The 474,209-nt window shown below is 32.0% G+C and overlaps 33 protein-coding genes and 12 long non-coding RNA genes across 71 annotated transcripts; 19 read left to right on the top strand and 26 right to left on the bottom strand.

Annotated features, from left to right (window-relative positions):
- Positions 1 to 8,063: 8,063 nt before the first annotated feature.
- On the top strand, positions 8,064 to 66,673 carry Nrx-1 (Neurexin 1). The gene is made up of 11 exons (XM_015937186.3): positions 8,064 to 8,522; positions 8,882 to 10,307; positions 14,840 to 15,008; positions 15,662 to 15,874; positions 49,828 to 50,132; positions 50,585 to 50,611; positions 52,283 to 52,441; positions 53,282 to 54,146; positions 60,499 to 61,770; positions 64,794 to 65,398; positions 65,506 to 66,673. Exons 2-11 carry the CDS (start codon positions 9,540 to 9,542, stop codon positions 66,526 to 66,528), a joined length of 5,406 nt encoding a protein of 1,801 aa, XP_015792672.2. The 5' UTR covers positions 8,064 to 8,522; positions 8,882 to 9,539; the 3' UTR covers positions 66,529 to 66,673.
- On the top strand, positions 29,884 to 31,321 carry LOC112539599 (uncharacterized). Its single transcript, XR_003083499.2, has 2 exons — positions 29,884 to 30,112; positions 30,190 to 31,321. It is a non-coding gene; the product is annotated as an uncharacterized LOC112539599 (long non-coding RNA).
- On the bottom strand, positions 50,411 to 57,423 carry LOC107369385 (uncharacterized). 5 transcript variants are annotated; one of them, XR_016199728.1, is made up of 10 exons: positions 57,140 to 57,423; positions 56,838 to 56,930; positions 56,356 to 56,735; positions 55,603 to 56,301; positions 55,418 to 55,529; positions 53,084 to 54,499; positions 52,891 to 52,952; positions 52,635 to 52,772; positions 51,119 to 52,518; positions 50,411 to 50,973 (listed from the first exon to the last, which is right to left on the bottom strand). It is a non-coding gene; the product is annotated as an uncharacterized LOC107369385 (long non-coding RNA). The 5 variants fall into 5 exon arrangements; XR_016199727.1 differs by having other exon boundaries at positions 55,603 to 56,735; XR_003083496.2 differs by having other exon boundaries at positions 51,692 to 52,518; positions 55,603 to 56,735; positions 57,027 to 57,420.
- A 394-nt stretch (positions 66,674 to 67,067) lies between the features above and the next one.
- On the top strand, positions 67,068 to 70,061 carry LOC107369297 (DDB1- and CUL4-associated factor 17). Of its 2 annotated transcripts, none has more exons than XM_015937259.3 (4): positions 67,068 to 67,446; positions 67,548 to 67,841; positions 67,924 to 69,286; positions 69,351 to 70,061. In XM_015937259.3, the coding sequence occupies exons 1-3, from the start codon at positions 67,108 to 67,110 to the stop codon at positions 68,827 to 68,829; spliced, it is 1,539 nt and encodes a 512-aa protein (XP_015792745.1). In that variant the 5' UTR covers positions 67,068 to 67,107; the 3' UTR covers positions 68,830 to 69,286; positions 69,351 to 70,061. The 2 variants fall into 2 exon arrangements, with proteins under 2 accessions (XP_015792745.1, XP_089125122.1); XM_089268996.1 differs by having other exon boundaries at positions 69,334 to 70,061.
- A 144-nt stretch (positions 70,062 to 70,205) lies between these two features.
- Positions 70,206 to 75,221, bottom strand: LOC107369384 (uncharacterized). 5 transcript variants are annotated; one of them, XR_001570298.3, is made up of 4 exons: positions 74,744 to 75,221; positions 74,298 to 74,651; positions 71,639 to 72,795; positions 70,206 to 71,529 (listed from the first exon to the last, which is right to left on the bottom strand). It is a non-coding gene; the product is annotated as an uncharacterized LOC107369384 (long non-coding RNA). The 5 variants fall into 5 exon arrangements; XR_016199730.1 differs by having other exon boundaries at positions 71,798 to 72,795; positions 74,744 to 75,217; XR_016199731.1 differs by having other exon boundaries at positions 72,424 to 72,795; positions 74,298 to 75,208.
- Positions 75,222 to 75,278: 57 nt separating this feature from the next.
- On the top strand, positions 75,279 to 77,826 carry LOC149093315 (uncharacterized). The gene is made up of 2 exons (XR_016199725.1): positions 75,279 to 75,420; positions 75,701 to 77,826. It is a non-coding gene; the product is annotated as an uncharacterized LOC149093315 (long non-coding RNA).
- A 4,887-nt stretch (positions 77,827 to 82,713) lies between these two features.
- On the bottom strand, positions 82,714 to 86,084 carry LOC107369319 (uncharacterized). Its single transcript, XM_015937283.3, has 3 exons — positions 85,777 to 86,084; positions 85,146 to 85,484; positions 82,714 to 83,835 (listed from the first exon to the last, which is right to left on the bottom strand). Exons 1-3 carry the CDS (start codon positions 85,847 to 85,849, stop codon positions 83,156 to 83,158), a joined length of 1,092 nt encoding a protein of 363 aa, XP_015792769.1. The 5' UTR covers positions 85,850 to 86,084; the 3' UTR covers positions 82,714 to 83,155.
- LOC107369322 (uncharacterized) lies at positions 85,479 to 88,297 on the top strand. Its single transcript, XM_015937286.3, has 2 exons — positions 85,479 to 85,667; positions 86,856 to 88,297. The coding sequence occupies exons 1-2, from the start codon at positions 85,616 to 85,618 to the stop codon at positions 87,875 to 87,877; spliced, it is 1,074 nt and encodes a 357-aa protein (XP_015792772.2). The 5' UTR covers positions 85,479 to 85,615; the 3' UTR covers positions 87,878 to 88,297.
- Positions 88,298 to 88,678: 381 nt separating this feature from the next.
- RpS13 (ribosomal protein S13) lies at positions 88,679 to 89,537 on the top strand. The gene is made up of 3 exons (XM_015937330.3): positions 88,679 to 88,786; positions 88,975 to 89,023; positions 89,104 to 89,537. The coding sequence occupies exons 1-3, from the start codon at positions 88,764 to 88,766 to the stop codon at positions 89,485 to 89,487; spliced, it is 456 nt and encodes a 151-aa protein (XP_015792816.1). The 5' UTR covers positions 88,679 to 88,763; the 3' UTR covers positions 89,488 to 89,537.
- Positions 89,538 to 89,674: 137 nt separating this feature from the next.
- LOC107369359 (coenzyme Q-binding protein COQ10 homolog B, mitochondrial) lies at positions 89,675 to 90,510 on the bottom strand. Its single transcript, XM_015937326.3, has one exon. It carries the CDS (start codon positions 90,449 to 90,451, stop codon positions 89,918 to 89,920), a length of 534 nt encoding a protein of 177 aa, XP_015792812.1. The 5' UTR covers positions 90,452 to 90,510; the 3' UTR covers positions 89,675 to 89,917.
- Positions 90,511 to 90,761: 251 nt separating this feature from the next.
- ND-15 (NADH dehydrogenase (ubiquinone) 15 kDa subunit) lies at positions 90,762 to 91,529 on the bottom strand. Its single transcript, XM_015937337.3, has 2 exons — positions 91,407 to 91,529; positions 90,762 to 91,317 (listed from the first exon to the last, which is right to left on the bottom strand). Exon 2 carries the CDS (start codon positions 91,262 to 91,264, stop codon positions 90,917 to 90,919), a length of 348 nt encoding a protein of 115 aa, XP_015792823.1. The 5' UTR covers positions 91,265 to 91,317; positions 91,407 to 91,529; the 3' UTR covers positions 90,762 to 90,916.
- Positions 91,530 to 91,704: 175 nt separating this feature from the next.
- Positions 91,705 to 92,792, top strand: Bug22 (cilia- and flagella-associated protein 20). The gene is made up of 2 exons (XM_015937321.3): positions 91,705 to 91,813; positions 91,886 to 92,792. Exon 2 carries the CDS (start codon positions 91,930 to 91,932, stop codon positions 92,503 to 92,505), a length of 576 nt encoding a protein of 191 aa, XP_015792807.1. The 5' UTR covers positions 91,705 to 91,813; positions 91,886 to 91,929; the 3' UTR covers positions 92,506 to 92,792.
- LOC107369364 (uncharacterized) lies at positions 92,517 to 93,393 on the bottom strand. The gene is made up of 3 exons (XM_015937331.3): positions 92,956 to 93,393; positions 92,834 to 92,897; positions 92,517 to 92,740 (listed from the first exon to the last, which is right to left on the bottom strand). Exons 1-3 carry the CDS (start codon positions 93,252 to 93,254, stop codon positions 92,684 to 92,686), a joined length of 420 nt encoding a protein of 139 aa, XP_015792817.1. The 5' UTR covers positions 93,255 to 93,393; the 3' UTR covers positions 92,517 to 92,683.
- Positions 93,394 to 93,473: 80 nt separating this feature from the next.
- LOC112539598 (uncharacterized) lies at positions 93,474 to 94,324 on the top strand. The gene is made up of 2 exons (XR_003083498.2): positions 93,474 to 93,789; positions 93,877 to 94,324. It is a non-coding gene; the product is annotated as an uncharacterized LOC112539598 (long non-coding RNA).
- Positions 93,560 to 94,471, bottom strand: LOC149093314 (uncharacterized). The gene is made up of 2 exons (XR_016199723.1): positions 94,166 to 94,471; positions 93,560 to 94,096 (listed from the first exon to the last, which is right to left on the bottom strand). It is a non-coding gene; the product is annotated as an uncharacterized LOC149093314 (long non-coding RNA).
- Positions 94,472 to 95,209: 738 nt separating this feature from the next.
- Positions 95,210 to 98,350, top strand: LOC107369273 (gamma-tubulin complex component 2). Of its 2 annotated transcripts, XM_089268995.1 has the most exons (6): positions 95,210 to 95,270; positions 95,344 to 95,934; positions 96,022 to 96,372; positions 96,438 to 97,700; positions 97,790 to 98,028; positions 98,104 to 98,350. In XM_089268995.1, exons 2-6 carry the CDS (start codon positions 95,350 to 95,352, stop codon positions 98,162 to 98,164), a joined length of 2,499 nt encoding a protein of 832 aa, XP_089125121.1. In that variant the 5' UTR covers positions 95,210 to 95,270; positions 95,344 to 95,349; the 3' UTR covers positions 98,165 to 98,350. The 2 variants fall into 2 exon arrangements, with proteins under 2 accessions (XP_089125121.1, XP_015792715.2); XM_015937229.3 differs by having other exon boundaries at positions 95,210 to 95,934.
- Positions 98,351 to 102,974: 4,624 nt separating this feature from the next.
- Positions 102,975 to 104,070, bottom strand: LOC149093313 (uncharacterized). Its single transcript, XR_016199720.1, has 2 exons — positions 103,931 to 104,070; positions 102,975 to 103,807 (listed from the first exon to the last, which is right to left on the bottom strand). It is a non-coding gene; the product is annotated as an uncharacterized LOC149093313 (long non-coding RNA).
- Positions 104,071 to 104,158: 88 nt separating this feature from the next.
- LOC107369318 (uncharacterized) lies at positions 104,159 to 106,867 on the top strand. Its single transcript, XM_015937282.3, has 9 exons — positions 104,159 to 104,283; positions 104,467 to 104,546; positions 104,676 to 104,827; positions 105,123 to 105,381; positions 105,471 to 105,596; positions 105,829 to 105,899; positions 105,992 to 106,121; positions 106,207 to 106,236; positions 106,313 to 106,867. Exons 2-9 carry the CDS (start codon positions 104,468 to 104,470, stop codon positions 106,555 to 106,557), a joined length of 1,092 nt encoding a protein of 363 aa, XP_015792768.1. The 5' UTR covers positions 104,159 to 104,283; position 104,467; the 3' UTR covers positions 106,558 to 106,867.
- Positions 106,868 to 107,375: 508 nt separating this feature from the next.
- On the bottom strand, positions 107,376 to 113,021 carry LOC107369271 (MAP/microtubule affinity-regulating kinase 3). Of its 4 annotated transcripts, none has more exons than XM_015937224.3 (8): positions 112,636 to 113,021; positions 111,924 to 112,302; positions 111,276 to 111,496; positions 110,882 to 111,094; positions 110,043 to 110,638; positions 109,365 to 109,628; positions 108,643 to 108,876; positions 107,376 to 108,243 (listed from the first exon to the last, which is right to left on the bottom strand). In XM_015937224.3, exons 1-8 carry the CDS (start codon positions 112,891 to 112,893, stop codon positions 107,919 to 107,921), a joined length of 2,490 nt encoding a protein of 829 aa, XP_015792710.1. In that variant the 5' UTR covers positions 112,894 to 113,021; the 3' UTR covers positions 107,376 to 107,918. The 4 variants fall into 4 exon arrangements, with proteins under 4 accessions (XP_015792710.1, XP_015792713.1, XP_015792712.1 ...); XM_015937227.3 differs by having other exon boundaries at positions 107,376 to 108,224; XM_015937226.3 differs by lacking the exon at positions 109,365 to 109,628.
- A 2,962-nt stretch (positions 113,022 to 115,983) lies between these two features.
- Positions 115,984 to 119,129, top strand: LOC107369291 (carboxylesterase 1E). 2 transcript variants are annotated; one of them, XM_089268993.1, is made up of 3 exons: positions 115,984 to 116,466; positions 116,683 to 118,817; positions 118,897 to 119,129. In XM_089268993.1, the coding sequence occupies exons 2-3, from the start codon at positions 117,379 to 117,381 to the stop codon at positions 119,057 to 119,059; spliced, it is 1,602 nt and encodes a 533-aa protein (XP_089125119.1). In that variant the 5' UTR covers positions 115,984 to 116,466; positions 116,683 to 117,378; the 3' UTR covers positions 119,060 to 119,129. The 2 variants fall into 2 exon arrangements, with proteins under 2 accessions (XP_089125119.1, XP_089125120.1); XM_089268994.1 differs by having other exon boundaries at positions 116,053 to 116,459.
- A 1,886-nt stretch (positions 119,130 to 121,015) lies between these two features.
- LOC149093312 (uncharacterized) lies at positions 121,016 to 121,972 on the bottom strand. The gene is made up of 2 exons (XR_016199721.1): positions 121,647 to 121,972; positions 121,016 to 121,388 (listed from the first exon to the last, which is right to left on the bottom strand). It is a non-coding gene; the product is annotated as an uncharacterized LOC149093312 (long non-coding RNA).
- Positions 121,973 to 123,010: 1,038 nt separating this feature from the next.
- Positions 123,011 to 139,272, bottom strand: LOC107369236 (aquaporin-9). Of its 2 annotated transcripts, none has more exons than XM_089269519.1 (6): positions 138,916 to 139,272; positions 131,004 to 131,136; positions 127,895 to 128,139; positions 127,565 to 127,776; positions 126,764 to 126,936; positions 123,011 to 123,741 (listed from the first exon to the last, which is right to left on the bottom strand). In XM_089269519.1, exons 1-6 carry the CDS (start codon positions 139,066 to 139,068, stop codon positions 123,671 to 123,673), a joined length of 987 nt encoding a protein of 328 aa, XP_089125645.1. In that variant the 5' UTR covers positions 139,069 to 139,272; the 3' UTR covers positions 123,011 to 123,670. The 2 variants fall into 2 exon arrangements, with proteins under 2 accessions (XP_089125645.1, XP_089125644.1); XM_089269518.1 differs by lacking the exon at positions 123,011 to 123,741 and adding an exon at positions 125,556 to 125,904.
- Positions 139,273 to 140,895: 1,623 nt separating this feature from the next.
- Positions 140,896 to 146,803, top strand: IntS3 (integrator complex subunit 3). 2 transcript variants are annotated; one of them, XM_015937207.3, is made up of 15 exons: positions 140,896 to 141,109; positions 141,360 to 141,454; positions 141,782 to 141,865; positions 141,947 to 142,030; positions 142,094 to 142,207; positions 142,294 to 143,175; positions 143,265 to 143,356; positions 143,443 to 143,889; positions 143,965 to 144,587; positions 144,676 to 144,789; positions 144,872 to 145,085; positions 145,148 to 145,239; positions 145,338 to 145,410; positions 145,791 to 145,914; positions 146,399 to 146,803. In XM_015937207.3, the coding sequence occupies exons 2-15, from the start codon at positions 141,383 to 141,385 to the stop codon at positions 146,483 to 146,485; spliced, it is 3,102 nt and encodes a 1,033-aa protein (XP_015792693.1). In that variant the 5' UTR covers positions 140,896 to 141,109; positions 141,360 to 141,382; the 3' UTR covers positions 146,486 to 146,803. The 2 variants fall into 2 exon arrangements, with proteins under 2 accessions (XP_015792693.1, XP_015792692.1); XM_015937206.3 differs by lacking the exon at positions 140,896 to 141,109 and having other exon boundaries at positions 141,350 to 141,454.
- Positions 146,804 to 146,839: 36 nt separating this feature from the next.
- LOC107369353 (uncharacterized) lies at positions 146,840 to 147,783 on the top strand. Its single transcript, XM_015937320.3, has 2 exons — positions 146,840 to 147,369; positions 147,447 to 147,783. The coding sequence occupies exons 1-2, from the start codon at positions 146,970 to 146,972 to the stop codon at positions 147,635 to 147,637; spliced, it is 591 nt and encodes a 196-aa protein (XP_015792806.1). The 5' UTR covers positions 146,840 to 146,969; the 3' UTR covers positions 147,638 to 147,783.
- A 205-nt stretch (positions 147,784 to 147,988) lies between these two features.
- On the bottom strand, positions 147,989 to 152,798 carry LOC107369257 (glutamate [NMDA] receptor subunit 1). Its single transcript, XM_015937200.3, has 5 exons — positions 152,204 to 152,798; positions 151,992 to 152,123; positions 150,027 to 151,911; positions 149,516 to 149,946; positions 147,989 to 149,435 (listed from the first exon to the last, which is right to left on the bottom strand). Exons 1-5 carry the CDS (start codon positions 152,405 to 152,407, stop codon positions 148,275 to 148,277), a joined length of 3,813 nt encoding a protein of 1,270 aa, XP_015792686.2. The 5' UTR covers positions 152,408 to 152,798; the 3' UTR covers positions 147,989 to 148,274.
- Positions 152,799 to 153,945: 1,147 nt separating this feature from the next.
- On the bottom strand, positions 153,946 to 200,529 carry LOC107369255 (ras-specific guanine nucleotide-releasing factor 1-like). Of its 4 annotated transcripts, none has more exons than XM_015937191.3 (18): positions 200,113 to 200,529; positions 173,503 to 173,609; positions 172,552 to 172,699; positions 171,784 to 171,986; positions 171,448 to 171,677; positions 169,918 to 170,111; positions 169,747 to 169,857; positions 169,419 to 169,685; positions 168,922 to 169,006; positions 164,650 to 164,843; positions 163,154 to 163,236; positions 162,175 to 162,710; positions 161,910 to 161,975; positions 160,363 to 160,577; positions 158,767 to 159,909; positions 157,957 to 158,673; positions 157,661 to 157,858; positions 153,946 to 155,810 (listed from the first exon to the last, which is right to left on the bottom strand). In XM_015937191.3, exons 1-18 carry the CDS (start codon positions 200,377 to 200,379, stop codon positions 155,574 to 155,576), a joined length of 5,001 nt encoding a protein of 1,666 aa, XP_015792677.1. In that variant the 5' UTR covers positions 200,380 to 200,529; the 3' UTR covers positions 153,946 to 155,573. The 4 variants fall into 4 exon arrangements, with proteins under 4 accessions (XP_015792677.1, XP_015792680.1, XP_089125189.1 ...); XM_015937194.3 differs by having other exon boundaries at positions 157,963 to 158,673; positions 200,113 to 200,507; XM_089269063.1 differs by lacking the exon at positions 161,910 to 161,975 and having other exon boundaries at positions 157,963 to 158,673; positions 200,113 to 200,507.
- Positions 200,530 to 202,304: 1,775 nt separating this feature from the next.
- On the bottom strand, positions 202,305 to 203,419 carry RpL18 (ribosomal protein L18). Its single transcript, XM_015937322.3, has 4 exons — positions 203,338 to 203,419; positions 203,180 to 203,266; positions 202,948 to 203,055; positions 202,305 to 202,793 (listed from the first exon to the last, which is right to left on the bottom strand). The coding sequence occupies exons 1-4, from the start codon at positions 203,338 to 203,340 to the stop codon at positions 202,425 to 202,427; spliced, it is 567 nt and encodes a 188-aa protein (XP_015792808.1). The 5' UTR covers positions 203,341 to 203,419; the 3' UTR covers positions 202,305 to 202,424.
- A 939-nt stretch (positions 203,420 to 204,358) lies between these two features.
- On the top strand, positions 204,359 to 216,959 carry Rbcn-3A (rabconnectin-3 alpha). 2 transcript variants are annotated; one of them, XM_015937183.3, is made up of 9 exons: positions 204,359 to 204,657; positions 204,751 to 207,227; positions 207,303 to 214,120; positions 214,739 to 214,883; positions 215,016 to 215,096; positions 215,308 to 215,368; positions 215,440 to 215,648; positions 215,735 to 216,100; positions 216,193 to 216,959. In XM_015937183.3, exons 2-9 carry the CDS (start codon positions 204,849 to 204,851, stop codon positions 216,373 to 216,375), a joined length of 10,242 nt encoding a protein of 3,413 aa, XP_015792669.2. In that variant the 5' UTR covers positions 204,359 to 204,657; positions 204,751 to 204,848; the 3' UTR covers positions 216,376 to 216,959. The 2 variants fall into 2 exon arrangements, with proteins under 2 accessions (XP_015792669.2, XP_015792670.2); XM_015937184.3 differs by lacking the exon at positions 215,016 to 215,096.
- LOC107369367 (thioredoxin domain-containing protein 17) lies at positions 216,951 to 217,840 on the bottom strand. Its single transcript, XM_015937333.3, has 2 exons — positions 217,392 to 217,840; positions 216,951 to 217,114 (listed from the first exon to the last, which is right to left on the bottom strand). The coding sequence occupies exons 1-2, from the start codon at positions 217,707 to 217,709 to the stop codon at positions 217,046 to 217,048; spliced, it is 387 nt and encodes a 128-aa protein (XP_015792819.1). The 5' UTR covers positions 217,710 to 217,840; the 3' UTR covers positions 216,951 to 217,045.
- A 120-nt stretch (positions 217,841 to 217,960) lies between these two features.
- LOC107369286 (N-acetylgalactosamine-6-sulfatase-like) lies at positions 217,961 to 221,178 on the bottom strand. Its single transcript, XM_015937244.3, has one exon. The coding sequence runs from the start codon at positions 219,939 to 219,941 to the stop codon at positions 218,244 to 218,246; it is 1,698 nt and encodes a 565-aa protein (XP_015792730.2). The 5' UTR covers positions 219,942 to 221,178; the 3' UTR covers positions 217,961 to 218,243.
- A 711-nt stretch (positions 221,179 to 221,889) lies between these two features.
- LOC107369287 (excitatory amino acid transporter) lies at positions 221,890 to 269,473 on the bottom strand. 4 transcript variants are annotated; one of them, XR_001570277.3, is made up of 16 exons: positions 267,870 to 269,418; positions 266,948 to 267,703; positions 265,677 to 265,898; positions 234,886 to 235,018; positions 234,609 to 234,743; positions 233,935 to 234,108; positions 233,762 to 233,866; positions 233,475 to 233,630; positions 233,111 to 233,214; positions 232,949 to 233,047; positions 232,711 to 232,880; positions 232,560 to 232,609; positions 230,823 to 230,909; positions 230,199 to 230,246; positions 229,276 to 229,341; positions 222,737 to 225,373 (listed from the first exon to the last, which is right to left on the bottom strand). XR_001570277.3 is itself a non-coding variant. In XM_015937246.3 (14 exons), the coding sequence occupies exons 2-14, from the start codon at positions 267,077 to 267,079 to the stop codon at positions 225,279 to 225,281; spliced, it is 1,662 nt and encodes a 553-aa protein (XP_015792732.1). In that variant the 5' UTR covers positions 267,080 to 267,703; positions 267,870 to 269,419; the 3' UTR covers positions 221,890 to 225,278. The 4 variants fall into 4 exon arrangements, 1 of the variants encoding a protein (XP_015792732.1); XR_001570278.3 differs by lacking the exon at positions 230,199 to 230,246 and having other exon boundaries at positions 221,890 to 225,373; positions 267,870 to 269,473; XR_016199761.1 differs by lacking the exon at positions 230,199 to 230,246 and having other exon boundaries at positions 221,890 to 225,373; positions 267,998 to 269,279.
- Positions 269,474 to 269,541: 68 nt separating this feature from the next.
- On the bottom strand, positions 269,542 to 272,626 carry LOC107370216 (putative ATP-dependent RNA helicase DDX10). Its single transcript, XM_015938201.3, has 3 exons — positions 271,981 to 272,626; positions 270,580 to 271,910; positions 269,542 to 270,498 (listed from the first exon to the last, which is right to left on the bottom strand). Exons 1-3 carry the CDS (start codon positions 272,555 to 272,557, stop codon positions 270,058 to 270,060), a joined length of 2,349 nt encoding a protein of 782 aa, XP_015793687.2. The 5' UTR covers positions 272,558 to 272,626; the 3' UTR covers positions 269,542 to 270,057.
- Positions 272,627 to 272,731: 105 nt separating this feature from the next.
- Positions 272,732 to 279,360, top strand: obe (activating signal cointegrator 1 complex subunit obelus). The gene is made up of 3 exons (XM_015937163.3): positions 272,732 to 275,528; positions 275,597 to 275,773; positions 275,837 to 279,360. The coding sequence occupies exons 1-3, from the start codon at positions 272,853 to 272,855 to the stop codon at positions 279,113 to 279,115; spliced, it is 6,132 nt and encodes a 2,043-aa protein (XP_015792649.3). The 5' UTR covers positions 272,732 to 272,852; the 3' UTR covers positions 279,116 to 279,360.
- An 82-nt stretch (positions 279,361 to 279,442) lies between these two features.
- On the bottom strand, positions 279,443 to 280,444 carry Bin1 (histone deacetylase complex subunit SAP18). The gene is made up of 2 exons (XM_015932912.3): positions 280,288 to 280,444; positions 279,443 to 280,068 (listed from the first exon to the last, which is right to left on the bottom strand). Exons 1-2 carry the CDS (start codon positions 280,351 to 280,353, stop codon positions 279,679 to 279,681), a joined length of 456 nt encoding a protein of 151 aa, XP_015788398.1. The 5' UTR covers positions 280,354 to 280,444; the 3' UTR covers positions 279,443 to 279,678.
- Positions 280,445 to 280,507: 63 nt separating this feature from the next.
- LOC149093311 (uncharacterized) lies at positions 280,508 to 280,825 on the bottom strand. The gene is made up of 2 exons (XR_016199762.1): positions 280,685 to 280,825; positions 280,508 to 280,553 (listed from the first exon to the last, which is right to left on the bottom strand). It is a non-coding gene; the product is annotated as an uncharacterized LOC149093311 (long non-coding RNA).
- Positions 280,826 to 335,884: 55,059 nt separating this feature from the next.
- On the bottom strand, positions 335,885 to 336,531 carry LOC149093310 (uncharacterized). Its single transcript, XR_016200168.1, has 2 exons — positions 336,371 to 336,531; positions 335,885 to 336,299 (listed from the first exon to the last, which is right to left on the bottom strand). It is a non-coding gene; the product is annotated as an uncharacterized LOC149093310 (long non-coding RNA).
- A 6,430-nt stretch (positions 336,532 to 342,961) lies between these two features.
- LOC107370242 (plexin-B-like) lies at positions 342,962 to 408,645 on the top strand. Its single transcript, XM_015938231.3, has 17 exons — positions 342,962 to 345,121; positions 352,991 to 353,167; positions 386,410 to 386,538; positions 386,611 to 386,711; positions 386,798 to 386,951; positions 387,142 to 387,304; positions 387,768 to 387,864; positions 388,116 to 388,227; positions 388,291 to 388,422; positions 388,884 to 388,976; positions 389,745 to 389,829; positions 389,898 to 390,070; positions 400,038 to 400,183; positions 400,245 to 400,350; positions 405,470 to 405,606; positions 406,255 to 407,819; positions 407,891 to 408,645. Exons 1-16 carry the CDS (start codon positions 343,874 to 343,876, stop codon positions 407,606 to 407,608), a joined length of 4,407 nt encoding a protein of 1,468 aa, XP_015793717.2. The 5' UTR covers positions 342,962 to 343,873; the 3' UTR covers positions 407,609 to 407,819; positions 407,891 to 408,645.
- Positions 399,657 to 405,475, bottom strand: LOC107370245 (uncharacterized). 2 transcript variants are annotated; one of them, XR_001570575.3, is made up of 8 exons: positions 405,174 to 405,475; positions 404,998 to 405,045; positions 404,492 to 404,790; positions 403,966 to 404,386; positions 403,589 to 403,807; positions 401,157 to 403,532; positions 400,990 to 401,082; positions 399,657 to 400,665 (listed from the first exon to the last, which is right to left on the bottom strand). It is a non-coding gene; the product is annotated as an uncharacterized LOC107370245 (long non-coding RNA). The 2 variants fall into 2 exon arrangements; XR_001570579.3 differs by lacking the exon at positions 401,157 to 403,532.
- Positions 408,646 to 408,999: 354 nt separating the features above from the next.
- LOC107370244 (uncharacterized) lies at positions 409,000 to 409,903 on the bottom strand. Its single transcript, XM_015938232.3, has 2 exons — positions 409,828 to 409,903; positions 409,000 to 409,759 (listed from the first exon to the last, which is right to left on the bottom strand). Exons 1-2 carry the CDS (start codon positions 409,865 to 409,867, stop codon positions 409,095 to 409,097), a joined length of 705 nt encoding a protein of 234 aa, XP_015793718.2. The 5' UTR covers positions 409,868 to 409,903; the 3' UTR covers positions 409,000 to 409,094.
- A 4,305-nt stretch (positions 409,904 to 414,208) lies between these two features.
- LOC112539689 (uncharacterized) lies at positions 414,209 to 414,807 on the top strand. Its single transcript, XR_003083680.2, has 2 exons — positions 414,209 to 414,293; positions 414,359 to 414,807. It is a non-coding gene; the product is annotated as an uncharacterized LOC112539689 (long non-coding RNA).
- On the bottom strand, positions 414,794 to 417,310 carry LOC107370263 (UNC93-like protein MFSD11). Its single transcript, XM_015938253.3, has 8 exons — positions 417,101 to 417,310; positions 416,475 to 416,656; positions 416,302 to 416,381; positions 415,955 to 416,233; positions 415,792 to 415,857; positions 415,580 to 415,687; positions 415,336 to 415,513; positions 414,794 to 415,259 (listed from the first exon to the last, which is right to left on the bottom strand). Exons 1-8 carry the CDS (start codon positions 417,200 to 417,202, stop codon positions 414,956 to 414,958), a joined length of 1,299 nt encoding a protein of 432 aa, XP_015793739.2. The 5' UTR covers positions 417,203 to 417,310; the 3' UTR covers positions 414,794 to 414,955.
- Positions 417,311 to 418,391: 1,081 nt separating this feature from the next.
- On the top strand, positions 418,392 to 419,168 carry nudC (nuclear distribution C, dynein complex regulator). Its single transcript, XM_015938240.2, has 2 exons — positions 418,392 to 418,641; positions 418,724 to 419,168. The coding sequence occupies exons 1-2, from the start codon at positions 418,470 to 418,472 to the stop codon at positions 419,077 to 419,079; spliced, it is 528 nt and encodes a 175-aa protein (XP_015793726.1). The 5' UTR covers positions 418,392 to 418,469; the 3' UTR covers positions 419,080 to 419,168.
- Positions 419,169 to 419,310: 142 nt separating this feature from the next.
- Positions 419,311 to 420,471, bottom strand: LOC107370254 (plexin-B-like). Its single transcript, XM_015938241.3, has 2 exons — positions 420,293 to 420,471; positions 419,311 to 419,622 (listed from the first exon to the last, which is right to left on the bottom strand). The coding sequence occupies exons 1-2, from the start codon at positions 420,469 to 420,471 to the stop codon at positions 419,448 to 419,450; spliced, it is 354 nt and encodes a 117-aa protein (XP_015793727.2). The 3' UTR covers positions 419,311 to 419,447.
- A 138-nt stretch (positions 420,472 to 420,609) lies between these two features.
- Positions 420,610 to 424,984, top strand: LOC107370251 (putative delta-1-pyrroline-5-carboxylate synthase). The gene is made up of 9 exons (XM_015938239.3): positions 420,610 to 420,842; positions 420,968 to 421,597; positions 421,948 to 422,329; positions 422,395 to 422,538; positions 422,609 to 422,964; positions 423,124 to 423,319; positions 423,410 to 423,718; positions 423,795 to 423,890; positions 423,964 to 424,984. Exons 2-9 carry the CDS (start codon positions 420,983 to 420,985, stop codon positions 424,140 to 424,142), a joined length of 2,277 nt encoding a protein of 758 aa, XP_015793725.2. The 5' UTR covers positions 420,610 to 420,842; positions 420,968 to 420,982; the 3' UTR covers positions 424,143 to 424,984.
- Positions 424,985 to 425,592: 608 nt separating this feature from the next.
- Positions 425,593 to 468,117, bottom strand: LOC107370257 (uncharacterized). 3 transcript variants are annotated; one of them, XM_015938245.3, is made up of 6 exons: positions 466,905 to 468,117; positions 440,923 to 441,164; positions 440,249 to 440,436; positions 439,604 to 439,726; positions 426,316 to 426,417; positions 425,593 to 425,916 (listed from the first exon to the last, which is right to left on the bottom strand). In XM_015938245.3, exons 1-6 carry the CDS (start codon positions 467,809 to 467,811, stop codon positions 425,742 to 425,744), a joined length of 1,737 nt encoding a protein of 578 aa, XP_015793731.2. In that variant the 5' UTR covers positions 467,812 to 468,117; the 3' UTR covers positions 425,593 to 425,741. The 3 variants fall into 3 exon arrangements, with proteins under 3 accessions (XP_015793731.2, XP_089125806.1, XP_089125807.1); XM_089269680.1 differs by lacking the exons at positions 425,593 to 425,916; positions 426,316 to 426,417 and adding an exon at positions 436,206 to 436,365; XM_089269681.1 differs by lacking the exons at positions 425,593 to 425,916; positions 426,316 to 426,417 and adding an exon at positions 438,408 to 438,635.
- Positions 468,118 to 474,209: the final 6,092 nt, after the last annotated feature.

Genomic DNA, 474,209 nt, shown 5'->3' with positions numbered 1-474,209 from the left:
GGAAGAAAGGTCAACCTTTTGATGAAAATAGCCTGATGTGATTAGGAAGTGAACAAATTATCCTGTTTCATTGTTTATCTTTATTTCAATTTAGCTAATGAAAAACAAGTCGATGATTAAGAGGATTGAATAGGTGACATTGGAATCACTTGGAACTTTTATCAAGTAACTGAAAATGATGGCGATGATCAAATACAGAATCTCAAGATGATAAATTGAACAATTGGTAAGTAAGTCAATATACACTTTAATTCCTATTATTATGCCCTAAGGTGATTGGCGGTAAATCTTATCAATTGATTCAATATGAATTGAATCAATGGGATTGAGGGTTCAACAAAGAATCAAGAAGAAAGGCAAAAAAGAAGAAGAAGAAGATGAAAATGTTGAGCGAAAAATTGTTCAAGTAATGAAATTGAAAATGACAAGAAAGAAAAGGCAAAAAATGGCGAACAAATTTTTCATTCAATAATCCTTTTTTACTCGCCAAGTTCATGGAAATGTTCAAGTTTTATTATCACCTTTACAAATAAAATCAACCCAAGTCTTTCACCTCTCATTACCATCACAAGTCACCATTTGATAAAAGAGGTTTGAGTTCATTACATTGAACCTAGAAATGACAAGATCGACAATTTTCAAGTTCAATCTTCCGATCGAAAAAAGTTAAAAGATCGAACACAAGATCGACTAGAACGAGAAGATTTGGAGATCGAAAAGTTGACAAAAGTTCTCAAAACGGTTTTTCCAAAACTCGAAGTTCATCATTTGAGTTGCAACAAATTTTGATCAAATTTTTCTTATTAATGTTCGAGTTGAATTTCAGGAACTAACCTTTGATTTCAACTTTGACCTGGATCAACTTGCATTTGCTCAGGTCGAATCCATGTTAATCACTTTCATGGTTGTCGAGATTATTTAGGATTGACTTTAAATCTCAAAACCAATCAACTTAATCTGAAGACATTTTCATAACTATTTAACTTGCAACAATCAGTGTGACTTTAAATGTTTAAACTTTTTCCTCTTTTCACTTTTTTCCATGTAAACTGTTGTTGTTTCATTATGAACAATAAGATGTTCAAAGTTGAACATTATTATCATGATTATCATCATAATATTAAGTTAACATTTAAAAGCTTGAAATGCTCAAAGCAACAAGACTTAATTGTTTAGACTTTTTTTCACTCCTTTTTTGTTCCCTTTTTTTACAGCTTATCATTTTGTTTCTATTCAGTTAATTATTTTACTTTTAATATCAAGGGATTTTGGTGTTGCCTTGTTACATGAATGGTGAATAATGAGTAACAAAAGGCAAAGTGAAAATGTTTCATGTTGATTCAGATGAATCAAGAGCAAGTTGAAAAAAGTTCATTTGCAACAATAAATTGTGAAAGGTAACAAGAAGTTGGCTTAAAAAAAAGAGTGAAAAGTTAAGGGAAAAAAGGTAACAAAATCAACAAAGAAAAGGCTCAAGTAAATATCATCAAATTATCAACTATTTTACTCCTTGTTTTGAACAATTTACTGTTAACAATAAGATGATGATGATGTGCATGATGACAATGTTGATACAATGTCACTTTTGAAATGGGAATGGGTTAATCTATTCGCAAGTTGGGAGAAGGCAAAGGAAAAAGTAAATCAATTTGAAAAGGAAAATATTTTTCAAGCCTTTTCTATTTCAACCTTCTTTATATTATTTCAATTGAGTAAACATGCAAACTAAACAAATCAAATATCAATTATATATTTCAAACTCAGATCAAACATTTTCATGGGCAAATATGAATTGACCTGAAGACTTGCTTCTACAAAATAAAGTGCAACTGAACAATTTGGGTCAAAATTTATGCTTCATAATAGTTTGTCTGCACAACAATTGTATCAATTTAAACACTCTTTGCAGGTAAATTTAGTCTACAGCAGAAATACTGGGTGACAATTATATAACACTACTCTTTTTTTTTGAAATAACTTTACAACCAGTTGGCGCTACTTCAAAATTTTTTACAGGAAGTTATTAGGCCTCAAAGGAAATGGTTTACAACCATTTTTGTTTTGATACAAGTAACTTGAAAATTTTCAAATATGAAGCGATATTCTATTGATGAACGGGTTTTTTCGTTAAAAACTTTACTGAGCACTTTGGAGGGCATTGTATTGGTAAGGGATTTGAAATTGATGAAATTGTAGAGATGAAATGGCCACCCTACAGTCCTGATCTGAATGTTTTTGATTTTGGGTTTTGGGGCTATTTGAAGGACAGAGTGTATGCAAACCGACCAATGACCCTGCAAGAGTTAGCAGAAGCCATAAAAACAACATCAGATCGATTTCTGACGAGATGAGAGCAAATGCTGTTGCTGCTTTTGAGACGCGTTTACGCCGTGTCATTACCAGAGAGGGGCATAACAGTAAAAACTTGTGTGCTTAATTTCCTTTGAGTCATACTATATGTATACCAAGTTTGGTCAAGATTTAATAAAGGATTCAGATTTTATTTGAAAAAAAAGAGTAGTGTTATATAATTGTCACCCAGTATAATATAAATACACTTGCTTTTGCACTTTTTGTCTTTTTAAACGAATTTTGTTCTGAGCAAAAACTCGAGAGAAACTGAACTGATAACTGATACTGAACCAACTTTTTTTGTATCTCATTAGAATATAATGGCTTGCTCTAGCACAACTCGAACTGTTTCATTACGAATATTTCGAAACCCATTGAATCAACATTTCTATCCATTTTCCGCCAACCTATTTATCATTGATTGCAATCGATTTTCTGTTTTAGCTATTTTCGTTATTGCTTTAATTTCATACACAAGGCTCGAAGTGCTGATATTCTAGCCTCTTCCCAAGCCAGATACATTCCAGGAAACTTTTTTATGGGTATTCTGAGCAAATAGTCAATATATGAATTTATTTATTATTTATCTCTTCTTGCTCCTCAAATCTTTTCGATTGTCGCTTCTTGTTGGCTAATCAGGGCTCTATTTGAGTACTTTACCTCATCCAAGTCGCTATACTGGGCGTTTGTTTTATCCTTGACGCTCGTTTGTACTAATAACTTTTGAACCAGACATCAGATCCTTTTGATATTCAGTCAGTAGAATTTCTCAAACTCAGTCATTTTTCATTTCTTGAATAACCACAAATCCAGAGTCTCAAGGACATTCAAGGTCATTCAGTTATTTGACCTCTAATTGACTTTTGAATATCGATTTCTTAAAGGACAAACTTTTTCGGATCGGTTGATGTTTGTTACATGTTGAAAACTTATACCGTTGTGCAGATTAAAAAATAGTAGAAATAGTAAAAAATAATAATGAAACGTCAGTAGTCATATAAAGTTTGTCTCTGTGCCAACTTGGATTTTCAGGGACAGTTTTTATCCACACATTCAGCACATTGATCAAATTTAAATAATCCCATAACCTTTCATCTTGCATACCTATCACATCATGAACTTAAATTTTTAGCTCTGGCGACATTTTAAAATCAACTCGATCAATTCAACGGTCAACTTAAGTGTAAACAATAATCATTTTGAAAGGTTTGCAAGGCTACTCAAGAATCAAATAGCCGTCATTAAGGAGTGAAAAAAAATTTAATTTACTTTTGTTTGTTTCTTCCATTGTTGTTTACAAGTGATTGTATTATTATTTTTTATTATCATTATCATTACCATTATCGTATTATTATCGTTGGCCTTTTGAGGAAATTTGAAAAGCATGAAAATCAAATTTCAAGTCTCAAGGAGAATGGTTAAAGTTAACACAAACAACAAAAAAACAAGGTTTAACTGTGAGAGTTTAAAGCGGATAAGTGGAGTTAAATGATCTTTATAACTGTGTGTTGTAGCTTTGTTGATCAAAAATGATTGTTGAACATTTTTCAAATGGATGTGAATCACGGAAACATGAAATCACCACTAAAGAACAAACATTTGGCCCATTCTCTCAACAAAATTCAGTCTCATTCTCACCATTATCATGATCATTGAATGATTCAACAATAACATTGAAACAGTGAAAATGGCATCATAATGTTGAATAGAAAAGTGCAAAAAAAATGTTGAAAAAAAATCATCAGATGCAATAGACAAAAAGAGTTGATAGTTTCCACCTTGAACTAAACTCTGAGCAATTTGATTATCAGAACAATTAATGTTTAATAATGAGTTAACCAGTTGAAAAAGGAAATGATTTGAAAAATGAATTTGAATCGAGATTCAACAAAATTTCAACCTTTTCAGTTCATCTCACGTCAATCAAAGCAATAATCATAATTATTGTAAAATTGACTTTATTCCAACAATCATGTGAATCAATGTCAAAATGTAATTACATTTACATTTGATTTGCACAAAATTTTGCTTCGAATAAAAAAGTCATTTCCAAATTGACATTTTTTCCTGCCTTTCCAGCATCCAATATGATAATGATAAACTCCCAGGTATAATACCATTTTACCTTTTGTTGTTGTTGATGTTTTTTTGTTTTTTTTTATTCACTCATTTATATCATTTCAACACTTTAACCATCACTTTAATTTCACTTCATTTAACTCAATCATCATCATTAAGGTTCACAATTTATCTGGTAAAAGCGAAGAGGAACAAAAAAAAAGAGTTTCAACATGAAATATTGAAAAGTGAAAAGTGAAAAGACTCGAGAAATAAATATTCAAATGCTAACCATGTTAATGTACTCAAATGGTTTTCCTGGGCTCTTCATGTTTAAGTAAATAAACTGAAATGGAGCGGAAGTTAACTCTTTTCAAATGAATCAAGATGATGGAAATGCTGAGAATGGTAAACATTTTTTTCCTCCAAAATTTACAGCAACTCAAGATGCTGATCAACCAGACCATCAATAGTTTCAAGACTTAATTAAACCTTGATTAGTTTCATGCTGGCAATCGCACAAAATTCCGACCTCAAGTCATTCGACGTCAGATGATCATCAAAATTCTTCCAATGCTCAGCAACTCCAAATGAAATCAAACTTCGATATCAATTCAAATTGAAATCCATTTGGCAAAACTCAGACATTTCTTGTTCGAAGTTGAAAATCTCTAAGATTTAGTTTCCATCGAATTCGTGTTTTCATGGAAAAGTCTTCAAATTTTCAATGAATCAGTTTCTTTTGCTGCTCGAATTGCTATGAGCATTTCATGTTTTTAATTTATTCAATGAGTTTAATCACGAGACTGACGATTGTTGATCATTTATCTGGTTCACTGCTCAATCATCCAATCATTTGTTTAGCCATTTTGAGTTGCTTTTTCATTCATCTTTATCAACTGCAATACATATTCATTAATACAATGTTTAAGGTAAACATAAACTCAACAAATATTCACTCATTTATTCAAATCTCATCATTATCATCATCTTCCCATGATACCTTCAACATTTTTCCTTTCATTATCTTTCTCCTCATCTCTTCATCTTCATCTACTTTTCATCACAATATCACTTTATACCAGCTCACTCCCAGTAAACTATTGAAACAACTTGTTTCTATTTCTCAATCCCAGGATACTTTTGATGAATATTTTTTTCTTGAGTAAATTTTCCCAAGAATATCTAATGCATTTGACTTTCTTCAATATTTTTTTCCTTCTTTACCATCAGCATCATCTTCATCATGTTGAAAGACAAACAAAAAATCAAATCATGAAATAATCATAATCACATTTGTATCACTCGTCTGTTCATATTACCAGTACCATGATAATCTGCATAATTAATTGAAATTGAAGGGAAGAAGCGAAAAAAAAGACGAAAATCAAATTGTTCGAATCGAATGGTTGAAGAAATGTTTACAAACAATTAAATGATTACCATCATTAATCCACTTTCATAACCATTTTCAAATGCAATTACAGTTGATTATCAATCTGAACAATTAAAAGATTAAACTCGATTCTGTTCAATTACAGAATTGGTTAATCTGATTAAAAGCTAAAAGTGAAAAGTTAAACTTATTATCATTCATATCAACATTTAATGGATTATCAAAGTCGACTAATTAACAGAAGTAATTATAGTGATTATGGTTAATCAGAATCTGCAATTCTGTGAACATTTGTTCGAACTTCATTTTCTCGAAAATTTCATTTTAAATGTACATTTCAATGTAATATTATGTCATCATTTGTTTAACCTTTTTCTTGTGAAATTACAATTTCGAGTCAATCTCGAGTTTCATGTTACCTGAAGAAAATTAATCTTTTTTTCTTTTCTTCAAATGATGATATAAATGGTGGAAGAAGGCAGAAAATGATGAATACTGAATGGAATTCGTTTTTTTGTTGTTGCTCCATCAATATGAATACCATTGGAAGTGATGAAGAGAGGAATTGATCCTTTGCATCTTCTATTTATTAATTCACCTTGATCTGGTGAATAAAGATCAGATAGAGAAGAGAGGAAAGAAAAGAGGAGAAAAGAAGTAAAAAGAATAACATGGTTTTTGAATAGGAATGGAATACGATGATAAAGATGAGAATGGTGAGACTGAACGAACACAAGAAGAGAAGAGTAAAAGAATGGAAATGATTTGGAAGATCGGGAAAAGAGAAGAAGATCTTTTTTCTTGTCTCATTGTTTTCCTTCGTTTCTTTTCATCGGTAACTTTCATCATCATCAGTATGAGGATTCCTTACAATGATAATGATAATATCAAACATTGTGACTGAATAATAGCTGCTAGTATTGTGAGACAGGAAAAAGGAAACAAGAAATTGACCAAAAAAAAGAAGCAAAAATGAATCGTTATTCAAAACTCACTTCCACTGGACTAATAACCAAAATCAATAACTCAAAAGTCGATCCAAAATCAACAGTTGAATCAATCGAAATTGAGAAATTAATTTACCCAAAAATTCCTCAAATAATCAGCATTGAGAGTGAAGGTTATAAAGTATCTCAAAGTGATTTCATAAATGTTCAAATCTATCAGACCAAAACTCGATTGGACAGTTTCAAGTTTTTCACTTTTTTGCGTCTTTCATCGACTTTTTTATTTCAAAAATGAAAAGACATTTGTTTTCAAATTGATTGACAAATAAAGAAACAATAAATATTCAGACTTTAAGATGAACGACTTTACTCAATCTTAGACTCAACTTGAGGCCAAAGAGCTCTTCGTCATGTCCGAACAATTAATTGATTGTTGGATGAAAAGGTGAAACTGACGAAGAAAACACTTTGACTTGAAATACGATTTAGGAAAAGAAAGTGAAGATTGCTTACAGTATTTAATGAGAAATGAAAATTTTCTTATTTTTTCTTCTTTTTCTGTTTTCGTTTTGATTTGGTTTACGAACTGAATTCTTGTAAAGTTAAATTGTTGAATTTTGTCTTGTGAAGCTTTTACTGACAATTTAACTCATCTTGAAATGGATGATGATGAAAAATGGCAATCAGATGAAGTCAAAATCGATAAAAGATGATTGAATTGTAAAGACAAAGTTGACTGACGAGTCAAGTTTCAATTGAATTTCTTTTCCTTTTGCTTACACCTTTGGTTCATTGTGAATCATTTTTCATTTTGCAAATGATGTTAATCTGATCATATCTGAAAGTGATTTCAACATATGATAAAAATTTCACTGAGCAATCATTAAATCTTGATAAGAAGAGGGAAACATCGGAAAAATGTTGAAATAATGGTTTAAATATTTTGCTCTTCACTTGCAAGTGAACACATGAAAAGGTTGAAATTGAAATAAGTTAAAGAGGATAATCAGAAGATAATGAAAAAAAAGAGTTTCATGTTGAAGGAAAATCCTGCGCTGATTAAACACTGTCATGGACATTGTATTCAGGTAGAAATATCTTTTTCCTTTCTCCTTTTCTCATCCTTATCTTCCATATCATCCTCGATGAAAAATGTTTTTTTTGAATCTCAGTGAGCCTGAGCATGGTAAACCATGTTTCATCGATTCTCTTGCAAATCTCACTCCCAGTTTATTCACTCCCAAACCTTTTCATCATTTGGCTTCTTCTCATCTTTCCCTCAGTTCCAGTTAGTTTGAATGAATGGATGAATGAGATAACTTGATGAGACTAGGAAAATAAAGGAATATAATAAATGCTGAAGAAAAAAAACAAACGGAAATAATGTTAATAATATTTTGACTTTTCTTTCATTTTTATCATCAACAGATTAAGGACTAAACTTATTTCATCAAATCAATTAGTGTTAGAGTTGCCATTGAAACTGACCCAAGATGAAGACGAAAGTTATGATTTATAAAAAAAAGACATTGAATAGATGATGATGATGATCAAGATTTACTGATTAAGAAAGTAAAAGGGAAGATGAAGATGATGAGGAAGAAAAATGTGATACAAAAGAGAAACTGATTAAGATGATGAGAAACAAGTAATTGATTTGATATTAGTGTTTCCATTAAGCTATAACTTTCCTTTCATTTACCATCAACTTTACTGTTAACAACTGAAAACTAGTGATTACCAAGTCAACCAATGTTCAATCATTCAAGGTAAGACAATTGTATCAACTGTTGTGATGATCATGACAATGATGAAATGGATGGAAAGATGATGGAAAAAATAGAAAATTAAAAAAGATGGAGAAAAATTTTTCTCCAAAAACTAACTGTGTTCAACTTTATTCAACTTTACCTTTGCCATCTACAAGACAACAACAATCATTAACATCATCATTGTAATCATTGTCATCATCAACACAAAAAGCTCATTACCTTTTATCATCTCATCCGTTGCCTCTTAATTGTCTCATTTCATATCCGCTTTTTGTGCTCCATTGTCATCATCATTTTACTAAAAATAACGTTTCAACCTTTCACTTGAAAAACATCATTGTTTCGTCTTTTCAAAGATCCGTCAAGTGTCAAAAATATGGTCAAATCGATGGTTAAATGTTGATCCAGTTTCATGTGTTTACCTTGACTAACCAAATGTCATTGCCATTTGGGTCCATGTGAGGTACAAAAACAAGGCTCAATGTGATCTCTTTTTTTGTCCTGTTAGGTGCTTCATCTAGCATCAACTCAACACTTGATCAGCCAACTCACGATCATCGATCTGTTGTTTTATATTCAATTATTACTCCAACCCAAAAGCATCATCAGTCTTAATTACAACCTTAGTTAAGTGATTAAACAGGAGCAGTGGAAAAGATCAATGTACAAATTGGATTTGGTGACAATAAATTTAATTGAAATTTAGTGATGTTTTAAATTGTGACAATTTAATTGGACAAGCAGCAAAAAAAACAACAAAACCCAAAAGTGAATGGAATCCAAAGAGAAGGGAAATTATTACAAAATTTTCTGGCAAAAGGTTAACACTCTTCAAATTGTCATTAATTTTTCATTAATTTGATACTTAATTTGCTCCAATTGTGTGCGTTTGTGTGTTTGTGTGCCATCAAGTGTATCAAATTGTGCTCTGTGTGTCTCTCTATCTGTGCAAATTGTTGACTTATTTTTGGCTCATTTTTTTCCATTCTCAGCCAATTCTGTCAACAATCAACCATGAAATCAACTTATAAATGTTACAATGTTCCAAGTCACGTTATATTAATTTTCGTGATCACAATTTGTCTCTCCAGTAATGCTATTGAATCAACAATTGATCTCAATCCTTCCCAGTTTGGTTATGATAACAGTCAACAATCACCTTTTAATAACATTATCAATGATGATGGTGATGATATTAGTAGCAATAACAATGTGAATGATAACGAGTTGAACACTAACAATGATAGATATAATGCTAATTATGATATTAATAGCAATGCTAACAACATTAATTCACCTCAAGTAAACTCTGATTTATCTACTGGTTCCATATCATCTGATCTTTACGGTAATTCAAATAGATTAATAGTTAACGAGAATGACGATCAACTCAACCCATCGCCATCATTATCCTCTTCTTCGTCTTCTTTATCATCGCTATTATCATCTTCTTCTCTTGAACCTACAACTGCAACTTTGACCATCTTAAACCTCCAAGGAACTTGGAATTCATTTGCTCAATTTAAAGGATGGTTAATTTCACGGTCCCATGGAACTCTCAGTTTCACCTTTCGCACCCATGAACCCAATTCACTGCTTTTATATTCCCAATCATCAACTTACTGTTGTGATTTCATGGAGTTAAAGTTGGTTGAAGGTGTGCTAAGATTAAGATTCAATTTAACACAAGGAACTTCAATCATGTCCATTGGACGAAACCTTCATGATCATCAATGGCATGCAGTTGAGATAATAGTAAACAAAGAATCACTCGTTTTAAAGGTTAGTTTCGCGATTAAAGATCAATACTTTAGCTAAAAATTGAATACTTCTTGTGACACTTTACTGCTTTTTTACGGTAAATAAAAGTGAAAATAACTGACGAAAGTTAATAGCTTGTAATCAATGAGATTATGGATCGTAAAGAGACATTGTTCAGGGTTAATGAGATACATGAAAATATAAGGTTCATCTTTGGCTGAGGTTTGTTTATTAGGTACGGATTGAGTTGCGATTTATGATGAAATGAGAAATTAATTTTTTATTCAACTATCAATGATTAAACTGCATGGATTGTTCATCGAGAATATTAGCTGAAAATCGTTCTATTTTTTCTTCTCGTTCCTAAGAGAATAAACTTTCTCAATTACAACCGCTAAGTCTTAACTATCTTTGAACAACTTATGTACTAGCATGACCAGGCCATTAGACAGTAAAATCTTAACCTAACCAGTCCACTCTTGTCCCATCAAATGCTGGGTAAAAAAGACTTCAACTGTCAACTACATTTCACCCAATAACTCTCATCATCTCTATCAGTCTTTCAGCCTCAACAATCAACTTTCCAACCTAACTAAGTTACTCTGCCAGCATCAATTATGGCTAACAATTAGAGTCTTTGTTTCATTCCTTTTCATTTAAATTCTCATCATAATTTGAGTTTTTGTCTTGATTTTTTTTCCAAAATATTGAGTATTATATTGAAAAGAGTCTTGAATACGGGGTGTTAGAAAATCAACTAGACCTGTTTGAATGATAATAACTTCGAAATAGCTGGGCCATTTTTTTTTATTTTTAGTATCATTAGAAAGCGGAAAGTCCAACTTAAAAATATTTGTTCATTTTCAAAAGGAAAAATTCTAGGCCGAACTACCAATTCCATACGATGCAAAAAATTGTGAAAATTTCAGGTGAAATTTGAAGCAATTTTGTGTTAATTTTACTATGGGATGAAAATTCAATAATAGGGAAAATTTTTGCTAGATAATTAATTGAAATAAAAAGTTGCAGCATATTTTTTGACATGTATCTAAGATTCTTTTGACCTTAAAAAGTAAGAAAAATTCGAGTCCGAAATCAATGAAAAATTCGAAAATCCAAAACAGAAAAAAATTTAGTTTTCGTCCATTTTTGAGAGCTGAAGTTATGCGAAAGTTCTTTTTTCTATTTTAATATGTTTTCTAGTCGAAGACGATTCTAACAATATATCACGAGTCTGTTAACTCTGCTTGGTTCGAAAAATATTGAAGCGCAAATAGGTCTAGTTGATTTTCTAACACCCTGTATAAGAGTTTTTGTTGCAATTTATTAGCACCAATGTGCACCAGGGCACAGTTTAGTTTTTATTTTCATCTGTGAATCGAAATGTTTTTTTGGTTCCATTTTGCTTTACTTTGCATTTCACTTTGATTGAATGTCAACTTTCAATTTGTTGCTTCCTGGTGACACTTTGTTCACTCCAACTTGACAGTCTATAATAAAACTGATAAATATTGATGATGCTGATCAAGTTAATGCATCTGATAATTTGTAAATCATCAATATTTGTTACTGGAAAATTTTGTCAGACAATTTAAACTGTTGAAAATTCATTAGCAACTCATTGATGTTCATGATGGCATTAAGGATGAGACTCTGTTTATTCATGTTATCAGCAAAATAAATGTTCATCTCTTTCATTCACCTCTCATTGTCATGATAAATTGCTATAAATTATTAATACTTTTAACCGGAAACAATCGATTATCAATTGTTTGCACAAGATTCACGGAATAACTTTCAACGCTTTTAATCCTCTCATGAAATGTTCAAAAAATCAACAATCAAGAGTTGATCATTTCTCCATTCATCATGGTTATGCACATTAATCAGTTGAAATTTAGAAAAGTTGCAAGCCCAAGAAAAAGATGGAAATTAAAAGAATCCTGAAATCTGGAATGAAACGTCACTGATAATTTGTGTGATTAACATTCTGACATAATAATCATAATAATCGGGTGATAAAAGTGAGGATAAAAAGGAAAAGAAAAAAACAAAAGAAAAAAGATGAATAACTATTTATATCAAGTTACTGAATAAGAAATGTTGCTTAATATTACACTGAATAATGATATAAATCATCAATCATTCAAGAGTCATTCTCTTCTTTAGGTAAAATTACGATTATTACAAGATGATCAGCCAGTGATGAGGAATGAGGAAAAAGGTAATAGAATAAGGGAAAAAAATGAAAAATATTGCTGAATAAATAATTACCATTAGAAGAGCAAAAAAACTGATGATCATGAAAAGAAAAACAAAAGTGACGATGGAAATGGAATGAATGAAGTTTGAAATGATTATCGATACAGTTGATAGCTAATGCAATGAATGGTAAAAGTTGAACTGAACTGAAAAGATTCAGTTACATTTGTCATTCTACATGTGTTTTCATTTAATGATCTCATTGAGTCACGTAATCTGTTTTTGAAGAGTTTAGTTTTTAAAACTTCAAGATTAACACTTGTTCAATTGCTGTCCAAAAGCCGATTAACCTTTCAGATCGTGTTTCACATTTTGAGTGAAAAACAATTACGAGTTCCTTTCACTTGCAAGTTTAACCGAGCAACCCGACTGTTCAATGTTTACGACTATCAGTGACTATTTATCATTATTAGGCTAACAGTTTGATACGACTTGAAACATCTTTATAAACGTTCATTATTTCACTTCACTCCAAGAGTCTAGTTTAACCTAACAGACGATACCTACAGCATCAACATTGAACATCAGTTGGTGCAACCTTGCAGACAAAGCCAAAGGTTATTTTGCATTATTGTGACAAAAAATGGATAAGACTTGGACTAAGAATCAGCTATTGAACTTTCTTTCATCCAAAATAATCATATTATCCAATGTTATGAAAATTGAAAATCTTCTATTGAATGCAAGTGATAGTGAAACTGAACAAAGTGATAATGGATCACAAGATGGAAGCAAATCCGAGTCAATCTTTATGTGTGTTGGAAAACAGGGAATCTTGAATGAACTCTGAAGATCAACTTTCATCATTAAAAGAGCAACGATTTTTAAATGTTAGCAACGCAGGGTCAATCTGTCATTCAGCTTGTATCTCATATCGAATTGTTTCATTCGATCTTTTTGATAGATTTCGATGAATAAAATCGATTTAACCAGTTCGATTTATCGAGAGTGAAATTTTCATTGTAAGTGAAAGTGTTTTGAATATTATTATCAAACTCACCAAGGTTGACCATCCTAGATTTGAAAATAATTTCTTGCTTCAGGTTAATCTCGAGTGTGTCGAGTGAAAATTAGTAAAAGTTGAAATGCAATTTACAATTGATTGTCTTTGGAAAGATAATGGCAAAAATAATGAGATTTACCGAAAAAGAAGAAAAAGATTATCCAAATGAGCAGGGAATTAGATTTCAACTCCCAAAGTATTGTTAATATATTGAATCATTATCAAATCTTTCACCATTCCCCTTCCAATGAACATGATTCAAACTCATTATTATGAATAATATTCAATTATAATCTTCACTCCTCACTCTCTCTCTCTTCCGTTTTCATCCTCCTTCAAGGATCCAAAATGTTTTTTATCTTCACATCAAAATCTCTCCGTCATTTCAACAATTGACTGCTAATTTTTACCTTTGCTTCTAACTTAGGGTGTGGAGTCAACTTGGTGTTTCACCACGCAAATTCATCCAAACTAACCGTCAATTAGTTTAGCAGAAAATTTTTTCATCCTTCATCCTTGATCATCTTCTCCCCCTCCCTCATCACCATCACCATCATCCAATTCCAATTATAATATAATCTATTCCATGATTTACAGTCAATCATATTCATTCCTATTTTCACTTTTTCCATCCTCAAGAGATTCGCGACTTTTTACTTTCTCAATTGAATACTATCTGATTGCTGAATCTTTGATTTCATGATTACAATTTCTGTTCCTTCTCATTATTATCCATTATTGATATTTTCACCAACTCAATTTCATCATGAATTCATTCCTTTCAACTTAAAACATCAATCCATGTCATTGAAATGTGTCGAGAGAAACAAAAGTGAAGCAAAAAAGTTAATCAATTTTTTCAACTCTACTCGAGTAAAAGTGTCTTTAGAAAAGCTTCAACTCTTTGATTACATTTAATTGAGCGAGTGTTAAATACAAATGTATAAAATGCTTGAATAGCTCAGGGCACAATTAATTTAAATGAAATGAAGAAGAAAAAAATTGAAAAATATTTCAACTCAAGTCAAGTAATTTCATTTGCTTTTAGCAACTTTCCCATATTTTCACTTGCATAAGTGTCAAAATTATTCAATCAACTTTTTGTTGCAAAAAGCTTCCGTCTTTGATGAAAGAAGTTCAGAGTTTTGAGGAAAAAAAACTTATTTTCTCATTGACTTTTCCAATCAATGGTTGGTCAATCTGTTGATCAATCTGTTGATTAATTTGGTGATTAATTAGTCGAGTTAATCCTTTATTGTATCCTCGTTTTGTTCTGGTCTGATTACAGATTGACAATGAAATGTCAAGTCGAAGTCTTCGCTCATTTCATGGAGAAAATTCAATTGAAAAGCAAAATAAAATGGATTACCTTTTTATTGGAGGATTTCCTCACAGTTATTCATCTGAATTTGTCAATCTTCATCTTCCCTGGGTATTATATGAGCCAACCTACAGAGGTAAGCCTCCAAATCATCTTCTCTTTGGTCATCCCTTAAACCTTTCCAATCTCCTCCATTATCATCATCTTTATCATCAAAATGCATTTCTTTTTTTTACCTCTTCTTAACTCATCATGGTTCAACATGCTTCATCATGTTACCATCAGTTGCCCATCATCTGGAATTATTAGATGAAGCAAGAAACAAAAGCAGAAGAAGATGAAGAGAGAAAATTGTAAACTTTTTTTGATTACTTGAATATATTTTCATTCACATTGATCAGAATGTCAACAAGTTAGTTGGTAAAGAAGAAAGGAAAACATTTACAGATTGAAAGGAAGCCAAAGGAAGGTAAATCAAACAAATCCTTCGTAAAAGATTAGCACTTAATGGATTACCCATGAGATTAAAATTGAAGCTAAATTGAAATGTTGAACAAGATAAAAACGGAATCAAGATGAAGATAAAATCAGAGTCAAGAAGTCAAAATGAAATAATAAGACAAAAAAGAAACATTATTACAGGATTCAACTTGCAATTGGTTGAGACTCAAACTGAATCGATTTTGAAACATGAATGATGTCCATAGTTTTCTTGGGATTAACCAAATTAATCGATATTTTTTCTCCTTCTCTAATTGTTTGTGATTTTTTTTGTCCATTCAATTGTAGGTCAAATAAGAAACGTTGTATATGCTAGTGAAGATAGTTTATCTGGTCCAACTAATCAGGAGCCAATTAGATGGAATGGACTTCGTCGTGATTCAAGTGAACCATGTAGTGAGTCTGATCCATGTAACCATGGTGGAACCTGTATCAACACAGATTCCGGACCTGAGTGTGATTGTCGTGGCCTTGATTATATTGGCGATCACTGTGATAAACGTAAGTCGAAATCGTTCAAATATTTACTTTGTAATCTCTTATGAGACTCAGAAAAATCTTTCAATTGCCAAGATTTGATTTCATCCTAATGAACGTTTCATGAATCTGAGAGCAAAACCTTTACCGAGACTTTGATTAGTAAATTCAAAGCCGCCAATATGATCCATTTCCATGGATTTTTTTTGCAACCGCTCAAAGAAATCGAACGAAACAGAAAATTTGGTGTTACCTAAAATCGCCAGTTACTTGAAATACAAGGTTGAAAGGCAGAGTTTACTTTGATCTTATCAATCCTAAACCAATTCAATTCAATGACTAAATTGATTAAAATACATTTTCAACTTCAAACCTGCTTGAGTTATCGGTAAAACGTATATTTATCAAAACACTTATTCAACAAATATTTGATATTAACCCTGGGAGTGATTAATGTTAGTGAACTGATTTTTATCCTAATGAATCTTGATCTCTCTCGACCTGATACATTAACACAGATATTGATCATTGTTGACTATAATAATATATTGAGACAATTTAATTAATTTTAATGATCATTGATCAATGAATATCAACACACACACTTGCATATATATTTACAATAATTTATTATTTTGCTAACAATAACTACTACCAGTAATGGGTGCGATCACACCTAGTTTCTGTTCATTCCTTTTAATCAAATGTTGAGCCATTACGTTATTCATTGACTATTTTAATCAATCAATAGTTGATAACAATGAACGCTTTAATGATAACAAGTAATAACAGGTTAAACCGATTTGCTCTTTTTGTGTCTGTTTCAAAGTCAATTGTAAATGTTAACATGAAAGAAATGATTAATAATGCGAAAATAATTTTCTGTGAACTTGGCCACAGAATTCAATTATCACCATCAAAATAGTTGATGATTTGAAATCAAAAAGTGAAGACAAAATGAAGACGTAAAAATGCAACTCCAAGCAGTTTCCATGGAAACTTGTTATTCTGTAATGATGAATGAAATCTGATAACAATGTTGAATATCAACTTGCATGTTTCCATTACTTAACATTTGAATGGATAATCTAAAGACAAGGAAAGGGAAGGAAGAAAGCATTTCAAGCTCATCATTAATCGCAATAAATTGACATTCAGTACCAATCATGAGTGAATGAATAGCAAATGAAAAATAAATGAAAATCATAAAAATGCTAAGTTCAACTGTGAAAATTGTGAAAACCGTTTTACTTCAAAAATAAATACATTTGACAAGTTATCAAGTCTAACTGTTGATAAATAAAAAATTTATCTCATTTTAACCTTCATCAGTTATTGTAATAACATTATTGAACACTTTTCAGAGCAATTCAAGTGTCAAGTTGACAGTTGATGGTTGAAGGTAAATGTTGACAAAACAAAGGGTTTCATTTCAAAGTGTACAATCAATAACTTGAAATTTGTTAACATCGACCATGATCAGAATTTTAATCGAGAAAAAACATTTCTTACGAACGTTTCGATATTTTTGATGAACTTTTTTAGATTAAGCAAAGTTTATTAAAGTTTAATTTAGACAAAAATTACATAAAACTCACAATCACGATGCATGTCTAAAAAGCTGTTTGTATTATTAAAATTGACCAGTAAGATTATTCGACCTTGAAAATTATTATATGATCTTATTTTAACCTCTAACACCGTACGGAGCGATTTTGGAAAAATGACCTTGAATGACCTTGATATACGACAAATGAATATCCGCGGAATTGCATTTCGCATTTTGTTTAAATTTAAATTTTTTCTCAGCAATTTGTTCCACACAGAAAGATATATTACAATATTTTCATCCAAATTGAATTTATTAATTAGAATATCAAAAATTTCTTGCTCTATTAAGTGCAGAGAAACACGAAATAAAGCATATAAGCTTGAACTAAATTATATATAACTATATACAAATGATTTGTGATTTATACAAATGCGGATTAGCTGGAATAAAAAGAAATTTGCTATGAAATATTATAAATCATGAATGAAATAGTTACCAAATTTATCATGACCATAAGATCTCAACTCCCCAACTGAGTTTTGTGTTAGCTTACTGTTCTGTCCGTTATAAAATTCAATCTTTAATGCTTAGTATACACATGAAAAATTTTGTGGTCAAAAACTTTATACTTTCTGAGCTATTTGAGGTCAAAGTGCGCAACTTAGGCGGTCTTTCGCAGCGCGTCAGGCACTCTGATATTGATCAAGTACAGCCTTATATAGTATATAGACAACATTATGACCTTTCGAATTGACCTTTATTCAGGTCGGCATGATATACAGTTCCGATGAAAATCAACTTCGAAAAAATACGGATAAAACGTACGACCAACCGTTATTGTCTGACCAAATAGGGCAACAATTTCTGCAGAAATTTCATAAACACTGGCAGCTAGTTTTTTATTATTTTGGTTTGCAGACAGAACCAACTTTAAAGTCCAATCTGCTTTTGCTACATCAGGTTTACCTGCAACAGGTAGTAGCTTGAGAATCGTGTCGTCGTAAATCGGTATTAGAACCTTATTTGGTCGGCTTACTAGAAACAAATGGAAACTTCTTGTCGATGAGTAGGTAGCGCTGGTGATTAAACGAATCAATAAATTTTCCTTAATGAAAAAGTGAAAAATAAACTAGGTCAGACGATCGCTGAGAATCGGAGCGTCAGTAAGGAATTACATATATCGTATTGTTTGTTAGATTTAACAAAAAACGAACTAACTTCTAACTTCGAACAAGTCTAGAAATTGTATCTTAGTTTTACTCCTTAACCATCCAGTGTTGACCATGATTCATTGCATTCTCTTGCATCTCAAATCTTGTTCACAAGAGATATGAAATCACGAAATAACCTGTGAAACCTCATGCAAGCTTTAAAATTTGCTAAAGCTCCGTCGTTTATTTAAGCATACTGGATTATGAAGGCCAAAGGTCAAAATCCCGAAAAATGACCTTTGATGGTCGTTATTTAATTTTCAGGCTTGCAGAATGTTCTTAATCAGGCATGTTGCAAATATCAAGTTCGAGACCCTATTCGTTTAGGTGATATCATAGTTACAAAAAATTTGCTTTGCCTGACTTTTTGCCCCTTTTTGGGCGGAACTTCGATTACTATTAGTGATATAATGATGAATCTTCATGTTAATCATCAAAATGCTTTGAAAATTTTCAAACGACCTTCAAATGACCTCTCAAGGTCAAAGGTCGAAATCCCGAAAAATGACCTTTGATGACCTTGAAAAGTTGATCGTTTCACCGTCTCAATATTTTCTATCTTATTAGCAAATATCAAGTTTCTATGATGTTTCATTCGTTAGATATCTTGTTTACAGTAAAACAAAAAGTGGATTTTCGAAAAGGCATATCTGAGTTAAAATCTTCACTTCGTTTCACTACGCTCCGATAATTATTTGACAGCGCATCTGTTATGTTGACGAGTGGTGAAGTGTAATTATTATCTGCTATGGAGTGTAGGCTCAAGAAGTCGCCTCTTTCTAAGCCAATGGTTACAGGCACTCTTTCTCGTAGGAACAGGAATGATTCAACTCGTTCATTTTCAAGTGTAAAACGCGATAATTCAGCAGCAATTTTTTCCGGGTTCTGTTGGTAAATCTATATTTCCATCTAACATTTGGACATATACACATTCTGCCTGTCAGTCGTTGAAACCTGAAGATTGGATGCCATTGATGGAGATAATAACTGAAAAACTAACAAAATAAATAGCAGACATTTTGTTGAAACAATGATGAAACCCATTGGAGCGATGTTCAGAGAAGAAAAACGAGACATGAAAGTGGATCCGAGATTCGGATTTAAAGTCACTGACGGTAAGGTTAAACGGTAAGGGTAAACGGTAAGGGTAAACGAGAACCCGTCCTCGGTAATTTGTCAACATAACCATGTTTTGCTGTTTTGGTTAACCATTCATCAATCATAAGTATCAAAGATATTGGTTGGCTCGCTTTTATAAATTTCAGATCAGATTTCTTGCCAATATTTTCAATAAGAAGTTGAGATCAATCTTGTTGGTACATTGATAAAATACGATTGAACTGAAATAAACAAAGGTTGTATTTCTGTATTAACAAATTGTGGTAAATCTACCATCAAGTTCATCAAACATTGTTAATGTGGCTAAGTGGAGTTTAAGCACATTATGGGTCATTCAATTAGTTGACCTCTAAATAACATTTGAAGACCGTTTTCTGTGAGTGTGCACAACTCACGTTTGTAAGTAATGAAATTTCTATGCACCGTTCAGTTTATCAATGCTTTTTTGGAAAGATTAGTTTGTCAATCTGAAATTGAACTGTCTGGAAATGATTTTGAAATTGCATTTTGTGGTCAATAACCTATTTACCTATGATGATCCATGGAACTCTGGGTTTATGGTTTTTAAATTTTGAAAATTCTACATGAATTTGATGAAAAAATCTGTTCACAGAACTGTACAAAAGGCGATCAAAGTTTCAACTTTGACCTCGATTTTCTCAAAAACTGTCGATTGTAGGAATTTTTTAATTGTACTTATGTCAGTTTTTATGCATCTACAAAACTTCGCAGTCCCAACTCTTAACTCAAAAGGAAAATTTATTGTACTTACTCTTTTCATGATGAAAAAGTTACCAAAATTTTCATTCAATTGTTTTTCAGTTTGCAAGCTCAATGTGATAAAAGAAAAGAGAAAAGGTTGAATTTTTGAAAACTTGTAAGATTGAGAAAAAGGTTTAAATTGGAAACATTTCAATGCGTAATATAATAAATATCAGGGAAGAAACAAAATATTATTATTACATTACAGACTGGGAATGATAAGTCAATCTTGTCATTCTCAATGTTCATCTTTTCTTCGAGTTGACACTTGAATAGATCATCATTTCTCATCATTCCATTTTGTTTACCCTGAAAGTGTAAAATCTTTTTTTTCTTCTTCTCCTTTACCTTTTACCATTCCATGTACAACATGAATCAAAGCATTTCAAGATTCATCATCTTCCATCTTCAACTCACCTTTAAATTTCCTTGAAAAGTCTAATGAAAATGATAATTTCATGAGACTTTAAAAAAACTTTCCTCACTTTTGACCACAAAAATTTTTTATTAAAATTCACTTTTTTCCACTTCTTTTCACTTCAATTCAACTAATTAACTTTTGCCAAATTTCACTTCTTTACATGGAAAGAAGAAATTATGAATTTTCTCTTTTGAATTTAAATTCTTTGAATAACTTTGGTTCATTTTCGCTCGATTCTCACCTTTTCATTCTGAATCTTGATCATGTTTCCATTATCATGTTTGGAATGCTAAAGTTTTCCAAAGTTTTGTCTAACTTTTCAATGTTCATGCAATACTTTTTTTTCCGCTGAAACTTGATTGAAGTCGCTACAGAAAATTATCCATCATAATCAACGTTAATTTAGTGCATAATTATATCAATGTTGGAATGAAATTGTTCAGCTTCTCTTTTCAGATGTTAATTAACACAGTTTTATCCAAATCTCTTGACACTCGCTTTGAAAACTTTTACTAATCATGTTTATTACAACTTTCAACTGACCTTATGTTAATCATGTTGACAAAGAGGAATTAGTTGAATGAGCAAAAAACAGAGTTTCATCAATTGTTACTTATTATAATTGTTGCAAATAATATTCAACTCCCTGAAGTAATTTTTTTCATCATGAAATATCTGATTCTAAATTTACTTTTCTCTGCTTTTTGTTTTCTGCTGTTTTTTTTGTTTCATCTTAATTCAACTTAACATTCAGTTTTTTGTTCCTTCTGTTTCCAGTCGTAAATACAAAAGGACAAAATAATAAGATATACACCAACATGATCTGAATTGAATTGAGAATAAAATACAAATTGAAAGAGTAAAAGTAAAAATGTATGAAAAGATATAAAACTAAATTTCAAAAAAGGATAAACATGAAAACTAATGAGATGAAAATAAATGATAAACTTAACTCTCAGGTTGTTGGATGGATATTTAAAGATGCAAATATTGATAGAAATTTCATTTTTTATATTTCACGCTAAGAGTTTATGAGTTGTATTTGTTAACAAAAAGTCATAAACAGGAAAAGTTTCAAATGCAAGTGTTCCAATGAGCTTTTGTAATTTGTGGAAATACTCGTGAAATCTTTTAGATTTGACCCGTGACCATGACCTGTGTCAACCTATTTAGAGATCAGAGATGAATCTCAAGCATGAATATAATGATGATTAAGTTGATTTTCATAGTTTGCTTTGTCAAGCCCGAACTCGATACTTCTATTGGTGGCCTATTATGATTCCTGATATCAAAGCTTATGTAGACTTGTTATGTTGGCGGATAATAATATCGACTTCGTTTGAAAAGACGAAAATTTTCTATTCAAGCTCGTCCTATTGAGAAGTCCTGTGCATTATGTAAAGTTGGATATGCAACTCGAGATTTTGTTGAAATAAAGTTTGAAATACAAAGAGTTTACTTCAAAAGTTGTTCTGTGAGCTTTCAAACTCAAATGTACCATTCTTGACACCTTGACACTGATTTTTGTGTTGAGTTTGTAAACATTTTCCTTTTAGCCATGGCATTTTCCTTCAGATTTCACTCTGCATATATCGAATCTTTCAATCTTTTCACATCCGAATGCGAGTATTTTATCCAAAAGCGATGCGAAATGCAGAGCTAATGACTTTATAAAATAAATAGTTTTTCATCTCCTCGTACATTTCGAAACCTCAATCAACTCTTACGTTGCTTATGATTATAACTTAAGCTGATTGTATCTTAATGCAAATTGCCAATTGCATAGTTGACATGGTCAGGTCATTAAGCGAGTAACAATTTCTGTATTGATGCATAATAACTAAAGTCATCTAGATACTATTACTTATTACAGCTTAATTAACTATTCAAAGTTTGAATTTTACTCTTGCCTGTTTCAGTCGCACAAAGTTAATTGTTGCAAATTTAAACGCATAATGTTTCATCAAATTTGTTTTGGTAAATGAAAGTTTGTCAATTAAGATATTTGTAATTATTTGATGAAAATTGAAAAATAATGTCTGCTATTAATCATCTTTCAACGGGTACAATGTATTTATTTACCTGAAAAGTGTGAAGACATAATAATTTTTGCCATCAAAATAATCAAACCTGACTTGGAAACATTGTGAAAAGTGAAAGTTCAGTGGAGAGTGAAGAGCAACTTTGAATTACAAATGAGTGTTCACCCAATAAAAGCTCATAACTGGACAATTATATCAACATTAAAAAATGATTGCTAATTGTGAGAATATTCTAGATCATTATGTAATCATTGCCCAATTCACTCGGAAACAATCAACCTATTGTTTCCCCCATTTGTATTGTCTTGCATTATACTGATTGGCTAGTGGCAATTTGTGTATCCGTAGATACGTTACAACATTGTCACCTACTTGTATATAAGACATTACTGAGTTATACTATGTGTGTCACTTGTATGTAGTAAGACCGAGAGTCTATATCATCATTATTGTATATACTTCTTATATTAATAAATCTCTTAACTTGTAAACTCGAGTCACTTCGTTCCCTTAAGTCACTCCGTTCTCGTGTTTAACTTAGTCTACTCTGGTGCCTTGCACAACACTGAGCAACCTCTATTCCACCCTCACATGGTAGCAGAGCGTGGTTAGCTCTAACGTTGAGTGTTTTTGTTAAACTGTGTTTCTATTTTGAAATTTGGAGTTACTCCTGATATTTGTGTTCACCATGACGCCTACATATAATATCGAGAAACTCGGAGATGAGAACTATGACACTTGGAGTGTGTTAATGAAGAGTTTACTGGTCGCAATGAGACTTTGGTCTACAGTGGCTCCTGAACCAGAAAAGAAGGCTGACGATTGGGGAGTTAAAGATGAGCAAGCTTTAGCTCAAATCATGTTACATGTGAAACCAAAGAACTTCCGGACAATCGAGTCTTGTACAACTGCTTTTGCAGCTTGGGAGGCCCTCAAGAAAGCTCATAAGCATACTGGTCCAGCTAGCTTGGTGCGAAATTTTAAGAGTTTGGTGAATTTAAGGATTCAACCTGGACAAAAGATGCAGGAACATCTTGATAACTTCAACGAGTTGGCTGATAAATTGTCAACTATGAAAGTTGATCTTCCTGATCTGTGTTTGTCAGTGCTTTTACTTAACAGCCTTGGAGAGACATACGATAACTTTGTCTGTGCAATGACAAGTCGGGACGAGTTACCCGGAGTGAGTGTCCTCAAGGTGAAGCTGTTAGAAGAAGAAAGCCGGAAGAAGTCAGACGAAAAAGATTCGAGTCACGTCATGAAGTTACGTGATAATAAGAGTCACTTCAAGAAAAAGACTAAAATAAAGTGTTGGAAGTGTGGCGAATCTGGTCATAAGTCGAATCAATGTAGTGAAAAATCAAAGAAAGTTGATAAGTTGGATAAATCAGACTATGCTTGTCAGCTTAGATCTGTGAGTAGTAATTGCAAGATGAGCGAGTCATCATGGATTCTAGACAGTGGAGCAACTTCCCATGTCTGTTGCAATCGGAGTTACTTCAAAAGTCTAAGACCTTCAGTCGGTAGAACAGTAACTGTTGCAGATGAAAGGAAGATGAATGTCTCTGGAATTGGTGACATTAACTTGCATGTTGATGGTAATAATGTGTTATTACGGAACGTACTACTAGTTCCTGAACTTAAAGTCAACTATTTCTCAGTGTTTCGAGTCACTGTTGCAAATGGCAAAGTCATCTTTGATAAAAGATTTGCTCGTGTTCTTGATGATAAGGAACGTTGCATGATAAAGTTCCCTGCTGCTGATGAAGATTTATTTGTGAAAGAAATAAAGAGCAATATATTAGCTCGGATTTCATCGAAAGAGCAGTCGAGTGACTTGATGTTACTACATCGTCGACTTGGTCACTTGAATTTTGGTGACATTGAGAAAATGATAAAGAATAAAGCGGTAACTGGAATCAAAGTGTGTGAATTCAAGAAAACTGCCTGTGAGACCTGTATGAAGTGTAAAGCATCTCAGTTGCCTTACTCAACATCGAGAAGTCACTCATCGAAGTCACTCGAGTTGATTCATTCAGATCTTTGTGGACCCATTGCTACACCTTCTTATGGTGGTGCCAGATATTTTGTAACTTTTGTTGATGACTACTCAAAGTACGTGTGGGTTTATCCCCTGAAATTTAAAGATGAAGTTGTGGACTTATTCAAAGTCTGGTTGAGTGAAGTTGAACGCCAGTCGGGTCATAAGCTGAAGACTTTGAGGACTGATGGTGGTCGTGAATACTTCAAATTGAAGCCATTCTTTAAGTCAAGAGGTATAAGACATGAAAACAGTTGTGCTTATACACCACAACAAAATGGAGTAGCTGAAAGAATCAACAGGACATTAGTTGAAATGGCACGGAGTTGTATAAATGATAGTCAACTCGATCAAAGATTATGGGCTGAAGCAGTTGTTACATCCGCTTATGTGAGAAACAGAGTCATCAATAAGTCGAATGACAGAGTTACTCCGTATCAATTGTGGACTCAAAAGAAACCCGATTTGAGTCACTTGAGAATTTTCGGTACGAAAGGAATTGTGTTAAATAAACGTGCCGGTAATAATAAGTTTGCTGAAAGAGGTAAAGAGATGATATTGGTGGGATATGGTGATACATCAAAGGGATATCGGATGTTAGACTCAAGGACACAGAAGGTCGAGTTGAGTCGAGATGTCAAGTTCATCGAGAACATCAGTGATGTATCTTATCCAGAAGAAAATGAAATTCCAATACACATCGGTGCTGATTGTGAATCAGAACCAGAGGACGTCACCCAGATATCGAGTGGTGATGAAAGTCCTGAGCAAAGTCACTTGCAAACTTCTAATACCATGGAACCAGAAGTACCATCAGAGACTCGCAGAAGGCGAGGTCGTCCGAGAAAGACTGATCCTCCTGTTGTTAGACCTCCACCAAGGATGGGTCAACATGAATATGATTTGAGAGAGAGGAACAGAGCTAACGATAATCTTGGAGTTTTGGTTGATGAGGAAGTCACTCCACCGAAAGACTTCAAAGATGCAATATCGTCGAGTCACTCGGAAAAATGGATGGAAGCTTTGGAGGCTGAGATGGCATCTCTCAAGAGAAACAAGACTTGGGACTTGGTCAAACTTCCTCCTGGTCGGCGCACCATTGGTTCACGTTGGGTATTTGCAGTCAAAAGGCACAATGACAATTCAATTGATAAGTTCAAGGCGAGACTCGTGGCAAAAGGTTTCAGTCAACGGTTTGGTGTTGATTACAACCAAACGTATTCACCCACAGTAAGGCCAGAGTCACTCCGAATCCTCTTTGCTCTGTGTGCTGATAAAGGATACCAGATCCATCAAGTGGATGTATCAACAGCATATTTGAATGGTGAGCTTGATGAGGAAATATACATGGAACAACCAGATGGTTTTGTGGATGAAAGATTCCCTGATTATGTATGTCGCTTGAACAAGTCACTCTATGGACTGAAACAAAGTGGAAGGCAATGGAATCTGAAATTGCATTCTATCCTAACAGAAATAGGTCTTTCAAGATGCGAAACTGAAAGATGTTTGTATACCGCAATAGTAGATGGTCATAAAGTTATGTTAGCTGTGTACGTCGATGACTTGTTGATAGCATCCGAGGACGTTGACACGATCAACTTAATCAAGAAGAAGTTGAGTGAAAGGTTTGACATAACAGATAAAGGACCTGCAAAATACATATTGGGTATTGAAATAGAAAGACCAAGTATCTATGAAGTTAAGCTATCGCAAGCTTATGCTATTGAAAAATTGTTGGAGAGTCAGCAGTTAAGTGACTCCAAACCGGTTGCGACTCCAATGGAAGCTAACATTGATATTGAGACTTGTGATGGTACGTGTGAGAAAGTAGATGGACAACGATATCGAAGTTTGATCGGTTCATTACTTCACCTTTCTCTGAATACACGCCCTGATATCACGTTTGCAGTGAATCGACTAGCAAAATTTAATCAAAGTCCGCATATTGAGCATTGGAAAGCTGCGCAACGTGTCCTGAAGTACTTGAAAGGTACAATGAATAAGAGCTTGTGTTTCTCGAGGAGACGAGGAAACAAACTGGAAGCTTTTGTTGATGCAGATTGGGCATCGGACAGGAGTGACAGGAGAAGTCACTCGGGATATTGTTTTAAACTGTCGAATGCTACAGTAGCTTGGGGTTCAAGGAAGCAGTCACTAGTCGCTCAGAGTTCATCCGAAAGTGAATACATCGCTTTGTCTGAAGCAGTTAATGAAGTGACTTACTTGAAGCAGTTACTTGAGGAAATTGGATTTTCGGAGTACATCCAAAGTCCCTTGGTTATGTTCAATGATAACACTTCCGCGATCAAGTTAACTGAGAACCCGATGTTCCACAAGAGAACTAAGCATATAGCGATTCGTGTACACAATATTCGAAATCAAGTTGAGGATGGTCAGCTGCAGGTAAAGCATTTGTCAACGGAAGACATGGTTGCTGACATTTTAACCAAAGCCCTCGCTCGTGTTAAGCATCAAAAGTTTGTTGCTGAATTGGGTCTGGATTAAGAGGGGGTGTGAGAATATTCTAGATCATTATGTAATCATTGCCCAATTCACTCGGAAACAATCAACCTATTGTTTCCCCCATTTGTATTGTCTTGCATTATACTGATTGGCTAGTGGCAATTTGTGTATCCGTAGATACGTTACAACATTGTCACCTACTTGTATATAAGACATTACTGAGTTATACTATGTGTGTCACTTGTATGTAGTAAGACCGAGAGTCTATATCATCATTATTGTATATACTTCTTATATTAATAAATCTCTTAACTTGTAAACTCGAGTCACTTCGTTCCCTTAAGTCACTCCGTTCTCGTGTTTAACTTAGTCTACTCTGGTGCCTTGCACAACACTGAGCAACCTCTATTCCACCCTCACACTAATAAACAGCCATAACCAGCCATTAAAATGAATTAAATTTTCACTTTCATTGATGAAACTCGACAATACATCACAATTAAACGTCGACTTATTGATTTTTACCTTTTGTGCCTCATTTGATTTTTCTCACAAATAGTGATGCTCACCATCACAATCATGACGATGATTATTATTATAATCACAATTATCTATCCATTATTGTAACCATTAAGTTGGTTGCCGTTAATTTAGGTTAACCCAAGTGTATTAACCTTGTAATTACCTTAATGAAGAGTTTAGTTAATGAAGATTTGTAGTGTCATAATGTGTGTTTGGTTGTTTTAAATTGCATGATTTAATATAATAAATTACAAAACAATTTAAAGTTATAATAATTGTAATATTAAGACAAATGGGATAAACGTTAAGATTGGTTAAATAACAAAGAACTGGAAAGAAGGGAAGAAAAGGTAAAAATGAATAAAGTCATCAATGTTAAAGGAAAAGATGATTTTTCATCTTTTTCATCTTCATCATCTTTTTATCATGATACAAAAGGAGAATCATTTTTTATCATCATTTACCATCACAATATAGACTCTACTTTCTTTTTTTCATGGGTCCATTCAATATTAGATTGTGTATGTGATCATAATAATAATGTGAATCTTTCCACTCATCATCACCTTGTCAAATGTAACCATATCAATACAAAACTGTCAACCCAGAGACACATTTAAACAGCAACTCATTTATATATAATTCAGTGCATTTCATCAAATGATTTATGTTGTTATGTGTTTAACAACATAATTTACCTTCTCATTCTTTCCTCCTTCACCATCATCTTCATCTTCATCATTTTCATTGTCATCATAATCATCATCATCATATTTCTCACACTCTCTGAGTTTGTCAAGGCTGAAAGTCAAAAGTGTTTCAACCTAACAAAGTCACTCTTTTACCATTGAAATACGCTCTTGATATGGGAACTATGAGATCGGATGATTCCATTTTCATTCTCATCTTTGCTAATTTTTTGGGTTAAAAGTCATCCTCATCATCCTCATCATCCTCCTCATCTTCATTATAATCTCAATTCTTTCATTATCTTTTTTCACTATCGATGCATTGCACAAAATTAGAGTGAATGATCGAAGCTGAAAGTAGTCAATTTTCAACCCAACAAAGTCACTCTCGTCCCATTAAAATTAGCTCTTGTTATGGGACTTTTCAAAGTCCAATGACTGCATTTTTTCACTCTTCGTCAAATTTTTTGCTTAAAATCATCATCATTTTCGTTGTCTACATCATCTTTTCCGACACTCTCATCACCTTCATCATCGATCTATCTATCATACTTGGGTGACTTTGCTCAGGCTGAAAGTCAAAAACTTTCCAACCTAGTAAAGTCACTCTTTTCCCATCAAGATTAGCTATTGACATTGGACTTTTTAGCGTCAAATAATTGCTTTTCATTCTCATTTTCTGTAGAGTTTGTTTCATTTGAGTTTGAAATTGATTTCATCGGCATCTTCATCATCTTTTTTCAAAGTTACTTCTTCTTTGCCTACCATTAATTCAGAATTTCTGGGTTGATTCTGATTTGATTATTGCTTCTCCTATCTTGATCATATAAACTGAATCATATTATTAGCTTTGATAGATTTAGCTTATTGTTTTCTTGCTGATGTTACTCTTGTTAACATTGTGGGTTATTAACTCTAAACACAATTTATGTTCAACACTAGATTACTGATCATAATTAACAATTTATCACTGAGCTTCTCCTTTTTGGTTAAAGTTAATTATCAATAGTATTTGATTGTTTGTTTCTTGACTTGTTTACTCAATGGATTGTTTTTTACATTTGCTTTGCTTTACTTCCCTGCATTAATACAAATGAAATATTCATATTATTTCTAATGATTTATTGATTATATGTACTTTGCTTTTTAACCTTCTTTCCAATCAAATTGATTGCCTAATGTGTTTGTTATCCATTCAATCAATTTCAGTTAACGTAAAAGCTTGCTGGTTACTAATTAATGTTAGTTAATATTAATATCGTAATCATCATGTTTGCCTTCAAAAAACGCGCTTCTCGACGGTTGCCAAGTGAAGCTGAGCTTTCCCTCTTTTTTAATAACATTAACAATTGGCTTCTAAAATTAATTGCTTCTTTAATTATTTTTGCCAACCATTTTTGTTAACAATTTTTGCTGTTAAAACGCTTAATTACTATCGTAAGTAACAAATCTTGCATGTAAATCTTTTGTTAATTTCAAATACATTCTTTTGTGGTCAAATTTCGTCAATTTAGTTCAAAGTAGCCTCTTCGTATTTGAAAATTCCTGTAACGGATTTTATTTTTGTTGGAGATCGTCAAATGGTCGAATCGAGATCCAAAGAGACGATGTTTTTGAATTATTTTGGGCCTGGACCTGCTAATTTATATGCTGATCGTCTCCACTTGAATGATATCGATACCAATTGAATGTAATTTGACCATCGAGTTAAAGTCTACCCCTTTTGTTACCATGTCAGGATGGATGGTAAAACGATTTGATACCATTATTATTGTTCCAGTATTTAAGATGATTTAAATGGCTGTTTAAGATGTCGTCTCAATGTCATTGGAATTATTACATCCATGTATTATGCTCAACGGAAATCAATATACGATTACATGATGAGATAATGAACCATTTTGGCCCCACTGCAAATGTTATAAAGGTCAATGGCAATGATGATTTCATTTCCTGGATCAGGAAATTTGTATTAATATTTTAGGATAATTTCGTTTCCACCATTGAATAGCAGTTATCCCAAAAGTCGAAGTAACACAATCTAAAACCAAACCATTCCAATATTGACGACAAATAGCTATTGATAAATTACTCGAGTTGCAATCAATAATTTCATGGAAGGAGAAAGGATCTTCAATAATAGCAACTAAAGACAACATTTTAACAATATTTAAACTCATCTCTCAATGCTTTGTGTAAATGTAATATTTTTGTCATCTCATCACCATCTTATTCAATTTACATTAACAAAAGGTTGCTCATTTCATTGTTCATCTCTAAACGAAAATGAAAATGAAATTAGATAAAAAAAGGGTGAAAATTAATTTCTTTCCAAGATATAAGATTGAAATGAGCATCAAATGAAAATCTCAACAATTGAAATTGAAAGTTACAAAATGAAAAGGTAACGAGAAGGCAACAAAAAATTGCAAAATGTCAAAATTTAAAGTTAACCCTGTAAATTGTGATAATTAACAATAATGATGAATATGTACAACCCAGATAGTTACATTAATGGTAGCTGTTAAGATGGTGATTTGTAGCTAAAAGCTTGAAGCTAATTACCTTCAACTATCATGTAGATAAGATGATCACTTAACATCAAACGTTTATTAGCAAAAATTAACAATCAAAGTTAATTTTCAATTTAGTCTCATCAAATCTAAATATTAACCCAAAATCGTAAAGGCGCAACATTAAAGATTACTAATTGCTGTAAGGCGAAACAACATTAATGACTTTTCCCAGTTTAACAACACTCAATGAGGGCTATTAATTGCGTGAAACTATTTTTCCAGTTTCCATAGGAAATGAAAAATCTTAGCATGTTAATTAATCTGAAACGTAATGAAGATTCAACTTGACAATCTTAATGATTGTCAACATTCATTTCCGTTCAGGTTACAATAATCAGAGCAACTAATCAAATTTCAACTCTGTGAATCCCTTGATAGGCAAAGAAACTAAAGGTTTCAATTTAACTTGAACATTCATCTTAATTTCACCTTGCAAGCCTTTTAATCATTTCAAATCAACACTTAACAAATGAAACAATTGAAAATTGTTTTAAAGTGAATACTCTTGAGACTCATTACCTTTAATACTTATTAGGGTTACAATTTAAATTACCTTAATTGACTAGCAGATTATTGAGGCCAAATTGTTGCAATTAAAAGATTTAACTTGAAAATTTTGTGACTCCTTCAAGAGTCATTTTTAACTAGCATTTACCTTCAAATTCATTGAGGTACATGATAGTTTAAGAGGATAATGATGATGATGAAGAGATGATAAAGATGATGAAAATACTCGACTCTTCAGTTTAAAGGTAAAAAAATATTGGCTCAATTATATTGAGTTTACTTCTTTACCTTTTTATATTTACTTTTGATATAAAATGTATAACATTGATTGCCTCGAGCTTTGAACCAGATTTTTAGATTTCTCAGATTATTATTGACTTGGAAAACAATATTTTCATTTGTTATCAACTAATAATCATCTGTTGGTTGAATCACAATTGAAACAAAATATTGAGATTTGTTATCCAAGTAAATGTTGATAAACATGTTGAAACATTGAAAGCAAAAAATGGTTTACTTTAAATTGTTTCATTGAATCATTAGATGTTTTGATGAAAAGCTAAATTTTGGATTCAATCAATCAATGTTTCTTTGAAATGCAAATCTTAACTGCTGCTGTTAATCATTAATGTTAATCCACTGGATATTGACTTTTCAGGTTGAAATGTTGATCAGTATAGTAACTCTGAAATTTATCCATTCATTCCAATCACTGATTGAGATTTAATGCCTCACTTCTCAAGGGACAAATCAACAGATGAAACCAAATAAGATGAAAGCATCTAAGGTTACAGTTTTTTAATACAAAGTAACAATTGGTCCAGCCGTTAATTGACTTCAAAATACCCTTGGTTACAATTAAGCAAAAGTCATGGAAATTTATGCGCAGTCCAAGCATTGGAAAGCTAATTGGGTTGAGTAAAAGGAAGTAAGTTCCAGTGACATTGTCAGTGTTAAGCACTGCAAATGATAAATTGATTTTCATTCCATGGATCAATTCAACTCCAAGCTGATAGCTTTTGCTATAAAAGTTGAGGATACTAACCACTTTACTACCAGAGATACCTTTGATAAATACAATTTCAATGCTAGAATAAATTATCGCAACCAATGATTGTGAATGAATCTTGGTATTGATGATCGCTGGTCAAGCTTATTCGCTTTTCTTTAAACCTTTTTGATGAGCATTCTTACATGACAAGTCATCTGCTTTTGATAGCTTGGCAACAATCAAAGGTGTTGCTGGAATCCTCGTCATTCAAAATCCTTTATCAATTCTATTGATTGAGTTTCTAATATTGGCAATAAATGAATATTTTCAGATCACTCCGAGGAGTGTGCGAAGAGGCTGATGCAAAATCTAGATGCAAATCACTTGAACCAAATTGGTGCCTCTTATCAAAGGCTTTGAGGTTATCGCTTTTCCTTGACACTACTATTGAACCCTCAACATTTCAAACTGATATTCATGAATATGTTGCCAACAAGTTCACAGTTATTTTCCTGGTTGTTCAAGGCGTAAAACAAAACCCAAATTAACATGCAACTTGTGATCTTGGTGATACATTATAACAAATAATAGACAACAAAAAAACCAAAAAAATGAAATAGGGCCAAGAATAATTTCCGCCGGATGTTGAGAACTTTATTGATTATGTTTTTTGTCTTTATTTTCCTTCTTTCTACCTGTGTGTGATCACCATGATAACTTGATGTATTATGGTGATTGCCATGAATAGAGTAGACTAGTAAAAACAAAAGGTAAAGCTTGAAACTGATCGAGAAAAATTGGGAGAAAAAAAGAAGAATGAAAATTGATTGATTCTATTGATTAAAGTCACATCAAGTTCCGCCAAGCTCTCAATAAATGCCAATAATCTGATATTGTCAAAAAGGTTGAAGTTAAAGAGAATCTTTTTCTTCTCTCATTTTGATAACTTTTATATTATTGATAGATTGGTAAACAATAACCTTAGGCTAAGAGTGAAACGCAGAGAAAAAAACAATTGAGCAAATACAGGGAGAAACAAAATGACACAAATCAATGTGTTTATCTGTTGAAACTTGATGAACACATGAAATCTGTTGAAATTGTTTTTTTGTTCAATGAAATATTTGCTGAAACATTTTGAAAATAAATCATGAAGATGTGCCTGCAAATGTTGAGCAATCAATTTAGTGAGATTGATTTTGAATTTTTGCTCAAATGCTTAGGAAACCAAAAAAAAAGGTTGAATAGCAAATGAATTTACTGAGGGAAACAATGAAACTCAAGATTAATTGAGTAAAACTTTTGAAAGCAAAATTTTGTACCAAAAAGCTGCTCATTAGTATACATGTTTAAATAATAATTGTAATGCAAAAATTCAAGTCAAACTTGTGATAAGATTTTAAATATTTCATCGTCTTTACAATGAATATTCATGTAAAAATACATCATCAGCTAAATGGAAACTTTCACAAAGGAAACTTTTTCATCCAAACCATAATTTCAATTTTCATTCATTCATTTATCATCTTGATCGTTTTATCAATTTATCCAAAGTCAACTTCAAGTTAAACCGATTAAGCCGTGAATGGTTCAAACTTGAACCCAACTTCAATAATCTTCATTTTCATCATAATTTTACCTTCGTTCTTAATGTCATTGTTAGACAGTGAAACATGCTTATTTCCAACCTAGACCAGCCCCTGTTTCCCATCAAGATCACTTCTTAGTAAGGGTCTGTGTGTGACAACTACAACAGTTTAAGAGTCACTATAAAATTGCTGCACTGGCCACTTGATTGATCCACTAAGGGCTACTCGTGCCAGTCATCTGGTTATTACTTCAGTAATCTTCATTTTCATCATTTCTCTTCTTCATTCATATTGTCATTGTTGGACTGTAAGACATGCTTACATCAACATTATTCAACCTAAACGAGTCACTCTTTCCGATCAAATTCAACACTTGGTTGAAGGATTTTTTCGTTTACCATTTTTTTGTTTCCACAAACGGAGTTATCATTTAAACTTGCTTTACTAAATCGTTGGAACCAGTTTGAATCTTTAATTACCATGAAATTGAAATGCTTTAAAAACACAATTGAACACTTTGAGGCACAAAAGTGTAAATTTCAAGTTTCACTTCTTTTCCATTGTTGATATTCATTGTAATCACATTGTTGGTATCCAAATGCTATTTACAGAGGGAAACGTGAGAAGTGAATAAAGCAATAATATCAACTGGGAGTTGATAATTCCCGGATGAATCGGAAACAATTGAAATGATATTGAAGATTAACTTTTTAGAGTTTCATATTTTAATGAAAAACAATGTTCATTTTTGTTTCTCCAATTCAATTGTCCCCTCTTAACCCATCAATGTTGCCAATGGAATGATTCAATTTGATTTAAACATGAAAACTGATTAGCTTTCAATTGAGTTTATTATAAACTTGTCAATCACCAATACCAATGAGGATAAGGTTGATGATGAGATGAACACGAATTGTGATGATATCAACAGTTATAAGTTGTTGGTAACAAGCTAAATTAATAAACTGGTGTAAACAATTCAATTGATTAAGATGAAATCAAATTAATTTCTGTAACCTCTTGTTAACAGGGAGAAGAAAATGTTAATCATTTTTTATTAACTTTACACTCTACATAACCTAAGGGTCCATGTTACTTGACTGGCCAATATTTTCATCATTTTCAAGCTCACAAACCTTGACCAGTCCTTATCTTCCCCTGATCACCGCCATCATCATCAGCATCTTAAACTTCCTTCAAGTCATCATCCTATTAGAAAGGCAACTGCAAAATTAAGTTGCACTTCTCAAAGGGAATTGACCGATTCCTTTGCAAAAACAAGATTTAATTTACTCAGCCTTTTGTCTTGTGCATCTTTCCCATCCTCTTATCATCACCTCATCATCATCTTTCCTTTGCCTTCTTAATTTCGCCTCTTGTTATGAATATACTCTTTAGGCATTCAACATTTCACTTTGATCAAAGCTTGTTTTGCCACGTTAAAACAGTTAGATGTTGGCTTAAATGAAATTACTCAAAGCTTTAGCTCATTTGTTTTGGCTCAGCCTTTTTTGCCTCTGGATGGACAACTGGGAATATTATCCAATATTATCCTTCAGGCCTTAACAATAAATGTACATCTTTGCTCAACTGTTCATTGCCAATCAACAAATTGTTGACCATTGTTTCAACACAACTCCAACCTTAATTACAGCTCATCGACCCCAAGTCCAACTGCAGACAAACACATTTCAATCTTTTACTTTACTCTTTTATACATCGATAGCAAGTCGTGTTAAGATACATTTCACATTAAATTTCATGCAGAAGCACCTCTACACTTGGGTCAAAACTTATGTCTAGACTTGGGTATTAATACATTACGATTGTCAATCTGAAGCTCCAAGAAATGACTAAAGAAAAGTAATTAGCAAATCTCAGGTGGAATCGGATTATTTGACTCTGAGTTTTTCAAACTTTGCATCAATTTCGCCAGCAGAAATGCCTTTTTCGGTTTTGAGCATTTTTGCATATCAAATGATTCCATCTTCAATAATAAGATTTTTCTTAGAGATTTTTTTTCTAATTTAAACATTTTCGTTTGAAAACGTTGAAAAGTCGAAAAACAATTTTGTTCATTTCAAAGTTGATTCCAATTTTGCTCAGTTTTCCATATCATTTGTATGCCTATTGAAATGCTAATGTCCTTTTAATGTAATTTTTTGCTGTTTGACCATTTGCTGTATCATTCCTAGGGTTACAAAAGTGCTATTAGTGATTTAACATTTTTTTTATTTCATTGAAACAGCAAAATAAAAGTCACTCCATTTGAAACCATTTAAATATCAATCTGAATTGAGTTGAAATGGAATACTGAAAAGGCTGGAAAATCGGTAAAAATTTTGTTATATTTCATGATGGACTTTTCAAACTGTTCATAATGAATGGCGTAACTTGACAAACAGATTTCAATTGACATGCAAACATCAAAACTACAAACAAAATGATTTCCTCATTTTCACTCCCAGAGAATAATATTAATGTTGAATTTCGTGTTTCACAAAAAGAGAGCAAAAAGTTACATGAAAGAAAATAAAAATGTAAATTCAATCACAGAATAATAATGAAACTGTATAACAAATGAATATCAATATGAATTTGGAACCAATTCAGTGTCATTTTTCATTGGCAGCTTTTTTCTGTCAAACTTTTAAACTTTCATCAATCTATTGTTTTTATATGTGAAACACTGGAAAGTAATAAACGTTTAATTGTCCAAGTAGCAACAATAAAGTTTGCCTTTTCGAGTTGAACTCAATTTCGAGATTGGAATTGAGCATAATAAAAAGAAAGGTCAAAATCTTATTGTCAAATGAAAGGTTATTAAGCTAATGGAAACAAATTGTCAATAATATTGAACCATTTGCCAGAAAAGGTGAAAATCAAATGATTATAAGAATTGAACAGTAAACATTGTTCAGAAAAAAAGTTCTTGATTCTTGTAGCACACAAAAAGTTATCACTGAATAAAAGCAAATAATTTGGTCGTAAAGAAAAGAGGCTGAGAAAAAAATGAGAATCAAAGAGATGAAATAGTTTAATGATGATGACAATAATAGTAAAGTTGATGATAATCAATTTTCAAGAATCACTTTCAACAAATAATCAAAATCAAAATAATGGATTGTAATACATAAAAGCAACAACACAAAATGACAACAACAAAAATGAATAAAAGAGTCAAATACAAAAGTTAACTCGACAATCAATTTCGATATTTTCATTTCAAACATCATTTTCATCTCATCATAATCATAATCAACCATCATATTTCTGATGAAAAATAAAATTCTGACACGACAATGCTTTTGCGATGAAATGGGTTCTAGATAAGGTCATTTTTGTGATGTATAATCTTATTTCAACTTTACTTTAATCTTTATCATCAACATATACCTCACAGTCAAGGCTGAAAGTCAAAAGTTTTTCAACCTAACAAAGTCACTCTTTTCCCATTGAAATACGCTCTTGATATGGGAACTTTCAGATCGAATGATTCTATTTTCGTTCTCATCTTTGCTAATTTTTTGGGTTAAAAGTCATCCTCATCATCCTCATTTTCATTTTTAAATTCAATTTCAATGCTCGCATTATCTTCTTCGTTATCGATGTATTTCTCAAAGTTAGAGTGAATGGCTGAGGCTGATATTTGTCAATCTTTCAACCTAACAAAGGCACTCTTGTCCCATTGAAATTAGCTCTTGCTATCGGACTCTTCAAAGTCCAATGACTGTTCATTTTTTAATTTTTCATTTCCATCGTCATTTTTCATCGTTTGCTGAATACTAATAGTATCATCATCATTGTCGTTATCATCATCGTCATCATTGGTATATTTAACATACCTTGGGAAGTTTGCTTGAAGAAGGCTGAAAGCCAAAAACTGTCCAACCTAGTAAAGTCACTCTTTTCCCATCAAAATTAAAATTTTGATGGGATGGAAAATTAACTATCGGGTCGTTCATCCGCGCCTTGGCAAGAATTCTGTTTGGAGAACAAAGAATTGTCGAAACATTGTTCCGAGAAGATGGAGAATTCCTCAAAGGCATCAAAGCTGATCAAGATCGTGACAAGCTTTTCACAGTTGATGAGGAGTTGAAATTGAGTGAGACTTTAAAAATAATCGATTCCGATTTTTCACAAACAGAGATGTTTATCGTATCATGGTAAGAGAGAAGATTAATTCTTACGGAAGAGATCTCAAGAAAAATTTAGATATCGACAAGAAGTCGCCAAGCAATATCAAAAAAGCAAAAACAATTTTACAGGCAACAAAAAATATTACTTCTTATTTCAAAAGAATCGCTCGACCAGGAAATGTTCAAGAAAAGCAAGATGGGTCTCCAGTAACTGGACCATCAGGAACCCAGAACACGGAAACCTCCAAAAAAAATTTATTTTCCTATGAATCATCACCACAGTCATCACAAAATGTTTAAAAAGGCCTAAGAAATTGTCGAAGTCTCACCAACTTCATATTACCCTTTTTCAACTACCTACACTTTATTATCAGTATAAGCTCTTGCTCTTACCTTGGCAAGCTCAACAAACATTTTTTCATCTATCTCTGCAGTGAGAAATCATCAGATTATTTTGTTACCAAATTAATTTTGACAATCTTTTGTTCCATCCAATAATCAGCCAAAACCTTGTCCATTTTTCAATAAATTTTGAGCTCATTCTCATTGACAAGATGTCGTCAAAATTCTAAAATAATTTTGATCGAGAAAGTCTAATCATTGCAATTTATTCAAGATTGATGTAGAAATCAGCAAGATTCGCTCAATTTGGCGAGATCTTGCTTCTTTCATCACTAAATCTAAACACGGGTAGTTCTTGAGTTGTGACGTTTTACGCGTCAAATATTTTCATTTCCAACCTAAACAAGTTACTATTACCGGTTCAACTTAACATCTTATAAGAAGTCGCTACATTAATTTATTGTCATTGACATTCAATCAACAATGTACAACAATCCAAGTATCCTTCATCCACAAGTGGCCCAAATTTGGACAAAAAATCTATTTACTCTTCTTTTTGCTCATTTTTTTCTTTTCATCACAATACTTGTTTACTCGACAACATTCACCTGAATAATAATGATGATAACGGCAGTGGAAAAATTACGGAAGTTGAAACTCTTTTTTTTCCTGAGCTTTTGTTGTTGATGTTCCTTTAAACTCTTTTTTGCCTGTTATTGTGTTTGTCATCATCGTTTTTGGTGGACAACCAAGTCAATCCAAAAAGGATTACAAGCAAATCAATTGATTGTTTGCCTCATCTCTACCATCTTCATCTTAATACACTTTCAATCTTGAACATACAACTTGCTCTTTTTTTACTTATCATTTGTTTTCATGGATCAGTAATGCTCAATATTTGGTTTAGCTCATGATGAGCTTTACTCTACGACTTCTTTTTTTACTCTTCATCTTCATCTTCTCTTGTCTTCCAAACATCTTTCCTGTCCTTTTCTCAATCGGAAATGAATGTTCATTTATTACATGTTATCTTCTTACTTTACCTTTTTTTTGTTTATCTTCTGATTCCTCTTACCAATGGACTTTTCTTTATTCATTAATCATTCTTATTTTCACCCAAACAAATCCCGAAATTGAGTTTTCAAAGGCCCATCAGTAACAGTGATAACATTACAATTAGTAACCAATATGAACCTTTATTAATCCAAGACTGGGAGTGATTCCATTCCCAAACTGATTGCCATATTTACATAACTTTTTGTTTTCTCAGTTTTCTTGCCATTCCATTATCATTTCAAGATATTTTTCATTTATCACAGGAAATGAAACGATTCTTGATGTGAAAAATCCCTTTCCAAACCTTTGTCTGTTTCAATAAGAATTGAGATTATTTTTTCTGTGTTTGCCTTCCCTTGCAAAAGCTTATCATTATATCATTTATTTTAGTTGAGTTTACCAAATAGTTAATCGATTTCCGGTTCAATTTTTTCCTCTCGTGTTCAGATTTCATGTTCAATTGTGTGAGACTTTGAAAGTTGAAAGAGTCAAGAGACAGGTTTAAATGTGAATGAAAAAAAGTGCAAAATTTCGAGTCAACTTTTTTCTCTCTCTTCATGAAAGCAAAACCTGAACAACCAGAAAGGAAATAAAAACTCATTAATGTCGATTATAACATTGACTTGCAATTTTGTCACGTAACAATCTTATCTGTTTCATGTTATTATTATTATTATCTTAGTGGGTCCAGTGATTTGTGAAAATGACTGATCTATCCTTCACCTAATCTTGTCACATTATCGTAATTATTGTAAGAAGATGATAAAAGAAACAAAAAGAGAAGAAAAGAAAAGGAAAAATAAGGAAACTCATCTAAATCGTTATTCACTGTTAATAACAAGATAAGAACCATAGCTTTCACCTTCATCTTCATCAGATCTGTTGGCCAGTCTGGTGAGGCCGAAAGTCGTCAATCCATCAACCGAACAGAGTCACTCTTTTAGCATCAAAAATAGCCTTTGATGCAGCCTCTGTGCCAATGTCATTTTCATCATCATTATTGTAATCATCATCATCTTCCTACATGACCAGCTTTATATCCAAATGCTGATAACTGATGAAAAGCTGGTCAGTCACTAATGGTCAATAACACTGTCCAGATACAATGAACCACACAAAATATTATTGATAAGTTACAGAGTTACAAACAACAACAATGATTAGCCCAATAATGTTGACACTAATAATGATGGTAAACAAATTAATATGGAAAGGCAAAATTGTTCAATTTTTACTCATGTGTCCATGTATTTATCAATTCAATCAGCATTTCAATAAAATTTTTATGATGCAAATGTGAAAATGTTTCCTTCCCTGTTAATGATAACTTTTATTAATTTACTTTCTTGTTGCTTTTTTATTTTGTCAACTTTTTTGTCCACTTCTCTGTCAGTTTATTAGCATTATTTTAATTGTTATTAGCATTATTATTGTTAACATTTTCACTAAGATACATGATTGTCAAATAGATTCAGAATAACCAGTGGAAACAATTAAAATGCTGTTCACGCCATTAAACCATGTAACTGAAGCCTCCAGAGGATCATTTATAAATGTATACAAATGGCCATCAATTCTGTCTCTTTCTCTGTCTATCTCATGTCTCTTTCAATCTACAAAAAATAATGATAAACTTGAAACAAAAAAACTCAATTGTTTCAACTTGATATGAATGTTTTCACCTTTTACTGTCAGACTCAAGTTGAGACTGAAAGTCTGAGCAAAAAGCTGAAAATTTAAAAATAAAAATGAGAAAAAAATCAATCTCAGGGATTGAAGCTACTGGGAATTTCATGAAATTGCAGGGAATTGCAAGGACTTGCTGGGACTTGCTGGGAGTTTTGCGTAACATCTTGAAATATTTCGATATAAAGTCATTTCCATTTCATGATGAACTTGATACAACTTGATTACGCCACCAGTTTCCACTGAACTCATTGAACAAGTTGTTTAACCAGTTTGACGTGAAACGTTGAAACTGATTGTGACTGATGTGTTTAATGATGTTTGAACATCATGGACATTATATTTAACAATTAACCAACAAGAGTCTATCCAATTCATGAATATTAATATTCAACAGTAAAATTCCCTCCCAATGACTGGGAGTTCATTTTAACTCCAAGAATTTACATTATGATATTGTGATAATTTCCGATACTTTTGTTATTCACTCTCGCGTCAATTTTTACCTTTCAATTAAATTGTTATCAAGCTAATTTACCTTTCAACCAATTGTACAACCAATTTCGCGATAACATCAATAATAACAGAAAAAACTAGTTACTTCATAACTTGTCAGATTAATTTCATAATGTACAATTACTGAACCTATTTGATCAGGACGACTAAACAAGTCAATCTAAATTCAATTGTGCATCAATATGTTGAATATGTATGGCAATGGATACAATCATATTAAATTACAGAGACAGTGAGAGAGAGAGAGCTTGGAGTTGAAAATGAAATAACAGTGTAAAAAGGCTGATAAAGATGATGAACAAAATTCATCATCATTATCATCATAATTATCTTTTTTTTTGCTTCTCCTAACTTTAATAGTCATTAATGATAATGATAAATGTTGCCTTATTGAGTTAGTATTGACTCAACCCATCAAAATGTATAATATTAAGTTAACCACAAAAAGTACTAAGCAAAAGACTAAACGAATCAAGTTTCGTTAACCTTTTTGGGTTCACTTTTCTGGTTATCAGTTCTTTCAATATTTTGTCAACCATAAAAATAAAGCTTACACTGGATTCTGACATAATATCATGTGAACCAAATGCATACGAAAAACCATAATTAAAGTTTCAACTGTTTTTTACTTCACAATTAGTTGATTAGGTTAGTTGTGAAAATGGCAAAGTTTTTTTTCCTTCTTCTTCCAATTTCCAATTTCAGTTTTTTTCATCCATTTGATGGTCATTCAGAGTCTGATAATTAGTGTTGATCAAAATGAGAGGCCAAAATTTATCGATAAATTTTGACCAGTTTACCTTTTCCAAGTTTTGCCACAAATTGACTCTGGCAGGTTGAAAGATGAAACATGAATCATGATTTGATTTAGATGATTGAATTATACATTATTCATGTAGATATAAGATTCCTATGATTATTATTAGTTTCATCATTTTACTTTTGTGTTATTATTTCAAACTCTGAAATGCAATCAGTCCATTAAATTGGATTTTCAAGAGAAAAGTAACTTTTTTTCTCTTTTCCTTTGACCTCATCAAAGGTAAGCTTGCCAACTTAATGGTTCAGTTATCATTCAAGATGTATGAGTTATGTCAACTGTTGAACTCGGCAATGAACTGCAAATGCAATTATAAACTTAACAAGTACAATTTTTCACCTTTCAATTGTTCAATTTATCGCATCCATAGTCTAAGTAAAGTGCAATTGAAATTGAATTTCATGTCACTGATTTTCTCTCAAATAGATTTTCGATTTTCATGTTCCATTGAATGCAACATTATTGGTAAAAATGAAGCGTCATGAGTTGAAAAATTGGAGTAAAATTTAGGCAAATGAAGCTTCAGATCAAAGTTAAGTTGATGTTTGGCTTTATGTTGGTTAGATTGAGTTTGAAGACCAAGTTTAGGTTAAAGAGATCACTTTGATTGGAGTCAATTGTTGCAAACATTTTACTTGATTTTTCCGTACCTTTAACCTCACTGATGGTCGCTTATTGTTTCCAACGATAATAATGTTCGAGACCAAATTAGATGAAAAGATAGTCCATGAATCGATGGTTCATCTTTGTAATAATGGTTAAGATGAAGATGAATAGTTGAGTAAAAAGTTGAATCAGGAAGCTGGTTTAAAGCTAAAGCATTGTTCATTTATAACAATGGTTAGCACATTTTCACATGAAAAAATATGGACAATAGATGATGATACCTTTTGAATACTATTTTTAGCCTTGGACATTACAATCGAGGCAATCGTATTCAAACAACGTTTAATGAAAGCTTGAAAGATTTATTGTGAAACAAAAAAATAATAATGCTTTAATTGATTTACAGTTGAGATAGTGAGGTTACAATAATGAAAATGGTGAGTTGAAAGTTTCAACAAATTCAAACAAAAAGTTGAAAATTGAATTGAAAATGATTTCTCAGTTTGTTGAACAAGATGCATTGTGTTTACCTGTCTATCATTATACCAGGAATTGGGTAAAAACATGAGATTAATTTTATAATTGTTAAAGCTTAACAATTTTATTGACATTAGTTTGTTTTATTATTCTGTTGGCTTAAACCTTTAATCAGAATTGATTTTCCTTCCAAAGCTTTTCAAAATCTCATCACATATGAATAGACGAATTGAAGGTAAAATTTGGAGTAAATCAATTCAGTTTATCGATTTCAATTTTCTATTGAAATCAGCGAACAAACCATTTTGATCATTCCATTGACAGTGATATGCGAATGTATAAGTTAAACCAAAGTGCAATAAGAAACGAATATCTTTTTTCATAATTATATTGATATAATTGATACTTGTTCATCGCTATTGTCCAATTTCACATTCCAACTTTTTTACAAGCTTATGAGTAAAACGATGCATAACCATGATGATTCTCATCACACCAGAAACCATAGTAACTCATCTATTAGAACCCAATTCTGAGGGAAATAGTCTTCACTTTTAGTCTGCAAGTTGAGCGTATAGTCAGGTTATTTTCCACTTCTTGCAGCTCGAAGATAAAAGTGTTTCTTGCTTTTAGAATGACCCGATGGAAGACCTTTTTACTGTCTTTATTTTGGTCAAAGTTTAGTTGAAATTATTTTGAATCACTTCACATTAGATTGATTTGCAATGCGTTAGATCATAATCCAACCTTAGTTGGAGTTGAAAATGAACATTTGTAGATTATGCGAAGTTTAGTTTAAGTCTTCGAGTTTTTACATAGTTATTGTTTCCACTAGAAATTTCAGGTCTTTAACAACGCAACTCATTTTCAAGTTGGTTCAGTTAAGCTAATCAAGTACATTTGGTTAGTGTCATATTAATAATTTCATTCTAATAAACTAATGAGAAAGCAACTAATCAAACAGTAACTTAAGTTGATTTGGTTTATTAATGTTTCTCTCGACAACTTAAACGAATAGAAGTTTAATTGATCAGCTTATTTGGTGACCAAGTTATTGATGTAAAGTTTGGTTTGTAAGTATCAAGTTTGGTCAAAGTATCCTTTTATTGGCACGTTTTATTGAATCTTTAGCTCATCAGTTCATGCATTTCTTTGAATGCAATGATATAGATGAAAGGTGCGAATTGTTCTTGATTATTCAGTAAAATTTGTCTAGACGAATGATTAGATGCAAACTCTATTTAATTTAAGATTCATTCAACTCTCACAACTATTGATGTCAACGTTTTGCAGTTTAAATGTCTAAATTGAACAAGAATTAATTTGTTTCATTGTATCAATTTGGATGCTCGACAATGCAAAACTGGTTAAATTAGCAACAATTAGGAGGAAAAATTGTGACAAAGCAAATTGTTGTTTGTTCATCATTTGCTTAATAAGCTAAATAAATAATTTAATAATTTGTCATTCATTAATATTTCTCATCGTTGAGATGAAATGTTAAAAAAACGAAAGTTTAAGAGATGAAACAAATATTATGATAATGTTGTATAAATAACAATGCAATAACAATTGAATAACAATAGCAATAATCATAATGATAAATGCTATTTAAACAGATTTATTTCATTTCTATGTACATTTTATTGCTCTTGTTGTTTTAAATAACATCAAAGTAAATTTATACACATCAATATTTATATTTTTCATCATCACAGATGCTTCAATGTGAAATGTATAGATATTTTTGGGTTAATGAAAGAGTTGCTTTTCTTTGTTGTTTTTATTTATGTTTTGTTTGATGGATTATGTTACTCACAGAACCGGATCTGGTTTCATTCCAAATCCATTATATTCATTCATTCGGTGAAGAAAAGAGCTTCCAAATTTTGAAACTTTTAGGTAAATACAATATCTGAAAATAGTAAACTCATCAGCATTTCCAAAAGTGGGTTTCATTCCGAGTAAAAGATGAAACATTTTCAACATAAAAATGAATGTTACATTACAACAAAAGACCCACATAAGGTTTTACTTTTGATGCGACAAGAGTCACTGTTAGGTTGAGATTTTTGTGACTTATGGCTTGAAGTTAGACGATCGCGTGAAGTAAAACTTGACCATAACTTGAGAGTAAATTTGGTCGGAAAAGAGTCGCTTTGTCAGGTTGTGTTTTGAAGACTTATGGCTTGAGGTTAGACGATGAGAAAACATGAAAATGAAAATCGTGTGAAGTGAAAATTGGCCCTGACTTGAGAGTAAATTTGATGGGAAAAGAGTCACTTTGTTAGGTTGTTTGAAGGCTAACCTTTGGCTTGACTAAATTTATGCCTAATGTATTTACTGGTGGCGATGAAAACTGCATTATTGTGATTTATTCATGACTTACCAGTTGATATTGATTGCTTTTTTTCCACCGATTCAGATATTTATCTTTCATCGTTACACACTGTATCTTGATTAAACTCAATTATCATGACAATATTATTACACATCATGTTTACTCTAATCATCATCATCTATTCATCTCTCTGCCTCGGTCCTCATTCTTATCCAAGTAATTTGATTTGGCTTCTATTCTTGACTTTTGGTTGACTTTCAAATGACATTTTTAACACTCAATTGATTCACATAACAATCTCATTACCATCATCATCAATTTTATTACTATCATTATCATTATTATGTAGCTTATTGTTTGTTTGGTCAACCCTGAATCTTGCAAATTTCAATCCTATTTCAATCTTCCCTCAACTCTCCACCTTGAAAATGTATATTTCAACAAAATAATCAAAATAATTTGAAATAATTTCAATCTAAATTCTTGACTATTCAACTCACTGACAATTATCACTCATCATTATCATCTAACCATCCAAGCTTATTTGTTATATCATTAAAATAATATCAACTATTTGCTATAACAACTGAGTAACTCAATCTCAATTAACTTTACAAAAAAAGTCATTATTTAATTGCAGATTCTTTCGATTCTTGAATTCAAAGATTGCTATTTAATTGCAATTGATTTGATTACAAGTCAATTCGTTCAATTTAAGTGAAAACATTTTGATTATCATTTTGTATCCCTGGTTAAATAGCAGATGAAAATTGGAGTAAAAAAGTCAAAAGTTCATTAAATTGAATAGTTGAATAGAGTTGTATTCAGCCTTTCAATTTATCCAGACATGGAGTTAAACTCGATGTAGCTTTCAAGCTTTGAAACCTTATTTTAACATTATTGATTTAAATAAAACAAAATAGTTATCATTTATGGATATATATTCAGGGTAAATTGATGATTTAAAGAAGCTTATGAAACAGCTTAAGCTTTAACACTTATATTTTTGTATCAATATTTTGAATAGTAAAGGGTTTACAGTGAAATCTTACAAGCCAAAAAGTGTCTTCTCCTTTTGCTAACCAAATTAGTAAATTTAATTCATCCTTTCAATAACTTCATTATTTAAACTTTATCCATTTAAAAGCCAATTAATCAACTGCTCAACAGATACATTTTCATCGAGAATAATTACTCAGTTACGAAGTTAACTAATTAATGAGAATATCCATCGAGAATCCATGAGAATACACTCTTTTAAATTTCAAAACAGATTCTTTTAGATCATTAGCCTGTACGACTCAATATCCAGCTCGTATTATAAGATTATTTGCTTTACTATTGTTTTCTCGTGTTTTGGTTTAATTTTTAACCGAATGTAGTCTCAGCATTTCGTTTAATTGCAGTTTAATTAGCTTAAGTTGTTCTAAAAAGCACAGCAAACACAATTGTCACATTTTGCACAACTTGATGTAAACCCTGAAAGACTAATGGGCATAAACGGTCAAAAATAAATTTCTCGCAAGTTTAGACTCCGTAAGTTGATAGATGTGTAAAAACTAAACCTATTTATGCGAGTTGAAAGTTTCTCTCATCAATAGTTCTCGAGAAGATCGAGTTCGAAGTCTGAACTTTGAAGGCTTTTTGTGCGGTTGTGGAAGCAACTCAACTCATAGAACTCAGTTTATCAGTGTTACTTTTGCTAACCTATCAGAAAATGCACTTATTTTGGTCAATAAAATTTTCGATTTTCAGCAAAACAGATAAATTCGATTTTCGGTTAAACCGACCTTTTTCTGTAACCGTTAATTTTAGAGATCTATAACTTATTATTCTTGCATAAAAAACATCTGTAAACATCAACAATCCAATACTTTTTTCAGTGCACCAATGGTTCTCTTGATTTTGGACTTTTGTCGCAAAACTTCAGTCCTCAATATTCTGAAAACGGCATCACCTACAATCATTATTCTTTCACCAATCATTAGATAGCATCATTGGCTATAATATATTGAAATTTTATTTGATTCAAGATCTTAAAAATCAAAGTTATAGCATTGCATTAGTTATGATACCAGATTTTAGCTTTTTTTATGAAGTTGAATTGTTGTTCAAACACAAAGATTTATTCTAGAAGGATATTCATTCTTAAATTAGTTAATTCAGATTTTATTGGGTGTCTTATCATAGTTCATAATTGTATCTAATTTTCGGTCAAAGAATGATAACTGTAGGTTGAACCATTCGGGAAATATCGAAGCTCAAAGTTTTAAGGCCAAGGGCCAAAATCAAGAGAACAGTTGACATTTTGAAAAAAATGATAAAATCCATGATGTGTAATGACAATTTTTATGAACGTATTATAAGTTACAGCTTTTTAAGTCTCACGGTCAGTGAAAAAAGTCGGTTTAACGGACAATCGAACTTATGGGTTTTAAAGGAAAAATAGAATGTTTTTTCGCAAAATAAGTGTATCTTTCGGTTGACTAACAAAAATAACATAAGGGAAATGAGTTTTTATGCAAAAATCTGTTTTCATTGTTGCACAAATAGCGATCGAAGTTTCAACTTTCAACTCGATTTTTTCGAAAACTATTCATCGGAGAAATCTATGAATCAGACAAATAAACGCAGTTTTAATGCCACTACAAACTGGCAGAGTTGAAACTCGCAAGAAATTCATTGTTACCCGTTTATGCCCATTTGTCTTTCGGGATTTGCATCAAGTTGTGCAAAATGTGACAATTGTGTTTGCTGAGCCTTTTTAAACACTTTTTGAACAACTTGCACTAATTAAACTGCAATTATACGAAATTCCGAGGTTACAATTTTTTAAAAATTGAGCAAAAACTTGAGAATAAGTCTGCAGACTGAATGTTCATATCTAAACACCAGTCTTGATCAGTTATTCGCCCATTTGAGCCCAGTTTTCTTTCAATATTTGCGTCAATATCTGCATAAATGTTACAATTGAGTTTATTGTGTCTTTTTGGTAACAATCTTTTAGGCCTAAACAGTTAGTTGAAGCCCAAGAGTGAATCTAGTTTGACCGACAGAATTTGTACTAACTAATCAATTGATTTCTCATCATTATTGTAACAAAAGATCAAAATTGACTTAATTTTTCAATTTACTTCAAATAGCTCTTTAGCTATTCGACTGTTATGTTATGTTGTGACACCGCTGTTATGAACGTTTAATGTAGCAATTGATCTAAGCAAATAGTAAATGCTCAACTCTGTTTTTGGTCGCAAATTTTGCTCAATAATTTGATAGAAAATCGCTTGAAACTGAAATGCTATCCATTATAAGTTAAAGACTTTAACTTAACAGTTTAACTTTGCTTGGTAAACTTGTAACCAAACAGTGTTGGAAGACCTTATTACCAAGTAATAAATCAAAAGCTGGCAATTAAAATGATTATATCATCAGTAACTTTATCAATTTTTAATTAACTCTTCTATTCTTCCCTGTTTTCCTCTTCTTCCATGACTCTCTTAATACAGCTAAACATTCCCCTGAAGCAACCTTTCGTGGACAAGAATTTATTTACTTTAATAACATAACCAAATCAGTGATCAGTTCGAGTGATGAGATTTCACTGTACTTCAAGTCTCGCCAATCAAACGGCCTGCTATTTTATTCAGGTGATGGTTACAGTGATTATCTTAATCTAGCAATTAGAGATGGTGGAGTCACTTTGAGCGTTAAATTGGGCAACAATTTATCGGAGCGAACAGTTAAACCAGCCAGAATCCGATTTGATGACAATCAATGGCACAAAGTATTGGTACACAGGAAAGTTCGTGAGGTAAATAGCAACTCAACAAGCCACTCACACAGTGAACGGCAAAAAAGCAACATTCATCTACCAATATTTGTTTAACCAACAACCAATTTCTCGAAACCCAAAAGTAACCCAATTAATTATTATCATTAACCTTTTAATAATATTGAACAATTATTTCGATAGCAACGATCACGAAATGTATTTAGAAAATTAATTTCTTTTTTCTATTGATTTTATATCTTCTATTATTATATAAATCATTAGCTAAATTGAATTAACCAGCAACAACATGAAATTGATTTTGCGATTTTTTCTTGTTTCTTTATTAGACATTTTTCATTTAGTATTACAAATATTTTTATATTGATAATTATTCATCGACAGGGAAACATTTATCTAATGATATTGATTTTATATTTTGATGAGCGAACTTTAATTTTTGTCTTTTTTTCCTCTTTTTCCAATGTTTACAGATGAATCGGGCAACAAGCTTTTGTCATGTAAGTTGTTCAATCAATCACTTGTAATGTTGTTCATTATTGTAATAACATCTTTGAATTGCAATTACTTTTCACTGTTGTTGAGGTGACTGATGAAAATGATGCTCGAGTCGTAATTGTTCATTAACAGGTTCATCTTAACAGCAAGTTGCCATGAAAAATGATTATTGGCCAGAGTAAGCGAAACAAAAGTCAACCAATTTAAATTGACAATAAGACTTTAAGATTGTGGACCAAGAAAGGCAAAAAGATTGATTAACTTTGATTGACCAAACGTTTCTTTAATTAACCATGACTCGGCCTTTTAAATTAACTTGATTGGGTCCGTTAGATGACCATCAATTGAACCATTTCATCTCTACCTATTTAAAAAGAGACAATTGAAGAAGTTAATCAGAAAGTGAAATGACAAAAGGCAACTAATACAATTGGCTAAATTTCTTAAATCAAATTAATATTATTACATGCAACTATTTCATCTTAATTTGTATTATCTTCCTTTCTTACCTTTTTCACATTAATTCATTGCAATTGTATACCTCATTGAGTATTACCTCTTTTTTTACACACTCATATACACATTTGGACACATACATTTTACCTTGATTTTGTTTTACCACGTTAAACAATTCCCTTTAGATTCATTAGGTTTGTTATAATTTAACGATAATCAAGGTAATTGCGACTTCTAATCAACTAACAATTCAAAGTCATCTTCCCTTAACTCTTAACCTATCCTTCATTTGATACCCTAAGTAAATTACTTTGATTCACGCTAATACACATGAAATAACAATGAAAGTAAAGAAAAGATTTCTCATTTTTTTTCCTTCCCTTTTCATTTCTCGTTAAAGTTAACCACAATAACAGCATTATTATGGTTATTACTATTACAGTGATTACAGTGATTATTAGCAAAAATTCATGTATATACAGATATACATTATAAATATTGTATAAATGCTATAAATGTATATATGTATTCATATATTGATTTGCTATTGATTGATGGAAATCATTTTCAATTCTCTCGTTCCTTTGTATGTGTATAAATGTGTATGTTTGTGTATTACTGTTCACCTTTCAATGGATCAACCATAGATTATTGTATTAAATTACGCTGGTTGATGATAACTCTTTTTTTGTTTCTCCCTTTTCATCTCTTTTATTTTCGCCACCATCATGAGAGTTTCCTCTTTGTAAAATGTATAATAGCTTCGAGTAATATTTTGTTCACTTCTCCTCATCTTTTTGCCCGCCTCCTCCGCCTCTTCATCTGCGTTTACCTCCTCCTTTACATTGTCTGTCATCACATTTTCAATGATATCTTAATCGTGATTTTCAGTCATCAAGGGAAACTTTTACATGGTAAAAATGAAAGGCAACATTTCATCCACTTTTACACATCGTATTCAAGATTATATCTGATCGTTCCTTTTTTTTTGTTCATTTATGGCTTTTTCTTTTTCTTTCTTCTTTCATCAACGGTATTCATCTTCATTTAGATTTTGTCTTTTTTCTCTCGTTGTTTGACTTTTTCCCTTTTCCAAACTATTGAACTCCATCTTTTTTCCCTCTTCATCTCATCTTTACTTGTTTTGCTTCTCCTTATGAATTGCTTTTATAACTTCTCATCTCGTTTCTCTTTCTCTTTGCTTTCGATCTTTTCAGTTTTCAATAACAATTGACGGTGTTTACACGGAAAGAGGTTCAACTACAGGTTCATTTTCTCTATTGTCCAGTTCAATACTTTTTATCGGAGGAAGTGACCATTTTGAACAGCTTCCGGGCTCAAGGGTACAAAGCAACTTTATTGGTTGCCTTAGGAAGGTAAGTTAAGCATAAACCAATGCAAGATACAGGATGATGATAAAAAAAAGAAGAGTGAAAGTGTGTCTTCAGGAAATCTGTAGTAGGTGAAGATAAAATCAAGAAAAGTTAGTCAGGAAAAAAGTAATGGGTAATAATAATGATAATAATAATGTATAAAAAAAGATGAAGAATAGTAAATTGAAAGACTTACTCTTTTTTTTCTGCTTTGCTGTCACAAGATGAATTACGGTTTGCTTGACCAACTGTAGCAATAATCAGACATCAAAGGGAGGTGAATATGAAGCGATATAAAAGGTAGAAAGTAAAGTTGTCATCTTGTTCAAGAAACCTTTATCATTAGATATAAAGTTAAATTGATAAAAAAAAGATGAGGAAACGATGGACGAAAATTTTCTGTTGTAACTATTTTCACTCCCAGTAATTTATTTGGTGGAAAAAATGCTTACCAGAAACTCCCAGTAGATGACAAAGGGGCCAGAATAGTAAGGGAAAAAACAGGTAAAGGTATCTGTAGGCAGAGAAGAAGAAAGAAGATGAGAGATGATATTAGAAAAAGTTTAAGAGGAAAAAGAGATGATAATTTCATTTAATGTAGGAAACATTTTCTTCAATCAAATGAAATTCATCCAATAAACTTACAAACATCCCAATCAAATCAATCACTCAATACCGGTGAAGCACAATAATGAAAGCAGAAAAGAAATATTGTTCTAATCTTGTGAAGATAACTTAATCTTGATCATTTTTGCTTCATTTTATCTTTTCACTTTCCTTTTTCCATTCTCTGATTTTGTTTTTCCCTTTTCAACATTTTTCCTCCTCTTTTTTCTGGACAAGGTTGAATTCATTGGAGACTCCATGGTTCTAGATATACTTGATTTAGCCAAAAGTGACCTCAATTTGTTCCAGGTAAAGGGAAACATCGTTGATTCATGCCAAGAGGTTGAAGCTGCTGATCCGGTAACCTTTACAACCAAAGATTCATTTCTTGCCTTACCCCGGTGGGAGGCTGTTAAGGGAGGCTCTTTATCACTCAAGATGCGAACAAATGAACCAAATGGTGTACTCATGTATAGTTCAGGAGGAGTCAATGGAAACAGCTTTTCATCAACATCTTCCGTCTCATCTTCTTTAACCTCTTCCACATTTTATTCATCACCAGGTCCAAGTGACTTTTTTGCACTTGAATTACTGGATGGACAAATTTATCTACTTCTTAATCTGGGTTCTGGAGCAATTAAGGTAAAAGCTTCAACACGTCGTGTTGATGACTCCCATTGGCATGTTATAACCTTATTGCGTACAGCAAAATCGGGTCGAGTTACGGTTGATGATTCAGCTGTTGACTTTGTAACTCCTGGAACATCCAATCAGCTTGATTTAGAGGGTCCACTTTATTTGGGTAGTTTTGGACCTTCTCAAAGAAAGGCTTTTAATGAGGTGCCTCCAGAACTTTGGGCGGGTTCTTTGAAATACGGTTATGTTGGCTGTATACGTGATTTAGTTCTTAATAATCAAGCCATTGATATTGCATCGTTTGCCCGAAAACAAGATTCAGGTTCAGTTAAACCTTCATGCCATTCATTACCAAGTCACTGTGATAAAAAACCTTGCTTCAATGAAGGTATCTGTATGGAAGGATGGAATCGATTTGTTTGCGATTGTCGAGCCACTAGTTTCACTGGTCCTGTTTGTACTAAAGGTAAGAGGCTCCTTGGTTTTATTTAGATTTACCATAATCATGTTTCCGTTTTCAATTATGATAATATTTATGCTGCTTCTCGTTTGAAATAAAAACCACTTAAAGATGTATTTTACTTTCGCCCTGTTGTGGCTGTGATCTCAACTTAAGATAAGAGTCCATTAACAAGCTTAGATGTATCACAAGGAATTCCCTCCTTTTTGCTGCTACCTCTTAAATCTCAATTGTAATAGTTTCCATGATGATGATGATGTGTTAGCATTATAATGAATGCTAAAAGGAATGATAATGATGCAGATAAATATTCACATTAACAGGCCAAAAGCATCAAAAAAATTTTCTCCTCTCATTTCCTACAAGAAAAAAGGAGAAGAAGGAAGAAGGAGGTGAAAATTGACGATTCAAATTAGCAACTGATTGTGATTATAATGGTGAAAATTAAAGATAAAATGGTAGAGATTGCGATAGAAATTCATTTAAATATTGAGAGTATAAAATATATACCAAGTGAAACAAGGCAATCTGAATCAAATATACATTAATTTGTAAATGTAATAAATGTTCAAAGCTGTGTTTCAAAAGGCAATGTTAGTATTATTTGGAGGCAGGAAGAAAAAAGAGTAAAGAGAAGAGAAAAAAAGATAAGGAGAAAATGAAAATGAAGAATAAGATGAAGATGAAGAGAAGAGTAAAAAAGAAAAGGAATCAAAAAAGACTAATCAGAGAACCATGAATATCGTTAAATGTCATTATCATTGATTCTGTTGAACCTCTTACTTTCTTCGTTACAAACATCATCTTTATCTTGTTCTCAAAAAAGTGTATGATGGTGATGAAGAGAGGAAAAAATTCACAAGAATTTCAAGTTTTGTCAAGAATCTTTTTCACTTAGGCGTTTCTCACTTACTTTTTTATCGTTGCTATCAAGATGAATGTGAATTGAGGAAATCCTTTTGATTAGCTTTGATTCTTACCTTCTCTCTATCTCTCTTTCTTGTCTTCCAAACTCCCAAATTCCCTCCCACACTCACCTTAATCTCTATCAGAAAAGATTCTCACTCACTTTCATCAAATTCCCAAGATACCTTTTCAAATAATGTATTCACTAAAAAGTATAGTAACTCTTTCCAACATACAAAATGAAGAAAGGGAAAGTTAGTAAGACAAACAAGGAAGACAGAGGAAAAAGGGAAACGAGTTAAAGTTGTTTTCAAGCTTGAACCAACATTCACAGTCAATCGCATCATTTTACCTGTCACTTCTTTACTTACCTCACCAATTCTGAGTGAAAAGAGGGTTGCTTTGAAACTAAGAGTAGTTTAAAAGTGGTAGAGACGGTGATGATGATGATGACAAGGAGAAGAGAAATTAAATGGGAAGAATCTGTAGAGAGAAAGAGAAAAAGAGAGAAACATTATTCAGTATGAATTTCTACATCATGAACGGGAAAACTTACTTCCCTGGAGTCAATCTATGAAATATCCATCTTATTAAACGAATGAGTATATCTTTGCTTTCTTTTAGATTGAGAGTGAAAGTGGAAAGATCCATCTTCTTCTTCGTCATCTTATTCATCTTAGTTTTGTTTTTGCATGCAAAAATTGTTTTGCATAGTCAACAGAAACAAAAAGCTGCGCCTTTTAAGCTTTTACCCTTGAAATGGTACCTTTCCAATGGAAGTAGAGCAAAAAATCAAAACTAAAATTGAAACCAAGTTTATCTATACATTTCTCGAAGCCATTTTTCTTCTTGGATTCCACCTTTCTTTGCTTTTATTTGCTTCTCCATATTCATTTTCAACTTTAACCTCATCATCAAGTTGCTTCTTATCTTTATTTTGTGATCCTTCTTTGCTTTTCCTTTTCTTTACTTTAGTTCATTTCCATTCCAGTTTTTTGGTTCATGTTGAATGTAGACACTTTTGTTGGCATCAGTTTAAAGTAACTCGCGAATCAAAAACCAATTAATTGAAAAGAAAAAAAACAATCTCTTCAATTCTTTTTTCCCCTCTAAATCTTGCAAGATTCTTGAGTTTTAGGCTTTTTTCAACTTCTTTTATTCCATCTTTTCCTCTGTTGTTCTCCTTGTCTTCATTTTTCCATGTTTATTCTCCATTTATATGTATATAACAGCAATATCAATGACTCACAAGTACCTGGTAAGAATCGCTTGACTTCATCTTGAAATTTCAACATTACTTGAAATTTACCTTTTGTTTTTCATTTTATTTCTACTCTCCTTTTTTGTCTTATCCATTATCCTTTCTCTTTTCCAGCTTCCTTTTGATATATCACTGTAACTCGATATTGTCAGTTGTTATTTTATTATAGTTGGGTTGAGCGAAAGTCAAACATACTTGGTAACCATTACCTAGTCTTTTTGTTCAGGTAGCATTTAAGTGAATGAGAGCTGAGTCCATTTAAGTAATGGCGATGTTTAACAATTGTTCAATTCACATTGAAAATTCACTTTTTATACTCATGTGATTGATTGAAGGTCATCAATTATGATCCTATTATTGTCCTTAAAGTTTTATCCTGAGAGTAAACAATTTTTACTTCCATGGCCAACAAAGACATATAGTTACAGCTAGATCAATGTAAAGAAGGGTAACCAGAAAAAAATGATCGAAAAAGCTTGAAACGAAAGAACGAAATAGAAATGGCTGAATAGAGCAAAATAAATACTTACAATCAACTTGACCTCTTGATATTGCCTATCATATTATCATGTTTCATTTTTGCTTATGATGTAAATTTTGCATTCAAATTGGAATCGCGTCAGCTGAATTTACATATGGAAAGAGACAAGATAGGATTTCAAAAGAAAAAAAATGGGTTATTTTATGAATTAATGAACTATACTGTTTCATTATTGTACCTACTTTACTGTACAAAATGATTTTGTTTTGTAAATTACTTGTTACAGGGTAAAATTTGTTCGACAATTAATGAGTAATAAACTAGAAGAGCAAAAAACAAAACATTACAAACCGTTAACTGGAGATTCTTTTGACTTGTAGAGCTCATATAACTGTAATTCAACCAGTTTTTTGACATTATGCGAGTTTAAATTCACTAAAATGAAAAAACTAATTACTATTGATTAAACTAAATTAACAATTTTAAAATATTTGTTAATCATGACTAAATTTTGATGAAAAGAAGACCTTAAACAACTGTTAATGAACGAAAAAAATGAAAACAAAAGAAAAATCATTCATTAGTTAATCAAAGAGACACTAGCAGATGGCGTTGATCGCGTTTTAGTCTAACGTTGTTTTTGTTGCTGTTTTTGATTCAATTCAATTTATTTTATTTTTGGTGTTTGAATTTTTCTGGTGATTTCATCAAAGGTTTGATTTTCATTTAATTGTGTCTAAATCAAGGTAAGAATGTGAAAAGCCATTGCGGGCATAGTCTATGCTTTCATATCAAAATCATTGGAGAAACCAATTAATTTAATAATGTAATTATTGATAATTATAACTAATCTTATAATATAGAAAATTAAATTATACAAAACTAAAATTATATATTCCATATTCATGTAATAAGGTGAATAAGTTGGAGATGTTTTTTTAGTTTGCCTCTGTTGATTAAATTAATTGTGATTTGGTTTTGTTCTTCTCCATGTTTTGGATAGTTTCTGTATCATCTTACACATATCCATAGTCAACTGAACATATCAACAATTTGAGAAATTTAATTATGAAAATCTTTACTCAATTTAAGTGAATTCCTTTGGCAACTTGTTCAGAGCAAAGGGGTTAATAATGAAAGTCTAGCTTAATGAAATTAAACTAACGGATGTTTATCGATTATTTTCCTAGTCTCTCATCAAATATCTAAACATGGCTTGTGAGACATTATGATCAAAGTGTTGTCGACATCATCAAATGAGAAGCCATTACATTTACATGGTAATCAAGGAATCTGAGAAGAGGAAGGAGAAGAAGAAAAAAGGTGAACAAGCAAACAAAAGCAAGGAAAAAAACTGTTTGTGAAGCTTTTAAACATGTTGATACCTCATTGAAAAAAATAAGAGAAGATGGTTTCGTGATTGCTGTTAAATTGATTTTGTGAGCCGTTCATTTTTTTCACCACTCGTTTTTTTCATCTTTACAATTCTCATGGTTCCTCATTAACCATTAAACAAACCAGATTGATTATCAAGAGGCGAAATTTGTAAACCTAAAAGATTGGAGTCTATCAGTGAATGGAATCAGTTTCATTATTGGATCTCTTTAACCAGCACTTCAGATGGTCAACCAGTTAACATAAACCAACAAATGTGCTGCCCATTTCAATCATGATTGATTTAAATTAACCATATTTTTTACGGAATACTTGCAAGTCGAAACACCAATTGAATGATTACAAAGACAAAAGTCACCCTGAATTGTGATGGATTTTCCATCAAGTTTACATTAGTTGAATTGTATTGTACATCTTTTTACAAGCAAAACAAACTAGTGTTGCTGTGGAGATGCAGAAGAATCTTGAAACAGAGTCAAAGTTCAGTTAAATCTTTGCCTTTTTTTGTCTTCTTAGGCTCTACATTTACACTCATTTTCATGTATATTTTCATAAAATTTACTGAAACAAAGAGGGATGATAAATGATGATACAAGGCAAGATCGACGCCGTTCACTGAACACGGTTAAAATTTTACAACATTGGTAATATGTTTTGATGGGAAAAAAGGCGAAGAAGGAAAAAAAGAAGAAGAAAATTGTTGCAAACAAAATTCTGAACCAATAGATCAAAGAAAGAGGAAAATGATGAGGATGGAAAAGGCAAGACATGATTGAACAGGAGGAACACTTTTTTGATATGAATTTCATGGCAAAGACTTATTGTAATAACCTTTTTTTTATACTCAACTATGTAACAGAAGGTACAACAGTTATATCAACAACAACAACAACAGCAACTAAATTCAAAAGGAAGACAACATGAGCAAAGGCAAAAATAGTTGCATGCGAGTTACACACCTCATTTACAATGAAAAACTTGCCACATCCATATAACATTTCATGTCTACCATGACTATCGAGCTTTTTGTTTTGTGCATTTTGAAAATTCCTCCAAAAATCAAACCATCATCCATCTCACGTTAAACCATCCGCACCATGTTTTAAAATTTTGTTTTCTTGTATTATCATCATTCATTACACCCTCTGCCTCTTCTTCATGAATCACAATTTCTTGGGCTACTGTTCACCATCATTTTCATTATCTTCTTCTCAATCGACATGATATTTCCCTTTTTTGGGGCCAAATTCATTCACTCAATTCTGTCTCTCTTTTTGGTGATCACTTGAATGAAGCAAACTCGGTGAAAATCTTAATATCAATTTTCACTTGAAGTTATTTCAAGATTTGATAGGTTTCCATTTAACTTATCATCAATGTTGCATTGGGATTTAACTTGACTTGAAACCAACGCTCAACAACTTTTATTATTATAACAACCATCTATCAATAGTCTTTTTACATTTTATTGATAATTTAAAATTGAACATTATGTCTTTTCTTGGAGTTTTATCATGAAAGCTTAACATGGAAACCTTTACTCTGACAAACAATTTTTTTACCTTTATTAATATGTAACCTTATAACATTATTAAGAAGGTTATTGACATCTGGACAATACAGTGTAACAAGATTTACATGATTGACCCTTTCAAATTCATTGAGCAAAGAGGAGAATAAAATGAAACAGAAGATGAAATTTCTGATTATATGATGAGTCGCAAACTGTTGGTTAACTGATTAATTCAAAAGAGTCTGTCTTCTTGGCAGACATTGATTGAATTCAGATATAAATGAACATTAATCTTGATCAAATGGTACCCTTGTAACCAAAAGATATATTTAATAGACTTGCTTTCGCCGTGTTAAAACTGTTCATCGACACAACAGCATCTTATCAGCTCTTCAAATCTAACCGCAATTTTGAAATGTGACTCATTTAACTTCAATTTTTGCAACTTATTTCTGTTGCTAATTTTTAATTAACCAATTTTTGTTCACCAATCACAGTTCAAGTTTAACCATTAAGCCAGACTGTCTTTGTTTATTCAATTAGTCCGACATTTTGTTAACAGATTGTCCCATGACTGATACACAAGTGATCATTTAATGGTTTTGCATTTTGTTAATGTTGTCTCATAGTTCAATGTTGAGAGAGATCGTCTCATGTGGTTCAATGTTATTAAAATGAGAAAAGTAAATTTTCTGTATTCAACGATTAATCTTATTAATTAACAATCTTTTCTTTCTTTCCATGTTCACTACCTGCTATACTTTCAACCTTTAATCCAATGGATTGCCATTTACAACGTTAGATGCCACAACATTAAACTTCAATGGAGAGGATTACATGTTAATCGATCTCGGTGAAGAGGCAATAACTCAATCAGAGGATCTTAACCTTCGCTTTAAAACATCTATATCAACCAGTTTTTTGTTCATGGCTTCAACAACTGATCGATGGACATCTTATTTAATCATCTCTTTGGAGGGTGGACGTCTTAAGGTGACAATCAACCTAGGTGAAGGGAATAAGGTTACTTATATTGGTAGCTCGCTGGGGAATGATCGCTGGCATACCATTCGTCTTCACCGTCGAGGACCCAGTTTGGAGGTTAAATGTGATTCTGAAAATGTGATAACTGAGCTTACCGGTCAATTAATTGATTTACATTACTCTTACCTGGTAATTGGATCTTACATTGATTTAAGGCCTGGTACTGTTCGACCAACCAATTTAATTAATGCAAGTGGTAAACAAAATGAAACTCCTAACTTTATTGGCTCAATTCATAATTTAATCCTTAATGGAAATGATTTTATTGAACTTTCTAAACAAAAGATTGACCTTAATTTTACTGTAACAGCAACTTATGGCAAAAAAGACGGGTCCATTCATCGTCCAATCACCTTTAAATCAAGGCGTACCTACATTGGTTTACCTCAGTTGAAAGCATATTCAACAATGGCTCTTTATTTTCAATTTAAAACAACCTTGCCCAATGGTTTAATTTTATATAACGGTGGTAAAGATGAAGATTTTATTGCCATTGAATTGGTTGCAGGTCAACTTCATTACACTTTCAATATGGGCGATGGACAAAGGCGACTGAAATCATCAACTCGATATTCACTTAACGATGGCCAATGGCACTCAGTGGCTGTGGGTCGACCCTCTCTTGGTCAGCATACTTTAATGGTTGATGATATGGTTTCTTCATTTACCAATAATGGACCAAATCTCCATCTTGACCTAACTGGATTACTCTACTTAGGAGGATTACCTTCAGATGCCTATTCTACTTTACCTTCATTGGTTGTCTCCAGTCATGGATTTGAAGGTTGCTTGGCCTCATTAGATTTTAATGGTGAAACCATTGACCCTACTGGAACTGATGCAGTTGTAAGGTCAACCTTGGTATCTAAAGGCTGTTCTGGTGAGGGATCAGTTGAATGTTTACCAGGCAAAGAGGATGGTTCATGTGATTCATTAGTTGCTCTTGGTTCCCCTGTAAACTGTATACCATCTGAGGATTGTTCATGTGATGATAATCAATCATCATCATCAAAATGTTCACAATCTCTTGGTAAGTTAATCGTATTTACATTTTACACTGTCACACTATTGCTTGTTCACACAGCAATGATACACACAAATGTCTTCTCAAGTTGTCCTTACCTTTATTAATTCATCTCTTCGTTTTTTTTCCTGGTTCACAATTAATTGACTACACTTCTAAATATATAAATGATTTCTCAAAGTGACATTGAGGTTACCATTCAAGTTAAAGCTGGAAAAGTCTAAAACATCAGGAGTATCAAAGACAATCATTCAATTGTTGTACACAAATCTGATTTTTACTTTGCTGACCGTTTCCTTTTATTTCAAATGAGTGACACAAAAATCAAGATAACCTTTCAATTCAACTTTTTGGAGATTTATCAGGCAAAGCGAAAAGAAGAAGATGGCAGAGAAAAAAATGTTGATTGAAGTTTATCAACGAATCCATTTCAATGTCAAACTCATGTATAAATGATGTAAAAGCTCTTTGACTATTCGCTTCTTGTTGACTTCTCTCTTGATCAATCTGTCTACCTATCTGTCTACTCTTCTCATCCCTTCCAACATCCACACACATATAACTAGCCATTGGTCAAAATAATATGTATTTAACCTTTATCATGTCCATTCTGATGGAATGTAATCTAAAAGAAACGATCGAAATGGTTAAAGCAAATAACATGATATTTAGGTTGCTAGATTAGTTCTCGTCATGACGATTCATTGTCAACAAAAGAGTTATAGGAAACTAGTGAATGACTTTGAAGATGATTGCTGTTGATGATGATGATGATGATGATGTTGATGAAACACAAAGGTCTTGATACATAAATATCTCATCTGTCAGAAAGCATTTAGCTTTATACTCATTGGAATCAAATTTTGGTGTCAATCGTTTAAAATAAAACGACAAGAGTTAACTTTACATTTGTCAGCTTTATGGTTATGGTTTGAAATGTATTTTAATAATTTCAATCCATTAACCACTGATGATTGCATTGTAGGATTGAAAAAAATTAATAATTAAACATGAAAAGTGAAATTGTTGGTTTGTTTACCCAATTCAACTGAGCTTCAATGAACCTGATTATTTGTTAGCTTTTTTTAGCTCTCTTCTTGCCATCTAATACCTTAGATTATTTTAAATTAATTTGCATCACTTAACTCTACACTAAATGAGATGCAATCAAGAAACTATTCAAATCTCAATTGCAATTTAACCTTGTTTCATCACAATCATTACAACTGTTTGACAATACAGTTAATTAAATCGTTAAACTGTAAAAATTTACTTTGCAGCTTTAATTTTGAATGTCAACCTTCAACTTACATTGCTGGTAATTTAGTTGAGATAATCATCAAAATGGTTTAAAACAATATTCAAAGTGTTCCATCATTTAAATCAACTTAAATCTTCATCTTTTTGCTCATAAAAATTGCTTTTCCTTGTCATTTTCATCAGCTTTTTAATGTAATTTTTCCGTTGATTATATTTTAAATTTCTAAATGATTTATCGTTACTTTTTTGTCAAACCTTCAACAGTTAAATTGATTTTAAATTGAGTTTCAATTTTCTTAATGCACCCAAAATAATCTAATTCATTTTGATATATTCACAACTAGTTTCCATTTCAATTGATGTAAAAATTCATTGATTACTGACATCACCAACATGAGGTATAAATTAGTCTTTTGAGACTCTCGTCATTCCACCAATTGTTTCAATCAAATTAACCTTTTCTCATAGATAATAGTTTAAATTTTTTTTCAATTTACTCTTACAATTTCATCAAGTTGCTCATTTTATTGTTACTGGCTACAAAAATTGATCACAGTTAAGGTAAAGAAACTGTATGATGTAAGTTTGATTGATTGTTTCTGCCTTCAGTTTCCCGAAAAGCCTTTGTAACTGCGATTCTTTTTTTGTTTCCATGTTGACAGAATTGATTCTTTGATTTAATTCAAAGACATAAGCAAGACAAAGGGAAAAAAATCAACAACATAAGACGAAAATAAAGTTGAAAATAAGAGAAAAAAATGATAACTTTACAATTCTTCAAAATCCAGAATTGATTCTTCTTCTCATGTAATAACATTTTTGTATTATTAACTTGGTTTACTTTGCTTTTGCTTTCAAAGACAAAGAAATAGTCAACAAAATAAGATTTTTTCTTGTTTCTCAGTTTGCTTCAACTTTTAATGTTAATGTAATTGTGAATCAACTAATATAATGATATCTTTGAAAGTAAAAGGTAGACATTGTTTCTCCTTTTTTCACCTTAAAAGTGACTTGCCAACAAGATTACTGTTGAAGATGGTTAAAGTGGAAAATTTTGTATCATTTTGTCGAGACTTTTCATTTCCAATTTACTCTAAATTCAATGCAATCTATCAATTTTACAATAGTCACCTTTTAATTGCTTAAGTTGACCATCTCAATTTTGTAGCCATTTTCACTGATCGTTTTGAAACGTATTTTGAGCATTAGCTTTGTAACAAGCTCTAGATCAAAGATCATTTCATAACGAACTTATCAACTCCAAGATTTACAGATGCTTTGAGTGTGTGTTTTTAGTTGTTGAATTGTCCAGAAGCGCAGTTAATCAATGATTAATAACCATTTTCACTTTGAGATTATCAATTTGAGAAATAATAAGCTTTGTCTGAAATTGTTTGAAGCTGAAGGTAGATGAGGTTTTTCAGGATAGGTAGTCGATGGATTCGAGAATCGTTTGAATTATGGACATGAGTTGTAGTTCAGACTTGCATTATTGATATCAGGCAAAAATAGAATGTAAATTTACTTATTTGTAATGAAATTAATTAAATTCAAACTCAAATCATTAAAGATATGAAAATAAATTTATTTGGTGCCCATACTGTGGCGCCATCTAGTGGTCTAAGTATTATAATTTACCGATATTTTTGATTTGAATTAGTTTGTTGTTATTTATCTTTATTGATTCTGATTCAATTGACTCGTGAAATTGCCAAGTTCTTTTAATTTGCTGAGCTAATTTTATCGTATTTAATTATCTCTTAATTCAGGAAGTGCCTCGTATCAGTGGGGATCAAAAGGAGGTTTGGTATTGTTTACTTTTCCAGATAAAAAGTTGGACACGAAAAATGATCATCTTTCAGTTGCCTTTTCAACGGAATCGGACAATTGTGTCTTATTCCGTGTGGATAGTGGTTCAAGTATTGATTATATGGAACTGTCAATATTTGATGGAACCATCTTGATGGTTTATAATCTAGGAACAGAGGATCACGATATTGGCCAATTAGATGTTAAAGTGAATGATGGTAAAGTGCATCTAGTTCGATTCACGCGAACTGGGTCTAACTCAACATTACAGGTTGATAATCACAATGTTGTTAAAAAGGCACCATCTGGAAGAAGACAACTTACCGTTTTCAATAGCCATCATAAGATTCAAATTGGTGGTAAAATGAATACCGTTAAAGATTATCTGGAAAAACCATTTACAGGAATTATCTCAGGATTATTATACAACGGTTACAGACTTTTAGATTTAGCTATGGATAATGATCCTCGGATTGAATTTAAAGGTGATGTACTACTTGTTACATCTACTGGTAATCCCCGTAAAGAATCTAAAAGTAAACCAAATGAATCCTTCAAACCTGAGGTAAATACATATTATCAATCATATTCAGTCTTATAATAGTCTAATTTTACCTCAAGAAAAATCGATAGTTTTTATGCTAATTCTTGTTTGTTTGTTTGTTTTCTTAGGATAATCTTGTGGAGAATAGTTCATCAAATAAGGAAGATTCTGACTCACTAATATTTTCTGGGGAAGGGTCTGGTGATTGTTTCGACGAAAATGATGATGATGACGAAGGTTGTGAAATCAAAACCGTCAAAGAAACTGAAATAGATGAACTGATAACGCCGAAATTGGTAGAGTCTAGTGAAAAACCAACATGGACAAATGAACCTATCGGAAGCTGGGCAACTGTATCAACTAGTCCAACAATCGTACGTCCATGCAATCCAAACTCTGAAGATTGTTCCAGCTCAACTTCAAGGTCCTTTACACCTCAAATAGATGGTTCCACTGTCCAGTTAGGGAGTCCGGAAAAAGTAACAAGCATTTCAGAAACATATGAACGAGTACCTCAAAGTAGTACTAGCCTCGCGCCATGGATAGAACCTGAAAAATCAACTTACGGATGGTATCAGCCTTCTACTCCATCAACTACAAGTCCATCTACACTCTTCCCAAAGATTCCAATCCTTCCTCCTATTCAATATCAGCCGATGCGACCTAGGCCTCAGACACCCACTCGACCTACTGGAAAACCTCCTATTAATGTAGTTCCAATTCCACAAATTCCAAATATTCCAAATGATCTCGACAAACGTAATCCAAACATTGGTACTTATGACAAATCAAAACCCAAAACATCCTTAACTACCGCTTCTAGTGCAGATAAAACAGCCTGGTTAATTGGTTTCGTTGCTGTTACCTTAGTCATAATAGTTATTCTTACTCCTATGATCCTTTATTCTTACATTAAATATCAAAACGATCATTATTATAAAGGACAACCAGGAAATGATTCCATGGCTGGTGCTGATTTAAACAGAATGAAATTTAATCCAATTACAGGCGTGCCAACAATGCTTTCAAGTGATGCTGATCTTGAAGGTAATATTTATCACGGATCATCTCGATCAAATGTATCGCACATAATATCTGTTGAAACAGCTAAAGCCTCAAAAAAGAAAGATACAAGGGAATGGTACGTGTGATTAGAGATGAACTAACAAAGAAACGTTTTAAAAGCTGCTTTTCTTCATATCAAATTAAAATTGTAAATAATGATATATTTTTTTTAACAAGAGTGTTTAATTGTGTACATATTATGTAATAAAAAATCATTTTTCTCAATCTTGATTATACTTTATCATCTTTCACTTTTATAATCACAATGATTAGAGGTAAAGTTGAATTAGATAAGCAACATTCAATTAGCAGCTGTACATTGATTATCAAGAGATTAGGTAAGCCTTTAAAATGTTGCAATAATTCAACTTACCTTCTAAATGTCATTGGAAATAAGATGATTTGTCTTCAAATATATTGAGTAAGGGATTCAGTTTAAACTAAATCAATCATAGACATTCAACGATGATTCAATCTAAAAGCCTGACGTTGAAAAATATTTCAACATTTGAATAGTGAACAAAAACTCACGTTGGTTGGTGAAAAATTTGTGTAAGTCATTGTCATAGTAACCGCGCCAGTTTAATTGTAATCTGTTGTTTCTGTGTTAAAGGTTACTTTTAATTTTCTAGTGAAGTTCGATTAATGATCATAGTCAAGTCAAAATGCAAGAACCCAGTTTATCGTTGTTGCGACCACCCCAGGTCACTGAATTAATCCGAAAATGTCAAACTGGATGTGTGAAAAACCTGACCCGCTATAATTTACAATTCTTTCGCAAGTTGATTGAAGCTGATGAATTTTATTTTAGATTGGTTTATAGTCATATTCAACGTGGGAAATTTTTCCAGAGATTTGACAAATTATTTGTCCACAATGGTCGCCATGTTTACAATTTACGTTCAGACAGGATCAACGACTCAACTAGACTCTACTCTATCGAGCAATATGTGAGAGGTTTAAAGTTAGCTGACCATAGAGTGCTTGCAATTAAATCGCCAATCGTAAGTATCGTTTGACTTGCTTCACTTGACTCGCTTGACTTCTTTTCATTGTAATGAGTTATTCATTCTAATTCTTATCTCAAATTCTTATCTCCATAAAGTATACACCTACAATGCTTCCTCGGTCTAAATATCGGCCCATGTTACTCATTTTAAATGACCACAATAAACTTTTGGTTATTGATTTTGACACTGGTGAACTTATCGACACAATCTACCTTGGCTCTATGGAAAGATGCAAATTCACTTACATTGGATGGGAAAAATATATGGAAACTATTCTCATACAATCGACTGATTTAATGGCTCAAACAGACGGACGAGTCATTAGTTACAACATATTAATGTCGATTTGGCCTCTTAAATTTATTGCTTGTTTCGATATAGAGTGCCATGTAAGTTTTAATTATTTCCATAACTTTGATAGAATTACATTTATTCAGATTAATAATTCCTTTAAAATTTAACCTTTTTCAGATCTTTGAAAGACAAAGAAGTACCAACATTTCGGAAGGAATGCTGATTCTGAGTAATCCTCAGCCTCCTGATCAATTCGTTAATATCTACAGTCTAACGGACATTTTGGATCCCGAGAATTACAAATGGTACACTGATATTGATAAACACTGTACAAACGAAGAAAGGTGCGATGAATGTTGGCGATCTGAGGCAAGGGTTGTAGGCAGAGATGGCCATGGATTTCCTACCAATATAATTATTAAAACTAAACCAAGATTACTTTTGTCAATTTTAACCTGTTTCCCGTGCATTGAATTTGGCTATAATCCTTTCCATTATATATACTCTCCTCCTGGACAAAGAGACACCTTTAATGTGGAACGTTTAGAGGGTCGAGTTCCAGTTATAAATGGTTCAATTACATTTGATAATTATTTGGAGGAGCACAATAAATTATTGTTTCACGATGACCCTGTTGAAAATAGAATAATTTCAATTGAATCACATAAACTTGCATTTTATAAAATAATCAACAATGTTCTTACCAGACGAGGTGAATTATCTCCAACTCCACCTGAATTTTTTGACGATCTTCAAGTGAGAATGAGAAACCAAAGGAAAGCAAAGAAAAATGACAATATGTACAAAAGCTTCTTCTCCCATGTATATGACGTCGATACAGAAATCTTTTTTGTGCTTGGAGTTGACCTTTCATCTGACAAACCAACCACACCTGTGATGTGCTTATTTGACAACTTTAATGGACAGCTGTTGAAAAAATTTCCTCTAAATTTTAAAGCTGAAGAATCAAACGACTATGATCTCTGGGCTGATCGTGATTTACTATTCATTAACGAAAACAACTCATTTGGCCCAAGCAGAGCTATGTGTTATCGATTAGAAAGGTTACCAATCGAAATCTAAGCAATATTTTCAAATTTGTGAACAAATATCTCGCACGTTGGAGCTACCATTAGTTTACTGTGACTCGATTCTTGCAATGATGTGTCAATTTTAAATTATTTCACACTAACCATTTGCCTAACGACCAATCAATTGTGATAGTTGTCTCAATACAAGCCTTTATAAAGTACATTTGCCAATTTACTCGTTTTTTGGTGTCTTAACAGTCATTAAAATTTTTGAAGGTTAAGAATTGCGCACAACAAATACATAAATGAAATCAATAATGAAATGGTATGGACTATTATAAAACAATTAGAAATTTACGATCAAATTTAATGCTATTTAATGGTCTCAAATACTTCAAAGAAAACATTACCGTTTTCTTTCGCTTATAAGAAGGCTTAGATTGGTACTCATACTTCAGTTAAAACTTCAGAATGGTGATATCTCAATCTTAGACTATACAAAAACTCAGGTAAGATTTTTAAGCTATTCATTACCTTAAATATAAATTAATAATAGTTTCTTATTATTTACAGATCAAAGTCAGTCAAAAGACAGTAGCAGCTTAATTATCTGCAGTGGAGGACAAAATTAAATATTGCAAATCCAGCCATTTCGCCATTTCCCGTGAATTCAATACTCAACAGTCTTAATCAAAGTATAAAAGGCTTAAACTGAATCTTTTGGCTTAATCTAGCTGACTAAATCCACTTTATGGTGCTACAAGATTTAAATGAAAATATACGATTGGTTGTAGAAGAAAACGAGCGAGGAAAAGCTGGTTTTAATCATTTAACCTGAAAACACATGTTGATTTGTAATTTACTTTAATACAATTGTATGATGATCCTCTGTTAATTTGATTGACATGACCTTGACAATGATACCAAGCAGATTGATTAACTAGAATAGCTTATAATAATGATCATCTAACCTGTCTTTTATTCAATCAACTTCATTAGTACTAACCCAATGAATGAAACATGTTAGGTTAAAAAATTTGAAAACAAATTGATTAGCATTCGCTGTGAATTTTTTTTCAAAATGTTTTAACCTTAATTTTTACCCAATTCAGATCATATTTCTCATTTTCCGTATCAACTTAAGTCATGTAATTACAACCAGATTGAAGCATTCATGTAAAAAATTGCAGCTTCACCCAATCAACCAAAAAGACTGAGCAAAACACTTCTATTTGTTAATCTATTTAGATCATCAATTAAAATTTCCGCTCTTAAAATACTCTATTCTGGTTATCAACCCAAGTCATCTCTCTAATATTTACGCGTTTAATTTGAGTCCGTTTATGGACAATCAATGTAACCAATCAGTTGATATTTTAACTTTCATTTAGATTGTGAATAAGCCATAATTAAATCAATAACTAATAGTTTGATATCTTTCGTGTGGTTTCATTTATTACTTACAACCTGTTTAAATTTCCATCATTTGAAGCTTACAGTGTTGCTTTTTCATCTTGTTGGCTATAAAATGAACACTTACTTAATTACATTTTATTACATTGTCAACTGTTAATTAACATAAATTAATGACCTTTTCAAACCAAACTTTAAATGAATTATCTATTGTAACACCAGAGTAATCAACATCAACTGAATAAATCATCAGGATTGAAGCTACATTGTATTGCAAGTTAGAGACCAAATTCACAGGTTGAGAGTGTAAATAATAAATCCTTTTTTTTATCTTTCACAACTTTCAATCAATTCCAGCATAGAGAGATGTTCATAATAATGTTTCATGAGAATTCCAAGGTTGTATTTCATTATTAGGTTATAATAAATGAAACAAAGGTAGATGCACATGTAATGAAGCTCAATTGAAGATGAAAGTGGTTTTTTTTGAAGTTTGTATGCAAAGTTGATTCAAAGTGAAAGCTTTCAATTGAAGATTAGCATTTTTCAATTTTTCTCATTTGATTGTGATTGTATGGGTTACCGAATGAATGTATCGCGATTTAGCTTGGATTGGGATTTGGTTCCATCTTGTTGCTCGGTTGGTTACTTTGATTATTACCTGCTTATCCAATGACAATAAACAACAGGTAATGAGCCTTATTAACACCGAGGGAAGCCAAGTGTATGGAAGCGAGTGAGGACCAGATAGCAATAATAAGACAATGAATATGATGATGATGATGATGAAAGAAGAAGCGAGAGGAAAGTCATTTCTTAATTGTTTCAAGCCAAACTCAGTCAGTAGTGTGACCTTAAATGTTAGGCCTAAAAAAACAAGTTATCCCAGTCTCTTTGAGATGTTCATCCTAAAACAAGTGATCACAGTGATTCCAAGTAGCAGTTTTTTGTTTTATCAAGTAACGTCCATATTAATCAGCATACCAATCATCACTGAAGAGCAGGAAGATAAATATAATAATGATAATAATGTTATTATCACCACTATTATGCAGTTTTGTTGGTATAGTATAAAGTTGAACAAGGTCAATTGGAAATTGGGTTGCAAGGTAAAAACAGTGAGAAGTGCCTTAATTTTAGCCAAAAGTAAGGAAGACGTAAAGTGTTGATGGTGAAGATGGCGATTTGAGAAATATTAAAATATAGTCAGGTCAGGTTGAAGTGGTCAAGAAGCTCATGATGCCAAGATGAATGGGAAGATAAGATGACCTGAGAAAATATTGTTTGATTGAAGCCATTAACCATTGAATGATCATTATTATTGTATTAAATATGGAACCTGTTGTTTGAGGTAGAAAGCAAAAAAAAACAAAGTTAGATGATTGTAATTGACATGAGGATATAAAAAGAAGTCATTTGTATTGATTGAATGAAAAAATAAAATAAACCTTAACATCAAAAAAACAAGTTTATATCCATCTATTGTTATTGCTATTGACAATTCTGATGATATTTAGCATGAAACATTGTTTCCTGATAACATTTCAACAGTGTTAATCAGTATAAATGAAGTTAAGGCTTATTATTACAACACGTTCAAGGTTTACCAAAGGTTTTAGTTTACAAATTGTCATCAATCATGTTCAATTTGAAATAGGTGAATGTGAGAGAGGTTTAGTCACAGATGAACTGTTCTGAACATCCCTAGGCCTCGCCATCTTCCTCATCTTTATCATCTTCCTTCCTCAGTCTCTACCTGCTAGGCCTACTTTTGGTTTGTCCCATACAACACCTTCAACTTATTGAAAGTAACACCAAAAAAACTGACAATAAACTGAACATTTGACACTTAACAATAATCAAATTGTGTGGATGAAACAAATGTGTTCAACAACAATTGATGGTGAAACAATAAACTGATTACAGGGAAATGATCATTTGTTAATCAAAATAAAAAATGATTAAAGGTAACTTTCACTCTTCAATGCATCCAACAATGGCTATTTGAGTGACTATTACAATACAAGTTACAACACAAATGCCTTGCTATGCATGGTAAGTGTTGGTTACAATTGATCATAAATCCCTTAAATCAATGAGAGTGAACAAGTTAATTATTCAACAACTAAGCCTAACAGTTGTAACGTGTATGGTAATTAATATATTACATACACTAATTTAGTTAAACACGTATATCACACAATTTGATTATTGTTATTACAATTGTCATTACAATTAGTATTTATTGTATTGTCTTCCGAATCAAATGTTGAATGTGATCAAAATGGAGAGAGAGAGACTTTTTCATGTTGACTACAATAATTTGAGGTGAAAATAACAATTAAGGTTATTAGTCTCATTATTGTATATCTTTTTGTGTCTTTTTCCTTGGATTGGGTTCCATCACTTTCATTATTGTTAATATGATTGTTGTCATCATTATCATTCCCTTCTTGGTTTCATTAACCATGAGTATTTGGCCTCTTCCATCCGGTCCTCTGTCAATAAAATTAACCCCAACAGGGTAAATGCATCTAGTTTGTCATCTAACTGGTTAATTAGTGTTGATGATCCTGATGGTACATTCAGCAGATGAGTTGAAACCCTGAAGAGGAAATAAGGTAAAAAAGGTAAAATTAGCATAAAATTTTCAGAAAAAAAATTGGGTAAAAATTGGGTAAAAGATGATTTATTTCTGGTTTCAAAATTGTTTGGGTTAATGTATTAGTTGTAAGTATTGGTTTGTGTGTCTAAATGGTTGATGATTATCAAGGGATAATCAATGCTGAATTCAGCAGAAATAATTTAAATTGTTTATGGATAATTCAAATTGATTGGGATTTCATGTATGGCAAGGTTAACATTGGTATGACAAGTTGGTGAGTGTATTTCAAAGTTAATACAAAATAATCTGATGATGACAAACAGGAAGATGCGAAAATAGTTAATATATAAATTAACCATGAAAAATTTGATCATTTTAAGGGAATCAAATGAAAATTTCATTGACAACGAGCAAGTATTTAATAAATTGTGACTTCTCTATTTTCATTATTTTCAACTCCACTTGTAATCCTTTCATATCCTTTCAAGTTTTGTCGTATTTTATCATTTCACTTGAAATAATTAAAATTAACCATTAAATTATGATTTAACCTACAATTCCTGATCTTAATGGTTTTCAATCAACAATAAAAAAAACAAGTAAGACAATAATGGTTAAGGTTTTGTTGCTTACTGAACAGTTTTTATGTGAAATTAACCAAACCAGTCAAGAGGACAATAACAATGTGCATGATAATTAAAGACAGATTTAAGATTGATTATTGAATTAATGGATTAAGCTGGCTTGACTAAAATTAACTGGTGTAAGTACACTAATCGTAGACTAGTTAATAATAGTAAATATAAAACAGTTGATTAAAAATAAGCTCAACAATTTAACGCAGATAAAACGAGTGTAAACGAGTTTAGAAACCAGAAAATTTCAGCAGCAACGATCTTTAACCAATTCAGTGGTTTTTGGAAGGAAAAAAAGTTAAATTTCAACAAATTTTGTTGACTAAAATGAAGCTAATATGAATTAAGACAGGAAGACAAATTGATAATTCAAATTAATAACGTTAAATTGTTAAGAAAAAAAAGAGTAAATTATTAGGCCAAGGTTTTTTTCGCTATTTATTGCTAACTGTAACCAGTAGAGGCCTGATAAATTTAATAGTTTAACTTAAATTAAGCTGATTCACCGTGTGAATCATTTTCTTTGAATTTTTGCTTAATTTAAATCAATCAAATTAAATCATCATTCAGGATAATCACTTTAACCAAGATGAATCAGTGAGGAAACTGAGGCATCGTTTTGCATCTCATGTCTCTTCACAGGCAAAGGAAGAAAAGGTTTGATTTTGTGATTTAATTTGATCAACCTTTTGGTCAACTGTTGATCAAGTCTTGCAAATGTCAAAATAGTGATTAATCCAATGATGGATGTAATCAATTGATTAGCAAAAAACGATTCTGGATGATAATCTGCTGTCTTACGGAGCGTTAATATGGTTTGACAATTTTCAATGAAGGTAGAGTAAAAAATGCTGATATTGTATGTACCTTTGATGGATTAATATTGTTGACTGGTTGTTGTTGTTTATGTTGATGATGATGATGATGGTAACTGATCATGATCATGATGATTGAGTTTCATGTCTTTTTTTTGTATTTATATCTCGGTTGTCAACATTAACGGATGACACGTTTTTCATTTCATTTACAGTTGATTGTTGGGAGAAAGTTTTGTGTTAACTGTTACCTTTAGTATCTTATTTAGGACAAAATGAAGTAAAATTTTCAATTGAAAATGTCTTGTTGTGAAGATGAAGTTTTGTCAAAATATCCAGCTTACGGTAGGTTGGTTTTTGATGACAAGGGAGATGATGAAGAGAGTTGATGATGATGAAGCCAAGGCTGTAATTGAAGGGGAAACCAATTGATGAAAGTTGTTGTTGTTAATGACGTTTTTAACTGTTTATAAATCCTTTAGCAATTCATTGAAATACCTTTTTTTTCAACAAACTGTTTACTGGTTACATTGAAATGAAGTCATGTTGTTGTTGTTGTTGTTTGTATATTAAGGGTGTGTGATTATTTTGAGCGCTACTTTTGGAAGCTGATTTGTAACGCTTATACATTAAAATTGAATGTATTTTTTGACATTAAGCCATTATTTATCAATGAAATATAATAATATGATAATCCAAGGTAGGCCCAATGTTCATTAAAAGGTTAACAATTTATGTTTAAGCAGCATGTTTTTATAAAAACACAAAAAAGGTTACTTCAGGTTGAAAATCCAATGGTTTTTTACTCTATCTGGTTTGAAGAGAGTCATTATTTAAATTAATTCACTATGGAGGTTTAAAGTTGACTTTATTTAACTAGACAATTAATACAATTTAAATTGGCCATTCGTGATTAAGGTTGTTAATTTAAAAATAATTGAATAATGTTTAGTGAATAAAGAAGCAAAGAAAATTAAGAAAACGACAAAATTTAAAAAGGGTAGCGTCTTTTCTTATTGGCATTACATTGTGTAACCATTAGCGACGACAATGGACAAGACAACTTGTGATTTTGCTTAAGATCTTATTAATGTTTGTTGCTTGTGTTACTGTTAACAAATTGTTAATTGTTTCTGATTGTTTACCATCAACATGATTATCAACACACCCTCATGGTAAGTTTATGCTCATGATAGAGGGAGTTAGTGTGCCAACTCATTTCAAGTTGAGTTACATGATTGTGAATTCATTTCATTCATTCATTCGTTTTCATTAAGATTGATTCACTTTTTTTTTGTTTCGTTTGGTTTCTTTATTGCTACTTTTTTCCCCATAATTTTATTTCAGTTTTTAATTTTTGTTCTTTGTTTTTATTTCTCTTCTTATCATTTTTCAACATGTTTATTATTTATACGTTAATGGTTTTACTTACCTATTCTGTTACCACCATAAAAGCCAATCCACTTTTAGCGGGATGTGTGGTGCAGTCCAGTCTTCAATTGACCGAATGTGAAAGAGATATACGATTTCGTTTTGGTTACGCTAATAATACGGCCACTGATTGTTGTGTTTACTGGGGTTTATATGATTGTTTCCAGGATGAGTTATCTCGTCGTTGTCCATCTGATCGTGTTAGTGACTTGAATCGCTATCTACATGCCGATCATACGATTAAGGTTACAGCGGATTGTAAACGGTTCCCATCGCGATTCTGGTGTGAGCTTCATTTCATTGGATTCTGGTTTAGCATGATATTTATCATCTTGGCCATCATTGTGTTTATCGTGGTTGTTGTTTTTATTGTGTTGTTCTTGAAAAGGCGATTTTTACGACGAAAGGATCATCGTCGACCATTGACCGCAACAATTAACAATGCAACCAACAATGGTGCCAAAGAGATTCGCACAGGAGCTCCATTGGCTAACAGTAAAATTGACGATCTTTAGATTAGACCTTTTTTTAATCATTTTTATTTCGTTAACATTACACAAAGATTTCACTTTTCTAACAAACTAGATTTGAATCAAGACAAGATAGTAAGAGTGCGTTAATTAGAATCATAGTTTATCTCATTTTTTTGCGGTTACTTTACTGTTATTTGGAAGATAGTTTTAAGCAAAGCATTTATCCATATTCATCGACACAAGTCTCTCAAATTGCAATCAACCATCAAGCCATCACCACAACCACTATCATCAGCATCACATTAATCATCATCATAATCAACAACATTTGCCATCAACAAACATTGACAATCATAATGATCGCGAATCAATTCCATATTCAAGTGACCTTTTCTTTTGATCCATTTTGTGTGGTTTTGATTTGGCTGGTCAAAATTATCAACAACAAAAATGGTCAATTATGATTGCATTTAATCCCACCTTTTCAATGGTTTCTTTCATTGTGTCCAAATGTGAAAAGAAATGAAAAAGGATGAGGATTCCAAAGGTGATGAGGAAGAAGATGATTATTGCTAAAAGCTAAGGATGATGATCAACAATAATAACAAGCAATTCTGTTAAACTTTTATTACTTCTTGGCTTTTGTTTTCTTTGAACAAAATCAAAGTTAATCAAGGAAATCGTCATTTCTACATCCATTCAAGAGTCTTCTCTAGTCATCTAAAGATTCATTGTCATCACCATCAGCCTCATCATCATCATCATCATCATCATCGCCATCATATTTCCTGAGCAGGTCTCAATTGACTTTATCATTTTTTATATTCAAAATGAGTCTTCGAAAGCTTAGTACCAAAGTATTTTGTTCAATTCATTATCGTTTCAATTGTTATCATTAATAACAAATGGTCAGACTTTTATTGTGTTAACATCAATTATTACTTGGATGATTTAAGGAAAGTTGTTCAAATATTTGAATGATGATGATGATTATGATGATATTATAATTATGATTATGACAACAGTAAAAGGATGTTAATTTGAAGCAACCTTTTACATGTTGATTTTTCATAATCTTTTCATTCAAATTTTGTTCAGTGAATTATTGTTACAATTGTAATCATCAATTTTGATTATTCAATCTCGCTCTCTTCCTCTCCTAAATCATCAATTATCTCATCAATCTTGGTATTAAACGTTTTGGTCACAATCGCCTTAATCATCATCACCAACACCATACAACTATCAACAAATACAACAAAACCAACATCAATAATCATTTTCATTCCAAAGATCATCAAAAATCATCATCAACATCATGATCATCACATCACACAATGATAAAGAAATTAATTAAGAATGCAATGGAAAGAACCAACAATCAACAATCGCCTTAACAATCAAAGGATACAAAATTTGTTATTTTAATGACAAAATGTAACATTTTTTGTTTGCATTTTTTTACACTTCTATTCAATTTACTATCACTTTTTTATTCTTATTAATATTACGATTATAATTCATAATTATTCAAACAACTGTAAGCGAACTGCCCAAATCGACGTCTTTTTTTCTAATATTTATTTGTCATTGTGAACATTTGATTGTACATTAAATTGTTCACTGCCTTTTGATCACAAATAAAAATCATCAAATAAAAAATGCAATTACTTTTCACTTGTTTTCACAAATCTGGTTTGCTTTGGTTATTTGAAACCCAATTTTTGGGCTTTCAAGTTACATTTGAAATTTGATTTACCTGTAAATCCCATTGAACCAGAAATTATGTTTTAAATTGACTCAACCGCAAGTCAACTGTATCCACAGATTGTGGGTAATAATGAAACATGATTTACCTTGATTGCTACTTTAAATTCTGGCTAATTTTTATGTTCAAATAAAATTACTTTAATAGCCTACAAATGGTCATTTGTGTAATTAATCAATCCATACTGATTTGGTCCACTATTAAATTAAGAAGAAATGGGAAAATTGCTATTTTCATTATCGCGCCATTGGTTAACCATTTCTAATTGGCTAAAAATTGGCTTTCATTTTCCCTCTCGTTTTATTTTAGGTTTTGCTTATTTTTGATCTTCAATTTTTTTACCAGTGACAATAATTAAATTAACCTTGTTTCATTGTTCATAAGTTGACTGATAATTTATCATCATCATTAATATTACAATCATCTTGCCTGATAATTAATAAGTGTTGAACAATTTGCCGTTGAAGAAGCAACATGACAAAATAACTGTAACCAATTTTCCTCCATGTGAGTTAACACATAAGTTATGAAGCCTCTCTCGTCTGGTATTATTAATCTTTACCCTTTTATTGCTTAGTTTAGAGTTGAACGTTGGTTTGGGATATGATTACTCATTGGTATGGTTTAATTGTTAATTATCGCTGCTATTATTAAACTGGAAGTGAAATTAAAGTTACCCTAACAACTGAATTATAAAGTGGTTTATGTAATAATCAACATATTTCTCATCTTCCTGTGATGTGTTTACTCTTCCAATTAATTTGATATGGTTAACAAGGTAAATATTGTATTAATGGTGATAAAAAATGATGAATAAGTTGATGATAAGAATTTATGAGAATCTCGAAAAAAGCTGTTTACATTTTACAGCCAACTTTACCACGAGTAAATCTAAATTTGATTAATTGTTAACAAATAATCAACTAATAACAAATGGATATCATTATGGTAGTGTTTAGTTAACCATGTAAATTGACCTTTGCTTTATTGTTATTTGCTTTAAAGCAATTTTTAGGGCCAAAGCATAATTTTAAATGTTAGTTAATTTGAATCACAATATTTAAACATTCTTTCAAAATCACCACACAATTTAGTGAATTTGGGTTAACCGTAAACATTTAAAAAGGTAGATTACCTTGGTTTCCATTTGGAAACAAATTAACTGTTTAATTTGTGGTCAATTTTTTGCCAATAGTTTTGATTCTCATCAATCAATACACCAAAAAAAAGTGAACAGGTATTTGACCATCTTTTCTGAATAAGCTCTGATTCATTCAAATTTCATGTCAAGCAAAATAAGTCTTTTATTCAGATTTTCTTTTAATTACTTTCCATGATAGGTTACTTTACTCAAGAAACGTAACTTTACCATCAACAAGAATACATGATCCAAATTAAATGGTAACTGTTCCATTACATGAACCATTTAATCAAGATTTCAAGTTATTCTCTATTGATGATTACATTTGAGAGTAACATAATCCAAGTATAATTCATATCATAATGATTTCAAGTTTACTAACCAATTTAAAATTAACGAGATGCTGAATATTACCTCAAGCCAGTATCTCACCCTTTACCTCTTCATATGCAGTCAAGTAAAGGTTAAGTCCATCTGTTGACCAAAAATCATTTGAAATTTATTAAAATTTTAAGGCCTTGATATGATCAGTAACTATTTGATTCTGTTGATCAAATAAATCACATTTAGACATTCCAAGATCCCAATTTGCTTCTTCCGCTTAATTTGCCCATTTCACCTCAATCTTTTGAATAAGATTTTCTGGTTTCGTTTAATGAATTTTATATTTTTTAGTATTTTGATTTGTGTCTTCACACTTTTTTGCTGCTAAGTTGTAAGTTGTTGGACAAGCCTGTCGAAATTGATTATCATTTTTTAATCACCAATCAATTGCGATTTATTTTTCAATCATTTTAACCTTTTTTTCTTCTTTCAGCTGAACCAAGGTAAAAATACGAAATGTACAACTTCAACGCCAGCAAAAATAATCAGGACAAACTGTTAACTTAACGAAAGGTAAAGTTCAATTGATTGAGGTTCACTCGAATATTATAACGATAATTAAATGGCCTCAAGGTTGTCAAAACAAGCTTTGAATGAAAGTTAATTTGCTTTATTAATCGAAACTTTTCCTTTTATATTCTTCTTTTTTTTCTAGCCATTTAAATGATGACCAAATCAACATTCATATTTTTATTGTTTTTCATCAAAATTTACAATTCAAATTGGAAATGAAATCAACTGATAAACCAGAAAGCAAATGAAAATGATACAAGTCGGCGAAGGCGTAATATGGTGGAATCATTCAAAACTAAATTCACTTAATGTGATAATTTATAATCAAACCTCAGCCAAAATCAATGACCCAACAAAGATAACACCAGGAAAACATGATTTTGAACCCAGCCAGGATTTTACATCATACATGTATTAATTGACTTGAAGCTCATTGTTGATATCACCATGTTAACAAATAATTTTTAGGTAACTCTAGTCTTGTTGCCTGGTTTATTAATCTTCCGATTATTCATAAGATTAATAACCTTTTTTAGCAACATTAGGCTATTAAATTTATCAATCGGCTAAGAACTGGAATTGTCCAATGTCGTTGATAATCAATCTAAACATGAGTCTAAGATTACATGTTTTCACTTTTACCGTTATTGCTATGCTAACTGTAAACTTAATTAACTGAAGTGTTACTCAAACTCATGTTTTCTGGTTTACTTGTTATTGTGCTGTGTTTTTGATCATCCTCAGGCTGAATTATCATCACAATTAAAATAACTTGCTCAATGAAAGTGAAACAAATAACAGAAAGTTGAGTTTGAAAAGAGGTTTACCTCCATTCATCAATTGAAAAATGTTAATAAGCCAACCATGTAACTGGTATAAGTCAAATAGTAGATTAATTACACATCTCAATTGATTTCTGGAGTAACAATACTGTTATTATATTAAGATGAGTCATTAATTTGATTGTGTTAATACAAGAAAAGGAGTTTCACGCATCTTAACTATATCATTGTGTTTGTCACTCAATGAGTAATACACATGTCACATAATATAAGTCATAAACAGGAAAAACGCACTTTTGATTTGTCAAAAGCATTTGATATTGTTTAATCAATCGTTGCTACAATTATTATATCAAATGAAATTAAATGTTTACATCTTAACAGTAAAATTGGTCTCATCTCAGTCCTTGGCTCAACCTAACAGAACCTTAGGTTAGGTCAAGGTAAGCTTAATGACCCGTAATAATTTGAAGGAACTGTTTAAACATTCATTCACTTAACAGTTAATTTTTACTTTTACCTTTATTAATTCAAGGTTAGTTTAGGCGATTCAACAATAATTAACTACTAATTAGAGTTAAAAGAAAGGTAATAAATATGTTAAGGCGTAGACACACAACCTTTAAAAGATGACCATTTCAATGAATGTAAACTCAATTAACTTGATATATAATATTTTATAATTGATTTTCTTCTGGATACTTTTATCAATTTTGTATCAAGTTATAGAAATTTGATTCTAATCAAGTTTCCTTTAAAAATGGCAATACAAGTGTGTTTCAATCAACCAATTGTTATTTTCAACATTGATTAGCACTTCACCTTGACTTTATTGATCAAATTGTAAGACTTGAAAAATAGTTGAGAAAAATTAATATTTTTAATCACCAAGAAGCCTACATTATAATGATAAAATTATTCAGACAATTGAAAATAACAATGAAGCACTTAAACAAAAACGTTGCCTTTTATAACTTACCTTTCATATGAATAACTATTCAAGTTGAGGTAACCAAGTCATGTAGTCAATCATTTTACTAAAGTTAAATATTTAACCAGTTAATGATTGACTCAACTAAAATAGCAATCACAATCAATGGTTATATTTAACTGGATAAGCGCATCTCAGGTTAACTGTTATATTGAACTGTATTAAGGCCTGACTTGATCTTTGGGTTGAAACAATTTCGTGTCAGTGAATTAAGATTTGATTTCCAATTGTTGAATTTTAATAACAGCTAGTTAATTAAGCAATGAGGTAAAAAAATTACGTGAAATGTTGGACAATTTTGCATTTGCCAACACAATCAAGCCTAATGATGGTTTCCGAACCGGTGAAACTGTGTAAACCTTTCTGAGATTGCTGCTGTTTTTACTGGTGATTATCGTGATGACAATTGCCAAGGTAATTGGTGAATTGAGTTGAATTGTTTTAAATCATCAATGGGAAGGTAAAAAAAGGGAAAGTTAAATTGTTAATAATGATCAACTTGAACACAGGTTTTGTGTTTGCCGAGTAAATAATCATTTGTGAGCCTTTTTTTCACAACAAATAATGAAAATAACATGAAAGTTATAAATAATGGCAGCTATTATGGATTAAAATGTACCAATCAAGGTTGACCTTAACCAAGAAATTAACGTTAAATTCATAATCTCATTTGATTACACTGACGAGTTGACTTTTACTTTTTTACATTAACTGTGGAAACAATCAGTCAACCTTAATTAATCATCTTTTTAATCACAAATTATTTATTAACATGCAAACTGTTAATTTTTGGTTCAACTCAACATTGGAGTGGCTGAAGATGGTTAACTTAATGTGTATTTAGATGGTTAACATTTCGTGAGCTTAATTTTTGCATAGTTTACGCATTTTAATTTTTTAATTGGTGAGAATCTGAAAACCAAAGTGAATCGACTAATTAACTAGAAAATTGCGTTAATCACAATGACAAGTTAACTTTGCTGTATTATTATAAATTAGATGTTTAATCAAATTTGATGTGCAAGTGTTTTAACCTTTGCTTTGCTTCTGCTATTGACATTAGGATTTCACCTTCACAATTAGATACAATTTGATTATTTGATGGTCTAACTAAATTTTAAAATTATCAACGAAAACAGTTTTTGATGAAAATGGATTCAAGGTAAAAGTAAAGCGGTTGACGTACAATTTGCATGTTAAATGTACCTTATTTATTCAGCTGCTTTTTGTTTAGCTTGTGAGTGTATTAATAAGGATTAGCTATTGTAGTATTGAGTGATGGCCAATGATTACCCAGATTAATATGCTATCTTATTTTTGATGTAGGTATAAAAGAGTACTGATCTTGGTTAACCTTTTACTTGTAAGCCTTAATGGCTAAATTGATTGGAAGCTCTTGAACTAATACTTTGCTTTTTTGGTTTTTTTCATAGAAATGCTTCAAAATCTTTGGATAAAACGGTAACCCTTCGACCGGTCCAGTCTGTTGCATTGCACCTCCACGAAGAGATGGCACATTTACCCGAATGACAGCGGAAAAGGCCAAATACGCAAGGATCGATTGAACAATGTTTCTCATCTGATTGATCAACACAGTCATACCTTTGATCACACCTAGATTTCCTAGGAATACAACGCAAATTGTCTGCACATTTGAATTCATAGTCGGCGCACATTAGTTGGTCGGTATCTTTATTAACAGTTGAATGGTCGTTACTATTTGGGTGTGTTTCAGCTGCCGGATCGACCAAATGAAGAGGTTCGTGTGTCAATGCAACACCTCTGTCTGACATGAGATTTTGAGGATAATCCAGTTTCTTAGGACTTGCTTTAGGCTCTAAAGATCCATATGGTTCAAAGGAGTTGCTTAAATGTGAGGGTAAAGATGATATTGATGAAGACGATGATACTGCTGATGGTGAAGGTAAATGGTTGACTGGTGAATATCCTCTTGTCTTGGTGTTTTCTGGTTTGAAAAACCAATCTGATTGTCGCTTTGATTCACCAATGGTATTTTCCCGCGGAGTTGCATTTGCCTCTTTGGCTGGATCTCTGATGTGGTCTTGACATCGATTTTCATCATCCCCTCGAGGACAATTGACTTTACCTAAACATAAAAGAAGAGAGATTAAAAAATGATTAATTTGAAAAGGGTGTTATAATAAAAGCAAGTTTAAAATGTGAAGTCCACAATACGTATGTTTTTGTTCATAGGTTTGCTACCAGCCTTGTTAGACTGAAAAGCGTGGTAATTTTGAAATTGTGTTTCATTCACCATCGCCAATCCACTTAACCTTGGTTTGTCAATGAAATCGGATAAAATTCATGCATTAGGTGATATTTCAAGTGTTTTGGAAATCAAATTATTAACAATTTTTGACCATTGGTAGATCTTATTGCCAACTGGAAGAGTGTTTATCAATTGAATGGAAGATTGATTTTGAAAATACGTGCAACTCTGTGAAACCAACCGAAGGACATTCATAACATTTTAAAAATAGATATTTTAGTTCTTTTTTTAACAACAATGGTATGAAAAGATTTGATTGGTATATGCTATTTTTGATAGTCGTGATTATTTATCGACATTTATGGCAATTGTGAGAAAAGCTACCTCAACAATAACATAACAGTATTTAAAGAACACAAGTCGGAACTTTGGAGATTATTGCTGAGATAATGTCTAATGTTAGTATGAGTTAGACTGTTTTCAAGTTAATTTTTGGACCTTTATTGTTATTCCAACACAATCTGACTTGATTTTTGCCTCTAAATCTTTTCCTTTTTATGGTACACATGTATTTAAATCATCATCTACATGACAATGTTACATAAGGCAACCATAATGTTATCAAATCAACATTTGTTGGAACTATCATCATGGTTTATCTGACCTTGTTCATGTTAATTACTTAAGTACCTCACTTCCTGTTCACTTGGAGGAAACATTTTTAATAAGTAGCACCAAAACAACATATAAAGTTTTCCGGTGAGAGTGAAACAAAGAAAACGCATATCAATATTGATATCAAGTAATAAAGCTTCACTTCAATATTGGTTTACCGGTTTTACTTTTATAACGGTTACCACTGTCGAGCAATAAATCTGTAAACACTTCTCGTAATATTAAGTTTCAACTGTAATTTAAAGTTTTGAAAAATGAGAAAAATTCTTGATCACAGGCTTAAAATATTATTAGATTAAACAAATTGTCAAAAGTAATAAGATTGATTATTGTAAAAATAAAGGTTTATCAACATATGGTACCGCCATCTCTTGGAGTTTATAGAAAGTAAAAGTAGTTGCGAATGGACGTCTAATTGTTTTGTTTGTTTTTATGAATTATTTGTTAGTTAAAAATAATGATTAAATGATTCTAGTCAATCTTTTCCATTAAATTGTGTAATATTTCCTTACCATCACATACTTGGCCCAATGAAATGCAAGGTCCTTCCTCACAACGATACGCATCCTGAGAACATGGAAGTCTCTCTATTCCCAAACAATGATAAATCTCATCAGATGAATCTCCACAATCATCAAAGGAATCACAGATCCATTTACGAGGAATACATTTGCCGTTGTTGCACCGAAAAGCGTCACCTCGACAAGAATTTTCACATTCCATTTCGTCAGAATTGTCAATACAATCTTGTTGATTATCACAGACTCTAGCTTTGGGTATACAACGGCGTTGGTCGAGGCAAGCCACTTCATCTTTATCACATCTTGTGGTATCCCGAGCTGATGCCAGTCCTAAAATTGGTGAAAAAATGGTTGATATTATGGATTAAACTAAAATGTCCAAATACACAAATAAGTTCATCGGGATTCAATTTTGGATAGAGTGGTGATTTCATAACATAGCTGACTCTTTGGATCATTAAATGACCAAAATAGGATTACCATATCACTTTGTAATCCTGGCTCAGATCTCAAGTTAGTATTTATTTTCGTATAAATATTGACTTCTGACTTTCTATAAATTGTTGACCTTATCAGTGGTTAATCCAAACCCGAATGCACAGAGTTTTACACTTTTACTCACTTTTATCCAATAGGGAAGATTCAGTCCAGACAGGTAAGAAAACCAAAATGAAAAGACCACAATAGAGCAACATTATGGGCAAATGTGGATATGGAAACACAAATAGTTATGTTGAGATACTAACTTTCTGGTTACATTGATCATTTGTTCATTCCAGTCTAAAATCAAAAGTCTTGAGTTATCTTTTATTGAAATATAATTCATTGATTGAAGAGGTCTAGCGATGACAGGATAAGGTCATATTGATAACACTTTTAATCATTTATTTCCCTTTCTTCAATCGACATCCATCCCTCTTCTCATTTTTTAAACTGAACAATATTACAATCCTTTTAGATTCAGTATTCATCTCCTAATAAGATGAACAGTCTCAATCATTTGACTCTCTTTTATTATATTTATGGATCAACAAAAGACGATACTGAGCTATCAGTTTAACTGTTCATTTATCAATCATTCTCTGTTTACCATAATTAAATCAGTAACAAGTAAACATGATATTGTATCAGTATTTGACAATAATTTAAAGATCAATTCAAGAGCTGAATAACCCTGAACTTTACAAACCTTGACTTCTTCAGTTGATAAAATAATCCAAGGTAAAATAAACTCTCGAGTGAAATCGAGTCTTTTCGTAATTGTATGAAACTGTATTAAGATTAACATTCAACTGTCAAATTGTTGATTAGTATCAACTCTTTTTGCTCAATTGGTTCGGATTGTGTTAGCTATCTTTTGATGCAATCTTTTTGTGTTCGTTATTTACTCTACTTGCTGTTAATAAACAGATTGTTTCAGAGTTTTATTGTCAGTCAAGAATTAAGAAACTAACTTGAAAATTTTTAATCTACAAAAACAGTCGATTCCTTATTTAAATCTCTCATTTTTCACCTTTAATTTCCAATGTTGACATGTGAATTAGTGGTTATTAGTGAATTGGTTTCTCTACAGAGAAGTAAAGCTTAACTGTTCAACATTAAATTTCTGTTTCAACCAGTGCTGAGTTTAACCAAAAATGATACTGATGAAATTCAATCTAATTGTTGATTTGCTTTTTCATATCGTCTTCTGTCTTATAGTGTACAGTCCACCTTCATTCACCACCTCAAGTGCTCAACCATTGTTAGCTACTGATTCATTCCTGGATGATTACATAGACTCGGAAGATGTGTCTCGTTCCAGTGGAGCTCGTGATGCTTATGGTAATCAATTATCGCAAGGATATGCTGGTTCAGGTTATAAAGCTGCTGACTCTTCATCTGGACGTCTTTCGTCCGGCTCTAAAGGACATCAATCTCACATAGCGTCTTCAAAAAACAAAGAATCGGATGGATCTGTTAAACATAGTGAAGGATCTATTGAGGCAGAGAAAGATAAGGTTGTTAAACACCAATGGGATCGAGGAAGTGGTTATGTGAAAGAGTGGAATTGGGATAAAGGTGTTCACTACGAGAAGGAATCAGGGTCTTTATCAGCCTCAGATTTGAAACATAAAGAGTCGGAGCGAATGAAAGAAGCTGCAGAGAAAGAAAAAGGTTCAGCTGGATGGCAACAACATAAAAATAGTGACCATGAAAAGTGGAGAGCAGCCAATGGATATGATAAAAAAGGTTATCGGAATGAAGATTCCAAGGGTTATTCAGACAAACAAGGATCAACGGGTTACAAGAAATATGGGTCTTCCGATGATCCATGGAATGGAGGTTACATCCCACTGAAAGCAGCTGCATCTGCTGTTAACCAACCCACCAGTTACAATCATCCACCTCACTTACCTTATAATGATAGACGATATGGATATAGTGAACGACCAGGAAAAGTAAATCATCGAGACAGAACTGAGTATAATAATAGTTTAAGAGAGTTAATTGAAAAGAAATATATGCCCATTTATCGAAGGTACAGTTTAGCTGCTAAACGTGAAGATAGAAAACCAAATGCCTATTCAAAGAAAAATCAAGAACCTAATCGTCGTTATCCCGATTTGAGGCTAGCTTTATCTAAAGAATTTCTTGGACCGCAGGGTCGTTGGAAACTAGGACATCTTTTTGGTAATGGTTTAGATGCATTTTCACCTTCAAGTCGTTTCATTTGGCAGTGATTCAAGATCCATAGTATATTTATTAATGTAATGAGTCGCGATCTCTATGAAATTACTATTAGTTATTTGAATATCAATTGCTGAAGTGAATCGAGCTAATAATTTATTTTTTAAACAATTTGATACTATCCAGATGAAACATTCAAATAAGATTGTGAAAATCTGATTATAACTTTCTGGTCGTTTCTTACTGTTTTATGTTGGGAAAAGAGTTTAACTAAAAAATGATCACTAGATCAGGTGATAATTTCAAATTATTTTTAATCATTATCGATTTAAATTGATTCAATGTTTCGCATTGATTTGACCGATGAACTTAAAAGCGCAAATGTAGTTGAAGTTAATAAAAATTAAACAATTATTATCATTATTTAAAACTTTGTCTTAAACCTAATATTTCAATAAAATAGTTAATTATTCACAATTAAGCTAAGTTCATCAATTATTTATGCTTCCTTACGCGAAATATTTTGATTTTAAAATAATTATTGACTAGAAAAATGAAGCTTGAATTGTAAAGTTATTAATGAGTGTATTAAAATAGATTGAGATTAAAGATTCGGATTAAATCAGAGAACTAATTAAAAGATTAAGCTGATTAAAGTTACAGTCCTAGAGTTGTAAGAGTAAAAATATTCAGCTCCTAATGTTTGCCAAGACCAGCCAGCCAAGAGTAAAGGAAGATCAAATTTTAAGATTTAAAAACTGCGCCTTCTTTTGGATGGAGCTTGAGTGTCTCCTTGGCTACCTTTAGGAAACGGAAGATACAAAAACTGAGATCTGAGTTTTGTATTGGAAACTGTGTCTAGAGAAAATCTTCTCGTGTTTATTCATTTTCTTGTTTTTTAATTGGCAATTAGTTAATTAATCAATTAAATAATCAACCATGGGTCGTATGCACGCACCAGGGTAAGTTTGTGTTTTAATCTAATTTAAATATCCAATTCTTAGTTGTAAAATTGAAATTCAGAATTGAAGCTTTTTGATTCAGCATGACTATCCTTTTTGCCTCTTTGACCGGTCCTTATTTTTGATTAACTAAGATGTTGTTCTAGTATCAAACTCTTCTAATATGTTTCATTTCTTTCTATTTGCAGAAAGGGTATCTCCCAATCAGCTTTACCTTACCGGCGAAGTGTTCCTTCGGTATGTATTTCCTCTTATACTGTTTTATTCAATTTCACTCCATTCGTGATTCTCATCATTTTTTTGTTTCTTCATTTCAGTGGTTTAAATTGACTCCAGAGAAGGTCATTGATTCCATCTGTAAACTCGCAAAGAAAGGTTGTTTACCATCACAAATCGGTGTTATGCTCAGAGATTGGGACGGTGTTGCTCAAGTCAAATGGGTTACTGGTAATAAGATTTTGAGAATCTTGAAAGCCAAAGGATTGGCACCTCAATTGCCTGAAGATTTATACCACTTGATTAAGAAAGCCGTTGCTATCAGAAAACATTTAGAACGAAACCGAAAGGATAAGGATGGTAAATTCCGACTTATTTTGGTTGAAAGTAGAATTCACAGATTAGCTCGTTATTACAAGACTAAGAGAGTATTGCCACCAACCTGGCGATACGAATCATCTACAGCATCTGCATTGGTCGCTTAAATTAAATGTTACTTCAAGGAAATGAATAAATTATGATTTCCGTTTATAAATCTTATTTTGTCTGTGTTCAATTGAATTCGCGTTTTCATCACAAGTATTTTTTTCAGGATCAGTATTTTTATTTTCAATATCTCTTTTAGTATTTACCTACTTGCTAACGGTTACTTGAGTAAAATTCAATAGAAAATTCGGCATAAAAATAAATTATTTATCAATAGTAATTTCGTTGGAGTACATTTTGGTTTACAATTCAACAGTTTAAAATTCAACAATTTTTATATTAAGATTTGTTAAGTATAACAGAAAGACCAGAAAATTGGCAGATTATGCGTTTTGAAAAACAATGTCATGAATCTTATTCATAAGGAAGGTTTCTGCACAATAATTTATAACATAAATAAAAGTCTCTGAAGAATATTGGTAAATCACTTTAAATACTAGGTTTTCCATATAAATCTTTTGCTCTTTTAAGAAAACAATTAACAGTCTGGTGAACTAATTGATCGAATATTGAATGAGCAACTCGAGAGTAGAAATGATTCCTAAATTCAAAGTCGATGAAAAAGTCAAGAGTACATGATCGTGGGTTACCAGGTTTTCCATCGCTAAATTTCCATTCCGTAATCAAATGTTTAAACAAGCGTCCATCAAAACATCGCGCTCTAACCAGATTTGGACGGTCCAGATCAACATGAGAAGTATATTTTTCAACAATCATGGGTGGAAATCCGATGACTAGATCAGCTTTGATTAGATTGGGTTCACGATGAGTGACCACTGATTTAGTACATGCTGGTAAAAATAAATGATAATCGTCCACACGAGAGACTATATTATAAAGTTGTTCTTTGGAGTAACCTAATAACCGTTTTTCCCGATAAGTTTTCCTGGCTGAACTGCAGTACCGTTGGCAATGTGTAAAAGCAGAACCAATTTTTATTCCATATCTGTTGATAAGTATCATTGATGGACTGATTTAATAACATAAACTATTAAAATAACTCTACACAAGTTAACATGACCAAATAACAACAGATTAACAGGCAAGTGTCACCTTAAAACATTTGCTTCCAGGGAATGTATTCTAATCTAAAGAGATAAAAATTTGATAAAAATTTAATTTTTCAGCTTTGGTTATTTTATTTAGCTATTGACCTTAATGGCCTGAAGCTGGACCTTTGAAGCTTATGGAAATTTATTTACACAAGAAAGGGCAGTCTAGCAAGTATCCTTTGGAGTAATCAAGTTAGTAGTTGAACTTGAAGAAAAGTAAGTTGTTTAGTCTAACATAATTATTTATTTTATTGAATCGTTGAATATTACCTCATTGAAATAATTTTTCTACAAGTGTGTTTAGATTACGCTTTTAAATCGTAATAGTTGGTTCAGACAACATTTATTAATTCATTAATGACTGGCTCTGTAACAATTAGAAGAAAGGTTCATAGATAAATGAATCTCTTTCAGGTCGACGTCCAAAATAATCTTTGTAACTTCGCTCGCCATCAAGCACTTGACGAATCCTTTCGGCTTTAATTCTCTTATCTCTCAAAGATGCTTTTGTACCATTCTTGCATTCAAGAAAATCCATTCGAAAAGGTTCGCAAGGAACAAAACCACGAGTACGACCATATGCTTCTATACATTCATTGTAATTCAAGTAGAACTCATTGCAGGTCTCAGCTCGCCCATACCTGGAACCAACATTACGGTATTGTACAGTTTCAGGCTTTCCAATCCAATCGACAAGTATAGGAGATGTAATATTATAACGCATTATGAGATGGAATTAAAGATTTGATTTCCTTAAAATTGGAACCAAATGCAAGACTAAGGACAAATAGAAAACGTTCCAGAGTCAGATTCAACTGAATAACATTTCTAATAGAAATAGAGGCTGAACAAAGATTGTCACTTACTTTGAATGAAGTTTAAGATGATAAAATCACTTGATATTTGAATAAAATAATCAAAACATTTAACAAAACAATAAACCAATAATTTGAGTGATTAAGAAGCTTGGATTTAACCAGGACTTGTTTTGAAATTTGAATATCGATATCCTAACTTAAATCTATTATCGATATCACTGATATGACAGAATCTAGCGTTAAACTTTACTTCAAACTTGACATTTAATTTCTATTATGATTCCCCATTATGAATCATCGTTACCGGTCAAATTTAATTGAAAAAAATGTAAAATATATGAACAATATATTGAATCTTTAGTCGATACTTTACAAGATACTGTTCACATTTACCGGATTAAACTGTTTCCATAGCGATAACTGATAATACATCAAAACAAACATTGAGTTCCAAGGTAAGATATTTAATTTTCTTTACTTTACTGTCTTATTAATCTGACAATCATTATACTCCTTTTGATTCATAGATAATCAACTTTCATCATAACTCATTTCAACATTGCTTCAAATAATGTTTAAAAATACGTTTCAAAGTGGCTTTCTCTCAATTTTATATTCCATTGGATCTAATCCTCTTCAAATTTGGGACAAAAAAGTAAAAAATGGAACCATCAAGCGTATTATGGACAATGATATCCAATCGAGTGTCATTGAAGTTACTGGAAGCAACATATCAACCGCATTCATCACCTGTCCAAATATTCCTAGACAGTCGCTTGGTATCAAGCTTCCTTACCTTGTTATAATTGTGAAAAATATGAAGAAGTTTTTCTCATTTGAAGTGGAAATTATGGATGACAAACAAGTTAAACGTCGATTTCGTGCATCCAACTTTCAAACCGTAACCCGAGTTCGTGACTTTATATGTACAATGCCGTTGCGTTTAGATGAGGGTTGGAATCAAATAGGCTTTAACCTGACTGATTTTACTAAAAGAGCCTATGGAACAAACTATGTTGAAACCGTTCGAGTTACAATTAATGCTAATTGTAGACTCAGAAGGATTTATTTCTCTGACAGACTGTATTCGGAAGATGAACTTCCCCCCGAGTTTAAGCTCTACCTTCCGATATCAGCTAAAAATTGAGAAAGGGCATATTTACATGAAGAAATCATTTTAATGTTTCATGTATACAAAGTTGATGAAATTAACATTTGCCACCACCTGAATCCTCATCATTGGCTCTCGCTGCCTGTTACCGGTTTGTTTAAATTCCACTCTTTGATTTATTCTATGTATTGTATTCATTTTGTATATTTTCTGTTCACATTGATTTCTTTGTAACCATTTCATTATTAGAGTTTTCATTTTTCCTTTTCTCCTGTTAGAAATTGAAAAAACAAATAGAAAATAAAATCTCAATATTAATCTAATCTATTTACTACGCCTTAACTAAATCAAATCAATAACTTACCATGAATTTATCAAAAGTAATTGTATAAGCGACCATTTGGTTGAATGTCTCCACAGTCATATTCCTGTTGCAGTTTGAAAAAGATTTAGAAATGGTTTTCAAACGAATTGAGAGTTACTTACAATTTAGTGATGAATTGATTGACGCGTTTAGTTTTCATCTCTCGCAATTGACCAACTTTAGGAGAAATCTCTTCATCATATTTCTTGACCACCTGAACAATATTTTGATGGACCAAATCGGCTGGATTTTTCTTGATCTCACCCATACTGGATACATTTCCAGTGATAGAGCGTATATTTTTCCGAACCTCTATAATTTGCTTTCGTAGTCCTTCATTGTACTGATTTTTCAGTTGCAAATTTTTTCTCAGATTTTCAACTTCACTTTTAAAAGCAGCAATTGCTTCTTCACAATTCATTATAAACTTTGTTTGTTTCACCGAATCAAAGAAAAGAAAGAAAAGATATTAAAAAACTAATGAGTCAATTAGATTGTTGAATTGATTAATCAAATGAAAAAGCTAACAAAGATAAAAGCTATTTACTTTTTGGTTTGGAAACTAATTCTAAATCGAATTTTTCGACACAATTTAATTGCATAAAAGCGACATCTGGTGATAGGTTTTTGCTAATAGAAATTGTTCATCTCCTAACTAGAAACTTATCTGTTTATTGAATATGTATTGTGTGTTGGTTTTTATAATAATTTTCATTTAGGTACATATTTGATCCAATAATAAACTCAACATTTATTGGAATATCTTTAGACGCATGGATTTGTTTAAAATGATGGCTTAGTTTCAAAAGTTATTTTTCTAGATAAAATTTATTCGCAATAAATAAGATGATTGACTGAAAACAGTGATTACATAAAATTATGTGCTTGTGTTAAATAATGGGAAATGGATGCAAAAAATGGATTACATTCACCAAGGATATACAACATGAACCAAGGTAAGAGATTATTTTACGATGGACAATGGTTATAGTGTGTAACACACTACATTTAATGAAATAATCATTTAGTTTTCTCACCCTCAGTTTAGATTTATTTTTGCACAAAGATGAAATCAAATATCCGTCGTGTTAGAATGAAATAGTCCAGCTATGGTACACAGTTGGTATAACTAATATGTTTATGAGTGGCGATTAATAGCATACATTTTATCGACCAAAACCTCCAAGGCCTCCAAGACCACCAAGACCACCTCCATATCCGACTCCAGCCCCAGCAAATTTACCAAATCCACCATAACCACCCCTGAAATGTACGAAAATAATTGATTAAATGATTGATCGGAGCTCTGAAATAGATTAATGTTTAACTTACCAGAATGGGATACATGGATGAAGAATAACAATTTTCTCCTTGATTTTAGAGCCTTCCAGGAATTCATGGATCACCAATGTGATCAACAAGGTGACAATTGAATTGATGAGCATATCTAACTTCATATTTCAAACGATAATAAATAACTTGATTATCTCATTTGGTGGTGAAATTACTTTAACTGAACACACTTTACAATGCGTTGAAGATCACAAAATGTTCACATAAAATAATTTGTTCAACAATTTATACTCCGATGAAAATCAGTTGGTTTGTGCTCTAAGTGAGTAAGAAGGAAACAAATTAACATGAAGTTAATTAGATTATGAACATTATTGAACCATAGATAAGCATTGATTCTTATTAATTGTGATCAATTGTTATCCGATCAATGTTTATTTCATCCTTACCGGTTCGTTGGTCAACCCTTGAGATGGACTAAATTTTGTACGGCATAATGTTTTAAATTTACTTTTACATTCACTTCAAGCTGAGTTTTATCTGAACAATATAATGAATTGAAATAAATTGAATGTAGTTAATGACCATAAAATCTGTCTAGCACCCTTTCAGTTAAAACATATAATAGTTTAATTGAATTAAAGCTTAACCCGGAATTGATTTGATATGCTAATCAAGATATTAATAATCTTTCCTTTTCCTATTTAGGCCCAATTAATTGCCATTAATGATCAACTCAAACTTAATAATCATTGAAATACATCCATAAGAGCAAATTGAAATTATTGTCAACAATTATAATTCAATAACATACCATTCATCAAGGGTCAGGTCAATAGCAAAAGAGTTACTTTTGTTCGTTAACCTCTAATAGATGGAAGAAATTTTAGTTTAAAGATTATCGATCAGATATTAATTGCTAATTAATCAAGAAAAAATTGGAAGAAGTTACAGTCAATTATTAATTAATTAAATAAGTTCCAATTGTTTCATCATTAAATTCATATTCACTGTGTTTGTAACGAGTCAACGGTCCCTTATTTTAGTGGAGGGAAAATTTGACTTTGTGAACAGAAATGGCTCCAGATGATTTATTGTATTTTACTTTTCTCTGTTTACATTTTTGTTTCTCTAAAATTTAATTGTAAATTAATTTTCTTTTTTTATTAATTTGTGTGGTTAACAACTCATAACTCTAACTTTCATCTTTATTTCAGTACATCATGGCTGAATACAATATTCATCATCATGTCTGGAAATTAATGCAGCTTCTTGATGTACGTACCGATCGAGGAGACATGGAGACAGCTATTGCTGAAAGATTACTTGAAAGTAAAACGTTACAAGGTAATCGTAAATCATCTGCGTCAACTAAATTTGTCAAAAAATTGAACAATCTCAGTAAGGGTGAATTTAAAGAGAAATATGAAGAGCTCAAAGCAGCCAATATTATGGAAGTTGATCCATTGGTACAGCTGTTGGCACGAATATCCGAGTCTGAAGATGTGAGGAATTTTATCAAATTACAAAAAATTTTTAAAGAAAAGACAAGATCAGCTTCTGTTGGACAGAAAAGTGAGACGCCCAATGAAAAAAGAGCTACATCGTCCTCAGTTGAATCTGTCAATCGTCCATCCAAAAGGGATGCTAGTTCCACTAAATCAGATCGAAAGGTAGATTTTTCATGTCTCACATATGACTTTTCTCCTTTTGATTGGCCTTCCGATGCAATTGTTCCTCCATTATCAAGTATGTCTATTACCGATCAAGAAAGTGCCCTTATTGATGATCTCCTTTATGTTCTTGTTGTAAGTTTCGATATATTTTTTGTTGAATTCAATACTGACAGCTGACTTATTCTCATATATTTGTTTTTCCGTTTAAATTTAATGCAGGGTATTGAAGGAAGATATATTCGTCGAACTGTTATTTCAGAAAAGAAGTTCCGCCTGGTAGTTGATGATGGCACCGATAAATTACTGAAGACGCTGGTTGAAAGAATCATCATTATATGCCCTTTATACTCTGGTGTCATATTTTTTATCGAGCATCATGACTTTGGTCTCGTTAACCAAGCTCTCATTGCATTTATGAGAGGAATAATTCACGACTATTTCCTTCTCATCACTCAATTGGAACATCAACACCGACAAGGAGATATGACTCTTCAAAAAATGTGGTTCTTCCTACGAGATGTCCACTCTGATCTTGAAATTCTCAAGCAAGTTAGCTACAAAATTAGACAGGTAATAAATATAGTTAAAGCTAAGAAAATTTAATTTTATTAATTGTCTTTTTTTACTCAACATAGGGTAAATGTATTGGTGGAGCTGTTTTAAGCATATTACATGAAAAAACTGTGAGCCATACTGGAAATATTCGTGCTTCTCAATTCTGTATGAAAATGACATCGACTGCTTGCGAACCCTATTTTAATATACTTGAAAGATGGATCTCAGAAGGTGTCATCTGTGATGAATATAAAGAATTTTTCATTGAAGATACAGAAACAGAATTAGGAGAAGATCTTTGTTCAGAATCTAATGATGACTCCTATTGGGAAAGTAGATACGAAGTGGTATCCAATCGCATGCCTATATTTTTATCTCGTTTTGCTGATAAAATAATGAAAACAGGAAAATATTTAACCGTTATCAGAGAATGTGGCAAAGTAATTGGAGAATCTCCCGAATGTGAACCTCTTCAATATACTATTGAGGATAGAGTTTATGCTGAACGTATTGATACTGCTTATAATTATGCTAGTAAAAAGTTGCTTCATATGCTAATAAATGAATCAAACTTAATTGCTCATCTCAACTCGGTTAAGCACTATTTCTTCATGGATAAGGGTGACTTTTTGGTTCTTTTCATGGACATGGCTGCTGATGAACTCAAAAAAGATATCGACGATATTGTACCCACAAGACTTGAATCTCTACTTGAATTGGCAGTTCGAACCAGTGTTATGAGCACAGATCCTCATGCAGATTTTCTCGGAATCGAGCTTCTCAATGATTCAGTGTTGTTCCAACTCTCTCAAATTTTAAGCCACGGATCAGCCTCTTTCCTCGATAACAGTGACAAACAAATGGAGTTCCCTGAAAGTTTAAAAGGTTATGAAGCATTAGCTTTCAAATACAAAGTAGAATGGCCATTATCTTTAATTTTAAACCAGCGTAATATTGCTTGCTATCAAATGCTGTTTAGACATTTATTTTACTGTAAATGGGTTGAAAGACAACTTGGTATAACCTGGAAAGAAAATAAGATCTCGAAAAGATTCGCTCTTAAAACGATGAAATCCTATGCTGAAGCATTTGGTTTACGCCAAAAGATGTTAAATTATGTTCAAAATTTAGAATATTATATGATGGTTGAAGTAATCGAACCAAACTTCCATACATTTTTGCAAAAAGTCAACTCTAAAGTAACCAGTGTAGACGATATGATTAATGAACACACAATTTTCATGGAAGGATGTCTTCAAGATTGTATGTTAACACAAAAAGTTGCCCTTCAATTAATGGTTAAATTACTTAACCTTTGTATGGATTTTGCTTCTTTTATGCATGTAAGTACTAATGAGAATCAGCAGATTATTAATTAAATATTATCACTAATATAATTATTATTAACAAAATCAATGTATTTCTTTTTCAGACAAATCATCAGCTTTCAGCTCAATTTGAGCTTCAAGGTGCAAGTGAGCAAATCAGAAAAGCATATGAATTCAAGCCTATTAAAGAAGAAGATGAACAAAGTGAAGTCTTACCAAGTTTCGAGCAAAGGATAAATCAACTGCACACAGAATTTAATGACAATCTACAACAGCTTTTAAATGAAATAATTAGTCAACAAAATGATCATTACACCGGAAAAATGCTTCATATTCTTTCAAGGCAAGTAATCGTCAAAAATACGTGTTTTATGCTCTATCTGTTCACTAATTTCAATTTTGAATTCTTTGTTTACAGGCTTGACTTCAACGAATACTACGGAAAGATGAATAATGGATATTCTTGTCCAGATCAGTGAAAAAATTTTGTAGTTAACTTAATTGTAAACTACAGTTCTACTTACTGTAATATATTTAAGTTTCTTCTATTGATAATTTTCGTCACTTATTATTGACAAAATGTCGCGAGGTTGCTCATTTTACTTATTCAATCAAACGTGATCCTTTTATTGAAAGAACCATCAAATATATTTTGGCATATATAATCCATTAGAGTTTATCCCTTCTGTTTGAAAATATTACAGACCAGATAATTGAATTATTGAAGATATGAAACTGAGATGATGCACTGACATGATAGAAAATCTCCATTAATCAATTCGCTATACTTAAGGCTTATAACACCTTGTCTTTGATAAACATTGTATTTGCACGAAATGCTAAAATTATTTAGTAACCCGAAGTCGTGAATCGCCATTCGTTTAAATCAACAATATCAGCTATCTGATACTAGATATTTTCAAAGAACTTCAAAATTGAACATGAAAATCTCCAAAATTTTCATTGAAATCAGAATTGAACGGTAATCAGAAAAAAGATCAACAACCTTAATACATATGCTGAAGGAGAGTAGCTTTGGAAAGAAAGAAGGAGAAGAAAAATGATCAAGATTTGCCCGTTTTGCTGTTAAAAATGACGAAAGGAAAAAGAAAGATGCTAAAGAAGAAGATGATGTTGGCCCTGATTATCCAGGATAAGAAGAAAAATAAAGATAAAGACGGCGATGATGGTGATGGTTATGTTGATGAAGAAGATGAAGATGAAGATGATTTAGATGATGAAGATGATGAAGACTAAATGAAAAGCAACCTCTTTGCTCCCCTAAAGCCTACACAAAAAAATCTGAGAAATTAAATGAGGAAAAGAGGATGATGAAGTTGAATTAAGTCTTGACCAAAAGCAAATGTCGGGTGGAGGCTGACGGGATCTGAATATGATAATATTATCAGCATTTCTCTTCTTTTATAAAGCAAATCTAGCTCAGCCCAAGGTCTGGTTTTGTGGTTTCTTGTTGCCTGCCCTCAGTTGACCCTCAGCTCAATAACATCACCATAACCATTCACATCATCTTCTTTTTCTCTTTATTATTCTTCTTTCTTTTCTTTCTTCTCTTTTTCCCCAATTTTCTGTCAGTCGATTCCTGTTTAGTTAATACCGTTGATTTTAAGGATGATCAAGATTGTGCAAGTGCTAAGTTGAATAACAACAATACTTAAATTTAGTGCATATCAAACAAGAACTAAAACGATGTTACTGTTTCCTTGATTGTCAATCCATCACACCAATGGTTGTTGCTACAGATTAATTGGCTAGCTTGTGGACAGCAATTATTTTTTCTACTTCAAACATTATCGGCATTCAATGTCCTCAATTCATTGAACTTCTGCAATTATATCCTTACATATGTACATTCAATAAAATTTTAACTTTAAAGCCTTATGTCTTCATGTCTTACGGAATCGATATGTTGATTACCCATTCATTAAAGGTATCAATTGAGTCTAGTCCATAGCACAATGAATGGTTTAATTAAATGGTTAATTTAAGCAAGCTTTATTAGATCTTTATTATCCTGTTCATTGTTTATTAATACATACTGAATTCAATTGTTTCAAAAGCCACCGTTTGGATCCACCCTTGAGCCATTGTTAAAGCACTCTAGTTTGATATAATTAAAAAGGTTTTCCTGTCAATGTGATTATATACGGATGATGAAACTCAAAGTCAGATGAATCAGATGATAATGGTGAAAAGAATCTAAAGATAAGCCGTAGACAGGTAAACAATTAGGTAGGGTCAAGTTAAAAGCACCAAAATGAAAGGTCACGTAACTAAAGTAAAGCTGCAACCTCTTTGCCTTACTGAAAACCTCATTCTATCCATTTTAACCCGAATCTAACCATTCTTCGCATTGTTTTACCAAGGAAAATTAGATAAAAGATGTAAGTTATTAAAAAATTATCAGAATGCAGTCAAAGAGGTTCCAGCTTGGTCAAACTTCCAGGAACTATTATCTACCTTGAAAACTATCTCGTTAATAAATTTCATGAGTTTATGTCATTCGGATTCTATGCAAATTGAAAACTGTTTTTCCAGAAGAAAAACATTGTTAAAATACAAATTAATAAATTGAGTTCTGATTATTGTTTTTTGATAGACTTTTAGCAAGCACTTTGATATCACAATTTTATATTGCAAATTTCATGGAGAAGTTCAATCTTCAAAAATTATGAGTTAAATCAGTGATTCCAGTAGTCTGGTTGTTCGAACTTGGAGCTAAAATTACAGATAACCTGAAAACAAATCAGGTTCAAGATTTTTTCATACAACAAATGATCTTACGAGAGAATCGCACAAATTGATGAATCGATATTTCATTGGTACCTTTCGGTACATTAGGCCCTGTTGAAGACCAACATAACAGGATTAGCTGCCAATTTTTCGGTTTCGGCCTTTTATCGCCTTTTTTCTGAAATTTGTATACTTTTCTATGAGAATTTGTATTTGATTTATTAGATGATTTAATGAATACTATTGTTGTCCAATAAAAGTACATTTTTTGTTTCAGCAATTTACAAACGAAAAATAAGCTACTCGATGTCGATCATCAAATCGTGCGGTGGTCTCGTTACATCCAAAAAATTGAGCCAATTTACTCAACAGTTTCGTCTCTACATCGAAAAGTATAGCGACTCCAAACTTTCAAGCTTCAATGTACAATTCAAATTTACCCAAATGCGAACCAATTGATGCTCTTTGTAGTCATTAAAGCCTAACACTGGACTTTATTAACCAAGTTTATCTTTAATTTTAATCACTAACAAGATGATAATTGAGCAATTTACATAATTAAACCTTTCAGGTGGTTGTAATAATTGAGATTATTAAATATAAAACAATAAAGGAATCACTTTTTTCAAATCAAAGTATAATGTTGATACAATTAATTGCCTAAAGGTAACAATTTTCTAGCCTTGTTCAACTGATTGCTTTTTCAAGTTGAATATTATGAAAAGCATTGATTACCATTTTCATCATCATCAACTTAATCATCTTTTTTGAAACTCTCATAATTATCAAATCTTGTAAAATCATGAAGTACCATTAACTAGCTTCATGTGTTTTAAATATAAAGCTGTTTTACTGACACAACAATTAGCGAACCTATTTAATAGATGATTGCTAATATAATGTTAAATAATTTATAGTTACTTTTATGTATCAAAGTGTTTTACAGTTAATTAATTAAAGGCGAGAAGCCTGTAAACAAATCAATACTTGCCCTAGCTCTGAATACTAGCGTTTACAATCAGATATCAAGGTCCACTGTTCATAACTAATGCGATTGTTCATCAGTTTCAATTATTTCATTATGTTTAAGATATCATTTATAACAATTATGGATGAATAATTTGATTATAGCCCTTTTCGCTAATCATTTAATCGTTTTACAACTTAAAATACAAAACTAAACTTGCAGTTCAAAGATACATTGAACCAACAAAATTTTCAATAACTTATCTTTTTCATCTTAAATTAGCATTTGGCAAATTAAGATCAATCTCCTAGTAAATGTGACAATTTGAAGATTTTGTTTCTTCATAATTAATGGGAAAATCAGGATTAACCAAATGTTGACACTGAATATAAGGAAACTTCATTGGAAAACAAAAAAGACAATTTTGCCTGTAAATTGCAGTGAAAATCAATCTATTCAAAAGTGTATTGAAATCGAGACAACATTTTGTGTTTGTTTTGACTGATGGTTAGCTGAAATTTGTTACTTTACAAATTGTCTTTGCACAGTTGAATGCTTCAGATCCTAATTATAATCATCACAGTAGACTTAAATCTATTAAATCTTGATTTAATGGTCATTCCATGATTACTTCAATAGTTTTGAGAAATAAACCGGTTCATTGTGAATTTTATGGATCCTTTTTTGTTACCTAAAGTAGCGTTCAATTTGCCAATTGTGAGGCTCAACCTTGTAACTGGGTCAAAAGTTTGATCCTTATTTTTAACCTCATTTCAAACTTCATTTTCTAGGAGATTGATTAGTTTTACCTTGTTAATTTGTTGTTTATTAAAAATAAATCAAATTTGGCCACTTCCTTAATATTGTTGTTCAACTATTGACTGAAGGTGACGGAGTAAGCAACCCGATTAGATTACATTTGTTTTCATTGTTACAACACCTGATCGTGTACCTTGCTCAACCCAGATTGAAAGCCGATCGAGAAAAGCTCATCGAGCTCATTGCTGTATTATAATTGAATTGACGATTTTTTAAGCTAGAACAAATTATCAGTAAAATGCTTTAATATGTTAAATGCTCGGGAAGGATCAACAGGTAAGTAATAAAGGAACTGTGTAATCATTCAAATTACAATGGATGGCATCACATGGATATTTGATTTACATTTACATCATCTTTACCTTAACTTTTAAAAATAATCAAAATGAATCAGATATGATATTTTAAGTCCTCACAGTACCAAAGATGGGTTAAGAACGTTCTGTATGAATGTGCATTTGTATTCAACCAACTTTAGAAGATTCAAATTTTCAATTTCAATGATGATACTGAGCAATTTTTCATCATTGCAAACCATCAAAATTGACCTTAAACATTTTTAGAGGTCAATTGTTGTCAATATTGATCTTGAACTTGACAGGAGACAATTTAATGTGAACGAATAAGGACAAATAAGATTAGGTCAACTTATTATCAATATTGACTGAAGCTTATTTTAAAAGATGCAATGAGAAAGGTAACACGCAATGCTACCGATTATGAGTATTTTAGTCGTATAAAGCTTGCACATGCAATCGTAATAATGTTGATGTTTTAATGATAAAAAATTTATGAGAAACTGTAAAAAGAAGATAGAAAAGATGAAAAATTATTGGGAAAAAAAAGATCAACAACCTTAATACATATGCTGAAGGAGAGTAGCTTTGGAAAGAAAGAAGGAGAAGAAAAATGATCAAGATTTGCCCGCTTTGCTGTTGAAAATGACGAAAGAAAAAGAAAGATGCTAAAGAAGATGATGTTGGCCCTGATTATCCAGGATAAGAAGAAAAATAAAGATAAAGACGGCGATGATGGTGATGGTTATGTTGATGAAGAAGATGAAGATGAAGATGATTTAGATGATGAAGATGATGAAGACTAAATGAAAAGCAACCTCTTTGCTCCCCTAAAGCCTACACAAAAAAATCTGAGAAATTAAATGAGGAAAAGAGGATGATGAAGTTGAATTAAGTCTTGACCAAAAGCAAATGTCGGGTGGAGGCTGACGGGATCTGAATATGATAATATTATCAGCATTTCTCTTCTTTTATAAAGCCAATCTAGCTCAGCCCAAGGTCTGGTTTTGTGGTTTCTTGTTGCCTGCCCTCAGTTGACCCTCAGCTCAATAACATCACCATAACCATTCACATCATCTCCATCTCCATCTTTAGCTCCTTTGGCTCCTCCAGCATCTTGTTCATCTTATTTCTTTATCCTCTTTCTTCTCTTTCTTTCTTCTCTGTTTCTCCAATTTTCTGTTGGCCGATTCCTGTTGCTTTTTTAGGATGATCAAGATTGGTATTCAAATATATTGTTGTTAATCAGCTTGAAACTTGAAATATTTAGTGCACACATTTGGTAATGGCTAATGAGAAAGAAAAAGAAAGAGAAAAGCGATTAAGATGAGATTTGAAGACTTGCTTGGCAGCCTTAAAACGTAATCCAATGTAATATCGTTTCAAGTTGATATTTCTTTGGTTCATCCTACCTCTGAGTACATCCCGAAGGCCGTGTTCATCCCTTAGTTATATTTACATCCAATCGTCCAGTTTGATAGAGTCCAATCTTCTTTGCTCCCTCCTTTTCTTCTGATCGTCCTCCTCCCTCCTTATAAAGGTGCTCTTCTCATACTCTCTCATGAGTTGCAACTTTTTTCACGTTCATTGACCTTGATTATAAAAGTCTCAGCATAATTTCCGGGAATCCAGTTGGGAGTCCTCCGCTCACCGTTAAAGTGTCCAGGAATAATAAAACCTTTGCTTAGTTCTTCAACTATCATTTGTTATTTAGTTTACAAGTGTGTATCTTCTTCATACCATCTTTCTTCACACATCATCTCAAGTAAGAATTTTTGCTAATACATTGTACTTACTTTTAACTTCAGTGTTCAACTTGAAAAGACCAAATCCAAGGAACAGATTTGTTATTTTCCTTTCATTGAACATAACTTGGAGTTGAGACTGTTGTCTTTTTTCAAACACCAATCTGATCAATTGTTTATCTGTTTGATTGTTTACTCTGTAGGATGAAGTTTATCCTTTTTACCATTGCTTTGGTCATCGCATCGGCCTCAGGACAAATTATCCGACCTAATTCACTTCCAGGTAAGCGTCACAAATCAAGTCAACCAGAGTCTTCCTTCATCTCAAACAATTTATATCATCTAGAGATGAATTAACAAAAAAAATACCTGGTCATCCATTATCATCAACATTTTTCCTCTCCTCCTCCAGGTCTCATCTCAATCGTCCGATTCCAAAATACTGCTTGTAATGGAGAGAACGGTGATTCAGGTACCTGTTTAGCTGAAGCAGAATGTAATCGTCGAGCTGGAACCAGTATCGGAAGCTGTGCAAATAACTTTGGTTCCTGTTGTTCATTCAAAGTGAGAAAATAATTTATAAATTAATTTAATAATGTTACTTACGAAGCAGAAAGATAAACAGTTGAATTGTACGAGGATACTGAGCAATTAGATGAAAAATTTTAGTCTCAAGCGAAAAAGGGTTTTCCTTTTTCCTTAATCCTCTTGTTATAAGCTGTTAATTTCAGCTGTCCAATAACGTTGGGCTCTTTTCTTCCAATTTTGTTGTCAAACCTAAAGAAGCAAAAAAAAGACAAAATGGTTAACCATCTATTCTATTAATCTCACAATTAATTACTTATAATCTAAATAATAGTTTACTTGCGGAGGAACCACCAGTCAAAATGAGACCGTTTTCGTTAACCCATCTTATCCACGAGGAGAGAATGGAACCGACACTTGTCAAGTTACTATTGAAAAGCAAGCCAAAGTTTGCCAGCTTAGACTTGACTTTGAAGAGTTTACTTTAGCTCAACCAGACGAGAATGGTCTTTGTACTACTGACTCATTCATGGTGAGAACAACTGTTGGTGAACGTTTACCAATCCTTTGTGGTGAAAATGCTGGTCAACACAGTAAGTAGTTTTATTTTTAATCACAATTATATTTGTATCAACCATAATTCAATTAAAAAATGATAACTCTATTATTTTTTAATCAACAGTTTACATTGATATGGGACGAGGTAGTGCAAACCCAGTTGTCCTTTCAGTTGTATCCAATGGAGACCGAGTTACCCGAAGATGGAAGGTTAAGATTAACATGATCCCCTGTAACAACCTTGACATGGGTAAGTACCAGATTAACTTGAGATTAGCTTGATTAAACATTGAAACATGTAATCAGATAAAAGAAACTAAAAACAGGAAAGATTCCTCTAAACCAGGAAACAAATTCTACAGTTTTTAGTTACTTATTTAAGCTTAAACCTGACCTTAGCTAATCTTTATTTACCTGTTTTCTTGCTTTTTATTCTTCCCCCTGGGTCTCTCTTATTCCTATTACTCCTCTTTTCATCCTAGCCCCATCCGGTTGTATGCAATACTACAGAAGCCCATCATCCATCATCAAGAGTTTCAACTATGGCTCAAGGGTGAGTACCAGAGCAACCTCTAAATAACTAGTTAATACTTGTTCGTTGAATTATTCATCAATTTATAATAATACTCTTTTTGCTCAACTCAGATTGAAAGCCGATCACGATACCTTTCAAACCTTAGATACACCGCTTGTGTTCGAGTTGAAGAAAACTTCTGTGCCATTAAATGGGAAACTGAATCAGCAAACTCCTTCAGTTTCGGAGCTCCATTCGAAGGTTTGTTTCAAGTTTAATGCTAGTAGTTTGCTCAGAGTAACTAATATTTAATTTCGTTCCTTTATCCTCTTTTGTTTCCTCACAGAACTCAGTCTTGGTAACCAAACTCGCCTTGGTAAGTTATTTGTTTTAAAAGACATCTCTCAAATTATTATATGATCATATGAAATTAATCAACTTTTATTTATTAGGCGGTGCTACTGGTGGACTCTGCTCACAAGATGATTTCGTAGGAATTGATCAAGGATCCGTTGACGGAACTGGACCCGGTGACGATCGATTCTGTGGTAACCGACTTTTGGAGATGAACTCCGTTATTTCTAGATCAAAGCCATTCATGCTTAAGGTTCGATCTAACCATGATCAAACTCTTAACGCTGCCAACTCACAACAAGGTTTTAGTCTTCGATATGTTCAACTACCTTGTGTTATTTAATTTAATTAATTTATTTGATCCAGTAAAAGAAACAAAATAAGCAGTTAATTAATTTTAGAATTGAGAAACAAAGAAAAAGAAACAAAAAAAACAGATTAATTTATTAACAATTACAGTCATCTGTTGATTAATGGACAATCATCATTCTCAACAACGCCAACATTAAGAACAAAGTATAAAACATAACTACGAACGAAACCCGCCGAGAGAAAACGATTTCAATCAAATTATGTTTTTTCACTCAATTATTTATTATTAAATTATTACTATTATTATAATTAAATTGGCGATTTTTTAAGTTAAAACAAAACGTTTTCCGTAAAATGATTTAATATGCTAAATGCTCGCGAATAATCATCTGGTAAGTAATACAAGAACTAAACCAATTAAAAACTATCCTGGACACTCATTTAAATTACAACGGATGGAACCGCACGGATAGTTGCTTAACATTTATATTACCTTCACCTTAACTTAATGTCTATAAAAATCCATCGATTAATTTTTAATTATATTGTTTGTTTGTAAAGTCAAGTGAGAAAAAAATTGTTGTCATTTTGGATAATCATTAGTGTATTAGCCGGTACCAATTTTACATCATTAAATTGCCTCAACGTAACCTTTAACAATTAAAATAAAATTGAATTTCGTTTTAATCTAAATGGAAATTTACAGTGGATAAGTTAAAACTCATGAGGAAGGAACAATTAAGATAGTCATTATATTGATTGAGTCTCATTGCGCGTTTTTTTGAATTTAGATTTTCTTTCATCTGAATTTTGAAAAATTACAAATCCAGAATAAATAATCAAAATGAATCAGATAGGATATTTTAATTTTTTACAGTACTAAAGATGGGTTAAGAGCATTCTGTGTGAATGTCCATTATCATTCAACCAGCCTTAGAAGATTCAAATTTTCCATTTCAATGATGATACTGAGCAATTTCTCATCATTCAATTTCTCATAAAAATTGTATTGTCAAAAACCTTGACTTTCGAGTTAAGAGTTGGGACTTTTTGGGTTTGTGGGGCATAAAAACCGAGTCCATTAGTGATATTAAAAAAGTCTCTCCGATCGACAGTTTCCGAGAAAATCGATTCCAGAGTTGAAACTTCGATCGCCTTGGATCAATTATGGAACCAGATTTTTTCATGAAACTTCATTTTAATGATGTAACTTTTGATGATCAACCAGAAAATGCACTTATTTTTTTGAGAAATAAAATTTTCTGTTTCTGTAAAACAAATCAGTTCGATTTTCAAAGCAGTCGGTTTTATTGAAAATCGAACTGATCTTCCGCGCTAAAAAGTGATGAATATCAATTTTTTAATGGTGATACTTGAGACTCAAATTTTCCATCAGAGTTTCAACTCGTTGGCAATTTTAGATGCTATATTTTTGAAACCAATCGATGTACCAGAAATACGTTTGAACCGTACACCATTAAGAGATAAACGAGGAAGTTTACACACTTCGATTTCCCATTGTACTAGAGCGTCCGTGTTAGGATCACCATGAACGCATAAAAGAAGAAATTTTTCTCTTTGCTCATAATCACAATTGTTTTTATCTAACACTTTCCTTATTTCGGCCATAATTTCTGTAGGATCTCTTGATGACGTTGTCTTCATACTCCAAGTGAAGCGTAATGATCGAGGCTTTACCTGCTCATCGTTCATTGTCCTGTATAAAGGTAGGCAAAAATGTAAAGAATGAAAAAATGATGATGGAAGGACAGATTTAAGTAATGATGAGGTGGCGGAGAAAATGATGAAGAGAGATAGAGTTTGGAAAGGAAAAGAGAAAAGATCAGTAGAAACATGAGAAAGAGAGAAAGAGAAAGAAAGAAGAGAGAAGAGGGAGAGAACAAGTTGGAATGAAATTCACCGGCGAAAGAAGAGAAATTCAGCCATCACAGTTGCGGGCCATTTGTTGGGAATAAGGAGTGAAACAAATAACAAGAAGGTAGGAGAGAGAAAAAAAGATAATGCAAGAGAAGAAAAGACAGAAAAAGAAGGGAAAAGTAAAAAGAGATTAATATTGATAATAATTGAACTGAAAGATTTAGCATGTTCTAGCAACCTTTTAGAGAATTTAGACGATAATTTGCTGAAAAACGATTGCCTGGACTGGCTGACAGATAGCGTGTCCTGTGTTTGCAACGGTGCTCCTGCAGAGCCATCAAATGTCATTCGATCGAACCTTCTTTCTCTAGTTTGACCACTGTGAAAGGTGCTACGATTTGCGGTCCCTCGAGGAAAGGCTCGGTTTATCACGGGTTTGGGTGTTGATGAGCTTCCTTTTACCGTCGATGAGCTATAGTTGATGAGTGTAAAGAGAAAAATATATCAGTAACGATCAAAGCAATAAAAAGATCTTAATATATCTAAAATAAGTGCAAAAATACAAATGTTGAAAAAGGACGGGAGTGAAAATGAAGGGGACTGTTGAGTGGGTAGGATGAAATAAAGATAATGTTTAGTGAGCCAGGTATGGGAGGCAGAAAAGATGAAAGAAAATGATCAAATGAAAAAAAAGATTTCAACGGTAGAATGAGTCAATCAATTGGCTATAAATCAAAAATTAAACAAGTGTAAACACTAGGGAATAATGATGAAGAAAAAATTGATTATTGAATAAAAAAAACTGAAAGCAAGTTGCATGTTAAAAAAATAAAAGTAAAAAGCAGTCAGCTAAATGTAACAAGCAATTAAATTCTAGTTTTAAGTAGAGATGTGCCTAAAAACGAAACATAAAATAACGACAAATATATAATTGAGTCTGATACTCTTTCTTTGTGATACCTCGGCCGATTGGTTTCAGAATGCGATTCTGAACGGGCTTCAGAGCTGCTTGAAGAGCGTCCAGTAGACGAGGATAGTGAAGCTGATTTAGTATGTCCTTTCGGACGCAAACTTGACGAAGTAGTAAAACAACTTGTAGACGACGTCGTTGCTGCTATAGTAGTCGTCTGAGTATTAGTAGTAGTACTTGAAGAAGAAGTTGCTACAGCTGTAGTTGTGGTTAATGAGTTCAAAGTTTTATCTTTATCTTCAGTTGATGGAGCGCTGGTCAATAAATTTAATAGATCAGACGGAAGAGAGAAAAGAGAAAAAGAATAAATGATGATAGTGATTCATGGCGAAGAGAGTTAGTAAAGGTTAGAGGGATAAATTGGCATGTAAAACATGATTAACAAGGAAAAGGTTAAGAGAGGAAGTTAGCAAAGGTAAGATCAATAGAATAGATATTGGATACAAATGATGAATGTAAAAATCAAAGACTAATTTGAAGAGACAAGTGTAAGATTATGGCGCGATCTGTAAAATGAAGCAATTCAAGATGAAATAAATGCACGAAAACTTCACTGAACATCTAAGCATGTATAACGATGTGGATTCATATGAGGCCAAAAGGGTTCAAGATAAATTACGTGGACACTATAATAGGATATTTTTGGTGCGTGAATACAAATTAAATACCTAGTGGAAGAAGTCTCTGTCACTGCAGTTGTTTTCTCGGTCGAGACACTCTTGTTCTCATTGTAATTGAATGTATTACGGCGCGGGATACCACTAAGTGTATTTTTATTAACTCCGGAACTGGTTACAGGCGACACTGTCCGTTGCCTTAAAGATCCCATACCGGTAAGCTTATTGGTATTAAGTACAGGGCCAAGGTTAAATGGGGCATTTTCCGTTGTCAAAGAAGAAGGAGGAGATTTAATAGATTTATTTGTGGCGGTTGTGGTGGTAGTATTGGTAGTCAAAGGTGATTGTGGGCCGTTGGTGGCAGGAGTAGAAGTCTCTTTTACAGAATTGGTTTCTGTATTGTATTTTAAGAGAGGTCTATCTTTCTTTGAGGTGGCTTGTCCTGAGTTGGTTATTTTGTCATTGGGAACACTGGGTGCTGTGTCAGCATCTCCTCCATGACTGAATCTTCTTTGTTTAGTGCTAGCTGAGACACTTCTCTGTACTTTTACGTGAGATGGTGATTGACTATTAGATGTAACCTCAACACTGGGTCGAGGACCGCGTAATGAAAGACTTGAACTTGATCGAGAGTCACTTTGTTCACTCTGTTATGGATAGCAATAGTAATGACGATCCAAAGATGAGCAGGGAGGAACATAATATAAAGAAGAGAAAAAAAAGAATGAGTAATCAAAAGAAGAATAGTGATACACAATTAAGTTTGTTGCGGAAATTTAAAGGGTAGTGAACAGGTGAGACAATCACTCTTAACTGGTGTGCAATCAATTGGTTGTTGGCAAAATAATAAAACAACGAAATGGAAATGTTACAAATGGCAAGAAACTCACCTCGTTAGTTCTTTTTTGGAGTAATAAATAATTAGCCATTAAATCATCATATTTCTTGCTCTTAAGAGACTCTTCAATTTCATCCTTAGAATATCCCATGGACATTAAAATTTCAACTCTTTTAGTATCAATAAAATCAGTTTCGCCTTCAATGAAAGGTTTTAATTCGTCATCTTCGTAGCCAATATTCATCCATTTATCTTTCATTATTGCCTGTGAGCAAAAAAAGATAAGAAAATGACTTCAATAATAGAGCACTAAAGGTTACAAAATAAAGGCTGGGAGACGCGAGAGTTAATTTGATTAATTTAATTATTTTTATTCTATATTTTTTAAATGAATTATCATCTTTGATGACTGAAGATTGGCTCATGCAGAAGTAACTAGAGCTTACCTCGAGAGATGATCTCTTAACGGGATTGAGAACTAAAAACTTTTTTAGAAGATTTTCACAATCAGTCGACATATAGAAAGGTATTCTGTATTTTCCTCTGAGCACTCTTTCTCTAAGTTCTTTGAGGTTGGCGCCATCGAAAGGTAGGGATCCACTGACTAGTGTGTATAAAATTACCCCTAGACTCCAAACATCTACTTCAGGTCCGTCATATTTTTTACCTGTAGATAACATTACATTTCATTGTATTGTATTGTGCAGTATTGTTGTTTGGTTATGGGATGTAGTTAAGATCATTTGGTGTGACACATGAAACGTAAAAACAGGAAAAGAAAGACCAGAGTAAATGAGAACGTAATCGTTGAGTGAACGTTAAAATTGAAGTTGACAGTTGAAGCACAAACGCAGAAAATGGTTGATCAAAAGTCATAAAATGGTAAGGATGGAATGAATGGCGTTGGAACATCATGGCGGAAAGAAATACAATTGATAACAAATCGATGATCATCACAGGTCAGATGAATGGTAATCCATGTAGCAAAGTGGAGTATAATAGAGAGAAAATTTATGCATGAGTATCATTTAAAGTATAAAGGTATTATTGATTCTACCCAATCAAAGAATCAATTTTTGACTGGGTTACCTTACCTTGAAATAATTCTGGAGCAGCATAAGGAGGGCTCCCGCAGAATGTATCCAATTTTTGTCCTGGACTAAATTCATTACTAAAACCAAAATCAGCTATCTTAATGTTCATCTCGCAGTCTAAAAGAAGATTCTCTGCTTTCAAATCTCGGTGAATAATCCTTTTCTGGTGACAATATTGAACTGCAGACACTATTTGACGAAACTTGGCTCTTGCTTCTTTCTCTTTCATTCTTCCATGAGCTACTAAATAATCAAAAACTTCACCTCCACTAGCATATTCCATAACAAGGTAAAGGGTTTTTTCAGTCTCAATGACTTGGTATAACTTGACTATATTGGGATGGTCTAACATCTTCATTATTCTTACTTCCCTGAATAACTGTGGATAAAAATGGGTGAGAAGGAGAGAGAAAGACAAAGACAAAGAGAAGGGGGAGAAAGAAAGACATGAAAAAAAAGAGATTGAGAGTAAGTTAATGAGTCAAAAAACACAGAAAGGGCAAACAGAGGATTGAATGAATGGGAAAAAGTCAAATAGAAAGAAAGGACGAAACAGAGAAGAGAAAGACAGAGGTAAATTAAGGAGTAAGAATGCATTTTTTATTAGGTTAAGCTGGTAAGATGTAATAGAGGTAGCTGAAGATGGTGATGGTGATGGTGATGTTGATGGTGAATAGGCAAAAGGGGAAAAAGGATATCAGGCTCTCCTCACCTTTTGAAGACTTGATGGATTAAGAAGGGTTTTATCAATTATTTTAATAGCAACTTCTGTGCCGGTTGGAAGATGACGGGCGAGCTTAACTTTGGCAAAATTTCCTTTACCAATAGTCTTTAATAGCCTGTAACGGCCAATATGGTGATTTTCAGGTCCTCGCGCAGAGAAAGATCGCCCAGTTGTTGATCCGGTTGTTGTGGTGGTTGCAACAGATTCATGGACAGTTTGTAAAGGAGTCCTAATACTGGTGGCCATTGTTAATAAGAGAAACGTTTACAAATTAAACAATTAAAAATAGCAACAAATTTTTTACTTATAAACAAAAATCAAAAAAAACCAAAATATTCAAGACACTTCATTAACTGCGGGCAACATCTCACATCCTCATAAGCTAGTCGGAGAAGCAAATCAGACCCAAAAAAATCAAAATGGAGGTGTTAGTTCATCCTTTTAATAGTTAGATGGCAGCATCATATTTTCTTTATTGTGAATGTTTTTTGTCTCAACTTTATTAATGGAATGATTATTAAATTTTACTGTTAATTGATTATTATTGACAAGTAATTATTTAAATCAGTAACATTAGCAGTCACAACATTAATCTTATTGTTTAAGAACTATATTAATTGTAATTATAACCCATATTTCAAGAAATTTATTATTAATTTCGTACATTCGTTGTTAGCTGTTTTAATTTTGGTGCTCTTTTCATCGTTGCTCCTCTTGTCTCATCACCTGTGTTGTGTAATCCATTAGACAATTAATTTCCATTCTCACATTCTTACAATTTTTGTTAATTATTTCCACTTTTTTGCCCTGTTTTTGTCGATTTTTTTTCACTATTACTTTCTATTGTTCAACTTGCAAGTTATTACAGTAACAAAGATGAATTTTCCTTCTTAGAGACTATTTCTTCAACTTTTTTCTCGTCAGTGTAATTGACAAGCAACCATATCTTTTAAAATCAACATTTCAAATCGACTTCAATTATTGTTTTCCTTCTAATGTGTATTAGATAATGGAATTAACCCATTGGTATTCAATTATTGCCCGCTCTTAAAACATACAATAGCAATAAGAATCAAAGTGATTAGAAGAAAATTGTAAACCTTTTCAATGTCTGCTGATAAAATTTTCACCGTCATAATTCAATTTGAGCTTTTTTGAGTTCGTTCTTTTTTCTCTATTTGACTTTCATTAAGACAATCAATTCAGCTCTACCAATTGACGAAAATCACCTAAAGACCCTGATTTTGTGACCCTCAAGTTTAGCTGTTAATGAATTGGAACTTGACAAAAATTTGAAACTTTACCTTTTTTGAAAACCTAAATTTCAAACGGTTTCACTGCTTATCCATCTTATAATCCATTATTGTTGTCGAAATTGTCTTTTCAATTACCATTCTTTTGAGTATTACGTGTTTTCCTCATCAAAGATTTTTCCAATCAGTTCTACTAATCAAGAAAAATATCAATTCATTCTTTCTTTCTCTTACCCTATTACCAATCAAATCATCCTTCTAAGGTTATCTTTTCAATCATCATTACAAGTCTTGTTCATGTTTATTTTTTCATTTCAATTTATCGCTCAAACCTGCAATTGAAAAGCAACTTATTTATCGTATATTCAATAAAAGTATAACAGGCAACATTTGAAATAATTATATCAATCAATAAGCTAAACTAGTATCTTTCCTGATAGATTCATTCAGAGTCAATATAATAATTGTTTACCATACAAACACAATCATAAACTCACAGTAAGGATGAAAACAAAAGCAACTTACAACCAGCCTTTTGTCTTTCAAGTATAATTAAGCCATTACCTTTATTAAACAATTGAGTAATGTTTCTTTTTAATGTTAATTCTTGTGTTAATCACTGTTAGGTTAATTTTGTTACCATCAGACTGGAGTTGAACCAGCAACAACATATAAACAAACACCAAAAAATAACCAGAATCAATGATCGGTTCAATGGCTTGTTGATCAGCTACAATAAAATGATCTATTTTTCATTTGTTTAACATTTACTTTTATTTTGTTTTCCCATTTTGCTTCTAATTTCAATCAATTCAATCTTTTTTCCTGCTTTTAGAGCAACTCAACACCATTTTCAGCGTAATTCACCGTCGTTTTTTGTGCAATTTCAATTGGTAACTGAGCCTTATTGAAAACCTTGTTCAGCAATTAACTATATGTTTTAACAGATAATTTAACCAAACTAAAAAGCCTTGGTTAAACCTTGTAGATTAATACAGGAAATTAAGAGCAACACGTTAGAGATGAACGTCAAACTATCATTTTTGTATCCTCTACATTCAAAGGTTTTTTTGTTAAATAAATTCACAATTATTAACTTTTGTTTACCACACAAACCAAATTAATTACAATTAACCATTTATGGTCAAATGTTAAAACTGGAAGATGTAAAAACATGCGGTCAATCGGTCTCAATACATTTAGACATGCATTCAATATGGCAACTACCAAAAGAAGATTCTGGTTTACTCATCCATTTTAACCATCCTACCTTTAACGTAATGTTTGTATTAATGATTACAATTTTCAACACAAACATAAAACAGTAAAAATAGTCATCAATTTGGAAACAGCAATTGAAAACACTTTAAATTGTGGACAAGATTTGGACGTCAAGTTACCATTCACTGATAGTTTTTGTTGGGTTTAGTTTGGGTTTAGTTTGGGTTAATCTGGTTCACCAAAAATATAATGACAAATAAATATTGTCAGTTGGACGAGTTAATGTTGAAAAAATAAGCAACTTGACGGTGATAAGGATTATATAACATTAAATGCTGAGTAAGCTGTGTTGTAGCATTGATACAAAGCCTCCGCTTTTAAAACAATCCAGAACTTGCAACTTGTTAAGGTTAAACTATGATTCAATTTGCTACAATCAGTTAACCTTTTTCATCATCATCAACATAAATGTTGCTTGTTAACCAAACGAACAAAATAGTCAAGTTGAACTCTAAATCAGTTTACTAGGTGTCCGAAAAGTCACGCAATAAACTAAACGGCTATAACTTTTGAATGCGTTTAGTTAGCGTTATATTTTTTGTACCAATCTTTTTCTTTCCAATTCGGATTTAATATACTAAATTTTTTAAATTTCGACCCTCAGGACTGATAACGCCTGTAAGAGACCCTGGATCCGTGCAGTGTAAGCGACATTTTTAGGGCAAAAATTTTTTTCCCTAAAAATGTGTGTAAACTAAATCCGATCGTCAGATATGGTCACAGAAAAAATTTGGTGCAAAAATATCGATGAATGGAATAGTTATCGCCGTTTAGTTTATTGCGTGACTTTTCGGACACCTAGTACTTTAAAGATGACACATAAGATCAATAGATTTCTTTGTCTGACTTTTTCTTTGCACCCCATCGTTTAATGATTTACTTTACCCATTGGCTACAAGTTAAACTGTTGCTGTTGATTCTTGTTAGTCATTTCTTTTTAGTTTAATGTTCAAAGTTCTTTTTTAATTTCAAGTTTCTTTGTTTGGATTGTTGATGAGTAAATCATTCTGTTTGTGCGCCATGTTGTTGTTTCCTGAAAGAAACAAATTGTTTACAGCAAGAAAAGCTACTTGTATTTGAGTCGTCAGTTTATTTGCCTTTACTCTTGTTCATCATCTCTTACCCATCATTCATTGAAACATCAGTTTGGGCGAGTAATTAGCTAATCATCATCAACAACATCATTATAATATATTGTTCATCGTGAAGCATCAGAAGGTGGTAATAAGACAGGAGGAGGATGATTGAGGCGAAGAAGGAACGGAAGAAACTCAAGATGTAAGTGGTAAGTTGATTATTAATGTGTAAACCGGTATTGGTGTTCAATAAATTAAAATGAATTCAACGCCATTATTATCTTCTTCGTCATCACTATTCTTTCTTTTTCATGATGTAATGCTATTGTATCTATCTGAACCATCTTGTTCAGATTGTCAATTCACTTTAACATTTTAAACAATCATTAATGTAAAATTATTTTCAATTTATTACAAACTCACAGGCTGGTTCAAGCACCTCAGCTAACACACACTTGGTAACTCATAAAGCATTATATAAAACCTGGTACTCTGGTTAATTATTTGATCGCCCAATAATAATAACTATTCAATTTCACCATTGCTACAAACTTAACAACAATTTACCCATTCGGCCCATGGAGACACTTGAATCTAATTTTCAAGCTGAACGATTGACAAATTTAATGAGAAAATGATGATTCTATTGTAACATGGCTTTCATCCTAATACGATCACAATTGGATAAACCTTGGATTCTCAAATATTTAACTTCATGGTAAATGGAGAGGAAAAAATTCATTAAAAAGTCTACTGGTACAAACGTCGATAAGCTAATTAAAACATCAGCAATGACAATATAATCTAAATAGTGGACTTCGAATAGTTGAAGCTATGAGAGCAAACAGAATCGAAATGAAATTTCCGTTCAATATTCACTGAAAAGTAAACAGAATATAATCTTAACCCGTCAAAATATTAATTTACTGATGATGCTTCAATTGCAAACATTGTCGTTGGCATTTTTCAATTATCATTATTTACTTTTAAAAAATGATTAGTTTTTATTATATTTTCAAATATTCTGTATTTAATCTTATTTAGAATCAAATAGATTAATGATTTATTAATGAATTATTGTTGGTGAATCGATCATCAACTTTCTCTTTTGTTGAGCTAAAATGTACTGTTTGGTATTAATTTTTCTGCTTTTTTCATCTATCTCTTGTTCAGTTTTGACTCCAATAGTTGATTTACCTAGTGGTCCAGTCCAGGGTGTAGTCACTGAATATGAAGGAACTCCTGTTTACAAATTTCTTGGCATCCCATACGCGAAACCACCAATTGATACGCTACGACTGCAGCCACCAGTAGCTTTAGATCCGTGGACTGAGGTTAAATTAGTGACTGAATTCGGTCCAGCGTGTCAACAAACTTTTCACAGGATTGCACCTGAAGATGTCAGTGAGGACTGTCTTTATCTCAATATTTATGTCTCTGAACCCACCTTCAATTCCTCTAAGACAACATTGAGACCAGTGCTTTTCTGGATTCATGGAGGTGCCTTTAAAATCGGTGCTGGAAATCTTATGAACGATGAAAGTCCGTTGGTTCCATTACATAATGTTATCCTTGTTTCCATAAACTATCGTCTCAATTCATTTGGCTTTATGTATTTTGGACATGATGAGCCTCGGATTCCGCAGAACATTGGTTTAAAAGATCAACTGTTTGCTTTGAAATGGGTTCATGAAAACATTATCAAGTTTGGAGGTGATCCGGATTTGATAACAATTTTCGGTGAATCAGCGGGAGGAATGTCAGTTTCTGCTCTTTTATTATCTCCACTAACAAAAGGACTATTTAAACGAGCCATCATCGAATCTGGTACCGTTTATACTCAGTGTGGAGATAGAAACCGTCTCATCGAAGCTTCATGGGAGCTTTACAATAAAACCTCTTGTGCAGCTCAGCAAAAAGATATTCTTACCTGTATGCAAAGTTTGAAGCCATCTGAATTGTTGGAAAACCAGAATAAGGATAAAATGCCATTTTTGTATGCTCCTGGAGACGATTTATTACCCAATGAGCCATGCGAAGCTATAGCTGAAGGACTTTACGATAGCACACCTGAACTTATTGTGGGTGTTGAAAAAAACGAAGCTAGTTTGTTCATGACGATTCTCGACAAAAAACATTTCAATATATTGGATACAGAACCACTAACATATGAAGATGCCTTAAGAATACTATCTTTAATTTTCGATGATCAATCGGTGGACCATGCTCGTGAACTTTACTTTGGTGCCGAAACTAACAATTCAGATTATTTTAGAGATCAATTGGAAAAAGCATACAGTGACGTTTTATTTGTTTGTCCAACTTATATCTACGGTCATCAGTATGCTACAACTAAAGATAATAGTGGTAAAGTGTATGCATATTATCACACTCAAAGGCCCAGTTCGTTTATGCCCGTAGGTGAATGGATGGGTACTCATCATGCTGCTGAGCTGCCCTTTGTTTTTGGCCATCCTTTCATCAATTCCGGTTACACAGAAAAAGATGTTTCATTGAGTCGTGAAATGATGAAAATTTGGGCTCATTTTGCTGAAAAAGGGTAAGATTATTCTGCTGGAATATTGTACTATTATAATTGTAATCAAATATCAATCTACAATTTGCTTTATTTTTCTTAGTGAGCCTCCGCAAATTGGTGAAACTCGATGGGCACCATTACAAGAAGATTCATCAGCCATGATACTGAACATTGATGACTGGGGGAAAACTGATTCTGAAAGGATTCAATTTTGTCTCAAGCACTGGCCATTTATTTTACAACATCGGATGAAATCTTTCTAAACCCATTCTTTTCGAGCAAACAGATTCAATAAAATCTGCTAAATCTTTATAGCTTGAGCATTTAAAATACACAATCTAATTTAATTTACAATTTATGAACTGATTAAATAGACTAGGTATGCAAAATTTTGTAGGAATCTCGATGTTTTTCAGCTTCAAATTAGTTTTAATTGTCAAATAGATCCTTTCTAGCAGTTTACTCAAAGCTGCGAAAATATTTAAAGATCAGAACCGGTTCACACTTTTCAATCATTTACATTCAACAAATTGTGTTAATCTGTTTAATCCAAAGAGTAATCGAGTTTCATTCTTTGGGTTAATCCATCTAAGTAGCGACATAATATAAAAGGGATAATCAAGATTTAATGAGCTTTTCAAATTTAGTAACTTTGTATCTGATTACTGCAGCAAAAAACATGCATTAGATCTTAATCAATGAATTTGTTTAATGAAAGTGTATGTACATTACAAAATACAGGTTCACAATTGTACATTGTATATCCTTTTCAGGAAATAAACATTTTTTGATGACAGTTGATAGTCATGAAGATTTTTATCATCAAACCATATCATTTATTGTTAATATATATTCAACTTGATGGTCGTTAATCAACAGCACAGATTCAACACAATTGATGAATTAATTTCGTATTATCATTACCTATTGTCATCATCATCAAGTCCATGTACAATGCTAGCCAGTATGTAAGTACCTTTTGACACTAAACAATCTTTACCAATTCAGTTTGTGCATGAAACCACTGAAAGTTAATTAAATCAAATCTTGAATTAGCTATGGTTATTTAGCCTAAAATAATACACAATACAACAGCAAAAAGGAACCACAATAAATGATAAGATTAAGAAGTGCGTTTAAAAAAAGACAAAAAGACATTAAGTTAGGAATTATAACTTATGATTTACTTTTCTAATCATTACAAGTTAATGACACGTTCAATTTGAAATCAAGTCTAATATTAAAGTACAGTAATAATTGTTGTTAGTATTATCATCAGTGGGGATTGAGATTAGATGACAACTTATAAAAATGGAGGTTGGTAATGATGATGGAAACATGAAACAAAACAATAGAGTAAAAAGGAGTAAAGGTAATGATTAGCAAATTTGGTAAATTACCAAAGGCTGTGACCATTAAAAGAATGGCTTTTTCACGTATTCTGTTAGATGATAACACAATTAACTGCTACCTCTATTAATGGTGATTGTTGATTACCTTGAAAAAAAACACAAAATTATTTTATCATATTTTGAGAATAGGCTGCAAATAAATGTCGAGCCTCACTTAATTCATTTATCTATTGTTGAAACACTCCACTCGCCAACTATTTAAATTGCCAATTTTGACATCCACATGAAATAATCAAATTTTGAACCTTAATTTATTAATTTAACAGCAACAATAATGTACTAAGGTAACAATACAAAACGGTAAACACATTTGAAAGGATGTAAAGTTGACTGAGTGAGTATTGATCTTGAAAAGAGATCAGCGATTAAAAAGATTTATTTAATTTGATTTGATTATTGTTATTCTTCCGGTCTTTTTGATCATTACTGCCAACTTTTATATCAAGATAAATACCTGATCAACAAATAAACGATGAAATACTGAACAATTGGAAACTGTTGTAAAAAAATATCCACAAAGTGTAATAAACTTTTAGCCATCAGACAACAGCAACAACATGCAACTCTTCAGCTGCGCCAAATTCAAATTGACTTTTTGAACGTTTAATTTTACTCTTTAAATTGCCTTTAATTTTATTTGATTTTCAACAATCAAATTTATGTTGACTTTTTTTGCAACTTTATATTGATTAAATAATAACAATCAGTCAATGAAAAGGTAAACCAAAGGTCAACTCTAGACTGGAAAGCAAATATTCAATTGTGATGTTAACTTGTTTGCTTTTTGGGTAACATTCAATTGTCTTCTGATGATAAGTTAATTATCATTTTAATGGAAATCTAATTCTTTTCATCACTTACTCCATGCAAAGTAAATTAAATTTTGATTACATTTTGCTTTACATTAATTCGCATTGCAGCCCAAAAACAAGTTTCAAGTTTGGGTTAATGAATGTACATAAATGTAATAAATACATGAATTAAGTTGAAGTCAACAATAAGCCGTAAACTCAACTCTATTTTGGCCATTGATCTACCGTGACTCCATTAATAATCAACTTTCATCCAAATTGGCATTCTCCGGTTAATTCAGTCTCAAATGTCTACCTTTGTCCGTTGATTTTGAGCTCTATCCGTTGAATGGGCGTTGAAGTTGGCTGGACAGTTAACATTGATGAATCTAGGGAAAACAAAGAACCATTTTTAGTCACATATTTGCACTTTTACAGGTCAAGGTAGGGCTGCTGATCGAAATGTGTCTTGAGATGATCAAGGAAGAGATGAATGGGAAAAGGAGAAGAAATCTTGTAATCTGTTTCATGGTCCATAATCAATTGAACATTAGCCAAAAATTTGTTTGCCTCTTTAAATCGGATGAAGCAAATCACTTGTACATCTTAATATTACCATTAAAAAATTGAATCAAAATGAAACGTACCTTTAGACATGTTAACATTCAATAATCAACTGATATATTAAATACCTACATAAAATGTGGAGTTAAGATGATCATTTGGTGTGTGAATTAACAGATAACAATTTACTTTTCTTCTCATCTCATTAAATCTATTTGAGAATGGATGTAAGTGAATTTACTGCAAATTGCAGATAATAAACATGAATTCAATTTTGCTCATGAAAGGAAAAATAATTACACTTTAATTTTTAATCCACCTTTTATTACAACAATCTGTACAAAATTGATTATATCATGTTTTAGTGAATTTGAGTAAAGCCTTAAAGTTGTCTGGGTTTTAAGCTTTGGATTAGAGTTGGTATAAAAACGGGGTTGGTACTAAAAGTACACAATTTACACAATTAACACAATATACACAAAAATACACAAAATTACACAAATTTACACAAAATCACACAACAGTGAAAATTAATATAAAAATTACACACAATGATCTAGATTAATTAAAATAATTGATTTTCGGTAAGGCATAGGTACTTTTCGGCTCACTTCTCTTCTAATTTACATTTATCTCGAAGAAACTGTACCAATGTGGAAATAGCTTATTCTCACTATTTGTAGAGCAGTCAATTTCATGATTTTCAATCTTTCTCAATAGATCAAATTTAGGCAAAAATGTTTTTTTAAACTGATTTTCAGAGTTTTTGGATTAAAATTTCACGAAAGAAATTGAATTAAACTAATTGATAATTAAAGAAATCGAATCTGTGTATTGTATTTTGTGTATTTTTGTGTATATTGTGTTAATTGTGTAAATTGTGTAAAATCTGGTTAACAATTTAACCAGATTTAAGAGAAACTTGAGAAAGCTAGAGCTACCTGGTGTAGACAATTTAAACTAGTAACTGGTTGAATTCGTTCATCTTTTTTTGTAACTTTCATTTCGTGCTTGAATTAGTTTTTTTGATCTTGTAATCATTGACTATTATTGCTAGTTAAAATGGGTTATACAATATGACAATGAATTGAGATCGGCAAATGTTTAATTCATCAGAAGAGTAAGTTGAAAACGTAGATTCACCGATAATGATGAAAGTTGAGAGCAAAACAAAACCTGGATTCATCCCAGGCTTTTAACTGGATCATGAGCCAAATGGTTAAATATCCAAGCTTAATCTAGTAATATAAATCAAGTGTTTGCTCCTATGTAAGCTACCAAAAATATTATCCATATAAATGAATTATATTGTTTTACTTATTAATAACTCTCAGTGAAAAGCTTTCGGAACAATTTAAAATTTTCCCTTCAAATTACTCAATCATAATCTTTGCCAGAATTTTTTCTCAACGTTTTCTCGGGAAACATTAGAAATAAATTTTACATCTTTTTGATATTTAAAATTAAGTTAATTAAAAATGATTTAAAAAGGACAAATACAATTGGAAAAGTCAGTCTTCGAGAAACAAAACATAAGCGAAATACATTGGGTCAGTGGTATTCAAATTAAATGGAGTCTTGATAGACAATTGAGATTCTTGTCGAAAATTGAATTTTTGTTCATATTTTTTTGATTAATAATTTGATATAAATGATGATGATGATGATTCTAATTTATGCAAAACATCTTGCAAAAGTAAATTAAACCATTTCAACATTTAATTACATTTTACAATAATATACTGATGCAGTTAAATGTATAGCCAAAATGGTTTGTATTTAAGCTCATTTGATAGTTAAATTGAAAAATCATCAATTTATATCCAAATTTATGGAATCAAATGATTAAAAAAATATAAACAAAAAGGATTAATTTCTTGGAGATATTAATGATGTAAACGATGGGATTGGTTTCCAACACAATGATTGATTTGGTCAAGTAAATTGAAACAAACGGCGTTAATCCACATTTCTTAATTTCCCAAACATTCATTTCCAGTGATCACATTTAGTTTCAGATTTATTGCCAATTGAAGATGCACCAATACACATGATTGCCAACCATTGCAATAAGAAACATTGAAAAATAATTAATTTAAATCAGCAATTATTCAACAGCGATTCTAGGAAGATTTGATCCTCCATTTGCTTTCTCCTTAACATCCTTTAAATTGAGATCTGTAAATTGAATGAGAATAAAAAAAATACAATCAATATGGTAACAATTAAAAAATGAATCAAAGCAAATATCATTGAACATTTTACAATGAAGTTTTGTAATGTTTACAAACCAATGATCTCAAGGTAAAAACATGAAACTAATTATCCAAATTCAAGGTATAGATTAATGGTGAATCTAGTAGTTTCATAGAGAAAACTAAATATTAAAATATTGAAATTTGCCAATAAAGCACTTTTTAACCAGTTAAATCCTTCCTCATCTATAACATTGATAAGTACAGTGTTTTGTAAAAAACTGTTAGCTAATCGAATTGGTTTAATAGAAATCAAATTAACGATTCTTTCAATTCATTTCCCAGCCATTGAACATCACATTAAACAAATATTTAAGTGACCGTCATCAAACTTGGAAAATGAATCCATTCGATTTTCATTGAATTGATAACAAACTGATTTCTCTATTATTCATATTCCAAAATTCCATCAAGATTGGTCCATTCTTTGCTTGACTTAATTTCGATGACAGTTTGCTTTCCACCGGCGATTCCAGTTTTCAATCGGACTGTTTGCTGGTCTTCCAATAGCTCAATTAGGGTTTCAAGCCAAGAAATCATAACTTCGTCAATATATTTAGGATGTAATGATTGAAGTCAAGGGTCAAGTCATTGATTTCAGTATCGTCACTCTCCGCTTTCCAAACCATTTTATTTGACTGATTGTTGACCAAACTCGTATTAAGACAAAATCTTTTTTTCCTATTTGAATTGAATCCTGATTCACCAGAAAAGGCGACATTGTTCCAGTTTCAGCTTTGATTATTCTGACAAAATTGTATAAATTGTAACTCTCATAGCTTGTGATTCCTCAGATGATTTATTGGTAATCCTAAATCAATGTTGCTTTGAAATAATGACAGTTTTTGCAAAATACTGTACTATTATCATGTTGCAATGTTGATAAATTTAATGATTTTGCAGTTTTTTATTTACTTTAAATCAGTTTAATAGTTGAATTAACTGGTAAAACAATGAAAAGATTGTCAATAATCCAGGTTAACCAGTTCAATTGTAATGATTGTAAATAAACGTTGAATGATTGAATCACTCAAATTCAAGATCAATATTTAGAAAGGCTTGAATTTAAATGATTGTAATAATGAGATCACAATTTGGACGATTACAAATTAATTGTCTGAGAATTTAAACTTGCAGAAAAATCTTTAAATTACTTCAATCTAATTTTACCTTTAATAAACAATAGGAAAAGTAAATTAATTTCATGTAATTCGTTGTTTGATCTTTCACATTTCGCCTCAACTTGACGTTATAATCAAGAATAGTTAATTTGAAACTGTGCTGATTCCCAATTAAAATAATAAAGCTAATTCAGATAGAAAGATGAGATTGGTCCAGAAAGAAAAAGGTTTAATTTGATTATTACGATTGATAAACAAAAAAAAAGATGAACCATTAAATGAGAGAATTAAATTTACTTTTTTTGGTTTCAGGATTGCTCAAAGGGATGAGGAACATTCAAGTTTAATTAGAATTGATTAATTAACTAATCATCATAACTAGATGTGAGAGCACAAAATGTTGATCTCATTACGATCTCAAGTTTTCACTGCAAGTATTTTACCCTTTCCAACCCTGTCAAGTGTCTGATTAATAGTGTAAATTTAAATTGTTTGTTGACACCTTGCTTAACTCAAGTTAATTAACGATCGATTGGTTAACTATTGAGTCAAAAAAATCTTCATCAAGACAAACAATTTACAAAACGGTTTTAAATAAAGCGGGTTAAAAGAGGTGAAAAGGAGCAAATTGTAAGCTTTTTATTGGTGTTAATGCAAGCAAATTTAAGGATTTATAAATTTTGGGTTAATTTGGTTGATTAGAATCAACAGCATGCAAATGGTTTGGTTCAAATTCTGGAAATTAAAATTGTCTCTCCAATAGATGTTATTTAAGGGAATTAATTGAATGACCAACAGAGCCGTAACTTAATTAATCTGATTTCCAAGTAAAGCTGTTCTTTCATCAGCTGAATAGTTTATTTCTTGGGACAATTCATCAATAGAAGTGTATGAATGTCGCTTAGTTAAAGTCTTTTCCTGATTATTATTCATATTATTATTGCTATCATGCATCCAATGTGAACCTGAAAGTAAAGTTAATATTTAAGCAATTTTAATAAGCTTTAATTTAAACTGATCCACTTTTGCAAGGTAAATCTACTTAATCATTTGATTTGTTTTGATGAACACAGTCTTGGCACATAAAAAAATTTAAACATGAAATTTAAATGCGACAAACTCAACTGGATTGAGTTGTTGAATTGATTATAACCATTGACGTTTGTTTAACACTATTATTGAACATTGTTGTTGTACTTATCATTATTAACAGCAATCATTTAAACAGGTAGATTCACATAGAAAAAAAGGATCAAGGATTGAATACAAAGCAACAAAGCAAAACTATTGGTAAGGTACCGAAAAATCAACGGGAAACATGATTAAGTCAATTTCCTTTTGACAAAGAAGAGTTTAATTGTTTCCCATTAGATTAAATTTTCAGTAAATTCAATCGATTTTGATGAAATAGCAAAATTTCATTGTAAATGATGGTTAGGCTTGACTGGATTTTTGTTTACTCAATGTTAACCCAAAGTACAAAAACAAAGATATGAATTATTCCTAATCCAATCTATCCTTATTGGTGGCAATCAATTGATTTTTGTTTTCATACTTTGTAAACAATCTTGCGTAAAATGATTAACAATGATCTGCCAGATTCAATTGATATTGCGATCAACTGATATGAGAAAACATCTGATTTACAGGCAAAAACAGACAGATTATTTGATTTGATCAACAAAAACAGAAATAACATGCTAAGGAGAAAAACAATTTTCATTAAATTGTTTCAAACATTAATTTGAAATTGATCATTGATGAGTATTTACAATCAATGTAAAATGCTTTGAAATTGCTTTCCATTGAACAATCTCAACTTACTTGGTGAAGCTTGTTGAATTATTTCACTTGAATTTGGAACTGAATTGACTCCACTTGTAGTCTCTTTTAGAGCTTCATGGTCAATTGTTAATAAATATAACCAAGCACCGAGAATACCACCAACATGTGGACCAACAATTCCGGCTGCCCACCAATAATGTCCACCAAGTGGCCTAGTATTTGGAAAAAGAGAAACAAAGTAATCAGAAATCAAATATTGAGATAGTAAGAATGTTGTAAAATGTTATATAGAATCAGATAAATTAAAAGCTAAATAACTTTTCATCTGAAAGCATGGGTTAATCAAATTATTTTCCTGTTCTTTAACAATATAATTCATTGCTCTTTTACAATTTTGGATTATTGAAGGAAATGATTATGTTCAACTTCATTTTTGTTGTTTGTTGACTGGCTATCTTTATTATGTATTATGATGAGAGTTGACTGCAATTTGTCAATTTAACGTTGAATGATCAATAATATTAATCAGGTTAACAATATGGGTTTCATCAGCAAGATCCCTGGAACGTTAATATGGTGATCACAATGGTTAACTGAGAGTCAAACTGAGAGACTTGAAGAGACAACTGAGAAAGATGATTTATAAAAGATTATAGTTATTGAAAGTCAACTAAAAATTTTTCTTGCTTTCTATTGATTCAAATTTTCTATTAAGGAGACAGAAATAACAGCCTAAATCAATTGTTGGCAACGATAATCACTAGAGATGATATTATTCCCAACGCAACACCAATTACCGTTACCAAATAATAACGGTAATAATGGCTCATTTCAACTTACTGGAATGGTTCCCAACCGTATCTAACAAGAGCAGAAAACAATCGAGGAGCAAAATCTCGAGCGGGATTCAGGATGGCACCACAATTATAATTAAATGCTGTAGGGATTCCGGTAATGATGACAGCGAAGAGAGCAGGTTGAGCCTTCAGAGGAGCCTTGATACCATCAGAAATAGCCAGAATACCAAATAATAATAACGATGTACCAATCATCTGTAAAGAAGCACAGAAAAAATAAAAGAATAAATTAGTAAAATATTTCCAAAAAAATAACAATTATCAGCAAGAGATACAAATAGCTGAAAGGTTTAAAGTTGAATTTGAAAGTCACCTGGTCAACGAAGGCTCCAGGAATGGTCACAAATCGAGCTGGATAAGTGGCAAATATTTCACCAGTTATATTTGCTTGATGACTTGGGTCAAAATGTTCAATTGCTTCAAAATGATCAAGATAAACTACTGCTGAAGCTAAGATCCCGCCAACATACTGAGCCAGCAAGTAATACCAGACTTTAGACCATTTGAATTTACCAATAGCAGCCATTGCTGTTGTAACCGCGGGATTCAAATGTGCTCCTAGTAACAAAAAAATGGTAAAAATAATTAATTTACATCATTAAACTGCATTTATTGTCAACTAATTAATTACAATTGAATTAAATATCTTTAAGGGTTGGTTGAAAGACGATAGTGAAAATGAAATGGTTCAGTGCCAGCTTTTGCTTCTTACATTTTTGCTGTGATGCAGTTATATTGGCAATACTTTAGGCACCAAATTTAACATTGAATCAATGATTGCCTATTGATAGATGGTATAGTAATTATTAATTATATTATTAATTATACTATTAGTCTAAATAGAAACTTGATAGACGGATTAAGCATCATGTTAATCAAGGCGAAATAAAAGGCCAACCTTGAATATCCGCGTAAAGGTCTACCAATAAACTCAAGATTGAGTGACTTTTTGTTTTAATCAAAAGATTTCATTCACCGATGAAAAAGTATATTGGCAAATCAGTTAATCAACAATGAGTAGAAGAGAAACAAATTAATCAAAAATGTAACAATTTTAAGTGAGAGACATGAAATGAAATACTGGATTAGTTGATTAAAAGACAGTCACAAATGATGGTCAAGGTGAATTAAGGTAATCACCATTCAACATCATCTCAACCTTTTACACTAAAGAAGCTCAATTTTTTTCTATCCCCAGTTCAATGTTAATCAAAATAATAATTTAAGCCTGAAATATTGTCGTAGAGTTGATAATGATGATGATTGAGTTAACTATTTGAAGAGCGAAGAAAAAAATTGAGGTCATTTGCTGATGAATCCAGTTTTACGTGTAATGATGATTTCAGAATTGAAATATTGTTTATCCTTTTCGATCACCTGTGATCATCTTTTATTACATCTATTTACAGTTGATTTGAATGACAAATGATGCCAGCAGGATTGACAACACAATTTGCTACAATTGATCAATGTTTATTTTTGTATTTGACAATCAACAGTTAAATAAAGCATTGAAATGAATGGAAAGAGCAATTGAGACTCATTTAAGGCAATCAAAAATACAAGACTGACCAATTGATTGATTAATAAGCAATTGGTAGTAATAAAATTCAATTTTAATGACTAAATAGTCAGTAAGTGAGTGAAGTAAAGAGGTTCATCCAGACGATTGTTGACCAACATAATTTGAATAATTTAAACTCCATTTGTATCCATAATCGTTATTAACCTCATCATTGTCGTTCTTGTTATTATTAGAGCTGATCGAAGCAGGTCAAGTTCACAAGTTGGACCAGTTTTGAGAATCCTTTTTTTACACAATTTTTTACTATTTTTGTCCATTTTTTTCTTCACTTTTGTACTTTTTTTCCTGTCTAAGTCTTCAATCAATTTTGGTGAATCTTTTGTTTAGGCCCAACCTTTGATTTATCCCTGACTGTTAACATGTAATTGTCAATAATCAATTGATAAAAGCTGAGTGTGAAATGAAACAAAAGACTCGAGTATATTGAGGATGAAAAAAGAGGTTTGATTAACTTGAAAATAGAAATGATTTTCATTGATCAAGTTAATCTGTTTTTAGATATTGTCTCGTCTTATTGCTGGTTAAACCATTTGTTGATTGTTGTGCGTGTTAACGTTATGAGGATAAATTGAAATCTTAAAATTGAACTTGAAGCCTTAAAGGATTAGACAAGAACAAGAATCAATTGTTGATTTACAATCAACCTTGAATTGAATTGAATTTTGAATGATATTGTTGATGAGGATGATTAAGGTGAGTGAACAACATCATCAACAATAGTAATTAGATCAACAGCAGCATCTTTTCAATTACTAACACATAAAAACGCAACTTTCTTGTCATTACAATGAAAATATTGACTGATTACCACCATCAATCAATAAGCACAGCAAACAAGAGTATAAGAAATTGGTTGATTAATAATAATAGAGCAAAATGGTTAACCACTTTTGGATAATCAAGAAGTTGATATCACCAACAATCAACGACAATAATTGATCACTAAAGATTGGTGATCAAGTCTGGTTCAAGTCAAAGTCAAATAACATGAAACTCAAAATGCGACATTGATTAATATGGACAGTGAATATGTTTCTCATTATCATTGAATAATTAGTTAATTATTGCTATCGGTTTGGGATCAAAACTAAAGGTTAACAAACCATGATTGGAATACAGTTATTCATGAAAACCTTACTGATCCAAATAGAGTTCAATTAATTTGCAAACAAAAAATTAACCAACCATCAATTTCAAGGTGATAAACACTTTTTTTGGCAATTTAATTTAACATTCATTAGAAGACGAAAAAAAAGGTTAGAAAAGTCAATTTTTAGTCTAAAATTGGCAGCCAAAAAAAGATGCTAAAGGTTGTCTAAAATTAAGTATTTTACATTTATCATTATGTGAGATTCATTGAGGTATATTAGTTTGATAATGGCAACAGTTAACTGGCAAGTGTCTACAATTAGTGAACCCTGAAACAATCTGACAATAATGGTTACATTTGGCCAATTATACATTACAATTATTCACTAAAATCATCAGCTGTTCATCTAATTTTATTATTCAAATTGACTATTGGATGACTAATTTTCTGAGGCTAACCCTCAATCAGATAAGGTTAAAGGTACAAAACCTTAAATCAGCCTCAAATTGAACAACAATTTAGATCACTTGCATATTATTGTTACAAGTAACAGATGATAATTTTTGTGTCTTATTTATGTATTTGTGACTTTTTGTGATCACAATTAGATGGAAATGTCAACCTTTAGAAGCATAAATTGACAAGATAAATTGTGATTGAATGCAGGCTTAGTCAGGTCTTTGCCTTAATCAGTCAACGGTTTGATCAAGTTTGTCGGTTAAATGATTAAATTGAAAAATATTTTACCTGAAACTGAAATGGTCGCTGAAACTCCAATTAATACTCCAGTGGCAAAGCAAAAATTAACAGCCATGTAATCAAATCTATCTCCTTGTTGAGTCCGTAATTTATATGCTGCTGTGGCTGCATCACCAAGAACCTAAATTAAAGGTAAACAATTAAAAGTTAACAATTGAGATGATAAGAGAAAATTGTGAAAATAATTGCAACAGGAAAAAAAAGTTGTCAAGACAGACAAAAGTCCATTGATTCATTCATTTCCTTCAACAAGGAAGTTTTGTTACGCTTTTACAGGTTTAATAAAGATAATAATGAAATAAGACAAAAAATGAGATCTAAATCAACAACAATTGCTAAATTATGATTCTAATTTCTAGCTACAAATGGTTAACCAGATCATCCTTCACTTCAACCATTTACTGGAATCAAAAAAGTCTTTTTTTCTGGTTTCAATTTTGAAGCTTCAAGTTTTCTGGTTTTCTGGTTACTCTTTTTACAACACGCTTTTTATGGGTAAAATACAAAGCTTTGTTTTGGCAATTAAATTAATGATAATGTTGAGATTGATAATGATAATTAATGTAAATATTGAGACACGTGAGATAATTGGGTGAAAATTATGTTAACAATTGATGTTTCCCTTTACTTTTAACTTCAAGATTAAGCTATCAGGCCTGAAATCGGGTGGAATAGTTTGTCCAAAGATTATGAAGAAACGGAAAATAACTGTTGGTTATGATGGTGAATTCAATAAGGTTAAGATGAATCAAATAAAACAAAACACACGGTCAATATTCAGACCAAACAGACATGAAGTCAAAATATTCAATTTAAACAAGTTTATTCAAAATTGTTAAAGATGATGAAGAAGCAATTGACAGATTCAACTTAAGTGAATTAACACCAAGAAGACAATACAAAAAAGATACAAAACTAGTTAAGTTTAAACAGACAACAAAAGTACACCATCGACATACAATATACACCATGAGTGTTAAGGTGACATTTTAGGTATTTATAGTAGGGCAGGTAAGACAGCCCTTTTGAGTCCTCGGTGAGTAAGAGTTTGTTTGACGGTTAAGATGAATGAGTGGAAGAAAACCAAGGAATGTGAGTTCCTCTAGGGATTTGTGTTTGTTGATAGCAAGAGGTTGAAAATAGCTTAAGCAAGTAAAAATGGTCAAGTTGAAGGGTCAAAATAGCTTCTAGGTTTAAGGGGTGAAATTAGGTGTTGTAGTTAGTTAGAGTAGGTGAATAGTAAATGATTAAAGAAAGGATCAAGTTATTAGGTTGAATGGTTGAGGTACAGTGGACACTTTCCCTAGGACTTTGGAGGGTTCATAGTTCATGGAGAAACTGAGGTTTTCTCATGAACTATGAGTCGTACAGGTAAACAAATGTTACCGACAGATTTGTCTCAATGAAAGGAAGCTAACGATATGTAAAAATATCGAGTAATACCAGAGGTTCTTTATTCAGTAGCTTCATATGGTGAAATGTATGGGAAAAGGTCAAAATAAGGGTTTTTCATAGTTAATACTTAAATGACTTATCAGGTCAAAACTAATTATTAATCATTAAGTTCATGATGATGAACTATGAGTGAATAAAGTGTTGAATGTTAGTCAGAAACATTATTGGTGATGTTGGAAGATGAAACGAGAAAAAGTGAAAAAAGTCAAAAATTGAAAATGAATTTAGATTAAAGGTAAATCATGACTAATAAGTCAAATTGAACATTTAGAAAGATAGAATGGTTAGTTCAAGTTATAATAAATCAAGTAATGTTGATATTTTCAACCAACAGCCTCCCTTGCTATGAACAAACACAATTAACTAATGTTGAGCAAATTGATACATTTGCTTAAATTTGCTGGTGTTAACGATTTGGTTAACATATCGGCTGGTTGTTTAGTTGTTGGAATATACTCGATTCGTATTTTTCCATTTTCTTGATGATCACGAATGAAATGAAACCGCATATCAATATGCTTGGTTAGTTTAGGCAGGCAACTATTTTTCGATAAAAGGATCGCTCCTTGATTGTCGCTGTAAATGGTGATTGGAGTGGTCAAATTAACATGTAATTCGGTCAGTAGTTGAATGTACCACAAAACGTCTTTAGTACATTCCGAAATTGAAACATATTCAGCTTCAGTGGTCGACAAAGCGACACTTTTCTGAAGTCTCGAAGCCCAAGAAACTGGTGAATCTCCAAGTGTGACAGTGAATCCATTTGTAGACTTTCTTTTAACGAGATCACCACCAAAGTCAGCATCACAATAGCCATGTAATTGAAGTTCAGGATTCGGATAATTGTAGATGATGCCATAATCAGTTGTACCTTTAAGGTACCGGAAGATTTTCTTTATTGCTCCCCAATGAATGTCATTATAACATGAATTAAATTGACTTGCTTTGTTGACCTGAAAGGTAATATCAGGTCGAGAGATGATAGAGAGGTACAGAAGAGCACCAACAGCCTCTTGATATGGAATCGATGCATCAGGTGGATCATTAGTTGCAATCAGTTTAATGTTAGGATCGCCAGGAGAACCAATTGGTTTGCAATTTTCCATGTGGAAACGTTTCAGCAATGATTTAATGTAAGCTGATTGCTTGATTTTAATTGATGAACGATCTGGACTCTGGATAATCTCCATACCTACAAAAACTTGAGGAGATTGGAACTTCATATCGAAAGCTTTTGACAAGACATTAGTTAATTTTTCAAGTTCACTTTTGTTAGTACTAACAACAAGTCCATCGTCAACATAAATGACACAAATAGTTAGGGAATTTTGATTATTGACGAAAATACATTGATCAGCTTTGCATTGAGTGAATTTATGGTTTGAGAAGAACTCAACAATTTTTGCATTCCACTGTCGTGGAGCTTGTTTCAGGCCATACAAGCCTTTCTTTAATTTAAACACTTTACCACTTTTATCGTCAAATCCAACTGGTTGCTGCATAAAGATCTCTTCATAGAGATCACCATAAAGAAATGCAGTTTTAACGTCAAACTGTAACAAATACATTTTATTAGCGGCAGCAATTGAAAGTATTGCTCGTATTGAGTCGTAACGAGCAACTGGACTGTAAGTCTCGAAGTAGTCCACTCCATATTTTTGAGAGTAACCTTTAGCTACCAATCTAGCTTTGAACCTCTCAATAGTTCCATCACTTTTTCGTTTGATTCGGTAAACCCATCGACAGGAAATTACTCGTTTACCTTTTGGAAGTTCAACTAAGTCATAAACATTGTTATCATTTAAAGATTTCATTTCATCTTTCATTGCGTTTAACCAATTAACTGAGTCTGTTGAACTCATCGCTTCATCATAACTTAATGGTTCCAATATATTGTCAGAAATTGAAGCAAGACACATGTTAACAAATGAATTTCCTTTTAAATTTAGGTTGGTCAGTTCATCCTCATCAAGTGGATCGTAAATGATAGTCTCATCACTATCAGAGTCATTATCATCTTCATTTTCATCTTCATCATTGACTCCACATAATTTTCTCAAATTAACAACTTCATCATTGTTAACACTATCAATTGTAGCTTCACCATTATCATCATTTTCAGAAAATTTAACATTACAGGTGACACTAATTTTGTTGGAAAATGGATCGTAAACACGATAGTTTTTTGTTGATTCGGTATAACCGATGAAGATACATTTCTTGGACTTTGCGTCCCACTTCTTTCTTTGTTGATCAGGTATTTTAACGTATACAACACAACCAAAAACGCGAAGATGGTCATAACAAGGTTTTTTATTGTACCACAGCTCATATGGTGTTATACCTTTATGTTTTTTGTTAATAACTAAATTCATTACATACACAGCAGTGTTCATGGCTTCGGCCCACAGTCTTTTAGGTAATTTACTTCCGAACAACATTGATCGTGCTAATTCAGCTATTGATCGATTTTCTCTCTCAATCAATCCATTCTGTTGAGGAGTGTACGGACAACTCAACTCATGAGTAATTACATTGTTTTTTAAAATTGTTTCAACTTTACTATTAATAAACTCTAATCCATTATCGGACCTCATTATCTTCACCTTCGAACCGGTAACCTTTTCAGTCTCCTTAATATGTTCATCAATTTTTGCAAAAGTGTCTGATTTGTGGGTAATGAAGTAAATTGAACGAAAGGAACTGAATTCATCTTTTATTACTAATGCATAATTTGAACCTCTAATTGATGACGCTTCCATTGGACCAACTAGATCGCAATGGAAAGCTTCACCAACCTTTACTTCTCTTGGTACTGCAGTCTTGAATGACTTTGAACACATTTTACCCTTCATACAGCCATCACAAACAAATTTATTAGGATCACAATCAATCTTTATTTTAGGTAGTAAACCTTCTTTGGACATTTCAATGATTTTATGGACGTTTACATGTGCAAGTCTTTTATGCCACTCACTTAGTGATGCATCTTTAACAATTAAAGCAAAATTATTTTCATCTTTTCGTGTCTTCAAATTTAGAACAAATGAATTACCAACTGGTCTACAAGTCATCAATACTTTGCCCGACTTACTATCACTAATTTCTGTTCCTTCTAATGAGGAAAATAACTTGTAACCTTTTTTCATTGCTTGCATCCACGAGAACAGGTTAAACTTACCAAGACGAGGTGTAAACAATACATTTTCCAGTTTACATTTGTTCCATTTTTTGCCATCAAAACATTCAGCTAATACTGTACCTTTAGCTATACCAGTAATTTTATTCCCATCTCCAATAGTCAAAGGTATTGGCTCTTCCAATTCAACAAATTCCCTAAAACTATTAATGTCACTGGTACAGTGATAAGAGCAACCTGAGTCCCAATACCAGACTAACTCTTTTGATTTATCTTCATGTGCTGTATAAGCAATATCATGTTGTTCACTCATTTCATTTTCATTATTGTTCAAAGCTAAATTAGCTTGTTGTTCATTATTCCTGTTTAAATAATTATTTCTGTTGGACGGTAAGTTAACATTGCTAGGACGCTGGAAATTCCTATTTTCTCTGAAATTATTGTTATTATTGCTCGAGTAATTATGTCTGTTAGAGTTGTTGTTATTATTGGAATAGTTGTTACTTCTGTTTTGATTGGTAAATCTGTTTGAATTATTTCTGAAGTTATTTGATTGAGAATTCAGATTGTTTCTTTGATTGTAGTTATTGTTATTTCTATTGAAATTATTGTTGTTGCTGTTGTTTGGTCTTCGTCTACAATCATTTTTCAGGTGTCCTTTCAATCCACAATTGAAACAAAACTTATCTTTCACATTATAATGAAATTTATTCGCAGGTTTAACTAACAGAGCTTCACCTTTCTTACCAGGATTACCTCCATTCAAACGTTTCTCAGTTCGTAAGAGATTTGCTTTCAACTGAGCTAAGGTAATTGAATCACCTGTATCAATTCTCATTTCAATATTTTGTCGGAAATTTTCATAAACAATCGGTAAATCATCTAAAACTTTCATTACAAGATTTTCTTCATCAACATCAATTTTACGATCTTTATTTAACTTAATAGCAGTCTCAAGTTCGGAGAAATAACTAGCAACTGTGTGAGCCGAAGTGAACTTTACTTCAATGATTTTTCTTTTAACACTAAATGAGCTTTGTTTCGTTCGCTCTTCTCGAAAATTAATTATATTGGTAAACATTTCATGAGCAGTGGTAGCGTTAATAAATAAACTTGTTAGACTTACATCTTCGGAGTCAATGCTAAGCATGATTAGTTGTTGAGCAGTGGAATCCTTGACATCCCATTCATTGATTTCGGTGTTTCTTCTGGTGATGTCACGTTGAGTGAGAGTAAGAATCTCATCAGCAGTATATTCAGATGGACGTGATGATGAACCGTCGAGAACTGGAAGTATTCCTTTGGATTTACAGATGGTTTCAATGGATCGTTTCCAAACATAATAATTTGTTTTGGTTAATTTTATCACTTGGATGTCGTTGGTAATCATGATGGTGTTGTCGGTGATGAATATTCAGAAAGATGATGTACAAATGTAAACACAATAGCCAATATTCAGGCTCAAAGATTTAGTATCAAAATGCTGGTGACAAACAAACACAAGTCAGCAAAGCGTGACTGGGCCCATAACCTGTTGGTTATGATGGTGAATTCAATAAGGTTAAGATGAATCAAATAAAACAAAACACACGGTCAATATTCAGACCAAACAGACATGAAGTCAAAATATTCAATTTAAACAAGTTTATTCAAAATTGTTAAAGATGATGAAGAAGCAATTGACAGATTCAACTTAAGTGAATTAACACCAAGAAGACAATACAAAAAAGATACAAAACTAGTTAAGTTTAAACAGACAACAAAAGTACACCATCGACATACAATATACACCATGAGTGTTAAGGTGACATTTTAGGTATTTATAGTAGGGCAGGTAAGACAGCCCTTTTGAGTCCTCGGTGAGTAAGAGTTTGTTTGACGGTTAAGATGAATGAGTGGAAGAAAACCAAGGAATGTGAGTTCCTCTAGGGATTTGTGTTTGTTGATAGCAAGAGGTTGAAAATAGCTTAAGCAAGTAAAAATGGTCAAGTTGAAGGGTCAAAATAGCTTCTAGGTTTAAGGGGTGAAATTAGGTGTTGTAGTTAGTTAGAGTAGGTGAATAGTAAATGATTAAAGAAAGGATCAAGTTATTAGGTTGAATGGTTGAGGTACAGTGGACACTTTCCCTAGGACTTTGGAGGGTTCATAGTTCATGGAGAAACTGAGGTTTTCTCATGAACTATGAGTCGTACAGGTAAACAAATGTTACCGACAGATTTGTCTCAATGAAAGGAAGCTAACGATATGTAAAAATATCGAGTAATACCAGAGGTTCTTTATTCAGTAGCTTCATATGGTGAAATGTATGGGAAAAGGTCAAAATAAGGGTTTTTCATAGTTAATACTTAAATGACTTATCAGGTCAAAACTAATTATTAATCATTAAGTTCATGATGATGAACTATGAGTGAATAAAGTGTTGAATGTTAGTCAGAAACATTATTGGTGATGTTGGAAGATGAAACGAGAAAAAGTGAAAAAAGTCAAAAATTGAAAATGAATTTAGATTAAAGGTAAATCATGACTAATAAGTCAAATTGAACATTTAGAAAGATAGAATGGTTAGTTCAAGTTATAATAAATCAAGTAATGTTGATATTTTCAACCAACAATAACCATTGACCTTTTAGGACGAAAATTCAACAACGATAATGAACATCGTTTGTCATCATTCTGATCTTTATCATTTTCATTTGAAACATGACACGAGTTCATTGGCATTAGAAATAGCTTTATATGTAAGCAAGAGTGGTTAACCATGAGACTTGATTTTGTCCGATTCTTGAAATATTCATTAAACTACACGGCTAATTTAGATAATTAACGATTAGATTTATTATCCCTTTCAACTTCCCTGCTTAATCATTTCCTTGTCTAGATTATTGACTTTGACAATGTTTTAATTAACTGCAAAATATTGAATTAGTGATTTATTTCAGTAAATTATCAAGAAATGAAAACATTGGTTTCTAAAAATACATTTGTTATGATAGTTTTCATTGTCTGGAAAATTGTCATTCCATGAACAATGTTACATTTTTAACCTAATTAACCTATTGCGATTCAAATTATCAATTGATAATGAAAGTGATTTAGGGTAAAATAATTGACAAAAGCGATAGCTCAACAATCTGGTTGTGATTGGGTTAAAGTGTGCTTTTAATGTGCAAGTTACCCAAAATAACTTCACCTAGAAATGTCTATGTGCAGTCACAAGGTTTTAAATGATGTTGGAGATACAATTATAATTGCGAGTGGATTGGATCAAGTAAATTAAGTGGAAAATTTAAATTAAATTAAACTTACAACTATGAAAAAGGTACCAATCATCTCTGCAAGAAACTCTTTGCTGGTCTGTGATGCCAGTGAAACTTTGACTCGCCTGGAGACTTCATTTGATCGGGATAAAATTGTCTTGGCTGATTGTTGATTAGACTCTGTTGTTGATGATGAGGACATATTAACACATTCACAAAGCACCAGGACAAAGGTAAAGATGAATGTATACAATGGTTAAGTATAAGTGTTTAGGAGAGGGAAATGGTGAAGATGATGAAGGTGAAGATTTTTTTTAACACAAAAGTGTTGTTCAGTTGCGAGATTTGATAGTTTTTCAAGTGAAGAGTGTTGAGAAAAGTGGAAACTGAACTTGAAGACACCGGTGTAATGAATGATGAACCAGATGATGATGTTGATGAAGATGATGAAGATGACGCGAGAGAAATAGATTGGCAGTTTAGAAACAGGATGCTGATAGTAAAATGAAGTTACAGTTAAATGATCAAGTTGAAGCTGAGATTCGATGATGAGGATCCTTTTCTGTCTGATGATGATTATCCCTCCCTCTGTCTCTTTCTTTCTACCACATGATCCTTTCTCCCTCTTTCTTCTTCCATCTCACACACTCTCTCTCTCTCCTCTTTTCCCTCCTCTAACGGTTATCTTCTCCTTCTTTCCCCTTTACATTGAAACTTGAATTGTTCCAGTTTTTGCCATTAATCGAAATTAATCTGGACTTAATAAGCTTCTGATCCATTCTGTCTTTTTTTTACCATCAGCTATCTTTTGTGATGTGAAACGCACCATCCAAATATATTACGCCCAGCCAAGAAAGGAAAGCAAATGGATAAATATAACAACAGGGTTTAGGATTGAATCACATCAACAGAATTGCCGTCCTATTATTCCCTTTCTGGTCACTTCTTGAAACCTGACTTGAGGAGAGAGAAGGGTTAGAATATTGTAATACTTGAAAATTAATATCAGCCATATTGAGATTGAGATTCAATTTTTCAACTTAAAATCTACTTTACCTTCATCACACTCCATTGTTTTGAGGATAAATGAAACTTGTTTGATTGCTGAGGTTGATTTTGATGGTTAGACTAGCCATTTTATTGTCAAATTCAACATATAATTTCACTTTGATTAAAATTGACCCATCCTTGGAAGGTGTCAACATGTGTTGTTTTCATTGAAAACAGTTAACTCTCTCAAAATGTCACAGAGTCATGGAAACCGAGTAAACAATTTTTCAATTCAGTTTTTTTAATTAGATTTTGAAAGGATCTTTTTAATTCCTTTCAATACATAAATATTCAATTTAAATCAAAAATATTGAGATTTAATCAAATTCTTTAAAGGTTATCTTACCTAAATGTGATTTCTGAGCGAGAAACTTCCTTGGAAGGATGAATAACACCACAAATAATTGACACTGAAGAGATCGACATTCTGGGGTTGATAAATATTGGCGTTTCCATTCTTGATAGCGTTTTTGTTGACCAACTTAACCAGTGATGTAAGGTACAAAATGCTAACATCATTTTTTGCGTGTATTTAAGGAGATTTACACAGATGCAAGTAATGAGTGATAAATAGGATAATTTTAAAATTTGGAAGATTAAAAGTTTAAATTTATGAAAAGTAAATTAATCTACTATAAATGAGTCTTTATTAAATCTTTTTTCAAGTTCAGCTGAAATTATTTCAAGCCTTAATCCCTTTACGATTTGTCCGCTTAAAGTTTTTAAGTTTTTAATTTTTACCTTTAAATTCCGGTCTAAAATGTCTTTGGTCAGGAAATGTTTCATTTTATGTAGGATAGTTGCACAGACTAAAAATTAAACATAAAAATTTGTTTATTCAGTTCAAAATTAACTATCAATTAAAATTGTAAATTAAAAATAATGAACCGTTAAGTCAATGAATTACGCTGAATCGAGCGCCATCCTGTGTTACAAAAATAACTTATTTAAATAATAGCTTTTTTTGTCAACACGAGGTGGCATTTTCCTTTTACGAGTAAAATTTATATTTTTATTAATTCTTTCATTTTAAACTCTTGATTTAGACGAATTTAATTTTCAATTTTAATTTCCAGATTTTTTATTAATCAATTAGTCAAACAGGAACGATTAATTAACCGAGTTTTATATTTTTGTGGAAATAGCTGTTACATTGATGTAATGATTGGTTTACTATCGATTTAAAGAAAAATGTAAGTACAATCCTAGGTGATTCACCTTTTATCGAGATTATCAAAAATGAAATTATTCAGATTACAGGTTGAGTAAATTGACAGAATTCAGTTAATTTTGATTCTGTTGATTGAATGAAATTTAAAGAGTCGCGCCTTTGCTTCAAAATGGCAACCAAGGGGGCGGTATGAGCCATCCAGGCATCTCAAAATGGTATATATTGAAGCTGCCACTTACTTGTTTCTTTCTTCTTCATCATCTTTTTTCAAGTGTTTGGAAACAAGCAAAATCTAATGCAGGCTAATTTCAATAGACTCCCTTTGCTCAATTTGAGCCCCATCGACTGTAAAGAGGACATTGATGAAGTAATTATTCTTTAAATAATAATTCAATTTGATTGTAACACATTCAATTTTACCCTCTCCTCTCCCATGTCTTGAACTGTTTTTGTCAACTTCTTGTCATCAGTTATTCTCATCTTCCACTTTCTCTTTTCCTCTCTCTCTCTCTCTCTCTTTCTCCCTCTCTTTCTTTGCCTCTTTCTTTTTTCCTCTCCTTCTCTTTCCATCCCTTGCACTTTTTAATATTTTTTTTCTCTTGTAACCACTCTCAACCCTATCCACATTTTGATTCAATGTACCTGATTCGCAATTTAACAATGTTTTTCTTGTGTTTCCTTCTTCTCTTTCCAGCGTTTCGAAAAGTCATACACACTGCTTCAAGAATTAATCAAAGGATCTTCAGAGTCAGAGGCTCATGATACTTTAATAGCAACTGTACGTTTTTATCTTTATGTGAATGTAGTTTTTTAACTTTTAATGATCAACAAATCTAAATCTACAACATTTATTTTCCAGGTCTCCAAAAGTACTCAAGATCATGATAATGTTTGTCTTGGATTATTGACCAGTATTCTTGTTGACCCACCAAACGCTCCTCGAGTAAGTAAACTTTGATATAATAATAACTATCGATTTTAATCATTTGTTTCCTTTCCTTTACAGTATTATCGAGATTTGACCTATGTTTCCAGAGATGGAATGAATCTTGTGATATCCCTCTTAAATCGTATTATCTTGGAAAGATATCCTAAACTACACGATGGGTGTCGTGCTCAGGTATGTACACTAATTTGTTAACTTATTTATTAGCTAACTTTGTTTCATCATTGTTTAACACATTTTTTCTCACTCTTTAATTGCAGTTGATTTGGGTTCTCCGCGAGTTAATAAAAAATTCTATTACTGCTTGTGAAACTATTGCTATAAGTTTACTTCGTTCAATTGCTGGCGGAGATGTATCAGCTAAAAATTTATGGTTAACAGAGAAAATGTTGGACCTTTTAATAGACAATCGTTCTTGGCTTGATAAAAACAGTTTTCTCATAGCCATATCAGTTTATACCTATCTTAGATTAATTGTTGATCACAGTTCACCTAGTTTAACACTTTTAAGACAAAAAGAAATTGATTTGTGCAGTTCGTTGTTGAGAGAAAAGTTTACAGATTGTCTGGTCATTGGACGGGATTTAGTCAGACTTCTACAAAATGTTGCCAGAATAACAGAATTTGAAAAAATTTGGAAAGACATTTTCAACAACCCAACTTCACTATCACCAAATTTCCAAGGCGTATTGCAACTTATGCATTGTAGAACCTCACGAAGATTCCTGCAATGTCGTTTGACTCCAGACATGGAAAAGAAAATTTTGTACCTTACATCACTTGTTAAGTTTGGTCAACAAAAACGTTATCAAGAATGGTTCCAACGCCAATATTTATCAACTCCAGAAAGTCAATCTCTTCGTTGTGATTTAATTCGTTACATTTGTGGTGTTATTCATCCTTCCAATGAAGTTCTTTGCTCAGAAATCATTCCTCGTTGGGCAATCATTAGTTGGATCCTTTCTTCATGTACCTCTAGTGTAGCTGCAGCTAATGCCAAATTATCATTATTTTATGATTGGCTATTTTATGACCCAGAAAGAGATAATATTATGAACATTGAACCAGCTATTTTATTGATGTTTCATTCTATGAGAAATCATCCACCGACGGCAACTGGATTATTAAACTTTTTATGTCGAGTAAGTCTTAGTCTTTGAAAGCTTTCCGGCTTTAAAAAATCTTTAAACTGAGAGCTCTTTTATATAATAACTGTTTACTTTTTTTACAGATTGTTACTCAATTCTGTCCCAGTTTAACACCTCAAGTAAAACTAGGAGTTAGCACATCATTATCACAAATTTTAGAGAAAAGAGTCATACCGTAAGATACCATCTGTTTTTATTCTTAATTCAATTTGTTTGTTTATTTCATTTTTACTAATTTTTTGTCTTTTTTATTTGTTACAGTTCTTTATCATCACTTTTTGAAAGCCCCAAATTGGATCGTGAGCTTCGTTTATTAATTAGAGAGACTTTTCCTGAATTTTGTAGTGCTGTTAGTGACCCCTTGCACAATTCAATTCCCGTTAATGCTGAAACAATCCCTATTCGTGATAATTCTGAGATAATCATTGACCCACCGAGAACAAATAATCACAATGATGTTGATACATCTGAAAATCGATTTAGTGACGATGAAGCTGAAGGTAGCTCAGGACCGAATGGTGGTTCTGTTCCTCATCCAGATGGGATCGATAAAAAATCAGTCACTTCTCTTGCTGAGAATAATATAAATTGTATAGATAAAAAAACAATGAATGGCCCAACAACCTTTTCTAAATCTGCCTACGAAACAAATCTTGGGCGCCTCAATGAGGAATTAAGGTCTACCGTAATAGCTCTTGAAGAGTCAAAGTAAGTAGTAATTAGTCTGCAATTCACGAAAGGCAAGATAATGAAATGTAATCACACAATTCTTATTTATTTTAGGGACAATGAAACTCGATGTGAAATGATGGAAAAAATTCTTCAATTAATTTTACAAGATGATGAATTCGGTATTGAAGACTCTCCTTTACCTGATTGTATTTTATATGCATTGCGTGAAGAAATTGCCAAATCAATATTTCCTGAATGTCCTGATGAAGAAGCTCTCGAGGAGTCTATTGGCTCTCCTTTGTTTGTTATTTTTCGCAATTTATGTCAAACACCGGAAGAAAATCCAAATAGAGTTCCTATTCTTTCTCTTCTTAACGAAATGTCATCAAGTCAGCCTTCCATAGGTTATCTACTTTTATATTACATGAAGGTTAGCAAAAGTTATGATGGGAAAGTATCACCTTATCGAGATTTTGCTAAATCTCTGGGTAAAGATTTAAAAAACTGCCTTCTCACCGATCTGAAAGCTTGCGCAGATTATGATGATATCAACCTATTCTGCTATCTGATACCAGATATATACAATCATTTCCCCATGATTGCCTTAAACAATCCAGATCTATTACATCTTATTGTATCCTGTATCGATTCAAGTCAACTCCAAGAACTGGTTTGTCTTATTTTACAAGGAAATTTAACTATGTTTCGTAAAGATGGTCTATTACCTCTTTTAAGTGAGTATTTTGAACTTCTATTTCTCTTTTTATAATCATCTTTAATAATATTAACTGTACTTTTAATATTTTTTTCTGTATTTCGCAGATGCTAGTCTAGAATGGGAAACTTTTGAACAGTTTTGTCTTTGGCAACTTTTTATCGCTCATTCGATGCCTGTTGAATATATACTACCTATCCTACCGAAATTAGAATTTCAAAGTAAATATTTTCAATAATTTTCTTACTAAATTTGTTAAGTTTATCAAATCAGTTTATTAATTCACCTTTATATTTACCATAGAACATTCTGAAGCCCTTACGAATATATTATTGCTTATCAAGCGAGAAGTACCGAGTCAAGAGCTTTTGAAGCACATAATCAGTCGTGATGTACGTGATAAAGACCATTTTGTTGTTTCTTTGTTAAAATATTGGACTAGTAATGATAATTGGGAGAAATTAGCTGAATTACTTGGCACGCAGTTAACTAAACCAAACTTGACTAAAAGGAAAAGGTAGCTGTCGTATTTTCTGTTAATTTGTTATAATTTATTTAATCATTTTTTTTCACTTTCAGGCCTGCAAACCACAAAATTTCATTACCTAATAGTACAGAACAAATTTTAATTTATTTGGACCAGCTGAGGCAAACAAATATGAATAGTAGGTGTAAGTGTAAATTATTTCTTATTTTCTGCACGGCAAATATTCATCTAACATCTTTTTTAATGTTGAAATCTTCATTTTCACTTTCTTCTTTTTTACAGTTTTTACTCATGAATCCATTCAAAAAGCTTTAATATCTTCCCAAGAGCTTAGCAGTGATTCTCAAAAAGCTAGGTAAGTTGTAATACACACAGAAAATAATTTGCGGTTAATTTTTATCAATTTTGCGCTTAGAGAAAGCCTTGAAGTTCAAATTCACTTTCATGTTAAACTATGCAAAATAACGCTTATCAATAGACTGAACTATCTGAAAACATTATCAACTTAACAGTAGCAAACTTATCCCGTGATGCGCAACTATAAGAGATGTAACCCAATATTATTATATAAACTCTCGATGAGTATCTTCCAATTTTTGACCATTATCAAAAGAGATGTCTGATTGAATTGGACATTTCATGGATACAGTTATTCAAATTTTGAAAGATTTCTAACTCAAGAGATTAATTCGCATATTTGAACAAAAATTAATGTTTTTTCTTCTTTTTTTTCAGATTTAGTGACCTTTTTGCATTGATAGAAGATCATGATTCTAAACCAAAAAGAGGGAAAACGTCAAATAAAAAAGTAAAAGCTAAACCAATTGAAGAATCAAATAGTGATACTGAAGCGTCTGAGGTGAGTTTCATATATTCATGAGTCTTTAATATGCAATCAGATTCATCGAAATTATTTCAAACACAAAAATATTGTTTGTTTAACTCTTAAGTGGTCATAACATTGTCAACTAAAGGGTGTTCAATGTAATTGCTTCCAAACTGGCGGAGCTAAAATTTTGATAATCACACGATAAGCAAGATAACTAGAGTGACATCGCAATAACAAAGGTGAAGGATGAAAGGTTAAATGTGATTTTACTCTGGTTATCTTGTCTTATCATGTTTTTGATTGTGATTATCAAAATTTAAGCTCCGCCAGTTTGGAAGTAATTACATTGAACACCCTTTACTTGTATTGAAATTTGATACAATATTTACTCCATAAAAATGATTTTCATAAAAAATCAATAGATGGCAATTTTTATACCAGAGTTTAACAGCAATATAAACTAGATAAAAATATCAAATTTACGTTGATCATATATTAATTTACTTTTTCTCAGGAGGAAACAACACCAGTGAAAAAAGAGAATAAATCATCGACTCCTAGAAAAAAGAGGAAAACTATAGTACCTTCAGATTCGGATTAGTATCCGGACAATATTTATGTAATAATTGTTTTCTTTAACATCTCATTTCATTTCATTGCTTATAAATTCGAATGAAATCGTCATCCTCCTTTTCTTGTGTTATAAGTCCTTCTCATCAATCAAAAGACAAAATATACCACCACTTTGATTACAAACAAAAAACATCATAATTCCCTCATAACGATCAAAATAAATCATCAAACCATGACATTGTAAATACTATGCAATCATTCTTACACAAATGTTAAGAAATCATCAACTCTAAATTTAATAAATTGTTTACGCTTTTGCTATAAGACAAGCTATGATATTTTTCAACATGAGTGTTTGTTCATTTCAAATTTTCCATTTTTATACCAATTTCATCCAACAATTGTGTCCATCTATAATTGTCTTGTTACCGGAGTCGACCTAAGCTGAGATTGATAACGAATGGTTCAAAGATTGAAAAGAGACTTGATCTTGTGTTCATCATTGCTGACCTATGAATGGAAATCCCTCAGAAAATCATCCCTTGGATCAAGAAAGAGCGGAAAAAGCTCCAGAAACTTGTCTAGGATTAACTCGTCAAGAGTTAATCAAAACACAGCGATTAACACACACTTCAATTGTTTTTTGTGTAGTTTATTTAATTTTGAGCATCTATTTATTCAGCTTATACCTTATTTCAAGTTTAAAGGTCAACTCACCTAAATTGGTCAACATTGATTCAAAAATCATTTTCCGAATATTAATTCCCATCTTTGCCTTTAACTTTCTTGGTAAAGCATTAACATTCTATTCGTCTTATACTTCATCTGCTGCAACAATGAGATTTGCTGCCTTCTCTCAATTAGCTGCAATTTTTCTGGATATTTACTTCTTTCTTAAAGTAATTGGAGAAGGTAACTAATAAAATTAATTATCCTAATTACATACTTAGTCAAGTTTTGACATTTTGCTTTTTTATCTTCATTTTTAGGTCACAGAATTGAAAGTGGATTTATTTACGATGATCTTTTATTTGTATTATTTGTGTATTTCTGTATCATTTTTGACATAATTTATTTGTTCTCGACAATAGTTTTAAGCATACAATTAACTATTTATGGATTAATTGTCAAGCCTAAAGTCCAACTAATGACTGGATCATCGCCAATAGGTTCAAATTGAATCTAGTCTAAATTAGGATATTTAAAAATCGAACCTTCAAACTATTTAAATTAACATTTCAATAGAAAATCGTGAAAATTATTCTAACTTCAACAAATGTCGTTAATTAACAATTTTATCAATGCAATTAAAATTGTAAAATGTCATCATTTAACTACATCAAATCAAAGGCCAAATTTATTATGTTCAAACATTATGAGTATTGAAAAGAGGATGATTCAAGAGACTCAAGAATGTTAACTTTTAGCTGTTTTAAATTATCCCTTTTGCCTCTATTGAATTTAGCTCTTGAGAACCCAAACCGTATTCATCATTTCCCGTTTAAAATTAATTATCAGAGCAATCAACAGATTTTGTTTATAAACTCTTGTTTATAAATTATGTTAATAGGAAAGGAGAGGATAAGTTACGGAAGCAATTGAGATAAGATTAAGATCATTTGTTTCAATTAATCTAATAGTAACAATTTTCGGCAGTTAATCAACAAATTTTTTTAAATTTATAAGTAAATCTCACTTGAAGTAGAGTTTTTGTTTGGCTGAACTGTACATGGTAGTTTACATACTTGACCTTTTCAACAAAAAAACACTTTAATGGCTTAATTGAGAGTTGCTTAGTGATTGAAACCTCGATCACTTTAAGTAGTATAACCATAGCTGAAATTAAAATCTTGAGGTCTTGAGGAATAAACTAAAGCATGAGGAGGTTTGATCAAATGTCCTTGATTCGGAGAAGGTGTTCCTCGTCGAGAATCACCTCCTCGAGTATAACTATCAGGTGTTGATCCTCTTTCATAGTTCATGGAAGATTCGCGTTTAAGAAATCGTTTTCTGGATACTTCTGAGCTTTTACCCACACCTTTACCTGAAGATACCTCTTTGGCAGGCTTGGAAGATTTTTTCAAAGAAGCTTTGGCCATTTCAATTTCAACAGAAGACGGAGCTGATCGAGATAAAGATGGTGTTACTGAGGCAGTGTAACCTTGGTGAAGAGAGCGAGGATGAGTTTGTTGCGAATGTTGAAATGCTGGCAAGTTTGATGATGAAGATGCTGAAGGAAGATGAGGTTGAGATGTGATAACTTGAGATTGTTGGGAATGGGAAGAAATTTGATGATGAGGAGGAGGCTGATGAAATTGTGGTTGTTTTTGTTGGTAATGTTGCTGCTGATGTTGCTGTGAACGGATTTGTTGCTGATATTGTGGCTGATTTTGGTGTGCTTGGCGAAGATGCGCTGCTTGCTGACTACTTTTGCCCTTTGCAGACCTGTAGGGACCACTTTGTTCATGATAACTTCTTTGATATTCACTTGGAGGAGTAACTATTTTAGATTCAATTTCGACGTCATTTTTTCTCTTCTTTCGATTATCTTCCATCTTCATTTCAGTCAATCCTCTTTCAACTGTGTATGGTGTCGCGTCTTGATGAGGTTGATGGTGAGCGGTTGAGATATCATACAGATGATGTTGACTTGCCAATGGAGTACACTGATGATCCGATTCAAAACTTGATGCTTGTAACCGTTGAGATCTTTGTTCTGTTTCTTGATAATTTGAATATTGAGAAGTTAATGATGATTGCTGATAATATTGCTGTTGATGTTGACTAGGGTTTCGCTTAGTTATTTCAGAAGTTTTCTCAGATTGACTATGAACTTGTCCTTCTGTAGGCTTTTCGATTTTATTTGGTTGTTGAGAGTCTACTAATTTACTTGAATAAATCTTTTCTGATCTCAATTGTTCTTGACGAAGTTGCTCTTGACGAAGAGCATGAATATTAGTCCGATACAGGCGACGCTTCTAATGAAATTAAGATAAAAAATTGTAATAGTTAATAAATGAAATAAATAAATAGAGTAGTTAGTGTAGCTTTTACTTACTTCAACAAATCGTTTCCATTTTTCACTAGCAGCTCTTGCACTTTCCAATTGTCGTTGTTGAGAGACTTGTCTCTTTTTGTAAACAACTTCAATAACAATTAAAGCAATTCCACCAATAATCCCAGCTCCAAGAAGTATGAAAACTCCAGCCATATTGCGAAGTCCTAAAGTCGTTGGAACAGGATCATTTCGATTAAGACACATATCATTATCCTCTGAGAGAATCCATTTATTATCTAGGTCAGTCATGAAGCCTGATTCATGCATAGAAAGAATAGCTGAATTCATTTGTTCGGTCCAGAAAGAGTTTTTTACCAAACCAATTCCATAACCAGACCGACCAAACTGTTCAGCAGCAGTGATTAAATCACAATCTTTTGCCGCTTCCCATTCCAGACGAGCAGAATCCCAAAACAGTGCAGAAACTTCATCTAACAATAAATAATAAGAATGATAAATAATAAATAATGAATAATAAAGTCACAAGCTGTAAATAGATAATAATTTTTACCATTTTTAACAGCAAAAACAGCATCTTCAACAGTAGGATAATTTTTATCAAGCATATACTCGTACATTTCCTTAAGTTCAACCTGTCTTTTAAAATACATTTCAACAGCACTCCCTTTTACAGTTGCATAAGTGAAGCTTTCCGTTGGATTACGAAGACGAGGATCGTTGATACTCGTGAGAGAAGTCGTTGGTCTTTCAAGGACTAGAAAAGCAGCTAAATTGGCAGTATAAGAAGCAATAACTATCATGGCAAAACCAGCCCAAACCATTCCCAAAACTCGACCTGAGAATGATCTGGGTGTGCCTTCACCAATACCAGAGTTAAGCAAAACACCCCAAGCAAACCAAATAGCAGAAGAAAGGTTGAGTGCATCTTCCTCTGTAACATCAGAGTTGGGAAGCTTATATCGGCCAAAAGGACTGAAACGATCTAAAAGGTACAAAGCTAAGGCCACAACATGAACCGAAATCATAACTAATAACCACAAACTTTCTTCAAAAGGCTGCAAAAATGACGCTAAACCAGCACGTTTGGGTAACTTTTTTTCCAATATTGTGATTCCCTGATATTTGAAAGGTTTACTGAACTCTATAAAAAGAGAGCGCTCAGGGTTTATTGTTAATGGAGCCACAATCATATCAGCTTTCTTGTAAATCAAATCACCAACTAATCCAGTCCATACTTTAGGTTCATTTGTACCATTTACGTGTTCAAAATTACCATAAACACCATCAGCAACTTGGTACAATGTATAAGTAAAATTTAGTCGTCGAGAGAGATCGACGAGGAAATCGATGCAATAACCTGAGCAACAATACATTCGTTCGACTCCAGTGGTTGTATCAGTTTTGCCACAAGGAAAAGTATCACCGATACATTCTTCTGCCCCTGAAACGGGACCTTGAACAAAAATGAAGGGCTCTTCTTCGAGTGTAACTATTCGCAAATGATTTGGGCGAACATAACCAAGAGGTTGAGTTGTTTGGCCACCAGGCCATGTAATCTCATTGATATTCAAAGAAAGGTGCATTTTCATTTTAGATTGAGAAAAGGCATATTGACCAATAGTCACTGAACGACCTCTGACACGATTGATTATTTCATATTCGGCATCAATGCGATCACCTTTACCATCGAATGCAACTCTACCAGTTTTACCATAAAGAAGAAACTGTTTTCTCAGATAATTGTAGAAAGTTGGTCCAGTTTCCCATGAATTAGCTGACAAATCGCCACATTTTGACGGTGGACGGGTAACATTTTCTATTGGTAACATATCACGAATGGCCAAGCCAATAATGTAAATTGAATCAACAATATGACTGGCTCGATTGTTTGCATTGAACAATTGCAAGGCTAAAACGCCATCAGGAACATTTGTGGCTCTAAGTGCTGCCTCTGAAACAATCCAAACATAACCGGGTAAAGTCATATTTAGTTTAAGAACTTCTAAAAATATTGATTGGGCTTCTAATTCATTGGCATACAAGAGGTAAACACGACATTGAATTTCTTCATCAGCTTCTTCCAATTCGTCAACTATATCTGTCACTCCTGTTTCATATTCAATCACTGAACGAATTTGAATGCCTGATTTTTCAGCTAGACTTTGAAATCGAGTAAAAGTTGTTCTCCCATCATAATCAGCGCCGTGAATAAAAACAACATGAGAATAATTAAGAGTAGTTAGCATTTCAATCCAAACATCAACTTGATGGGAATAAGGCGGAACTGTGCGCAAGTAGACAGAATGCATATGAGTATCCGATAGATAACTGTTTCGATTAGATAGTCCAATTACTGGTATATTCAAAAAATCACAAGTCTGGGAAATAACAGATGCTTCGGGTGAGTCAACATCATCAATAACAACAGCATAAACCTGAAAGGAAAAGAAAGTAAATTTGAATATAACAATAATAATTATGATTTCTTTATGATAACAAGATTACAAAAAAATACCTCTGATTTAATCATTTTCTCACAAAATTCTTGAACCATTCGAACCGGATTAGGTGAAGGTGGATTACTAATTGCATAAAGTGATACTCCAGGTGGAAGTACATTGGGTTCCATGTTGACCTCTTCGATTGCCTACAAGTTTAGTATGAGAAGCACAAAGTTAATAAAATAGATAGAGAATCAAAAAGTAAAAGGAAAGCTTTAAAATTTACCTGAAAAAATTGGCCGATACTCTCACTTGTTTCAAGAACAGCACCAACATTGATTACTTTCAACGATTCAGATGAAGACATTTTGTTTTGATGATGACCTGAGGAAGGCCAGCGACCAACTGTCAATGTAGGAAACTGACATATCAAACTGATAGTCAACCATAGAAGACTCCAATCAAATGAACAATATGAAAATATCATCATACTGTTGATCTTACAGCTTCTTATGAGGATAAATTGATAAAAAACAGTTGACTAGACCAAAATGAAGTTGAATCACTCAAAATTTACACATGATAATGATGTTATTTATACTTGATTCATAAGAATAATTATCCATCCATTGGAATGAATAAGGGAAGCAAAAGTATAAATAAAGCAAGACTTCAGCAGATAATGAAGATAAAAGAAACAAACGAGTTAACTTGATGACATTGCATGAGATGGTAACACTCACAAGGAAAGATTCAGAGGATGCTATAAAATGTTCAGTTGTATATCTTCGCGGATGCCTTTTCATCCATCTTATTGGACATGGAATCATTCCTAGCATCTTTCAGAATAAAATTCATTTGAAAAGAAAGGCATAAAAGGCGTCAAAATTGCTACTCTTTAGTTACCATAGCAATAATCCTTTATAAAAAATATTTGTTATCAAATTCAAATCTGAATTAATTATCATAAACGTTTCATTAAATTTTCATTAAAATTTTCTTTTCCACGAAAGCGTCAACGGTAAATCTTAACTGATGACTCTAAATAATCTAGATAAATAACATTATTTAAATGAATGAAAAATCAATCGAATAACCTTTTTTTTCATAATTGTATATTCATTTTCATATTGCATACAATGTGATGCATAATTAATAAATAGGATTTACAAATAAATTTGATTTGTATACAATAATGTTGGATTGATAAAGTATATGCAAAAACAAACTGAAAATACAATGATATTTGTGTGAAGAGTTGAATGTCTTGAAGGATGAGAATAGAGATGAGGATCAGAAATACATTGAATTGATCCAGTGCTTCTGGTTTTGAATAAAAAGTATGGACTTTTAGAGGAAAACAGATTAATTACATTTGATTTCAAGACTAAATTTAAGGTTAAATCTGGTTGAAAATTAAACAGTTTAGTTTAAAACAAGATTAAAATAGGTTTCTCGACTACCAATTGAACTAACAGTTTGCCTATTGAGTAGTTTACAGAGATGTACCTGTTCAAATTTTACAATTTATGGAGACAAATCAACGGTTAAAAGCTAACAATTGTTAAGAATTAGTTTGTTACAGTAAACAATATAAGACAATTGAAACAAAAATGATTAAAATGATACTCTGTTTAAAATACTCGTTAATTTGATCTACAATTTTGTATCTTTTTAGGTGCTTGGTTGTATTGTAATACCTTTGGTTCATTTGTAGCTGAAGCAAAGAATAGAAGATTTCAATTTCAATTTGATTAAGTTTATAAGAGACACTAAAAATTATCAGTTTTTGTTTTTGTAATCAAAATGGTAACAATTAGTAAATTATTTGGATAGTATAAATGGTCAATCACTTTTGAATTAGCTCCAATAGTTTAAACAGTTCAACTTGAGATTTATGTTTGAGTTTAAATTGGGTTTGCTGGTCAATTGAAATTGAATGTGTTTACAGTTTTAACCCGTGTTACTATTAAATTTGATTTAATAGAGAGACAAATGAGTTGATTTAACAACAGAAAAAACAAGTTGTTTTCATAAATTAATAACACTTTGTATTTAACAATCTTACATTTGTATAAGTAAATATTTATAGAGATTTAAATTGGATTCTGGTTTTGGTGTAGATAAATCATTTGAATCAACCAGTTGTGAATTAGTAACACGGTCAATTATTACATCTTACAACAACAATAAATTGTGCAGATTTGACAAAATATTGAAACAATAAAACGGATAACTGTCAACACTTAAATGAAAATGATTGAATGCAAAAGAAAAGCTCATTGATTAATACAGTTACAATTTAAATGTGCATTATTGTTTCATTTTCTGTATTTTAAATAATTATATTAATAATTATTGTGACTGTTGATTTGGTGATAAAAATACCATGGAAAGATGAAATGGCAATGGATTAATGATGATTATACAGATGATGATGGTTAGTTACATACAATTGTAATCACTTGGTTATTTATGATTTTCTTTTAAATATTATATCTTTCTGATTTCAACGATATCATCAAGAAAATGAACACCAATTAACCTTTTTTCATTGAAATTGTGCTTCTCTTGATTATACTTTTTTGGCCTTTTCCTTTGAGTTAATCATTTGTCACTTGATTTGGTTAGACTTATTATCTTTGTACAAGTTTTTTGCTTGATATTTCAGTATAACAAAATTAATTCGGCTTATGAAGTTTGGTTTAAGGTTTTTGGATTTCATTTGAATTAAATTGTTAATGGAATGGATTCAGTGAGCTTTGATCCTCTTCTTCGTCTTTGCAGGTTAACTTGGCTACAGTTTAATCAACTGTTACTGTCTTTTTGTATAAATTGCTTGGGGTTAAGTAGACAATCGATTAAACCAGAAGTCAAAGTTGATAGTTTATGAAAATTTTGGCTTTTCTTTGTGGATAATGTTTGAGTGGTTATGATGATGATGGTGGTGGTAATTATGAAGTTGATGATGGATATTATCCTGAACAAAGTGAAGATGGAAGATGAATGAGGCATCAAATTATGATCAATTACCTTTGAAATGCCAATTGAAACGTTATTTTCAATTCTGTTAATCAGATACTCATATAATGAATACCATTCCCCTCCATTTAAGAGGTGCATCTGCAAACCAGTTTTCACCATTAATTTGGTCCACGAGTCAGATTAAATCAATTGAATCGTAACAAGAATAATACGAATATTAACAATAGCTATAAAACATTCTTATTTTGTTCCTCTGAGTACAAACATTTGCTTAGACAATCATAAGCATCAGGATTTGGAGCTGCTATTATTTAGCTGATTATCACTTTTGCTTGAAAAACAGCCTTTTCTTGTTTTCCTTTTTCCAGTTCACGTTGAAATTCAAAGTAAAAGACGAATCAAAATTGTTATTGATGATATAAGTGAAATCAATTTTCAATTTCCAATCCTTGAACATCTGTTAAAAGCTTGATTAACATCTTCAACACTTTTCCGTTTTAATTCCATGTTCCAATTATTTCTTTTCCTGGATTAGGCATAGCATTTGATTCATCATATTGGTTCAATTTTGCTGCATACATAACAGATATTTGTATATTTATGTGAATATGTATAATAATAATTTTGGCTTGAATGCATGGTTTCCATTCAATTTTTAAGATTATTAATAGTTAAGATCCCGGAAAGTGTGATGGACTGGTTCCACTGAATGATGAGCCACCAGAAGTAGGTGTTATTTTGGTCCCTAGTCTTGACAGTCTGGGTTCAAGTACCAATGAATGTTGATACAGTTCATCATCAGATAAATGCCTTGAAGTGTCCAATAAATAGTTGATTGCTCGAGGATTCATTTCAATTTTGTAAGGTGTTTGTTGATATTGGCGAACCTCTCTTATCACATGAGCAATCTAAATAAAGAAATAGCAACAATGAAAGGTTAATTATTAATTAAATATAAAGATTTCATTACAAAATGTGTAGGCAAAATCAACCATTGAAAAGATATTTTAAATCTTTCTGATAATCAATAGATTATCATACCTTTTCAATGTATTTTTATTCACAATTTTCATTTGATAACATATCATTAAAGCAATTTTTTATCATCATTCCCAGGCAAAATATAATGATTGAACAACAATAATTTTTTTTGTATTCATCATAAAATCTATAAGCAAATACATGCACAGTATGAATTAACTGGATACTGTTAATGTTTGAATAAACAAAAACTATACAAAACGTAGATTCACAAATATCTACATTTTAATGTAACTAAATACACAAAGACAAAGATAGATGAATTTCATCTTCCATCTTTGGTGTTTTCAATAGATTAACCCAGAGGTTGAGAGTCTTGAAATTGCAACTGTGTAAGCAAATATGAAAAGAGACAAAAACACTGGCTTTTAATATTTCATTTATACATTGTATGAACTTCATAAAGGTCAATGAAGTTGGATTTAACGTAATTGAATGTAATATAATTACATAATATGTTGACTGGTATTCAGCGCAGTTATATTATCATGCTTATCATTGAAAGTTCAACGAAAATGTAATGATAATTCAACAATACGCAATATAATACTATACATAATATATAATGATATAATCTGAATGAGAGAGAAATGCTATAAACCTTTCAAAGAGATTAGGATAATTGATCTGAGCGTGAAAAATAATTTGATAATCATGATTATGACGATGACAGAGGAGAGAAGATAAAAAATAACATCAATTGCAATTGTATAATGTCATTATTATCAAATTTCACTTCATGGGATTAGTTCTTATACTATTTACCCAGAATTTTACCGAAAAATAGCTTTTAAATTTATTAATTTTTGTCGTAATTAATAATCAAATTGACAGAAATTTGATATTTTATGTTGAATCTCTTTAGCATTGGATTTTGATTACAATTAGGTTAAATTTTGTAAAAATCTTGCACGAAAAAAACGCTGTTTGATAATAATTGTCTGACAATGGGACATTTCGGGAAAGTGACATTTAGACTGTATTTAGATATATTCAGATGAAATTAATCTAACTGGAATGATTAGGAAAACATCAGTTAATAACATTGTTACATGTTCGATAATTATTTTACTTAAATTATATGATTAGCTACTGTATTTATAGCAATCAGACTATTTTTGTATCGATTGATTGATTTGATTGAGATTACAATTTGGCATTTGTTGGCATAAATTTCCGGCATAACAATAATTTGTTATACATTGTTACAATTTTAAAGCTGATTGTTCCAAATTTTAGCCTTTTCACTCAATAGTGATAATACCAACAATAATGAAATAGGTTATTATTGATCCTTAATATTATCATTGTTACGTTTTGTTATGAATGCAAAATCTGTTAGGAAGGGCTTTTTAATGATGAATGGGATAAAAATAATGATACTAGTCTAACAGAATTTTGATAAAATTTTGTTGAATGATGCTGCTGCTTGATTAACTTGATTTTTTGCCTTCATGATCAAAGAGTTTCATTAGAAACAGGAAAAATAACTAAAATTATATTTGTAACTGTTGAGGTTATGTATGAAGATTGGATGAATGGAAAGGAAGATACTAGATATTAATAGTTTGGCTTGTTTGCTTTGCTCAGTCATTTTCTCTTCATTTTTTTGCTGAATAAAAATGAGTGAAAATTAACTGAATGACTTTAAAAATTAACATTCATGCATTGATGAAAATAATCATTGAACCGATTGAAATAGTCAAATAATGTTTACCATTCTCATCTTTGAGAAATTGAGTAATCCATCTTCAGTGAAATTTGGTGTTCCCTCTTCAATGAAAGATAAATCTGTTAGATACATTCCCAGATATGGTATGCAGGGTGGATCACAGCGATGCAAGGCTTCACGCATATTCCTAAATCGTCCATCAGTATTGACTAATGATTGTAATTTGTTTATACTTTGTCTAACCTGTGAAATTTAAAAAAAGCATGAAAATAGAAGGTAAATAACTAATTCGTTGTCGAGAGTTTCCAGAGAGATTAAATGAATTGGAAAAGATAGAGTACAGGTACCGTTTTTTTAACACGTTCCCAGGTCCGTTTGAGTCGATAAACTGACGAATTAGTGAAGGCAGCACAAATTTGAAGAACTCCGTTAAAATTGTGAAACATTCGACAAATGTCAGCTACGGCGGCCCATTTTTCAATGATCATAATACGTTTTTGCATATCAGTGGCTCTCATTATTTCAGAGGCAACCAAACGAGAAACCTCATTGAACCGTCGAGTCATCAATAGTATATGAGGTGCTCTAGTTGCTCTATCTGATTTCATCCATGCTTGACCGAGAAACTCTTCACTTTGTATTGAGATGAAAATCTTATGGTCAAGGTAAGTCATTGATTCAGCTATTTCCATGGCCGACACAGTGTCAAAAGTATCTTTACATCCCATCTGTGGTGGTGCCAGTAAAACATCAAGATCAACCTTTTTAGATGAATCTTCTTTCGATATCATTGTGAGCAATTGACTAGCAGCTTTATGTTCAGCAGGCAATAAACTTGAATTGTTGACAAGTTCTTCAAGAAATTCTGTTGTCATCTGCATCAGACGAGGATCACTTTGAAAATCTTGCGAATGTTTAGATATCCAATGCCTAAGAACATTTAATACTCTCATTGTAGCAGCTGTTGATATAACTGATTCTCGTTTCACTCGATTTGGTGTTGTTGGTATCTTTAAATCTGACCCAACGGCACTTGGATTTCGACTACCACGTTGAGACTGTTATATGAAGAAAAAAGTTGAATATTAGAAACATGCAAGAAAATAAAAACAAGAAATGAATGTTTTTTCCATTAAATTAAATTCACTTACTCCATATAATTCAAACGCTGCTCTTGTTCCTGGATCAGGCGGGTTACTTGATGCTGCTGTGGCCACAGCGAAAGCAGATGCAGCTGATGCAGTTGAAGAGCGACGAGATGAAGCACGAGATGATGTAACTACCACACCAGCTTTTGACGACATTACTGGAGTTTCTGGAAGTTGAAAACTACTTCTAGGCGTTGAAAGAACTGTTGTTTCCGTTTGGAATGAGCTTCTCGGTGTTGTTGATGTACTTGCATAGCCAGTGCTTTCAGTATCACTTGAACCTCTTTTACCAGTTGCACCGCGAACTTTAAGATATTGTGGACCAGATGATGTACTCTCCCCACCTCCACCTTTGACTGAATTTTTGTCTGATGAGGTTGACCCGCGACCAAAAAATTTGGGCGATGATATACGAGATGGGAGGATGAAAGACAATGTTGAACCTGATGGGACAGATGTTGTATGAGTTGGTGTGGTATGAGTTGAACTTGGGGCACAAATGGAAACTGATGCTCGGCCTTCATGGTGATGATGATGGTGATGGTGATGATGTGAGTGATGTTGTGGTGAAGATGAGGCTGACGACGAAAGAGAAGATATTGAATTTACCAATATTCCTTTAATTGGAGAAGGTGTTGGCGATTGGGTTACATTTTTGCAAATATTCTTATTACATGTACTGAAATTGACATTAGTTGAATTTTTACTAATCTTGTTATTATTACGTGTATTTAGAGGACAGTCGTTTTTGGTGTTATTGCTACTACTGGGTTTATGGTTAGCAATATTATTATTACTAGCTGAAGCTGTAGGTATATTGTTGCTACTTTCATCAGGACTTGTATTTGTTACTGTATTGGTGTTAGGACTTTCAGATGTAGGCAATTCTTGAGGAGCATCTTTATTAACAGGACTTGGTCTTGGTGAGCCACTTTTAGAATCAGCACTTCCCACTAAGGTTCCTAAACTTGCAGCAGCACTAATAATTGTTGGCGATGTCGGTGAGCTTTGATCTGCTTTAAGAGTTTCACTTGACTGACTGTGACTAGGTACACTCAATTTATCCTCGGCTTCCTGGAAACTTTCATTTTCACTTTGAGGATCACTTTCACTAGTGTTACAAACACTCGAGTCTTCAGATGAATTCTAAAAAAGAAGAGAAATATTCAAATTGATTAGTTTCAGTGCAAATAAGAAATAAAAAATGCAAAAGACAATAAATTCATAGTTCATCTCTAAAGTTTATCTTGATGAAGTTTTGCAATGATAATTCAAGCGATTTACCTATTGAGTATCATTTCAACGAATTCAAATCATGAGAAATAAACATGAATAAATTGATTGATTGATTCAAATTAACACATCTTAAAATAACCGTTTGTTAACAGTCAGAAGATAACAAAAGCTAAAGCCAATGACTTATTTGTTTACTTCCACTATGATTGGTTATTGGATAAGCAACCAAAAGATTGCATAGGCAACTTTATTCTAAAAATCCTTTCATTGTTAAAGAAACTGTTAACCAGAATTGGCAAAACTGGTAATTATTGCAATTTTTTATCAGTGTTTTTAGATGCGAGCCTTAAAATTATAACTCACCTGTTCTTTATCGGACTCAGTTACAAAATCTGGATGAAGAAATGAATCAGGAACTTCTGGGCTTGGCGGTGGGGGAACAGGAACATTAATCTCTGGTCCAGGTGATAAAAGTCCACTTGAAACCGGATCAGTAGTAATTGTTAAACGTTGAGAATTCATCTGTTCTTCAGCTGATTTAGCAAGACTAGAACGCGTTCGAGCTTGTTCCTCTTCAACTGTAAACCAAATGAAAAAAATAACAATTAAACAACAACCAATAACCAAAATAAAATCAACAAAAACATCAACCACTTTTTCAAATTATCAATACATTGGCCAGTAAATTTACAAGATGGCAAGACATAAATGCATTTCTTTGAAAACATCAAGATTTAAATTAAATTTCAACAAACATTAATTAATTCAATCTGATTATTTCTTGTTAATTAACAAAACTAAATTATTAAAAAAGTCCGGTAAATAAATAATTGTACAACAAAAATTACATTGATTAATGCAATAACCATGTTCCATTGGCTAAAAGCATAAGAAGCAAAGTTAACCCAAACAGTGAGAAGAAAAGCAAATCTAGAAATCGCGGTTAACTCAAATACCATTGGGAATGAAAAGGTAAAAAATGATTTCAATATGAAATGAAAAACGTAATATTAGAATAGAAACAAAAAAAGTGAATTAAATAAATTGAAATTTGAGGACAAATTTCCAATGGAAAAAGGTTAAAATTACAGAAAAAAAACAACTAAAAAGCCAACAAGTTGAATGTGCAAATATTCATCTAATTGTACAAACAAAAAAATGCTGCAAAAGACAATCTTAATCAAGTTTAATTTCATTCTCTGCTTGTTTTTTTTACTATCTTTTATATTATATTTCTGTTCCATTTCCTCCATCCCAAAACTGTATTCTCACTGAATGATGAGAGAGCTGCATCATGGTGACCTTGATTCCCTGGATTCTGGATAACTTAAATGTTTAATATCTAGGTCACCGGGCCAACCTAACCCAGATCATCATCATCTTCATCTTCTCAATTTCTTCATCAAACAGATGAATCCATGGCTTTCACCCATAAATGATTATCAACATCTATCGCCATTCTCTATTCATTCAATACTCAAATTATTGCTGCTTCAAAAATCAATCTTTACAATATAGTTTGTTTCTTTCCATCATCGCAATCATTTTGGCTGCAAAGCATTTCATTATTACATTTGCAGAAGAGGCAAAAACCCAAAAAAGACACCAAAAAATTGAACAAACATTTGCAAAAATAAACTCTTTTGCAAGCTTCACAACTCGGATCATCTTTCAATTGTATCTTCATTTTGTGAACAATTATCTTAAAAATCTGGTTTCTACTAGAAATTTTTCAACTCTACTTCTTCCAATTCAAACTAACTGTTTCAATGCAATTGGTAAATGAATGCAATTTACAGAAGAGTTTTTTGCTTCAATTCTGGCTTTCAATGTTTGCAAATTTGAAAAGGTTCAACTTGATATTTTACGACATTTCAAAGATGAAATATTGGTCAAGAAAAAAAGCAAACCTTTTGAATTTATTTCTGCATCTCGTTGTTGTCTCCTTATAACGAATGTTATCTCATCTTTTTGATCTTGAGTTTTCAATTGCACGTTTTATTTTCACATGATATGTTCACAAAGGCAAGAAACGCGAAAATAAAAGAGTGAAAAAATGATTAGATTTTGGGTTTCCATTGCAATTGACAAAAAAAACATTTTCACATCAAAACTGGTTAACAATAACTAATGATAATTTATATTGATTGATTGATGATTGGACAGAGTACTTACATTTACGGTAAGACAGTCTCCAGTGTTGGTTATTACGTGAGATTAATTGTTGTTGGGCTTGTTGAAGATTGTGCATCATTTGGGTATCCGAGTTGGTTGAGACAACTGATTCTCGGTGAGCATCTGAAATGTCTGATATTTCCGAGGTTGAACTGATTCGACGGGAATAATCATAGTCAAGAGTAATGATATCATGTCCTTGGCCAGTTGCACCAGGACAGGCGACATCAACGTGCCTATGAAGATCCTCCAAAGAGCCTGTTGAATCGTGTAAAGATGCAGAAACCATTGAGCTTAACTGGGTTTCAGGATAATAATGAACCTTTTTCAATGCTTCCAGCACTGTAACACCATCCGTGAAAACTCGATATGTTAAAAGAAAGGTATTCAAAAAGTCGATACTCAAAAATCGAAGGTCCGTCAGGCGTTCAAACAGACGCTCAGGTGAGGCATAACGTATTTGAGGTAATTTACATGAGTTTAGGGTTCGACTAAAGCGTATATCAACATCATCCTTGTACAGTCTTGGATCATTTCTAGATTGGAAACAATGAAAGACAAAAAAGCAAAACATTAGATTTTGATTGGCAACAAAAATGGTTAAATCAGTTGCAAGTAAAATGTCAATTGTTATGGTTAATGGTTATCTTATGGCTGACAATTAGATTGTGCAAATTGACTATTATTAACATTTCATCTGTGCAAATTAGAATGGATTAATTAACTCTTATTTTTTAAATGTTTGCTTAAGCAGACATTTTGTTTTCTGGTAACATTTTTTTAGACCTACACATCTGAATATACAGCAACATTGAAGCTTTTTTTTTGTACTTGCTTTTACTGTGCATGATTATTTAAGCCTGTTAGTTAATTGCAAGTGTTTGATGTAATAATAATGGTATTAATGGTTGGGAAGAAGGAAAAATAAGGTTACCAGAAGATGGGTTCATTTGTAAATGTTTATAAAGATGCACCTTACCTGATCGATTGAGGCATCGTTACAGATGATGAATCACTCATAGTGCTATGGAAGAGATCATTGAAATGTACGTTATCAATACACTGTAATGAAAGATAATAAGATAATTAGAGTTAATCATTAGTCAATTTGTTGGGTTAATCAAGGAAACAAAGTTGAAAGGGAAGCGATTTCAGTCTAAACTGAAAATTGTAAAACAAAACCTTTTCTTGACACCCAATAGCAACATAATGGATGTTATGCTTTTTACCAAGAAACTTGATTAAATCCAATTGGCATCATGTTTAGTGATGGATATTAATGATTACAATCAAATGGTGATTAATTTAGACTACTTAACAATCTTATAATGTTATAATGTGTAGGTTACAGTTGGAAGAAGCAAGATTATCGCGTAAATTCAAATCAACTGAGGTTAGAGTAAAAGATGTATGAACGAAATGATAGACATTTGCATCTTCAAGTACATTTTCTGGTAAACTGGTTCAATGTATCAATGGATCAACCTTTCATTTAGACTGATTTACTCACAAAATTATTGAATATTCATGATTAGACAGTGAATGGAACCAAAGAAACACTTACAATATGGTTTACAAGCCATAGAGAGTCACAGCAATTTACAAAACAGTCGTCACTTGTTTTGTATTGTTTTAAATATCAACCTGTTCTTTAATCTTATTTGTTTGTCACACCATAATTAACCAGGTTAAAGATGAACCAAATTGTAATGTTTAAAGATGGTGTAAAGATATCATGTAAAATAATGAATTTAATCTACTTCATTGTATTAAAAACTGTTCAAGTTGTCACTTGACTCTCAAGATGAAGTGAAACAATTAAACTTGTCGATAATCTAAACCGTAAACACATTATCTACACAATATTAAATTAACTAAAAACAATAATTAGTCCAAGAAAAGTGAAATTAAAACACAAACAAAAGAAGCATCTGACAAAATATGGTTAATGTAACAGTGTAATGTCAAAGGTTTACATTGTTTTCCCAATCTCACCATAAGAAGTAACTGCGGTTGCCATTGCACTTTTGAGCGGGTTATTCAGTTTAATTTAACAAACACAATTTTCTAGATTACAAGGGAAACACAATTAATAAAAAAACTCTACTCGATCCATCTAATGTGAATTGGTTAATTAATTGAACAATTAATGAAGCATCGGTTGACAAAACAACGATGAATAAAAAAACCAAGTAAAAGACTGTAAAATGATAACATCTTTGTTGCTATTGTTGTTGCTATTGATGGGACTGTTAGGTTGCTTTTTAATGGGTAACAAGGCTTAGACTTTGGGTTGTGTTTACTTTGTCCGATTGGTATTTTACGGAGCAATTGTGGGTTGAAGGTTAAGTCTTGATGGAGACAAGGATGGTTTGGTTAGGTTAACTGTACTATGGTAATGAGGGGTAATTTGATGGCTTGTTCATTATCGTTAGTTGAATTTTGGACAATTTTAGGTTATATGCATTTGCTTACCTGTGAAATATCACTTGTCCAGGCAGCCTTTTCCTGCATTGTTGGAGCAACCAGATGGATTGAAATGGGAGGACCACTTTTACAGTCCCAAATTATCTTGAAGTCAAGTCCACTGTAAATCTGTTTATTGGCTGGTAAATGTAACGGTGGTAAAGTTGCTTCATTTGCTCGTGAAAAGTAGCTTATGGATCCCTCTATCAGAAGAAATTTAACATTCAATATTGATTTCAATTGCAGCATGCGAACAGGTTAGTGAACATCATCATGTGTAGACACAAGGATGTTCAATACATGGTGAGATGAATGATGAAAAGAGAAAGAAAGAAAGAGAGAGAGAGAGAGAGAGGAAGAAAAGTGTAGACACAAATAATAGCTGGGAGTGAGAAATGTGCATGACTGGGAGTTGAAGGGAAGGATTGAATAAGGATGACAGAGATGATGATAGATGCGATAGAAGAGGTAAAGAGGGAAATCAGTAAACAAAATATTAATCCCAATCTTAAGTTTCTTAAGAAAAAGAAGCGAATTTCACTGCAACGACTCAAAGCCAGGTAAACATCGACATTGTTTTTACCCTTTTTCAGCATCAGTCGAAACAGCAAAAAAATGATCTTCTCTTCCCATCCTTTCTCAATACAAACATCATTTTTCATCACTAGAAACCTTGTCAGAAGTCACAATAATTATCACTCCCAGCTGGTCATTATTGGCTTTACCATTAGCTTTACAAACTTGCAAATTGACTCCATTCAATACTCGATATAATATCCTTTTTTATTGTTTCCCAATGATAAACCTTTTCAACTGCACCTACACCCTAACATAAACTCCCAGCTCAACCTACGCAACATTGTATCAAGATGTACTTTACAGCTCATTTGCTGGTCAAAAGTCATTCAAAATTAAGCCTTTTGTACTTTCGTTTTTTCTTTTGATTTTTTTTCTTCTGTTTATTCTTCTTCTTTTTCCCGGGCTTTACTTTGGTCAACAGTTGACCTATTTAACTATCACTCCAACGCTTAAACCTTTTTACCTTTTACAAAAGGTAAAATTGATTCTCTATTTGAGTCTACTTATCTTAGTCATCATCTAAATTACAAGAATCACTGTTTAGAGAAGCAAAAAATATTTGGTTACATTTCTCTTTCTTTTGTTCTCACTTTCCTTCTCTTTTCATCTTCTTTAATCTATTTATCCATCAACATTCTCTCAGCAACTCATGATGATGAAAATTGTTCCCAGTGAATTTACTCGGATTCAGTTAGACTCTTGCTTCTGTGTCAACCCAGAAAATATCGATCAGTATACATCTACTTATGACCAACCTACACAAAAGTGTATAAGAGAGCGAACAGAGGAAAGGAAAGAGAGGGAGGAAGAGAAGAATGAAGAGTAAAGAAAATGAAAAATTGGAATGAAAATTCTATTCACTTGATATTCTGTTAATATCACAACAGAATATCATAAAAACATGAACATTGAACATAAAGAAAACACATTAACACATGATAATGTGAAAACAAGAAAATCAAGGCAAATAGAGAACGCATTTGCTTCCATTGAAAGGCAATTCAACTTCACGTAAATGCAAATTATTCACAAAAGATGAACTAAAATGTTGATCAATTTCACGTTTTAATGTAATCAAAGTACGACTCAGCCTCATGCAATATATTCTGAAACTTTTAATGAATATAAACAATCAAGTCAACCAGTTAACCAGTAAGACTTTCAAGTGAAACGAAATGATAAAAATTGCTTTCGAAAGTCACTTTCGAAGTAACAATTGAAATGCAAAATAACTCACTAATGATTCGATGACAGTTTTGCATAAATTGCATGTTTTGAAACAATCAGAAGAGACAAAACTGGCAACGAAAGTTTTACATTTCGCATAATGCCGAAACTCGATATTCAAAGGCTTGAGGTTTGTGTGCAATGACAGTCTTTGCAAAACAGAGTCTAACATGAATCGAACTCAAAACTTGCGATGTTTCGCTTTCTTCATTTTCTGCTTTCTGTATTCATCAACGATTTGGTTTGCTAATCGTCACTCTGTGTTTTTTGAAACCCAAAAGTAGGACACAATGTTCAAGGTGAAACACTTCTGGGTTCTCGATTTTTTATCCCTTTTCTTCTCTAATAGTATTAATCTAACAAAGCGAAAGTGAACAAAGACAGAAACATGAAACTGATCAGATGGCGCACTCGCAAGATCAACTCAACTATTTGCACATTATTATTGCTTTTATTATAATAGTATTACAGTTCGTTTTAATCTTGTTACAACCAAATCCTCCTTACATCCCAGTGCTTACCTTGCCACCTTATTACTTGCAGTTATTATCATTGTCATCCTCCTCCACTTTCCTCACAAACATTATCATCTAGCACCAAGGACGTCCATTAATTATAGCATCTTTATATTATCACAATAAAAGTTTGCAAATACTCTGTGCTCTGAACACAATAAGACAAATTAATCGATTAACAAAGGCGTTAAGGCTGACTATGTTATATTCACATTCAAAGTGGAACCAAACTGAAGCAAAAATTTGCAAGTTAAAATGAAGAAGCTCGGGAAGTCAATATTAATAAAATTCGTCGCTATTTTTGAGCAAAAAGACTTCAGATAATTGTATAATGCATTGCGATCTATACAAATGTAGTTGTCTTCAGATCTGGGAACAGCAATGCAACTTGCATAATGCTTAAATTAGCTTTTTGAATAAGAAAAATAGCCATTTTTGCAGGAAAATGATCAAAAATAAAAACATTTTTGGTCAAACTAATTCTTCTGATGAAATTTTAAATAACCTGACACAAAAGCAAAGAGTAAAGTAGTCTACTCTTTGCAGAAAAGTTACTTAATTTGGGAATTATATTTCGTTTGCAACAGAGGGCTTCGAGTTATAAAGAGTTGAAACTTATTTTCTCCAACAAACATGATTCCTGGATACTTTGGACATGAATAGTTTTCTAGCGTACGATAGTTCACTGTTTTGAAGAAACTGCATTAATCAAGTTTAAAAGCTTTCATAAAAAAGGTTTGACTGAATGCCACTTCGTTGGCGATTATGTGTTACAACAAGCAATCATTTGCATCTTTACATCGCTTTCAAAACCATTGAATTGATTAAGTCAAAAAAAAGTTTCTTCGCCTTGAACAAAGCGTGTCGAGTTCATCTGATGCTGTCTCATGTAACTATTTCATGTGCGCTTCCAAAAAAGCATTGTTAAAATGTTGAGAATTCAACGCCTCACAGATTTTCGAACATCAAAAAATGTCAATCGAAGAGCATTCTCTACCTATCAATCTTGTTATACTGTTAAAGCATTGCAAGAACGATGTAGATAAATTTATGAAACATCAGTTAAGTCCATTCAAAAGCGTTTCATATCGTTATTTGTATTGCAACTTTGAATCAAAACGTTGAATTGACTTTAAATCGAGTGTTGGTCTTGAAAATGCGTTACAAAAAGATGATACAATGGTTCTGTTCATCTTCCCGTTTTAGATTAGTAAAGGAAACTGAGAATGACAGACGAGCAATTAGCAAGACAACTACAAACATCTGAGCCATTAACTAAGGATTGTTTAAACAATCATTTAACTCGAAATCAATATGCAATGTTGAGCTTAGAAATAGCAATGAAACAAAAGTTTGATGGCATTTTTCGAATCATGAGTAGAATGAAAGCCTCCAGATGGCAAAACAAGTCATATATTGAACATCATGCATGCTCAAGACTTCATGGTATGCTGATATAGTGAATCGAACTCCAGGAATCATGATTTCAATGAATAACCGCCATCTAGAGTATGATTCAGTTGCTATCAAACTTAGCTTTTTAAACATGAGTTTATTCTTGAATACAATGAATAAGCAGCAAAATAAATGTGCGAATTCCCATTTTTCCTGCTTTTTTATTCTTTCATACAATTCATTATTTGCAGTTTTCCAGTGAAAGGAAAATGATTATACCTAAAAGTATACCTTGCTAAAAGTCCTAAAAACTCATCTAAATCTATGGTAATTTTCGAATCGTTTTGTGTAAAGTTATCGTTGATATCGTTAGCTTTGTTGTATGAGTTGATCTATGCTGGAGTTGTGATGATTGTAGTTCTATTCGGGTCAATAAAGTAATAGAATGTTGTAAATCTCAGCGTGCTGAAAGTTATTCTTCCAATCGTGGAAAGGAAAATGGAAGGTTGGGTGAAATGAAAACATGCAAGGAGTTAAATCAACTGTTGACTTTTTCGATGCTTACCTGCAAAATCATCAATAATAAAGGCAAACTGTTCAGCTGGTTCCTCAATCAGAGTTGCTTCAGTCAATGGTATCCGTCCAACACTCTAATTGCATGGAGAATCAATTGATGGAGAAAATGTTGAGAATTGAAGTTTCATTTCAAGTGTATACTTCTTCCAGCGAAATATAAAACTTCAATAATTGCACTCATCTTTTCCATCTGAAAAGCTATTCAACTTTAAAACATTTAAAACTTTCTCTTCAATTTCACCCTTCAGCATTCAAACTAAAATAAACTGTCTTTTGCTATTCCAAATGAATGCAATAAAATGCTTTTCCAAAGAAATATTTTGTTTCTAAACTTGGAACTTAAAGTGACTGCAAATAACAAACAGAATCTCTCAACTAGTCTATTTTTACCAATTCCACTTTCCATTCCTTTCGACTCGCACTTTAAGCGCAAACCTCGAATCAATTGATTCTTTTAGCAAACAATATCAATAGAAAGATCCTTACCTCGACAACATTGAGTTTACCATTGGAAGCTCTGATGCAGAGTAAAATGTGGTTTGAAAAGAGGAAACACTGTCTAACGACTTCTTTATCCCCTTTGTACGAACTAATCCTTTTAATTACTTTAGGCACAGGTAAATGAAGTACACTTCCTTGTCGAATGAAGACTTGATTAACATCAAGTAGCACATCACATCCACCAATAATGATCCTCTCAATGGACAAGTTTTTTCGAATATTTTCAGTCTCGGAAACTTCATCATGCATTTGCTGCAAAACACAAATGAAAACGGAATCAAAAAGCGACCTAAAAACGAACCTCGAAACTTACTCTTGACAATTCTTCCAGTTTACTTTTCGCATTTTCAAGGCTTCTCCTTTCAACATGGTTGTGAGGTGTGTGAGCAAGTAGTTCATGTAGTGTGATTATATAACGAGGTACCTGAAATGCGAAACGAAAAAAAGGTTAATTCTCATTTGGAAAAGGCGACTAATGACTTACTTGATGCATTGGATAAGTTAGAAAAGTTTCCAATGTTCGATTAGCGATTACAGGCTTTTCTTCCAATCGCTTCAAAAGTGTCGCAAATTTTTCTTTCGCCTTACATTCGGCCAAAACTTGCAACGAAAAATGATGATTGCGAACATATTCTTGGTAAATGCAAAGCATTGGTAGCAACATGTCAAACAAATCTCCTATTCCCGTAGGTTTCAATCAAAAAAGTCCAACAAAGTTTTGTTCCACATTTCGAGTTGGGTGATTTTCGATCAAGTTTAGATCATTTGATATTATTTTATTGTGAAAATGAAATTTGATGAAAAAATGTGAAAATGTGTGTGTAATGTGTTTTGGTGTTGAGTTGAGTTGAGTACAAAATAATCAAAAACAATTCAAATTCAAATTCAAGACAAAAGTGCAAAGCAAACCATTTCGAGTTTTTTGTTTAGTTGATGAAAAACGAAATAATCAAAGCAAAGAATCATGAATATGATAACAAAACGCAATCATTTTGTTTCCATTTTAGTGTTCAGTTTGAAACACACACACGGTTTCGTTTCATGTGCGTTTGTGTTTAGTTTTTTTTGTGTTTTATGTTGGTTATCAAAAGAGTTTCAAGTCGTTCCAAGAAAAGAATCAGGAAAATGATGCAGTTTTTTTGGTAGTTTTGGTCAGTAATCAGAATGGTGTTTCATCATGTTTTTCGTGGTTGTATTCATACGGAAGGAGAAGGTAAAGAAACCAGAAAAAGGCAAACGAAGAAGACGAAGAAGAAAAAAGAGAGAGAAAAAGAAACAAGACAAGACAAGAAGAAAGTGCCCAAAAAAAGAATGGTTTTTGTTTGGAAAGTTTGGAATTTCGAGTTTGATTTTATTGTTCAAATTGTTTCATTTTGTTGTGTTTGAAAAGTTTTGAATTTTGGACATTTCAGGGCAAAATTCAAAGAAAGGAAAATTTGCAAAATTGGAAAAGAAAGTTGTTCAAATTTTGTTCGATTTCAATTCGAAGCATTTGTTATGTTTAGATTCAAAGTAAAATTTGTCAAGATTCAAAGAGGATTGAGTGTTCATGCAAAGTGTGAATCAAGAATCGATTGAGGAAAGTGAAAGCCAAGGTAAGCAGGAGTAAAGAGCAAAGTAAAAGCCATTTGCAGGTGAAGCAACAAAAGGTGAAAGGCGAATGTTGGAAGTAAAATAGTTTTAAAGCAAAGGCAAGCATTTCAATTGTGATTAAAGCGATGATGATGATGATTATGATGGAATGAGGATGATGAGGATGATGATGAGACAAAAAATAAGAAGAGAAGAGTGAAGGTAATTGGTTAATACTACAAACTACATGTAAATGAATGGACAAGAGCGCATTTCACTAAAGAGACTAAAGTGTGTGTTCATCTAAAATCTAATGGCACATTTTGGTTGACAAATTTTGTTTTGGTTCCTCACTTCACGCTTTATTAGCCTCTGGTTTTAATCCTCGTATCTGGCTCGTTATCAGTGTCTTTGGAGGGACGGGAATGGTCAAATTACTTACCTAATACTAGGGTTGGCCAGGATTCCATTCGAGCTGTTAAACCTTTAAGAAAGATTTGATGTAAAAACATTATTGTCTCACTGTTAAGAAATATCGAGTTGAGCTCATCATGGGAACACGGAGGCTTCTGTGAACTGGCTGCCATTTTAAGTGGCCTTAAAAAACAAGAGACTAAAAGTTGAAGTTGTTCAACATATTCTTCTTCAGCTTCGACCATACGAAACACAAGGCTGGCAGAGACGGAAAACAAGAAAAAAGAAACAAAAAGGTTGATCATTTAAACTCTTTTTCTGGTTGAATTGGATCGAGTTGGGTCAAGTTGCCGTTCGTGGTTACCTATTGCGTTTTCGCATGTTTTCAGCGTGCGGTGAGTTGATGTACTCTTCGACTATTTGTTTCCATCGGCGACGGCAAAGCCATCCTCGGAAAAAGGATTGAACTTTTTTGATCTTTTTAACCTCTTCCGATTCATCGTCAAAGTCAATGCTATTATTGCGTTTATAAGGAGTCAATTTCCATTCCTTTTTCAATGAGCAAAGCTGTTTAAGATTGGAAAAAATCTTGATCCAATTAATTTTAAACACAATCAGAATACTGATCATTGATTTGTACAAACGTTAAAGCAAATAAAAAACTGAAATCACGCAACATTTGAATAAAATATTACTTTTGAATATTTGCTAAACAAACGAGAGTCAAATATTCATCAAAACTGGCAAATTAATTTTTCATCATTCAGCTTCTAAATTGACTTTCTCAAAATCTCACACATCAGTGTTGTTCAGCAGATAAATTGAAATTCATTTTAACATAAAAAACATTTCTTCGAACCTGAACATTTAATGTTCGAAAGGTTTATATTTATTCCAATGGATGGCGCCTTGACAGCAAATAAACTGTCAAATCAAAGTTATTTAAAACAAATTTGATTCAATTTAAGGAACAATTTGTTTCCAATTGTTTCAAATTACTGTTTCACTAAACTCTTTTTTTATCCTCATCAATCTTCCCAATAGACATGAAGAAAAGACAATTTGCCAATTTTTATTCAATTCAAATGCTTGTTGGAACGAGAAAAAATGAACTTTTTTCATCTCAACTTACCTCAGCTCGCAACTTTTTTATTTCAATTGTCAGCTCTTCACATTGCTGTGTATAATGAGATTTAGCGGTTTTTTCAGTCTCGACAATTTGCACCAAATGTAAATGTTTTTGTTCCAATTCCTCTTTCAGCAAAAGCATTTTACTGAAACTATCGTCAGATGAACGCAAATAAAAAGACAAAAAAATGTTGGAATGCGACGAAAAAGTAGAAAATGAAAAATGTCTCAACTTGTATTAGCATTATTATCAAGGTAAAGAATGAAAAATATTATTTCTCCTCAGCAGGGCTGGGATTTACATTACAATATATTTTTGCTTTTATAAGTTATTTTGTTTTCTTCCAGCAAAACACGCAAATCGATTAGACTACTTGTGTTTGGGTTCAACTTTTTTCATTTTATTTTCTTATATTTTTCCTCATTTCTACTCCCAGCAACATTTTGTTTGTCATCATTCCCTTTAGTGCATGAACATTGATATACATGGAAAAACAGACTCAATATTTTGTGCAACTTTGTACTAAACAATAATCATAATAATAAAAGAAAAACATTTTTTTTTCTTCTTTTCTGTATCTTTTCCTTGTAAGATTATTTTCAGGTTGTGAGGTTTAAAAATGATAACTGAAAAAGTGTTTTCTCATCATTCCTATTATCATTATTATTGCTATTATCATATGAATAAAGGTAGAAAAAAATTCTTGTTCTTCTTTTTCTGGAACAAGAATAATTTCATTTTCCTTCCCTGAGTTAACATTTTACTTGCAATTTGCATTTTGTTTTTGTTTCCAGATTTCACTTCATCTTTCATTACTCTTAAAGGGTTGAATTTTTCATTGCAATTTGATAACAGAAACAGATTTCAGATTCGCCAAGAAAATTCTTTTCGCTGCTAATTTCTTCCATTCAGAATTTGATTCAAGTTTGGATTGGAGGATAAACAGTGACTTACCTTGCAACGTCAATGCAGTGAACCCAAGCATTGCATTCCGATTCAGTTTCAGATTTAAACTCATACTGTTTTGATCCTTCCTTTGGGAAGCTAATTGTAAATACATGCTAAAAATGGAACAAAATTTTCATTAGAAAAATGATAAATGATTAAAATGAATCGGCACTTTATCACATGAGAATAAACTTTCATCTTCTCTGACACAGAATTATCCTGAACGATGCAAAAAAACGAATAATCATTTCATCTAAATTTTTGTTTCACTTTTTGCCTTTTCAGTTATTCACATTGTCCATTGTTAATGGTAAAATGTGATTGAAATGGTTTAAGAAACAATTGTTCATCAAACCATGGAAAGGATAATTTCATTATCTTGTATTAATGAGCAAATTAAGCTAATTATTTTGTTCAAAATGAGATTCAATTAGACTGATAAACAATTCATGGAAACATGAAATGAATAAACGTAATGAAATGATTTATATTTGAATGGCAAAATTGGTGAAAATCCCTTAACATGGAAATGAATAGTTTAAAGTTTTCTTAAGAAAGGCAACAAAATATCAAATGAAAGGTTAATGTAATAATGGTTGAACCATTGAAATGATCACATTCATATTAACCTTTCGTGACTAGATTATCAAGGTAAGCAGTTTCATTTTATCCTGAAAATGGTTCATAATAATGATAATGATAATGAGAGAAAAGAAGAAATTGTTCAACAGATAGAATAATCAAATGCCGAAGGGAATTTTATTTTCTGCATTGATCATGAAAGATGAAGGATGATCATGAAGAAGGAAATGAGCACAGATACCAAGATTTACAGGGTAAATTCAGTGAGGAAAATCAGTTTAGAAAAGTAGAAAAAGATTGATTCTCATATTCATCATGAATGGTGAACATGAACAAAATGTGAAAAAGTCAATATGCGAAGTAAACATTTTTTTGTGCAATATTTTGATAAATGTTTTCCTTGTAATGAAAAGAAACAGAACAAGAGAAAAATATCTTTTTTTTCACTTTTCCATGCATTACAGACAAATAACATTATTATCAATAATGATGTATAAATAGGTAAATAAATTGCTGGATAAATCGAGTGAACAACGAAAAGATTGAATCTTTAATCAATCTGAGTTAGAGAAATGAATTTTCCATCAAATTTAATAAATATTGATATTGTTTTTGCCTTCTTTTGGAACATGAAAAATGCATGAAATGTAGACTGAGTCGACTAATTTTGGTCGAGAATATTTTTCATTGACATTTGATCCGATATTTGATTTCAGCTAATAGTTGAAGTTATGCAAGTTATTCAATTTTCAATATCAAATTCCCTTCAATTAGATTGTTGGAGTTGAAGGGAAATTTCGGCTTGATTTGGCGTTTAATTTGTTGGAAAATTTGAAAGAGAAAAGAGAAATTTTTGGAAAATTTTCCATGTTCTGATTGTCAGGATAATTGTTGTCTTTGTTTGTTTTATCATGTTATTTGCATCATCAAGTATCTGTGAATCAAGTGTTTTGATCAGCTCTTGTTGAGAGCATTTTTTGTGTCAAACCAACACTTAATGAGCATATTCATATTAAATCCAATGGTGAAGAGTAATTGAACATTATTGAGCTGGTAAAGGATATTGCTATTTTTAATGAAGTTTGTTCATTGCTCAATGATTCAGTCTATTACGGTGCAATTGCTGGGAATATTTCATTCTTATTATTCAATTCCAGGTGAGTTGACTGGTCATGTAGAGGGTGAAAATTGAAGAAAACGGAAATGAAAAAGATATTCGATTCATCCGATTTCCGCCATTTACCATTCATTTTTGCAAAACTATTTCATGCAAAAACGATAATCATGTTAGATAACGATGTTCATCAATTGGTGATCAGAATAGTTTAAAAAGAGTCATTTATAAGCTATTTATTCAATATTGCATCTTACTCCAATAGAACCATTGAATAATGATGAGTAGAAAAAAATTTTCCGCTTTTCAGCCCAAAACTTTTTCTTCTTCTTCTTTCCATTCCTTTAATGATGAAATGATGTGAATAGAAGAATAAGGTTCATCATGGATAAAGATGGGAAACCTGAAGAAGGATAGGTTTCCAGTGAATTTAACCAAAGAAAGGAGTGATCAGTTTGCTATTAAATGATGATAAAAGTTGACTATTTGAATGTTAATTTACTTTTCAAATGTAAACCGAAAAACAAAATTTAAAACAAAAGTTTAAATGAGACAAAAAAAGTCATCTAAATGACCATTTGCATGTTCATGGCCATGAATATGGATCAACATTGAATGATAAAAAAGTCAACTTTGAAGCTCGAAAAGAGGCCGAAGTCAAAGTCAGCCTGACCCAAGCAAGGCAACATCTTGGGTTGACTTTGACTTGATCATTAGCCTCTTACGAAGGAAACCTTTTCACTCGACAAAATTGTCTATTCAATTGTGGTTTAAAAAGAGCTCAGTTTTATGGAGGAAACAAAACATTAAATGTTGATAATCTTGTAATACAAGTGCAATAATAAACAATGAAAATGTTTCAAAAGGAAATAAAAAAAAGAGGTTGAAAATGTCCTTTTGTTTGTTGACCAGTTAAGTACTACTGGTTCAATAAAATTGTCCAAAGTTGCCTTGATATTATTTCTTATTTAGGTTAGATTTGTTTCTCCAAATCCAGCGAGACTTTCATATTCAAGTTGCAGGGAACATACTTTATTATCTTCTTCTTCATCTAATGGATTTAACCTTCTCACTATCATCATCAACATCATCAACCTGGTCAACTTTTACCTGGACCCAAATTTCATTTTTACCCAGCCATACTTTTTAATACCATCAATTTGATCTGCTTTTCAATCTCATTTCATTTTTCACTTTCCCAATCTTTTTCGTTGGCTCATCATCATGTTCATGGACCAGTAAAAGTAACCTTTATGTTATGAATAAAAGAGTAACTTTTCTCATCCAAACATCTTACATGGTAAAAGCCTGAACATTTTCAATTACAATTCAATCTCATCTTTCACCATTAACCTTGCAAATTCCCATCAATCCAATAAAAGATTCAAGACTCGAGAAAATACAAAAACTTATCTCTAATGAAGTTCTGATGAACAATGGAAACCACTTGTAAGATTCATTAATTAAAATGAATTGCAAAGACGAGTAAATTGTTAACATTGAGAATAAACTGATTGAAGATTAAAATGAATCAACAGCTTTTATTCAATTTCAATGTTACCTTCAATAATAATGAATAAGCTTGTGGAATAAGTCAATTTAGCAATTCCATTCAATCTGTATGTTCGTCATTCTCATGACCATAATGAAAAACTTCATTCAATGCAATTTCATGGTTCAAATAATTTGCTTTCATCAACCAAATTCAATTTTAATCTGTAAAACATGGAAACATCTGACAAAGTAAAGCAACAAAAAATGATGAAAAATTCATAAAAGCAACAATAACAAAGTCAACTTAACAACCATTAAGTAGTTCAAGTTTCATTTGCGTTTAAAATCTCAGGATTAATCATTGTCTTTCAATTTCGATAAATAATGATAACAATGGTGAGGAAAAGAAAGAAATTTTTTTTAGTTTCTCTTCTCTTTTCATCACCCAATTCTCTAGTCAATTTGATAATTTCAATGTTCACAAGAGTCGCAATAAGAGCAAGGAAAGTGTTGATAATACAATAGGATTTAAGGAATAAGAATAATGAGAATGCCAAGAAAAGAGAAGATAAAATTTTCTTTTTTTTCTCTCTCGCCTTTTTTTTCCTCAAACTCAACAAGCAATTGATTCTTATAATCAAATTGTATTCAATATTTAACCTTTTCATCGTTGGAATCACAAAAAAAGTGAACAAAATTATCAATCATTTAGTTGCTTCCATTGTATTTCAACAGCTATTAACTAATAACTCCCTGTCGAGTAGCGCCATCTTTCGACATTTTTAGTCTGGAAAATATTCTTTTCCATTTTTTTACTCAACTTGAGATAGAATTTGTTTTTTTTCTTCTTCTTTTAAACACAATTTCCATGCTCTCTATTTGCAAATATCATGGTTAATTCAATTGAAAGAAAATTTCATTTAAAATAAAGTGTTTCTTGTTTGTTACATTAAAGGAGTTAAAAGGGAAAATCAATTTTTTCCTTGTTCCATTTGTTCACACAAATAAATTAAGACATTACTATTCAACTGTAAAGTTATTTGGTTTTTCATTTCACTGTCTTTTTGTATTAACTTTGGTATTCAGGTTGAGTCTTGGTAAGAGTTTCAACAATCAAATCAAGAGGTAACAGGTTAAAAAGTTAAGGTAAACTTGAGATGAAGTAAAACGAAGAGAAAAGGAAAGAAGAGAAGAGAGAAAAAAAAGTTTTATTCAGAAGCTGTTGCTTTTGGTTACCTGTTTGAGAAGTGAAACTAATGCAAAGGACAAGGAAGTCAGGAAACAAGATCACTTGGTTATATTGGATATTATTAAATTATACTTGTCATGGGGAAAGGTAAAGTAACTATTAGAGGTTGGTTAAGACGAGCAACATGTTCAGATGTTTACGACGAAACTGAAGCTTCATCTTCATGATAGTTGCTCACCTGTTTTCATGCCTACAGTGTGTTGCAAAAATGATTTGCCGATGCGAATGTAAATGAAAATTATCGAGTTAAAAGTTTTTTTACGTGATTCGATAAATTCCAGAAATTTTACTTTTCTTTTCGAGGTTCCATTTTGACGTTTATAAATTGTTAATTTGCAAAATGAAATCAAATAAACCTTTTGTCAAGATTGCGAATCAATTTGGTTCTAAGTTGATTAGATGAAAAAGTAAACTTGAAAAATTTAATTCCACTCGAATCTTGAATTTTCTTTGCTTCAGGTTGTTGAAGATTATTGAAGTAAGCTTTTGAAGTTTTTACGAAGTCCTTTGAGCTTGGGCAAAACTGGGCAGTCTCTTTTAGGAACAAGTTATCGTAAAATATTTATTAGGATAAAATCAACTTTGAATCTGGAATGAGAGTCAATATGGTTTGGATATCATTAGCTTATTGTGACAACAATAATGCAAAACAATCCAATTCATGATAAACATTGAGAAATCTTGTTTTATTTACATTATAATCTGTTTTTTATTATTATCACAGGTGAGTTTACATGTAAACAAAAGACTATTGTTTTAGTTGTTTAAGCAAACGAAAGTAAATTGAGATTTGTAAAACTAAATAAACTATATCAGTTCTGTAAACTGAGAATTGTAAATTCCAATTGTGTAATGAAATATTTATCGAATCGAAACGAATCCAGTCATTAGTGTTTACATTTTTCATCCATTTTCTAGATTCTCGTTAATGGCTTTCGTCAAACCAACCCATCAAAAATTGCTAACAATAGCACTAAAGCCGATTCTCCCAATGAGTTAGTCGAGTTTTTGCTTTCATTTGTTTCTTGCAACCAAATTATTCTGCAACAATAAATCTTTCATTTCCAATATTCTTAAATTGATTTCAGGACAAGAACAAGAACAATCGATAATTATCGATATCTATTTCACTTATGGTTCACGTTACTTTTGAGATTCGTTTCAATTACTGATTAAAGAAGTTCGCTGCAACTAGAAAAATTTGTTCCAGTCTAGAGTAGTTATCAACTTTTCCAACGAAGTTCAATATTTTATTTCTGGTAATACTTGGGATAACAGCAATATCGATAACTTATTTTTCTGTTTTCTGTTCAACTCTGTTTCTTTCATGTTCAGCATTGAATTGGAATCAGTGAATAGACACTTGTTATGCTCACATTGAAAGAAAGTTGAAAGATGCTGACATGTGTAATACAAAGCGTAAACAATAAAAGTGGAAAATCGATATCGTTTCATCAATACAGTGTGACATTTTATAATCTGTATCAATCAGTCGAACCAGTCTTTACATTAAATCAATAAGTCTAATCAATTTCATTTCAACTTTATGATTAACTAATGTCGAGTCAATTAAAAACTATAACCTTTACATGGAAGAGTTGACCCTTTGCAAAAGATATTCAATTAATGGAACCATTTTAAAGAGCAAAGTTTCAATTACTTGAAGCAAAAATTTCAACTTTGCCCTTGTTCCCTGTACAACATCTAATTGAGTTTCAAAAGAAACATTTCAATTCGTTTAGCTGATCATTTTGTATCGAGCCAACTTGACAGATAAAAAAAGGGAGAAACTGAGAGACAGAAAAAGGTTTGTTAAATGATAATGATTAGAAGGAATCAGCATGAAAACGAATCTACTTTTTGATGGATTTATCATGTTTCACACTAATGGCTTTCCTCCATTTCAATTCAATATTATCACACTATTGCAACTGCTATTATTATACCCATTATGATCATCTTTATCATCATCTTCTTATTAAAGTTAACTTGTCACCAAAAACAGAGCCTCGAGTGAAACGGGCAAATCCATTATTTCAACTCAATATTGTATCAAATTGTATCATCTCATTAGCTTTTCAAAAATGTCAACACAAAATGAAAAGAAAAGAAGAAAAAAGTTGTTCAAAAAATGGCTTTGTTTTTCAATCCAATTCCTTCCATTTCACTAGTCTTGTGATGATTATCATGATGAGCCATCATCTTTATCCAACCTTTAAGCTAATTGTTTTCAAAGACTATCATCATGACAGAAGAATGATAAATCTTTTTCGTTGATCGAACACAGAACTTTTAGTCGGAGAGAGAAATGCTTTTTCAATTGCTAGAGTTTTGTTCAATTTTAGTTTACTTTATAATTGGTTATTACAATATTTGTTTTCTTTGGGTTTTCAATATTTATTCATTAGCTGAAAATTGAAAAGGTAAACTGAACAAAAGATGGTTGGAAAATGAAGTTGCTTGAATAGAGTTGATTCAATGTTGACTCTTTTACGCTTTTAAGATCAGCCAATAACAACAACAGGTTAATCAACTGTAAAAAGCAACAAGAAGCAACAAAACACTCGGAAAGCGTAAAGAGATGAACATGAAGAGGATGAAGAGGGAAAGAAATGAAACTCTGATGAGGAGAAGAAGAAGAAGAAAAAAAGCGAAAAGGAAAAAAAGTTTCCATTCACTTTTGTTCTCGGTTCTGGTTTTCACTCTCATGTAACCACATCAGGTAAATAGAAAGTAGGTCAACAGTGAGTGTTGAACATGGAAATGTGAACGAAAAAAGAAGAAGGAGAAAAAATGAGTTAAAATAAGAATTATCATTGACTGTGAATAACAAGGTAGAGAAAAGGTAATAAAAATTGACTTTCTTTTTGCACATTTGCCTTTAATGTTTCCCATTAAATCAAATCTTCTTTCATTCCTCAACTTCATGTTATCCTTTGAAGGGACTTCAATCTTGGGAGTTTCTCTGCATATCAAAGGACAGTTTTGGCAATGAAAAACGAAGTGTTTTGTTTGATAAAAAAAAGAGAGATCATTGGGATCGTTATAACTTTGTTTTGCCCATTTTTGTGTGTGTTCAGTTTAACTCTTGTTTAGACTGATAATGACTGAAATTAGGTTAGTTTATGGGTTTGCCTTGGAAGAACCATTAATCAAGCAATTGATTGAGCTTTAAGTGAATCTAATATGGACTCTTGCCAGTCTCTGATTAAGTATTTCAGTTGATTGATGGTGATTCAAGTTGATTATCATTGGTTAGTGAATCAATAAACAAGTAACCACATGTAAACAATTACAATGACTTTACTTTCTGTGACATGTTGACCATTCTCAATTGAATGGTCAAGATTGAATGTGTCAGATCAAGTTGATAATAGAAGCCATTAAATGTTTCACTTTCTTTCAAATGTAATTTTATTTTCAAAAGTTTATTTTTAAAAGTTCGTAAGCAATCATTATGGTTGAAGGAATGAATTGATCAACTTACACTTGCTGGAATAAGTTCAATCGAGTTGTTATGTTTATTGTGTTAAGAAAATGATTAAACTCAAAGAAAACCAGTGACTTGGAAAGATGATACTTTCATGATTTTATTCACTTAATGAGTTAACACATTTATGAACAGCAAAGAAATTTTCCTCAGAAACTAAACTTCGTCAAATGATCCAAGTTTATGTCAATGAATAGTTTTCTGGTTAAAAAGGTTAACTTGGGTAAATGCATATTGAGAAACTGGTAAACTTGGAACATCAAAAGATATCTTTGGTCATTTCGATTGTTGGACATTTTTTGGCAAACATCAATTATTGCTCCGTGATTCAAATATCTATTGTTCAATTGAATTGAGTAAAGAAGCTTAAGTGTTCACTTGGGTTTTAGCTTTTCATTAAAAGCAATGTTGATTGTTTTGGCTATTGGTTTCAACTTGCAGTTTCAGATCAACAGGTTAGCCATATCATGAGTTGAAGGATGAACAAGATTTGTCAATAAAAACTGCAGTTGAGCAAATTAATGAAAACCAGGCTCTGGAAAAGGTGAATGTTGTCCTTAAAAGTGAAGCAAAAAATCAAATAAACAAGTGAACAATGAAAGTATTGATCAGGATCGTCATTATACTCTCAATGATCATCTTGATCAACGTTAATATTGTCATTCAAGAAGAGCCTCACAATGGCAGATTAAAGGTCGATTGGTGTTTAATTTAGATTAAATTATAATGAAGAGGAGAAATAAATGAGCAACAATTTCACAATTTTCCTCAATTCACATCATTGCGTGACTTGATGCAAATCAATTCAACAATTATTATTTTCTGCAATTAATTTTTCCATAATAAATCAATTGCATCAGAGTGAACGGATTGGAGAAAAGAGGAAAAAAAAAGTTGAAATCATTCCATATAATTTACTCCCAGTTAATGAGTTTAATATTAAAAAGTGAGAAACACTTTTCAAGCTTATTTTCACCTTTACATTATCGATGGAAATGTCATAAATCATTTCAATGTTAAGTTTGCTTGGAAAGGCTGAGACCAACTAATCAATATAAATTAATATTAATCTATTTTAATAATATTAACTTGATAAGTACACATTGAAACATATTAGTTGAAGCAGCAACAACGCATTTACATAATTAATTCTGACAAACTGATTAATTCTGAAGCTGTTTAGCTTGGTAAAAAATGAGTTGCAAGATTGTCGATTGTTGGAAACTCGAATTTAATGTTCTTTGTTTTATATTTTGATACGATTGAATCGATGAGAAAAAAAAGATTTTTCTGTTTTCTGTTTTCCAGGTTTGGCTTTTTTTCATTACAAAAAGTGATGCTGTAAACGGATACAAATAGTTGACCTGATTATCATTGTTTGATTGTGTTTCCATTGATTGGTTAAAGTACATTGTAGTCGACCTGAAAATGTAAACATTTATGCAAATCATTTGATTCCGCTGTAGTCGAATTGTTTTCGAGTTATTTTATCAATATTTGCATGTTCACAAAGGGTCGACCAAAGTTGAGCTCTGCAAACAATCTCACTAATGAAACCCAGTTTCATTGCGAAAGTATTTTTTCCATTTCAACCTCTCGAGATTTAAGTATAATACCCATTTCAAGTTGAGTGAACATTTTCTTGTTTCTCCTCTTTTAACATGAAAAATATTTCCAGGTCAACATGAACAACTCTAAATGCATGAATAGCAATAAAACCAAGAAAACCAGTCAATCGTTATCCGTTCAGATTTACACATGAACCTGGATTAACCAGATTCAAGTCACAAAAGAGTGTTTACAAGCAAAATCAATGAGTGCTATTCAATTCCAAAATGGCAATAGCAAACTAATAATCGAGTTGCAAAGTATAACCACAGAAAACAGTCAAACGTAAGGCTGGTGACTGATGGAAGCTGAATGAGAATAAACTTTAATGGAAAATCGTGAGGTTTGAAAGACTCTAGAGAAATGAATTTTCGCAGAAAATTTCGACCAAAACTCACGAACAATAAACTTTTTATCGTTACTCAAACTGACACGAAAATCTCTGACGATTTGAAGATCGACGATCTCGATAAAGAACAACTTTACTACTGATCGATTTCAAAGCTTAAAATGAATTTCGTTCAATGATATATTATTTGCAAAAGTTTCGTGCAAAAGAGTTGACTGTAAAAAATGAAAGCCTTCACCTTCTCACGACCAATCGACTTTTGATAGTTGTTCAAACTGGCGAGAAAATCTCAATTGAACGATTTGACCGACTTGACCGACTTACTGATCGACTTTCAAGTTAAAATGAATTGGTCAACTTCGTCGGAACCCTAGTATTGCTGTTGCATTTTCAGCAGTTTCGGGAAAAGAGTTTAACAGTGAAGATTGAAATTGAAAGTCGACGAGCAGCATTATCTTTCCAATGTTCATTGCATCATTAAACTTCAATTAATTACGCTGACTTTTGCATTTATCAGTAAAAGAATTGCATTAGATTATTTGAATGATTCAATGAACACATTGGATAATGTATTACCATTAATGTATAATGATAACATTATTGTGATGGAACAGAGTTTGGAATAAGCTGGAAAAAAAGTTATAAATATCGATGTAAATGCATGATAATACATGGCTGGTGTACACAATAGGAATAAAATATTTTAGTCTCTCCTTCATGGTCTACACATAATAAATAATAATAAATAATAATATCTTTCTGTTTCAGTATATATCCATGTAATGGTTTAATGTTGATCAACATTTTTCCATACTTTTTCATTCTCATCCATCCAAGTCTAATTACAATGATAATCATCATTATTTCACGCTCAACAGTCTACAATGTTTGCTCAACAAAACCAAATCAATATTCATATCAACAGTTAAACAATTTTAATATGTTTTCATTTCCAGTGTCAGTTGATGAGGGAAGAAAAAATAAGACAGAAAATTCCAATTTTTTCATCTTCTTTTTTGTCAAACTTTTCTCCTCGAGAATCCTTTAGACTGGTATGAATTTTAAATGACAGCAAATGAAAAACATGGAAATATGTTAATTCAATAAATGCTAATAAAAAGCACTTGTTCCCATAATGAATAAGTTATATTATTTTCCCTCCAAACAAGAGAAGAAAACTTTTTCTTGACTTTCTTTTCTTCATCTGATTCCTCCTTGAATATTCAATTTATTAATAATAATAATGATGATAATTATAGCAATAATGATGAACTTGCTTAATACCTTGCAATTTTTCAGTCAACACATTTTCCTTTCATTTCATCATGTTAATTTGTTACCTTTTTTGTTCAGTCTTAACCATCTTTCAATCTTTCATTCTTACTCTCTCTGTTAATACAACATTATGAATAATGGTACTTTGAAAAATGAATCTTTACTTTTTTGCTTTTATCAACAATTTCAGTTATTAATAATTTGCTGAGGTAAGTTAAAAAGGTTGAAATAAGGAATGGCTTCGTGCAAAGTTAATGAAAATCTTTCTTTTCGTAGCTTTTGTTATTTACCTTCAGACCATTTAACGATCAACCTTGTAAAGCTATTTAAAAGTAGGTTCTGAACAGGAAGATTATCATAATCATTAAGAAGGGCGATGCATTGAGAAAAGTATGCAAAGATGAATAGTGAAATATCTTGCGTGTAAAATGTTAGACTTGATCATAACTTGATGGGGAAAGAGTCACTTCCCAGGTTGCAAGACTGATGCTTCAAGACCAAATCTTACGGAGATGAAAGAGATAAAAAAAGATTCTGATTTCGCTGGTTTTGAAGGTGCTAAGGATGTTGAGGGTACTGATGGTGCTAGCAATAGTGCTGATAATTATCGTCTTGATGAGAATGATAGTTCTGAGGAACGTTGCAAGAAGAAAAATTTTCACGAGAAAAGCTTATGATCCAAGTTGGTTTGATGGGACAAGGTTGACTGGTTAGGTTACAAAATTGATGGCTTGTTGCCTAAGTCGACTCATCCAGACTGTTGATTTAAAAAATGAGGGAAAAGAGGAAAATCTTTCACTTTTCTGAGCTTCTTTTTCCTGAATCTCGACTAATCATGGATTATAATTTATGACCTGCATTGCTTGGTAAACATTTTTAAAATGAAAAAAATCATAACTCAAATGTGAGGTGTAAAGGGATGCAAATTTATACATCTTTTCAGGTAGTTGAGTTGGTTTTTTGGTTTACACTTTTTGTTTTCTTGGTGGAAGAAACATGATGGATTCATTATTTTGATTTTAATGTTCCTCAACAACAATCCATTGTCTAGTTACTTTACTCAGCTATTCTTTTCTTTTTATTTATCACCTTATTTTCACCAACTTGTTCCTAATTCAATTGTGATTTTGCAGAAAAAGTTTACAAATTTTCAAAGTAATAAATTGATAGTTCATTTGAAACAACAAACTAAGCATTTAAGGAAACATTAAAAACTGTTGACATTGAATGATTGCATTACTGGGACAAGAAAAGAGATTGCATTTAGCAGCTCAAATTTAATGAATATTGAAATCTTTCAGCAATTTCCAACTGATTTTCCACTTTCATGAAATTCTTTCCAGTTTCATTCTCTCACCACAACTTGGGAATTTCATTATTAGAACCATTATTATTATCATTATTGGAAAGCCATCATTATTAGCAGACATTTGGTCGCTCATGCATTTAACCCAAACCCTGAAAGTTTCATCTTGGACTGTGCGTTTCATGGTACAAAAGATTACAATGTATTGATATAACTGCATGGTAGAAACGGAAACAAGAAACAAAAAGTAAAGAACAAAAATGTCCAAAAGAATCATTGAAGCAAATATCTAATCGATCCGGAAATGTCTTCGACTTTTCCCTTTTTTTTGTCCTTTTCATCTCTCGAACCACTCATCTTGCCCTGAAACCAACAAACATTGAACAATCACTAAACTAATTATCAGTGATTTAGCTTCTTTTTTTGTCCAATCCTTTTCTGTATTCTTTCCTATTTATCGTCACCCTGCTTACTCCAGAGACTGAACCTTGTTTTACATGAAAGTGTTTCATCTTCAATTTTAATCGATAAACTCTTTAGCTTAACCTTTAGTTAGTTAATCTTCAGGTTGAACCTTGCTACTTCAACAATTGGTTTACATTCACCTTAAATTATTAATTGTTTACTCGAGTAGTAAAACTGGGAAAACAAAAGACTATCGAGTTTAGTTAGATTTATATCAATTTGTTCAATGAAGAAACGGTAGTTTTCACGATTCTGTAAACAACAAGCCTCTTCAAATTGCCATTTACTTTAACAGCAAAATGTTATAACATTGGTAATCAAAATTTCTTATTTAAATTAACGGAAAACATTTTGTTTATGTGCCATTATTATACTCAATATATTGATTTATTCATTCTTTATCCGTTCTGAAAGAATTGAATTTCAAACCTTTATTACTAACATTTATTATTAATGTACAGAAATTGAAAAATAGCAATTTTGCAACTGATCGTGTAAAGTGATTGTGTTACAGTAATGAATTGCTGTGTCAAGTTATTTTATTGTAACTCAAATCAAAAAATAAATTAACAATAGCTTTGAAGTGAGACTAGAATATTTAATAAGAAGTTTTCATAAAGTGATAAAAAACGTTTCATTTCCTCAATAACGATCCTTAGTTAAAAATTTAAACGTGAAACATTTGTGGATTGATTATCAATTTACTATGCATATGCCAATAGATCTGCAAATTATCTTTAGCGTCAAATAGCGACTGTCCAAAGCTTGTTTAACTTTCATGACCTCGTTATTTTTGCATTATTATTTTGATAAGAAATTAATGAAACTCCTAGCTGTTTTATTGTTGAAAGTATTACTTTGATTGTAATCAAGAAATTATTGACTTGTCTAGTAAGTTGACAATAAAAGTTGAAAGATACAAGTCAAAACTTCTGGGACTCTGCACTGCTATCCTTTGCCTGTGATTACGAATTGATGAAACCTAAAACAACTGTATTGACTTAGCTAAGATTTGTGTAATCACAACTTTGATGAGTAAAGTTGATTTGATCCTAATAAACATTTCATCTGACTTTGTCATTAAGTTACAATCTGCAACTAAATAAATGTCCACTTACAAGTCCACTTGTTAGTCAAAGTAAAATCCTGACTCCTTGAAGAATAGCCTTTGCATGCTTCTACGCGAAACGTAGATGTGATTTTCAAAAAATCACGTTGCCTTGGGATTGTTTGAAATTTTCTGTTAAAGAGGAGAATTGTTTAAAATAGAATTTTAAGTTATTCTTTTCATTTTGTACTTTGCTTGTTCTTATTGAGTAGTTATGAGTGAGTATGTCAGTCATTTTTTCATTTCACGCCTGTTTGTAGGCAAAACTCACGAACGGTTAATGCTACAGACCGCTGACTTGAACCATAAGCCATAACCTAACACTAGCACAAAGCTATCCGTGCTGGCACAACACTCTAGCGCAACTAAAATGTCCGTTCTAGGACAACTCCATTATACGATGTATCTGAATCGATGAAAACTATAATATGCCTTTCTTCATTATCATTAGTTTAACTTAGTTTTTTCATTTTTTGTTAAAATTAAAACTAATTTATTTATTATGCCACCTCGAGGGTAAGTATTTTTTAATTCTATTCACTTTTGACCTTTAAATAAAGTTTGTTTTTCTCTTTTCAGTTCATCACCACCCTTAGCAGTGCAATCCAATAGAGTTTTATTTCGTTCGGAGTCCTCAATGGTCGCCGTGTCTTCTTTCATTCGAAGAACCATCAGACATGCGATCGAAAGATTCGATCATATGAGAACCTGGAAGCTCGGATCACGCGTTAGCTGGTCCATAATCAGCGCCTACAGACCCGAAACCAGGAGCTGAGGAGTGACTTGGCTGAGATGTGAAATAAACTGGCCGAGAAGGACCATTTCACGACATACATCGACCATCGCTGCCTACAGGCTTTTGGTTTCCCTCGTGAAGAGTTTCAGGAGCGGTATAAGATTGGGTTGAAAGGCGAGTTCGTGAACTTGAATTGAGAGACTCAAGTCGCGGCCTCTAAATTGTATTTTTTCATTTTCATTTTTCATTTTTTTCTCCGGAAAAAATCGATACCGTATGACGGTATTCCCCTTGACTCAAAAGCGAACAGAAGCGGTCTATCCCAGAAAAACAGACTTGTCCCAGAAAAACCAAGTCGTCTCAAATCCGGACTTTATAAGACTACTGCTGGAGAACTAGTTATTGATATATTGAAAATTTGACGTCAGTTTGGCTCTTCAAAAAACATCATAGGAAAAAGACTATAGAAATTCACTTGAATTTGTTGTTTTGATTATTTGCAAAGTATACCTCGATTCTAAAGAATCCCAACGAATTTAAAAACTATGAATTCGACTTAATCGATTCTATTTCTCTTAAAATAAAATCTTTTGACCTTGAGTTTATATTTTAAGTTGAATGTTTACTTATTTGAGTATTTCAACTCACGTGCTACCCTTCTCAGATCATAGAACTCAAATTTTAGTCACCAGCCTTTCTGATTAAACTTGATTAAACAGCGCATCAGGTTACTTTGCATTATTACTGTCACGACAAACTGATAACTCTTGATGCACGATCAGATAAACTATGATAAATATTGATTTATCAAAAGTCAACTTGACTTTCAAAAGCCCATTAATCGGTAAAAATATTTACAATTAACATTTAAAATGACAGTGTTGACAGAGTTGAAATGAAGGCTGGTAAATTCATTTACACTGACAAAAGGTAACCAAAAAGGTTGACAATATTTTTACCTACTATTCTCTTTCCATACTCTAAACATGAACCTGAATGCAATTAAACAAGGTAATCTCATCATTTTTAATTTATTTCCTACTCATCATCTTGTCTTTTTTAACATACTTTCATCAGAAATCTTTTTGATTAACTTTTACATGGAAAAAAAGATGAAAACAAAATCCATTGAAAGGTAAGAAAAAAAAGTGAAACCCATGAAAAGCATTCAGTCATTATCATGATTATTATTTTTATTACTTATTTACTCGTCAACTCATTTAGTTATGTAATGGTTAAACATTTAGCAAATGAAAGTAACTTTCTTGCAATAATTAGAACCAATGATAATGAGAAAAGGTAAAAAGCATAACTTTCATTAACTTTACCATTGCAAGAGTCAACTCAATTCTGAGCACTTGTTGATTCCAAACAGCATCAGTCAATGATTAATCATTTCTTGAATTAATTTGGAAACTAAGTTAATCAAAAAATTAATTGGTAATACGAGGTGAACCTGGAATAGCAGGAATGACTAGGAATTTGAAAAAAAGTCAAAGTAAATTTACAATCAAGAGCAAAAAGAAGTGGAAAAATTAAACTCTTGACAATTTAAACTGTAAACTGTTGATGGTTTAATAACTAATTTCCGTTTCATTACAAATTAAAAATTAAGTTAACATCTAATTACTTTGATTGCATTTATGGAATGATGGAAGAATGAAGCGAAATCGTTGGAACTTGAAAAAATGGAAAATATTTCAACCATTCAAGGCACAAAGAATTGAATCTTTTTTCGTCTCAATTTAGATGAAGATGAAACTTTATCCAAGACAAAAAGTGTACATCAAATTGATGGATGCAAAAATGTTATTAGCTAATGAAACTACAATTTTGTATCCATCACTTGAACCTCTGATGAACCTCAAGTTGAAACGTTTTCTCAACCTTTCTACTCTCACTGGTGCCTATTGATTTCCATTGTTGACTCTTTTGTTTCCAGTTTTCTGATTAAGATGAAAGTTGACTATCAAAGTTGATCTATTTTGTGTTTCTTTTTGTTGCTTTTTGATTGATAACAGGATCTGACCCAGACCAAAATGTATCCTCAAGTGGTTAAGAGCAAGTCAACAGAAAAGCTTTTTTTTCTGGTAAATTTTTTCTCTACATTTGGCCCTTGTTTGGTTACCTTGCCTTTAAATAATGTTGACTGTGCTGTTTACTGAACGAGGGAAAAAGGAGTAAAAAATGTGAAACTCGAAAAAATAATATCAAGCAATGCAATTCAACTTTTCTCATGTTGCACTTGATCGTTGATAAGTTTTCCTCCAAGGATCAAGCCTGTCAAAATGCCAGAATGCTACAAATTTCAACAAAATTAATTTTACTAATTTCTCGAGTTAAACTTTGAGACGAGTCTGACAACGATCAAATTTCTGAATAGACAACCTTTGCGCTCGACTTTTGTCCTTTTACCGACCAAAAAGGGAATCAACAAATCGAAGATTGGAATCCAATTCAACCGCGAAATTCCGGGAAACATTTATTCCAACTGTTGCGCAGAATTTTCAGTTCGCAAGAAAATTTCCGGAGAAAAACGTTTCCAATCGATTCGTTGGTTAATATTAATCATAATTCCATGATTGTCACAGAATTTCGAAGAAAAGTCAATTTATATTTGTTTTCGTTTTTCGTCGTCACTTCGTTTTCCAGTTGAATTGAGAGTTTTAAGTTGACAAAAACTTCGTGCTTAACTTTAGACTAAATGTGAACGTCAAGTGTTATGACTACTTAACTTGTTCAAACGATGAATGATGAACAAAATATCCGCAAGTAAAGGAAATTATAATTAAAATTGAATTAAAAGAATTTCTGAAGAACATTCTTAAAATTCTATCTACCATGCAATTCTGCTCATGGTTGGAGGAGTTGAAGTATTAATCTGCCAGTCTCAACAATTTTATGTTCAATTCTTGAGATTTCTTTCAACTTCTCATCATTTGAGTTAAAGAGTTCAGAATATATCAATAGTTGAATTATTGAAGAAGTTTCAGGGCTCTTCTGATGAAATAATTTCTTTGCCAGATATTCATTAAAAGATATAAATTGATATCAACCTTTCAATCTTGAGTTTTCTGTGTACATTGATTCAATATCAATAAAGATTTTCTGTGAAGATCAATAAAGATTTGAATTTACACTCAACATTAACCATCATTATTAGATCATGGATTTACAGATGAATCAGTGAAACATCACAGAATTGATTACATGAAAGTTAAGACTTGGAATGGAGTGAAAAGTCAACTTTTCCTAGTTTCTGACATTTCATGCAAATCGACAGTTTTGACCAATTTACTTCACTTGATAGCAAAAAACTAATGTTTCAAGTTGCAGTATGGTCAACAAGGTAAAGTTCAGATCGATTATCGAGAAATTGAATAATGTGACAAGGTTAGTTGATGATTAGGATTGTAATTTTCATGATGACAAAGAGAAAGTAAAATGCTGGTCAAAGTCACTGTAAATAGATTAAAAAGTGAGCCAGTAATTGGAGCTGAGAATCAGCGTTCTTTTCATATCCAAATTTGATTAAAGATAATTTCATTTCGATGTAATAATTTCCAAGTTTCATCAGAAGATTTACCTTTTCTCTCCTTTATCTAAACCTTTAGTTATCTTGAGTTTATCTTCTCTTATTAAAGGGAAATCGCTTTGATGAATAATATTACCATGAAAAAGAAGAAGAAGAAGAAAAAAGAGAACACAGAATATAATCAGTTTTCTCACTTTATTTACTTGTTGACTTTTCTGTAAACATTCCCATTTCCTGATTGATCTCAATCTGAACGAGACTTGGAAAGGCTGTCTGTTGAACAAGTTTATGTAAAATGTCGCCTTACTTCTTGTTGGGTGAAAATTTTCTCATTTTCATGGTGTTCGAAATGAAAGAATAAGGATAAGAAGAAAAAAAAATGTCAACTCAATGTCCCTTTGGTAATAAGGTTTTACCTTTTGTCAAACAAGAAGACAAACTTTTTCTCTTTCTGTCAATTCTTCTGCAAATCTTCCTGTAAAAGCTGAAAGTTTATCTGAGAAATTTCCTCTTCTTTTCTCAACCTGCAAGGTTGACATGAAAAGGGTTAACAAAATTGATTCAATTGTTGCTGCTTTTTTCCGCACTTCTTGTCTTTTCACTTTCACAGTTTCAATGTAATACAGAAGGCAACATTTCAAAGTGAAAACTTGACAACAATTGTAATCACATTTAATTTAACCTTACAATCTTTTCTCATCTCTTTACCTTTCCTGACCCTATTTATAACTCTAATTTTGTATTCTGTATCATTTTCCTGTTTCCTTTTATTCACCTTAAATCATCATGTTTCCATTGTTATTGAACATTCTATTGTCAACCCAATATCATCAATTGTTTCACTGAAAACATTTATCACTTTGATAACCAGCAAAATTGAATAAGAAGTAACCAGGAAAAATTTAAGAGGCAAAAGAGTCAAGCAAAAAGTCCATCCATATTGATGGTTTCATTGATTGTCAAAATTGTTTCAATGCAACATATCGATTTAATGCGATTGTTGTTCACAAAATGATTTACAATTGTCAGCTTTGATTCAAAAAGATGATTAATCAATAGATTTACAATCATTTTAGACAATTGGTTAAATTGTTAACTGTTAACCATTTGCTTTGAAATTGAAAAGTTGCTTTCCTTTAAAAAATGCATTTCATTTTGGATTCACTTCTTCACGCAAAATATCGATTGTTTTGCCATTAAAAATTATGCTCAAGTTAATGTTTGATTTACATATTGGCTATTGAACAAGTGTGAAAATATTAAAGAGTAAGCAAACAATAATAGACGAAAAAATGAAGCCTTTTTGCTGTTTCAATTCACTTGCAAGCTGGTGAATCAATATTGTAATATATTAATCGGAAGAACATGATTTCTGATGAATTGAAGGGAAAAACCTTGCAACCTCTTCTCTTCCTATTCACCATGTTCATCATCTTTTTCCTTCTTTACATTTACACTTTAATTTTGAGTTTACATATTAAAAACTTGGAAACATTTCCTATTCATTTTGATGAGGTTGAACAAAAACAAGCTGAAAAGGATAACATTGAGAGTGATCAAGGTGAAAATGGGTTTTTTTTCTGGCAAGAAGGTTTTCTCTGGTCAATTCTGGTCAAATCAGGGAATAAGCAAAATGAGAAAAAGAAGCGAAAAGTTAATAACAAAGACAATGATAATGATAATGACGAGCAGGTAACCAACAGGGAGTTTTGACAAGACTATTCAATTGGAAGGGATGCAAAATGTTTAACTGATAAAATGTTTTCTCAATGTAATAATATGTGCATATTATTAACATTATTATTGCCATTGTGTGCAACTTGATTGTTATACTTTTGTTGTTGCTTTAAACGATACATTACATTAATTCCTTTAATTGTAACCATTCTCATGGAATCAGTAATGACCATTGTCAACGAGTTTTGTCAATGTTAACCTTTCCATTTGTTTTTTTTGGTTTGTAAAGAAGTGAAAAAGGTTAAACATTGGACAGACAAATGTTGCGATTAGTGACAATCCCAAAATTAATACTAATTGATCTCAATTGAAATGATAATTAATGGGATCAAGGGTAAGATAATGAAAGACAAAAGACAAGATTTACTGTAATCATCATTGGATTAGAAGAGACTTGAAAAAGATGAAATTCACTTGAATCCGGCTCAAAGTGTTAATTACAATTAATCAAAGAAACACAATTTCCAGTAGATTTAGTTGTCACTTGTAATGTAACCTAAGATTAAAAAGTGAATGGATATTGAGTTGATGTTTCAGGTTAGGTTGGTGGACTTTCATTTTTTGGGTTTTGAACCAGATTTTTGTACGTTAATGCTTTGCTTGGAATCTAAACAATTATAATTGAGTTGCTGATCGACTTCGGGTTTGCTCAATATTGGTCAAGTAATAGATGTTGAAAAATGTTGATTATCTTTGGTCTTCTCAGTTGTAATTAACATTTTTAATTAACTTGAAGAGCATATGTTTTCAAATGGTTCCTCTTTCCCTTCTTCCTCATCAAATTGTTTGATTACTGAGTCGCTTCTCCCTGTTTAATCACTATTTATTGTGTTCTCAGAAATTACTCAACTTGAATAAAACTAAATCACCTTCAAATTGATTAATAGTGTTTATTGCATCTCCACATTATCAGAATATATCCATTCTTCATCCCAGTAGAGCTCTTACAATTTGATGATAATAAATTAAATTTAATCTTAAACTTTGTCAATAACTCGGAACCAGATAAATGTCACTTTCAAGGGTTAAAAGCTTAAACGAATCCAGTGAAAATGTGAAAATTATTGTTGCAACAAAATTTACAATAAAGCTCAACATTTCAGCTTCCATTTCGTACACTTTCCCTTGACCATAACTCGGCTCATTGACTATAAATTGTTTTTCAAGAAATTTCAGCTTCTCTTCACTATCTTTTCGGTTAAATCAATAATTTCAGCTTTGATATTGTTTTACAGGGAATAAATTTTGGCATCTTCCATGAGAAAAAAGAAATAACACAAATTAGCTGAGCTTTCTGATCAAATTTGTATGGGAACATTCATTATTGATCAACCCAATTTTCAATAGTAACTGGATGGCAAAAGTGAAGGTTACTAAGATTTTCGTAGATTAGACATTTTATTGTACTAAAATTTGATTCCATCGAAAATTACAGTTTAGCTCTTGACAGACAGACAGCCTTATTAAAGTTAGACAAGGTTGATCTTGAGGCCCAACCAGATACAATAACTGTCTCGGTTGAATGGGAAAACAAGGCACTTTAATGTCTACTTTCACAGGCTGAGACGTGTTCACATTTCAACCTAAATAAGCAAAGTTATTTTGCATTATTACTGTAACTGGTATTGTTCAAGAAACTGACAAAAACATGTAACAAAACTGATTAATTTGAGAGTTTCCCAGATTTCATCAGATTAAGAGACTGAAACATTAAACAGAACTGGTTGCTATTCAAGTTACATTTCAATAAACAGATAGACGAATGATAACAACAATTTCTGGTTAAAGATGCACAACTCAACCCAACACACAGGACAAAAGCCCTTAATCAAACTCCAACCAAATTGGTAACTCAACGTAAATCTAAAGAAGCAATTAAAGAGGAAAAGGAAAACAATTGAATCTTCGTTTTAATTAAGTAATTGATTAATGAGAGAAAATTGGTTTTCCTTAAAAATTGATTGCTCTCATTTCGTTGCCTGACTAACATTTCAAAAGCAACTCTCAACCCAAATCAATCTAAAAACGCTTTTGTTGTTTAATTGTAATAATGATCATGAAATTGGTTCACATTGTATTTAATATCAAGAGTAACAAATGTATCTATTGGTTGGGAAAACATTCATTAAATCAATATGCAAATGACCAGTGAAATGAATAGTTAAAGTTGATTGTTCACAGTTTTGACACTTGTTTCCATCATTAATGAAAAACTGTCAATAATACAAAAAAAGGTGAAATCAAATGATTGAACCATTTTGTTATTAGGAATCAATGTTTACCATTAACACTGTTAGCCATTGTTATAACCTGCAACCATTATATATCGATGAATCGACAATTTATTCTGTACATTTTTCTGGCCATTTTTTCGATAATCTTTGTTGTACCTTTTTCGAAGTAAAAAAAAACAAAAAGAGCAAAAGAGAAATGGAAAGGAAAACAAGAAAAAGCTTACTCAGATTAACAATGAAATATTAATGATACACTCTTCAAGAATGGGTTCATTATTACTTCATGTTGTTCACTGTCTCATGTTGCACCAGATGTTGTTTGGATATCACAAGGATCATCACTATTATCATGATTATTATCATTCTCAAGATTAAACGAAACAAAAGTTGACTCAATTTGACTGTGAAACAGCATCAATCAAGATTTACTTTGAAAATGTTTGGGAATTGAAAATGTTGTGACGATGCTGGGAATCACTTTTGAAATGCTGTTAAGGTTTTGTCATTTAGCAAACCATTGAGTATCATCTTCATTCTGATTCTCATGGTGTATCAAAGGAATGAAAGATGAAAAGAGGAAAAGTGAAAAAAGATTAGAAAAAAAAAGAAAAGGAAAAAAAGTTCAATAAAAAGAGATTATTTTTTTCTTCTTTTCACTCTTTTCTCCTTTTTTTGTCTTGAAACTTAAATTTCATGTCAAATGTAATTGACCCTTAAAATGTTTTGTACTGAACAAGTTAATTTATAATGTCAATTTGGCCGTAATTGATCTGGATTAAAATTGATCTGTTGATAGGGTTACATTAACTATCATTTAAATGGAATCATTTGGGTTTAATTTTCTTCTTCTGTTTGGATTCCTAGTGTTTACTTGATCAAACAATCCTGTAATTGTGTCCATTTCATTATCGGTTTAAACTCGATATTTACTGTTCCTTTAATGGATTTTGCTTGAAAGTTGAAACTGAATATTTAAAAGTCAATCTCTTTCTCGCCATTCAATTAAAAGTTGATCAACAATAAATGTCCATTTTAAATGTTATTCAAATGAAATGTTTACTCAAATCGAATCAACTTTGACATTAATATTATTTCCTTTGCTATTAAGCTTGCCAATCCCTGTGTCACTTGTCAATCATTTGGAAACAATTCAGAGTAAAATGAAAAATTTCATTGCTTTTCCAGTCAAAATCGTCATTGATTCTGTAAATTTAAAGTTCATGTTTTAACCTGCTAATTGATCAACTCTTGCAATGAAAAGATTCAAGTTATTGAAAGTCCATTTTGTGCCTCACAACTCCCAGTTTTGAAAGGAGTTTTACTTTAAATTATCAATTCTTATGATATTTCTGTGATTGATATCGAGATTTGGATTTGATCAATAATTGATTAATCGTCAATTTACTCTTTATTAGAATCAGATTTTATTAATCAAAATCTCGCTTTATGTCTTATCAGTTTCTAGTCTTGATACAATCTTCACCTTTAGTTGCTTTTGATAAAAGTGTTGAACGCATCTTTGTTAATCTCTAGTTTCTGATTCAGATTTGATTATTGATTGATGAGAGGTCAATTTTTACAGATTAAAGGGTGACTTACTTTGCACTGATTTTATATCACAAAGGTTTATGCATTATTCATATCCAACATGAGGATGCCGATCATGAGTGATCTTTTCACTTACATTGTGACTGCGATGTAATTCAGACTGAAAATATTCAAAATTGTCAATAAAGAACAACATCAAAAAAATAAAATCTTTGGCTCTTGTCTAATGAAAAATTCAGTCTCGGGATGATGAAAAAGCCTTTCAAAGTTACTGATAAAATAAAAACTAAGATTTCGTCAGTTTTATTTTCTTAATTTTGCCATCAATTCACATTGAAATAGATCAGGATTGCAAATAAAGAAAGTCAAATAACAAGATCCTTTGATCGTTAATTGCAGAGTGTAGTTCAAGCGCGTAAAGCCACCAAAAAACCAAGCTATGGAAAGCAATTTCCTATTCTGTTTTGAACATATGAATTAAGAAAAATTCAAACAAATTGATAACAGGAGCCTCAAAATTTAAGGTCAAAATTTGCAACCCAGATTTTGAATTTACTTCATATTCAACAATAAATTACAATTTCCATAATCAAAAAGATTTCCCGAAATGCAATGCTTTAAAATTCCGATCAGTTTAACTCCGATCTGGCTTTTCAATGAATGTAGTCTAATGCTAGTTCATTTCGTCCGGATGTCAAACATGATAAATCGGTCGTAAAAATTGTTATTGATTAACTCTACGTATTTCAACTCGCTTATGAAAAAAATTGAAAAACAATAATTTTAATCGCAATAAGAGAGCAAAATGAAATGAACAAAAGGACTTTTCCAGTTGACTTTAAACAGATTAACTTTGGATCAACAGTAGTTTAATCTGTCAGGACCTTTTCATTTGACAAAACAGATTAATTCAAAAGGTAAAGATTGTACTTCGATTAGACTGTAAGCCTGTACATCAGGTTAAATGAATCAACTTTGACTTAACCTATGATTAAACTTTAGATGTGAAAAACCCAAAATTATCATCTAATAACTCCATCTGATACTTATGCTCATTGTTTCGAGACCACAGCCTTTAGGTTTGGCAAAATATTCCAGGCTAAGAAGATTAATGTGAGATGAAAAAAGTTAATCTAATCTAATCAGATAATCTGACAAAATTAACAAAAAAAAACCTTCGATCGACATTTGGTTCAGAATTAATTAGATGTTATCAAATGGGAATGTATCAAATCATTGAATTTTCAATTGAACTTGGAATGATCACCTTTGATCTCGCAAAGACAAAAGGCAAAAAGTGTTTCAAATTACCATGAACAGAAAAAGATGAAAACTCGGATAAATTATCCAATTAACTGTTTTTAATCGATAAATCAAAGATCCAAGTCGACTAATGGTCTCATCCATTTAGAAATTAAAATAGTGAAAACTTACAATTAAATAAAAGCGACAGACAATACAAAACAGACTCGTAACCATTAATGATACTTAGTTAATTAATAACCCAAAATGTCAATATAAATGGTTAATTTTCCCTGTTAACCATCATAAATATGAAGATGAAAGTGAATTAAAAAGGCAGAGTAAACATGGGAAAAGGTTGAACAGTAATTGGATGAGTTGAGAATCATTTGTACACTTATTTTGATTTGTATTACTTCAATCTTTTTCAATTACTTTTACCAATTCTCTTCTCAATTTCATTTCTGTTCAATATCACAATTTTTCATCCTCATTCCTTCCTCAAGATTGAAGGTAGCAAACTAACCAACACAGGCTTTACTATCAATCACATTTCACACCATTTTCACCTTTTCCTTGCCAACAATATTATCCAAAAAGGTAATAGCATTAGATGTTGCAAGCAACAAATTTAAATACATTACTTATCATCAATGGAAATTCAATCCAATTTTCAAATGTTGAACCTTTAAAACAACACTTTTCCTCATTATCATCCAACATAATCCTCATCTTCACATCAACCTTTGCTTTCAATTAGTCAATTTAGGCCGCAAGTCATAGGCAAAGTGCATTAATTTTTTAACCTAACAAGCTTACTCTTTGCCCATTACATTGCATTAAGTGAAGCCATTTTTTCACGTAAATTTTTTTCCTTCAACTTTGTTCACTTTCATCAGCTTTTATCTTCCCATGAAAATGGTTTGAATTCCAGTCTTGCAATTGTTTTCCAGTGAAGAGGAAGAAAATGTTTCATCCTTTGAATTCTTGATTCCAACACATTTCATTGCCAATTATCATTTCACATTTTGTTTATTTTTTCATTTCTTTTCTTTCCAATCAAATCTTTTTACTTCTTTCATCCCTTTAACAACTCAATCAAAATTCAATCAAATGAGAGTTTTCATTTCGCATGGAAGATTAACTGGAAAAAGCAACAAAATGACAGTAAAAAGAAAGTCTATTAAAAGACAACAATTGATATTAAATATTCTTGCTGATGTGAAATAAATAATGATGATTTGGTAAAGGTAATAACAGATGAAAAGTAAAAATAATTTTCACTCCCTGTTACCATCTAAATCAATTTATCATCATCACTCCATAAAAGATAATAGTTTGCAATGGAAGAAAAAAAAAGTTGCTCTTTCAATGTTTTCCCTTTGGTTTTACAAGCGATGAAAGATGTGAAAAAACATTAATAAAGATTTAATGATTGTAAATAATTTATTAACCATTATCATTATTATTAATTGTTTGTGAATGTGCCGAGAGAAGAAGGAAAAGAGAAAGAAAATTCTTGGGTTAAAATTTTCAGGGTTTACCTGTAAATGGGTTGAGTTTTTACTTGATCCAGTTTGAATAGCCTTTGAACAATAAGATCCTTCAAGGAAAATTAATCCACAAGGTTTACCCGAGCTTTCACTGTCATAGTAAAAGAATAGGTTTTGATATAAGACGAACCAGCGAAGTTGCCATTTTGAACCTTCGGTTGTCCGCTTGAACAGGTAACCTTTTTTACTGTTATCGTGTAAGGCCTTATCAGCTAAAGCAAATAGCTGAAGATCATTCATACGCAAACTACGTTGCATGATGAAGATCTTGGCTAGGAAATTGATGCTAGTGATGGTGGCAATTGTAATACACTTGAGATGAAAATTTAAATGGTAACAAGTGGAAATGGATTGGATTTCAAGTGTACGATGATCAACAATTAATGGGTCACAGTGATTCCAATCAAATGGTTCATTACAACTGATTAATAATCAAATCACATAATTTTTCCAGTTTCCTTTCGACCTTTTTGTGTCTCATTCACTTTGGGTTTAGTTTTTGGTGTTACTCTTTTTGGTTGATTTTGTTTTTTTATTTCTTTTTGCTCTTAGAAACAGATTTTGGTTTCTTTTTGGGTTACTTTTTTTTCACTGATTGCTGTTGGAATCAACAAATTAGGTGGAAATTGTTATTCACAGGTTGATCTTGTTGGTGATTTAATGGCTATTAAATGATAATTTGATTGCTATGAACAGACGTTTCAGTGTTAAGACAAGTTTGTTGTTACTGTTTGGTGTTTGATGTTGCCATTAAAATGTTGCTATTAATATGAGGAAAAATGGTTGCAATTAAAATCATGATTGATCTTTTTCTTTGGTTTTGTTTGATTATAACATTCTTGTTAATTGGATTAACGATTACTGGTTGTGATTAATAACGATGAACAAGGTAAAAAGATGATGCACAAGTTTCAGGATGAGCCTTTTATACACTCTGTTGATGTTGTATGAACAAAGACTATGATTTGATAGATGAGCAAGATGAGCACGATGATGACAAGATGATGTGGTTGATGATGAAGCAAGAGGAAGTAAGGTGAAATGAGATGATGAACAAGATGATGATGATTAAGATATAAAATGAGGAAAAAGGGTTTTCAGAAAAGTTGATAAAGTCTTTGAGTAAAGTTGGTATAATGTTTGCTTTTATTGATGTGTAACAGTGTAGGATGAAGACAGTAAATGATGAAAAAAAAGTGTTATCGGATGATGAAGATGATGGTAAAGATGATGCTGGTGATGATTGTTATTGTTGTTTCCTTTAATCAGAATAAAATAGTTTGCAGTTACTTTTCATCTTGCAACAGAAGTAGATAACTTTGAATGTTGGATGAAAGGGAATTGGTTTTTTGTAGCCAGTGGTAACTGTTGTTATTGTTGTTGTTGTATGAACATAAATGAGATTGTGATGGATTGAAGAGTAAGATGATGCAGATGGAGATGAGGATGAAAAATTTGAAGATAGGAAGAGCGAAAGGTAAGATTGCTAGGCTTAACCATAATTTGATTCCTCTTGTAACGCTATTGAAAGCATACTTGTAACGTTTTCACCATTACCATTGAGTAAATAAAGTACAGTAAGTATAAAGAAAGGGATGAAGATGAAGATGATGATGAGAGGGAAGATGAGGATGATGGTTTAGGATGAGAGGGAAAAAAGGAGAATGAAAATGATATAAAAGTTTAGGTAAGGTCCATAAAGAGCATGATTGCTGCTCAAGAAAAAGTAATGAAATGGGTTTACCTTTGCTCTCTTTACACTTTTTTTTATCATTTTCATCATCGTCATTACATTCGTCTTTATATTCATCCTGTCTATTTAACTGTCTATTAAACTATCTATTCTTACCTTAATCAATATTAGCCAAGGTTTAAACCAGCTTTTGGTTAACAAAAAAATGATACAAATAATTATCAATATGCATAGGCGAACTTTTCTACCTGTTTGCTCCAAAGAATTATTTTGTTATTCATTTTTTATTTGTCTTTCTGGTAGTTGACTAGCATTATATTAATTGTTTTCATGGTAAGCTTTGAATATCCTTTGAATAGCTTATTGTTGTCACTACTGAAAATGCTGAATGGAAAAATGTCGCCGTTTCCTTTTGGTACAATCAGTTTTGCTTTTGGTAATATGAATCAATTTGTTGGAGTGGTGAATAAATCCAGATGAAAAGAAATGATTCAATCGTTAATAATTTATTGATTTTATCAAACGATTAATGTATTACAATTGACTTGCGTCAACAAAATCAAGCGAAATCCATATTAACGCATTAATCAAATTACAAATCCATAAGATTTTACTTTCTATAACCACGACTGGCTCTTCGTCCACGAGCTTTTTCAAATTTACGTCCTTTAGACCTAACATAAGGTTTAGTGTGAGAGTGTGGAACACCAGGAGCTGGACCAAAGTGTTTGCAAGCCTCTCTAGCGGTTCTTCGTCCTTGGATAAGAAGTGTATTCTTACCGGTTGGAGATTTGACAGCGAGCTGGTCAATGGTTAAACATTCTCCACCAGCTTCTAATATCCTTCTTCGAGCTTGCTTTGAGAATCGGAGAGCACAGACAGTCATTTTTGGAACCTCGTGGACACGAATGTCATTCAATACATCCCCGATTATGACAGCTATTTTATTCTCATTACCTGGCTTCTTAACTTGACGGATCTATTAAATAAAGAAAAGATTACACAATTAGTTGGATCAAAACTGAAAATGGACCCAGACAAACACTGTGGACCACTTGAAAAACCATGAGGTTGAAAATAATGAACAATATCACTACTGAAACAGTGCATAATTAAGTCGAAAATATACTAACCAAACCCATTAGAGAAATAGGAGCTCGATTTGTTTGACTCATAAACAGACGTCTTAGAATAATGTTATTAAACTTTTTACCGGTCCTACGAGCAAGATAACGATACAGCTGTAAAATAAAAGCACAGAGATTTAGTACAATGGAGAGGCAGAATGGCAGTATGACGATTTAAATGAAAGAAAAATCGGTCACTGCAATAGGTGAACAAAAGAGAAATAATTGAATAACTTACCTTAACTAACAGCAGAAGATAAGGATCCTTACTTTTAGGTGCTTTCCTTCTAACCTTTCGGTCATTTTTGTGGCAAATATCAATACCCTAGAAACAAGATAAATGGAATCAGGCATTAGCAAGTGTAATCTTTGTTAAGTAATATTAATAAAACTTACCATTATTGATTAACTTAAATGAAAACAATTATTAAATTAAACACCAAAACAATTTAACTCAACTTGAGTGTAAAATTACACACACATTAGTTGGATCAGGAAACACCACTCGCCATCTATTTCCGAAACTTGAGGTTACCAGGGTTACCATATGAAAACTTAATAGAAAAGGCCGGGAAAATTGATTCAAGATAAATGTTAACAGAAAACCCAAAAGATGGCAGCTTTTACTTTGAACTATTGTTGAGTATAAAAATCATCTTCAACGACAATTATCATCATTTTAATTAGTTCATTAGCTATAAATATAATTGTACCCATAAAAAATATCCATATCATCATCTAGCTTTTTTCACGGACAAAATCATTAGCTTATGACAACACACAATATCAATGAGAAGATTATTTCTTTTATTTGTATGATAATTGACAATAAATGCTTTCACGATCAGATTGTTATTAACAGTAAAGATCAAGCATTCACCCAACAACCAGATCAACACTTATCCTTTATCTTTAATTTACCGATATGTGCAAACATTAGACCTAACAATAAACACTTTCATAGCATAAAATTTATGCACTTTTAGACTTGATGGGTCTATGTTGAACTTAAGCTTGAAGTAAATACAATTCCGAAGTTTAATGGCTTAAAGTTTGAAGTCGAATCACTTGTTAATCATAAAAATCAAACAATGTATTTATAATCAATTTCAAACATTAGTCTTGAATGGTTCAACTAATAAAAGGATTCCAAGTTGTGACTTACAAGTTTAGATTTAAGAAGCTTTGATGAGAGAAATGCAGTAAATAGAAAATTTTCAACTTGTGTGGTAAACAGTTTTGATATGTTGAGTAATTACGGAAAACAAAATAATAGTGAATTGAATCAAAGATGATCAATGGACCTTTGCTTTATTAGTTTCAAAGAATGGTAACTTTTCAATAGTTACTGTTTGTACCGTTAGAGGAGGTTTAAATTCTCATACACAAATTGTGATGTGAAGGAAAATTTCACTGCTTTTTTATGTGACTTTCATTGTTGATTTTTTATTTACTTTTGTTTATGAAATGATCACAAAATGATCAGTTTCAATTTTAATTGTTTTTTTGTACATTCATCAGGACGGAAATTAGATACAATTGTTTAGGACAAGGACATTTGCTTTCTCTGTTTCCCTGTGTATCTACTCTGCGCACCTAACATTGGAAACAGAATCATATTGGCATTTTATTTCCTTTGGTGTCAATTCTATGATCACCCTGTAACTAGATTGTTTGATTTTACTGGTTTGCAACTCTAATCTAAAGCTGTAACTGGTTTGTTTTTTTCTCACTCTTACTTTCGCTCTCTCTCTATATCTTTCTCTCTTTTCTCATATCTCTTTCTATGTTTTTTTCTTCTTATATTAGTTTTATCGTCATTATCAGTGATATATTGTATGTATTTTACTAGTGTATTAATAATTATTTGCCCAAATGTAACCCATTGTTACACCTAGTTTCTTATTATGGATCAACATCAAATTTTAACCGGAGCTGTCAATGCTGGTGACAACTGTTATTCTGTAGGAAGTGTTGAAGGTGTACCGTTTACTGCTTATTCAGCTGGATGTAATATTGTTATTCTTGCCAGTGATTTCCAGCGAGTTCAAATTATACCAGGAATATTGCATGGTAATGTTCAAGTTGGTTGTATCGATTGCTCTACAGATGTAGGTAAAATTGCTGCTGCCTATGGTAAAAAGGTTTACATCTTTGAACCTACTCCATTATTGGATCAAAACTCAAGCCATAAATTAGATTATCGATGGATACAAACAGCATCATTAGAAACTGATTGTTATGTGTCTGTCATTTCATGGAACCTAGAAGGTAATAAACTTCTCACTGGTGGTACCTGTATTCAAGTTTGGCATCTTATCAACTTTTCTGAGGATGATATTATCAATCATGATGTAAAGCAAAACAAAGGTGACGGTCTTCATATTAATCCAGAAAATATTCAATCCAGTAATAACGAAAATAATAATGGAGATGAACCAGAACAAGTTCGTTGGGATTGTGTTTGGCAGTGTCGAACCTCATCGCCCGTTTGTTTTCTTCGTTTCTCTCCTGACGGATCATTGTTTGTGTCTGCCGGTAAAACAGATAGATTGGTCAAGGTTTGGTATGAAAGTGCAGCCAAGGTTGATTCACTTCATTCCGCATCGGCACCCAATCTAGAATCATTTCAGCGTCGATCATCCCATTTACTTGGGGATATCAACTTTTCCTTCATTTACATTGCCCATCCAAGAGCAATTACTGGAATATCATGGCGTAAAACAAGTAAATACTTATCAAGAGGATCCGTTGCAAATATGCTAGTCACTTCTTGTCGCGATAATATTTGCCGTCTATGGGTACAAACCCTTCTTCCAGATGACGGACTAGTCAATTTTAGCCAAATTGAAACACTTTCTAATCATGCTGTTCCTCGCAATCAGACCCAACGTCACCGTCAAAAACTTCTCCTTCGTTTGAAACACATGAAAGCCTTCAGTCAATTCAAAAAACGTCAAGCAGCCAAACATGATGATGATAATCATCTAAATGAACCTATTCCAACTCTTCCAAGTACCTTCAGTGTTCATGATTTTCATAGTTTCTCTGTTTGTGGAACAGCAATAACCCCTGGTTTTCACTTTCACCTTGCCGCAAGCATAAATGCTGAAACTGATATCCCTTTGGTACCTAGTCTATCACCAAGTGACGCTAATGGATCCTCAGATTCTAAAAATTATCCCAATTTTGTCATTCATTGGTTAAATAATAAAGAGATGGTTTTTACCCGAGCTGCTGAAAAGTTGTTACAAGAAATTAGCACCAAAATCATGCAAACCGAGTCAGTTGCTTCTGGGCAAAGTGAAGGGGAGAGTGATACGGCTGATGTTGAAGCAGATTTTGATCTTGATAATTTAGATAATGATGTTACTATTACAGCAGAACAGAGTAAAAAGTTACGCCATAAATTATGTCGTCAAGTGCAACATAATAAAAACAAACAGAAAAAGTATCATAAAGAAGGCAAAGTTCACGGAACTGGTGAAGAATCTTCATCAGAACATATTGATTCTCAGGCCAGTCGTCAAAGTTGTCATACACTTTCATCATCAACATCTACAGCCATTGATCTAAACAATTTAGCCAATACAACTCCAACATCTTCAATAAGTGACTTATTGGATAGAAGATTTGAAGCCCTTCTTCGAGAATGGCATTCGTTAGCTGATCTCTTATTTAGTATTCATCCAGTCGATGGTAGTTTGTTAGTCTGGCTGGTTCAGTGGTTGGATGAAGCTTGTCCTGGATCATTTCGTCAAGCTCAAGTCAATTTTTCATCTAGAATACCCAATGCTATTCCATTAGGTGATGCAGCTACTATGTCACACAATTTAGCACTCTACTCTCCGTTAACCTATCTCAACCTTAAAGCAACCATGGCCCAATCAGCTTCCGTTATATCTAACCTTGACACCAAAACTTGTTCAGAAGATTTAAATAATCGTAGTGCTCGCTGGAATAAGGTGGAAGTTGAGGATTCTCTTACCCCGACTGCTAGTATGGTCACTAAACATAGCAATGGATCTCTTAATTTATGGTCAATTAGCTTCGCTGAAGTTACTAAATTTACCCAATTAATGAGTATATCACATATTTCACGAGTTTGTGGTCATCGTTTCCGAGTCAATGATATTTCTTGTCACCCTGTTCTACCTCTTCTTCTCACAACATCACATCATAATCTCCCTGGAAGTAACATATCTTTTCCAAAATCTATGAATTCATCTGTTTCGTCGAGCCCATTAGGGACACCATCTTCCAGTAGTTGCTGTCCTCCCTTACAGGTAAGAAAGACAATGATTTACAATTCTCTATTGTCTCTTTTGAAATCTTTTATTTATTCTTGTTTTCCACCCTAGGGTTTACCTAATTCTGGTTTTTGTTCAGAATTAATTCTTTGGAAAGTAGATCCAGTCGGTCCTTTGTCAATGTCAGGAGGTGTTACAGAGTTAGCACGAATAAATTCGTTAGAAACAGCAGCTTTTGCCAATGTTGCATGGCTTCCTACTCTTTTACCCAGTACAACTCTTGGTTCAATTTCTAATTCTCCGAGTGCCTGTTTCATTGCCTCCGATGGTCATCAGTTACGAGTTTATCAAGCAGTCATCGATGCTCGTACTTTACTATCCGAAATATCCCTTTCTCAGCGCTGTTCCCAACAATCAGAGACCCTTAGTCCAAACAGTGAGAATACTGGGTCATCAGACTATTGTGGATACCGTTCAGATCTCCACCATGCTTTCAAAATTGTTAGCCTTCAATCGACCTCTCGTCCTGGCTGTATTTTAGAGCTTGATGCCATCTCTGATGCCACTCATGATTGGCAGTATACTCAATTACTCCATGTTTTTCAAGATCAAATGTTGCGTGGAGAGGAAATGGCTTTCAAATGCTGGAATGAAAAACAAGGACAGGAAAATCTTGGACTTGTCGAACCTAGTCTTGGCGCTGTTGTTGATCTTCGCCATTATTCAGCCTTTAGGGAACCTTTTTTCCTAACTGTTCTTGAAAAGGATCCCGATACTGGAAGATCTGTTCTTCATATGTGGAGATTAGTTATCTCATCTCACTCAACGGCAGACGCTACATCAGATCGTTATTCTTATGTTCCAGATAGTAATTTGGTTCAAGATGATAGTGATATTGACCAATCATCCCGTAGTGGCTCACCAATTACCGATACTGGAGCTGGCGGGCGTCGACATTCCAAAAATCAATCATTCCGTCAAGGTCAATCTTATTCTCCTCTCCAGATACTCACTAGTAAAGTTTGTTCTCAAGTATTACCTATTCCAGAAGGAGTCGAGATTCTTCATGCTACTCCAGCTGCAGGTCATTTAAGTTCATCCAATATTTATCCAGCTTGTTTCGCTCCTTATCTTATTTGTACTGCTTGCTCGGATGGAACTCTTCGTTTTTGGCGATGTCATGTGGACGATAAAAACGAGCATGATGTTAAGTATGAGTGGAAAGAGTGGGAAATGTTGATAAATTCAGAAAGATCAAGTGCCATTGAAGTTCCCGGTTTACCCTTATATGTAAGCTGTGCCTATAGTGGACGAATCGCTTGTGCATTCAAACATGGACAATCGTTTTCTCGGCCAACCAGTCAAGACCCTAATGCACGATTTATTAATATTAACCTTGCCATTTATGAGTGTGAATCAACTGGAGGCTCTGAATGGGTTTTAGAAGATACTATTCATTTGAAAAACATAGCCATTCCTCGAACAGAGTTAAGCCAAGAAATTGATTTGGGACCTTTGATAAACACTGCTATTCGAAATCGAAAAACTCTAGATACTTTAGTCAATCGTTTAGGAGTTTCTGATGAGCACCACGAAACAAATAGAAGTACCAATAATATACAACGATTACTTTCAGTCCCAAGTTACACCACGATGCAATCTTTGAAAAAAATAATTTCCGAACAAGGAAATCAATTTACTTTGACTCAAAAATCAATTGTTCAACTTGATTGGGTTTCAACAGAGGATGGGTCACATATCCTTACGGTTTCAGTTGAAGATAAGATCTCAGTTTTCACTCCTGTATCAACTGACATTGCTCAAGCTAATTTACAAGCCATGAAAACGTCATCTAAAACCGGAGCTGCACCAGCATCTCGAATGTTACTCAAGCAAATGTCTTCTATGGCAATCCCGATGACCCAGGTTGATGACATTAGGTGGATGAAGCTTCGTACAACTCATCTTAAAACAGCAGATGGTCTTCCTCCATTACCAATGCAGATGAGTTGGGTTCGTGATGGTATTCTCGTCGTAGGAATGGACAATGAGATGCATATTTATACCCAATGGAAAAGCCGAGATGACACTTTATCTAAACGACCCGAGATGCTTTCAGAGGTCACCGATTCTAGAGTTCTTACTGAGGAGGGTCTTTTGATCCATGCTCAAGAATCTTCTCACCTTCGCCTTCCTTCGCACACATCATTGGCTCGATCTCCCTCTTCATCGGTTATCAGCGGAGTTTCAGCTGCTTATGAAAGCAGGAAACATCCACAAGTTCCTTCAAAAGCAACTTCAACCTCAACAACAGCAACAATAACTTCTAACAATCAAGATAATAATTCCACGAATAAAGACTCAGTCAAACAAACTGATGAATCAAAAGCTTCATATCTTTCACAATTGCCCGATTTCGGTATTTTTGAAGCTTCTAGACTTGCTTGTCCAGTTTTACCGCAATATCATCCCAAACAGCTAATGGAACTTCTTGCTTTTGGTAAAATATCTCGTGTTCGTGCTATCTTGAGTCACTTGGTCAAATCTCTTTGTTCTATGGATTCACTCAAAAATTATCTCTCTTCAAATCAAGGGTTCAATTATGAGTCAACAGAATCACGTCCAAGATCATGGACTAGATCAAGAACACTTTCCATTGCAGCTCCACCACCAACATCACCAGGCGCTCCATCACCAATGGACGGTCAAGACAGTTATTTCCTTTCAATACCAGAGGAAGTTCAACTTGATTACACTGAGATTACCTCTATTCGACCTTTACCCTTGTTTGCTTTGATCGAAGCGGAATCTGAAGAACCCAAAAGACCAAAAGAAAAGCCAAACTCACCAAAAGATCCGTTGTTTGACTATGAATATGACACTCTATTTAACGCAAATAGTAAATCCCAAATCGATGAAACTCTTGATGAGATGCTCAGTAAATCAGCATTCAACTTTTCCTCAATCAAAGCAAACAAACGCCCTGAAACAACTGATCTGAAAGATTTTAATGCTCATCAAGCACGACTATTAACCAAACTTCTAACCCATTCTCATCTCCCTGGTCTCTCTAGTCTTGATCAAATGCATTTACTTGCCTTAGCTGATGCAGTAGCTTCTTTCAATCCATCTGCAGATTCATCTTCCTCAGATTACTATAGTAGCCATGGTGCTGATGTTCGCGACGGAGCTCCAATATCTGCCGATTCGCTTGATGATTGTGGTCTTCGTTTCCTTTTGGCCATGCGTCAGCACACTTATCTTCTCAGGTGTCTTCCTTATGCTCATCGGAAAATGCTTCAAAAACAAGGTTTATCTTCATCTGATATTGTTTGGGCTTTCCATTCAGAAACTCAAGAAGAGCTTGTTCAACTGGTACCTTCAGTTGCCAAGGGAAGCCCAAAATGGAATGAACTTCGTGAGCTTGGTTGTGGCTGGTGGATTCGAAATAATGCAGTCCTTCGTCGACTTATAGAACAAGTTGCTAAAGCATCTTTCCAAGCTACTCAAGATCCTTTAGATTCTGCCCTATTCTATCTGGCAATGAAAAAGAAATCTCTTGTCTGGGGTCTTTATCGATCAATTGGTGATCGTAAGATGACTGAATTTTTCCAAAATAATTTCAATGAAGATAAGTGGAGACGAGCTGCTTTGAAAAACGCTTATGCTCTTCTAGGTAAACAAAGGTTTAACCATGCTGCTGCATTTTTCCTTTTGGGAGGAGCAATTTGGGATGCAATTGAAGTTTGCTTAAATAAACTGGAAGATATGCAACTTGCCATGACAATTGTTCGTCTCTATGAAGGTGATATAGAAACAGTTCCATCTAATTTAAAACGCATCTTATACCAAGAAGTTCTCGGCTGCGAGGCGGACGGACAAAACTTTGACATTTCTAAAGCTCATCCCGATCCATTCTTAAGAAGCATGAGCTATTGGATGTTACAAGATTATTCCACTTCATTGGTAACTTTATTGGTCCCTGAAGCTGGTGAAAAACATGCAAAATACTCGCCAAATGAGGAAGACAAGACAGAAATAGCAATTGTCCCTTCTGTTTTCAACTTTTATCTTTACCTGAGAAATCAACCTCTCATTATCAGGCGTCATCTTGCTCAAACAATAAAGGACAAAAAATCTGTCCTAACAGATTCAAAAGAAGCACTTCGTGAAACAAGCGAAGCTATTACACCTTTTGAACGACGACTATATTTCATTACAGCTCATCAACATTTTCTTGCTGGTTGTCCTTCACTGGCATTGGAAGTTCTTTCCAGGTTACCTTTAAAAATTGCCAATGAAGATCATGCCAATTTCCTGACTAAAGAAAGATCAATTGACACTACTAGTGATACTCCCGAAGTTATTGCCTCTGGAACTATTACCGATGAAATTTTAGACTCTGGTACATCATTTAAACCATCAACTCAACTTGCTGATACAAGTGATGCCTTTGATTGGGGGGCCCCAGTTTCCGATTTGGGCAAAATATCTACTAATGATTTTCAAATTGACATTACTATTGATTCAGGCACTGATGATGAAGGAGAAGGAGAAGATAATGGACTTGAAATGAAGTTACAAGGTAGTCCAGCTCTTGAAACAAATGATTCAACTAAAAAACCTTTGGAAAATGTTAAACTAGACATAATGGCACAACAATTGAAATTTATTGCCTGTCTAAAAATTTTAATGGAAGAGTTAAGTACTTTAGCCACTGGATTTGAAGTAGACGGAGGTCGCCTTCGTTACCATTTATACATTTGGCTTGAGAAAAGTGTTATGGCTCTTAAAGTTATCTGTAACTACCGTACCTTTTCCATGAGAGGATATGATGGGAAATCTTTTCCAGACAATGATACAAGTCCGGCTCGAGCTAGTTCAATGATCTTAGAAGATATGGATCTTGCGCAATCTGAATTAGCCACTTCTCGTGATGCAGAGTCTACTGGCTTTACCGATCTAAAACCAACTCTTCATGAAGTCTTGCTTGCCGAGAATCTTGACTTTGAGGCCAAACTTCAAAGAGCTTCTCGTCGTAAGGAATGGTTACAAGGAAATGAAGCTCTTCTTCGTACATTATTAAGTTATTGTAGTCTTCATGGTGCTCATGGTGGTGGACTTGCCTCTGTTCGCATGGAATTGATATTATTGCTTCAAGAATTGCAACAAGAACGCAGTCAACATCAGTTGCTCTCACCGCTTCCATTTCCAACAACATTACCACTTTTAGCTGCTTCTGTTGCTTGTCAGAAAACAGTAATTGCTGATCCAATTCGTCATCTTCATTCTGTAACAAATGATATACTTATGGAATTAACAGGCATGAAAGCTCCACCATTAGTTTTACCAATAAGCTATTGTGAGGTTTTTGTTCTCCGTGATCTTGGCCTTTCCCTTTCTGCCTGCGTCTACCAATCCCTTTCGAACAGTGATAACTTAGATCTCAAAAATATGAATATAAAGGAAGATTTATTAGGTGCTTCCGTTGTTTGTGCCAATAGCCATCTTATGGCCGGTAACGTTGCAAAGAAACCATCCAGCAATATTGGTGAAACCAATGAACCTTTGAACATTACAACTCCTCCCAATAAATGGCCAGGAGTACAGAGTCTAAGAGCTTTGTTAGCTCGTGATAAAGATGAAGATTCGCCAAAGTTACACACCCTTTTATGCGAGGCATACGTTGCCATTTACTTGAGTCAATTGGTATTTGCATTGGCTGCCTGCGATTCTCATGTTCTTTATCGGTTAGTTGGCTTGGAGTTTAATGAACAAATTTGGGGTAACTTATTCGGTGGTGGTACTAAAAAGCTTATTCACGTTGTTACTCATTCCAAAGCTGCTACCACACCAACGCCTCAGAATTCAAAAGATGAATCACAAAGCTCGTCAATTGATTTATTTAATACTTTATCACAGCAACGAATGAAGCTTCACATGAAAATCTTGCAGCAACTCAACCAAGATAAATCAACACCGACACCTCCACAAACACCTAACATAATTAAAGAAGATCGTACAACCTATAAGGAACAATTTGTTCCTCCTCAGATGTCGGTTATTTCCTATTTAATGTCTAAACCTAAACTTTCAGATGATTACATTTTAATTGACTATGACTCGAGTGAATCAGTTCAAAGTGAAGATGAAGATATGGAAAGCTTTGATGATTTAGATGACAACATTTTTGGTACCTCAGCTTCGGGTCAAATTTCATCAACTCTGGGTCTTCAAGAGACGGTTCACAACTCAAAGAAACAAGATTTAGAGCAATATGCCTGGTCAATCATGAGGTTTGCAGTAATTAAATTAGCTCGCTATCATTTGGCTCAATTTTTACAAGTTGCCGGTGTTGAGTTGCGAGAATTACCAACAACATCACCTTCAATTCACACTGTTTTCAAAATACTTGCGACTTGGTCAATTTACATGAAAAATTACATGGAAACACTGGAAGGTGCTCCGTCCAACTTTTTACCCAACAACTATGTTGAAACTAATCGTCAACCAGGAGGACCTCCAATTTGGAAATACAAGGTTCTCCTTGAAACCAATAATACACCCTTTAGATCACACAATTCAATTACAAAACCAATGAAACGTTTATGGAATTATTTGGTTCGCCAAGAGCGAGTTCAAGATCTTTTTATTCGTTACATTTTTGGCAGTCATAGACCAGGCAGTGAATATACTGATCACACGGATCATGAAGATGGAAGTCATGATCATCCATCACACAGTGACCCAGTTCGTATTGTTCACAAAGAGCAAGATAACATCAGTGCTTTTTGTTTAAATAATACTCAATCTGGTTACATTGCAATTGCTACTCCCAAAGAAGTCCAAGAGCTTGATATTTCAGTTCTCCTTGAACCTGTTCCATGGCTCGAAGAAGAAGCTGAATTTGACATTTTAAACATGTTAAAGTAAGAAATTAATTCTATGGTTAACCTAATAATTGTGTTTTAAAGATTAATCAGCATATCAGCATGACAAAATGTTCATTTTGCGTGCAAATGAATGTTTTGTCATTGATAATATTCAAAACAAACTAGGCTTATCCTCCTTTTTAATCATCATATTTTTTGTGTTCGAAATTGATGAATAGGGAAAAGCTTTTAGATGAAATGTCATCGATTGGTTAGACCATTCATTGATTAATATCTTTTAATCCATAACTTGCCAGAATTTCCCTCGACCTGAAACATTTGTGTTTCGGTTACGACGGGAAAACACTTTTAATGCCTCATAATTCTCGATGTAACGAGATTCTTACAAGTAATGAGTTTCTTTACTTTATGCACATTTTTTTCACTGTGAGATTAATTTCTTGGTTAATTGGTTATTTCCGATAAAATTAATTGTCTTATTACGCACAACGGCTAATATCTAACCATTCTTTGATTACATAATCATTAATCGAATTACAATTACAATACAGAAAATGGATTAAGAAATTTGAGGTTATCGCATGATCTTTTCGTATTTATTTTATGTCGAAAATGAGCAATTTTTACCAAATTTTACATTTCAATTAAAAACAGGGTTCCAGAATCTCTATCAGCCTCTAATTATCTCGTGGTCCAACATCCAGCTGACCGTCTTTCTTCATCTCCTGGAGGCAAAGCTTTACAATCCCAGCCAATCTCCGTCTCAAGTCAACCTCATCCACCAAAAGGAACAATATTGGTAGGTTTACTAAAACTTATGCTTTATCGGTTTCTCTTATTTCAATTAACAAATCTTAACCAATATCATTGTTAACCCAAAACACTATAAATCTTTTATACGTTTATTATTGCTGCCATTAAAAAATTTAAGGCTAAACATAACTTTCCTGGTAGTAATAACCCACAATTTTGTCAATATGTTATTGAACGAAGTCGACATATTCTGAAACCGGTAAGAAGTTTGTAGATATCAAAATGAGTCTCGAAATTTGCCTCATCAATTTAACCATTTCTTTGGTTTTTTTGAGTTATTTATCTATTATTTTTCATTTTTCACACTATTTTTATTTGATTGATTGCTTGAACAATATTAAATATTTTTTTAATATTTCTAACAATATAACACACTTGGAATTAATTTATTTATCATTGCTTACTTCCAGCTTAAACGTCACAAAACCGAAGGAACAAGACGACTTTGCTCTCACCCAACTTTACCATATTGTAAGCATCTCACATTATTTTATACCTTGATCCATATTTCAAATACAAATTTATTTTCTCTCTTATTTTAGATTTATCTGGATCTCAAGATGGAGCTGTTAATTTATGGGAATGGAAACACCAAAATCCTTTAGCATCTCCTCGTGCACCAGGTACTTTCGCCAAAGTTACCAAGGTTGCTTTCAATCAAATCGGCAATAAATTTGGTGTGACTGATGGTGATGGCTATTTAAGCTTGTGGCAAGTCGCTTTATGCACTTCTACATCTAAACCTTTCTTTGTAAGTATCTTTTTAATTTAAGCACAATTAAACTATTTTATTTGGTTTTTTTAACAATATTTTTTTATTCTCTTTGCTTTATCCAGAGTATGCAAGTTCATTCCAAACATGCTAGTGATTTCACTTTCCTTGGATCATCAAGTTTAATCATAACTGCTGGACAGTCAACCGATCATAAAAATATTTGCATGTGGGACACTCTTTTACCCGCAAAGAAATCACTGGTTAGTTCATTTTCATGTCATGAGCATCATGGTGCCTCAGTGGTCCTTTATGCACCACTCAATCAACTGCTCATCACTGGTGGTAAAAAAGGAGAGGTTTTCATTTTTGACATGAGACAACGAACCCAACGAAACAAATTCCAAGCTCATGATTCAGCCATTAAATGCATGACTCTTGATCCAGGCGAAGAGTTTTTTGTTACTGGCTCTGCTGATGGTGATATTAAGGTTAATATCATTTCAAATATTTTCATTTTGTCCTCTTTTCTATTGAACTTTTTTTCCTTATCATTTAATTTTCCTTCTCTTTCTATCTACAGGTTTGGAGTTTGATTCCTCCCCAATCTGTTGTTTGCTCTTTCCCTGGTGAACATTCACGAAGTACTCTTTTCCGTAACATAGGAATGGGAGTTTCTCATCTTTATGTCAACAATGCAAATCAATTATTTTCATGTGGAGCTGACGGATCACTCAAGATGCGTCAACTTCCAGGCCATAGATGAAGTAAATAGATCAGCTTACTTTAGTTGGCCATTCATCTTAATCAATGAAAAACCTGGGCAATTGTATTATAGTGTTTTGATCCAATTTTTGTTTGTTAAACCTGATTGATTCATAAATTAACTGATTTTTCTTTTCATTGACAACCAAATCTTGTCTAGAACCATAAAACTCCCCTCATACACCACTAATGTATAAGAATTGCACAAAATCTTAAAACGAAACTCTTTTTTTCTCTTGTTTTTTCTCAATGATTTAACAAATGGTTTATACAATTTACAGCTCTCCATTTTTTTAATTTCAGTTTCAAAGAGTGCAATAATAGGAATTATTGTGATATGTTCCTTACCCTCTTTTTTTCTGGGTGAAATATCCTCCTCCTTTTAATTCATATTCATATAATCCTATTTGTCCTTAATCACCTTTTGATTTCTTGCCGTGATGATAACATTGAAAAATTGTCAGTTTAAACAAGTAAACTACAAAACTAAACCCTTTCCAAATCAAGATTAATCTATTATTAAATCAAGTTTTTTTTCTCCCTGAAAAACTGAAGTATTAAAAAGAGATCTTCAGATTGTTCAAATACGTTTCTTTTTATTGATCAAATCTCACTTTGTAAATAAAACTGATAAAAATTCAATCCAAATTGTTTTGACCGTGTTGTAAAGTTCATTGCTCCAATAGTTCCTTGATCAAATCTGGGTCCGTTAGATTGTCCTCTGCCAATCGCATATTGAGCTGAAATTAAATAAAAAATTATCAGTTAAATTATTGCTATGCTAGTTATATTATTAGATATTAATTGAACGCTTCTTGGTAAAAGTAAAGTAATTCAATGTGAATTTAGCTAGAAGATACTGATTCAATTTTTTTCTTTGCTATTTAAACATTTATAAGGCAGTTTATATCTTTATTAAATTGATTCATGGTTTGTATCAATTTATATGCAACAAATTTCCTATTACTTGTATATTATACCTGGTGAGACGTGAGATTCATTTATAAATAGGCTTACCTGGCCATGTAACATCAAAGTTGGAACACATTTCAATTGTATGTCTTTATGAGTTCGATAATAATTTTGTAAATTTTTATGCTCATCACGAGGAATCTCTATAGTAATAAGAGCAACATTATCCGCGCCACCATGAGACTTTTCATAGTCTTGTATACATTGACTAATCACTGGCTCAGCCTTATCACAATCTGGACACCAACTCTTACCAGAAGCATCTCTTTTACCAGTAAATAGAAGCCATATTTTTTCACAATCGGAAGCAGTTTGAATGGCTTTCAACATTTGCTCATGGTCTGAAACTGTAGTTTTTTTCATGACTTGATTCACAATAAGTGTAGACACAAAATTCACAAAAAAAAACTAGTTCTTTAGTTACACACTGAATAAAAAATTAAACACAATCAGAAAGGACAACTGAAATAAGCAGAGAACTAAATAAAGTGGCAATGTCTAATGAAATAACAAATAGCATGAGAAATGATAACCAGACTTGTTGATGTTTTTAATGGGCGTACCTTTCAATTTGGTAATATAAAAATTGTAATAAATTCACTTGTTTTTTATCAAAAAATTATTTAATTAACAACACATAGTTACGGTATTTGGGACCGAAAAAATTTTTAAACAAGGATATTTTAATATTCACATCTGTTGATTGAAAGAAAAGACTTGAGACTTGGTTTGCTGTCAGTGTCAACTCTTACTCACATAGCCAAATCTTCCATTGAGCAATCTAAGTTTTTAACCAAATCATTTGTTTTTCATTATAAAACGTGTTTGATTTTGTTTTTTATTTACAATTTTCAATACTGAGCTTTCCGTGCATTTTACTCTCGTGAATTTTTCTCGTTAATGTGGCCATTCACATTTATAAGGATTTGAAGGTGGAACTGGAAGACATTTGTTATACTCTTCGCAGCCTTGAGGTGACCAGTGCATAACTGAATTGTCACACCAATTGAGGACTGGTTCACCTGGAATTAATGTATCTGAATGATTTTGGTAAAGTTGGAAAAAGGTTGGAATAATCGTCTTATACTCTGCTGAATTAACTGGTATAACATAGTGTTCACTTGGATCACGACCCAAATGGAATAACCGTGGAGATGATGTATAATTTGAAGGTGTATGAGTTGTGATACCTTGGACAAACGAACCAGGACAAAAGTCAATTCCAGTTTTAAATTGGGCCCATGAGTTGGTCCAAGTCCAGAAATGCGCTTTATACAAACCATATCGTATTGCCATGAGCCTATTGCCTCGATAAAAGTAAATTGGCCTATCCGGAGCAGAATTAAGCTGTGAATCAGTTTGGGAAAGCCAGAACGGTGCTAAGCTAGAGCCATCAAAGTCTCTATCCGTTGGTAGCGGAACCTCGGCTAAATCAAGTAATGTTGGAAATAAATCAACAAATGAAGCTGCCTTGTGAAACTTGCTGCCAGACTTAATCTTTCCAGGCCACCAAGCAATACCTGGAACCCGAAAGCCACCTTCAAAAGTAGTCTGTTTGCCGCAAAGGAAAGGTCCAGAAGAGCCAGCATCATTTTTGGAAACCAAAGCGGCTCCATTATCAGAGGTGAAAAAGATCAACGTGTTATTAGCTGTTCTTGGATTAGATTGAATTAATTGAACTATCTGACCAACTGCGGAATCCAGTTCAACCAAGGCATCACCATAAGGTGATCCTCGACGAGATGAATTGATAAACTTCTCGGAACGATAGGAAGGAGCGTGTGTAGCATCGGGTGACCAGAGGAGGAAAAATGGTCTATTATTGGAATCAATATTCGATTGAATATATTCTAATGCCTTTCGAGTATAAATTTGAGTCAAATTGGATGTAAAAGTTGCTTTATTGATGGCAAAGTCTTCAAAAAGACGTCCAACCATGTTATTGTTTTCAAAGATGGGAATATTGGGACGAGCTTTATTATCATAGGGACCAAAGTGACAATTGGTTGAGCCCCAGAACATATCAAAACCGTGTTTTAAAGGCATATATCGTGGTCTATGACCAAGATGCCATTTACCAATAAGAGCTGAATGATAATGTGATACAAATGACAATAGCTCAGGAAGAGTGAGCTCATAATCACTGATACCACCAACAATTTCCTGAGGTGTATAAGAGTTACGTCCATCAACATTGTCGGTGTAAAAGCCGTTTCGGATGGGTAAACGACCTGTGAGAAGTGAGGCTCGTGAAGGGGAACACAATGGCGATGAGGAATAAAAGTTGGTCAATAACATTCCTTGTGATGCTAAAGTATCTAGATTAGGAGTATCATAATTTGGATCACCATTGATTCCTAAATCACCAAAACCCATGTCATCCATAAGCATGACAATAATATTGGGCGGTGAGGGGAAAGCAGAAGATGATGATAATGAGAGGCTTGCATGGTGAACATGAACTCGATGATCAACTTGGTGTTGATGTTGATTATGATAGTAAGTTGAGTGATTAGATGATGATGATGGGTGAGGTTGACAGAAAGTGAAAGTTATCAAAAAAAGGAACCAAGGTTGTTGCACAGCAAACAACATAATAAACACATTAAATTTTCCTGTTTACTTGGACAAGCCAAATTAAATTTTGATTAAAAGTATTTTTGTCTCGATCTCTTTTTGCCTCAACCGACGATGATCAAAGTCAAATTATTTAAACTGAAAGACACAAGTTAATCAAATCAATGACCAAACTGACAGCAGAAGACAATCAATCAAGCCAGTGGTGAAAGTAATGCATAAGCTGTTTCAACAAAATATCTTTATCTTACAATGTTAGTGGATGTACCTTTTTCAAGAGGATGATAAGTAACTAGAAGACCATGTTGAAGCAGAAATACAGATGTAAAGATGATGAGTGAAATGAGAAAGATGATAATCATTTGAAACAGGAAATTAATTGACAAGTATCAATAGGAAAGCGAAAATAATCAATTTATCTGGCCTATTCAATTGATAATAAGTTGACTTACTTCTCCTTCCTAACCCATCTGATTGAACCGTGGTTAATTTGTAAAATAAACTGAACCAGCCTTTCATTGTAAATAATGATTATCAACTGAAAACTGAAATCCGAATCTGGATGTTCACCCAATTTCGGGTTCTTAGGATAGTCTTGAATTTAAATGGGTTAACTCTGGTCAGTCCTTCAAAGCACGTTTGGGGGATAATCAAATTGAGTTGAATTGATAATGATTGTTAATGTGTTTAATTGTTAGTCTATTATAGCTTTCTTGGAGGAAAGAAAAGGCAAAGTCTTGAATGAGTGTGAATTAGGTTTAGTTGTGATCAAAGATTTTAGGTTACAAAGTGTTTCAACAATTAGTTAATCGTTATGATAATGATATACATTATATGATGTATTTTTAATAATAATTATCAATTTTTATTATAAGTATTCACAATTTCAGTTTGATGTGCTTGAGTCAATTTGAAATCGTCTTCTTCCTGTGTTTCTTCATCAATCTGGATCTGGTTTAATCAATTGCAAAAACGATAGGTTCATGATTATGATGGGTGTAAAGATGAAGATGATTTATACAATATTTTATGTGTTGATGTATACATTATAATTTGATAAGTGCCGGTAAATTGTTTGTTTACTATAACCAAATTTGTATTTGTATCTATGTTTATATCCCTGAAGATTACGGGCTTTTTTGGTTCAATTATCTTTCTGTCAGAGTTGTCGATAATTAAAATTGTAAATTTTGTAAGTTTACCAATTTATTCAAGCTCAAAGAGTTAATTAAACTAATGGCAGTTATTGTTTGTTTCAAAATCATAGTCCAATCTTTCCCAACCAACAACTGTAAGTGCAATCATGTAAAAAATAAGTTAAACTGGTCGAGATTTTTGTGTTATATTTGTTTTGATTTTTAATAATCACAGAAATGCTAAAAGTAAAATTAGATTTAAAACCAAAAACAAATCTGATGTTTATCACTATTCTTGAGTAAGTAATATCATTGCAAGTCCAGATTATTCAGGAAACAATTGAAATTGAAGCATCTTCAGGTGATCAATTGAAAAGTAAATCCAACCTTAAGAATAAAAGGAGAAAATGGAACAAAAATGGTCATTATCATCTAAATAAGTCAATCTTGCTTCTCTTGATCACTAATTAACGATTCAACTAACTATTCTGATCATGTAAAAGATGATATAAAGATAGTTTTAAATTAAAGATGGAAAGAAGACAAGTTTGTTTGCTTATTTATCATTTGATTTGTTTTAGGCGTGAATAAAGGCCAAGAACAAGTTTAAAATTTAATTTCCAAATTATGATGATGGTGATGCTAATGATGACAATAGTAATCTAATTGTAAATGATTGACAGTCTCTTGGTTGAATAAGCAAACAAACAGTTGCAAAAGGAAAGACATGGAAGGCAAAGTAATCCTATTTGACGAGTTGGCCACAATTAAACGCAAATGAATCCACTAAAAAAATGAACATACAAATGAATAGACCAGAATAAAGATAATTATTAATTAATAGAAATCATTTAATTTTAATCCTCATTCTTAAACTATCCCAAAACCATTTGTTAAAAACATAAGTCTGAAAATACAACACAAAACCCAGAAAAAAAGCAAAACAAAACATGACATAAAACCCAAATACATCAACAGAGGGAGTAAGGGAGCAAAAAAAGAGGGAAATTCAATTTTGATCTATTTAGTCTCTTAACCAGATTGACCAATTTTTGGGTTACAGTTTGAAATGAAAAACAAAACATTATCTGGTTAAATTTGGCAAGAGTATACATTGAATGGTTAATGACAATAAAACATAATTGCAATTTAGATTGTAAATTGAAAAGAATGGGTTAAAGCAAGAAGAAACAAAGCAAAACAGAAAAGACGAAACCAGGATTAACATTAGCTGGTTAAAAACAAAACATAAATGACCATCAATGATTACAATTTGATTTTATCAGCGTTTATAAGAGTTAATAATAAAAATTAATTAATCTGTGGCACCATTGATAAAATTAAAGTTACTTTTAAGCAAATAATCAAGTTTAGGTTTTGTTATAAAAAGAAATGAATGAAGAAAAGAAAAGGAAAAAATGTCATTTTTGTTGGTAATTTAAAAATAAGGATCAACATAATGATTGTAAAATAATTTTGTAAAACATTAGACAATTAGTTAATTAATGATAAAAATAAAAGGTAAACAAGGTTAAATGAAAATTGGGTTGAGTTTTGGTTTGTTGATTTGTTTTGTTGTCTTACAGTCAGGTAAGTTAACAAATAAAAAGCTGTCAAGTTCATTTATTTGTATACATATGTATAGATGTATTGAATTATATTATCAGGCAAACAGGGAGAAAATGAATTATTGTTATTATAATTATTACTAATATTATTATTATCATCATTATATTATTATTACAATCAGTATTATAAGCAGTAAATGGTTTGTTTTGTTTTGCAAATAAGAAAGAACACAATTAAACACACAAACTTGACACACAGTCACAGAGAGTTGGTTGATTGTAATGATTGACAATGATTTTGAACAAAAAAGAGGTGAGAGAAAAGTGTTTCTTCTTGATTACAATTAGCTCGATTTTTTCAATAATAATTAAAGCCTTTCATCGCGATTTAGAGATGAACAAGTCCAGGTTGACACACTGCCTCTTTGGTTTATCATCTTGAGCTTTTAATATTGTAGCAATCATTTTCATCATAATAGCTTCATTGATTATCAACAATTTAGACTGTTAAATGCAAGTTGAATGTAAATTGAATGATCAACATTCAGGAGGAGCAAAAAAAATCGGGTAAGAATTGAACAGCAAATTTGGTTCTTTTTTTCTTGTACCAATAACAATGCTGTTGACGATGAAGATGAAGATGATGGTAATGATAATGAAGAGTGGAAGAGACTGTGTTGGATGATTTGCTCATTTGTGTTTTATCATCAAAAAAAGGGATTTGAGACACTCATTTATGTACATGATTAGTCTAGTCACTTGCTCTAGTCAAACCTAGAAACTTCACTGGATTGGGTTGAAAGGCTGTAAACTACCGTCTAAAGATTGGGTTTTTAAGGTTATCAAAATGTTAACCTTTTTTGTGTAAATAATTATTGTAATGATATTGATGAGCTGAAAGAAGCCGTAAATCAATTGATTTACTGTATTGCTTATTAATGCAATCCTTGTCTTTATACATTAAGGTAAGCCTCAAGTTTTTAACAGATGCAAAGTGATATCATCATCATAATCATCATAATCATCATGATCAACATTATTATTACTAATGGCATTATCAAATGTTAAGAGTTGAAGAGTTGAAGGCGCATTTAACATTGGGAATCGGTGATATAATTGGTGTTCAGTGATATGGTTTTTGATATGAACTTGATTGGTGAATCCTTGATTGGGTGTTTTTTGTTTCAATTTCATGGTAATTTTTCGTGTTTCATTTTTCTTCTTTGTCTCGCAAGGTGAGCAAAAGGCGATTGTGTGTGTGTGTGTGTTTTGTGTGTTTCAATAGTGGATATGAATATTTCTGATGAAGGATGAACGTTGATCCGATAAGGATTGATATTCAGCTTGTTTCATAGTTTTTTTGTTTTGTCACAGTTTGTTCAAGATGATGTCTTTTGATGGATTAATATATTATTATACATTGACAAATGGTTTCAGCCATTGATGATAATGATGAGTTTTGTGAGTTTAGCTTTTTTCAGTGTTTTTACTTGATGCGTTAAAGTTTATACCATTTGAAGAGGTTAGAGTAAAAATGAAACAACATGATATGTTGATGAGGAAGCACGCTGGAACCAGGTAAAATGGTCAAAAATAGAAACCACAAAAGGGAAAAGAAAAGAAGAAAAGTGTTTTTTCTCTCTCAGCCAAATTGAGTTTTCACATTAAATTGGTCAACACAGTCAACAGTAATTGCTGTTCAATATCACTAATCATCAGTCGATAAAACGTCCAAGTCAGTGGTTTAACAGCAACACCAGATAACGTCCGAGTCTTGGCTTTGCTTTGTTACTTGTTATCATTTTACTTCAGCAAAAAACGAAACCAAAACCCAAATTTGGTTAAATAATTTGATCCTGTTAGTTGTGATTTGTGCTATTAGGTGAGTTTTAATGCTTGTCTTGAATAACAATCTAATTCAATCCTTGAATCTGATTAATCCCAGGGTTATCCTAATATGCTATGATGATAATAATAATAACAATGATAATAGTAATAATAATATATCTAATTGTGTGTGTTTTGTGAATCAATTATTATTGATAATCATCAATCAATTGCGATCATTATCAATATATAAAATCAGTAGAGACACCAAAATGCGCTTTCGTGTTAACTTATGTTTTTTGTTTCGTATAATTTTTTTTCTCAACAATTCACAAATAGATGATCAACTTGAGTTTGATGATTTTAATGGCTGATGGTTAGCGGAGATGAATTTAGATGATTGTGCTGGATGATGGTTGATGATTCAAGGTGACCAGAGATGATTCAAGACGAGGAAGAAGAAGAAGAAGAAAAAGCTTCTCTCTTTGCTGGATATTTTACTCTATACTTGATCGAGTTCAACTGCCGAGTTTTGTCTTTAGTTTATTATCATTATTATTATTTACGGTGATGATCAAGTTAATGTGTTAATGTGTCATTTTTGCCATTCTTGTGATTCCCAGTCAAAGATGTGAGGTGTGTGAGTGTGTCAGGTGAAGATATATATGGATACATGGATGTGCTTCAGTAGCATTTAAAGTGTATTTTTTGTTGAATTATGATGAAGTTTGGAAAAAAGTGGCTTCTCTTGAGAGTCCATTTTTTGTCGCTCTTTCCTTGATGAAACATTATTTAAGACAATTATTTAGCAGTATTGGTTATTATTATATTTCCGTTTCGGGATTATTTGATAATGCATTTTGATTTAATGGCCGTGAACCACCTCGAGTCGGCGAAACCATTGATAACTTTCTTGGGCCTAAAAGAAGGTGAAAAAAGATGAGAAAAGAAAACGATGAAAAAAAAGTAAATTTCCATTAATTTCAACTCTGATTAACATGAAAATTTATTAATTTCTATCATGAAACTCTATCATGTTTTCGAGTTTTACTGATGTTTTGATCGGACTAAGGAAATAGCCTTTGGTCTTTGACTTTATTCAGTTACTGTTACCAGTTTAAACAATTAAACAATCATTTGAACCATGCAAAGGTTTTGCATAAACTAATAAGCACATCTTTGAAACAAATAATTTACTAACTAATGTAACAACTAAATTTAATCTAATTTAATAGCACTTAGAACAATTAAAAAATGGAAAAATTACAAAACAAAAGTTACAGTAAATCTGCTTTTATCAACATTGATTGTTCATTGACAATTAAGACTTTACTGTTGAACAGCATTATTGAGAACAAGTTTGATAACTAAATCAATGTTAATAGATTGAATTACAAGAGTAAATTTAACTTGTTTTTGTTTTGTAACATTGTTAGTTAATGAAATTATTGTTAGATTAATTGTTAATTAATATCTAAATGTAAACTAATTCGTGCATCAACAAATTGTTAGGAATTGAAACAATGATTGATCTATTATTAGATTGAGCAAGGTTTGAAAGGTTAATTGGTGAAAAGACGAAGGCTTTTTGATCAACTGAAAATTGAAAAGCAACATTTACGATTGATCATCTAAATGACCATCATTGACCGTTCAAGACATTTACTTTGGATTAACCTTTTTGCTTTAAATTGTTACAAAAGACATTTTCATTTAATAAATGAGAAAAGATGAAAAATGAAAACAAAGTTGCAAGATAATGATCCTGATTGAGTTAAGCCTTACAACCCAAACGATTGCTCTTGACGGACAACATTTTACTCTTAATGTTGGGTCAAAATCACTAATCAATGTTAAACGATTTATCAGATGAAAATATACTTTTCTTGCTCACGATCAAATTAGACATGAAAAAGTAAGAGTTTTCCAGTGTTTCGACTATTTTTTTCTGTTCATCTGTAGACTTTAATGCGATCGATAGTTTTATGTAAGATCACAATGATGATGAAGAGAAAAAAGTTTCTCGAAACATTTTCTCTTCTTTTTTTACTTCATCATCATCATCTTCAATGCTTTTATCATTTTCTTAAATCCATTGACCATGAGTCAGTCTCTATACTCCGAAACTTTATTTCCGTTTTTACCTTCGATTTTTATTTCCACTTATTTTTCCATTTTTTATCTTTTTTCCTCTTTTCGCAATTTCTAACTCAATGGACTCGACATTAAGTTACAGGTGAAAAGAGAAACTAGAAATTTAACGATTTCTTCCAATTTGAATCCTATTCTAGACAAACTTTTCAAGTCACTTTCAATAGTTTCATCATTGATGACTGCAACAATCAAAAATCATTAACATAGCAACTTCATAAAATTAACAAAATGATTCTCAAAGAATCGATTATTGCATCGGAAAACGCATCAACTGAGAAAACAAAATTGACTAAAAAAAGGAAAATCGCAAAATGGCAATTTCTCGAGTCAAGTATATCAATAAGTGCTAATTGATTCTCGTTATTGACCATTAAACAGTTGGAAACTATCGAAACTTAATGGTTATGCAGTTTGGCGAGTTTAAATGACACTTTTCACCCACTTTTAAATTCGTTAAAGTTTACATTTGAAACAACATTAAATCAACTTGGTACTCTTTATTTGATAAAAGTGTTAATACAGTAATATCATTATTAATGATCGAGTTTGACTTGATTTACGAGAAAAAAATGCGTAAAGAAGAAAGAGATTTGAAAATTATATGAAAGGGTAAAAATTATTATCAAAATGGATAGGCGAAGATGGAATGAAAAAAGAGGAAAAAGAAAGGTGACATTTTAATACCTTCTTGAATAGACGATTTTGATTGAAATGAGATTGTTATATTGGTTAGCTATATTACTTGATTGAAAATGCATCAAATGTCAACCTTTCAATTTGAATTTAGCGTTGAATGTTGTAAAGAAGACGAAGACGAGTGAAACGATCATCAAGAAGATGAAGGCGAACAAGAAGATAACACATCATTCATTGGATCAGACAATATTACTTGATGTAAATGGCGAATAAGAAGAAGAAGAAGAAGAAGACTGAAAGAGTAAAGAAGAAAGGTAACCCAGAGAGAAAAGAGAAAAGTCTTTCTCAATTTTCTTCTCTTTCCTTTCCTCTCTGACTCTCATTCCCTTGCTAACCTGATTCTCACTCCCAGTCCTTCCACCTCAATCTCCCAGTTCACCATGAAAAGCCAATATTTTTTCCTTCGCTTCTTTTTCGTTCAAGTTTTTCATAGAAGATGCAAGAGTTTTTAGAGTGAGGTTGCTCAGGAAGAACAGGAATGAGCATGAAAATGGATCGATAAAATGAAGCAAAAAAGAGTACGAAAAAAAGAGAGAGAAACATTTCCATTCCCTGGATCAAGGTTGGCCCACTCTTACCTCAAAAGACAAGCTCATTCAAGCTACCTTCTTCTTCCTCTTCTTTCATCATTATCATCATCTTTATCTTCTTTTGTATTATTTTAACCATCCTGGGTTAACTTTTTTTTCCTTTTCCTGCCTATCATCAAATTCAAAGGTCACCTTGAATAAGCTTTGGGCTTTCTTTTGTTTGCTGCTCAGAAGCAAAATATTAACTAACAAACACAAAAAAATTGAGACTCAATCTTCAATTTTCATTTAACAATTTTTCCTTCAGATTCTCAGTCAACTTGCATTAAGAGTTGGATAGCATTTCCAAGGTATTACATTTCTTGCAAATAAATTATCAGATTTATTATCATTATCGGAATAAAAATTATTATTATCGTGTTTATCAAACAGAAACTATCATGTTTATAAAAGAAAAGACGAAAAGAAGGGAAAAAATGAACCAAAAAGTCAAGAAACAGAAAAAGTAAACTCAATCATCTTTATACACTGTAAAAGCCTCAAACACTATCAAGTCAACTTTGTGTTGTCAATTTTGTTTCCAGGCAGTTTTGCTTCAGGTTATATATCAAATTAGATGATTTTGACAGAAACACCAGATACATGATGCTAAGAATCACCATGTTATCAACTGTTTTTGAGGTAAATATTAGGAGACAGAAATCAGTCTAGCTGAAATCAGAAAAAAAGTCAACATGAAATGGTCGAAGAGCATTGAAATGTTTTTTTTTCTGCAAAACTCAATTCTTCCATTTTTGCAAATCAAATGTTTAACAAAGCTGAATCAATTTTTAGGTTAATCAGGACCACAAGCGTTGGTTATTTCAGCATCTTACAAGGCAAGAGTCAAGGCAATCTTACAGACATTCAAGCCTTTCAAGCAACAAAATATTTCAATAGTCTTCTAGACGATCGTATTTCTAGAAAATTAATTAATTGGAATTGATCAAGTTTTCAATTTATTCAGATTGAAATTGAAACACGAAATTAAACGTCGAGTTGGTCAAGTTGATCATGTTTGAAGCCTAAGTAGACACGGCACCTGCAATAGTGAACTTTGGTGTTAGATAACGAATTTATTCAATTCCCTGATGATGAAAAAGCTTTTCCGTCTTATCATGGAAATATTGGATGAAATGCCATCAGCTATTGAATATTGATTAATTTTATTAATCTAACAATTAACCGTACATGGTTCAAAGGCTTTGATTTGAAAGTAAAACTTCATTTTTCTTTGCCTTTTCAAGTTTACTAAAGGTTACAGTTTAAGCATTCAACTTATAAAACTGTTGAAATGAAACGACTAACTAATGTTATTGGAAGGTTAATTTTCAAATAATCAGTTTTAGTTTTCAATTTCATTTCATTGATAGAGAAATGGATAGAATGAAAGTGACCATACTCATTAACTGGTGGGTGCAAGTCCAGAGGTTAAAGTTTTAACAGTTTAGTGCTTGAACCTAAAAGCCTAGGGTAAGAAAATGTATTGAAATATTTGATCCAGGTTTAGCATTATAAGAAGGAAAAGAAGAAGAAGAAGAAGAAGAGAAAGGTTATGGTTATCATGAATAATATATTTTAGTGGCTTATTTCATTTGTACCTTTGATTTTGTTTCATGGATGAATCAATGAAAAAAGAAGAGAGAAAAATTCTAAGGTCAAGTCAGGTTGGCAGGATATCATCGAGTAATAAATTTCAAGCAAACAACATAAACTAAACTCATCATGATTAGATGAAACTTCAAAAGAATCTTATTCGCATTTAAACATTCTAATGACGAATCTCGAAGCAAGTCATTTAATCACGATGAAGGAGTTGAACAGCATTCTCTAAAAACATTGAAATACGAAATTATCAAAAATCAAAATGAAGCGAAATTCAATATTGAAACTTTGGCAATTCAAGAGAACGAACTTTGAAATTCGAAAGATTTCAAGATAAGATTTTTTGAGCTTGAAGAGATTTTAATAGTTTGTTTCTAATGATATTTGCTTGAATTTTGCTTCACTTTACAACGAACCAGGCATTTACATGCATTTTTGCATTGACTAGTAGCTAATGTTGGATGCAAAAGTAATGATAAACAGACAAAAGGATAAAATGAACATTTTTATAAAAATCTTTGAGAATTTAATTGAATAACTTTCTGTTGATTGTGTGTGAATTTTACTGTCAATTGTGGCTAATTGTACAAAATCCGATCAAAATAGATAAAAATGAAAATACAAAATAAAATGAAATCACACAAGACTTTGAAAAGTGTAAAGAGGAGAGAAAATGATGAAACAAATGAACAAATGATTTAAGTGAAAACACACACATACGATTATTGTTGTTTACTGTTGGCGATTGTGTGATTGAATGTGATAATTCTTGTGCGATAAACAAGAAATGGACAAAAAAGAAAGAGAGAAACAAATGGAAAAAAGACGAAGAGAAAAGACATTTATTCAAAGTTAGTGAATACGTGAATGTATGTGTGTGTATATATCATGTTTACTGTGAAAAGAAATGATGGATTGTGAGAAATGATAACTGACACAGAGATGGATTGATGGATTAGGTGTTTCAAAGTAATCTTGTGTCATGAAAGTGAGTTAACAGAAATAAAAGTGAAATAATAACATCAAGATGAAAACAAAATGGACAATAAGGTTGGAAATGATGAAAGGAAGAGATTGATGCAAAACTTTCTTCTCCTTGTTGGTCAGTTTTTGAGCATCCAGCTCTTACTCTTGGTTTGCATTTTGTTTTCAAAATTAATTTGCAAATAAAAGGTGAATGCAATCAATGGCAATGTAAAACAATGAACAAAATGAGTTGATGGGTGAAAAGAAAAGGTGGAAAACGCAAAGAAATCATTTTTTTTTGGTTCCATTTCATTTTGCTTTTTATACATTTTCATCATTGAACAGTTCAAGTTGAAAGAAATAGTTAAAGCAACAAACCCGTTTGCCTTTGAGATTCCAAAAGTTCCAAGCCATGTTCTTGGTCAAACTTATCCAGTTCATCTTTGGACAAATAGTAGACGATACCTGGGATGAATAGAGAAAGAAAAAGAAAAATTGTGAAATGAAAAGTGAAAAAAATTTGCAAATATAAACCCAAAATTGAATTTAAATTTTCCAACATGAAATGCTTTCAGTTTGAATACACAAATTTGGCAACTTTTCTGTGCTTTTTATTCTTGTTCCAACTATTAACCTGTCAACTTGTTAATCTACCTGAATTCATTTTCATGCTCAATTGTGTATTAATGAATGTTTGGATAGCTCAAGATTTTGTCTAAAAATAGACAAGAGAAAAAAATTCATTTCTTTTTCACTCTAATCCTTTCAATACTCTAGCATTTGCAACATGTTTTTCATTTGTTCAGAGCGAGTTAATTTGAGCGTAAATTAATTAAAACCATTTTCAGCATTTGTTCAATTGTGAACAGTTAAAAGTGTCACTTCAATTTTGCCTTCAATTGTGTCGACTATTGCTGTTACATTTTGAACATTTTTTGTTTTCTTTCTGGTTTGGGTTAGGTTTAAAATTAGAAGTTTTTTACGCAAATTATTCATCACTTGATGTGAAAGCCAGAATATTTACTAGCAAATTTGGATCAATTGATATGACAGAATTTGAACACTTTTCTAATTATCATTAGCACATTGGGCGATGAAATTTACTGTTTAATTATGAATGCGATTAGGAATGAAAAATGCGACGTAATACCTTGATACATCAACTACAACTCAGCATGTACAGCAAGTTGCACCTCTCAGACAACCATATTTGTATTGACTGGTGACTGGCTGATGCAAGGACAGAAGCTCAACGGCAAGGTTAACCATTCAAGGTTCAATAGCAGAGCCAATTTTGACTCGATGCTAACCTCAACCAGGAACTTTCAGTCTTGCTTCAAGCGCTTGACACCTTCAAAGCCAAGGGTCTAGAGGTGAACCGTGATACTATACTTGTTGAAGTGAGAATCGCTTTTTGCTGTTGTCAACATTTAATTAAATCTCTAATTTGCTTCCACTATTCCAATTAACTAATTGCTGGTAGAAAATAAGCTGACTCTGACTTATCAGCTAATTGTTTAACTGATTGTTAATGTGATAATTGAGTTTGGATGTTTTTCACGTTTTTTTCATGGAATTAGTCCAAAAAAATTAAAAGTGTTACAAATTTAAAAAGGTGTAAAAAGTGCAATAATGATAGGATGAAAATAGCGAGTTGTGTGATGGTTGTGCAAAAATGTGTATCCATAGTGGTTACAATATGTGCGAGTGTGAACATTGAGAGTGTTTTGTGATGTGATTGTGCGAATGTGCGATTATGTTTGTGCATTTGTTTTTGTGCAAATAAATTAACGGATCCATCAAGTGGGTGCAAAAAGTGAGGTTAAAAAAGTCGAAGAAAAAGTAAGGTTAAAATGGATTTACATTTGTGCACATTGAGTATATCAATATTGAGCCATTTATTGAATAAAGGCTCATCTTTTGGGTCTGATTAACTTTGAAGGTTAGGTTAGGAAAGGAAAGTGCAAGTTTCTTTGTGTTGCCATCACTGTTATTGATGACAATATTGGGAAGTGAAAATTGTTTGATTGATGAACAAAAGTAAACAATGGCGACTGACAGGGTGATGAGCAAAGTGATCAATGTAATCTAATTGGAAATAAAAAAACAACTTACCAGCACCGAAAGCATCGCCAAGGACGTTGATTGACGTTCGCAGTCTGTCTCTGTATTTGTTAAAAAAAGAGCGTAAAATGGTTGATAATTTTTTCAACAATGAGAGTCTACATTATGTATTATTTTTGCTATAAATAGCAAATCAACTTACAAAAGCCAGTCAACAGCTACAATCATGGATATATCTTCCGTAGGAAGCCCAAGGGCAGTGAGCACAAGAAGCATGGTTACCAAACCTGCTGAAGGAACGGATGCAGCACCAATTGAGGCTGCTGTTGCGGTTAAGCTTACAGTAATTACATCTCCAATTCCTAAATGTACCTATCAAGTCCAAGTTACGAAAATGGTGAAAAATGTTTCATTGATCATCGACAAAAAGGCAGACTTACATTATTCATTTGTGCGATGAAAATAGCCGCAACAGCTTCATAAAGAGCAGTTCCATCCATGTTGACGGTAGCACCAACGGGCAACACAAATCTAGTCACCTAATGAACCAAACTCAATTAATATTGGACAAAAGAATATTTTTTCTTTTTTTTCAAAATTACCCTTTTATCAACACCGAGATTTTCTTCCAAACATTTAAACGTAATTGGTAATGTGGCAGCGCTACTTGCTGTGGCCAAGGCTGTGGCCCAAGCTTGTAACATACCTGGTAAATGGTAAAGAATCGTTTATTATAGTTTGCTGGTTGAGTTGGTTGTTAGACAATTGAATAACTTGACTTTTCCACTGAATAAGAATGCAAAATTTTTAGCTTAATAGTCGATTGAAGCTTCAATTTAGTTTAATAATCGCAAGTTACGATTAACAAGGTTTTTGTTTACTGCAAATTATATTATTTGTGAAAAGTCAAATTACTTGTTTGCTTGCCTAATGATAGGTTTGAGTAAAATAAAGCAATGGTATTACCTTTGAAAAAGGTGAGTGGATTTTGTCGTGTAATTGAGAAAAATATAAGTGGAAGAGTTATACATGCATGTATCACCAAACCTACAACTACAGTAACCATATACATTCCCAGTTGTTGTGCAGTTGCTCTAACATCTTCCAACTCAAGTGTTTTACCTGTCGTGGAAAGAAATACAAAAATTAATCTTCAAGATAAATTGCTGTCTGTTCAAATTTTGTCCTTTTTTACCTTTTAATAAGAATAAAGGGAAACAAAGGAAGAAAAATTTACTTTCTGCTTTACATACCTATTATAAGTGACATTATACCAACTGGTGAATACCACATAACAATAATAACAATTTTCATAATGATATCGTTGAGAGTAATGAAAAAACGAATCATCACTTCACCTGTTGATGGGAAAAAGAAGATGAAATTAGTAGATGAAAACGGGTAAAAAGATGAAAAATTAACTGACCAGATGCTCCTGCTTGCTGGAGTACTATTCCATAGGCTGTACAAAATACAATGAGACCCAAAATATTTGTGCCATCCTTCATTTCGGAGGATCTTGTCAGGACAGTGGTGGTTTGAGGTACAGAGTTGAGTGTTGCATTAATCAAGGTTGAATTTGCATCGAAAGTTGCTTTGGCTAGACAAGAAAAAGTCAAATTGGATTAGAAATCATTTTACAATCATTTTCAATTGAAAGGCAAGTTAGAACAACATTTTCTTATAAAAATAAAATCATTTCACCAAAGTGTTGACTGATGGGATAAATTCCTGCAGTTTTCATCAAAATATTGTCAGAGACATGAATAGAGTAAGAACATATTCAATGATGGAAGAGTCTGAGATGGTCAAGTTAATCGAATTTTTCAATAAGAATTTTATTCTCAGTATTAATCATTTTTTGGCTCACATCGAACCAAACCTGCTTTTCACTAAGCGATCAGCCAGAATTGCAGCTTTCATCACTTTTTTGTTACAATAATGATGCAAATAATCCGACAATATATGTGATCTTAAACTTGAAATATTACATGTTTAAACGAGATTAAATGAAACAGAGATTTGATTTTTCCTTCGAAATAAAATGTTGCTTGAGACTCTGAGACATGCAGAAACTTAGGTGTTTATTTGTATACTTACAAGCTGGTATTGTTTTGGTGACATTCACGTAAACAGTTTGCATTTGTTTGAAGCAAGCCTCTAGAAGATTTTCAGGGAACATGTTACGAATAAGATCGAGGAAGGCATCTATTGTTGATACTTTTCGAGGTGTTCCTGTTATTCAAATGTAAATAAAAAACAAAGAAATGGCATTTTCAATGTTCATCTTTAATTGGACAATTGATAAAATATTTCACCCGTTTAAGGCTACTCATGAAACCATGAATTGAGAGCAAAAATTTGTCAAATTTTTTACCTCCACCCAGTTGCTTCTTTATACTTGGATCACCAGGATGGATAATTAAGACAAGTATAATACCCAAAACGGCTGCAAGTACTGTGGTGGCAAGATAATAAATAATTGCTCGGGATCCCATTTTCCCGCTGGACTGTTGAGGCGAAAGAGAAGAAAAGAGAAAAATTCTGGTTAATAATGTAATAAGTAGCTATAAATTTATAACAATAAATCTAAATGATAACAACAATGAAAGGTACTGGGAATGAAATTGGTAAGGGAAAAGGATAATAAAAATGAAAAATTATTATTGGTAAAAGTAGAGTTACAAGTCTCGTAATGGTTTTATAAAGTAATCATAATCAGTTGGAAAAATATTTGCATTTCCAGTTTTTGCCTAACCAAAGGTAAACAGTTTATGATTGAGTTTATGTTCAACTTTGCAAATGAGATTACTGTGCATCAGTTAATCATTAAAGAATGATTTATCGTAAATTATCAATGAGACGAGATGCAACATGAAACTATTGTTTATTTCAGGCAAAGAAAATGTTTTTTTTCCTCAACAATTGAGTCGAGCAAGAAAAAGTTTTTCAATTGTCTTTTGATTGGAATGTTTTCAAAATCAATTTTCGTGTTTTCACAAGAAATGAAAAAAGCTTAACTCGAGTTAGTTTCACCTGAAATGATCAATTGATACTTCAGTCTATTGACAAGTTTTTTCTTCAACAACTTTTTCCATTTCTTGGCCAAGAATTGATCAAATTGTGTGATGATAAAAAGATGACGACAATTCTAGTCACGTTGGACATTTCACTTACTAATCAACAGTGTAATGATAATTTTAGCTATCATGATTGCCAGTAGCAACGATAAGTTCAATAAGATGATCAATAGTCATTATGTAAAAACAAATCCATCAATTGGAAGAGAGAAGTAAATTTCAATGAGTATTCTTATCATGATAAGAATAGATTGTATCTAAAGAAACATTTTTACCTGCTGTTCTGTCTATTGAACAGTCCATTTCAAGATGAATACATCAAATGAAAAATGATTTTTGCAACAAAATTTTCAATTCAATTGCAACAACTGAAAACATGGAAACACAAGCATTGCAAAACAACAATCTTTAACCAATTTCAAGGTAATAATCAACTGAAATTGCTAGAGTAAAACCTCGAAATGCAATTGACAGAAAAGAATCAGAAAAGTTCCAGATTCAAGATGAACATCAGAAACATAGAAAGGGTTGAATGGCGAGGAAAAGGAAAAAAATAGATTAAGGAAAAGGAAGAGAAGAATGAGAAAAGAAGATTCATTGTTCTTTACATTTTTGCTCAGTTAATTTACAGTTACAATATGCATTGAAAGGAAAACAATTAACATTGAAGTAACTCAACATGTAAAGTTTTGTTTCTTTGCAACTCTCCAAATGAGTAAATTTATTAGATCAACTTCAAAGGCGAACCTTGTTCACTTGTCACAATAGCAAGAAAGGTGAAACATTGATGGTAAGAAAGTAAATGCAAATTGAAATGTTTGCTCAAGCAAATTATTAATATGGAAAAAGATTAATTTCCAATCTTTTTTTCTGCTTCCTTTTTCAGAACTGACGATTTCCATTCCCTTTGCTCAAGTGGGTCGATAAATTTCGTTGAATCCTGTTTACATATCAACACTTTTGTTTACTCAATCCTGTGCTTCTGTGGTTTCAACATTTTTTGTCAGTTTATTTATCATATTAAATCAACAATGAAAATTGTATCAAAAAGATAAACATTGAAATATTTGCATTTCTTTTCCATTGATCAGTGCAAAGATTGAAATTATTAGAATCTTGAAAAGTTGAAACTTGTTGATTACCTCAATAAGATTAATATCGAGTCTCGAAAGTCATGTAATTGTGATTAATTGAACGACATTTTTAATCTAATTTCCTGGATTTTTTCTCACCATTTAATGGGAAAGAATCTGTAAATCAGATAATCTTTCAGAATATTGATGTTGTAAAACATGAAAAGGCAAAAGATTTTTTTCTTTGAACGCTATTCTTCATGGAAAAGAGTCTGAAAAATGGAAAATTTCAAGTTGTGATTCAATGGAAAATGTTGAACAGTCAAAAGTAACAATCTTTTTTTCTGGCTTCTATTTTTTTCTTTCCGTTCTTGTTTATTATTCAATCTAATTCAATTATTTTATCTGGGTTTTGAGATGATTTAGCGCTTTATGATATAATTCAATTTATTTCCTGATAAAACTAGAGTCTGAGAAGAAAAGGAATTTCTCTTCTTCTTTTCTGCCTTCCTTGAGACTTATTTTCAGTCTGTGTTCAGGTTTGACCAATTATTCAGTTTATTGGCATGAACTTGAAAAATTGCCATCCAAGGTTAGTTCATTTGCTATTGTAATAGACGTTGTAAAGTTTATTGTTGGATATAAAGGAAAGTTGAAGGCAAAAGTGAAAACGGAAATTTATCATTATTGCATTATTTTTCATCTTTTTTTGGGTTCAATTTTTTGCCATTTTAATGGAATCATTGGTGAATTTAAAATGGGAAATGATGTCAGGATAAGCTGAGTAAAGTTGATAACAATAATAAATCTGATGATAACGATAACTAGTCTCATGAGAGAGGAGGAAAAAAAGTTATCCTGAGAAGAGAAAAGAAATGATTCGATGAAATGAGGAGTGGAAATTAAATGAATCAATCACTTTTCGCATCCCAAGTTAATTTAGCTTTCAGTTTAATCTTGTAAATTCAACTTTGCTGCACCAAAAGACAGTCAATTTCACTTTGACTTTGACGAAATTGAACATTCATGAAGAATCTCATTTTTCTCATTTAAATTGATAAACTTATCTTAATTAATCATTTAAGGAATCATTTTGAGAAAGAAAAGACTTCGAAATGATTTTCATTGAATTTGATTTAAGCAGCTTTCATCTTTTGAGTTACAGAAATGATTATTTCAAAATATAAGTCAAAGATAAGTTTATCCAAATATTGAATCAACTTGAATTTTTAATGAAATAGTCGGTGAATCGGGAATGCATTTTGCTTGAGTATAAATATTTTATGAATGTTCATTAGGAAATGTCTTGATACGATTAAATGGCTAAACTGGCGATATAAAATATTGAAGTTTAAGGATTTGGAGATGAAAAATTACGAGAGAAGCAAATTGATTCTGTAATATGATTGAGCAAGATTGAATAATAATTTCATTATCTGTTTCTTTTCACCTGAAAGTAAAATGTTCATTTAGAGAGAAATGATTATTTGCTGGAAATCGATAACTGAACACAAATTAAGGTTATTTGAGTGACAGCAAAGTGCCACAATTCAATTAGTAAATACAATAAAAATTTGTATTAACCATTTTCACCATAAATTGGCATTTCTAGAATTACAGGAAAAGAGAAGGAAAAAAAAGAAGAAGAACAAGAACAAGAGAAAAAGGTTTTATTTGTTGATTGAAGCATTATATTTCAAGAGATTAGTACAAGAGTTCATTGAGTTGTTTCATTAGATTAGATAATATTAACAAAAATTATCAAAATGAAAGATGAAGAGACAAATGGAAATGAGCAGCAAAAAAATCAAGTTAAATATGCACGAAATGATTAACACGTAACAACGACTAATGACAATTTCAATGCTGGAATCATTTCGATGCATCAATGGTTCATTTGCAAGTTCACAAACCAACATTTCTCAATGCATTTTAGCATTTTAGATCAACTAAGAAAATGATAACGACTTCGAGACTCGAAAATGAATAAGTTCAATATTTCCAAACATGCTTCAACAAGAGTCAGATTATGCAAATGAAAATTTGAATGAAAATGAAATTCTTAATATTGAATCTCGATCATTGATTATGATTAGGCAAATGTGAACTTTAATCAGGGAAACTCGAGTTTCAACACGATTCCAACATTCAGTTTTGACATGAGATTTTCTTGATTTTTCTCATTTAAAATGAAACAATCAAGAGAAATTAATTTTCAGAACAAAGTTGATTTAAAATGAAGTCAATGAGCTTCATCAGAAACTTGAGTTATTACAGTTTGGGTCAGAATTTAGCCTTTTTTGCTTCTCTTCTTTTGCCATTCAGTGAATTGAATAACTCTATCTGACAAAGGTGAACATGAACGTGAAAAGAAACAGGGTAAATAGTTTATTATATTGAGAAAGGAAATAAGCAGAGAACAAGAAGACAAATGAGTCTTGAAGAATTCCGAATGAAAATAATAAGAATCCAGGTAAACATTTTCATTATCTTATTCAGTTCATTGTTGTATTGTGCTCTGCCATTTGTTCACCAGTGAGAAGAAGAGAATGAAAGATTTTCCACTTTCTTCTTTTTTCCTTCCCAGGTAGACAACAGCAATGATAACAAAAATGTATACACAAGACAATTGATAATGGATTAAGTTGACCGATAAAATTAACTGACAAATGTTGGTCAAAACATTGATACATTATCTTGTTTTATCATCACATTTCATTTTCATGTTTTCACTCCCAGGCACAAACTCTTATAGTTGATAACATTATGCAAATCAAAAGTATTCAGTTTACCTTTTTGCTCATTATTTATACATGCTACAGACAGAAGCAGGTAAACAATATTTTCCCGTCAACCTTTAACATTTAATTGAAATGAAATATTACAAAACAGGAAAAAGCACAAAAGTAAAAAGATTGACCAAATTAAATGTTTTTTTTTCAAACAACTATTTTTAGACTGAAATTTGAATAAAACTGAATGTAAAACAAATAATGAAAAATGAGTCCATGAATTGCAGAAGTTGAAATGAACTGAGCTTTTCATGTTGCAACAGCTTTTCTGAAGAGCTGAGCAATTGAATAAGCGTTTTAATTTTTTAATGAAACTGAAGTATTTCGCTTAGAGAATGATTTCACGATTTCGAAGTTTTTTATCTGTTTTATGGAGTTTTTGACGATCGTTTTGCTTGGTTTGAGGATTCAAAAGGGATTTTTATTGGAAATTGATTGAAATTCATTTGCGTTTTGAAAACATAAATAATCTAATAGAGTGATAAGTTTGCATTTTCGTGTTGGGAATCTGATAGGATTCAGTTAAGATAATTTAACTGAATAATTGTGAAACGTGAGTAATTGGTTGCATTGGAAGGGGAACTTTTTTTTACTTTCTTTATGCAAATTATCATGCAATACTTTCTTTTTTTTGACTACTTTAGTTGATTTGCTGTTTACCAAGAAAACAATTATCGCTTCTTGTTTCTTTGTCATTAAATAAAATTGAGTTTCATCGGGTAAATTGAATCATTTTAATGAAAAGAAATCAAATTCAAGTGTAATCACTTTTCATGAGGTAAAATGAAGATGCCTTCATCACCACACAATATACACACAACAATCAACACAATTGAATTTTCAATGAATAAACTAAATAACCTGAAGCATGTTTTGTCTGTTCAATGAAAACAGTTTTATTTGAGAGAATATTTTAAACTAAATATTTTCTTTCCATGCACATGAGCCAAAAGAGCAAAATAAAATAACAAAAATGACTTTATATCATTTTACATGCAAAACAGAAACCAATTGAACAGATTGTCTAATGAACAATTGATTCTGAATCAAGACCAATATATTCATATTGGTAAACCAATCAATGATATTAACGTTTTCTTCCTCTCCGGTAAAGGTGTTAAGATTTTCTTGACACAGTCATTTGATGATCACTTCAAGTTCACCCGAAATGGCTAGTAATCGAATCAATAATTAAAGCAACATTTTAAACTCGATTTAAATCTAGACAGAAGGATATTAGTCTAACGTTTGTAAGTCATGAGCAAAAGATGAAAGTCGAAACACGTTGAGTATAAAAGTAATAGAATTTTCGTTTTATCAAAGAAACACTTTTTTGTGGCTCCTTCTTAGCCAGTAATCTGTATCATCTGTGTTACTTTGGAACCATCAGAATCATCAAAATAATCATCTTACAATTTTATTTTATTAAATCCTTACAATAATCTTTTTTTACCTTTTTCCACATTTTCCTATTTACAAGTCATCATCATTATCACCATCATCCTTAAACCATTGTTCAATCAAATATCGATCAATGAAACTAGAAATAGGAATTATGGTGAAAAGAAGAATAAGAAAATAAAATTTTCCAACCAAATTTGATACACGAAAATAAATCATTAAACAGGTAAAAGCGTTTTGCTTCTAAAAAAAGAAATGAGAAAATTTTGCTCTTTTTTCCCTCTCAACCCAACACTTTTTCAGACCAAATACATTACATTTAATGGGCCATTTAATCATCTAATTCATTATCAAACTGATCATGTTGATATTGAAAATATGATGATAAAAGAATTCAAAGTTTTCCAATTTGTTGAACGACTGGTTGGTCACTTTCATCCTCTTTTTGGCACAATTTCAATTGAACAATTGAACCATTTCAGTTGTATAACCATGAATATACAATGAAGATGAAAATTTGTCAAGTTGAGGGGAAAAAATGAATAGAATGGAAAAAGGAAAAATACCTTTTCCAAAGCAATTTTTATATAATAATGATGGATAACAGCATTTAGTTTTTTTCTCCTCATTTCTTTCCATTCTTGTTGGTCTCGATTTGTCTTCCCACTCTTCATCATCATCTCATTTCATCCAATCTTAAGATTCTTATTTTCTTTTAATACAATTGGCTTGACAACACAGTCAAAGGTTTACAGTTATATCAAAGTCTTTTAATAGCCTTCAGCCAACAGGGATTTTGTTACCATGAAAGATTACTTTAAGGATAAATATTTGAGGTAAAAAGATATTGATAACACTCTTTGGTTTCTTTTCAAACAGTAAACCCATGAGTTAATCTTTTACAATGGCAGCCAACAAATGTATAACCATTGAGTAAAGGCAATGGCAAAAGAGGTTTTCAATGTTTACGTGGATAAATACCAGTGTAAAGGTAAACCCCTTTTCACCATGTTAATCCTGATTGGTAACTTGTGAGAAATCAAAAGCAAGTTCAAACAGAAACTTGCAAACAAAAAGATTAAAACGAGAAAATTCAACATTCATTGAAATGCTCCTCAATTCACTTGGATTCATCGAGTGGAAAAATAATTAACAAATGCAACATTAACTCAAACACTCATCACCATTCAATTTCAATGATAGTCTGAAAAAAGTTTAAATCTTTCTCATGACTATGATTGATGAATTGTTTAAACTAGCTTTTCGTCACAAGCATAATCTTGAACTGAGAAAGTTTCAGATCAGATGTGATTATTGTGAATCCATATTTTTGTCATTTTCAGCATAAAGTTGGAAATGTCAATAAAATGAACTTTGCTTATTAAGTCGTTTTTCATTAGATTAGGCAAAGTATTGGTTTCCAGTTTTCAGTCTGGTTGAGAATAATTTCAGATTCATTGACTTTGACCAATGAACATTTTTAGTTACAAGCCATTTGGAAATGTTTTGTTTGCCAGAATTTAATATTGATGGCTTGGAGTTGGCTTGGGTCTTGGTAAGTCAACTGTTGATGAAAAGTGTATTGTATTTGAGGAATGAAAAGACTGGAAATAAAGTGCTTCACTTTTTGTTGTAAAGTTGAAATAAAGTATCGCATGGGCAAGGAAAAATTGTGATAAACTAATAGCTCAGTTTGGAGGTTAAAGAAACAAGTTGATATAAAGAAGGTGAAAAAAAGAGGGAAAATGATGATGAAAATGTCCTTAAGATGGTTTTTTTACATCAGTTTTATTCCCTGAAAAAAGGCGAAACATTGAGAAATGAAAAGTATCGATCCTTTGCCAGGATTTCACCTGTTCACAGAGCAAGGTTATGATGAAAAGAAAGAGAGAAATGATAATGATGATAAGGTTGTTGCAAGAAGAAGAAAAAAAAGTGCAACTTTTCTCACTTTTTTTTGCTGAATGACAATCTGATTGAGAGACGTTAAAAGTGAGTTTAGAGGACTAAAGATAGAGACGAAAGTTGAAGGTAAAAAAATGTCGAAAGACAAACGAGCTTGACTTTGAACCTTGTTCTTGAACATTTTGGGTTAAAAATGATCACAAGAGATTTAAAGTTACTGACAGTTTTGTTCATGAAAAAGATTGAAACTTGTTTCAAAGGAAAAGTTAAAAGTGAAAATAAATTGTAAATTATTGATCAGTTTTGCTTTAACTTTTTTGTTTCCAATAATAAATATTTCATCTTGGAAATGAAGCAAAAATGAAAATTCATTATTCAACATTGAATTGAAAAATTTGTTGACCTTTTTCGGCTTTTCTTTTATTGTTAACTTTTCCTCTGAATCAGTTTGTTACCTTGTTGATGTATCAAATTCATGATGAAAAGTAAATGAGAATAAAAAATGTGTTGCAAGGTATGAAAATGCAGGGTAAAATGAAATGCAACATAAAGTGCTTTTGGAAAGAAGAAGATGAAACAAATGTTGAAAATCTAATCATGAAAACCTTTCAACATATTCAAGTTGATGAAAGGAGGAAAGGAAGAGAAAAGATTTGCAAAGTAAAAATTTAAACATTTCAAGTTTCGATTTGGCTGCTTGTGCATCATGTTTCATTTGATACACAGTTCTGTTCATAATACATGAATAGCTTTTGCTTTTTAAAATCAAAGTTCATGAGACAGTTTTAGGTAAACTCGCTATGAAATTGCAATGAAATATTGAACAATGGAGTGAAAAGAAGTCAAGAAATTGGTAATTTTCTTGTTTACACAAACAAACCCAATACCAAGTGAAGAGCAATTTCAAGGAAAAATCAAACATTTGCATCACTTTGAAATCATCGAATCACTTAAAATCCATGAAATCGAAATGAATCAACAAAAGTTCAAAGAAAATATTCAACGAAAATCAAAATTTCATTAGAATCTAAGTTGACTCTGGATCATGAAAAGGACAGAAAAGTCGACAAGAAAATTTCATTTTTTTATATTCGAATCTTCATTTCTCAATTTCTTCAATGTCTTTTCTCTTTTTCCTCATGACCATCATTTTCATCCAATTTTACTTTTCCTTTCTTGATTCAATCTGATTCGTTAATTTCATCATCATACACTTTCTTTGCTAAACGTTTTAGTAATTCATTTTTCTGTTCATTTTTTCCACCATGAGAGTTACATGTAAGATTCATTTCTTCATTTACCCGAATTACGGAGAAGAAGGAATTACCCAAAGATAGATGATAATCACTTTCTTCCCTGAAAATCAAGACAAAAGGAAAATACAATAAAATCAGCAGAAATACGAAAAAAAAATCTTGTCTTGAAATACTTTCTTGTTTCAATATTTCATTATGGTCGAACATTTTATCAGATAAAAACCTGAAAGTGCAATACATAATTCTTGTTTCAACATTCATCTTCATTTCTTCCTGGTCCAGCTTTCACCAATTTCATCATATGTTAAGTGGACACACGCTGTAAAAGTCTTATCAAGTACTTGTAATAGCAAGAAAATAGATTAATAATGGAAGGAGAAAAAAGTCAACATTTATCATTTTTTGAGATTTTCGTTTTTCTCCTGCAAATCATGTTCTCTTGAAACTATTCCTCCCACTTCCCAGCCGACGAAATTTGACTTTGAGTGTGAAACACTTGATATTCACTGGATAAATCATTGTCCAATTTTTGGGTTCAACCTTTGTTGAAATAAACATTAATCTTTAACCGTTTGAATAAACTTTATTCAGATAAGTGTGAATGAAAATTGTGGATCTAAATCAAGAGAAAAATCAACTCTTGAAATTGACTTTGATTCTGTATCAATTGGTGTTTCATCTGAGCATTTATCAATCATTTGAAAATTTCATCTTTTAACCTTCACTGAGACACAAAGGGTAAACTGGTTAAAAATTGATATTAAAAGAAACATTGAGTTTCCTTTTTTTTTGTTGAGTCCATTATACAAAATGATAAACTTGTTGAAGCAAGTGAAGAGGAGAAATAAGTTGAATAATGAATGTTGTTTAATGATGTTCAATGATGAATAACAAGATTCAATTCATCATTTAATGATGATAAAGTTAACCCAGTTAATAGGTAATGATATTATTACATGATAAAGTAAAGCAAGGAAAAAGTGAGCGAAAATAGAGAAAACAAAATGTTCATTAAAACAAAGTGTTACCAGAAACAAAAAGCAAAAAGAAAAGGAAACAATTTAAATTCTCAATTAATCAGATTTTTCGTTTAACCCAGCGAAAGCAAACGCTTTTCTGGTAACAATCATCAATTGGGTTAAGTAAAGCAACAATCAACAATTTGAGTGTCATTACTATTTGTGCCATTAAAGGGAAGGCAAACAGGGAAGCCAATAAACAAGTCTAATATAGTCAATTCCCATTTGAAATTTTATCATTTTCATTCTACATTTCCTTCGCTTCTTCATTCCCATCAACCGAATTAATAATTGTAATGTTCATTATTTTGATACACATTCATGTCCATGTTTTCAGGTTTATTCACAGGTCTTTGGTAATAAACAAATGATGAGATGAATTCACTTTTCACCTTTTCTTAACAATAAACCAAGCAATGCATAATAACCATGTAATAATCATAAGGTGAATGTAATTTGATTGTGATTCCATTGTTGGTGTTAATGATTTAATTTACATTCGCCTTGTTGCTATTACATGAGAATGGTTTTCATCAAAATGAATAAGAATCATTGAATGGAAAGTGGATCATGGTTTTTGCGGTGTTCATTGAGAATATGAAACGATGAAAAAAGGTAAAGAGAAGAAAATGTTTCCATTTTGTTTTGGGTTGATATTTAGGTGATGAGCCTTTATGGTGAAGCTTTAATGGTTTAAAAATGAATTGTATTTACTCTTTGAGTAAAGTTCTGGTTCACTGTTTTTTATCAACATCATTACCATTTGATAAAAGAAAGGCAAATTCATGAATCTATTATCCATTACTAGGTTTCAGCTAAACATGAGATGAAGAGCTTTCCATTTTACAATTTGTTTCTTGCGGTGAAACATTCCAACCAAATGGTCTAAAATAACTGCAAATTGTTTCAATAACAAGCAAAATTAAATGTTCACCAAATCTTAAGACTTAATATCTGTATCAAATGAACTTCGAAAATTATTTTCTCAGAAATCGAGTGAACCCATTGATTATGTTCACATGCGAGTGTTTTCATCAGAAATCGCCTTTAGACTTAAAAATGAAGAAATGAGATATTCTAAGTTTGTGAAAGTGAATGCAATTTCATGATAATCTTTCCATTTCTCAACAATTTTGTCATAACCTTTTTTTATTACCTCAGTCATCATTGATGATGCGACTCGTCAGTTGAGGTAATGATAGCTCAACGTTTGAGGGGAAAATGAGATCGTTTAATAACACGAGACAAACACGCAAACTTAAGGTTGCAAAGCAATAAAAGGAGCCAATAAAAGTAGTTAAAGTACAAGAAATGAAGATGGATGAAAATGAGGTTGACAGGGTAAAGCGAAGTCAACAGATATGATTGTTGTCAGGTTGTTCAAAAAAAGACTAGGAATCAACACTAATATCATGAATAAAGTGAAGAAATGAAAATAGTGAAGAAACAAAGTTATTCATTACACAAGGTTGCGTGTTTCCAGATAATCCTTTGATTGAACAAAACAAAGTATAAACTCATCAGGCAAAACCTGGTGAATCAACACCCTCAAGTAGGATATAAAGGTACAAGTTAGCCTCAATATAACCTTCAATCATTTATAATGTGCATATAAATAGAGACAATATGAGTCCATCAAAACTGGGAGTTATCACTCCGAGTTTGTCCAATTATCGTCATTTCTCCATTCATATTATTCAATATAATCACTTTTTACTTTTCTCCTTACATCTTTGTCAACACAATAATACTGACCATTAATCTTTAATCTAGACATTAATCTGGACAATTTAACCATTTTTTTCTTCTCCCTGATATCGGAATGTCAAGCATTAAAAGCCAAACTAAAATGAATATAAATGGACTTTTTGCCTTCTTTTATCAAATCAAAGGGCAATTGGTGATGAAAATGGCAAAACTTACAATTCTTGACAGAAAAGGTTCAATGGATAAAAGGGAAAAGTTGTAAACTTGAATAGATTGGAATTTTAAGGAAAAACTTTTTTGATTGTTTCTTTTTCCATGTTGAGATGAATTTGTTTCAATTGTAAATTATTAAGCTAATTAAGTATGAGGTTGAAGATGAAGTTCATGCCGTTAGACAGTTGAGCCAACATTAACTTTTAATTGGATTTAGCCTGTTCAAGATGATCATTAATGTATTAATGCAATTATAATGATGTTATTTTGACACTTCTTATGATGAATATAAATGATCCTAATTTATTGGGCAAGACTTTCCATCCATTTCAATCATGTTGCTAGTCTGGATCAAGCCATCAGAATTGTGTTCAAGGCAAAGACTGAAACTGAGATGAGCCAAGGAAAGTAACGAGATCGCTTCAAACAATGCATATTTCATGCAATAAAAGCTAACATAAGGTTGTTGATAAAAATAGCACAAAATATATATAATAACAATGGAATGAGATCGAAAGGGAAAATTCAATTATGTATGTAATGAGGTAAAGGTTTGGTCAAGAGAAAAGGTAAAATGTGAAACAAATGGCGAATTTGCAAGAAAATCATCTTCAATTGGAGTTGATTATTTTACGAGTGAAATTGTTTATTCAATTGTTAATATACTGATTGTGTTTGGAATGTAAAAGTAGACATAATGGAAATTATTATCTCTGTGTTTGTCACATCAACCATGAGTCTATAAATAGTTGACTATGTTCACCTGTTAGGCTCATTTTTACCTGTCTTTTTGTACCTGACAATGTAAAGGAACAAGAAAAAATGAAAAGAAAATATTTTACCCTCGTAATTGACTTGAGGAGGAACAAAGTTTATGAAACACTTTTTTTTACCTTCTTCTCTCATTTTTCATCTTTACACTTGGAAGTCATCTTTCGAGTTTCCAGGTTTGTGAGCAAATTGATTAATAAGAATGATATTAATAGCAAAATGAGCTGACAGTTTTTTGGTTAATTAGTAATGAGTTTGCATAAAAAATAGACTGACAAGTTGAAATGAAGGTATAAATGAAACAAGAAACTGTCTCAAAGGAGCAAAGCAGTTCAAATTTTACAAAATTCAGTTTCCATGCAAATTCAGTCAAGTGCAATGAATTTACACTTTCAAGCAAAAACATAATTACTTGAGTAGCTTCAAGAGTAGAAAGATAATCCTTCGGAATCAGTCATTACATTGATAACAATCAAGTTCAATTAAAGAATCAAAAGTTGTCTATTCTCATGAAATAGAGAAACGACTTAATGTTTCGATATTTTAACGATGTCGAAGTCTCGGCATGAAATCTGTAGAGTTAAATATTGGGTTCATTTCATGCTTGAGGTAAAATGAGAAATCGAGCAAAACTAATCATACATTGGATAAACAGAGTAAATCCTGGTTTCATATTTGAAATCAACATGAAAATCATGAAAATTTTTATCTATTCAACATTCGATTCCAATTGTTAAATTTTAAAAATTTGCTTTTTCCAATCGACTTACTATTTTGATATTTGGACTTTTGTTGAAAGCTTATTGAATGTTTGAGTTTTGGTCTTGGAATTTTTCATTTCCTTTATTGCACTTAAATCATCTTTGGACTAAATTTACTTGGATTTTCATTGCCTATCGTTTTATCAGAATCTTAATTACTGAGGAGAAAGCAAATGAAGAGCTTTTTTGCTCTTGTTCAATGGCAACCTGGTGAAGCTTTTACAAGGTAAACATTAGCGAGTGGAGATTAAAATTGAAAGGTAACATTATAATTGTTGATCCTTTAATTGACACTGATCAAGTTTGAATGGATGAAAAGCAGCGCAAATGTGAGCATCAAAAGTGATCATCAATGTGCTAATGAACATTAACGTTCGTAAAGCTGATAACAAGTAAGCAAATAAAGGTAACAACAAAAAGAGAGATTCAAAGGCATACAATATAAATGTTTTTATGTGTCCTTAATGATATCATTTCAATGTGATCATATACAGTGAGTGATTCACAATTGAATATTTGGGAATACAAATTATCTAAAGAAATGGCAAGCCAAAGCTCTTTCCAGTGATGCTCAAAAGAAACAAGTAAAGAAGAAGAAGGAGAAGAAGATAAAATTTCAAACTCTGATGAACCCTGAAAGTAACAAAGAAAAGAATGAGAAGAAAACCGTAAAGCTGAACAGTTGGTGGTGAATTTAAATAAGCCTTTCTCTTCCTTTATTCGAGGGGAAACTACATTTAACAGTAAAGTAGCAGTAAAATGAAAATGTAAAGTAAATGAAAGGAAACTTCTTTCAGAATGTAAAGTGTAAGGAATAAAGACGAAGAGGAAGAAGAAGAAAAAATGATGATAATGCCTTGGATATATCAAGGTAATAATGTGTAGGAAAAGGTGAATAGAAAAGGGTTACAGAAGAAAAAAAGTTGAAGATAAAAGTAAAATGATGAAGTACAGAAAAGAGTTATTTAAATGTAAAGTGATTTTTGGGATAAAAATAGGGTCAATAGAATGAATAGAATGTATAATGTTAACAATTTTTACTCGAGTCCAAGTTTCTGTGGTTCATTGAAAGATGTTTCCGTTCAAATTAACGGATTCAAGAATCTCGTCACCAGAATTCATTCTGAATATCGAGCATAAATTGAAAAGAAAAGTTTAATTCTTAGAAATGTCGAGGATTAAAGCAACTTTGCCACTATGAGACTTGATTATTCAAGTTTCGTAAGTTTCCTTTCTTCGACTTCGTTAGTGACTTTGATAGCATGATGAAGCTTCCATTTATATAAGAGTTTTCAGAGCTTCACCACAGATTATCAATTTGATCAGAACTATTGTAAGAAAATTTAAGACTATTTTTTCCTGTTGGAAAAGGTTCAGGGTTAAATGTATCAGAAATTGTATCGATTCAATTTTTTTACTAGAAATTCAATTGTGAGTTAATCAAGGATTGTCTGAATTCGTTAGAACTCAAAAATGCTTCATGATAGATTTTATCAAGTACTGTTCAAGATAGTTCTGTTCAAGTGGTTGAAGGTTGAATTGAGAGTTGTGATGGTTTCCATCAAATATTCATGAAGACACAATTTTCAAACAATTTAAAGGTAAAGTTTTGGCTCGGTTCGTCTCGGTGTTAATGGGTTAAACAGTCTATTTCAAGAGTTTTGTTTAACTAGAATTTTCAACCCAAGAATGAAAGTTAATTGACTAATTATTCAACTTGGCAGCATTTATTAACTTAACCAGAAAATAAAGAAAATGGACTTTTTTTCTTTCCATTTGTTTTTTGACAATTTTAACCTGGAAAAGGTTCAAATTGTTAATTGGAATGAGCATTCTTGAGATGAAAAACTACCCATTAGAGTAACTCTGACTGTCATTCTTGAGAAGTAAAAGTAACCAACAAAGAAAAGATTTAAAGTGTTCAAACACTTAATCAACCATCATTAGGCTTGGCAAAGTTCAACTGAATAATGAAAAGAATGCAAAATTGTTGGGCAAAAAAAGATGAACCCTCATGATAACCATTTTTTGTTGTTATTAACGAGAAGAAAAGAAAAGAATGGAAAAAATTGCATGAGAATCAGTTTTGTGCTCATTATCGTCTCGTCTATCCTTCTCATCCTCATAAAACTCAAAGGATTTATCAAGCCCATAAGGCAAGTCTACTATTGACAATGTTGCTAATTGAATTTGCTCCTGTTTTCTTCATCCATTCAGATAAATACAGGTAAACAGATTGCTTGGTTATCTTGCCTTTTTTATTTGATAAGATGATGAGATTATCAGTGATCTTTTTAGCCATTTCTTACATTCAATCAACGGTCTTCCTGGATTCATTAAATGCTCTTCTTACACAACATGCATAAACTTGTTCAACCTCTTCTCTTTACCTTTTCATGGAAAACATTCAGTTACCTATTGCAACAGAATGAATAAAAAGTAGGAATAATTCGAGTGTATATCGAGTGAATATTCAACTTGCCGAATGAAAATTTTCATTAAAAGCTAATTAAGTCGGAAAAGGTAAAGATTAATAGATTATTTCAAATGGAAGTATTGAACAAATCCAAGTTTTTTTCTCAGTCTTCTCGAGTTGCCAGGCTCTGAGGTCTGAAAACTCGGGTTACTTTGCATTGGGACAAGAAACAACTCTTGACTTACAAAGGTTAACCTGAAGACAAAAGTTAATCCAATTTGACAAAAGACCGTAATTTTACATTCAAACTGACATTTGTGAGTCTCGATTTACAGTGAAAATCGAAGGAAGTTTTTGAAATACTTTTCAGTTGATTTACTCGTTCAATTGGTTTAGTCAATCAGGTAAAGGAGAAAAGGTTGAACTAGAAAAGTTCAACTCAAGGTAAAAACTTTTAACTTGATTAACTGTGTTCTCATTTATCAATAATAATAACCTGGTTATGGAGTGAAAAGGAGAAAAGAAGGAAAAATATTAATAGAAGGTGAAAAAATTTCTAGTCCATTTAAAGTGAAAATTATTAACATCAAGAGCATGAATTGAAAATGAGCTTAAAAATTTGGTAAAGTCAACTTTGGTTGTTTCTGGTGCAAGAATGAAGGTGAAATAAAGTGAAAATCAATAATGTCTTTGGATTATCAATTGAAAATTGCATTAACTAATTCAACCAAAATTTTACTCGATTTAACATTTGAATTAGGATTGCAATTCTGAGTAACCAGGGTTTAAATTGATTTCCCTTTTTTTTGTCATCAAGAGACTTGATTAATATTGAAATGAAAAAGCAAGGATAAACAGTTTCACCTTCAAAGTATTTGCATAATTTAATAACGAGTTGAATAAATCTTGAAATCGGAAATAAAATTGTAAATGTTTACTCCAATTCAAGTTTTATCCTGAAAAGTGTGATAACTTGTGATAATGGCAAGAAAATATTGAGACAAGCTAAAAGGTACAATAATGATGAGAGTTGCAATTGATGACTAGGAAGTGAAACTGGGAGGAGTGATGATAATAGACAGACAGATGAGTCTAAGCATGATGAAATTGCGTGATTTTGATAGCTTATTTGCTGATAAGCTTGATCGATATAGCCATAGGCTTAAGTAAATCATTTCATTCCCTTTTCGTTCCCTTGAATCACAACTTTAACTTCATTTTTTTTCGTTGGCTCTTTTTGTCTCTTCTTTTGTCTTCTCCTTTGCCTTCATGCAATTGCAAGATTGGATGAGTGAATGGAGATGATGAGCGTGATGATGATAACTGAACATTCAAAGTCCAATTTTCTGTCTCTTTTCGTGTATATTTAATTTATCAATGTTTCTTTTTTTCTCTTCTTCTCTTTTTTTCTGGGTTACAGTCACAGGGAGTATCCTGAATTGCATGAGCAACATTTTCGCATTCAGATTAGTTACCATTTCGACTCTTTTCACCTCCAACTTTAAAGACATTAATGAAAACAAATTATCGCTCATTTTACTCTTTGTTTCATCAGAACTTTTTTTGTATCTTGAAAAACCTTTTGTTGACCTTTTTTTCCTGCTTCTGTTTTACAATGATTGTGATGAACCATGCAATGAACATTTACAATACAATTGATTGGATTAATCGATAAACATTTTCCATTGTTGAAACTGTGCACAAACTGGTAGAAAAAGTGTAAATATGAAGAGTTATATTTGGATTGATGAAAATTTAAACTCGACTAATTGAGAATCAATAGCAACATGAAAGGTTCAAGCTCGAGTCCAGAAAATGACGGAAATGAGGCAAAAAAAGAGAGAGACAAAAGCATGAGAAAAGGATTCAACGAGGAAAAAAAAGTTGAAGGTAAATTATAATCAATAGAAGCAGATTAAAGCGAAGACTCGAGTTTCTGTCTGGAACTAGACATTACCATTATCACAAAATATGTGTACACATTTATGATTATTAACATTTTCATGATGATGTGAAGATGGAATCAACTTTTTTTTTAAATCATTGAGATTGCGTGTATTCACTTGGGTAAACCTAAAAGTCATGTAATCAATGTTTTTCAATATTTTGCCTGCTTTTTGCCTTCTGATTACAGGCAGAGTCTATTGCATGCAATTTTGTACCTTTCAATATCCAGGAATCAAGAAAATTGTGTGCGCAAAATTGGCCCAAAAAATGAGCAAAATATCAATATTGTAATTTGAGATAAAAGTTAACAGTAAACCCGTAAATGGTGTAATTGTATATAAATTTAGATTTGCAATGAACTTCAATCAATATTGAAGAGACAGTGGAAAATGAAGTTTTGAGAATCACAAGGATTCAATATTAATATCGACTGATATTGATTTCAACTTGAAGCATTTGAAGAAGCTTGGAAAAGGTGATAAAATTTAAACATGGAAATGGAATCGACTGGAAATTTCAAGGTCACTTCAGGAGAGAAACAAAAATTGAGTTTAATTTCATCTAGACTTGAATTTTCAATAAATTGGGAAAAGAAACATTTTAACGAGAAAAGTTTCAATTGTTTGTCAATAAGAGTCGAGTCTTTGGTTAAATTGAAGTTGAAACTGAGGAAACTGAGGAAACCCTGGAAAGGTGGAAACGATAATCTGCAGAATAGCAAAGTAGATTGAACGCAAAAAACAGATTCTAAACTATCCAGGGGGATATTATGTGTAATTTGATGTAATTTATTGTTGCTATTCTTCAAACGCCTCACTGGGAAATTCAAACTCTTGATTGGCCATCCATGGAATGATACAGAAAATGATAAAACAATTTTTTTCTCTCTTCTTTCCTCTTCTCAACTCTTCAAGTGAAAGCCCAACAAAAATGCATATTGATCATTCATGTCGAGTTGACTTTTTAATAACTTGCTCAAGTACCTTTCATTTCACCACTTTTATACTCTAATAATGAACAACTCTTCCCATGTGAGAGATTGACCGTTAACAATATCACCAATAATGATAAAAGTAAATATCATGAAAAGTGCAAAATCAAATTCAAACAGGCAAAAAGCTTTTAAAGTTGCTTCAAAATGCAATCCCGGGCTAATTGGTTGATCAAGTTTGGATTAGATTAAAACTGGATTACAATTGAAAAGGTTTTTTTTTATCATTCTATTCAGTTCTTGCGCTCAATTTATCTTCTTTTCATGATCAATGTTCATTGTTTACTTTCGACTCTTTTTCACCATTCAAATGCATTAGTATTTTGCTTGAGGATAAAAATGGTAAAGTAAATGAAACCAGAATAAAATGGACAATTTTCTGGTTTTCATTTTTTACCTTTTCCACCTTTTCCTAGATTCAGTTTCACTGTAAACGGAAGTTAACCTCAATGAAATCAACGATCCAAAGAGAGAGTGATATCAATTACAATTTCACCAGACATGATAATTATGAAGGAAAAGGGTTCTAAGTTGCACTTTTCAATTGAATCATCATAACCATTTTCCCAGTTATTGGTGCTTCCATATTTAACCCAAAACTTTACACTTTTTGTCCTTCAAACTTTTAGCTTGAGTTACTTTTCAAAAAAAGTTCAACTTTTGATCGATTATTTCAAGGCACAAGTAAAAATATCTCAGTCAATTTTGGCAAACCAAGTTACGGACAATGTTTACACTGATGATGTGCAAACTTGCTTTTTGCTGTTAAAACAGTTTTCAATGGAAAACGATGAAAATTTTGTCTTGATCATCTTCAAGTGAATAAGATAAGGTAAACTCAATTTTGTCTCTGAACAATGAAAGAAACAGTTTGCAAGATTTTTCACTGAAACTCTTTAACTCTTGTTGATGACATTGATGATGACACATGATAATCAGTTTTTTATTAAATAGATTTATCAATGAAAAACAAGAAAGTCTTTTTCTTGGAATACTTTCAACTCTAAACTCTCAGAATTTTTATTCAATTTGATTGATAAATTATATAACATTCCACCGACTTTGTTTCAATAAAAGATTCAAGTTGAATAAAATGGGAATCAAAATTCAAAAATGAGATTATCTTTTGAGAGTTTTTACCAACATTTTTTTCGATATTCAATTATTTTTCTATTAAAAGCAATTTCATTAAAAAGCGAAATCGACTTTTCATTCAAATATCAATGAATTACTTTGATCATATTTAGCTGAGTTAATAAGGTTATAAAGGTAATGTAATGATTAGTTATGTAATGCCTGAAGCAAAAGGTAAATCAAGGTTGAAATGATGATTCAATAACGAAGTGTTAATTTGATCGAGTTAATCTGATTCATTTGCATTTGGAATATTGAAATTTGGAAAATGAGTTTAAAAATTGAAATGAATGTTAAGAGCAAATGAATTAACAATGAACATCATTTCAATCATTTCAACTTGAAATGCTTTTCCATCAATTATTTACCAATTGCACTTTCATGATGGAATCATTGAGATGATATTTTTGGCTCTTGACCATCTTTCATTTTTGTTACATTTCATAATTGTCTGTTTATTTTTAACAACTTTTATCCCCAAATAATGTTTTTTTGTTGTTGTTGTATCAAAACATTGTTGATACTTTGAAAACTACAATCTAATCATTTCGACATTCAACTCAATTGCTATTCTGTACATTATTTTGTCTACTTTTATTATTATTCATACAAACATAAATATCAAGGAAATTCTAGACAGAAAAGCATGGTTCAGTTTCAAAGAAACAGAGTTCTTTATGTTCAATTATTATATGATGTTCATCAACAAGATTACCAATTCATGAGAATCGAGCCCAACCCATGTCATAACAAAAAAATAATGATCATTATGATAATAATAATCATTACCATTGCCTTTTCAGGTGAGCTTTGTGAGTTTACCAAAAAATGTTGCTTCTGTTTCTTCATTTTGTAAGTTTTTAAGAAATGAAATGAAACATCGAAAGAGAAAAGACAAAATGTTGCCTTTTCAACCCAAGATTCAGAATAAAATGAATCATGTATCAATGGAAAGCTCATGATGAGATGAACATTGAGAAGAGTCCAATTTGAAACTAATGTCAAAGCAAGTGAGAAAAATTTTGAAATTTGAAATGATTCGTGAAATTTGTAAAAAGTTACTTTGAAAGTGTGGAAAATATAAAATTAGCTCTTTTTTTGAAATGAAATTGGTGTGAAATTTGAAGACTGGAAACGTAAATGAGATGAAATTGTGAATAGAGTTGTTAACTCGACACTTTTTTGCTTCAATCCAAATTATGATTAGGAGGAAAATGAGGTAAAATAGTAAACATGAAAATGATGAACATGTAAAGAGTTGACAAAAAATATCTTGTGACTTTGAGCGTATAAAAAGGAGAGACACATTTTGACTGACTAAAGCATGTTATCTGGTTGATTCATGAATTTAGTTGAAACTCATCAAGTTGCTGAGTTTGCAGAAGTTGGATTCGCATAAAATCGATTGGATCAAGCAATGAAATTGATTCAATTGATGTTACAGAGAGAATGGGATGAGAAAGAAAGGAAGCAATGTTATACATGATAAAAGGTAAAATCTGTTGAAGATTTGTGAACACAAAAAGCCCTGCAGAATCATTTTTACGATCAAGGTCAGGTTAGTTGATTAGGTTGAACATTGATAAGCTTTTGATTCGAGAAGTAAAGGAATGATCAATTTGTAGAAGAGAAAAGCAACATCTCGATGCTTTCATTCCATTGAATTAGTAAATTATTGAGTGTTTCATTGAGCTAATCAAAATTTCAACCAAAAGTCAATCAAATTATCAATAGTGGCAACAATTTGTCTACAGATAAAAACCATTTCCAAGTCATCTTGTTTCATTGTTTTCATTTTCAACCGTTTCCATGGTATAAACATAACAGTTTGAAATTGAGTAAATTTTACAATATTTAGCAAACTTAGTAAATAGCATTCCTCATTAACGTCAGAATGTTTAAATTTTGCAAAGATGGAAGCATGCCTTTCAGGTGAAATGAAAAGCTGAAATGTTTTCACAATTCATATTAACTGCAGGGCATTTCAGCTAATTTGTCCAATGTTTTTGTGGCTATTACTCAACTTGTGAATGACCTAGGGACTGAAATTTTTTTATGGAATTCATTTTATCTTACTTTTTTTATATTTTCGCAAAAATTCATATAACGATGTTGAGCAACTTAAAATGTATAACTCATGAAGCGTTGAACCAACGTGAAGACGAGTGAAAAACTCACGTTCGCGTGATAACAGCAAGGTGTACTAAACACACACCTAATCAGCATTTAGTTTTCACAGCTACGAGTATTCCTACCGTTATTAGCCTGTGAGCTAGTGTTGGCAACTGTTACCAGCCACATTGGAGATGAATCTCTGCTTATGCAGGGTCAACAATGATTGTCATCTGCTCTGACGAATCCGACTAGTCTTTCGTTGATGATGTCTGTTTCTTAACGTGAATTTTAATGTCATGAGCAATTTCCGAAAAATGACCTTGAACGACCTTGACCTTCGAGAAAAACGAATAGTTACGAGAAATTTCCATCAAAAAATTGTAGATATCTAATCCATCCACAAGCCAAAAAAATCGAAAAATTAGCTGAAATGTTCTTTGGATTAAAACAATTTTTGTTTTTGCTATTGAAAGAGCAAAGCTTTTGTGCAAACAGAAGCACGAAAGGAAAAGTGAAAAAGTGAATCATCAAAGTATCGCACATTTGGTTGTTTGCGGTTTAATCTTCATCTTCATCTTCCATCAACATTACTAGAATTTTTACCTCTCTCTCTCTCTTCCCATTCCAGCATCCTCATTCATCATAATCTTCATCAGTTTACTTTGTTCTTAAAAGTTGAGGGAAGAGAAACAAGGATAAATATTATTTCTATAATATAATTTCTATTCCATAAACTGTAAAAAAAACAATAAACTATTGAAAAGTTGATGCATTTTGTTATATGATATTGAAACAAACAGCGAATCAAATGTAATGGCAGAAAGTAAAGCAAGAGAGAGAGAAGATGAACAAGCGAAAGAAGATGAAGAGAAAAGAAAAAGTATATTTACTCTGTTAACCTCTTCATCTTTTTCATCTCAACTTCATGTCTACATGTGTGTCTATTTCATCTTCATCTTTCTTTCTCACCTTTCTATCTCTTTCGATGTTTCTTGTCTCATCTTCCCTTTTCCCTTTCCACTTATTTTTTTCAACTTAGACGATCGATAAATTGAATTGACCAAAGTAATCGATAATCTTTTTACACAGCAACATAAAGAGTAACATGGACTGGGACTGAAAGAGCAAGGATAACAGGGAGTGAGTGAGGTAACTGGAAAGATAATACAATAATGATATAAAGCAGCGAAAAAGAGACTATTTTTTGTACAAAAATGAATAACAAGACAAGAAAAGGACAATAAGGTTGTATATTTTTTCATCATTTCAATATTAACTTTTCCATTCAATCAATTATTTCCAATTATTCCAATATTTCATTGTTCGTCGCCATAAACGAATTTTCTTCATCCATTTCAAAACTCAACCTGTGATTACAACTGTGAAATAACCTTCAGATTAGCATTGAAAATCAACATTTCAATTTTCATGGTTTTCTTAATTTACGACTTTGATCTGATTTTAGTTTTTAGCATTTTTAGGAAATGCATTTAAATGTCACGAAAATTGGATAAATTACATTTTTATGGTTATATTGAATTAATGAATGTATACTAATATGGAAAGAAAAGTTCAGATAAATTGTATGGACAATTGATTCTGATTAAAATTCTGATCTCATATTCACAAGCATGAGATTTCAAAGTGTTTTTATGGCAACTTTGATTTATGACAATTTAAACAGTTGATTGCAATTAACGATAAACAATATTTTTGCAAATGTTATGCAAACATTTTGTTTTGCATAAAAAAGATTGAAAATGTACATTTAAATGGCAAATTTGCAAACTCAATCAAAAATGAATGTTTCAAGATGAACAGAAATATTCATCGAGAGGTTAACACTTGACGAGTAAAGAGATTCTTGTATTGCTTTTTTCCCTTTCCTTTTATAAGCTTTTTCATCTCAAGTTATTTTGCTTCTCAATTTCAAGCCATTTGTTCATGATAAATATGCAGCAAGATGAGAATCTAAAATGATTCAAGAATCAACTTGGATATTGCATTTTATGCTTTAAATTATTGTTAAAAGTGTTTGTTCCAGTTGCCTGTGAATCTGATATCGAGAGAAAGGTTGAAAAAATTAAATTTCCATTGATGACAGGAGAATGTTAAAATGAAAAGTTGACATTTTTTCACTTTACCTTATCATGTTTATCTTTCATCTTGAAAATTATTAGAATCAACTTTTCAACATTCTGTAGAAGGAAAATTTTCCCTTTTTACATGGAAAGAACTTTTCACTTTTTTCTTGCCAATGTTGTTATTGTTGTTGACATTGTTATCAAAATGTTTATCAGAATAAGAAAAAAATTGAGCGAAGAAAAATTGGAAAACTAAAAGCAGAGTCACTTAATGTAAACCTGTTATTTTCATGATTCATGATTTCCAGCTTAAGGATATCATTTAATGAGTACAATTGATGATTGTTATTGATAGGTGATTGGGTGAGAAGGATGATGAGTTTTGCCGTCTCTTGAAAGGAAAAAGGAGGAGAGAAGAATTTTTTTTCTTCTTTATTCTTCTTCTTCTGATACAGATAATAAATGTTGTGGAAGGAATGATGATGAATGTCAAAATGGATGACAAAAGAGGCGAAGAAAGTGAAGTGATAACAAGAAGAAGCAAACCTGAAAGGAAAAGAAAGGTTCAGTTGGATAACTGAATCTTCATTAGAATCATGACTCAAGGTTATAACTGTCGAAGAATCATTTCTCTGTGTTGAATTTGATTCTCATTTTTCAACTTTTCAAATTCCATCCTCAATGTGAAGGGTAAACATGGAGTAAAAGATAATGCAAATATGATACAGAAAGATTATTCAAGTTTGCGATCGAAACGATGAAATTACATGTTAAATTGAATTGATGTGAAAGATTGAAAAGTGAATTTAAAAAGTCTTAAGGGAATTATTTTCCAATGAAAAATGTAATCATATTGTTATCAATTTCAATGGAATCCATGTAAACACTCATTGAGATGCAAAAATGGATAACTGATTTGTATCAGCAATAAAAGTAGTAAATTCAAAGGTAAATTGTTTAATCAAAAACTAAAGGATAATGAAGGTTGGACGAAGAGCTTTGAATGTAACAAAAAGATGAAAGTCTTTCATACTTTTCATCATTAGATTAGTTATAGATTAGTTGGTTCTTGTTCATTACATTAATAATAGATTACAATGTAATACCTTCAAGACTATTGCTTTGATGAGTAGCTTCAAGCTATTTTCATTGTATCATTCAATTGTATTCTGGTTGTGTTATAATATGCCAGGCAACCAAAAATATTGAGCTATTATTGAAATGAAAATTTTCATGTTGCATTAACTTTTTTCACATTTCCAGCGATTCCTTCACTTTCACCTTTCATGAGCTTTCTCATCAAAAGACAATTGATTATAATTTGATGGATTAGCTATTCAGGTCAAATTAGTTTGACTCTTTTCCATCATTTTCATGGTAATAATCATAACTCTTGATCGATTCTGAGCGTCACCTTATTCGCAAGAGTCACTGCAACAAAGTTACAAGAGACAAGATAAAGAATGATGAGAATCTTGTATTCATGATTCTCTGGCACCTTCAAATGAACCAGAAAAGATGAAAAAAATGAATTCGATGAAAAACTTGTTCACCTGAATCTAATGAAATTGTTTAACTAAAACTTGATTAACATTTAAAAAGATTAAATGTTGCTTCGAAAAAGTAAATCTACTTGAAGCTGAATAATTGTGAATAATTTTGTGTTCACCAAAGTCTCATGAAATATTAATCCTTCAGCAAAAGTTGTAGAGCAAAAGGAAGGGGAAAAATGTTTCTGTTCCTTCGCGGATTACCTTTCAGCATTCATCTTAATTATCATGTAAAAATGTTCAATATTGTTCAATTTTATCCAATTCTCCAATTTACTTGTTGTTCAATATTGATATGAATTGGCAGTAAAGGTTTCATGATATAAATGTATATATAAATGTTGAAGGTTACTGGTTAATTCATTTATACACTCTTCAGTTTAATGAATCTGAATTGCATTTAAAAATCCTGCAGGGAATCAATATTTAACTAGTTAGCAAGGTGGAATTAGTACATTTCTGCCTCCCTTTGGGGATGATTTGGGAAGATGAAAGAGAGCAAAAAGTATTTCATCAGAAAATATCATCAACATGGTAAAAGAGTTGAAATGCAAATACAGTTGAGGATAGACAGGAAAGGAGAGGGTAAAAAAGAGCACAACTAATTGAATAACTAAAATAACAATTGATAACATTTTATTCAGAGAAGTGAGATTGTCAATAAATCTCAATTCCTACTTTGAATCCAACAAATGATATTCAAATTCAAGTGAATATTTTTACATTTTTATCAAAAAAATAGAAGAGAAAATCAAATTTGGTGAAAAAAAAGGCAAGTAACAATCAATGTGTGAAATGATTTTACCAATAGAGACATTTTGAGACAGCTTAAAGGTGGGATAAAAATGATCAGAAAAACTGTAAACAATAAAAATACTGAAAATGCAAATTGACTGAGCATGTAAAATCGTCAGCCTGGAACAGGGTGAAGTAAAAAGGTTTAAAAGTTGAAACAAGCAAAATGACAAAACTCTGAGAAAAGGTAAAACTCAAGGTTTGCATTTCTGTAAATTGTGTGAGAAAAGTGAATAAATTAAAATCACAAAAAGGGTTTAATTTTCAGAGTAAATCAAGAGAAGACATAATTTTTTCATAACAATTAGAGTTAATTAAGTTTTTGCAAACTTTTCGTGTTATTACATCCAATAAAAGTAGACTTTTGTTGTCAAAATGTAAACTCGCAGGTAAATAATATTACCTTTGATGTTGTTACTATTTGTTAGCAAATGTTAGCAATTTTTCATTCAGTTGTTTTACTCAGCTAATCTCATGTCCTTGGGTGAAAAGAAAACTAAATTTGTTCAATTTTGTGGATTGTTCAATTTTTGGTGGAATCACATTTTTAGGAGAAAAAGAAATTGAATGAAAAATTTTTCATCGTAAGTTGGTAATCAATGGATAGGTAATCAATTTCAGTCTAATTTATTGGCTTTTTTGCACCACAATGAATGACGTAAACAACTTGAAAATAATGAAAAGATAAAATCATCTGAAATGTAATTAATGATTTTTAACGCAAAAAATATATTTTTTTGCTTTTTGTTTTTCAGCTTTTTGCTGATTACCTTGAACAGGCTGAAACTGTAAGATATAATGATGAAAGATCCTTGACTAAGGTAAACTAGGCAAAACACGCAACCTCATTTTTCATTATATTAATACACATTGAAATAATCTGAGTGGAAAAATAACATGAAAATCTTAATGAAGCTAATAGAAAGTGAATGAAAGAGTTGAACAAAAATGAAAAGATTTTCATTTCCATCAAAGAAAAAGATCTTGTTTTTACATGGAAAAACTGAAATGGTTCAAACATGGAAAGTAATTTGGTTATAGTTTGGTAATTTTGTCAGAAATTTGATTCCAATGTAAACTTTGATAGGAAATGATCAAAGTTGAGCAAATTTTTCATGGAAATTTCAGAAACTTTCTTTAGTCTTTTCAAAGGTCGTTGAGTTTCAATGCGCTGTATAAAGCTAATCATCATTGAGATTAACTTATTCATTTGGCTTTCACATATTCATTTAAGCTGACTTTTCTTTGGTTAATCCTATTATTTTGGTAACAGGTTAAACAAAAGAGCAATCATTCAATTGTGAATTTAGTTGATTGCTATTCACCTATTATTTTGTTCAAATGCTCAACTTTGTTTCAACACTTGGATGTTACAAGCGCTTTTACCATTGTGTACACAAGCAGACATTTAATTGATTCATGGTGATATTATTTACTATTTTCACCAAACAAAAGACTGAAAAGGAAATAAAATAATAAAAAAAATATTGAACTTCATTAACAATTGTTATTTGTGTTTCTACAATTAACAACAAAAGCCGTAAATAAACAATGCCATTAATATTGGGTTGAAATGATCAAATGATATTCTGTCAAGTTGATGAAATATGGCAAAAGTTGTTGATTGAAAAGTAGGAAACGATCAAAAATGGAAATACAAATAATCAATTGACTTTTAATTGGGTTAAATGTAATTTTACCAGAAAATTACTCGACAATTAAAGGTTTAATATCAATTTTTGTTGTGAAAGTTTCATGGAAAGTGAATGAAAGTCATTGAATGGAATGATTTAATGAAAGCTAAAAATTGCAAACCGATTGACAAATGAAGAAGGTTTGCAAATAAAAAATTTGTTGACGGTTAATTAACCAATAAAACATTTCTCTTGATTTAATCAGAGTCTCATATCCTGAGTTAAGGTTTAACATGTTCAAGAAAATGATTCAGTAATTAAATTAGCTTCATGTGAGCAATTGGAGAAACCAGTTTGGACATTAAATTAAACAGACAATTTGATTAAAAACAATATAACTCGAGTCATCATTTTAAATTGCTCAAGTGATGAATCGAGTGAAAAGAGAAACCAAATAACAAGTTTAGGTAAAAAGCATGAGAGAGTAAAAAAAGATGTAATCATGTTCATGATGAACCATGAAAAAGAGTAGAATTCAAATTTCACAGTAATGCTAAATCAATTGGACTTGGAATTGTTTTGTTCAAGAAAAAGAAACGGAAAAATGATAATCAACCCAAATAGAGGCAAGTCTATGGACTAAGCAAGAAACCATTAAGAATGTCTATTAAAAGGTTAATTTTTTCAAGTTTACCTGGAATCGAGATTCAGGGTAAAACAAAGGAAAGGTTATTTATTATTTTTGTAAACACAAGGCAATAACAACCAACTGTACACCTTCAATAGCTTCTTTGTTATAAAGGAGTTACCAGGTTTTGTTTTCAGTTTTTCCTGTTTTCATCTTCTTTCTGTTCAAATATTAATAGTGAAATGGATTAATGTGATTTTACTCTCTTTTTTTTTTGTTTCTCCTCACTATTAACTATTCAGCTTCATTCTTGATATTATCTTGCTGTTAATCAATGGAAGCAGCAAGAGATGGAAAGGATGAGAAAATGATATTCATCTTGAAGGTGGATGAAGAAACGATCATCAGAATTGATGATGAGAGAAGTGGAAGAAAGGATGAAAATACAAAGTGCTACACCCTGCAAGACTGGCAAATCTCTGTTAATCTGAGTTTTTATTTCAGCCAAGCTTCTCTGAAATATTAAAAACAAAAAGTTTGCGCATCCTTGAAATGCCTTTTTATGTTAGTCAATGTCTTGGATGAAGCTAATGTTAATCAAGGTAATAAATGAACTTATCACAATATTTTCAGCTTTAATCTGTTTGCTTCAATTGTCTGCCTTTCAATCAGAGTTAATCAGTTTTCAATTTTTCATGAAAAGTTAAAATATTATCTTTTACAGTGAAATACCAGATAATGACAGTAAATTTGTCAATGGTCCCTAATTAAGGGTGGGTTTAAAAAATCTGTATTTTTCAATACGCTGCCCGGCAAATAGTACGAATAAGCTATTTCAAGTTACTGTCCTTATCTGGTATTTTACTGTAGTTGAGATAACAGTTGACTGGATTTTAGGTAACTTGAAATTTTACAGTCAATATTGATTTGGTTTGTGCTTTTGGGTGAAATGGGTTTAGTTGAAACATTGATACTTAATTTAGGTGAAACTGAAATGTTTAAGATCGATTATAAATGATCAGGTTAATTATGTGATGATATCAATTGATTATGGTTATTAATGGAGGGTGAAGGAAGCGAGAAGTAAAAATATCAAATTAATAAGAAATGATAATTGAAATTAACTTGATAATTTATTCAGCTTCTGGTCTTAATTACTGAACACTTTTACTCTTACGGCAATCAAGTTGAAATTAATTATTTTCACTCAATTTGGGTTGAAGCTGGAAACGGAAAAATGTTTAACTTGAAAGATGCAAAAAGACACACACAGACTTGATTAGAGTTTGGGTAAAAGGGTTGATTATCGGTGATTAACTGTAAATTGATGGTGAACCTTGTTAAAGGTGTGCAATTTAGGTGAACAATGGTAAACTATTCTGAAGATTCTGGAGAGTTAATAATGGAAAAAAAGAATTAAAGTTTCCTTTGGTTGAAGCGAAAAAATCTATTGAAGAATAGCAATTATAACACAAGAAAACGATATACAGTAAAGGATAAGATGAACATTAAAGTGAAAGGTTTTTCTTGCTTTTTCTTGCTTAGTTGCAAGAAATGGTAAACATTGAGCAATGTAATTAATAAATTAAATATGTGGCTGTAATTAAATATTGCAAGAGACTTGAGTATCGATGAAATAATTTTGATGAAGTACCACACAAAATGTGTCAAAACATCTTGATTTATGCACTTTTTTTCTCGTATTTTGTGAGTAAATGTAATATGGCAAATGGAACCAAAAATGAGTGCCAATTGCTAATTGTGTTGAATTCAGGGTTCATTTGTGTGTGTGTTCAGGAAAATGGGATTGTGAATGTTTAAATAAATGATGAGGGAAAAGAGAAATGAAAGGAAAAAAGGAGAAAAGGAGAAAAAAAAGGTTAATTAGTTAATTACTTTAGCATCCAGTTGAGCAAGCCCTGCAATGAGCGATGATACAATAAGAGGTACTATTAACATCTTAAGCATTCTCATGAGGATTTCACCAGGAAATTTAATCAACATTTGAGTGTCGTCAGAGAGATAAGTGTATCGGAGTAAACCACCGACAACGCCTCCGCCAACCACTGCGGCTATGGTCAAAATTAGTAACAAATTTTCCAAATTCCAGTCTATGCACTGTTTCGATTGATCCAACAGTTAATGGTTAAAGTGGTCAAGTGGCGATAGAGACATAATGTTATCCAGGAAGAGCCAGAGTCCAATTATGGATATTGCCATAAGGATAAATATGTAAAAGAAAGAGAGAGTTAATTAATTTACAAATATATTGATGTTTCAATGCGTGTGTGTATAAATTATTAGACTGTTTATCATTTCAGATGAGACATTAACAAAGCATTTTCATGTGTTACTGTTTGTGTGCTTGCTTTCATTTTCCTATTTTTTCAAGGTTTGCTGGTTTCATTAATGGTGCTTCCAATTTGACTTTTAAAGCAAATTGATTGCAAAATGATTTCTCTTTTTTCTTGGTTCAATGGTGGAAATGAAGAAAAAAATCCTTTGAAAAACAGGAATGAAAAAAATAAGAGATTTTCACTTCTGATTGATAAGTGGGTTGGGATAAACAAGGATCTATTACTGTGAGTAAATTATGTTTGTTGAGCTGTGTTTTGGTGTAAGTAGTTTGTTAATATTCATCGCCTTTTTACCAAAACTTTCCAAGGTGATCAGGTCATAAAAACTAGTTATACATAAAGAGTATCTTCCATGTTGGAGTTGTTGGTATATACAATAGCAGGTATCGACAGTAATTATGCTGGTGATCAACATTGTCTTGATTAGGGTTAGTACAATAGGTTGGTGGATAAAAAGTCAGATTCATCTTTAAACATCCTAAACTGGGTTGTCCATTTTATATGATAACATTAAATCTCTGCTTTTTCTCATCAAGCCAAACTATCTGGTCAAGGTTTTTCTCATTCAAATTTCATTATCATCTCCACTGTTTCTTTGCATCTTTTCAATGAACAGAGAGGAAGTTGGCTTTTTTTTGTTTATAACAAATGATATTTAACAAACAAAAAGGCGGGAATAGAAAACAAAAGAAAGTGAAACACACAAACAGCAAGTGATAAAAATACATATTTCTTCACTATTGATACAGAAACAATCCATTGAAATGATAGGAATTGTTTAATTGTTCAGTGGTGATGGAAGTTACTCACCCGCTGAACAACTCCAGGTCTAGGTTCAGTAAGCCGTACACAGGTTTGTACACCATTGCTACCTGAGGCAGTTGTTTTTGCCCCGGAGCCACTTTGAAGCATTGGAACACGAGCATTGGCATCCGAATCCATCGTTTACGGTTTTTTGTTTCTTTGTTTCTCTTTGTTTCTTTTCAGGTAAAAAGTTGAAGGTTTAATTTAAAACAAAACAAATGGTTGATGAAAAGTAAACTTGATTACTAGGTTAAATTGATTGTTGTTTATCAAACAAAATTGGCGCTAATAATTGATTGATATGGCAAAGTTGGTAAACTGTTGTCGTGTTGAAATTTACTGGTGCAAAACGATCAATCCACAACCCAAAGTAATAAACAAGTAATATCTTACGAAAAATAGAAACAAATCAAATTGAATATATTGTAATTATAAGATGGTGATATGGTGCAATGAATTAAAACGATGAACCACAAATTTAGACAATGAAAGGTGAACGAGAATAATCTCAATCTCTGAATAAAGTTGTTTTTCCAAATTGGCAACAAGGCTTATGGCAGTAATCACGTTAAAAATTTGAATCACGAAGAGAAAAAAATGGCTACATCAATATGAAGCTGATATGATGCATGTATTTTCTCCTCCAAATAGACAAGCAAACAAACAAAAAAAGTCAAATTTTTCCCTCTCTCCTTTATGCTTGTGATATCGTTAATTATGATGATTAGGCGGTTGATGGTAATGAATCCTTGTTGGTTGTCACTGTTACAGTTGAAGAAAAATGAAAGAAGAGAAGAAAAAAAGAGACAAAAATTGAGCAGCAAGTTAACAAAAGATTGAAACCATAGATATAATAATAATGATACTAATGGTGAAGATGATGAATAAGTTGAATATTATGGAAAGGGAAAAAAGTAAAATAACAAACCTATGGGTAATAAGGTTAAACGGTTAGTTGAGAAATAAAGCGATAACAAAATAGCAAGACAGTTGAGGGTCACTGCAACACGTTTGGTTACTTTTCTTGGTTGTCTTATCTCAAGTAATGTCGCTTACTGATCTCCTTAGTCGTTGCTCTTCTGATTCTTTTACTTTCCAATGATGTTGTTTATGATGACGAAAAACTTGTTCCTCCTCTTCCTTTCTTTGGTCGTAACTGTTGATGATTGTGTTAACGTTTACATAGACACTCACCAAATAACAGAGAATTAGAGAGAACAGAAGAGGAGCAAAGAAAAATAGCGAGTGTAAAGAAAGATTCTAATATTAAATTTACACAATCAGAGGATGAAAATAGGAATGCAGAAGGAGGTGGATTGGTTGGGGCGAGAAAAGGAGAAGGCGGATAAACGAAGAAGCAATAATGTTGGTACAAATGTTGTTGGTTCAATTGTTGGTACTGTTGTTGGTTAGGTTGATGGTGAGACTGTTGAATAACTTGATCAAGAGTTGGTTAATTAAAACGATGATATGGTTGGAGAGAGAGAGAAAAGGCAGACGAAGAGTATGTTGAGTTGAGAAAGGGAAAAAGTATCACTGTGTTAACAAAATTTACTCTTGTGAGTGTTTCAGTATCTATTGTTGGTGATGTTGTTCAAGTGAATGTCGAACACAAATAAACATGGAAGAGAGGGAGAGAGAAGAAATAGAGAGGAGAAAAAAAGAAGAAGAAAACGTGGAAGTAAAGATGATGATGATGATGATTATTATGTTGATATTGATGATTATGTTGACAGGTTTCACTTTTTGTGTCACAAAAACTTATGTATTTCTAGTTATTAGACAATAGAAAACAAATTTCGGTTTACTTTATTCTTCTTTTTCCAATCTTTCACTTTCTCCTTCTAAGATCACTTTTCCTTCCATTTTCCTTCCCTCTCTCCATTTTCATCTCTTTACAAGTTAATGATAATTCACTTGTAATAAGTTCAATTTCTTATCTTCTTCTCACTTTCCCACTCTGCCTCTCTCCCTCTCTCTTCTTCTGACACTCTTTCAGCCTTTCTCTCGAGATCTCTCTTGTCCCAACTATTAACTGTGATATCTGTGATAATGTTCAACTCTTACTCTTCCAATCTTAGGTAAAACTGTGATTAAGAGGACAAACTTTCTTTCACACTGTTTACTCCTTTGGATCTCCTTTGATAACTGGATTAACAATGTGACGAATTGTTGGCAATAAGTAGACGTTGATGTTAACGGGATTGTTTCAAAAGTATTGTTGAATGTTCAACTTTATTCTGGTGAAGATTATTTTGCTGAGTTAAAATTTGAAGGAAAAACAAAACAATTTTCAAACCTATTTTTAAGATTGCTTATTTTGTTAGTGGCTTTTGCTTTCCAACAAGAGAAGGAATTAGGGATGAGAGAAATAAAAGAAAAGGATGAGGATGATGATGATGGTTGTGGTGATATGTTACGTTGTTGTCTCTTTGTACTTTCTTGCTAACTTTATCGGAGTACAATTAAGGTGAGTGAGGTGAAAGATAAAAAATATATATTCTGATTGGATAAAGTTTATCGGGCAAATTCGCAGGCGTAGTTAAGCTCATCATTTTGTTCATTTTTTGCTCTTCAATAAATTAAACGCAATCTCACAATTTGATAGACAATTCAATTTTATTATCAAAATGATCCAATTGACTCCATCTCATGGTTAACAGAGATACTTTACCTTGTCAAAAATAATCATTTAAATAGTTGTTATTCAACTGTTTTACAACAAAAAGGTGCCTTTTGTAAACTCATTGGATTATGGATTCACTCAATACATTTACAATCAATCTTCATTTGTCATTTTTACAAATTCATAAGCATTTTTTATTATAATAATTATTCAATACAGTAAACCTTCTCAAAATATCACAGTATTTTTCAGATATTCAATGAAATGGATGACAATTGACGATAATTAAAATGCTATCGATTTTTGTGCACCTCAATGGTTAGGTTACTAAAATTTAACAATCAAAACTTGAAATTAATAGCGAACAATCGCCAGAGATGAAAGTTATTAGCTCCAACTATTCTGTGAAATAGCTCGAAGTATCCAAGACTTGAATTTTGTTAGGGTTTACTGCAATTCAACAAAATTTACAGATAAATAAACAGTTTGATTAATCATCGACAAATTGTTTGGCTAAAGCTTCCGCATCTTGCAGACTTAGAGGAATCATATCCTCATCACTTTCATCGTCAGTGTTCATTCTCATCCTTTTCCTGGGTTTTTCATCTTCACTTTCATCTTCTTCTTGGTCAGACTCTTCTTCTTCTGAATCACCGTCTTGGTCTATATCATCCTCCTCTTCATCATCTTCGTCATTTCCATAATATTCATCTGGATCTGGTAACTCATCAATATATTTAGACAGCTTCTCATCATGATCTGAGTCTTCTTCTTCGCTTTCTACTTCACTCTCCTCTTCACTTTCTGCTCGACTATCATCATTAACAAGAGACTTCCTATCAGGTTTGGATAATCCTTTTCGTTCAGCAAATCTTTTCTTGGCTTCTTCAGCTTTCTGTTTCTTTTCTTCTCTTTCTTTCAAACGTTTAGCCTAAAGAGGAATAAAAAAATGAATTAAATTAGAATCATTCAATAAATAGTTTTCGGAATAGTGGCAACTCATTAAACTTACTTTGTGTTTTTCTTTGATTATTTTTCTTTGTATTTCTTTATCAATTTTGTCTTCGTCTTCCATAATTTCTTTTGCTATGGCAATATCTATTCCACTTTTACATTTTTCATCCAACAATTTAACTTTTTCAGATTTTTGTTGCAACGGGAATTCTTCGACTGGTTCACCTTTATCGTCAAAAACAATCTTCTTGTTTACAGACAAATTTTTCCTTAAAATTTTCTTAGCTAGAGAAGCCTGAGTTACTACTTTCCCTTTTGTCAAAGGTTCAATTGATTTTATATCAATGTCTGGAATTGTTGGAACTTTTTTGGATATAAATAAATCTTCTCCATCAGACTCGTCTGAGGCGTGACCAGTTAATGTCAACTCTTTCTTTACTTTGGGTTTATCTTCGTCAGAATTAATATTTCCATCACTATCGTCAGGGTTCAATGAAGATGAGTTTTTATTGCCTTTGAGACCCTTGTTTTCTAGAAAACGAACTCTTGGTGTCACTATTAAACCATATGATCGAGCCAAAAGGTCCTTGTCAATGGTGGTTACATCAAACACGGTTTTATCCTTCATCATGTAAACATCCTTTAAATATTGTTTGAATGCTCTTTGAGCTGTTTCTTTAAGGGAAACATCACGGGCAAGTAACGCGTCTGCTTTCCTTATCATGGATTTTTGCATATATTGAGGTATCGTACTTTTTTGGATTGGAACTTTACGAGCTTCCAACTGTTCAACCATTGACTTTTCTTCGGAAGGTAAAAGGAAAAGGAGAGATTCACCGCCTTTATGGTATCGAGCAGTGCGACCTGCTCTATGAATGTACTGGCTAGTATCTTCTGGACAATCATATTGAACAACCCAATCAACAGCTGGAAAATCAAGTCCTCTAGAGGCGATGTCAGTGGCAACCAGACAGGCTTTTTTGCTACTCTTGAATTCATTGTAAATATTCATTCTTCTAAGTTGATGTAAAGTTCCATAAAGAGGTAACATTGTCGTTCCTGGTTTTAATCGGCAAAAGAGTTGGTGAATAAACTTAGCTTGTTTACATGTTGACACGAAAACCAAAATTTTCTTAGTTACATTAGCTTTTATAAAAGACCAAAGGAGATTTAATTTTTGATGAGCTTCACAGACAATGTACTTCTGAACTAAACCTTCAGGAGTAACGGAATGAGAGTTTTCATGGACAGAAATATATTTTGGATCAACCAGACTAAGACGAGCTAAATCTTTCACTGATTTAGTTTGAGTTGCCGAAAAAAGAAGAGTTTGCCTTTCTTTAGGCAGATTTTCAATTATACTGTCCATTGTTTTCTTGAAACCCATATCTGAAAGAAATAGGAAAAATATTTAGATCTAAATTTAGTTCACATCAACCAAACATCGAAAAATTCTTACCTAAAATTCGGTCAGCTTCATCCAAAACCAAAATTTTCATATTGTCACAATTGAAAAGAGCATTTTCATGCATATGTTGCAAAATTCGTCCTGGAGTACAGATAACTATATTACACTTATTCATTCGATGTCTTTCGAATTTCAAATCTTTTCCACCGATAATCAAACCAACCGAAAAGTCATGGTATGCACCAATTTTGTTGATGGTTTCAAATATTTGGTAAGCAAGTTCCCTCGTTGGTGTAATAATTAAACCACCGACACCATCTAGATGAGTCCATTTCTCTTTTTCCAACTTTTCAAGGATAGGTATGAGAAAGGCCAATGTTTTACCCGATCCAGTTTTGGCAGCTCCTAAAATATCATCACCATTTAAAGCTGATTCAAGTGTTGCCGATTGTATTTCAGTTGGAACTAAATAACCAGCGTCTGTTAATCCTCTCAGTGTTTTGGTTGAAAGGTTGAAAACTTTAAATTCACTTTTATCCAAACCAGATTTATTGTTGGATTTTTTACCCTTTCCTTTTCTCATGCCTTTAGCATCGTTTCTTGATAGTTTACGTTGACCAAAAGCCATTTTGATTAAATAATAAATTAATAGCACTATTAGAAATTTAAATAACAAAATATTCAAAACATTACACACATGTTTCTAGAAATGGACTTACACATGTTTTTTGGCAAAAACCCAAGCAAAGCGACATCTGCTGAGTAAACTAAACTTCAACAGCAGTAACAAATTAAAGGATTGTTTTTTTATTTATTCAATCTGATGTAGTCGTATTTAGCTGAAAGCTTTTTTAATTATTTTGTTATAAATCCTTTCTTGTCATCTTATTATTTTCATCAATTAGAGTTTGTTAATCATCATTATGGCTTTTGGATACCTTAAGGACTATGAGTGGGCTAGTGAGTTCACTATTGAAAATGAAATTGGCCAATCTTGTCAACCAGATGAAATTGCTTTTCTTGATTGGGAATCTTTGGATGCTGGCTCATCTTCAAAATCATCCTCATCTAATCGAACCACAAGTGGTGAGCTTTCATTGAACAACTATTTAGACCAAAGCAAATTGACCATTCAACCTAATGATAAAGCCAGATTAGGGGAAATAAAAGACGTCGAAACATTGAATTTACGCTTATCTGCTTACCTGGAAAGTGCCAAACTCACTGAGTTCCATATTGAAGAATTGATGCAATTGATCATAAGTTTGCTCAATGATAAAAGCAAACCTCATTCACACCTGGAATCTGAATTAATGGATCTTCTTGGATTTGGTGCAATTGATTTGATTCGAGAGATCATTCAAAATCACCAGTCAATTATCAAATCTCACAAGTCTTTATACCAAGAAGCTTACCCAGGAGATCAAGGAGATTCAACTGCTGAAGCTTTAGCTAAACTGAATTCACTGCAGCCTAATCAACCCAAGAAGCCTTCAATCACTCAATCAGTGGTGGTACAAACAATTGAAGAGAAAAATTTGAAAAAATTGATTCGTAAATGTGAGAAGAAAATGATGAAGGAAATTAAAAATGAAGCCAATGATAATACTTATGATACAAATGATTTTGGTAAAATTAAGCAAGAAAAGGAACGTCAATTACTGGAATCAATGTCTGGACCATTATTTAAACGAATAGGACCAGCTGAAAGAGAAAAATACCCATTTGTCTTCGATAACTACGCTGAGGCTCAACTGTCAGCAGCATTTATTTGTGGAGCTAAAATAGCATTGCCAGCCGGTTTCAAAAGAAACGATACATCAAAATGGGAAGAAATCGAGATTCCTCCTTGCTCCAAAATTCCACCTGATTTCTTGCCTGAATTTGGTTTGATTGACATCGAAAAAGATTTGGATCCGATTGGACAAAAAGTATTTGCTGGTTTCAAGAAATTAAATAAAGTGCAATCAATCGTATATAGTACTGCCTGTAATACTAATAATAATATGTTGATTTGTGCTCCAACGGGTGCTGGTAAAACAAATATCGCCATGTTGACTATTCTAAATGAATTGAGACGGCATTGTGATCCTGAGACATTAATGGTAAACGGATCTGAAGAGTTTAAAATAATATACATCGCTCCAATGAAAGCACTTGCCTCTGAGATGACGGATAGTTTTGCCAAAAGATTGAAAGCTTGTGGAGTAAAGGTTAAGGAATTGACTGGTGACATGCAATTGTCCAAAGCAGAAATTATTGAAACTCATATGATCATTACTACTCCGGAAAAATGGGATGTTGTCACTAGAAAACCCAAAGGCGAAGTTGAATTGATGAAGCTGGTTAAATTGTTAGTTATTGATGAAGTTCATCTGTTACAATCTGATCGAGGTCCAGTGGTTGAAGCATTAGTTGCAAGAACGCTGCGTCATGTGGAATCAACTCAATCAATGATTAGAATTGTCGGTTTATCGGCAACATTGCCTAATTATGTTGATGTTGCTACATTCTTACGTGTTAACTTAAGAGAAGGATTATTCTTCTTCGATGACAGATTTCGCCCAGTTCCATTAGGGCAGACTTTCATCGGAATCAAGTCTACTTTTCCTTCAGCACAAATGAATGATATGGACGAAATTTGTTACGATAAGGTTCATCATTTTGTTTCTCGTGGTCAACAATGCATGGTCTTTGTCCATGCTCGTAATTCAACTTACAAAACTGCTACTACCATCAAAGATTCGGCTCAAATGGCTGGACATTTAGAGTTGTTTAGACCTGAGATGTCACCATCAGTACAAAAATTGATTGACCGTCCCACAAACGGAGTACTTCGTGATCTTCTCAAATATGGATTAGCAGTACATCATGCTGGTCTTACCCGTACTGATCGTAATCTAGTTGAAAAGCTTTTCAAAGAAGGGGTTGTAAAAGTGTTGGTTTGTACTTCCACTCTTGCTTGGGGTGTTAATCTTCCAGCTCATGCTGTTATTATCAAAGGAACAGAGCTTTATGATCCATCACAAGGAAATTATGTTCAATTAGATGTTTTAGATGTAATGCAAATTTTCGGACGTGCGGGTCGACCACAATACGATAAAGAAGGTTTTGCCACAATCATCACAACACATGATAAATTGAGACACTATCTTACTACCTTGACCTGTCAATATCCTATTGAATCTCAGTTTATCAAAAGCATTACCGATCATTTAAATGCTGAAGTTGTCCTCGGTACTGTAACAACTATTGACGAGGCTGTTGAATGGCTTGGTTATTCTTATTTCTACGTACGAATGACAAAAAATCCTTTAGTTTACGGTATAACTCACGATACTATTATTAATGATCCCGGTTTGATCAACAAAAGACGCGAGTTGATTATTGCTTCCGCCGTGGAACTAGACAAAGCCCGAATGGTCCGCTACGATGAAGACACGGGATGCCTTGATCCGACTGATTTGGGTAGAACTGCAAGTCATTATTATATTAAGTATAAAACAATTGAGATATTTAATGGATTGCTAGATGCTCATATGATGGAAGATGCTATTTTAGATATGATTAGTAACTCTCAAGAATTTGATCAATTAAAGGTAAGATGCACCAATCTTGAATTTCATAAAAAAATAAACAAAATTTATTCTACTTTAAATTAATTCAGTCTCGTGAGGAGGAAATGGACGAGCTCACTCATTTAAATCACAATTATACTTGGCTAAAAGTTGGTGGCTCAGTTGACGATAAAAATGGCAAAGTTAACGTCTTGCTGCAGGCCTATTTATCTCGAGCTAAACTAGAACAAGCTTCCCTTTCTTCCGATATGATGTACATTGTTCAGGTAAACTAAAAAATGGTTTCTACTTAAAGTTGAGTAATTTCTAACAATTGTTTTTTTAATCAGAATTCCGTTAGAATAGTTCGTGGTTTATTTGAATATGTCTTGAGAAGAGGATATGCTTCATTGGCCCATAAGTTTTTAACCTTGTCCAAAATGTTGGAGAAAGAAATGTGGCATCACGACTCTCCTTTTCATCAATTCGCTCGTTCCTTGGGTCATCATGATTTGGATAAAATTGAACGCCTAGGCATTACAGTGAACAAAATTAAGTCTGATGAACTATCAACTCGTGATTTATCTAACCTAATGAGGATTGAATCGAAAGGAGCTTTATTGAAAAAATTAGCCTACACTTTGCCTTGTCTCGATATTGAAGCAACTCTTCAACCAATTACACGAACTGTTCTTAGAGTTACTCTTCGTATTACTCCTTCATTCAATTGGGATGATTCTTTTAATGGTAAAAAAAGTGAACCCTTTTGGATTTGGATGCAAGATGCTGATAGTCAACATATCTATCATTCTGAATTTTTCAAAGTTACCAAAAAGCAAGCTATCAGGAAAGAAACTCAAACCTTGACCTTTACCATACCCTTATTGGATCCAGATAACCTTCCTTCTCATTACATTATCCATTCAGATTCAGATAGATGGTTAGGATGTGATCGAGAAGAATCAATAGCTTGTATTGGACTAGTGCTTCCTGAAAAATTTCTACCCTTCACCAAGTTGCTGGATCTAAATCCTTTACCAGTAACAGCCTTACAAAACTCTGCCTACGAATCGCTTTTCAAATTTACCCACTTTAACCCAATTCAAACTCAACTATTCCACACTCTTTACCATACTGACAACAATGTGCTTCTCGGTGCTCCAACTGGTTCTGGTAAAACAAATTGTGCCGAGATTGCCATTTTTCGAGCTTTCAATGTACATCCTGGTTGTAAAATTGTCTATATCGCACCTCTTAAAGCCTTAGTTCGAGAACGTGTCAATGATTGGAGGGTGCGCTTAGAAGAAAAACTATCTAAACCAGTAGTTGAATTAACTGGTGATGTTACTCCAGATGTAAAGAAAATAATGTCAGCCAAAATAATCGTTACAACACCTGAAAAATGGGATGGTATCAGTCGTTCTTGGCAAACTCGTCAATATGTGCGTGATGTTTGTTTAATTATTATTGATGAAATACATTTGCTTGGTGAGGATCGTGGTCCTGTTTTAGAAGTTATTGTATCTCGAACGAATTTCATCAATAGTCATACCGGACGTAAAATGCGAATCATTGGTCTATCAACTGCAGTAGCCAATGCTCAAGACTTGGCAAATTGGCTTGGAATTGAGAAAATAGGTCTCTACAATTTCCGACCTTCTGTTCGACCCGTGCCACTTGAAGTTCATGTTTCTGGTTATCCTGGTAAACATTATTGTCCTCGAATGGCTTTGATGAATAAACCCACCTTTAAAGCAATTAAACAACATTCTCCAGACAAACCTGTGATAGTTTTCGTCTCATCTCGTCGACAAACCCGTTTAACTGCCCTTGATTTGATTGCCTTCCTTGCCATGGATAATCCTAAACAATGGGTACACATGAGTGATGAAGAAAACAATTATCTCATCCAAAACAACATAAAAGACAGCAATCTTAAATTGACCTTAGCTTTTGGTATTGGTTTACATCATGCCGGTCTTCATGAGAAAGATCGCTCCTTAGTGGAAGAATTGTTTCTTAATCAAAAAATTCAAGTTCTCATTACAACAGCAACTCTTGCTTGGGGAGTCAATTTACCCGCTCATTTAGTTGTTATCAAAGGAACCGAGTTTTATGATGGAAAAATTCATCGTTATGTAGATTTCCCTATTACCGATGTACTTCAAATGATGGGTAGAGCGGGTAGACCTCAATTTGACAAAGAAGGTATTGCTGTTATCCTGGTTCATGATATAAAAAAGGAATATTATAAAAAATTTCTATATGAACCATTCCCAGTAGAGTCACATCTTATCCCAGTCATTGAAGATCATATTAATGCTGAAATTGTTGCTGGAACCTTGGCAACCAAATCTGACTGTGTTGAATATCTTTCATGGACTTATCTGTTTCGACGTTTATTTAAAAATCCAAGTTATTACGAGCTAGCCGGCTCTGACTTACAAACAATCAATCTTTTCCTCTCGCAATTAACTGATCGTGCAATAAATGCATTACAGTCATCTCAATGCTTAGAAGTTGATGAAGATGACGACAGAACTTTATATGCAACTCCACTGGGAAGAATTTCTTCATTCTATTATCTAAACCACAAGACGGTTCGAATGTTTCAAGATCAACTATCCAATGATATTAAAATTGAAAGGTTACTTCACATTTTGGCTTCAGCAGCTGAATATAATGAGCTTCCAGTGCGACATAATGAAGATTTGTTGAATGAAGATTTAGCCAAGAAATGTCGTTTCCCAGTAACTCATGGAGCAACATATGACTGTTCACATACCAAAGCATATCTACTTCTTCAGTCTCACTTTTCGCGCCTTGAACTTCCTTCCACCGATTATTATACAGATTTGAAATCCGTTTTGGACCAAGCAATCCGTATTATCCAAGCTATGATCGACATTTCATCAATGAATGGCTACCTTGTTGCCACTTTAGGTTTAATTTCAATCTTGCAAATGATTATTCAAGCTCGTTGGTTTGATTCTCCACCCTTCTTAACCTTACCTCATGTTGATGAAATTGTTTTGCCTCAATTCAAGCGATTTCTTTCCTTACATTTGCCTGAATTAATATCAATTGTTGATAGTAAAGGATTTGCATTTTTAACAAGACATCTGGACAATATGTTAGATGTAAAACAAATTAGAGATATTTATCAAACAATCAATGGATTACCATTGATAAACTTAAAGGTGACCATTAAGAGAGCTGACGATGAAAGTCGTGCCGTTGATGTTGACCTCGATTTACCTGATACCTCAATTAAAGCACGTCATTATATTCAATTGGAAGCTGATACTGATTATTTGGTAAATTTCATGGTTTCACGACCTCCAAGACCTGAAGCTAAACCTAGGAAACATGTTTTTGCGCCGAAATATGCCAAAGCTAAAGATGAAAATTGGATATTTATTATTGGTGATTCTAATACTCGAGAGTTGATTGCTCTTAAGCGCTCTGGTTTTATTGGAAATAAACCAATGACTATAAGTTTGATTATACGTACACCAACACAATACGGTCGATTCATTTATTCACTCTATCTACTGAGCGATGCTCTGATTGGATTGGACCAACAATATGATTTAGGAATAGATATTGTTTCTAAATCGGGACCATGAGTCGTTCTGTCATCTTTTGTTATTTCTTAATTCCTGTCATCAAACCCGGTTGTTTAAAAATTTGAAAATTTGCTATATAAGATTCAAGATCTGAATTAGCACAAAAAAATTGTAAAGGTGATCAAATTTTTCCGTTTTGTAAAGAAAAATGTGATATTCTGATAGATGAAAATATTTATAAATTATTGATATAAATTAAATGCGTTGCTGAAATCAAGAATTACTTAGAATTTCATTCTTCTACATGTTGGGATGTTTTTTTATTATTGATTTGTGATGATGATTGCTTTGAAATGTAGGCGATGATTGAATTAAACACAAATTGAGTTCACAAGAGGATAATCCACATGTATTTTGATGCATATTTATTCAAACAGACTATGGAAATGATAAATAAGTAAAATTTTGCTGGTATCAATATCGACTTATGATGTATCACAAGATTTTTGGTAGGATTGATGTTATGATGAGAAGAGAGGGTTGAGAGAAAGGAAAAAGTAAAGACAGAGCACAGAGAAAGCAGGAAAAATGAAGCAAAACGAAAGAAATGCTGTGTTGATTGCTTAATACTGGCGAGCACCACCACGCCTTGGTTGACCACGAGATTGTGGAGGAAATATGGCAATATCCAAATAGTCACCAATTTGAAATCTTGATTGAGCTAATGTCTTTGTATCATCTACACCCTTTTGACCCGAACATGTTGAACCAATATCTCTCATACGATAACCAGGAGTACGGAGATCAGGAAAAACTAAAGCAAAATCAAAATAAGTTCCTTTGCGTCTTGCATCAGGATTGACTTCTTTAACCAAATTGGTCAATTCTTTTAAACTAGCATCCATCCATGTATAGATTTGTAGTTCATTCGAAGGTACATTTCCTCGATTATACTCTATTGGTGAATGATGACGACCATTGCTGAGGAACACTCGAAGTAAGAGAGGACAAGTCTGCATATTTGAAAACAAGAAAAATAGCAAAATTAGCAAAAATATACTAATTAATATACAAATTAAGGCAAGCAGTGAAGAGATTAGACACAACCTAAAGACCCACAATTAAACTAAGAGATTATAAAAAAGAGCCACAATGTAAGAGGACCGAGGTTTAAAAATAAACAATCCAATTTATCGGTTGGTCTAAAGGCTAAATGACAATTTTTACATTACCTTTTCTCGATCCACTGGTTTATCATCATTTTTATCGTCTATGGGAGCAGTTATAGTTGATGTCATTATGAAATAAAGGCAATTTGAACAAGTTAAATTAAAACAAAAAGTTGAAACCAGATTTGACCAAAATAAACAGATTCAGCGGTAGATTTGAGATCTAATTACACAGAAAAGACTCGACAAATAACCATAGCAACTTATTTCCACAGCCTTTTCCTTTCAGATTGCATTTTTGAATTTATTTAATAATATAAAATGAAATACTTTTCAGGTTAAATAATAAGAAATGAGCAACAAAAAAAATTCATAAATTAATCCAATAAGCCAATAATTTCCACTTTAAATAATCACATAATTCACAGAATGATAGAAAAAAAATTCAAAAGTAAATTACATTTAATATTTCAAAGCAATTTTACCAGAAAAAAATGAAACAACAATCACATTCAATTTACTGGTTAATATTTTATATTCCCATCACATAAACTAAAATGCAAAAGGTAATATTTAATTGATTGACGTAAAATGAAGAAAAAAATGAGTCAAAATAACTGTTGAGGATAAAAAAAGTTAACTTGAAATGACAATACAATTAGAGTTGACATTTTTGAGTTGATCAAAAACAATAATTTATCTGAATCTGTTGATAGTGAAAGCAGACAAAAAATAAATCTATTGGTCACCGTAAAATAGCTTATTTTCACTATTCAACGAGCAGTTTAATTTTCAATGTCAGTCAAAGACAGCAATTTAAAGTAAACATTTGGACAGTCGATGGACATTAATTGAACAAATTAAAAGATGAATAAATAAAGATACAGAAATGTGTCCAACTGATGGAAGATGTTTCAAGGGTAAAGAAAAGAAGATAAATTGTTGAGGTAAAATTACATGCTGACCAAATTGTAATTGCTTTAAACAGAGTATTAATGATGACAATGTTGGTCCCTCATGTTGATCACTTTATACTCATCACCACTCTTTCACCAATCAATGGAAAAGTAGCCATCAGTGTTTGATTACAGCCAACATGATGATTATATACTTCATCAATATTGTAAATAGTGAAATCCATTGAAACAATTTTTCTCATTTACCTCACAACCATTTTTCATGTTCAACAAAATAAAACAAGACAAGTGGGCCAAGATGAGTCTACTTGAAATCTTCCCACCAAACCATGAAATAGTCAGTGAACATTTGGCCCATCAAATTAAATCCTTAAACCCAACAAAATGATTCTCGATCACATCAAACAAGACTTTTCATGTTAAAAAAACCTTCATTTGAATAATTTCCTCATCAACATTATCAGCAAAGAAACAGTCAGAGTCAGTGTTTTACAAAATTTGTCAACCTAAGCAAGTCACTCTCGTCCCATCAAATCTCACTAACAGACAAGCCATTTTACGGTAAAATATATTTTTCACAGCTAGTGAACTTGGTTATGCTTTTAAATTGTAAACTTGATCACTCCATTCAGATTAAAAGATGATTTCCACGTTTATCAATGTACAAAATCTTATTCATAATCATCAGCTTCATTATCATCTTCTTGATCATCAAACCGTAAAATGGCCACACACATAAAGCAACACTTTACTTGTCTGTTTTAACCATTTTCAAGTGCGATTTATATACCATCTCTCCATCTTCATCTTAACTCCCTTAACATCCCTATTTAAACCTCCCAACATCTATTTATCTATTCAACAATCTTTATCCTTATCATCATTCCCAATTCTGGTCCTCATCTTTACCAACATTTCATTTTCTCGCCTGATGAAACCTTCAACATTTCCTATTTCCTTCAATGGTTTATTTCCCATTTATTGCTATTTTCACTAACAAATAATGTTTTCCCTTCGCTTTTTTTAATAAGTTACTCTTTTTATTATCGCAACCATTTATACTTATTATTATACAGTTGTGATAGTTTCAGGCCCAAATCCATTTGGATTCATTGGTAGCCATTGAATGATGATAATGATGATGCCCCGTGTGTTCAGTTAATGATGGTTAAAGATGATTGTCAGACTGATAATAATTACAAGAACAACTTTCTCTCTTTAAATTGCTTTTCTTTTTCCTTTTCCTCTTCCCTCGTTATCATCTTTATTCCTTTCTCTTTACAGTTCTCCCAATTATTCAGCCATTCATATCATCACCACAACAATATCCATACAATTAAGATTTCCATAAAGATGATGATAAACCATCATCATCACCCTCATCATCATTATCTGCCAATTTGAACCTCAAATTTATTCTCACATTAATTTACCATTCAAAGCAAACACTAGTTGAATCCAAAGCTTAAAAATCTTTCAATGGCAAAGATAAGTGTAAAAACTAATACTTGGAGTTAAATGCAACTTGTAACAGGTTTTCATTTTCATTTCCCTTTTCATCATCAGTGATCATTTTGATCGAGTTATCAAGCAATCAGATTGCAGGGAAAAATATTTTCTGTTGTTTCACATTATATTCTTACCCCATTATCATCATATTCACCATCATTAGCAATTGCAACTCAAAAGCAATCAGTAAAAAGGTTAATTTGATTGAGAAACTTGCAACAGCAAAAGAATCAAATGAAGAAGCAAAAAAAGTTAATAACAGCGTTGATCAATTAACTGCAACTCTCAACAGCACATAATATCATCTAATAACACTGGTATTACCATTATGTCAATCATCAGATTTCGAGTAACTCTAACCCAAAATCAAAATTAATCAATCTAAACGGCTTTATTATTATTATTATTATCATTATTTACCCTGGTCAAGTAACAGAAACATTAACTAACCATTCTGATGGACATAAATAGTTACAATAATCATTTGTCAAGAAGTAATATTACCAACAAGAAAGATTGAAACTGAATAATCACCATCTAACCAAGTCGATCAGTTGATAGGACAAGTGAATAAACTGGCTGAACTGAATGAACTGAAATTGTAATTAAAAGCAAAAATACTTGAGATTGGAAAAGAGTGTAAATATTTACAATCACATGAAGTAAGAAGCCATTTGAATATCATCATTTTGTGAGCAAGAAAAAGATTGAAATGATAAACTCGAAAGAGTGTGAAAGACTTTTGTGGGTTAGCATACTTTAGTGGCTGACTTGGCCAGACTTGCATGTTGAATGATGGAAATGGTAATGAAATGTACTTTACGTGAAAGTGTCTTCCTACTTGCTAAATTAAATGCAACGAAGGGAGTCTGCTTAGGTTGGGAGGTTCATCAATGTCAGCCTTAATTGACTTACCACGTGAATGTAATTAGACTGTGAATAGCGAGACTTGTTAAGTACAAGAGCAAGAGGCTAATCTTAAGTTACGTTGATGGGGCTTGGAGTGACTCGCTTAGGTTGAGAGTTTCATGTCTAACTAGACTGGGATTGATGATTATGTGTATAATGAGAATAGTGCTGAATATGATAAAGTTGATGATAAAATTGGGCAAGATGATGAATGAGTGAATAAATGAAGACTGGATGAAGATTGAATGAACAATAATTTGAGATGAAACTTTGAGGGAAGCGAAAAAACTACCAACTGAAGACAATATTATTATTCATTCTATGTGCTTTTATTGCTTATCATCCTAATCATCTCCATCAACCTTACCTTATCCTCATATTTTATATTATCAATTGTTTCTCTTGAGAATTCTCATTCTCTCTCTCTCATCACTTTTATCATCTTCTTTATCAATTTAAAAACTACAATAATAATTCTGTCTCATCTTTCCATAATCAATATTCATTTCTTTTCCTGAATGAAAACCTATTTTTCCCATTTCTTCAAAAGATTTTTCATACTCATTTCATCTTCTCTAATCACCATCATAAGATTGATGAGTTTCTTATAATGGATGAAAATGTTGAACAGAAAAAAGAGAAAAAATCTTTCAAGTTTATTTCTTTATCAATATAATAGGACATGGTTATTTAAACCATTTATCTAAATAAATTCTGAGTATTAATGTTTAAAAAGGATGAAGATAGGTAAAGAAATGATTCAACATTTGGCTTGATAATAATATTAGGGAGTCGTTTTCATTGCATTTTTTGAGGGAAAAAAAATGTCAAAAAAGGATAAAAACAAATTGTATTTATTTTGCGAAGAAAAATGTTAATCTGTTTTCTCTTTGGAGCCATTTAATACTTTCAAGGTATAAATGGAAACATCAACAACTGGTGAGAAAAATTATTTATTCAACAAAACTGAATTTCAAAATTCAGATTACGACGAGAGAAGATACAAAATATAACTTGATATCCATTTTGTTGAATGATAATAATAATAAATGCTAATAGTTTGGAGGAAAGAAAATTGGATTTGAGTTTTAAGGTCAATCCCCTTCAACAATTTGTTGGTTTGAGGCAAAAAATTTATTGAACAGTAAGAAAGGTTTACAAGTTTACTTCTCTGGGTCTACATCACAACTGTTGTTGTGTTAAGGTTAACTCTCTTTTTTAAGAGAAGATTCAAATTTACTTTTTCAACTGTCATCTTCATCACAAAGACATTTGTAAGATGACCTTAGGTTATTGCAGTAAAAACTGGTTTAGTGAAAGGATAAGTTAAGGAGAAAGTATTGTGAGGAAAAATGAAGTAATTATGTTTGAGCTTTTTAAAGCTAAGTTGGACATTTGTGAAGCACACTGCGAAGGGTTGAGTCAATTATTTTATTCTGAAGATGATCAGAGTTTAAGACAATTAGTAAAATGAGTCGGATTTGAATAACACATGAAAATCATTAATTAATATGAGAATCAGGAAAATATCATGTTTGGGTTAAATTTAAATAAATCATTAAGTTTAATTTAGTGAGACTTATATCATTCGAAAGGACTTGAAAAGGGCTTTCGAATGATGTATTGAGTTAATGATGAAAACATTAATTGTCTTTGAAATAAGACGAACCTTTGAAATATTCAATATTATTGAATAGACATGAGAGTTAAATTATGTCGGTTTGTAACTCGACACTGGATAAAGTTACAGACATGAAAAATATATTAATTAAAAGTATTTTAGATGCTCTTTCTAATGATATGTTAATTGTCTTTGTCGGTTGTTTAATTCTGTAAAAATAGTGGGGTGGCCAGGATGACTTTCACCATTATATTCCCTATGTAAATACATAGAGTTTTGACGCCGGGCAAGTTAATGTTTTAAGAGATCGAGTCAAGTTACAATAATCAATTATATATCATTAAATAGATCTCGAAGAGACGAAGCTAATGATATATAAATCAATGTTGAAAATTATTTGGTTGATGAATAGATGATGCTCAAGTTTGAGTCCAAAAAGTGAAAAATTTAAGGTTAAATGAAATTAATGATAAATATGCTTCTAAGAGTGAATCTGTTGTAGTCATGAGGTCTGATTACAACCAACACAATTTAGTATTGCTCGATATAGATTATACCGACATTTATCGATATTTCGTATTGGTGAAATTTTTGTTGCTTATTAATTGTGTTGAACAATAATAATAATAAAAAATACATTGATACAATGTATTTAATTATCAAAAATTTCTTGAAAATTTTCAATTGAATTTTCTAATTCTTATAGATTAATTGAAAATAAAAAGTCACCAGGATTTGGACCCAAAACTTTGATATTTTGACCTACTCCTTTATCCACTAGGCTACACCCTTTTATTAGGTTGTTCGGAAAGTTCTGTCGTAAGCCTTACAGTGCTCAGATTTCATTCTGGTAAACAAACATTGTAATTAATTTCATTTCCTGTTTTTGCATATTTATAAATTGATGCCAGACTTATTATTTCCAAGAAACATCATCAGGAAAATAATGTTGGTAGTTGAGTTTTACCCTTTGAAAATGGTGCATCAAAAAATTAAAGTACGAGCTTCGATTTTTCATGAGTTCAAATTAGGAAGTGGGCCAACTTTATCCACTAAAGAGTTGATTTAGTGCATGGCCAAGACTCAGTTACCTTGAGAAGTGTTTAACGTTGGTTTGCTTGTTTCCAGTCGTGAGATATCAGCCTTGAAGATGAACAAAGGAGCGGTCGACCTTTGGCGCAAATCGACCTGGATATTGAAGAGGCCATTGCGAATGATTCATCGATAACAACCAGAAGACTTGCTTCTATGCTCGGTGTAAGTAATTCTACAATCAAAAGTCATCTTGATAAGATGGGGAAAATTTATAAGCTTCAGAAATGGATTCCACACACTTTGACTGAAGACCAAAAGGCCAATAGAGTAACAATAAGCTGTGCCTTACTTTCAAAACAACAAAAGCAAGATTTTCTGGCTAGATTGATAACTGCCGATGAAAAATGGATCTGGTTCGACAATACTACACGACATGGTGAATGAGTTGACGCTGGAGCATCTGCATCCTCCGTTGCAAAGCCATCAATACATTCAAAGAAGGTAATGCTATGCATCTGGTGGTCTGGGTATGGAATAGTTCACTGGGAACTTTTACAACCTGGCGAAACTGTTACTGCAAATCGGTATGTTCAGCAATCAGAACAAGTTGCTCGAAAAGCTGATTGTTATTTCCCAGTGACAAAAAAAGAGCTGGTTTAATCTTCCATCATGACAATGCACGCCCTCATACAGCTTGCATCACTGCGCAAAAAACTGCTAAAATGTATTATTTTCGGTTTCAATTTAAATCTGACCGCAAATATTTTTTGGACATTTTCCGATCAACATGTGTTGTATATATGTAGGGCATCAATTTAGAATCAAAAAATAATTTCCATGTTTACCAATGAAAAGTATACTGCTATTTCAAAATTTTTCCTTTAGTTTACAAATTTTAAATTCATAAATTTATTTGCTAAGAATACTTGGAAATACAATTTTTTCTCGTTGCAGGTGTATCTAAGGTGCACCCTGCTGCTAGATGCAAAAGTGTAGATGCACCGTCTTCACCAAAAGATACTCGATTACCTTTGGCTACATTTTCGAATATGTTTGCGTCTGATGATGAAGGAAATCTGATGATAGATTATGATTTCGGTGGTATTGTTGATGGTACTGGTGATGGTGATGGTGATGGTTGTGAAGCTAGGTTAAGCAATATAAATAGTAATGGTGATGGTGCTAGCGAGGCTGGACCAAGTCAGGGCAGGACAAGATATGATACATATGAATATAGTACTGACTCTGACTCAGGATCTGATGGCTCAGATGAAAATCGTCATGAACATGAAAATCAACATGAAATTCAAACACGGAGCAAAGCATGCCAGTCTCATCTGCAACAGAACTACGGAAAAAGAAGAGAAAAAGACGAAAACAAAGAAAACAAGTCGTTAATGGTTTCTTCTTCGATGGTGTATTTTCCCATCACAACACCAGTTTACGCCATCGATAAAGACGGACAAGTTTTAAAAGGTGGGCAATGGGATAGATCCATCATCCCTGGAGACAGATTCTGTGATCCCGTAGAATAATCTGATATGCAAGAACTTTCGATAGAAGAATTGCATAAATGGGCTGGAGGAGTCTGAAAGAACTCATTGATAATCCAGTTGTCTTCAAATTTGAATACTGTAATGCCACATACAAAAAATTGTATATTCTCAAAGAACATGTGATTGGAAGAAACGGGGGCAATTCGAAATTTTTGTATTTAGACTGCTTCACCCGAGCTAACATTGAAGGCATAAAAAATAGAGAAAAGGTAAAAAAACTTCCCGTCCCTTGTTTTTCCTTGGTGAAAGATATATTGCCGCGGTAAATCACAAATTAAAGAAAAAATTGATGAAGCTGGTGAAAAAGTAAGATACTTTTTAATAAAAAGAGAGATCGGCACACAATGGATTCAATTAATGGTAGATGAACGTCAGCTAAATCAATCAAAAGTTGGCCGTCCAAGCAAAAAACAAAAATTATTTTATTTACATATATTCATTACATTACATTATTTCCAAGTATTCTTAGCAAATAAATTTATGAATTTAAAATTTGTCAACTGAATGAAAAATTTTGAAATAGCAGTATACTTTTTATTATTAAACATGGAAATTATTTTTTGATTCTGAATTGATGCCCTACATATATACAACACATTTTGATCGGAAAATGTCCAAAAAATATTTGCGGTCAGATTTAAATTGAAACCGAAAATAATACATTGTAGCAGTTTTTTACGGGAAAATAACAAATCGTATCAATTTTTTATTCTTGACTGAATAATTTTTTTTTCGCTTTCAAATATTCGTTGTGCATATAGAAAACATTAAACTCATGCAAAATGGTAAAATAATATTTGCGGTTAGATGAAAATTAAGGTAAAAATAATATCATGATTTATTTCAGCAAAAATTCAAAGAGGGCCTCATCTTTCAACTATCACTTTAGAAATTATTTTTTCATTGCAAATTATTAAATATGGTACAGTCACAATATGTTACCGAAAATTTTTCTGTTGATCATTTGCGGTCACTTTTCATGAGCTCCTACGGAATTTATCAAAATCTTGATATTAAAATCCAACTCGTTTTTGAAAATTATGAGGTGATTTGATACTTCAAACTTACTATTCAGCCTGTTCCTTCATATAGAAAAGCTTATCTAATCACACCGGACCTAATTTATCTCTTATTTCACTCAATTTTTGTCATTAAAGTACAATATTCTATTATTTTATTCTATCAACCAACATATTGTAACTGTGGTCAAATCCGATTTGCACCTAAAAACCGTTAAAACGAGCAGGCAAACATAATAAAAAATGATTCAACATTAAAAACTGCTTTCTTTGATCTCGCGTAAACATGGAAATCCTAAATCTCGCGAGTTCAGAGATATCCTTGTTCTCGCGGGTTCACGCAGATCAACGATAACAATGACCTCGCGAGTTCGACACGCGTTTTTCCTTAATCACTTTTAACTCTCAACTCATTGCTTGTCATTTTTTTCAATCTAGTGTGTGTGTTAGAGTTGGTGTGTTTGTGTGAGTCAGTACAACATCAACTTTATTCTTATCCACAAATTTTTAGGTTTCTCAGCCAACACAAACACAAAAAAAATAACTGAAATATATCTGCACCAATTTTTTAAAATCAGTGATTTGGTACTGAAACCGGAAGTCTTCCCTATTTCGACTTCCTGTGCTTGAAGCGTATGTTTCCCTACTACTATCGTCAACAAAACAATTATGATAAGTGTTTCCTGCATTTCTTTTTTTCTCCAATACTTTTTTCCTCAGGACTGATTTCCATAAATGCATTCAATAATGTACTACTAAACTTACCCACTATCTTTCCATAATTTAGTTTTTTAGAATTATCGTTCTTATTTATAAATGAGAATCGTGATCGTAGTAATCACTAAAAGTTGAATTTGGTAAAAAATAAAGTTCATATTAGAAATAGGAAATAAGATCAGGTAGAAGGGTTAATATGCTTGATTGAAAAACGTGAGTCCTTTGAGTTACATTGTTTTAATACAAATTCATCATGACCAAATTATACAACAATCACTCAATGGGTTAACCTAAGCATTTGCATAATAACACAATCATTAGATGTCTTGGGGTTATTGAACTTACGTTCAATGTAATATCATTTTGTTTTGATGGTTAATAAGTTGATCAAATCGATCAAAAATCAATGAAATTTGGGTATGTTGTGTATCTTTATTACTACTGACTTTACCATGCTAGCCATGTGATAACGTCTCCGTTCCGAGAAATTTCGATTCAGTAATAGTAAATTGAGATTGGAAACCGTTTTTTACAATGTTTCAACCTTTTCAAAGACAAATGTAACTTTTCATGATTTTCACCCAGTTCAGAATTAGATACATACCTAGTGTATTTTCTGATTGATTCAGGGTCAACCTTGAAGTGCAGTTGATTGTTAAATAACTAACTCTCAATCGTCTGATAATGACAAATAATAATACTTTCGGATGATTTTTCCCTTGAGACGAGTTTTCATGCAATTTATCTTACCTTTTGAATCGTCCTATAATTATATTTACCTTTTTGTTTATGAGTTCTATTCCATTGAGACTTAATTTTCATTTTCCTTGCATGAATTATAGGCAATACATTCCCGAAAAATGACCTCCGATGGCCTCAAAATCTTCTTTCAGCACAGCTACTCAAATAGACAACATATTATACCGAGTTTCAAGTTAGCGCTTGGTTTTGGCTGTAAATCGACGAAAGAAAAAAAAGACGATTGTCAAAATGGCTAAACTGAAGTATAAATCTTCACTTCGTTTCACTAAGCTCCGATAAATATATTTTTCATATAACTGTCTCAGGATTAGCATCCAATAAATTATTACACCATCCTTGAGCATCGCTGCTGATCCTTGCTGGATTTTTAAGAAAGTTTGGATGCCAAAAACACCTTTGATATATACTTAGTGTTTGAAGAATGTGATGAAGCTAAGATTCGACAACGAAACGAATAAGGTAACAGATAGTGACTCAGAAATTTACATCGAAATGAATTCAACAACAACAATGGAAGACGTAGTAGGTATAGGAGGCACAGGTTATATTTTTTAGAAAATTGTCGATGGATTAGCAAGGGAAGGATTCGTAAGACAAAGATTCATGAGATTCAAAGCACCTACACCTCATTCGTACATCTTATTCCGGTACTTTAGGTGTTCAAATATCCTAATTTCGTCCACAGCGCAGGCCAGCATTATACACATGATAATATTTCAATAGCGCTAAATAAATCAAAAGGAGATACAGATATGCTAAGAACAAGGACTGACATAGACTCGCTTTTTAATGCATTCGATAGTTGAAACATAACATTGTTTTTATAACGAACATTTTTGGCACAGATGTACCCACATTAGCTCGCCTGAACTATAGTGCTAACAAAGAAATTTAAACGAGAAACTTTACTATAGTAGTACTGAAATCGCTTTATTGCCTATAATGAAAGCATCAGGATAATATTTAGCACAGGTATAGAGATTGCATTGGCTGATGAATAAACGTCAATTGAATATGATGTAAAGATCAATTTATTGTGGGGCTTGTTAGTTTTGAATCACTTTCAATATTAAGGTAGATAATAGAAATGACTTTTTAATTCAATAACTAATTCAAAATAGCTCAAAAAATAGTTGATAAAGGTGGTTGTTTAATTCACTGGTAACTCAATGAATAAAAATTTGGCTTTTCAAAGATGAGAATTTGCACTAACTTTTTTGAGATGCCCTCTTTGCCATCGGTATCTCCACCAATTGAAACCTTTTCAGAGGAATCTCTTCTTTAATAATGTTTTGCCTTTAAATACATTTTAGAGTTTATCTTAAGTTAATTTGCGTAAGCAAAAAGTAATTAGTTTTAACAGTACATCTGGTTAGAGCAATCAAGCTATTTTTGGTTACATTTAAATCTATTCTTTAAAAATTGTTGATCAGTACGAATGATTTCATTTCAGATTGGTGTATTGCTATTGTTGCAAGTATTGTTATTATCGTAAGTATTGGTGCATTACAGTAAGTATATTAGTTAGTACAACAGTAAGTATTATTTACAAGGTTTAAGGTAGGTAGCAGTAAATATACAGATCTCTTGTTTGTTGAGTCATCCTAGATTGGAGAAGGGGTGCGCAGTTAACAAGATGTATCTTGTATTTTATCGTTTGGTTATACGCACATACTAGTTGTGCCAGGTCCCCCCTTGATAGCCTAGACTTCCCCAAAGGGCGGATAGAGCTCTTCGGGAAAATAGGGGGGGTTAGGTAGTTTTGAATCACTTTCAATATTAAGGTAGATAATAGAAATGACTTTTTAATTCAATAACTAATTCAAAATAGCTCAAAAAATAGTTGATAAAGGTGGTTGTTTAATTCACTGGTAACTCAATGAATAAAAATTTGGCTTTTCAAAGATGAGAATTTGCACTAACTTTTTTGAGATGCCCTCTTTGCCATCGGTATCTCCACCAATTGAAACCTTTTCAGAGGAATCTCTTCTTTAATAATGTTTTGCCTTTAAATACATTTTAGAGTTTATCTTAAGTTAATTTGCGTAAGCAAAAAGTAATTAGTTTTAACAGTACATCTGGTTAGAGCAATCAAGCTATTTTTGGTTACATTTAAATCTATTCTTTAAAAATTGTTGATCAGTACGAATGATTTCATTTCAGATTGGTGTATTGCTATTGTTGCAAGTATTGTTATTATCGTAAGTATTGGTGCATTACAGTAAGTATATTAGTTAGTACAACAGTAAGTATTATTTACAAGGTTTAAGGTAGGTAGCAGTAAATATACAGATCTCTTGTTTGTTGAGTCATCCTAGATTGGAGAAGGGGTGCGCAGTTAACAAGATGTATCTTGTATTTTATCGTTTGGTTATACGCACATACTAGTTGTGCCAGGTCCCCCCTTGATAGCCTAGACTTCCCCAAAGGGCGGATAGAGCTCTTCGGGAAAATAGGGGGGGTTAGGTAGTCCTGACTGCACACAGAACTGACCCATTACGAATGTCCTGAAAGCGGAAAAGCCCTCTTTTTGCTTCGCAAAGCTTCACCTCCTCGTGGTGCGAAGTGGAAACGGCAAACAATTGTGCGCTAACGAAGCTAAAGTCTGATTAAACCTAATAATCTTATAATAAAATTAGCATTATAACGAGTTCTAATTTCATTCAATCATTTGCCCTAATCATTTGATAATATTTATATAACCACATATATTAATTACAGTAGATTTTGAATACAATTTTTCATCCTCATTTGATTATATTTATACAATTAATTATATTTATTTAATATCTATACAGTTTTGCTTTATTGTAAAACTCTTATCGCACCATATAATTTTTCCTTTTAGTTCAAAATGGCTGAACCGAGTATAAATCTTTACTTCGTTTCACTAAGCTCTGATAAAAATGTTTGGTAACACCAAAGAATGCCCAGATAATATTCTGAAAATATCCATGAATCTTTACTTTTTTATTGATAACATCACTTATCCTATTAGTCAACTTGCACATTTGGAGCATTATAATAATTGCAATAGATACTCGGGATAATAGATGATAGAAGATCTACAGGAAAATTGTGGCAGAAAGAAACCGCACTACAGCAAAATAGCTCAGATGAAACGATTGCGCCTATAAGCAATCATGTACGTACTTTGAGATCAGCACAGGGGAAATATATCAAATTCACAATAAGGTATTCAAATCAAACTTTTCAAACCGAAAATCTTTCTCTCGGTGATCCAGGTTGTGTTCTACGTTCTGAAATAGAGAGATTAGTTGGAGTAAAGGTTGGTACAATTTTACATTTAACCGAACACACTATCATCAGTTTTGACCGTTTTTAAAACTGCATCAATTTTGCTATCAACCTAAGGTGATTACTGTATTACGAGCCGATTTCACTGTTATCGGAGGAGCAAAACTACGCATTCAAATCAACAAAGATGGAAGAAATCATAAATTGTAACTGGACAGTCGCTGTGCAGAAAAGCAGTCCGTATATGTAACAAAAATAGATGTTCGATGTTTACTTAACTGTACTGTTATTGATTATTTTAAACTAGTGATTTTTATGGCTTTATTTGATTGCTCAACATAACTATCATGTAATGCTAATCCATATGGTAATACCCAATAAGTTTAAGAAGATATAAAATGGCTTAACTCAAAATAAAAAAGCAGACTTTCAAAATGAGTTTCACAATTATTCAGAAAATACGATAAATCACCAACGAGGAAAACATCCGAATAATAGCTAATTGTTAATGGAACAAAAATATCATTAATGCTTCATTTATAAAAGCGAAAATTCTAATCATTTTATTTGTTTCCCAAAGTTTTTACTCAATAAATGGAGGTGTGTTTCGATGGTTGGATATGTTGATATATGTATTTTCAAATATCTTTTTTAGCCAGAAAACGGCCAGAAAGACCTCGAAAGCCAAGAAAATTTGAAAAATATTAGATATGATGTGAAAGACATCCTAAAATACATTAGCGTATTATTGTATTAGCGTCAATGAAATTAAAGTATCAGTTCTATCTTAAAAAAGAATGGCTTAAGGTACCACGAGAGTGCACAAAAGTATAAAAACGCTCTAAACGTGTTGCAATGTCTGCTACGAGTTTTTTCTTCTATTCGCTATTAATGTTTTGTTTACAAAGCTTTGAATCCTCATCAAAAACTGTATTGTTAGGTGACTACGACATCACAGACGTGATTAGCGAGGGTTTTGACACTTATTGATGGGCCAAAGAGGTTCACGCCCATTTGAAATGGCAAGATAGCTTGGTGCCTCGTAATGATATTGTTTGGCAGAGGCCTTTCCCTGGAGTTTGACTAAGAACTCGCTTGAGTTGGTTGCGGGGAAGGATCTGGAGGCAACTGCAGTAGAAATACTTTTTCTCTTTGTGGCGGCGGTTTTGCCTTCAATTGTTTTCGTCGTAGACACGAGAAGTGTAGAGGACCAGGTTAACCAGAGCACCAATGTAAAGATTGTGAATCTAACGGCTCTGGTCGTTTCGCGTATGTTCCAACTGAAAATTGGCGAAAGTATAATGTTCTTAAGTCCGAGCCTGGCCTCGCTCCTAGCCTTAATTAACTTTGATGTAACTGTTGGGTTTCTTTTCTTGCACTTGATTTTGCTTGAGAAATAAATAGTTCTGGTTAAATCACAATGCTGCTTTTTTGTTTGATTAAATTCTACATTGGCAATTATTGATTTATTCTTAGTTCATGCTTCTTACTCGGAGTAGGGCAGCTGCAGATTCAAAGACTGGTGCCGGACTTCTAGGAAATTTTTTGGTTTATGTTTTATCCAATAATTTACGCCAAATAATATCGGAATAAATAGAAAGGGAGATAAAAACAAGTCGTCGGTAAACTTGAAATGATGTTGTGTGAAAAAGAGCGGGTTCATAAACCGCCTGAGCTAAAGAAATTGAGTCAAAGTCATAAAATAACAAGGTAAAGAAGAATGTAAAGGAGATAGAAAGGAAGGTGGATAAACCGGCTCATCACAATATAAAATTGAATAATCATGTCTATAAAATTATCAATATTGTGTACACATTATATAGATTATTATGATTCAATTTCAATGTTATTTATATAAATGGTGTTTGCTAATGCCCTTCACATTTAAAGTATGCAGTTCGACTGATCAACCAGTGATTGTTCATTAGTGATGATCTGAACCAGAAAATTCGTTAGCTGAATAAACCAAAGACAAAATTGAATAGAATAAGATTTTGATGCATTATTATTAATAATAATATTTGCACAGCATCAATCCATTTTTGTCAATTGTCTTCAGAGAAGCTGATTCAAGCTTATAGCTTTTTCTTTCTCTTCATCTTTTCATCTTAAACATCAAGTCTTAAGTCAGCAACTCATAGCATCACATGTAAATGCTTCAACTATCGTAATCATGCAAGCTCATTTACATTGTGACCATTTTGATTACTATTAATAAGTTAAGTACCAAAAGTTCCAGAGTTCCAAGCTAAATATCTGGTTTCATGGCACTCTATGATTTTACTCGAGCAAGACTGAAACCTTGTTCAATCATGTAGAATCAGAATTGGAAGAAGATGAAGAACATGATGACTCTGATGATTAAGTGAAAGGTTATTCAAGTTAATTGTAACCTTAGTAACTTAGTATTTTACTTTTTTTGGTTCAACAGTTACATTGATGGGTTGAAACGGCCATAATATAAAGCAAAGAAGGAAACAATAAGAGCACAAAAAAAGGTTATCTTCAAGTTTACGTCAAGTCTTAATGAAGGAATCTACTGAATGAATCAAGTGACACTGATTGATGATTTATTCTTGTTATGATACATGACTTGCTGGGAGTGAAAGAATATCAAATATTTTAGTGTCAATATTTTTATAGATTATTGTTCATGTTGTGTGAAATATGAGCGCAGATGAAAAGTGAAACCAAAAGGAATGTGAAAATATTCTTGAATTAGTCAAGTTCAATTTTAGCCCCAAGTAAAGCAACATTGCAATCATACATTAGTAAAGTTTTGAAACTTGAATTACTTTTTCCTTCTTTTTTCAATCAAATTTCATTAAAATTGACATCATATAAATGATAATCATTTTTGAATTCTTAGGCGTTTGATTGAACTTTTAATCGAGAAATAATTTTCGACTAAAATTGATTCGAAATGCATTGCTTTTCTTATTAATTTATTTCTTCTTCAATCAGTTTTTTTGACATTTCACTTTCATAAACATTGTTATTGAATATTTTGTTTTTCCTTCAAATGTTCACGTTTCAATTGCAACATTATGTAACTCCCTGTCAACTGGAAATATTTTTTTTCTCGCTTCTATTCGTGGTCACAAGTTCACTGGGAATGATTTCAGATTTACTTTGATTTCAACTTTCTTTTCAACTAAAACCTGGTCAAGCTTGAACTTGTTTTCTGTCAAACAAATTGCTCCTTTTCATTTTAATCTATTGATTTATTAAAATTGTTACATTCTCATGATATCAGCTTGTTGACATAATAATATTAGAAATGTTGGAATTGATCACTAATATTGGCATTCAATTTAAGTGCCTTTTGTTTTTACAAAGGATAAACCATTCTCAATGGGCTGACATTTATCATGATTGATGCGATTAGTTTACATGAAGTTTCCTAACAGGATAAACAATCAAAGGAAAATCTTTTCTCATTAACAATTGCATTGAAATGATTGTTGGTATGTAAAGTCATTGGAATGATTTGTGTTGCAAGAAAAGACAAGAGCAATTATGAGTTGAAAAGACACCAATCAGCTTAACATGATGCTGCTTAAAATGCGATTCAGTGCCTTGTGCATGATTGAAAAGCAAGACTTGACTCAGGCATAGTTTGTAATTTGATTTTGTTTGCAATTCAACAAAATGATATTTTTGTTCACTCGAAAATGCATTGTAATAGTTTCCGAAGAAGTAGTGAATAAATGATAATTGCGTGTTTCATTGAAATATTGTGTGAAGAAGGTCATAATTTAGTTCCTTCAGAAGCACAATTTACTCTTCCAATAGTTGGTCAACTGATCAGCCTTCACAGCTCAACCTCATAAGCAAACTTTGCAAACTTACGATCAAATAATATCTTACCTTTGACTGCAAAATATCTGAATTTTATTAAGAAACCAAAAAGATGAGTCAATACCAATCCAACCTTTATAACCAAGACCATAATACCCTATGTACCAATCGTCCCACTTCTGAAAACTTACGCCTCAGCACATCATGGCACTGATCAATAGAGAAAAGAGTTTAGACTCATTCAACCGTTAACTCACATATTACGTTAGTTCTGCACTTTATCGTTTTCTTGGACATAATATTTTCGATAACGGCTTATGGCTATGTACTCATACTTTCCACCAAAGAAAGCAACTGATGGCACCAATTGATGTTGTTTTTCCATTAGTTTATGTGCTTAATGCAGGTAATGTGGATCTATGATAAAATGGTAAAATCTGGTTTTTAATATTTCTTGATAGATGCCCATTTCCCAGGCTTAACCTATGCAAAAATTGATACTTTGGCACCTTGCTACTTTTAAACGGAGCATTCGCGAAACGAAAGGCTGTGACAGAGGTTCATATTTGATCCATTAAACTATTGTGAGGTAAAAAAATTGAAAACTGGTGCAGCGTTTGGGAACCTTCCCTTGTTAGACAAATCTGCATCTTAAAAAATCAAGTTGAAACGGAAAGTTATACAAAAAATTTACATTAGCTGGATGTGAATATTAGTGAATAGAATCATTATAATCGAAATGACTGAGCTCTATGATTTTTTGATCAAAATAAACTTGAAATTTTTTATCTCATGAAATTCCAATACTTAATTGAAATTGAATGTACATCAAACATGAATCTTTTCCTGCAAGTTTTCTTACATTTGAGCATTATTGTAATGAAACTTGTGACTGTCTCTTTTGACTCTCGATAATGTTTAATTGATGGTTATAAGTGACGATTAAAAGTACATCAAAAGGAACGTTAAACTCATTTTGAGTGGAAAATTTGCGAACATTTTCATGTTAATGGATTCTCTCATTTCTTATAAACATCTCATTGAAACCACCAAGCTCATCAATACTCAATAGCCTTTATCAATTGTCCATTGATCTGTCAAGCATTTGATATTGTCCATTTATGTGTCATCCATGGTTAAAGCTTCATTCAAATTCATTTCAAGCCATTAGATGATGAATTACTAAGGATGTGAAAAAATTTCCTCATTTTTTTCTCGTAAAACTTTAATCCAAACTTTATGGCCAAAACAAGCCAAAGTGATTCGATAAGAAAATAATGGTCAAAGTGTTAACATTATCTAGTAGATTTGATCAACAGACAAAAGTACAAAATTTTTTTTTCTCCATTTTCTTTTATCATGGTCATGATGAAATGCCAATGAATAAATAATGTGACAATAAATGGTGAATTAAAAATGAAGTGAGTAAAAGGAATAGATTGTTGAAAAGAAAAGTTGAATGGTCAAAGAATCTTGAAGCAATCATGAAAAGTTTATCATGAACTGAGATTAGTTGAAAGAAATATTGAAATGTTGATAATACGATGAATAGACTGAAGTGGTTAACAATTTTGATGCAAATCTCAATTTTACCTTCAATATTGGTATTTTCATGTCAACTTTTTTCGTCCCATTCTCACAATTTTTGGAATAGTAAATCAACTCCAAGTACAGGGAAGAAAGAAAAGAGACCAAAAAAATCCATCCTCAAGTTGATTGATGAGCTCAGAATGAGTTCTGAGAGTTGATCAAGAATCAAATGATGATGTTCAGATAAGCTGGTAAAATATGGAAAGCAAAATCTTTGACTGTGCTTTATTCACTAAGAAGGGAACAAGAAAAAAATGGTGACTTTTTTTCCTCGGCGTCCAACTAATTTTGACCTTTTTTATTCTTTTCGATATTCATGATGAAACTCGATACAGTATGAACATGATTAAGGGTGGAAAGAGGAAAAGATAAACACTGAATTCGATGAGAAACACTCGAGACTTTACTTCATCTCGAGTTGAAATCTTAAATCATTTCTCTTCTTCTCTCATCTTCTCTTTACTCTTCTCAGTTCATGATATGCAATTTCGCCTATTTATAATCTGACAGCATTTCATCACATTCATCATCATCATGCTCATCATTGACATCATCCTGCAATTCTCAGAAGAACTTTTCATCTTTCACTTTTTTCTTTTACCTTTTTTCTTAGTAAATCTTTTTTATTTGGTACTCTTTACCTGAACCAATTACAGTTACATTGGAAATCAGATTATCTGTTCATCAATCATGAATCACTGAAAAACATGATTGATTCACTAGGTGAAAAGAGTGCAAATTTTCATTCATTTTTTTACCATTCCTTGGAAAGTCTGTCAACATTATGAATAAAATTTATTTTCTCATTACATTTTCATTCTGCCCTTCTGATTACATCAGGCTAACCAGAATCAGTGGCAGTGAAAATAATTTCATTGATAAGTTTTCTAGCTTTATCAGTCCATAGGTGACATTTCATGGAGAAGCCAGTCAATTCTATTCAATCGAATATTTTCCCTTTCATGTTTTTATAACAAAATGTATTGCAAGTCTTTCAGGTGTTGGATTTAGTTATGCTCAGATATAAATATTTTGATATTAATCCGAAATTGAAACTGTACAGTATCAGACACTTGCAATCTAAATCTTGCTTCGAATCGCTTTACAAAGTCATTGAAAATAAACAACTCAAAGATAAATGGAAAATCTTGAAATTATATTTGATTCTCAAGAGATGCAACTTCGATGACTCACGATGAAACAAGATGAAACTTAGAATTGAAATGAAAGGCCAATAGCCATTAGAAGGTGAACGTGCATAGACTAATGTGTAGTTTAAGATGGAGCTTAGCAGGATCAAACAAACCAAAGTATAGATTTATTTTATTCAACAAATTGTGAATTAGTGGCAAAGTGTGAAAATTTTAGTTTCGCTCCAATTCATGTAAATTCATCATTTGGCCACAAAACTTTTGCAAAAATTCAGCTTGAAATAAGTCGGCAGGTACGGCAATTGGTGATGAACCAATGGACTATAGTTATGCTACTTGAGTAGTGTTCAGTAATTTAAAAAAGTCGAAAAGCCGAAAAGTATACTTGAAAGTCCAAGAAAGTAGATTTTACTAGATCGAATATCGAAACATTGAACTATGATTTTGCCAAGGTTAAACATTTTGCCACCATAATTCAATTTATGGACGGATACATACATTTTGCATGATTGAGCAATAGAGAATTGATCATTCAAGTTACACAACCATCGAGAGCACTGAATTATTGATTCAGCGTTGTAAATTTGTCAAACTGTTAAAAAGATTTCACAAGGTTAAAGGTCGATCAAAAATCCTACACTATGGTTCACCAGTGAACAATTGAAAAAGGTACCTCAAGATGAATTGATACCTTCGATTAGCTTGACACATTGATATTCAGAAGAGCATTGCACTCAAGTACAGTTTTATTATGAATTAATACTATTAATAGTATAGTGATGAGGTCGTATTAAAATGTTGGTTGAGTTGAGGGGTATTGGATTCAATTAGGTTAAAAGTTGAAATAAAAAGATTCAGTAATTCAACTGAACAGAGCTGCTTTAACACCGCAACGAAAAAAATATCGACTAATTTATACACCGTGAGGGAGAAAATCTTCTACATCACAAAACAGCCGACCCACGAAAAATTAACCAATAGCGGCCTTTCCCTACCGTATTAAGGTAGCATAAACAAAAACCAAGTTCTAAAATAATAAAGCAAATGATCAATCACACCATAAATTTTAATTGTCACCACAATACTTCAATACATCAATGTATCACTGACTGCAAGGCAATAATAGTTACCAGTATCATTCGGCCTAAGTTTTTCAATTAAGATTGACTAGTAGTTGAAGTTGATCTGTTGAGAGTAGTAATAAAGATACACAAGATACCCCATTTATTGATCTCTCATCGATTAGTTGACCGTAAATATCATCAATTAAACATTGAACATGAATTGAATCAACCGCATGAATATGAATAATTTAAGTTAACTTTTGTCGTACATAAGCTTGATTGACATTGGATCGCTATCCACGTTTTTGACACAATCATGTTTTTTTAACCCTTTAAAGTTAATTTTATTTGTATTTATTATTTCTTGATCTTGCTTTGTATTTTGCATACATATTTATACATCCTGGTTAGCCTAGTTTAATCAATCTTGAGCAAAAATAGCTTAAATCATTTAATTTATGGAAATTTTATTGACAAAGAAAAGTATATAATGCTGGGAAGAATTTTCACTGTTTTTAATAAATTACACTTTTTTCATCAAATAAATTAAAATTAATAAGGGTTAGAAATCTACATCACCAATACAAAGAATAAACTAAAAACTAGATCTCCTCTACATTGTAAATCATATAAATATATATTCATTTTTTTCATCCTCATCACCATCTCCAACATCCTGTAACTGTAGCCTAATAAGGTTTTATCTTAAGATAAGTTTATGATAAACTTTAAGCCCTGTTTTGAGAGTTGGCAAGATTAGCTTGCCAGCTCTCTTATTTGTAGCAACCCGAAAGATTAGGGTAAATTTTTTCTTTGCAATCACAATTTATTGTCCATGAATTGATAAACATCGCTTTTTCAAAGCTATTATCTTTCTTTAATCGTTCTCTGCGTTTTTTGCCCAACAATTAATTCCAATTACTGAGAGACAAACAGGATATAATAATAGGTTTTTCCGTTGCAACCTTTGATTGCACTCAACTCATGTCACTAAATGATTACAAGGAGTGAATAGAACTCCGCGGCTCAACTAAACACAAAACACAATTGTTCTTGTCGTTTTCATATTTGCTCGCTGTTAAAATGGATAGCCAGGATAAAGATGTTTATGAATAAGGGATGGATTTGATCTAAACTTTCCATCACAAGACAATGCAGCGAAAGCACACTGAATAATGTAGCCAAATCCACAGTAAAAGAATCCAGATTCTTCAAACGTATTTTCTTTCAAAATTGTGTACTTTGAATGCTGGAAAGGGAAAGTTCTATTTTCTCTCATTTGAAGTAGTTGGAAAACTTCATTCGGATTAATCATCTGTTTAGATGTGACGCTTTGAACAATTGTATTGGTGCTTTGCTATTCCAATCAAAAGATTTTAATTAAAGTTTGCTGGTAGTTAAACTCTATTCTTCTTGGTACACAATTATAGCGAATCGAGAAGCGACATCATACCAAACTTTAAGTCCTAATTCTCCATGATTCAAATAAGCGCAGTTTAAACTGTAATTACAATGGAGGTCAACAATGTCTAAATCTGCTCAAGTTGTTGGTATGTGTGAGCCACAGCAGAAGCAAACGAAAAAAGCTTTATCATCCTATAGATAAAAGCCAACGTGTACAACGATAAACTTTACTTAGTTTTAAAGCAATCAGAAAGAATCAAATCGATTGTCCAGAAACATCATTCTCATGAATTTCTTAAGAGTTTGAATGGCTGCAGTGCATGACCAGTATGCAATACTTAGATTCAACATATTGACTGTGTGAAATAAAAACAATTTTGATGAATTTAAAAATATATTCCATTTTAATTTAATCTTTTCCTTACCTTCTTTCTGATGTTAAAACACTCAGTTTTGTCTCTGCTGAAAATCCAAAAGTATTTTTGATAAGTACATAAAATGCTGCATCAGGCAGCCCCGTAAGTCAAACAATATAATAAAAAACAGTGAACTATTTCCAGCTAATCAAAGCAGAATTAAAGGAACTGCTTTCTGGACCCTCTTTCATTCGTTGGGTGGGTGCCTCGAAAGATACTTGAATACATCAGAAGTGAAGTTGTACAAGCAATCCATTTCTATTGCAATATATTGAAGTGATTTTTACCAAACTAGATTCAACTACATAACAGTTATCTAATCTGTTACTCTTATTAGATGTTGAATGTTAATTTCAATGAGTGTCTGCAAGACCAACAGTTTGGAAAGTGTGGGAACCATGCCCAACAGTACCGTCCCCCTATCATCAGTAATAGGATTGAGAAAAAAATCGTCAATTACACCATGATAATACTGAAGTTTTGAAAGTTTGGGAACATCTGTGCCATAATTGCAATGTATATAAATATTTTTATCCAAACTAGCAAATACATCGATAGCCTGCCAGACATTTGTGCGATTACGGGTCATGTTCTCGTTCAAACGAGCGAAACTTTTAATATATCTGAAAGCTTGTAATTAACGTCACCGAGTTGTACGATGTCTTCGAACCTCAGTGTTCCGTTACTCTGAATAAGGTGGTACAAAGAAGTATGAGTACGTTGAATCATGTTGAATATTCGATAATTAAAATACGGTTTTTTCAAATTATCGCCAGACAATATGGCTCTTAGAGCGTTCATTAGCCCACCCCAGGGCGCTCCAAGGGTAATAATGGTAGCTATTTTATCATCAAGAGCAGCAGCATTTTTCCTTCGAATTAATTCGGCCAAGTTTAAGCATCCATAGGAGTGACATACTAGCACCCCCTTTTGTCCAGTGGTTGTCACTTCTCTTTCCAAATTGTCGTAGACAGTGTCATAATACAAATCACCGGAAAATTGCTCCTGCACCATAATATAAAGCGATCGATGAAATTCATAAAATGATACATAGGGCCGAGCGGAGGAAAGCTCATAACGTACTAAGAAACAGGCTGTGGCTGTGATTCTGAAAAAAAGCTTTAAAATATATGCAATCTGTCGCGAAACTTTATTGTCAGATGTTGGTTCGGACTACTATGAAACGTTCTTTGGAGCTATGGAAAGGGCAGTTAAATCAAATGGTAACAAAGCCGTACTTTTATGTCCCTCTGTCTTAATCTTGCCGATTTCTTAAGAAGATATCAACGAGATAAACCTATAGATAAAATTCATAGAATTATAATTCTCGCTGCACCACGGGGAGGGTCAATGTCTTCATTGAGAGGTTTATTTTCAGGTAATAATTTGGGCAAAAAGCACCATTCCTCTGCAGTTTATAACGAAGTAGAAAGAACTTTCCCCTAGTTTGTTCATCTCCTTCCATCGACCGATATTTCGTGGAAAGATCCGATTGTTTGAATTAATGCCATTCTACATAATATCTATGAAATGGAAACCATTTTCGAAAAAGCTAACCTAAACAAAAATTTGTTGAAATCCAGAAGCAATATTGCTAATTTGCTTGATAAGAAACTGAAACAAGGAAATGAAATTGAAAAAATCAATTCAGAAGAATCGTAAATATTATATGTACCTTATTGATTGCCATTTATGGAAAGTCAAGAGGACGATCAAACGTTACTATACCATTTGATTTCATTTTTATATTCAATCAATAAAGTTTGCATTTAAATTTGAATTTTCTTATTTCCTGTATTCTTTTTTTCATAAATGGTTTACATAAAGACAAAGAACCATGCCCAACAGTACAGTCCCCCTATCATCAGTAATAGGATTGAGAAAAAAATCGTCAATTACACCATGATAATACTGAAGTTTTGAAAGTGTGGGAACATCTGTGCCATAATGGCAATGTATATCAATATTTTTATCCAAACTATCGAATACATCGATAGCCTGCCAGACATTTGTGCGATTACGGGTCATGTTCTCGTTCAAACGAGCGAAACTTTTCATATCTCTGAAAGCTTGTAATTGACGTCATCGAGTTCCACGATGTCTCCGAACCTCAGTGTTTCGTTACTTGGAATAAGGTGGTACAAAGAAGTACGAGTACGTTGAATCATGTTGAATATTCGATAATTAAAATACGGTTTTTATAAAAGGTAAATCTTTTTCTTCTGATACTCGATAGGGTTTTTATGATAGTTTATAAGCAAAAGTGATAAGATTTTATTTATTTCTTTCTACTCTTTAATACTAGCTACTTTTTGCAAATTTTGTGTTGGTCTATATAAAGGTTTAAGTTGGCTTCCATGCGTTATTTTAATTTTACCTTTTTCCTCCAATGGTAGAATTCTGTAAGCTGTTTTTCCTAATTTCTCTATTATTTTATAAGGACCTGAGAATTTGGGAGTTAATTTCTTTGAGCCTTGATAAATCCTATCATTACTTCTTCTCCTACATTATATGCTCTGAGTTTCTTCATGCCGTGTTGAATCTTCTAATGTTCCTGCGATTCTATTGAGTAAAGTCTATCTTGATCTCTCAATTGAGGCCATTGTGAAATGGATTCTCTAACTGTTTTTGGTAAACTTTTGAATGATTTTGTATTTAAATCGATCGCTAGTAGAGGATGTCTACCATGTCTATCAGCAGCAATTCCATAAAAATGATTTCCAATCACCTTGAAATTGTAATAAAGGAAATGTTTAACAGCTGAATAATGATAAATTTATGGAATACTCACTGACTGACTTCTTCCAGTCACTATTGCAAAAATATTTTCGTCTCTTACGAAGCCTGCACACACTAGATGAGGAATCATTTCATGCTATTAATATATGCAGCCTGTTGTGAAAAAACATGTAATACTATTAATAGTAGTAGTTTATGAGGAAACTGTGCTCAGCGCAAATGCCTGCATTGTTCAATTATGAAGCACTCATAACAGTCACTGGAAGTTATTGTTTTGAACAAGGTTTGTGTTGTCGAATCGGGCTTATATTTGTTGCAAAATATTACCAATCAAAATTCATGATGAAAAGTAAAAAAGCGATTCTCAACACTCCAAGCCATACCCAAATCTTTGAATAATTTTAAATGGAATAGTAAATGGACAATATGATTGAATTTACTGGAAGCTTTGACCAGCAAAATGATGAAAACTCTCAAAATTGATTCATGATAAATGTTCAAGAAATGTTCTTGTTAAAGAAATTTACCAGAAAGAACAAGGAGGAAAAAATATCTGACAGAAACAGAGGCTGCAACGAGTTGCAACGACAAAGTAAATAAATAAATTGAAATGCAGATGATTGAATGTAGAGTTTACCTTATATAGCATAAAACCATTACAAGATCAAATTTTGGGTACATTATTATGCTTGGATTAACCAGATTGTTTACCCGAAAAAAAAACAAAAAAAGTCATCTGCAACAGTTTATATTGACTGAAAATTTCATGTAAATAAGTACCAAAAACAAATACACAATGAATGTAATATAGCACAAAAAATGACTTGCTCATCGAGCCTAAACAAAAGATAGAAAAATAAAGTTTGTTAGATTTGTATTGTATGAGGAAAATCGAGTTTTTTTGCTAAAATGATTTGAGTATATTTTAGATGATGGGGACAAGAGTGTAGCTCTTAGGTTTGAAAAGGCGAGCAACATGGACTTACACGACTTGACATTAGATGAAAATTAGTTAATGATGCAAATTAAGACAATTTTACATTGCTGTCTGTTACATTTGATGGGATTAAGAGTCGCTTGTTTAGCTTAAAGATTTATGTCTTATGAGTTAAACAATGGAACGATGATGATGTCTTTGATGTATTGATACACGAAAAAAAGAAGCAACATTGGTTAATGAAAAAAGCTACTGCAATTTGCCCTTTCAATTGCACATTTGTCGTCCCTCTGTGCTTTATCCAATCGATCAACTTGAGGCAACTTAATCTAGCATCAGCAACAGTAGCAACTCTTACTTTTCACTAGCCTCTTCTCTTCACCCCTAAAGGCATTGATATTGACTTCAAAATCCTTTCCTTTTCCATCCTCCCTTCTTCCCATTTTTACCTCATCCCAATCTTGCCTCTCTTCCTCATCCATTTCATTTCTTTTTCAGCATTACACTGGTGTATACCAAATAAACAGCCAGTGTGTTTTGCAATTAAATTAACAACCCATTCAAAAACCAATACTCGGTTCAAACTTTTCACTCTCAACTTTTACTCTTCAAGTTACCTCTAAACTCAAATCCTTCAACCTCCAAGTCGAGCACACATTAAGAGATGTAATTGCTCTTCAATTTTTTTTCATTTTCATTCTTTTCCTCAACTTATTCAGTATTATTCATCATGCAATTTCATTTACTTTCATTATTCATTTGCGTATCTAAATGGGTTGACTCAGTTTGTTGCCAAAATTAGAGTACAACTTGACCTTGATATGGTTAGTGTCACAAGCAATCACTTGCATTTACCAAGTGATTAAGTATCATTTGTGTCATCAATTCATTTTATGGATTGAAATTCCTTCTTTACTCTTCTTTCCCATTCTGTCCAAAACAATGATATCATCTTGAAACAATTTGATATGCTCATGAGGATGAGCATTCAGATTATAAGCACATTTGTATTGTTAATGCTATTGTTATTAAAATTTGATAAGATGAATGAGCTGACATTGAGATTGTGAAGCAAAGGCACGCGTCTGTAGCACTTAAATAACCAGCAAGATTGAGGAACCTTCAAGATTAGACGCAAAGTAAAGGACCAAGAGCATTATTAATATACACAAAAGAAAGATGCTTCAATCTTCAATCTTCTTCAATCATCTTTCTCATCTCATCTCATCTCTTCCCCAGGTTATTGTACTGTTTACTTTAACTCACAAGTGTCAAACAAATTAAAGAATCTTAACCAGAGAAAAGCAAAGAAAAACTAAAATCCATCCTTAAGGTTACCAGAATCACCAATAACAATAAGAATAATAAACCATCAACTCATCGTCCAACTGGGAGTTGAAAACCTCCCAGTATAAAGTTTCAATCAGAGTTTCAGAATTGCTTTAAAACGTAAAAGCAACAAAAAAATGTTGATCAAAAGTAAATTTTCAAAACCAGAATGACAAAACCAATGAAATTGTCATGAAAATGGAATCCAACTTTTTGATTAAACTTGATCTGTTTCCCAATTTCACCATGCAATTATTCACTGTTTACCCAAAATTGAACACCTATTAGACCTTATCTATAGCAAAAATAGCAAGCTACACTCATCACACATATTGTAAATCATGGTACCAATAACCCAATAACTTGAGGCAAAGTAAAGGCAAGCGACAAAAACTGCCCCAGGAGCTTCACTTTATAATATTATTTTGTTAATCTTGATAAGGGATTGAGCAAGATTATGCGACGAGATGAAATGTTTACAGCGTCAAGTTACCCTCATCATCATCAACATCACAGGTTTTTTTTTCATTACCAAAATTATGTATGCTCGTAACTCTCGAGGGTAAACATTGGTACAAACATTTTCATTCAAGTGATAAAATAAAACTTTTATAAGTCTTTATTTTCATCATTTTCATCATCTGGATATAACCGTAAATAAAAGGCGTAATAAATGTGATGAGCTTTATTGGTCTCCTTTGCTTAAACTTTGTTTCTCTGCTGTTGGTGATGAAGGCAATGAACACACACAAAAAAGGATGAATAAAAATTAATTGATTACTCTTGAATATTATTGAAGTCGAGGACAAACAAAGTAATAATGCAACAAAAATGAAAGCCTTACAATGGTAACGTTTTGACTTTAATAAACTTGTCTCTATTGTTTGACTGGATCCCTCGAGTTGAAGATGAGGAACAAAAAGAAATGAACAAATTAAATTTTCGCCGACAATTGTATGGATTTGGACTTGGATGTCAATCGATGGATGGAAAGTGAAAACTATCAAAGGGTCAAAAAGGATTATCTAAATTTGTAGACTGAATAAAGAACATAATTCAATATATTACTTGGTGAAACCTTTGCTTTTCTTTGACTTTTCTTCTTCTTCTCTACTCTTTCCTCTTAACTCATTTCCATTTCTTTCCATTTCATTCGGTACAACATGCAATCGACACACAAAAACTTGTAAGTCTTTTTTTTCGCCTCCTTTTTACTCGAGTTTTTCCTTCATCATCTAGTTTCCTTTTATTATTCAATTCAGATCATTTCCATTTCGGATATATGCCTCTCTCTCTCTTTGCCTGCTATTACAACTATTCATTTATCTCAATTTTGTTTCACTCTCAATACTTGAAACTTTTTTCTCATTTCTATTTTTCCGTCATTTTCTTCTTTTTCTGCTAACTTAATCAAAAATTGTCTGTACAACTAAAAGTCTGTTCAGATGCATAAACAATTGCACTTGCAGGCAAAACCCCAAATCAATTGAACAAAACCAAACGGAAACACAATTAATTCAATCTGCTGCAATTGTGTAAACTTCAATTGACTGGATTCCCAATATATCAACATCTTTCACCTTCAAATCGTGCAAATAACATCAGTAATTTATTAATATGATTCAACTATCTTTATTAGCAAAGCAAAGTTCGGCAATTGGTACATTGCAATAAGACATATTTTATGTGAAATTCTTGCAAATGACAACTAATTTGTAATGAAAGACCATGAACGCGGTTCGAATAGTTTAAGATCTTGAATCTGTTTAAGAATGATACGTTTAAGAATTGCAAATGCGGTCAGAAGGTATCAAAGGTTTAAGTAAAAAGCATTGTGAGGAATAACAAATCATACTAAAAACTCATCTCTCAAAGTGAAAGATTCATGCTACAATACAATGCACTTTGCCATTATTTGAATCAATGCCTTGCTTATTTAGCAGAGTAAAACATTGCAAATGCATGAATAACATGTGAATAGGACAATGTTTGTTTAAGTTTATGCTAAATACAAGTAGCTGAAAACACTGGACGCAGGATTGAACTTATAGCAACACATTCAAATTCAGTTTAAAAACTTTTCAGTCAATTGAAGCCCAATATCGTATCTGAAAAATTGTGATGAAGTTATTGATGCAAGTAAGCTGTTATTAATATAAGAGAAAAATAATAGTCATTTTCTAATCATACGTAATATATTGGCTTAATTTGAACTGTTCAATACACCAACATGTATAAGCAGTTCAAGAACGTTTTGAAATCCGATGTACACCATCAAAACTTGTGTGTGTACGAGCCCTTGTAAGCACAAGAATGCAAAAGACCGAAACTTTTTTCTACTATTTCTGTAATTAACTGATACAAAGACAATTACTTTTGCTGAAGAACCAATGTGTTTACCAAACTAATCAACATTAATTGTTATTGTAAACACAACTCGATAGAGAGTCTCAAAAAGCAAAACAACTGAATTAAAAGATAGACTTGATTCATCGCTCATCAATTTTCAAATTCATACAAGTTTCGAATCCTTGTTAAAATAGCGATCGAGTTTTTGCAATATTTATTGGGCAAAGAAAATGATTTTACGTAAACTGTGCAAGTGAAGGCTATTCAAGACCAAACTTTAAACCCAGAAGTTAAACTTTGAGGGATGAAATTTTTGAACCTTTTGTGCCTGATTATGCTTCTCTCCTGATGTTGACTTTTGATCTAAAATTATATCACGTAAACTTACAAACATGTACATCATCATGTTTATTTATTTTATCATTTCAACACTCATCATCATCCATTTTCAATCTTTAACCTGCTAAACTGTTCATACAAAAAATGATCTTATACAATGGGAACAAATCGCTCAACAGATGAAAATTGTATATTGATTTTGCACTGGCATCATTGTTCAATATTTTACTTTCTCTTTGATGCACCATTTGATTTAACTTAATACCCTTCATAGTGAACCATGTAAAGTCGCACTAATAATATTCAAGTCACTTGACTGTTTTTATAATCATTCAAGTTTAATAAAAAATTAAAATCACCATCATCTTATTACATTTTGTGCGTGCCTCTATATTGTTGGCCACTTGATTGACTCAAAGTGAATGGTGAAACAAGAAAATGAATATTGATTAATCCAATTGTCAAACCAATCAACTATGGATAGAAAATTATTTGCAACATAATTCAGTTCATTCCATGTGATTCATCAGCTAAACTGTCAATCAGATTGATATTTTACGTGACCCTTCAATGGTAAAAATATTCAAATTACATGACGGCAACAAAAAGGAAGTGCAAAAAAATTTACTTTAATAATAATAAAATTTTTTCCTCGTTCCATTGCCATAATTATTATCAAATCATATTTTTAAAACAACTCATGAACTGATGAACTTTTCACAAGAAAAAAAAGAGCAACCTCATCTCATGTTTCCCTTGCAATTTTGTTTCAATTGAATGCAAACAAATCTCTTCTAATTCATTGAGCCTCATCAAGTCGAGTTTAATCAAATGAACTCCAATTCCAATATTCAGATTACATTCTAATATACCTTTCCAGGTTTTCCAACTCAGCTCAAGATATAATGAACAGTAAACAAGGTTAACCTTTTTTGCCCAAGCATCACCTTTGACTCAATCGAAATGTTCATGAAGAGTAAATCACGAAATTGGATGGAAACACGCATCAATGGAAAGAGTTCGTTCCGCCTTGACTGATCAAACCCTTTCTTTTCCTGATCCAACCTACTTTACAAATCTAATGATGATAATAACAATAATAACGATGATAATCATAGTAATCGTTGTATAAACATTCAAGCCTTTTCCCTTTTTGCATTTGGATTGTGTAAATGCAGGGAAAACTGGGAACAAGTAAAGTGGTTTTCATGGAAGACAGAGTGAAGAAGAAGAAAAAAATGAAGATTATTTTCTTTTCTCTCTTTTCGGCTTTACTTGTTTTTCCTTCCTTCATCTAATTGAATCAGATAGACAAAATTACTTGTGATTGTGAGTGAAATAAAATCAGTATTCATCTTGTTATTTAATTTACATTTGATATTAGATGATGAAATGAGAAAAGGTTTGTTTTTGTTTTTGTTTAGCATCAAACCAAATCAATATTACATTGGAAACCCATGTTTACACCATTTACTTGTTCAATATTTTAACCATTTCATACCCTTGGCTGGTGTAATCAAAAAAGATAACAATCATCTTAAATCACGAAAAGCGAAATTGAATTTACAAAAAATGTTATCCAAAGTGAATACATTGAAAAAGATTATCACATGTATAAACAACATTATCTCATTCTTATAATAACATTTGATTGCCATTAAAATAGCAGATAAATTGTCGATTCGCTTCAGATTCAACTTTGAATAAATTTCAGACCAAAAGTTTCTCTGAAAATTACCGAGAATCCTCATCAGAACTGAGCATTTTCCATTCATTTTCCCAGTTTTTCCCGATGAAAGAAATGAGAAAATCTTATTTTATAATACTTTTTCACTCGAAAAATATTTATCAATGCGATGCTTTAAATTGCGACAAAAAATTGTCAGATCATTTAGTAGATTGATGAGACTTGAGCCAATTTGCCTTTGCCAGTAGCTATGAGCTGGGAGTGAGTCACAAAAGTCACAATTTATTTTACAGAATTGCTAGTTATATCGAAGAGAAAAAGAAGGTAAAAATTGTGTAAACATCCAGACTTGTGTGTTGAGCTTGGAAAGACTTTCATCTTTGCTCAAGATGCGAGAAGAGATAAAATCTGTGGTGGGATAAATTGACGTGAGTGAATAACAGGGAAGGAAAAGATTCTGATTGTGATGAGGAGGATGGAAAAAAGATGTACAAAAGTAACGAGAAAAAGTTGAAGTAAAATGCAATACTCGATATTACAGAATGTATTTTATGATTATTATTATTATTATATTGTATTTAACCCTCCCTGTAACAGACATGGGAAGGTAAGGTTGCTTGGTTAGATTAACGCAATCCACACTCTAACTGAATTTATAAATTGGCTTACAATTGGATTGAGGGTTTTCCTAATTTATTGGATCACCTTAACTTTATCTCGCCTTCCCAGGCTCTGGTCAGATTGGAAGGGTGTAAAGTAATAAGAGAAAATTTTTCTGTTCAACTAAATTCTTTGCTCATTTCTCATGTTTACATCTTTGTAACAAGCTTGTTCAATATTGTGATACATTCTTACTCAAGTAATGCACAGACACACACAGCTTTGAGTAACAGTGAATAGAAAAAATTTCATTCCGTTTCCTCCTCAACCACCATCACCCTCATCATCATCCCTTAACTAATGATAAAAGATGTGAAAATGCATCATCATGAGTTACTCATGATGCTTGCACTCTCACCCTTTTACTTCTTGTTAATATTTTCATTCAATTCTCTTGTTCACCTTTTCATCTTTGATAATGCTAATATAATTAGACTTACATCTCGAGTGTAAAAAATTTATTCTTTGTTACTTGCACAAGTGATTAAAGAATAATTATCAAAATCAATTTTCGATAAACTCGACTCTGGATATCAAATCATGTTTGCAATAACTTCTCATCTCATCACCAAGAAAATGATATCCAGATATCATTATCGAAAGAGGTGAAATGTGAAACTTGAGAAGCTCCATTGTTGCCATTTTTATCAACTAATGTCTAGATCATGTTACCATCGGTCAATTCAATTATCATTATTATGACCACTCGACTTCATAATCACATGCAATAGTGATTATCTAAAAATCTTTTGATGGTTTGATAAGAAATGTCAATTGGATGAGAAAGTTGACCAAAGAAGTTGACCACAAAAATTGACCAGAAAAAAGTTGATTCCCAAAAACCACAAACTTTTCATCCAATAATGTAAACATTTGAGTTATCTTGGCAACAATCGAATCTTGTTTCACCATTTCCTAATTAAATTCAATTTCAATCATTTAATCATCAATTGAACACTATTTAATGGATAAAAAGATGTTAATCCGTCTCAATCGACCACATAAATGTGAACAACAAAAGCCTTGGAAAGCCAGTGATGAACAATGAAACAATTAGAGTTGACAAAAGCCTAAGTCCATCAAGAGCTAAACTTTATCCAATTATCGCGTCTTTCATTGTTTATGGATTTACAAAGTTTTTGAAAAAAAACTTACTTTTCATTTTATATGTGAATAGACAGACATAATTGTGACATTTGAAACTCACTCGAGAATTGAATGAAAAGTTGAAAATCACAAAATCTTTATGACAAGATCAAGTTTCAGAACAAAAAAAGTCTCGCTTCTTACCATTCATTTTACTTTTCATTTTTGCAAGTTTTTTTCTTCTTCACTCTATTCTGTTGAAACTCGAAAAGAGCAAAATATTTCATGATATAAAAAAAGCTATCATTTACTTTTATTGAAATCATACTTTAACAATGTTCTTGTTTATTATTGTAATAACTTTCATTTCATCTCATTATTCTCTTCTCATTATCTCATGCCATTTTCATCATCCTTTTTCCATCTTTTCCATTCATTGTCATATGAATTTAATTTGTCTCCAGTTTCAATGAAACTTTTTTTTACTTTTTCTCCACTCTCACAATCTAAATGTTATCATGAATTTTTTGCAGAATAAACAGCCTAAAAAACACTCAATCAGCATGAATTACTCATGACAATCTTCATCTGTTAGTCTTTTTTCTCTATTTACCATTTTCTATTTTTTTACAAACCGATTATTCTCAAGTGAGAATTGAATTATTCATACCAATTAGTATTTCTTTTTGTTTTCCCTTCCAAAGCAGAAACAGCATTGAGATCACTTTTTTTTGTCTGTCAACTTACCGTGAAGCCTGAGTATTGGTTTATTGTGAAACGGAACAAAAAAAGGGCAAACAAAGAAGACTGAAGTAAAGTGATTTTCATGGAAAAAGAGAAATGAAGAAATGAAAAAGTTTGTAAATAAGTTATCAGATAAACTTGGTAACTTTGATATACCTTTTTTCATTTACTTTTTGAATATTTATGTAACTTTTTTCAATTATTATATATTAATACATCAATTATTAATAGAAATAATTTTTTTACAAAATAAAACAAAAAGGTTGAGACAGATAAGAATGAGAAATTATCTTTTCTGTTTACCTTTCATCTCCTGAGATGAGATTGATGTAAGATAATCAAAGAATGATGTTGCATAAAAATAAAAGATGAAATTCAGGGATTCTTTTTACCCGGGTACTTTCTTCTTTATCTTTATCTGTATTTGTGTTGTGTATAGAATTTCTTATAAATTGTTCGAAAAATACAGTGCTTACACTGATTTCAATGCAAATATTATCACTTATAATAGATATGATAATACCGGTAATCTTTCAAGTTAAAAGAATAAATCAGAATGTGTAAATGCGCTGAAAAATGAAATGATGAAAAAAAATAAATTTGGATTCATTTTGCAATAGAAAGTTATGAGACGCAAGTTATAATGAGAATATTTATAACGCCAAGAAAGAAGTGGAATGGATTGTGCAATATTGTAAGTTTTTAATTTAATCTATTTATTTGGAATCAATTATTTGATTTTTTCATCTTACCTCAAAATCGATAATTTTAGTTATAAGTGCTGTAACTTGCTGTTTTTTGATTGTATAATTGTGCAATTACCTTTTAGCATTTCGATAGGGTCAGCAGAACTTTTAGCAAGTTATCATTTTGATTTTTTTTCTGAAAGTTCCACACACTTTTGACTTTTGACTTTTAACTTTTGAAATATCTATACCACCCATAATACTTAATACACTCGCAAAAACCCTGATAACTACTGATGTAAATCTTGGACTTGTAACCAGTGTTGTATTGAGGTGGTTTTGTACGCATAAAATGCAGACAAAATCCCTACATTCGATCAGCTCGATATTCATTAAACCTTATACAGAATAAATCAATGGCGTAAGCTAGCGCGAGTTTTTTCGCATTTATATAGAGAATTGAGTTAAAAGCTTTAAGCTAGAGGATTTTCCTAGATGTGCTCATTTATATGAAATACTTTAAATAAAAAAATTGGACTCGAGTTACAACTACAAAACAATTCGACAAGTAGTCAAAAAATTAGTAAGTTCGCCAATACATTTCCTTTAAGTTTTTTCTATTATCGTTTTATTTCATTCTACTTTCAACTATCATTAAAACAAAAAATAATGAAGCCCAGAGACCCTGTTCTTTTTGTAAGTATTTGTTAGGCTACAAATAAAGTTTTTATGCTTTTGGAAACTTATGTGGAATACCAATGGATTGGTGAAAAGCCGTCAGTATGTTGATTTTATTTTCCATCTTGCATTAATTATTGCAAATTGTTTTCATGCAATTACCATAATATTTCGAACTTGATTGATGATAGTGGAGCTCCATGGAAAGGATCCACTAAAGCACTAAAAACTTTACTCAGTGGTGATACATTAGACATTCCTGGAAATATAGCTCACAGACTACAACCAGTTACAAGCACGTTCACATCTTTGGTCCATTTGATTCCGGATGCGGATATTTTAGCTGATTACAATCTATTTGTCATCTTTAAAGACGATTCATTCAAATCTATTCCAGATTTACTTGGAAAATTCGGAATCAACTTTAATATTACGGAGGGACGAAGTAACATTTCATCTTTAATATATGCATTTGATCGGTTAGAAGAATATTGAAATCCATTGTTCAGATGGAGAGAGTTCAAATTGTAAGATAATATCCAAATTGCATTATATGAAAGTTTTAGGACATGGGTACTGATAAAGCAAAAGAAAGGAAAAGGGAATGGTACTGTACCTCTCAAGCCCCTAGAAGGCTGTGTGAACAAGACTTTTATTAAAACTTGAAAAACACGCATCCAGAGATGCTGTCGGATTAAAGAATTCTAAATTACATAATGCATGACATTGATTAAGTTGGTTATAGCGCATTGTAAGCTTTTATTGGTCATGAAAGATCTTTTTAGTGGCTACAATCTTGGTATTCAAACTATCGTTGCATCTACTCCGAGTAAAATGATAATGAATTCAGCAAAAGTTTTGTTATCTGAAATCAAGAACCTATTGATGTATAGGGGAGAAATTGATGATATGATCGAAGTATTCGATGTATGTAACTCTAAATAGTAAACCAAGACCGAAGTAATAGCCCTCACCGATATCTTCCATATTCATCGTGTCACCGAACTGTTGTCCCAAACTAATATTAGTTTGTATGTCATGTACCGTGTTTTTATTGTTGGTTGTAATCAGACCTCATGACTACAACAGATTCACTCTTAGAAGCATATTTATCATTAATTTCATTTAAACTTGAATTTTTCAATTTTTTCACTTTTTGGACTCAAACTTAGGCATCATCTATTCATCAACCAAATAATTTTCAACATTGATTTATATATCATTAGCTTTGTCTCTTCGAGATCTATTTAATGATATATAATTGATTACTGTAACTTAAACCAATCTCTCAAAACATTAACTTGCCCGACGTCAAAAGTCTATGTATTCACATAGGGAATATAATGGTGAAAGTCATCCTGGCCACCCCACTATTTTTACAGAATTAAACAACCGACAAAGACAATTAACATATCATTAGAAAGAGCATCTAAAATACTTTTAATTAATATATTTTTCATGTCTGTAACTTCATCCAGTGTTGAGCTACAAACCGACATAATTTAACTCTCATGTCTATTCAATAATATTGAATATTTCAAAGGTCATCTTATTTCAAAGACAATTAATGTTTTTATCATTAACTCAGTACATCATTCGAAAGCCCTTTTCAGGTCCTTTCAAATGATATAAGTTTCATTAAATTAAACTTAATGATTCCTCTAAATTTAACCAAAACATGATATTTCCTTAATTCTCATATTAATTAATGATTTTCTTGAGTCATTCAAATCCGACTCATATTACTAATTGTCACTAACTAAGATCATCTTCAGAATACAACTATTAACTCAACCCTTCGCAGTGTGCTTCACAAATGTCCAACTTAGCTTTAAAAAGCTCAAACATAATTACTTCTTTTTCCCCTCAATACTTTCTCCTTAACTTATCCTTTCACTAAACCAGTTTTTACTCCAATAACCTAAAGGTTATCTTACAAATGTCTTTGTAATGAAAATGTCAGTTAAAAAAGTAAATTTGAATCTTCTCTTAAAAATAAGAGTTAACCTTAACCCAACAACAGTTGTGATGTAGACCCAGAGAAGTAAACTTGTAAACCTTTCTTACTGTTCAATAAATTTTTGCCTCAAACCAACAGGTTATGGGCCCAGCTCGTTTTTTGTTAAGCTTGTTTGTTGCTGTGTTAAGCTTTGCTTATTGTGTTTAACCACATATTTTCATCTCGGAATTTTGTTCATCTTCATAGCTTCATCTTTGTGCTCAGCACTTAAACTTTCTTGATTATTTATATTGAATTTAAATTATTCAATTGTGTGTTTTATCGTTACAATTAAAATTGTCATCTCAACAAAATGACTGAACGTGAATTTAATATTGTCAAACTTGATGAACTCAACTATCCATTGTGGAAGATTAATGTTGAACGAATAGCTGCATCCAAAGGAGGATTGGATATTTTGTTGGGCAAGGAGCCGTGTCCAGAGCCATTACCACTTGAAGAAGGTGAAGTCGAGTCAAGAGAACACGCTGCTCGAACGAAGCAAATTGACCAATGGAAGAGAAAAGATGCCACTATTGCAACCATCATGACTTCATCGATACCTGTAAGTATTGTTAATTTAATTACTGCTTGTAAAACGTCAGCCCAAATGTACTCAAATATTTTAGATTATAAAGAACAACGAGCAACTCAGAATGTTTGGCATCACAAAAGAAAATTATCAGAATTGAAATTTACCTCATCACATACTGTTCTTAGTTACTTTAATCAGCTTGAAACAATTACTCAGCAACTGTTCGCTTTAGGAGTGAAAGTAGATGAAAACGAATTGATATTGAAAGTTCTTGATGATTTACCTTCAGAATATGAAGTTTTTAAAGAAAGTGTTGAATGTAAGATTATTGAAGGTGTTCAGATTAAGTTATCTGTAATGAAACAAAATTTGCTTTTGGTTGAAAAACGAATTAATAATAAAACAAAATCTGGTGAAGCTTTAATGGTCAAAGCTAATGCTGTAAACTCGCGACCAAGAATAAAAATTTGTAATGAATGTGGTGGTAAAGGTCACATCGCTAAGTATTGTCGGAAGTCAGAAAATTACAGAAACAATTACGGTCATAAGAATAACTTTAACAATAATAATTATCAAAGAAATGGTTATAATAATAATTACAATAGTAACAGAAACAATTTCCGATATTCAAACAGATTCAACAACAACAACAATAACAATAAAAATTTCAATAATAATCATGGTAATAACAATAATAACAGTACTAATTTAAACAGTAACTTTAACAATAATAACAACAGCAGTAATAATCGGTTTGCAAGCAGCAATAGCTACAATCGGAATAATTACTCGAACAGAGAGAGAAATACCAATCAAAATTACAGAGGTCAAAACAGAAACAATAATTTTGCTAACAACATTCAACCTAATCAACAAAATAATTTTACCTCTAATTCAGAGTCTGATTCAAACAGAAATAATGAAAACGCTCCAATCAACAATACTTCTCAAAATAACTCTGAAAATTTTAATTTTGCTTATTGTCACAACTCCAATGCTTATAATGACTTAGAATGGTTAATGGATACAGGAGCTTCTTTTCACATTACCGGAAATATTAATAACTTTATTAGTTTGTCTGATTTGAATGAACCAATTGAACTTACGATTGGTAATGGAAGTAAGGTTCAAGCAATTGCTAAAGGTGATGTCTTAGTTGATAGCTTCAATGGTGAAAAATGGATTCGCGGTAAATTGACTGATGTTTTATTCGTACCAAATTTTGGTCGATTCAATTTATTTTCTTGGGTTCAAACAATGCAAAAGAATTATAAATTAATTTCTTCGCGATTGAGTTCAGAAATTTACGACCCTGAAACAGAAAGAATAATTACTAAAATTGATACCGTTGGTAACTCAATGTGGATGAGAATGAGAACAGTGAGAAATGAAAATAACTTTATTATGTTGACCAACAACTTCTCGTTAATGGATTGGCATGAAAGACTAGCCCACATCAATGTTCACAAAATAATTGAAATGTCAAGGAATAAAATTTTACCACCAATAAAAGGTGATGTTAATGTTAATGAGTTTACCTGTGAAAGTTGTTTGAAAGGTAAATTTGCGAGAAAGCCTTACCAATCTAAACCTAAAAGAGACTTCAATGTTGGTGAGTCATTCCATTGTGACTTGCAAGGTCCAATGGAAGTCGAATCATTGTCAGGCTCGAGATTCGCCTTAGTTATCAAAGATGAATGTTCGTCTTTTCGAAGTCTATTTTTTCTGAAACAAAAGTCTGATACATTTGTTTCATTAGAAACATATATTAGGTTCGCTGAAAAATGTACGGGTAATCAAGGTAAAATTATGAGAAGCGATAATGGTGGTGAATTTATTGATTCAAGAGTAAAAGATTTACTCAATTCAAAATCAATAAAACACGAACTTTCAGCACCTTACTGCCCACAACAAAACGGCCTTATAGAGAGGGAAAACAGAACAATTACTGAAGCAGCAAGAACAATGTTATTAGGAGCAAATCTTCCTAAATTTTTATGGCCTGAATCAATGCACACAGCTGCTTACATCTTAAATATTGTTCCTAATAAGAAATTAAATAATGTCTCTTCTTTCGAGCTTTGGTATAAAAAGAAACCAACCTACAATCATTTACATGTTTTTGGTTGTGTAGTTTATGGTAAGCTTAATGCTTCATTTTGTAAGAAATGGGATCCAAAATCTAAAAAGTATATATTTGTTGGTTACACCGATACCACAAGTAACTTCAAGGTTTTTGATCCGACACGAAATTTCGTTACAGTAATTAGAGACGCTAAATTTTTAGATAATCAGTGTGATGCTCAAGAAGCTATTGATCAAGTAATGAATGAACAAACTAATGACTTCGAAGAAATTGTCAGATACAATAAAGAAATTGAAACAAATGAAAATGATAAAAATAATGAAACAGTTGAACGCGAGAATGATAATAATGAAATTGATAAAGAAAATGTTGCTCAAATTGCACATGAAATTGTTCACAAAAATGATGAGCCGAATACTTACAATGAAGCCATGAATAGTGTTAACCGAAATCAGTGGTATAAGGCAATGTTAGAAGAGTTGAATTCATTGAAACAAAATAATGTTTTTGAACTTGTTGACTTACCTGAAGATAAAAGTCCAATTGATTGTCGTTGGGTCTTCCGAATTAAAAGAAAAATTGATGGATCTATTGATAGATTCAAAGCGAGATTAGTTGCTCGCGGTTATGCTCAGAGATCAGGAATTGATTATTTTGAGACTTTTAGTCCTGTTGCTCGATACGATTCCATTCGAGCCATCCTCGCCATTACCTGTCAATACAAAATGTTCCTTGTTCAGTTCGATGTTAAGACTGCTTTTCTTTATGGTAAACTCGAAGAAGATATTTACATGAACCATCCACCTGGTTTTGAATCCAATCCTAATAAAATACTTAAATTAAAACGTGGCCTTTATGGTCTCAAACAAGCTCCTCGACAATGGAATGCTAGAATTAATGAATTTTTATTGAAGTTATCATTTAAACAAAGTATTGCTGACAATTGTGTTTACTCAAAATCCGATGGAAACAATTTAATTATCGTAGTAATTTATGTTGATGATGGTCTCATTTCGAGTACCTCTGAATCGGAGTTAATTAATTTCTCAAATGCATTGAAAACCGAGTTTGAAATTAAGATACATTCACCTGAAATATTTGTCGGAATGGAGATTGTGCAGTCTCCTGATCGATCTAAGATTTCAATAAAACAATCATATTACATAAAAGAATTGCTCAAAAGATTCAACATGTTTGACTGTAAACCAGTCTCTACTCCAGGTGACACGAACATTAAATTACTTCCATCTGAAACTGAATCAGATCCCAAACTCCCTTATCAAGAAGCTGTCGGAGCTTTGCTTTATTTGTCTATTATCAGTCGTCCTGATATAACATTTCAAATAAATAAAGCGAGCCAATTTAATGTTAAACATAATGAAGAGCATTGGAAAGCAATTAAAAGAGTTTTCAGATATTTAAAAGGTACGGTTAATGTTGGTATTAGTTATTGTTATTCACATGATAATTTTGATTTGATCGGTTATGCCGATGCTGATTATGCTGCTGATGTCGTTACCAGAAAATCGACATCAGGTTTTGTTGTAACCTTAGGTAAATCACCGATTTCTTGGTGTTCAAGACTACAAAGAAGTGTAGCTCAATCAACAACCGAAGCTGAATATGTTTCAATTGCTGAGTGTATGAAAGATGTACTTTGGTACATTCAATTGTTCAAAGATCTTTCGATCAACATTGAATTGCCAATTAAAATTATGAATGACAATCAGGGAGCAATATTGTTGACCCGAAATAATGTATTTCATCAAAGAACAAAACATATTGACATTCGTTTTCATGCTATTCGCGATTATCAAGAACAAGGTTTTATTAAGATTTATTTCATTTCAACAAAAGATCAACCTGCAGACATGTTAACCAAATCCCTTTGTTCTCCATCCTTTAATCACTGCAAACAATTACTAAACATTTCATGATTTTCTTTCTTTACTTTTATTTGATTTGATGCACAAAACCATAACCAAACAAACATTCTGAGTACTTGATGCTCATCACTTAACTTTAATATTAACATTATTTTTGATTTGAATTAACCGAAAAGCAGTAATTACAATTGACAATACATTTACCGATCAATGTATCTCATTTTATTATTTCATTAATTTTTACTCATAACCATTTTTTGTAAGGACATGTGTGAAGCAAGGGAAGGTGTTGGTTGTAATCAGACCTCATGACTACAACAGATTCACTCTTAGAAGCATATTTATCATTAATTTCATTTAAACTTGAATTTTTCAATTTTTTCACTTTTTGGACTCAAACTTAGGCATCATCTATTCATCAACCAAATAATTTTCAACATTGATTTATATATCATTAGCTTTGTCTCTTCGAGATCTATTTAATGATATATAATTGATTACTGTAACTTAAACCAATCTCTCAAAACATTAACTTGCCCGACGTCAAAAGTCTATGTATTCACATAGGGAATATAATGGTGAAAGTCATCCTGGCCACCCCACTATTTTTACAGAATTAAACAACCGACAAAGACAATTAACATATCATTAGAAAGAGCATCTAAAATACTTTTAATTAATATATTTTTCATGTCTGTAACTTCATCCAGTGTTGAGCTACAAACCGACATAATTTAACTCTCATGTCTATTCAATAATATTGAATATTTCAAAGGTCATCTTATTTCAAAGACAATTAATGTTTTTATCATTAACTCAGTACATCATTCGAAAGCCCTTTTCAGGTCCTTTCAAATGATATAAGTTTCATTAAATTAAACTTAATGATTCCTCTAAATTTAACCAAAACATGATATTTCCTTAATTCTCATATTAATTAATGATTTTCTTGAGTCATTCAAATCCGACTCATATTACTAATTGTCACTAACTAAGATCATCTTCAGAATACAACTATTAACTCAACCCTTCGCAGTGTGCTTCACAAATGTCCAACTTAGCTTTAAAAAGCTCAAACATAATTACTTCTTTTTCCCCTCAATACTTTCTCCTTAACTTATCCTTTCACTAAACCAGTTTTTACTCCAATAACCTAAAGGTTATCTTACAAATGTCTTTGTAATGAAAATGTCAGTTAAAAAAGTAAATTTGAATCTTCTCTTAAAAATAAGAGTTAACCTTAACCCAACAACAGTTGTGATGTAGACCCAGAGAAGTAAACTTGTAAACCTTTCTTACTGTTCAATAAATTTTTGCCTCAAACCAACATTTATCCCTATCACAAGAAGCTGATCGTTCAGGCCTATGGCTTTGCGGTATAAGCTGTTTGTTATCTTTACTAGGTTCGAACCCTTTCTGAGACTCAAGTCTATGAAAAATTTTACAAACATATAAGGGACGCTAATACAGAAAATCAACACAATACGGTGATTCATGAAATTTATCTTACAAAAACTCTTCAAAATTACTCTGATAGAATCTCTGCAACTGAAATTAAATGTACAAGGGATGTGAAAATTTTCATTGCTGGAGAAAGGAATCAATTCCAATACCGTCCGAAGAAAAGACCAATTTTGATCAATTCTATTCCGAATTTAAAAACTCTTGCATATTCAACGTTAGAGATTTTACTTTTATTGACATGTTAAGTATAAAAGAAAGGTTTGATCGTATGCATCATTTCATCACAAGATCGGAATTGCCCCCGATGAAAGAATTGATGATTGATGGAAGAAAAAAGAGCCAAAACGTACGTGTGGTACGAGATATTCCGGCAAGCAAATTTCCATCATTATATAGTTCCGCATACTAAGGAAAAATGCTTAACTATGATGAATCAATTTCTTGCGCATTTGGGTGATTTTTCGCAAATACCGTCAAATAAATTTTCTTTGGACGGTTTGAAATCATTATCAAAAGCTTTCATTCAAAGTGTTTATGGAAACACTATGAAAGATAAAGACACACAACTGGTAATTGGAAGTCGGATTTTATACTACATAGACCGAGTTGCGTACAGTTTCTGTACATATTCATCCCTATCGGTCGGATTACAATCTAACAAACTAAACGACAAAATGTAATGGCAATCATAGCTAACCTTTTGCAGGTTAATGAAAAAAATGGTTTTCAAGCAAGATTCAATTCAAATATAACCATTACTCGGCCAATAATTTTGTTATTTTCAAAATTAATTCGTTTTTACTTTTACCATTATATTCTGGCATATGCTGCTAATGATATGGCTTCATTTAAAGTACTCAACTTCAAGTTAACTCATGAAATTACAAACGCATTTCAATTTTGCTGAGTGAATCGTGAAAGCACTCAATGCAAATATTTTAGATGAAGATGATTTTGAAGAAGCAATCCAAAACATACCATTTATTGGTAAAATTCAAAATGAGTTTGCCAGTTCAGCCGTATTTAGCGAAACATTTAAAGAAGCTGTGTTTAATTACAACTTATCGTTATTTAAAATTAAACCAAAATAGATACAACCGCCTCTCGATGAAAACTCGGTAGCTGCCAACACAAGAAAAAGGAAAGCCATCGAATTATCAAATTATAAACCCAATCCATCAACATCCACTTCCACAGCAATAAACGATACCACTAACGACAACCCTGACGATAACGAATACGAACCCGAACGCAAAATTTTTAAGCGATTTGATGATCCTGATTTTCGCAGAGGCCGAAAATCCCAAGTGACAAAGGTGATAATTTGTGCCATCTTTGTTCAAGTCATCGATCACCAAAGTCTTTCAGATTTTATCAAAATGGTGATGTAAATGGCAAATCTGTATTGATGACTGTTTGCAGTTTTTGTATTGATCGGATGCGCAACAATTCGTCTGATCAAACAAAAAAAATTCATGCTGATATTTCCGATTGGGTTTCGTCGCTGAAATACAAATCTCCATTATTGTATTGATCAAAATAAATCTACAAATCGTCTCCGATCTCGAGCTCGTTGCCAACGTGTTTTCTTCTTTTTCAAAGTGGCAGAACCCTGAATGTATGGTGTAGCAGTTGGATCGGTTTTCGGTGGATACAAATAACTATTTTTACATTGAAACACTATAAAATGTACGATTTCTCTTGGATTCGATCATTGCAATCCTGATATCAATGGCTGTTTAATTTTTTCTTGAAACTGGTTAGACTTAGTTTTAAATGTGCAAGCGGTTTTATCAGCAACACCAGATTGTATTTGTGCCTGGGCTAATAATTCAGGCTTCTTTTGTTGATTAAATTCTGTTTTTAGCTTCAATGCTTTATTAAAAGATCTTGAAATTTTTCTTTCGAATTGTCTCAAACTAGCGTATTCTTTGCAGTTATTTTCTGTTTTATACAATGTTGAACAAAACAATTGAAAAGTTAAAAACTTAATGTTTATTAAATGAAAGGTAAACTAAAACTACAATTCTATTCAATTTGCTCTCTGTATTTATACTAAAAGAGTTGAAATTGATCTCTAAGTCGTTCCAGTCAATATAACGGGCAAAGGAACGAAATACCGAAGGTATCAATGGCTTAATTAAGGCTTTTTAGTGTTAGGTAAAAGTTTGTTTTAGAGGTTAAATGGAGGGTAACAAGTTAAAGGTATCAAATACAACAGTTAGATTAAGTTGGTGGAAGGTAAAGACGTGAGGTCGGTGAGATTAGAACTGTGGATGAGAACGGTCCAATGGCCGGTCCGTTCGGTTCCGATACCGATACCAATGGGATTACCAGTGTCAATTTTGTGTTGAACTAAATGAGTTTTTCCTAATTTATCACCAGGAAAAGAGAAAACCGGTCGATAATCATTCAACAACATCATTAAACAAGCAGATTCGTTTTGTTGTAAAGATTCGTCGAGATTAAATTTGTTTTCATTTTGAACAACATTAGCGATGATTGGTTGACGAGAAGTGGATTGAATTTCGGTTATTTCATCTTCGCTTAGATCAGATTCATTCCAAGATTCAGTAAGTGAATCTTCATCATCATTATCGTAAATGGGATTAATCTGTTTAAAATTTTTGTAGCCAATCCAGGCTTTTCGATCTTTGCAACCTATTTGTATGTCAGCTTCACAGGAAATATCTTGTCCAAGTAAGACTTCAATATTTGCTGGTAAACTCTCAACAATCATTACTGTTGCTGCTACAGTTATTTTTTGTTTATCATCTATCAATGTTAATTCTAAATCGGTTTGACCGATCGGTTGAATGGGAACGTTACAATCTGTGTCAGTTCTAGGTCCTTGATATCGAGAGAAAGGTTGACCTATTCTGTTAACTACACTTCTAGTGATGATTGTGACATCAGAACCTGTGTCAACAAGAGCTTTGAATCGATTTTGTCGGATTTCAGCATCCATAAAAATCAATTTATTATCTTGAACGTTATTTAGAAAATTGAAAAATAATCCGAGGCTAGTTTGTGTATTAACTAACCTTGCATTTTGCTATCTTCCTGTATTTTGTGTGTTGTTTTGAGGATTACTTTGATTACTTTGATTTGTGAAAGGATAATTGGTGCCTTGCATTTGGTTGCTGTATTGGTAATTATTTCTTTGTGGCGGTTTTCTATTTTGATTGTTACTTTGATAATTTCTCTGCCTTTCATCGTACAAACGTTTTCTACACTCTCTATATCTATGTCCTATTTTCTTACAATAATCACAAGTGTTTGGAATGTGAGGAGGAGGTCTGTTTGTAGTTTCTTTAAGTGTCAATGAGGTTAATTTTTCTCCGATCGCCTCGACTGATTTCTTTAAATCGATAACTATTCTTTCAATGTTAGACCTATCGACCATCTCCCTTTCTTTTTGAATTTCTTTATTCCTATTGTAAGATTGTTGTGCTTTTTTACTTCTTGTAAGCAAATCTTGTACGGTTTCGAAATCAAATTGGTCCATGAATTGGACTAATTCAGGCAGCATTCCTCTCAAAATTGTTCTGATAATTTGTTTTTCTGGCATTTTCGCGTCATACCTTCTACAAAGATCTTTCATTTCAAAATGTAGGCAACCACTGATTGACCAGGGAATTGTTTGTTTTCATAAATTCTCTCTTCTAACATTGCTCTGTAGTCAGAAGAACAAAGGTCTTTCACCATTTTTTGTTTAAGCTCATAGTAATTACTCTCGTCACCATAAGAAGCGTACCATCTTCTTGTGGTACCTTGTAAATACATGGGAAGACGTTTAAATCTTGTTTTATCATCCCATCCTGTAGCTTTTGTTTCGAACTCATAATTCTCAAACCACTCAACTAGATCACTAACTGTATCATCTAACATGGATATATTTGATGGTTTCACTTCAGTGATAGTTGTTAGAATCTGAGGACTTGGCTCAGGAGGGCTAGTATTAGTGTTATCTCCCATTGTTAATAATTTTACACCAAATTTAATTAAAATAACCCAAATTTATTCAAAAATAAAGAAAAAAAGGAAGAAAAATAGAAATCAATCCACAAATCGTCTCCAATCCCGTGCTCGTTGCCAACGTGTTTTCTTTTGTTTGTCACTCGATCCCGGAATGTATGGTTTTTTATTTGGATCAGGTTTTGGAGGATAGATATAGCTGTTTTTTGTTTGGTAGACAATGAAATGTACAATATCTCTTGGGTTACTATGTTGTAAAGGGGTTATTAATTGTAAATTATTTGTTCTCTGGTAATCATTTGATTTATCTCTAAATTTCAAGGCAGTTTGATCTGCTAATGCAAATTTTCTTTGAGCTTCTAATAATAGTTCTGCATTCTTTTTACCTTGATCGATAAATTGTCTTTTCAATATTAAAGCTTCTTTAAAGGTTTTAGCTATTCTTTTTTCAAACTGTCGTAAACTGGCGTAATCTTTTACACAACCAGTTTCTAATTGTTTAATTTTACTGTGCAATCTTGCGTTTTTATTTCGTCTACGCTGACGATCGAGAGGGATGTTATCATTAACTGAAGGTGGCGAAGAAAAATGGAAAGAAAATAAAACTAAAATTAGGACTTTCTTGTGACTTGGCTCAACAACTTCGTCCTTCATACAAAATCATACACCTTGAACGCTGTTCTAGGGTCGCAGCACCGGGCGTTTTCCACTATGGAACTGCCCTGGCTTCTTTGCGAAACTTTGAACGTGACTAACCTGTTACTTGGACTGCAGATGCCTTTGGATTTGCAGTAGAATGAAGATTAACAATTGGGCCAACGGAACCTAAATCAAGAGATTTGTCGAAAAAGTTGCGGTTTTATTGAAAGAAGAAGAAGGTCTCAAGCTGACTGAAAGACTGGAAAGGCCAGAACCAAAGGAATGAGATCCAGTAGAACCACCAAGCGATACAGCAGTACGAGGAGAAACTAAGGACTCAGTTGCATCAACAAATAAACAAATTGATGAGTTAGTAGAGACACTATTACTTAGTGAACTGATGGAGTCGCAGACCGATCGATTTGATGAAACTAATCCAGATGAAGCTGTATTCGAAAGCCTTTGAGGTGTTTTTCTAAATTTTAATTTCTTCAAAGCGAATTTGAGTGAAGAAAGACCAACAGAGGCTACAGGACTGTCGCCAGGAGATGGTAAAAGAGGTTGAAGACTACCAAGTGAAGATCCAACTATTGAAGCAGGAATAGTGGATGATTCGTTAACAAGTTGATCAGATGAAGGTGATTGACTGGAGGAAGGTGAACCAGGAAAGAGATCAGAAGAGCTATCAGGAATATGATTATGATAGGAGTCAGTACCAGAGATGGAGATAGGAAGAGAAAGAACAGGCAAAGAACTGTGGTTTAAAAAAATACGTTGATTAGAATCACTTCTGTGAACAGCAATTCTTTTAGTATATGCCAACGGAGTAATGTTTAAAGTTGAAGAGTTAGGGCAGACCATCCTGCCGTGGTCGCCAGTTGATCAGTTTAAAGTTGGTTGTTTAATAATGGAGAGGTGTATATAATAAAAACCAGTACTTTAATGATAATTTGTTCAACAAGAACGAGTTGTTTTATACTTGATTTGATATAAAATAGAAAGAGAAAACAAGAAAGAGAAGCGAACACCTTTTCATTTGCGTCAATGTTTAATTGACGCAAATTGTCAATCAAAAGAAACATGTTTTAAGATAGTTTTAAAAAACAAATCAATCAATTAAGGTTAACCCATGAGATAATGGTGTGCATCCTTTGTATTGTCAATTACATTGACGGAAAGGTGTTAATCTTTTACACTATTTATGATGATGATGTTCGGAAAGAACCTTTCATTGAATACAATGCTTTCGAAAATTACCATCAATCCACTCAGTGCTTTTGTGAAATATGCACAGAAGACAAATATAAAAAATCATGGGTTCGTGATAAACTTCGTCCAGAACTGGGTGACTGTTTAACTATTTTTTCCCATCAAAAACTGTATAAATGTCCTGCTCATTTTTATGAATTTACTACATTTTAAATAAATATTTCAATCTCATTAAGTATCTTAGTTTCAAATTGTTGTAATTTAACATGAAAAAACCATATTCAATATAAATGATATTGTATGTCTAACTCAAACCAAATTATACAACTTTATTTTTGGATATATGAATAAATTATTACAATCATTTACAATCATCAATTGATCTTTTTTTGTTGAAACGTTTTGTTTGTTTTAACGTGTCACTGTTAAATTCATATTTTATATGATACCCTTTTAAAAATATATCAAATATAATGTGTTTTTTGTAGACTGGAGTTAATGTTCCAGCTTCAAATCCAGTCTGTCTTTTCTCCATTTGTGAAAATATCTTTACAATTTTATCCATCAAAGTCTTGAATAAGGGCGCTTCGTCATCGTCTTTCTCAATTTGCTTCATCTGATGGATATACTTGAGCCTATCAAATTTGCCAATTTTATCGTTTTGTTTAACCATTTTATGATCAACCAAGGTAAGAACTCCATCCATATTATAATTTGCAATAGTTCCTTTTGTGAATCCCAATGTATCTCTCACCAATTTATAGTTGTTCTTAATGGTTTTAAGTATATCACATATTTCATTTATATTCATATGTAGATATACATCTTCATCCCAAGTTGAACTCAGCATTTGTTGTGGTTTTTGAAAGGAGCAACATCAATCAATTCAATAATTTGGTGAAATTTATCTTTTGCGTTCAACACACAAAACCTAAATGAAGCTATATCATCTGTATCGGAAAAAGCAGTTTTGACTGTTTTATAGAATTCTTGTTCGGTAGTTATTCCTGAAATATATGGTACGAAAGCAAATGCTTTTGACAACTTGCCAAAAGCATTCCAACGACAATATTCCGGGAGAATAATAAGAACATCATCTTTTTGAAGATTCACACGAACACCTTCGTTGTCTTTGCCTTTGTAGTTACATTGCAAAATGTATCGATTGTTATCAACATCATCTTTGTTACACTTCAGTGTAATATTCCTCATCAGTAAACTCATTGATTCGTATGTACCCAAGGTGATCATCCAACTACCTTTTTCATGTCTAATCAGATTTGGGCTGATGTTGACGTTCGGTTCACAAAAAGAAGTGTAAGTCGTTTGGGTTTGAATTTGTGAATCTTTACGTAAAATGTTGAATTTTATCTCGAACGGTTTGTCTTTGAACATTTCATTGTCCAAAATTTATTCTCGTTTAATGGTTCTCTTGGTTACACCGTGAATCAAATATATACCGGTTTCAGTTGAATCAAATGGTCGAGGAGTTAAATAAAGTCCAGTTTTACATAGAATATCGTACATTGAAGGTTGATCGGGTTTTCCATCAGTTAAACAAGGAAACGCCAAGTACGTACCATTCTTCAAATTGCAAAATTTGAATGACGAATACGTAGAGATCACAAACCGTGAAGATTGCTCCAGATTTTAACTTCATATTTACTTTGAAGTTTGATGCTAGTATCAGAGAACTTTCTTCTCCGGGTGGGTAAAGGAAACGATACATTTTTTCACAAAAGCAAAAAAGAAGTTGAGGTTTTACTTGATTAGTTGAAATTTTTATGACAACTTTATGGCTATTCAGCCGTGCTTTTATACCAATTTTGAGAGAGCACAAATTTATTTAAGTTTAAAATATAGTGAAAATAACAATTATCAAAACGTGATAGCCTTTTTTCAAAAACAACCCATAAAAAGAAACATGACGATTTTTCTTGATGGTGAAAAAAAATCAAAGTATCAAAATATTTTCAACAATTCAGACATTTGTAAATTCACTAGAACGCTGTATAAAGAAAAGATACAATTTCACAAATTGGTGATACAAAAAGTTATCTGGTGGGTGTTCATTTTAGTTTCGGGGATAATTTGGACCGATGTAAACTAAGTTTATTTAATTTAACAGGTAAACATTTTGCCTTGTATGCCAAACGAACAGAAAAACAAAATACCATTTCAAAGTATAACCTGATTTTGGTTAGATTTGAACATGCATTCAATTCAACCTTAACGATTGATTGTTACACGTTAGGCGTGAATAAGTTGACTTTCGATGCAAAAGAATCGTCTATTGAAGTGTCTGTAACAACATAAATTCATTATTTGATCAATTAATTCTCTTGTTTGAGAATAGTTAATGTGATAAATCACCTCATCTCTCAGCTTAAACTGAATCAACATACTTAAGAAAACATGAATTCAATAATCAAGTCATTGCACTCATATGATAAAACTTAATCAGGTGAAGAAATCAAGCATTATTAGATTGATAGACAATCAAGCTTTGAAATAAACCTAAAATGAGAGAATTAGAATAAAAGTGGTAAAAGCCAATTTTGACATTTGAACATTTGACCCTCACTAATTATACTTGTTAATTCCAGAAGGGAAACATTCGTTTCCCTTCTTTCATTCAGGTTCAGCCTTGAACAATTAAGTGAAGAAGAATCATTGAAGCATTCAAAACAGTAATATCGAAAGACGGTGTCAAGGTCAGCCGTTACGTCAGCCGAGCGTTAAGTCAGTCGAGCGTGAAATCAAACATGCGAAAGGGTGGTGTAGGTATTTCCGTTTCCGTTCTGTGGAGTTGAAGCGTATGTTTTCATACTACTTTTAATGACTCTTGATTTTCATCGATGAGAACATATTTTGTATCACGTTTTTCAATTTGCGTGTGATAATGCCATACTAACTTGTATTTTTATTCAATTCAACATATTGAAGTCTTTATTGTAAAATGCATGGAATCCTAAATGATAATTGTTCAGATCCAATCAGTCTTACCCTAAAGTCATAACGTCTAGTTGTTTTCCTCTTTTTTTAGTACTCAACTTTTACTATTATATCTTAAAACCGAGTATTAATAATATGAAGAAGGAAAAAACATTTAATGGCAATAATAAAGTTAATAATAAAATGATAAAACAAAAAAATATATAGCATAACAATGATAATGCAATGATGATAATGAAGATAAAGATGACGAAGGTAACAGAGTTTAACCTTAGGTCATATAATGATTGATAAAAGCAAGTTTCATTCAGTTTTGTTTATCATCATTTTGGTCAACCAATTGCTCAAGATTGCTCAAGTTTTGTTCAACAAGAACTTGTGTCTTTGTTGGATGTTTCATTACATTTATTGGTTCATGTAACCACATTGGACACAAGAAAGTATTGACAATGAATTTCATTTGAACAATTGAAATTCACAAAATGAAAGGCTGGAGAATAAAAAAAATCGATAAATATTTATCCAGCACAGTTTCGATATTAAATTGTTGGACAACAAGAGTTAATAAAAGTTGATCGAAAATTCATTTCTCACTTCAGATTTTTCTTTTTTCAACCAATTCCGATTCAATATCAAACACAAGGATTTCTTTTTCTTAATCAACTTTCAATTTATATTCAATAAATCCAATTTGACCCTTTATAACTTTACTTTTGGTTTCTTTGCTAATCAAAGGTAATCAAATGTCAAATCAAGGTTGTCATGGTAAGGCCTGGAAAACAAGGTTAAGAATACAAAATGAATTGTCTAATGAAACATGAATAAGGATGATGACAGATGATGATGAAGATAACAACTGAATCATATTGTGTTGAGATGAGTAAATGATGAGCAAATAAAAAGGAAACGCGTGTTCATCACATGATGACAGTTATAATATAATCTTCAGATGAACTCAATTAAGACACTAACATGAACCTTGTGCAAATCTCCTGTCAGATGTGAACAAAAATGAACACTTTTTTCCTTGTAACCAAACTCGACTCATGAATTATCACAGTTGTAGTTGAAAGCGTAAAAGTCCATTTTAAGACAATTAAAAGACTTTTTCCAAGGTGTGCGAATTGAATAGACGAAAAAGTCGAAACATTTTTTGTTCAAGTTCAAGTTTGTGTAAATGACAAGGTTTCGGTTGAAAACTTGATAGTCACTTAATGGTTGAAATGTGAAGTTTGAAACAAATTAAGGTGAAAAAGTAACATGAAAATTTGTGCGTGAAGCTAATGACAGTAAATTGGTTTGATTAAAATGATGACATGGACAGTCTGACAATGGCTTTCCATTGATCAATGGAACATTATGTAATTACAAAAAGCCATGACAAAGCATGAATTAAGATGGATTTGACAAAAAAGAGCAAAGAAAAGGAAATGAAAATGATTAATGATTATCATTTGCTTTTGCATTTTGCTACCTTCATCCTTTAACCATCATCAAGTTATCATTTTTTTTATTGCACCAATAATGCTCTTACGTGTTGCTATTGTTGCTGACTTTTGTTCATTGACTGGTCAGCTAACTGATGACTATGATTAGCCAGAGGAAGTTGAAAGCTCTTTGCTGTGGTTCTCGTCAGTGGACTTAATTCAAGTTCATGCATTAAACAAATTAGCGAATCTCAATTTTATTGATTAATCTGGTTGATTTTTTTTGCATCTCTTGATGAGTCCAGCTGATGAGTTGGGTGCAAAGAGTTGCCATCAAAAGTCATTTACCTGGTGAGTTCATTTGACTGCAAGTTTGTTAGAACATGTAATTTTATTGAATAAAACATGATCAAGGTAAAGGGTTAGCAAAGTGTTGCGCTGTAATCAAAGTAAAGTGATATTTTATTTTATTTACCAAATTAGTCTAATGTTGCCAACTAATTAAGTTTACCAATGGTGTGTAATTAATTAGATTGGATAAGGTATGAAAGAAGAGAGGAAAATCTCGTGAAATAATTTGTAAATTGAATGAACCTTGAAGCAAGAAGATGATGGTAAAAGATAAGAATGAGAATGGAAATGTCAATGATGAGAAACAAAAATAATCCTGGGATTGCCTATTAGAATAATGATGATGATAAGTATTATGAAAGGAAACAAAATAACAAAAGTTTCATCAATTCTCTGATGATTCTCAGATTTATCAGTAAGAATTAATGAAACTAACTAAATTAATACAAATGGTAAAGTTTGGAGATGAAATTGTTTTACTTTGCAATAAAATTTACTTGATTATATTGAATCATAGACTGCTGTTTGAATTTATTCAATCACCATGAAATTTTGCTTTACTTTTTATAAAAATTTGCATAATTTACATTCTATTCTGAATCGCTGTGTGTCAAAATTTTAATCAAATTAGCAAAAAGATGCAAAATTCTAGTTAGACATTGCGAGTAAATGCAATCCAAAACTTTTATCATGCGAGTACAATTTCAACTTCATTCAGTTAGTGTTTGTTAAGAAAAGTTTAATGTTTAATTGTGAGTTTATGCCCGAAATTTTTGCTTGACGAATCATTAGTAACCAAAAGATTTGTTCATGTTGTAAGTTGAAGTTCAAAACAATAGATGGTGTTTGTCTATTAAGCTAATATCAACATGAATTTTGCTAATTGACTTTCATTACTTGGCATCCTTGATTACATACTAGATTACGAATAGAATCCGCTGGCTTAGTGACCTCTTTTAACGTGATAAAAAATGCAACCTTTGAATCATAATATGAATTTTCCTTCCGAACGCTTTGTTTTATCAAAAAACGAAACAAATATCCGGAATCAGCATAAAAAATTACACACAAAAAAGTTCAATTCATGAAAATATTCCAAGAGGCGATTTTACCTATTCATTTGCAGGTCCTCCTTACATCAACAATGAATGATGATGAAACAAATTGATTGACTTTTAAATTGACTTTGTATAATTTAGAGTAAAAAGTGAAAATGATGAGGATGATTAGAATGATTGAAGAGGCAGCAAAAGAAATTCGGCGAAAAAGGATTATAAACATTCAAGATGAAATAATCATTCCATTTTTCTGGTTAATGCAAAATAGACTTTGGTTTAAACAATGTACATATATTCAAGCATTTTGCGGCTATTTTTTCATCCCATTTGAATCCCAAGGAGCTTCAATTCACCATTTTCATCTTCATGTTGGCAGTTTCCATTTAATCCCGATATCATCTCTTTAGTTTTGGAATATTCAGCATTGAATTATCCATTGGCAAACGTATTTCCATATAAAATTCCAGATAATTTGGATAATTATCACATGTTTGATTTTACAGCTTTTGTAAAATAATTGTTACCCTAAAGTGGATAAGAAAAGAAAAACTGTTAGACTTGATAATTGTAAGAGACTTTCTTCACTTTATTCTTACCTGATATGTCCAGTTAACATTTCCTGCACCAGTTTCCAATATGCCAGAACATTGATTGTAGACTATTGTAACCAAATGTCCCTATCAAGTTGAAAAATATCTTTTGATTGCCATGGTGAATGTAATAATTGGTAACCAAGAAATGAGTATTTTATACTCTACTGGAATCGTTGACGATTGGAGACGATTGTAACCAAATGTCCCTATTAGATACCGAAGCTAGCCAAACTAAGCCAGCTATTTCTTCACGTACTTGAAGCCAGTTAAAAGTAAATAGCTCGAGCGGGCTCAAGCCAGTCAAATTCAAATTTAGCTAACAAGGGAAGTGACCTTGCTTGTACGATCATTTTCGATTTTTTTCGAGTTTATATTGTAGAGGACAAAAAATAATTAAACACGTATTTTTGCTTTTGTTACGCCGGTGCGCGGTTATTGATATTTAGGCACTTTAAAGTGAAGATTCTGCATTGAAATCTATTGAAGTCACTGAAAAGTGGTTCACAATTTTTTTAAGATTTTTTCATTTTTCTTCTTTTCATTGTTTTACTTGCTTCTCAGTGACTGCAAGTCATTACTTTTTTTAATTAAAAGTGCCTAAATATCAATAACCTCGCACCGGCGTAAAAAAAGCAAAAATACGTGTCTAATTATTTTTTTGCCGTCTACAATATAAACTCGAAAAAAATCGAAAATGATCGTACAAGCAAGGTCACTTTCCTTGTAAGATGGCTAGCTAACAAATTTGGTCATCTTTTTCACTTTGAAATAGTTTTTACTCTCTCACATTCTGTTTTTACTTGTAATTTGCACTGAAATCTTGTTTATTTCATTAGAAATAATTAACTCATTAAAACGCTGGCAACTCAATCCAGGAAGGGTTGATAAAATTTTATTTGCTCATGAAAATTATGATTTGTTCATTCACAAGAAAAGTGAACGTATGACGCCGATTTGAATGAGAGAGGTGTCATTGAATAGAGCATGTTGAGTTATGTCATTAAAGTGATGTCAGATGTTAATAAAATATGAAGATATTTTTTAACTTGTAAAATTGATTTAAATGCAATTTTTCAAGCCAAAGCCAGCCAAGCCACCATTTTAATTGGCTGAGTAGCTCAAGCCGGCTGAGCCAAGCCAAGCTTGATTTTATCAGAATTGAGCCAGCCAGTTAATACAGGGTGTTAAGAAAGTTCGTGTGAGGGGCGGAGTATCAAAATGCGCTAAGGAATAGCGGCTTCCTAACCATAACCTCAAAAATGGGTTTAATGCGCAAGGGAAATGATTTTTTCCCCTCACACGAACTTTCTTAACAACCCGTATCTTGCTAGCTTCGGTATCTAGTCCCTATCAAGTTGAAAAAATCTTTTGATTGCCATGGTGACTGTAATAATTGGTTACCAAGTGTATGAGTATTTTATACTCTACTGGAATCGGGATTAAATAGCAAACAAAAGGTTTTTTGTTTGGGTTTTCATCAAACTCGGCGTATGATATTGACGGCTGGGTGACCAAAATAAGTATAATCAAGACTTTGGATGAATACCGAATTGCTGGTAAATTATCGATGGATTCATAAATATGATCAGCATGAGCACGATTCAAAGTACGCGTTGAGCAGCTAGCACCGGCAATCATTGTAGTGGCTGTTGATAGTGAAGTTGGTGGACGAGCTGAATAGATAGGTGTTGGAATAGTTGTGGGTAATGGATGGGAACCAATTGCAGGACCAAGTGATCGTGGTTTGAGATCAACCGATTCTTTGGCAACATTGGACGATCTATTACGAATAAAAGCCAAAATTGCTAAACTGAAAAGTAAGAGCAGTAAACCAGCTGCTGATGTTAAACCAATAAACATGAATGGAACTTCGTGAGTAGAGTTGGCATCATAACGAAGAAAGCCAACCTGTTTCCTTATATTGTTACCAATTGCAACGACCACTACTGGTAAGTTGGTTTCAGTTGATCGACCAAATAAATCTGTATAAGAGCTCATAGCATAAGCTTCGGTTGGTGGTAAACAAACTAACTGATTCATTGTTAGTGATGTTAAATTACATGGGCGATTGCCAATTGTAACATTCACGTCAGTTTCAGATGCAGCCAATCTCAGATTATCTCCATCGATGACTAAAGATTCTCCTGTATACAATTTGATACCATCGTTGTCAAATGACCGGAAAACTGGATCAGGTACATAATGGAGGCTTGAATCAACGGACGGAAAATTATCCCGGACATTAGTGACACTTTCAACCGAATCCATTTCAAAGGCTATTTCAAAAATGAGATGAGCATGAGAGGAATGACCATGAAGATGAGGACGAGCATGGAGATGATCAGATCTAGGAAGATCATGGTGTGAAGGTGACAAGATCAAACGAGAATATTCATTGGATGTTGTTGTAGAGGAATCGAAACCAGCTTCAGAAGATGGAGCAGTCATTGAAGATGATGCTGAAGTAGCTTGTGGTCCAGCAAATGACTCGAGATATGGTTTAATTGAAGGAGCGGGACATTTGATAAGAGTATCATTGACTGGAAGACACAAACTTTTGCCAATAATTCTGGATGAATGTTTAATAATCATTCGAGGTTGTGCGATAAAAGATAGATGATTTCCAGTGACATAGATTAATCGTCCACCTGAGATATAACTTTTGTTCGGATAAATGGAATGAATGGTTGGATCTTTGCCATAAGTATAAGGGCGTGGTAAGGTTAGGTTGGCACCATCAAGAAGAAGGGTTAACTTTTGAACCCAATAAGGAGCAGTCAGAGAAGGTGAAGTTCGACATGTAACCTGACGATTGGCAATCATGGATCTGTGAAAAGAAGAGATTAAAAAAATCAATAAATTATAACAATTAAAGGAAAATTTACAAATAAAAATATTTAAATATTTTCATCCCTTCAACACTCATTAGGTAGCGTTTGTTTACTTTTCTTAATGATATGATGTCATAAAGTTGACTGTTTTCTTTGTCATTAACAAGGCAAGGCAAAATCGAATGACGATTAGGAGAAATCGCATAACTTTTGGGAAATGACAGTAATTTAAACAGATAAGCTCATCTTATCAGCCAATTATCAATACAAATACAGTCTAAAGGAAAAATATTCAACGATTCTCCTAATTTTTAATCGATTTTGCCTTGCCTTGGTCATTAACCGTCTTTTCATTTTAAATTGTTAACGGCTGTTTCTTTTGTTTACTTGAATCTTTTTATTTGAATTAATCTGTACAGATTTTATTTCATTCTAGTTTTTCTCATTGAAGATGAGTTCCACCAGATTGAGGTGCAACCTTAGGATTGAACTTCCATCAATTGAACAGCCTTTAATTTGAATTTCAAAAAGAGACAAGCAAAAAAATAAAGTCAGCGTCACAGTTTCTTACAACTTGTAAAACCATAAGAAACAAAAGATGAAAGGTAAATAGTATTAATTAATTATCACGTTAACCTGTCAGTTGTAATCAGCGTTTGCTTGATAAATGAGTAGCCTTTCATTCTTGTTCATCGATTGATTGCTTAGATTGAAACAAGTTTGCTTCACGAACCAGTTAAAAGTAACAGTAACAGCAATAAAAAAATAAAGCTAAGTAACAAATACACACTCGTGAAACATTTACAACGATTTTACCAGAAAAAAAGTTACAATGGACAAGACAAAACACGAGAAAAAAAGTCAACCCAACTCATCTGGCATCTCGAGATAATCTTTTCATTACCTTTTCATCGCATCGAAAGCAGCGCAAATTCAACAGGAAAAATTTCATCAAATTGAAATGCAAGTAATGAAACTTTAATCAGGATCAAGAAAATTATCCCCAAACTGATCTTGAGTAGCCAACGAAAAAAAGAAGAAAAAACCCATTCCGTTGACCTGAATAACTCTCATTAGCCATTAAATAGTCTCATATCTTTTTGCTAGATATTATATCAAACATATGTATTTATCAAAAGCCTAGTAATAGCAATTAGAGTTATTGCAATGAAAAGCCAAAGTAAGCAACAATTTTTGCTCAACTCTTGGCAACCAAATTAACTTTAATAAGTCAAACCATAAGACCTCATGGGACTAAAACAGCAAATTAAGGTTTTCTTTCCTAACAACCTTTTCATCTTTTCCTTTTCATCTTCCTTCTCATCCTCATCCTCATCATTTTCTAGTATTGCCTTTTCTCCTCTTTTTTTAAATACCTTTACTTTCCCTGACTCTTTATCATTTCCTTTTCGTCACTAATTTTGTTATCATGAGCTAGAGATTCAATTGAATGGACACACAATTGAAACTTGTAATTCACATCTTAAGCCTTTTCATCCTTGCCATTTCAATTAGAACTCTTTTTTTTCGCCATTTGTTCGTCATGTTTACATCACCATTTGTCGATGAAAAAAAGTCAAGTTTATTAAAGTTCATTTTAACACAATGAAATTGTAAATAACGAGAAGTAAAAAGTGAACACTTTACAACAAATGAAAAGAGCTGTTTCAAAGTGAGTTTAATAATCAGACAAAAAATGTTCAATTTACAGAGAATCAAAATTGAAATTGAAATGGTTAACCACTTGAAGGTAAATAAATTTGCAAAAAGAGTTGAACAAGCGGATAAATGCCATTGTATTGATAATAATCCATGTTATTTCATCTATTTTTTGCACTCTACTTTAACGGAAAATCCATTTTCTATTAGATTCGCCTTGGAAATGGTGTGAAGTTTTGAGATGGTAAAAAAGAGTGGAATCAGGAAAATTTGATGAAAACATGATTGAACAATGTAACAACATTCATGTATGAATGGCAACAACAATAGAGTTAAAAACATTCAAATTTATCTTCATCATTGTTGTTCTGCTCTAAACCTTCTCAATCCAATTGAACCTGCAAGCAACAAATACTCAACTGGGAATGAAATTAATATCTACTCTGAGAAAATTTGATAACCAATGTATCGACATTTCTATTTTTTCGCAAAATAACTCTCAATATTTGGATGATGGTTTTTGCTTCAACTACTTTTTGCCAATATAATCTTTAGTCTTGTATTCATCGTATAAAATAATTCATGTAACAATCACAATTGAGTTGGAAAACTCTGCAAAATGAAAAACCAAATCAAGATGTATTTGATTATGAAAGAAAACTTTTGCCTCTCGAAACAAATTTGAATATTTTAAATCAACTTTTCTTCAGGTTTGGTAAATCAAATTAACCATTCAACTCTTTTCCAGCATTTTATGATGATTGCAACAAGGCACAAAAATTTGATGAACCAATATTGAGTTTATCACAGTTTTTGTCACAATCAAGTAAAGCACAGCGATTATCAAAGTTTGATAATTAGTCAGCTTGGTTCTATCTCGAAAATATTTCATTTTTCGTACCAAATATCAATAGCTCAGTTCATTCATGCTTCATGAGTCTCAGAAACTCGAAGAGTGCAAAAAAGTATCTTCATTTTTTCGAATTATCAGGTTCTTCAAGATTACTGTAGGATTTTCAGCTCTTTAGGTCGTTTCAATGCTCCGTCAGTGCTCGAGTGTGCTATTTCTAGTTTGCTTTTTCTTAACCAATGAAATAGATTTTGAAAGCTTCTTTCCCAAGTGAAACTTGAAGGCTGTTAGTATCAATGAATTTACCTTTACCCGAACATCGATTTTGCCGATTCCACGAAAAGAGAGTTTTCAAGTTGTATCAAAGATTGCTCTAATTATGTTCATGATACCTAGAATATGATTAAGAATAAATCGCATTCTTATCGAAAGTTCGGACATTTTCGATTGTTCATTAAGATCTAATAGGCCAAGTCGATACTGCTTCACATTAACTTTAAATGCATAAAGAAATAAAAAATTTTGAATGCTATTTTACCGTGAACTTCAACTTTGATAAATGTCCTTTATACCTCACTGTACAATAATGGATCCAGACAGGACCAACCTTTTCCCTCTCTTAAGTCAAACCTTGACTTTTGAAAGATATTTTTCAATAAATTTATTTTCCAATGTTTGACATGTTTAGGCTAAAATGTGTCAAATAAATTCATATATTTGGAAATTCCATTGAATACAAAGAAAAATCAAAAAAGTGATTCGCCAAAAAGGAATTTGCCCAAATTTTCAAATTTCTTTTCAAACAATTTTCCATCAGAATCAAATGAACCACCAATATTGAATGAATTCAATCGAGCACACTTGCGGCATACAAACACTGTAAACCTCGATGTTTGTTGGATAAAAACAAAAAAATTGAAAGACTGAGGTCAAGCAAGTCAGTTGTAATTGGCCAATACAGTCATTTGTTGATTGACATTTTTTTCATCTTTATCCAGTCTCTTTCCTCATCATCCAAGTGACCAAGAAACGGCGCATTGTAAAGCACAAAGGTCAATATCTTTTTGCAACAAAAGTGAATGATGATAAGTAGAGGGCAGCAGTTGACATCCATAGGCAATGTCAATAGACAGAGGAAAAGATGCGAAAAGAAAGAAGAGAAAGAGAGTGAGACAGTCTATTGATTTTCGAAGCGGGATTCTGCTCTGTTTAAACTCTTTTGCTTTCATTACTTTTTCACTTTGGTTAAACTTCAGTCTTCTCGTTATTGGTAACCATTTCAGTTTGCATTAAATTTGTGCCCATCTTTTTGTACAATAAACTCAATAAACGCAAACCTAAAAAATTGACTAAACTTGGAACAACTTTAAATCGTGTTTTCGTTTTCGTGTGTGTTGACCGTGTTTCCATCAATGATGCAAAACTGAGTTTTGCCGCTTTTCACTTCGAATTCCAATTTCATCATTATCCATAAAACATCATAATCACGTTTTCATTAAGCAAAACATGTCAACCTTATTGATTAATTTCAAGTGAAACCGCAACATGGAAAAATGTTCAATTTTTGCTTCGAATTTGTTTTCTCTGAAATTTCAATAATTGATTGAAAATTATCACATTTTCTGGTGGCAAGTTAATCAGTGCAAGGCAAGAGTAGTAGCTTGAGCTGCAATCAGATTAGAATGAGAAACTTTTGCTTTTATTTTTTGGAGGAAAAAATTTTTCTCCAATTCTGATTGTTCCATTTGATTGATTCCATTGTATAAAAGGATAATATAAAAGGTCAACAATTTTGTGCTGTGAGTTTGTCAATCAATGAGTGCAACAATTACCACATTTGGACATCACCATTGACCATCAATAATATTGTAAATAATCGAGTGTAAGAAAAAGGAATGAAAAGGGAAAAGTTCAACAATCAACAGGAAATAGAAATGTGATTCTTTACGAATCCAATTTATCCTCATCATGAAAGTCAATCATTAATATCAATTTTTACTTTTAGTCAATTTCAATTTTTCGAGTTGCCTTTTAGCTTGTTGCTTGCCACTTGATTCAGTTGAACGCTTGAACGAAAATCAATTTTTAGTTTTTCCTTCATTTTCTGTGGTCAAAAAAAAGGATCAGAAGAAGAGAGAAAGTTTTCTTCTTCTTTCATCCAAAACCATGAATCCATGTTTTCAATCAACAATAGGAATACCAAATACTCATCAAACGTTGACAATATTTTTATGGTCCATTTTAATGGCCTCGTTTCTCGACGTTTGCCTCACTCATCGTTCCCATCATTATACTTTTTTTCAAAGTGATTCACCTTCACCTTCCAATGTTGAACCGCCAATTTACGCATCTTACACTACACCCAACAAGAGCATCAACTTTACCCATCTAGTTGTTGATCCAGTCACTGGTCGACTTTACATTGGTGCAACCAATTGGATTTACCAATTTTCCGATGACCTTTCCTTGGAGGTAAGCCAAAGAACGGGTCCAATCGACGATAGTCCCTATTGTTCACCTTCAGATTGTTCAGCGGTTGAAAGTGTGGCAATCAAGGCAACCAACAATGTGAATAAAGTTTTACTTCTTGACCCCGAGTCAAGAATGTTGATTGCCTGTGGATCGGTTAGGCAAGGTTCATGTCGTCGTCACCGTATGGATGACATTAGTCGAGCCGAGTCACTGATTGAGGTTCCAGTGGCAGCCAATGATGAAAACTCTTCAACTGTAGCCTTTGTGGGTCCAGCCTTTTACTATGGAGAAAAGGGTGAATCGGTTCTCTATGTGGCTGCAACCTACACTCGACTTGGACCCTATCGTGAACTTGTTCCCGCCATATCATCCCGTTCACTGGAACCCGGTCCAAGGTTGTTTACCATAATTGAAAAGTCTTTTACCGATTCGGGTAGAGTAGACATTTCATCTCACCTAAGAGACTATTTTCTGGTCAAATATGTTACCGGTTTTGCATCTGGAGACTTTGTCTATTTTGCCGCTGTCCAGCGTAAATCGTCTCTCAGAGCTCTTGAAGAGTGGGGCTACGTGTCCAGGTTGGGTCGAGTGTGTGCCTCTGATGCTGGCTTCCATTCGTATTCAGAGATTACCATTTCATGCATTGATCCACACACTGGAATAGATTACAACCTTCTCTCGGGTGGTTCAGTTGTTCGTGCAGGTCACAATCTGATTGACTCTTATCGACTGCCCAGAGGTACCCAAGTGTTTATCGGTGCCTTTGTCTCTTCGCGTGATCACACCACCCGACCCTCGGCCCATTCAGCAATCTGTATATTTCCATTGCCCTTGATTGAGGCTAAATTTGCTGAAAACATTCACCTTTGCTACAATGGATCAGTTTTATCACGAAACATGGATTACATTGCAGGAAGTGTCAATGAATGTCCAGAAACTGGGGTAAGTAAGCCCAGCAAGTAGGCACAAAAGCAATAACATTTGATTGCATTTTGTCACTCATTTAACCTCATCATCATCCAAACTACTTAAGCTAATTAGTCAATTGAAGTAAAGCAGCAAACAACGACTTTTACCCTGAAAAAAAAGTCTCTTTCCTCTTCTTTATCAAACTGACAATAACCTTATTGCATTGTATTGTCACTTCTTTGTGTATCACAATAACGGTTTGAGCCAAAATTAAAGTGCATTAACAATCGTGTGCTTTTACAACGCTTAGCTCATAATACCAAACAAACAACGCAACACAATGAATTATGTTATCAAGTTATTGCAATATATATGAAAATATGTATTACAATATTGTTCAAAAGTACATTTTACTTGCGGCCTTTTTCATCACATTTTTTTCAAATCAAAAATTCCAAATCTTTTTCTCCCTTTGATTGGTAAAGTTATCATTAATTGAATAGGCTCTTTATTTGGGTGTCAGAAGGTTGGACCAAGTTGACAGTGAATCAAGGGAATGAAGAAGGAGAAGCAAAGAAATGGGCATTTTGAATGAAAGGAAACCACGGATATCGCTATTTGTAAAAACTTATTGATTCCTTTTTTTTTTATTTGCTTGCTCTTGTTCACTCTGTTTTTGAGTCAATGAGCTAAAACTAGTAGCAACTGGCAGGACTGCGTAGAGAGGCGAAGGGAGGATGAGGAAGATAAGGAGGAGGTGAAGGCTAAAGGTTTACTTGAAGAGCTTCTGCCCTGGGAAACCTGACAAGAGAAAGACTATTGAATTAACGGGAAAAGATGAGGATGAAGATGATGAGGAATGGTAAGAAGAAGAAGAAGGGAAAAGAAAAGTTTGCTTGTTTGGATGAGCCCGTAATTGACAGACAGACAAAACGACAAAGACAAGCCAGAGTAGACAGAAGCTTTTCAACAAATGAAAAGACCAGTTATAAAGGTTACCAATGAACGGTCATCAACACGATCTTTTTCACTTTTCCTTCTCCCCTCTTCATCCTCATAATGAGCTCTTTCTCTATTCATCTCATCTTTATCTTTGTACTTCTGTTGCTTCTCATGGCCCTTAATTTGCTCTCTTGCTCGCTGGTAAAACACACATTCTTTACTCATATTTGTGTCTCTTTGGTGTCCTTTTGCCATTTTTAAAGGTTACACTTTCCCCACTTTAACGAGTCACTATTTACGTATCTGTGTCCTCATTGTATTCATAAATAGAGCTTCAAATTTTTGGGTCATTTTTTTGGGTAAATTTGAATAGTCTGTTAAGCTCATTTAATCGCCTTCATCATTTGCCATTTCAATTTAATCTCTCGTTTGTTTGTTTTGCTGGATCCTGGATTTAACACATGAAAAGCGTTTCACTTTTGCTTCTCTGGAAAACTTGAAATGTTTCAATTTCCAAGTCGATAATTTCGTTTGAATAAAAGGAAAGGGAAAATTGAACAATCTAATAATATTCAACTACGAAAAGGGAATAATAGTGATAATATGTAAAGATATAAATAACATTAAGAGGGAGTTTCCAGGTTTTGATCAAAGTGAAACCAGAATGGAAACTGTAATAAAAATGAATCAAGAATAGAAACTGAAAGAGATGAGAAAAATTCCACACAAATTTTCATGTTCTTATAAAATTCTTTTGCAGTTGATTGCAGACTTGATTATCGAAGTAATTACCTCTTGAAGATGTTGCATCTTGAGTGAAACTTTATTTTTCAATTAGTGGATAAACATGAGAAAATGAGACAAAAATATTCTTTCATTTTTTTGCAATTATCATGAGTTTTTCATGGAAAAAGTGTAATGACATTTCCAATTGAAATTTTTGCGATTTCAGTTTGAATTGTAAATCAAAAGAATAAACTTGAAGAGAAGAAAACTTTGAAACAAACTTTTCTCCTTTTGAAGTTCAATATCTGCTCAATTTGCATGGAAAATGAAACTGTTGGTTGAAGTGTTGTATGAAAAATTTGTGGTTTACTAGACTAAATTATGTTGTGCTCATCATTATCATCATGAAAATGAGTTGAAAGTGAAACAAGTTCAATCGAGAGAAGCTTCTAATGGTAAGTATAATGATGATGATGATGACACTCTGATAATTCTGAATCCAAACACTAATGGCATTGGAATATTAAACAGGAGCATTGAAGCAAATTTGTTGATATTTACTTGATAATAAATACATTATCTCAACTTGCTCAACTTGTTAATTCAACAAAAGAAAACAAAACCATGATTTTCGCCCATTCATCATTTTCTGGTTCCAACCAGCAATCAAACTTTCAATTTAAAAGCAACACAAATCACTTTTCATTTTATGGTAAACTTTTGCCTCGAATTATCTCAATATTTGTTCACAAAAGAATGATCCAAAAGCAGAAATCGAAGATTTCGAGAATCGCTTATCTAAAGCCATTGTCTTTTGGACGAGAGGAAAAAATAGTTTTCAGAGAATTGAAATTTCCGTCTTGAAGCATTAGCATTTGAAAAGTCAATCAAAGTCTTGAGTGGAAACGAATTCAATATTTGCAAAGAAAAATTGATCCACAAGATTCCCTGATTGAGTTTTCCTGAGTACGGACCTTAAGTCCTAGCAAGGCGAAAATTTATCGAATGAATTTTCTTGTTAAATTGAGAGCAGCATTGACCGTTTGAAAAGTGGATTAAAAGCAAGTGAAGTGAGGAAAATTTTGTTGAAAATTTTGGATATCAGATTAAAATTCCCAGTTGATTTGAGCTGTTCATTGAAATCTTTAACAACAACAGGTTATATAATATGTAAAAAGTGAATTGAATTAATTAACTTTGAGATAAAAGGTAAATGTAATTTACAATTTAAGCAAATAAAAGATACTCAAGAGACGCTTTCTTTACTTTCACCAAGTCAATCCATTATTTTTATTTATCCTTTTTTGTTGTTTTCCTCTGAATAAAATGAACTTTCAGAGATGAATGAAAATGAAGCGAAAAAAAGGAAAGAATCTGAAAGAAGCAAGAAAAAGCTAAATACTGAGCAACAGCAAGAGGTAAACATTGAACAGAGAACAAGTTGGACTCAAATTGAAAGGTAAACATGATCATTTGGTGTAGCAATTAATCTCCATCAATTGAACATATTCTGGTTAACCTGAACCCGCTTTGTTAATGAACTTTACTGTAAACTTGAAAAGATATTATTCTTGAACAATATGAAACGGAATGAGTACAAAAGGGTGAATCAATTAATTATCATGCAAGTTGCAATGGCCAAGTAAAAGTGGAAACATTAGATTAACTTTTTTTGTTCCCCTTTTCATGGTCATTACATGGATGATATCAACATTCATTTTAATGGTTAAAGTTGCAAGGAAAAAGGAGAAAAGTGTACAAAAATGAAAACTCTGGTTAAATACAATTCTTTGGGTTGAGTTGAATAGGAAATTGTTGTTGCCTCAATATAAACATAATTTTCATCTCTTTCTCTTCACTCTCTCTTTGCCTTTTCTCTTTTCATCATCATCATCGTCATTTCATCTCACAATCCAATAAGATGGATTCTTGCTTTGCTCTAAGAGTCTCCTAGGGTTTCATGAGTTACCATGATACAGTGAATATTTATGTTTCCAGTCTTTTCCTTTTCTCTTTTTTTATTGATTTTTCTTTCTCTTTGCTTCTTTTTATCTTCCAACATCATCGTAATCGTCTTCATTCGGTATCAATATCATCTTTGGCTCCATTTCAATTGAAATACCTTTTCTTTCATTTTACTTTTTCGCTTCTCTTTCACTTCCTTTTCATTCCATCTTTTTTTTGTCATCTTTATATTTTCTTTTCTCTTCATTTTCATCAGACTTCTCTCTCTGACCTGTGATGGTGTGTCAAGGAAACAGATTAGCATCATTTGATGAGATAACTTGACAATATGAGGAAATGAAGAGTAAAAATATTATCGAGATTGAATATTTTTCTTCATTTTCTTTCTTTTCCTTTTCTTTGCTAAAAGATGTACATCCATTCAATTACATATCTAAATGTTTGACAATTGTGTCAACCAATTCTGGTTACTCATCATTTATACACTTTATCATTTGAGCAAGTGTTGAACATTGAAAGATGAAAATACTTTTTGTCTCTCGACTTGAAAGAATTGAATATTTCATGAAATTATTGTAATCTTTTTTTAAAAGCACTTGTATCGACTTTAATCTGAAACAATGTCTGCCTACTTTAGATGAAACTCAGTTATTTGAGTCAAATTGGACTATCGAAGTGATGTCAAGATATTCATTCCAAATTTTAATGAGAGAAAAATAGAATTCTGTTTCTTTTATTTCACATTATTCATTGAATTTCATGAGATTCTTCGATAATCATTATCATTCCAACAGGTCAGCCATCAGTCGTTTCGATATCTAAACTGTGGAACTCAAATCTCACTGAGAAATGTTGTATCCCAAGTTTTGTTCAATGTTTGCTTTCTCGTACTGCAAGGACTCAATAAAAGTTAAACAGTTGAACAAAGTTTATCATTGGATTATTTTGCATTATTATTGTCACAACAAACTGGTTCAACCTCATTCAGTCTGGTTACTTGAATATCTGTTACCTGACTGCGCATAAACAAATTGTTTTATTGTCTTTATTCAATAATCAGGCAAATTGCTAATCCAATTGTTTAATCGATAAGAAAAACAAAAAAAGATGATTAAAAGCTCAACCTTAATTGAATTACAAACCCACTAACTTTTATGACTAAAGTTCAAAAGCATCCTCGGACCATTTTGTATCACCATTGTAGACACAAAAGAGTAGTTGCAAACAAATTTTCTTTCGAGTTAAGAGTAGGTAGCACTGGCATGAAATGTCCATTTACGCATCTACCAGGCTATCCAAAAGTCGTCGAACGAAGAAGCGGAATGAGTTCAAACTTGGTATAAGATATTTTTAAGATTAAAACTTAACTATCGAATTTTCAAGTTCACTGGAGATCATTTTTTTGGAATCAAAACTTTGACCTTCAGAGATCGTTTGAACATAGCAAAAATTTTCGACCTCCGATTTCGGCGAGCGATTGTTTGTTCAAGACTTCTAGTATAACTTGTTTTCAATACTCGTAGTGTCAACATGAGACTAATTGCGAGAAATTGTGAGTTCAGAGAGGAAACTCCTTACTAAGAGATTCAATGAAGAGGACAGAATTGGAAATTAGTTAAAAAATCAGTTTAGTCTTTTCAATCGATAATTATTGTAATGAAATAACAGAAAATGAACTTGGAAAATTGTATCGAAAAGTTGATTCGGTCTCAATAAACATTTAAAACTTTTTAAACAGATTATTTCTTCTAATGTTTATCAAATTGTTTGACGAGGATAAAAGAGGATAAATTGTAAAATTTTGACCAGATTAGGTAAAACTGATTTGAAACCATTTTCTTTCAACTTTTTACTCAGACAAAAATCTCTTCCCATCCTTTGTCAGCACATTATTCAAAGAAAATTTCAACAGATTTCTCATGAGTAGCAACTGAATACACATCAGGTACAAGATAATAGTTACAGCAGTAGGTTTGGTTAAGAAGGAGAAGTGAAAAAAGGGAGAAAAAAATGGATACTAAAAGAAGGCGAATGAAAAGGATGAAAATATACATTATTAGATATTATCTACTGAATAGGAAAGTCGGAACAATATTGTTAGCTCAACATTGAACATGATGTTGGTTAAGCTAATAAAAGATGAGGAAGAGAGAGAGAAAGAGAAAAGAGATAAAAAATTTTGGTTCTACACAAGTTGAAAAGATCAAAGATTCGTTTATGCTTTTGCCTTTCATACCATCATAATCATCAACATGATCATCAGAAGCATGATTATCTTCATCATCTTCCCTGAAGCATCGAGCAAGAAAAAGAGTTACAAACTAAATTGGTTTCTACTATTACCTTTGCTCATCCCAACAAGAAAATCATTTTTCTTTGTTTCATCAGATAATTTCACCTTGCATCCTCTGATGATAAAATTATCATGATTCTCTCTCCCTGAGAGTTGATCAGCTCGGGTTTCACGGCCATTTAATTCTCAATTTCCATCTTCTTTATTCAATATCCGACACATGGTAACATTGAACCCAACATCATTATCATTAAAACATATTCATTTCCAGTTCATTCCCTGTTCCCTGATCATTCCCTGTTATCAAATGAACACAAACACACACACATTAAACAGACAAAAAGAACCTTTTTTTATCATTTATTCTCTTCTTTTTTCCACCATTCTTGATATTATCTGATAACAATGGATAATAAATTAACTCTGAAACTGAAACACAAAACAAGTTTACAATTAACTTCACGTGATGCTCATTTGGAAATGAATATTTCAGGAAAAGTCAAAAGATGCATTCTTATCAGTTTCTCGATAAAATCAACTTTTCTTGTTCAACTTTCTAAACCATTTATCGGTTAAACTTTTCCTCGAAATTCTTATTGGAATGGGATGAAAGGGCATTCATCGATTTGTGTCTAGTGTTGAAGGAACAACTTGCAGGAATATCGATCCAAGTGGATTGAAATTCATGAACATTTTTTTCGACTGTTGTCTTCTAGAGAAAAGAGCTGCTCAAATTGAATCATTTTTCATCTTTTTCTCATCATCATCAGTTCACCTTTGCCTTTACTCTTCATTGTTCAACTTTTTTTTTACTTTTTTTGTACTTTCTTTCCCTTTAAGGTAATCATGAATCAAAGCTTAAATCTCTGCTGTTCACAAGTGCTTAGCCTTGAACTTATTACAGGAAAATTTTCAAGATGAAACTTTGCGAGTTCATCAAACTTTGAAAGCAACCTTCTCTCACCAATCAAGTGTCAGATTTTCAGTCTTTGCTGTCATAATCGAAATCAATGTCAGGCTAATTGTTCAAAATCATGGTCTATCAGTGATTTATCAATATGCATTTCATGAATAGAAAATTCATCTTGTTTCATGATCATTTAATTTTCTTTTTTTCATCATTTTTTCTCCATTTTTTCCATGAACTCACTAATGATGGAAAAAATCGCAGTTTTAATGAAGAAAGAAGTGGGTTGAAAAGGAAAATGAAATTGAATGGAAAAAAGAACATTAAAGAATTCTAATTTTTCTCCAAGAAATTCACTATAAAATCCAAATGATTATTTAATGAACAATCAAAATAACTGAATCTCGACTGAACTTTCGAAAGTTCAAGTTTTCAAATTCGATTTTTAATTGAATTTGGCAAAATTAATTGAATCTCAACTTTATTACATTTCCTGATATTTCCTCAATATTTTGGCGAAAAGTTTTACATCATTTTCTCTGAGTCCATCTAATCTCTCCTTGAATATGCTAGAAAATTTAATATCATGAAAACTTCTGCTAAGAGCATTTGTTCATTCAACTCTTGTTTAACCTCATTTCCATGTTTGTTTCGACATCAAATTAAGTCTAATTAGTTAATCTAGTTTCATTTGCTAAAGATTTTCTTCATTAATCAGATAAGTTCTGATGAAGTTTTTCTTTTTTCTCTCGACCTTCTCTTCGTATTTAAAGTTAACTCGACAATGAAACAAATTGAGCTTCATTTAAAGAAGTAAAACTTTCAACTGTGCAAACAAAGATTCAACATTTGGATGAAATTGAATCTTTTTGTCAATAAAGTTGAACAAGTTTGGATGAAGTAAAAAGCGAATCGCAATCAACTTGAAAATGAACAAATTTTCTGTTTAAACTTGCAAAACTTGATGAGGTTAAATGAGAAATCAGACTTTTTCTGATAGTTTTGAAGCAAAGAAAATAACAATTTCTTTTTTCTTTTTCCTTCAATCCATTTTCTTGAATTTACTCAGAGAGCCGGAAATATATTAAACTTTTGCAACGAAGCAGTCAAATTGAACGGAACCTTGCCTTTAACAAGTAAACCTGTCATCACATACAACAATACAACTTTAACCGGAATAACTGTAACCACCAATGAACAACATACAATTGCCTTTCTCGGAACTTCATCCGGTCATCTTAAAAAGGTAAGTTTACTTTATCTTCAACAAAAACGAAATAAATTGCCAAATTTCCATCGAAATGACTAAACATTACAAGTAAAGAAGCAACAAAATTTCAGCTTGAAAATCAGTTGCTCAGCTTTATCCTGAAAAGCAATTTTTCACTCAAAAAGATAATCGATTTTTCCATTTGCACACTCAAAGTAATTTTAAGAATTCAAAGTTTTCTAAATTCAACAAAATATGAAAAGCATGAGAAGCTTTTTGAAGCCTTGAAGCTAACACCGAAAATTCAATTAAAGAGTTTTGTCACTCAAGGCTTTTCCTTGATATCAATTCATTTGAAGTTGATTGCTCTAGTCAGCACAACAGTAATAGATGTTGGGTTATCCTGATAATTCTGTTCATGCGATTCCCTAATTCTTTTATTCTGATTGTTCCACCAAAAAGACTTTTCATGGAAAAGAAAAATTTTTGTTTTTCTTTCGATTCTATTTTCTCTTCTTTGCATAATTATAATCTAATTATTCACACATTATCTTGTTATGGAAGCTGCTTGCAAATTATTCAAAGCTTATTAAAATGTCGTTAATAAAGTCTCGTTGGGCAATTTGAAAAATGGGAAAATCAAATGCAACTTTCAATTGAATATGATATTCAGCTATAAATATTCATAATTTAAAATTGAAAATTAAATTAAATTGCGTGATCAGATTGAACGCATTGAGCAAACCTGAATGTAATTAAACTGTTGTATTTTGCCTTCAATTAACATCTATTTCACTTTCAACTTTTTTTCCCCTGTTGCAAAAAAACAAATGTAACTCTATTCTGTTGATTGAATTTCTGTTATCCTCCTCAACTCCCAGCATGTACTTTCACTCCCAGTGTCATTGGAGCATTTCATCAATTGCATGACACGCGACTCGACCGATTTCAATAAAATGAGTAATTTAAGTGAGAATAATCAAAGTGACTTTTATCTTCTCCTTTTTTTTCAACACAACAAAACCAAATCTCAATAATAATAGACTGACAAAATTATGATAATCATGATAAAGATAAGGTAATGATGAAAACTTCAATAAGCTATTTTTATCCCTTATTGGAAGCATTGGTTCATTCATCAAACCATGAAGTTCATTAAATGATTAACTTGCGATTCTTTTTTCTTTTCTCCTGATTTTTCTCTCTTCTTCTCTCCTTTTTTTTGTCTGTGCGTTTCTTGTCTGTTCATCACAAAAGTGATTCAAGAGTAAAATTTTCAGAGGCAAAGAAGGGCATGATAATGGAAAGGAGAATAGAGGAAGAAGATAGGAAGACGATGGAGAGGAGAGGAAAAAGAAAGAGAAATGATAAGTAGAGTAAAAACTAACTAACTGAACATGGAGTTTTACAATTTTACCCTGTTCAAGGTAAAAAAGAAAGGCTGAAATGAGCAATGAGATGAGAAAATATTTTTAGATGAACAAAGCAAACCACTCAACTGGAAGAAAAGTAGGCTTCTCCTATGGGAATATAATGCTGATAGTGTCGTGTAGTCATGTTTTTGGGCCTTACTTTAAGTGTCTTAATACAAAAGAGCTCAACAATCAAGAGTAATAAAAACAGTTGAGTGTAAAAAGAGTTTCCAGTTTGTTCAACTCGTAATCATAGATGACTTTTCAGTGGAGGAAACAACAGCAAGAAAGGTTGCTCATGATGAGGAGAGAGGAAAGGATAATGATGAGACGAAACAAGATGAAAATAGATTTTCAATCAACAATCGAAAAATGATATTGATCAGAGCTTGATTGGGAGTGAAACTGGGAGTTGATTAATTGATAACCTTGTATTCTGATGGAGATAATTGTTTCGAAAATGAACATTTTCTCTCGAAACATTTTCGAACAATTCTTTTGCCCTTTTTCACTCGATCTTTTGTCAGAATATTTGCATTTTCACTTTTTCGCTCTTCTTTTCTTTCGACAATTTTTATCTCTCAAAACTGTTTTCGCTTGATAATTGTGCTTCACTTTTGTCCATTAAATACATTTATGCATTTAATGCTTGATAAGCCGTTGAAACGCTTCTGGATTTTTGAGTTTAGTCGTAAATTAATCAGTCTTTTGATTTAAAAGTGAAAAGTTTTTTCCTTTTTCATCATGTTATTATAATTGCTGTTAAAGTCATGATGAAGCTCATCATTTCAATTCTCTCTCAATTTTCCACTCTCATGGTCAGTTTGAGCAAGATAAACAATGAATTTGAAAATAACCTTTTTTTCATGTAGCATCATCACTGCCAATTTTCACGGTTGTAATGTGCAAACAGCTTTACTTGGATGAACAAGAATGAGATTTAAAAATTCAATTCCATCATGTTTATTAATTTGTTTATCCCTAAAGGAAAGGTATGATTGAATTTAAATCTCATTACTTGTGCTTACTGTTTCTTGATTAAACTTAATTTTGGCCATTCTTTTTGTCACTCTTTATCGATCAATGGAATCACCTTCTGTGTTAAGTTGCATCTTTTATTAGATTGATTACCAACCAGTTTTACTGCTTTTTTTGTGTCTACGTGAATACGACTCATTGTACCCACACGCACACCAAATGTGTTTCAGGGAGTGAAGAAACAAAAACAGAAGAAAAATGATGTGAAATGCTTACACTTGGCTGAGAATGAATAATGATGATGAAAAGAAAGTGTGAGAAGAGAAGAAAAAATTATGTTTCAATTGATTGATTAGTTGTTATCTCATGGATTTACCTTGTCAGACAGACTATTCCCACTCATCATGTAGGCTTGATGAAGTTTCATTGATCTCAACATTCAATGGTTCAACATTGAAATTGCCAAATAATGATTATAATAACTGGAAGAGAAAAGGAAAAAGAAACATCAAGAATAGAAAATATAGTCAAAGAAAATGCGACATTTTGCAGAGAAAGAAATGAAAATACAGTGGCATTATTTTGTTAATACAATAGCAAATAATAATAGCTCTCATTTACCAAGGGAATCATTCAATATGCTTTGATTTAAGAGGAGCGAAAAAACCAATTATTATTATTGTTTGGCTTTGCCATAATCTTCAATTTAAACTTCTGTACATATTACAATGTTGCTCTTTTCCCATTCTGCACACCAAGAAACTGACAATTGCTCACCTCTAGAGGTGACCTCTACCAAGACAATGATTGATACCCAATCCATAGTGCTATCCAATGACTCGTACCAACCTACATCGATCGACTTGATCAATAGGATCCTTTGGTTAACCTTGCATCTTAAGTTGCAATAGATGTTAAACAACTTTCACCTCGGATCTGGGCTCGAACCCGGATCCATTTTATGAGAGGTGTTTATGCTAACCGTTATACTACTGACGATATTTAATTGTAAATGTATTTACATAAGGATATTGTATATAAATGTAATCAATTTAATTTGTTGATATTTGAATATCAAAGGAATTTAACGGAAATTCAGTTTGTTTTATGAGCATTCAGGGTGAGAAGATTTAAAATCTGAGGAATTTTAAATCAAAATAAGTTGAACTTTTGATGTTATTAGATTATTGAATGCAACCATCTTATGCGTTGGTCAACCAATAAACTGGATGAAGCATGCACAATGGTTTGTAATGGTAATGGTTATGGTAATAACAAGGTACATGGGAGTAGACTGGCAACAAAATTAATTGTGATTCAGTGTTGAGAAGATAAATTTTTATTGAATTAAAATGAATAAAAAAAGCCAAAGAAACTTATCTATTTATGTTTACCATTTATCTCGATTCTCACCTTTTTATCCGATTAAATCTATTCTTGTTTGTGTAAACCAAATAAGAAACAAGAGAATGAAATGAAAGAAGATATAAAATAAACTCCCAGGCGAACAATAATATTTAAGCTAAACGGGTTCCAAATGAGGAAGTGAATAAAAAGAAATACCGATAATGATAATAAGTATAATGACTCCTTGGATGATGCTTATTATTATTGGCACCTCATGGTTTATCCAGTTTTACTCCAATTCTCTTGATGTTTACTATTTCTGTATAATAATAATGAACAAGAACAAACTCAAATAATACATGATAAAAATTCTTATTCCTCAGTTTATTGTTCCTCTAGTGTCCCATCAATTGTTACTAAATACTTTTTCATCTTCATCTACAAAAATCATCAACACTATTTTTTGCACCTCTTTTCATTCCAACATCATCAGAAAAGGATAAAGGAAAAAATAATAAACAGAAAATCTCATTTCATTCCCTGATACAAAAGTTGCTCTTTTCCTCCTGACCAACTCGTTCCAATCATACAAGAGAAAAAACTTTTTGTTCCCTTTCCAGAATCAAAAGTAATGCTCATGATAGACAATGAACTGATAATGATAATAGTTTGAAAAGATTACAATAATTATTGTGTGACAATGAACAATAGAGAGAAAAAAATTAAGTCGATTTTTTTTGCTGTTACTTTTACGATTCCTTACAACTTTTGTAATTGTTTTCACCATTCCAGGATATTGATACATTGTTGCCAGGAAAAAAAGAGAAAAGCAAAAAATCGTAATTTGTTATTGGCTCATAGTAAGAGTAGCACTGAGTGGACATGATAGCGTCCACTCAGTAACCAATTGCTTATTGATTTGGAGAACAAATTTTCTCATAAATTTCCATTTCCATCTCTGGTGATGAATGATTTTTTCATTTTTGCCTTTTCTTCTTCTTTCATCTTCTCGATAAAAATGATGTTTAAATATGTATTTACAATGGATGATGGACTTGAGATAAATGTTGATTCATTCCTGTTTTCACGTAAAATGCACTTTTACCAAAGGTAAGTGTTGATTCAAAAGAAATGCATGTAAATGCATGAGAGAGCCAAAAACAGTGAAAATGAATCAACAATCGAATCACTTTTATCATGTATTTTGCTTCTTTTCAAAACAATCTCTTTGACTTGGTTTATCCTTTCATTTTGATATTTTATTCATTTTCACTCCCAGTTGCTTTCAAGCTGCAAACTCCAAGGTAAAGTGTAGCCATTTGTTGGGTTAAACTTTTCTCATCCATTCGATTATTTATCATGTAAATTTTCATTTCAAATGCAGGTGAGAAAAGATGCTGATGGATAAAATTGTGTCAAATTTTATGAACCACTTTCAGTAGGTCATTGGCATTTGACACGAATTTTCATCCAAATCGAGTTTAAATGCTCATTACATGTTCAATGAAAATCAAGATCAATTTCTTGGAGTTTTTCCTCATTTCAAAAAATGGACAGAAAAATCGATAAACAATAAATCGATTTTGACGTTTTATTCGATTAACGATATTAACTTGATAAGGTCGATCTTATTTAATCGATTATTTCAATGAATAAGGAAATGCTGCGAGATTTAGCGAAATGAGCAATTCCAAACTTTGTTTCATCAATGGAGAAATGTAAATAACAGAATTGAAAACTGAAACTTATCAGGGAATTTCCTTGTGGGATTGGATCATTTTTTGATTTTAACCCTTTCCTAACCTAACACGACTGAATTTAGAATAACCCTGAAAATTCAATCTCGACGGAAACATTAGAATAATGAAAATGGTAGAGAAAAAAAGAGTAAAAGTTTGACAAAAACAAGAGCATCACTCGAAAAGTTTACCTGTCAGACTCAGTTGTAAAGCAAAACCTGATGAAGAAGAGTTTTCTCTTTCTTTTTGTTCCATAAAAACGAATGCTAGTTAAGTAAATGGCTCAATTCTCATGAGAAATAAACAAGAAAAAAATACCCAAGATGATGACGATATGAGAGACGAGAAATGAAACAAGAGGAAAGTAAAAAAAAGAAGGAAATAATAGCTGAAAATACACAAGTTATTCTGACGAGGATAAGTGAGTCTGGTAATTGAATCATGTTTTTGTTGTGTTTTGTTATTGGAAAACAAAAAAGTATTACTTTATTTCTTGTGTGCATTTCATCCACCGATACATCAACTATTGACTTCACATTTCATATTAAATTCAATACGTTTCCTCCAAGTTCAATGACAAAGCATGACTGAACAAGGAGACAAAACAAAACGACAATTAATATCAATAAAGAAAAGGTAAAAAGAAGAGGAAAAAATTTCAAGATGAAAACACTCGAACTAACAGCAACCTTTAAAAGTGCAAAGAAAAAACGATTGAAACCATTGCCAGCAAATTAATTATCAGAATGTTTCAAATGAATGATTAAAGAAACTCGACAATCGATATTTCTAGGTTTTCCTTTCAACCAAACTGAATAATTCATTAAAGAAACAAATTGCGAAATGAATACATTTGTCTTTATTAATTCTGTTTACTGTTTGTCAACAACAAATAGCAACTTTGTTAACATTCAATTATCATTTGAAAATGAAACTTGAATAGTCAAAAGTCCATTAAGATGGACGTAAATAAGGACGAACTTTTCTTTTGTTTGGAAAATTTCAAATTTACAATTTTATTCCATTATCATGAAATATAATAATTTCCCATTAAATACATGTCAATTGGCACTGTTTGACATTCGCTAAATGATACATTTGTCAACAAAAAACAAGTAAAACATTGAATGACTTTTCTCACTCCCAGTCTTGAGGTAACATTTTGAAAACTTTTAATCTCAATAAGAGTTATTGGATTGCAATATTTGTTGACTGAAAAGGTGAAAATATTGAATGTTTTGAGGAGAGAAAATTTCAAATTGAATATTCTGTTGTAATGATATTGAACATTATTGTTTAATATTGTATTTCAATATCTTCCAAATGCCCTTAAGGTTCTATTTGCATCAACTTTTTTCTTCTCTTCCATTGTAAGGTTAAATTCCAGATTGGATTATCAGTTTCATCTTTTTTCATTCAACATTTGCTTCTCGAGTAAGAAGTTTTATTGTCATTAGAGGGAAAAAAGTTTATTCATGAAACTTTTGCTACACTTGAAGCTTTTACGCTTTACCTCGAGGCTTTTGCATAGTTATCTGTCCATCACGATGATCAACTTTTTGGGCTCATTTAGTTGCGTATTTAATTCCATTCAATATTGCATTCTCTCTCTCTCAACTGGACACTTCATGAATCCTCTTCATTTGCTTCCACTTTTGGTCTGCTTGTTTCTTTACTTCTCCTTCAATTGCAACTCAATGAGTTGGAAAACTTGCAGTTTAGTATTTATTTATTTATCTCGTTTTTGTCTTGCTTTTTGCTTCTTCTCCTTCATTTTGCCCTGTTTATCGGCAAGAAAAGGACAGAAGAGGAAGAAACAAACTTTGATTCAATTGCCTAGGCAAACAATCAATTCATTCCAGGTCAAGTAAATTGCTTCCCATTCCCTGAACAGCAACAACACCACAACCAATAAGCCAACTTATCATTTGATTTTTGTTGTTACCAAGACAAAAGTAAAAGAGCAAAACAAAACCCAAACTTCAATCAAATTCAATTCGATTCATTAACTAATTAGCTTGCCGTGAAAACTTCATCTCAAACATTTCAACACAAAAAATTCTATCAAAACCAATCAAACCTTTTCTCATGAAAACCATATCAAATCAATCTCAAAGTATTGCTCTTCTAAAGATTCAAAAGTTGCAAATGAATGCTTAAATCAGAATGAAAAATGTTTTTCAATTAGAGTTGTTAAATCATTCCAAGTTGTTCTTTTCAAAGTGTGTTGACCTAAATTATGCTGGTCACTCGATTGATGAGGAAGATGGTGAAAGAAGTTGACAAAATAGCAAAAGGATGCAAAAAAGGAATATAAAGCATTCCTTTTGCTACTAACAAGAATTCTTAAGGAAAGTTCAATGGTTTGCTTGGTCAGTTTCAGGATAAATGTTAATACCTTAAAGCTTCTTGACTTTGACTGTGAGATGTTGCATGAAATAACTTGCCCTTACTCATCCTATTCCTTTCCTCATCATCATTATCATCATCATATTCCCTTTGCATCCATTCATCCTTCTTCTTCTTCCCTGAGCTTTAACCTTTATTTTCATAATTCTTGCTTCTTCTCCTTCTTCTTCTCTTTTTTTACCATCTTCTTCCCTTGCCTTTCCCTTGGTTCAGTTAAAACAATCTCACTAAATCAGATTAACTTGCAAGATGATGAGAATGTCCATCAAGACTAGTTTTCATCTGGAAATTGCTGAGTAAACAACTCACTTGTTCCTCTTCATCCTCATCTTAAGCTTGCCTCTTCTCTTCCCTTTCGCTTCTTATTCAAATCAAGTTGAATAAATGAGAGCAACAGAGAAGGTAAACATTTTTATATATTATATTTAAATTTCAGGTCACGTTGATTTATTTACAAGCTCAAAGGTAAACCATTAGAATCTGGATAAACTGGCGAAATGTTGTTTCACCAGAACCTAAAAGAAGAACCCATTTATTACCTGAAAATGTCTCATCATAATCATCATTATAATCATTCCAATGTCAACCCGATGGTTAGCCTTTTCCTTTCCTTTAAACCACTTTTTCATTCTCATCATTTCCATCAATTATACTGTTGATATCATCATGTCTAGAAGATGGTAAAAGCGAAAAGAAAAAGCAACATTTCATTTTTACCTTTATTATCATTCACAAGTTGAAATTATCTCCATGCAAAAGTCTGAATAAATTTTTTTCTTTGCATAATTATTGTCAAAAACGTGTGTAAAAGCATAAAAAGGTAGTTGGTTTGCAAATTTGTTAGCAAAATGAGTTCACCTTAAAACAAACGTTTGCGTCTTTAAACATGAAATTTAAATCAACACACAATTTGAATCCATGAAAAGTTTCACTCAAACAAGGCAAAAGGTTAACTTCATTAGATTATTAACATTTGATGAATTCTGTGAAAAGTAAACCTCTCATGGTTAATGATAACCAGAAAACAAGAAACTCTAATAACCAGATGAATATTGTCAGACCCTGGATTTTGATTACTAAATTTATTATCAGACTAAAGAATTAGAAATAAAATGTGCGTCAGACCCGGGATTTCTTGGAATAAATAAAATAAAGAAATAAAACTATGATGAATTTTATATAAAGTTAAGGTCCTGAGAAACTAATTTTCGAAGAATAGAGATTTGCATGAGAATAAATAAGACTTATTTTATGATTTAAGATTTACCAGAGAACCTTAAATGTTTCGAAGAAATGCTACCCTAACTCGTAAATTATTGAGAATTAACTAATAAATAAGACATTTGCATACTGACTAAAGCCTAAAACTAGGTTTAAGGGTCCGTCAGACCCTACTTTCCCAGATAATAAATTGCTAAAGCATAACTATTAAGCAGAGAAAAAGGTCAAACGACCATCTGGTGATTTAAGGTCACGAACTCTGCTCTCCCAAACGGGACTATATAAAGAATAGGTAAAATTTGATCATTTATCCTTAAGTTCAGTTTTGGATCCAGAAGTTAAGTTTTTGATCTTCAAGTTTAAGTACTTTGATTTGTGGTAAATTCATCTTGAAGTATTTGTTTTGCTTGGTGTTCAGTAAAAGATTTTGATACCTTTATTTTGTATACTTCACAGTATTTTTATATAACTATGAAAGTTAATAAAGCATGTCAACTAAGTTTTGTTCTTGAAAATTTCTACCTTTACTTATTAATCATATTAAACGGTCGTCAGACCCATCACTCTCATCCTCATTGTCATACTACACATGGAACCCGGCTCGGTGACAAAATGGAGGTTCCACCGAGAGTTTTGTGAAAGTGCTCACCAATTAACAATAACTTTATCATCTCTTGTGATTAAATTGAACAATTATTAACTATAATCAACATAAACTTTCATCCAACCTTTGTGTTTAAATCATCACTCAACAATAACAATTTGTGTATTTTAACTTTGAATCATCAGTGGCTTTATCCTTGGTCTGACGTGACATTTCTACTCAATTCCAATTGATCAACTTATTTTATTAACAAAAATTGTTCCATATTCCCGATATTTGTCAATCATCTTTGGTCTGACGGGACTTCCAATCCATCTTCATCCACTTTATCAACCTAATTATTCATTTATTTGGAATTATCTTCGGTCTGACGGGACTTTCCATCAACCTTCCTTCACTTCTTACCCATTTTATTTACTCATCTTCGACAAACTAAAGGTCTGACGTATCCTAAACTTATTTTCTACTTTCTTTTCTCCTCAATTCTTGATGCCATTATCCCTCATACTTTATTCTTTCTTTGTTTGAATACTACCTTATACCCGTAACCAAATACAATAATTTTCCAATTGTTATCTTAACAATGGGAGACGAGGTTAAGACAATAAAACAAGTAGTTTCTCTACCTAGAGGACCAAAATTAGATTATTTTGATGGAAGTATTTCTTCTAAAGTTTTGAAGTTCATTGATAAATATGACAGCCTAGCAAAATTCTATTCATGGTCTGATGAAGACAAACTACAAAGAATTTGCCTTTACCTCGAAGACTCTGCCTTATCTTGGTTCAAACAAGAAATTGAACCAAAAATTGGTGACCCTAAGCTCACTTGGCCCACATTCCTTGAATCATTTAAAGAAACTTTCCTACCCTCTTCTTACACTGACTTTCTTGCTGAGCAATTAAACAATAGAAAGCAAGGTGATAGTGAACCCGTAACTCGATTTATTATTGATATTAAAGAATTATGCTTAAAGATAAATCCCTCTATGGAGGAGACTGAAATCCTTAGACATCTTTTCCGAGGCGTCAGACCCGAATTGAAGTCTGCACTCTATGCAGCTGAAATTAAAACAGTTGATAAATTTAGAGATTTTGCCAAAAACCTTGAAAAAGGGATAGTTACTGCGTCTCCATCTGACGAAATTTCAGAATTGAAAAATTTAGTAAAGGAACTCTTATCCAATAACGTATCAAAGATTCAAAATCACAGACCAAGGTATGCCAATGCCATTCAATCTCGTCCTGAAAGGACTACTGATAATCAACCTGTCTGTTATTACTGTAAGAAACCTGGACATTATAAGTCTAATTGTCGATTATTACTATCCAAATATAATCAATCATCTTTTAATAATACAAATAACTATCAAAATAACCGTCAGACCGGTTACCAAAATAATCGTCAGACCAGTTATCAAAATAACCGTCAGACCGGTTACCAAAATAGCCGTCAGACTGGTTACCAAAATAATAATCAGACCGATTATCTAAATAGCCGCCAGACCAGTTATCCCAACCAACGTTATCATCAAAATAATCCTAATTTCAATCAGTTCCGTAATCCTGTTCCATTTGACCAACATTCTCATTCTACCCACGAAGATTGGGTTCAATATTATCCACCAAATTATTCAAGAAATGTCAGGCCTGACACCAATTCAACTCGAACTGGAAATACTTTCACTCGAGGTCCCAATCCTAACACACCTAATGACTCTCTTCCTTCCCCATCTAATGCTCTTCCTGCACCTCCAACCACGTCAGACCAAGTTGTTAATAGAGTTTCCACATTAAGTGAAACCTCCGATGAAAATGAAAACTATGTATTTGCTACCGCTTGGGTTGATGAGAAAAAATTAAAGTGCATCGTTGATTCTGGATCAGCTGTGTCCATCATCAGAATTTCTTCAGTCCCTAAGCCTAACAATATGCGCCATTATGAGGGTCCTAATATCACTTCAGCCAGTGGACATCATATTTCTATTTTGGGAAAGATAAGGTGTTTAATACAAGTTACTGGTATCCCAACTGCTGTTTGGACTAATTTATTAGTGGTCGCTGACGATTTTACTTATCCCTTACTGCTGGGAAATAACTTTAATAAAGCTGCTGGTGTTGTATTGGATTTACGTACTATGAAGGTACAGGCTCAGACCGGACCAACGGAACAATTGGCTAAGTCTAACCATTTTGATTTTACTATTAACTCTGATTGTGCTAGGTATTCCTTAAATTTAGGATACCAATTTGAAACAAATGATGGTCTTATACCATTAGATTTAAACATTGTCGAAACACCAAGCAACCTTAGATGTTTAGGTCTGACAGTTGTAAACGAGGTTGATATTCCCTCGCCTAATGATCAAATTTTATCTTTTCAAATATCCATTGATGTACTTTCTACTCAAAATAATAACAATTCCCTTTCCCAATGTGAAGCAGACAATAGGTCTGACGAGTTAAAAAGTGAAAATTCAGACTTGAGAGAAATGGCTAAACAAGAAAATTTAGATACTCTAAAGTTAGACCATCTTGACCCTTCTCAACAAAAACAAGTCAAACAACTTTTGAATGAGTTTCTGCCAGCTCTAGCTTTTGGGAAAGAGAACCTGGGTCAATGCACTTTGTTTCCTCATATTATTGACACGGGTGATCATCCACCAATAAAAAGTAATCCTTATCCAAGGTCAGAGGCTGAAAGGAAAGAAATCAATAGACAGATTGGGGAAATGATTGAGCAAGGAGTCGTCAGACCCTCTTTTTCGCCTTGGGCTAGTCCCATTGTATTAGTTTCCAAACCTGATGGTAGTAAACGTATGTGTGTAGACCTCCGGAAGGTCAATGCTATTACTAAAAAGGATGTCTATCCCTTACCAAATATTGATATCATTTTGTCATCGCTAAGAGGAAGTTCTTATTTTACTGCTCTTGATTTAAATTCAGGATATTGGCAATTAATGGTACATCCAGATGATTGTCAAAAGACTGCTTTTATAACTCAGGATGGTTTATATGAATTCATTCGTATGCCATTCGGTCTGACGGGCGCTCCTTCAACTTTTCAGCGCACTATGGATGTAGTTTTAGCTGGTTTAAAGTATAATCAGTGTTTAGTTTATTTGGATGATGTAGTTATTTTCGCTTCTTCCTTTGATGAATTGATAAAAAGAAGCAGAAATGTATTGAATGCATTGAAAGAAGCCGGTCTGACGATAAAAGTTACTAAATGTAAATGGGCAGTAAGAGAAATGTTATTCCTCGGACACATAATAAATGAATCAGGAATAAAAACTGACCCAGAAAAGATCAGAGATGTTAAAAATTTCGAAGCTCCTCGCGATGTTACCGGTATTAGAAGCTTTATTGGTATGGCTGGTTATTATCGAAAATTTATCCCAAAATTTTCTGAGATTGCTGCACCACTGACTAAATTAACTAGAAAAGATGTCCCTTTTATTTGGAGTGAAGAACAGGAGAAAGCCTTTCATGAGATTAAAGCTAAATTGCTGTCAGACCCAGTCTTAGTACATTTTGATCCAACAATACCAATTGAGGTGCATTGTGATGCTTCTGGAATTGGTGTTGGAGGTGTTCTAGTTCACAAAACAGATAAAGAAGAAAGGCCAGTCTGGTATATCAGTAGATTATTAAAGGATGCAGAATTAAGATACTCTACAACTGAAAAAGAATGTTTAGCCATTGTCTTTACCTTAGCTAAATTACATCACTTTATATCAGGCTTACATTTCACTATTTATACGGACCATCGCGCCCTCTGTTGGTTAAAAACTAAAAAGAAATTACCTGACCGCTTACTTCGATGGGCTATTCAGTTAGAACAATACTCTTTTGATATTAAATATCGAACAGGAAAATCGAACCTTGTTGCCGATTATCTCTCTAGATATCCAACTCGATCAATAGGAGATTTTACTGAGCCCTTAGATGCTTACCAAATCAATGTTCTCACACCGTCAGACCATGTTATTAAAATGAAACAACGAAAAGATCCAATGTTGAATAAGACTATTAGAGTTTTAAATAATCCCGAAGAATTTCCTGAAGTTTCTTGTTCTGGTTTTGTTTTGGTTGATGACTTATTATATAAATTAGTCGAGAAAGAATCCGGACCTGGATTAGTTATTTGTATTCCCACCAATATGGTTGAAGAAATTATCTCTTCTTGTCATGATGATCCAATTTCAGGTCATTTGGGTTTTGATAAAACATACAATAAAATTAAAACTAGATACTTCTGGACTACTATTCGGTCTGACACTAAAAGATACATTGAAACTTGTCGAACTTGTCAAGGAAAGAAAGCTGAAAATAAAATGGCAGCTGGTTTATTATGTCCTATTAAAACCGGAGGACCGTTTGAAATGGTCGGTATGGATTTACTAGGACCTTTTCCCTCGTCAGACCGAGGAAATCGTAACATTATTGTAGCTACTGACTATTTAACAAGGTGGGCAGAATGTCGAGCCTTACCAAATGGTTCTTCTCAAGAAGTAGCTAGCTTCTTTGCTGAATCAATTGTGTGTCGATACGGAGCTCCAAAAACAATTCTTACTGATAGGGGAAAATGTTTTGAAAGTAGATTTATCGAAATGATCTATGAGATTTTTGCCTCCAAACATACACGAACAACTGCCTATCATCCTGCTACCAACGGTCTGACGGAGCGTTTTAATAAGACTCTAGCCACTATGCTTTCAATGTTTGTTAATAATAAACATTCAGACTGGGACCTTTATATCCCTTTTGTTTGTTTTGCTTATAATACATCTATTCAAGCTTCAACCAAGTTTTCCCCTTTCTTTTTACTACACGGTTATGAAGCGAGATTACCTGCAGAGGTAACCAATATCTCAATGGGTTGTGATGATGCTGAAGATTATGCACAGATGTTGGAAAGTATGTTATTAGAAAAACGTAAATTAGCTGCTCAGAACATTGAACAAAGTCAGACCGCAGATAAAATACGGTATGATGCTAAACATCGACCCACTGTTTATCAACCTGGAGATAAGGTTATGGTTTATACTCCAAGAAGAAAAGTAGGAAGATCAGAGAAATTATTACATTTCTTTTATGGTCCTTATGTTGTAATAGAGCGCTGTGGATTAAATGTTTATCGAGTGAAAGAAGACAATCAATCCGGCAAATCAGACTTAGTCCACATAAGTCGTATGAAGCCATACAAAGAGCGACATCTCGAATTGATGACTACATTAGATGAAGAGTCTGACCATCTACCTGCGTCTATTTCTGAACCTGAACTTGAATGGGATGAGCTTCCTAGCCAACCAAGTCCCATGTCTGACATTATTCAGCATCGGTCTGACGGATCAGACCGGCTGTCTGCGCATGTTAACCGTAGGTCTGACACTTATACTTCAAATGAAAAACGTAATATGTCACAAATCAATACTAATCATAGTGAAAGTGAGTTGTCAGACTCAGAAGGAGCTACCCTTTACCGTTTTCCCTCCCCTCGAATTACTCCACCTAATTCACCCGAACCAGAATTATCAATTAGAAGGAGCCAGAGAGAACGACGAGCCCCGAATAGGTTAAGCTATTTGCTCACTCATAGCCTCTTTTTACTTTTACTTTGTCAAATTTCAATTGTTCAGACCGCTTTCATAAAAGCAAATCCGGTTATTTGGAGACCAGCCACTACTCCAATAATAAATGGAGACATTGAGGTTGATATTGGGACTAAATACTATGAACCATGTGCAGGATTGTCTGAAGCCTTAATAGAGCATAATATGCAACCCGATTTTCTACACAATTGGTGTAAAAGTGCATTTGAAGTTTCTTTCCTGAAACAGATTTCTCAAATGTGTAAAGATGTTACAACGGAAGCTGAAAGTAAAATGCAAGTCAGGGATAAAAGGTTCCTTGTAATAGAAGCTACCATGATAATAATTGGTGTAGTGAGTGTCCTTTCATTAGGAATTGGCGCTGTGAGTCTCGCAGTCAGCTCAAAAACACGGTCTGAGGTGAACTCTTTAAGATCAGACCTCGAGAAACAGGTGTCGATCATTCAAAACTTGACTACAAATCAAAAACTTTTTGAGAAAATGTTAGATACCATCGATCAACAAGTTCGTGTTTTACAAGTTGAGGTTGCCAAACAAAATAAAATTTTGGCTCGCATGAGAAATACTATTCCAGCCACATCCTTCACAATTGCCAGTATGGTTTCTAACTTACAAACTACTCTAACCCAATTGCGAGCTATAAATCGGGCCTGGGTTAAGAATAAATTAGATCCAGCCATTTTCGACCTTTTGAATTTAACTTTACCCTGTGGAGAACAATGTCCGGTAGAATCAGTTTACTCAATGAATTGCTATCATAATCCAATGGCTCAAAAATTGAGATTCGTCTTAAAATTTAGAAAAATAGATCCCGAGTCTAAATTAATGGTAGCTGACCCTTTTACGCTTTTGGACTACAATGAAACTACAGGGGAATTGTGTAAATTACATTACACTGGACCGAAATACGTCATTTACCGAAAGGGAATCAGATGTACTATCCCTGTCAATAGTTACAATTCTGTTGAGACTGATACTCTCGTAGTCGTCCCTGACACTTCGAGTTGCAAGTTAATCGAGAATAATAATACTCTGTTGAATTGGCAAGGTCACACATGTGAAATACGACACTCTATTCAGGAAAATGAACTTCTACAGATAAAGCCCATAAATGACGTGAACATCATTTATTGTCCTGGTCTGACCATGAAAGCTTATGACCGTGAGGTTAAATGTCCTGAATATCCTTTTCAACTTAATGCACAAGAGAAGTTTACAATCGGTAAATTTCATTATGAAACAGATAAATCGGCAATTAAGACAAATTTACGCTTCATACCTGAAGCCTCAGAGAAGATAAACTTCCAATTAATGCCAGACTTACATACTTTTGATGCTGATGAATTACTAGATTCATTAAAAGAAAAATATAACAGTTTGAAAAGTCAATTAAGACCCATCGAATTAAATGATTGGACACCTAGATCATTCGGTCTGACACTCAATTTACTCTCTATATTACTTTTATTTACAGTAACTATCCTCTGTGTTTATACCATACGATTTCGAAGGCGTATATTAATTTCACCCAATGAACAATCTCGTCCTGAAGAGGTACCTCTAGAATCAACATCAGGCTGGAATAAGCGTGATGCGAATACTACAACTAATGAGAGACCAACGAAAGGGAGTTTGAATAAATTTGTTACCTTATCCATCTTGTTCATGTTCCCAGTACCAGGTTTACTCTTCCCATTAAATGAATCTAACATTGAAATCATTCAAATTTCATATGGAAATCCTTGTCAGAAATTTCAATTGCTCGAAATGCAGAACAGTTGCCATAAATTATTAAACGAAACCTTCGTCAGACCTCTGAGTTCGGTCTGCTCTTTGAAACCCGAACTCCAAGTAATGAACCATGAAACTTTTCCGTCTATTAATAATAGAAGAAGAAGATCCACAGCAGATGAAATTAAATTAGTTGCAGTACAAACTAAATTGATTATCATCAAAGAAAAAGTAACTCGATTCCTATCTGCTTGGAACTCCGGTGAAATTTCAATCAATATGTTGAATGAGATCGGAGTAGAAAATATAACTCGAAATGAAATTGGTTCATCTAGGTTAACACTAAAACCTTTATTTTGTGACATTGATACTCGGTGTCAACAATTAACGATTGGTTTCATGAGAATTGAAGATTCTTTTGTTTATTACACCTGGTTAACCTCATTATCTATCTTAATAATTATGTGTCTAATTATTTTGATCAAATGTATGTGGACTGACCGAAAGTCTGACCATGTAAAGTTGCGAAAAATTACTGACAGACGAGAACGAATCCCTTCCTTTCCTCCTCCACCACGACTGTGGTTTGCTTAATCAAATCAGACCCTAATTAATACCTCTTATTTATCATCAATTACACACTAAAATTTAAAAGCTAAAAAAAAAAAAATGACAAAAAAAAAGAAACAAAAACTAAATTAAAAATAAGAATTAATACTATTGTAGACAGAGAGACTAAATTAGTACATTAAATAAGTATTATATTATTTGATGTACATCTACAATGAATTTATAAATTAAATTAAAGCAAATAACATTGATAATTAACGTTTAAATTAAGAAATAAAGAAATTCAACTTGTTCGATAATCGGTTACATGTAAAAATCGAACATCGGACTTGTATCCGGATAAATATCGAGATCAGGATCAAACTGGTACTTTTTAACAAAACTCGGTCTGACCATGATTTAAATTGGATAAGCGCCCAATTGTATATCAATTTAAGCCTAAACAGTTAATTTAAATCATAAACATTGCAATTGTAACTATCTAATGACAATTTACAATTCCAAACTGCCGTAAGACACGGTCTGACACTGAGTAATTGTCAGAAATTCATACTAAATCAGTACTTTTTGATGTTAGACAATGACTATGTTGTAGAGCATCATTTAAATGATCTATTTAAATAAAAATAATCAAGAAATAACCATTGATTAATTTAAACCAGTGAAAAAATGAAATTTTGTCGTTCGATTATCGAATGCATGTAAACATCGAACATCGGATCCGAATCCGGACTCATATCGGTAGACTGGATCCGTCAGACCAAAATTCTAATTAAGTTAATTTAGGGAATTTAGAGCGATATTCCGGAATGAAATATGTTTAAAAATCGTTTTAAATTATCCTCTTTCCCAATTTATCCTTTAAAATCTTAAAACATGACTAGAAACCAATTTAGTATTTAATTCTATATTTTGAAACCCTAAAATAAGTAAATTTTGAAGAATGTATGCCGTCAGACCTTCTTTTTACACATTGCCAGGCTTGAAATTAATTTAGTAAATAAAAATAATAATGATAATATTGTTTATTTGGTGAAAATCAAGAAAAAAATTGAATTAAATTCATTCGATTATCGGACAACAAAAACTATCGATCATCGGATCCAAACTTGGATCCAATCCGGGATCAAGATTGGGATCAACAACTAAAATCGTCAGACCGCATTAAAAGAAATAAAGAAAGAATAGAAACGCTGAATTCAAAAGTAAAAGCATTTATTGAACTTAAAGAAATCATTGGGCTTTTTGCCATTTATCAAAATCTTCTCCTTGTAATCCATTGCCATTTGGCAAATCTTCTGGGTGATTTAGTACCAAATGTTGCTTTAGATTTTGCCAACGCTTGGCCTCAGCGAAATTCACTTTTTTGCCACAAAAGGCACATTTCAACTTAGGTGGATCAAAACTGAAACCAATCCAAAATCCATATTCGGGATGCAACTCCATGTTTCTCGCAATTGTGTTGAAATTCCCTCCGATTTCCTTAGCCTGTCGAATAAGGTCTGACAATGGAGAAGTTCTCTTTCCTTTTGAATCAGACTTCGTTGTTAACACTTCTTTCTGAGTTTTTGGATGGACCATCCGTCCGATTGTACCAACTAACTCGCTTTCACCAGTTTCAGGGTCCACTTGAAAGATTCTCCGTTCCTCAACTATATTCGGGTGGCAAAACGGCATACAAGAATAATTATGATCTCCATTATTTTCTATGGCAAACATTTTAAATTAAAGAAGATATGACGTTAAGAGAAACAATAATAAGTATTACAGATAATAACATAGATGCGAATACTGAATAAAAAGTGCGGGAATAAATGTAACAAATATGGTGAATAAGGAAAAAGGAAACTGATACAGTGACGCCATCTGTTGACTAGTGAATTAACATAGAATTTGGGCTCAAAAGCGCCAATTTTGAATTAAGATTTAATTATTTTTGGTCTGAAATGCTCCTAATTGCTTTTAAATTGATAAAATAATCATTTAAAGTAAATGATTGTGAAGAAAACATATTTGGACACGTCCAAAAGGGACTTTGGACTTTTCGTAGAGGGGATGAATGTCAGACCCTGGATTTTGATTACTAAATTTATTATCAGACTAAAGAATTAGAAATAAAATGTGCGTCAGACCCGGGATTTCTTGGAATAAATAAAATAAAGAAATAAAACTATGATGAATTTTATATAAAGTTAAGGTCCTGAGAAACTAATTTTCGAAGAATAGAGATTTGCATGAGAATAAATAAGACTTATTTTATGATTTAAGATTTACCAGAGAACCTTAAATGTTTCGAAGAAATGCTACCCTAACTCGTAAATTATTGAGAATTAACTAATAAATAAGACATTTGCATACTGACTAAAGCCTAAAACTAGGTTTAAGGGTCCGTCAGACCCTACTTTCCCAGATAATAAATTGCTAAAGCATAACTATTAAGCAGAGAAAAAGGTCAAACGACCATCTGGTGATTTAAGGTCACGAACTCTGCTCTCCCAAACGGGACTATATAAAGAATAGGTAAAATTTGATCATTTATCCTTAAGTTCAGTTTTGGATCCAGAAGTTAAGTTTTTGATCTTCAAGTTTAAGTACTTTGATTTGTGGTAAATTCATCTTGAAGTATTTGTTTTGCTTGGTGTTCAGTAAAAGATTTTGATACCTTTATTTTGTATACTTCACAGTATTTTTATATAACTATGAAAGTTAATAAAGCATGTCAACTAAGTTTTGTTCTTGAAAATTTCTACCTTTACTTATTAATCATATTAAACGGTCGTCAGACCCATCACTCTCATCCTCATTGTCATACTACACATGGAACCCGGCTCGGTGACAATATTAATGTGCAATGTTTAGAATTGAAATAAATTCCGACGGAAAAAAGAAAAGTGTTTACCATTGAACAGCATGGTGATGATCAATCAGTCACTACAAGGGTAAAGCTTGGAAAAGCTAAAGAACTTTGAAAAAAGCAAATTCGATATATTTTTTCATATTCTTTACAATTCTCATTTTGTGTTATCCATTCTTGACTAACATTTTCATATTAATGATAATACCGAAATAATGAAAAGTAATAAAGTCTTTTTACCTTTTTTTATTCCATAACATATTCATTTGAATGAATGAAACGAATGAATAACCTTTCAGTCTTTCTCTCTTCTCTTTCATCTGAATACCCATGAGAATGATAAATAAAGTCAATTAATAGTAATGAGAAATTACTTCTCAATTTAATCCATGCAAATCAATTTCGTGATAACACAATTTTTCGTTTACTTTCCTTTCTCCCTTTCTGTTTCTCCTTTTTTTAATAAAATAATTGTTTTCCTCATGAAATGCTCTCTCTCTCTCTGCTGAATGAATCAAAATCCTGTAAAAAGAGAGAAGCGGAACAAAAGAGAAGCAACAATAAAGAAGAGTTTATATGCAGAATCAAAATGTCATGTCAACAAATACTTTATTATCATTATTATTGCTGTTAATCAACTAAGGTCAGTGTCCATGGTAATTCATTCCTCCAAGCTCCATTAGACAAACTAACCAGTTTACCCTACTGTTGACTCGATAAATCCTACTCCAGTACAAGAAGAATCACAGGTTCGGACAAATGGTAAATGCTCAGTCAGCAATTGCATTTCGTCCGAGGAATGTTGACTGAACGCCTTTAAGTCACAATGCCATCATTATAAGGTTACGATACGCTTAAATGGTTATAAGTCAATCCTTGTTGGTGAAACCAAGCTACAAGTACACAAACTTTTATGGAGGAAAGCATTCAGGTTTGGGTTGATATTAACATCAAACTTGGCTACTCCAACCATAAATTCAAAACAATGTTGTTCTGCCTGAGAACGAATGATCAGTAGATGGATTCCGTTGCCTGTTTACCTGCAAACAAAAACGTATAATTCTATTAAATCTTCATCAATCCGATTGTTAATTCATTTCTCTTTGTCACATCATGAGCGACAATGTATTTAATACACCGACAGAGGCATACAATCGAGCAAAACTATTGCTAAACCAAGTCTTGGACAGAATCAGAAAGAACTTGATATTTCAAATGTAATTTTCGAGTTAAACTTTTTTCTCCAATTGAAAGATGAACCTTTCGACAAGTAATTCTTTCTCATGCGTTTTCCATTGAACCATTCTTTGCAAATGAAATGAAAACAGAAGGGAAAAAAGTCGAACAAAAAGTTATCTTGAATCTGGGAATTGTGAGAAGGTGGCAAAAAGAAATTGAAGAAAAGGACGAAAAATTATCTCTTGTAAATGAGTATTGGGAAAATTGAGTTGAACATTGAGCTTATAAAGTTGTTATCCTTATCTGAACGATCTATTTTTCCAAGTAATAGCTTTCAAATAATGGATCCTTTCACCTTCTTTTTCCCTCTTCTTTTGCTTCTCTTTCGTTTCTTCTGTTTATTTCTTGTTACTCGCCTGTGTTCAACCTTCTTGGTGACTGATTCATCACTCAGTCTTTACCTTATTCTCTTTTCATCATTCTCACCTCTTCTCTTTCCACCTTCAGAGAGCCTTTGCTTTTTCAGCTTCATTTTTCTTCGCCATTCACTCATCAATGCTTATCCATTGTCATTATCATTTCGCCATTTTATTTCTTCCTTTCTTCTTGTGCCTTCCAAAGCCAAACATGATAACCTTAATGTCTCACCAATCAGTATTTCCGGATATTTTGAAATGTCTTTTCTTCTCTCTTCTCTTATTCACGATAGTTCGCTTCATTGAACCATCACCACAGTTACAGTTGCATATAATAGAACTTGAAAGAAAGTTGAAAGTTTAGGTAAAACTCGTAAAAGGAAAATAACAATTTCATCTTCATCATTTTTCTTGAACCTTTTTTTCCTTCGTTTCTCCTCTTGTGTACTTTTCCTCATCCTTGTCATCCTTCAGTTACAATGTTTCTTTCCAGTTGCAAGACGATTGAATAAATAACAAGAGAAAGTTTAGTCTATGAAAGATTATTTTCCCATCAATTTGAATCTTTTGAACATTTCCTACGCAATTTTGTTGCAAATTCAATTTGTCCAACTTTGATAACATGATAATAATGTTGAACATTTCTTTCTTGCTGTTCATCATGATTAGTATTAAACACGAGTTTTGGTCCTTTTTTGCATTTCCAAAGCTGCAAGTCATCAAAAGAAAAGTTTACTGACCAAAAGAATGACCAGTCCAAGAGAAAACATTTTCTTCTTTTCTTTTGTTCGTGTGGTTAGAGTTTACTTATTCTGTGCAACTTTGCTCCAAATTGTTGCGATTACTTTTGGTCCGCTTTGTTACAGATGATGATGATTGTGATCATGAAAATGTATTCAACAAATTTGACGAAAAAAACGATAAATTTAAATGAAATTGAATGAAAAAAAAGAGTGAAAAGGTAATGTTCATGGAAAAGGGAAAAAGACTGGAAAAGTTTTCAATGTAAATGATTTTTTCTTTGTTGACATGAAAAGGCCAAAGTCATAATAGACTTGGCAAAAGTTGGCGCAAATAAAGTGATAAAGTAAACGTTATTTTCAATAATAGATGCAACTGAAAAGATTCATTTTCTTGTTGGAACACAAGGAAAAAGTGAAGAAACAAAAAGACAATTAAAGTTTCATCGATTTTCAGTTTACTAGATTTAAATAAAATACTTGTCAAATGGTTGTTACAAGTATAACAAATTATCCATTTTATCATCAAATTTTCAGACTGAGTAAATATTGAACTGAGAATCATTAAACTTTTTATTCACCGAAACGTTTCGACAAAAAGTAGAGAATCTAAATGTTCGAGGAAATATTACAAATCATTTCAAATTCATTTTAATAAACATTCATCTAAAGCATTGCAAAGAGTCAAAATCCATAACCTGAGTTGACCAGACTAGTTTCTTGATGAGTTCAAGAATGAGAATTAATTCCAGCATCGATCAGTTTATTGCTGAATTTATTGGAAAATGGATCAATTCTTGAATCGAAAGTTATTCTGCTCAGAGTGATTCGTGCTTCAGTTTGAAATTAGTCATTAGGAAAATATAATCTGTGATTACAGGAAACTGTTGAATATTTAAATCGAAACATCTTGACTTTTCATTGGACCGGTTAGAATGACGTGATATTTCGAGTCCAACTGGACATCATTATGTATGCAGTGGATGGTCATGTACTTTTAAGCTTGTCAAATGAATAAATTAAACTTGGAAAAGTGAATGATCTATTTTCCATGTTTTTCCTTGACCAAGATTATTCGAAAAGGGTAACGAAAATCTTCTTTTCTTCCTGCAAATTTAAACTTTACAGCTCAATCAAATCATGGTTCATGGAAAAATCTGACACCATTTTTCGTTATTTTCACTTTTCCAGCGAATTATTGTTCCATGAAAAAAAGGTTAAAATGTGAAACATTATGAGTGCAAAAGCTAAAGGAAAGGTTAAATGGCTAAATTTTTAAACAATAAACTATTCAATTTTGATTAACAAAATGAAAAATGATGAAACTTTTGACGTTCCTTGAATCCAACAAAAACAAAGTAAAAAATGTTAGCATTTAAAAGAAGCTTTACTTTTCAAATTTACTTTTTTCTTGATTTTCTTTTCTCGATCGGAGGGAAAATGAACAAAAAAATCGTTTGATATTCTGCACACTAAATGTTCAAGAATATCAATGACACACCAATGAGACATCAAAAAGCCATCGAAATGTAAAAAGATGGAGAAATAGAAATGAGATTAAAAAAAGTTCGCTCATGATGATGCTACTGAAGCCTGAGTCGTTAGTTAAGGGAAAAGTTAATGGATCAACATTTCTTTTCCTCATCAACATCTTCATATTTAAGCTTCTTTCTCTGTCGATTTTGCGCACTTTGAAAGAGAAGAAGAAAAAACGTAAAAAGCAAAAAACGATGAACAGCAAACGATGTTAAAGTGAATTGAAAATCCATCAAAAATTCAGCTCAGGTAAACTCAATGAGCCGTTGAATTTTAATGTTATTTTTTCTTCTCTTCCTGTTTTTATTCCTTGTCTTTGCTCACTCTCTCAAAACAATATTTACCAATATTCTCATCATTATACTTCTCTGAACTTTTTATGCCATTTTTGCTTTTGACTTTTTTTCCCTTTAGAAACACATTTAATGTTCATTTTTTACTTCGTTTTCCCATCCAAATCCGTTGAGCAAAAGACAAACAAAAACTTTTGCCACTTCGTCTCAACTTATTCACCTTCTTATCTCTTTTCAATGAACTTTTCTTCCAAGTGTAAAGTTCAACGGATTGACATGGAAAATTGTGATTCGCTTTAACCTTTGCTCTGCATGAATAAAATGTGTGACACTTTTGTTTGTAGAATGTCAAAAAGTGGAATAAAATTGAGATGAAAAAAAAATATTAATTGATTATTCTGTTGGAGTAAAGATTCAACCTTTTTGGTTCGATTACAGAAAAAAGGTTAACTCTTGTATTTTCATGATAACAGTCAAGGTTGGTAAAACGATCACAGGTTCAACTGGGAGAACCATCAAGATGGAAAATCGATAATCTGAATCAAAGTTGGTAAATCGATTGTAGCTTTACATCGTCAAGTTGACCAAATCAATCAACCAAAAGTTGAAGAAGAGTAAAAAATTTTTTATTCTCTTTTTGTTCCCCAATTGATTCATTGAACTTCACCTGATATCCAGTCATGGATGATCAAATTATCACCATGAGATGAATAAAGGTTTAACTGCAATGCAAGAGTTGGTATATTAATCAACTCATCAATTGTTCATTTGCGTATTCAAAATGCACAAATGACTGAACAAAGGTAAACATTGAATCATCAGTCATTCTGTAATTAGTATTATTTGCATATGATTGGATGAGCAAATAAGTTATTTGTTATTAAAATGTCTATCATGATGGAATCTTGTTCAATGGTTTGAACCATGAAATTGGTGGATAAGCATGGAGGAATGGTAACACCGAGAAGGGAATGGAACCGCTAATGCAGATTAACTGTCAAATATCGTAACGAAAGAATGAGCTTAACTGAACATGAACATGATAATTATCGAAGAGCAGAAAATTTGGAAAAACGAAGCGTTTTTCATGAGAAAATAATAATGATTAACTTGCTGTTAATTTGTAAATTGATCTTGTTTCATGAGAAAATTCATTTTCTTCTCAATGAATGAAGGTTCACCCAAAAAAAAGGAAGAAGAATATCAAAAGATTATCAAAATGTTATTAATGTTATTATCTTTGGTGTTCATTTGAATAAACAATCATTTTGAGCGAATGCACATGGAAAAGGGAAAAGAAAGAAATTCAATTTTCTCATTTTCTATTCAATATCTAATTTTATTCAAGTGATAACATGTTAATTATCAACGTGATACTTTGTAATTATCAAAGATGATCAAGATTATCAAGAGTTAATTGATGTTAACAGAATGTTAATTAAATCAATTCTCACTTTTTCTTCCTCATCTTGATACAAATTGAAATTTTCAATTTCAGATAAATGTTGAAATTCATTAAATTGCAAATTCATAATTGTCAATTGTATTACCATTAATCATTATTCAACTTTTGATTGGAAGAGCTGGGAGTGAGAACAGGGAGTAAAGGACTGGGAATGGAAGCGCTAAGCATAAGAATAACTTGGAGTGAGGATAACAGGGAGTAAAGATGACTGGGAGTGAAGGTGGCTGGGAGTTGAAATTATATTCAGTATCGAGTTATGAATTTGAATAAAAATTAGAATATTTTTTTCGACTTTTCAGAATTCGAATAATAATATTAACAGATTTCCAAAATGATGGATAAACTAATGTAAATTGGTGCAATGGAAATGGTAATATTTTACCTGGAAATATAAAAAGAGTTCAATTTTTTTCATTATTATTTCATCATGGGAAGGAGTCATGAGTTCAAGTTGCATATTGTTTTTTGTTTCCTTTTTACCATTCTTGACTCTTCAATTTTCATTTGATTCCATTTAATTCATGGCATGAATAGGAATGAAGAGAAAGAGAGAGAGAGAGAAAGTGAGTTAGAAAATGAAAGCAAAAATTGAAAGAAAATTCCAATTTTCTATCTCATTTACTCGGGAATATTTATCATTTTTTTGATACTTTTTTTTTATTGTAAACTCGATTCTTGAACATTCTCATTCAGTCATGCAAAATTTCATGTAAAAGTCATGGAGTGAAATAAATGCCAAGTAATGGAGCAAAATTTTCAATCAAAAATAATTTCATATCAGATTGACAGAGAATTGAACATTTATCATTTTCAGAGAAACACAATGAATTCATTAAGTGAAGGCAATAAACTTTTTTGGGATAAAATAAAAGTTGAGGTTGGAATGATAATAAATTTACTTTTAATAAGAAAATGATTAATTATCTGTTGATATCATCATGGATAGGTAAATTGTTGGCGCATATTTAATGAGAAATGAACAATTTGCAAAGTCAACAAATATCATTTGCATAATCGAGTTGATAATTAATATCATCATTTAGTTTGATTCGTTTGATTCGTGATTCGAGTTTACTCGAGTTTTACTTTTAATCGGATCAGTTTTGTGAATCTTTTAATGGAACACAATTTTGTTTACTCAATTCGATGGGAAACCAATTCTATTAAGTTAGATTAGATAATGAACTCATTAGCTTAGATTACTTTACTTTAATTGTATCAATCCTGATTCAAATGAATTATCCAAAAAATCGAGTTCTTTAGCCTCATTAGTGTGTGACAATCCTTTTTAACGCTTCTTGCAAGTTGTTAACATCAACATAAATCCAAGAGAAACTCAACATCATCATTCATTGCAACTGTTCAAGACTCACTGAATTCCGTGGAAAATGAATTTCTGTTGATGCTGAGTACTCAATAGTATCGAGATAAGATTCTGTAAACAGATTAACTTGACTAAAGAATTCAGATAAAGAATAGATTTTCATCGAAATTTCTGTTTGTTCAATTGCTATTTTTAATTTACACTCGACTCTCTTTCGGAATCAATTTCCTTCTCGAAATGATAAACATGAATTATGAGCAGATTTAAATGATTAGAGAAAAAAAGTTTGAAGAATATAAGCAATTCCAAGAAATAACATGGAATAACATGGAATAGAAGAGATAAAAAAGGATAAATTGAAAGTTCAATGAGCCTTTATGGTAATGAAGAGAAAAATTGTTTTCATGAAAATTTCGTCTGAAAGTAAAGGTCATCTTTGTTTACCAAGAATTCAAAGTAATAACAGTTTCATTGGATTAGTTGGTAACTTGCAAGTTCATGACTACTCTGAATAGAGTGAATCGTCCATCTCATGAAGATTTTTTCTCTTCTGTTATATTCCAATTTATTTTCACTCTTACGTGATTTTATAGTCTTTCCGAGTTGGATACTTTTATTTGAAATCATCACCATGTTTTACGTGCTGTTTTGGTGAAAGGTCATGAAAAATGAGAATAAAAGTGAATAAAACTTTTTTTCTTCTTTCTTCTCATGTAACTTCAACTGTTGAAAAGTTTTGATGTTATTTGTTTCAAAATATCGTTAACATTATTTTATTAAACAGAAATCATGTTTTTTTGAAATGAATAATTTTATTCACAAAATTGAAATGAAATTTGTTCCAAGTAATTGATATTGAAATGAAATATTGAACCTTTGAATGAACAACAAAAAGTTGTTGTTGCCAACATGAAAAATGTTTTGTTGATTGGAAAATGAATATCATCATGAATGCAACTTTTTCTTCTTTTCGCCATCCAATGAATTTTTCCATCTTCACAAGCATAAAGAGTACATTTGAAACTCATGGCTTTGAAATGCCAAATGAAAGAGAAAATTTTTTTCCTTTTTCTCTTCTTTTTCCATTCCAACATGAAATGTAAATTATTTCAATTCAATATTCCATTGCTTCAGATCGATTTAAAGGATTGAACATTTTTCCACCAAATTTTCATTCATTTTTCGCTCACATTTTCCAGCCAACTTTCATGCTTTGATTTATATCATTATTATTCAGTGTTAACAGGGGTAAGGAATCGAGTTAGATTTGTTATTATTACATGGTAATGTAATCGAATTGAACTGTTTCAATATTTCAACTGGAAAAAAATGTTTGTTTCTCTTGTAATTCACCTCATTCTGGCCTAGATGATTATTCATGATAGTCAAATGTAGACAAATTTTTCTAATAAAAAGTGTGGGAAAAGATTTGCAAATAAATGGAAATTACATGGAATGAAATAACCCATGAAGAGTTGAATAACTGGTATTAAGTGAACATTGGTTTGGAAAAGAAAAATTTGTTTTCACTTTTTTTTCTCATCACGAGTGAAGCACAAGAGGCTGGGCAAGAAGCAAAGGACAACCTAAATGAAGGCTTCGTCAAGTCACGATCAACATGCATGAGATGCTTCAATCTGAATGATCACTTTGGGTAAAAACTAATTAAGCAAAAAACTTTTTTTTCATCTCAAAATTAACTATTCAGTTGTGTTCAATCTTGAAACTCGGCACTCATTTTGTATCGTAATTTTGGCATTTGCATGAAAGTTAAGAGGATGATGTGGATGAAATAAACAGAATGCAACTTGAAATAATGAGAAATTTATTCTCTTTTCATTCTCTCCCTGAAAACTCGTCTTTTTTTCATTTATTCAAATTAATCCCTAAAGTATTCCAATTTCGCCAACAATTTAATTATCACTACAATGATCTGCTTTTAATCACAGGCCTGTTAGTTTTTATCTTTAAATCGCAACTTTAAACGTTTCAACGTGACATTACTCAGGATTGAGATATGAAAAATTGTTCAGTTTAATTTCAAATTAGACTTTAGTCGATATCGAGATTGTATCTTGTTCAACATGAAATTCATTGAATTTTACTTCGACAGACTTCATTACCATAGAGATGGATTCTGTGTAATGTTACATTCAATTTCAATGTTTAAAACATGAAAACTTTTTCTTCTCTTTTTCTATTTTCTAAACATTTTCATGATGATAATTACAATCTGTTTTTGCAGATTATATTAAACTTTATCATCTTCCCTTTTTTTCACCTTTTTCATTGAATTCTATTACCTTTAAAAGTTAATTATTCTTCATCACCATAACCATATAAGTGATAAATGAAATGAAAAAACACTGAGAATGGTTGAGAAGGGAATGAAGAGTGAAAATGATTATAAAAAGCAATGAGAATAAGCAATTCACTGAACTGAGTCTTATTTTTGCGTGAAAAATGATTATCCGTTTTTACCCTGAATAATGTTCAACCACAAATGAACATTAAAAACAATTGAGATCATCAGACTCTCGTAGGAATCAAACCACACACATTCCACTGAATAAGTGAATAAAGAAGCTTGAAAAATGAGGAAAAAAAGGAAATAATGGTGAAAATCATCATCATCATCATGATAAGCATCACGATAAGAATCAAGAGAATCGTAAAAGAGCGCCATGTAAAAAGAGTTGAACCAAGAGAACCATCAACATTCCAATGAGACTTTCAATGATTAACTACCCTTTGGCTGCCTTTTCCTATTCCTTTACCAACCATGCTTAACCTGTGAAAATTCATTCCAATTGATACAGAAAAAGTTGAACATTTCATGATTAGAAGAAAAAATCTTTTTTTCCAAACAACAAAATTCTTAGCCAAATTTTCTTAGCCAAACCATTTCAACCAATTCTTACGTTCACTCATGTACAATTGTACCATCATGTACTCATCACCAGAGCGGTCTATTCAAGAGATTTCATATTCTAATCATGATTAAATAATGATTTATTAGGAATTTTATCATTTATTTATCCCTTTCCTCACAGTTGGTAATATATTGTTAGTCCCTCAATCTTTCCCTCCATTTCAATCTGCTTTTCCTTTTCCTTTCTCTATCAATTGTGTAAATCTTATGTGAAACCAAAGCAAGTGATTAATTAATTGAATATTTCCTTATTGTCTTAAACGTATATTTAATTGTTGGCCAGCGGTTAAGTTTCAGGATTTTGATTATTGTCCATCTTAACTGTTCTTGTGATTGACTAACGTCTGTTCATATTGTGATTTATTGAAGAGATTTGTGTTTCTTCACATTTCTTTGTGATCCTCTTCAACCTTTAGTGCTTCTTGATGTTAACGACATTCACCATTTCAACGTGCAGTTGACCTCTATTTGAAGGTCACTTTTGGACCGGTAGGATGTTAAGTGTGAAAGTACCAGAGAAAAACTGGTAAGAAAATGAAAGACGAAAATTGGGTTTAGATTGACTTGAGAGTAAATTTAATGTATTATATTGAAATTTACCCGATTTTTTGATTGTCTTTAAAAGACTGAACCAGAGTTGATCAACTCTTTTCGTTGACATTTCCTTTCATCTATCAAGATACAGACTTTAAATGATTAAAATGTAAATGATAGTTGAAAGACTTAACAGAATTGTTTAAACATGTTGATGAAACCTTGCTTATCAAGCATCTTAATAGTTGAACAATTGTTGTACCTTGCAATGGATCACAAGCTAAACAAAAAATTGAATCTCAATTTATCCTTTCCGTTTCATTCAAATTTTCACATAACCAATCCATCAACACAGTAAACAAACGGTTCTTTGCAAACTCTGCCATTTTCATCTTTCCTTTTCATTCAAAGCTTTCATCATTTAACCTTAATCATTTTACTTTTTTTTTGTTTTTCCTCTAAAAGAACCATTGATAAAGAATGTTCAGCTTTTCCAGTGAAATTGAGAAAAGAAAAGGCAGAAAAAAGAAGAAACTCAACTTTCATTGAAAGCCAATTAAAAAGATCAATTAACAGAGTAAAAAAAGAGCAAGTTTAACGTTCATTTCCTCTTCTCTTTTCATCTCATTTCCTTAATTTTACCTCTCATCATCCTCATCATCCTCATCAGTATCTTATCCTTCATCATCTTTTCAGTAAACTTTCCAAGATTCTTAGGTAATTGTATTAAACTTGCATCTTTATCCATAATTTATGCAAAAGAAGAGCTCAGAAGAAGCAAAAACTTTAATTATATTTATTTTGGTGAAAACCCATTTTTTAGAGCAATCATTGATTTCCTTCATCTAATCCTCTTTAAAACACTCACCAATTATTGACTAAACAATCAATTTAAATCAATTTTGACACTTTTGGCAAACAGTGAAACAAAAGTGAACCCAAATTATCATAAATTTCATAATTGATGATCACAAATTGTCTAAACAAATTATCTGACAAGTTGACTCAATTTATCCAAACATTCAACTTCTGTTTTGCCAATAATTTGTCAGTCAATGATTGAATCATGGTTGATAATGAATTGATAACAACTGAGAAAAGGTGAAAAGAAGAAGAAAAAAGTGAAAACGGAAATTTCGACGACGCAAAAGATGCTTTAGCTTTTCTTCATTTTTTCATCACAAGATTCATGGTTAACATGGTAATGATAACCAATAATTTTCGTTGAACTTTTCTCTTCATTTTCATCTTTTCTCTGTTCTTTGTTTCTCAATATCATCATTAAAAGCATCAGGTTCATAAAGGTTATCATTAACATCGTTATTATTAGCAAAGATTTATCAATGTTATTAACAAGTTGAAGGGAAATGAAAGTTTATTAAAGTTGCTAATTAAAGCTTATAAACTTATCTCTTGTTTGCTTGTTTGTTGTTTTTTCACTAATTAAAGGGTTTTATCCGTTAATCATCTAATTATGTTGAAACCCTTTGCTATATTTTGTTTAATCACAGGGAATCAAGTAGATTCCATGAGAAAAACATGATTGAGTGAAACATTGAGTAGTCATTGAAGGTGAATCAAGTTGAATCAAAGATTGAATACGAAGCAACCAACTGGCTATTCAAGTGTAATGAGTAAAGTCATTGTTGCCATCATTTGGTTAGTTTAACCCAAATTAAAAGGTAATTCATTTGATTGGCTTGGAAAAGGTAAACCAGAGAACAAATAATTTCAATTGACCATTCTAATCATGTATCAATATTACCATTAAGGTTGGAACATTAAAGAAGCGATAAAAGATGGAAAAAAGGAGAAAAGAATTATTGGAAGAAGAAAAAAGGATGAAAAGTTTGCAGGGAATGGCGTTCGTTGATTATGATGACAATTGACAATTTGTGGACATAATTAATGAGTTAACAGTCAAGTAAACAGGGAGTGATTGTTGGGAGTGAATAACGAGCCTTTGATGGTGATAAAAGTAAAGCAAGGAAATGGGATGAAAAAGGGAAAAGAAGAGAAGACCAGAAGAAAAAAAAGGCTTGAAATGAGAGTAAAAATGGGTTAATTTGTTTTTTCTCGTTTCTCTTCTTTCCTTTTTCCTTCATGTTGTGTGTGTGTGTGCCTGTGATGGGTTAAATGTAACAAAACATTGTTAACCAAATGAAGTTGTTGTGGGCTGACAATTTATTAGAAATTAGGTGAACCATGATGCTTGAACGGTGTAAAACCCTAATTACTTTGGTAATTGTTTTCAGAACAATAATCTTGACCAGACTTGCTTCTTCACTAATTCACTCATCAGTCTATACTGATAATGTCATTGGAAATTTGGTTAAAAGTTGATTTTCAGTCGATTTTAATTTTTCCTTCTCTTTATCAGGTTCTCATATCAAGTTATGATGCTGGCCACGAGTTTGAACAAATTGTGGTCGACAAAGGAAATCCAATCATCAAAGATATTCATCTTGACCATACTCATAAGTTTGTAATCACCGCAACGCCTTACAAGGTAAAGGGATTAATTGGGTTAATCAGTTGATTTGCAATTTTAATTTTCGTTTTTTGTCTCGTTCTTCTTTAGGTTGCCAAAGTAAAAGTTGAAAGATGTCAACATTATAATAGTTGTAATTCATGTTTAAACTCACACAATCCTTATTGTGGTTGGTGTTCACTTGAACGAAGGTAATTTTTTTTGTCATTTTTTTCTCTTTTGCCTCATTTTCCATTTCAATTATTTTGCAACTTTTTTTTCTTCTTTTCGTGTAAAGGTGCACTTCTCGAAGTGATTGTGATGATAATAGTAATTGGTCATTGACCGAGAAAATATTTACTTCACCGCGTTGGCTTCCGTTGGGAACATCTCAGTGTATTGAGTTTGAAGAGGTTCGTCCAAACTCATTGCCTTTCACTGCCATTTCAAATGTAAGTATTTTTCGTGTCTCAACCTGATTCAACTTTAATGTTTCTGTTTTTTTTATTGAGAGAAAGTTGACTTTGGAAAAATGTTTAACATTATTTTTGTTCACTTTGTTTCATTAATGATTATTATACAAGTCAACAAGAAATCGATTTTTTATCAATAAGTTGTTCAACTTTTGGTCTCATTTTACAGGTTGAATTGTACATCACGCAACTTCCTCCTTCGCCTTATCCAGCAGCATATTTATGCCTTTTTGGTGACTCAAGTACACCTTTACCAGCTCGTCAAACTCATACCGGCCTTTCATGTCGAACTCCTCCAATTGAAGAGAGACCTTCTATTCCACCAGGAAAAGGTATAATCAATCAATAACGATAAACATTTCTTCCTCTTCAATCAAACTAATGCACAATAGGTTAGGTCAGGTTAGACCAAACAGATTACATCAACTCTTTTCAAATTGTTTCAAAAAATCAAAGTTTCTTTTTCAATGTTTATGCTTATCATTGAATGTTTATATTCCCGTTAACTTCAAATCAAAGAATTCTTAGAATTCCGAAAAAAAGTTTGAAGGTTATCCAAAATGATCTGTTTAGCTCAGCTCAAACAGTCTATTTTCAGAAAATGACGAACTTTTCAATGACATTGACTCGATTCTTTGAAGAGCCGTTCAAGAGTTGAAGTTACTTGCTGTTGGTTGCAGTCAAGTTGTCAATATCATTTGAATTTGCATTAGAGTTTTCAATTTTATTAACATTTCCATTTTATGAAAATTTCGAAGCGAAAATTCTAATTTTGATTTTCTTTTCTTAATTCAGATCATGTCTTGATCAACCTTTCCGTGCGAAGTACCGTTACTCAGAAAGATTTTATATCCAAACCTTTCGTTTACTATGAATGTAGTGTTCACAAAACGTGAGTAAAATTAACGAGAAAAAATCCAAAAAATGAAACGAGTATTACAAATGAATCAATGCAACATGATAAGAAATGAAATCAGAATTTTATTCAAAGTAAAAGTATAATTATTGGAAAAATCAATTCAATAAACTCGTTGACTTTATTGGAAAACAAGGCGAAAAAAACATTTTCTTTTCGTGCAAAGATTCATTGTAATTCATTCTCATTGTCATGATGTGTAAATTTATCGATCAATTCGTCTTTAGATGTCGATCTTGTGTTAAAGCAAAGTGGCCTTGCAATTGGTGCATCCAAGATAATCAATGTACACATAATGGTAGTCTATGTTCAGGTCATCATGTGCTGTCCAATGAAAATGTAAGTTTGTCTTTGAGAAGAAAAGAACTTTTTTTGATTTACTTTTTTTCTTCTCTTCCACAGCCCTCCATTGGTTCATCGTCTGATCTTTCGTCTGAATATTGTCCAAGTTTTCGAATCGATCATGAAATTTTAATTCCAAATGGTGCTAAACGTGAGATAACAATTCATGTGCAAAACTTTGGCAATCAAATGGTGAGTTAACCGGAATGATTCAACAAAAGCATTTAATGATTGTTAATAAAGATGAGTGAATTGTTGGTGAAATGGAAATGCGGTTGGAATGCAACTGAATTGAATTGATATGAAGAAGAAAAAGAAAAACCATGAAATGGTAAACAAACAGTGATGAGTAAACATCATGTATAATATACAAGAATGTTCAGCGATTTGGAAAGGGAGAGAAGCGAAAAAAAAGTAAAACAAGTTTCCATGATTATAACATGGTTAAATAAGTTTAAACAATTGATGGATCAATTGACTGGTGCATTGAAAATGTTTTGTTTCAAACACAATCAGTAAAGATGAACAAAAAATGCGTAAAACAAAGTTCAATCAATCAACCTGAAAAGTCAAAAAAAATACTCAGCTTTATTAAAATTTTGAGCAAATTTAATCAATGATGAAAAATGGTTTTGCTTTTTCTTTCAATTCAGGCCAATCTCGAGTGTATCATTGAAATCGAAGGAGCTCGAGCAAGAATTTCTGCCAGATTAAAAGGAGACAGAATAATCTGTGCACCAAATATGGTAAGTTCAAGTTTCAGCAATTAAAAGAAAATGTTCAATATTCCAAATATCAAACGAAAAAACTATATAAACCATTTCAAAATCAACAGAAAACTTTAGAACTTTTGAAATTTTTCCAAATTTTAGAACTTTCAGAACTTTTCTAATATTCGACACATTAGAACTTTCGAATATTCGAAGCTTTTAATCTTTCGAAAATTCGAAATTTTATGAAGAATTTGTTTTGCAATTTTACTTATTTCTCTTATTCGGAGTTCTCAAAATTTTCAACTTTCTCGAGTTCGATAAAATTTTAATTTCTAAAATTTCTTCGCGATTCCAATTAGTTTGGCGCTTTGAGTTTAGTTTGAAACTTTTTGCTTAAGAATAAGAAAATGATTTGAGTTCAATGAAATTAGAAGGAAAACCAGAAGTGACAAGATGAACATTAGATTGAATTGTGAAGGTGAAAAGGAACATTTTGTTTCACTTTTTCTGTCATTTCTTGTACAATATTATGCGGTATTGAATTATAGCATTTACAGAGTTAATTAGAGCCACTGTAATTAATTAAATTACAAGACTAAAGACATTTAAATGAGATAATTATTGCAATACTTTTTTCAGAGCATTTCTCCCTTTTCCTCTGTTATAACATAATATCAATATTATTTTAATTGAACATGATTATTCATCATCATTAATGAACATTATCTTTTAAATAATACAATGATAACAAATTGTTTTTCGCAATGATAATCTTTTACTTTTTTCCCTCCCAACCTCAAGTATACATATCAAAGTGATGTTGGTAAAATGTACGCACAATTATCAGTCCTTTGGGATGGAGATACTTTAATAGATAAAACAAATGGTAAGTTGAATGAAAAAGTTTCATTGAAACATATGAAGAGTGTCATTAATGTTTCCTTTAATCACTAGTTACACTGTACAAATGTGATCTTCTTGGAAGCCACCTGAGCAAACCCGATTGTTCCCTGTGCCAAACAAGTGACAGAAAATATCAATGTGTCTGGTGTTCAGGTTCCTGTTCATTTGTAGATGCATGTATGGAGTCCCCTGCGCCTTCCTGTCCACCACCCAGGATAGATTTGGTAAGAACAATTTTTTCTGTTTTCTGTAATTCTAAATGAGCGATAAATTTTCCCAATGAAGATGCTCTCATTGGCACTGAGGGTTCAATTTCGCGGTTGAACAGTCGAGTCAACAGATGCTCTGAGTTAAATGAAGTGAATAATGAAAGATGCTTTGTTTCAGTTGATCTGAATGAGGTTGATGAGTTGTCCATCCAATGAAAAGAGTAAACAAAAAAAGCGAAGTAAACAGAAGGGAAAAAGTGTAATCAAAGAAAAAAACTTCTTCCTCTATTTGTTATCATTATCATTATTGTCTCTCCCTGTTATTGTCCTTGTAAATGTAATATCTCCCAGAGTCTGTATTATGGATGTAAAAATGAAACAGATATTAATATAATAGGTAAAAGTGTCATTCGCATGAACTTTTTTTCTTCTTTCTCTTCTTTTTCTTCCACAAGAAATATTATGTCAATTTGGTTCCAAGAGTTATTTTTTTACACCAACAACTCCAAGTCCAAAGTTCTTTTCTTTTCTTTCTTTTCTTTCGATTCTCTTGGTTACCATGTTTCAAGGGTAGAACAAAAGATATGAAATATCTCGAGGAATCAAGTTGAACACGGATGAATGATTGAAATAAGGGAAGCAAAAAAAAGGAGGCAAAAGAAGGAAGCAAATGTTGCCTCTTTGGGTCACCAAATTTTGATAGATAACTGGTGATCTGAGAAGGGTTAAAAGATGATGAGAATAGGTTGACTTGAAATGTTGATCAACATGGAAGCAACACTTAACTGCATCTCACTATTGGTTGAGGGAAAATCTTGTTAAGCAGAAAACACGATTACAGAACTCTAACTAATAATATAATTTTCCTTACCAACTTCATCATTCACCATAATCAATGATGTTAACCAACTCTTACCCTTTCCTCTCGATCCAAGTTTTAACCCATTTACTCTCATCCTCATCATTACTATCATCACTTTCAATTATTAAACTTTCCTTTCCTTTTTCCTCTTCACTCTTCCCTTCCTCTTGCCAAATCCCTAAAAGTACATCTTGACAATCAAAGTTTCTCATTGCACTTTAACATTTACAAATGAAATAATTTCCATTCGACAAACAGAATCAAACAAAAAGAGCCAAAAAGTTTACTAAATCATGACTGCAATTAGAATCGACTGGATTCCATGACGATTATGATTGACAAGTAATTTACATTTTAGATGAAACTTTTCTCGAAATGAAACGATAAATCAAACTGTTATTATTGAAAGAATCTGTTGGAATTTCTTTTGGAACTTTTTTTTTGCTTTTTTTCGTGTTTTCAAGATTTTCATTTCACATTATTTTGACTCTCTTTGTGGGTTGAAATGTACTTTTACCGATTAGTTTCCTTTGCTTGTCCAATGCTTTTTACAACCTTTTTTTCGCTCTTGTTTACTTTTCTCTCTCTCTTTGCCCATTATTATTATCAACATCATCTTATCAAAGTCATGAAAGTATGCTTTTGACATTTCAGTGTAATCAATCATTTCAACATTATATGAAACCAGATTGAAAAACCTTTACTTTGAGGCTGAAAATCACTTAGGAAACAGTTTAACTCAAGTTGACAAAAAAAGAGTTTCATTTCGTTAACCTTCAACTTTGATGCATTTCAAGTTGAACTCAATCAAAACAGAGTCAACCACAAAAGGTTCAATTGATATTCACTTATAAGTTCATTTTCATGTTCATGTTGATGAGCCATTTGGATAACTGAGAAAAGAGGGGAAAAACAATTCATCAAACCTTAATATTAGTAGAATCATGAAAATTAATCAACTTTTGCACACTTTTTTTCTGCACACAATTCCACTGAAAATCAACATGGAAAAGTTTTCAGAGAATGATCATGGAAATGAAACAAACAGAATGCATGGGAGAAGAAAAAAGAAGTTCACATTTTTTCTTGCGGGTATAAATAATTAGGATCTCATTAGTAAATAAGTATTAAGTAAGCAAACAAAATGAATGTAAAGAAAAGGAGAGAAAATGATTTCGAGCAGAAAACTGGTAAACACTTGAATTCAAAGGCATTTTCGTTATTTTCATGAAAAATTAACTTCTCCTAAAGGCATTTCGAGTTTAATCTAAAGTTGTTCAAACTCTTTTCATCAACAAATAAACTGATACAATATCAGAACAAATTTTTGTCGTTTTTACCCAAACTGACGAACCAAAAAGTCCATTTAGATATAAATCAAGTTTTGAGTTTTCCGAATTTTCAAAATTCTAATTAAGAGTTGCAAATTAGAGCGTTTCGTTAATTTCAAGTTCAGAAAATACAAGTTTGCAAATTCTGGATTCGATTTGAAAAGCTACAAATTTCCTCTGAAAATTCGAGAAAATTTTCTCTGTAATCTTGATGAAGCTCATTGACTGCTGTGAGAAGCAGAACCAGATTTTGAAGCCTTTTCATGCTTTTTATTCTGACTTGATTAACCACCGAAGGCAAACTTAATGGACTTGATCATTTTCGAACTTAATGTACCTGTTGATGCAGAATTGTGTTCGATATTGGATTTCACTGTATTCTCACTGAGCAGTTTGCAGATGCATCATGTTCATTTACAGCATTTGAATGTGATTCGATAAGAAAATACAATTGAATTCTAACAAGAGTAGCATTACTTTGTTCATCTTTCCTTAACAACCAAACGAGTTAATTCACTCTCTTATTTCATTCACTGGCCCATTTTTCATGGTCATTCAATTGACCTTTCATCTTCTCCATGACTCATCTTGTTACTCATCATATTACCTTTTACCTCATTTCACCATTCAATATCAAATAAACGTATCATATTACACTCTTTAACTTTCAACATTTTCTTCAACATCATTTATCTTCTTTAAATGATAAAATCATTCAATCTATTCAACTTTGAATTCAATTTACGAAGAAGCCAACAAACATTTCGAACATTGAATACGAAAGTTTTCTCGAGAAAAAAAGGCAAATGAACAATACTGGACATTGATGGGTTCCATTCAATTCACACTCCCAGCCCAACTCCCAGTCACTCCCAATCCTCAACTCCCAGTTTTACTTCTGACTAACCTCAAAAGCTTTCAATTTTTTCAATCTCGACTCTTTTCCATGCTTTTACAATTATAACTCAATGATAACTGTTAATGACTTTTAATCACAACTTTCATTTTTTCATTTCTTCCGATGAAACAATTTCCAATCAGTTAATTCCATGCAACTGAACAAATTTTGAGCTTTTCTCCTTTTCTCATTTCTTGTTTCTCAATAAGCTCATAATGTTTGTTGCAACATTATTTTTGTTGTTGTTTTCTCACCCAAACTTCATCTATTTTTTGTTCCTGTTCAAAGTTGATTGATTTTAAAAGCAATTTAAGGGCAGAATAAAAAAAGGAAAGAGGTAAAAAGAAAATGTTCAAATAATATTTTCACTTTGATCCAACAATTTAAAACTGAATTGATGATGATAATGGTAAAGCTGAGAATTGTGTTTGTTCCTTCAACATCATTTAAGCAAAGCAACACAAGTCCAATATAATGGTTTATTTCGTTTACTCAGATTTTCCCTCAAAAACTAACAAATTGAAACTCAATTTTGGGTAAATGACGATGCAACAATGCGACTGATTAAAAGTCAGAAAAGCATTTGAATAACGATTTCATTTCAATTGAAAAATCAGAATGATTGATATTCTCGAAGAAAAATGTTCACTTCCATAATCTGTATCGGCATCATCTTTATTAGTCTTTTCAAGTTGAAGAATGGCGAAAAGGAAAAGAAATGTTTGTTAAAAAAAGAAATTGATAAATGAAGAAAAAGTGTCATTTTTTCTTCTCTTCTCATCTTGTATTGATACTCGCAATCAACTAAATCAAATGGTTGACATTGCAATTGGATTAGCCTTTTATTTGAGGAAAGGAAGAGGAAAGCGAAAGTCATAATGAAAAGGTAAAGATTGATAACTCGACAATTCCCTGTTTATCTGGAAATTTTGTGCTCTTTTTTCATTCTCTTCTCATTTTACTTTTGCCAAATGCTTTTGGGAATCATCATGTTTCCATGTGATGATGCAAAGTTTCATCAATATCAAATTAATATTATCACTTGATGATAGATTTTTGGCGATTTTTTGTTCATTTTTGTTGCTCACCTAAACAGCTATCAAGTCATCAATTGCAATGTCAACTTTTTGTTTACTCAAAAGTCGTTAATGAAAGTCGAGATTTGACTTTTCAAGTTTCCGATTGAAAAATTGATTGAAACAGTCAACTGTAATGATTATCAGAGTGTTTGTCTTTCACTTGAAACTACTTCAAGTTGATGAATCTTTTTTCATTTTCAATATCGAGAGACAAAAAGACAATAAATAATAATTTAAAATTGTAATCGGAAATTAAATTGTTTGCTCATTTTTCAATTGTCAACATCAATTGTGTCAAGACTGACACTTTCAACTCTCATTGGCACTTGAAATTGATTTTTGTAAAAGTCTTAATTGAACGAAAATACAAAATTAAGAGTTTCTGAGGCAACAATGAAATGGACAAAATTGAAACTTTTCTTTATCCAATTTGTACAATTACTAAATCTTTATTTCAATCTTGGCTCATCAAGGAAATGATTTGTTTTCTCAATCGATAAGTATTGAACGAGATTGAACATTTCCAATTGTGTCGAATTTGATTGACTAAAATTTAGTTAATTGTCGTTCAATTTGCTTTGAATCAATCAAAAAGAGTTTGAATTTGAATAGAAACTTTAAATTTAATAGGTTTTCAACTTTCAATTGAATCGAAATTAATTTAGACGTGAAGACAAATTTACTGTGGTTTTCAGTTATCATGAATTGAACCTTTTCGCCATTTGTAAAGGTTTATTTCCTCTTTTATTACTTTTTTATATCCTTGGATAATAATGGAATCATTAAAAAAAACAAAATGAACATTTGCACATGACGATGATTAAACTTTGGTTAAACGTTGAATGGGAACAAGTTATTATAAAGGAGGAAGGAAGATGATTTTGGTTTAGATTTTTGAAAAGGTTTGAAAAAAAGGAAAAGGAATAAAACAATATTCAGAATTTTCTATCGAAAGGAACAATGGAAGATGATGAAGAGAAGAAGAAGAAGAGAAAATAATTTCGTAGTTACGTTTCGTTGGAACGGTAAATGAAAGTTTATTGAGCCATGATGATGATGATTATGTTGATGATTATCATCATTTTGTCACTTCATGTTATCAGTGGAAATGATGGAATGAAAATGGTGAAAAAAAAGAATAAGGAGAAAAGAAATGATGAAAATGATGAAAAGAAAAGGAAAGACAAGAGTAAAATTTACAGTCGAGTGGACATAATTTCCTCTTGAATCAACTAGACTTGGAGTTAATTAAATTCTAAGTAAGTCTACAAACCATTTTCTCTTCTGTCATCATCACTCCATCTTTACCTTGTATCAACTTTGCATTGTTCACATTTCCCTTTCTGCTCAGAGAATGAACTAAATATCACTAAAATCACCAATTATGCTCTGAATCTGTTCATTGTGCGTTTCATCGGCCATGAGAGATCAGCCAATCTCTGAACATAAATTTGTATCAAAGGCTTCACACTTCACTTTCTTGCACTTCTCCAAACCTCGATTTTCGGAAACAAAATAACGTCGGACTTTCCGAACGTTCAGGTTCAGAGATCGGTAGTAGAGCGGTTGAAGTGACTTCCCGTTACAGTCGCAACAACAATGAGTGTGGCAAAAGGGAAAAATTTAGAAATTTGAAGTTGAATATTTTTCTCTCTGCTTTTTGTTGGGATTGGATTTTGAATTTGGAATTGAATGTTTAGAAATGCTTTTTACTCTTGAATGTTTTTTGGTTCAACAATGATGAGTTAATTATTCTTGTTGGCTGACTATGAGATGCAAACTTTTCACTTGATTATTTGTCATGATAATAATTACATGAGAATCTATTGGATTTAAAATTGATTTTGCAAGTAACCAGAATAATCTGCGATGATATGCATATTAGGATAGAGTTTTTATGCATTTTAATGAACATCAACTTGAACCTTGACTTTAAACATTTAATCAAAAAGCAAAGGCGTAAGCTACAACAATATTTATTCATTTCCATTGAACGATATTGAGAAGAGGAAAGGCATAAAATAATCATCTTCAAGTTCAACTTTACGCTTGAAAAGCAAATTCAATGTTCAAAGAGTAATCAAATTGTCTGTATTTTAATTGAATCATTATCAATTTTCAACTCGACTTCAAAAATCAAACAACTAGACTCGATAATAGACTCGATTTAACCAATTACTTAATAGATCTTTACATTAAAATCTCAATCTCGATGCAACATCAAGTTATCGAAATAGATTGATCATGAAAAATTTGATGAAAAATGCTTTTAACAAGTCTGCAAGTCTCAACTTTGAAGGGAAAAAAGTATCCGAAATTAAATGGTAAAAGTAAATGAAAAATCGATAAACTTGGATTCATGGCATTTGTGGTCATTCCAATTAAAGGGTGAAAATATTTCACTCTATAATCATTGGATGAATGAGATAAAAATTCAATGAATCCATCAAAGCTGAACCAAGAGATGGAAAAGACTAATACTTTTCTCTGGTAAATCTGATGATATATTTGATAACATATTTGATATTATATCACATTTTTATCATCAATATGCTTTCAATTTCCGTATTTATTCAAGTTGAGGTTTCCTTTTTATTTTCCTGGAAAACAGTAAAATCCATGAAAAAAAGTGTTTCTTGTTGGTAACTCAATTTTTGTCCTTTTGAGACAACTTTATTTTCTTATTATTAAAGCTCAAATTAATCTGTATTAATCTTGATCAAGTGAAGGTTTCTCGTTACTATTATTATCATCATGATTATCATCATCATAACTTCATCGTAATTGATCACGTTTCATGTAATAATATAAATAAAATAATAATAACGACGAGAATGGCAAGAGCTCGGTAATGGCTGGAAGAGGCGAGAAGAGAGTGAAAAATCATAACTTAATGGTCAATTGAATTGATAATATTGAGGGAAAGAAGAGGAAAGAAAAGGTTAAAAGAAATGAAAAATTTGACATTTTCATTGTCATCATTAACAGTTGATTGATGATTGATTTGAACAGTGGCCAGTGATGATGAAAGGTGCAGAGCGATTAAATGAAATTATAACATTAATGTTGATGAGTTTTGAAGAAAATCTTTTCAAGAAAATTTTCTCTTCTTCTTTCCTCTGATTCCAACTAATCTTTGAAATGGTTCAACATCCAAGTTAGAGTCACAAGTTTTAATGGTAAAGATGAAGGAAAAAATATATTTGACTTGAAAGAAGATGAAAGTTTTCCTCTAAATCCGTTTCTGATTTAAGTCAGTTTACAGATTAGATTGTTGACTTTTTTTTGTTTCGTTGCTTCAGTGTCTCAATGCGTCTAACTGTTTGGGATTAAGGTTTGGATGATTGAGTTGAAGGGATGAACAAGGGCAGCATAAATGGTTCTTAAATTATTATCAAGATGAGTTGAAAGGATAACTTGATAATGGCGAAATTGGTGAAGAGAAAAAGGTTAAGCAAAGAGACAAAATTGGCTAAAGATAACAATAATGATGAAACAAAGGCAGGAAAATGCAATAATAAGGTTATTTAAGGTGAATTTGGATGATCATGTGAAGAGAAAAAGATTTCCTGGTTTTACTTTCCATCAATGAAACATTCGACTTTTCAGTTTCTTCTTTTTCTCTTCTAAAAACAGTTCGAAGTACACTTTTTGACATGTTAATTCAATTTAATGATATAATAATGATAAGTTAACATTTTAAACTCGTCAACGTTAATAAAGTGATTACAGTTTTGACTTTATTTTTGCTGCCAAATCTCAACTTTACCACAATCAAATAATGTATTTCATCCTTTTGTTTTTGAAGTAAAAAATGTTTACCATTGAGAGTAGATTCAATAACATCAAATGGAAATGAATTAAGACTGTTTTTGTTGTTGGATTTTTCAGTTCATGGTTGTATCGAGGTGAGAAAATTAAAATTCAATCCTTTTTTGTGCACTTCTTTAATTCACTTTCAACTGGGGAAGAAACAAAAGTATTATTATTAATATCGCATTCAGTTTTGGTAAATCCTTGACAGAAAGTAATATAAAAGTGATAATAAATGACAATCTTGGATTCAACTGTCAGTTTTCACTTTTGATTTACTTTGAGAACTTTCAGAAATTGTTTTACATGGAAAAGAAATTAAGAAGCAAGTTTCACTCATTGTTCATTTGGATTGAAAGGTCAAACTTGTCAAAAGATTATTACAATTGTCCAAATGTATTGAAAAGATTATTCATAAAGATCAATCAATTCGGAAAACAGACGAAGAATATTTGACAAAATTTCCAGAATTTTTCATCGAAATTTTTAAAAGTTGATTATTCAGGACATTCATTTACATCATTCTCAGCGGAAGGATTCTAAGGTCAACATTTGATTGAGACAAGATTCTCAAATGGTCGATATCAAGAGTCAAAATTACAAATATTCAAAAAAGAATTTCGAATCTCTTTCGAAAGGTTTTCAGAGAGGGAAATCTCCCAAATTCATGTAGTTGGACTAAGCTCAGTTCGATGTCGATTTCTGGGTTTAGAGAAGTTCCAATTTTTGTTGTGTTCTCATTAAGCCAACAGAGATCAGTTGAAACTTACGAGCTTCTTTGACTTCTTTTGTCGATGTTTTAGCAATTCAAATCTATTGCTTCAACACACTGAGTTGACTTTGAGTTACTTTTTAATGGGAATGTTTAGCTCGACTAGAGACTTGGAGCCTTCAAGTCGATATTGAAAATGGAAATAGATTTTGACTCTTTTAATCAATTTGGTCATGATGAGATTGATGAGAATGAAAAATGATGAAAAATGTATAAAATGGGGAGAAAATTTTCTCTATCAAAAAGTGAATCAAGGCAAACAAATTAAATTTCACTTTTACCAGCATTTCCAAGTTACTATGGACACTAAATCAAATTTATTTCACATCATTTTCATCCTAATCTTTACCATCTCATGTGAATCTCCCTTTTTCTGGTTCAATCTCAATTTTCTTAAAATACATTTTTCATCAAAGTTATTCACATTTTCACTCCCACATTTTATCGGCCTTTTCCTTCATCCTTTTTCACTTCTCTAAAGATGATGATGATCGCATTTCATTTTTTTAAACATATTTTTTCATCTTTTATCGTCTTCCTTCTCTTTATCAATTTACTTTTTCCTTTTGTTTGAATTAACATGAAAAACTTGGAAACAAAATCTTTTTTGGACACCAATTGACCGCCCATTGTCATGGACATCATAGGGTTCCATTGTTATTTGACTTTACTTTTCTGTCCATCAGATTAGTTTTGATGTAACCATTATAATGATAATGATAATATAATCAGTCAAACAAAACTAAAATGAAATGAAATGTCAAATGGAGGAAAGCAAAATGAAACTCAACATTTGGATTGTAAAATTTTGCTAACATAGACTTGATTTTTTGAACTTCAATAAAATACTGATTCAATTGATATTTTTCAATATTAATTTGATATTTTCATTTTCGTTATTTAATAACATCAAAAATTGCAATAAATGTTCCAAATGTATCCATTGCAATTGAAAAATGTCTTCCTCTTCAAAAGCTGGTTTGGTATCAAATTTTTCCAATTCAAATTGTTGTTCAGAAATTAATATACTAAAGTAAATTGAAAATTTGTCGCTCATTGTCATTTCTCTGGTTAACTTTTTCCATTAATATTGGAATGTTGATTCCATTTGAATGGTGAAATGAAATTGCCAAATAATGTAATTGGTAACCACTTGGAATGATTTCGGTTGTCAGTTGAGTCAAAGCTTTTACTTTGTACTAATTGCTTCTTTGATTCGTTTTGTAGATTTATCCACTTTCTGGTCCAATCGAGGGAGGAACTTTGGTTACAATTAAAGGTTCCAATCTTGGGTCGAGTGTTGATGAAATTAAGGATAAAGTCGCCATCGGAGGAATCCCTTGTACTCCGGTTGAGTATAACGTCTCTGTCAGGTAAGTCTTGTGAAGGAATCATTTTATCCTGGAATCTTCATTGGATTTTTCATCTCTACAGAGTTGTATGTCGAACTGGTCCAAGTCCAACTGGACCTTATTCAGCCAACATTGTTGTTGGTAATCGAGCTGGAGTGACAAGAGCAAATGAAAATTTCGTTTACAAGGTAAGGATCATTAGCTTGCTTTTTTTGTTTCCTTCAATTGGCAACCTTTTAATACGTTTAACACATCAACAAACCATGTAATGAAAGAAGCGGTAAAGAGACGGATAATGTGTCTGAATGATAACCTATGTATAATGATAATGGATAGGGGAAGATGGAATGAAATGAATAAAAAAAGTTTAAACAAATGCACATAAAGGTTGATTCATTGAGCTGGTCAAAGTAAAAGCTTGATGAGTTTTGTTTTCAGGAAAGTTATTTAATGATTCAAGTTCCATTGGGATGCATCAGGTTCATCACTATATTTAGATTTTCCTGGAGAGAGAAGAAGAAAGAAAGAGAAAAATGAAATAAATAGTTTGTAAAGCAAACCGTTGTTGATTATAATGATGATGATGCCAAAGATGAGCAAGAATGAGAATGGAGATTGTTTTAGTGTCTCCTTCAATTAAGACTATCTAATTAGGGCTCATCAAGAGGCTCACAAATTTGTTCAAAACTAATTAAATAGTTTGATGAAAATTAAGTACTGCTAATGGTTTGCTGAATTTGAATAGTTGAAGAGAAAGATGAGAATGATGGTAATGATGATTATGATGAGGACGATGGTGAGGGTGGAAAGCAATTGAGCAGCCATACTTAGGGATAGATGGAGGCCAATGAGGAAACATGAACACAGTCAATGAAATGCCAGTGACAATGAATGATTGTCCAGTTATCCATGAATGTCTCCTGTTGAAAAAGGAAAAGGAAAGACGCAAAATTAGTAAATAATTAATAATAATATAAAAAGATGGGAAAATTACGTTTGTTGCTGAAAACAAATCTAGTGTCAATGGTAATGATGATGGCGGTGATTATGATGAAAGTAAATGAAGTTATATTTAATCATCATTAACACTGGTTAATCCAACAATAGACTTCATAATGGTATATGGTTGGTAATTTAGTGATAAATAGATGTTAAAAAAGCTCTGATTAAGTGACCTTCTTTTGATTTAGGATCATTTAATTAACATCTTGATTAGCAACCTTAACACTTGAATTTTGATTAATTCAATTTGCTTCTCTTTTTACAATAAACAATGAAATTGTCAAGGAAGGGCAACATGTTGTTAACAATGGTCAAGTCAATTGGGTTGCATTTTTAGAGGTAATAACAAACCAATGTTGTTAACCAACAATACATTAAATGCAATTGAGTAAATCTAGATACAAAGAAAGTCAATTATTATATCAATCATTAATGATTTTAATAAGAGATTTGATTTGCTTTTTTTTATCTTTCCATCATTAAATGGCATTCAATGGAGAAACAGTTGAATGATCATGTAAACAGATTTTTATAGCTATTAAACTGGTGTTAACAGTAATCTGTTTTAATTTCAATTCTGTGTAGTAAATTATAACTGTTTACTGATATCTACTATCAATAAACATTAATATATGAGAGGGAAAAAAAGGAGAAAAGAAGAGAAAAAGAACATAGAATTGATCAAAATTGATTTACCTTGATATGTTATTATATTGAAAAGAGGTTCAATCAAATTCCCTTGTGATTGTTGATAGTCATTAATATTATTATCAATGGAAACTGTTTGTCTCTCTTTATTAATAATATCAACAAGAGGAAAAACAAGCAATAATAATAGCAATAACAGTATAAAATGTGAACCATAACAAGACAAAAAGTAAAGCTAAACAACAAATTAACAGGTCAGTTGTTTTTATTGATATCAGCTACACTTTTGTCTGTCCCTTTTGGGTTCAATAGTAAAATGAAATTGCTTTGTTCTGGGAACAAAAACCAATCAACCAAAACTCTGGAGTGAATAAACTATCATTATTATCAGTTCCATTTTTTTCATCATCAAAATAATATTCAAACATTTTCCCATAGAAACCTTTGAAAGGTTTCTTCATGCTTATATTTGAGATTGAAGATGGAAAGCAACTGAATGAATCTTTGGGCGACTAGCAGTTTAAATTGTTAACAATCAAATCTGGTTCTTTTTGGGTTATTTTTTGGTTAACAAAGGGTTTGGTTAAAAGGGAGTGAATAAGGTAATTGTTGTAAATTATCATTGGAAAGACAAATGATTGGATTAAATAAAAATTAATATTTTTACTTTAGCCATTTGCTATTATTAGACTTTAGGTTTGTCAAGAAGTCCAATTTTTACCCAATTTTGAAATAAATTAATATTGAGGTTAGAATTGAGTTTCAAGTTTGTACCTAAATTTGATTAAATGGGTATTTTACAATTGATTGAATGATTGTTAAAGGTTGTAATTAGTTTTTCTTACATTAATCTTGCAATTAAATTATATTCCATGAAAGTAATGTAAGTTAATTTGGTGGAAAGTGAAGTTGATTGAGGTTTGGTATTACTGAAGAAGGGATGAAAGACGCAAGGAAAGGGAAATTCAATTTGAATGAGAATTGAATTTGAACATGATGGAGAAAAGGTTGGAATAGTCTGAAAGGCTTCTTTTTTAACCAACACTGGCAAAAAAAGCTAACGTAAGGTCAACAAAATTGATTTGATACCAATGGTTAGCAATTGAAAATAAGTTTACACTCCATCATTAAATTGATTGTAATCAATTGGGTAATTCAACGATTGATCTTGAGCCAATCTTTTCTCATTCCAATTGATTTTCATCAACTACTATTGTTAGTGATTTGGAGTAAAACAGAAAATAAAACTCAACAAGAATAGAAAAGTCAATTGTAAACATTTCTATTACACGTTTTGAAGAAATTATTTACTGTTTATCAACAATACAAAGACTGAGGAAGAGAGAATTGTTCCTAACATGTAGCCAGAACTTTTTGTTGGTTGATAAATAAACCTTGGTTAACCTGGTCTAGTTAAATTTGCTTTTAGTAAAATGTACAAAATAGACATTATTTCATCAATATCGATCAGGGAACAACAGTGATGAGGTTAATGTAGTTTGCACATGATGGGTACCTTAAGGAAGGAGGAAGCGAGAAACATGATCTTGAGAATCTTGAATGAACCAGAAGGTCAGCTAATCAGATTAATTGCTAATTGACTGGCATTATGTTGGTTAATCCATTTTGTTAATCAAAGTAAGGCAAGATTTAGTTTCCTCTATTGTGTTAGGCCAAAGAAGAAGGGAAAAAGCCATGCTGCTACCTGAATATACATAACCTAAATAGAAATACAAAAGAAGGTTAAAATTGCTTTACATGGTACATGCTCATTACCTGAATTTTTGAAGAAACAACTTGCAACATGTATTTGCTCAATCATGTGTTCATCAGATTCTCGTGATCCTTTTAAATGCTCTTTAAGTCTTTGTCATACTCTTTTCCTTGTGTTTTGTCTTCTTCTTCTTCGTATTCGCCTTCATCTTTTTTCTTCCTTTTCTCCGATTTATTGTATAACATTATTATGTTCCCTTGGAACGCAAAAACTCAATCAACCTGAAATGAGAAGAAAATTGGATGAGATTAACATGCCACACCAATGGTGTTAATTTGAAACTTCTGAAAATGAACAAATGAAAGGCAATGGAGAAGAGGGAGTGAAGGAAGAAGAAAAAATTAAGACAGAAAAGGCTATAAGTAAACAAGAAAATTACCAGAGAGGGAAATTCAGGGAGATGATGAAGGTGAAAGAGACAAAAAGATGTAAAATCTGTACCCAGATAGATAAACAGAGGAAAGTGGGGAAGTTAATCAAGGAAAACCATTTTGTATTTAATCCAAGTGATTACACAGAATTGTCATTGGTCTCAACATTTTTCCATTCCACTAATCAATGGTAAGAACCCAATTTGGAAGCATAATCAACTGTAAGGGTTAAAATATGCTGATCCTCGTCTCTGTTCATCATTTACAGAGTATACAGAATGTTTCCATCAGGGAAGAAGATAATCTCTTATGCGCATAAAAACTCAATATGGATAAAACATCTGTATTTTGAATTAACCGCTCAATTTATGCGCATCATTAGATTAACCCACTGATTGAAACCATTGGTACACTTTGTATGTTAGACATCTGAAAAAGAAGGGAGAAATAAAAGAAAATAAATTGAAGATTAAAGAAAAGTAAACGAAAGTAGAGAGGTGAGGAGCGAGGTATAAAGGTCAATATTGTACATACACAGGAAATTTATCTCGGTATGGTTTATGTTATTCAACAAGCATAAATCTGTAAAGTTGACAATGTATTCGCTTTTTGTTTCGCGTCCAGGTCTTTCATATCTTTAACACCTTTTTTCACTCTCGGTTGATGTGGCCATTGTTTTGCTAGTTTCCGGTTAAGGCTTATTATTTATATGTGCGAGGATTGGAAAATATAAGCCATTTGGGTTTTAATCCGATTGATTATGTGATGAAAAAGAAGAGAGGAGAAAGTTGAAACCACTTAAAATAAACAATAATCATATCAGGCAAAAAAATCTGTAAATGATGAAAAGAAATAAAGAAAATAATGAGAATTATGAGGATAAAGATGAAGAGGAGGAGGAGGGTGGAGTAGGAGGAGAAGAGAAGATGGAATGAAAAGAAGGCAAAGAGGCAACATTAGATTATTAAGTGTGAATAATAGATTATATTGTATATGTGCTATTATAATATCAAAAAGATTTAAGTAATCACAATACTTACTTTACTTTTAATTTGATTTTCCGTTATACTCATTGTATTATCGTTATTCTGTAAAAGAAGAGAGGAGAGGAAAAGGCAAGCAAAATGAAGGGATAAGAGTGAAAACAGTAAAAAAGTCGCATAAGAGTGTAATCATCTATTGGTAATGAGTTTAACTGGTTAACTCATTTACTCACACTTCAATTAAGACTGTAAAACTGTTGTTAATTTATGTTGATGTTCATGTATTAGATGATTTGTGTTACGGACTTTTGTTTCCTATTTACTCAAATCATTTGCACTTGTCAACAGTATACGCAATAAAGGGTTGGCCAAGAGATAGAACCAAGTGTATTTTGAACCAGAAGCGGAACAAGTCAAACTATTAAATGTTGATTGTTAAACTTGAATCCTTCCAAATGACCAAATATTTAATCAAGTATTTAATGCAATGCTTTTTTTGCTTGTCTCTTTTTTGAATTTCAAATTAAAGGCTGTTCAATTGATGGACGTTAATCCTAAGGTTGGACCTCAATCTGGTGGAACTCATCTTTACTTGGCTGGTTCCAATTTCAATATTGGATCAAACATTGAAATCTATCTTGATGATATGCCCTGTGATATAAAAAAGTAAAAATAATTAATTGATTATACATAATTAGGCATACATATTTCATGGAAAAGCATTAAATGAAAGAAAAAAAAGAAAGATATTTATGTAAGAAGAGGGAAAAATATGCTTACTCAGAACATGTGATAATGAGACTCAAAAAATTAATGGATCCAATTGTCTTTGTTAATGGCTTAGTTAATCACCCTTAGCACTGTCGAGTCAATAGCTGTCCAATTTTTGCATAATTTAACCCAGAGAAATTATTTAAACAAACACAATTAATAATACCAGAGGCTGCTCCACATATGACTGATCGCAAATTCCTTTGCGCTGCGTACGATGAATTAAATCCACAATGTGGATTCCACATTGAAAAGACTTAAATTTTTAATAAACAAACATCTTTAATGAGAAAAACTAAAATGAAATAAAATCTGTATAGATTAATACAAATAAACAAAAGAAACAGCCGTTAACAATTTAAAATGAAAAGACGGTTAACTTATGACAAAGAAAACAGTCAACCTTATGACATCATATCATTAAGAAAAGTAAACAAACGCTACCTAATGAGTGTTGAAGGGATGAAAATAAATTTTTTTTATTTGAAAATTTTCCTTTAATTGTTATAATTTATTGATTTTTTTAATCTCTTTTTTTCGCAGATCCATGATTGCCAATCGTCAGGTTACATGTCGAACTTCACCTTCTCTGACTGCTCCTTATTGGGTTCAAAAGTTAACCCTTCTTCTTGATGGTGCCAACCTAACCTTACCACGCCCTTATACTTATGGCAAAGATCCAACCATTCATTCCATTTATCCGAACAAAAGTTATATCTCAGGTGGACGATTAATCTATGTCACTGGAAATCATCTATCTTTTATCGCACAACCTCGAATGATTATTAAACATTCATCCAGAATTATTGGCAAAAGTTTGTGTCTTCCAGTCAATGATACTCTTATCAAATGTCCCGCTCCTTCAATTAAACCATATCTCGAGTCATTTGCTGGACCACAAGCTACTTCATCATCATCTTCAATGACTGCTCCATCTTCTGAGACTGGTTTCGATTCCTCTACAACAACATCCAATGAATATTCTCGTTTGATCTTGTCACCTTCACACCATGATCTTCCTAGATCTGATCATCTCCATGCTCGTCCTCATCTTCATGGTCATTCCTCTCATGCTCATCTCATTTTTGAAATAGCCTTTGAAATGGATTCGGTTGAAAGTGTCACTAATGTCCGGGATAATTTTCCGTCCGTTGATTCAAGCCTCCATTATGTACCTGATCCAGTTTTCCGGTCATTTGACAACGATGGTATCAAATTGTATACAGGAGAATCTTTAGTCATCGATGGAGATAATCTGAGACTGGCTGCATCTGAAACTGACGTGAATGTTACAATTGGCAATCGCCCATGTAATTTAACATCACTAACAATGAATCAGTTAGTTTGTTTACCACCAACCGAGGCTTATGCTATGAGCTCATATACAGATTTATTTGGTCGATCAACTGAAACCAACTTACCAGTAGTGGTGGTTGCAATTGGTAACAATATAAGGAAACAGGTTGGCTTTCTTCGTTATGATGCCAACTCTACTCACGAAGTTCCATTCATGTTTATTGGTTTAACATCAGCAGCTGGTTTACTGCTCTTACTTTTCAGTTTAGCAATTTTGGCTTTTATTCGTAATAGATCGTCCAATGTTGCCAAAGAATCGGTTGATCTCAAACCACGATCACTTGGTCCTGCAATTGGTTCCCATCCATTACCCACAACTATTCCAACACCCATCTATTCAGCTCGTCCACCAACTTCACTATCAACAGCCACTACAATGATTGCCGGTGCTAGCTGCTCAACTCGTACTTTGAATCGTGCTCATGCTGACCATATTTATGAATCCATCGACAATTTACCAGCAATTCGGTATTCATCCAAAGTCAATCTTGATTATACTTATTTTGGTCACCCAGCCGTCAATTACATACGCCGAGTTTGATGAAAACCTAAACAAAAAACCTTTTGTTTCCTATTTAATCCCGATTCCAGTAGAGTATAAAATACTCATTTCTTGGTAACCAATTATTACATTCACCATGGCAATCAAAAGATATTTTTCAACTTGATAGGGACATTTGGTTACAATCGTCTCCAATCAATGTTCTGATTTATTATAAACTGGTGCTGGAAATGTTAACTGGACATATCAGGTAAGAATAAAGTGAAGAAAGTCTATTAAAATTATGAAGTCTAACAATTTTTCTTTTCTTATCTACTTTAGGGTAACAATTATTTTACAAAAGCTGTAAAATCAAACATTTGATGATTATTCAAATTATCTGGAATTTTATATGGAAATACGTTTGCCAATGGATAATTCAATTCTGAATATTCCAAAACTAAAGAGATGATATCGGGATTAAATGGAAACTGCCAACATGAAGATGAAAATGGTGAATTGAAGCTCCTTGGGATTCAAATGGATGAAAAAATAGCCGCAAAATGCTTGAATATATGTACATTGTTTAAACCAAAGTCTATTTTGCATTAACCAGAAAAATGGAATGATTATTTCATCTTGAATGTTTATAATCCTTTTTCGCCGAATTTCTTTTGCTGCCTCTTCAATCATTCTAATCATCCTCATCATCCTCATCATTTTCACTTTTTACTCTAAATTATACAAAGTCAATTTAAAAGTCAATCAATTTGTTTCATCATCATTCATTGTTGATGTAATTTATATTGTAAACTAAAGTCAAAGAAAAAGATGAACTGTGATTGTTTAGATAATTCAATAATTTACAATTATATCTTCCTTGTATCTAAAGGAATCCCTTTTCCACATTCAGTCTTCGTTTTTTCTTATCTGTGAGAAGGTTCATTGTTACCTTCATCTCTTTTCTTGTCTGTCAAAAAAACGAAAAAACAAATCAATCCAAGTGTAAATAATTGTACATAAAGTTGCCACAAATAATGTAATTAATAAATACAAAGACAAACTGATTAAAAAGTTTGCTTTTTGAAGATAAAAAATTTGATATTTCAACAATTCTTCATAATCCATGAAACCGTAAATCAGTTGAATCTAGTCTTTGGCAAAAATCTTCCTATCACATTTCAAGATTGGCCGTCGATACTTTGAATCAATCATGTAATAATTAAGTTAAACAGTTACAAAATAAATGAGTGTAAAGCTTAGCGCAAGAGTACTGGAATTAAATATCAACAAGTTTTAGCTATGAAATTGCTAGATTTTAATTTCGTTTCAGAGCGGCTTTTCTTTAGACCCAATTTCAATATTATATTTTGCTTCATTCACGAGATATTTATTCATGAAAACTGCAACTTTATTCATTTCTCTATTTTTCAATAGAATGGACGAAAGAATTGCTGTGAATGAATAAAGTAATATTTTATTGCTATTTAATATCTTGAGTTTTAATCATGGAATGATCAATTTGTTATTGACCCAAACACAATAATCACAAAATAGCCAGAAATTGTCTATAAAACATGTCAACAGTTTGTTTAAATTCAACCAAAATATCGTGCAAAACTACTCTGTAATTAAAGACTGATTCTGTTAATGCAGTTGCTCTGCTGGTAATATCTTCAAGATTACGAACTGTAGTCTGAGCTAAAATTCTTATTTTCTCCTTTTTTTCAGTCGAATCGTATTTCTTGACATCACTTTGGTACATTTTTAGAGATGCAGACAACTTGGATTTAACAATGTTGAAAGAAGGAGAATCGATAACTTTGATTTCTAGTAAAGCGTCTGGAGTGTCTTTGGTCAAATCGGGTAACTTCAAGAATTCAAACTCACGGTTAAATGTTTCAGTCAATGAAGCAAATTCCGATATGAAACCTTTCATTGTGTTGTCGTAAGTATCGTCACCTATCACTTGACTATCCTCCATCAATTCAAGATCAGACAAGAGGATAGCGAAACCTTCATGAACAACATTACAGAGGTCGATCTGTTTCTGGTTGATACCGATTGTCGAATTGGAAATAACTTTGATTTGTTCCATCTTGTGATTGACTCGATCCATGAGCAAGTCTTTGACCAAAACAGGACTGTATCTTCCAACAGCGTCGTTGAGGAAATCAACATCTTCAATGTGACTGATACAGTTGACCAAACCTTGATTTAAACAAGAAATTAGTTAGATGACAATCAAAGACAATTTAAATTGTCTGCATTTAACTTACCGATACAAAATAAGGCGACGAAAAAGGCTTTTGAATACATTTTCAATTTGTTTTTGAACAATATCAATGACTGAAAGATGATTTAGAACTGAAATTATTGGTGAATGAATGCTATTTATTATTGTTTCAACTGGTTTCAGCAAGTAAAGCAACAATTATCATGCCTGAACAATGAGCTTGATTGTATTAATCTGAGCGATAATATCTACCGAATTCAATGTTTAAATAAACGTTATTTATTGTTTCACAAATCAAATGCCCTTGGCAGGATTAGATAATTCATTATTAGGGTGGAATTAACAAAAAATTTCAAATCAGAATGAAAATTGTCATCGACAATTTGATCATTAACCTGAACCCTATTTTGTCTGACCATTTTTGACTTGCTATTTCATTGTATAATGTTGGAGGAAAGTATTTCATTATTATTTAAGAACTTTGAGTAAATTTTTAGTCCTGATTAATCCATTAGATGATCAACAAAAGTTACTACTACACAATGCAATGGATTAATTAGACTTGCAATAATCAAGAGAACTATCGAAAGTAGTGTTCGATCAACAGTTTTATCGTTGAAAGATAGCTCTAAACTATGCATCTATTAGCCTCATGAATTTTATTATAATAACCACACTAAAGAATATCATTGAAATTTTTCTTCCTTCAATCTGGTTGCTACTAAAAAAGACACAATTGTTACATTTAAACACAATTGTTGCACAAATGCTAGAAGATGAACGGGTAAAAACAGGCAAAAATGAATTTGTACGCCATTCAAACTCTGTCAGTTTGTTAAGACACAAAAACTGGGTCCATTTGTGCGATTCAAAGATTTATTTGATGAACAGTTTGCGAGAAAATCGAGTTGAAAGTTAAAACTTCGATCGCTTTTTGTGCAATAATGAAAGCAGATTTTTTTGTCAAACTCATGCCATTTGATGCTACTTCTAATAATCAACCAGAAAATTGGCTTATTTTGAGGAATAACATTTTATTTTTCCTTTAAAGCCGATAAGTTCGATTTTCATTTAAACCGACCACTTTCAGTGACCGCAAGACTTGAAGAGTTGAAACTTATTATATGTTCATAAACATTGTTTGTACACATTCTGGATTGTCTGAGCTCTTCAAAATCTCGACAGTTCTCTTTATTTTGGATATTGAACCTAAAACTTTGAACCTCGATATTTCGAGAATAGCATCACTTACGATTACCATTTGTTTGCTGATTTAATTCTACACTAATTAACTATCTGATGGAATTAAATAACTATCCATTGGTGCATTCGGGTTATGGTTTTTAGTGTGTAGAGGTACGAATAACAACTTATTTAACAAAACAAACTCATATTAACCCATTTCTTGGTAAATAAACCAATTTTCTGGTTAATGTTGCAAACGTAATGCTAAAAGTACTGCTAAAGGCTGGATCATTTGAGCTAAGCGTTGAGACTTAGTAGAATTGTAGGGGGTAGAAACTGAGTCCATTGGTGCTACTAAATAATTCATACGATGGACAGTTTACGAGAAAATCGAAGTCAAAGTTGAAACTTCGATCGCCTATTGCCGGCTATAGGAGCAGATTTTTTTCACGAAACTTAGCAGCAGCTGTGTAACTTTTAATAAGCAACCGGAAAATGGTCTTATTTTGAGGCATAATATTTTATTTTTCCTTTGAAGCCGATAAGTTCGATTTTTAACTAAACCGACCTATTTCAGTGACCGTAAGAGTTATCTGACTGAATCTTATTTTTTATTTCATGAAAATTGTATGTGCACATCATGGATTGTATTATTTTTGCAAACTATCAATAGTTCTCTTGATTTTGGCCATTGGCCTTAAAAGTTTGAACCTAAATATTTCGAGAAAAGTGGTACCTACAATCACTATTATTTCACCAGACATTTGATTTCATTATGAGCTATAATGTTTTGAAAAATAAAATCCATCAAGTTCCTATGAAAAAAAGCTATAGCATTTTATTACTTATGGTGTCAGATGGGATTTTTGATTTATAAAGATGATTCGTTACTGAACACAAACCTTGATTGTTTGGAAGATATTCATTTTTAAACGTATTGAGTGATATTATATTATAGCCCATAATAAAATCGGATGTTTAGTCAAACAATGATGAATGAAAGTGAAGCCATTCTCGAAATATCGAGGTTCGAAGTTTTAAGTTCTATGACCAAAATCCAAAGAACTGTTGATAGTTTGAAGAGCTCAGACAACCCATGTTGTGTGCAAACATTGTTTATGAACATATAATAAGTTTCAGCTCTTTAAGTCTTAAGATCACTGAAAGTGGTCGGTTTAAATGAAAATCGAACTTATTGGGTTTAAAGGAAAAATGAAATTTTATTTCTCAAAATAAGTCCATTTTTTGGTTTACTATCAAAATTAGCATCAAATAGCATAAGTTTCATGGAAAAATCTGCTATTGTTATTGCACAAAAAGCCATCGAAGTTTCAACTTTGACTTCGATTTTCTCGTGTTCTGTTGGTCGCATGAATTATTTAGTAGCACCAATAGAGCCCGTTTTTATAGCCCAACAAACCCACTAGTTATCAATTCTTAACTCAAATTTTCGAGCCTCCTGCAGTTCTCTTTGCATTTCATTTGCAACTTTAACCAGAAAAGTGGTTTATTTACCAAGAAATGGGTTAATATGAGTTTGTTTTGTTAAATAAGCTGTTGCTCGATCATTTACAGCCCAAATATCGCAACCCGGATTCACTAATGGGAAGTTATGTGATAGAATTTAATTATTTATTGGTAAAGGATTGGATTAGAGAAAGAATGATGAATGAAAGTGAAGCCATTCTCGAAATATCGAAGTTCAAAGTCTTAAGTTCAATTGCTAAAATCTAGAGAACTGTTGATATTTTGAAGAGCTCAGACAACCCATGTTGTGTACAAACATTGTTTATGAACAGATAATAAATTTCAGCTCTTTAAGTCTTACGGTCACTGAAAGGGGTCGGTTTAATGGGAAATCGAACTTATCGGTTTCAAAGGAAAAATAAAATGTTATCTCTCTAAACAAGTCCATTTTCTGGTTTACTATCAAAATTATCATCAAATAGCATAAGTTTGATGAAAAAATCTGCTTTCACTATTGCACAAAAAGCGATCGAAGTTTTAACTTTCAACTCGATTTTCTCGAAAACTGTTCTTCAGAGGAATCTTCAGATCACACGAATGGACTCAGATTTTATGTCTTAATAGACTGACAGAGTCTAAATCACAAACAAATTTATTTTTCTCCGTTTGCACCGATTTATGTGTCAGTGTACGACTCAATTTATGTCAATTTGTGCAAGAATGTAACAATTGTGTTAACTGTGTCTTTTTATTCATAATAACAATCTGGAATAAAGTACAACTCTCATTGATCAGAGTAAATCGGTCCAAAACTTTACCGGACATACTTTAGTCTTGTCTGGGTTTAGTTCAACGCTAATTCATCATTCTAAACCGATAAATAACTGTTTCGCTCCAGCATTATACGATGAGCTCAATCAGTTCTTACTGTTTAAATTGTTAAATTGAACGAATTAACATTGCAAAATGATCAAATTGATTTCGTCCAAACAATTGAAACCTCAGAAGGACCGATTGCATTACCTTGCTTTATGAATTGCAAAACAAAATATAAGATTGGCGAGCTATTAATGGTAACTGAAGTAATAAAATTGTCTCCAAATTTTTGTTGTTTTGGTTTAAATGATACAAAATTTTGAGCAAAGACAAATGTCGAAGCCAGGAACAATAAGATTCGGAATAAACTATCAACTAACGTGATCAGATTAACTGATCAACAGTCAATAGCAATGAACCCGATTTGAATAGTCAAGAATGATCAATAGCCTGAGCTTGAAAGTCTTACCAGTTTTGTAAGATTTTACAGTCAACATTAACTTTCTACCTTTCTGTCTTTTCACCTTTTCACCAACAATTTAATCGTGTTTATCACAATAATCATAATAATAGCATTAATAATAGTAATGATATTAGTAGAAATGCGTAGCTGTTAATAGAAATACGAAATGATATAAAGATTGAAAAATGTAATCATCAGAAAGTAGAGAAAGTAATGATTTGAATGGATTCAATTTTTGAGTCAAAACTTCAGACTGAATCAAAATATGCTTCCATAACCACAGTGAGCGATTTGAAAGGGAAAATCTTGGATTTTTAATTTTCTTCCGGATTCTTTTTCAAACCAACATTGAATCATTGTATCAATGATCAGCATATGACTGAGTGAATGAACCAAGTTATGCAACGCACTTGTAAGGTAATCTGATAATTGTAAACACGATTCATGTGATTCATGAAGCTAAGTATGGATCTTAACCAGTTATTAAAGCCATTCAGCGTTAGCTGGTTTCAGTTTAAAATTTTGATTGAAAAAGTGATCAATAATGAACAGTAAATTTACACAGGCCTTCAGTCTAGGTAAGACATTTTGTTTGCTTTTTGGTTTGTATTTTCATTTTGATTTATTCCAATTTTAAATTTAGATTCACCCAATCGGAGTGAAAAGAGTGACTTTTCGCAACAGGATAAACATAGTAAATCATGTGCAACTAGAGTCAACAATCACTGGAAAACCAATGACAATAAAAGTCAATCCATGTCAAAGTTCAAGAAGCCAGGCTCTGGAGTCGAGTTGGTTGACCAAGCAACCAACTATATGTGGTGATTTGATTAACAGCCAAGTGTTATCGCCATTTTTCGATTAATTAAGTTTTGTAAATTTCAATCAGCATTAAAATGCTTATGGAAATATTTTAATAACCATTTTACCCAGATTTAGTTGGATTCATTAATATTAACTTTTATTGCCTAACAGTAAAGGAAGCTAATTCTTGAGTATTAACTTTTGTTGCCATAAATATTGAAGTATTCAATCTCAAGAGTTGTATCTCATTGCTCAAATAAATAAACGGAAACAATTAACAATTAATTTTTTTATTGAAAACCCGGAACTTTTCAACGACAAGAGTTTATCTGGGTTTATCAAGACAATGATTACTGCTAATAACTTCTTTAGTGGTTAACTTGATGAGTGTAAATATTTAATGTTGTATTCGTTCTCCATGTTGTTCACCACTTGTTCACGTCTCTTCCACTTCTAAACCATCGATTAAGCTAACCGAATCTTTAACCCGAAAACTGAAGAGAAAAGCAGCAATTCCAATTGTACATGTAATTATTAACAAGATGCAATGGAGATGAAGACCAATATAATCTGAAATTAGGAACATGATTCCCATTGATAACGCTTGTATACTGGTTAAAATAGCAAATGGTGGTGCTGCATTGTCCGGATAATATTCAATAATGAATCTGTAAATTTGCGTCTCGATACATCCATCCGCGAATCCAAGAGAAAAGGCATTAATAAAGGCGAGTGTTAAGCTATTTTAAAAGAAAAATATGATTAGTTTCATGTCAAATTAACCAGTTAAATCGTTTATTCTAGTTATGCACTGACCTGGGGTTAATAATTGCTGGATCGTCAGTGTCCATAGTCGATGAATTATTAGGAAGGTTGACGTAAATAGAACCAAATGTGAAAATAGATAAAACGTAAGCAAGTACCAAAATGTATTCTTGTCTCTTCACGCGACGGCTCACAATTAATAATATTCCAGCAGCTATTTGGCCAACACCTAAAAGAAGTGTTCATTTGAGAATTCATTGAATGATTCGATTTTCATTATTTGTAATATTATTACCGATCAGCATTCCAGTTCCACCAGCATATTGTTTCCTATTCACTCCAAATGCTTTTGTGAAACCAACTGATGTAGGATAAATTGAATTGAAAAATGAAAGCTCTAGACCTAAAATTAAACAAAGATAATGTAAGGAACTTTATAATTTAACTGAACTTTCATCAAGTCAACTGAGAGTCAGTGACGATCATTTACAACATAGCTACACTAACCTGTGTAAAAGATAAGAATGACCAGCAAAGCCATTTTCTTTGTAGCCATAAGTTTGACCGATTGCCCTGAAAATAAAAGCATTTGTAATGAAATATTTTTAGCACTTGAAATAGCATGATAACATTAGTGTGAGACTAGCTTATTAGTAATCGTTTTACATACCAAATACTTTTAATACTGGTTCAGATTTTTCTACTTCGTCTGGTTTTTTCAAGAAAAATGTTAATATAATGCCAATTATTCCAAACGATATAAGACTCGAATATAATAAAGTTCGCGTGCTTGCTGGTATATGTTCTTTCCCTTGAAATAGATATGCAACAACAACATTGCCAATAACAGCTCCACTGTTCATCGTTAACCACATAATTCCAGAGTCTCTAGTAGCGCTTGCACCATTGCTAGTAAAACTCAGATATGTTCCTTGAGAGCTCCACATAACTATTGAATAAGAGATAATTTGAAATTAAATTGTTTACACCGAGAAAGAAATAGGAAATTGAAATTACGCGATGTTGATATTCCTGAGATGACGGTGGCAATGTAAAGTCCATATTTGAAGGGAAACAAAAAAGTGCCCAATGCAAGACTATAAACAATCAGTTGAACAAGACATGGTAATCAAAAACTGGTCAAATTAGAAACAACCTTAGATTGTAAAGAAATCTGAATCTGTAGTTACTTGAAACCGAATGCTCCTAAGGCAAGAGTTCGTTTAGAGTTGACCAATGAAATCAATGGCGGAGTAAACCATGAAAAAATTGCATTAGTCCAATTAAGTATTACAAAACTGATGTAACCGCTCCATTTGAATCCATTCCAAGCTTGTTTATAGTCATCATTTATTGAATCCGCTACCAGCTCCTGAAATTGATATAAAAATAAGAATTTTAAATGTTGTTTGACTTTGAACTTTGACATTGAAGCTATAACATTGAAAGCTTAGATATTGGAAGATTTAAGCTTACCGGTCATAGCAAAATCTTTGGGTGTTAATTGTAACATCCTGAAGATAAATAAATAAGATAACTCTGATATTTAATATCAGAATGTTTGGTGGTACAATAATTAGTAAATTATTTATAAGATATAAATAAAATAATGCAAACCAAAGATGGTTTCTAAGCTCAAATGATGGTAAAGATAGGATTCATGATTGGCATATTTTTAAATGTTTATGTAAATTGCTGTTTCCTAGATTCCAACATATTTGACAGTTGAAAAAATGAATACCAAGTTTTAGTTTTGGTCAGGCATCAGTCAAGAATGGACCAGTCAATATGGTTAAAATTTGAGAAATAGTCTTACCTGAATATTGTAGGAAGTATAGAATGGAAGTGTTATAAAAAAATAAACAACACTAAAGAAAATTATTGGCTTCAATGGAAGGATTTCATCGTCTGAAGGCATTTTTTGAAATTTAACATCTAATATTTACTAATTTTTTCAATAAACTTTTAAACTTCAATCCATGAACAAAGAAGAAGAGGTGTTTCTCTTTATTAGAGGAGATGAGGACAAAGAGTATACTCTTTGGATGAGGATGTGAAGAAGAAGAGGGACTGGGAATGGGATTGATACACTTGAGTAACTAAAAACTGTTTAATTATGATTGCAGAAAATTACTTGTTTTGTGATTAAGTCCAAAGAGTATAACAAGAGAGCTCATTTAATGTAAAATCACTTTTGCCAATAAATAGTTGAAAAAGTCACCACAAGATGGCGCTGAAGAAGAAATCAAATGTTTTTCAATGTAAAAATATAGCGAACAGAGCCATGCAGCGGTGATGTGCCAGAACTAAAATTCATCTCAACATATATTTTATATGTTAATCTTTGTGCCAGAGGCATCTTGTGGTGACTTTTGCAACTTTTTTGTGATGCCAATTTCCCCATACAAGTGAACCCTCTTCTTACTCTTTGATTAAGTCAAAATATTTATCACAAACATGCGTTGATATTCAAATCAAATCAAAGCGCGCTCAATACAAATTGGATAACTCTAATCTATATTTTTGTTTTTTATTTCAGCAAACTATCATGGTTCATGATAATGGTAGTCTAGCTGAAATCAAAAGGGGACGCTGCATCATGGGCATTGAAAAGAGGTGTTTCAACCGTTATTTGTAATGGTCATGAGTTCAATGATCAATTCATTTCAAGATCGATAGCCGACAAAGCAAAAGATATATTATTATTAACCTTATTTAATCCATCTTGACAAAACTCTTACTGTAATTATTGGTGAAGTGTCATCGTGTTAATCTTGTTATGTAGCTATTAATTGGCAGATCAATGGTGAATTTTGGAAAGAGTTATGTGGGCCAAGAAAATAACAATTGGAACTTTGGATAACTACAGTCCGCTTAAGGCTGAAAAATTGCTGAAATAGATTATCAAATTGTTTTATTCATTATAAAGTCAGTCAATTCTAGCTTAATTAGCTTAATCTAGTCAATATTCAATCAGAAAAGTTACTCAATTGTTTAAAACTGTAATCTAGTTCAAATTAGGCGCCTATGGGTAACTATGGTCTTTGAGATATCATGTTAAACAGCTGTTATTCATCGCCTACCTGAGTGTTTGGTTATTCAGCAGTTAAAGCTTAGCAAATTTGGTTAAACTGGTTGTTGATTTTTATTAATCTTGATTTTCAATTTAACCTTGTGTTTACAACATGGAAACAGAACTAATTCAACCTAATATTGGTAACGGATGTGATTTACCAAACTATCGGTGGACTCAGACGCTTTCTGAAATTGATTTGAGGATACCTCTTCCTGTACCTGCTAAATCAAGAGACATCAATGTTAAATTTGAAAAGACTCATCTCACAGTTGGCTTGAAAGGTTTGTTCTTGGTTTCAGTTAGTTTTTATTTGTTATTCGGTAACCTTGATTGTTTTAAACTTCAATGATTTTGTTTTCTCAGGTCAAACTCCAATCATTGATGGTGATCTTTTTGCCGCTGTCAAACTCGAAGAATGTTTCTGGACGCTAGAAGGACAAACTCTTTGCCTGTCTCTGGAAAAAATCAATAAAATGGAATGGTGGAATAAATTGGTAACCAGTGATCCTGAAATTGATACAAAAAAGATAAATCCAGAGCCTTCAAAATTATCGGACCTTGATGGAGAGACTAGAGCAATGGTTGAGAAAATGATGTTTGATCAAAGACAGAAAGAATTAGGATTACCGACTTCGGAAGAAACCAAGAAACAAGAAATTTTGAAAAAATTCATGCAAGATCACCCAGAAATGGATTTCAGCAATTGCAAATTCAACTAATGTCACACAAATTCACATACATTCTATTGAAATAGAGAAATAAATGAAGTTGCAGTAAGTTGTAATAAATGATTGAATTATCTAAACAATCACAGTTCATCTTTTCTTTGACTTTAGTTTACAATATAATTACATCAACAATTCATGATGATGAAACAAATTGATTGACTTTTAAATTGACTTTGTATAATTTAGAGTAAAAAGTGAAAATGATGAGGATGATTAGAATGATTGAAGAGGCAGCAAAAGAAATTCGGCGAAAAAGGATTATAAACATTCAAGATGAAATAGTCATTCCATTTTTCTGGTTAATGCAAAATAGACTTTGGTTTAAACAATGTACAAATATTCAAGCATTTTGCGGCTATTTAATCACCCCATTTGAATCCCAAGGAGCTTCCAATCAATGGATGAGAACCGATTGCAGGGCGTGGTAAGGTTAGGTTGGCACCATCAAGAAGAAGGGTTAACTTTTGAACCCAATAAGGAGCAGTCAGAGAAGGTGAAGTTCGACATGTAACTTGACGATTGGCAATCATGGATCTGCGAAAAGAAGAGATTAAAAAATCAATAAATTATAACAATTAAAGGAAAATTTTCAAATAAAAACAATTTATTTTCATTCCTTCAATACTCATTAGGTAGCGTTTGTTTACTTTTTTAATGGTATGACATCATAAGGTTGCTTGCTTTTTCTTGTCATAAGTTAACCGGCTGTTTCTTTTGTTTATTTGTATTAATCCATACAAATTTTATTACATTTTAGTTTTTCTCAGTGAATATGTTTGTATATTAAAAATTTAAGTCTTTTCATTGTGTATTTAATTCCTCTTACTCATCGGAATTTGGATCCGTCATGATCGCAGCAGCCTCTGGTCTGGATTTAATCCATCGTACTCAGCGCAAAGGAATTTGCGATCAGTCATAAGTGGAGCAGCCTCTGGTATTATTAATTGTGTTTGTTTAAATAATTTCTCTGGGTTAAATTATTCAAAAATTGGACAGCTATTGACTCGACAGTGCTAAGGGTGATTAACTAAGCCATCAACAAAGACAATTGGATCCATTAATTTTTTGAGTCTCATTATCACATGTTCTGAGTAAGCATATTTTTCCCTCTTCTTACATAAATATCTTTCTTTTTTTCTTTCATTTAATGCTTTTCCATGAAATATGTATGCCTAATTATGTATAATCAATTAATTATTTTTACTTTTTTATATCACAGGGCATATCATCAAGATAGATTTCAATGTTTGATCCAATATTGAAATTGGAACCAGCCAAGTAAAGATGAGTTCCACCAGATTGAGGTCCAACCTTAGGATTAACGTCCATCAATTGAACAGACTTTAATTTGAATTTCAAAAAAGAAGCAAGCAAAAAAAGCATTGCATTAAATACTTGATTAAATATTCGGTCATTTGGAAGGATTCAAGTTTGACAATCAACATTTAATAGTTTGACTTGTTCCGCTTCTGGTTCAAAATACACTTGGTTCTATCTCTTCGCCACCCCTTTATTGCGTATACTGTTGAAAAGCAAAGAGTCAAAGAGTAAAGGAAGAGCTCTTCCTTCTGGCGCCCCCAATAGAGTCGCTTTAAACTTCACAAAATTGTATTGAGAGATGTCTCTTCAATCTACTTTTTGGTTGACAAGTGCAAATCATTTGAGTAAATAGGAAACAAAAGTCCGTAACACCAATCATCTAGTACATGAACATCAACATAAATTAACAACAGTTTTACAGTCTTAATTGAAGTGTGAGTAAATTAGTTAACCAGTTAAACTCATTACCAATAGATGATTACACTCTTACTCTTTTTTACTGTTTTCACTGATATCCCTTCATTTTGCTTGCCTTTTCCTCTCCTCTCTTCTTTTACAGAATAACGATAATACAATGAGTATAACGGAAAATCAAATTAAAAGTAATGGATCAAACGGCAAGGGTCCCTATGAAAATCGAGATGAACTTCATAAAGCTCAACGAATTGTGATAAAAGTAGGAAGTGCAGTTTTAACCAGAGAAGATCAATCTGGATTGGCGCTTGGTCGGTTGGCTTCTATTGTTGAACAAGTTTCTGAACTTCGTAACACTGGTAAAGATGTTATGCTTGTAACCAGTGGATCAGTCGCTTTAGGAAAGCAAAAAATCACTACAGAGCTTAGAATGTCTCAGTCTATGCGTCAAACACTGCGACAGTTAACTACTGAATCGAACCGTGATAACAAGTCTACAGCTCTTCAAATTCGTGCTGCTGCCGCTATTGGACAAAGTAATTTAATGGCTCTGTATGATACTATGTTTACCCAGTACGGTGTTAAAATTGCTCAAGTATTGGCTACCAAAAGTGACTTCCATAATCCTATAAGCCGTATAAATTTAAATTACACTATAAATGATCTATTATACCTTAATATTGTGCCAATTGTCAATACAAATGATGTTATTGTTTCACCAATGATGCCAGATGATCCAGAGATTATTCAAGAACCAGAAACTGGACCAAAAGAGGTAATAATCACTTCTTTAATGAATCTTTATCTTATCCAGACTAGGCCAATACACAACAGGCTTCCAATTAGATTCAGGTTTTACCTTTTAGCTTTACGTCGTTCTTTCACAATTGCATGTACATTGTATATTTAAAATACATCTTTCAAGCAATTTGAGATCTTTCCTTATTATGCCACGAATTGAGTAACTAAAAATTGGGCGATTATAAATTGCAGAAAATTACTTGTTTTGCGATTAAGTCAACATGTTTTTGACAAACATGTGTTGAGATGCAAATCAAATCAAATCAAAGCGCGCTCAATACAAATTGGATAACTCTAATCGCATATTTTTGTTTTTTATTTCAGCAAACTATCATGGTTCATGATAATGATAGTCTAGCTGCATTGCTTTCAGTTGAGATCGGAGCAGATTTGCTCATCATTTTGTCTGATGTTGATGGAGTTTACACTGCCCCGCCTGGTCAAGAAGGATCCAAATTGTTGAATATTTACTCTACAAATGGAGACAGCTCTGTTAGATTCGGAACCACCAACAAAGTTGGGACCGGTGGGATGAAATCAAAAGTTGACGCTGCATCATGGGCATTGAAAAGAGGTGTTTCAACCGTTATTTGTAATGGTCATGAATTCAATGCAATTAAGCATATCGTAAACGGGTTTAAAATAGGAACCTTTTTTACTAATCACCGTCAAAAAAATTCCTCTGTAGAAACGTTGGCGTCTAGAGGTGATTTAATTCAGTTTAATTTTTGCATAAATATCACATTCTGACATTTTCTTTTGTTTTGACAGCTCGCATTGGTGGATATAAATTACAAGCTTTGAAACCTGAAGAAAGATCAGATATTCTTGTAAATATAGCAGATCTATTACTTGAGAAAGAGGCAGAAATTTTGGAAGTAAACAGGAAAGACTTGAAAATTGCTGAAGAGACAGGTTTAAAATTTTTTTATTCTTGACTTGTTTAAATATTTTATTTCATTCTGATTTTCTTTTTCCATTTCAGGTTTAGCGGCTGTTTTAGCTTCCCGATTAAAATTGAATCATGCCAAACTGAAAAGCTTAGCGGATGGGCTGAGATCGATAGCCGACAAATCAAAAGATATATTAAATCGTGTAATTAAGGAAACAATTGTTGCCGATGATTTAATTCTTAAACAAATAACTGTTCCAATAGGAAATATTCTTGTTATTTTTGAATCAAGGCCAGATTGTCTTCCTCAAATTGCTGGTCTTTCAATAGCCACTGGTAATGGTATAATTTTGAAAGGCGGAAAAGAAGCAATTCATTCAAATCAATTTCTTTGGGAAATCGTGCAAAAAGCTCTTTCAAAATATGGCGTTGAAGACTCAGTTGCCCTGGTAAGAGATTCATTAATCCTCTCTAATTTAACGAAATTCGACTCTTGAGTAATTATTGGTGAAGTGTCATCATGTTTATCTTGTTATTTAGCAATTAGTAATTGTTAATTTTCCTTTGCACTCAAAGATAACTGATATTTTTGTTTTTCCTTTTTTCAGGTGAATACCCGAGAAGAGATTGGTGAATTAATAACTCTTGAAAATCATATTGATTTAATAATTCCCCGTGGATCATATGAATTGGTGCGAGGAATCAAGGAAAAAGCAGGGACAATTCCTGTTTTAGGACATTCTGAAGGAATATGTCATGTTTATGTAGATAAAGATGCAGATTTAAAGAAAGCTATTGACATAGGTAAATGATTAGAGTCAACCACCAATTTTTTATTTTCGTAGTACGTTTGTCATGTCTAATTAAATCGATTTTCTTCTTTCGTTCCAACAGTCATCGATTCTAAATGTGACTACCCATCAGCATGTAACGCTATGGAAACACTGCTATTGCATGGCTCATTGCTGAAAAATGACTTCTTTATTAAACTCTGTAGTCAATTGAAAGACAAAGGAGTTACTGTCCACTCTGGTCCCAAATTATTCGCTGCTTTAACTTTTGCACCACCTCCAGCCAGTTCATTGAAAAAAGAGTACGGAAGTTTAGATTGTACAATTGAACTGGTTGCGAATGTGGAAGACGCAATCAATCACATCAATACCTATGGAAGTGGTCACACTGATGTAATTGTAACAGAGAACGGTAATTTTTTTGTAATTTCACAAATTTGTCTTCATATAATCTAATTGCTCATCTAATCTAATATCTTCTCTTACAGATGAAGTGGCTTCTTTGTTCAAGCAAAATGTTGACAGTGCATGCTGTTTCCACAACTGTAGCTCAAGATTTGCAGATGGCTATCGCTTTGGTCTTGGTATGTCTACACAAAAATTTATTATCAATATTTATATTTCTAATTGTAATATCTGTTGTTATTTCTTTGACAGGAGCTGAAGTTGGAATAAGCACAGGAAAAATCCACGCTCGTGGACCTGTTGGAATGGAAGGTCTTTTGTCAACTAAATGGATTCTCTCTGGAAACGGACAAACGGTTCAACAATTCTCTAATGGAACTTGCCAGTATAAGCATTTGGAAGTTGATCCAATGATGAAGAAAATTGATTAAACCACTTTAATTGACTCAACCAATTTCCACTTAATCAATCTCTGTTAGGCTTTTTATAAATCCAATCGGATCAAATATGATGTCAACAGCAATTCTTTTATCAATTTCCAATTCATGATCTGGTGCAATAATGAAACAAAAAGAAATGTTGATAAGCTGATAATCGATGGCAATCTTATTTAGTTTGATGAAGATTCTGGTTTCAATTGACTTTATTGGATTACAAGATTAATAGCAAATTATTACTTAAAAAGTATTTAAGGAAGCAAAATCAATAAAAATCCAAACATGTTCACAATAGGAAGTAAGGAGTAAAAGTCAAAACAAAACAATATTACATAAAAAGATGAAGATAATTGTTTTCAATCATCTCTCGAGTGGACCAAACAAAGCAAAGGATTTTACCGTAATACATCTCGATTAAGCATCTTGATGTAATCAAAAGACCGTAATGTAACTAATCAAGCAAAGAGGAGCAATTTATTTAATCATCTTTGATTTATCAAAGTCTCATCTTTTTGTAACCCAAAGTCAAAAATAATTTACCAATTTAATCAAAATTGAAATGTGATTTCCCCTGAATTTTCAACTAAATGATTTATCCTCAACATCAATCCTCAAACAAACAAACCATTGATTGTTCATCATTTCATGTTTACATACTTTGTTATTACAATCAAATATTTAATTTATACTTTTAATTAAAATCAACTTGCCCAAACAATTGAGATAACCTCGAGTGCAACGAAAATCACAAGTGCCAATCTTTGACCTTTCAATAATGTAACCCACTCAACAATTTATAAACCACATGAGAAAATAATTAAACACTTAACAGCCAATGTTTGGTATTATTGATGTTTACACACCACGTAAACAATTAAATTGAAACAAGTCTTACAAGTCTGATTAAAACCATTAGCAATTTGATCCATCAAAAAACGAACGAAATGCTTGTCACCTTTAATTACCTTTAATGGCCATTGATAATCCAATGCTGACCCATCATTAGGTGAAACAAGATGTAGCCAAAATAATAAAAAGGCCAAATTTAATTGTCTTGCAATAATGATTCTTTCAGCATCATTATAAGTTTGCTTTAGTTGCCTTTCAATTGCCATCAAAATGTGACTACACCAGGCTAAACTGGATTGGCAACATTTATTCAATACAATCAAACGACTCCTTTGATTGTATCAATGATCATTACCGCCTTTTCAACCTTAAAACTAGATATTCACCTGAGCATTGAAAAATAATCAGCCAAAAATGCAAGAGTAATTGTAGCTTTATTATTTACAGCGAGAAAACAATCAAAGTAAATTAATATAATCTGTTAAAATCCTTTGACTATTATTAAAATCTAGAGCTTATAAAATATAAAGTTGATTAAAAGCAAAAACATTTTCCTCTTCTCAAGGCACATTTCAATTAACAGTTTACTTAAAGGTTCAATGAATGTAAAGACAATTTTATTTTGCTTAATTGTGATTAAAAAAGGGAAGAAAAGTACTTTTTCTTTAATTATTTATATATATATATTTAAAGGATGGACAATAGTAACAATAATTTATCTTTGATTTGTATCTTTAAGGTTGGTTAAAAATGTATAACCAATTTGTTTGGTGAAGGAAAAGACCATCTATGGACAGAGCCAATCTCAATAACAAAATGGCTATAATCGAGTGTCTCTTTCCTATCCACAACCGTATATCGAACCGAATTAAGGCCATCACGAACTGCCCGACGCTTTGCCATCCTTAATAACGCAGTTCTGACAGACAGACAAAAAAGAAGCGCAAATGAATGTAAATCAACATTTAAATGAAACCCAAATGACAATCGTAAAGCAAATGTCAAGAATCAAAAATGTTGACAAATGTGGACAATTTTTCAAGATTGTAAAATAATATTAATAATGAACTGAAAATCAAAGGTTTGATTGAGTAAAATATACATGAATATGAGACATTTCCTCAGGCTGGTTGGGTAATGATGTTTTTTACTATTTTTGTGTGGACCAAAAATTTTAAATCAAATTTTGGTTTTCCAATTGAAGCTCATTTTGTTCAATGTTGAGATGAGAGTGAAAAAACAAATTTTGCTTGGAGCATCTTTTCAATTGCATTATTGATTCAACTAATAACCGGTAGACAGGTTTACATTAACTTACCTAACATTATCAGGAGATTCAGCTCGGTGACTGTGTTTAATCATCGTATAACGTCCAACTGATTCAGGTGGCCGAGTAATCTTTAAATTGTGAAACTTTAATCTGATCAAGAAGAGACAATGTTAGTAATTGGTAAAATTGTGACGCATTTGTGGCTCAGCAACAATCTCGAGTAATTTAAATGAACAAAAGCAATTCTTCTGGTTAAACATTCAGCCTTTTTATGCTCTTTTTGTGACTCTGTTTATGTCTGCATACTTTATGGCAACGTTCAGTGTATTTCAATTAAACTTTCAGTCTAACCCTTACATTGTCTGTATAATTGTATTGATATTATGACAAAATAAACTTAATTCATTTATCATTTTAAACAAATTGGAAAATTTAATCAATTAATTAACTTGTCAAGAGAGGAAGGGTGAAGAGCAGTAGAATGGGTTGAATACATTGTAATAAGAATGAAAAAATTTACCATTAAATTTAATTTTCTCGCCAATTTGGTACAAGTTTTGATTAATTGCATTTCAAGTTGAATACAAATGACGCACTTATGATAAATTGTTTGTTTCATTGATTTTCAATTAATCAGTCAACTTGAGTAAAATGATCAGAAAAGACTTCAGTCTTAGCATATTTTATTGGAAACTTTTCATGTCTTTTGATTTATTGTTTCATAAAAAAGTAAAAAGTTGAAGAGCTTTTAGTCAAACAAAAGCAACCCAAAATTCATTCATATATTCACATGTTATTGAATTGTCTAAATATTGTGGGAAAACTTTTCAATAGCTTCATGCAATTGATCATTAGATCTGATGGCGAAGTTTTGACTTTGGGTGTAACTTCACTGAAACTGAGAAGATTGAGAGTTAGAGAAACAGAAATTCTTATTCACTTCGATTGTTCCAATAATATTTTAACTAAGTGAGATCAAGTCGCGAATCTCATACAGTTTTCCATAGACTTTGAGATAAGCTTTTTGCTGAAGATTTTCTTCACATTTTCGTTCATTTCTCATCAACCCAATCTGGCTTTGGTGAAGATTGTCGACAAGTTTGCTTCTGTTTGAAAACCTTGGAAAATTTCTCTTTTGGATTTTCATTTTACTTTTCTTACTGTTTTTGAAATCAAATTCAATTTCATTTCACTTTAATTTAACTGTTTAATGAGCTCTTTACCAAGCTCAACATTAAGCTCTTTACTCATCAAGATGGTCTAACATTTCCTTCAGTTTCATCTCAACCTTACTTTTGATTACTCTTGATGTTTCATTGCAATTTCAACAATTTTAGTTTCAAGTGTTCAACTTAATTAGTTGAAGTTGAATTCATAACTTGTTTAGCATTTCATTTGCAGAAACTTGTAAAGTGGTAAATGCCTTTGACATTACCAATATCAGTTCAATGATGAACTTTAGATAGCTTTGAAAAGCAGTTTTACAAGCAATTGATTTTACCAATCACAAGAATCACCATTTAACTTGTAATTTAAAGTCAAATAATTCAATTTCAATTGTCATGGATGGAAACGTTTCATTGCAATGGGCTAAACTCGGTGAAACCTCCAAAGAATTGGAAACAATGAGAAAATGAATATAATTTCAATGAATATTAGCTTTTCTCTGTTAGATTTTTCTTCTCTCACCGTTTTCTATTCAATTTCATGCTAATTGACCAAAGTTAGTCAAACATGAAAACAAATTGTTGGTTGAACAAAAACAAATTTGTCAACTATCATTGAGAATTGTTCATTAATCATTTTTTCTTTGCGAACAATTTTCATTCATTGTGCTAAAATTTCATTTCATTAATCTTGATTAGGGCAATTATATTTTTCACATGGCAATAATATCAAAAAAAATAAAATTGATTTGCATATTGAATAAATGAATACAATTTTACGCTTATAAATGTTCATTCAATCCTTTTACAGTGCAATATTCAAATGTGATTTACAAATTAATCAAAATTGAATTTCATTCCATTTACATCAGATAACCAGTTTAACAATACCTTAGCATCGTGAAAATTTGCCATTGAATTTGGATTCTATTCAACTTACAAAAATGCAAACCTCGAGACAAATTTTGTCAAAAATGACAGAAATAAAGTTTGCAGCGATATGAAAGAAAAAATTTTTCGTCTTAAGATATGAAATAGAAGTCCTGTAAGAAAATTAGACATTTTTTAATCAATCGAAATTGCTTGTCGGATTAGCAGATTTGCACTCGTTACGAAATACTGGTCAAGAAAATATATTGGTTTATGCTGTTGGATCAATTTTAATTTTGACCTGAACATAGAAATTTTCCTTAGGTCAATATTCCGCTTTAATTTTGCTTTTCAATGCAAAAACAGTGAAATCAGCTTACAAATTACTGTAAGAAGCTCCAAACTTCCTCATCTGATAAGGTCCAGGCGTTTGTTCTTCTGTTCCAAAGATTCTCATGTTCACCCTCATGAGGTTCAGATCGTAAAACGCAATAAAGTCACGAAGGAAACTTGTCTATGTAATGTTAGTCCTTCAATCAAACATAGTCAATTGCATTGATCTTTTTGCATTTGCATAAAGTTAATTTACATTCTTTTTCATCAATGTCCGACGTTAATTAGACAATTATTGACCAGCTATGGGATGTCATTGACATCATCCTCCGCAACATAACTTGTGAAAGTGACCTTGATCGCTGTGAACAGTTTTTTACAAGGATCCTAGATGTTCTCCAGGATTTAGAGGATACTGGAGTTGATATCGAGGACTCATCCTCATCCTCCATGGATTGCTCTACTTCTTCATCTTGTTCATTAATCACAGCTTCGGAATCAGGAAGTGAAATTGACCTCCCTCCGAGTGAAAATGAAGTAAGTTTGAATTGCCACTCTGTTTTGGGTTCTTCTGCTCCTCCACCTCCACCTCCATCATCAACTTCGTCAGGCAATGATCTGAATAAATTGTTCACTTTGATAGAACGTCTGGTCGTGTCAATTGACACTCACAATGATATTGACCAGCTTTATCATGACATTGGTCAAGTCTTTGGTCATATCTTGGAACGGTTTGATAGTTACGCTGATACGAACCGATCAATAATCAATCAAATCCGCACACAATCAATGGCAATAAATATCTTGATAGTCCAGTTGAACCTGCTCTGGCGAAATTCATTGAGATGAGAGGCGAAATGAAAGATCAGATGGAGAAGATGATTATTGAAAAACTTATGTTTTACTTATTTTCTTACTTAATTATAATCATAAACTTTGTAACCTTTCTTTACATTCACTTATCCTTATTCACTGAACAAAGAATAAAATACTAGATCTGCACCTTGTCTGACTTTACCTTTTTATTCGGCAAGAAAAGAAGGAGAGAACAAGGAGAGAGAAAGGTAAATTTGATTGGTCATTGTTTCTGTTTGGATTCACCTTCATTGGATAGAAAAAGAAAGAGAAAAGACAGAAAAAATGAAAGAGAAGAAAGAAGGTGTTAAACTTATGCATTTATTAATAACACTCATCTATGCAATCTAATCTTTACGAGATCTCCAAATTTTAAATAGTAGGGCTAATAGTCATTGTTAAGTTAGCATTGGTTTTAATTACCAAAACATTGAAGAAATTAATTGACACAGTTTGTTTGTTTTCATTAACTTTAGGTGGCTCAGGTTAGTTATATGTCATTGTCATTGACATCATCCTCCGCAATATTACTTGTGACAGGTACCTTCATCGATGTGAAAAGTTTTTTACAAGGATTTCACATGTTGTCCAGGATTTAGAGGAAACAGAAATTGATTGCAATGACTCATTCTCATCATCCATAGATTGGTCTTCTCATCATCTTCATCGATCACGGCCTCAGAATTAGAAAGTGAAATTGATCTACACTCGAGTGATAATGAAGTAAGTTTGAATTGCCATTCTGTTTTGGCCCTGCCTCCATCTCAACTTCCATGTCCATCACTAACTCTTCAGGATAATGAAATGGATTGTTTGATTTGATGGACCGCCTGGTCGTATCAATCAATATGCACAAGGAGATTAAAGACCAGCTATATCATAACATTGGTCAAGTCTCTGAACATATATTTGAACGATTTGATAATTTGGCAGATATAAACCGTTCCATCATAAATCAAATTCATTACATTCAATACATGGTTATTAATAACTTGATAGTCCAATTTGACCTGTTGTGGAGGAATACGATACGAGATTCCAGAAAAAATTATAGATCGGATGGTGCAAGATCATCATGAAAAAACCTATGTTTAACTTTAATACAGCGAATGCATAAACTTTGTATCACTGATCTTTAATCACTAATAAAAGAATAAAATACTGGAATGATCTTCACCTTGTTTACCTTTTTGTTTACATTCAAAGTGAACTAATTTTAATTGACTTTGTTGTGATCGGAAGTCCCCTGTTTATACGATCGGAACATCGTATTTCTATACGAGGCAATATATTTTCAAGGTGCCAACTTCGTTTTTTCCACAGTTTGATCTAAAGAATAGGTTAAGTTACTTTTAGGTAAAGTTGAATAGATGAAACCAAAAAAGCAATGTGTTTTTGGTTTTTGCTTTTTTCTGTTTCCTTGTTTACTGATTTTTCGGTCAATTTTGATGATTGATTGAGATGGATAACGAGGACTATTACAGAGTAGAAATATCACACTTTACCTTCTCAACTTTCGGCTATTCTAATAGAGTTAGAACCGACAACCAGGAATAAGAAGGGTTATTAACGATATCTATTCAAACGATTTCGAAATTTCAAACAGGCACAATTAAACGAAGGAAGAAAAAGAGGATAAGCAAAGTGCAAAAGCAAGATAAAATTATGGAACTTGTAACTGTTGATCCTAAAGTGTTTCTAAGAAAAGCTTCGGCTGTCGTTGGGTCTAACTATCGTTCAGTTCGCCATGTTTTCAAGAAAATCATCTTTTTTGTACAAACCACTTGAAGGTCAATTTTTAGTGGACAATCACATTCTTGGAAGGTTCAGCTTCGGTGTTAGAGTGAAAGCGATAATGCGAATCGGAATGATCAATCCTTTCAAAATATGGTTCAGTAATGAAATATCTCTGCATTGAAAGGAGATCAAACAGACAAAACAACCAAATTTGGGAACTAAAAAATCAGAAATGTATCCGTTGCTAGCGCATCCTGGTTTTTATCGGTATGTTTGGTCCGTATTTTAAGTCGTTATGAAGGCCAACAGAAAAATAAAAAACAAAATTACATTTCTTATCAGTGTCTTTTTCATCTCATTCTTGTCAATCTAAAAGAGGAAAGTATCGCAGGTTGTTTTTATTTTCTTTAAGCTGCAAACCGGGTGTAGCAAAATTTCGTTTAGAGGAGAAAACATATCTCGCTGTGTAACAACCGTGTATTACTGCATCTTTTACATTTAAGGAGGGCGAATGACGTGAATGTCATTAGTTAAGTTATGAAAACAACATTGTGCTACTATACGTTTAGTATACTGTAGGTTGAAATTATCTTACGAGGGAAGTACTTCAGGTTGTTTTTCAATTTTTTGACACGAAATAATCGATAAAGAAAGCTTATTCAATATTGTAAAGCAAGTTTATTTCATCTGCATGTTTGGTGGATTCTGAGATTTTTGACATTACGTAGAGCACTTGATCATTGATTATGCTTAAAACATATTTTTTGTGAATATGAAAACATTCCGATACAGACACTCTTGAACAAAAAATGATTTCTTATGATTTTCCCTTTTCTATTTCAATATTTATTATATTTTTACGTTAGATAAATGGCTTAATTAGGTATTTATGTAATTGCAAATCTTAGTTAACATACTGACGCGCATAGTAGCTCAGTGTTTTTTCGGTGACTTTTTGTTATAACCTTTGTGCCACTATGTGCGTCCCGTACGATAATAGAAACATACATGATTGACTCTAGTGATCTTCTAGTGAATTTTTATAAAACAAACATTTTGTCAAAATCAGAACCCAACCGTCCATATTTTTTCATTACGATAAATTGAAAAGATTAACATTTAGAGAACAAAAATATCACCTTTCACAACTTTGGTATTCAATACCAATGAGGGTTCAAATTAATTTCAATAAAAATTGGTTAATGAATTATTACTTTTACAAAGTAAAGTAATTAAGAATAAAGGGTTGAAATTGAAATTGTTTTCTCAAGATGAGCACAAATATTAATCAACTGATTTCATTTAAATGTAAACTAATGAACTTTCTGTTGAGCTGTTTACGGGAAACCCATGAAAAGATGAGAGCAAAAAAGAGTAAAACTTGCAACTTTTAACATTGGAAAGACTCTGGGGATAAAAAGAGTTGAACAAACAAAATGAGTTTGAATTATATTATATGGAAGACAATAATGAAATATTACTGGCAATTGAACATGATATATAATAAGCATGGTAATAATAAATGTTTCTCTCGAGTTTCCCTCATTCCTTTATCCAGAAGCTTCATTACTAATGATTACCATTACAATATGTTAACAACATTAGCAATTCAATTTGCATTATCAACTTTATTCCAATTATCATCAACTTTTCAAGAAATATATCAAATTTTCTAATATCCAATAATTGGAAAAGAAAGGTAAGCAAAAGTTCATTTCAATATTTAATGAAAGGTTCATGAAGCAGTGGCAACGTTGAAAAAACTATTTAGAAATGCAGAAAAAAGAGTTTTTTTGTCTTCGTATTTTCACTGCATTTCAACTTGACGTTAACGTGACAAAGATTTTGAATGAAAATGTTGGAACAAAATTTCCATCGTTTATTTGCTGTTTAAACAGAGTAAACCTTTGGTAACCTTTGGTAAAGAACAGAAAAACAATGCTCTTTCCCTGAAATACCACACAGCCTATTAGTATTCAGTTGAAATTTTATTTAGTTTCCATTCATTTACTGTTCACTAATAGAGTTGATCAGGAAACTAAATATTCAACTACAAGCCAATGATGAGCAAAATTTACTTGATTGTGTTTACATTTGCTTCTCTCATTTCATTTGTTTTCTACTTTCTGAACAATTTTTCCTTTTCACGAATGATTTTACTGAACAAACACGCATTAACAGGATCACCATGTAAATCAATATTCAATAATTTGAGTTCTTTCCAAGTTTGTTTTTGACTTGTTTTATCGTTTCAAGTTTCGTTTAATGATGTCAAAAGCAATGATTTTCACTTTTTAGTCGACAATCTTTAGCCAATCTTTGTCACCTTAATTTCATTTCTGAATCGAGTTTGAGTGTTTAATGTTGAAGTTCAATTTTTTTAGATTCGAATTTGCATTAGTTGGTTCTTCTGTGAAATGTTCGAGTTTCATGATGTAGAAGGAAAATTTCAATAACAATGATAATCCTTTTTACTTTCATCATTACTTAACTGTCTCTTAGCCTTTTACAATAGTGGCTCAATTTGCAAATATCAATCAGAATCCTCTTGCTTTTGTTGGCTCATTTCAACTAAGTTTTCAATTCATTTCTCATTCATCTTCATTTGGTTATTGAAAAAAAGACTGAAAAGTTCTTGAATTTGATGAGCTGCAAAGAAATAGGATCAAGTTTTTCTTCCACTCAAAATGTGAACAAGAAAATGTTTTTGAATTATTATTGTCATTATTGTGAAGTAAGAACTGAACAGATAGCACAGAGAGTTTAAAGTTTACTTGAAAATGGTTCAGTTAACGATCAACTTAAACTTGATAAAATGAGGAAAAAGGTCAGGATGGAAGGAAAAGATAATTTTTTTGTCAAAAAATGCTATTACATGAGTTATCATGGAGTTTGGTTACATTTTCTCATCCATTACTTGTCACAGTCAAATGTAATACAAGTTTCAAGTTTCATGACGATTTATAAAGTACAGAATTAATCAAATTGCTCGGTTCGACAAAATTTGCTAATAAATTGTTCAATAGCACTCAGATGGCAATATAACTAATGAATGTTACCAATTGATAAATGTTAATCACTTTTGACAACTTTTTTGTCCTCCACTCATTATCTCATGAAACATGTTACTCTATGTTGGACATAGCCTTTAATGAACCAAGACAGTTGGCTAATCTGAAACTCGCCAACGAAATGAATTGAAAAGTAAAAATGGAAACGAAAAAAACGAAAATCTTTTACAGACTAAAGACCCTCAAGTTGTGCTCCTGTGATGGGGCAAGAGTGACTTTACTGGGTTGATAATGTTGATGTCGTTCGGCCTCACACATGTACTTTCATGTTGCTTCATTTTATGATTGAAGTTATTGGAGCGAGTTTTTTATTAATCTTTTTCTTCATTTTTTGCTCATTTTTTGATCAAGTAAATCAATCGATTTGTTGTGGTTTAAGTTTTGATCCTTTACTTTCTCTTCATTTCATTTCTCTGTATAAAGATGTCAAATGGGAAACAATTTTCACGATAAATCATTATTATTGATAAATGTTTTATAAAGAGCAAATAAAAGCGATTAACTTTATGAGATCAATTGTATCACAGACAATCGAGAAAGAAAAGTTTGATTTTAATTAAATTGTCTGGAAGCGATAATCTGATCAAAAGATTTACCACCATTGCAAGATGTAAAAGTTCAACTAGAGTCACCCTGAAATCAGGTCAACAAAGTTAAATTGAAACAGATGACCTGAAAAAGAAATCTTTCATCAACCAAATTCCAACATTTCTATCATAACAACCAATTTTATTTAAAGTTGATGAAAATTTCACCGAACGAAAGAAAAAAAGAGTCTAAATTGAAATCTAAAACGCAACATTTTTCTTGTCCAATTTGGGAGTTTAAATGGTTCCAAGTATTGAATGTCAAGCTGAAGGAACGAAAATTTTCAGATGAAATTTGATTCCAAACGAAAACTAATCAGACTGAAAGGATGAACATAAAGTCAACTTGAAGTTATAATGAAATGAAAAATGGTGAAATGAAATGGAATTGAATTTCAACATTTGACGATAAATTTTCATTTTATATTGAACATTGACAAGTGAACTTTGACAGTTGGTAAGCAAGTGTTCATTTTGATCAACCTTAATTATTGTTAATTTTTTTCCATTTGACACTTTTCATGAAAGAATTTTCGTACGAAACTTTTCAAAGTAAATGAAAGTTTAATGATGCAAGAAAATGGAATCAAGATGAGGATGAGAAAAGAGAAAAAAGAAGAGATAAAGTTAGTTGTGATGATGAATTTTCTTCTAATCTAAAGGTATTTCATTGTTGTTCAATTCACCCTGGAATCTGTTGCTGAATGAAAAGAAAAGAAGAAAAATCTAAATGAATCAACATTAATCGTGTTATCATTTTGATCAAGAGCTTCATGTTGTACAAGCTCGTCAGTCTCAACTGTTTTCACAACATTTTTTATTCACTTTAACAACTTTTATCATTTCATCATGCAATTTGAGATGAAATTTAATTGAATTGAGAGACGCAAAAAGGTAAAACATTTATTAGTTTCAATCGTTTTATCGTTCATTAAATGAAGGGCATAAAATTTTGATGCAAAAAGATGCAAAGGAAAAAAATATTAGACAATGATAAAGCATGATTAAACACGAAAAAAAGTAAATTTCAAGAAGCACATGAAAAGATATTGTTATGATGATGATACTTTTGGACTCACTTAACTTGGAAAGGCTTATTATCTTCATCTTTTTTTGTGCTTTTCACAAAAATAAGTTTAACTTGGGATGGAAAAGTGAATAAGAAAATCGATTTTTTTCCTGTGCTTCTTCATTCCCTTTATTTCACTTGCTTTGTTGTCTTTGCCATTTTATTTCGTTTTTTTGTTGCTTCTGTTCCCTTTCATTTTGCTCAGATCAAAATATAAATTTGTTTCACTTTGTTTCATTTTAATGCAACCAAATGCTCATCAATTTCAAGGTAATTGTCTGTTTCTTGGTGTCTCAGCTTTCAACTGGAAAATGAAACATTTTTTTCCTTCTTGTCTGCGAGTTTGAATTTTAAATTTTTTCTCTCTTTGAATCAATTGTCTGGTAAATTGTTTCAATCGAACCGATAAACTGTGAAAAACAAATTGGAAATCATGGAAAACAAATGAGCACTCTTAAACTCATGGCCAATCAATGATAACCTTTAATACAAAGGTTGATATTTTTCCCTCCCAGCTTTGAAGGAAATCTTAAAAAAATATTTCCAGTTATAAATCGAGCGATTCTCTATAATAAGAAATCATTTTGCAACAGGAGTCACGATAGTCCATGATCTTCGTATTTGCTAACCGTGTTTCCTTAGCCATAAAAATTGTCAACGAAACCTTAATCTTTAAATTTTAAAATTGCAAAACAATAAAATTTAGGTATAATTATATGACTGAGCACAGTGGACCAATAAATGATCTTCAGGATGCCAAACTTACTCAAAAATTTTCTTGATTTTTGCCTGCGGAAACGGAAAGCTTCAATGTTAGACAAATGTTTGAACATATTTGCTATCAAATGCATTGAGAGGTCAAAGTGAGTGACCTTGAATGACCTTGAGCTTTCGAACTTATACAGTTTGTCAATAAGAAGAAGCTCATGGTGGACTATAGCAGCAACCGTTAGCCCAACTATATCTATTCATACAATACCGGACATTTTTTTCATTTTACGCCTGTTTGCAGACATAACTCAGGAAGGGTTGCTGCTAAACAATTCAGACTTGTACCATGAGCTTATAAACAAATGGTTTTAAAACCAGGATTATGATTGCAGATTCTCGAATTTCTCTATGTGTATTGGAATGACTCTGTCCTTAACCATGAAAACTAATTGACAAACCTGTTGGCATATCGCTTTCCAAGTAAAAATTTCATTTTCAATATTTTCCACGTTTCCTTGTATTCAATACTACTTGTAAGCTCTAACGTGTTGCTCTTGAAGTACATGGGTTTTCAGGTAACTATCAACCAGTTTAAAATTTTTGCATCCTCAGAAAAGGACCTCTAAATGGCAAAATATTCGTTATGCTCGTTCAGCTGTCTATTAGAGGTAAAATAACGGATTGACCTTGAATGACCTTGAGGGTTCGAACTTATGATTATTCAATTTAGGAAGGCATGGTTCATGGCGTGTGGCCTGTACTGTTAACTGTTCGTGAGTTATGGCTTTAAACTGTCATAAAATGAAAAAACACCCATTACATTGTAAATGCACTGAAATAAATACACCACTAACAATTTATGCGAGTGATCCTTGGTCAAGTTAGATTCAAAGAGGCTACATTACTGCTAGCATACAAAGATGGTGCTGATATCGTAATGAGGGAGAATGATTTTGATAGGTGACTATTATGAACACACTGACTTCATACCTATGTTCAAAATCAACTAAATAAAACAATTGAAAGAAAAAATTAAATTAAATTGGATTAGAAGAAAATTATGATTAGCTTCAAGCAAGAAACGCACGTTGATCATGGTTTCCTTCATCAGAAAATAGCATGACGCTCATTCTGCCTACGGAAAGCTTCACGTAAGCAGTTATTTAGCATCCCCATGTAAAGACGACAAAGAGGCCATAACTTTGCTATCACATTTTAAAATGTAACACCAGTAGGTATTGAGCTCAAATTTAGCGTTGCACATATTACACCTAATCACCACTCTTCGATACATAAAATCAATTATCGAGCAAGTGAAAAAAGTGAAACTAGCAGTTGCAAAATCTGTTATTCTGTTGTCTTTTTTTCAATGTAATCCAATCATGAATAAAAAAATATCATTTTTGCCTCTTTTTCAGAAAAAAAGTCCAATTTGCTTTCAATGTTTATCAAAATGAAATCTCCATGAAATCTAACCACATGATTCTGTGGGCTATAAATTTTGTGGAATCATGGACGACCAGTTTTGCGATTTACGAACCAAAAATATTCTAATCATGACTCGATTACAAATTAAATTGTGTTCATTCTTTCCTTTTCCATCAGATGTTTACTATCAAAATTATCATGATAGGGTATTGAAATGAAAATGATATTTCCTATTGAACCAGAATTGGCCGCAAGCTATAAAATGTATTCTATAAGTTTAATACTTGATAAATAATAATTGAAATGACACTTGATTGTGAGTCACTTTAATAACAAATTAATGTTGCCATAATAATAAGTTGAGCATACAAAAGTTGAACAAAAAGAGATAATTTTGCAAACATGAAATAATAATCTTAAACAGTAAAGTGAACTTTGATAATAACAATATCAATAGCCGTGAGCAATTCATTTAATCACAAGTTTCTTTCAGCAATACAATTTGTTCATTCTCCTGGAAACGTTTAATGATGATAACTGTCTGTTAAATAATGAAACGATTCAATTTCAATATCAAGATGAAAGAGCAAAATGATTTATTTCACTCGAAGAGAACAAAAATTGAAAATTCAAAAAATTTCCAAATGTTGATCAATTGAATCCTTTACCAGTTTAAAGCTCATGTCAAACATGACATAATCTTGTTTGCAATCAATTGGCAAAGTGTCTCTCGACTGAACAGGGAATGAGTAAAATGTGATAACATGATGAAACAAAAGTGTAATAACAGGGAATGAGAATTAATAGCAATTTCTTTTTTTTCTCGTTTCTCTTTATCTCTTTTCTTTTGCTTACCAATTGCATTATTTTTTCATGCCTGATAATGGACATTCAATGTCCTAAATCCTTGATCAAACTACGCTATACACTTAATGGACAGTCCAAGACTGTTAACCTCATTCGCATAACACATTTTTGGTCAAACCAGAAAATAATTGAATGCTACAACAAGATAGAGATAACATTTTCATTTCAACCTTTATCACAAAACTTTATCGCTCTTCTATCGTTTTCTCATTTAATTAGTCAATTACAATTCTGTGATCTTTTCACATCGACATTTAATTACTTTTGACCAACGAAACTTTTATCCAATCAATTTGCTTCATTTTTCTTCGCTTCAATCTTTCACTTTCCCTGCAAACTGATTGTTCAACAGAAGGAGAAGAAAAGGAAAAAAAATTTACCCCGAATTTCATGCTAAATGACAATAGCTGAATGAAATTGAAATTATTTTCAAGCTCATTGATTATCCAATCAACTTATGAATTTATCTCGACATTCAATAACAATTAACTTGCAATTTTTCATACTCGATAGAATGCCATGAAACATTGGAAATATTTATTTGAACGTTTCAATGAGTAAATCTTACTGATCAAACTAATTTTCCGTGTTGGCTTATTGATTGTTGCTGAGAATGTATCATGTTTGAGATTCTTTACTTACCTGTAAGCCATATCATCATCTTCACCTCCCCAGCCCCAGTAAAGATTAGAGTAACCGTTTACCAGAACAAAATGGGCTTTGGTTATGGCAAAAACACCTCCAACCAGATATGAATAGGGAAGTCTGTAGAAGAAGAAAATTAAATGTTTACTTTTGTTTGCTTTTCATTGCATTTTTATAGCAATCAATCACATTGGAAAGGCTAAATTGATTGAAATTGATAACTTTAACAATTTCAATATTAAACAATCAATCATGACTGGATAATCAATAAATGCTTTCCGCTAAAAGTGCATTCAATTGGCAAGTAACTATCGAAATATGGATTTTTATGTTTTTGATTCTTAGTCCAACCCTAAACTTTGCATTGATTTGCTTCAAAAGATTCCTTTCCCAATTAGCAAATGTCTTAATAACACAAAAAGCAACAAAATGATCCAACGATAAATGTGACCTTGTCACAGTGTCAATGTAATAAAAGTCAGACAGAGAAAAAGGATAGAAAAGAAAAGTCGAGGAATCACTTGACCTCTTGGAGTTGAGTGAACAATGCAACCTTTCCTGTTTGAAGGACTAAAAGTGGCTTCCGTTCGACTTTCGAATAATTTGAGGCTTTAGTTCTGTAATTACTGGCATTGTACTTACGTGTAGTTGAATTTATCGACGGCTACAGACATGTGTCGAGGTTCGGATGGACAAGAGTAAAGATTACGATCATCTTCAGGAATCAGGTCAACATCGTGAAAGATGAAACAATGATAATCGTTGTCTTTTAAGGCTTCCTTAACACCAGCATTCATCAGAACGCCTTTATTGAACGTTTCATTTCCCGACTGATCAAGTTTTTGGTGCATTTAACAATTAGAAAAGAAAAATGAAATTAATGAAATTTTTTTAATCAAACTGAAATTCATTTCTAGAGTCAACATTGCAACATTTGAAACAATTGAAAATGATTGTTGTTTTAATAGCTTTGACTCAATTTCAACTCAAGGCAAGTTGATAATTGTAAAATGTCAAGAAAAGTTGTTGTTTGAAAGGAAAAATGAAATTACTTTTCTTTGCATTCTGTTAATTGAATTGTTCAACAGCAACATTTCATTATTAAATGATTAATTGTGCCTTCAATTGTCTTTCAACTTGCAACACTATTAAATTGTTGTCTTGATTAAACACATAAACAGAGATTTGAAACTTTCTTTCATTAAACCATTAAAGATCACATGAACATCAACCGCCATTTATCAAGAGTAAAACAAAAAGTCAAAGATTTTCCAATTTCGTTTCATTGGATTTCATTAAAAGTGAATGTCAGTTACCTGTTCAATAACATAAACTTTATAACTCAGCATTTGCCGTTGAAGGATGGGATGAAGATGATGTAAAAGTATACGAAGATGTTGAAGACGATCACGATAAGGAATTATAATGGCCACTCGGTGACGAGGATAACAGTCGACCGGTTCCCATGATCCACCCAACTCAAGATTCGAATGCCAATCTGATTCTTCTTTCATCCAAGAATCGCTGGAAACATCAAGATCGATCCTTGTTCGACCAACTGGTCAAAGAGAAAAAGGAAGAAAAAAAAGTTCAACTGATTAATCAAGTTCAACATTTCGATTCCATTAGAAGATCATTATCATGAGCTTATTCAAAATTGTTATCACTTAAAGTGGATAGAATTTTTGATTTCAATTCGATATCAATTGTGATGTTTTGCATCTTTTGGACAAGTTTTATCTCCAAATTTATCTCAACTCTTTTGGGTGTTTCATGATATTGGATTTTAAATTGCATTTCAACGAACAGAATGATAACTCAAAAAGACACTTTTTATTGCATTCTTTGACTTTTCTCTCTTTTCCCATTATCGTATTTTCCAACATTAAACTTGGTCTTGTCCAGCAAGATAATTTGTCACATTTACTTTCATTAAATATTTATCAGATAATTTGTTCAACATGATGTATTGAAGTCAAGAATGCTGGATAATGGTGGTCATGAAAAGAGTCAAATTAAATGTTGAAATTGTGTTTAGCAAATTAATTGAACCATTATCAAGTAAATTACCGTTTAACGACAAATTTATCTCTTTACATTTGCAACAATATTTTCAATTGAATTTTCACTCTTCATGAGTCAATGGTTGGAATCTGATGAAAAGATTTCTTGTCAATAATGATGATTAAATGTTTGATGAATGATGAATCAAACAAACTTGTCAAACGTTTGTTTCCATTCTGTCTTGATGGTAAACAAAAAAGTGACATAAAAAATGGGAAACCAAATGATGGCATTTCATCAATTCAGTTTAATGTTTCAACTGAAAACATTTGTGATAAAAGTTGATACAAGAAAGGGCCAGATAAATTGGTGAATCAGTCAACTGAATAAGAGTCATTTGATGAGTGATAAAGTCAAATAGGAATCAAGAGAGGAACCATCAACACAAACAAGCAGAATAATGAAATTGTCCGAGCAATTTAGATATTAAAAGCTTAACCATGTTACTGGAAAAAAAGAAGAAGAAGAAGAAGAAGAAAAATCAAATAAAATTGTGGTTCAGCAAGAAAATGCTTCAATTGGGATTTGATATTCTTTATCAACATTTTTAATTTAAAATTGAAAAGCCAAGAGACTAAAGGAAAAGCCAAATTGATTAAATTGTCTTCGAGCTTTTGCTTTCATAAGTTGCATCAAAATTAATGAAACTACGTTTTTTTACTCGCCTTAAGGTTAGATTTAATCTGGTTTATAATGAAAAATTGAATGCAAATGAAAAGATCAGCAAATGCAGATTTCAGCCAAATTTTCATGTTCTTTTCAAACTGTTTCGATAAGCAGCTTGAGTTTACATAGTTTGTCTCTCAGTGATTACATAGAATGTCGATAAAATTGATTCAATTTTTTTTGTCAATCTTCTTGGTGATTCATCTCTTGATTGAATATTTTTCATTGAAATGAGTAATGAAATGTTGGTTCACGATTATGATGGAAAAGGTGAGAAAAAATTGAGATTCATTTTTTTCGCTTCTCTTTTGCTTCTCAATCTTTTATCTTGCCAATGAACTCAAAGTTTGTCTCTGATGAAATGAGCTGAGACGAGGAAAAAAAATAATGTTTAGCGATCATGAGATGATGATGGATCAAAGAGATGATAATAAGAGGATGAAACGAGTTGGAAAAATGGAACCAAAGAAATGATGATGATGATGATGAGCTAAGTGAACAAAGTGTTTCCATGAGACGCGTATCAAGAGGATAAAAGATGATGAAAAATGATTTACTTTCAAGTTTGAGGCAAAGTCGAAGAGAGAACAATAAAGTGACATTAAAAACAATCAATTATTGGATAATCAAATCAATCAATTGTTATTGTCTTAGTTGAATCTCTTTTTTCACCATCATTTATGTTTTCGTATGAAAAGAATCATTAAACTAAAGATTATTCAATAAAGTTTAATTTGTTCACAGACTATCATCTAGAAAGATAATCCAATAAAGTTCATCATCATGTTCATCATGTTCAACACTCATGGAAATGTATTCCAGTTTTGGGTAAAAGTAAATTCCTTTAGACTGAATAATTTTGATGAGATTTTCATCTTGAAGGTGAAGAGAGAAAAAAAAGTTTCAAGAAAATGATAAAACGATCAAAAGATGTTAAAGATGAAGGACAATGTTGCCATGTTGAGTTGCTTCTTCTGATTGTATAGATAAGTAAAGGAGTTCAAGAATTTCAATGTCGTGATTTGCATCATCTTACAAGTTTAAACTTAAGTAAAACTGCATCACCATGAAAACTCAACTTCATCCTTTTATCATTTTACTCAAGTAGTAGAACAAGATTGACATAGAAACGATGTACTAAATGTAGTAAATGAAATTATGTAAAAGACTCAAATGTGAGGTTCATTTGGTTGGGAAAAGTTACTCTTGTGACTTCAAAATGAGCAAAGTTTCACAAAACTAAAAGGAAAGTACGAATTTTTTCATCATTGAAGTTTTGTTATCGAACGAAATAAAGTCCGACCGATGACAGAAGTTGGATTGCAGAAAAGAAAATTATTCGATATGACCTTCTTTTCAACAATCACCTTCGATGAGATAATGAAATTTGACTGCTAGACGACGATGAAGATTACGTGGAAAAGGTCTAAATGGGTTTACCATTTCATGGGTCGAGGTTGGTGTCTGCCGGTTGAAAGTTTGATGTTTGATCACTCAATACTTATTAACACATAAACTTGACTCGAAGACTGCAAATTATGAATATTTTTGTCACCGAAAGTTTCGTTATCGGACAAAGTAAAGCCCAATTGGATGACAAAAAGACAGTTAAAGACAGAAGATATTCGACATGAATTTCTCTTCAACAATCACAGTTTATCTTCTTCGATCATTTTATCATGAATTTTGACTGGTAGATGAAGATGAAGATTACGTGGAAAAGGTCTACTTGCGTTTACCATTTCATGGGTCGAGGTTGGTGTCTGCCGTTTGAAGTTTGAAGTTTGATCACTCAATTCTCATTAACACAAACTTGACTCGAAGACTGAAAGGACAGGAAATTCAACATGTAAATCCAATTATCGTGAAACAAGATTCAATTTGTTCATGAAGATTTTCCTAATTAATTGCGTTTTTCCAATGAAAATTTTTGTTGAAACTCATTAGTTAATTTGGTTTAAACTTTTTTTCCTGCGAATTTAAAATTGAAAAATAAAACAATTTGAAAGCTGTTTGTTTCCCTTCACTGAGCAATCATAATTTTACAAATTATCCAATCATCCATTAATCTTGCGATCGGGGAAAATAAGAAAAAAAAGATTCATTCCACAGTCAAATGCAGAATTTGTTATCAACATTTTTATCAATACTTGCTGGGAGTTTTACTTGCAACTTTGCCTCGGGCAAATCTTTACATTTGAATACAAATGAAAAGATTATTTTTATCGGTTCATGATAATAAATTGTTCAACCTTCAACATGAACTTATCTGATTGTGCTCAATATATTGAACAAATTTATTGGTACAAAATTGGACGAAAAAACTTGCAAGTCAACATCAATAAGAGAAGAATGTTGAAAAGATTTTTTTCACTTTTCCATATTGAAAGTGAACATTTACATTCGCATAATGATACGATTATTTAATCATTTCAACTTTCATCTCATCATGAACTGAGATTATGTTGAAATAATGGGTTCACCATGAGCTACTCATGTTAATGAATAGATTTGAAGGTGACAAAAAAATCATTTGATAAGCTTGTAAATGATGAAGAGTTTCAAGTTGGTGAAAAAGTGAATCCAAAGTTGAAGGAAAAGCAAAGTTGATAACAATTTTAATAGAAGCCTAAAAAAAGTTCATTCCCTGTTCATCAATTTCACCAGTTTCCAGTGCAAACAGAAGCTACTCTGACATAATCATTGACGACTTTATTAAGAAAATGATTTTACATTTAAAGTGATTAAATTTTTGGGCTGAAAAAAGCAATTCCATGTTGCATTAGTTAAATTGTTGCGATGAAAAGTTGAAGACAAAAAGTGAATTGAAAAGAATGAAAATTGAGAATTGAAATGGAAAGGGTAAAATTGTTCATTTTTATTGATATTTATTGACCATTATCACATTAGACTGGCACAGAATGCCATTTAAACTGAATCTTTTATTAGCAGCATCACGATAAGCTAGCAATTTAGTGTTAATCTTGATTTACTTTTCATCATCACAACAAAAGTAATAAGTGGAAAGAGTGAGAAAAGACAAATAAAAGTACAAAATCGATTGAAGTAAACAATAACAATCACAGTTTACTTAATAATACATAATGTATCATCATTTTACCAACAGTTTATGGACATCATTATCAATATTTTTATGGTTATAAGCACTATTTTATAGACATTGAGTAGCTTTCCAAAGGTCAGTAATGAGTTGATCTTTTTCAACTTTAATATCAATTTGGTTCATTATTTTCAACTTTACTGCAAAATTTTGAACCAATTTTTTGCTCGACTGTAATCGAGTTTGAAATCTCAGTTTTTGGAAAAGACTGATTTCGAGACTGATTAGGGAAACATTTAATTGCAATTAATGTTTACCAAGTGTAAGAAAGTTTCTTTGAGATTATTGTGTGAATTGAAATGTGTCGAGATCGCGATCCTGTTAGACAAATGAAAATATTTGATGAGTTGTGATGAGAACAAGTTTGGATGAAATGAGGAAAATTTGGTGTAAAGTTGAAAGGTTGTTGTTGATGTTGTTGGTGATGATGATGTTGTATTGAAAGATGTTCAAATAATGGAGCTTTGGGTGGCTTAAAAAGGTAAATGCATAAATAAAAGAGGAAAAAGTGACATGCTTTTCTTGTTCAATTCATGTTTTCTTACCTGTCGTTTCATTTCAACTTGTATAATATATGTACAGCTGTGTTCAGGGGAAAGGAAAGAGCAACAACAGCAAATAAAAAAGTGTATACAGATTGACTGTTTTGGCTTTGCTTTTGTTACTTGTTTCAGTTCGTCTTTTCTCACTTCAATTTGAGCTACTTTTTTGTTCAACTCAATCATTTTGCAGTTACATTCAATTCCTTCTGACAAAGAATACTTTTCTTGTTGTGGACAGATGATCATGATGATGATGATGCTTTCAAGATGAGTTAAGATTAATGATTAGTGTGCAAGATGACAAAAAGATTAACGGTAAAAATCTCAGAGCTCGAGTTCATCAATTAAATGATTCTTTTGCAATGATAGTTAATCATTTTTGTTCCTGTTTTTCCCGTGAAAACCAAAGGTACAGTAAAAAGCAAAGGTAAACAAGTACAAGTAAAGACTAGAATCAATGTTTTTGTAAAGACATTCATTTTTGCTGGTTTCTTGTTCAACTCTTTTCTCATCATCAATCTCGAACCTGGAATTCAAGTCCAATCCAAAAAGCAAATTTTCTTCTAGAAATTGATCAATCTGTTCTCTCTTTTAGTTCGATTCTCATTCATGATGTTTCTGAAACCAAAATGTCTTTGAGATGATGAAATTTCAACACATCTAGGAATGGCTCTTTCGGTCAGCATTAGATAATATATTTTTGAACTTCGTCAAAAAATCTGCCCTGAATTGTTCGGGAAACTGTTTATTTCCCGTATTTTCCACCGACTGGTGGTGCCCACCGAAATAAAATCTCTGCCCGGGCCAACTTCTGATCTTAAGATTCCAACGATATCCACATTATCTGTTCCTACTCGCAAGTTCTTCCGGTCATTTTCATGCATTTAGAATTGTATCTTCTTTTCTCATTGACATTTATTCAATTAATAGACTGAAAAAAAAATTTTGGAATAGCCAAGATTTATCCAAGAACTTTATTCAAGCCTTGGATTCACTTTTAATAGAGTTATCAAGCCTGGTTGATTCTTACATTGGTTAACTTTCTGGAATAATGCAGAAGACTTTGAAAATGCTTTAAATGTCAAATCACCAAAACAAGCAATTCTCATTATCGTAGCTGAAAAATTTGTTGAATATGCTGAATCAGATCTAATCTGATATTACTTGAATTGTCTGACAAGCTTCAGCAAGGGTAAACAATCATTGAATGGCCAAGGCTATTACAGAAGATTGAAGTAACTTTTTTTTCTTCCAAAGTGTTGAATAGTAGAATATTCAATGCAGAAGCGATCAACACCATTGATACTTGTATTCATCAAAATTTTGGCATAATATCATTGATATTACCCATTACTAATTTTAGGATCAAAAGATTGGAAAATTCAAAGAGAGAAAAATTCATGCAACGATTTTTGGAAAATTAACTATGCATAAACATGCAGCACGAATCACAGAACGAGATTTGCTGACTCCAAAAGAGTTTTGAGTTCCTTCTGAGTTTTTTCCATAATATCATGAGGATTAATTTCCGAGAACGCCCTCACCTTGAACTCGAGGTGATCTACAATAGACAATAGTCAAGAAAGCTGCTACAGATTAGCTGAAAGACTATGCAAGGTCGAAGCCAATCAGGTTGGTCAAGTCGGATTAGCCATTATTAGACAATCATTCAAGTTGACTTTTCTGGTCCAGTTTCTTTCTAATCAACACTGAACTTTTTCTCGTTTCACACTTTACCATTCAACTGAATATGATTGAATTTTCAACCAGTGACAAGTTGAAATATTTTTGTCGCTACAATAATTGACACAAATTAGTTTTGATTAGTCATTCTCTTCTCTCTTCTTTCATCTCAACCTTTGCCTGTTTACATCAAACTTTATTCACTATGATTATTCAATGTGATTTATTCATTTAATTTAGTCTAACCTAATCCATCAAAAAACATGAAAACTGATCTTATACTTTAATCATTCCTCATGGTCTATTCCAAGCAAGTTATTCACATGCAATAATATAACTGTAAACATCAATTTATTCAGTTTCCATCAACCTAAACCAAAATGCATCTTCTCTCTCTTCTTGCTTCTCTGTCTCTGTTATCCTCTTCTTCAAACCCTAAGCTACTCATCATCCTCACCAATAACATCCCTTTGGCTCGGAATTTCACTCCATCTTTACTCCCACTTGATTCATTCATTTCGCTTCCTTCCTTTGAACAACTTCCTTGCACTTTCCTCTTCTCCTCAAGTTTTAACAATAATTTGCAATCAAATGCTTTTTTCCCTCAATTTTCATCGCAAAATAAGCCAACATTTTCACCAAACTAATTCAATCTTAAATGTAAAATCATATTAATACATTTCTCATCATTTATGAAACACTATTTTCATGCTCATTTCAACTTTTAATCATTAAAGTAAATACTTTTTTTTCTGTAACTTTTCCATTCTCTAATCATCAATATAAAACATGATCATTAGTAAAACATTTCAATGTAATTTAAAGTTTCACTTTTGTGGGGAAAACTTGAAATCATGTTATTCCATTGAATCAAAGGTAAACCATGAAACGATTAATTTTGCCGTGAAAATGAAAAGTTGAAAAAGGCTGCAACTTTAATTTTACTTTCTCCTCAACTTGTCACTTATCAAGCGAATAATGATGATCATGAGACGAATCATGGAGATGAAAAAAAGTGAGAAGTAAATTGACAAGAATAGCAAGTGCAAAAAATGATGTATAAACAATTGAGAGCAAGTTCATTATTCGAAGCTCAAGGAATCAGAATATCGATCATTATTAGCAGAGAATCGTGGAGAAGATGATGTTTAGAGATAAAGAAACCCGAGAAACTCATTGAATTATTTTGACTTGTCTGTTCAATTCCCAGTGAAACCCAATAGAATTGGCTAGAAAAATAAAAATCAAACAAAGACTACAATCTTACAAGTCTTTTACTGAGCAATTTTTTCTTCTCTCTTCACCTTTTTATCTTTTTTTTGCTTCTTGTTGTTGCTTGTTTCCTCCTTGATAAAGGCTTCTCTGGCTTGTGTGTTCACCATTCATTGTCCCTTTACAATTTAATGATAGATCCAAACAAAACTCGAGTAATCATGAAATAAATAATGAAATATACTGAACCAGTTAATGAACGTTCATAAACCTTATAAGCAACTCAATAGGTTAATGGTTCATTTTGTGTTGGCGTTTCCCTTCAATTTACAGGCAAAACACATGAAATGGTCAAAAGTATTTGCTTTTTTTATAACATTATTCAATAACAACTTGAAAGGCAACTTAACGATTCATTATCACTGAATAATTGAATATTGTTTCAGTCCATCCAACATTCAATTTGCAACTTGAAATGTTCGATATTGTTGGTCTTTCGATTTTTTCGGTTAATCTTTTATTCATTTTCTGGAACAACATTTGTTTAATATAAATTGTTGAATCAATTTTTTTTTCTTGCAGTTTCTTTGCAAGAAAGCAAAGAAACTGTTTTGCAGCTTTTCCTTGTTCAACTTTAATCGTTTCATGTTAATTTAGTTGATGAACAAAAGTTAATTTATTCAATAATTTGAGACAAAACCACAATTGAATTGTTCATGAATAATTTCCATGAAAACCTTGTTTCCATTTTGTACACAACTATTGATTAAACTAGAAACCAAACCAGACAAAAGAAGTTCAAGTTTTTTGTTCTTTCATCTTTACTTTCCATTATTTTTACTCATTCCATCTAAAATGGGATTTAAATTGTTCAGTAAACAATGAACCTTTTTTTCATGTGAATCGTTTACTGTCTCAATTGGTAATTAACATGAGTAATTTTTAAATTTCATGGCAAAAGATTGAAAAAAGATTTTCAGTTTTAAAGAAAAAAATGATTTATTGAAATTTCTTTTCTTTAATAATCGCAAGTTTAGTCATTTTAATGGTCTGTTTGTGTGAATAAAACAAAGATGAGAAGATTTGTCGAAGTCTAATTCATATCTTTAATCGAACCTATTTGATCAATTTCAACTTTAGATTTTCTTGATTCACAGAAGTCAGTTTTCGACTGTTGTCGAAGTTCAAGAAATGTATGAATTGGAATGAAAAATGGACTTTTTCCTGAAACATTTTTGGATGAAGAATGAAATTTTTATCAACTTTTGCTATCGAAAATGAATGGAAATAAAAAGTTGAGTGAAATGAAAACAAGAATCAAATATTAGATAAACAATTGTCCAGTCGAGCATCATTTTATGCTTGCCAAGTCAATGAAGATAATAAGATAAACAGAAGAGGATAAAGTTGGAAAAGTTATCTAAATGAATTTGAGATTCACAGTTGGAACCGGCTGGATGATGAATGTAAGAGATTTGTAGATAAAATAAATAATAGAACAAGAAGAAACTGAAAAAAACTTGGAAAAGGATAACAAGATGAAAGATGAAAATCGAAGAGGATAAATGGGGAAATGGTCAGTATTGAGCAAAAAGATTCACCTATTTTTGTTGTTCTCTTTTCAGTTGAAATTTGAATTACATGAATTGTTTCAGATGGATTGAGAAGAAAAGAGAATTGGTTAAAGAAGAAAAAAGAGGCGAGAAAACAGGAAAGCTAAACTCTGGAGATAATTTGTATTCTAAACCATTATTTATTAATGGTATTTTGTTATGGATGATTCAAGTTTATTTTCATGGTGAACCATCATCATGTTCAACCTGATGCTTTATGAGATTTTGTTTCATTTTGCATTTTACTTTTGGACCGCAACAAAAAGCCATTACTGTAACCCTTATACCTTCAACAAGCTCATTACTTTTACACTTTTTTGGGCCTTTTTGGCTTCTCTTCATCTTTACTCAAACTTGACTTGAATTTTGAAACTCCATTTCTTCTTCTTCTTCTTTTACCTTTATTTCCTATTCTTTATCCTGAAAATGAACCAAGCTTTCTGTTATCAAAAGCTGAACTTTTGCTTGCCAATACTAATCACATTCAGCAATCAAAAAAGGATCAAATCATCGTTTGAGGAAAAAAAAGTCGACAACTGAAAACGATACTTGCATTCATCATTATTGTCATCGATGAAATTAAATTTCCGATCTTTTCTTTCATTTAATTGAATTTTGACTTTTTTTTCTTTTCCAAATTTCATCAACTTTCAATTCGAGTAAACTCTGAAAAGTTTCAGTCTCGGATTACAAATTAACAGAACTGATAAAAAAATAGGATTTAGTTGAGTAAAGAAATGAATCTTTTTTTTCTGTCAAGTATTTGATCAGATAATATCACCTGTTAATGAGTTTATCTCAACTTTTAGTTTTTAATTCTGTTAAGTCCATTTCGTTTGAAAATTTTGAAACGTAATCAGCTTTGTACTTGAGATAATTTTGCTTGGGTTAAACAGTTTGAATCTGGTTGGTCAATTTATGAGCTCTCGAGACAAAGGTTGACAGTGAAAATGATTGTTTCCAAATGGATTATGTTGTGAAAGAAAGAATTTTATTTCAATGAATAACGAAGAGATAAATGGTTCAATAAGCTGTGAATTGAATAAGAGAAAATTTTGTCCCTATTAATGGTTTATTGTACCATCTATTCAAGTATTTTATTAATAAGATTCATGTGAAACAAATTGAATTCACATTAGTGATGAAAGTTGTGAGGATGAAAACGATCAAGTAAAATTGTTTCACTTTTCATGTGCTCATCATTTGGAACCCTTTTTTCATGTTAGTCAAATGGTTGAAATTTATTTCAATTTACCTTCTCATCCATCCAAATGGACAGAGTAAATTAACTCATCCTTTTCATTCAAATTTCATTTCTATTCATGTTCAACTCACATTGGTATCATGACTGGAAAGGGAGAAAAGAAGACATCAAAATAAAAGAGTTTAAATGAAGATTATTTGACACATGGAAGCATCTCATTTGAAGCAAGTTGATGGGATAAAAGTGACTTTGTTAGGTTGCAAAATTCATGACTTATGACTAAACTAGACTCACGTCAGTAAAGTGATTTATCATAAATCAGAAAGCAATTGATGCAATTTTGACACAAAAAGAGACCTGATTGAGGGACAATTTGGTCCCAACTAAGTCACTCTTTTAGGACAAAAATTTTATGACAGTCGGCCCGATCGATTCAGCAAAGCCTCAAACACAATAAAAGCAAAAGCAAGTGATCGTTTTTCACCACCAAAGAGCTAGATCATAAGCTATAGCTAGACCCAAGCGGTAAAGATGATTAGGATTGGGTAGCGGTACATCCCCAGGAGTGGCAAGGTTTGAAAAACGATAGTAAACCGATCAAAGCAAAATGTTGAAAAAGCATAAAGAATTCTGGATTTTTTGCAAAAAAATTGTGATGAAACTGCTCGAGTGCAGGGCGGTTGAATCGATGACTTGATGCTTATGTCTGAACTCTAATTGTTTGAAATCAGAAGGAAAAGAAAATTTATTTAACGTTTAGATCTTATCGGGTTGCAATGAATTGACTCTATTAGGTTCCAAGATTCGTAGTATGCTGTGTAACTGTACTTTAATGATGAGAAATTTGAGAATGGAAATGACGATGAAAGTGAGAAAGATGATGTAGGAGGAGAAGATTAATGTTAAGAGGCTTTTTTTCTGTGATATGTTATGATTTCTGAGTGAAGATTGATCGAGTTGAAATTTTTTTTCCTTGTTTGCTTTGCTCAAAATGAACAAAATTTATTCCAAGAAAAGACAGGCTTCAGATAATCTTTATCATTCTTTTCTGTTATTACATGGGAAAAAATTTCTACTCCCTGTTAACCAAATGTCTATTCATTAGCCATTTTCTGCCTTCTCTTGTTTCCAAGCCAAAATCATGATGAAAAACTAAGTTGGATTTAGAGATCTTAAGGAATCAAATGTCTGGTCAATTTCTCAAAATGAAATAACAAATCAAAGGTGGACAGAAGAAGGAGAAAAAAAAGGTTGACCAAAGATTTTTCTTCTTTCTTTTTCCACTTTTTTTCGCTCAACAGATTTGATAAGCCATCAATTCAAATGGATTACTTTTTCCTGGTTCAATGTTTTTTTGCCATCTTACTTATTTCAATATTTTTCGTTGAGATATTTTCTTGACTTTTATGATATCAAATGTTCCAATTCTGTCCAAAAATGGCTGAATCGAATATAAATAACAATGGAAAATGGAAATGAAAAGGAAAAGTTGTCCTTACAAGAATATTTTTCAGTCAAGATGAAATGATGACAACTGAAATGGATGAAATTCACAATCAATTTCATGAACAAAATGTGTAAATTTACAGAGAAAAAGAATCTGCAAAGTCGAGTAAATTCAAGTTTCATTTAGACGTAAATTTCAAGCTTCACCTTTAAATTGAGAATGCATGAGAAGAAGAAAAATTTAACCCAAAAAAATGTTCAATAAGGTCAAAGAACAAGAAACGTGAATAAAAAAACTTGGAACTTTATCAGCGAAAATATGAAGTAAACTTGAATCTGTTTACTGCTCTTAATGACTCAATCAAAATGCAATTCAACACCAAAAGTTCAATCAGAAATTTTCAAAATCACAACTTTTCCCTGAACCAGAATATTCTTCAAAACTTTTGCCTTTTAACATTTACAAAAGCTATGACAGACTTCATTAAATCAACTATTGAAAACATTCCCTAATGATATTTACAGTTTCATACTCAATGATAGGTCAAAGTTTATCATGAAAAGACTAGAAATGTAATCATTCTGTGAGAAAACTCGGAATATCAGAACAATGATGACAAAATTTTATCTTCTAAATCACATTATTCTTTCATCGGTAATCATGAAAAATGTTGTAAATTGTTCTAATTGAAAGAGCTCAATGGATAATTATCGTCAGTGATATCGATGGTAATTCAATAGCATTCAACATGAAAATTAATCAAAGTAACTTTATCTTGTAACTCAATTCAGGGTGAAACAGAAAAGAATATAATTTCATTATCTTTGCAATCCTTTTGGCTCAGGGAATTGAAATTAAGCAGGATAACTTTGATTGAACCAATCAATCTGAATGTTCAACTTTTGTCGACCAATCAATTGCATTGGAATGAAAGTTGAAAAATAAAGGCTTATCTAGTCATTTGGATGAGATTCAATGTTGAAGTGAGTAAGCGCTTTTCAAATCACTCAATTCATGGAAAAGATGATATTGTAATGATTGAGTGAAAAAGGGTAAATATCATGAGAAAATGCAATTTTCCTTTTTTTCTTCTTCTTCTGCGTTTCTTCTTTTTTTGCCAACCGAAAGAAGTAAATATTGTCACAATTTATATGATATAATGTCTTTTTTTATTCCTTCTCATCAGTTCAACTTACCTTCGAGAGAAAAAAAAGAAAATCGAAATGTTCATAAGCAGAGTTACTAGGAATCACAAGAGTGGAAAAAAAGTTTCGGAATAAAACATGATCAAATATTTGCTCTGTAATATTTAATCGTTAATGTCTTTCAATGAAAATATTTTGATATTTTACTTTTGACCCTTTTGTCAGCTTATTTTTGCCTCTAATTTTGTCCAAATCCAGTTCAACTCTTAGACTCTTTAAGTGAAGACTAAGGCTTATAAACAGTTGTTTGACCATCGGATTATTTTGCATTATTGTTTTCATGCATTAACTGACATGAATAACAGTTTAATGTCAAATGGCTAAAACCTTTTTGGATGAACTCTTGTGACTAAAGCAGTTTAGCCAAAGTCAAAATAGATGAATTAAAAAATGAAAATTTCTCTTCATTTTTAGAGTTTCTAAGCTCAACCTGGACCGATCATGAAATCAGCGAAAATCATTCATTGTCTTTCTCTTCGAAAATTAGCAAATTCATTTTCTCTCTGAAACGAATCAATTTTATTCACAAACGAACATCAAAAATTGAAAAATTAGCGAGCAAATTAAATGATTTCTTAAGCTAATCAATTCAAATTTGAGCTTACCTGAGATTTTTAGTCTAAAGATTCTTATCTGACTTGTTATTTGTTTTGTAAGTTTTGAATTTGCTATTTTGACTCTTTACCATCAACTGTTATCTTGGTTTTCATTTGCAATTGAAAAGTGAATGTTATTTTTCGCCGATGAACACTATCATCTGCAATTTTTGTCTGCAAATTATGTTTTCAACTCGAAATAGAAGTTGGAGATTAAAATTTTCTTGATCCCCAAGGCTCATAATTTGTTCCAATTGTTGAACCTCCTTTGGTGTTTACCGTTGCATGTTATGTTTCATCTCTAGAGGCTATTGCATTTCCATAGACTCAACATGGTGAGACTTTAAAAAGGTTAAAACTGTAGGTGTCCTTTGAGTAAACTTAACTCATAGTTTCACTTGCTCGTAGTGTCAATTTGTAGTTCAAGCACAACAGGGTTAACAACTAGAATACACGTAATTATCATGACTACAAATTTCATCTTCTTAAAAATGAACCTTCGCTTTTAAACTCAATCCCAGTGAAATAATGCGACTGAGGAACAGTTGAAAATCTTTCGCTTCTATCAGTTATTCTTACTTTTTGACTCGATTTTTTCAGCCCCATCTGCAACACTTTCATTCCGAGTGAACTTTCGAAAGCTGTACAACTTTACTTCTCGTTAACCATCGACCGAATTGAACCTTGTATCAACTTAATTTCATTACACATTCATGAAAGTGATAAACAATTGATTATAAAGATTCAAACTAAAGCACTTGAAACAACCTCAGTTGCTCGAACAGTGTAACTCTTTTTTTTCGAGTCATTTCCACGTAATTTGATTGTAAAACATTTTTAAATATTACACATTTGCATGATCTCAGTAATGAAAATAAAAGTGAACATGTTTCCTCTGTTCATGTCTGGAGTATGTTATAAGATAAAGTAAATCTCATGAAATTCACTTGAAAAGGGCAACTACGAGAGGAATGGAAAACGAAATGCATTTCAAAGAATAATCATCATTATTTTTTTCTCCTTTTCTTCAAGTTTCCAGTTTCTATTGAGTAACTCTTTTTCACTCTTGTTTCATGTACGCCACACAATTTGCTTTACAAATAACAAGACAAGCACAAGGCAAAGGAAGCAAGAAAAAACCAAGTTCATCTAACAAAATAAGAATTGAAGAAGAAAAGGAAAAAAGGCAAAAAATAAATTGAACAGAATCATGATAAAGCATGATAATGTTAGTTTATTTATAAAGAAGAACAAAAAATGAAAATTCGTTTAGAATATTGTGATTCAAGAATACTCATTTCAAAGAGATTGCACTTTTTGTTTCCTTTACTGTTCGTGTTGAAACGCTTTTCCCTCTTCAAAAGTTGGGATTCAAGTTGAAAATGAAGCAAGTAAAGTCTACCAGAATTGACCTTCTTGACTCATAAAAGGCATTTTCATTGAACAGTGAACATTATCATTGGAAAGAATTGTTAAGAAAGAATAAAAGTGAAAAGAAAAGAAACTAAAAGAGATTCTCTTTTTTTGTATTAAAAGTCAACTGAATGTTATCATGTTTGACGGGATGTTGGCTGTTGTTGTTGTTATACTTTGTGTCTCAACCTTTTCAATGGCAAGATTGACAGGGAAGGAAAAGGAAGAGAAGCAAAAAATATCTCCAAATTGTGTTATAAGAATATAAAGATGAAAATGAAAGACAAGATAAGTTGATATAATAAGGGAATCGAGTAATATAATACAAGTTTTATTGTAAAAGGCGAATGCTAGACAAAAGAAGCAACAAAAAATATTCATTCCTTGGGTTATATTTAAATGCAAATTATGCTTGAGTTTGCAAGTGTTTGATGAGTGATAACAATCTGAATGCTTCCAAGTCCTTGACTACTGAAAATGCTGATCACAATAAGCTTAGAAGAAAAAGAAGAAAAAGAAAAGTCGAAAAGAAACATGATAAATTCTTATCATGTTACAGGTAGATTATTTTCTTCGCTTCACTCTGAATGAATTAATCTTGATGGATAAGAATTTTCATTTCCTAACTTGTGTGCTTCCTTCCCTGTAAAGGTTAAAATTAATGAATCTTTTGGTGAAATGGTTTAACCAGTGAAAAGGATTATCATTAACACACAAGTTAACCTTGGTTATTTATAGTAGTTCATGTTTAGTGTGATATTTATCATTATCATTATCATCTTTATTATCCGTTTTTATTTGGTGTTTTTGTATTCAAAAGGAAAATAGAAAATTGGAGAGAAAAGCATTTTCTTGGACTGCTCATTGTTGCCAGTAAATGTCATGATATTGTGTCTAGTTAAAGATATGCATTTCAATTGAGGAGTTTATTTTCATTCCCTGTTATTGTAAATATTGATTTATAATATAGAGTGTCAATAATATTCCTTCCATGGCTTTGTTATTAGCTTTATCAGAATATCAGTGTGCATTGATAATAGAAATGGCAAAAAGGATAAGAATTCTTGTTTTTTTTTCTTCTCTCTCGCATTTCCATTTCTTCTTGATTCAGGGAAAGAAATCGATAGTGAAAATGTGAGCATTTCAACCGCATTAATATTTGAGCTTTAGACAGCTTTGATTAGCTTTTTATCATCACGTTGCTTTGATGCTTTGAACAAACAGCTAAGTTCCAAATAAAGAGCTTATACTTTTGACAGGGAAAGAATTTCAGATTGGAAATTATACAGAAATGAAATGATTTTGATGAAAGACGCAGTTTGATTTTCTTTCATGAATCAACATTCGAGTGCTGAATCGATGAAAGTCACTTTTCTTTTGGAAACTATTGACTGGAGTTTAGATTGTATAATAAGATATAAGCCAACTGGGAGTGAATTCTGAATCGAATAATGATGAATTTTTGGATGAGTTGTGAAGAAAATGGAAGATGTTGAATTTTATGTGGAGTTAATTATCGCTTGGAGAGAATTTTGTTGCAACGAAATGATAACTTGGAAGAAATTGTTTTCTAATGAGAACGATTTGTATTGCTTTTTAACGCTAATTTTTTGTCTCTGGGTGCTTATAAATGCAGCAGAGTTGCTTTTGAATGTTGACTCGTGATTAATGAAAGTGAATAGTGAAATTATATGGAATCGTACAGAATGTAATAAGAGAAATGAATGAAACAAAATTTTTCTTTTCAACTCCCTGTTCAAGCCTGGGAGTTGCAAGGCAACTTATTCAACTTGATATTTGATTCAATTGTGATGATAGATAAGCCTATTGAGAGATACTTTTCCACTGCATTCAACATTAATGTAACCAAAGAAGCACTTTTTCACTGTTTCATTTTTTGATAACTTTTTCTCTGAATAATGTGATAATCTTTTCCAGGACAAAAATGAAATGTTTCAACCCAAACTATCGAAAAAGTTGGATCAAAAAACCAAAAAATTAGCAATACTTTGAGATGTATTCAGAGACAATTAAATGTGAGATTATTTGCAAAACTGTGTAGGTTTGATGAAATCCTTTTAATCATAAAAATCATTTTGATCTTGAATCATGTAAAACACGATTCGACTAATCATAACTTTCACTGAACAAATTCGATTATAACTGTTCCATGCTTTGAATGTTGTGAATTCCATATTGACTTTCAGTTCGAATTCTAATCAATTCTTGAGTTGCCTCGAGTTTTCCTGTCAAACTCATACTTGTTAAAGTGAATCATTGAGTTAACCTTCACTCCTCATCTGAATATTAACAGAATAATAACTGAATTGATATTCAATAGCATTGCAATAATATGCTTTTATTATAAAACACAGAACATATTAGTTTCTTATTTATCTCAACATTTATTCCGAAGTATTTTGGTTACTTTTTTCTTCTTGCAACCATTTTCCCATGTAATTATTTTTCTCCTTGATTATTTCATGATTATCACTGTAGCCTACACAGGTAAGAAGGTAAGCAGCAGAAAAAAGCAAGCTTCTATTGGGATTTAAAAGCAAGTTGCCAGGGAAAAAAAAGTTAATCAGAATTATTTTCTTTACTAATTGGGTAAAAAGTAATGGGTACATGAAATCATTATAATCTACTGAAGAAAGAATTAAATGTCCAAAGTTTATTTTCTTAACGATGAGTAGTGAGTCAAGTTTCAATATAATGAGAAATATAAAAGTTTAACTCGACCCAATGAAACGGAGTAGAGTCTAGATTAAGGTAAATAACGATTTCTATGAAATCCTCTTGTCCATCAGTCCATTGAAATGGAAACATTGGCCAATGAAAGTTGAGCGTAATTGGTTAGAAAAACTTTCAAATAATTAGTTAACATGAGAGCAACAATTGGATATAAAACATATTAGACCTTTGAGTATGTTTGATAACAAGGAAAAGGAAAATTCAATTTTGTGGAAAATTTCGCCACATGAAGAAGATAGCACAGAATGAATTCACAAATTCATTCACATTTAAAGCCTACAAATCTGCACAAATTGAAAATACAAAACTTGAAATTTCTTTTCCATTCCACCTCAAGTTTACCTTCCAGTTACACTTTGTGTTGTGAACCAAATATTCAATGGAAATTTAAAATTCTCCAAATTTGATAAGTAAAATGTTTAAGAGTAATTCTGGTTCAAGAGAACATTTTTCATTCAAGAAATTGCAATTCCCTCGTTTCTAATGTTTTTATCAACATCGCTCAATGTTGCCACTGCAAGTTGTTCATCTTTCAGAAGCTGATTTCAGTTTCGTCGACGAAAAATTTGAAAGCAAAATCCAAGAAATTAACATTTCAAAAGCTGACAGGAAACAATCAACAACAAGTGTACCTTGGTTCATGTGTGCTGTTTATGTTGAGCTCAAGATTTGCTCGGTTGAGAAGGAAAGTCTCTAAAGTGATTAACTCTGTAATAAATGATCTAATTTGATTTGGATAATGTTTATAATGGAATTAAAGTTTAAATTCAATGCTTATTTCTGTACAAGTGAATCGAGATCCAGAAAGGATCGTATAAAACTGGCCATTAAATAAATGCGAAAATAAATTTCCACCAATTTCACCATTTGTTACAACGGATTAATATGTTATGAAATTATCAAGGTAAACGTTGATTCAGAAGTTCATTGCAACAATTGATATTTCCAGAATATTAATCTTGACATCAATTTTCAAGCAAAAAGGCATTCCATTGAATCTTGTTAAGAGTAGAGTTACTTGCAATTTCACTTTTATAAACCATTTTAATACAATCCATGCAATCTCTTCAAGCTTAATTCCAACCTTGTTTCAGTTTATTTGCTGATTTATCTTGCTAAATTGGCAGCATTGGTTAGTGCTTATAAACTACAATCTGTAGCTTAAGCTGTTAAAGCATTTGATGAGAAATCTCGAGATGAAGGGGAAAACTGTTCTTTCCTCGAACCTCGATTCCTGCTGTTTCCATTGCTCTATTGACAGCCAATTTTTACTCGTAAATCATTTTTAGCCTTTAAACTTAGCGAAAAAAAGTTTTGCTGAGAAAATGAAATTGAAATGAGAAGAGCAAATTTGATTAATGAAAGTTATTAAACGTTTCTACAAGCAGAAACATTTTCCATGAGATGGTTCATTGGTGAAACAGATTGTTGCTTTTAATATGCAATTTAAGATGAAAACATAATGAGATGAAGCATTAATATTTTGATTAATGGAACAAAATTTTTTCTTCCTTTTTTTGTCGATGAAAGAGTTTTCGACCAAATTAAATGTAATGAATATGAATTACATGCGATTCATTGAGTGATCATAAATGACAAGGTTATCATGATGAGAATGAAAAATCATGGAAACAAAAAGTGTATTGAGTTTAATAAGATGAAAATGTATTTTCGTGAAAAAGATGTGATTGAGTCGAATAAAGTTGAGTTTATGAAAAGAAGGAAAAAAATGATTTTTATATCACATTAGTTGACAGGGAATATAAGTTGCTCTCCAATATTCAATATACAATCATTTGAATCAGAATAATTCATTGGAAACTTTTTGCACCAAGAAAATGGTAAATATATTGGATAAGTTAAGGAGGAAAAGCTGGAAAACACAATTTTGTTGAAACTTTTTTTTCTTCTTTCCTCTTCTTTTTCATTCTTCATCAAGAAAATTTTTCTTCTTCCCACAGGGAATGATATTCATAAATATACATGTTTTATGTACCGATAATATTATCAATATAATACCCTCAAGATTTTGGGCAAAGGTATGATAAAGAAATAAAGACTATTAAATAATAGAATAATAAATAGTAGTTGAAAAGAAACAACTGAAAAATGATATTAAGTTTCGGAACAAGTCTGAATAAATATGAGATAAACAAGGGAAAACAACAACTCGTTCAACTAATGTTATCAAGTGTTTAACCATTAGCTCAAACTAACCAAACAACTACTCAACTCCTTTTTCAAATTGACAAGCAAAATGGTTTGTGCACTCAGTAGCATCAAGAGTAAACTTGGAAAACTATGGGAAAAATGAAAGAGACAATTTTCGTCATTTAGTCATTAATCAGCATTGAACTATCAGAGTTGAACCTTGAAACCATTCTAACCTTTTATATTTCATTGACAAACACTTTATAAAAGTTTTTCATCTTTACTTCAACATTCATCAACAGGAACTTTGTGAGTTGGCACTTGATAATGCATCATTTGATCGTTGCTCAATACATGAACTCGATAAAAAATACAGCTTCGACTGTTTGCTTGTAAATGCTGATGATCCCGATCCTGTATTTGATGCTAGATTAGTCTGAAGCTGCTCGGGATAGACCCGAGCTTGCTAGTGATGCCGGGTTGGTTGAGTTTACTGGTTCACTAGAGTCAACAGTTGATACGGATATGATGCTGGTACGGATGATGAGTCTGAAGATCAAATCGCACTTTCAAATCGATAACTCAGTAAAAGGGCGAATATGCAATCTGACAGAAACGATGATGATATCGAGATGAAACCATAAATGAGTGTAAAAGCTGGTTGAAATACCCTGTATTATTACAGAACTTGATATCGAAGTCTAACTCTGAGTTGTGAATAACAAATAATTGAGCAGCTTGCTAGTATTATATTTCATTTCCTGTGAAACTCGACATTTTGATTGTTACTATGAATACTTGCATGGTTAAAATCGATTTTTTCCTGATAATTACTGTAAGTTTATACATTTTCAATATTTTTGCGGTTATTCCATCTCTCAGAACAATTATAATTTCTTTCTTTTCTCACATTCTCATGATTTTTGTTTCGAAAAATTTACAAGATAGCTTAAAGTGAAAGAGAAAAGAAAGAAAAATCATTAATTATTCTGAGAAATGGAATAACCACAAAAACATTGAGAATGTTTGAACTTACAGTAAGGAACAGACTAATGAGCTGAGAAAAATTCATAAACGGTTCCTAATTAAGGAAGAGTTAACCTTATAAGACTTCAAATTTCATTGCAATTTCTTTAATTATTAATTAACTCAAATTTTCTTTCGAAAAATTTCAATAAAAAAACTCGAGAAACATGTTTAATTTCATCTATTAAGGAAGATTGAAAATCATTAAAGTACGTGAATGAAGTATTTCAAGAAGCTCTTTTAGCACTCAAAAGTTGAACGAAAGAAAAAGATTATTCAGGAAAAATGAAATTCCATTTTTCGGACTTTATCGTTGATCCATGTTTCAATGGAAATGAACTTGCAAATTGTTTTCAAATTTTCATTCAAATATCCATTTTATTACATTACCATATTGTCACTGAAGTTGTAATGATTTTATTCAAACCTTTTCATCGCAATAACCTTAGGATTCCATTACTTAATCAATTTCATTATCCTTTTTATGAGTCTTTTATTTTCCTACTTTTTCTTCATATTCAGTTATTATTTCTTCTCTCACTCTGATTTGTATATCATTAATAATAATAGCTTTCCCTGTATCTCTTGCTCGATCAACATAACAATAATGATAGTCATCATCATAAGTAGCCATTTCATTTCATTCCCTAATCATGATAATATTCAATATAAATTTGCAAATCGACAAACAAGTCAAAAGAAGAAAAAAATGTCATTTCATTATTTCTGATTGCAGTGAGAAAAAAAGTTATTCAAGACTGAAAATCATTCATTACCTATCATAATTATCATCATCATTAGTGTTCAATTTACACGGAATTCAGTGTCATTCAGAGTTGCATGGAAAAGATGAGTAAACGTTATCAAGGATGAAACCTTTCAATCCAAACAACAAAGTTTCATAAATCATCATTCAGAGCTTTTCAAATGAAATTATCAAAATGAGATTTTTGAGAAAAAAAAAGAGAAAAGTTTTTTCCATCTTCGATCTTGAAAACAATTGTTTACTCAATATCATCATGGGTAATGAAAGGTGTAAATTTTAAGAAGCAATTATCTATTCAATCACTATTTACTCAGCAATTGAATAGCATTAATTCAATATCAACACCAATCAAGTGAATCAACATTTAATGTTAATCTCATTTTTTCATGAAGTGAGTTTGAACATTACAAGACAAATAGCCAAGTGAGATGTTTAATGTCATTAATCGTCCATTGAAGGTTCATCAGGCAAGAGTAGAAGTTGGAATTTTTTTCATCAAAAAACATTCTTAATCTCATTCTGATGATAAAAGCTCAGATTAATATGATCTATTAGTATAATCCATTTGTTAATAAAAAGCTCAACAATTGGTTTAAAGTTTTTTCCCTTTTTTTGTTTCAACTCTTTACATCAATCAAGTTGATTGTACACAAGTTTACAAAGATTTCAGAGAAAACTGTTTTTGGATTGAACTGAATTGTTGAACTCAATATATCTCATGTTGGCACAAATATAACGAAAGCTGAATCAACTTTTAAAGTCTTTAGGAAATGATAAGGAAATCGGTCCAATTGGTTCATTCAATTTTTTACTCAACATTTACATTTACTTCAATCACTGAGTAACTCAATCTTTACAGAACTTTGCAACTGTCACTTTAATCATGACAATGTTCAGTTAATGTCAAAACTATTCTCAATTAAATTTAGTCTTGGAATCGAAATAAAATTGCAAATCAAATCAAAGTTAACAATATTATAATGAATACAATGGCATGTACAGTTTGACTGATATTGGGCTTGAGCTTACTGAATTGTGAATGATGCAAGGTAAAAGTATCATGACTTTCATGGTAAAATTGATTGAACAAAGAAAATGTTGGGTTAAGTAAGAAAGAGAAGTTTAAGAAAAAAAAGTAGAAAAGGAAAAAGTTGCATCAAGAATATCAAAATCAAATAAAGTTGGTTAATCAAAAGAGGAACCAGTCTTTACCTTGTTTTTACTTTACTTTTGCAAGATAACCATTTTGACCAGTTTCAGTTTTACTTCAGTTGGATACAATCATGAATCACAGAAGGGAAAAAAAAGTATTGATAGATTAAGATCATTTCCTTTCATTGACTTCAATATGCTTGGAAAGTCAATTAGAGGACAATTGCAGTGTCCCTCACCTGTATCATCATGGATATACATTTTCATTTGTTCATCACTTACTTTGCTCACTTTTACAATTCAACCGGATATTGAATGTCCATTGGGTCAGAAAAAAGTTAATCAATAATAATGGCATCATTAAAATGGATCAACAGAGTTGGAAATTAATTTTTCAAAGGCAATTCCACTCACAGGTTCAATGTAATTATTCAGTGAGACAAAAGCGATTCCAGAAAATTGACCCTTTTCCAGCTAAATTAATTTCTGTCTAAACATTTCAACATGAACATGAGATTTTTCATCAACAGACTAACTGTGCATTTACACGAACCATTTCCTTGATGAAGTCGCAATGAATCTTAAGTGCTCAAAGTTGCCATTGATTTGTTGGTCGAAGAAATGAAATTTCAAAAGTTACAAAACAATCAGTAAAACATAAAATGTCTGAACAGTAAAACAAAAACATTAGCAATATTAACTTGAATCTTAATGAGAAAATTATGAAGTCAGAATCTGGAAAAGTTTCAATTTTTGAATTCCAAACAATCGATAAATTTTCATTGATTGATAAAAGGTTTTAACTAGATGATATCGAGCTGTTTTGTATTGCGACTTAAGAAACAAATTTTTGAGTTTTCATGATTTAGCTTTTTTGACTCTGAAAGTTAATATTGTCAGTTTGTTTCTGACAGTTGATTCAGTTGGACCTTATGGATCTAATCTATTCATGCGATATTAATTACGTTATTATTTAGCACTTTCAACAGTCATCTGTGCAGACTGATTAATAGACTTTAATTTTCTAATTATTCAATTAATTACTTTGATCAAGTGTCATCTTATGCCAGTATAATTGCCAATCATTCATCAAAATTATCATAATTCAGATATAAGTGACTAATTAGAATCCATTGGTTGGTTCAACAACAGTCAATCATTGCTTGTAATAACTCGAGCTTCCTTCCAGCTTAGCCTTATACTAGGTGTTCAAACGGGTAGGTCAAAAAGTAAACGGCTATATCTTTAACACGGAATTAATTATTGATCTGAAAATTTGTATATAAATAGATTTTTATCAGCAATTAAAGATACGTGTGCTCAAAATACCCTCACCTTTTTACAATTAACGCTATCAGACGATTTTCAAAAATACAGCTATAAATTTTTGACAAGTTCCCATTGAAATGTTATAATCCCATTATAAATCGCTTTTTCGAGTCGGGTGAGCGTTTTTGTTTCGCTTCTAATTACCCTGTCTTTAAGACATTCTCAAATTCCTAGTAAAGCTAATTAATATAAAATTAAAATGACCACGATCGTGCACCTATTTTTCGAGATATAAAGCCCCAAAGTTTAACCTACCCGTTTGAACACCTGTTATATGTTCATGTGTTTACTGTTGAAGGAAAATGAAGTTCAAATCGCTTACAGCTTTCCATCGATTGAATAACCAAATATAATCAGGAGAAAGGAATAAACATTTTAGTTCCAATTCGTAAATTCTTAAATGGAAATTCCACTTTTAACAGACATGGTAATTGAATTAAATTGAAATTCCAATTGCAAATTGATTCAACTTTTCGACATTTCGATTCCAATCTTCTATTGTCAATAATTAAAAATATTTTAACCGAAACACTGAATGCTTAATAAATCATCGACATCATCTTCATTAACTCTTTTTTTCACCATTTGTCTTCTTCCTTCCTTTCCAAATACATTTATTTTGTGGAAATGTTCATGACCATGGCAATGAAACATTAAAGTTACTCAACAAAAGTCTAATTGTCAGGTTTTTTCCGTTTATTCAGTGAAAATTTCCCCCAAATAGATTAATCAACTGCAAAAGTTCAACAATCATAATTATTGGGGAATTGAATTTAACAAGTTGATATTTTTAGGTGAAAACAATGATTGAATCATTAATTGTAGCAATTGCTTTGAAAACTCCCATTGAAATGAGCAATTGACTTTGATTGGAAACATATTCAACTTTGTTTTCTTTGCTAGATAACAGTTTAATGAGCAATAATTAACAAATAGCTTTAGACCCAATCATGAAATAATTTATTAGACTATTAAAATTCAAGGTTCCCCCGTTGATTATCATGTTCATGATTGATTTAACCTGTTGACAGAGTAGTTGTCAATTGCTTCCTTCAACTTCACTAGACTTTTCATCAAAATTTTACTTTAATTTTGTTCACTCAAAGTCTTTTTTGATTAGTCTAATGCTCAACTGGTTAAAAAAAGTGAGAAAAATTTGCAACCAATAAATACAGTAAACTGATTAGATACAGGTTTACTGCCAAAAAATGCAATATTTCAACACCAATTATGAATGAAGCATAAATAATGATCAACCATTGGAGTTGAGCCAGGTTTGGATGAGTTTGAAAATGAGCTTTAAATGAGGTTAAAATGAGGTTAATGTAAAGTTGAAAATGTTTTGATAGCTTACCTAATTGATGAGGAACCAAAGGGCATGATAATTTGTGTGACCCTTGAACTGCTGGAGATGACATGTCAAGGTATTCCATTGAATGGTTACTCTTTGATGGAAGTGAATCTTTCAACTGATTACTGGGCACACGTGGAAAGGCCATGGATGGTGAGGAAGTTTGAAGGGAATCGGTTGATGAACTAGCATTGAATTTGACTAAACCATTGGCCAGTAAACCAGCTTTACGATGCGCTTTAATACTTTTGATTATCTTCTTGACTCGCTGTGCGTTGACCAAATTTTGAAAATAATTTGAATTTGATTGATCTCTAGATGCTGTAGTTTTATCGAGAAGAGCTTCAATCCGAAGTAGTTGAGGTTTCTTTGGTTCTTGTAAGCCAATTGATGATGGAGATGATATGGAGGGTAACACTGAACTATTCAATTTATCCTTTGAAATATTTTCATTAATTGTATTATCACTAACTGAATAATGTTCATTTGATGAGGTGAACACATTATTCCCATTTCCAGATGATTGAATTTGATTCACTTTTCGACGTGAACCGATTGATGCTGACATTGGTATTGGTGACAAGGTGGAAGATAATGAGTTTGAAGATGAAGATGAGGGTGACGATGAAGGAGTGGAAAAGGAGGAAATCTTATTAACCGTTAGACGTCGATTAGTGTGGATAACTGCAATTTGCATGAGAGTGACAAATATCAAGGAGACGACAAAGAGTAGCAACAATATTGACGGAAGAAGACGTAAAAATCTTTTGACGGTTCGTCGAAGTAAAGGTTTCACTGGTGGCACTGGAATGGGTATCAAATGGTATGAACGACTTGATGTGATGACCATTGTCACAGTAATGATGAGGATTGACCAGTACTGATTGGTATGCAGCAAAATTATAACCATCAACTATTGAATTCTGTGCATATTCATGTGTCGACATTTCCACATTACATTTGGGATTGAACAAAATTTAATGGCAAATTCACATGTTACGGTATCACTTGAGTTTCAATTATCACAGCCACTTCTTTTCATTAAGCGCAAATTAACTACTGATTTATAAACTTTAAATCCTCTTTTGTTGATTTGTTAAACAAGAATAAATGAACAACTGATTGATTAATTTTTAGCTTAAATTTAGTTGAAACATTGCATGTTACTTTTGAAAATTGATGTTAACACTGTTAACATCATTCAACTGAGCCACATGCTTTTTTGTTGCTTTTTGTGTGAATGTGTGTGTTTTATCATTAAAGGTGAACAAATTGTTTGACAATGTCAAAAGGTAACATTGAACAGTTATTGTTGGTTAATTGCAACACTTTTAATCAAAAACTATGTGCTACAATTTGATTAAAACTTGCTTGCCAAGGTAAAAAAATTAGATAAAAAGAGTTGGAGAGCGGTAAGGTAAAGATTGTAACTATGACTATTAGGCTGTGGTGATTGCATGCAATTGTGTTGTGAGCCTGGAAGGTTTAGTTTTATTCATCTTCAAGTTTGTCTCATTGAGTAAACTCTGAAAGTTGGATGAATCGACTTGCGCTGTTGTTGTTGGATGATAACCATGTGAATCATGGAGATAAGTCTTTTTCATCTGCACCTTTTCAGAATGCTCACTGAAAGCGATAGTGATATCTGCTGTCATATTATTGAATTACAGTCTCTGATGCACTGCTGATGAGAGTCCATGAAATAACATGTTTTTATGATACCTTCTAGCACTTTATGGCACAATTTATGATTTATACCTGAATGCATACAATTCGTAAAACTAGTTGGCATGTGAAATTCATAAAACTCAATTTTGTTGGTCAAGATTCACTGTTGGAAAATACGACGAAGAAGGATTGTTAATATTATGATGCAAAAATTGGTCAAAAAACAAGTATAGTTTCTGAAAGTTTTACCGGAGTTTCAAATTGATTCTTAAACATTTTATTGTGTAAATAAAAAATCAACATTATTTTCACCATTTTTGAGATATCACTAGATATCTAGATTCCAGAGGATAGTCAATATTTTTCGTCTCAGTAGTAATAAAGGTACACAAGTTAGGACACTTTTATTGATTTTTTATCGACACGCTGACCGAAGCAAGCAAAGCTAGAGATGATTAATTTACATTAAACATAAATCAAACAAACCATAATTAATATTGATAATACAATTAGAAGTTTCGTACAATACAATTTCGTTGTAAGCGAATATAACTCAATACAAGTTATATTTATAATAGTATTTAATTGTATCTATGTACGTTTTGACACAATAAAAAACAAAATGATTTACAAATTTGTTTTTTAACCCTTTGAATTACTTTCAGAACAACCGCACCTCACTTAATTAGATTTGAAAAAGCATTATCAAAAAATCTTGAAATATTGCAAACTCACTGGAAGAATAATTACGATTAAATTAGATAAGAAGTAATTTATTTAGTAAAGCTTTTACACACTATTTAGTGACCAAGGTAAATCAAATATTTTAATCAAATATCCACAGTCTTGCGTGCTTGATAATAGTTAACTTAAAAAAATTACAAAAGGCACTTTACTTATTCATTAATACAATCATTCTCGTTTGTTTAGAACCAACTTTCATATGAACAAAACCAGAATTCAAAAGAGTAAAACCGGCTGACTGTAAAGACACAGAGCTTTCAAAACAACAAAACCAGCTTTCAAATGACCAAAACCTACTTTCATAAGACAAAAACTCTCGAGTTAAAGAGTTACTTTATTCAGAGTATGCAAAGAGGATTATCACTGATTTTTCCAATGAACTTCCATTGAAGATGGTAAATCACAATTAATAAGTCAAAATTTATCAAAATGTCAACTTATATTCCAAGATGTCTCAGAAAAGAAACAATTAACAATTACCGAAACAGTCTACACCATGAATAAAGATGCTTCTTTAACTCGAGAGTTTTTGTCTTATGAAAATGAGTTTTGGTCATTTGAACGCGGTTTTTTTGTTTTGAAAGCTCTGTGTTTTTACAGTCAGCCGGTTTTACTCTTTTGAATTCTGGTTTTGTTCATATGAAAGTTGGTTCTAAACAAACGAGAATGATTGTATTGATGAATTAGTTTTTCTATTGTTTTATTTTGCAACTTAATTTTCCTTGAATTCTGTAATAACCTCATCAATTACATAAGTTAATTTCGAAAGAAGAAGAAGAACATGGAGAGTTAATAGCTGAACAAAGTAGAGATCCGTTTCGTTCAACTAAAAATTCAACATTTGGAGCTGAAAATAAAAGGTAAAGGTAAACCGGCAAAACAAGACCAATGATTACGAGACGCTGTCTTGGAAAGAAAGGTAATAACTGAATTTGGAGTGAATTGGGTGTCAGTATTACCAGAAAATTTGGTAACTAAAATTCTCGAATCATATCACAATGATCCGATTTCTGGACACCCAGGGTTACTTCAAACATACAAGAAAATTCAACCGAAAAAGTAGTGATAAAAAAGGAAAGCAAACCAACCCAACCTAAACACAAGGTGATCCGGACAAGAAGAAGCAGAGTTTTGCTAATATCTTTAGCATTACTGTACTTCCTTGCCTTGGTTTGTGGGAATGAATACAGAACACCGTTAGTATGGCGAACAATAGACAATAAATTTTTGAAAGGAAGAAGAATCTTAAACTACAGGGTAATGCTAGTAGACCCATGTAACCCAAAACAGTCAGCTACTTACACCATCGATGACATGGCTAAAGCTGAATGGGTTAATGAGACAAACTGAACCTGGGAGTGGATTAAAGACCGACGACAAAACACAGGATCCGTAGAGACTGCATACGCTTGCAAATGGCTTTTCTCACAAAGCGAAACTTGTAAATCTCAAATTTCAGAATGCGTAAAAATTTACGACAAACGTCGCAATATTAGCGGCAATAAGACTAACGTGCCAGTATTTTCTAAGAGAAGGATGGCTTAAGATAATACAAGAATGTACAAAGGCGTCTAAACGCTCGAGACGTGGTTTACTGGCTGCTTCTATTTCGCTTTCTTCTTCTATTCGCTATTTATGTTTGGTGAAGGTTCTGTGACCAATGCAACCACTGTTTTGTCAAGTACAAAACCACAATCAAGCTCCGAAATAATTCATGATTTTATGAATGTATCTACCAAGGTATTAACTGTACATCAAGACAATTTGAATACCCTAGTTCGGTAGATTAAACAACTACAAATGAGCGTCGAGGAACTGCAAAACATATTATCCATGACAGCATTTATGGCGACTACTGTCACTTATAATTTGCACCATATGCAAGTTATCATGGCAGAAACAGCCACCAGTGCTTTAAACATCGGTAAAATATCCTATTGACAATTAATCGCTTCAAAATTGAATTACCATGTGGAAGCAAATGCAAAATTGACTCATGTCGAAAGCAAGTTGTTCAGCTTAAACAAACGAATGATGAAAACTTTCTGTCATTTTGATTTGATGTTGATGCAATAGCGGAAGAAATCGTTGTGCAAAAAGCAGATGCTTTCATACTCATTGAGGAGAAAAACGGTACTGAAATCTGTTTAAAAATATATGATGGTCCCGAATATGTCATAATCAACAAAACATCAACTGAACTCTGTGAAATCTCAAGAGAGGAATTTATCAATCAAAGCTACTGTAACAAAAATAGATGTTCAATGTTTACTCAACTCAACTGTTAATGCTTATTTTAAATTAGCGATTTCTATTGCTCTATTTAAGCGCTTAAACATAATTACCATGTAACGCTAATCCATATGGTTAAACCAATGGGTTTAAGATGATATAAAAAGGCTTAAACTTTTAATAAAAAGCAGACTCCCTAAAAGAGTTTAAGTTGGTGGAGATACTGATGGTAAGAAGTTTTCTCAAGAATTTAGTGAAATTCAACTTAATTCAGTAAAATGATGATAAGTTAAAGTTTTACTTTTTCCTGTGTTCATTTTTTTATTATATTTGACAAAGTTAAAATACCCTACGAATTAAACTATTGAATTCAAAACTTGGTGAAATATTAAACTGATTTCCAATTTCAACTATTGATCAACAAACAAATTGATGAATTGAAATCCTGATTTATGAAATATTTAACTGAGCCACACGGTGAAAAGAAAGCTACTAATTGAAGTGACTATAAGTTAACTATTGTTTTAGCTATCGCCTTCTGCTTATTGTATCAGCTATTTTTGAATATTGAATTGAATCTTTTGAAAACCTCTTGCTATCTGCAATTTTGCATAAACATAGCTATAATTCTGACGCCAACAAAGCTTTTATTGGCCACTGAAGCTCAGAATTTGAACTGTCAATCGCTTTTACACAAACGCAAACAAAACACAACACACGCAAGTATTTTTCCTTGTTCGTCAGCATCCATTTCAATACTAACAGCTTCATGTTAAAGCTATTTGTAATATGGCCTAATGATATTACTAATTTTTGACAAAACACATAAACATTACCTTACATATCAATCCGTTCAATTAAGAATAAGACCTAAGTATTTACACTTTAGTCGACTCCTTACAACGAAGTGATTACTGATAAAATTTGATTCTTACAATTTGCTAAATTTTGACGTCTTTCCCTGCAAATAATGTCTATAACGGATAGAATTAGGTTACCAAAAAAGGTTATGTATACGTGCTTTTACTATGTATAAAAGCAAAAGGGATTGGAAAATAAAGCTTAGACTCCCTGAAAGAGTTTCAATGCATCAGTGAAGGAATCGTTTAAGCTCTCTACAACGATAGGGAGATGGAACTGTAGCAGAGTTGTCACGCTTTCTCTGTTCTCTGGTTTCTCTGACAGAGTTATATGATATTAAACCATAAGGATAGAAAGCAATAAAAAATGCTTAACGCCCTGAAATATCCGCAACAATTTATTAAATGAAAGAAACTAATGAATTTAATGAAATTTATAAAATTTATAAGTTCAATATGTAGAAACAAAACGTTTGCTACTGATATTATTAGTAGTTATAGTAAAAGTTAATAGTTTCCCTGGTTTCTCACCAGGCCTAGTTTTATTGCAATCCATTTATAGGATGATCAGCTTTCATCAATGCTGGTAGTTCTTTGGTCTTTACGATTTCTTCCATCTTTTATAAATATCTATGTTGCAACGAGTTTTTTCCATTCTATTTTGTTGCTGGGGTGTGGCACTTATTTGCTTATAAGCTTAAAATTTTCATTTTCTCAAGGATCCTACAATGAAGAATGTATATGCTTAGATCTAACTTTTGCAATTCAATAAGGATGATCTACAGATATTCATGTTTTTATCATTCTGAGTAATGACTGAAATTCTGCTTAGATTCTGCTTAGGTCGTAGGCCACCGGAGCCTTATAAATTTGCTCTCATCGATGTTGTTCCCTTCTCTCCAGTCAGTATGTTTAAAAAAACTTGGATACAGTCTTCCATGGCGAAAAGCCCTTGTCATAGAGGTACTACGACGCATCATAATCAGAGACAGTTTCTTCTGGCTAGCGATGCAAAGATAAGCAAATTTTATGAATATTACTCCCGAATTGCTCGTACTGCTGTCTCAATACACCCTCTTGATTTTGAAGAATATCCTACCTCTTTTGCACTACGCGATAGTCCATTCTTTCAGCTTCGTAGTCAGTTTTTAATCATATGTAAATGGTGCTGTGAAGAGTGGAACACTGAATACAACTGTATACCAAACCACAAGTCCGATTACAAGGGATGCTGTAAGAAATTCCGACCAGACAACCCAACAAGAAACAAAGGATGCTGTCTTGGTCCTCCCCTCACAAGTGAAGAAACCTATCAACCTGAATTCTGCGGGATTGGACCATACTGCTGTCGTAATTGTGGGAGCGAAAACCCTAGAAGTTTAAGACAAATCATGCTCCATAGTAAATCTTCTAACGGTCAAATCTCATATACTGCAGGGGCTGAAATGGAATCTCCTCTTAAAGAGATTGAGGGATGGAATATATCTTCAAAATTAAGAACCAGATTGACTTAAATTTTACCCGATGAGTGAACTTGTGGCTAAAAGAAAATTGATATCTTACTAATCAATTCCACAATTCCTTTAAACTTATTCAATATCATATCATGTTTACAAACCTGTTATTACTAAATATGATTCAAGATCTGAATCAAACAACTGAAATTAAGCATATAAAAATTATAGTCCTAATTATATCTCTACATGCGCCTCCTTTATAAAGTTATATAGAACTAATGTATCCTCTAGACCTAAGACATTACTTACTGTTCTAATTGTATATCAACTCTAATTAATTCGCAGGT

Source organism: Tetranychus urticae, chromosome 3 (genome assembly GCF_039701765.1).
Source record: "Tetranychus urticae isolate SD_2017Ah chromosome 3, NJAU_TeUrti_SD_1.0, whole genome shotgun sequence".
In the NCBI taxonomy this organism is placed as follows: Eukaryota; Metazoa; Arthropoda; class Arachnida; order Trombidiformes; family Tetranychidae; genus Tetranychus; species Tetranychus urticae.
Note: the sequence above shows the minus strand (reverse complement) of the source record. Positions and strands in the feature narration are given on the sequence as shown.

Excerpts from the sequence above, each read along its gene's own strand:
- LOC107369319 (XM_015937283.3), bottom strand. The coding sequence starts at position 85,849 with ATGTTGCTCTATTGTGGTCTTTTCATTTTGGTTTTCTTACCTGTCTGG. Across the intron at positions 85,485-85,776 it reads ATCTTCCCTATTGGATAAAA|GACTGGCATCAGCTCGGGAT; the intron begins GTGAGTAAAAGT and ends CACCAATTTTAG. Across the intron at positions 83,836-85,145 it reads ATTGGGCCAAGTATGTGATG|GTAAAGTCAATTGTCCTCGA; the intron begins GTAAGGAAATAT and ends TTTTATGTTTAG.
- LOC107370216 (XM_015938201.3), bottom strand. The coding sequence starts at position 272,557 with ATGGCTTTTGGTCAACGTAAACTATCAAGAAACGATGCTAAAGGCATG. Across the intron at positions 271,911-271,980 it reads TGAAGCTGACCGAATTTTAG|ATATGGGTTTCAAGAAAACA; the intron begins GTAAGAATTTTT and ends TATTTCTTTCAG. Across the intron at positions 270,499-270,579 it reads TAATCAAAGAAAAACACAAA|GCTAAACGTTTGAAAGAAAG; the intron begins GTAAGTTTAATG and ends ATTCCTCTTTAG.
- obe (XM_015937163.3), top strand. The coding sequence starts at position 272,853 with ATGGCTTTTGGATACCTTAAGGACTATGAGTGGGCTAGTGAGTTCACT. Across the intron at positions 275,529-275,596 it reads AAGAATTTGATCAATTAAAG|TCTCGTGAGGAGGAAATGGA; the intron begins GTAAGATGCACC and ends AAATTAATTCAG. Across the intron at positions 275,774-275,836 it reads ATATGATGTACATTGTTCAG|AATTCCGTTAGAATAGTTCG; the intron begins GTAAACTAAAAA and ends TTTTTTAATCAG.
- LOC107369271 (XM_015937224.3), bottom strand. The coding sequence starts at position 112,893 with ATGGCCACCAGTATTAGGACTCCTTTACAAACTGTCCATGAATCTGTT. Across the intron at positions 111,497-111,923 it reads TGCTCCAGAATTATTTCAAG|GTAAAAAATATGACGGACCT; the intron begins GTAAGGTAACCC and ends TGTTATCTACAG. Across the intron at positions 109,629-110,042 it reads ACAGAGACTTCTTCCACTAG|CGCTCCATCAACTGAAGATA; the intron begins GTATTTAATTTG and ends TTTATTGACCAG.
- IntS3 (XM_015937207.3), top strand. The coding sequence starts at position 141,383 with ATGCAGGCTAATTTCAATAGACTCCCTTTGCTCAATTTGAGCCCCATC. Across the intron at positions 143,890-143,964 it reads ATAGCTCTTGAAGAGTCAAA|GGACAATGAAACTCGATGTG; the intron begins GTAAGTAGTAAT and ends TATTTATTTTAG. Across the intron at positions 145,915-146,398 it reads GTGATACTGAAGCGTCTGAG|GAGGAAACAACACCAGTGAA; the intron begins GTGAGTTTCATA and ends ACTTTTTCTCAG.
- RpS13 (XM_015937330.3), top strand. The coding sequence starts at position 88,764 with ATGGGTCGTATGCACGCACCAGG. Across the intron at positions 88,787-88,974 it reads GGTCGTATGCACGCACCAGG|AAAGGGTATCTCCCAATCAG; the intron begins GTAAGTTTGTGT and ends TTCTATTTGCAG. Across the intron at positions 89,024-89,103 it reads ACCGGCGAAGTGTTCCTTCG|TGGTTTAAATTGACTCCAGA; the intron begins GTATGTATTTCC and ends TCTTCATTTCAG.
- LOC107369287 (XM_015937246.3), bottom strand. The coding sequence starts at position 267,079 with ATGGATTCGGATGCCAATGCTCGTGTTCCAATGCTTCAAAGTGGCTCC. Across the intron at positions 265,899-266,947 it reads GACCTGGAGTTGTTCAGCGG|TGCATAGACTGGAATTTGGA; the intron begins GTGAGTAACTTC and ends CAATCGAAACAG. Across the intron at positions 233,867-233,934 it reads CCAGCAAGCAGGAGCATCTG|GTGAAGTGATGATTCGTTTT; the intron begins GTCAGTTAATTT and ends TCCCATCAACAG.
- LOC107369297 (XM_015937259.3), top strand. The coding sequence starts at position 67,108 with ATGCAAGAACCCAGTTTATCGTTGTTGCGACCACCCCAGGTCACTGAA. Across the intron at positions 67,447-67,547 it reads TTGCAATTAAATCGCCAATC|TATACACCTACAATGCTTCC; the intron begins GTAAGTATCGTT and ends ATCTCCATAAAG. Across the intron at positions 67,842-67,923 it reads GTTTCGATATAGAGTGCCAT|ATCTTTGAAAGACAAAGAAG; the intron begins GTAAGTTTTAAT and ends AACCTTTTTCAG.
- Bug22 (XM_015937321.3), top strand. The coding sequence starts at position 91,930 with ATGTTTAAAAATACGTTTCAAAGTGGCTTTCTCTCAATTTTATATTCC.
- Nrx-1 (XM_015937186.3), top strand. The coding sequence starts at position 9,540 with ATGAAATCAACTTATAAATGTTACAATGTTCCAAGTCACGTTATATTA. Across the intron at positions 10,308-14,839 it reads AAGAATCACTCGTTTTAAAG|ATTGACAATGAAATGTCAAG; the intron begins GTTAGTTTCGCG and ends GTCTGATTACAG. Across the intron at positions 52,442-53,281 it reads TTATTGGTTGCCTTAGGAAG|GTTGAATTCATTGGAGACTC; the intron begins GTAAGTTAAGCA and ends TTTCTGGACAAG.
- LOC107369318 (XM_015937282.3), top strand. The coding sequence starts at position 104,468 with ATGAAGTTTATCCTTTTTACCATTGCTTTGGTCATCGCATCGGCCTCA. Across the intron at positions 104,828-105,122 it reads GTTCCTGTTGTTCATTCAAA|TTTACTTGCGGAGGAACCAC; the intron begins GTGAGAAAATAA and ends TCTAAATAATAG. Across the intron at positions 105,900-105,991 it reads GTTTCAACTATGGCTCAAGG|ATTGAAAGCCGATCACGATA; the intron begins GTGAGTACCAGA and ends TGCTCAACTCAG.
- LOC107369367 (XM_015937333.3), bottom strand. The coding sequence starts at position 217,709 with ATGAAAAAAACTACAGTTTCAGACCATGAGCAAATGTTGAAAGCCATT. Across the intron at positions 217,115-217,391 it reads CTTTGATGTTACATGGCCAG|CTCAATATGCGATTGGCAGA; the intron begins GTAAGCCTATTT and ends ATTTAATTTCAG.
- RpL18 (XM_015937322.3), bottom strand. Across the intron at positions 203,056-203,179 it reads ATCTTCTGCTGTTAGTTAAG|CTGTATCGTTATCTTGCTCG; the intron begins GTAAGTTATTCA and ends TTTATTTTACAG. Across the intron at positions 202,794-202,947 it reads CTATTTCTCTAATGGGTTTG|ATCCGTCAAGTTAAGAAGCC; the intron begins GTTAGTATATTT and ends TTTATTTAATAG.
- nudC (XM_015938240.2), top strand. The coding sequence starts at position 418,470 with ATGGAAACAGAACTAATTCAACCTAATATTGGTAACGGATGTGATTTA. Across the intron at positions 418,642-418,723 it reads TCTCACAGTTGGCTTGAAAG|GTCAAACTCCAATCATTGAT; the intron begins GTTTGTTCTTGG and ends TTGTTTTCTCAG.
- LOC107369273 (XM_089268995.1), top strand. The coding sequence starts at position 95,350 with ATGGCTGAATACAATATTCATCATCATGTCTGGAAATTAATGCAGCTT. Across the intron at positions 95,935-96,021 it reads ATCTCCTTTATGTTCTTGTT|GGTATTGAAGGAAGATATAT; the intron begins GTAAGTTTCGAT and ends AATTTAATGCAG. Across the intron at positions 96,373-96,437 it reads TTAGCTACAAAATTAGACAG|GGTAAATGTATTGGTGGAGC; the intron begins GTAATAAATATA and ends TACTCAACATAG.
- LOC107369359 (XM_015937326.3), bottom strand. The coding sequence starts at position 90,451 with ATGATACTTATCAACAGATATGGAATAAAAATTGGTTCTGCTTTTACA.
- LOC107370251 (XM_015938239.3), top strand. The coding sequence starts at position 420,983 with ATGAGTATAACGGAAAATCAAATTAAAAGTAATGGATCAAACGGCAAG. Across the intron at positions 422,539-422,608 it reads GAAAATTGCTGAAGAGACAG|GTTTAGCGGCTGTTTTAGCT; the intron begins GTTTAAAATTTT and ends TTTCCATTTCAG. Across the intron at positions 423,320-423,409 it reads AAAGAAAGCTATTGACATAG|TCATCGATTCTAAATGTGAC; the intron begins GTAAATGATTAG and ends TCGTTCCAACAG.
- LOC107370257 (XM_015938245.3), bottom strand. The coding sequence starts at position 467,811 with ATGGTTATAATTTTGCTGCATACCAATCAGTACTGGTCAATCCTCATC. Across the intron at positions 440,437-440,922 it reads AAGTTTATGTTATTGAACAG|TCGGGAAATGAAACGTTCAA; the intron begins GTAACTGACATT and ends AAACTTGATCAG. Across the intron at positions 426,418-439,603 it reads GATGATGATATGGCTTACAG|ATTAAAGTTTCACAATTTAA; the intron begins GTAAGTAAAGAA and ends CTTCTTGATCAG.
- LOC107370254 (XM_015938241.3), bottom strand. The coding sequence starts at position 420,471 with ATGCTTTTTTTGCTTGCTTCTTTTTTGAAATTCAAATTAAAGTCTGTT. Across the intron at positions 419,623-420,292 it reads ATGCCCTGTGATATAAAAAA|ATCCATGATTGCCAATCGTC; the intron begins GTAAAAATAATT and ends TTCTTTTCGCAG.
- ND-15 (XM_015937337.3), bottom strand. The coding sequence starts at position 91,264 with ATGCGTTATAATATTACATCTCCTATACTTGTCGATTGGATTGGAAAG.
- LOC107369257 (XM_015937200.3), bottom strand. The coding sequence starts at position 152,407 with ATGATGATATTTTCATATTGTTCATTTGATTGGAGTCTTCTATGGTTG. Across the intron at positions 149,947-150,026 it reads TGTTTTTGCTGTTAAAAATG|ATGAAGTTTCTGCACTGTTT; the intron begins GTAAAAATTATT and ends ATTTATTGTTAG. Across the intron at positions 149,436-149,515 it reads AATGGAAACGATTTGTTGAA|AAGCGTCGCCTGTATCGGAC; the intron begins GTAAGTAAAAGC and ends TAATTTCATTAG.
- Rbcn-3A (XM_015937183.3), top strand. The coding sequence starts at position 204,849 with ATGGATCAACATCAAATTTTAACCGGAGCTGTCAATGCTGGTGACAAC. Across the intron at positions 214,121-214,738 it reads GACATTTTAAACATGTTAAA|GGTTCCAGAATCTCTATCAG; the intron begins GTAAGAAATTAA and ends AATTAAAAACAG. Across the intron at positions 215,097-215,307 it reads GTCGACATATTCTGAAACCG|CTTAAACGTCACAAAACCGA; the intron begins GTAAGAAGTTTG and ends GCTTACTTCCAG.
- LOC107369291 (XM_089268993.1), top strand. The coding sequence starts at position 117,379 with ATGTACTGTTTGGTATTAATTTTTCTGCTTTTTTCATCTATCTCTTGT. Across the intron at positions 118,818-118,896 it reads GCTCATTTTGCTGAAAAAGG|TGAGCCTCCGCAAATTGGTG; the intron begins GTAAGATTATTC and ends TATTTTTCTTAG.
- LOC107370263 (XM_015938253.3), bottom strand. The coding sequence starts at position 417,202 with ATGCCTTCAGACGATGAAATCCTTCCATTGAAGCCAATAATTTTCTTT. Across the intron at positions 415,688-415,791 it reads CATTCTTATCTTTTACACAG|GTCTAGAGCTTTCATTTTTC; the intron begins GTTAGTGTAGCT and ends GTTTAATTTTAG. Across the intron at positions 415,260-415,335 it reads CCAGCAATTATTAACCCCAG|CTTAACACTCGCCTTTATTA; the intron begins GTCAGTGCATAA and ends CTTTTAAAATAG.
- LOC107369286 (XM_015937244.3), bottom strand. The coding sequence starts at position 219,941 with ATGTTGTTTGCTGTGCAACAACCTTGGTTCCTTTTTTTGATAACTTTC.
- LOC107369364 (XM_015937331.3), bottom strand. The coding sequence starts at position 93,254 with ATGAATTGTGAAGAAGCAATTGCTGCTTTTAAAAGTGAAGTTGAAAAT. Across the intron at positions 92,898-92,955 it reads AATCAATTCATCACTAAATT|GAATATGACTGTGGAGACAT; the intron begins GTAAGTAACTCT and ends AAACTGCAACAG. Across the intron at positions 92,741-92,833 it reads TTACTTTTGATAAATTCATG|GAGAAAAGGAAAAATGAAAA; the intron begins GTAAGTTATTGA and ends AATTTCTAACAG.
- LOC107369353 (XM_015937320.3), top strand. The coding sequence starts at position 146,970 with ATGAATGGAAATCCCTCAGAAAATCATCCCTTGGATCAAGAAAGAGCG. Across the intron at positions 147,370-147,446 it reads TCTTAAAGTAATTGGAGAAG|GTCACAGAATTGAAAGTGGA; the intron begins GTAACTAATAAA and ends CTTCATTTTTAG.
- LOC107369236 (XM_089269518.1), bottom strand. The coding sequence starts at position 139,068 with ATGTCCTCATCATCAACAACAGAGTCTAATCAACAATCAGCCAAGACA. Across the intron at positions 127,777-127,894 it reads CTGGAGCCTTCGTTGACCAG|ATGATTGGTACATCGTTATT; the intron begins GTGACTTTCAAA and ends GCTTCTTTACAG. Across the intron at positions 125,905-126,763 it reads AATTCAACAAGCTTCACCAA|GTTCACATTGGATGCATGAT; the intron begins GTAAGTTGAGAT and ends CTTTACTTTCAG.
- LOC107370242 (XM_015938231.3), top strand. The coding sequence starts at position 343,874 with ATGAATCCATGTTTTCAATCAACAATAGGAATACCAAATACTCATCAA. Across the intron at positions 388,228-388,290 it reads ATGTGCTGTCCAATGAAAAT|CCCTCCATTGGTTCATCGTC; the intron begins GTAAGTTTGTCT and ends TCTCTTCCACAG. Across the intron at positions 388,423-388,883 it reads AAAACTTTGGCAATCAAATG|GCCAATCTCGAGTGTATCAT; the intron begins GTGAGTTAACCG and ends CTTTCAATTCAG.
- Bin1 (XM_015932912.3), bottom strand. The coding sequence starts at position 280,353 with ATGACATCAACTATAACTGCTCCCATAGACGATAAAAATGATGATAAA. Across the intron at positions 280,069-280,287 it reads AACCAGTGGATCGAGAAAAG|ACTTGTCCTCTCTTACTTCG; the intron begins GTAATGTAAAAA and ends TCAAATATGCAG.
- LOC107369322 (XM_015937286.3), top strand. The coding sequence starts at position 85,616 with ATGACCAAAATAGGATTACCATATCACTTTGTAATCCTGGCTCAGATC. Across the intron at positions 85,668-86,855 it reads AATCCTGGCTCAGATCTCAA|TGTACAGTCCACCTTCATTC; the intron begins GTTAGTATTTAT and ends TCTGTCTTATAG.
- LOC107370244 (XM_015938232.3), bottom strand. The coding sequence starts at position 409,867 with ATGTATTCAAAAGCCTTTTTCGTCGCCTTATTTTGTATCG. Across the intron at positions 409,760-409,827 it reads CGTCGCCTTATTTTGTATCG|GTTTGGTCAACTGTATCAGT; the intron begins GTAAGTTAAATG and ends GTTTAAATCAAG.
- LOC107369255 (XM_015937191.3), bottom strand. The coding sequence starts at position 200,379 with ATGCAACGTAGTTTGCGTATGAATGATCTTCAGCTATTTGCTTTAGCT. Across the intron at positions 158,674-158,766 it reads CAGCGTTTGAATTATATGGA|TCTCAACGTGGTAGTCGAAA; the intron begins GTAAGTGAATTT and ends TTCATATAACAG. Across the intron at positions 157,859-157,956 it reads GTGTTAAAAAAACGGTACCT|GTTAGACAAAGTATAAACAA; the intron begins GTACTCTATCTT and ends TAAATTTCACAG.